General features: G+C 45.3%; 1 protein-coding gene across 2 annotated transcripts; it reads right to left on the minus strand.

Moving 5' to 3' along the window:
* Nucleotides 1-2,667: 2,667 nt before the first annotated feature.
* TMCO4 (transmembrane and coiled-coil domains 4) lies at nucleotides 2,668-483,921 on the minus strand. 2 transcript variants are annotated; one of them, XM_085609111.1, is made up of 14 exons: nucleotides 483,609-483,921; nucleotides 457,146-457,298; nucleotides 354,191-354,365; nucleotides 352,691-352,718; nucleotides 348,139-348,271; nucleotides 268,872-268,969; nucleotides 260,483-260,626; nucleotides 212,135-212,254; nucleotides 206,316-206,480; nucleotides 187,483-187,619; nucleotides 170,741-170,825; nucleotides 86,654-86,771; nucleotides 73,832-73,949; nucleotides 2,668-6,951 (listed from the first exon to the last, which is right to left on the minus strand). In XM_085609111.1, the coding sequence occupies exons 1-14, from the start codon at nucleotides 483,632-483,634 to the stop codon at nucleotides 5,740-5,742; spliced, it is 2,712 nt and encodes a 903-aa protein (XP_085465237.1). In that variant the 5' UTR covers nucleotides 483,635-483,921; the 3' UTR covers nucleotides 2,668-5,739. The 2 variants fall into 2 exon arrangements, with proteins under 2 accessions (XP_085465237.1, XP_085465240.1); XM_085609114.1 differs by having other exon boundaries at nucleotides 483,529-483,638.
* Between the last annotated feature and the right edge of the window lie 92,795 nt (nucleotides 483,922-576,716).

The raw sequence follows: 576,716 nt of genomic DNA on the forward strand, positions 1-576,716 counted from the left end.
GTGCACTCAACTACACCAGGCCCTCCCACACCACAAGCCTCTCTCGCTGAATAGGAACCAAGACACAACAAACAGTTCCTGCTTCTAGGGCATTAAAAGAGGTGTGTTGGGTGCAAAGGCAGGAGCAGGACAAGTAGATGGTGTGGTATACGGTTGGGTAGGGCTCAAATTGCATGATTGAAGGTGTCCTGCAAGACCTGATGCCGGAGACACTATGGTCCTTCACTACAGTGTAGGGCAGATGAACTCCACAAGGGGATGATCATGGCCAGATGGGATCCATAAGGCGACAGATGTAGCCAGGACAAAAGAAGCCCATCAGGAAGAGGCTGCATTAGATTGTCAGGGGCCCAGTTTTAAGATGGGCAGGAGACCCCTCTCTCAGCACCAGCTAAGAGATCTTTCACAGGTGCGTTGTGACTCCAAGGGTCAATGCCAGGGGTCAGAGCAGAGGTTAATCGAGGCTGCACCCGTTCTAGTGGATACCCAGGGACTTTCCCCAGCCTGCCCGGCGCCGTGCTGGCCAAGTAGGCAATAAGCCCTCAGGTCCAACAGTGGCCTAGACTGTCCCCCACCAAGCAGGTCGCAGTCACTGATCGCTCCCAGTGGCCTTGGACAGAAAGAAAGCATTGCCAAGCAGCCTCTGAGCACAGTGCCGGAGGGAAGCCCCTGGGGGCACCCCCGGATAACCCGTCTCCCCAGTCAATTTGGCTCAGCTGCGTGGCCTCACCTTGCCCAACAGCTGCGTACCACGGTCTCCAGCAACTCTGCGGATCACAGGGCCGCTGTCTGAAGTGGGGGTGAAATGCCACACAGAGCCCGCAGGGCCCCCAAGCTCGCTTTCCACCTGGTTGCTGCCTCTTCAATGCCCTGACCTGGCAGCTGGCACGCAGGCCTCGATCCATGAGGGCTCGGCCACAGGTCCCACTGGGTCAGACAGCCACAATTTAAGCATCAGAAGGCAGGCAGCTATCTTGTTAGGGGCGACAGATGGTGTAAGGGGGTAATCAGCCCCAAAAAAGTGGATGTATGCAGATATTGTGGGATGGTGAGTGGAGCTCTCAGTTCAGGCAGCCATCTTGGTGGCTGCAGGCCACACCCCCTCACTTACATCAGAATTGTATTGATCACACTGATACAACTTAATCACTCCCCTTAATACCAACCACTACCTTAAATACAATATGTGCATCAAGAATAATTCAGTAGGTTCTTTAAGCAGGTGTGTGCGAAACCTGTATTTTTTGCTTTTGCCTAATTACATGAACTTTTGGCACAGATACACTGGGATCTCTTATCAGTAATATGCAGTAAGATTGAGTCACTACATCGAAAGTGCAGAGAAATGATGGCAACATAATACTTCCTGGAAATGCTTTTATTTCACTTTACAATTTAGTCAAGTTGAAAACTGATTTAAACAGGTCTACAATAAGGATACGGTGTCCTTGAGTGGTTGTCCCATAGGCATGCTTTTAGATTCACACGCTCAGTATGCATCGACAATATGAAGACAGCCACTGCCGACAGATCCCATTTTCAGTAGTACAGTCACAGAAATTGGTATCGAATGAGCTCTCCTGAATCTTGTGGTGGCACATGTTTGCAGAACAGGGCATGACACAAGCAACCCTCAATGTCGGCAGTGTCCGTTAGCAGCGAGCTCTTATCTGAAGATCCTGACAACAGCTTCTCTGTAAATCAGGCTTCCAGCAAATGTCATGCTGCTCTTAATTCTTAGAGTGTCCCTGATAGCATAGCTGTGTGTGTAATGGTTCCTTTGTATTTCGGGGTGGTAATGAGTTTACAGTTGGTACTGTGCAGTGAGTTTACCTGAATTGGGTGTCATTATGTTTACAGTAGTGACTGTAGCATAGACTCCCTTGAATTCTTGTGGTGATCATGTATTCACAACAAGAGCTGGGACACTAGTTCCCCGATGTCATAAATAAATTACATTTGTAAATTTACATAGCGCGGCGCTAGCAATGGGGACGGGGAGTTTAAGTGATTTGCCCAGATTTCCAGGATGTTGACCCGACACCGAGACTCGAACCCGGATCCCCAGCTTCCAACTCTAGCCGTTGCGCCACATCCTTGGGTGCCTTCACAGTCTAGATCGTGTTCTTTCTTGGATTTCTCAGGGTTTCTGTCTTTACTGTATGGTCTGTACATTGAAGTCACTGGGATTCTTCGTGTGTATGAATATTTATGAATGGAGCAGTGCTACGATCTATCCTAAATTCTTGGGGGTATCGAAGCATTTACAGCTGGGGCATAAAATGGTATCCTCTACATACCACAGAGCAATGCAAGAGAGAACCTTCTAGAAACTGATTGTGCGTTAGGACCTATTGGATCTGGACTCTAGCGCTCTGGTGAATAAAGTTCACGTGGCTGAGCGATGGCTCCCCAAAATTGTAGGAATGTCTTGGTAGGACAGATTTGCCAGAGGTTTCACATGGTTCTTGTGAAGACTATGTATTCATAATAAAAGCTGTGCCATTGGCCTACTCCTTAATTTCTGGGAGGTCCCAGTGCTGGATTAAACCCCGTGGAGGCCCCTAGGCAGTTGAAATGTTAGGCCCCCCCTCGCAAATTATCTCCCGATATGTTTTTACCAACCAACATTTTTAATAAACCAATGTTATTACACAAAACGAAACATTAACAATTATTAATTTTATTAAACAAAAATTGATTGGAAACAATTAAAGAAAGCTTGACTGTAATTTTCTTTCAAGATTAAATTTATATTATTTTGATCCGTTGTTGCTGGGGCCCCTAAAACGAGTTGGGCCCAAAGGCCGGTGCATACTTTGCCTATTTGGTAATCCGGCACTGGATGTGAACGTGTTTAAAACAGAGGATATGTCTCTCCTGTACTCTCTCCTGAATATTTTGGCTCTCTATGTACTCTCAGTGTGGGTTGGACAAAGAATCCTTGGATTCCTGGGGTGTCTGTGGGTTAACAGTATGGACTAGCTGGTGGACAAGTCTGAATTCTGTTTTCTTTTATTTACAAATGATAGCACTCAGTTTGACCTCCAGGGTTATTGGGTGTTAGTGTGTGTTTTTATAGTAATGCAAGAGCCCTGCTCTCTAATTAATTCTTGGAGATTCCGTTCATTTAAAGTGGAGACCGTACGGAGGAATCCCCTGGATTACTGGGGTGTTCGTCAGTTTGTGATCTCTCCTGAATTCTCTATGCTTCTGGGTGTTAACTGTGGGGACTCTTCAATAGGTTTACTTGGATTTTGAGGTATTTGCATTTACAGGAAGCCATGTGCCATGGTTGCTTCTGAAGTCTGGTTTTGTGTGTTTACAGCGAAGACTGTGCAGTAACATCCTTTGCATTAATGGGCGTTTGTGTGTTTACAGCAATGGACTGTGCAATGGAACCCCTTGGATTATAGGATGTTTCAGTGTTTTCAGTAAGGAATGTGCTGTGGTCTCTTCTGAATTCTCTCTTTCTTTATGGACTAGCAGCAGCATCTCTTGGGTTATTGGGTGTTTACAGCAAGGAACGTGTTGTGTTCTCTCCTGAATTCGGTTTCATTTTGTTTACGGTGAGGACTTGCAGTAGCATCTCCTGTTTATTGGATGTTTGTCTGTTTACAGCAAGGAATGTGTTGTGGTCTCTCATGGAGTCTTTGAGTTTCCAGGTGTTTATAGTGAGGAGCGTGCATGGGATCCCTTGAATTATTCGGAATCCAATATGTCTGCTGTAGGGGCAGTGTTATGTGTTCGACAGAAATTCGTGATTTTACAATAGCAGCTGAGCTGTGGTTTTGGATTAATTATTGAGATGTCCATGTGTCAGCTGCCATGGGCTCTTAAAAGGTTTTGTGATACCCATGTATTCACTCTAGAAGCTCTTGACATGGGTTCTTTGGTTGTACCTGTGTTCACAATAGGGGAGGGGCGGTACCCTCCACTGAACTTTCTAGGTGCCATTTCTCAGTGTGGACTGAGCGATTTATCCTCTGGATCCTTGAGGTACTTGTAGATTTACATTAAGCAATGAGCTGTGGTCTCTCATAAAGTTTTTCAAGTTTCAGGGCATTAACTTTGAGAGCTGTGCAATGAGATCCACTGAACTCTCGGAGTATTCGTCGGTTTACAGTAAGGGGTGTGCTGTCGTCTGAGTTGCAGTGTGTTTACAGTGGGGGCTGCAGAATGGATCCTTGGAGTGCACATGTGTTTCCAGTACGGGTTGAGCCATGGATGGGCTCTTTCGAAACTCATGCCTTCAAAGTAACAGGTGTGCAGTAGGATCCCTTAATTTTGGGCGATCCTTTGGTTGTAGGGAGACCAGACCATTTGCCCATCCAGAACTCTTGAGATGTCAGTATGTTTACAGTGGGATGCTCCCAGTTATTATTGATTGTAATGTCTGTCTCATAAACCCCTCTGTGCTTGTTGGGCTGTTGAGGGCTTCTCTTAATTATCGATGTGTCTTTCTAATTGTACCATAAACTATGACTCCAGAAACCTTTCGCCCTCTTTTGCACCTCAGACTACTCTCTTCTTATCTCAGAACCATGCTAAATACTCGCCCTCTCATACTCTGTCCTGTTTGTCTTTTATCTCTACCAGTTAATTTTAGTACTCTCTTTCCTCTGCTTCCTTTTACTTCCCTCTCTGATTTTTTACCATAATACATCTGGGCACTTTCCCATCAGCTCAGTTATTCATGGAACTATTGCCCTCCGGTGCTTCTTTGTTTTCTCCTCACTCCACAGGCTCTATCATTACTCTCCTCCATCCCAATATCTCCTGATACTCTTGCTCATTCCTGCCCACTCTCTTCTGTGCCTTCACTGTATCTATCAGTGCACTTTTATTTTCCTCAGAGCATCCTGTGGCAGCTGTTAGGTAAATGCCCTCCAGCAGAAGGACCCAGATGGTCGACCAGAAGGGCCATATGACTTGGACCTTAAGCAAACTTTAGATTTAGAAACTTGTCAATTTTGGGATATTTGCTTAATCAGGTTTAATGGCCAGAGGCTTCAATAACTGGTGCAGCCAGGCCTCTACAGACCTCCAAGAGGGCATGCATTTGGGCTCTCTCCACTTTTTTCCAGTAATCCCCAGGTAGCGTTCGTATAATGTTTCCTGGTACTCTCGTCCTTTGAAAGCACCTCAGAAATCTATTTTCTAACCCAGTCTCCTCTGGTATATCACACTAAACTGGTGCCTAGTACACTCACATCACCAACCCATCTACTGCTGCCTGGTACTCTCACTTACTTGGTGAGTGCAGAAACTTTGTGCCATCAATTAGAATGAGCACACTTAGATACTAGGAGATATCTGACATGGCTAAGCGACGGGTCTTGGTCTTTGGAGAGGGCAATCAGGGCTCAGTGATGGGATTTGGTCTTTGGAAAGGGCCGTCGGGGCTCATCAAGGGGCCTTGGTTTCTGGAGAGGTCAGTCAGGGCTCAGTGACAGGCGTTGGTCTTTATATATGGCAGTCCGAGCTCACTTAGTAACTGATCAGGATCCTGAGATCCACAGATCGTTACTGTGGGTTTAGATGTTAATTCAAGTTTCCTCTGTAGCAGAAAGGCTGGTGCTTGATTTCTCATTTCTCCTAATCAGACGTGATTCTGATTCCCAACCTCAAGTGAGATCCATCAACGATGCCCCCTCAGTCTGTAAGACTGGGAATAATGCTGTACACTCAGCACCTCCATTTACTACTCAAAGTTCTTTTGCAGTCTTTTCACCAGTTTCAGATGCCACCAATGTTGACTGTATTACTTGCTTTGGCTACATGCTGCTGATTTGCAGTACTCTCAGCTTTAACATACTTTGTTTGCAATACTTCAGTGTGGTCCGTGGAGGTGTCCAAACAATTCTCTGTATCTTCAGATCCATCCACAGGATCCCAGGTCCAGCAAGAGTCCGCATTGTCATCCTGTTGTTCCACAGGTTGGTGCCAGCTACCTCCCCAGGTAAGGCCTGCTGCTGGCACGCTGTGGGACCTGCTCTGATCTTTCTCACCTATGTTAGAAGTATTCCTAGTACACACTTTGCCCTCTGATGACTCCAAAAGGGAAGTGCTTTGTTCGACGTCATTTGAGTCATGGGTTTTTTCTATACATAGTTTATTCTCTTCTGGATGCTGGGTGGCACTGCTGTTTTCTTGCAGACATGTTCCCTCTTTTGGTTGCAAGGTGAAACTACTCTGTTCTCCCTCACTAGTGTTATGGGCACCTTCTTTGCAGACGTTACTCTCTGCAGGCTGTGGAAGGGTACTGTAGGCCTCTCTTTTGCAGGAACCCCCTGTTGACTGACAAACAGCACTGCACTGCTCTGGCTTGCCAGCATCAGCGGCACATTCTATGCATACAACATCCTTGGCTGGCTGCAGCACGCCTCCAATCGGCCCTCCCTCACCTGTATCGCAGCTATCTTCTACACACAAGTGTTTATTGCACTGCTCTCCCTCGCTTGCACCCCCCTCTGGTAACACTAGGGCATCATTGCTCTTATCTCCCTCAGTTGACACCTCTTTGGCACTGCTCTGTTCTCCCTCACATTCGCTCTGAGCACATTCTTTATTTTGGTTGCCCTCTGTTGACTTTGGGAGGTTAATGCTCTGCTCTTTGTTTGTACCAACTGGTGGTTGTAGGAAGGAAATGTTCTGTTCTCCTACATTTATGTTGTGGGCATCTTCTAAATGCATGTTAGTGCTCTGTTCTTCCGCATCTATACCACAGTGAGAATCTATGGATGGTTCGCCATCTTCTGATTCAAGGATGAGGATGCTCTTCTCTCTGGCACCAGCCCCAAGAACACAGGTAGGTTCTCCTTTGGTACTGGATCCTTCTGGGGAAAGGAGGCCACTTTTCAAATCCCCCAGGTGACCTTCTTTAGTTTTGATGCCGACGGCTTTCAGAAGAACGTCCATCTGCTTCATGTAATCCAGGTGGCCGTTTACCTGTGCAAGAAGAGGTATACACAGTGAACACATAGAAGCAAGATTTTAATGTGCAAAGTAATACTTTGGACAAAAGCTTTAACGTGCAAAGTTAAGAGTAATTGTTAATACAGAAATCTGACTTTCAGGACACAACTAGTATGGTACAAAGCTAACGATCAGAACACAACTATTAATGTGCAAAATGAGTGCTCAGGACGCAGACACTAACATGCAAAGCTAACGGGATACAATCACTTTAGAAAATCCACCTTTTCTGCATGATCACCCCGGATTGTTCTGCTGTTTCGGGACCCTTTTTTTGCTGGTATTAGGACTCTGCAACGAGCACTGTCATACTGCTATTCAAGGAAACAGTGTATATGCTGTGGCCCGAATAGGCTATTGTTGAAATTAGTTTCATCCAATTGGTTTTCTTGTAAGGCCACGGTAGAATTCACAGGAAAAGCCCCAATGGCATGGAAGTTAAATGTCTCTTGAGGACTGTGACTTGACTTGGGAAGTTTAAACGCACTGCAGTGGCACATGATATGGAAAAATAACTTTTTCATGTAAGAAAAACACATTTTATATATTAGATAAATGACCCCTAAAGTGTGCTTTGTTGGTCCAGAGTGGGTGTGTAATCTGTAAAATGTGGCAAACTAAATATTGGAAAGGGAATGCCCTCACTGTGAATAATTATCCAAAAGTTACCTTCACTGTGTAGGTAAGGCTACATTGTATATGTATCACCAGGGAAAATGCTAGAAACATGATTACATGTTTTTTTCCATTTAGTTTCAAAAATCTAATTTAACGCTAAAATAGATTCTTGATGACTACAGTGGAAAAGTACCTTTTAAAAAGTGCACTTTGTGCTGCCTGAAAGAAATTTGTTTTAGAACTAATTTTCCTCTCAGCCCCACTTTAAAAGTTCAATACACATTCCTTATAGGTAATGACCCTGCTCCCAGATGAAAACGGCTTGGCCTCTGCACCAGGAATGCTGGGCTGTTTGTCAATACCTGGCCAATCAAGAATTAGTCATCCTGGAGGGGAACTGGAACAGCTGGCAGAACAGAAGATAAGCTTAGCACTTCTTCTTCTTCTGGCCTGATGATGCCAAATGGAGCTAGAAGAAACTGCTCCCATTTGTTCACAGAGCCATTCTAAATATTCTGTCTCCAATCCCAGCAGGAGGAAAACGTGTTTTTGATTCAGACAGAGGGCAGGGCACCTCACCTGAATGAGAAAGTGGCTATAGGAGAGCCAGAGCCCTGATATATGGAAGAAGGGATTAGCCACCTTGGAATTAGGGATTTTGGGGAATTTCTGAAGTAAACCAAAGAGTAGTGCTGAAAAAATTGGTGGAGGTATGGTGAGGGAGCAACTTGAATGCGTGTAGGAAATTCTCCAACCACTGGCTAGTGTACAAGATAAGACTGGCACCTCAATGCAACTTCTTCAGCTCACTCCTGGGCTGTGAAGACATTATCTGTTGAAAGAGGATTCGGCTGGAAGAAAAAGACTAAACAACATCTGACTCCTGTCACCCAGGGACTGGAACGGCTCTCCAAGGATCTAGAGGTTGACCTCCTGTTTGCTGGTTTCAGGGACACATAAAGCAGAGGGTTCTAAGAGGACCCAGCACCTACATGAGCTCTGGCTTGGAGAGTTCTTAAGAGCCTGCATGGAGGATCTGGGTGAAGCATTAGTGACAGAAAGATCTTTCCCAGAAGGTTGAGAAAAGTAGGGTTTAGAGCTGATTTAGAGTTTGGTAGACAGGTTACACCATAACAAACGTGACGGATATTCTGTCGCCCTCATTACAGGTAACTAGAGCTTACAAATTTGCCCTGCTGGTGGATTCCGGGAACCCAAAAAATTATCAAGTGTGAAAAGTAAAACCATGGACTGGTGGGAGATGGCAAATCTATCCCAGCATCTAACTAACCTTGGAGGCTTCAAACTTAAGCATTGTCCCACTTAGAACTTTGGTGCCAAAACCAGCTTTTTCAGCAAGAGCTTGATGATGAAACATCTGATTCTGAGTGACTCTTGCCGGCTTCAGTCTTGGACGTTACCCTTCCAGTGGAAGATTTTGGCATCTAGAAAGTAGATTAAGTACCAAGGTAAAACTATGAACTATGGTGTATTTAACCCCCGCTCCATCACTGTCAGGCTGATATTGCTCCTTGTTAAGACCTGTCAACCTTGACGTGGTTTCCCCTTAACTTTTTGCCTTCAGACCTCCTGTTTTTGCTGGGCTTAAGACTATGTGTACTTTACCACTGCTTACCTCTGCTATAGTGCCTATGTTCTCTCCTTAAAACATGGTAACATTGGCTTTTACCCAATTGGCATATTTAATTTACTGATAAGTCCCTAGTAAAGTAGCACTACATGTGTCCAGGGTCTGCAAATTAAATGCTGCTAGTGGGCATGCAACACGGGTTGCGACACCCACTTAAGTAACACTCTAAACATGTCTCAGGCCTGATATTGCAGAGCCTGCGTGTGCAATTTAAACTGCCATCTTGACTTGCCAAAATAAAACTTTTGCTAGGACTAGACTTTCCTTTTAAATACATCCCTGGGGAACGCCCTAGACAGCCCATGTATTTAAAAATCAGGACATGCACTTTTAAGTTTTACATGTCCTGGTAGTGAAAAACTCTTACATTCCTTTTTCACTATTGCAAGGCCAATCGCTCCGAAAGGATAACATTGGCGATGCCTTATCATATTTTATAAGTATAATTTTCAATTGGGACTAAATAACCAGTTCAGGTTTGGTTCCTCTGGAATCACAATTTAAAATCCTAAGTCAGATTTTAACTTGCAATTCAAAAAATGCCACATTTAGAAAGCTTGGGAATGAGGTGATTGATTTAAATGGGGCGGTTTGCTTTTTTCTGGGTTAAAGCTCGCGTTATCAGGACAATTGTGGTAGAGCATTCACAGGACTCTCGTCAAGTAAGTAGTCATTTTTAAGTATAGTGTTAAAGTTCAGGTTGGTACACATTCCGGATTGGACACTTTGGAGCTTTGGTTCATAACGCCTCTACACGCCCGTTCACACAGACCCCTTCGCACCTCGAGTGTCTACTCCGCACTCGACCCCTCTGACATCTGCAACTTCTACCTTAACAAACCCCCACTTAAAGATCGTTCCTCCCCTCACTCCAACATTCCTGTTATCACGGGGACTGGCAGAATCCACTGTTCTCCTAGCTCCCCCAGACCCCCCCCCCAACTCACCACCATTCACCTATGCCCTGCCCCCAACACCAATCCTAAACCCCTTACCTGTATGCTCGTGAACTGCTGCTCGGCTGTCCGGCATGTGACCGAAATATCAGAAACCATCCTCAACGAAGATATTGACATCACCTTCCTCACGGAAACCTGGCTCAAAGATCACTCAACACCCATCATTGACCTACTCCCCCCCCCTGGTTATTCTATTCTCAGAAAAGACAGACTTGAAAAAATAGGGGGTGGACTAGCAATTATTTTTAAAAAAGAACTACAAATCTCCCTAATCAAGAACACAGACTACACAACCTTCGAATATCTAGGAGCCGAACTCAAAATGAAAAGCTCTCCCCCAATACGACTACATAACATCTACCACCCACCCGGTGAGCCCCTTAACTTCCCCGAAGAACTATCTGACCTTCTAACAAAATCAGTACTTTCTAACTCCAAAAATCTCTTCTTAGGAGATCTTAACCTTCACTGGAATGAACCTGATGACTCCACAATCAACCTTCTCAATAATCTTCTTGAGATTAGTGACCTCAAACAACTTTGCCACTCCCCTACTCACTCCAAAGGAGCTATTCTTGACGCCATCATCTCTAACTCGGATTTGGCATCCCTATCCAACATCATCCCTATCGACTGGTCTGACCACCATCTCATACTGTTCACAATCTCATCACCAGCCCCAGTGAAAAACAATAAAACCACGATTATGACCAGAAATCTTAAGCAAATCCCTCCTGGCGCACTGGAACACAAACTCCAAACCCAACTTCGTCTCACTCCTCCCTCTTCAAATGCAAATGAACTCATTGAGCACTTTAACAAAACTGTCTCAGAGGTTTTAGATCAACTTGCCCCTCCGAAACTTAAAACGCTAAAAAATGTCCCCTCAAAATCATGGTTTACCTTAGACCTAAACAAAGAAAGACGCTCACTTGCTGAAACAACATGGAGACAACACCCTTCCCCCTCCCATCTCACTCTCCTTAGAACCGCAAGATCTTCCTACAAAAAAATATATCTTTTCTGAAAAAGTATCTTTCTTTCGTCTGCAACTCTCCCGTGCCAAGAACAGACCCAGAGAACTGTTCAACATTATTAGAAATCAAACCTTCTCTGCATCCCCCAAGCTGTTGGCCTCCACAAACACATGTGAATAAATTGCTAACTTTTCACCCAAACAATTGCCAAAATTGATTGTGCCTTCCTTGGAACTCAACTCCCGCTCACCCCTCAATATCTCCTGGATACTACACTATTACCACCCCTCCCCCTGAATCAAACCCTGACCCCCTCACCTCTCCTTCTATCATCTACCCCTCCTGAACCCTACCTCATTAACCCACCGCTTAAAAACAATGCCTCATGGCAGAATTTCCACTCCGTTTCTTAACTGGAAGTCTTCAACATCCTATCCAAACTTAAACCATCCTCTCACACAAAAGACGCTCTCGCATCTGCCCTTGTCCAAGATCTAAAGCACGTCATTGTCCCTTATTGGACCAATATCATTAACGCCTCCCTCTCGACAGGGAGTGTTCCTATCTCCCACCAACTCGGACAAATCACTCCCATCCCGAAAAACCCCAGGGCTGACCCTAATGACCCTAACAACCTCCGCCCTATCTCCAACCTCCCCCTCCTCTCCAAAGCCCTTGAAAAATGCGCCCTACTTCAATTAGACAAACACATTGATACGTACAACCTGCTAGACCCCCTATAATCCGGCATCCGCAAAGGTTGCAGCACTGAAACTGCACTGCTTAACATAGTCGACAACATCCACCTTGCCCTGGACAAGGGCGAGACCTGCCTACTCATCCTTCTCGACCTCACTGCTGCATTTGACACAGTTAACCACTCAACCTTACTAAATGCACGCTTCAGCCTTAATGGCACTGTCCTAAACTGGTTCACCTCCTACTTCCAACATAGAACCCAACAAATCAAAATTCAAAACTGCCTCTCTCGCCCCACATCTGTCTCCCTCGGTGTCCCCCAAGGATCTATCCTCTCTCCCGCTCTCTTTAACCTCTTCATGAAACCCCTTACCCTCATACTTAAACAAGCCGGAATTAACTATCACCTGTATGCTGATGACACCCAACTGTACTATAAAATAAATTCCCATTCAGATATCTTACACCTCAACACTGCCCTAACCAAGATCCAAACCTGGTTCCACACCAACCATCTCAAACTCAACCCTAACAAAACTGAGATCATTCTCTTCTCTCCCAAAAGCAACCCTCTCCACATTCAAACATGGATCGCTGACCTTAATGCCCTAAACTGTTCGCTCCCCCACTCCGAATCAGTCAAATCTCTTGGCATCACCATCAACAGTAAGCTTACGCTGAATTCCCATATAAAGAACTCGGCAAAAGGAGCACTCTTCACACTCCGGCATCTCAAAGAAATCAAACCTTTCATTCTAGCTGAAGACTTCAAATTAGTTATCCAATCTCTTGTCCTATCAAAAATTGACTACGGAAATGCTCTACTCTCCGGAACTCCCAAAATCCACCTTGCCACCATCAAATCTGTCCTCAACCTTGCGGCCAGACTAACAACTGACTGTAAACGCTGTGACTATATCTCACCTGCCCTCAAGGACCTCAAATGGCTTCCCATCGAAGGCAGATCCTCTCAACCAAACTTAATAAAGCTGGTTGCGCCCGACAGTTGAGAAGCACCAACTCTCTTCTCCTCATACCGCCACTACTCAAAAAAAAGCCTCCCAATCCCGCTCTTTCTCTGGCAAGGCCCCCAACATCTGGAACGCCCTCCCTAAAAATCTTCGATGTAACCCTTCGTATGTCAGTTTCAAAAGAGTCCTTAAAATACACCTGCTCACTAAATACTGGGGGACTGGGGGACTTAATCCCTCGCTCTCCGTACTGGCTATTTTCCCACTCCTTCTTTAATGCACCACCGCCTCCCTCTCGCACCTACACACCCCCTTCCTGACCCCTCCACATCCCTCTCCCCTCCCCTCCCAGCCCATCTTTTCCCGTCCCACCCCTCTCACCTACCCAATCCCACCACACTAGTATGACCTCCGAGCCCTCCCTTGGTATACTGTATAATTTTTTTTTTCTGTAACAACATATTTGTTCTACTGATTGGTTGACTTTCCTATCCTCCCCTTTCTCACTACGTGCTCTATATTTTTCATTATACTCTTTTAGACCACCTTGTATAATTGTTTCTCTCACAACAACTGTTGTTCTTTCCTGTTTATTACCATGCAAATATAAAGCGCTCCGATACCCTCGGGTGGAGCTAGAGCTGTATAAAACTTTCAAAATAAAATAAATACTTGTTAACAGTGATTCGTCCCTTGTTTCTCAGCTGACTGTGGGACACTCTTTGCATGAAGAACTGGCACCGGTTCTGTTATACGGCACAGTAGAACTTTCAGATTCTTTTTAAAAGTAAGCGCCGTCTCAGTGTAAGTGGGTTGGCAAGTGGGTCTTTACATCGGAACATCAGAATTATGGCTTAAGCTGGGTCGTTATTCATTTATTTTTTTCGTAGCTCACGATATACACAGGACTTTTTGGGCTCCCCATACTGGCCTCCTAAGAACAGCCACGGATATCATTTCGGAAACACCGGTGAGTCTGCAAGCAGTTAGCTGTTTGTAGTTAACAGTCGACACATTGAGTATGTCATTACAGTTGCTTATGTTTCTTCTTTTCAATTTGTGGCACTATTCAGGCAACAGTAGTTGGGAATTTGAGTCAGTGCTTATACCAGCCTGTCTATACTCTTATAGACTATGGGTACAACGTCTAATGATTCTAATTTAAAACGCGCCAACATAGTTTCTTCCATAGTCAGTTGACATACAGAAAAGTGGGCATGGAGGTACGAAAAGTTTGTCCACACTTTCCCAGCATGTGTCACTACTAATTTGCATGTGCATCGCGCTATTTTTAGTTATGAGCACTTTTCTCACACCAGTTCACTCCGTTTTCCGTTCAGATATGCAGGTAGGGTGAACTGCGTTTTTGCGCCGGGGATGGCATGTTGAGGGGCAAGTGGTCATGTGCCTGTGGAGTATTTTCCATTGAGCACACCCAGTATCTATTTGTGATTCACCAGTCTCTTTGAATGACTTGCCTCTCCTTTCACTTTGCGTGCCATAGACACGCATCACATTCTCTAGTTTTTTTTAAAATACATACCTCATGTGAAAGCAGGCCTGTTGTAAGTTCATATGTTTTCATGAGACTGTAGTGTGATACTTATTGATTGGAGTTATCGTCTGTTTATAGATTCCCCTGAGGAAGGGTGTACTCAGCACCCGAAATGCATTCGGATTGAGTGACTTACGCCCATTACTCATGATTATCTTTTGTAAGGAACTCCGTTAAAGAGAAAGAAAATTCAAGCGAATAAATCAAGATTCATGAAGCAATGAATTGATGAAACCTTGAACAATTGTTGGATCGTTTTTTCACATGTGTTATGTAAATGATGTCAGCTAATGTGTAACAGTATTATTCACTACAAAAACATAGGTTAACTTTGGTGTGACACTTGATCAAGCGCAAGAGTAGTGCACACTCTGTCTAATACTTTTAGTCCTAGTAGTTCCATTGATTTTGAATTGGGGGGGGGGGGTAGTACCGCCTCAGAGGGTGCACACTGAAATCTTACATTATTTGTTTCTGTGGTTTACTTGTTGATTGTTAAAAATTTGAGTGCAACTGAAGCTCGTTTCTTGCCTCTACTTTTAGAAAGTTACCATATTCTTGCCCAAGCCATTTGGTGCCTGCAGCCTGTCTCTTGGTCACATGACTGGGTGTAGATGACAGTTGGGCTTAGTGTATTCCTCCTAGACAGCCACATACAATGGAGAGATTATGTGGGACTGGATGGGCCATCACTGGCAGGACGGGTGGGAGGAGCTGGGCCCAGACCCACTTACACTTGAATAGGCTATGCCAGGTGCCTCCAACCAGTCGATCAAAGCTACCAGTAGCTCCCGGACAACTTCAAAGTAGCTCAAAGGCTTCGGTTCATTTTTACATAAGATCAAGGTCACATTTTCCTTTTAATATTAAGAGAAGGATGTGTTTATTTTACATTATTATCATCAGGCTGCAGATAGCAGGGCCTGATAATTAGCAGTCAAATTTGTGACCCAGGCTGGGGCTGGGGCATATAGGTGAACCACTGAACACTGGGGTATTTAACTCTTAAATAAAAGTCATTGTCAACTCAATATTGCAGCTTTGAAAAAAATAATGTTTGTGAATGTAAATGGGAGAAAATTGAAATGAAAGGTTACATTAATGATTAAGTTAACTCTTCATTGACATTTTTCCCATTTCATAGTGTCACATTTACAAACAGCATGCCCCTTACTGTGGCCAGTAGACACAGTGCCAAATATAACTGAAAAATACAGTCATTTTTAAAAATTAGAGAAATTTAAAGTGCTGAAAAATGTTCCATATTATGGACATTTTTGCAGAACATTTTTCTGCACTTCTAATTTCTCCCTTTTCCAAACAATGATGGTATATTTGTGTTATAGAAGAAACGGTGCCACATATGGTGAAAGGTATGTCCTGTGCTGCAAGTACATACGACACAAGCTTTTCAGTCACACATACAAATATATCCCATTCACACGCACATATGTTTATACATCCCCAAAGACCACGCTCTCATTGATACACATGGCAGCTCTTAGTGCGCCTAATCAGTTTTTTGTAAAATCCATAGTATCTGGCTCTATGGACATTAGGCCTAAAGTCAATGAAGCTGGGCCTGGGGGTGTCTGGTAACAATGCACAAGCTGTTTAGCCTTTAGTAAATTATGACATGCCAAAAGCATTTTTAAAAAGGATGGAATGGCAAAAAAGAGACATAATAGTTTAAATATACCCTGGCAAGGCGAATATATCTTGTCGTTTGTTAGGAAAAGTGTTTGATAAAAGTTAAGAGATTTTGTGTGTGTTGCGCTCAGCTGTCCTAGAAAGAAAATCCCATAATGAAGCAACACCTTGCATCATTATGGATTATAAGATATGGAACCTGGGAGCAAAGAGCCCATTTTTTAAAAAGAATGATTGGTAAAGGTAAGCTGTACTCTTAAAGAAAAGTGTAATGAAAAAGTGTTGTAAGTGGTGAACTTAAAAGGCATACAAATCAAAATATTACGTAACAGATACTTTTGACATAGGGGTAGGATTTTTGTTGCAACTTTGGCAAAGCCAATGAGCATGCATGTCTTTACTAACAAAAATGCTGTAATTACAGCAACTTATTAGCATTAAAGGAATGTGAAAAAAAAATGAAGTTCAAGGCCTATTTGTGAATAGCACAGTGCCATTATGAAAGGCTACGGCATACAACTACCAGCACTTACTAAACTAAAAAGCGTAATACTGGCAATATATATGGCACTCAAATGAAAAAGAACACACTCTGGCTATCAACTGCCATGTCACATGTGTAGTCTCACAAAAAGACTACTTGAAGCCCTATCGCCGAAGCCCGTTGTAAAGACAAATGGGACAATGTAACTAGTCAAGAGATGCTATGGCCTTGATGGGCAGCTCATCCAAGCAATGGTAATCCATGAAGTACACATTAAGTGCAGTGGCTGAAGAGGGCAGACTCATGCACCTCCCTCCCTCTCCTTTTTATTGTAATTTTTTAAAATAAAAACTGATGACATGGAATTTGTAACCAGATTGGCATCCCAGTACAAGCAGCTGTAACCTTTGAGCAGCACTCGGTCTACACAACTGGATGTGAGATAAAATTCTTAAAATTATTTAAGAGCTGTCGAAATTATTTCAGAATGATTATTAGGGCAAACAGAGGGATTATTGCATGTTACAAAAGAATCCTGACAATTTTATTTTACACAAATTCTTTTTACCTACCTGCTCTTGTCTGTTCCAGAATACCCAAACATAAACATATCGCCGTTATTTGTTTTCAAGAAAGGTGGCAACCCTACCGGCAAAGCGTCAGCTGACTTCACCCACTTAATCTCTTTAACTGACTGCACAAAGCCTGTGCGGGTTGCTCACACTTATCTAAAATTCGTTGTTTTCACTCAGTGACAAATCTTGTTCAGTTTTATTTAATTTACTTTTTATATTGACTTTAAATGCATTTGTTTTTCCTGCACTTTGGATGCCGGGTTTGATGGTGATTTATTTTCCATACCCTTTTAATGCTGCTGTTATAACGTTTTAAGTGATATTATAACACTGTAGCTGCCTGCAATCTGATTGCTTGGTTAGGGAATATTTTATTATTTTCTCCTTCACAGATAATATTCATAAAATTCATGCCAAACGAGAGGCTTGTTAGTTAAAAAATTTACCAGTAAAACGGCCACATCAGTGAATGTTTTTTATTTTATTTTTGTTATTTTTATTGCAAGAACAGGGCTGCCATGTTTAGGTGGCTGAATAGTTTCTTCATTTTTAGGTCGAGCCTAGCGCAGTGCGCATGCGCTGCTCTAGAAAATTACCTCCTGGAATCACTTCAGCTTTTTATCAAACTCGTGCGTGTGGCTAAAAAAAGTCACACACCGAATTTGCTGAAAAGCTGAAGAGATTAGCCATTGTGTGTGGCTTTCAAAAATGGAAAGTCTGCAATTGGCTAAAGGTGGGTGCATGTCCGGCCTTCTCTCGAAAAACGTTAACTCCCCTGGCCCAGGGAGTATGGAGCGAGCAGCAGCCGTGACGGAATGTCAGGAATGCACCTGGCACCCGGCCGTGCTTGTTTTGTGTAACGCTGCCTCGGCTAGAAGCAAGCATGCTGTGTGTTTACTGTTCGCCCATTGCAAACCTAAATGAGCCCTCGCGCAGACAGACTGGCACGTTTCATTGAAATGCCCCTCAAGAAGCGTTGGCATGACGCACTCACTCAGTACCAGACTGGCAGCAGCTCGGTCCCTCGAGCATGTTCGCCATATGTTGCAGGGACCTAAGCCCGCGTCAGCTCTGGCAGCTATCGAAGCACCGTGAACCCTTAAGTGGATGCTTGCTGCGCATACTGATTACCAGCTTGCAGCCATCCAGAGTTTAAAGTCTGAATTCCCAGAGGGCTTTGAGTGTTAATAGTAAGGCAAGGCTTGCGTTAAGAGAACAATCTCCTAATAACGAGTGTAATCTGCGCTCTATGGTAACAGCCCGCAGTTCTTTTAGCAGCCGAGCCGAACGCCGCTCGTGGTGACGTGAGAAATGTGGCGAGCTGGAATAGAGTTTAAAATAGGTACCAGCTTCTCAAGGTCCTTTCAAAACCTGCGGGGAGAAATGTAGAGCACAGCTGGCTGCTTCTGATACTGTGGTCTGTTATCAAATGTTATGTCTGGGCACCTAAAGCAGTCTGCTTTAATTATGCATATATCAGGCAAATCATGGCTTTCCTACAAATGAGGTGGAGGAAGGGGTTGGGACATGGGAATAAAAAGAAATGCGAGTCAGTAAAAAAATAGATATGATCCAATTATATGCTGTTTGGAACAAGTGTTTATATATAACGACTTTCGCTTTATGACTGCAACTCAAAGGTCAAATCTCATGTTTCTTACCATATCACACAATAGCGTGACACATTACTTCTGCATTCCTTATTAGAATAACTTTACAGGGGAATGCCACGGTACCCATACTATCATGGTCTGTTTAATGAATATTTATTTAACTGCATCGATTTAACCTTTCATGCTCAGATTGTAGATACATAGGATATCACCTCTATACGTGAAAGAACAGCACAGTATAAACCATGTCTGTCTGCAGTGAACAGAAAGAAACAAATAATAAGCTATTTCCAAACCCCTCCCACAACACTTCTTGCCCGCCCCACCACCCCTCTGATGTCCCTGCTTGCCTGTCCCAAATACCCCCGTTGCAACTTCTTTTAATGCACTTCCACCGCTGTCTCAGATTCTTAAGACTTATATTGACTTTCTGAAAGAGTTAACCTTTTTGAAAACACAGCGTAAACAAGTACAACAGGATGCAGAAATGTCACCGCCATGTTTTCCTTGTTCAACATCGGGGCGGGGAAGGATTCTTTTGGCAAAGAAGTACTTTCGTTTATCTCATTGTACATTTCGAAGATGTGTAGCTAATCCTGCCGGAAGATATCGACACCCCTCCATGGCCCTGGTGTCTCTGGTGCAGATGTGCCACAGCCTAGCGCTCTCAGCCTGGCTTGGAAGGAAGGCCCTGTTTTAGAAGAGTTGTACTCCGAGAAGAGCGAGTGCAGCTGCTACAGGGTACACTTGCACAAGCAGGATGCCCGAGGGGTTGCAGTCATGCTCGCGGCCCAGGGCCAGCTGGTTTGAGACCCGTACAACACATACATGTTTTCCCATGCCTGCTCATGCCCGGAGCTGGGTGGCACTCATCCCCAAGGACAACTGCACCTACCGGGACAAGGCTATGGGGCAGTAGATCTTTCTATGCACAACGTTTTAAACTGTGCACTTTGATGCATATACTTTCCATTCCGTGTGTCCAGCAAGCATGTATTCCTGAATCAGACTGCTTGACCCAGTGTTTAGTAATTGCATAGCTGTTCAATCCCTGGAGGCACAGCACCCAGGATAATGTGCTGCATGGCTAAACACTTATACGATCCCAAAGGGGAGACCTATTGGCTATGCCAATGCTTGTCTTTTTTATTGTTCTGGCATATGCTTACAAAAGAAACACTCAAGCAGCTCTTCCTGTTTCTGTTTGGGCTGTGACGAATTGCTGTTTAAGAAGGGCCGGGTGACCTGCAGCTTGTGTTACGTTCACATCATAATGATAAACATCTTGTGCACTTGTGCATCAGAACAGGGGGTGCCCAACACTGGCCTAGGAGGCACTAAGCCCTGCCAGATTTTGATGACAACTAGTATGTATATAAATACATTTACATGTGAATAATTGTACATAGAGTAGTACTGGTAAGCAGAAGCAGACCTGCCCAAATGTTGAATCCAGCCCCTGTGCCCTCTCTCTTTTCTCATGTGATCTCTTTCTTTAGCTCTGCCTGCTATTATAACCCCTGGGAATCTGAAGACAGAGGCAGCGGTCATGACCTTCAAAAGCTGGTCTCCAATGTCTCCAGCCTGCCTCTCCTCGGGAAATGCCCGACCGTACAAATGATCAATCCTGCCCAAATGTTGAATCCAGCCCCTGCGCCCTCTCTCTTTTCTCATGTGATCTCTTTCTTTAGCTCTGCCTGCTATTATAACCCCTGGGAATCTGAAGACAGAGGCAGCGGTCATGACCTTCAAAAGCCGGTCTCCAATGTCTCCAGCCTGCCTCTCCTCGGGAAATGCCCGACCGTACAAATGGTCAATCCTGCCCTGATCGTACTAAATGTATCTTATGTGGATATCCTAATAATCGGGAATGGACACAGCTCTCCTTGAACAGCGTTGGGCACCCCGTATCAGAGCAAGGTAAAAGGCAGACCTGTAGCAAAGGTGCAAGTGCTTCAGCTGTAAAGTTGCACTTACCCGGCATTACGACCTTATTAAAACAGTAGTGAACGTAATTGCATCGTGATCAAACAACGCTAGTGAACTAACCTTCATACAGAAGTCGAAATTTTGTGTGCAACAATCCAGCCCAGGGCTTCAGTTTTTTCCACAAGTAGGCCCTGTATGCCTTGATTGAAGTGCACGCTGGTGTTCTGCAATGCAATCTGCCATTTTGTTTCCTGCCACTGCCAAACCATATGAACAAATACTCCATTCTTAAAATGGAATCTGCCGGAAGTAAATAGTAGTTTGTGTGAATCTAGTGAGTGATGGGACTGCATTTCACAGCTAATGCCTCTAGAGATGCTACTCTCCATATTGTCATGGAATGGGGAACAACCTTTACAACGCAACTTTTACAACGCACTACCATTACAACGCATTTTTTACAACGCATAATCCATTACAACGCATGACATTACAACGCATGACACTACAACGCATTTTTAAAAACTACCTTTACAACGCATTCCATTACAACGCATACTACCATTACAACGCATATCATTACAACGCATAATATTACACTATACTATCCAACACTTACCCTACTGATGCACCCCCTGGAGTTAGAATAGTAATTTTTACCCCTAAACTATCCAACACTTACCCTACTGTTGCACCCCCTGGAGTTAGAATAGTAATTTTTACCCCTACACTATCCAACACTTACCCTACTGTTGCACCCCCTGGAGTTAGAATAGTAATTTTTACCCCTACACTATCCAACACTTACCCTACTGTTGCACCCCCTGGAGTTAGAATAGTAATTTTTACCCCTACACTATCCAACACTTACCCTACTGTTGCACCCCCTGGAGTTAGAATAGTAATTTTTACCCCTACACTATCCAACACTTACCCTACTGTTGCACCCCCTGGAGTTAGAATAGTAATTTTTACCCCTACACTATCCAACACTTACCCTACTGATGCACCCCCTGGAGTTAGAATAGTAATTTTTACCCCTATACTATCCAACACTTACCCTACTGATGCACCCCCTGGAGTTAGAATAGTAATTTTTACCCCTATACTATCCAACACTTACCCTACTGATGCACCCCCTGGAGTTAGAATAGTAATTTTTACCCCTATACTATCCAACACTTACCCTACTGATGCACCCCCTGGAGTTAGAATAGTAATTTTTACCCCTATACTATCCAACACTTACCCTACTGATGCACCCCCTGGAGTTAGAATAGTAATTTTTACCCCTACACTATCCAACACTTACCCTACTGTTGCACCCCCTGGAGTTAGAATAGTAATTTTTACCCCTACACTATCCAACACTTACCCTACTGTTGCACCCCCTGGAGTTAGAATAGTAATTTTTACCCCTACACTATCCAACACTTACCCTACTGTTGCACCCCCTGGAGTTAGAATAGTAATTTTTACCCCTACACTATCCAACACTTACCCTACTGTTGCACCCCCTGGAGTTAGAATAGTAATTTTTACCCCTATACTATCTAATACTTACCTTAAATGTAATTTAATATTATGCGTTGTAATGGTATGCGTTGTAAAGGTAGTATGCGTTGTAATGGTAATGCGTTGTAAAGGTATTTTTTAAAAATGCGTTGTAGTGTCCTGCGTTGTAATGTCATGCGTTGTAATGGATTATGCGTTGTAAAAAATGCGTTGTAAGTGCATGCGTTGTAAAAGTGTGCGTTGTAACGTCATACATCCTCATGGAATGCGTGATATATTATTTACTGAACATCAATGAAACCGTAGCCCCATCTCCAAATGTTGCTGCACTGATCAAGACAAGTTGACTGAATTTTCAGTACCAACAATCACACAGTCTTTGGGTTTAAATGATCCATAAGCAAAAGAGGATTTTCCATATGGATCACTTAGATATAAATGCGGTGTGATTGTTGGTACTGAAAGGAATATGCTACTTACCAGTATGCATCTGTTCTTGGCATGTAGAGCTGCAGATCTACACACTGTGCATAGATCGCCATCTGGTGTTGGGCCCAGATGTTGCAGTTGTTTTTCTCTTGGAAAGTCTTTGGAAGTCACGAGGTATGTGACTCCTCCTTTGGATCATATTGCGCATGGGCTTCGGCTCCATCCTCCGATTGTTTTTCGCCAGCAGGGAAATGATGGAGCTTTGTAAGAAACAGGAAAGATGCCCATGTGTGCTGTATCTAAATAAGATAAAACTGGAACAGATAAAGGTAGCCGGGGAGGCGGGTGGGCGTGTGTAGATCTGCAGCTCTACATGCCAAGAACAGATGCATACTGGTAAGTAGCATATTCCGTTCGAGGCATATGAGCTGCAGATTACACACTGTGCAGAGATTGTGTAACAGTACCCCCTCTTAGCGGCGACCACCAGTATCTGTTGCAGTTGTTTGAAACAGTGTTTTGAGGACAGCCTGGCCCACACTAGCTTGTTGCTTAGTTTGCACATCTACACAATAGTGTTTAGTGAAAGTGTGTGATGTAGACCATGTAGCTGCTTTGCTGATATCATCTAAGGGGATGTTCCCTAAAAATGCCATGGAAGCCCCTATCTTACGTGTAGAGTGGGTTTTAGGGGGAACAGATAGCATTTGTTTTGCTTTGTGGTAGCAAATCTGTATGCATTTAACAATCCACCTAGCTATCCCAGATTTGGAGATGGGGTTGCCTTTGTGTGGTGGTGAGAAAGACACGAATAATTGTTTGGTCTTGCGAAAAGGTTGTGTTCTCTCGATGTAGTAGAGTAAAGCTCTTTTGACGTCTAGGGTGTGTAGAGCTCTTTCTGCAATGGTTTGTGGCTGCGAGAAGAATACGGGCAGTTCCACAGATTGATTGAGGTGAAAGGGAGAAATGACTTTAGGAAGGAATTTTGGATTAGTGCGGAGAACAACCTTATTATGATGCATTTGCAGAAAAGGTTCTTGAATGGTGAGTGCTTGTATTTCACTGACCCTTCTGAGGGAAGTAATGGCTACAAAGAAAGCTGTTTACCATGTTAAAAATTGAAGCTCGCATTTATGTAGAGGTTCAAATGGAGGCCTCATTAGTCTTGTGAGAACGATGTTTAGGTTCCACACCGGTGAGGGTGGCACTCTAGGGGGAATTATTCTTTTGAGGCCTTCCATGAAGGCTTTTATGGCAGGTACTCTAAAGAGGGATAGATGCTGTCTATTTTGTAGATACGCTGCTATGGCAGCAAGGTGTAGTCTAATAGACGTGTAGGCTAGGTTGCATCTTTGTAGGTGTAGTAAGTAGCCTATGATGTGTTGGATAGACACATCCAAGGGATTGATATTATTGTTGTGACAATAAATCACGAATCGTTTCCACTTGGCTGCGTAGCAAGCTCTAGTGGTAGGACGTCTAGCTTCCTTAATAACGTTCATACAGTCAGGGGGAAGATTAAGGTAGCCAAATTCTAGGATTTCAGGAGCCAGATCGCAAGGTTGAGCTGAGTTGGGTCCGGGTGTCTGATCTCCCCATGGTTCTGGGTTAAGAGGCGTGGAGAGAGGTGTCATTTTTGGTGCGGAACTAAGGAGAGTTCCGGCAATGTGGTGTACCACGGTTGTCTGGCCCAAGTTGGAGCAACTAGGATGAGAGTTAGGGAGTGTTGCTGTAGTTTGCGCACCACTTATGGAATGAGTGGGCGAGGCGGAAAAGCGTACGCAAATTTGCCTGACCAGTTCATCCAGATCGCATTGCCTTTGGACAATGGGTGTGGATATCTGGCGGCGAAGCTTGGGCATTTGGCGTTTTCGTGGGTGGCGAAGAGGTCTATTTGTAGTTGCCCCCACGTTTGAAAGAATGGTTTAAGAACTTGTGGATGAAGTTCCCACTCGTGGATTTGTTGAGTTTGACGGCTCAACAGATCTGTAATGGTGTTTTGGACTCCTGGGACATGTTGTGCTAGGATAAAAATGCTTTGAGGTATGACCCACCTCCATATGGTCTGTGCTAGCTGAGAGAGCTGCAGAGAGTGTGTGCCGCCCTGTTTTTGGATGTAGTACATTGCTTTCATGTTGTCTGTATGGACTAAGACAGCCTTGCCTGAGACGTGTGTTTGAAAGGCTTTCAGGGCTAGAAATATGGCCAGTAACTCCAGATGGTTGATGTGGAGTAACTTTTGTTGAGGTGTCCACCTGCCCTGCATGGTGTGATGTAGTAGATGAGCTCCCCAGCCGGAGAGCGATGCGTCCGCTGTTAGAACTATTTGAGGAACCGGCTCTAGGAACGGTCGCCCTTTGGAAAGGTTTTTGGTGGTCCACCACTGCAGAGAGCGATGGGCACGACCATCTACCAACACCAGATCTGTTAGCTGACCTTGAGCCTGGTTCCATTGGCGTGCTAGGCACCTTTGGAGAGGACGCATCTGGAGTCTTGCATGAGGTACTATGAATATGCAAGAGGCCATCATCCCTATAAGTTGCATAAACACTCGGGCTGGAAGTGAGTGTTGAGGTTGAAATTTGGTGCGAAGAGCTTGTATGCTTGCTATCCGGGCAGGGCTGGGGTAGGCTAACGCTTTTGAGGTTTCTATGGTGACACCGAGGTATTGTTGTACGTGAGAGGGATGCAGATGGGACTTGGCGTAGTTTACTGTGAAGCCCAGGTCGTGAAGTAGTTGGATGGTGGCGTGAGTGTGTTGTACACACTGGTTGTATGAGCTGGCTTTTATAAGCCAGTCGTCTAGATATGGGAAGACGTGGATGTGTTGTCTTCTCAGGTGTGCTGCCACTACTGCTAGGCACTTGGTAAACACTCTTGGGGCTGTGGTGACTCCAAAGGGGAGTACTTTGAATTGGTAGCGGTGACCGTCCACTACGAATCTGAGAAACTTCCTGTGAGCGGTGTGAACAGGAATGTGGAAATAGGCGTCCTTGAGGTCTATGGTGGTTAGGAAGTCGTTTTGGGAGAGCAGAGGAAGCACCTGCTTGAGTGTGACCATGTGAAAATGGTCTGAGTGTGTGTATTGGTTTAGGGCTCTGAGGTCCAGAATGGGCCTGAGAGAGCCGTCCTTTTTTGGTATGAGAAAATATAGGGAGTAAACTCCCTTGTTTTGTTGGTGGGCAGGAACTAGTTCTATGCATCTTTTTGTAGGAGGGAGATTACCTCCTGCTTTAGAAGTGACAAATATTCCTGTGACATTGGGCGCTGTTTGGGTGGAATGATTGGGGGGGGTAGATGTTAGCTCTAGACAGTAGCCTGATTGGATTATTTGTTGTACCCATCTGTCTGAGGTGATGGTAGCCCAGACAGGAAGGAAATTGTGGAGTCTGCCCCCGACTGGAGTGGAATAGTCTGGGGGAAGTGGGGGGAAGTCACTGGGTGGGGGTGGAGGCAGAGCGGGAGGTGTTAGTTTTGCCTCTGCCATTGTTACCTCTGTAACTGCCACTTTGATAACCCCTAGTGAAGATGGATTGGGTAGGGGTTTTGTAGGAAGTGGAGGCGCTGTCGAAGGAGTAGCCTCTGGTGTTGCTTCTAAAGGAGGAATGGAGAAAGGAGCGCCTGGGAGCTTGCGACTGCAAGGCTCCCCTAGATTTTGCCGTGTCTGTGTCCTTCTTCATTTTTTCGAGGGCTATATCTACATTAGGACCAAACAGATGTTTCTCATCAAAGGGGTGGTTGAGGATGGAACTTTGAACCTCAGGTTTGAAACCTGAGATGCGCAGCCAAGCATGCCTACGCAGAAGGGTGCTGGTATTAATTGCCCTGGAGGTGGTGTCAGCTGCATCGAGGGCACAACGAATGGTAGTGTTTGTAATGTTTTTGCCATCTTGAATCAATTTGTTGGCCTTATGTTTATATTTATCAGGAAGGTGTTGCATGATTGTCTCCAGCTCATCATAATGTGCCCTGTCATATGTGGCTACGAGCGCTTGGGTGTTAGCGATACGCCAGATGTTGGCCGCCTGGGACGCCGTCCGTTTGCCAGAGGCATCTAGGAGTTTAGACTCCTTATCTGGCGGTGGTGCCTCACCCGATGCCTGGGAATTGGCACATTTCCACGCATTGGAGACTACCAGGGAGTCTAGTGGTGCGGGGCCTTTAATATAGGGTGGTTCCGTTGGGGCGGCTTTATATTTTTTCTCAATACGAGGGTTAATGACCCTGGCCCTAACTGAGTCTTTAAAAACCTCTGGTGCGTGCTTAATAACTCCCTTAAGCATCGGCAGGATTGAGGTAGACCTGTGTGCAGTGTCGAACGTATCTAAGAGGAAGTCCTCTTCTACGGGGTCTGTGTGGAGATCAACCCCGTGGTAGCAGGCAGCCCTATGGAGTAGTTGGTTAAAGCCCATGGTGTCCTCTGGGGGGGAGGGTCTAGAAGGGTAAAGCACGTCCTGCGGGACGTCTGAGATGTTGTAGTCATTCCATGGGTCTGGGGAGCCTGTAGGAGTAGGGTCACCTGTTGGTTGGTTGTCCGCCCCATCCCCTGTGTCGTAGATAATGTCATCATCATCATCCTCATCTGAAGATGGTGTAGGTGCTCGGCTCCGAGGGTGTTATAGGTGCCGAGGAGCCGGTGCCAGTCTTCGGCGCCTAGAGCTTCGGTGTCAAGCTCGGCGCGAACGTGGAAAGGGGCGTTTTCTTTTTCGGTGTCGGTGCCAATTAGGTTTTTTCGACACCGTAAGTAGGCTGGCTCGAGCCCGAGCTGCCTGAAGGCTTGATGGGCTTCTTAACCGGGCCCGGAAGTGAGGTATGGGAAGCAGTCTTTTGGTGCATACCAAGGACCGATGGTGTGACCGAAGCCTTTTTCAATGGCGTGGAGGGGGGTTTAGGGTCGGGGTCGATGTCTGTACTCACGCCCCTCTGTGCCGGAGTAATGTCCTCGACGTCGGAGTCGTCAGCTTCGGAGGCGCTGATGAGGCCTTTTTCGGTGTGCTGTTGTTCCGGGACATCTACGCCTTCTTCGAAGATGTCTTCGGGGATCGAAGTCGACGAGTGAGCCATTGTTCTCCTTGCTCGTCGGTCCCGGATCGTCTTCTTCGATCGGAAGGAGGCGCAAGCTGGACAGTCCCTTGCCTCGTGTTCTGGGGAGAGGCAGAGATTGCAACCCTCATGGAGATCGGTGTGGGGAAACTTCGACCCACATCGAGGACACTTCTTAAATGGAGTCCTTTCCATCAGCCAGGACCGGAGCCCAGGTAGGCCCGAAGGCCTTCGTCGACGACCGGAATCGAAGACTCAGATTGTTGAGAGTCACGTCGAGTGTTGGAGAACGCGATCGAGACAATACCGTCGAAGGGGGGAGGATTGCGCGCCGAACAGGAAAAATGGAACGGTTCCGAACTGGAGCGCGAAGAACACATCCGAGCCCGATGGTGGAAAAAATCTGAGGATGGAGCCGATGCCCATGCGCAATACGATCCAAAGGAGGAGTCACATACCTCGTGACTTTCAAAGACTTTCCAAGAGAAAAACAACTGCAACATCCAGGCCCAACACCAGATGGCGATCTATGCACAGTGTGTAATCTGCAGCTCATATGCCTCGAACATTCAGTCAACCATGTCTTGATCGGCGCAACAACATCTGGATTGTGTCCTGTAATGCATGCAAACATGTGAGCTTCAAGACCTATATTGAATAGGCGCTAATTAAAGACGCTCAATGGGATGAATCAGTAACTGCCACATATTCCCTTTTGGCTCGATTTGCGCTTTACAAATACACATATATGCACACATTAAATAAGAGATGGATACATTTCTTCAAACACTTTCCTCCAGCTGTTGATGTGAACCCATTTAGCTTCTGTGTTATTACAGGATAGGGAAGCCTGGGGTGTAACTCTATCCTGTACACTCGTTTTTATGTTGGCAAGTTTTTAATACCATCATGGTTGAGAACATGCCTGCACTGGCACATCAACATCAGTTATTCAATTAAATGCTATAAGGAACCTGTATCCACAGATAAAATATTGCAGTGTAATGATGACCTTATACGTACCAACTCCAGAACAAAAGCTAATAAAAAAGGATTTGGCTACTGACCAACCAAAGCTGACCAGAAATAAACAAAAGACAACATCCTCTCCAGTCACAACATAACCAACATACCCAAGCGGAATGCGCACAGGTGCTGCACATCAACACAAGAACTTCATTGGCCTTAAGATGGCCAATAGTTGGATGCTTAAAGTTTGAGTGACAGAGATGACTATCCTGTGGCCGACCACGCTTCACAGAATAAAAGACAGCTACAATGGCATAGACAGATCTGTCCATGAAAATGAGTGCAGTCGGATGCAGGCATATGTCCACCATAATCATCATGGGCGGGTAAGGGAGGCAGAGCGACAGGTGCAGGAAGTGAGGCCAATCAAGCAAGTATTACTGAGAGGGACATAAGGAAGTGACATTTAAAATGTATTATAGGCACAACTGCAGAGACTTAGGGCCATATGTACGTAGCCCAATACCGGTCGGTAACGGACGATTTTCGGTAAAAATACCGTTACCGACCGGTATTTAGGCTTTTGCAATGTAGGGGGATCATTTCTGTATTCGGTAATTTACTGAATCGGTAAAATTACCGAATCGGTAATTTTACCGATTCGGTAAATACCGAATACAGAAATGAGATGTAGGGGGAGTGTGTGGTGGGTGTGGGGATTCGTTATTTACCACCAACTAAAAGTTGGTGGTAAATGACGAATAGGTGTAAAAATGCATTTTTGTGCACTGTGAAGTGTGCAATGTGGCAGACATACATGCCCCTAGGGCATGTATGTGCGCCACATGTGCACACATGGACGAATCCGGGGTGCAACAGGGTGTCAATGTGACACCCTGCCACCCATGATGATGCCTCCCCCCATTACCGAATCGGTATTTACCGATTCGGTAATGGTAACTGGTTTCTCATTGATTCCTATGGGCCTCCTGGCCCATAGGAATCAATGGGAAACAAGTTACCATTACCGAATCGGTAAATACCACTTCTAAAATACCGACACTTACCGAATCGGTATTTTTTTACCTACATTACATTTACCGATTCATAAATACCGAATCGGTAAAATTCGGTATTTTAGAATCGGTAAATGTAATTTACCTACATAAGGCCCAAAGTGTCGGAGGTGGTGGGGAATACACCGTGTTTGTGGGATGCCACAAGTGTTGGAAACAAATGTAAGCATACCTCTTAGTTAGTTGGCATGTGTCCATTAAATCTGAGAGTACACACACATATGCCTTCCTGTCCATGACTCTGCCGTGCCCCATTTTCAGTTGCCCTGCATGGCTAGCAATGTCCTTGTTTACCCAGTGCAGTCAGCAGTCAATACCTCTCCTCTCTGTCCTCTTTACAGACCCTACCAGCACCTCACATTTCCCCCTGCCAGCCCCTGCACTGATGGTTCATGACAGCTTGGGCAGTTTTCTGTCCACTCAACCTCAACCATGCAGGTGTCAGTGGGCGAGGGTGAATACATTAATGCACCAGTACTGCCCAGAGTTCTTGTGAGCTGGCGCATCAAGGTCATGGCTATGTCTGTGGTGGTACTAGCCAAGATATGCTTAAGTGGGTCAATCCTGAGTTGGGAGCTGGGTCCCTCAAGTTCATGAAAATATATCTGTTATCTGCATACTGGTATGCATGTATGTGGGTTTGATACAGTATAATCTTAGCTTAAAGGCAGCAGAGATCTGTACACTCTCTAAGGCAAAGAAACAGGCAGCATGTCATTGGAGGCTCAGCTGGTTTCTAATGCTATTTGGCCATGTGTGGTTAGACGAAATTTGTAACTATATCCATCAATTCAGTGCCCTTCATTTTCTGTAATCACTGGAGACGTTCTTAGCTCTTCGCAACCCTCCATCTGCATGCAATATGGCAAGTGACACGGACATTCAAACCCCATGTGACACGGTGCATCAGCCTTGTCCGCATATCACAGATGCCCAAAGACCTCTATAATGAAAATGGCCTCATCATCACAGGAATGTTTGTCCGTACACACTTTGCCACAAGGAAAGTTGTGACCCAGTACTTTACAAATTGCGCGGCAAAGGGCCCACAATTTATGACGCCCACCTACATTTCACAGCATTCTACAAATATATACCTGACTCTTGGCTGGACACTGTAATTGTAGATGTCAGTTGAGGCTCTGGACAAATGCAAAAAAACAGGAACTGCATCCTTCTAGATGAGCCACACCCTCATACACAACGCTGTACTTACGCACAATTTGGCAAACCTTCATAATTGGCACCTTCATCCCACAGATAATGATGATCCCCGCCTCCTGATATTACTGGAACTCTCATCCATCTTTGAAACCATCAACCAACCCTTCCTCATCAGTACCGTCTCATTTCACTAGAGACAACTTCCACTCATTCTCTTTCTATGCGTACATCATCTCGCAGTTTTTCTACATAGCACATCCTGGTCCCAGGAGATTCCAATCGCCGGCCAAGTTTCCACTGGGTTCCAGCTTGCGCCCCATCATTTTCCACCTCTTCATGGAACCAGTTGAGACACTACTCACTGATTATAGCATACAAATTCACTAATACACCAACAACTCTATTTGAAAGTGTTAAAGAAAATAGAAAAACTGAAAAGGTGATAGAAGTCTACTCAGCAAGCATGAAAATATTTAAGGGCAAATTGCCATTTCAACAGACTAGAGCTTTGCCCACTGACATTAGGAGCATGCAATGCTAAATTCCATACATTTTGGTACTACATTTATACACTTTTTCTCAGTGTAAGAAAGGACATGTGGTACACTGAAGCTACAGATAGACACTAAAGAGCAAGTGCCAGGCTCTTCTTGTGGGACGAATGCGAGAAGTCCTTGAAAGCGAACGTAAAAAGGCTGACTTCACTAAATCTGCAGTTCTCGCTTTGTTGCGCCACCTTCAGAACGTGGTTATGCTTACTAGAACAGTTAGTCTAAATGTACAGGGTACACCACCAGACAAAAAAATTGTATTGCATTTAAAACACATGTAAATATACAATAACGCTAAGGCTTGAGTGTGCTTTAACCAGGTATAAAAACACATTTGTAACGATTAATACAAACAGAAGGAATATGACATTTTACATACTGAATGTCTCCTCTATTTCAGGCATCCAACCCCTCAAACACTGCTTGCGCCTTATCCAGTACTGAATGTGCAGCACCTACCTGAAGCTTAATCCCACAAAAACAGAATTCCTGCTATTTACCTAGAACAACCAGCAACAAATAAATGGCCTAGCTCTGATAATGCGGTCTTTTCAACATGGGGACCCTGCTCGCAGCTAACATACAGTAGTAGACAAGAGAATGCTTCGTTATGGGATTACTTTTTTGGACAGATGGTGGCAACATAAAGCCCCCCAATTCTTACCCAACACTTTCTTTAGTAAAAAGCCAGACCTACTGGATTTGCCTGTTCTTTTCTATTGTGTGAGCTAGAGCTGCTGAACAGTGATCACAGCTATGTTGGTGCTCTCTGTCCTATCAGAAACTAGAATCTCCTTCAGTACCACAGTGAGTGACCGAGTGCTGAGCGGGTACAAGCGAGAGGCTGCCCTCAAATGAAGACAGGAATGACAGCAGACTCACCATAGCACTGTCTGGGAATTAAATTAAACATTTTGGAGTAGGTTTCACAGGAGCAGCATGGTGTGGGTCGGTGTTAGCCCCTAACATGATGCCAGTCCCCTGCAGACCTGCACGCGCTCAGTGAGCAACCAGTTTCCTTCTTAAATTACATGTCCACTACACTTGGCGCAAAACATGTGCTTAGAGCACAAGTAATCCTCGAGTCGAGAAGCCGCGAGGCCAGACTCACTCTTCTCAGTGCTGAAACTGTGCTGGTGGTTACAGGTAGGGGGTACCAGCACTCATTTTGGGGGAAGCAGACTTATTTTTTTTATCAGGCTTTGACTTGTAGAGAAGGAAAGGCAGAAAGGGAGACATAAGGAGGAAGAGTAAGAGAACAGGGATGAAGCAGGGAAGAAGCAGGAATGAAGTAAGACTTACAAAAAAATGGAAAAAGACAAGAAGTGTAACGTAGTTAAAGAAGTATGAGGCGGTCTACCATGCAGGACGCATCTGCTCAAAAGGAGGGTTGAGGAGCAATGAGGGTTCTCTGACGCAGTGAGCCTGTGGCGAGGAGGAAGAAAGTCTGTGTCTGCCTGCTCAAGAGCACAGCTGCACTGGAATAATGGAGCTATTCTGCACTGGTAGCAAAACGGGGCGCGTGCCTGTGCCGTACACCAGCCAGTAAAGGGCTGCAAACGAATGAGTCAGTCAGCGTACAGCAGGTGCAGTGCCCACGCCACAAGGAGGTCGCGGCGAGGTGGGGGGAGGAGAAGCTGCGCTCTCTCCCGCTCCCTGAGATCAGGCTGGCACTGAAGGGGGCACATCAGCGATGCACTGGCACGCTGCTAACCTCACACAAGAGGCGCGCCCGCTCTTCAGGAGTCCGCGGATTAGGAGTTTAATTAGCAGACGTTCTAGAATCTTCGGTGACAGGAAGCACTATAGCAGGCCCGAGGATTAGGAAGGGCGCCTTTATCGGGCATTGCGCCACAACATGGCTTCCTCGGAGGCAGGTGTTAATTGCAAAAGAAGCTCTTACGCGCGCTCGGATGTGACGGTGTTGGGAACAGAGGAGATAAAAGCTGTAAAACCAGCAAAGCAGGTGCCAACCAGAGGCACGATTCCAAGACAGATCCACTCAGGTCCAGCACGTAACCACATGCCCGGTAACCACTGAAAGAAATCTCGCCATACAGAATATATGCAACAGGGTGCCAGTGCTTAATTTGTAAATAAATAAGTGCCAGGGCTCTCACCAGGAGGCCACTGCAGCGTGCACCACACATTGGTCCTGCCACGCTGCCAACTATAACAACACCAGGGCACAAGTCCTAAGATAAAAAAGAAGTTGGGGGACTGACCTAGTTAGGCAATATGCAAGTGACATCACGGCGCACAACATCACGGTACGCGACATCACGGTGCGTGGCATCATGGCGCGTGTCATCACGGCGCATGACACCACGGCGTGCAAATCACGGCCACGGCGCGCGACTCGACGGTGAACGACATCATGGCACACGACATCACACATGGCATCACAGGAATTGACATCATAGGAAGTGGCATCACAAGCCACGACTTTACAGGAAGTGCTAACACAAGAAGTGACATCAGATCTTAAGCCCTCACATATGTGTAGCAGGTCTATCAGAGCACATTTGAACACAATTCGAGTATACTTATACATTTATTTGTATTTAAACTCCCACAAAGAAAGCGGCAACAAGAATAAAAATGACAGTAAATCTTTTTGGTTAATTGGTTGCCAAGACTGCATTTTAAAATATCTTATGGGCTTAAGGCACTTGCTGCAGAAATCTGTGTGTTCCAGTAAATCTAAATGAATAATAATTGTAAGATAATTCTGGATGGAGGTTATTGCACTTACTGGAAAGATCTGTGTTTTGTCTACCCTCAGTTTTGACTCAAAGTAGCATAGAGGGTTAATGCAAAGCACATCATGTAACATGCAAATAACATTTTATTTAATGTACCTAGGTAAGTGGGTTACTGATTTGAACACATAGATCCTTATGTTTTTTGAAGTTGCATTGTAAACCTTTTAATATAGCACAGTGAGCTATGGAAGCTGATATGTGACTTCTACACCTTGTAATCCCTCACTGTTTTATGTAACACATCCTCTACAATGATTTACAAATGCATATGATTTATTGTATATGTAATATCTGTGGTGTAAAGAGTTCTGACACCCTGCATTAGGATGAGTAGCGCTATACAGGAAAACATACTGGTACTTAAATTATTTCAAAGCCTCCTCTGGGGTAGTAAGCCCTATATAAACTACATTTATTTTGTGTGAATACTGGGAAAGACCAACACTTCTTACATTCTTACAGTGCATGCATATCTAGTAAACAGAGCCTGAACAAAGCGAAAGACTGCCTTTTTAAAGCATGTGTGAAGTGCTACCAAGCTGTGAGCCTTTGTTTCATCTCTGCTGCAGGCGAGGCTCTTGACTGCTCCCAGCCAGGAGACTGGAATAAAAGGAGGCCTGATGACCCCTCAAATTAGGCCTTTGTTATAGGCCCAACAGGAGTCTGAAATAAAAACACCCTGTCCCCGCCTGCACGTTGTTGCTTATCAAAAGCAGAAAATGTGCAACCGCTGCTATGTGTCCTGGTGTTTGAAAATTACACCAGGACGAATGTCAGTGGGACCAAATTTCTTGGCAGGGCGTACGGTGTCCACCCTGTAAAAATAGTGGGTGGACGCCATCCACCCGTGTGTACCCCCGACTTGTGCCCTGAACAACACAACTACTAACCGTCACACTCCTACAAATGTGACAATACAGATTATTCCAGGCCCCCAAAGCTATAAGAATGGCTTGAGCGTCAGATAATAGTAATTTTTAATGTGTATTGAATTAATAATTGTCTGTTGGCTAATCCCTAAATCAGACAGACTGCGCCGCAATGAGGCAGACTGTCAGAAGGGCAAGTGTTGACAATTAAGTGGTGGTGCTGAGCACCGGGAACCACAGTCTCCAATTAAGCACTGGGTGCAACTGAGATGTATGTGGCATATACACCCAACAAGGCCTCCTCTCTAGGGAAGAAGCAGGGTGCCTGCTGAGGGACAGTAACCCCAAACTGCACCAGAAGGATCTCATGCTGAGGCTCAGTGACTCCGCTGTGACCCCACACAGCCCGAGCAAGGCACATAAACAGCAAGCAGCACATAATGGTTGTGTTGGCTGGCAGCGGGGTGAATTAATGTGCCTCTAGGATTGAATGTTCTCTCTGTATGCTGCACTTCTGCCCCTCGGTGCACTTTTTTCAACTAAAAGACAACAGCAGCGGGGCTAATGTTTAGGTTAATATTTAAAAAGTACGTTGTACTTTAGCCCTAAAGGTCACACACATTCTGAGGGTTCTGATACGTGAGTCAAGATCACAGTTTGAGTCTAAAAATGACTTTTAGTAGGTGCTATATTTCTTCGACAGCTCTCTGTAGGTGTCAAGAGAGACATCTGACCCAACAGGTAAGGAGAGGTCTGGTTATTCTGCTGAAAGAACAGGCCGTTTCTAAATTTTTGATTGGCATAATTTTGAGACTACAAAATCAAATTCCTGGTGTTGGGACCAACCTGGATGGCTGCAGACAACCAGCTGCTGTCAGCAACGCCATGATTGGTCAGGGGAGTCTGGAAGCCTGGGTGCTTCCTGTTTCTGACCTGCGGAGGAGAGGTGGCCAATTGCAAAGGCTGGTGCCGGATCCAGTATGAGTTATTTTTTCTTCATCCCGTGCCCACATCTCTTACCAGCCACCACTGGTTGGAACAGTATGTTCTGGTGCATCCTTCTAAGTGGCGTTTCTGTTAATCATGCCTCGAGCTTGGCCTGCGAGGAGCAAACTGGGGAGAAGTGGAGAAAGAGGACTGGGACACGGCGTTAAAAGGATTTGTGCTGCCTTCCGATAACGAAATTGTGAGAGCTGTAAGGGAAAATCTTTTGCGTAAATATGATCCTCCATTGCAGGCATCTTTCCCTCGCAAACGTTTTATTTGGAAATATTATCAATTAAATTTTTTGGGCAATGTCAATGTCTAGTCTTTTATGCAGTTTCTCTTATTGAGGTAAAAAAACACTGACTTAAACAGTATTTTTTCGCATTCCAAAACGAGGCGTAAGGCAGATAAACATAAAGGGCGTGATAGGGCCTGGTTTCGAGTTTGTCGTAATCCAGGTCTTTTTTATCACACCAGATAAAAAACAATAGGCTGTGGTACATTACTTATTGGACACAAAAAAATAGCACCTATTATGAGTTTCTTTGGAATATTGTGAAAATTGGTGCAAAATCTGCATGGCTCTGTAAATTCCATTGTTAGACCTGTCAGCCCTAGGGTGGTCTCCCCCTCTTTTTTTGATCGTGCCTCATTTTTTCCACCCTCATTTTTATGTTGGACTTAGGTCTCCGGGCGCCTTTTCATTGCCAATCAGTGTTAAGGTGCAGGTGCTCCCTTCTCCCAAGATGGCTGCCACAGGCCCCTGCTACTGCAGAGGGGTCTTTCTAGTAGCACCCTAGCTGCCAGGAGCTGGCTGGAACCCCACAACAATGTTGCGACACCAGCCCACCTTTTTTATCCCATAGGTAGAATGGGGAAGCTCCTGGAATGTGCTGGAACCTTCTAGAAGGGAGGTGGGGTTTTTACTTTTGCCGCCTTGGATAGAGGTCACCTGACCTAGGGCTACTTAACAGAGGGAGGGAACATTTTCTAGTCAGTTGGCCAGTTGGGGTAAAGCAGACCTGGAGGATCCACGCACGAGTTTTAGGCGGTAGGGCCTAGCCAGGGACGTATGCCCCTGAAAGTGACAGGACTTAGGTACTGCCTTTTAAGTGAGTGAGGGATCCTGTACAGCCCACTGATCTAGCCCAGCGGTAGGAGAACCCAGGGGCCATCTGCCAAACCTGACTAGGAGGGAACTAGTCACCCACTCAATCCCTACCCCCAAGAAACGGAACCCCTAAGGGCGCCAGAGACATCTGCGCCAGAAAGATCGCTAGAACTTCATGCTGAAACTGAATGCTGAAACTAAACGCTAGAACTTCATGCTGAAACTGAATGCTGAAACTAAACGCTGGAACTTCATGCTGAAACTGAATGCTGAAACCTAATGCTGAAGCTCCCTATTGACACCTAAGCTGAAAGTGACTGCTGGACAGCTGGGGGATCAACCAGGTACTAGCGCTGTGACCCCTGCTCTCCCCGACCTTGCCTGGGATCCCCCCCGAGTCAGTCCCACATCGGGCGCGGAGCGCTGAGCCCACCGTCGCCCCTGCTTAATTTGCCACCCCCCCCCCCCCTGGTGCGGGGACCAGAAGCCTGCCCTCATCGAAATGGGGCCCGCGGAGAAGCCCGGGGCCCCGTCGCTGCCGTCGCAGCGTCTGCAGGAGTCGTGAGAGGCCGTGAAACCACCCCCCGGCACCCACGTGACGAGGGCGGACTGCGCATCGCCGTCCCCGCCGCTGAGAGCACTGACGGCGGGACCCGACGAGGTGGGATTCCCCCCTGGTATCGGAGACTCTGATTCCCCTCAGTGGGATTCCCCCCCTTGCATCGGAGACTCTGATTCCCCTCTGTGGGATTGTCCCCTTGCTGCTAGACTGCCGCGTACAAGGGGACCAAGTGCTTAAGGCCTGATTATTACGAGTAGCACTGTATTCTTAAGGTCTGCTCTGAAATGCTTACGGCCTGATTATTACGAGTAGCGCTGTATTCTTAAGTTCTGCTCTCAAGTGCTTGATGCCTGATTATTACGAGTAGCGCTGTATTCTTAAGTTCTGCTCTGAAGTGCTTAATGCTTGATTATTACGAGTAGCGCTGTGTTCCTAAGTTCTGCTCTGAAGTGCCTCATGCTTGATTATTACGAGTAGCGCTGTGTTCTTAAGTTCTGCTCTGAAGTGCTTAATGCCTGTTTATTCTGAGTAGCGCTGTGTTCTCAAGTCCTGCTCTGAAGTGCTTAGTGCCTGGTTATTACGAGTAGCGCTGGGTCCTCAAGTTCTGCGCTTAAGCGCTAGTAGTCTTCCATGTGTGGCGCTACGTTTTCCAGTCCTATTTCAAAGCGCTGATAATCGCTAGATACCGCGCAAGGTACCCACGGCAGATTGAAACGCTAATGGTGGGAGGGGCGCAGCGTGCTGGTTAACCGCTGTGTTCACCGTTCCCCCAGGTTCGCCAGGTATTGTCAATGGAACTATGATGAATTGCTGATGAATCTGACGCTAATGTATTCAGGTACTGCATATTGCATCATAACGAAATGCTGGTGAATCTAATGCTAATGTATTCAAGTAATGCCCATTGCCATCTCATGAACTGCATTTGCATCTAACTGCTTAGATAAACTTGATTGATTTTCATTGAACCTACTGTGTGGCGTCCATTATTTATTATTTTTTTTTTTTTGAAACCGTTTATTACAAAGTTCAAAGAATATACAAAGATGGGCCTACAACCTTCAGGCCGGCCGCTAGCAAACAAGAGGAGCATATGACACACACAGTAGAACACATGCTGCGGCAAAGGGAAACGTACAGGAGTTAGCAGCGTTGATGGCCACACCATCCGGACCCCACATGACGGTTTCTTTTTAACATAAATAACAACAAACAAATCAAACCACAAGGCAACCCACGATCGAAAACAGCAGCATGTGCTCCCCTAGAAGGGGGACCCTACCAATCCATAGGAGTATCAAGGGGGGGAGAAGGTCAGGACAGGGACTGGGTGGACTCAGTGCCCAGGTACCGGAGAGCTAAACCGGCTAAGGGGACGGGGCAGTTGATGTATCGGGCAATAACGGCGGGGCACAGATTCCCCCGCGGTAGGCATTCCAGGGGCCCCATACTTTCACCCATGTCCCAGGCTTACCTCTCGCTACATACACCACCTTTTCCCGAAACATGCACCAGTCCATATTTTCCTTCCAGGCCGAAACAGTCGGGGACCTCTGGGAACCCCACAGTTGAGCAATATCGCGCTTGGCCACCATATATCCCAGAGTCACCCACCACGTCTGTGGCGCCGAATAGTCGGTTGGTTCCCACACGTTCAACAGGCATCTCCTCGCTTCGGGCAGCAGCGACACACGCGTAACCACCCGCAGGACCTCATGCACACCACGCCAGAATCGCTCCACCTCTGGGCATTCCCACAAAATATGAAGAAAGGTCCCCAAAGAACCACACCCACGCTTACACAACCCGTCCGCAGCATAGCCCATACGCAATAGCCTTGGCCCCGTTATGTAGACCCTATGGAGTATCTTGAGCTGGACGAAGCGAAGGCGGGCCGGTATGGCCACCTCTTTCGGGGAGGCCACCGCAGAGACCCAGTCCTCGTCGTCCAGCTCCAATCCATCGGCAACCCAAGCCGCGCGAAGATCAATCAGCAATCCCGAGCGGTCATTAATCAGTTTTTTACAGATTAACGAGATCGTGCTTTCCGGTACATGTCCATCCAGCACTCTATCCTCCAGAGGGGAGTACTCCGGGATGGAGGCGACGTCCGGGAAGGCGGAGCATAGTGCATGACGGATCTGCATATACCGAAAGTACTCCCTGTCTTGTAACTGGAATTCCGTCTGCAGCATCTCGAACGTTTTGAATCCCCCCCTCGTCCAGAGATCCCCCACCCTGCTGATGCCTATCATGTCCCACTTCTCGAAGCCCTTCGAGGTCCACAGGGAGCCCAACTGCTCAGATGCGTACAGTGGTGACGCCCGGGTCAAACGATCCTTCCACCCCATCGCTACATTAGCCGCGTGCCACACCCGTACCATGACACGCGTGGGGCCCGTCAGACGTGCGTCGAGCGAGCTGGAGTAGAGCGCTCGATTATAGTCACCACCCGGCAGTAGCATCTTATCCATTTCAAAGGCCGGGTTTAGGGCGGGCCCGTATAGGCCGTGATTAATCGCAGCCAGCTGGGAGGCCCAATAATACCGTTTAATATCCGGGAGGGCAATCCCCCCGTCATACCACGGGAGCGTCAGCTTCGCCAGGGCGATACGCGGTCTCCCGTCCCAGAACAGGCGGCGTTGCAAACTCTCCACCTCGCGGAAGTAGCGCGCCGGGACGAGGTCCATTGAATTCTGCAGAGCGTACAGGAAACGCGGCAGCGACATCATCTTAAACAATGCCGCCCGGCCGAGCGGCGAGAGCGGCAAACGCCGCCAACGCGCGACATCCTCCTTCAGGCGCTGGAGGGGGGGAAGCAGGTTTCGATCATACCGGGCCTCCGCGTCCAGGGTGATGAAGACACCCAGGTACCTAAATCCCTGCGGGGCGATCTGAATAGGACAGCCCCGCGGAAGGATAGGAGCCTCCCCAGAGAGAACATACACGCACGATTTAGCCCAGTTGATGACAAGGCCGGAGTTACGACCAAATGAATGCAATACATCAACCAGTACTATCAGTGATTTACGTGGGGAAGCCAGGTACAGGAGAATATCGTCAGCGTATAGAGATACGCGGTCCTCATACTCGGGGGTCCAGCGGAGACCACGAATAGAAGGTTCCCACCGCAGCCACTCCGCCAGGGGCTCCAAGGCAAGCGCAAAAAGGAGCGGCGATAACGGGCAGCCCTGCCGCGTGCCCCTGCCCAACTCAAAATGAGCCGACACTCTACCGTTCACAACCACCTGCGCCAGTGGGCCAGAGTACAACAATTTAACCCAGCTGATAAACCCTGGGCCAAACCCAAATTTCGCGAGCGTCGCCCAAATATATGGCCATTCAAGTGTGTCAAACGCCATAGTGGCGTCCAAGGATGCCAAGATGGCCGGCTCCCGCATGAACGGGACACGTGCGAGCACCCCATGCAAACGCCGCAGGTTAAGCGCTGTGTTACGATGGGGAATAAAGCCGGACTGGTCCTGGTGGACCAAGTCACACACCACGCCGACCAGCCGATTGGCCAACACCTTGGCGAGAATTTTGGGCTCCGCATTCAATAACGAAATGGGTCGATAGGATGTGACCCGGTCCCGTGGCCTCCCCTCCTTGTGGATAACCACGATGGTAGCCAGACGCTGGTCTAGCGGGAGGGAACCCACCGAGTGGGCCGCAAGGAACATAGCACGGAGATGCGGCGCCAGCGTATCCGGTCGCAGTTTATACAACTCGATGGGAAGACCATTAGGACCCATGGCCTTGCCGGAAGCGACCGAGTGTATGGCGAGGGCAATTTCTTCGGAGGTTGGAGTGGCGTCCAACAACACTCTGTCCTCCTCCGAAAGGGAAGGCAGCGCGATATCTCTGAGCAGGGCATGGGAATCCTCTTCAGGGCGGGAAGACACTGGGGAATACACCCCACGGAAATAGTCCGCGAAGCAGGAGACAATTTCCTCCGGTTCAGTGACACACACACCATTCGTTTTCTCAATCAACGGGACAACTCGACTCGCTCTCTCTTTTTTATCCAGCCACGCAATCAATTTACCAGCCTTATCACCCACATCATACAGTCTCCCCTGTTGCTCTCTACTGAGGCCCCTGGCCGCCTCCGTGACGAGGGCCTTATAGGCCGCTTGCTTGAGTTGGAGAACATGTAATTTGTCATCCGTCACCCCACATTCTAGATCAACCTCCAACTCGGTTATCTCAGCTTCAACAGGGTCACCTCCTCCCGCTCGCGCCTCCGGGAGTGGGAAATAAGGGACAGGGCCTCTCCTCGGAGTACTGTCTTGAACGCCTCCCACAGTGAGACCGCCGATGACACAGACCCCACATTCTCGTCAAAATAGCGCTTAAGGGATTTAATCAGCTCTGCGCGAATGGTGGGGTCACGCAGGTACCAGGGATTGATCGGGACCACTCTACCCTCTCCCCTCGGCAAAATATCAAAGTGCAACAAGAGCGGGGAGTGGTCCGAAATACCCCGTGCCAAATGGCGCACCTCTCCCACCCTTCCCACATAAGCCGCTGGGACCAGGACATAATCTAGCCGTGAGAGACTACCATGAGCCCCTGAATGGAAGGTGTACTGTAGCTGCGTGGGATGTTTTAAACGCCAACAATCCACCAGCCCCAGGGTATCCAAGAGGCCAGATAATCACGCTTGGGCCCGGGGGAGATCCCTAGGGGGGTGACGATCCACAGTTCCGGAAACTACAGCATTAAAATCCCCCCCCACCACTAGAATCCCCTCCGGAAGGCCAAGGAGGAGGCGCCCCAGGTCCGCAAAGGTGGTCATCTGCAGCCCCGGCGGGACATACACTGACACAAAAACGACCACTCTGCCCTCCATTCTGCCCACCAAAACCGTGTAACGTCCCCTATCGTCATGGCGCACCTCATCAATCTCCAACGGGAGCGAGTTTTTAACCATAATGCCCACACCCCTTGAACCAGACGTGAAGCCCGAATGGGCCACAAGGCGGTAGCCCCGTCGATTCATAGCGCAAAAGGAGTTGCCAATGAGGTGCGTCTCCTGCAGAAAAACTATATCGGGCGAAATTCGCTTCAAGAACTGCAGGACCACACCTCGTTTTATCCTGTCCCCCAGTCCATTAACATTCCAGGACAACAAACTCAGTCCCCTACCCCCCATCATAAACAGAAGTCATCACTCGTCCCCCAGAGAGCACTGTAGAGATAACACAATGATACGTTTGCCTTGTGGTGAAAACGAATAACACCCCACCCCAACCCACCCACTCCAACAAAACTCCCCCCTCCCTGCACCCCTGCATGAGCCCGGACAGCCCCCCCAACTTGCAGTGTGCCTGTCGCCCCTATAGAATGAAACTAGCTAGACCCCCTAGAGGAGGAAAGAGTACCCCTTCTAGACCCCACACAACCTCCATGGGAGGGGAATGTACAAAGACAGACGCTTGATCGAAAGTAGCATCGTATTAATCCAGAGTGAGGCCCAATATTGACCCCTCAGTCCCGATCCAGTGGGCCGTCTCCTCCCGCCGCCCCCCCCCCCCCGCCATCTCGATCCCCAGACAGAGTGTCCAGCCAGTCCCCGGCCGCTTCGGGACGATCAAAAAAGTGCGTGCGACCATCCACCTCCACTCGCAGCTTGGCCGGGAAGAGCATAGCGTATTTTAAGTTCAGGTCCCGAAGTCGGCGTTTGACGCCCAGGAAGCTCAGTCTTTGCTTCTGGACCGCTTGGGTGAAATCAGGGTAAAAGTTCACCTCTATATTTTCCAGCTTAACCGGCCCATGTAGTCTGGAGGCTTGCAGGATCGCGTCTCTGTCCCGAAAGTTAAACATCCGGGCAATGAGAGGTCGCGGAGGGGCTCCGACCTTCGGCCTTCCCCCGGGAACTCTGTGGGCCCTCTCCACGGCAAAAAATTTGCTCAGTCCCCGAGGCTGGAGATGGGTAGCGATCAGGTCCTCCACAAATAGATCCGCCGCCGCTTCCTCCCGTCCCTCGGGTACTCCGATGATGCGGATGTTATTCCTCCGGGCCCGACTCTCGGAATCCTCAAGGCGCCGATCCATAAGTGCGCTTGCCTGACTAAGCCGGCGCACCTCCAGTTGTAGTGCCGCCACCTCAGTCGTAAGGCCCGATGCGGTTTGGGCCAAAGAATCAACTCGATCGTTGGTCTTGGAAAGATCGGCCCTCACCAGGCCAACATCCACAAGGACCGCGTCGATCTTCTGTGCCAAGGTGTCGAACCGCTGGCCCACCGAGGCCTTCATCTCGGAAATGGCGCCCATGACGTCGTGGAGAGTCAGATCCGTGGGCAAGTCCGGGGCATCAGAAGGGCCCTCAGGGGACTTGTGCGGTCCGCCGGGAGATCCCCTCTGGAGGGTATAGCGGTCCATGCTGTTGGCCCGATGGACGGTGCCACGCCGGGTCGACTTGGTCTTTGACCGATCCCCATCTTGTTTCGTGGCCATCGCCGCTGGTCCCACAATCGCACCAGCAACGCCGTAGAGGGCAGGCAATCAGGGCCACGAGCTCCGGGGGGGCCACCCCAGATCGGCGGGGTGGGTCACAGCCGGCAGGCAGGCAGGGTCCCCCAGCGAGGCCACACCAATACAAGAGGCTCCGCGATTTCACTTGCAGAGACGGTGCGAAAGCGAAAGTGCGGGGTACGCGACTCGCCAGGCCCGGCCCGCCGTTGTTGTTCACTTTGCCACTGGGTCACCCCCCAACGCAAATCCGGGGTTCGGCGAGAAGAAGGCCGCAAACTTCAATCGGTGCTCACTCCGGCACCCGAGGTCCGATTCAAGAGCGGAAAACGGGTACCACCTCAGCTCAGGCTCACCAACACAGTCCCCTCAACCGAGGCAGGATGAATTCAGGATAGATGTAGGAGGTTGCGGAGGTCCTCGGGAGCCTCGCACCTACGCGGCCATCTTGGTTGCGCGCTAGGCTCCTCTGTGGCGTCCATTATTGTGTGCGTTTCCTGCTTCAGGGGATGTGTGGGGTCGCTTTAAACTTAAGCCTTCGGGTGCCCAACCGCTCGAGTCACGCTACCCCCTTAGGGCCCGGTGATCCCAGGTCTTACAACCATATACTTATCCCGTGTTAAATTATAGCAGGTTTGATCTGCCGAAATTTAATAAAGGTGAGATATTTAATATATGCCAGCAATTAGCGGGTGTGCTAAACCCCACCCAACTTGCAACTTCAACCCCTGCACAAAAAGGGGTTTATGGAGTAGTCAGAAAACAGTGACCCAATCATAATCATGGCCATAGACTATTTCTTTACGTCTGCATCGAATGCTATGAAAAAACATTTGATGTCACCGATCTCAACTCTTGAACTGAAAGCAGAAGAACTTTTACTCACATAAACCTCTACCTTGTTTAAGTGGCAAGTGGTTGGAGTGATAAAAGCTAATTAAGCAGAGGCTGCACAAGGAATTTTGGGGCTACCTTTTTAAGAATAACTGCCCTACAGTTTCCACAATGCCAGGCCCCAGCATTAAAAATCGACCCATAGGTGTCGGCCTTATCTGGATAGCCACCGCCTATCAGGAGTTTCTGGAAAATAACATGCAGATTTTGGAGCTTAGTGCTCCGAAATCTGTATGTTTCGGCAGTTAGGAGGTATATATATCGGCAGGACTTACCAGCCGGCATTAACCACAAGACATATATCTCAGATATGTGTTACAGGATATGTGTTACACGAGTTACAGCAGATCCTCCCACAAGAAAAGTTTGAAAAAATGGTGTCAAGTAGTCCATTTTAAAGCACAATGCGCAATGCGCATACGCGTCAGATGAAAAATCATTGGCTTTTAAAAGGCACGAATGAAATATTCCAGAACTCTTACGGTGAGCCAAAGAGACCACCAAGAGCCTGACGCTTTGCAGGATTGAACAATTGTTTTCAAAATTTGCCATGGGTTTCCCACTAAATGGTAATAATTACCTCCAATGTGCCATTACCAGCGTTTTGTGATGGGTACCCCCTTTATGCCTAGTAATTCAAACAATATGCCAGTGCCAGAATTTTGCAATTCATGCCTATATATCAATCACTCCTTTTCATGTACAATATCACTAAAAAATGTACACATGCTCACTCATACACTCATTCGCATTGTTTCCCACTACTCTCTTAAATAGCCTCACTGTCTCTCACACTCTCACTCACTGATTCTCCCTCAAACATACTCACAATGACACTCCTATTCGTTCAGACTTCCTCTCTCTCATGCCCCTCCCTCGCCCACTCATTCTAACTCACTCATTCTCACATTATTGCACATTCCCTCTCCACTTCGTTCTCATACTCCATTTTGCTCACTCAGTTACACACTCACAAACACACTAACATATACATTCTCTCTCACTCTTACATATTCTTACTCGCTCTCACAAAAGAACAAATTAACCACCTCTGTTTTTTATTTTTTAGGTCTCGCCTGACCCAGTGCATGCGCTGGTCTGGCAAGACTTTTTGAGAGGGCTCCAAAAAGTGCTACCAGGCCAGCCTAGAGCTACAGTGCATATGCGCGGGCGCACGCGCTTGACCGCGATTACTTTCACTTTCGCGGCCGCACAGCCGCTTTGATGTTTGATCGCGATCCCAATCACTTTCGCGGCCGCATGGCCGCTTGGCATAGCCAATAGGTCTCGCTTTTGGCACCTTATAAGTATTTAGTTATGCAACTGTTGCATGGCTAAACACTTATAAGGTCCCAAAGGCGAGACCTATTGGCTATGCCAATGCTTGTTTTTAACTTATCTTGCAGCAGCTGGCTATGGATACAGCGCCGGACACAGGATCCAGCAAAGCATTGTGAAAACGATTAATCAGATGGGGCAGCACAAGGAATACCAGCCTGAAGCCATCTCCCAGATTCTGACAATCCCAGAATCCCAGCTGGGACATACGGCAGTACTGCCTTTGCTGCTCTGTGCGGAGTCGCTGGCCACAGGTATAAACTGATGTGCGGCCCAACAGCCCCATGTTAGCAGTTGTACTGTGTGCCTGAGACGTGCACAGTAAGTCTGCTAATTAAAATGAATTGTATCCATTTTAGGAGACCGTAGTTGAAGTACGGTGTTAATACGTGAGCATGTGAAGTGTTCTTAAAAAAGTTTTTTGTAAGTGGATCAGGATCAGCCACTTTCCTCCTCCTGTCATCAGGAGCCCTTAGAGGCAGCGAGGGCTGACCTATGCACTGGCATTGTCCATTAAAACACAAACTTGCATTTTCATGAACACTGCTACATGAAATAAAGAGCTGTGTGGGCAGAGATAAATGGCAGTATGTGGAGGCTCACAGGTGGCAGGGCTGTGTCCTGACACCACTGTTGATGAGCCGCCACTGGAAGCCGGCCAGGTTCAATGCCCAAAGGGAGGCAGGAAGAGGAGCCTTCATAATGTGTAAGCAGGTACACCAAATCGCATCCTCATTGTGTTCGCACAGACAGGTAGGAATCTTACATGATTTACTGCCTAAGATTAGACCCTTTTAACTTCTGCTGATTGTGTGCAGGGCGATATTCACCAATCCCATCCTCCCTTTTCTTCTGTTCCGTCCCTTCTCCGTTATATACATTTCGCTGTTGTTGGGACAGGAATACCACTTGTATGACGCAAAAGGACGTGCACTCTGACCTATGTTCCCCAATGCACATTTCTTTTTGAGTAAGACTTCTTTATCGCACTTTTTCATTTTTAGGAATGCGGTATACAACAGAATGATGAGGGCATCTTAAGTGTAAAATTCTTCATTCTATCATGTATTTTCATTTAGACACTGGTCCATGGTCTGCACAATGATTAGATTATTATTTTTCCTGCACGTTCTGCAGGTTTGTTTCTTCACATAGAAATGGTTATCGATGCACACATTGTTCAACTGCTTTACTGTACCATTGAAGGGCCGTTGCCCTTGTATCGAAATATGACCAAATAAAATTTGTTTAAAAAAAAAAAAAAAAAATCTTAATTCTATGGTAAAGCTGCCGTTGCAGTATTATCACAACCGCACCAACCACTTACGGTGACCTAGAGCTGCATGATCCAAGGACATACCAAGAACCAGCACACAGGCAGTGAGTGTGATGTATACATAAGAGATGGTGAATATAGACCTAGATGCAGACTGCTACGATCAGTCAGGGAGGTAAAGAGATACTGGGGTTCCCCAAGCTTCAGCCCCCAGACAGCAGAGGAGGGAAGTGATAGCCTCCAGCTTATACAGCAATAGGTCGTTCTGGACCCCACATGTTGGCTTGCGAGCAAAGATGCCGTGGAAGGGAGAGATGACATTGTGTCTCTTAAGAAGTCTCAAGAATATGTTTTCCAACAGCGTGTTGTTGTGCCATCACCATTGGGAGGTGTCAGGAGTAAGTCCATGTTAGGAGAGGACAGTGTCATGGGTCAAGGGGCCGACTTAGAGGTGCTATGGCTCGTTATCTCATATCTGGAGAAGACCGTTGCCTCCAGTGGAGGGGTGCACAAAATGTGACCACTGCAAGGGACATTGCCATCTACCTGCAATTGTGGTGGAGGCAGTCTTGTAAGTCAGTCAAGTCATTTGAAAAATGCAGACAAGCAAGAGGAGGCATTGGGACACTTCACTCTGAGGAGATCCTTGCCCAGATATGCAACCGGTATTGGGTCAATGTGGGGTAGTGCCATAGCACGTGTATCCGACTGCAGTTGGGACGGTAACATTGCTAACATGCCACATGAGACAGTAGAGTAGACCTTCCATACACAACCTGTTGGGGGTCCAATACTAGTTATGTAAGACCTTAAAATACAGGAATTTCAACCTAGCTTCCATAAAGTACTTATCTTGGGTTTCTAGTAATAAGGACCTGGTGCTGCCTGATAATACACATCTGATGCAAATTGCCAAAGCCATCTAGTGGGATTCTGAAGAAGTGATCTAAAAGCACCTGGTATGTACCGGACACCACCTCACAGTGGGAGCTCTATGTTTTGAGGAACTTTTGGAACGTCAGCAGATATTGCCAATGAAACGTCTTGTCCAAGACAAATTCATCACTAAAGGAGTCAAAAGGTTTGGGACTTCCCTCAGCGAACAAATGGTCAATGGGGGTAATTCCATTGGATTCCCATTGTGCCCAGTGAATAGGTCTACAAGCTATCTTTAGGCCTGCATTATGCCATAGGGGCAGCATGGTATGAATATAGGGGTACATTACCAATTTATGTTGACAGATTTTCAGTAGGTTAGGGTGGCGTGAATGGCACAGTTGGTAAGGATGTTGTAGTGAAATGTAATGAAATGAACACTTCTAAAGTGCACTGTACCCAAGGGTGTCACGGCTCTAAGCCAGTCTAGCACATACGCCTAAACAGGAGGATGGAGACTTCCACAAACCAAGAACTAGGAGGCAAAAAGTCTGGTTTGCTGATATTTGGGGAAAACTGAAATTTGTATAGCGGATGTAATGTGTAATGGGAAAGAATTTCAGAGCTTGGCTGCAGCATGGGAGTAAGAGTGCCCACCTCATCTGGCTTTGGGGATCATGGGGACCACAGCCTTCCTACCAGAAGCCGATCTGAGTGGCCTGTTGGGCACATACAACTGAAGAGTTGGCCGAACAAGCCATAGTCCCTTTTGGTGCAGTGCCAGAAAAGCTACACACAGCACTTTAAAATCACCCGGGACTCACAAGCCCGGCCACAGAAGGATGTTTAGGAATGTCTAGAATAAGGCGTGGTGTGGCATTTTAAATAATCTGGAGCTTATTCAGGGAGAATTTATAGATATTCAGGTATAAAGTGTTGCAGTAATCCAAACAAGAAGTGATCAGGGCCTCAGCCACCGATTTATGGAACCCCGGCGGAATAAACAAGAAAACCTTTTTCAAACATCTGATGATGTAGAAACAAGTACTGGTAGTACAATTGACCTGCACACTGAAGGTCAAGGAACTATCAAAACCGAACCACAAGCTTTTTAGCTGACTCCACATGGGTAGGTAAAGGACCACGCGATTTCGGCCACCAGAGTTCAGACAAAATGGATTTCTGAGCCCCAAAAACCAAGACCTCGTTTTTGTCCGCATTACGTTTAAAGTTGTCTTTCATCCAATTACTGATTCCTGCCATGCAGTTCTTAAACTTGTCTGCCACCAAGGGTATACTGTCTGTTAATAACACGACAATTTGAGTGTCATCTGCATATGACAGGACCTTAAAGCCAAAAGAGGGGACCACCGTTGCTGGTGGACAGATGTAGAGATTGAAAATGATAGGGCTAAGTGAGGGGCCCTGATGCACCCCACATGGAAGGCTAAACGCTTTAGCCCTGAACCGTCCACAGCTAACAACTTGTACCCGGTCGACAAGGAAGGAGTGCAGGAGGCTGCGTGCCTAATCATCCACTCCAAGGTGTTGTAAGCGATGGCCCATGCGCTTAGGAGAGACAGCATTGAAGGCTGCTGATAGGTCGAGCATACCCAAAATTGCAGCTTGGCCCTGATACACCTGGCCTCTGATACAATATGCTGCCATTACTAACGTGCCCTCTATACTGTGTTCGTTCCTAAACTCAGTCTGAGATGGATTGAGAAGGTCATTAGAATCGATGAACTTCATCAGTTCCCGATTAATATATCTCTCCAGAATTTTGGCAGGTGAAGGGAGTAATGAAATTGGTCGAATGTTTTTGAGGCCCTCCTGGTCTTGATTTGGTTTCTTTGACAGAGGGATGACAATGGCTTCTTTCCAGAGGTTTGGAAAGACTCTACCTTCCACGATCTAATTAAAAGTCCTAGCCAAGTGCTCTGCGATTAAGTCAGGAGCGAGTTGAAGAATTTGAGAGGGATAGGGATCCAGAGGGGAACCAGATTTAATGCCCATCAGGAGTTCAAAGGAGGATAACAACGGCAGGCGCTTCAGGGGGAAAGAATGGGAAATCCTAGTCTGACACTCCTGAACGCTAGAGGGATCAAACTCCGAATAATGTTTAAAATCTTGTCGCTGAAAAGGGATACAAGGCGTAGATAGCAGCCACACCATGCCCTCTATTTAGTACTGCACGTTCCAAGGTGGCTCCAGTGGCGTAAGAAGACCGTAGAGGGATCCCCTGCAAGTTACACTGTGGGAGGACTCCCATTCGCTCACATTGCCACTGGTATTCCTTCTACTGTTTTCAAGCATCTCATAACTGCAACCAACACCTGCAAAAGCAATAGCTATTTCCGTGAATTGGCCTCAAGAGGCAGCAGGGCAGTGCTGCCAAGAGCCACGTAGCAAGGGTTAAACTAATGCAGTTCAATGCTTGTACCCGCATTACCGCACACAAAGGCATTAGTCATGCAATTAGTGGCTCCCCTCTGCATTTGTAGCACTATTGCTGGAGATGCTTCCGCCGCATTGTATATGTATTGCCTACACTAGCCATAACTCTGCAGTGGCCAGGTGCCCCGGCGAGGTGGTGCCCTGGTCGAGCCAGAGGCCTAGAGGAGTTGAGCTTGCTACGGATATAGCAGTATTTTGAAAAGCCCTGGCTGGGGACTGGGCTCGACAAAAAGAATTTGAAGTACCTGAGTGTCAGTGGCTCCTTACTTTGCAGGCTGGACGCTGTATAGAAACGAGCAGAGGTAAGGCCTGTACGCCGAGGCTGTTTGCGCCCACTTCACTCATGACTGAGCAACCTCAGAGCCAATCATAAGAGAAACTGAGCTGTGCTGCATGTTCTGAAGCAGCCTTGACTGGAGAAGCACCAGCAACCTGCATCGACATTCAACACCCAAACAAAAAAACAGGATGGCCAAATGTATTCTTATCCTTTACCGGCAACTCTCATTGTCTGTGCAGTGCCTTTTTAATTTCAATACCTAGCATGCCTAAAAAAAACGACGGTAACAATCTATGCCCAACACGTTCTTTTCTCAAATTAATTACATTACCGGGCATAACGAATGATCTTATTTGGCTAAATTATCTCATATAAGTGTCCAAATTAGTGACAGGCTGGAAAATGAATTTATTTTGGTCATGTAAGCTCAACAATTAGGTAGGCTGAAGAAGTGAGGATAGAGAGGGGGATACACAGGGGAGAAGGAGAGTGGTGAGGGAGAGTCCAAAAGGAGGAGAGAGTGAGGGGGACTAAAAGACAACGAGGGAGATGAGACAGAAGGGAGGGGAAGGTGGAAAGACAAGAGAGACTGTACGGGAGAGGAGAGGGACCAAAGGAGAAACTAGACTGGAAAAGAGACGAAGGAACCAGGGGCAAGGAGAAACAAAGGGAGAACAGGCAACTAAAATGTCTGAGGCAAAACGGGAGGAGCGAGATACATTGACAACATGTGGTGCGATATGGGTAAGGGGAGGGGAGAGAAAAATAAACAAATGGTTGCACTGGGGTGAGAGAGAGAAAAGGAGAAGGGATAGATGTAAGAGTGAAGGAGAGAGACAAAATGTGAGGAAGAGAGCCAGAGACAATAGGAAGGAGATCAGAAGGAAAATATAGAAAATTAGAGGAGGGCGGAAAGAGAGCAAGATAAATAAGTGGAGAGCGAAAGGAAGGAGAAACACAGGCTAACAGGGAAAAACTAGATGGAGAAGATGATGGCGAGAGGAAAGAGGGTGAGAACAAAAGATAGGGTGTGATAGAGTGAAAGAAAGCGCCGGGAAATATAAGTGGAGAGGAGAGAAATGACAAAGGAAGTGGGTGAGGAGTCTATAGCAAAGTGAAGGATGGAAAAAGGAATGGAGGGAAAGAGATGTTGGTTAAGGTCTCATAAACACGATTTTGTCAATGCATTTTTACAGAGTTTTATATGGCGCCGAGAAGCTACCATAAGCACGTCTGAGCACTATGTAAGCTCTAGTGGAGTCCAGCAGCTGAGGAGCAGGTGCTAATTTGGGGGTAGGAGGATCAACTGGTCGAGCTTTTATTCACCTTATGGATGGTATGGTGGGGGAGAGGTGCCACAAGGTTAATTATCTTCTGTTTTTTACACTTCCTCCACAAGTGGGAATTTTTCTGTTGTAGCTCAGCACTAAACAAATGGACTCTTCCGTTTACTGGCTCGTGTTTGGAGATAGTTGGACTTTCAGGTATTCCCAACACAAAACCGGTGCACTGAAAGTCTATGGGGAATGGTAAACATCTGCAAACGCCTGTAGATGTGCCTGTTTATTTTGGATAGGACATAACTGACACAAGTTCTGGTCTGAAAGTGTCTACCATCAAACGACCCAGAGGTACACAGTCAGAAGAACATTGAGGTAGCATAGCTGCTAGGTGTCCCGTGCCAGGTTTTGAAAGTGATAGGCTGGTGACCTAGCATAAGCACTTCAGAGGAGTTGCAGCTATTTTAAAGCAGATTCTTGACCATACCAGTCCACAAAAGAGGTAATTTCTGAGTTTTAGCTTATACCACTCACTAGAGGGTGTCGCTCAAAGTGTCACACATAAAGCATGAGCTGTCACGCATAAGTACCATGAAAACATAATCACGATACACATAAGCAAACTGAAAACTTGGCAGCTTACGTTCTGGCATACCAGAAAACTTTTCCATTGATGGATTACAACTTGCAACAGAGGGGCAAACTATGGGAACAAATCTAATCATTGAAGTCTTTAAGAAAAAGATTTCTCAGCAGAAACTTTGTATGGGTAAGGCAAATGCAGATGGAAGGAAGCCAGGTAGCAAGAAATGTAGACTGAAATGTTAGTCACAACTTTCACACCTTGATTATATACTGAGCCCATGAAAGTAGGTCAACGTTCACATTTGTGTTGATTAGAACTGCCCGAAAGGCGGTGATTAATTTTGTAAAAGAATAAGTGCTAGGGCCTACATTTTAGCTCAGACGCCCGCAGCCTGTGTTATCGAAGGTCAGGTGCTAAATACCAAGGCTGCATAGGCCTGATTCCACCTATACCTATAGAACATAACATAGCACCTTATTACATCTAGTAGTACACTCAATGGAAACGGGAGGGAGCAGGCAGTAAGGAATTTGCAGTTAGATAGATTATTCCATCAGAAAGAGCATCACAGATATTAACTTGCTTTTCTGATGGATACTTCCAACTGCAGCTTCCTTGCCTTTTGAATAGATACCAAAGCAGTACCTTCAAATGGGTGGAGGGTCTGAGCTGTTGACTTCAAGCCAGGAATAGCCCTCCCTGCAGACCTAAGAGTAAATGCAGTAATGCCTTAATGGCAGCCTTAAGCTCTGGTGAAATGACCCCGAAAGACCATCTGAAGGATCTTTTTTGGCCAAAAATAGCCTTTCCCTTCTGTGAAACAGAGAACCTCACAAAAAGCTGCTCATCACATGGTGCTCTTTAGTCCTGTTGATATAAACTGGAAGGGCTTTCTTGGGATCTTACTGGTGCAGACTCTCCAAGTAGGTGAAAGAGTGATAGACAGCACCACACAATAAGGCAACATCCCCTTTCGTAGAAATGATGCCCGAGTCAAGAAGGTGAGATACAGTACATGTCCTTACAGCGCCTGTAATCCACCGACTAGGCGTAGGGAAGTAATCGCAATGAGCAAGACAGTTTAGGGTCAATAGCTTGAAAGAACAATTGTACATAGGCTTGAAAGGCGAATACATTCAAGAAGGTAGTATCCAAATTGAGGTACAACTGCAGCATAACTAAAGGCACAGGAGGAAACATGGATAAAAACCTTTTGAAAAAAACGCATCAAAACTGGTTACTTTAACACGGAGAGCTGATCACACAAACATAAAAAAGCCAAAAAGGCTGACAATCAGCCTTTAACAGTGCCCGCAGCAAGGACTTGCTGGGCTAAAGACAAGACAAACAGAGGTACATCAGAGAGTTTAGCCTGAGGGCATTGATCCAATGGTCTTCGCACCAGGCCACAAATGTTGTCCATCGTCCAGAATAGACTGACCTTGTGGATGGGTTTTGCTATGTCAGGATGACATCCACCATATCCACAGTCAAATTGAACCTGCTCAACTGACACTGCTCTATCTCCAAAAATGGAGATGCAGGTTATGGAGATTCAGGTGTAGCGCCCTACCATGTTGTTGGGACGAAGAGGTCGACCGAGCGAAGGGACAAATGCTCAGCCCCATCAGGTCAGACTACGGTACCTTCCGTGCCCATTCTAGGGCTATCAGGATGAGATGAGCCTGAGTCCTCCTGACCATCTTCAGAACTCGATAAAGCATGGCATAGGCGGGGAAGCGTAAAGGAGACCAGCGTCCCGCTGAAGGCAGAAACTTTGGTGGAAACTCTAGAGCATTTAAGGCTAGACAATGAGCATTCTTGGTGGCAGCGAAGGGACCCACACAAGGAACACCCCAGAGGGTGAAGACGCCTTGGGCTATCTAAGGGTGCAGATGCCACTCACAGTTGACTAGAAGACATCTGATGAACTTGTCTGCCCTGGCATTAGGGACCCTGCCAGATGACCAACAGTAAAGGGAATTGCTTGAAAGTCTAGTCAGCATCACTGCTGCCGTGCCTCTACACACAGCCCTTGTGACACCGCATCACTCAATTTGTTGCAATACCATGTGGCGGTCAAGTTGTTTGAAAAGATTTGCACATAAATGCCCTTCACGAAAGGCAAGAGAGGCCCTGAAAGCTAGCCAGATGGTATGCATCTCCAGAAAATTGAGGTGGCCACTAATGGCAACTGGAGGCCCCGGATTTTCACCTCATTCAGGTTAACCCAAGCCTAGCACAAATGGATCCATCACCATTGTGAGCTCTGGATGGAGTAAGGAGAGCAGTCTGACAAAGTCAGATTGGAATCCTTAATCCAACAATGAACGTCCCAGCTCCCTATCTGACACAGATGTTGTGAGAGAGGCTTCGCCAGTGCTGAGCCTATTGAAGGCAGACGTTCCACTGCAGAGTCCGCATGTGCTGGCATGATGCACCAGCAGGATACACAATGTCATGAGACCAAGAATCCTCAGAACCGTTTAGGCCGTAACAAAGACCCAAGCCGAAAACATGAGGATCATATCCTGAATGAACCGGAATAGCTGTGGGGTGGAAAGTCTTTGAGCACCACTGTCCAGGATGTTCCCTACAAAGGGAATCCTCTGTATTGGCTGAAGCTGAAATTTCAGCTAAATGATGGAGAACACTAGGGAAGACAGAAAGGAGATGGCTATCAGCAGGTGGTCCGTGACTGACCACAGCAAGCCTGCCTTCAACAGTCAATCATTGAAGTATGGTAATATGTGCACTCACAACCTGCGAAGACAGACTGCACCCACTGCCATAGCCTTTGTGAATTTCCAGGGGACCGGGGTGATGCCGAACATTAGGACAATTAACCAAAAGTGTTGATTCCTCACACCAAACAGGGGGAAACACCAGTGGAGCTGAAGGACAGTCACATGAAGTCCAAGTACACAATCCAGTCCCACTATCTAGGATGTAGATGATCTGGGCCTGAGTCCGCATCTTGAAGAATAGAAGATTCAAAATTGGACTGAGCTCCCAATCCGTTTTGGACACCAAGAGGTAATCGGAATAGCATCCATTGCCCCTCACCCTCTCCAGGACTCTCAGTATTGCTTCTTTGACCAGCAATAATTGAACCTTTTGGGGGTACAGAAGTCCCCTGGGAGTAGCCCCTGAATTTCTACTATTGGTGAGGGAATTGGTGGAATAAGACAAGCAGGCCCAAGGAGCGGGCCGTATCATGGATATGCTTAAACTGCTGAATCTGAATCCCCATGCTAGTGCCCACAGCACATTCCACACTGACCCTCAAATGTATTTGGCTGCATCCTGCCCATCATGGACCATTTATACGAGGGTATAAACGGACTCCTAGTACGGTGCATTTCATAAGGGGTTCACACACCACATTAAGGCAAAAATGAGGAAAGCCTGCTAAGCTGGCTCGCACGGTTAGACTGGGATTTGGGAGTATCTTCCTGGAAGATCTGAGTGCAGTGAGGAATGTGCTGGAACCAGGAAGTAAGCTGCTCTTGGGTCCCGGATCCATTTTCCAGGGACGGCAGTCTCTAGGATTAGGCGAAGCAGTGCCAGCTAGTATGGCCTAATCACGTGGGTCGTGTGATAAAAGAATGTGTCCGTGTTTTATGGTCTCTGGGTGGTCCCAGCCGCAACCACAGCAAATGTAGAAGGCAGGTGCAGGGAGGCTAACCATCCACGTCGCCATACTGATTGCATATCCAGGGGAGAAGAGGGCAGAAGTACTGCGTTTCATATGGTCTTGGGAGCACAGTCAGGGACCCCAACTGATATAAACACTGGATCAGGTAAACCATTGCTTGGCCTAGGGATTCTGAAGAGCATCTGCAAGATGGGGATGTAAATTGGACGTAGTCCCTAGAACATCCGTGATGGCCTTCAAAGGGGACTAAGCTCCTGTGAAGGAGGGAGACAAAAGCCCCTTTGAAACATTGGCTCAGTGTCTGCACTCTTTCTGCTCCATTCTTGCCCCGAGGTGTGTACACAGGTTTTGTCCATCAACCAGGGAAGCGAAGCTGTGCTCCTTTTGTGCCATTTTTCTGCCAGGCCTCTGTCAGGGAACTGCTGGCTCCACACTCTTTCCTCAGTGGCGGCTGGTACCCTGAATAATTTGTGAGGCAAGCACAACCGTTGTTTGACCCACTGATCAGCAATGGGTTTAAGGTCAATGCCAAAGCTGTCAGTCATGGCTCATTATAAACAGGATTTAGAACGAACCACGACTGAGAGCTCTGGCATTGAGGCGGAAGGCAGTGCTAGTTTCTTACAGTGCTTGTTAGTGGGTCATAAATATAAAAATAAAAATGTACTTACATTACCCACTGTATGAGCTGGCTCACTTCCTCCAGTCCTCGTGCTTCCAGTCTGTTTGCCAGTGGCGGGTCCTCCGCTAAGGCGGAGGAGTGTCGCCTCATGCTGCAAAGCAGTAAAAGAAAGATCAAATACAATGATAATAACTCGAGGTTATTATCATTGTATTTGTTCCTGCTGTGCAGCTTTGCGGGGCGGGTGGGGCTGCTCTGCTCTCAGAACAAGGGAGAAGTGGTTTGCCCACTCCAAGAGCGCAATGACTGTTTGGCCAGCCATTTGGGGCTATCCAAAACAGTCATGCGCACTTTGCATCTTCTCCATGCAGGCTGCATTACAGCCTGCGTGGTGAACATGCCCAGGCCCCCATTCCCTGGCTGAGCGCCGATCCACGGCACTCAGACGAATCACAGTGCTGCATTGCTGCATTTGTGATTGGCTATGGGGAGGGCGCCTAGCTGATTCCTGGTCATGCCCGGAGAGGAGAGACTGAGGCGGAGTGAGGTGCGGGACAGCGGCAAGAAGGTACGTTTTTTTCTGTTTCTTTTTACATCACAATCACTCCCCCCCCCCCCCACCTGCCCCAACACTCCCGAACCGTGCCAGCTGCTACTACTGTTGGAACTTGTCTGAAGCAATTGTCCACACCAATCCAGCTGCTGCTCTCATGCTGCTGATAATGTTAAGCAGCATGAGAGCAGCACAGGATTTATTGGAGCGGGCTTCCTCAACACTTCCTCAGGCACCGGGGGCCTGTGCCACCTCTCCACCCAGCTGTCAAATACAGCTGGGGGGAGAGGTTTAAGGTGTGCATGTCAGGCCGGCTGTCACAAGATCGCCGACCAAAGCGACATTCACACACTAAACTGTAGTGAGCATCTCCTCTTCTGCCAGTTTGCAGTAGTGGCCCGCCCCTAAACACGGCTCGGGCTGGGAGCAGTGAAAAATAAAATGATAATAAGTTCATTTTATTTTTTACCTTTGCTGCACTTGCAGCAGGGTGGCACGCTCCTTCGCCTTAATGAAGGGGCCGCCTCTATCCTTCCTGTAACATTTACAGAACAATGCTATCTGGCTGAGTGCTTAGTTGTGAGGTGAAATCCACTCCTGAAAAAAGACAATCCACAACAAGCCAGGCTGGGAAATGCACACTTCTAGTTTACAAACTTTGTATGAGATGGTATTTCATGATCAGTGTTCCAGAGACTTTTCATTGGCTGGTGCCAGGAGGTACACAGCAGTAAAAGGGAAAACATTTCTGAGTTCCAGTGTTGTCCAGCTACAATGTTGTTAAGAGTACTGCTGGGTGTAGGCTTGACGTAGGGGACCATCACTGAGGACAAGGGGGCTTTTGGGGTGTCCCCACAGTGAAGTCCTGCATAGACAAGCAATCCAGTCCAGTCAGCTGCTTGGAGAAGGAAGGAACTGTTAAAGAAGGACTGGGAAACATGTAAAGCATGAATTGAGGTGTGGGGAAACCACCTGTGACACTCAGAGCTGTGTTGAGTTGTGCTGCCCCTTGTCCCCATGCTTGTGCACCACCGGCATGTTTTTCAGTAGGCCCAAGTCCTATCTCTAGGAATAGCTATCCGTAAAAGAGGTTGCTCTATGTTAGGGTCAGAAGTAAGTGCTCTGTTTCCCACTCACCTGTGGCTGCGGGGTTGTACACTTGAATAGAAGTTTCACAGCTGAAATTCCTATATACCAAGAAGAAGTCAACAAATGTATTTGATCGTACCTGTGTGACTTGTGCTTAGACTCGAGGATACTGAAGCAAGGGCACTGGGCAGCATCTTTAGTCCCCAAACGCACCCACATAAAAATCTGGTCAAACAAGAAGAAATCAAGGCTCTTATAGAAAAGGCTCTCCAAATGTTCTGGAAGGGGGTTTGGTGTTGGGCCAGTGTAATTACCTGAAGAGGTCACCAATGAAATATGTATTACCTACAGAGCCTGCATACAGCATTCCCCAAGTTGCTAAAGTACGAGTTACTTACCTTCGGTAACAATGTATCTGGTAGAGACGATTCCCCGGGTGTGAGACTGGATCCGGAAACTTTTTTGCCACAGCATCCCTGTGCACCGGGTGCGGGGCGACATCATGCGACTCCGCCCAGGCGTCGTCCGCGCACCTGACGTCAACGACGTCATATAAGACCCGCCCCGGCCCGCCTACGTCAGTTTTCTTCGGAGAACTTTTCCACACCACAACACGGAACCACCAGATAAAAAACTGTGGAAGCATGGGAACAGTGTGCGAAGAGCAGAAAAATTGGAAAGAAACGGTGACTAACACCACCACCAGAGTAGTGCCAACACTGCAGAACCCAAGGGCAGGGAAAGAAGAAGCACAAACCTGCGCAGTCACTCTGCCAGCACATAGACAGACTCCCATCCCTGTGTTCCGGAGGCAAAGAACATGGGTAAAGTCATGGCACACGTAGTAAACCCACCCCCGATCCTGAGCAAGGAATTGGACCAGTCCCAAGACAGACCGGGACAACAACTTCCAAGCCACCCCAACCTAGAGGGCAACCACCCACAATGGCAAGACATGGCCAGAGGACCCTCAATCAGAGGATAGCAATGTAAGGAAGGGAGGGGAGGGAGGACAGGGATAGAAAGCAATCCCCCACAAACCTGGAGCAGCCAGAGCAGCAGGGCACCGAAACCCCATCCTCCAAAGAACCAAAGGAGGAATGAACCGCCCCCAGACGAAGCCACCCGTCAAGAACAAGGAAGGCACTCACAGGAGACACAGCCCCCCACCGGGAGGCGAGTACCGAAGACCAACCCAAGGGTCCTCGCAGAGCAGGGGAGGAAGGGCGGGCCGTGAAGGAATCTGCGGCTAGAATCGTCTCTACCAGATACATCGTTACCGAAGGTAAGTAACTCGTACATCTGATAGAGAATGCTAGCCACAGATTCCTTCACGTAGAATAGATACCCTAGCAATACCCACGGGGAAGGAGGGTCTGCAAAAGGACCCAACCAGCCAATGCAGAACAGAGGGCCCCACAGGGGACGAGATCTGTGGACCAGGAAGAACCTCGCCCTTGCCAGACCAAGGGAACCCCCACCAGCAGAACCCCACCGACCCCAAGGGGATGTAGGAGGGAAAGAAGGCAGAAGAGGCTCGTGCCCTCACAGCAGAGGAACCAAGGGTAAGGACGGAGAGGCCGAAGCACCCCACTCCCCCACAAGGCAACATAGCTTCCGCCCAATACCAAGGCAGGAAAGGCGGAAGAAGAAGGAGAAGAAGAAGCCTAGAGGGCCCAATGAAATGAGGGAAAAGAAGGCAAACCCACTCCAGATGGAGAGCAGCCTGCCAACCAGAACAGCGCCGGCAGTCAAAGCCGCCAGAAGCAAGAAGAACAGCCTGAGGCCCCAGGAAGGCCGAGTAGGCGACGCCTGGCAAGGGAGAACACAGGATCATCCCAGACCTCAGGACAGGAGCAGGCAGAGGAGGAGATGCCCGGGCACACCACTACGAGTGGCCTCGCACACGACCTCAGGAAGCAAAAGCAACCTACCTAAACGCCATGGAAAGCAGGCACACAAAGGCGACCAGAACCCTCTAGCAGAGCGCAAGCTATATGACAGCTACCACTACCCCACATAGGTTACGTTAAGTCCCAAGATATGGGAACCCTCTTTGGAAGAACTTCCGCAGCAGAGGCAAAAACATAAGAGCCACGGGGAAAAAACACCCCCGGCTGAAGGCTTGACAAGCAGCCCAAGCAAAGCAGAAGGCCCAATCTCAGGGCCAAGTCTGCGCAACAACTCCTGCAGAACCCACACACCATCAACACAAGGGCCGTCCAGCAGCCAACAATGCCAAAGTCCCAAGGAAGGACGTAAACGGCCAGAAAACACTCCACAGCCATAACAACCGGCCTAAGAAGGCCCAGAAGCAACCCAACTCAGAAGTCACTGAGGAGGGGATGGAGGCGGAGGAGGATAAGGCGGAGGAGGAGGACAGAGCCCTACCAAGAGCCTTTGGATGGAACAACAGGCTGCCATCAAACGGAAGGTCGATGAGTTGCTCCCGAATATATTCTCAGGGAATACTCCGTCCTGAAGCCAAGCATGGCGACGGAGAGCGACTGAGGAAGCCATGGCCCGGCCCAGTACCTCTGAGATGTCTAGAGCGGAGCGGAGAATAAACACCGCAAGCTCCCGGCCATCCAATGCATGATGCTGTTGTAAGTCCACTGGACCAGACTCCTGGGACGCCGCAGATCCCAGAGACTCAGCCGAGTCCCACAAACAGGAGGAGGCCCTAGCCAGCACACACAAGGTTGAGGCGAACATGCTACACCCCCAAGAGTCCAGCCAGCGGGCCTCTTGGGACGGCGGAGTCAACAGTGGCAGCAGGGAGGGAAAAGCAGTCCGCAAAAGGGGGCTGTTGGCTGAGTGGTGAAGGGGAAGACACACCGGGTCACGCGATGCCGGGAGGTGCCGGCGCAGAAGATGCTGAGGCACCGGGTCCCCTGAGGCAGGACGCCTCCAAGCCCCCATCAAGGAGGAAAGGAGCGAACCTTCAAAGGGATTTCCCTCCCACCAGAGTCCTGGTGGAGGACCTCCAATAAATGGTCCGCCGGAAAGTGAGCCACCAGGTCACCCATGCACAGGATGCCCACAGCCGTGGACACCACTTGAGAGAAGGCCGCCCCCGCCTCCATAGGGCCCCGCGGTGGAGAAAGCAGCTCCTCCGTGGGCGACGGCTGCAAACTAAGGCGGCCGTCCCCGAGGCCAAGCGGGACGGGCAAGGGCAGACCTGGAAGTCAGAAGGAGCCGAAGAATGAGGGACCTGCTGCTCTTCCGACGAACACCTCTGCCTCAGGAAGGGCGGGGAGCCGCCCTTCGATGCCGGTGAAAAAGACACCACACGGCGACCAGTCTCCAGGGAGGACGACACCAATATACAGCCTGCCTCTGGAGAAAAAGGAGCGTCCGAATACAAATCGGCGGTACAACCCCTGCGTGGTGCCGTAGAGTCCGCTGCTTGAGGTAGGACATCGGCACCAGCTGGCGTCACTGGACAAGGTACCTCCAAGTCACCCCGCACCAGAGACCGGAGCGGAGACCGGAGTAGAGCTGGAGCCGCACCAGCACCAGCCCAAGGCGGCGCCGGAGTGACGCCGACCTGACTCCCGCTGAGGCAGCCACCTGCGTGGGGGAACGAGATGGGCCTGGGGAGTGGCACGAAGCCATCCGCCAGACGCGGCCCAGAATGAGGCGAAGATCACTCGGCAACCGATGTGGCAGTGCCAGGGACGATTCAACCTCCGACTCGCCCTCCGACGAGGCAGCCGCCTGTGGGGAGGGACGAGAGGGGCCCGGAGAGGGACGAGGGGTCTTCCCTCGGCCGCGACCTGGAGCGGGACGAGGAGGGCCCACTGACCCCTGTGGCTCCGCACGGTCCAGCTGCTGCCGGCGCCGTAGCGGCGTCACCTCGGCCTTAGACAGGACCACCTTGTCAAATGACTGAGAGGGGCTCGGGGATGCGACCCGAGCCCCGGCGACCTCCCGCGACACCACAGGGACCCCCGCCTGAGTCAGCGGCGAGGCAGAGACGCCGTGGCCTGAAGGAGGTGCCCCAGAGGAGCCGCACCCCAACAGTACCACATCCTCCAAGCCTGGATCCGAACCAGTAGGCACCGGGGCCGGAGCCACCGGCGGCGTCGCAGAGGGCCCTGCGCAGGGCGAGGGATCTGCCTACGCCCCAGGAGGGGAAGGAGGAGGAGACGCAAGCGAGGCCTGCAAAGCCGATGCGTATGTCTCCATTTGGACTCTCGATGCCCCAACACCAGGAAACGGTGGATAGGACGACAAGCGGGGCCGCATCACCCGCAGAGTCCACGCCCCCTGTAGGCTGGAAACCAGCCCCCGGGGATAAACTGCAACACTTACCCACTGAGGAGCGACGCTCACGTGACATCGGAGAAGGCCATATCTGAAGCCGTCTGCCGAAGCAGACCGAGGGGAGGATGTCGTCCTGGAGAGGTGCGCTGAGAAGTTTCATCCGGCGCTCCCGCCACGACTTCGGCTTCAACTGTTGAGGTGAGTGTCCGTCGCCGACATAAGACGCCCACAAGACGTGCAAGTTTTAAAGCCCGAAGGCATTCGCACACTGTTCCACGAAAAGAAATGGAAGAAAAAGGGGGCCCTAACAGGCCCGTAGCAAGGATCGGATCCGCGTTGCACTCGGAAAAGGAAAAAACTGACGTAGGCGCGCCGGGGCGGGTCTTATGTGACCTCGCTGACGTTACGTGCGCGGACGACGCCTGGGCGGAGTCGCGTGATGTCGCCCCGCCCCCGGTGCGCAGGGATGCTGTGGCAAAAAAGTTTCTGGATCCAGTCTCACGTCTGGGGATAATTCTCTGTGAAGAAATCTGCGGCTAGTAGTCTCTATCAGATGCAGCTTATCCTCATTGTGAGAAGTTGGCCTGGTATATGCTGTCCACTAATTAAAGTGGGCACCTTGTACCAGTCCAAACAACCCTTATTGATGATTAGGTTAAAGACAACCTTAATTGAAAGCTATCCTAGTGGTAGCTATGGAGAGCAGCCTTCAGGCTAAGTCTCGAAGGAATGTAAAGCAGCTTGGTTTACCAGATTATAACCTCTTGAATGACCAAATGAAAGGAGAACCACACAAGGTATATATATAAAATATATGTATTTATTACTAAACACTCTCTACTAACCTCTTTATGAGATTAGAGAACAAGATACACAATATGAAAGCACTAGAACAACAGTAAATAGCACAATATACAATGGGCCCCAGGGGGAGACCAAACCATATATTAAGAAAGTGGTATAAGAACCAAGACTTGACTAGACACAGTGCCTAGAGCACATAGAATCGCTGGGACCCCAAGGAACCACCGAAGGTAGTGACACAGGGGACCCGCGGGGACACGTGCAGTGTGAGAACACAGCTGTGAGCCCCGTACAATCCTATGGGAAAGACGTGGTTGGAATTTTAAAGATTAAGGACACTTAGGAGAGGACTTTGAGCAAACCCTTTCAAACTTAGAAGGTTCTAAGGCCAGCACCCATGTGAGCACCGGAGTACTCGTGTTGCCTAACCCAGGGAAGCCGGGTGCATAAGTGTCAAATGGTGTCGGGAATCTTAGTCGTTTTCTATGGCGAGATGCTGCAAAGTGCTGCTACCATGAGGAGTAAAAGTGTCCGGTGTGATCCAAGCCTGGATCGGAGATGAGAAGAACCTGAAAGCAGAGTCGACAGAGTCTGGGTCACTTCAGGGTGACCAGGGGCACGGTAGACCAATGCCCACCAATGTCGGGTGTTTCAGTTGCGAAGAGGTGAAGCTTGACTCCACTGCCACGGGGACCAGGAGACGTCGACGATGACCAAAGTCCCCAGGCGAGCTGTCCCACGAAGGATGTCGAGTGCTGGGGGGTCGGTGTCCGGATTGGAGACCAACAAGCCTTGGCAACTGCATCCCTCATGGGACAGCTCGCCTGGGGACTGCTCATGCAGGTGCACCCTCTCACATAAAACCCAGCACCCTGCCTTCAGGATTGATAAGGCCTGCCATAGGGATGACTGATAGGTTTATATGTGCAGTGATATGGATAGATATAGGAAACCTATATCTAAGTAAGGGGTGCATACACCACCTTACACAGGCTGCTGTAGCACAACTGTTGTGTCATTTTGAATGGTCTCCCAGGGGTGGCATAATACATGCTGCAGCCCCTGAGAGGCCTCTGGAGTACCTATGCCCACTCGGTATATAGTATACCATATACTAGGGACTTATAAGGGTACCCCAGAATCCGATCTGAAGTGTACCTAAAGTACATGCAATCAATTTAGAGAGAAAGCAGCTAGGCTGGGGTCCTGGTTAGCAGGATCCCAGCCAGACTAACTTGAAAAACAGTGGAGCATCAGCAAAAAGTGGGGATAACTATAAGAAGCAGATCCTACTCTCCTACACAAACCCCCCCAAACGTAAGGACATTAAACTAACCTTGACCAGTTGAGTCTTAATGTTCTAAGTGGAAATATCTGGAGAGTCCATCTGCATTGACATGGTTACTCCCAGGTCTATGTTCCACTGTATAGTCCATCCCCTGTAGGGAAATGGACCACCTCAAAAGTTTGGGGTTTTCACCCTTCATCTGTTTTAGCCATAAGAGGGGCTTATGGTCTGTCTGAACAATGAAGTGAGTGCCAAACAAGTATGGCCTCAGCTTCTTCAGAGCCCAAACCACAGCAAAGGCCTCCCTCTCAATAGCTGACCAACGTTTCTCTCTGGGGGTCAGCCTTCTGCTAATAAAAGCTACTGGCTGATCCTGACCTTCATCATTCAATTGTGATAACACAGCCCCTATCCCCAACACAGATGCATCTGTTTGGACAATGAATTCTTTGGAGTAGTTAGGACTTTGCAGAATGGGATCAGTGCACATGGCCTGCTTCAGGTCATCAAATGCCTTTTGACAGCTGACTGTCCACTGAACTTTCTTTGGCATTTTCTTAGAAGTTAAGTTATTTAAAGGGGTCACTGTGGATCCATAACCTTTGACAAATCTTCTATAGTACCCAGTCAGGCCCAAGAAAGCTCTGACCTGAGTCTGGGTTGTTGGAGCAACCCAGTCCATGATGTCTGGATTTTGCTCTGCAATGGTTGAACCTGGCCTCCACCCACAAGGTGGCCCAGGTACACAACCTGACTCTGCCCTATCTGGCACTTGGTGGCCTTGATAGTTAGGCCTGCTTTCTGCAGGGCCTCCAAAACATTTCTCAGGTGGACCAGGTGATCCTCCCAGGTGGAGCTAAAGACAGCAATATCATCTAGATATGCTGCACTATAGGCTTCCAGACCTGTAAGGACTTTGTTCACCAACATTTGAAAAGTGGCGGGTGCATTTTTCAAACCAAAGGGCATCACCACAAATTGGTGGTGCTCACTAGGGGTAGAAAATGCTGTCTTTGGCTTTGTATCATCAGCTAGTGTGATCTTCCAGTAGCCAGCTGTTAGGTCAAATGTGCTCAGAAACTTGGGTGAGGCCAAAGTGTCTATAAGCTCATCTGCCCTAGGGATTGGATAGGCATCAGTCTTAGTGACTGCATTGAGACCTCTGTAGTCTACACAAAACCTCATCTCTCTCTTACCTTCTTTGGTGTGAGGTTTAGGCACCAAGACTACTGGACTAGCCCAAAGCCTATCTGAGGGTTCAATAACTCCCAACCTAGGGTCTAAACCTGTGGAGAAGTGTGGCTCACTGGTTAGAGAAGGCATACCCTGAAGCAGAGGTCAGACCCGGGACCAGGGTTCAATTCCTGATGCGGCAGGGTCTGAGTCCAAGTGCCCACGGACTCGATAATTCTCACTTCGGTGCCTACTCGAATCATGGGTTCACACTCTGCAACTCTGGGCAATAGCTTGCTTAATCTCCACTACGGCCCCCCCCCCCGCGGCGGGATGCCTGGCTTTCACCTTGGGGATACCCAGTACGGGTTATCTCACAGGGAAAAATCCAGGACGGGTTCCCAATGCAAGCGCCGAGATGCCCAAGGGTAAGTCGAGCGCTATATAAGAACACACATACATACATACATACATAAACCCTCAGGTTGCACCGGGGTCAGAGGCGAGGACTCTCTCCCCCTGCACCCCCTTCCAGAGTGCTGCACCCTTCCCACTGGAGTGGTACCCCTGGAAGCCAAACCGGTCAGGACACTGATTACAGTGTCCTTCCCTCCAGGTCCTGAACCTGGCCTCCCAACCCAGGGACTAAACCCTTCGGTTGAACACTTGCCTGGCACGCCAGGACTTCCGGGGACTCACAAAGAACCCCCCCGAGGGGGACACATGACTCATGTGTCTGGTGACAGTCCGCCTGGCGCAGATCTCCCGACCCCTGTCCATCTGACAGTGCGCGAAGATCTCCCAGGACAGAAGTGGTGTCACCATGGTCAGTCCTGGGAGACTCAGCCCTTCTGGCTGGTCCCTGACCCACTGGTTCTCCCACTGGGGAACACTTCCCCCTTTCACCCCTCAGTCTGGACTTCTGCACCCGCCCAACTGGAACGGTATCGCCAGACACCAGAACCACTGGAGCTCTGTTTATAGACGATCCAGGCTCTGGTGACACTAAGAGATCCCCCTCTAGAACAGCCTAGGCCCCCAACCTGGTGTTCCCCTAAGGAACCCTCCAGGCCCTGAGACTGGGTTTCGGGCACCTTGGGACCCACAGTCCCACACTCACTCCTTCTCCACTGAGACAAGACGTGAGCCCCTACACCCCTCCCACTACACTGGGACCTAACTGGGCTACACTGAACCTCTTCCACCTCACAGGTCTGAAGGATGCCACTCCTTTTGGGATCACTCCCCAATGCCTCTTCAGACCCTCTGGAATCCACCAAGAGGTCTGCCTCCAACGCAAGCTCCCTGGAATCAGAGGACTCCCACTCCACCGGGTGTTGGCATAGCTCTGGAAAACAGGGACTTAAAATATGCTCTCCAACAAATGAATCACACAGCCCCCTACAAGGGTTAACCAAACCATCCTTCACCTCACCATCCAGTGCCTTGCACACGTACCCCACACCACTCTCCTGAGACTGGCAAGACAGAATCTGACTGTCTCTGTCACACAACCCACACTCTTCTGGAGGGTCTTCACACTCACACACCAAGGTTTCTACCATGGGGGAACCCCTCTCCCTGCACCGCTCATCTAGAGTCAGTAGAGTGTCCCTCCCACCACTAGGAATAAGGACCCCTGTGTCAGTTCCCCAATCTACTTCAGGGACACTGCACACCACTGAAAATACCTCATAAACCTGAACCCCCTGGTGTATGTCAAACCCCTCCCTCAAGTCAGGCGCCACATCTCTGGGTGTTTGTACCTCTCCCTCAGCACTAGATATTACAATCTTGCTGCCACCATCTGAGCCGGACTCCACCTCCAACTGAACAAAGCTCACTTCTTGAGCTACCCATTTTTGTTCTTCAGCTGAGACACTCATGGCCTCAAGCCTCTCGAGCTCCAAATCAAGCTCCCTCATCCTTAGTTCATGTGCCAAGGTCAATTTAAATTCTTCCAAGGCATACATCTTCTTGCTCTCTTCTACTTTGTTCTGGGTTTCTATTTTCATCAGCTTCAACTCAAGCCTCATGACTTCTAACTCATGATCTCTAACCCTTTGGTTTTCCTCCAACTCCTCTGGGGAAAAACTTCTAGCGGAATGGTTGCTGTCAGCCCTGGAGGCTGCTCTGGACACAGGCAGATCCTGTGACCTGAAACCATCCCCTTGTGCATCCTCATCCACCTTTGCACCATCTTTCTCCCCAGCCTCTTTGGCCTCCCACCAGGCCCTTAAGGCCTTCCGTAGCTCCTTCTTCCTGGAGCTGCTCTCCATGGGACATCCAAAGCTCCTGCAGAACCGCTTGAGTTGACCTACTTTCTAATCACTTAACATTTCAATATCAAACTCCAGTTCTGCAACATCACTTGCTGGTTTACCCTTCTGAGACATGATGCGTGGATGACTCAAGGATCAGATCAAAAATGGAACCAAAACAAAACCCAGTATGTGGTTGCGTAGTGGTCTGCACTAAACTAGTGATGTACACCAATTACTGTGGGTCAAGTACAAATACAAGTTCAAATCCCACCGCTGCCACCAATGTTAGATCTGGGGGTCTCTAGTTGGCAGAAGTAGGTACCACTGTCCAAATAGGGACCCTTGCTTCTAGTCAGAGTAAGGGGGATACACTCTTTAGATAACCCCTGCTCACCCCCTTGGTAGCTTGGCACGAGCAGACAGGCTTATCAAAGGCAATGTGTAAAGTATTTGTACCAACACTCACAGTAACAGTGAAAACACCACAAAGACTCCACACCAGTTTAGAAAAATAAAAGCATTTAATCTAAACTAAACAAGACCAAAACGACAAAAATCCAACATACACAGTTCAGGCATATGATTTTTAAAGAGTTCTAGGGTTTGCGTCAATATAACCCACAGTTGTGTCACGTTTAGCCCAAAGTACCTGTAGATGCGACAAAAGTTCCAAATGGAAGCTGCAGCATTGAAAAACAAGCGATGCGTCACTCCTGAGACCCTGGGGAGGCGACGCGACAGCCCCGCTGCACGCAGCGGGTGTGTTGCGATGAATCCGGTCTGTATAGGGAGGGATGCGATACCTTGTATGGATTCCGGTATGCAGGTTCGGTAGGAAGCTTCTCGCACAAGCACGATGCGACAATCTTCGGGGCGGCGACGATCTCAGGTGCGGCGGCGATGTGCGGCTGCGATGCGCGGCGCAGCGTCGATCTTCTCCTCTCACGGCCCCTCGATGCGATGGCTCTGCTACGATGTTCGCAGCGACGTGATGCGGTCCGTAAGCAAGAGGTGCGACGATCTCACCCAGCGACGACAGGCTCTGTGACGATACTCACAGTGGCAGGAATCTTCCCGCACCGGGGCGATGCGCTCCGCAAGCGAACGATGCGTCGGCTCTTGCAGTGGCAAGAGGCACTGCGACGATCTTCGCGGCGACGGGAATTTTCTCGCACTGTTGACGATGCGCTCCGCAAGCGAGCCATGAGTGAAACTTGCAGATCTTCTTCTTTTCTTCTTGTCCAGCTCCCCAAACAGCAGGCACAACTTCCAGAGGCCCCACAATTAGATCAAGCGCTCTAGGAAGGGCAGAACTCACTCAGCAGAGTTCAGGGGGGAAGCTGGGGGTGAAGTCCTTTTGTTCCTGGGACTTCTTAACAGGAGGTCAGCTCTCCTCAGGCCCTTGGAGTTCTCTTCAAGCAAGGGGACAAAGCAAAAGCAAAGTCCTTCCCCTCTCCTTGGCAGCAAAGCAACTGCAGGTCAGCCCACAAACACACAGCAGGACAGTCCTTCCTCTTCAGTCTTCCAGCTTTCTCCTTGGCAGTGGTTCCTTCTTGATTTCAGGATGATCTAAAGTTCTGGGGCCTGGGTCCCAGTATTTATACCAATATTCTCTTTGTTCTCTGAAGGCAGAGAGGCCGTTGCCTAGTCAGAACCAGTTCTGGTCAGTCCTGGAGCACTCTGTTAACAGGACTCCTTCTTTCCTTTGACAGTGTAAGCCAGGGCCATCAGACGCACCACAGGAGGTGGAGTCAGCATTGTGGAGGGAAAGCACAGCCCTATTCAGGTCCCAGGTGCAACTCCTCCCACCCATCTACATGGAGATCTCTCTATTCAGCCCTGTGCTGACTCACCCTGTCTCCGGGAATTCTCCAGCCCCCTGGAATTCCCCAACCCCTGTCACTCAAACTCCAGAAAAGGAATACACAACCTAGCAGAGGCAGGATTGGATAGTTAGGCAAGAAAATACCTACTTCCTAAAAGTGGTATTTTCAAACACAGAATGTTAAAACCAACTTCACTAATAGATGTATTTTATCATTCTGAGTTCAGGCATACTAAACTCGAATTTCTACCATGCTCCCTGGGTCAGTTAGGATTATGGGATGTAATAATCAAACTGCCCATTCTGGCCTATGAGGAACAGGTAGCCTTGCAATAGTGAAAAACGAAAATTGCTGTAATTCACTATTAGGACATGCCACACACACCAGGGTATGTCCTACCTTATACTTACAATGCACCCTGCCCTCGGGCCTACCATAGGGGTGACTAATATGCAGAAAATGGAAGGTTTAGGGACTGGTAAGTAGGTGCCCTTGCCCAATCAGCATGGCAGTTAGCAACTGCACACAGGCACTGCGGTGGCAGGCCTGAGACACCATTTTAGGGCTACTCATGTGGGTGGCACAATCAGTGCTGCAGGCCCACTAGTAGCATTTGAATCACCAGCCCTGGCACACTCAGTGCACTTTACTAGGGACCTACTGATGAACCAAATCTGCCAATCATGGATAACCAATCATAGTAACAATTTATACAGAGAGCATATGCACTTTAGCACTGATCAATCAATCAATCAATCAATCAATCAGGGTACTTGTAAAGCGCGCTACTTACCCGTGAGGGTCTCAAGGCGCTGAGGGGGGGGGGAGGGAGGGGGGGTGCAGGGGGTGCCGCTACTGCTCGAAGAGCCAGGTCTTGAGGAGTCTTCTGAAGGCGAGTAGGTCTTGGGTCTGTCGTAGGTGGGTTGGGAGGGTGTTCCAGGTCTTGGCGGCGAGGTAGGAGAAGGATCTGCCACCGGCGGTCTTACGTTGGATGCGGGGGACAGCTGCGAGGGCGAGGCTGGTGGAGCGGAGCTGGCGGGTGGGGGTGTAGAAGCTGAGTCTGCTGTTCAGGTAGGCTGGTCCGGCGTTGTGGAGTGCTTTGTGTGCATGGGTGAGGAGCTTGAAGGTGATCCTCTTGTCGATGGGGAGCCAGTGCAGGTCTCTCAGGAGGGGGGTGATGTGGCTGTGGCGGGGGGCGTTGACGATCAGTCGGGCAGAGGCGTTTTGGATGCGTTGTAGCCGCCGTTGGTGTTTGGCTGGGATTCCTGCGTAGAGTGCGTTGCCGTAGTCCAGTCTGCTGCTGACGAGGGCCTGTGTCACTGTTCTTCTTGTTTCGGTCGGGATCCACTTGTAGATCCGGCGGAGCGTGAGTAGGGTGTTGTAGCAGGAGGAGGAGACGGAGTTGACCTGCTTGGACATGGAGAGGGAGGAGTCGAGGATGAATCCTAGGTTGCGTGCGTGGTCGGTGGGTGTCGGTGCTGTCCCCAGTGTGGTCGGCCACCAGGAGTCGTCCCAGGGGGTGGGTCCGAGGATGAGGACCTCCATCTTGTCCGAGTTCAGTTTCAGACGGCTGCTCCTCATCCAGTCGGCGATGGCCTTCATACCCTCGTGAATGTTGGTTTTGGTGGTGTGAGGGTCCTTGGTGAGGGAGAGGATGAGCTGGGTGTCGTCGGCGTAGGAGATGATGTTGAAGTTGTGGTGGCGGGCCACTTGTGCGAGGGGGGCCATGTAGATGTTGAACAGCGTCGGGCTGAGGGATGATCCCTGGGGGACGCCGCAGATGATGTCGGTGGCTTCTGACTGGAAAGGTGGAAGGCGGACGCTCTGGGTTCTGCCGGAGAGGAAGGACGTGGTCCAGTCAAGGGCCTTCTCTTGGATGCCGGCTTCTTGGAGGCGTGTCTTTAGGGTGTGGTGGCAGACCGTGTTGAATGCGGCTGACAGGTCCAGGAGGATGAGGGCTGATGTTTCGCCGTTGTCCAGTTGGCGTCTGATGTCGTCTGTGGCGGCGATGAGGGCTGTCTCGGTGCTGTGGTTTCGTCTGAATCCGGAATGGGACGGGTCCAGGATGTTGTTGTCTTCGAGGTGGCGGGTCAGTTGAATGTTGACGATTTTCTCGATGACCTTTGCCGGGAACGGGAGCAGGGAGATGGGTCGGAAGTTCTTGAGGTCCTTGGGGTCCGCCTTGGGCTTTTTGAGGAGGGCGTTGATATCGGCGTGCTTCCAGCTTTCCGGAAATGTCGCTTTTACGAAGGAGATGTTGATGACCTTCCGTAGTTGGGGTGCGATGGCCGCGTCTGCTTTGTTGAATACGTGGTGTGGGCATGGGTCTGACGGAGACCCTGAGTGGATGGAGTTCATGATCTTGCGTGTCTCGTCGTCGTTGGTGTTGGCCCAGGAGGTCAGGCGGTTGGCGCTGTTGGTGATCTCGGGGGGTGGAGTCGTGCATCGTTGGTGCGGTCGTGGTGTTGAAGCTGTCATGGATGTCAGCAATCTTGCGATCAGCAGTGGTAAAGTGCCCAGAGTCCTATAGCCAACAACCACGGGTCAGGAAAAACAAAGGAGGAAGAAGCAAAACGTTTGGGGATAACCCTGCAAAAAGGGCCATTTCCAACACGTAGTCAGTCCCTGGAGAATCAGTGGTAAAAGGACCCAATTGACACTGTTGGTATCCAGAAACCCACATGACAGAGACCCCAAACCAGTTCCCGCAGCTTTATAAAGAAATGTGTTCAAATGTCAACATGCGGATTACCAAGAGCCAAGGCTTGTAGTTCACAGACTATCTGCAATGACCTCTCTTTGGAAGGCTCAGAGGGATTTGAGTGTGATAGGGAGAAGTGAGACCTGTCCGTACAGAAGAAGTAACCCTCACAAAGCACCAAAGCAATTTGGAAAGGGTAAAAAATATTGAAGTGCAGCATTATTCATCATACTGCTTAGAGATGTGCCATAATTTTCCCCTTGAGACCAGTTATTTGGCTTTAGTTTCACAACCGATATCAGGGGAAGCTCTGAATTAAATCACTTGGCACCAGCCTAGACATAACACCTGCCCAGGCATAAGCTGAAGCTTTTCATACACTGCTATTGAAGCAAAGAAGACAGGAAAGGCAACACTCACCACTGATGAGAGGTCCACGTTAACCATCCGCCTGTCGTCAAGTCTTACGGGGTGCAGGCCAGCTACATTCAGCTGCACAGATGAACTGCGGTAAACAAAACTCAGCAGCCAGTCTCCCCTATGGATAAAAAGGATGTGAGGAACACGATCAATGGAAGGAGATGAAAAGAGAAATAAATCTGCCTAGAAGGGAAAAGAAGTTAAGGCACCCTCAGAAAGGAGTTAGGACAAGGGCAGCATTATTTAAAGTGTGTCCTGTCCTGGTGAGTCTTTAAATGGGTGAGATGGGCGCAGGCTGGTGCATCAGGTGCAGAAAAGCTCAGTGCACCCCACTTCACAAATGTGTGCCTGTTCTTAGCGTAGTGTTTTACTGGAGGCAGATGAGCTGTTTCAAGCGGCTGTCCCATCTTTCACTTTGCAGGCAGCAACTAGGCCTGCGTTTCAAAAGGTTATGACTTGTGTGGTCCATGGGACCCTCCTTTCAGGGGTTGCATTGACTGTGCAGTGTGAACCACTTCTTTGTGGCACACAATCAGGGGGCCCCTTGCCCGTTTCTTTGCCTCTACGCCCGCATTTATAATACGTGCGGTCATACAGGCAAAGTGCCCCCTTAATTTTTTGGTGGTACACCCCCTTGAAAATGAGGTTCCCTCCTCTTGATATCCTGCTTGGGCCCATGTATCGCTGGTGAGGTGATTAGTAGATCAATATAATCCTGAAAAGAAGCGTGTGGGGTAGCATTATGTAAAGGAAGCACTGCCCTGGTCCACACCGCGGTGCACCTTTCACTAGGGCGCAGACCTATTAGCGTAACCTTCAGTGCAGCAATGCACTTGTCCTGCTGCCCTGTGGGTAGAGCATTGGTGAAAGGTGTACTGGCTGCTTGAAGCTGGCGGTCCGCCTTTAACTTTGCAGACAGCAACCGCTGTGCAATTACAAGGGGCATACTCTGTTGCCATACTCTTGTACTTGACTTGCATTGCTTGCTTATGCATCAGTCTAATGGGTGTATGTTATTGTTTTCAAAACCAATGTATTTCTCTGATTTTCACGTCGGTAGTCTTGTACTGCCTATTACCAAATATTCTCATTAGAATTACCGATGTCTCTCCCTCTGTTGGTAACGCACCGGGCCAGTAAGCCAATCGCACCACGTCAGTTTGTTACACAAACCTGAATCTGTATTGTCAACTCTCTTTCCCTAACTGCTCCTACCCCTTGGATTTATTTTGTATGTGCCTTTGTTCTTTGTATATAATTTTACGTAGGATTTGATTTTATGTATTATTTTATACATGCTAAAATTCAATAAAAAGCTTTGAAAAAAAAGGGGGCAGAAATCCATCTGCAGGAGGGTATATTGAATGACTGCAACCGGCTCAGGTCGATGACAGGGTTTGGGGGAACCTCAGGGCAGGGTGGCGGGGCACGGTTTTCCTCCTCTTTGTGGCACAGTCAGAGTTCCTCATGCACCTCTTTTGCTTCTGCGCTCGCATTTATAACATGACATGAATAAATGAAAATTAGGGAACATCACATTAAGATTGCGCTGGTGTTGCACTAACATGATCTGCATTGCACAAGTGGCTGCACAAGTCTTTGGTAATACCAAAGTCCACCAGGGGCATAAAAAGTGGGCACACGCGCCTGTTGCACCGCAGGTAACCCCTGAAGAAAAGCAAAAAATTAAAGAAGAACAAGGAAAAAAGAGTGGCCGGAAAGACGCCCCCACAAAGAAGCGAGGGTTAAAGAGACTTCTGGGGAGAAGCAAGGGAGGAACAGAGCTCCACAGAAGAGGGAGGCAGGAATGAAACCTCCAGAGAGAAGTAAGGTAATGAAAAGCCAACAGGGTGGATCCATGGAAAAGAGGGACTGGAGATGAATGAAGGATAAGAAAGTCTATCAGAAGGAAGCAAGTGAGGTAATAAACATCTAGAGAGGAGAGTTTGGGAAAAAGAGGCATCCGAATAGGGCAATGAAAGAAAGAAGACCTTCAGAGATGACTAAATATATAAGAGACAAGATATAGTCTGTCAGTGTGTGTGGCAAAGTTTAGAAAAGCATGACATAGTAACAAAACGAGCAGGTGATGCTCAATAAAACCTTTTGACCAGAGTATGGGCCCTAACTCATCTACAACACATAAGGTGTTTGTTGTGAATGATCTCACTAACCGTTACTGATGTACATTCAATATTGTTTTGTCGAAAAAAAACTTTTTAAAAGGAAATATACTTGGAGACGATTGACAGAGGAGACACAACTTAGTGAAAAAAGGACTCGAGGAGACGCAAGAGATTAGAGAGATCACTTTAGAGAAATGATGAGACCTCAAACAGCAGAAAACATTCAAAGAGACCTCAGCAAAAAAACAAAGGGACACCGGAGGTACCAAAGGAAAGATAACCTCAAAAAATAACAAGGAATTAAAGAGACCTCTGGAGAGAAGCTAGGAAATAAAGATTCCTTTGCAGAGGAGACGGGAATTAGGCAATTAATAAAGCCATCAGAGAGGACCGAAGAAGAAAAGAGACCTCCAGGGAGGATAAAGAAGACAGGAGCTCGCCAGAGAGGATCAAAATAGAGACGACTGAAGGAGGCATTTTGGAGATGAGGAAATAAATACCTCTACAATTAAGTGAGGGTGCAATGTCCAAAGAGGAGTAAACGAAAAAACGAAAAAAGCCAAAGAATGCAACTGAGCAAAAAAAGTGAGACCAGGACAGAAAGAGGAGTGGGTAGTTAAAGTGCAGAGATAAGATACTGTGAGTAAATTAATTTTCACTGCTAAGCAAAGATAACGTGCGCATGGAATGAACACTGGGGGGGGTGTTAATGAGAAAAGGTCTTAGACCCCCGGGAATGTGTCGGATGGGGGTAGGGGATGGCTGAATGGTAAATGAGTCAATGCTTCAGAACATCCAGATTTTTATCTCAGCTGCAAAGCATTGAATCCCTTGTCAACCCCAGAGCAGGAAGAATGTGCTGATAAACCTGTCAGATGCTAATGTTCAAGCTCGCCTCAGACAGCTTCAATAACAGAAGCGGCTGCAATAATATAACCAATCTAAAAAGCATTCATTTATTTTAATGAACCACTTTAAAATACATCCTGAAATAATGCAGTGCAGAGATCATAAAGGCAGCTCATAAACTGCTATGCCTCACCGGAAGCTCTGATCAGGAGAATGAAGTGACATGCCAAATATGACGAATCGGTAATGACGAAAAGGAATAATGAAACAACGTTATCACCTGCAATTTAAGACAAGCCATGTCACAACTGAAGGAGCACGTAACCAGTAAATGGTGGGTGCATGTAGAGGAAAGATGGAGGTGCCCATCATTCAGCTAAGGGCGGCCTATCCCGGTGCTCCGGACTTTGGACTAAAAAACTCACATTGCTATAGATAGAGGTTCCATAACGGAACTATTGTGTGAGTGTAGCTGTGCTCCTTGTGAAAGGGCAAAATGTTGTCATTCACAGTGAAGTTAGCCAATGGCTGAACGTGGTTGATACACTGCCCAGTGCTTTATGCTGTAGAGTGAGGAAGTCAAATGCGAATGACACAATAACAGACCAATGGATGAAGTGGACTGGCTGAAAACCCCTATAAGCATATTATAGAAATCCTTTTGGTAAAATAAATGAAAAGTTCTTGGCTAACGACATCCATAACAAGCACCGGCATAGCCAATAGGTCTTGCCTTTTGGACCTTATAAGTAAGTTATGCAGCACAATATCCTTGGTGCAACAACATCAACTGTTGCATGGGTAAATACATATACGGTCTCAAAGGCGAGACCTATTGGCTATGCCAATGCTTGTTTTGATTGTTATAGGTAACATAGTTTAAGTAGAAGAAAGTTCACACATATTGGAGTGTGGCATACTCTAGAGGTGATATAAAACTTGTATATATATATATACACACACACACACATTTCCCAGGTATGCGTGTACCTCTGGTGTGTGGCCTGATCACCTGGAGTGCACATATATGCCCGGGCTTATTAACATCGAAGTAATTCAGTCGTGGTTGACACCAGAATGGCACTCCAGGCGAACCTTCGAATTGTAGTTTATTCAATTTCAATATTTGCGGCAAAACATTAGATCACCATGACGTGTCAGACGCGTTTTGGCTTGGTAAGCCTTTTTTATGTGAAAAAGATATCCTACCTTTCCTTAGGTCTAGACATTTTACAGACGTACATATATATGTGTCAATATTTTAGAAGTGAGCATACCTTAATTAACTGTGTACAGATATTTACCTTGGGGCAGATATGCTACCCTTGGAAAAGACCTCTTAGCTGAACCAAGCAGTGCACTTATTTCCCATGTCCTCATATTTTACATCTCTGCACTTAACTCAGCCTGTTACTGTCCCAGAGTTTACAAAAATGAGTGCCCCTTTGTGTTGGTAACTGCTAGATCTTTTATTTTAGCACTTCAATATTCTTTCAGTTCTTGGAAATTTAAGTTCCCATCCAAGGAATGGCTCCAAGTTTAATGTGTCAAGTCCCACCACAATAGTTATCCCTGACTCCTGCACGTGGGTTGTTGTTGTCAGATAGGCCTTGGTGGTGAACAGAGCAACCTAAAACACAAATAGAAATACACGTGAAGGGAGACCACAAACACAGCAATGCAGCGTGGAAAAAGGGCAGGTTTATTTTAATTGCCCACATTTAAGACACCCACGAAAAGCTGGTCATAAGGGAGTGACACCTCGAAAGTGAGTGTAAATGTTTGCTCATATCGTTGGGGTGGCAGGGAGGGGTCTCTAGGCTGGCTCAGCTGATGTAAAACTTTATGCAAATCTCCACTTAACCCCCTCCTACCCTCCCGGCAGTCCCTGCTGCCCTGACAGACACTCGGCAAGATTTCAGAAATAACGCAGCTTTCAGCAGAAAAGACTTGGGTTGAGAGTTCCGCAGTCGCCAAGAACAGGCCGGACACTTGCAACTTGTAAGTAGACTACAACAATACGTACATTTTTCAGAGTCTGTCTGAAAGTTCACAAAAAGACAGCCTCTGGTCTGTTCTATTTGAGAGGACAAAAGGGGGCTCGTCCTATAACAAGAGAGGCGCCTTCCAAAGCAACAAGACTTCATGAGACATTAAGGGGTGCCTGGCTTTGCTTTCCTGATGAGAGGCTGTTTCAAGGAGGAGTGCGTGTTTTAGTCAAATGAAATTAAAAGAAAAATAGAGAAAGCTGCCAGCAGAAGAGCAGAGACAGCCTCGGGGAGCTGGTCCGGCGTCAGCAGAAACTAGTCCCATCTCTGCTAGGCCTCGAACACAACTGCATGAAAATGCAGCTGGCGATTAATCGGAGGCCGGTGAGATGAGAGGACGCGATAAGAAACACTGCCAAAGTCAAGACCTGATCTCCTGCTAAGTGGGCTAGGGCGCGGGATGGATGACACATACAAAGAATATGTCCCACTTTGCATATTAGCATTTCACATACTGTGCTTCAATATGGCGCCGTGGAGACCGTGACAACAATGGGCTTAGACAATGTCCAACCCAGAACTAACCTGTGGTAATCATTGAATTTCTTCCGGCTGCTTACAGACTTTAAAGGCATTAATCTAAATGGTTCGTGCCAGACTGCCTTTGATCTTAAAAGTTACATTGTGCAATAGTGTCCACATTTCACGTCACTTAAACGAAAACCAAAATGACGTATCTATTCATTATGAGGTAGTACACGCTTTGGTTGAAAGCAGAGCAGGTCGTAAATGTGTCTAAGTAAATAATGGTCCAATACACGGAGTCCATGTTTTGTTTTATATTTATAGTGATGCAAAAGCAGCGTTCTCAAACACATAAAAAGCTTTTCGAACTTACCAAGGCAATCCTGTACCTAGCTACTATTTACTCACCGACGTCAGATGGTCTCCAGGTTTAATTAGTGCTTACGAGCTTTGAGGCCTGGTGCAAGCAGTGACGTGGGAGAGGTTGCTCTGGCTGCTAGGAACTACGTAGAAGGGGTGCATTGGAGAGGGAGACTGTCCGAAACCACATCCAATCTTATGGTGTGCTCAAACCTTAATAATAATAAACTAGAAGAAACGGGGTGGCGCTCGCGCCATGGCTAACAGGAGGAGAGGCACAGGTAAGACGAGGAGAAGGCGCACGGCCGTAAAAGTAACGTGGCCGTGAAAATACTGGCTCACTGAGAACATCAAAGCGGACGCAAAAGTGAAAAGGATCGCGATCAAGCGCGCGATGCACTTAATGAGGATGACGAGGAAAGCCATACGTCGCCTCTGCTTGTAAGCATGGTAGCATTTTTTGAAGCCCTTACTAAAAGTCTCGCCAGACCAGCGCATGCGCTGGGTCAGGCGAGACCTAAAAAGGGCTTTCTCTATACAAGCATCTACCCTGACAGATAAGACAATCAGAACGACTGCAGGTCTGAGGCATCCTACATACTGGTTCCCCCAATTTCCCACCTAAGGCACTGCCATCCAATGCTGACAGCATAAAGTGCTTTTCGAAGCTGTTGATCCAAAAGCTACCCTTAGTTTGATACTGTATTCCCATGTACAGTACCGGACTATGGCTCAAACTTCAAGTTCCCAGTTTTCCCCCAGAAGGTGCGGACTGTAAACTACTTGGTGCATGTGGTTATTATTATTGGAGGACCTATTAATCATAGAGCATGGGATTTCAATGTATAACAGATGAGAGGCTAAGCAGGTAATTATAACTTGTTCTCTCCAGTCCTAGACTGCACAGTGCCAGGATGGGGTTCACGCTCAAGATGAGGATCAGGCTTCAAGTAAAGTCCAATATGACAGCAGAGCAGACCCCAGTAAATCCCGTCTAGGAATTCCCATCTGTACGGTGTTGGTCCATCAAGAAATCTCAAAGCGCCCCACTTGGACCCGACATGTCGGTATGCTGAGACATAAGATCAGAATACTGTTTTTCTCCTTCTGATATGTAAGCCAAGCCTAGCTCCTTCACTGTCAGTGGTGCCATATCTGTTACCCAGAGAGGCCTTGGGAGTGATAAAACCACAATAGAATAAACAACTCTTAACTTTTCTAGGCATAAAAAGAGATCCAGACACAAGCACTAGGAGGGATTTTCTCAAACACTGGTAATGGATGCCCCCCTGGTACCAAGTATTTCACACAGGGTTCTTCTGAATCCTCAGTCATGTCAATGATTGGGTGTTTTTTCTAGCTACGGAGAATACAGTTCCTAAAAAAAACCTAATGCAACTTCCAGAGGACCCAGAACTAGGTGGAACTTCTGTGAGTTTTATACTGAGCAATCCGTTCCATCCAGTGATAGTAGAGTCACAACCTTCGGCCCAGACTCTTTAATTTAACAAGAGTCTGGCATTACCCTTCTCTGCTGCACTACTCTTGGTACGATGACTACAGGTTTCAACCACTTTTTTCGGTCAAATCTCACGATTAGTTAGAACAGAACACAAATGTGTCCCCTACTGTTGAAACAGTTACCATAGACATTTTAGTGCCAAGTTGTAAAGATTCTTGGCCTTCATGTTGATATTGGACACTTTTGATGGATGCTTAGAAATACATTATCAAGTCTTGTCATAGCGACTTGAGCCTGTGGGGGACGAAAAGCCTCTACCACTGCCCACACACCTCTGATGGAGGCCATATTGAACCTGGTGATTTATGATTCTCTGGCAACAGAATACCGATACACTCATAAGTCCTATACTTATTTCAGTGGAGTACTACTTATGAAACAAAGGATGGATAAGTTAGAAGTAGTACAACATCGTCAAGGATGAAGAGGATGATGTGACGGAAGGTGAGGTTCATTTCACTCTGAGATACTTTGTAGTGTTTCTGAAAGCTAGACATCATGGACAAAAAAACTAAAAATGGTAGCCAGAGCAGAAATAGTGGCACATATACACCTGAAGAACAATTGGTGAAACTATTTGGTTAATTTGGAAATAATTAATTTATCATATATATATTGTATATCATTCTAGCCCTGAACATGTTTAAGGCGAATGGGCCTTACGAAACACGTGTTGGATGTAGAAATCATGGATGTTCACAGATACATCTACTCTAAATAAAGGAATCTTAGTGAGAGTTATAAGTAATACACTTCCTATGAAGGATCTCTACACCTAGAGCCCCAATTCATACATTGCATCTCACAACAGCAGCACTTATATATACATACAGCCAAATGACTCCATGTTTTGATATTTTATTGTCAGCATGCTTATGCAGTATAACTATTTGTTTTCGCATGAAGCAATGCTCTCGAGTCATATAGGTATTGTCTGTCATTGTTTAAATCGGCTACACTTGTGGCTTCCAATTTCTATTCAGTGCAGTATGCATTCCAGGATTACCGCTACGGAAGAACCAGACTCACAGACCCACTACAGCAAATCATTTTAATCTTGCAGTTTCATATTTACCAGTAACAAGCTTTGGCAAAAGTCAGCATGTCTGGCGTGCTAATGTGGATTGGGTTAGGTGAGGAAAAGGGACTGTAAGCCTCCTCTTTGAAGTCTCTGCCAGAATTGGTAAAGCTGCTTCTACTATTGATGGAGCATTTTTCAGCGCTCTGTCCATCATCTCCTTGTGTTTGCTTTGTTTCCCCTACGTTGGCAGGGTATGCCCAGGCGTGGGTCCCTTGCTCATTTTGCCACTGGATTCAAGCTAGCCTGGCTGATGAGGGGTGTTACCCCAAAACCGGTCCCAGGATGCTTGTTTCCAGTCCAGGGAAGACCTGGCTTGGCAGTTCGGGAAGGACTGTTCCCATAAGGAACAGGGTCAAAAGACTGATTTGCATATAGCTAGGTCTGAACTGGAGTGGCCAAGTGAGCTAAAGAACGATGACGGATTCAACCCAGATCTGTGACTGTGGGTGAGTGTCTGAAAAGTTTCAGCACTCCGCCCATCATCTCCATGTGTTTGCTCTGTTCGCCGTAAGTTGGCAAGGTATGCCCAGACGTGGGTCCTTTGCTCATTTTGCTACTGGATTCAAGCTAGCCTAGCTGATGAGGGGTGTTATCCCGAATGCGGTCCCAGGATGCTTGTTTCCGGTCCACGGAAGACCTGGCTTGGGTGTTCGGGCTGGACTGTTCCCATAAGGAACAAGACTTATTTGCATATAGCTGTGTCTGAACTGGGGTAGAAAAGTGAGCTAAAGCGGGATGATGGATTCAACCCAGATCTGTGACTGGGGGTGAGTGTCTGAAAAGTTTCAGAGCTCCGCCCATCATCTCCTTGTGTTTGCTTTGTTCACCCTAAGCTACCAAGGTATGCCCAGACGTGGGTCCCTTGCTCACTTTGCCACTGGATTTAAGCTAGCCTGGCTGATGAGGGATGTTACCCTGAAGCCGGTCCCAGGATCTTTGTTTCCGGTCCAGGGAAGACCTGGCTTGGCAGTTCAGGCTGGACTGTTCCCATAAGGAACAGGGTCAAGACTGATTTGCAAATAGTTAGGTCTGAACTGGAGTGGCTAAGTGAGTTAAAGAATGATGATGGATTCAACCCAGATCTGTGAATGGGGGTGAGTGTCTGAAAAGTGTCAGCGCTCCGTCCATCATCTCCTTGTGTTTGCATTGATAGATCTATGAGCAGTATGAAACTATTTCTGCCAAATAAGCTAAGCCATAAGCTAAAGTCAATACCACAGTGTGGCATGTCGAGGTCCGTATTGATCCAGAAGTGCTCGCTACAGACAGCTACATCTGTCTGCAGCCAGATGCAAAAAAGGATTGTGGAAATTAATAACTGCAATCAGTTCAAGAAAATCAAGCAAAAATACTTAAGGCATCTTCATAACAGTGTTAAATACTCCATTTAGCTCAAAGTTTTTGCTAATGACCCCAAACTCCTCTCTTATCCCATCTCACCTCAATGAAGGCATATGGTATAGACAAAACATAGCACAGCTACGGGCTACAGGGTTGCCACCTTTCACTCAGTGCATTGGTCTGATGGCATTTTCTTGACTTTGTATGAAATTGTAATATGTATGCTGATAAAGTAGACCACTGATGTATGAATTCTAGTGGTATCCAAGATACTTGTAATCTTGTTATAGGCTTGTTATCAACTGGATGTCTCAATTTCTATCTTACCACCCATCAAAATAATGTTGCAACTAATACTTATAAGTGAGACTTTGTAGAGGAGTGCACCCTGCATTCTCTTGTTATACATGTTGTGTTTTCTCCATTTATCAAATTACCTTTGTAGTAAACGTTATTGAAGTAACCTTAGACAAAAATGTCCCATGTGAACGCATAATTTCTAGGCTCATTGTACATGATTGTTTGGAATAATTTGGTTTTAATATTTTGTCTTCCTTCCTCTTCACAGACAGATACTGGAAAAAATACACTGCGTATATCGATTGTGGTTCGGCCTGGAAAATCCTTGAATGGTTTACTATGCACAAGAGGGATACAGTCTGTCAGTAGAGCCAGTTACAAAATGAGATAAAACAAAACTCAGGAACCACTGGTGAACATCTGCACTCATTCGGTTATTGTTTTGAATACTGTGTAAATAGCAAGCACTATTAAGTTGCTTACGGCGATCATTAGTCTGTGTGCATCACTGGGCTATGGACTAAAATGTTGGGAGTATCATTTGTATACTCTGCTGTTCAGCTTGTATTCAGTTTTCTGGACATACTGACCTTTCTGGTGTATTGTTTCTAATTCAGCATCGAAAAAGCACACAGGTTGCACTTTCCCAATAATGAACACATATATTGGCAGACCTTTTTACAAAATGGGTTCCAACATGCTGGAAAACCAAAAGGAACGTCACTGCAATTAATATATGAATGAGGCACAGTCCATGTTAAAGCCTACTTCAGTGAAAAGATATATATATATTTTTAAACCTGATGACATAAGACAATGACTTCTGTACTAAATTTCTTGAAGGAACCATCATATAATGCACACAAAACATAAAACAATTGAACATTAAATAAATTATGAAAATATCTACAGCGTGCTGAATCCTCTGCCTAAAACTTTTTTCTGGTGATGGCAAGTCCTATGCTCTGAAACACTGCCACCTCCATCCATTCTACTTTCCAGTCTTTGCCTTTTTAGGCCAAACAACTTCCTTATGTGGAAAAGGGGATGATAACACAGTAGTGTATAGGGAGCTACCAGCTAGCAGACATAAGCAGATCTAGATGTGGACAACTGCGAGAAGCACCTTCCGTCTCATCTTTGATTGGAGACCCAAACATTAGTAATACAAGATCAAACATTAATAACTAGAGATAGCCTAAGACAAGGGTGACAGCAAGAAGTGTGAAATGAAAGTGGGGATTGACAATATAGACAGGTGGCTGAATAAAAGTGAGGGAAGAGGGCCTTTGAGTTTAAAGTAGGGGTGGGAGGAAGAGGGCACTGAAGCTGGGTGCAGAAGGAAAACACAAAGTTGAAGTGTTATAGAGCAAAACCAGGCAGAGGGAGGAGATCAGGCAAATATACTGAAGTTAGGGTGAAGTGATGGACAGGTGGCTACAGAAGAAAGACAGAGAGAAAACGCTGAAAGAGAGGTAAGGCATGTCCAAAGCTGAAAAAGAGGTATGAATGCATGATCAGTTATGTGAAGGTGGGTTAAAGTCAGGGAGAGAGGGGAGGCTAGGAGGGTTGTAGGAAGTTATAGTGTGGTGATGGTGGGACTAAAGGCATATCATTGCTCTGAAGGAAAGTCATATAAAGTTGGGATAAAGGTAAGATCAGTGTACAGAAGGTGGGGTGAAGTTCTGGACAAGTGGGTGAAGGCCGAAGGAAAGAGATGAAAGTATGGTTGGAGGTAAGGACAAGTAAGATAAAGGTGGGGTCCGTTGATTGAAGGTGGGGTAGAGATAGGGAGAGAAGACAGAGCTAGGGAGTGCTGAAAAGGACAGAAAACGGTGAAGGTAAAAGAAGGTCATTGTACTGAATGTCCAGATGAAGACAGGGACAGCCGGATGAAGGTGAGGTAAAGGCAAGGAGAGTGTATAAAATGTGCACTGAAGGTATGGTCAGTGGTCTGAAGGCGTGGGGGGAATCATAGAGGACTGTAAGTGAAATCAAGGAAGGTGGGATGGGTGTCGACTAAAATTATGGTGCAGTGGATAAACAGTGAGATAGTGAAGGCAGTGGGCTGAAAGTATGGGATGAAGGTCGGGAGAAGGGAGGAGTTGGATATATGATAGAGAATGGCTTACAGTTGGTAGTGGGGGCTCAGGATGTAGATTGGTTGGAGGTGTGGAGTGAATATAATGGCAGTGAACTGGATGTGGCTGAATGTCAAAGTAAGGAATTAATTTAGTGGAAGCCTAAACGAATACAGTGGGGGTTCACGCTGCAGCAGGACTGAACCATTGAAACTGGTGTTCATGGAGCATGGAAGTACACATTCAGGAAGTGGAGGGGCTGAATGTGCCAGGCGAATGCAGGGAGCGTGGGAGGCGAACAGGGCAAGAGGGTTTGACCCTGGGAGGTAAAGACTAGGCATAGGTTTAGAGGAGACAGATTAAGCATAGCTGAGGAAGCTCAGAACTCAAAGGGGAGGAAGATGCACTTATTGTTTCTTAGGCTCATGTAAATGCTAGTATGTCTCAGTCACTAGTGGTCATGCATATATATTTAAGAAAAACAGTTACATGATCTAATCGTTTAATTGCTTGGTACAGGAGAAAAGGAGGCAAAACTTTGGAATACTCCTAGACCAAAAATGTCCCCTGCTTCAAAATCTGGACCACATATCCTGGGATGTTTACTGTGTTTGTGTTCAAACCCATATGCAAGCTGAGCCTCACAGACCTGCAGTACCCATTAATGATCCTTCCGGCCACCACCTTAGTGAGGGCACTCCAGTACTTGGCATCTCCTTCCACTGGAGCCCCCAGCATCACCACATCCTCAATAATACCTTCACAATCTGCGAAAAAATGAGACACACAGGTTTTATCAATGAAGATAAAGATGTTTACGATAAAATGCATCTTGTAATTGCATTTCTTTGAATAGATGACATTCCATTTTTGAACACTGCATTTGCCAGCAGGTACCAACAAATGTCAGACATGATATCCTTACTTTTTTCTTGTCTTATACAGTGCAGCTCATTCTGAGTTTGTTGAAGAATTCTGAACAGATTTTGGTTACGTTAGTAATCATTCTTAAAGTTGAGGTGGCAAACCCAAAGTATATGAATGCTGGCGATAGCGTGAAAGCGGTAAATAGGTTTACACAAACACAAGACGGGAATAATAATTAGCTGGAAGGGGCCATGATTTGAAACATCCTTGCTTAAACCAGCACAAATACCCAAGCGCAGAGATTAACAGAAGTAGACGAGCCTTGTAATATTCGAACAAGAGTGTGGCAATTACGAGAGTAAGATAAGACTGAATTAGGTCCATCAAAATAAAAATAAAATAAATAATAATTGAGAAAAAGGATTAAAAAGTGGAGGATTTAAAATCAAAGGCCCAAGAAAATATAAAATGAGATTACATATAATGGGAAAAACCACCTAATTACCCACTATTCATATTGCTGAATGCCCCGCAATATTTCTAACACTAATCCATCAATAACTACTCTGTCTCGATTAAATCTGTGTGCTTCCAATTCTGAATCAAATTTAAACAGCAGATCAACAGTAGGTCTGATCTAGAAAGGACTAGTCACATCTCCCTAGTGCAGTTTCATCAGATTAGTGATCCGTTGAGAACTAAGGTAGAAGATCTATTTCTTCTACTTGAATGGGTGTTATAATTAAAGAGACATTGCGTTCTACATTGTTGACCTATCTCAGCCATAAATATTACTTGCTAAGGACATGGATCTTGTGACTCAATTGAGTAGCACTGGTAATGTCCTCAAAACAATAGATTTTCTTGTTTGATTTGTTTCTTCAAACCTTTATAAAACAGTAACGTGCTGTCTCAATAAAATATGGGTTTGGGCGTCTGAAATGTTTCCTCGGGTTGTAGGCAAATCAGAAGATATTCTCTCCTATCACAGTGACTTGATGGGAACCACTATGTTGGTGACCAATGAAAGAGTATGTTGCAACTGGACGGTCAATATTACCTCACTTACGGCATCAAAGAATATACAAAACAATCTTAAAATATCTTGCATGGGGGGTGAACAATATGAAATATATTTTACAGCTGCTTAAGTATAGTAATACAAAGAACACTTCTGAAGATGTCAATGGCAGGGTTTTGATCTCAAGGATTTTGCATTGAGGGCCGCATATATTAGAGCTGAATCACATTTAATTGAGGTATTTCGCTCATGGGTTGGGAAATTGCAGGTTTGGCAAAACACAAAAAATACAATGAGAAGTTGCAAAGATTGTGGTTGCTGTTCTTGCAATAAGATCTGAAAGAAGACGTATCCAAGAAGGTCTGTGCGATATACAGAAATTGATCATTACATGAGTGGCCACAATACAATTAAATGTTGTATGGTCATAAATTCTATTAAGCCTAATATTTGGAATGAAGGGATCAGGGCATTATTTTATCATAACCCCTCATAAGTTGAAGTGGTTCATGTGCCTCAGTTAAGAGCTGTAAAGAAGTTTGAATATCCAGTGTCGAAGTTAACAATAGTGACCAACAAAAATACCACACCCACTACATCACCTACTACAATTTAGCAGGGTAAGTACATAGTTACCCCACATCTACTTACCTAGACTTACCATGCAATGTAGCAGATAGGTTGATGTAGTGGTTAAGATATATTTTGTTATGCAATAGATCATGAGAGCTATAGCAAAAGTATACTGTGAACAAGCTCGTTGGCACTACATATAAGAGAGGCAGAAGAGTTCCTCAATGTTAGGATGGTGACCTTATTTATACAATTTGCAGAATGAATGAACCATGTCTTATGCACAGGGAAAGCTAAAGAATTTATAGGCCCACATATGAAAACTAAATATAAGAAACAGACAGATTTAAAAAGGCACAGTAATTAACGTGGTAGCAACAGCGTATTGACTTTCTAATATCAAGAAATCTTTAGATTAATAATTTGTGGATCCACCCAAGAAAATCACCATTGAAAAAAGAATGAAAAAAGATTAGCGATGTTGCTCTATTATAGAGGTCAGAAAGTGCAATAATAAAATACAATTTGGGAAATGGCTAACTGAGACCATGAATTCTGATTAAAAAGAAAAACATCTCAGTATCTGACTAAATATGAGTAGAGCAAATTGAGAAGTTGTATGTTAGCAGAACACTAGTTTAGGACAAATTTCGCAATAGTTATGGGCTTATTAGCGGGATACAGTTATGTTTCATTGACAAAGTGTGCACAGAACCCACGTCTGGGAATACCCATCCAACTTAGGGCGACAACCGGAACTCAAGCAACCCAGGACCGGCTTTGCCTTAGTTATGGGCTCATCAGTCGGGTACAGCTTGGTTCCAGTGACACAGTGTGCATGAGAACCCATGTCTGGGCATACCGGCCCTGGTTTGGTTTTGTTCTGCTTCAGGGAGGACCTGGCTTAACAGTTTGGGCTGGACTGGTTCGACTGAAGCAGGGTAAAGACTGATTTGCATAAGCTGGGTCCAAACTGAGGTGACATGGTGTGCAAAATAATGATGGCTTGAGATGCGGCCTGAGTAATTACCAGTGGCTGAGATTAATTCAAGCATTCCATCTATCACTTTTTGTATACTTTAATGTGTATTCCGAAGTAGGGAGCCAGACGTGGGTCCCGTGCACGTGTAAGTGATGGCATGGCTGACAGGGAACAATGCAAAATGGTTAGGAAAACTGTGATTGTCCATGCATTAATTCCTTCAAGAGAAGGTATTTCGTTTTATCTTTTGTATGCATCAAATCAACATCACTGTTATATTTTAACCTGATTTCCCTTAAGCATCATAACTGTCAAGGTGGCAAAACCCCACATTTGCCAATGGTTTAATGGGAATAGACAATAGAGCATGCCTTTGTGATGTAATTTCAGCTCAAAGCACTTCACATTTTGTCTTTGTTTGCAAATTTTATATAACCCCTAGAGCACACGTTTTGAAGCAACACGTGTTCAAATGTACACTGTGCAGACCGGCTATTATTTTCTTACAATCTTTGCCATTTCCATCAATTTTCAATGCCATATTGTCCTTTGTAAACACTGCCGTGAGAATCAGGAATACTCTTCACCATACGCATGTAGAGATTCTATCAAAATCAAATCATCTTTTAGCTAGTTTTTTGGGGGGCTGAACAGAAAAATTGTTGCAATTTATTCTTTGTTATTGCTTAATTTACGTGCTTTTTTACGTTTTTATTAAATTAATGTGACAACTTTATGTGTTAACTTTTAAGGTTGAGTTATACAAACTGGAAGAAAACGAAATTGAGTCTTACGGATTGATAAAAGGCCCGGACGCAGTAATCATATGCAATTCTGCTCCACATTTTCTTATGATGACCGACATGTACCCTACGGTTTGGATGTTGCTCACCAATTGAGTGCTAGAATCATTTGGGTGATAAGGGTGCACCCAAAGTGCTGCTTCTTTTATCATAGACAAGTGTCACCATGACCAGGCCATGAAATGTCAAATGGTTGGTGGCAGATGATTAACAGTCTTTAGGTATGGGCCCTTCTCCTTCAGTCTAGTGGGGAGACTGTCTTCTAAATCTTACTGTGCAAATCAATGACATCTGACGTGATGGGACCTTATAATACATTAGGAGCTGGGCACAAGTCGGGGTACACGCTGGTCCACAACATCCACCCACTCTTTTCACAGGGTGGACGCCGTTCCCCCGGCCAAAAAGTTGGGCCCGCAGAAATATGCTATGTCCCGGTGTAATTTTCAGACACCGGGATACGTTCAGCAGCGCCTGCTTTCCATACCCAGCTGGAACGTGCAGGCAGGAAGGGTGCTTTTTTTCACCTCCAGCTGGGCCGAAGTTAAGGGGCCATCAAGGCCTCCTTCTGTTTGAATATCCTGACTAGAGGCGCCCTGGAACCTCACACTTAAATGTAAATGCCAGAGGGGTAACAAAGGCACACAGCTTGTTATCTCTTCACAGGTACTATGCGAGGCATGCTTTTGCCTTTGTTCAGTCCTTCAATATGAGATGCATGCACTGTAAGAATGTCAGGTGTGTTGGCGTGTCTCAGTATTTACACAACAATTTAATTAGCACTATTTTATTTCTTTTATAGCCCTAAGCAACCCAATGCAGGGTGTCAGAGCTTTTTACGTAACATACACATTATACATTACCAATAAATCTTGTACATGTGTAAATCAATGTACAAGATGAGTTACATGAGACAGTGAGGGTTACAAGGTGTAGGAGTAACATGTCCTTCATACCTCACTGCGGTCTTTTAGAAGGATTACAATTCATGAGCTGCAGGTGACAAAAGGATCTCTGTGTTAAAAGCAGTAAGCCAATTTACTATCTAAATAAAATAAAAATCTGTCATCTGCATGTTACGTGATGCGCTTCGCAGGAGACACATTAACCCACTATGCTGCTTTGATTTAAATCTGGGACTTCACAAAACACGGATCTCTCCAACAAACAATTTCACCTGCGGAGTAATCTTACTATTATTATTTCCTGAGATTTACTGGGCACCTTTTACAGCAGATGCCTTAACCCATAAAATATTTGAAAATGTAGACTTTACAACTAATTAAGCAGAACAGATCTACTGCCATGTTTCTCCTTGTTGCCAATTTCTTTGTGACATGGTTTAAAAAAATGTATATATTAGTTGAGCCTCAAATTTTGCGTTGCGATTGCACCACTTTTTTGGCATAACCCCAACGCCACATCTCCTTTGTTAAATCTCATAATGTGCTTAAATGTACTCATGATATACCTGATAAACATGTATGATTCACTTCTTGTGATGTCACATCCAGTGAGATCACTTCCTGTTATGTCATGTGCAATGTTACACATCGTAACATCATGCGCTGTGATGGCAGGCGTCATGATTTTACTTGCAAGCTGCCTAACCTGGTTAGTCCCCCCACTTCTTTTTTTAGGACTTGTGCCCTGATTAGGAGTGTGAGCAGTGTGTGAGGAGTGATTAGGCACACGAGGGGTGACGTAACCTCAGACTCTCCACCACACATCAGGTCACTAATGTTGTAGGGAGTTTCGGAGGGCTTAGTGGCAATCAGAACTGCGGTCTCAGAACTGCGGTCTCCCCTTTCCCTCTAACTGCAAATCATTGTAAAGATAAGCGGGGTTGGTTTCAATATAGATGAACTTAAATAAAGCAGCATTTTTTTTTATTTACCTTCTCTGGGCTGGCCTGAAGTGCGACATCCGAAAAAGGGGCTGTGTTAAAGCGCATGGGCAGCGTCACACAACTGCACAAAATGGGTGGGTTCTCTACTAGTCATATGCATCTTGTGTCTTGAGTTTCTGGAGAAGAGGAGCTCAGCAACAGCACTAAGCAAACGTTTTATTTTTCGGAAAAAAGCAACTGAAGTGGGCAGTTGTTTTTGAAAAACAAAAAACCGATGCCCCTGAATCTGTGGGTGTTTTTGCTCCACGTGGCGGTCGTGGGGGGTCTTATTTTTTATTCTTTCCTGTTCAGGAAGACCAAGTATAATCTTTTGGTCCTGAACAGGAAGAAAAAAAAGAGTGTCAATATGTCAGCCATAAGTAGCGCGGGTAGTCCGAGTAACTTAGACTAACAAACTAGATGTCCTTGGGTTCGACGGTCTAAAGATTCTGCCGGGTGAGGTCCCACTGGCGGAAACATAACTGCTCGCCTAACTCTACACAGAGAGCCCAGAACAGAGAGTTAGGGGGATTGGTCTGTTGTGTTTGTGGTGGAGTGCCCTGTCTGCCAAACTCTATATAAGGTCATTGCTCCCAGTCCCCAACAAATTAACGCTGGTGCCTACCGTCTGCAACCACCAGCACAAATTAAGCCCAGCGTAGAAAGCAGGACTCGAAGTTCTGTTTAGGAAGGGCTATACACGTGAGAGGGAGGTCTGGCAGAAACAGGTTACTTTACAAGGCTGGGAGCATACAAAGGGGTGCTGGGGCCAGTAAGAGGAATGCCAAAGAGCACACAGTCTGTGGTGCTAATGATTCGTCAAAAAGAGGGCGGAACAGATGGGCCCCGAGGTGCTTGTGTGCCGTCAGCTTCGATGTCCTCATCATGGGTCTCTGTCCGCCATTAAAACTACACGAAGCCCAATTACAGCACTCGGCAGATGCCGCGGCGTGAGCCGAGGCCGGCCGCACAGCACTCCCTGTATCCTGCCTTTCCAATATTTCATTTTAGGAACAAGTCTGGACTCAGAAACAACGCCGCTCAATCCCTCCCAAAAGGCTGTTCCACTGATCTTTTCTTTCTTAGAAATAAATAAATAAATACACCGAGCTACTTCTACAGGAAAACACCGTCTGGACTCTTCTTCTGCCACTGTTGACGTTTTATTTTACATACACATATTATTGTAGGTGACTGCAAAGAGCACGGCAATAATATCTACCACGTGGGATTGAATGAACCTACTTCATGCGATAGAAGGTACAATGGCGCTCGCCTCCGGCCTGTGTTCACATTTGGCACCACGTGGAATGCCTGCACTGGACCCAGACATCTGGTGGTATTCTGTTTGTGTGCAGCACACAATGTTCTTTATTCTCCCATTTCAAAGGCTCATGTTCTTCCACAGCCAGGAACAAATCATTCTGTTTTATGTTTTGTTTATTTCCATGTGGTACATAAATCTGCTTCTACAAACATGCACAGCATAAACAAACACCGCTGAACATTAGAAGCAAGCTGCGAGGGGGTCTTTCAGACCACCGCAGCGCAAAAAAGAGACTCTATAATATCTACCTAATATTCATATTTCAATTTTTTAGAATTCTGTCGTTTTTTAATTTAACATACAAAGGTTAAAAATATTTATATATTGTCAGATCCCCTTTGCGCGGGCCATGGGGCAAGCAGAAGTTACTAGGCCCAACCGTATAACTGGGCCAAGTACTACCCCTTTCAGCGCTTGACTCTCAAGGGCAGGGCGGATGTACCAGTCCAAGGCTCTTGGATAGGGAGGTATATGTGAGGCACACACAGGTTCTAGACCCAGAGTACACACAGTCACAGCAAAAAGGAGATTATCCAGACAAATGTTTGCTTTTATGAAAAAAGGAATATTTCAATGTGATGGCACAAAAGCATAGAATCAACACACTAAAGGTCAGTGTGCTAACGTCAGTCTAGGCGAAATTCCTGAGGCCCTCTGTCCTGTCTAGTGGCATTGGTTCATTTCCTTTCTATCCTGGAGGTGACTCCCAGATGCAGGCTACTCTAGTCCCCATACACCAAAGTCTATGTCTCACCTTAAGAGTCAAAACTAGCAGCGCATAGGTGATAAGTTCTTGGAGACCGTGGCGTAACAAAGGTTTAAGGCCCCCCCCACCTGCAATGTACACGGAGGGGACCCCGCTCCAGGTTTATTGTGGAGCGCTCAGGCCTATGTACTGTGCTGAGAGGGCCCCCTTCAGCTCAGGCCCCCCCCGCACCGCGGGGGACTGTGTTATGCCCCTGCTTGGAGATCCACAGCATGCCCGGTGGCCTGGAACAGTTTTCCCTGACTCGATGGCAGCTGGTAATCCAGGAGCACCAAGGAGCTTCTTCACAAGCTTTGCAGGTCTGCCATCGCGGAGGGCCCCCACCTCTCTGACTTTCCCCGACAGAGTGTCGACCTCCTCAGTCCTTAGACGGCTCGCACGCATGTCCTCGCCCGACTCCTGCAGCAATTAATAAGTGATCCTCCTTGCTCCTTCAGCTTGACGAACCAGGGCAATGACCCTTACTCACTGTGGTCTCCCTCATGGTCACATGATGGGGTCACCAACCTCAGCACACACAAAGTTGACAGCCTTATCTTCACAGCAGCCGCCTTCCTGTTGACTCAGGGCTTTCTGACTTTGGCGCTTACATGGGTGACAGCCTACACATGGAGGAGGTTGTCAACTTTAGCAGGATCAGGTGGGTAGCCAGTACTCTGCAGTGGTCCCAACTAGACTGGGCATTTCACACTTTGCTTACCAGGAACCCCGCCGGGCTTGCTCCCTGCAGTACCTCCTCTTCATCGCATAGTGTTCACTGGTCTTGGCAAGCAGGTAGACGTTGGTGCTACAGGCTCCGGGCAAGGGGTCTTGATTTCCTGGGTGATGGCCCTTCGCCAAGGAGACTAGTAGATGATGGTGCTGGAACCCGGTCCAGGCTCCAGCAGCTAGAAGACATGGACATCTTCTTTGATGAGCAGTACTGCTTAACAACTTTTGGTTCTCATGCTCCCATCTTTATAGCCCAGCTCCAGACACAAATGTGATTTAGTGTCTGATCCTTTGAAATGTTGGTTGTGGGTGTCAGTTCCTTTGAAGTGTCTCTCCTCTATAGTGCCCTATGTCAAATGGCAGTCTGCCAAAGCAGGAGAGGCTCCAATTCTGATTCACCCACAACACAGTCCAAGGGAGTAGCAGGGGATCACACCTCACTGCCAGCCTCTGTTGTGTCCTTCCTGCATGGCCCATTGTAGTTTTCCCTATGTTAGCTTGACTGTGCACGTTGTAGGCCTCATTTCCTTTGCACACGTTACTACATAAACACATTCTGCTTTTGTGCCACATTGCCCCGTGGCGCGTTTTAAGTTGGGAGATTAACTCCCCTTGAATCCTGAGGGTCCCTGGGGTGCAACTAGCCCACCAGCTACCTCCATTGGGCGCCACAGAGCTGCGTTGCAGAGAGGTCTAAAAATGGGCGCGGCCTCAGAACACCTCTCTGTAACGCAGCCCTCTGGCACATACTGGAGGTTCCTGGTGGGCTAGTTGGCCCCCAGGGACCCCCAGTATTCAAGGGGAATTCGGTCCCGATCTGCAAACGGGCCAGGGGGTGTGTTTACAGAGTGCTGCAAGGAGGGGGCGTGGCCTCCGGCGCAATGCCGGTCTTTTATTTATTTATTTATTTTAAGAAGGGGGGCTGTGTGGCCCCCCCTTTTTTTTCTAATTTATTGGCCCTGGGGACCCCATCCCCCAGGACCTGCCCCCTAATTATTATTTTTTTATTTGGAAGGGTGCCGCGTGGCCCCCCTCCCTAAGCCTTAATCGGCCCCGGGGACCCCATCCCCTGGGGCATGGCCTTTTATTTTTATTTTTTTAATTCTTTAGGAGGGGGGCTGCGTTGCCCCACTCCTCAGGCCACTTATGGCCCGGCCTTTGTTTTTATTTCTTTTATTTTGGGGAGGGGGGCCGCGTGGCCCCCCCTCCTGGGCCACTTGTAGCCCCGGGGACTTCATCCCCCGGGAATGGCCCTCTCCGTTGGGGCCTGTGGGGGGGTCCCCAATACCCCCACGCAGGACGCGGGGAGCCAGCATTGCTTTTCCACATGGGGAGCTGCTAAGATGCAGCTCCCCGTGTGGAAAAGCAATTTGGTTTGCATTTTGAAAGAGAGAGCAGGTTTCCCTGCTCTCTCTTTCAAAATCCAAACCAAGTTTGCTATGGGCTTGCCATAGCAAACTACAGTGTCCTGGAGGTGGGCACCTCGGGACACTGCAGGAGCCGGCCCTGGGGGGGTGGCGGTCCCCAGGGCCATGACAAGGCTCCAGGAGGGGGGCCACGCGGCCTCTCTCCCACAATTTACAAAACCCTGGGGGGTGGTGGTCCCCGGTGCGTGTGGGGGGGCTTGAGACCCCCACACAGGTTATTATTTTTTTTAAAAGCCCCGGGGGTGGCGGTCCCCGGGGCTGCGTGGGCAGAGTGCCCCCCGCAATAACAATTAAGTAGAGCCCCAGGGGGTGGCGGTCCCCAGGCTTGGGGGGCAACTAAGAAGCCCCAAGGGTGGCGGTCCCATGGGCTGCGGGGGGGGGGCAGTGAGCCCCCCTCCAATTATGTTTGAAAAGCCCCGGGGGGTGGCGGTCCCCGGGGCTGGGGGGCCCCTTTGCGCCCCCCATCCCAATACAAATATTGCCCCCGAGATTTGGCCCACCCGGGGGCTAAATATTAACTAAGCCCGCACTTCGTTTTTTTAAAAAATTTCGTCCGAAATTCGCGCTGGGTGCGCGAATCTCGCCGGTTTTTTTTTGTAATGCTTATTTGGGCCCTAGGGGTCCTTGTGGGGCCCCCTGAGCAGGCCTAGGGGGTCAGGGTGTTTCTACCCTGCCCCCTTTTTGCATTTTGCGCATTACTTTTTCTGTTTTCTTGTGCCTCGGTTCCACCAAAGCACAAGATGGCTGCCAACACTTCCTGGTTTGGAGTGTTGACAGCCAATTAGCATAAAGCTCGTGCTCAGGAGGATCCACGGCCCTAGATATATATGTGTGTTTACTTTTAATTTTCTCAGCAACTACTAAACGGATTTACACCATTTAACAAAAAGGGTTCTTTCTGAACCAAGAACTACCTCTTTGCCATATTTTGTGTAATTCCGTTCAGCAGTCCGGGCTGTAGCCGTGTTTAAAGTTTCCTATGGGAAATTGCATGGGGAAAACACGTTTTTGGACCCCCCTTTTTTCTCGGCCCCCGCTGGACAAATCACCCCGAAACTTTTAAGATAGGAGCGGACCGGAGCGCCATACGAGTTTTGAAAATTTTGGCGGCAAAGTTATTGGGAATAGAATGTTGCGAATTTCCTATGGAAAATAGGTCCTAACTATAACTATCTACTGGCGACCGCCAGTAGATATATATATATATATATATATAGAAAATCTACTGGCGGTCGCCAGTAGATAGTTATAGTTAGGACCGTGTTTCCATAGGAAATCTGAAAATTCTATTTTGAATAACTTTGGCGCCGGTTGACGAATCCTCGCGAAATTTTCGAAACTAATGGGGCGCTCTGCTCAGCTCCTACCCTGAAAGTCTCGGGGTGATTCGTCAAGCGGGGGCCGAGAAAAAAGTGGGGTCCCAAAACGCGTTTTCCCCATGCATTTTCCCATAGGACCTTTAGTCGAAGGTACAGCCCGAACGGCTGAACACAATTATTTGAAATTTGGCAATGGGGTAGTCCTCAGGTCAGGGAAGTGCCTTTTTGCATATCTAGAGTCAATCTGTTCAGTATTTCCTGAGAAAATTGCATTTAAAAGCATATGCATATCTATATGCGCGCACCGTGCGCGCACCCTAACGTGCGCGAGCGTAATTCTGATTGGTTGTTTGATGTCAGTCAACATTCGAATCGGTCGAAATCAGGAAGTGTCGGCCGCCATTTTGTCTGTCGCAGCGATAAGGAAAGGTGGAAAAAAGGTGGAAACCGTGAAAAGGGGGCAGGGAAGAGAGTTTCTGACCCCCTAGCCTTAGTCAGGGGGTCACAGAAGGACCCCCAAGGGTGAACATTTTTTTAAAAAAAAAATTGTAAAAAGACCGCGGGGTGCGCGCACGGGGCACGGTGCGTGTAGCGCACCGTAAGCCCAACGTGCGCGCACGGTGAAAAACCTTAAAAAAATATATATATTAATAAATACATAACTTAGCATTTAAAAAAATGTACAAATTCACTTAAAAAACCATAGGTTTCACACACGTTATAGTTAGGAATTAGCATTTAAAAAACCTTGCAAATTCACTTAAAAAACCATAGGTTTCACACAGGTTATAGTTAGGTGGACATTTCACTCGTAAAAAACCAATGAAATTCCTCCGTTATAGTTAGTTCAGATAACTATAACTCGCGTGACCGCCACTCTATCACAAGGATGATGTCATCAGTGATGTCATGAGTGATGCCACTGACCATGTCATGAGTGATGTAATATGTGACGTCATGAGCAGTGGATTGCGGGCGCGCGAGTTATAGTTATCTGAACTAACTATAACGGGGGAATTTCATTGGTTTTTTACGAGTGAAATGTCCACCTAACTATAACCTGTGTGAAACCTATGATTTTTTAAGTGATATATATATATATATATATATAAGAATCCAAACAGCTATCTCCCACCTCCAACCGGCGAGGAAGAAGCACACGGACACCAAATCGTGCTTCAAAGGTATTTAATGTTGTTCAGCACCCACACAGCACGCCATTACGCGTTTCGGCCACCAGATGGCCTTGATCACATGAAGTAACTGCTGAAACATTATGCTTTTATAATTCAAGAGCACTCTGACATCTCGTGATGCTTGTGTCCATGGACATGGAAAAAATACATTGGTTTCTAAGTTTGTTATATGGTGATGGAAAACATGTAACAAATACAAATACATTGGCAAATGAACCAGCGTGGGTCGGAAACGTTAAATAGTAATACAAATCGGTGAACCTGATTCAAACTGCTCTTTTATGTTGATAGCGATATCACAACCTTATAACTACAAGTTATTCTGCATAGGTTAAAGGTACAGTGCTACGTTGTGCAAATACGCAATAATAGGTGCAAGATTTGATATCTAAAGTGCAAAAAAGTACTGTCAATGTGCAACAAGATGCAAATGTGCAAAATACGCAAAGGTAGTGCAAACTGCAAATAGATGCATATTAATGCATATGGAGACCATAGATACTGTCCTTAAATATTGCACAATCAGAATTCATTACCACCCATCAACATTTGTTTAAAGGAATATCCGATGAAAAAATCTAAATGAGCGACCAAAAATAGCTGTTAAAATCAATAGCCAATGTTAACGATCCTAAAACCAATCTAAAAGTGAGTAAAGTGCAAAACTAGTGAAATAATGATAAAAATCCAGCGGGAATCCAGCGAGGAGGTAGATAAGAGGAACACTCCAAAATACTATTCTCCTAAATGAAATTCTGTCGTAACAGATACATAATGTCAACCAAGAACATAGATTTAAACAAACATGAGTCCCAAGTTAATAAAGGTCCCCAAAGCTGCTTGTAGCTTGTTGGTGTAATACCCAGATGGGGAAGGAAACTCGGATGACAGTGTCCTCATGTTTGCAAAACTGGAACATATCGTTATGTGGAGAGAGCGTTTAGTGTTCATTGCTTTGTTGTCTGTCGCCTCACTCCTTTAAAATTGGAAAGACAAAAGTAGGGGAAAGTATAAAAGGAGCAAATTAGTCCAAACGACTAGGTAACAGTTCTACTCCAAATGCATTAGGAAACTGGTATTCATATGATTAGCGAGGATACAGGTAAGGTTAACAAGGTCAGTCAAACAGTAGGATATCTACGGACATGGGAAAATGATACTATATGCACTGCATGAAACAATCAAGAAAGATAAAAACTGATTTTAAAATGAGAGAGAGCACAAAAGTAAATCCCTACGGTCTGCCAGTAATCAGATAAAATTGTGTAGATCTTCATTGGTGTTAAGGCCCATAGGTGCTTTACTATCAAACTCGAGTATGTATTTAGTTTCGAGTTGTCTAAGGGCTTTTTCTCTGTTGCCCCCTCTTCGCTGTGCGGGGACACCATCAACAATGAAATATTTCAGGCAACTAAGATCATTATTATGTTGTTTTCTGAAATGCCTTGCTACGGGGTAGCTGGAATCATTATTTACGATTGCCCTTAAATGCTGTAAAATTCTTACATGGGCCTGTAGCTTGGTGCTCCCAATGTAATTCAAGCCACATGTACAAGAAAGGACATACACCACAAATTCCGATCTGCAAGTGAAGTGACCCTTAATTTGTCTAGGGTTATCACTGAACGGGACTGAGTACTGACTGGTGTTCTGACCGAATTTACAAGCTCTACAACTGGTGCATTTGAAGAAACCTCTTCTAGGTTTTAGCCATGAACTGTTGGTCTGGGTTTGGTTGTTGGGTCTCATAAGCTCCTCTCTCATGGTTCTGGCCCTTCTGAATGTCAACACTGGTTTTGAAGGTAACATGGGGGCCAGGACACCATCAGTCAGTACGATTGGCCAGTTTTTATTTACCATGGCTCTGATCTTGCTGTGTTGTTTATTAAATGTTGTGATCAGGCGTGGTACATTTGAATTTGTATTTTCAAATGTGCCCACAGTACTTTGTACACTCGTATTAACTGATTTGTCTATGAGTAGGGAGTTTCTAGGAGTGGATTCAACTTTTTTGTAGGCTTCCCTGAGGGTCCCCTCAGAGTAACCCCTTTGCCTCATCCTGTTCATTGCTTCTTCTGAACATCGTACCCTCTCCTCCGGTATACTGCATATTCGTTTAATACGGAGGAGTTCCCCATAAGGGATACTTTTTATGAGGTGTGATGGATGGGCACTGCTGGCGTGTAGGATGGAATTGCCAGCAGTGGGTTTCCTATACAGACATGTTTCTACATGGTTATCAACAATCGTGACAGTAGTATCTAAAAAATCAACTGATGTGTTGTCTATCTTAAAAGTGAATTTGAGATTAAAAGCGTTATCATTTAAAACCCCAATAAAATCAATCACACTTTCACGATCGCCTCTCCAAACCATAAAAACATCATCAATGTATCTATACCACTCTGCAATCTTAGATCCAAACACATTAGCATGGGTTCCCATGAGAACCTGCTCCTCCCACCAGCCAACATGCAAGCAGGCATAACTGGGGGAAAAGCAAGCTCCCATGGCCACTCCCCTCTTTTGAGAATACAGTTCATTTTCAAACATGAAATAGTTGTTATGCAATGCCCAGTGAATAAGTTCTAAAAGCATATTATTATGATTATAAAACTTAATTGGTCTGCAGTCCAGATAGTGTTTAGTGGCGGCAATCCCTGTGTTGTGTTCTATACTGGTATACAGGGACTCTATGTCAAGAGTGACCAATAAGAAATCCTCATGCCATTCAATTTGAGCTAGTTTCCTGATAAAATCGCCAGTATCCTTAATGTACGTTGGTAAGGCTCGGACTAATGGCTGTAAAAAATAGTCCACATACTTACTGGCGTTTTCACTGATGCTCCCAATAGACGAAATGATTGGTCTGCCAGGTACTGGCCTCACGCCTTTGTGGATTTTTGGTATCAGGCGGAGCGTTGGGATGATCGGAAATTCATTGAACAAAAACTCAAATTCTTGGCTAGAAATTAATCCCTGCCTTTTATAAGCATGTAACATTTTCTTAAGGGATTCCTTAGAAGTGTTGTAAATTTTCAGGCTGATTTTCTCATAGCACTCAATGTCTGAAAGCTGCCTTTTTACTTCAATCCTGTATTCCTCCTTGGGCCAGATGACCACATTGCCCCCCTTGTCGGACATGCAAATTATGAGGCCAGGGTTACTATTCAATTTGCGGATCAAGTTCTTATATTCTAGATCTCGTTGTTTTGTTTTCCTGCTGTTGGAACTAGTGACCCGATAGAGATGCTTTAGGTCATTGGTTACCATCTCTCGAAAGATGTCGATCGCGTCCTTGGGCATCATGGGGATGAAATTGGATTTGCCTCTGAAGGGGCTTAGCCCTGCACAAGGTTCTGTGCCAATGATTGAAGTAAGTCTGTCTTGAGAGGGCCGTATGTCGACTGTCTGGCTAGGGGAATCCTGATTCGTTCTGGTCAGATCCGCCAGAGTAAGAAGTAACTGAGCATCTGCAGATTCCAAGTTGTAGTCATTGGGAATTGCACTGGTGTCATTAGGGCCCATGTTCGTTTTACTGCCAGATTTGATGGTAAAAAACTTTTTTAGTTTCAACTTCCTTGTAAAATTGAATAAATCTGCTCTGGTTTTGCAGTAGTTGAAATTATTGCCAGCGCAATATGAGAGGCCCAAGGAAAGGATATTCTCCTCTTTGGAGGTGAGCACGATCTTGGATAGATTCACTACAGTGTTTTTGTTGGTTTGGTCCTCATCTAACGTCGTCGCCATTGTGGTTTCCTGCCTCTTTGCGCGGCGGGCCTTCCTTCTGGCATTGCGTTTTTTGTTTTGTTTAGCCCTGCAGATACTTGTGGATTCCGCGGCCTCAGGGTTTGACGGCGGTCCTCGGCTAAAAAATTCAGCTCCTCACCAGGTTGTAATATGCCGGACATAAGACTGCCTCGGATCATTTCATCGCCTTCATTGCCGCTTCCACTGGTCAGGGAAGCAGAATCACCTGTATCGGATTCTATTGTCGTGCATTGTTCGCCACTATTAGGTATTTCACGCGTGGTGGTAGCCAATTTATCCGATCGTCTCTTCCTCGCACCATCATAGCGGCGGGCAAAAGTAAAGATCTGCCCCAGCTCATAGTCCTCTTTATCTCTTACGAATTTTCGTAATTTCCTCAGTTTGATTTTTTCTTGTTGTACCTTAATCCTGTCCTCGATTTCTTTTCTTTGTTTGGCAATTTCTTCCTTTTCTGTGCGATTATTAAGTTGGTCGTTGATTTCCTCTATCTGTTTGATAAGTGCATCACGATCGATTCGGGCATATTTAATGAGGATTTTCACTGCATTCATGGACGCATTTAAGTTGTTATCCGCCCATTCCACCAGCATTTCTGGGTGGATGTTATCGAAGTTGGGTGCCAGCATAATCCTCAAGCCTCGTGGGATCCGACCTGCTTCCACATATTTAGTTAAAGATATCTCCTCCCACCACTTTGTCATTTCACTCCGTTGGCATTTTTCGAGTGATTTAAGTAGTGTTCTAAGGTCTGGGTTAGCAGTCGGGTCAGTGCCAGAATCTGAGGGTTTTGCAGATGCTGCCATCAGATCTTTAAAAAGCTCCTCGGCCTCCGCCTCGCGATCCCGCTGGGCGTTACTTGACATGCCTGTGGGGTGGTGATGTCACTTACTCGTCAAGATCCGGAGATGTGCCCGGATCGGATGAATACTAAAGCACTGCCTCGAAACCCGTACGCGTCTGAAATCCTTCTGGCCCAAGTTCAGGGAAACTGCCTGGAATAACCAACAAATGCGTTGGAGAATCGCATCCGGCAAGACTTCACCGTGGGCACTCTGGGATATGTAGTCCGTACGGGGGAGCCACCGCGTTATTCCTTACCAGGAATACATTACGTGAAGCGGCTGAAAGCGGCGGCCCACACACTTCGAGGGGATCCGTGAACGGTAGCAGACCCACTACCGGATGATTGGTATAAGAATCCAAACAGCTATCTCCCACCTCCAACCGGCGAGGAAGAAGCACACGGACACCAAATCGTGCTTCAAAGGTATTTAATGTTGTTCAGCACCCACACAGCACGCCATTACGCGTTTCGGCCACCAGATGGCCTTGATCACATGAAGTAACTGCTGAAACATTATGCTTTTATAATTCAAGAGCACTCTGACATCTCGTGATGCTTGTGTCCATGGACATGGAAAAAATACATTGGTTTCTAAGTTTGTTATATGGTGATGGAAAACATGTAACAAATACAAATACATTGGCAAATGAACCAGCGTGGGTCGGAAACGTTAAATAGTAATACAAATCGGTGAACCTGATTCAAACTGCTCTTTTATGTTGATAGCGATATCACAACCTTATAACTACAAGTTATTCTGCATAGGTTAAAGGTACAGTGCTACGTTGTGCAAATACGCAATAATAGGTGCAAGATTTGATATCTAAAGTGCAAAAAAGTACTGTCAATGTGCAACAAGATGCAAATGTGCAAAATACGCAAAGGTTTGCATATATATACACATTTAGCTTCATTAGCAAGGGAGGGACATTTAGGTTACTCGGTCCTATAAAATGACAATGCTTTTCACGATATATGGATTACTAACCACACTAACACTATTTTTAGTATGCAATTGTTTTCCAATTGTGGCACGTATACTGAATTTCAGAGAACAATAGTAAAAAAAATATTATAAACTTCCTTCGTGTCTTCTGGTTATCTTATTGTGGAAGATTACGAATGAGAAAGCGAACGGGTGTGTCGTGATACCATGATCCCTGAGAGGGTTGTGTTCTGGGGTGCCAATTCACTTGTTTCTCTGGTAAGGTTAGGAGGGCAAGTGAGGCATTATAGCTAGTCATACTTGGACCCATAGGTACTATGGTTCTAAGCATGGTTCTGTTCTAAGAGCAGAATCCCTGCAACACCTCCACTGAAATATACTTTATAAAGGTTCAAATGCCTAAGCCTTCCACTCTATCAAGATTCCCTGGTACACGGTGCCAACCTTAACGATCCCACCAGCTCCTGCCCAATAAGCCCAGGAACCTCTGACTAGTAATCTTCCTGGAATCAAAGACACATTTGATGTGCACAGAGGATGCTCTGCTCCCCTTCCATCAATGTGTGCTCCTATTCCAGTTCTCAGGAATTTCAGCCTTCCAGCTCATGCCAGCAATGCCAGCCCATCCTCTCACTGTCCAATGATCCCTTCACACCAAAACCAGCTTTCACAGACGCATGAAGAACATCGCAGACTGGATGAAGAACAAATGTCTCAAACTTAACACGGACAAGGCTGAAGTCCTCATCTTTGGGAACAATACCTTGCCATGGACCGATGCATGGTGGCCCGTGGAACTCAGCCCACCCTCGATCCGACAGACTACACCCGCAACCTCAGCATCATCCTGGACAGCAAGCTATCCATGAAGAAACAAGTCAACGCAGTCTCATCTGCCTGCTTCCACACCCTTCACATGCTCCGTAAGATTTTCAAGTGGCTCCCAGTCAACACCAGAAGGACAGTCACGCAGGCCCTCATCACCAGCAGACTGAACTACGGAAACATGCCCTGCGTATAAATCACTGTACGCTTCAAGAAGAGACTCCAGACAATACAAAACTTAGCGGCAAGACTCATCCTCGATCCCCCCCAGAAGGCCCCACATCACACGCTATCTCAAGAAACTACACTGGCTCCCCATTCAGAAGAGACGCAAGTTCAAGATGCTGACCTACAAGGCCCTACACAATAAAGGTCCTGCATACATCAACAGACACCTGACCTTCCCCAACTGACCAGACACCTTCGATCCAACTTCCTCTAACTCGCAAACACCCCACGGATCCGCCGAACAAACAGCAGAGGACACTCATTCTCGCATCTGGAAGCGAAGGCATGTAAGGACCTCCCCATGCACCTCAGGCAACACCGTCACTCCAGCAATTCAAGATGCAACGCAAGACCTGGTTGTTGGAATGATCTTACCATCAATCTTCTCCAGCGCCACGAGACCCTCACAGGTGATTTGCTGTGCTTTATAAATGTCTGATTGATTGAGGAATACACATTTCCTGTCTAGCCTCTCAATGCCCTGTGTTTCGAAAACGGAACCCACAGTCCTCCATGATATGTCCCATAGACAGGCACACACTCATCCCAGCACGTACACATAAGTATCACACGCTGTCTGGTGCTACACACAATCCATGCAGGAAAAGGGTGAGTTAAGTACACAGCCATAAAAAATGTACATGAGTGGGACAGTAGGCACCACTCCCGTGATACAGGTAAAAAAGCCTGTTCACTTTATTGATCACTATGGAACACAAAACAGGTCTGCTGCCACCACTGTGCTTCTCTCACATAACTCCTGGTAAGGGCAGTAGCCCTCCACAATCACGAAGGTAGTGCTTGGTGTGCCCCTCCTGGTTCAACAAGACCACATGGCACACATGCATGATCCGTGTTTATTTAATTTGTGCTTTATTCATAAGAGTGAACATAGAAGAAGAGGTGGCACAGCCAACACGTGTTTCGCTCCCTACAAGGCCATCAGGCCTGGGGCTTCCTCAGGGCTGTACATTTGCAATGTAACAGGACGCAATAAATATCATGCGGTTGGTAATGTGAACATATTGTCAAGATTTGTGAAGGGTAGGTGATGCGGGGTTATTCAGAAAGACAGAGAGAGGAGGAAAAGCGAGGAGAAAAAGGCATAAAGATAAAGATCAATCAATCTATCAGTGACACTTGTAAAGCGCGCTACATACCCGTAGGGTCTCAAGGCGCTGGGGGGGGGGGGGTGGGTGGGGGTGCCGCTACTGCTCGAACAGCCAGGTCTTCAGCTTCTTCCTGAAGGAGAGGTGGTCTTGGGTCAGGCGCAGGTCGGGAGGGAGGGAGTTCCAGGTCTTGGCGGCCAGGTAGGAGAAGGACCTTCCTCCTGTAGTCGCTCTTCGGATGCGGGGGACGGCGGCGAGGGCGTGGTTGGCTGATCGGAGGTGGCGTTTGGGAGCGTAGAAGTTGACTCGGCTGTTGAGGTAGCTCGGGCCTTGGTCGTGTAGGGCTTTGTGTGCGAGGGTGAGGAGGCGGAAGGTGATTCTTTTGTTGACGGGGAGCCAGTGAAGGTCTCTCAGATGTGGATGGTGTGAGTTTACACGAGTGTATAGGTGATAAAAGTGAACGGGAAACAATTCAAAGTGAGAGTGAGTGTAAGTTTAATATTCGGATGAAGATTAGTATAGGAAAGACAAAGAGGATATGGTAGAAGAGTCACGATTTAGTGGGGATGTCCACGTGAGGTTGAGGCGAGATAAAAGTGAGTGAGAAATAGTAGAAACGAGTAGTTCGTATATTAGGGTTGAAAATATATTGATTGGCATATATACGGCATAGATAAAATATGTGCCCATAGATGTTAATTATTTAGATTTTGAGTTTTTTTGACAGTACGTCATGCCCATAGTTAGTGCAAAGTCATGCAGTCAGGAGTGGGTTAAGTAGGGAATGGAGAGTAAGTAGTAAGATAGGAAAGATAAGAAGGAGTGGCGAGAAGGAGAAAAGATTGGCATTATACATATGTTTGTCAAGCATTTCATTATTAAAAAACGGAATTTGAGAAAGATCAAACAACAGTCACATGATAATCAAGGAGAGAGTAACAGTATTAAATAGATTGGCATTTGCAGATACATATGAAAAGCGCTCGCATACGTAAGTCATGTTGTCAGGTAGATCGTAGTTGTGCCAGAGCACCCACGCATACATAAAAGGAAGAAATTCACAAGGAAATCAGATAAGCGTTATAGACGATAACAGTGGCCATATAGTGCCAAGGCGTATTGGAATTAGATTGGAATTTTTAAGATAGCAATCAGGTAAGACAATGAAAAGTAAGGAATAGTATATTTACAGAAGGTAATCGGCATCAAGGGCAGCGGGGTCATGGGTTGCATATAATGTCGAGAGAGAGAACATCCAATTAGTATATATAGCGGCGTCGTCGGTTATCAGGCGATAAAGTGAGCGTGAAGGAGTGAATGAATATGGAGACGAATAAGTGAGTCGATGGTTGTACAGTTTCTATGGTGATCACAAGGTCGTGTTCGTGAAGTTACCGTGAAACAGTGTTCAGGAGTTGCATGGGAGGAGAGGAGGGCAATAAAAAACCTCAAAGACAGGAACGATTTGATTGTTAAAGAAGCAGACAAGGGAGGAAACCCAGTAACATTACATATAGATGATTACATCTTAGAGGCGAATCGCCAACTTGGCGACAACGCCTGCTATGAACTCCTCACCAGCGACCCCACTAAAGACATCCTTAAGTCAATCATAACTATGCTTGACAAGTGGTACACGTTGGGACTTATATCCCAATCAGAGAAACAATTCTTGTACATTCCATACCCTACCATGCCCACTCTATACCTCCTCCCCAAAATACATAAAGGCATCTACCCCCCACCGGGAAGACCCATCATAGCAGGTATTAACTCACCATGCTCGAGGATAGGCGAATATGTGGACAGGAAACTACAAGGACTCATGACAGAGATACCCTCTTTTATTCGTGACACAAAAGACATCCTTGACAAACTTCAAGACATTACCTGGGAACCAGACTTTATACTAGTCTGCATTGACATCGTTAGTCTATATACTTCAATTGAACACCGGGATGGCCTAACTGCAGCACAACTCTCATTATGGACACAATCAGCAAACTTACTGGAATGCAACAAAATGACTCTTGAAATGCTCAATTTTTGTCTAGAAAACAATGTTTTCAGCTTCAATGGACAGATATATAGACAGAGACGTGGTACCGCCATGGGAGCCAAATTCGCGCCGCCGTACGCATGTATCTTCATGAGCCACGTGGAAAAATTCTGGCTGTGGGATCAAGACTTCGCCAACTTCACCTCCCACATTGTGCTATGGCGACGATACATCGACGACATCCTGTGCATTTGGCAAGGAGATGAGACTCTACTAACAGAATTCTTGGATCAACTGGATAAAAACCCATGGGGGATTAAAACAACACACACCTTCTCCAAAAAGAGATCAATTTCCTTGACGTAACACTTTATGTCAAGGATAACACCCTACAAAGTAAACTATAAAGGAAAGACACAGCAGCCAACTCCATCTTAAGAGCAGACAGCTTTCATCCACGTCACAACATCAGAAATATCCCAAAAGGGGAATTACTAAGAACACGCAGAAACTGCAGTGAAGACAAGGTTTTCAAAACAAAAGGAGATGAAATCATGTCAAGACTAACCCAACGAGGATATGAACCATCAACACTTAAAAACACCATGACCACAGTAGCCAAACTAGAAAGGAAACAGATGCTTCAACAAAATAAAAAAGAAAAAAGAACGACTCAATGATGCGCTTTATCACAGACTACAACAATGGCCATCACCAAATAAGACAAAGCCTAAAAAAACACTGGCACTTACTACAACAAACACCTAACCTAACTGAAGACCTAAAAACATACCCTGAAATAACATTCAGGCATGCTCCAAACTTAAAAGATATCCTATGCAAGTCGGAGTTTGAAGACAAACGAAACACAGTGACTACATTTCTAGAAAGACCACCAGGATACCATACATGCAAAAACTGCAATGTCTGTAAATTGAGCCGCAACAAAGTGACAAAAATATCCATAACACAAGGGAAGGAATTCACCATAAAGGAATGGATTGATTGCAACAGCAAATTTTGCATCTATGTGATAATCTGCCCCTGCAATCTTCTGTACATTGGCAGCACGATCCGACCCCTACGAACTCGGATCCAGGAACACTACCGCAATATCCATAAACACACCTCTGGTCACCCGCTAACTGAACATTTTGAGGCAAGACATCAACACAAAAAGGACTTCCTCTTTTTTGGTCTGGAGATTGTACACCAAACTAAGAGAGGGGGGAACCGTGAACTAAGACTACGAAGACGTGAAAGTGAACTGATCATGAACTACAAAACAACCAGTCTGGGACTGAATAAAGATGCGGAAATGCATGCATGGCTAGGCGATGACTAATCTTCCAATATGTACTGGGTCTCTTTCCTCTCTCCCCGTTGTACATTTCATCGCTTTTGTGACTATTCCCACACTGTCTTACTTTACCTTGAAAATTTAGGAAGACCTGGGAACAAAATCCAACAAATAATGATCATTTGATTCCAAATTCTACAAGCAAGGATCGGCTAATTGAGCCTCTAATATCTGGTTTATGTACTCTCAATTGTACTCCTGTTTGCCTTACTACTTTGAATTATGTCACTCCTTTATCTTTTCAAAACTATTTATTTCTTTTTTAAAATTACTTCTTTCTACTCGACTTCCAGCCTACATGTCCTGTAATGCCGAATAACTCTTTATTACTTGTACTGGTAATTATACTTACCTCTTTAAGATCTGTTTAACTCTGTTATAATATGTCACTCCTCTTCTTATTCTAACTATTTTACTTGCCTCTTACACTTTGTACTATGCCGCTTTTTCACGCAATCTTTTGCTTTTCACGCCCAAATTGGTCCTTAATTATCTCAATTACCAGCCCTATCTCGTTCCACACCTTCCTCCCTTATTGACCATATACGAACCTTACCCCGATCCAATATGGCATTAGTCCACACTTGCCATCCCCTTCCGGGTCCTAAACCGAAAGCACCCATACCTAACGTACAAATGGCTGTCTGCGAGTTCGGCTTTACACCAACGTGAAGCCGAAGGAATACACCATACGAGGCATTAGCCAAGACTAAAGGTAAGCGCAACCACGGCCTTTAGACGGCCGCTCCAAGAGGCTATCAGCCTACCCGCCACGATAGTTACTCTTTGTTTATACTTCCCCGTAGAATCCATAGGTATTTTTACCTTATACATCACGAGAAGCTAATACGGAACCATCCGGTAAGAACCGAACTGATCGCACTATGAGATCCCTAGAACATTGCCCCAATAGCTCTTGTAAGTGCACCGTTTAGTTTTAACACACACCGCCCACAAATAGTTTTTTTCGATTAGAGAATACGCAGCCTCCGCTTCACGTTCCAGTCACCTGCGCCGCATCCGGACCTTGTTATGAATACAATCATTATTTCATTACTGTGTCACCTTGTTAAGATCATTTGATTAAGATTCAACTTTATTAGACCGCACCTGAAATTTTTACCGACATTGGCCCTTAGTTATAATTTGCTATGTATCTATATGCATGCATAGATCTTCACTAAATCACCGTCGCTCCAACACGACGATATAACCACCGTGCGACCCCCGTCAAATTATCGCCCCACCCATCGATTTCCCGTGCAACTCCTGAACACTGTTTCACGGTAAGTTCACGAACACGACCTTGTGATCACCATAGAAACTGTACAACCATCGACTCACTTATTCGCCTCCATATTCATTCACTCCTTCACGCTCACTTTATCGCCTGATAACCGACGACGCCGCTATATATACTAATTGGATGTTCTCTCTCTCGACATTATATGCAACCCATGGCCCCGCTGCCCTTGATGCCGATTACCTTCTGTAAATATACTATTCCTTACTTTTCATTGTCTTACCTGATTGCTATCTTAAAAATTCCAATCTAATTCCAATACGCCTTGGCACTATATGGCCACTGTTATCGTCTATAATGCTTATCTGATTTCCTTGTGAATTTCTTCCTTTTATGTATGTGTGGGTGCTCTGGCACAACTACGATCTACCTGACAACATGACTTACGTATGCGCGCGCTTTTCATATGTATCTGCAAATGCCAATCTATTTAATACTGTTACTCTCTCCTTGATTATCATGTGACTGTTGTTTGATCTTTCTCAAATTCCGTTTTTTAATAATGAAATGCTTGACAAACATATGTATAATGCCAATCTTTTCTCCTTTTCGCCACTCCTTCTTATCTTTCCTATCTTACTACTTACTCTCCATTCCCTACTTAACCCACTCCTGACTGCATGACTTTGCACTAACTATGGGCATGACGTACTGTCAAAAAAACTCAAAATCTATATAATTAACATCTATGGGCACATATTTTATCTATGCCGTATATATGCCAATCAATATATTTTTGTAGTGAAAACTCCGGAGCCAGGGGTCCTTGAAGTTGTTTATTTCTAGAAGTCTACACAGCAGAGGCAACAGGTTGTACAGAAATCATCCGCCGACAAAGCAACGTCTTCTCTGCCTTTGAAAGTACACAGAATCTCCCAACCCATAACCCAGCAACGCTACGAACATTCTACATAAGCCCTCTCCACGCAGGCTGACATTCTAAAACTCTTCACACGGCATAACATATCCCCCTTTCTCATTTTTGTTTTTAAAACAAAACATAAACACAACAAACAAAAAAAAAAAACACAACGAAAACAACAAACTTTAAATACTAACCCAGTAATACCATCACATAATCAATTAATTCTAATACAGTAATTTAGTCACGAAACCGTATAGGAATTCTGCTCGCCCTACTGCTTCTCCTTCTCACAGTAGCACGAACATCACTGGTTCTGCAACCAGACTCCACAGTTTCACAGGAAGAGTGCTCACCATAACTACCACCCTTTCCTGTCCCAACAGTTTCCCTAACCTTAACAACCTTACCTACATTCCACCAGCTACCCCCTTCAACCTTAACTGCATTCCTACCTATCTCCGTGACACGGATTGGTAGTCCAAACCTACTTTCCCCTTTTTTGACATGTATGGAAGACTTGATCCTAACAAGATCCCCCACATGCACCTCAACCAATTTAGCTGAATTTTTGTTATCATACCATTCCTTTTGTTTAGTTTGAGCATTTTGAACATTCCTTTTCACCATATCCATAAGAACATTCATGTCATGTAATGATCTGATCCATTTGTTCATCCAACCTGGTCTGAAACATGTATTGGCCTTGCGTCCCCTTAATAACTCAAAAGGAGAGACCTTAGTAGTGGAATGAGGAGTTGTCCTATAAAACCACAGCATACTGTCGATGGAACCCTGTATATTAACTCTTGACCCCTTAGCCCATCTAACACAGTCACCCACCACCCTGTTCATGCGCTCCACCTGGCCATTAGACTGTGGGTGATACAATGAACTTTTTGTATGCTTGATATTGCAAGAACTCAAGAACGACTCGAATTCTCCACTGACAAATTGGGTACCATTGTCTGTTACCAAAGTCTCAGGAAACCCCTCTCGAATAAACACTTCTCTCAAAAACGTTATCACTGTAGAAGAAGAGATATCCTTGACAACCCTCACCTCAGGCCATTTAGAAACATAATCAATCAATACTAGAACAAACCGACCACCATTCTGCAGACCTTCTATAGGACCCATGATGTCCAAACCCAATTTACTCCAAGGAACTGCAGGGCACTCTACTGGCAACAACGGTGGGGTTTTGACCTTCAACCCTTTATCGGCTCTACTACATATGGAGCACACGTCCACGATCTCCATGACATCAGCATCCATAGATGGCCACCAGAAGCCATCACGAACCCTTCGCTTAGTAAGAGTCGAACCAAGATGACCCTCATGAGCACTTAGAATAATATTTTTTCTCACACCAAGAGGAGGAATAAGCCTCTCCCCAGGAACCAACACACCACCTTCAATCGAAATTTCCGACTGAACTTTCCAGTAAGGTCGTAGATAATGTGCCAAAGTACTCTCTCTCGGCCAACCATTCATCACATACTGACTCACTTGTTGGAGAACCTCATCCTGACCAATAGCTTCCAACCAACTTCCTTCGTCTCCGACGCTACACTCAGATATATCAACCGCAGCAATAAAGCAATCATCTGAATCATTTTCATCTTCATGATCATCATCTTCACAAACCCTTTGATCTGACTCCACCGGAAATCTAGATAAAAAGTCTGCTCTCGTATTCTTCCCACCGGAAATATGGACTACATCACACTGATATTCCATAAGTCTTGAAACCATCCTTACAATCCTCGGTGAACAACATCTGCTAGTCCCTGCACTTAAAATGTTCACCAATGGTTTATGGTCAGTCCTTAAAATAAAGCGTCTCCCCCAGACATATGAGCGAAACTTAGTTACAGCCCAAAGGCAAGACAACAACTCCTTCTCAATCACTGAGTATTGCGTCTCTGCATCCCTCAATACCCTGGATGCAAACGCAATGGTATTTTCACCACGTCCAGTACCTTGCGTCACCACACATCCCAAACCCACCTGGCTTGCATCCACTGTGATGCAAGTGGTAAGAGTAGGGTCAAACGGCTTGAGTGCCTCACTTCTTTTAAGTAGGCCTTTCACAGCCTCCAGAGCCGCATTGCATTGACACGACCAATCGAACGAGACACCCTTCCTCAATAGAAAACTGATCGGCCTAACTATTGAGGCATAATTCGGAATAAATTTAGAATAATATTCCAACAAACCTAACAGAGACTTAACTCCTGTCTTATCCTTTGGAATAGAAGCTTTGATAATGGCATCCAACAAACCTTGTCTGGGTCGAATTCCTTCTCCTGAAATGTGATGCCCTAAATACTCAACCTCATCACAAAGGAATTTACATTTCTCCGGTTTTACGACCACACCATACTCCCTGAATGTTTCTAATACCCTGTTCAGCAAAACATTGTGTGAACTAATGTCTTTGGAATGGACAAGGACATCGTCTTGGAATACAAGTACACCTTTGATCTCACCCAACATATTCTGCATCACTCGTTGAAAAACTGACGCAGCCGAAGCCAAACCAAACGGCATACGTTTATAACGGAAAGTGCCCAGAGGTGAGATAAAAGATGTAAAATGCCGGGACTCCTCTTCCAATTCAATCTGGTGGTACGCACTTGCCAAATCCAACTTTGAAAAATACCTCGAACCTCTTACGCATGCAAATAAGTCATCAATCTTCGGCAAAGGATGTGAGTCCACCCAGATCTCCTTATTCAACGACCTGAGGTCCACACACACGCGCAACTTACCGCACCTTTTTCGTGCTACCACTAGAGGAGAAAGCCACAGAGAAGACTCTGTTGCCTCAATAATTCCCTCTTGGCACAAACGTTTTATCTCTATTTCTAGGTCTTCCCTAACGCTGAAAGGGACACCCCTCAATTTGTGCTTCACTGGTAATGATCCTTCTTTCACAATTATTCGGTGTTTGAACCCTCGAATAGTTCCTAATTCCTTTGAAAAAACTGTGGGAAAAAGTCGCTCCCACTTGACACTACTATCAAAACCAACATCTGAAACAGTTAAAACTTGTACACGACATCCTGGTTTGAGGATCATCCCGAATAGTCCTTGGTGATACCAACCCAATATATTCAATCCTTTAACAGCTACATAAATCTTGCCCTTAATCACCCTACCATCGAATTCGAGATTATCCTCAAAATAACCCAACAGTTCTATCTTACGACCCTCGTAGGATACTGGTGAACGATCAGGAGGTAACAAACACCTATTTCCCCAAGTCTCATGAAAAAGCTCCTTGGTTATCATCGTTATTCTAGCTCCAGAATCTACTAGCAATTTTAATACTTTGTCCCCCACCAGAATTTCAACAATAGGGTCTACGCAGTCTGTCTCATCAGAAATCTTTAGAATGTGATCCGGGCTGTCTAGAATCACACCAACAGTATCAGAGTCTGATTCAGAGTCTGACTCTAGTACACATGCAACAGACCTTTTTTGCTCATTAAATTTTCTTTTAAAGCAAACTTTGGCAAAGTGTCCTGTTCTTTTGCAATAGCTGCACACAACATTTGCTCCCGGGCATCTATTTCCCTTCTGGTGTTGTTTGTTCCCACATCTGTTGCACATGTGTTTGGGATCGTGCGGAATAAAAATGTTTTTCTTTGCACTTGTTTTCTTGGTCTCATTATCTCTGACGTCATTCTTGGCATCGTTGCGTTTAAATTTTGAACCTGACGAGATAGCATTCACAGGGTCTGGAAGTTTGTCTTCCAATTCCTTTAAAGAAATTTGAGACGTTTCGATACTTTTGGCGATTTTCATAGTTTCATCCAAATCTGGATTTGAAAGAGAGAGAAGTTTTTGCCGTATTTGCTTGTCACTGCAGTGGCAGACAAATTGATCCCTGATAAGTTGTTCTAAAAATGTCTCAAACTGACATTCTGAGGCAAGTTTCCTTAAAGCAGAAACGTACGTGTCAACATCTTCTCCATCCTTTTGCTGCCTCTTGAAGAACTTATGCCGAAGGACCATCAAACTTGGTTGTTTGTGAAATCTTGTCCTAAGTTTAATCACAGCATCTTGAAAAACATCTATATCTTCTCCAGGAACATGAGTGACTTCAGGAAGATGTTTGAATATGGATCTACCTTCAAAACCAAGAGAATGACGAAGTAAAAATTTTTTCCGTTCGTCACCGAATCTGGATGCTCCAATGGCACCTAAATAGGTTTGAAAGGCATCAAACCATAGTTCCCACCTAACTGGTGGATCACCAGCTGATTCCAAAAAGGCAGGAGGAGGAGTAACGGATTGCATCTTAGTAGCAAAGAAAAACGAAAAGACACACTTGAGACCAAAAATCAATGAACGGAAAAAAAATTATAATCAGTTTTAGTCTGGTGAGAAATATGGAGTATCAGTAACAACAATAAAAAACAACAAAAAAAAATAACTTAGAGTGTAAATATCTCCTTTTTTCCAAATATGGACTTGTGTGCAGATCACAGGAGAAATCTGCTTTGAAAAATAAACAATTGTAAAAAAAAATGTCTGTGTGCAGATCACAGGAAGAATCTGCTCATTTGGAATTACTTTTCAGAGAAGGAAAATCGTGTGTGTGTGTGTGTGTGGATCACAGTAGCAATCCACTGGAAGGAGAAAGGTACTCGTTCTCGTTTTGCTCAACACGACATGAAAGAAGCGTGTATCACTGTTGCCTAGCAATGTAGTAAGCAAACGGAGCCAGGCGTCGCTGCAATGGTGTTGCGTTGCCGGTTCGCACATGCGTAGAGCACCAACCTTGCGCATGCGCACAACAACACAACAGCGGACACGAAATCTCCCAAAAAGATGTTGGACCTCAGGATAGCAGCGCGGAAGGTAAGAACCGTTCACAGTTCCGTGCCTCGGAACAGTTCACAGTCAAGTGTCTCGAATTGGGGTAACATTGGGGTAATGTTAGTTCTTCGATCGGCAATCGGCTTAGGGATAACACACCCTTACCTTGAGGCCGTAATTCAAGTAGAGATGAACCTTCCGGTCGGCTGGTCCGTTGCTTCTGAAACGAGCTGAAATAGGTGAGCCGGGGGATCGCGGCTTGACGAGGAAAACCCGCATGGGATTCGTTAAGCTGTGTAGACCAGAAATCGTCGTCAACAAATTGTAGTGAAAACTCCGGAGCCAGGGGTCCTTGAAGTTGTTTATTTCTAGAAGTCTACCCAGCAGAGGCAACAGGTTGTATAGAAGTCATCCGCCGACAAAGCAACGTCTTCTCTGCCTTTGAAAGTACACAGAATCTCCCAACCCATAACCCAGCAACGCTACGAACATTCTACATAAGCCCTCTCCACGCAGGCTGACATTCTAAAACTCTTCACACGGCATAACAATTTTCAACCCTAATATACGAACTACTCGTTTCTACTCTTTCTCACTCACTTTTATCTCGCCTCAACCTCACGTGGACATCCCCACTAAATCGTGACTCTTCTACCATATCCTCTTTGTCTTTCCTATACTAATCTTCAGCCGATTATTAAACTTACACTCACTCTCACTTTGAATTGTTTCCCGTTCACTTTCCCACCTATACACTCGTGTAAACTTACACCATCCACATCTTTATCTTTATGCCTTTTTCTCCTCGCTTTTCCTCCTCTCTCTGTCTTTCTGAATAACCCCGCATCACCTACCCTTCACAAATCTTGACAATATGTTCACATTACCAACCGCATGATATTTATTGCGTCCTGTTACATTGCAAATGTACAGCCCTGAGGAAGCCCCAGGCCTGATGGCCTTGTAGGGGGCGAAACACGTGTTGGCTGTGCCACCTCTTCTTCTATGTTCACTCTTATGAATAAAGCACAAATTAATCACCAATTCAACCGGATCAAATAGTACGGATTTGGAAATCTTTTTCCCTACTATACAATACCAAAACTCTTGCCTAGACACATCTTCAGAACTCTACTTTAAATTAGGGGTATAGGGGCATCTCCCCCTGTTGTGGGCAAGAAACAGCACAAGAAGGATCTATGCTTATTTTACGGCTAGTAAGGGATTGGGACTTTCTTCCCCTCACTTCCTGAAATGATCCGTGTTTATCCATGACCATGACCAAAAATCACTACCGGTGGTCCAGATATCCATGCAACTGGTACACACAGGGCAAGGGTGCAAATGTGTCACCATACAGGGGAATTTTTAGACCCACATTTACGAAAGGATAAATGAAATGGAAGAAAAACACAGCAAAGAGAGGTCAGAGGTAAAAGGAATACAATTGTGAAAAAGACAAAGGTGTGTCATAAGAAAAGTTGGCAGACTGTCTGGGCCAACTGGCAATTTTATCAAAACAAATTACTTCTTCAGACCACTATTTTGCTACCCCTTACATGTAATATCAACTGATGGAAACATTTTTTATTGTTACAAGAAGTGAGCAATACATCTTTGATAGAGAGGGAATGCAAATATTCATTACCACCTCCTGCAAATTTGGCATATGGAATAACTATTGACTGGGGCTTCTGCATTAAACAGATTTGTCATTGCTATGAGTCACACAGAATGGTTGCCATGGGGATGGGTGAAGGGTAAGGGACACCACTCCTGAAAATAACTGGGTGCAGAAACACCAGGTACGGGGTCTACCGGGTGACCTGGTAAAGACACCCCTGACTCCAGGGCAGGGGATCTGTGCAATGGTTAGCCCTTAATCCAACCACCACCTCAAACACCATGGGAGGAAGAGCATGCAACGCTGCACCCCTGCCGGGATAGAGCCTGTTAAGCCTTCTGACAACCTTAACCCATAGGTGCCATTTAGGGGTTGCAGCAGCGACACCTAGCTTTGTGATTCTTTGATCTATTTTGCATCATGGGGGCATGCATTGGGTTGTATAGTTATTCCTGAGCTACAACCCAGGGTTTCTGATGCAAAGCCCTAGCTATCAAAAATGTTAGCCAGGGCTTTGCACAAACAAATTATACCTTCTTGAGGCTGGCATTAAGTTGAAGAATTTTTTTTAATTCTTCTGTCTGTTTACACTTTGGTTGCTGCACTGCATGGCACTATTTGTTTCTTAGTAAACGTGTCTCTAAATGTCAGTGAGTATGAGTGAGTGAGAATAAGAGAGTGAAAGAGTGACTGCAAAAAAAGTGAGAGTATGTGGCTGAGAATGAATAAGTGTGAGTATGAGGGGGTGTTATAGAGTGTGAGGGATTGTGATCAAGAATGAGTGAGAGGCAGTGAGTGAGTGTAACTGTGAATGAGAATGAATGAGTGTGTGCAAGTGTGTGAGAATATAATTGTGAGTGTGAGTGAGTAAATATATGTTATGTTTGTAAAACTTATATAGCGCACAGCTACCCAAAGGTGTCCCGGCGCTTGCTACAGTCCTCCTAACTAAGGTTCCGACCAGAGGAATTAAAACAGCCATGTTTTGAGCGCTTTCCTAAAAGCAAATAGGTCATTGCAATTTCTTAAGCTAAAAGGAAGTTCATTCCAGGCCTTGGCTGCCCCAACGGAAAAACTTCTGGCTCCCCATCTAGCTCTCTTAGTGGTGGGTACTACAGTGAGTTTTGCTCCTAATGAACGTAACGATCTTCCGGGCACATACCACTGGAATTGTTGCTTCAGATAAAATGGGCCTGTATCCTGAAGTGCTTGAAACACCAAACAAAGGGATTTAAAAAGTATTCGCTTTTTTACAGGCAGCCAGTGAAGTTTTTTTATTGAGCTCGAGATGGAAGCAAATTTCAGAGTTCCCGTAATCAGCCTGGCAGCTGAATTCTGGAGCATCTGAAGTTTTTGTAAGCTGCGCTCATGGATACTTAAGTAAAGACTGTTACAATAGTCAAGTCTTGACATAATCAAGGCCGTAACCACTGTACGCTTGCAGTCAGCCGGCAGAAGGGGCAGAATTTTCCTCATGGTCCTGAGGGTGTAAGAGGTAGCAGAGACCACGGCATTTACTTGATCACGCATGTCAAGATGTTCATCCAGCACCACCCCCAGGTTCTTAACTTTTCTGGAGGGTACTGGAAGAGTCCCCATGGCCTCTGGCCACCAACTAGGAGTCCAGAGATTAACGTTGTCCCCAAACCGAATCACCTCTGTTTTGCCAGCATTCAACTTTAAGCAGTTTTGCAACATCCAGCCTCCCACTGCCCCCATACAGTCATGAAGCCTCTCACCCGTTGCCTTCTCCTGACCTGGTTGCAAGGAGATGACAATTTGGGTGTCATCGGCATAAGATGTTAAGCAAAAGCCGAAGGATTCAATCAGGGGGGCCAAAGAGGAAACATAAACATTAAAAAGCGAAGGGCTCAGGGAAGACCCCTGAGGCACCCCACAAGGAAGAGAAAAAGGTTTGGAAACAAACTCACCCAATGAGACAGTCTGGCATCTGTCTGAGAGGAAGGATTTAAGGAGAGACCAGGCTTTATCTCTCACTCCGCAATCCCATAAACGATCCATCAATACACCATGATGGACCGTACCGAAGGCAGCGGAGAGATCAAGCAAGATCAACACCGCCATTCCTCCCTGGTCCAGCCCTCTCCTAATCTCTTCCGTGGATTTAAGGAGGGCAGTTTCAGTACTGTGACCTTCTCTAAACCCAAATTGAGTGGGATCCAAAACCTTAGCTATACATAGGTAAGAAATCAATTTAATGTTCATGTATTTTTCCACCAATTTGGAGGGCAGAGGGAGGCGTGAAATGGGGTGGAAGCTGCTTGGGTCTTTACTATCTAGGCTAGGTTTTTTTTAAAGCGGCAGGACAGAAGCAGTTTTCCACAGTTTAGGGAAAAGCCCTTCGGAGAACATAGCATTAGAAAGGGGTGTAAGAGTCCCGGCTAAAGGTTCAGAAGCCAATTCTGCAATTGCTACTGGACACGGATCATGGGGTGAGCCTGATCTAGCAGATAAGAGAAGCTTAAGTGTGTCTAGGTAGGATATTGGAGGAAAACTATCCATGCTAAGTTTTAGTCCAGGCCCTGCCTCAACGTCATGGGACAAATCCGCTGATATACTACTGACAGGGTCCTTAAAAGTGCTATAAATAGCTACCACTTTGGATTGAAAGAACGTAGCCATTTCTTCACAGAGTGCCTGGCTGGTTGAAATAATTGCAGGCGGTGGATGTGCAAGCCTGGTAACAACTTTATATAGTTCCTTAGACGAGTTGCTAGCTAATTTAATCTGTCCGGCAAAAAACTCGCGTTTAGTTTCAAAGAGCATCTGTTTATAGTGTAGGAGGCCTTGTTTATATAAAGCTCTATCAGTTGGATGATAGTCCTTCCTCCAGGACCGTTCCAGTTGTTTACATTTCAATTTTTGGGTCCTTAGTTCCTGAGAATACCAAGGAGCCCGGGGCTGTGTCCTTTTGGGAGTAATTACTTTCTTATGAGCTAAGTGTGAGTGAGTAAATATAGGTGAGTGTGACTGAGAATGTGGTGTTATGCTTGTGCATGCGCTCTCGTCCCAGGCATACAGAAGGTAATTATTGCCTTTAAGAGACAACCATGGCAACATTCTGGCACAGGGATACTGGAGAAAGTTGTTGGCATGGCAAATGTGTGTGACAAAATGCTACCAAACGAGGCCACATTAGAAGTTGTACTTGGCATATGGGGACACCCATGATAAAATGCTGCCACTGGCATAGTGGATCTTATTCTTGGCATAGGTGCACCTGTGGAAACCTGCAGGTGCTGGCATACTGGCGGAATGTCTTGGCATAGGGGTACCTGTGGCAAAAGGCTGGTGCTGGCAGAGTGAAGGTAATTTTTGGCATAAGGAAGGATAACCGTGGTATATAGGAGGGGGGTCAATCATGGCAAGATGTTAGCCCTGACACGCTAGAGAAAATGTTTGACATATGGTTCATATATGGTTAATGGATAAGTGTCACCCATGGCATGTGGGGAGCACCTATGACGCTATTATGGACATTACACACTGAAGGCAATTTCTGACATACGGGGGCACCACTAGCACATTTTGGACATAGTAGGGCCAACCATTAGGGGGTGCCAGGTTACACTGGCCTGGTACACCATGACAGACTTGAATATTTAATGAGTGTTTTGTATGGGCCTGAGGCTTTTTAGAAAATGTATGTGAAAACTGTGCTTTATAATGATTGGTCTCATTTTTTTCAATATGTTCTTTGGTAGAAAACCCCTCCTATTAGACATGATGTTCCGTTGCATCACTTGCTACAATTAAGGGCATGTTTTATGGCGCACTGCTTTCAAAAATCATCAGTCGCCACTCCAAGACTGGAAGATAAACAGTGAATTTCTGCAGTGCATATAACAAATGAACTAAAAAACAAACCTTTAAACAAGTTGCTGCCATTTTTCATTATTGTGAATACATGAACAATGTAATTTCTGAATAAACCTTCAACTCTATACTTCAATATTTCACGAGTGATAGAGCCTTGCAAACAATCTTAAATCAAAATACATTAACAGTAAGAAATAATTTAGGCCAATAATATTAATTTATATTCAATAGATGGTCTACATCAATTAATCCATGTGGACATATCTACTGTTTTCTTCAAAACAATCTTTTTCTCTCTCTGTGATTTATCAACACATTTCTCATTGCAGTATACAGCAAGAGAACTATTAAATCATGACAGGTTGCTTTGTTGCACTACATTCTCTCCAGATGAATACACAATTTTTAATGTCATGCTAAGAGAAAAGTAATGTTCTCCTTGCGTATGAGGTCGGCACACGATTACAGGGGTGTCCAAAACAAACATTTGTCTATTTAGTGTTATCATATTAATTATGCAGTATAGAACTTCAGAGATGTCAATGATTGTGATGTGATTGCAGTTAAGGTCCTAGGAAGACTGAGTGTCAAAGAACATTTGATGACACTTCCAGTGATGCCATTAAAGTCAAGGGTGTGTGATGTCACTTCGGCTACCCCAGCATTTTGGTAAATCGATGTCGACGCCTTGACAGCTGCCATTTACAACCATATCACAGCAGTTGGGAAACAGAAGTGGAAAACATCCTTTATTGGGCCCAGCATAGGGATACTCAAGTGGCAACTGAGCCACCAATTTCAGGACAACATACTATCCTCAAATGCGGTCTAAACAACTTGTGATGCCCAGAGTTAGTGGGAAGAGACATAATGGAATTGGTAGTTCTGGCTTAATAGCTCCTGCTTCAGCCTCCAGGCCTCTTGCAGGGAGACTCTAAATGAGTAAAGCTGTATTTCCTTTAAAAACATAAGCAATGTATAAAGAAGAGGTACCACAGTAAAAAGTCTGGGACTTCCTACAGGGTTGCTTATCCATGGCGTAAATAGCCAATTATGAAAATTGATCTGGTTTAAAGCAATATTTTGTCACCAGAATTTGAAACAACATCTAACAGATGCCAAGAGGGGGCTGTTGGTTTGTTTTAAAAGGCCTTAATTACTTTTATACTTTATATGCAACTCAAGCCGCTTTCACCCCTCATGCTTTGGAGAATAGGAATTGTGTTTCTAAAAACATGATAAAAGTATAGCAAAACGTCCGTGTGAAAGTATTCTGAACATTCCAACAGAAGAGAAGGCAGCAACTGAGTGTACCACTACTGGTGAAAGTTGTCAATTATAGTAATCACTTATTTTAACAGAATGCCTAACAATAATAGCCTACAGTTTTTATGGTGTCTGAAATTAACCCTCATTTTAGCCAATTAAATAGAATGATAGGTTGAGCTCATCGTGACATGCATGTAGCAAACAAATCTTTAGAGTAGACTATTTACACCAGCTAGCTCTCTTAGGCCCTTGTTAGGGAGGGTGTGTGAGGTGGTTGCAGGGCAGTGCTTAATTTGAGCCAGTGCCTCCAGGAAAGGCTCACCCGCACTTTGGGAACAGGCACTTATTTTCCAAAATCAGACTGGAAAATCAGTGATAAAAGTAATAGGCACTGATAAAGCCAATAGGTCTTGACTATAAGCAATCTAATGGCTTTGTCAATTTTTTAGCCATGGTTTACACAGCAGCTGTTGCTGATTTTTTGTGTGGTGGGGAGTAGGAAAGATTAAGCAAAATGTTAAAAAATAACCAAACGACTTCTTGATTGACAGGTTGCATTTTCTATGTGCAAACAATTTAAAGCATCATTAAGTGAGTCCATACTGTTGCATCAAACCTTTCCAGTGTAAACGGCGAGAAGAGGGGTCCATTAAATAAAACTGAAATAAATTATCAAACATTTTTTGAGTTCCCCAGCAAAAAACAGGCAGAAGTTTGTTCTTAAATAACTTATCCAACTAGCGCAAATGACGTACATTGTCATATGCCGATGCCCAAAACACTCACCGCAGGCAACACACACTTCATGTTTTGATAATGCAAGCGCATTAGAACAGTCACTCCAAAACTTCACCGAAAACCATTTGGTTAAGAAACCACAGATCAAACTGCATTGTTAAACGAGAAAAAAAATGCTATAGAGTGAACTAGCAGTCAGCCGGAGTGGGAGGGGTAGAGAAATAGTACCTCATTCACATCGGGAGCAGTGGACGGGCACTGATTAAGTTGAATCAATCTGTGCTTGGTCCGTGCTCCACAGCAAGCATCGGAAATGAAGTTTTGGCTGGACTAGCCAATTAGGGACGCAACAAAGAAGAGTGACACTCATGCGCACAAATGGTAAGCAATGGGAGGACTCCAAGCCCTTTTTGTACACAATAGTGTCTTGCAAGCGAAGCACATACGCTAGCCCATAGGCCCATAGTCTCACAGGCTCAACCATAAAAAGAAGTGATGAAAAAGAACCCACAACAGTGAGATAAAGGGGCAGTGAGTCTGCGGTGGTGGATGAATGAGGCCTGAAATGCAATCAACACTATGACATCATATTATTCGTCAGCCCTGACTTTTGGTAACTCAAGCCGGGGGTATCTGAACAGAATTTACAGTCCCATCAATTATTCTTATACAAACTAAGCACCACTGAGGGGCACGGAATTAGCATGAACCAAGCTCAAGGAGCGGCAGAACACTTTACAGAAACCCCTTTTTAGTATAATAGGAGCATCTCACACATTAGGTGCTCTATATATAACAGTGAGGTGGGTGCAGGGGGCGGCTGGATTACAGCAATCAGGATGCTGCAGGAAAAGGGGAGGGAACGTTTAGTGATTTAAACTTAACTTCACCGACCTTATCAGTTGATTGGAAAAAAAACAGGAAAAACAGGAAAAAGGAAATCAAAGCAGCGGTCGAAGTGCACAAAAAAAGTATGGGTAAATGACGGCAGGGTCACTTAGTGAAGGGGAAAAAGAACAAAATACTCTATGACTATTTTATAGGCCTTTGACCTACAGGAAACTGCTTATTTTTAATTTTACAGAGTTTTATATAGCGCGACTTGACCCGAATCGGGTATCAGAGCTCTTTACATAGCACCAGTTGCATTACATGAGGACACATTCATTTTTTTTTGTTAGGCACAGGGAGATTAAGTGATTTGCCCTGAATCGCAGCGTCATTGCCGAGACTCGGACCCAGTTTCCCAGATTCGCGGTCGACCGCCCTAGCCATTAGGCCAACTCCTCTCCCCATATGAAATGCAATAAAAAAAAAAAGAAAAACAAACGCAGGGGAAACAGATATGTGAGAAATGCATTGTTGTGGGAGGATCGCTCAGTTGGCTGATACAAACATTTCAGATTTCTGTGTGTAACCCTTAGGGTCACTGAACTAATTCTGCTCGGCGCTCGGTGGAATAGTGCTACGAGGTCCCATCCTATGACAGAAAGCACTGTGAATATGTAAGTCGTTCGTTTAAAAAATGTATCACACGCAGTATTACAGGATTCAACACGGTAAAAGATAGGCTGGACAACATGTGCAACAATATTCAGTGTTTGAGGACTTACAGCGCTTTCCTAAAGTTACATTTTTAGTGAAAGGCAACCAGACTGTACATAATGCAAACCTTTTTTTATTGTATAGGCTTTTATTAAAAGAATGAATCCCAGAACTGACAACACGCTTAGTGAGCCTCTCAAATACCATAATTCTTTGTCACCATAAAGATACAAATGATTCTATCAATTAAATCTTATACACGCCCCTGGCAGCCTTTAGGTTTCCTGATTAACTATTTGCATTTACATTTCTTTTAGGTAGCAAGCACCCTGGAAGCGAGGATTGGTTCTAGTTCTTTAGCTGCCTTCACAGTACAAGAGACACCCTTTCGCCTGAGGCATCTCAAGGTCGCTCAGTGTCCACTTTGACCTCTGAATCAGAGCTGCCTCAATGTTAATGAGCCATTACATGGCCCCATTCCCAGTGGTTAGCAACCTGCTGATGACTGCACAGCCTCTAAATAATGTTGAGCCATGGGTGTGGAAACACAGCATCATTTTGAGTTTTCCTTCTCGGAATGAGGCACACTATGCACAACCGCAGACGGCACTGTCACTTAGTGAAGGTTTTATCGCTTTATGGAAAAGCCTGTCCCCTTCGATTGTGTCCAGGCCTGGTGCAATATGAAAAGTTCCAGTTATGCGGTAAGCACTACATCGGATCTCGCAATGGGTGCAACCCTAAATTGTTTGCCAGATTCACGACTTTTGTACTAGTTGCAACGAGGCGCTACATGTAAGCCGCAGCTCCAATACATCACATTTCAAAGTTCTCATCAGTGACAGCAATGGTGGCTTAGGTGATTTAATCAGATACACAAGCCACAGTTGCATTCACTTGACATATAATGCAAAACTAATGTAATGCTGTGGGTATGCGTCTTGTAAAGTATGACGCCAGCAATAACAACCCGAAGCAAGCACTGGTTGCTCTTAAATGTCAGGGCTTTTTTGAGCTTGAGTAATCGGAGTATTTACCAGTGCCGTGGTTCGCAAAAGCCCCTCAGGCATGGCGTCCTGCCCTCTACCTCGGACCCCACTGTGAATTCCTTGCTGCCCCAGGGGCATCTCGTGTGCCGCCGCGACGACACGTGCACGCTGTCATCTCGTGTACCGCCGCGACACGCGCACGCTGCACAGCGGTCTTTACAGCCAATTAACTGCCTGTGAGGATCTTTCCGACGCATGAGTCATTATTTTTCACCCATAAAAGAGAGGGGGAGAAAGAAAGGAAGAGGATTAGAGGAAAAGAAAAACATTTAGTTAAACGAACAGAAATACATTGAAAAGAAGGAAGTGACATAATGACCAGAGGAAGCAAACCGCACAAAATAAAAAAAGAACTGTCAAAGTCAATAGGTCTCAAATGTAAAATGTCAGGGCTAAAATATTGGATTCGACGATGCTTAATTATAAAACAAACAAGCATTTGCAATGCAATAGGTCTCACATTTACGCTAGTTTGAGCTATTGGCATTGTAAATGTCATTTATAATGCCAATAGCTCAAACTTGCGTAAATGCGAGACCTATTGCATTGTAAATGCTTAATAGGCCCTTCTTAGTGCAGTACTGTAACGTGATGTACTAATGTCCCAGCTTCTACGTGTTAAAGAAATAAACTTTTTTTATACTGAAGCGACTTTATCATATTGTACGTGATGTTTGTTGTATGATTCACATGGAAAACATTCTCAGGGCTCGGCTCGTGCATGACTTTAAGAGCCAAGCCAGACCCTTGGCTCGACTTGCCGTGTTAATTTGTTGGCTTGCCCACCTATACTTCCTGGAGGGCTAAGGCCGTTCAGTCAGCAGTGATTCCATTGTGCTCAGGCGGAGATGGCTCTTACAAACTAAAGGTTTCTTTGTTCTTTTACCATTAACATAATGTCGCCCAAGAATCAGCTTTGAAATACGCAGAATCAAAATTTCAATTAAAACTTTTCTGGGTGTAACCCTTAAGAAATAAAATTGCCCGCCTTCCACCAGACGTGTGCGAGGCAGATAAGCGAATAAATATTACCACGTATTATTTGTATTTTGACCTTTATTCATATTTCTGTGAGCATGTTTGCATGAAGTATATTTTTTTTTAAAAACTGTATTTCTTTTTTTCCACGACACATGGATCTTTGAGTCCTAAATGCCTTCTGGTGTGTGAATGGTGACAACACGAGTGTGTCTGTAGTAGGAGTTTAAAACACAAAGAGGCCTTGTGCTGATGTTAGAGCCTTTACTCTAAATCAATAACCCGTGTTGACAGGAGCAGTAGTTGTGGGAAATGGCCTGCAGATTGGGTGGGTCCTTTTGGGTGGCTTTGTGTGAAAGGTTGTGCTCGCGCCTACTCTACAGCTGTGACAGACATCAGTAATGTGGGGTGGCTTCTCTAAGGAGATGATGTGTTGAAGGGGTGGGTCAGTAGCCAGCTGTGGGGAAGGGATTGTGGGGGATGGCTGTGTGTTGAGGTGATCTTGATAGAATGTGTAAAGCTTGGGGCACTGCTCGTAGGAGCCATGTTTATGTTCCTGTTGGGATGGAGTCTCTTACAGAGGTAGAACACGGTGATGCTAGGTGCTGTGTGTGGAGGTGGGCTGGAGACAGGATTTTAGGGATGGGCACTTCTTGTTGTTGAGTTATCTATGTTTAGCATGGCCCCTCCCCCTCCCTTCGCCTCGCTGGATGCCGCGCTGATGGCCGATCGCGGCTGCCGCGCTGATGGCCGATCGCGGCTGCCGGAGGAGAACGCTTCGCACAATGCTGTTGCGAACTTGCTCAAGATAACATGAGCAGGAGCAGGAGTTCTGTGCTTTCAGCTACCATTTATGGTGGTTAAAGGAAAAGGGAAAACGGAGGAAAAACGGGTGACTACGCCGTCTGACAGGAGTACAAACCAGCAGCTCCTCGGTCCTGTTTTCGTCCACGTTGAAGGGAAGCAGCCTTGCACACCATGAGCTCGCACTAGACGTAAGGAGGAATAACAGGGGGTTGCTGGTTAGAGACCTGGACTGGACTGTAAACAGATAAACATTTATACTGGGGTATTACTTGCAGTTCCCTCGGGTTGGTGACTTCGCAGGGGGGGAGCTTGCCTTCTCAATCGTTGAAAATGGTGAGACCTCAGAGGGAGGGTGTTGCTAACTTTAAAGCGGCTAAAATTGAAGCGCAGAAAGTCAAGAAAAACCGTCACGCTCTCACCAAGTTAGCACGCCAAGCAGTTCAAAAAAGCGACAGAGGGGCTGTCCCTTCCTCACCAGATAGTCGCAGCTCACCTATAACCTCAGATGAGGATACATCCTTTACCATGGCTGCTGTTACCCAAACCTTGCAACAGGAGATGCAGGGGGCACAATTGAATATTAGCCTGGAAGGGGATAACCAAGACCTCTGCACCGGGGGGAATGTGCCAAAAGGTGAAAAAATTTCCTTTATTTACTAAAAAACAAATTTTACTACCTCCTCACTCCCCTGTACTTCTACAGTCTGTCGATCCCGGTGTGTCTTCTCCAGCAGCTGGATCGGCTCTTACCTACAGGGGGGCGAGACACCGACCACCCAAACTCGGTGCCTTTATCAATAAGTCTTTAACCCTGCCCCACAGGGGAAGTTGTTCTAGGTGGGCAGGTAGATACTCCTGTTCCGATCCAGGACTTGCCAGATTTGCCAGATCACCCTGAGTTAAGACAAACTCCAGGAAATCCACAGGCTTCCGTGCCGCAATTACTGGATCTCTGTCCGAAATCTCAAGAATTACTTTCAACTTTACCATCATCCAGCGCTGGAATTCTACCGCTTGCGGAACTTGGCTCGGAGAAATCTGAAAATTTTCAAATCGATATCCGTGATATGCTGAATTTAATTTTAGGAGAGATAAGGGAAATGAAAAAGCTTCAGCAAATCGAGATCAATACCCTTAATCAGCGGCTAGATAAAATCGAAGAGGCTATTATGGGTCTCCCTACTAGATTCTCTGAGGTAGAGGCCAGAATCTCCACCATCGAAGATCAATTGGCGACGGTGATGACTGAAACAAAAGAAGCGGACAAGAAGAAAAGATATCTTGAGAATAAGGTTGAGGAGCTGGAAAGTCATTCCAGGAGGTCTAATCTGCGCCTAGTAGGGGTGCCTGAAGGGATTGAGGGTGCTCAGACCCTCCTATGGGTTAACACGTTCATCAAGCAGCAAGTATTGCCAGACTATGAAGGAGATCTGTCTATTACTAGGGCACACCGCATTCCAGCCCAACCCTTTCCAAATTCTCCTTATCCAAGAACAATTCTTTTAAACTTTGCTGATTATAGAGTTAAAGAAAAAGTGTTGGCAAAGGCTATTCAACAACGACAATTTCCCCTCAACGAGACACAGAAATGTAGAATTTTCTCCGATATGACAGCTGTTGCCGCTTTTCTGGACCCCCATGTTCTCTTTCTTCAGGAAACTCATCTCAAGTCCAATTCCCCCAACTTGTTTATCCCTAAAAAAATTTCAAAGGCCTTTTTTGCTTCTTCAGGGGCAGCAATGAGAGGGGTAGCAATTAATTTTTCTAATAGAATGGATTGGGAGTTTCTTCAAGTGCATCGAGACATTTTAGGGAGATGGATCTGGGTAACAACTAAAATTAGGGGTCGGATAATAAATTTTATTAATTATTATGGCCCATTATCCGATAATGTTTTACCCCTGACCCAGATCCACGAAAAGCTGATTAGTTCCCCTGGACAGATTGTCCTAGGGGGGATTTTAATTATATTATGGATATTAGGAAGGATACCACTAATAAAAACAAAAGACAGTCGAAGCCCAATACTAAAAAAATGATGGTGGCAATTATGGAACAGTTTGGGCTCGTGGATTCTTGGCGGGATCTCCATCAAGAAACGGAATCCTTTACCTATTATTCCAATCGCTTCTCTTCGGCCTCTCGACTAGACTATCTATTAACATCAAGATCTATACAGGTGACAGATGCGTGGATCAGTAGTAATTCCTTTTCTGATCACGCACTGGTAGGGGTTTCTTTGCTTTTGGGGGGGAGAGATAAGGAACGATCAAGGTGGCAGATGGATCGTCTCCTCCTGCAAAATGAAGATTGGATTAGGGGATTCAGGGAGTGGATTCTTCATTATTTTGAGATCAACAATAACACCGCCACCCCCTCTGCTGTCTGGGGAGGTTTTAAGGCCGCGGCCCGGGTCCAAGTAATAGCTGTTATGGCCGGTCAGTCCAAAACTCGGAGTTCGCAAATTGAGAACCTTCAGAACAAGGTGGATCAAGAATATGCCTTAATGTTACATAATTCCCCCAATTCCTTCAACAAAGCTAGTAGGGAATTAAGAGATTTTTTTATCCTGGAGGAAATATGTAACTCCAAAATATATCAGCAAAAAATGTATGAAGAGAGTCAGTTAATGGGGAAGTTGTTAGCCAATTTCACCAGGAAAAAAATGGAATCCTCTCTAATCACTTCCATCAGGGACCCTGTAACAGAATTAGTTGTATCAGATAGGGATAGTGTCTCACGGGTCTTCCTCCATCACTACGGACAGCTCTATTCAACAGAGTATCCGGTTAATAATGAACAAATTTCAAAGTATTTGATGGATATTACTCTTCCCAGACTCTCAGAGGACAGAATCAAAGAATTAGATAATGAAATAATGGAAGAAGAAATTATAAGTGCAATTAAATCTATTGCAGGGGGAAAGGCATGTGGTCAGGATGGATTTCCCATCGAATTTTATAAGGTCTTTACTAAAGAATTGGCATCTCCTATAAAGAGACTTTTTAATGATATTAGAAAGGGTGGAAATGTATCTACTGAATTTAAGGAATCTATAATAATATCCTTTGTGAAAAAAGATAAGAACCCATTAGATGTGAACTCTTTTAGGCCAATCAGCTTACTTAATTCTGATTACAAGATTTTAATGAAAGTATGGGCTCAGCGCTTCCTCCCTGCTGCTCAAGAAATAATACATAAGGATCAGACAGGTTTTATAGCAGGTCGATCTATGGCTACTAATACTCAATTTTTAATTCATGCCTTAGATTTTTTTAATACTAACGAAATTCCTGCTGCAATAATTATGGTTGACGCTGAAAAGGCCTTTGATCTTGTGAATTGGCAAACATTGTTTTTAACTTTAAGGAGTATGGGTCTCTCACAACAGATTGTTAATATGTTAAAGAATATTTATTATAGTGCAAGCGCTAAGGTGGTTATTAATCAGGAACAAGTAGGGGAAATTATAATAAAACGGAGAACCAGGCAGGGTTGCCCGCTCTCCCCGCTACTTTTTACCTCTTTTATTGAACCCTTGGTTTTAAAAATACGTAATAATGCTGCTATTTTTTCTCCTATGGGATGTCTAAAGTTAAGTTGTTCGCTGACGACATCATTTTGTATTTAACCCCGACAAAAGAGAACCTAGAGATTGCCTTTAAAGAATTTTTTTTGTTTCAACAAATCGGTGGATACAAAATAAATGAAAAAAAGACCAAGATACTGGCTCTTAATATTGATCCTAATGTTCTACCTAATAATTTGAGGGTCCAAGCTATGAAAACTGACCCGATAAGATATTTGGGTATCTATGTTACTAACCAGTATCAGAAATTATTTGAACTAAACTATCTTAGAACTAAACAGAAGATCAAAGGCTTTTTCGAACAATGGTCTACACTCCCCCTTACAATTATAGGGAGAGTCTCTTTGATTAAAATGTCCATTCTTCCCCTATTGATCTTTTTATTCTTAAACGTCCCTATTCGCCTCAATCAAACTTACTTCAATGAATTAGATACATTGTTTAGGGAATTTATTTGGGAAAAAAAGGTTCCCAGAGTAAAATTAACCACAGTACAGCTGCCCATAAATCAAGGGGGTCTAGCATTTCCGCAGATACGGACATTTTATCAGGCTGCCTTATTAAATTTAGTGGTTGACCTAACTTTTTATAAGTGCATCTATGATAGCTTTTTTATTGATAAAATGATAGTAGAAGGGGGAACGCAAATGCCCGCCTTTTTAAAGACTGCCAAATTACCAAAGAGGACCCGCTACAAGTCTCTACGAGAAGTTCAGTTTAGGCTTCAAGCAATCTTTAAAAAAAATAGCTCCTCAGGCTTTCAATTTCTGGGTCTGGGTGAGTGTAACAGTCTCGGCCTACATCTGCAACTAAGATATATTGAGATTTGGGGTGAGTGTGGGTTTTCTCAACTTAAACACTTCATTGCCCATAACAAAATAATATCCTGGCAAGAAATAATGGATAGGGCAGAAGGTTCTAGAAAGCCCACATTTCTTGAATATATGCGGATAGTTCATTTTATTTCCAATATTGAGGGTATTTTGAATACTCCACACTATACCATGGTAGAACTCTATGATTTAAAGCTTTCGGGACTTGGGAAATGGTATTCTGTATTGTGGAAGGAGGAACAGGCAAAGGGGATAGTCTCCCACATAAAATAGCAAGGGATACTGGTTGTAGATTGAGCCTTAAGGAATGGGAAAAAATATGCCTTCTAGGGCATAGGTCTCTACGTGCCGCTAATTTTAAAAGAATGTCCTTTTTATCAAGATGGCTCGCTTATTGGACCCCATCTATGATTCAGAAACGATATCCCGACCATCTCAATAGGTGTTTCCGCTGCCACCAGGAGGAGGAAGGAGGATGGCTACACATTTTTTTTTCCTGCCCGCAACTGGTGCAGTTCTGGGGGGAGATTTTCAACGATTTGGGAGCAGTTACAGGCATGAGTGTCTTTCCCCAGGTCGAAACTGCATTATTCGGGTATTCAAGGGACGAGATTAATCTATCTAGCTCCGATAGGGTTTTTGTAGCTATATCTTGTATGGTGGCGCGTTCCTTGATACTTCAAAATTGGAAATCTAAGGAGATTCCGAATCATTTAAATTGGTTTAATAAAATGAAAAGGATCTGGAAATTTGAAGAGGCATATGCCAAGAGAGTAGGGGGCATAAGGAAATATAAGAAAAATTGGAAAAAATTTGAAGAATTACTCCTACTCAAGGATAGGTCGTAGAGATGGCGCGGATCTTCTAATTGTTAAAGAGTAATACAGCTTGAATTACTAAATCACTATTGATCCCCAAATTGACTGGGGCAATGATTTTCTACTTGTATAAGTTTTATACTATTCATAACGTATAATTTTTTTGGGGGTCAATGACAAAAATGTTGTTCTCTTTTTTATGTGATTTTAGCAGCTTTTAATTGGCTGTTATTTGTATTTGCACTTTACCCTGTTAGCCTTATATTGTGTATTGTATGACTGCAATACTGTGTTTTTCTTTTAAGTCAAGTTCTGCTGCTAGTACAATTGCACTTTAAACGGTGATAATGTTAATAGTACTGTATTCTAACAAGGCAAATTCCGGCTGCTTTTGCATTTGCACTTTAATCTAGAACCTAATTAGGTCCTTAGAGTTCTAAGATGAGTTGAGTTATATGTGACTTTGTAGTTTCATTTTGCATTTGCACTTTAGTCGCCAATATTTGTATTTGACGTTAAGAGTACTGTATTTGCCAAGGTTAACTCCGGCTGCTATTGCATTGGGCACTTTAATCTGGATTTTAATTTTTATCTTAAGTGATTTAAGATGAATCGTATATCTCAGTTGAGTTATAAGTCAACTTGTAGTTACATTTTGCATTTGCACTTTATTTGTCAACTTGTCAATAGACAGTGGAATGATATGTGACTGCTTATAAATATGAAAATGCATAGCACTCCGTACTTTACTTAGTAAGTAGTCTTTCAATATACCAATATCAATGGTTGGTCTAATTGTGGTGTTTCAAATGATGTTTTTGAAAATATGTATGTACCTTTTTGCTCTGCTCAATAAAAAATAAAATAAAAAAAAAAGAGTTATCTATGTTTAGGAGAAAGCCTCTTAAAGAGAGGTACAACACGGTGGTATCAGGAGGGCGTTTGTGGAGGTGGTATGGAGGCAGACTATGGTGCCAGCTTAGTTCGCGAGGTACCTATTTTTACGTTGGTTGGGAGCCTCTTTAAGCTAAAGAATAGGGTGGTACCTGGGGCTGTGGAGGTCGTGGTGGGAGGGAAAGTGGCGGCACTCCTAGTTGGCCTAGATGCCTTCCCTGTGTCTATAGTGAGCCTTTTGCACATGTCGAACGGGGTGGTGAGGGGTGCTTAGAGATGTGGGTCATGGGTACGGCAAGGGGTTTGCGTGTGGGGGTTAAGTGTGTATGAGGGGGACAACGGAAGACTCTTACCTATGTGAGACATTGACACGGAGGCGTTGTAAATTACCACAGTGGCTGCGTTGAAGACCTTTTCTTTAAAAGTGCATCCCCCTCGGGCCACAAGCGCGATCCACGACCCGGCGACACCCTCCTCTCCTTCGCTGGGGGGTTGAGGCCAGGCGGCGGCCCCAGGCACAGAGTACTCCATGTCTGCAGCACAGGGGGGTGCCTCGGGGGCCAGCACCAGGCCCTGCACACTGTCCTTGGACGAGCTGTTCCCGTAGAAGCCGCTCTCCATGCTCCCCAGACACTGCCAAACACCATAGGAGCCGGGCACCGTCAGTCTAAACTAAAAGCCTGAACAGGAAGCTTCCACTTAATGCTAATGATGAAATAGCGGGCTGCTGGCTGTTAACAGCATTAAGCACGAACTTCCAGCCGCTCACACCATTCAGATTATTGAAAAGCCTCAGGTCTTTCTATAAACAAACCAAGCGCAGTGTCCCTAAAGCTGGCACCGCGCTCCAAATTAAAGTAAAAAATAAAAATAAACACAGAGTGCGGTGTTGTTGAAGCAGGCACCAAGTGAGGTTGCCGCAATCGCAAAGGCAGACGCTTGTTTGTATATATTTACATTGTGCTTTCACTTTAAGTGAAAGCGCGATGCAAAAATAAACACTCGGCTGCCTTTGAGAAAGCCGAGTGAAAGAAAATACTGCCCAGCCACCAGATAAAGCCACCCTGTAATTTCCACCAGTAAACGATCCAATCCGGATGGGCGGAGCCAAAAGGAGACAGGGTGGTAACAAAAAACCCAGAGTCTCAATCACAAGGCAGCGTTTAACATAAATGATGATGCAACCTAATAAGAAAAATGGGCGTGGCTTCGAGTCCTATTCTAAAATCCACTCTACCACAATATGTCTCGCAGAGCGAGAAGCGCATGCGCGCTCCAGCGCTAGGTCTGCGAGACCTAAAAAGGTGATCTTTATTGGTTGGTGTGTTTCTAGAAAGTTTCAGGATGAACTGTCAAGCATGGCACGAGAAAAAGAGGGGTAGAATCTGGGGAGGGGGGGTTGTCCCAAAACCCGCAATCCCCATTCATTTTCCACAGACTTATTTAGGAAGTGCTAACACAAAAACTGCTGAACTAAATTACACCGAATTCGGCAGGAAGCTAGGGTTTGGTCCAAAAAGTGTGCCTTTGTGATTTTGTTTAAATCTGTGTCAGAGTTTTTGAGAAATTAAGGATCAAACATAGTTGTATATCTTAATGTTTGGGTTTGAGAGACTCTATTAAGAGTCCATAAATCCCAACTTAAAAAAGCGAGAGCGGTCTGATTTGCCTAGGGGCTGTTTTCCTTTGGGCCTCCTCCCACCTGTAGGAGTGCACGCTATGCATAGCAAGAGCAATGACTGGCTGGCTGTAATATGAATGAAAATGTTCCAGCAGCTGTTATAGGACTCAGGAACGTAGTCCCCTGTCCTGAGTCTGTTCATAAAAAATATAAAAGGGGAAAGGTTAGGGATATCCTGTTACCCTAGCCCCTTGTGTGGGGGGTCCCAAGTTTTTTTATGCTGTGCTCCTGTGGTACAGCAGCATAAAAAAAGTAAACGGCAGCCAGATTTTAAATTTTATTATTTTGACCTCTGGGGTGGGCCAAATGGGCCAAAGCCTCGGGGTTATTTTTATAAAATATTTGGGGAGAGGGGTGTAAGTAGGCCACCCCTCCCTGAACCACTATTGGGGACTGGCTATCGCACCCCGGGGCAAAATGCCAATTAAAGGGGAGGGAGATTGTGCCCCCCCCGAGCCACTCATGAGCCCCAGGGACCCCATCCCCGGACTGGGTATAGGCTACATGGATGGATGGAGGGAGAGGTAAACACAAAGGAATATAATGCTGCATGCAACTAAAACAACAAAAGTCCAAAAATATAATTTCTCAACTATAGTGCAGCACATTTGAAGCAGTAATAAAGATTGGGATACAAGGAGAGGGGTCAAAAGCTACAGGAACGGACGGCGGCAGGGAGGGGGCAAAGGACACATGGACGGAGTGAAAGACTGTGAGAGGGAGGGTTCAAAGGCAACATGGAAGGAAATGTCTGTCATATAACAAAAACAACAAAATTCAGAAAAATATGAACACATGCAGTCTGAAAATAAACTTTCTCTACTAGAATGAAGTGTGTTTGAGGGAGGATCAGGATGGAAACAGACAGCCTGCAAACAGATGCAGTATTATGGAGCACTTCCTCACAGATGCAGTACTATGGAGGGATACCTCCAAAAGAAAACATGCATTTACAATGCAATAGGTCTCGCATTGTAGATACTTTGACCTATTGGTATTGTAAATGACAATGCATTTTATTATTGCAGGTTTTTTAAACACATAAATAAAAGGCATTGTCATTTACATTGCCAGTAGCTCAAAATCTCGCAATTGCGAGATCTAACGCATTGGAAATGCTTGTTTTAAGAAAGCCAAGAACTACGGGGGAGAACTTTAGACCGAAAGAGAGTACTACAGACAGAAATACTGTAGACACAGAGATAGCGCTACAGGCAGTCAGACTGTAGACAGACCACTACCAATAGAGGCAAATTGTAGACAGAGAGATAGCACTACAGATAGAACTGTAGACGGAGAGATAGCACTACAGACAGGCAGAACTGTAGATGGAGAGATAGCGTTAGAGACAGTCAGTCAGACTGTAGCCCGAGCACTAGGGGTAGAGGCAGAACTGTAGACAGAAGGATAGAACTTTAGAGAGTGGGTAGAAATAGAGGCAGGTGAGTATAGCTATATAGGAGAATCACTTTTTAGCAAGAGACATGGAAATAGAGATGGACTGATAGAAAGATAGACATTTTCATAGTATGCTAGACATAATGACAAAGCATTAGGAATATTGACAAAGAAATGGCTATTTTAGATGGAGTAAAAGAAAGAGAGATAGATCGAGAGACCAAAATGGCGCTAAAGCATTGTATAGAGATGGACGGAAGCGTGGATGGACAAAGTATGGTTGTGTATCTCTTTGGAATACTAAATAAAACTTTAGAAGAAGAGACCATTGGTAGATTAGAGTGATCCAGATAATCCTGTGTACTAAACCAATGTGTACTATATATATATATATATATATATATATTCACTTAAAAAACCATAGGTTTCACACATGTTATAGTCCGTAATCCGTAATCCTCTGCTGATGCTAATACTGTATTTAGACACTTATTTACCCATGTCTTCTTCCATTAATCTTTAGCTATACATATATTACAAATATTTATTTTTCAGAAAGACACATATGTCATCAGTGACGTAATATCTGACGTCATCAGCAGAGGATTGCGGTCGCGTGAGTTATAGTTGCCTGCAGTAACTATAACGGGGGAATTTCATTGGTTTTTTATGAGTGAAATGTCCAGCTAACTATAACATGTGTGAAACCTATGGTTTTTTAAGTGAATTTGCAAGGTTTTTTAAATGCTAATTCCTAACTATAACGTGTGTGAAACCTATGGTTTTTTCAGTGAATTTGTACATTTTTTTAAATGCTAATTTATTTATGTATTATTTTTTTTATATATTTATTTTACAATAAACTACATATTAAAAATTATTATTATTTTTTTTTTTGGTTTTCACCCTGCGAATTATTTTTTTTTTTTTGTAAAAAAAATAAAAATTTTTTGTGTTTTTCAGGGTGCGCGCACTGTGCGCGCACCCCCGCGATTTAAAAAAAAAAAAAAATTTTTTGCCTTCGGGGTCCTTCAGGGACCCCCTGACAAAGGCTAGGGGGTCAGGAACTCTCTACCCTGCCCCCTTTTCACGTTCGCCACCTTCCTTTTTCACTCTCGCACTGAAAACAAACAAAATGGCGGCCGACACTTCCTGATTTCGACCGATTCGAACGTTGACTAACATGTAACCACCAATCAGAATTACGCTCGCGCACGTTAGGGTGCTCGCACGGTGCGCGCACCCTGCGCGCATATAGATATATATATGCTTTTAATTGCTATTTTCTCCGGAAATACTGAACAGATTTACACCAGACCTGCAAAAGGCACTTCCTTGACCTTATGGCTACCTCTCTGCCAAATTTCAAGTAATTCTGTTCAGCCGTTCGGGCTGTAGCTGTGTCTAAAGGTCCTATGGAAAAATGCATGGGAAAAACGCGTTTTGGGACCCCCCTTTTATCTCAGCCCCCGCTTGACGAATCCCCCCGAGACTTTCAGGGTAGGAGCGGAGCGTAGCGCCCCACCTATTTTGAAAAATTCGCGAGGATTCGTCGACCGGCGCCAAAGTTATTCAAAATAGAATGTTGCGGATTTCCTATGGAAACGTGGTCCTAACTATAACTACCTACTGGCGACCGCCAGTAGGTAATATATATATATATATATATCTATATATCTATATATCTATATTACCTATATATTATATATATTACCTACTGGCGGTCGTCAGTAGGTAGTTATAGTTAGGACCTAGTTTCCATAGGAAAGGCGTTTTTTCTTTTCCCAATAACTTTGGCGGCGGTTGATAAATCTTCGTGAAATAAAAAAAAAAAGTGGCCCGCTCCGGTCAGCTTCTGTCTTGCAAGTTTCGGGGTGATTCGTCAAGCGGGGGCTGAGAAAAAAGGGGGACGGCTGAACGGAATTACCCCAAATTTGGCAAAAAGGTAGGTGTTGGTTCAGAAAGGGACCTTTTTTAAATGGTGTAAATCCGTTCAGTAGTTCCTGAGAAATTAGAAAATGAAAAGATTAGATATCTGTTCTCCATAGGAAACTTTAGACAAAGCTACAGCCCGAATTGCTGAACGGAATTACACCAACTTTGGCAAAAAGGTCTTGGTTCAGAAAGAGCCCCTTTTTTTTTTTAAATGGTGTAAATCCGTCCAGTAGTTCCGGAGAAATTTTCGATATCTGAGCACCGAGGAGGGTTTGCGAACCCTCCCAGGCACGAGCTTCACTCTGATTGGCTGCCAACACTCCAAACCAGGAAGTGTTGGCAGCCATCTTGTGACTCGGTTGAACCAAGTCAAAAGAAAACAGTAAAACAAGAAAAGGGGGCAGGGTAGAAACACCCTGACCCTCTTGGCCTGCTCAGAGAATCCCACAAGGACCTCAGGGCCAAAAAAAGCATTTTTTAAAATAATTTCGGTGGAATTCGTGGTGGGGTCACGAATCCCACCAAAAGTTTTAACAAAAATGAAGCGTGGACTCCCACGCTTCATTTTAATGAGGCCCCCGGGTGGGCCAGGTCCCGGGGGCATTGTCAATAAATAATAGTGGGGGCCCACGGGGCCCCCGCAGCCCCGGGGACCTCTGACGCCCCGGACTATGTTGATTATATGCAGGGGGGCACGTGCGCCCCCTGCTGCCCCGGGGACCGTCACCTCCCCGGAGCTTCATTAAATAAAGGGGGGGGGGCCTCACAGGGCTGTCAACATTAATTAGTGTGGGGGGCTCAACCCCCCCACACTGCCCCGGGGACCACCACCTCCCCAGGGCACTTTGAATTTAAATGCGGGGTCCGTTACAGCCCCCAAGCCCGGGGACCAACACCTCCCCAGGGCTTTTCAAACATTGGGAGGGGAGCCGCGCGGCTCCCCTCCTGGAGCCCTTGATGGCCCTTGGGACCGCTATCCCCCAGGGCCAGCTCATGCAGTGTCCCGGGGTGCCCACCCCCGGGGACACTGCTGTTTGCAATGACTGGGGGTGAGTTGTGCGGCTCCCACCCTGTCATTGCAAACGCTGCTTTGCTTCATTGAAGCGAGAGCAGGGAAACCTGCTCTCGCTTCAATGAAGCAAAGCAGGATTGCTTTTGCACAAGGGGAGCTGCATGTCAGCAGCTTCCCTTGTGGAAAAGCAATGCCGGCTCCCGCAGGAGGTGGAGAGCCGGCGGGACCATGGGGGCATTGGGGCTCCCCCCACGGTCCCCAACGGAAAGGGCCAACCCCTGGGGATGGGGTCCCCCGGGGCCAGAAGTGTCCCAGGAGGGGGGCCACGTGGCCCCCCTCCATCAATAAAATTAAAAAAATTAAATTAAAAAAAGAGGCACAGCCTCGAGGAATGGGGTGCCCGGGGCTAATAGAGGCCTCAGGAGGGGGGCCAGGCAGCCCTCCTCCTTAAAAAAAAAATAAATATATGGCCCCGGGGGATGGGGTCCCAGGGGCTGAAATTTGCCTGGGGGTGGGGGGGCGCACGGCCCCCTTCCCGTTTATTTTTTATTTTATTAAAAAATAGAGGTCAGGCCCTGGGGGAAGGGGTCCCCGGGGGCCCCAAAAATGGGAAAAGAAGTGGGGCCACACAGCCCCCCCTTCTGAAAAAAAAGAAAGAAAAACAAGCTGGCATCATGCCCCCTCCCTACAACACTCTGCAAACGCACCCACTGGCGCGTTGTAAGTTGGGGAATTAATTCCCCTTGAATACTGAGGGTCCCTGGGGGCCAACTAGCCCACTAGTTACCTCCAGTAAGCGCAACAGAGCTGCGTTGCAGAGAGGTGGTCCGAGGCCACGCCCCTTTTTACACCACTCCGCAAACGCGGATTCTGGTGCACTGCTGGTGGGGCGATGAGGTCCTCTTGTGTCCTGAGGACCTCAAGACACAAGTGGACTTCATCCTCCAAACAGCAGTGCGCCAGAACCCACGTTTGCAGCGTGGTGTAAAAAAATGGGTGTGGCCTCGGAACACCTCTCTGCAACGCAGCTCTGTGGCGCTTATTGGAGGTACCTGGTGGGCTACTTGGCCACTAGGGAACTTCAGGATTCAAGGGGACCTAATAGGGATGTTATAGTTAGAAATTCATTTAAAAATTTTCGAAATTCTTTTTTTAAATTTTATAATCATCATCCTTTGATCAGATCAATATTACACATAGTTATAAAAGTTAAATAAATAAACCCAAAATGAGATATCGTAGCGTATAATACATCATCCCAACATAATTCCATGATCATATATGATTAATATACCAAAATACAATTCGCCCATTCGTGGGAGGAACAAGATAAACATTCATGATAATCAGCGATCCCCCAAGTTCACTATGTTTAATACCTCGTTCCCATCCATCCACCCCTTCACAGACATCATACTTGAAAAACATGCTATTACACTAATTATAGCTATCTACCACTAGATTCTCTCCAACCTACATTTCCAATCTATTACTGGAGGCCATATGCGCTTCCCTAGCTGCCTTGCTTTCCATCCTTTTTTTTCATATAATCCTTTTTCTAAACTATATATAGCCAACAGCCGCGACAGCCATTGTTGAAACATGGGGGGGTCGGGATCCTTCCATGCTGATGCTATGCAAATCCTGATGATAGCCGTTGCCATAAAGAGAAATTCATGATGAGGTACAAGGGCACCATCTCTAGCCACCCCCCGGAGCACTAGTTCATTAGTAAGTCTTGTTTGAATGCCCAAGGTCTGTCCCATAAAGAGCTCTATTGCCGTTTTCAAGGGGGTCAGCATTGGACATGAGGCAAACATATGGATCGTGTCAGCTTCTGTGCTTTGACAGCGCGGGCAGCAAATACCGCTTGTCCCCCCCTAACGAGCTATTCTTGCTGGTGTAAAATATAATTCAAAAATAGTTTTAAAATGTTGGGCCTGGAGGTTCGCCACCTTTAGGACCGTACCCCCCAATTTAAGCGAAGTTTCAAATTCGTTCCCTTCCGTATTCAATTTTGCCTGCAATTTTTCAGAAACTTTTTCCAGATCATCGTTCTTACACTGGTTCAGTTCCCCATAGATCTGTGTGATTGAGCACCCCTCTAAATCTTGCAAACGTTCCATAACCGCATCTCTTTCAAATGCCTTATTCCCTCCTTGCTTCTTTGCCAAGGCCGACCTAATCTGCAAAAACGTAAAAAATTCTCTGCGCTCCAAATTATAGAAATTTTGTGCTCTTTCAAAAGAAATTATGCCTTCAGAATCAGTGATATCTCCAATTATTTTGACTCCAAGCGCATCCCACCGTCCCATTACCCCATCATGAAAAACCTCCGGTAGAGCAGGATTCTTAAATAAGGGGGTATAATAATTCATTCTCCCAAGTCCCAGCTTCTTCCGAATTGAAGTCCAAACCATTATAGCTGCCTCTAACATTTTAAACTTGACTTTTTTAATAATAGCTTGCCTCACTGAATCTTAAGAGCCAGTTGCGAGTTTCGCCGTTTAATAGTAGCTCGTAAACATCTGGTATAACCTCTCCACTCCTCCATCGATCTATGATCGTGCCACCCAACAACCCACACATGTACTGAAGAACGGAGGCCCAGTAAAATACCCTTAGGTCAGGTACTGCCCAACCCCCTCTATCCCTAGGAAGGGAAATATATTTAATTTCCCTTCTTGTTTTTCCATGGGCCCAGATGAAGCGGTTGACTACTCCCTCCATTTCTTTAAACCAGTTGTTGCCAAACTTCAGAGGGATAGTCCTGAACAAATATAGAACTTTTGGGAGAAACAGCATTTTAATAATGTTGCAACGCCCTACTATTGTCAGATGTAAATTGTTCATTCTGTCAAGATCTTTTTTGGATTTTTGAATTACCGGGCCTACATTTTTTTCCACCATTTTAGTTAAATCTGATGTTACGATTGCACCTAAATACGTGGCCGAATCTGTCACTCTTGGATCTATCAGGTCCACCTTATTATTAATCACGATTTGCGTCTTGCCCCGATTTAATTTATAACCAGAGATTGCCCCATAACGATCCGCTTCATGTTCTATTTCATCCAGAGCTGAAGAGGGGTCTGCTGAGGTGATTGCCAGGTCGTCTGCGTAGCCTAGAATCTTTGTTTCAAACCAATTCAATTTTATTGGTAAAATATTTCTGTTTAGCTCTATTCTTCTAATAAAGGGATCAATATAAAACGCAAAAAGAAGCGGAAAACAAGGACACCCTTGTCGGGTTCCTTGCCTGATGTTTATTGGGTCGCTTTGTTCTCCCATGACTCGAAGTCTGATCTTAGGGTTCCTATACAACGCCTGTAGATCCCCTATACACCCTATACCAATATTTAATTTCTCCAATACTGACCAAAGAAAGCCCCACGAGACCCTATTGAACGCCTTCTCCGCATCAAGTAATAGAAGAGCCATAGGGTCTCGTGAGGCTGCTGTACCATCAAATAAGGTACACACTTTCCTAATATGGTCTGCCGTTCCCCTCCCTGGGATAAATCCATGTTGTCTAGGCGAGATCACTTTCCCTATTGTAGAGCTAAGGCGATTAGCTAAAATCTTGGAGTATATCTTTGTATCACTATTCATAAGGCTAATTGGTCTATACGACCCTGGGTCAGTTGGTGGCTTACCTTTCTTCAAGAAAACCACCATAGTGGCTTCCTGCCAAGACTGTGGGGGTGTTTGTCCTCTTTGGGACTGAATCATTATATTACACAAATCTTCCCTCAGATATGGGAAGAATTTTTTATAAAATTCTAAGGGAATAAGATCTGGCCCAACAGCCTTACCAGCAGGTAAATCATTAATTGCCCCTGAATTTCTTCAATAGAAAAAATAGCCTCCATATCTGCTGCATCCTCCCCAGAGAATCTCTCCATTAATGCCAGTTCTAAATAATCATCTATTTCCTTGCTATCCGCAGCCATTTCCCTACTATATAACGTTTGATAGAAATCTTGGAATCCCCTACAGATATCCTTTGGAGTTGTAGCAGCCACCCCAACTTCCGAGATAACCTCGGAGATATCCCATCTAGTTGCTGCCTGTCTAGTTCTAACAGCTAAAATACGTCCTGCTTGCTCACTAAATTCATGATGAATCCGTTTCCAGGCCAGAAATGTTCCTGCTGCTTTAGCGGCGACAATATCCCCAGCCGCAGCCTTTGCAAAAGCAAGCTTTTGAGCTATCTCATCTATATTAAGATTAGAACCAATGGCCCGAGCTAGTTCTTCTTCGAGACCAATGACTAGCCTTGATCTTATCTCCATTTCGCCCTTTTCTAGCTTATTTCGTCTCAATGAATAGCTCATAGTTTCTCCTCTAATACGTGCCTTCAAGGCATCCCACATTATCCCAGGTTGGGTACTCCCTCTATTGATTTCTAGGAAATCCTTGAGCCACTTCTCGATATGTGTCACATAATTTGCATCTTGCAACAAAGCTCACTCAAACAACCAATTTGTTGGTTGTAAGGGCTTATTTGGATTTAGAACTTCTAACACTAGGGGATTATGGTCCGAAACAACCCGTGGCAACCTACTAATTTTGCAAACAGAGATAAGAGTGGAAGAAATCAAAAAATAATCTAACCGTGCTATAGCCCTGTGCGGTGCAGAGAAATATGTACTACCTGTCCCCAAGGGGTTTTGTTGTTCTCACACATCTATAAGTCCATTATCATTCATCAGTTGAATTAGAGCTCTATGACTTTTCTTCTTTCGTCCCATAAACTTAATTGGATCCCCTTTCCAAAGCCCATTTAGCCCATTAATATTGAGATCCCCACACATGATAATTGGAAGAGACCAGTTAGCTAATTGTGTGTTAACTTGGTTAAGCATCTACCGTTGGGCCATAAACAGTACAAAGAGTAAAATTAAGCCCTGGTATTTGACACTCTGCTATGGCCCATCGGCCATAAGTATCTGAAAGACGTTTTCTGACTGATACTACCTTTCCCCTGGTAAGTATCGCCACTCCCCGTGTCCTAATCCCTTGTGTGGTGCTTACTATTAATTGAAAACCCATCTGTTCCAAAAGAAACTTACGAGACCCTTCAACATGAGTCTCCTGTAAACATATGACATCGGCCCGCAAGGATTTAAAATATTCTTTCAACATCCTACGTTTTACAGCATTATTAAGCCCGCATACATTAATAGTTACTATCCGCATGCTATATCTCTAATTTTCCTTATTACAATTATGTGAATCTTTTTATATTTTTTCCGACAGGATGATGATTTCTCCCTCCCCTTCCCCCCCACGACCCTCCCTACTCCCCAATCCCCCCCAACCCCCACCAAAAAAATAGAAGCAAACAGACTTAAGGTCTCTATGATGGAGCCTGAAGGTCGACCCCCCCTTTGCTCCTTTTCCAGTCTAAATTTATGCTGACAATATCTTAGCCCTTCCTCCCCATTTTTTCCCGAGCACGCCCATCCTTTACTTTATCCTTATCAAAAATAAAAGGGATAATTTGTCAAACAGATACAACCCGTCTCTATACCCATCAGGGCTTTACAGCTTTTATAATTTTAGAGTATCCATATAGGCCTTGGCTTGGACTTCAGAAACAAAGACCCTTGAATTGTCCTTATGTATAATTTTCAGCCTCGCAGGATTCATCAAGTAGGCTTGTAGGCCCATAGCTCGCCAAGGCTCGATCAGTTCTCTCAATCGCCAGCGTCTTTCCACAGTAACATGGCAAAAATCCGGTGTAGTAAAGAATGATTGATTCTCGAAGGTCCGTTTAGCATTCGGGCGAACTTTGGAAAATACCTCCTCTCGGAGTATAAAATTCCCAAAATAAACTAATATTGCTCTTGGCATCGCACCCCCATCCTTCCCTCTTTGTGAGTTCTTCTTGCGCATCCTTGGAAAACAGTGGACCTGTTGTATCTCTGCCTCCCAGTTCCAGTGTAGAAGCTCTGGAAAGGCCCCTTTCATCAATCTCAAAATGTAGGCCCTGATGTCTTCCCCTTCATCCCCTTCTTCAATCCTAAGGATCCGGAGGTTATTCCGCCTTTGTCGGTTCACAAAGTCCTCCATCTTCCATTGTAAATCCGTAACTTTTTTATCATAAGTCTCCGTCTGGCCTAGATCTTTCGCCTGATTATCCTCTAAAAGACTTGTGCGGTCTTCCAGCTGAGTCAGTCTAGTATTTGTATCTGTACATGCCTTGGCCATTTTTCTGACTGCCCCCTGTAGTTTCTTAGTACCCAGCCTATTCTTTTTTCCATCAATTCGTGTCTCCTCCTGAAGCTGTTTTATTGAATCAAATATCATCCTCAGGGAGGGCGCAGCATCATCTGCCTCCATCGCCCCCTGTCCTATATGGTCTGGATAAACACTCCTAGTGGCTGAGTAGTCCAATTTTAAGGCATCATTGGTGTTAGATCTGCCCCCCTTGCCATGCTCATCGCCCAATTTCTCCAAGGAGTGACTATTCCTTTATTTCCTCGAAAGTTTCTTTTTCCTGACAACTGTGTCTTTTTGTGGGGTGCCAGTGTCCGTGTCAGAACTAGAAATAAGACTAGAGAGCTGAACGTTGCTACTGCCTTCCGCCTCCGAGGGACTTAGTTCTGATCCATCTGTTACAGAGAAGAACTTGTCTCCCAAGTCAAGTGTATCCTCTGGGTTGCTGCTGACTATAACCCCCTGTGCTAGCTTGCTTATATTCAATTGTGCTGTAGTTCCTGGGTCTGTTAGTGACCTGGCTGTTTCAAATACCGTGTCCTGTTTTTCACCAATTAGGAATATTTGGGGTTGAGTCGGATTTTCGTTTACATTGCCTTCCCCTTTATCTCGACCAATATTATTTCTTTTGTCCTCCTTAGCCCCTATGATCTCAGTCTCAATAATATCAACAAACTGTATAGTCCCGGTAGAGGCTATCTGGGGGGGGCTGCGTATGTCCATGTGCGAGCTTCTGCATTTCTTTTTGTCCACTTTTCCCCTTGATGACCAAAGTTTTTTTTTCCTTGAATGGGCATGCCTTTTTTAGCAATAGGTGAAGTTGCCGGGGAAAAAAATTCAGTTATATTCTGGTGACCCCCATGTCTGTGCCGCCGGTCTTTGACCCTTTACCCCGCATATTGCTCATAGTGCTCACGTTTTCACTTTTTTTAAAAGACGCTTCAGGGTTCTCACCTACATTCGTATCCACATAGCTCCCAATGTCTTTCAGCTGAGCGCCGGTAGTCGTACCTCTGGCACTTTTCAACAGTGTTCCCCCAGCGCTAACTCCTAGCTCAGAAGGATCGGGAGCTTTTTCTCGCCCACCGCGGGCTGTTTTTGGTGGCATCCTGGGAGTCTCAGCGTTTCCAGACGTTTGGGTGCGCCGCCCCGCCGAAAGCCACTCAGCCCTCCCGGGCGTATTGCTCCCGGTCTCGGCTCCGCCTCCACGCTGATCGCGAAGCACCGCTCCTCGCAGCTCCACCAGCACCGCCTGTACTGTGATTAACGCGACCGTGGGCAGTTCCCCGGCCACGACAAGGGGATCAAGCTTATCTATTGGGTAAGTCATTAGAGGGGAGGCTCAGTTCCGTAGTTCAATTCTATAGTCAGCATCCTAAATTAACCATAAATCGCCAGCAGCGAAGGCAGCGATCGTCTGCTGTTATCAGTCAGGCGCCATCTTGCCTCTTTGTATAGTAATTTAATACAGCCCCCCTTCTGAAAAAAAAGAAAGAAAAACAAGCTGGCATCATGCCCCCTCCCTACAACACTCTGCAAACGTGCCCACTGGAAGGCCTCTTATATCTGCCCAGAAAGGATTACTAGAACCCATGTCAAAATATGTGGATTTTTTTCTACATGAGTTTGTAGAAACATTACCATCATATATACGGGACACAGGTCATTTTTTATCCAAAATTCAAGGAATCAGGTGGAAACAGGAATATGTTCTGATTGTTATGGACATATGCTCATTATACACTAGTACACATCACACTGATGGATTAACAGCTGTTATGTTTTTTTTATCCAAACGTAACATGGAATTTTATAATCATAATGAAATGCTGTTAAATATGATCAAACTCTGCCTTAACAATAACTACTTCCTGTTTAACAAAGAAGTGTATCAACAGTTACGTGGAGTGACGATGGGGACGTGCTTTTCTCTCAGCTATGCGTGTCTTCACGTTGGCTGGTGGGAGGAGCACGTCCTCAGAACCACCCATAAGGCACTGTATGACGCACATGTTAAACACTGGTGGCGTTTTATAGATGATGTTTGTGTTATATGGGAAGGATCGATAGAATCTGCAAATGAGTTTGTCAATGAAATCAATATCAATAACTTAAATTTGATTTTTTCTGCTACAGTCAGCAATGAAACTGTGCAATTTCTTGATGTGGAGATTTACATCAAACAAGACAACATTCACACGAAACTGCACAGAAAAAGTACTGCAGGAAATGCAGTACTTCATGCCAGCAGTCTGATCCTAACCATTTGATTAAAAGTATCCCTTATGGGGAGTTTTTAAGAATAAAACGTATCTGCAATTCAGATCATGATCGCACACACTGTCAAAATGAGGCATTTCAAAGATTTAAGATTCGCGGATACAAGGAAAAAGATTTAAAATTGGCTATGAACAAAGCAAATGGACAGATAAATGAAAAGGGAGCACTTAGCACTTTGAATTCTAATACCCCTAAAAAGAATAACACTGACCAACTTAGATGTGAAAATATGGTGAGACTTATTACTACATTTAGCTGCCAGGAGAAACAGTTCAGGAAAATAATATACAAAAATCGGCCCATTATCAAAACTGATTTGACTATGTCCCAACTGGTGCCAGATTTACCTGCACGTACCTTTAGATGTGCACCCTCCATGAGGGATGCACTAGTGAGAACTAGCCCTGAGGTCACTGCTTCATCCAACTGGTTAAGTAAGAGAATAGGCTTTTTCAAGTGTAGCTCGTGTCGAGCTTGTAAGTTTAGGAGAAATACTCATGAAATAGTTACAGCATTTGAGTCTAAACCTCTGAAAATTAAAACTCTGCTAACCTGCCGGACAGAGTATGCTGTCTACGTGTTGGAATGTTCCTGTAAACTTAAATACGTAGGCAGCACTAAGCTACAAGTTTTTAATCGCATATTACAACATCTACGAGCCATTGTGAACTCAGACCCTAGCTACCCAAGTGGCCAGACATTTTAAACATGTCCATAGTAATGATCTCAATGAGTTGAGTTACTATGTAATCGATTCTGTGCCGAAGTCAATTAGGGGAGGCAACAGAGAGAAAAGGCTTAGGCAGCTTGAGTCCCACTATATACTAACACTAGATACGAAGATGCCGCATGGTCTAAATACAGGGGAGGATCTGCACAATTTCTTATAACTGAAAGATTGAATATGATTGTGCAGACAAATGTCCCCTTACTCATTCATTTTGCTGTTAAAGATTTGTTTTTAGAATTGTTATAACTCTGAAGTGTTGTCTCAAGCTTATTCCTGATTTTATAGACATGTTTTAGCTGGGTTTTACTACTGGTTTTATCTGGGTACCCCAGTTTTCCCCTGTGGTTTTACTTGGCTTTTATAGGGCTTGGTTGGGAGTCATTTTATGAGCAATTTTAGAGTTTCTTTTTTAAGCCACCTTGATCCTTTCGAATGTTTTTCCCTTTCCGTACCATTTAATTATTGATTGCACTATTTTAATGTCATGTTTATGCACTTGCACTTTATATTGACAGTTTTTCTTGATCATCACACTAATAATAGTAATCAATTTTGACCATAATGAGAATATTTATGTTGATTGGTGATGATTAGTAGCTATTTGCACTCAAGCAAACTTTATGCACTTTATGCTCGGTATGATGAAATTCAGTAGGGCACTTGCACTTACATTTTATGAAGATAATAGCATCTATACGGTACTTCTCAAACTGATTTAACAGTTATGATTATAATAACTGGTTTCAAATAAGAACTGATAAGTTAATCATGAATTAATGTATTAGCATTTCTCTTATATTATTTGTACGTATTATTTTGTCCTTTTTAGTAATTTCACATCACAAATGTATTTGGATTACTATAGCGTTTTTTCTATCTTCATGTTTTTAGAAAAAACGGACATGTTTTACCAGTTTTTTTCACTTAAGATGATTATTTATTGCGGATTGGCCCTTGGGGCGTCATGTGATCAAGACAGCGTCCTGCTGTCGAAACGCGCCATGCTGGGCACTTGCTATACGAAATGTAGCTTATTTTGATGCAATAAACCTGCACTTTAAATTCTATAAGCACGGTGTGGTCCGTACCTGTATGATGCTGGAACCGAGCATTTCAGGATCGTGAGCTCATAATATATATATATATATATATATATATATATATACGACGAATGAAAATCCCATAACGGTCAGGTCGGACACATCAGATTCGGCTTCATTGACCAGCGGGAGTGGAGGGGAAGAAATGGACCGTATGAATACTAGCACGATGTCAAACATACTGCAACCGGGAGAGGAATTGAATTTTTTGGCCGAGGACCGCCGTCAGACCCTGAGACCGCGGAATCGGCAAACATCCGCAGGGTCAGGCACAACAGGAAACGGAGCGCTAGAAGAAAAGCCCGCAACATCAAGAGGCAGAAAAGCGCAATGGCGACGACGAAGATGAAAGACTCAAAGCATTCCAACCATTCGAGCAACAGCAAGACCGTAGTCAATCTCTCGAATACTGTTCTCACAGCTGCCGATGAGAACATCCTATCTTTGGGCCTCTCGTACTGTGCAAACAACAACTTCAACTATTGCAACACCAGGGTAGATATATTCAGCTTTGTGAGGAAATTGAAATTGAAGAAATTCTTTACTATCAAGAGCGGAAACAAACAACATGCTACGACAGGCAGTTCAGCTGTTACTGCCGACTATAATCTGGAAGCATCGGATGCTCAACTGCTCCTCACCATGGCTGAACTCAACAACCCTGATGCGAATTCCGCCAATGAGCCAAAAGACATACGGCCCACACAGGAAAGACTCTCAACCCTTATAAATACGGACTCATGTGCTGGCCTCAGTCCCTTTAAAGGGAAATCGAGCTTTACACCTATGATGCCCAAAGACGCAGTGGATATATTCCAAGAGATGGTCACCAATGACTTAAAAAATCTGTACAGGGCAATCAGCCACAAGAAGGCCAAAATTAATCAACAGGAGTCAGAATACAAAAAACTCATGACAAAACTTAATAACAACTCAGGTTTGATAATTTGCACGTCCGACAAAGGAGGGAATGTGGTTGTTTGGCCCAAGAATGAATACGAGTCAGAAGCAAGAAGGCAGCTTGCCGACAGTAACTGCTATGAAAAAATAAACATCAAGCGTTACAATGTTGCCAAAGAATCCCTTAAGAGAATGTTACACTCATATAAGAGACAGGGTTTGATTTCCAACAGCGAATTCAACTTCTTGCATAATGAATTCCCCACAATCCCCTCGCTGCATCTCATACCGAAAATTCACAAAGCCACAAGGCCGGTACCTGGCAGACCCATCATTTCCGCTATCAACAGCATCAGTGAAAACACCAGTAGGTATGTGGACTATTTTTTACAGCCATTAGTTAAGAACTTATCCACCTATATTAGAGACACTAGTGATTTTATCAGAAAGTTGAACAACATTGAATGGAAATCTGGGTTCTTGTTAGTGACTCTTGATATCGAATCACTATATACAAGTATCGAACATGCCACAGGTTTAATTGCCACCAAACACTATCTGGACCGCAGACCGATCAAATTTCATAACCATAATGCTATGCTTTTGGAATTAATTGAATGGGCTCTGAGCAATAATCATTTTATGTTTGGCAATGACCTATACTCCCAAAAGAGAGGAGTCGCCATGGGAGCTTGCTTCTCCCCCAGTTATGCCTGTCTTCATGTTGGCTGGTGGGAGGAGCAGGTTCTCATGGGGACACATGCGGAAATATTCAATTCCCAGATTGTCAGATGGCTCAGGTTCATTGATGATGTTTTTATGGTCTGGAATGGGGATCTTTCTAGTGTAATGAATTTTATTGAGATTTTAAACAGTAACATTTTTAATCTCAAATTCACGTCGCACGTAGATCACAATTCAGTTGCGTTCCTTGATACTAGAGTCATGATTGTTGACAACAAAATTGAGACAACCCTATACAGGAAACCCACTGCTGGCAATTCTATTCTGCACGCCAGCAGTGCTCATCCGCAGCACCTGATAAGAAGTATCCCCTACGGGGAACTCCTCCGCATAAAGCGTATTTGTAGTACACCTGAGGAGAGAACCAGATGCTCGGAGGAGGCTATAACAAGGATGAAGGAAAGAGGGTACACTGAGAGAATTCTGAGGGAGGCCTATGATAAAGTACAAACCATGCCCAGAGATACTTTACTAATTGATAAGTCCAACATCCCTATTATCAATGTACCTGATCTGGTGGTGGATGATCCCACTTTGGACGTACCACGTTTAATTACTACCTACAGTAGACAACACCATAGAATAAGGTCTATTGTTTCAAAAAATTGGCCCATTCTACTTACTGATGGTGTACTGGCCCCAATATTACCTTCTAAACCTGTGATCACATACAGAAGGGCTAAAACAATGAAGGGGGAACTCATGGGATCCAACAGGGACAAACCTGCTAACAGCACGTGGCTTAAACCAAAAAATGGATTCTTTAAATGTACAAGCTGTAGGGCATGCAAATTCGGTCAAAACACCACCGAATATCGTGTACCCTTTAGCCCCACTGTAAGACAAATCAAGGGCCACTACACTTGCAAGTCAGAATTCGTGGTTTACGTCCTAAACTGCACATGTGGGTTAAACTATATAGGCAGTACAAAACTCCAAGCCCACACCAGAATCCTTCAGCACTTAAGAGCAATTGTCAACAATGACTCGAGCTACCCCGTAGCGCGACATTTTAAAAAGTATCACAACAATGACCTGAATTGTCTTAAGTACTTTGTTATTGACAATATTCCTGCACAACGCAGAGGGGGCAATAGAGAAAAATCGTTAAGACAGCTCGAAACAAGGTACATCCTTGAGTTCGACAGCAAGGCCCCCACAGGACTCAATAACTCTGAGGACCTGTATAATTGTATATGACAGTATTAGATTATCTTCACGTAAATATACACATATATATCCTTTCAGACTAAAATCTGAAAGAGTCAAATGAGACATCCATTAACATCTGTTTTGAGCATGGTCACTTGTTCCTTGATTTTAGTCTTCTTTATGCTCTCTCAATTTTAACCACAAATAGTTGGTAAAACAAGGAAGTAACATTACTTATTATTGTTCAAATATTACAATATGGGTTTATAATTGATGAACCATTTACTGACTTCTAAATGCGTATTTGTTTCTTGTTTCTTGTTCTTTTTCTCCTGCCTCTTTCTGCCTCCTGTTTGGTTACTTTTGCTAAGTCTACTGCTATCTCAACTGTCGCCCATATTCTTGCTGGAACCGATGTTTGTAACATCTTCAATGGAAGATACACCCAATGTGGCCTCTTCAAAGTCCATAAGCCATCATATGTCTGGGAACGTCGCGATTGAAGAAATCCATATCATGATTTTGGTGCAAACGCCCATTATACCAATCCCTACGATTTGAAATGGACTTTGATTTTGGACATATTTGATGTTCAGGCCGGGGCATTCTTAGAATCTCCATTGTTAAATACATAATAGTTCCTTTCCCGTGTTCTCCTATCCTGCTACTTTGTCACATTTTGCACTTATTTTTTATTCTTTGGAAAATTAAGATTCACATGAACGATATATTGTCATTAGGTTTTGAATTTTTATTTTTGGTTGTCAATTATTGAATCCTGTACCCATGATCATTTGTGAATTAGGTTGAGAGTTTTTTCTTTGCTGATCAATGTGGATATAATCATTGCATATTTTACACAAAAACATCTTGATATTGTTTTATAAGCGATTAGATTCGAGGGTTCTTATTAAATGTATTTTATACTTTTAAATAGTTTTATAGCTATCCCCTATTTATAATCAAATATCCCATGTAAATATTTGCATTTTACACTCTGCAGCATGTTTTGCACATAATTTGCAATCTGCACTTCAACCCATGCACTTTGGACAGCTAGTATTTGCACCTTATTACTGATCATGTATTTGTACACCCCCATTATGCTATATAATGACAAACAAATTACGAGTATTTCTTCTATATCGTTCAACACAAACTATCACGTGACTTTAAAATGCTGTATAAAAGGATGTTCAGTATGGTTGTTACTTTATGTGATCAAGGCCACCTGGTGGCCGAAACGCGTAATGACATGCCACGCCGTTACTAACCTTGAATAAATCTTTATGAAGCACGTCTGGTGTCCGTGTGCTTTTCCTCCTCGCCCGCTGGGAAGTGGAAGGATGCGCTTGATATTCATATATATATATATATATATATATATATATATATATATATATATATATATATATATATATATATATATATATATAATTTTTTTAATTGAAAGGTGGATAAAGCTTTTTGACAGAAAGACAAACTTGTGCAGATAATGATGTGAGTGAGTAAAAAAAAAAAAAGGGACGCCAAATAATCAATACGGAGAATATATAGAATTAAGTAAAAAATGCAAAGCTAATGAGACCATTCAACAGCATGAGGTAGGGGTTAGAGTGCACAAAACATCCGGCCATCGGTTGACCACTTTCCAAACAACCAGGACCCTGCCACCCCCAGGCAACGCCACAATAGGTGCGATTTCTATGCGCAGCGCCTCGCAGGGCTTGTCTAAGCGCTTGTTGGTGATCAAACTACAGACACACAGATGGGTGTCATGATTTGGTTTAAATCTACCCTGTGTGCAGGTTTGCTGAACTTTTCTGGTCACATTTAAACAAAGGGGGTCCTTTTTGTCTCGGCTCCTTGTGTGGGCGGAGTCGGTGCGATGTCTGGGCTCAGAACAGATAATCTAACATTTCTCAAACATATGTTCGGATTTAGGTAGATAACTATGGGAGAGAAAGGCCCCCCCTAAAAATACTTTGAGGTCCAAGAGGAGGGGGGAAAACACAAACCCAACTAATACAATATACCTCTATTCCGACCTGTATTGATTTCCATGTGACCTAAACAGGCTCTAACATGCCAATACACCCACCATTATTCTACAAACTCATCAAAACTTGCAACAAATTGTATTACATTCTTTATTTTATCTATAGCATAATTTCTTTAGACATTAAAAACTTATTTGTATTATTTTTATCTTTTTTATATACACATTTCAATAAAAATTTACAAAAATACATATATACATACAGTACTGTTGTTATCTTTTCAAAACAGTAACGCCAATATAAATGGCTTACCCAAGACTCTTTACTTTGAGTACTCATATACATAGACCCCCAGCAACCTATACCTATTCATTTTCACCAGACAAACACACTCATTCAATCTGCCAATTATACTTGTACACACAAACCACAAGAGATTCGACCCTATGAGGGATCCCAGATTGTATTCGAGAGGGCAGTATTAGTTGTTGCCATCAGACACAGCTTCTGATGGATTTAACTCTCAGGGACCACTCCTCAGGGGTTATATTGGTCTACGCGCGTTTCAGTGGCCAAGCCACCTTCCTCAGGACCAAGATGCAATAGTTGAATCTCAGAAAAACCAGGGGTTGTCTGCGGGTTACTAAAAGACAAAGGTATTTATATATATATGGAGGGTATCGGCAAAAATTTCTCATGCACTCTTAATATCGTTGTCCAGACTGAATATTACGCCTTGATGGGGACCTCGCTATAAAAGCGCATGTTTCCCTGGTCAATACAGAGGTCGAAACACGTTGGCATAAATCCTGGGGAAGAAATTTGAGACCCTTTACTACATACAATTATACCACTAGTGACTGAAAAAGAAAAATATTTGTGTTTTTTCAACGAGAAGGGATCCAAAAAAATTTATTTTCATTCCCAGAAGCGGAACACATTAGGTGTAGTGAGTTGACAAAATATCTTTGGACACTGTTCATTCTCGCGAATTTCATGAGATTTTGGATCGTATTTAATGAGTTGTCTTTAGTTTTTAGTTGTTATGAATTATCAGACAAAAACTTGTCCGTTTGTTTTCCGTATATATGTTTAAGTTGTTATGTCTGAGTTGTTATGTTTCTTGTCAACTGGATTTTTTGTAACATAAGTATTGGCAATGTTAAATGTACTGCAGACGAAGAGATCAAGTTAAAATGAAAAAATCTTGATAAAAAAAGAGTAAAAAATAAAATACAAGATTAATACTCTAACACCCCGGGTTTATTAATGCTGTGTTATATTGCATAGATCCCTCCCCACAAGTAGGCCTTAAAGGATCATACTCCCTCTTTCGTGTAAGTTCATGCTATTGAGAGCAGCGCAGAGATTGGGTGGGGAGCCTGTGTTGGTGTCCCAGGGGCTGCTGGGAAACTTTCAAGCGAGAAGAGGAGCACCAAGGCGGCTGGCAGCGTTGGAGCAGGTAAGTTTAAAAACGTTTATAATTATTTCCCTATCCCCCGCCGCCCCTCCCCCCTACTGCCCCACTTGAGTTATGCAGCGGCCGCCACTGACGTCTTATCCTATTATGATTCCAGGCGTCTGAAGTTGGGCAGACGGAGCCATCTAGTGGTTTCAAGGAAAGTTCATAGCTAATGGGATGGGAGAGAACCATTGTTTTATGCAGAACATTCTGAGAAAACTGGCACAACTGATTCAGTGTGAAGGGCACGGTGGAGAAACTTGAAGGCGTTAGCGGTGGTGCATTGAAAACAGAGCAACAACTTAAGACCAGGACACAAGTCGAGCGTAGAGGTAGGTAGTACGCGTCTACCCACTCTTTTTACAGGGTGGACGCCGTCTCCCCTGGCAAGAAGTTGCACCCCACAGAAATATGTTGAATTTGTCCTGGTGTAAATTTCGGACACCGGGACACATTCAGCAGTACCTACACATTGTCTGCTTTCCTTCCATACAGCAAAGTGAGGGCGAGCGTGCTTTGTTATTTTAAATTCCAGCAGGGCCAAAAACAAAGGCACAGTTTGGGGGCCATTATGTCTCCTTTTGATTAAGTATCCTGGCTGGGAGCCTTCTGGCACCCCACACCTACCTGAAGATGCAATAGAGGAGAAAAAAGACTCCTAGCTTGGTATTACTTCACAGGTACTTGAGAGGCATGCTTTTGACTTTGATCAGTTCCTGTATATAAGACATATGCATGCACTGTAAGAATGTCACATGTGTTCGTCTGTCCCAGTATTTAAACAAATAAGTTAAATAGCACAATTGTTTTGATTTCTTTTATAGCGCTACTCCTCCCAATCCAAGGTGTCAGGGAGCTTTGAATCATACATACACATTATACATTGACAATAAATCATTTGTGTGTAAATCAATGTACAGGATGTGTTACATAAATCAGGATTACAAGGTGTAGGAGTCACTTTTCCTTCACAGCTCACTGTGGTATATTAGAAAGATTACAATTTATGAACTGAAAGTAACAGAATGAAAGTAACCCACTTACCCAGCTACATAAAATAAAAATCTGTTGGGTTATGTCACTTTTTTGGCACAACTCTGATGCTAAATCTCATTTGTTAAATATTGTAATCCGCTCAACATATGTGTGAGGTCTTAAGATCTGTTTACATTTCTTGTGATGTCACTTCCTTGTTAGGTCATAAGTTGTGATGCCCCTTCTTGTGATACCACGTGTGATGTCATGCTCCGTGATGTCACATGCAATGATGCCAATTGCACACTGACTAACTTGGTTAGTCTCTCCACTTCTTTTTTAGGACTTGCCCTGTTTCGCTACAGAATGGTGCAGAACTGTTTTATAAAAGCGGACCCAAAACTGTCAGTGCTGGGATGACTTCCAGAGAGGTGTATCGCTTTCTCAGAGATTGTTCTTCATCAACCATTCACAGTTATGAGTAAATATGTTAGCACATTTACTGCTCAGTATAATATCTAAAAATATTTTTGAGTTTTTGGAAAATGCCACTTGGTCCACTATCTTGGTCTAAAGTGGAAGTACAGAAGTTTGATCTTCCTGAAGATATTCGGTGGAAACGTGTCATTGAAGTGGTTTGCAGGTTTCAAAGCTTTAAGAATGTTGTGAATGTCGCTTTCATTGAGGGTTGTGAATGAATGCGAAGAAGCATTGTTTTTGGAGCTGTGCCCTCGGAGACCAGCAGGCTCAGCTATCCATGAAGGAGGCATATGTGGAATAACCGGAAGGAGTTTCCTTGCTGACGGCATATCATTTTCAATTTGTTCCGTTTTGCCCAGGAAGGAGGCAAAATCCTTGCAGTCGGTAAGCATGTTGGACCCATTTTATGAAGGATTAGGTTGATAATTTGATAGTTGTTTGACAAGTTCAAAATGTTTTTTTGGATGGTTTCTAGCTGGATCTATTTGGGTTCTAAAGAAACTAGCTTTTAAATTTCTGAATCATTCATTATAGGTGTTCCTCACTAATCTTAATCGTATCAGGTGATCAACGGAAGGCAAGAATCTCCAAGCACATTCAGCTAGCTTCAGATTGCGTTTTTCTGCATTAAGGCTGCCAGTGAACTAAGGTTTAGAGTCTTTGGTGGACATTCTTTTTAGTTGTGAGGACGCAATAGGATGATTAAAATGGAAGTATTGTAGTGATATGTGAGGACGTGGACATCTACCATGTCCACCTAGGAAGGGCAGGAAGTTGTTACTAAGGGCAGTCAGATCATTACAGTTATGTTCCACAAATTTCTATTCCATTGAGTAGGTTTCTTTAGTTGAGCCTTTTTAGAACACACAGCATTTGTGATGATGAAGGTGATACAATGGTGATCTGTCCAGTCCGAAGGGACGATAGATTCTGGTTAAATGTTGTCCATTTTCGCAATGATTACGTTCAAGGACTCACACTTATTGTGTGTAGGACTGTTACAAATTTGGGTCAGCTCAAGGTCTGATAAAAAAGGTTTAAAAGCTGTTCACTGCATGGTCATTCAAGTCATTCCAGTGTAGGCTGAAATCCCCAAAGAAGATCTGTGTAGGTCGATGGTCCGCGTTGGTTGTGATGACTTCTGTGATTTGTTCAATAAAAGGTAGGATGGTGGATTGTAGATCGCGTAAAGTTTGCAAATGAATCTGTTGATACTATCAATATCGTTGCATGGGTATTCACAAGTGGGAAAAACAATGGCTTGTGACTGTTTCACCGAGAGTGTTACAGTAGATGCAGGCGACCCCACCGCCAAGTCTGCTAGTTCTATCTAGTCTAATGATGTCATGACTAAGGGGGCCTAGTAACTCTAGTATAACAGAAGACATTGTTTAGTCGCGTTTCTGTAAGGATAACAAGGTCGAATTATAGTGTGAGGATGAGGTGAAAAATATCTGGTGTTTGTCTAAAAGCCAATCTGCAGTTGAGGAGAATGCATTTCAGGTGAGTAGTGGTGCCAACTGAGGGAGACTGTGTGATGTTAATATGCCTAAGATTGGCTTAGTTTATGAATCTGGTATTGCGTCTATGTTCTCTGTGTGGGTTAGCAGGGATAGTTAGGATTTGACCCAGAGTGTCCGTGTCAGTATCTTTAGTAAAGTTATAAGTAAGGAGCAGGGCGTGAATGTCACTGTCAGCTAGTTGCTTGTTCAGTCTCATGGGAAGCGAAGGGGCGTTAGGGCAGGGTATGGGTTTCCAATTCTGGTGAGGAGAGTAAGAGTGGTGGCAAGGCAGCCTAGCACAGAAGGTAGCGGTGTGGGCACAAGTAAAGTTCATCTGGGACCTGTTGGTTCTCTGAGTGATCACCAGCTCTGCGGTGATGTTTGTGAGGCTCTGTAGTTCTGCCTTGAGTTGAAGAAGGTTAAGTGAAATATCATCTAGTCTAGATTCCAGTAATGCATGGAAACAAGTGGTCATGGTGTGGGGGAGGAGGACAGGTGGTGAAGGGAAGCCTCAGGCAGTGGTGTAGCGGTTTTGCTAGTCAAGAAGACCCAGCGGAGGGTATGTATGGGTGGGGATAGAGTTAGGTGGGAGAGGAGGAAGTGAGGAGCTTCCGTGCTGAATGGGAGTCATGTCAGAGAAAATGTTAATCATGTTAGGAAACCTGCACTCTGATATGGTCAACGAATGGGCCCTGGCAGGAGATATTGGAGGGCAAGGGGGACCCGCAATGGTGAGTTCGGAAGACAGGGGTAAAGTCATGGAGGAGGTGTTAGAGCCAGGATTATTAAACTCTGTGCTCTCTGTTCTAGAGGAGTAGTGTGAATGTCATATGCTTCAGTGCGCCAAGGGGTGAGCTTCGGTCCACCCAGAAGGTGTTGTATCTAAGCTATTGTAGGAGCGGGGTCAAGGTGGGGGAGCAGGGGATGGCGACAAAGAGGGGGCTAGGTGTGGTCATGCAAAAGTGGGAGCTACTAGGGGTTCCTGAGAGATGCCAGAGGAGCTAGTGCCACATTGGGAGGAGGAGGAATCCTTATTGGTCACAGCATTCTTGATGATAGCGAAGATTTCATCCAATATTTCTAAGTTGCTATTTGAAGATTGTAGGAGATGTCCCTATTGGTATATAGGGATATGGTAGCCTCTGCTCTGCAGAAAGGTGAGGGATCTACTGATAGTCTAAGACCATTATGGTGTTTTCCTAGAGTTGTCAGAGCATCGGTCTAAATAAGCTACTAAGTGGCCAAAGGAGGAGGAGCTGAGATGAGATGATGTGAGATGAGATGAGATGATAGGTCCTTGATGCATGGAAGGTAGGTCAGGAGCAATACTTATTACAGCGCTCCACAGATGCAGATTGCGATCCATGCAACAGGCTAAAAAGATGCAAGCTGACACAAGCTCATCCAATAAATTACTCACATGTTCACAAAAAGCATCTAGAAGACAATGATCCTGTACAGACCAAGATGAGGCGATCATTTTGCTTGGATTGAATGTCTACCCCAAAGAGAAAACATCTGCACAAACAGGCTTACAAAACCTCTGGAAAAGAAGGCATGCAATCACCTTAGGGCAGAATGCTAAGGCATGGAGCCAAATCAGAGGTAACAGCAAATCCAAAAAAAAGGACCCTGTGATGGAATTGGACAGATTGTGGAGTTCTGACCAGCATAAGTTATTGTACTTGGAGGTGCGTTACAACGATCATTGAGATGGAATATTGGGATAAGTTCTCTGGTGTGTTCATAAATAGCAGAATCCTGAGAGATTGGGTACAAGGGGCCAGACACTTCCTCAGTAATGTAAACTGCACAAACGCTACAGAATGGTGCCAAACTGTTTTATGAAAGTGGATCCAAAACTGTCAATGAGGTGATGACTTCCAAACAGGTGTACCGCTTTCTCAAAGATTGTTCTTCATCAACCATTTACGGTTACTTTTTGAGTTTTTGGATAATTCTGCTTGTGGAGGAGGCCTCTGGGTTGCCAGAGCACATTTCTAGTGGGCAAATGTATTTAACACATTCTTCCAAACAATCCTTGATTTCCAACCTGGGCAAGGGGACATACACAAGCACCCACTGAGGATGTGAGGTCGTTCTTCAACAGGGAAGTTTCCCTTCTTCCTATTGAAAATATAGGAGGTTGTATAGCATGTTTTGCCCACTACTGGGAATAAATTACACTGGATGGTGGACGCGTGCCAGCTGGCCTTAACTCATTCCATTGTTCTTACACTGGAAGAGAGTAGTCTACTCTCTGTAGAATTTTGGATCTCTTTTTTTTTTTAACTTTATTTTTTATTTTTCCTTGTGGTTACAACAAAAAAGAGAAGAGAAAAAAAGTAAAAGAAGAGACAAAACCAAAGAAAGATAATCAAAACAACAAAAGGCCTCAGTTCAGCACAGTCAAATCAATTATATACATTTGCATTCCATCGCAAAGCTTACTAAATGAATTACAGCAAAGTATAAATTAATAAAAACAAATAAATAAGAATGCTTCCATCTTTAGGAAAAAAAACATTATATACCATTATGCAACATTGCTGAAAAGCCTAGTGGTTAAACTAGGTAGAGCATCAGCTATTGACCTATCCATTCTTCAAGTGGGGCCCAAATCTTTTTACCAAAGTTACGCCTGGCTCTACCCCACCTAGCCCAGACTGCAGACTCCAGATTATACAGTGCTAGAATCCTCCCTCTCCAGTCAATAAAGGTAGGTGACACCGGGCTTATCCACTCTGAAGTGATACAAAGGCGGACCATAGCCATGGCTATTAACAAGAAAGCTGAGGAATAGCGGGGCCTGATATGCTCACTATTACTTTGATACCCACAATTAACTAACTCGGGGGAAAGAACAGCAGGAATCCGAAGGTTGACATTGAGGAACTGCTCTACTTCCTTCAAAAAAGACTTCAGCTTTTGACATCCGAAGAACATGTGGACATCGTCTGCCGCCATTAACCCACATCTTGGGCAGCTGTGCCCCTCACAGCCCGCCCACTTGGATATCTTGACCGGCGTATAATATAGGTCAAACATAGCCATGTAGCACTGAGATCGTAGACTGCCAGAAATAAGGACCCTACCTGCTAGTTCCAAAGAAGTAGCTATGTCAATCCCTGTTACACCAAATTTGGCTTCTAGTTTTATTGTAGACGCAGTAATGTCATCTGGAAGCCTTGAAAGTAAGTGCCTATAGATTACCCCAATTTTAGAACGTTTTACGATAAGTTCGAACAGTATTATCTTCCCAAATAATGCTTCAGGCTTCAATTTACATTTCTCTATAAAACTACGTAGCTGTAGATATTTAAAGAAATCAAATGTATTAAGCAGATGCCTCTCCTTAAGACATGTAAAAGAGGCCAGCCTCCCTTCATGTCCAAGGTTGCCAAGTACTGTTATTCCTAAAGCTGACCAGTTAAAGGTAACTTGATCCTGGAAAACTGCTGGTTAAAGCCGGGCTGCGGAGAAGGGTGTATAAAAGTTGATGTTAAGAACTAAGAATTTGCGGCGAACCCTGCGCCATACCGAAAACATAGACCAAATGACCTAAAACCTAGTTCTTTTATAATAGCTTGGTTCTAGAACCCGGACTAAAACTTGCTTAGCATTTTCTCCCAGCCCAATTTCAAAGATTGAAGGCCTGCAGGCCAAAGAGGGGGCGGCGGCATCTCCGAACAATGGTAGCCCAAAATATTGAATCATTGACGACCAAAAATAGAGTAATAAGCTGGGAACCCCCCAGCCACCACATGAGCAAGGCTGGGACATCCATTTAGCCGCCCTTCTAGGCTGCTTGTAACCCCAAAGAAACCTACTACAGATTCTATCTGCCAGAATTAAGCTGGATTGGGGTACCTCTAAGGGTACTGTTCTAAATAAATATAGAAATTTAGGCAAAATCAACATTTTAAGAGCATTACATCTACCATAAAGTGAAAGATGAAGGTTGTCCAGCCTAGCCAGTGTTGTTTTTGCTGAGTTAATTATGAGCAAAATGTTTAAATCTGGGATGGTATTAACATGCGCTGTGATATATACCCCCAGATATTTTGCAGACTGCACTATCGGGGCATCCGAGGGACCCATAGCTGCAGATTGAATCACCTGGGTCTTAGCAGCATTGAGTTTATAACCTGAATAAGCCCCATACTGATCTGCTATAATTTTGAGAGCCTTGTAAGCAGACGAAACATCCGAGGTCAGAACGACTATGTCGTCAGCATAAGCTAAAACCTTATAATCAGTTGAATGGATCGTGACTGGGTGAATGTCCTGCGCTTTCTCGATTAAATTTAAGAATGGTTCAATATACAGCGCAAAAAGCAAAGGAGAACACGGGCAGCCCTGACGAGTGCCCCTTCCTACTATGAATGGCTTAGAAACTAGCCCTGAAACTGAGACTGTAGCTTTAGGAGTAATATATAAAGATTGGACTGCGTGAATAAATTCAGGGCCAAGGCCCTTCCAATCGAGAACCGCCCAGAGAAATGGCCAGGCGACCCTGTCGAACGCTTTTTCAGCGTCCAACAGGATCGCCCCTAAAGGTGATGATGTTGCCTGGGCCCAATCCAGTAAAGCAACTACTCGAGATACATGATTTGCTGTGACTCTGCCTGGGATGAAACCATGCTGACGTAGCGAGACCAGGGTGGTGATTATAGCTGCTAATCGGGATGACAGGATCTTGGCAAAGATTTTATAATCAGAGTTTATAAGTGAAATAGGCCTAAATGAAGCGGGATCCAATTCGGGTTTATCTTTTTTCTTAAAAAGAATAATATTGGTCAAGGTCCAGGATTCAGGAATACTTCCTGATTGTGCTGCCCTAAGGACTGAGAGAAGAACTCGACGGATCTCCTGAATAAACATTTTATAAAACTCTAGAGGGACTGCATCAGGACCTGCTGCCTTACCGTTGTGCCAGTGCTCCGATTGCTATCTCAACCTCCTTCCACTCTATAGGTGCCGAAAGAGCGCTCTTTTGTTGATCTGTGGGTTGAGTAGTTGGAATCCTGGCCAAGAAGGCTGCAGCCTGCTGGTCTGAGTGTAAGACGCCATTGCTGGCTTCATTATATAAGTTTTTATAAAACTGTTGAAAAACCTCAAGAATCCCTTCTGGAGTTTCGAGCAGCTGACCATGTGAGTTCTGTATCTTAGTGACACGATTGGCCAGCCCCTTCTGCTGAAGTCTCTTTGCCAGAACCCTGCCTGATCGCTCTCTCATTTCAAACATCTCGGAGCGATATTGCAAACATTTAGCAGCTAGATCCTGTCCGGAGAACCCCAGCAGAGAGGCCCTTGTCTTAGCTATATTTGCCTGGATTTGCGCAATATCTCTACCTTCTCTTACAGCTTCAATCAGTTCTGTCTCTGCTGTACTTAACTCTGCCAAACGCTCATAAACTTGTCGCTGGGCTAATTTTCGATGAAAAAAGGAAAAGCTCTTCGTTTCGCCCCTCATGGCCGCCTTGAATGTATCCCATACCACATTTTCAGAGGCTGAGCCAACATTAAAATCAAAGAATTCCCTGATCCAACGCCTCATATGATGAATATAAGCCTGTTCTGTCAGCAGTTTCCTTTCAAACGTCCAAACCCTAAATTCTGGTGCTTTCTGTGCCAAAGTATATTCTACAATAAGTAAATTATGATCGGATAATACCCTTGGGTAAAGTGAGATGGAGGAAGACATAACCAGCTGTTCGGACATAAAAAAATAATCTAACCGAGACATTTTGTTATGCGGGGCTGAGTAAAATGTAAATCCGTCTAATAATTGGTTATGAAAATACCAACAATCTATCAAAAAAATGCCAAAACCGCCACCCCCCTGATCTTGGATGTTTGGCGTGAGCAACCGATTAATTCGAATCCAGGTATGTGAAGCAAGCCCCGCTCATTCCAGGCAATGTGGGACTCTTGAATACAAATCAGATCCAGCCGTAAGGCCAAGATCATCTTTGAAAATAGGGCCCTTTTCCTCCCATTATTTAACCCACAAATATTCCAGGAAGCTATCCTAATCTTTGCTTGTGCCATTCAACATAGATACGAATACCTGCACTATGATAATAGACATCTGACTTTACGCCAATACCAACAAATATCTTTCCTGTATTTGATCGAGCATAGAATGCTAAACTACACACAATTAAGTTGAACCACAAGCTTTTTTTAAACCCAAATGAACCCCCCTCCACCCAAAACACCCCCAACCTGGGTAAGAACCCCGACGGGGCCCTACTCTGACCCCCCCACAACCCACCACCCCCAACCCCTACAAAAGGCAACAGGGCCTAAGCCCTTGCGATGGACGAGCCGGTAAGACTCACACTCCCGAAGGCCATCGCCACACTGCATAAAGAAAAAGGAGAAAAAAAAAACCCTGCAATTAGCTTTCTTCTGGCTTCTGCTACAACCTACAACTTTTATCCATACAGTGCAGCTTGCAGACCAATAAAGGGCCATATAAGAAATACAAACACACAACCTTATCGAACTTTAAGTGATACAGAAGCCAGAACAACCCAGGACCACCCAGAGAAAGAAGATCCCAGAAAGGGTAACAGATAGAAAGACATAGACTGTTCAAATTATAATGTACGCCAGCTAAACATCACCCCAGGTTTAGCCATACTTTCCCTTATAATGCATTCAAATAATCCTTGGCTTTAACTTCGGATTGAAAGAGTTTAACTTGACCCTTGAAAATAACCTTAAGCTTTGAAGGGAAAAGTAAAAAAGCCTGAGCCCCCTTTGATTGAAATGGGGTGATTAGTTGGCGGAGGTGCCACCTGCGCTCGACAGTAGCGGGGCAGAGATCGGGGCGCACAAAAAATTGACACCCCTTAGCAGACCTCTTTCTATCTGGCCTAGCCAAGTCATAAACTATCTCTCTGACCAAAAAGTTGTTTAAACAAATAAGGATTGCTCTCGGCTTGTCTAAGGCTTGACCGGAGACCCCACTCTGCCTGAATGGAAAACGATGAGCACGTAGCACCTCTGTCCCCCAGTCCCACTGCTGAATCTCTGGGAATGCTTCTGTAAATAGTTCCACAATGAATTGCCGAGTGTCTGAACCTTCAATCGCTTCAGGAATACCAAGGACACATAGGTTATTCCGGCGTGCCCTATTTTCAAGGTCCGTCAGTTTCCATAGGATGTCATCCCTTTGTGACTGAATATTCGTGGTTAAATTTTTTTGTGAGCTCATGTCATCTTCAAGTGTGGAAATTCTCTCTTCGGCCTCGCCTACTCGCGTGGCGATTTCAGTGCAGGTTTTTGCGACCCGCCGTATAGAGTTCTGCAGGCGGCGACAAGCCCCTTGTGTCCGAGCACTTTCCTGCCTTGACTCTTCTCTATGAGCCATAATAGATTGATAGATCACTGCCAGTGTAATTTCCGTTGAAGGAGAACCTGATACCTCACCACAATTAACAGCATATATTGATGACAGCCCCTGCACAGGGGGGTCTTCAAATGGGGTCCGTCCAGAAAAAGAATAATCCCAGGTTAGGGAACCTGCTTCCAGACACTCCTGATCTGGGGCTCTTACAGGTTTCCGGACTGTGCCACTGACTGTGTGTGCTGGTTCACTGCTGTCCCAATCCCCTGGGTCGCTAGCATCAGACCACTCCTTGCCATCTACAAGATCCTCCTCCTCCGAGGACATAGTGTGGTCCGAGAGAGAGTAGAATTTGTCTACTGTATCGGCATCAGCCCTTACAGACTGGGGCTCATGTTGCAAAAGTTCACCCAAATTTGAGGTTACCTCTCCAGGCCCACTTGCTGGAATGTCATTTGCCGGGACTACAGCTCCCAGAATACCTTCCGGCTGAGTGGGTCCCACTAGAACCGGAGCCGGAGTCAGAGCTGGATTAGCCTCTGCAATGCTCACATTCAGCTGATTAGGAGTTATTTCCTCTGAGGCTAAGGAGACCGCAGAGATAGTAAGGGCATTTGGGCGATTTGCGGCAGATTTCTTCGTTGTTTTAGTAATAAGTACCGTTGCCGGCACAGCAGCTGCTCTCTCTCGTTTCCCCCCAGCAGTTTGCGGTGATTTTGACTGCTCCCCGGCTTTACAAAACATTATGGGAATTGTAGGAATAGCCTGACCTGCTTTTCGAGTCCCGGTGTTGACAGCAGAAGCTTAAGCTGTACCCACTCCATCAGTCAGGGAATCACCCCCTGCGGATGTATGCGATGACTCAGCGACTCCATCGACTACAGGCGTAGGCGTCCTAAGCGGCATTGTTGTACGGGTTGCTGCACCGCGGCCGCCGCCAGCTCCAGCGAGAGAGGCAGAGGCCAGGGCAGTCCGAGCCTGAGTCCTTGGAACTTTCGGTGGCATCCCTACCGAACTCCGCACGAAAGTTGCACGAAATGAAAAAGCCGGGGCAGAGCCACACACCCGGGATGTGGGGCGACAGCAGCGCCCGATCAAAACAACGATTAAAGCAGGTTAGGAGTCGCCACAGCATACCGTCGTGAAGAGAACCAGTATCCGCCGCATAGAAGTATACAGCTACTGCAAAAATGTCAGATGAGCATTTCAGTGTGGCGAGGCTCAGCAGGAGAGAATCTCAGTCCAGCTCAACCGGCCATAGACATGGCCGCCATCTTGCCTCGAACTCTGCGCACTTTAACACTGCTAAGTTTTGGATCTCACTGTAAAGTCTGCCATTGTAAAGAAAAGCCATCACCAGGCAGGGTTCATCACCAAATCTTTTCTGGTCCTGAAAAATAACAAAGGCTGTGACAAGACATAAAACGTAAGAGAGTTCACCACCTGCTAGTCTGGCAAGACATCAAACTGAAAGAAATTCATCTTCAGGGAGATGGAGACCGGCTAGCTCTGCAGGACGTAAAGGATGCATACTAGAAAGTCTGGTTTTAATCCACACAGGAAATTCTTCCATTTTATCTGGGATGTTTGGTTGAGGGAATTTCTCAGCCTGAGTTTGGTTCTTTTGTCAGCTCCATAGTGAGCATTACAATAAAACAGAGAAGCATAATACTACCCTCTGAGTCCTTAACATAATCCAGACTTTTAATATAACTAGTCTTATCTACATTAAATAGGCATTAACAACACAGAGCTCGCTCACCAGCATCACCAATTATAAATGCAACTAATTTACAGTACTATCAGCCAGAAATATATGCGAGTAACACAGGAGTATGGCCATGGAGGTGGGCATAAACACACACACTCTCTCTGAGAGGAATGTACATAGAAACAAACAAACACAGTTGTACATGCATTCACAAAGGCACACAATCACATCCATCTGTCCACAGAAGAAAGGATGATCACACCTATCTAGAGTGGCACACACACAGAGCCATATATGGGCAGACATACACATACACACACACACAGAGGGAGGTCCACATTTCGTCCTGCACTCACCAGTCCTCAGGCTTTATGTCTATGTTCCAGTAAACAGAAGCAAACACTCAATTTCAGCAGCCTTTACGGAGTGGGAAGCGCATTTGGCCTTGGGACAGTAAGGTAGGCCACCTTATCCGAGGCAGAAATCTTGGTTATCCTCCTTGTGGCTTTCTGGGCTTTTCATTCTCCCCACACTGAATTACAAAGCAAGCAGCATCAGAATGACTGATTCGAGCTCCACAGCCGGACAACCAGAATGTAGCTCACCAATGAATTGTGCTTTCTATATCTGACTACTCAATAAGCCATACCAAGGACTATCTGGACTTGAAAGGTCCCGGCACAGTGCACATGACATTGCTCTGCCAGGACAAACCAGCTCCCAGATCTGATAGTTCGTGTCAGAATAAGAAGCAAAGGTCCTGTGATTAAATGCCTTGGCTGCCACTCATTATGACTGCTCTGGATCGGACCAAAGTCACATTAGCAGTTCAAACTCTTCAAAGGAAAGCCGGGCAGACCAAGAAAGGCCACTTCCTAATACCCTAGGATAGTGCCGAGCCTGATCCCAAAACAGGCCCTAGAATGCTTGGTCCTAGATTGCTTACAGCAAGTCTTCAGCCCAGTCCCAGAGACAACTGTATTCATGATTCTTTTGTATCATTCCACCATCAGTGGCCTTATAACCACAACCACCCTTAGTCACTGAAAACTGGCAATGCTGTCTTAATTTCATATCAGGGTGTACAATCTGCATATTACATGCTGCTACATCTACTGGAAGAAGCCATTAAGCAGGTATCCTACCTTTTTCTCGAGCCATCTCCTGCAGACAGAAGTAGATCACTCTCGCTCCCAGGCTGAAGCCAACTAGGGTAACAGGCCTCCTTCCCTGGGGGAGAGGAGACATAACGCATGATTCAGAAAGAGATATTGTGACAAACAGACCTGGGTTAAGAGGACATGGACAGAGGAGATCATGTGGGCATGGAACCTGGAGGAAGCATACAGCATCAGAAAAAACCCTGTGGGGTAGCGGCACCCAGGTCGATGGGAAAACTAGAGCAGAGCTGTAGCGGCATAGTACTTAATGGTAGGGACACAGAGCTCCATTGAAGAGGGAAACAAAACCCCCCTAGGACGGGATAATCAGTGCTAAATAGGAAATATCATTAATGTCTTTGTGAAACACAGAGCTCTTGGTGGTTTTAGGCGCAGTTGGGGACTGGACCAGAAAAGGGCTGGTATGAGAACATGAAGTTCCATGGGGGGAAGCTCTCCATAGAAGAATATGGAGGGATCTGGGTGGGACAACTCTGAATCCCATTACAAGGAGAACAATGGCCGTAAAAACCCAGGTCTAGAGAACACTGGCGCATGGAGGAAAACACAGATCGACTTGTAAAGTATTTAAAGCAAGAAGGACATGATACCTAGGATCATGTGTTTATGTTGGGCACAATTTGTAGTTATGTGAGATAACTATAACTGGTGAACTTTATTTTTTCGTTCAAAACAGTATGTTTTAACTGACATTTTCACCTAACTATAACGTCCCTTTAACCTTTAGTTTTTCAATTTTAAAAATAAATATATACACACACATATATACCAGGGCCACTGGAATTATGTGGCAGGAGAGGGCCGAATTATGTTGCAGGGATGAGTAAATTACGCGGCAAGAAAAGGCAAATTATGTGGCATAATGCGGCCCATTTTGTAATAGTCTTACTTCTTTTATTTGGCATTTTTAAACTTTGTAATACTGTCTGGGCATTGGTTTCACCCTATTAATACCAATTTAACACCCAAATTTAGCAATAAGCAACAAAAAGTTGCCCATTCCAGGTTTGCACAGGGCCTTCCACCACGGGGCAACATGTGTTGTTGCATTTTTAGTAACTTTTCAACAGTTTGAGCTCAAAACAATATTTTTTTAATCTACAAATTATGCAATAACCACTGATGCAGCGCAATCGCATAAGTTCAATGGTCCTGATATTATATATATATATTCACTTAAAAAACCATAGGTTTCACGCACGTTATAGTTAGGAATTAGCATTTAAAAAACCTTGCAAATTCACTTAAAAAACCATAGGTTTCACACATGTTATAGTTAGCTGGACATTTCCCTCGTAAAAAACCAATGAAATTCCCCCGTTATACTTAGTGCAGGCAACTATAACTCACGCGTCCGCAATCCTCTGCTGATGACGTCAGATATTACATCACTGTATTTAGACACCTATTTACCCATGTCTTCTTCCATTAATCTTTAGCTATACATATATTACAAATATTTATTTTTCAGAAAGACACATATTTAATCAGTGATGGAATATCTGACGTCATCAGCAGAGGATTGCGGTCGCGTGAGTTATAGTTGCCTGTACGGTATGCTTACCGTACGCGCGTACGGTATGCTTACCGTACGCGCACGGTGCGCGCTTATAGATATATGTGTACTTTTAACTGAAATATTCTCAGGAACTACTGAACAGATTGACCCCAGATATTCAAAAGGCACATCCCTGACCTGAGGACTACCTCTCTGCCAAATTTCAAGTAATTCTGTTCAGCCGTTCTGGCTGTACCTTGGACTAAAGGTCCCTATGGAAAAATGCATGGGGAAAACGCGTTTTGGGACCCCCCTTTTTTCTCGGCCCCCGCTTGACTAATCACCCCGAGACTTTCAGGGTAGGAGCGGAGCGGAGCGCCCCACCTATTTTGAAAAATTCGCGAGGATTCGTCAACCGGCGCCAAAGTTATTTAAAATAGAATTTTCAGATTTCCTATGGAAACAAGGTCCTAACTATAACTATCCAGTAGATAATATATATATATATATAGATATATATATATATATATACACGTATATATATATATATTACAGAGGGTTATCTGTCCCTTAATAACTTTGCACCCGTTAGATGAATGTCAATCAAAACTTTGCAGACCTACTGCCCTGTTTTCCTTCTCAGAGTAGTGAAAGTATTGCTTTGATTGGTCAAGGGGATTCAGAGAAAAAAGGGGGATCCCAAAACAGGCATAAAATCCAATGCATTTTACATTGACTTTTATATTTTGTGTAGCGCAAAAACAGTCAGTCGGCTTTTGGTGAAATTTGGAAGGATTATATATTATGGTGCACAGATGACTCTGTGGGGGTACTGCAGGTAAGTATTTCATATGTTTTCAGTGTTTTTAATTTAGGTATATCTGTGGATGCTGTAGTACTTTGGGACTCCCAAGGTATATAGTAATGACAAGTCATTAGCTGATTGGCTAATGCCTGCATTTACAAACGTTAAAGGCAGCCATCTTGTTTTCACCTCAAGTTGCCCGGTGTTCTGTGATACGCTATTCTATGTAGGTAAGTATTAGGTTTGGAAGTTTTTTGTACTTTTTACCATTTTTGTAAAGTGGTAATAGGTAAGGAATAATATTTATACATTTATATACATATATTTTTTAAATCAGGTGTCCAATGGGAGTACCGCAGTACCAAAAATAGAATTGGAAATACACTAAAAGTCACTGTATTTAATAACATATTGTGCTAAGGCATTTCTCCAACTATTTACATATTTAAATATGCACGAAAAGTGTAGCACATTAAATACTGATAATTACCATCCTAACACAGTTCACCATACACTGGTATAAAGATATAGAAATATTTATAAACAAAAATGTTAACCTTGAACAATTTTAGAGGAATCCGCAGTACTCCTACAATAGTTTGTAGTTTTTAAAAGAAATATCTAGTAAGTCATAAATATTTTGCTCGACTTAGTACCACTTTACTATGGTGGTAATAGTTAGGGTAAAATTACTAAACCTAATACTTACTTACTTACATCAGAAGGCATAACGCACAACAGAGGAAAAGTATAATTTAAAACAATATGTCTGCCTTTAACTTCTGTACAGTCAATGATAACCTAATCAACTAATTACTTGTGATAACTATGTACAGTGATACTATCACCAAATACCACATTTTGCAAAAATACCACAATAACAAATATTACTAATTTTAAATAATAAAAACTTATAACATAATTAAATTACTTGCCTGCACTATACAAAATAAACATGTGCACAGCACAATATGTCATCCTGCCAAATTTAAACAAAATAAGACTCACAGTTTTCGCGAAATGCAAAATTTAAAAGTATATATTAAATATATTTGATATAAGTACATTTTGGGACCTCCATTTTTTTCTTTATCCCCCGTCAGCCAACCTCGCATAACTTTTACTCCTTCTAGAATTCAGTTCAGTAAAACTTTATTTTGACCACTATAGATCACAAAAGTACAACACAAAACAAAGCACTTACAAACACAAATACCAAACATAAAACCTTATAAAATACTCAATTGTTGATCCATTTCAATAGCAGCTCAGTAAAAAGAAGAACATATAATTTACAAAAGACCACAGAAATTCACCATAAACATGTTTTTCTTTTTAAAAACAGGAAATAAAATAAAAATAAAATACAGTAAATAACTTCTATGATTATTAAAAGATGTAGGTCTGCAGGAGTTTGTCCAAGTGGCACAGTACAGTATAGAAGGACCCTCCCAGAATTAAACCAGTGGAAGAAGTCTGCTAAAATGTGCTGACATCCCTCAAACATGTGCAAAGGTACTAAGGTATGACATTTTTAAAAATCCATAGGTTGATAATGTATATAATTTTTAAAGCAAAAACGGTAACCTATTACTACTTAATGAAAGTGGTAATAGATTCCCAACAATAATAAATCTTAATAATTAACTATATACAACACCTTAACCCCCAAGTCAGTGAAAGGTTGACCATACAATAATGTAAGTTTGTCATAAAAAACCTGTCTGATTTCTACCTTTGGTAAACACAGCCATCAAATAATCACATCAACTTTTCTAAGCCCTATGTACTGTGGTATACCGTGACCTTTGCATGGTATACCATAGCACAATGTATAACTACTTTCATACAACGTATACGTTTTCAATTACTTACACTATTTATATATACAGCCAGAAAAAGTTACATTTAGGTAATAACATTAATATTTTTCAGATCATTCACATTTTCACATGATTTTACCGTACCTTTCATTTTAATTACACACTCCACTTTAAGAAAACTCCACCATATGCCATTACATTTTAAGCTATTCCACTGTACGTTACTCCACTCTACACCACTATGCTCTACAGTATTATACTGCTCATCACTGTATTCTATTATACTTTTGTGTATTGCAGTTTACTGGTTGACCCTACACTGTTCTGCTTGCAATTTGTACGCTATGCAACTGTACGCAATTCCACTTTATGCTATTCCACTACATGCTATTCCACTAGGTTCCACTTTATGATATATTGCTGCAGTGTATGCTATTCCAGTGTACCCTACTCCACTCTATGGCACTCAATTCTACTAAAATGCAGTTCACACGACTGCACCACAATATACTGTATGCTATTTCACTTTACAAAACTGCATTCTGGGCCACTCTTCTAAGCGACGCTTCAGTGTACATAACTAGGTTCTATGCTTCTATAATTAACCCCATTGAATTGTACTACACTCTACTGTATGGTACTCCACTATATGCCATTACAATGAACATCTCACAACTTAACTCTAGTAAACTCTATGTTATTAAAGTAAACACTACTTAATTGTACGCTACTCCACTCTATGGCACTACACTTTAGGCTACTCCAGTATACGCCATTGCACTTCATCCTATTGCACTGTACACCACTATAATGTACAGTATTCCGCTCTGCACCACTTCCCTGTACAGCACCCCAATATACGTCACTCCTCTTTACGCAATTTGTACTACAACACTACACTCTATGGCACTCGACTTTATGTAAGCCCACTGTACACCACTGCACTGTATAGCACTCCACTGTACACTACTCCAATGTACACTATTCCAGTTTACGCCACTCCACGGTACCACACTCCACTTTACGCCATTCAAATGTCCTTACACTTCACAGCACTCCACTGTATGCCACTACAGAGTACGCGAATACACGCTACAATATTTAAAGGACATAACCCCAACTTACCACACTACAGTCTATGCTATCCCACTGTATACCACAGCACTGTACGCCACCGCACTCTATGCCACTCTACTGTATCCGACTTAGTGTTAGCAACTCCACTGTATGTGACTACACCCTACGCTATTTAGCTGTATGCCATTCCAGTGTACGCCATTCCAGTATACCTAGGTCCACTTTATTGCACTCTAGTATACAAAATATACTGTACCACAGTACATTTTATAACACTATTCTCCACTATATTCTAGCACGCTCCACTTAACATTCCACACCACTAAACTGTACATATCTGCTGCAAACATTAGAAATAAAACATTGAAATTCACACAAAAAACAACAAAGGTTAAAGATTAATATAGTTGGGAAAACTTTCTTTATGTTTGGTATACAAACCCAACTTGAACTACACAAACATTAGAAATTCCGTGAGGTGGTGCATAAGTATAAATAGGAGTTTTAAGTATAACTTTGTAAGTGCAAATACAACCAAAAATAATCAACCAGCTAACCAAAAAATAAATATACAGATATCACAAGTTCAAACAGTACAATGTGTTTCTTAATTACGATACCAATCAAATATTTTCAACAATGAGTCTTATTTATGTAATGCATACCTTCAAACATAGAAACAATTTCACAACAGCAGTGTACACCACTGCCACCAATAAACAGTTTTTTTAGGGTTGGGAAACATTTTGGCTAAAATACGATAAGGAAAATCCCCACTTTGCACAGTAACACCATTCCTAAATGAAATACAAGCAGCACCTTGGGCTATATCCTTCAGGAGTCACTCCAGTGGGTTAGGAAAAGGAAAATACTACTTACCAGTATGCATCTGTTCTTGGCATGTAGAGCTGTAGATCCACACACTGTGCATAGATCGCCATCTGGTGTTGGGCCCGGATGTTTGCACTTTGTTGTTGTCCCGGAAAGTCTTTGGAAGTCACAGGATAGGTGGCTCCTCCTTTGAACAATAGTGCGCATGGGCATCGATTCCATCGTCAGATTGTTTTTTCGCCAAGTAGGGAAATGATGGAGTTTTGTAGGAAATAGAAATAGATGTCCATGTATGTTGTACTAAGATAATACTGGAACAGATAAAGGTAGCCGGGGAGGTGGGTGGGCATGTGTGGATCTACAGCTCTACATGCCAAGAACAGATGCATACTGGTAAGTAGCATTTTTCGTTTGAGGCATATGAGCTAGAGATCACACACTGTGCATAGATTGCATAGCAGTACTCCTTCTTAGCGGCGACCACCTGTATCTGATGCAGCAGTTTGAAATAGTGTTTTGAGTACAGCTTGGCCCACACTGGCTTGTTGTTTTGCCGGCACATCTACACAATAGTGTTTTGTGAATGTGTGCGGTGTAGACCATGTAGCTGCTTTGCAAGTGTCATCTAGGGGAATGATCCCTAAAAATGCCATTGAAGCCCCTATCTTTCGGGTAGAGTGGGCTTCAGGGGGAATAGATAGTGTACGTTTTGCTTTGTGATAGCAAATTTGACAATCCACCTTGCAATGCCAGATTTTGATCTGGGATTGCCTTTATGTGGTGGTGAGAAGGATACAAAAAGTTTTTTTTTTTTTTACGAAAAGGCTTTTTTCTGTCAATATAGTAAAGGAGTGCTCTCTTTACGTCCAGTGTATGAAGAGCTCTTTCTGCTACTGTTTGTGGTTGCGAGAAGAACACTGGCAACTCAACAGATTGGTTCAGATGGAAGGGAGAAGTAACTTTAGGAAGGAATTTGGGATTTGTTCTGAGAACCACTTTGTTATGATGGAGTTGTAAAAATGGTTCTTTAATAGTTAGTGCCTGTAGCTCACTGACTCTTCTAAGAGATGTAATGGCCACAAGGAAAGCGACTTTCCATGTGAGGAATTGTAGTTTGCATTTATGCAGAGGTTCGAATGGAGGACCCATTAATCTTGTGAGGACGACGTTTAAATTCCACACTGGGGAAGGAGGTACCCTGGGAGGAATTATTCTTTTGAGGCCTTCCATAAATGCCTTAATGGCGGGCATCCTGAACAGCGACAGGTGCTGTCTATTTTGTAGGTAAGCTGCAAAGGCAGCGAGATGTAATCTAGCATACACATCAATTAGGTTACATCTCTGAAGATGCAGTAGATAACATATGATGTGCTGAGTGGAGGCACCTAGAGGGTTGGCTGCATAGCAGGCTCTAGTGGTGGGGCGCCTAGCCTCCTTGATAACGTTCATGCAATCAGGGGGAAGATTGAGATAACCAAACTCTTGGACTTCAGGAGCCAGATCGCTAGATTGAGCTGTGCTGGATCTGGGTGTCTGATCTCTCCATGGTTCTGTGTTAAGAGCTGTGGGGAGAGGTGTAGTTTTTGGTGCGGGACTACTGATAGTTCCAGCAATGTTGTGTACCAGGGTTGTCTGGCCCACGTTGGAGCAACTAGGATTAGTGGGAGCGACGCACCACTAATGGAATGAGTGGGAGAGGCGGAAAAGAGTATGCAAATCAGCCTGACCTATTAATCCATATCGCATTGCCTTTGGACAATGGGTGTGGATATCTGGCGGCAAAGCTTGGGCATTTTGTGATGTAATGTGTGGCGAAGAGATCTATCTCTGGTTGTCCCTACATTTGGAAGAATGGTTGGAGAACCTGTGGATGAAGTTCACACTTGTGAATCTGTTGACTTAACAGATCTGCTATGTGATTTTGAATTCCTGGGAGATGTTGAGCTAACAGGAAAATGTTCTGAGGAATGGCCCATCTCCATATGCTCTGTGCTAATTGAGAGAGCTGAAGAGAGTGCGTCCCCCCTTGTTTTTGTAAATAGTACATTGCTGTCATATTGTCCGTGCGGACTAAGACAGTTTTGCCTATTATGTGCTTCTGGAATGATTTTAGTGCCAGAAAGATTGCTAGCAACTCCAAGTGGTTGATGTGGAGTAGCCTTTGCTGAGGTGTCCATGTGCCCTGTATGGTGTGATGAAGTAGATGAGCTCACCAGCCGGAGAGCGATGTGTCTGCTGTTAGCACAGTCTGTGGAACCGGCTCTATGAACGGTCGCCCTTTGGAAAGGTTTTGGGTGTTCCACCACTGCAGAGAGCGATGTGTGCGGCCGTCCACCAACACCAGATCTGTCAGCTGACCTTGAGCTTGGTTCCACTGACGTGCTAAGCATTCCTGTAGAGGGTGCATCTGGAGTCTTGCATGAGGTACAATGAATATGCAAGAGGCCATCATCCCTATTAGTTGCATGAACACTCGAGCTGGAAGTGAGTGTTGCGGTTGAAATCTTGCTATAAGAGCTTGCATGCTTGCTATCCTGGCTGGACTGGGATATGCAAGGCTCTTTTAGGTGTCTATTGTAGCACCTAGATATTGTTGGATGTGGGATGGATGGAGGTGAGACTTTGCGAGGTTTATGGTAAACCCCAAGTTCTGAAGTAGTTGTATTGTGGCGTGTGTGTGATTTACACACTGGATATGTGACTTGGCTTTTATGAGCCAGTCGTCCAAGTATGGGAAGAAGTGAATCTGTTGTCTTCTTAAGTGGGCTGCCACCACTGCCAGACATTTTGTGAAGACCCTGGGTGTTGTGGTGACTCCGAACGGGAGGACCTTGAACTGGTGATGCTGGCCATTTACTACAAACCGAAGGTATTTCCTGTGAGCAGGGTGAATGGGAATGTGGAAGTAGGCGTCCTTGAGATCTAATGTGGCAAGGAAGTCGCCCTGTTTGAATAACGGAAGGACCTGTTAAAGAGTGACCATATGGAAATGGTCTGATTGTATGTAGAGGTTTAATGGTCTGAGATCCAAGATGGGTCTCAGGGTTCCATCCTTCTTTGGAATGAGGAAATACAGGGAGTAAACCCCTGTGTTTTGGTGATGAAGGGGAACTAGTTCTATGGCATGTTTTGTAGGAGGGAAAGTACCTCCTGTTTTAGATGCGTTAAGTGTTCTGCCGACATTGGACGCTGTCTGGGTGGAATGTGTGGAGGAGTGGAAGTGAGCTCCAGGCAATAACCGGATTGGATGATTTGTCTCACCCACCTGTCTGTGGCAATGTTGTTCCAGACAGGTAGGAACTGTAGCAATCTTCCCTTGACTGGAGTACAGTGGTCCGGGGGGAGTGGAGGGAAGTCATTGTTTAGGGGCAGAGGTGGTACGAGTGTTGGTAGTTTTGCCTCTACCCTTATTGTTATTGCCCCTGTAGCCTCCTCTGTAATAGCCTCTTGTAGATGAGGTCTGTGTTGGATTTTTGTACGAAGTGGAGGGGTTTTCGGTGGAAAAACCTCTAGAGGTGCCTCTGTAAGAGGAGCGACGGAAATAACTTCTGGGAGCTTGCGATTGCAAGGCTCCCATTGATTTGGCAGTGTCGGTGTCCTTTATCATCTTTTCTAAAGATGAATCTACATTGGGTCCAAAAAGGTGTTCTTGATCAAATGGTTGATTTAATATAGTGGTTTAGACCTCCATCTTGAAGCCGGAAATGCGAAGCCATGCACGTCTGCGTAAAAGGACGCTGGTGTTAATAGCCGGGTTGCTGCGTATGCAGCATCGAGAGCACAACAGATGGAGGTATTTGTTATGACCTTGCCTTCCTGGATGAGATCATTAGCTCGTGTCTTATATTGATCTGGAAGGTGTTGCGCTAGGGACTCTAGCTCGTCGTCGTGTGCCCTATCATATCTTGCAAGCAAAGCCTGTGTGTTAGCAATCCTCCACATGTTAGCTGCTTGGGACGCTGTTCTTTTCCCCGACGCGTCCAGCAGTTTTGATTCTTTATCAGGAGGTGGGGCATCTCCTGTGGTTTGCGAATTGGCCGTTTTCCTGGCGTTGGAGACGCTGGTGTTATTAGCCCGGGATGCTGTGTCTGCAGCATCAAGAGCACAACAAATGGAGGTATTTGTTATGACCTTGCCTTCCTGTATGAGATCATTAGCTCGTGTCTTATATTGATCTGGAAGGTGTTGCAGTAGGGTCTCTAGCTCGTCGTAGTGTGCCCTATCATATCTTGCGAGCAAAGCCTGTGTGTTAGCAATCCTCCACATGTTAGCTGCTTGGGACGCTATTCTTTTTATCCGACGCGTACAGCAGTTTTGATTCTTTATCAGGATGTGGGGCATTTCCTGTGGTTTGTGAATTGGCCCTTTTCCTGGCGTTGGAGACCACTAGGGAATCTAAGGGTATTTGCCCTTTAATATAAACAGGGTCAGATGGGGCAGCTTTGTATTTCTTGTCTACCCTGGGGTTAATGACTCTGGGCCTAACAGGATCCTTAAACACCTCAGGAGCGTGTTTGATTACCCCTTTTAACATGGGGAGAATGGCACTGGACCTTTGGGATGGTTCGAAAGTGTCCATGAGGAAATCTGCCTCTATAGGGTCTGTATGTAGTTTACCCCGTGGTATTCTGCTGCCCTGTGTATAAGTTGAGTGAACCCTATAGTGTCCTCAGGAGGGGATGGCCTAGATGGGTAGATGTCGTCCTGAGGTATGTCTGAGACATCTGGTGTCTCGTAATCCTCCCATGGATCTTTTGGGGCACCAGGAGGACTAGGTTCCCCTAAAGGGTGATCATCCCCCATGTCGTCAGAGGTCTCATCATCATCTGGAGGTGGAGAAGATGGTGAGGGAGGTGAATATAGGATAGCAGAGTGGTGTGGAGGGGGAGGAGGAGAAGGAATCCTTAAGGGAGAAGTAGCAACGTCTCTCTTTTTCAAGGGAAGTGGAGCTGGTACAGGCTTGACCATTTTCCGAAGGGCTAAGTATGAGTTGACCTGTTTTAAAGGTCTTTTTGAAGTGTTTTTTGGGTCGCATCCGGTCGAAAATGCTCCTCCACTGACGTGTGTTCTTTCGGAGCTGACTTTTTGGGGTCCGATTGTGTGTGTGTCAGGGATTTTGGAGTCATTCTGTGCTCTTTAGGCCTAGAATCGGACATTTTCTTCTATCCCGATGGTGGTTTTGGTACGGACTGTTTTTTCGGTTCCGGTGGTTTTTTCAGATCCGTAGTCCTGTGCTCCGAAGGCTGAGAGCCTGAGATTTTTGGAGCCGGGTGTTTGCTCGGTTCCGAGGATTATTTCGGGGTGTCTGTGTTAGTGGGTTTCGGCGCCAAAGGCGTCGATGCAGAGGTAGTCGTTGGCGCAGAGGAAGGCATTGATTTCTTTTTCGGTGCCAGGGATGGAGTTTCGGCACCGATGGCAGGCTGGCTCGATCCCGAGTGGCCTGAAGGCTTTTGTGTTGGCTTCTTTGCTGAGCCCGAAGGCGGGGCGTGAGAAGTTTTGTCCCCGTGTGCAGCTAAGCCCGAAGGTGAAGGTGTGACCAAAGCTTTTTTGGGAAGGGGGGTGGGGAGGGGTCGACGTCAGTACTTACGACCCACTGCCCCGGAGTGATGTCTTCGACGTCGGCTTCGGAGGAGCTGATGGTGCTGTGTTGGATCTGCTCCTGCTCCAGTACATTGATGCCTTCCTGGAAGATGTCGTCGGGAATAGATGTCGATGATCGAGCCATTGTTCTTCGAGCTCGACGGACCCGGATCGTCTTCTTGGAGCGGAAAGTGGCACAATCTGGACAGTCTTTGGCCTCGTGCTCGGGTGAAAGGCATAGGTTACACACCTCATGAAGATCTGCGTGTGGAAACTCAGATCCACATTTAGGACACTTTTTAAAGGGAGTCCTTTCCATGAGCCGAAGGCCCAATGGCGCAGGTAGGCCCGAAGGCCTACGTCGATGACCGGAATCGAAGATTTGAAGGTCTGGAGAGATGCGCATCGAAGGGGAACGCGATCAAAACAATACCGAAGTATGCGTGAGGATTTTGCGTCGAAAAAATTATCGGTAACGACACCGAACTGGAGTGCGATGAACACATCCGAGCCCGATGGCGGAAAAAAACAATCTGACAATGGAGTTGATGCCCATGCACACTATTGTCCAAAGGAGGAGCCACCTATCCCGTGACTTCCAAAGACTTTCCAGGACAACAACAAAGTGCAAACATCCGGGCCCAACACCAGATGGCGATCTATGCACAGTGTGTGATCTATAGCTCATATGCCTTGAACCATGTGTTTCCTGCAAATGAAGATGTACAACAACCACAGGCAAATTTCCACAAATGAAACAAGCCCCTGAAATGGTGCTGGTGCTGCATAAGTTGCAAGTTTGTTGTAGTGTGGTGTGAATAAAGGTGAAGTCTCAGAGAAGACTGACCACCCCTACTTATCTTACAGGTCTTCAAAATGCAGAATGGTATCCACACATCAAAAGTATCCTTCACCATTCTCTTATCTTCACTGTGACCATTGTAAGTGAGGAGAAGACTGGATGACTTTTAAAGACAGTCATCAAGCAGAAACGTAATGAAACTGGGAAACATTCAGGTTGCATATAGATTCCCTGGAAGAGATCACATGCTTACAATACAATTCCTTCAAAACATCCAGATTGAAGATGTCAAAACCACTTAAGGAACTAGCTGCAAAAAGCTATGCCATAGGTTCTACTGGTGACCACGTTTGATTGTCATGATACAAGCTTTCACATTCAGCAATGAAACATAGATATGGAAAATCCGTTGCCCCTGTTAAACCATGGGATCAGTAAAAAAATACTCTAGTTTTGAACACTATCACATGATTGATGGAATGTCTGACCATGTGAAGAGTCCTGCCAATCAGGAGAGTTGGAAAAAGGGTATAGATAAGTTCCATTGGGCAATACAGATGGTGTGATTCACCTCGGCATTTCAATCCAGCTGTAGACAAGAGGCAAAACAGGGACACTTTTGATTGCCATTTGTCACCAACAGGTTTGTTTGGAGACAGCTTTCATTTGCTGAAGGCTGATTTGAGAACCGAATGATAAAATGTCATGTATCAGTCGAAGTATGAAGTAATCTGCTTGGTAGTGTTTTCCATCAAGATGAAGTGCCACAAGAAATATGTTGTTCTGAAAACTTAAGTGCAGATGCTGAAGAATTATGTTTCTACAATCAGAAAGCGGCTGCTATGTTGTTATCAAGGATGTAGGTATTGCTTTCCTGCTGATAAGGAAGACAATTCCTGTGAAGGGCAGATGATTTATATGGAGCATCATTTCTTGGAGTGAACAGAATCCAGGAGTGTTTAGCGAGCTCACCAGCCACACTGAGGAGTCAGATGTCATTGTTATTTGAGTGACTTGAGGGTGAAATTAATGATAATTGATTAGGCTGGAATTCTCTGGTGAGGAGTCATTTTCCTAAATTTTGAATCCTGATGCTGTTGCTGATGAAGAGTGTAGTGGTGTTGTCAAGCTCTCGTATTCAGTTAGGTCAAGTGAATCACATAAATGGAGGATGCCATGAAATGCCAGCTAGAGAACTCTAAAATCACATGCCAAAATAAGAAGTGGCCAAAATAAAAAAAGGCCAACCATCAGCTTAAGTGCCTCTTCTTTCTTTAATGGAGTATAGGGCAGTCTCGGTGTAATAAATGTTTCTAGAGGTCTTTGGAAAGGAATTAAGCAGAAACCCTTTGATGTTTATGGAAAAATCTATGTTGTGAAGAAAGCTGCGCACCAAATGCAGATTTTTGGCCATCACCTCACCTCTGGAAACCACCCTTTTGTTAGGCAGCTGGGAAGGTTAGGACTCCTCATGCAAGAGTAGATGGTAACGATTACCACTAGCACTTCTTAGAACACCTATTGAACAGATTTCAAGCCATTGGAAGGCATCTGTATTCATAGTGTGAATTTCAAGTGCACACCTGCGATACTGCAGTTGATTTTTATTGATCAGAATATGAGAGCAAGCATCTTGAAGGTCCAAGATAGGCCGTATGTGGGGTCAAGTGCAGTGGCAGCCGGTAATTTTGACAGGGAGGGTGGTGAGTGGGTCACACATATACACTCACTCACACCCATGCATTCACAAATGTGCACACACACCCCCATTCACAACACTCACTCACAACTAATTCATACATTTATACATCCATGAACGCACAAAAGCAGACAACTTACCTGTACTGCAGCTCTGGGAGAGGAAGCCTCGGAGGTGGCCTTCGGTCAGCCAATGGGGTTAGGCAGGAGTCCCACACTCGTCAAAGAGTGGGATGCGTTCTGTGAGAGTTGCTGCCCCACCCTTCTTTGTGACGAGGTGTTACTGATTGATGCTCGGCCCTGGGCACTTCAGGGCTCAAAACTGAAGTGCCCAGGTCCGAGGCATTCAGTGACGCTTCTCCTTATTATGAGGGCAAGGGCCTCAAAGCACCTTTGCCAGGCTGAGGAGGTCACACACAAATTGCTTTTAAATCCTTGGCCTGGCAAAGTTGAGCCCAGGCAGCCAGGAGCCTGCACCTTTAGCACAGGTCTATCTCCTGGCAGTCTGATAGTCCTGATCAAGAAGAGTGTCTGTCAGGCTGAACTTTGCTCAGCCTGAAAGGTAATTCCTCTCTGAAAAAAGGAGGGAGCATGGCGCATTCGCCAATACAGATGGGCCTCGGCTGTTCAAGTGATTACCTATCCTCCTCAGGCCCTTTGTATGATTTCGAATCAGCTGAATTGCTCCCAAGAGCAAACGCCTTCGAATCTCATATAGCAGCAATTGTGATGACTTCTTAAATTATTATGGAGGGTAAGAATATATGGCAGGGAGGAAGATATTATATCTTGGAAAAGCTAGGCCACCCTCCTACTCTTTTTCTGGCATCTGTAATGTTTTCCCCCTCATCCTTTACAGAAATAATATCCATATTTTTTGTTCTCCGATCCCTGCACTTATATGTAGGCTAAGTGAAAAACACCAGCTTCTCTGACAAAACATTTGTGCTCCAATATTCTTGGATCCCATTTCATATATTGTGATGTGTGGAGCATGGCAACCGTGGGTACCTGGCTGAGGCCATCACGCCCAATATACAAAACACCTCACCAGTTTGGACCAGAAAGGCAACAGAAAGACATGACAAGGCAAGAAGATGAAATTAGTCTTATTTTGAGAAAGCTTTTGAATTCTGAAGACAGCTTAGGTCTCTCTTGGTTCCTGCCAGTAATCCCAAAGTGTGATAAATACTGGAACTCTCAAGCTGGCATGGGAAAGACTCTGTGCACCAACCTATTGAGATGTTTACAACAGACACAGCTCTGCGGCTGTGGAAGTGGAGAGCCTGCACTGTCCTTGACAAAACTTGGAAGCTTTGACACTAAATAAAGTACCTTCCTTTGGTAAACAGTCGATACTGAAAGCACAAGAGAAAATACAACAATAAAATGTATTTTCACAAGTTTTGATAAATAATACAAAACAGCTTTTCTACTTCCAAAATGACTGTACAGGATGCACATACCCCTATCATACAGTACAGAAAGCCTAAAGCACATACAGTCACAACATAAGGTTAGGGGTCCCATTATGATCCATTAGGGCTTTAGAAAAAAACATGGCGATTTTCTCTCTCACCCAACTAGGCTGTCTAGAGCTAGTCACACTGATTCCAGAATTGTTGACCTCATCCTCTTAGCCACTATTCCTCAGCTTATATTGTGGCTTAGAGGTACATCTACCCCCTAACTACCACCTCCCCATCATCAACTAATGATATAATGAGCACGTGGGTGGGGCATAAGGCACAACTGGGATATCAAGACAATGGCTAGCTATAACGATAATACAGGCCCTAAAGACATAGTACCCCAATTTACTCTGCTGTGGGTACCCATTCATTAGTACTGAGTTACCTTGTATTTGACTTGTACATTAAAGCCCCCAACTGGTTCCAGAACACCAAAACCCTGACTCCTATATCCCAATTCGCTCAGTTGAACTGACGTCACAATTTTGTTGCATTTGGGAGCAGAGTCCAGTTTGAATGGTGAGTTTGGAGTTTCTACATATTTTAGACTATTTTGTAAGCAACCCTGCTACAATTGCTCAGAGACACAGAGTACTGTCCTCTTTTACCCAGGACACCAAGAAATGATGACAGATATATTTTCTTTAGTAACTAAATGGAGCCCACGATACTGCTAGATGATGGAGGAAGTGCAGGGAAAAGACAACAGGAAAATGAAAATCAATTTTCATGATAGCTTGAAAAGATAAAAAGTTGCTTCAGCTGCTTCCATTCAGAGTGTTTTTAATACACATACACATTATACAGTACAGAACACTTGGCACAAGAAGCTGTTACACAATGCATAAGCCTAGGCACCCAGATGACATGACTCTCATACAGAAATAATACACAAAGATAATAATAGTAAAAAGGCTATATTAATATGGCACACAATCCTTCCCGCAGAATGTCTAGGTGGCCTACTAACTTTGATTTTAAGATTGGAACTTATTGTACCAATCTCAGAAGGATGAGCAGATAAGTCCTCCCTTCTGAAAATGAAACTGTTTTGCTGTATGCATACACAACCAACACACAAATTCAACAGGCCATTTAAAATACATCCTTAGTGTGTTACCTGCTGTCTGCTTAGCAGTATATGAGCTAGGTGTTTTCCAACTTCGGCAGATCGGCTGAGGCACACTCCCCAGGGATTGTCAATTACACTGGCAACAGCGAGTAGGGATGCTGGCCAGGTCAGAGCGGTGACAATACCTGAGAGCATAGAAGAACATAGTATCAACATCTAGAAGAGAGGCCAACCAATATCACACACTGCTGCATGGCACAAATTGTCAGGCTAGGCAGTGGAACACAACAACACACTCAGACTGAGGGGGCACAGGTCTAACAACTGACCTGGAAGAGAAGACACAGTCGATCACACCCAATTAGAGATGGCAAGCAACATCAACCAGGCAGAGATTACACAATGTATCTCTCTCAAAATCAAGAGGTCCACAACATCAGATCAAGTACATTATATCACATCCAACAAACGGGGCACATGCCACCAGACTAGGTAGATGTGGCACAGAGTATCACATTAACGAACAAGTTACTTACCTTCGGTAATGATATATCTGTAAGAGACATTAGTTGGTGATAGATTCCTTACCTTAGAATTACCCCCAGGCGTCAGACTGGATTCGGAAAGTTTTCGTCAGCAGTAACCCTGTGCGTCAGAAGGTGGCGTCATGTGGCTCCGCGTCCATCATAGGCGTCATGATCGCCGGGATGACTTCGCGGCTGCTACTGAGACGCAGTCCTCGTGCGCTGACGTCAGTTCTGTACACGACTTTCCGTGCCATGAATGCAGAGCGATGCAAGATACTGACCACTGGTGTATTGAAACTAGGGGCCTGAAAGGGATGACCTTAACCCTAGAAATCAGTTCGCAGAAAGGGGAGGATGGGTGTGGCGGTAAGGAGTCCATCACTAACTAATGTCTCTTACAGATATATCATTCCCAAAGGTAAGTAACTTGTTTATCTGAAAGAGACACGTTAGTGATAGATTCTGTACCTTAGAATAGATACCCCAGCAATATCAACCCCGGTGGTGAGTCTGCAAACCAAGATCCCACCAGAAAGTCACGGAGAACAGAACGGCCAAAGAAGCCATCTCTACGGACCTGACTGTCAAGGCAATAATGCTTAGTAAAAGTGTGCAGCGAGGCCCATGTGGCTGCCTGACAGATGTCATGCAGGGGGACACGACGTCCCAATGCAGTAGTAGCTGCTGTCGCCCTGGTAGAATGGGAGCGCAACCCCACTGGAGGTTCCTTTTTAGCCAGAGAATAACAGGCTTTGATACACAAGACAATCCAGCGGGAGATAGTCCTCTTGTGTACAGCACGGCATTTCTTGGCGCCTACGTAGCCAACAAAGAGCTGGTCATCCACCCGAAACTGCTGTTTGCGATTCAGGTAAAATGAGAGCGCACGTTTTGGGTCCAGACGGTGGAGCCTCTCTTCTTCTCTGGAAGCGTGCGGAGGCGGAAAGAAAGTGGGCAAGGTGATAGTTTATCCTATGTGGAAGGGAGTAACGACCTTTGGTAAGAAGGAAGGACGAGTGCGGAGCACAACCTTGTCCGGATGAACCGACAGAAAAGGAGGTTTACAGGAAAAAGCCTGGAGCTCACTCACGCGCCTAGCATAGGTGATGGCAACCAGGAAAGCAGTCTTCAAAGTTAGTAAACGAAGAGGACAGTAGTGAAGCGGCTCAAAAGGACCGCACATCAAATAAGTGAGAACCAGATTCAAATCCCACTGTGGCATCACAAACGGAATAGGAGGGAAAAGGTGAGTAATGCCTTTGAGAAATCTATTTACAACAGGGGACTTGAAAAGAGAGGGCTGATCAGGAAGCCTGAGACGGGCCGAAATTGCAGAACGATAGCCCTTAATAGTGCCCAGAGCAGAGCCCTACCGGGCCAAAGAAAGAAGGAACAAAAGGGCTTCTGAAAGAGGGGCAGAAAGGGGATCCACAGCCTTTTCTGTGCACTATGCCACAAATTTGTTCCACCTGCAGGCGTATACTGATTTAGTGGAGGGATGCCTGGCTGCCAGAATGATATCACAGACTTCAGGAGGCAAGTCAAATGGAATCAACTGTCGCCGCTCAATCTCCATGCATGGAGATGAAGGCTGGACAGGTTCGGGTGGAGGACTGTCCCCTGTTGCTGCGACAGAAGATCCTCCCGAAGAGGGAGTCGTATTGGGGGATCCACGCTCATACTGAGTAGCTCGGGATACCAAACTCTTTGAGCCAAGTCCGGGGCCACAAGAATGCGAGTGCCGCCTTGGAAATTCCAATTCGCAGAACTGCTGACATTGTGCGTTCTCTTCGTTGGCAAATAGATCTAAACAAGGCTTTCCCCACTGTTGAAAGAGACCTTGTGCCACCTTCGAGTGAAGACGCCACTCGTGATCCATCATGGACCTGCGGCTGAGTTTGTCCGACCTGGTGTTCAAAGAACCTGCCAAGTGTTGAACCACCAAGGAAATGCCTTGATGTTCCAGCCATGTCCAGAGACGCAGAGCCTCCTGATATAGGGTCCACAACCTCACTCCGCCTTGCTTGTTGCAGTACGACATGGCGGCGGTGTTGTCTGTGAACACCTGCACTACTCTCCCTTTGACAGAGGGAAGGAATGCCTTCAGTGCAAGTAGGATCGCCAGGAGCTCCAGAAGGTTGATATGGAGCCTGGACTCCGCAGGAGACCAGAGGCCTCTGATCTCCGCCTCTCCCATGTGGCCGCCCCATCCCAGGAGGGACGCATCCGTCACCACTTTGTGCTCCGGTTAGGGAAGGGAGAGTGATCTGCCGCTGACCCAATGCTGGTTCGTGAGCCACCAGTGCAACTGCTGTGCAGTGCCCTCCGAGATCTGGACGTACTCGGACAGGTCCCCTTGATGCTGTGCCCACTGGAACTTCAAGTACCACTGCAGAGCCCGCATAGGCCATCTGGTATGATTGGTCAGCAGGATGCAGGAGGCCATGAGGCCCAGCAGCCTCAAGGTCATCCTGACCGAAACCCAGGACAAGGGCCGAAAGATCGGAATCATAGCCCGAATGTCCCAGACTTGCTGTTCGGGAGGATAAACCCGAAACTGCGCCATGTCCAGAACCGCTCTGATAAAGAGGAGCTTCTGAGAGGGAATCAGGTGCGACTTCGACACATTGATGGAGAACCACAGCAAGTGCAAGAGGTCTGCCGTTGTCTGGAGGTGGGAGACGACTGCCTGGGGCGAGCCCGCCTTCAACAGCCAGTCGTCAAGATAGGGGAAGACTGAAACCCCTGATCTGCGCAGATGAGCTGCGACCACCGCCATCACGTTCGTGAACACCCGAGAGGCGCTGGTAAGGCCAAATGGGAGCACAGTGAATTGAAAGTGCTCGTGGCCTACCGTGAACCACAGGTAACGCCGGTGGGCCGGCAGGACTGGGATATGAAAATAAGTGTCCTGCAATTCCAACGCTACCATCCAGCCTTGCGGGTCTAGGGCAGACAAAACCTGAGCAAGTATGAGCATTTTGAACTTCTCCTTCCGGAGGAAGCGATTGATGTTCCGAAGGTCTAAGATAGGACGCAGGCTCTTGTCCTTCTTTGGAAACAAGAAGTAGTGGGAGTAACAACCACGACGTACTTCTGGCGTCGGAACGCGCTCGATGGCCCCCTTGGCCAAGAGGGCTGCAACTTCCTGCTGGAGAAGTGCCAAGTGATTCCCCGACATGCGGTGGTACTGAGGTGGCATGGCTGGAGGGGTAGACTCGAAGGGGAGGGAGTAGCCCCTTCTGACTATCTGTAAAACCCTCCTGTCCGAAGTGATGGTGCGGCAGTGGGAGACGTGATGGCGAATCCTGCCGTTCGCTGGCATTTGGTGGGTATGAAACACCGGACTAGGAAGGTTTGGAGGCAGTGGTGGCAGGGGAGGTGGTGGACTGACCCACACGCTGGCCCCGTGACCCACCTCGGCTGGTCCCACGTCCACGGCTGCGCTGAGACTGTTGCTGCGCAGGCCTGTGGCTTTGTAACAAACGTGTTTGGACGCCTCTTCCTTGGCCACGAAAGGAGCAAAAAGCATAAGCCAAAGGAGTGCACGTGGCCGAAAGGCCCAAGGACTTGGTGGTGGCCCGCGAGTGCTTAAAACCGGCTGTTCGCTTGCTTTATTGACATTAAATCTGCATTTGACAGAGTGAGCAGGAGCCAGCTTTGGAAGAAACTTAAAGAATGGGGCCTGCCAATTACAATGCTCAGCGCTATAATCAACTTGCACACGGATACCTGGGCAAGAGTTAAGTTGGGCGACGGTTCGAGTACAACTGCAAGTATTCAGACGCAAAGCGGCTTAAAACAAGGCTGTGTTTTAGCCCCCAGTCTTTTCAATCTGTTTTTATCTGACATTGCACCTTATATTGAAAAACCAGAGTCACACCCTCCGAAAATGGCCAACGTGCCAATTGCCATACTACAATATGCGGATGACACAGTTCTGTTGAGCCAAACTCCCATCGGCCTACAGAGATCAACAAATAACCTTGTAGCCTTTTTGGACAAGGAACAATTGGAGCTAAACAAAGAGAAAACAAAAATAGTACGCCTAGTGGATCGCAAGAAACTCAAGTTCAAATGGATGGCTAAGGGGGCAAACGTCGAGGAAGTTAGTTCATATAAATATCTGGGCGTAATAATTGGGCAGGGTGCAACTCATAAAGAACACAAACTGGCACTAAAAGCAAAGGCACATTCATTAATTTATGCATACAGATTACTACGTAAAAAGATGGACTGCCCAAACTTCTCTTACTTGCTCAAAGTAATGGCCGTCCAAATACAACCCAGTTTGTCCTACGGTTTGGCCTCTTGGTGCGGCAAAGAAGCGCATTTATTGAATAAACTGCAGACAAAGATCTATAAAGCAGTTTTTGACTAGCCAAAATCTGCTTCGCCCTCCCAGGTCAGACTGGAATTCGGCCTCCAGCATCAGAAGTTCCGAGGAATGAGCTGTTTTATTAAACTTTGCTATACACTCCGCTCTTCTGACCCGGATTCCTTGAATAGCTTATGCTGGGAAGAAATTAAGCTCCAGGGGGATCTAGTAACACCGAACTCCTGGGGAAGCTTTCTGAGAGAGTCCCTGGCCGAGATGGATTTACAAGCAGCATGGGCCAACGGGCTGGACAGAGGAAGCTTTGGCAAAATAGTAAACAGCGCAGCTAAAAAGGAATCTTTGTGGGCCGACAAAATATCGCTCACCAAGCGGCGGCACGGGTGGACAGTCATAAATTTTTACTGACTTTTGAGGCCACAATCATATTTATCCGCCCATTTTAGCTCACAGTTAAAAATGAGCTTTTTAAAGTTCTGAATGGGCGTGCATGAGGCAAAGGACTTATACCCACAGTGGAAAAAGCCATTTAAATCAGAGTCCTGCAGACTATGTGGTTTTAAAAAGTAAACTTTAATCCACCTAATATGTGCCTGTACAGCTGTTCTAGACCAAAGGAGACAGTACTTGAAATCTATCTTCAATGAGCTGAACATTCGCTCCAGCAGGCAAGCGGTGATCTGCTGGCTAGAGGGTACGTCGATCATACTGGCATGCCGTGGAATTAAATACATGAACTTAGTCAGCAGACTCTTACGGCAAGCCGACGGAGATTCAAAATAAAATGAGTACAACGAGATCAACAGTATCCCTATTGGGTTTTTTACTTTAATAATTCTGTTGTTTCAAGTTTAAAGTTGCTAATGCAAGTGCTTTTAAAACTTACATTTTATTGACAAGTGATGTGGATTTTATTTAGAACAACAAGGTTTCAGTTTATGTAATATCTATTTATTTGTTCTAGGGGGAGGGGTTTGTAATGATTTTAAGTAATCAAACAAATAAAAATGAACTTGGATATTTATTTGGAGTGCTTAAAACGCTCCAAAGCACTGTCCACCTTGTTGCCAAAAAGGTGAGTGCCATCATAAGGCATGTCCATCAGAGTATTCTGGACACCCCCAGAAAAGCCAGTTGTCCTCAGCCAGGCGTGACGGCCTAGTGCCACAGTCGTGGAAATCGCTCTGCCCAGCGGTGTCAAGGCCTCAACGAATCGTGAACTTGGCTGCATCTCTCCCCTCAGCAATAGCTGCGGAAAGCACCGTCCGGGCCTCCTCCGGACACTGAGGCAGCACCTGCGCCACCGTATCCCACACAGAGTGGGATAACGGCCCAAGAGGCAAGCGGTGTTCACAGACTGCAACCCTGAACTGGCGTAAGAGAAAATCTTCTTCCCAAACTGCTCCAGTTTCTTGGATTCCCTGTCTGGAGGTGCGGAAGGGAGTGCGCTCGGGATGCAGAGGTTTGGACAACCAAGCTCTCAGGGGTAGGGTGTTGGGAGAGGAAAATGGGGTAGCCCGGGACTGGGGGAGGGCGTCGGGCCACGTTCCTATCCACAGGAGCCCCTGTGTTGGGCCTGGACCAGGTGCCCAAAAGAACGTCTTACAGTGCATCATTGAAGGGCAGCAGCGGCTCCACAGAGGAAGCCGCCGGCCGAAGCACTTCTGTCAGGAGGTTAGTCCTGACGGCCACTGTAGGGAACTCGAGGTGGAGAGCCTCGGCTGCCCTAAGCAACACCACTGAATAAGTACCACCCTCCTCGGTAGCCACGGTAGAAGGAGACAGTGTGCCAGGTTCTGGAGAAAAATCCAGTCCACCTGCGTCCTCCAAATCCTCTTCCCAGTCCGGGTCTAACTCGCATTGGGCTGCGAGAGGGTCTTCAGACCCCCTCCCAATCCTCCCCGTCCTCCGTAACCTGCTGGGCAGGCGGAAAAGAAGGCGGAGGCTGGAGAAAGGGATAGAAATTCCCCATCGGCGTCGGAATCGGCGTCGATCGACACCGGTCCGGCACCATCTCCATGTCGGGGTGGAAGCCGGGTCCGGCCAGTGGCGGTGCAGTGGATGCCGATGTCGGTGGAGGTTGTACGAGGCCAACCGACATCGGCTGGGATCCATGCATGGATTCATGGGGGTCTTGCGGTGCCGAGGCCAGACCCGTCGACGATGTCAGGGCCGGAGACGAAGTAGGGCGAGGACCTCGAGTCGGACCCGCAGGGCCCAAAGGTGCGCCGGCAGGGCCCGATGGGCCAAAGAGGCGGGCCATGGCTGACAGAAATTCCTGCAGCTGGGCCGGAGTCGCCGTTGGACCCGGGAAGGGCAGGTAGGCCGTCGGCAACAGTGTAGGCTCTGCCGGAGCCACGGGGGTGGCACCACCCGCACCCTCAGCTGTGTCGCGCGACAGGCTAGGGGAAGGCGAAGAGCGACGTCGCTTCTTCGACTTCTTGTGCTTCGCCTTACCTGACCCAGAGTGCGAAGACTTCGTCGAACGATGGTGGCGGCTCCCACGGGACCGGGACCGGGACCTTGGATGGCGCGGAGCCGACTCCCGGGCCTCAAGCAACTTTCGGGAACGCTCCCGCAAAGATTTTGGAGCCACGGCCCGGCATTCGGGGCACGACGCGGGGTCGTGGTTGAGCCCCAGGCAGTAGAGACACTCGCGGTGCGGGTCCGTCACCGACATCGCGCGCGGTCAAGCCTCGCAAGACTTGAAACCGGGCATCCCTATACACCAGGAGTCCAAGACTCAAAAGAACAGACAAAAGTCCCAAAAATCTCAGTCAATAATTGACTGGGGGTCCCGCTCTCTCCGGATTTGCGCTTGCGGAAGTCAGCGCGCGAGGGCGGCGTCTAAGTAGCTGCCGCAACTTCATCCTGGCAATCATGATGCCTACGACGGATGCGGAGCCGCACAACGCCACCTTCCGACGCGCAGGGGTACTGCTGATGAAAACTTTTCGGATCCAGTCTTACGCCTGGGGGTAATTCTAAGGTAAGGAATTTATCACAAACGTGTCTTTTACAGAGAAAGTGAGCACACAGCACAGCCTGGCAATGCGGGCTATACTGTTCCTACTGGAACAGGATCAAGACTGATTTGCATATGGCTGGGTCCAAACTGAGGAGGCATGGCAGGCAAAAGAATGATGGGTTGGAATGCTACCCTGAGCCATTGCCAGTCGTTACACTTGTTGCAAGCAATCCTTTCATCACCTTTCTGTGCTTGATGCACCATTTTAAGTGGAAAGGGTATGCCCAGACGTGAATTCAGTGGTCACTCTTGCACGGGCTAAGTATTTACCAATGGCTGAGATTAATTCAGTTTTCAATTTATCATTTTTTTGCATAATTTTTTGTATACTTCAGTGATCATTCTGGGGGTGGTAGATGGGGGTGATTGTTCCTAATTTGCCACCCTGAGGGGGCAGAAAGCTCACTAGACACCAGGAATTTTACTTTTGGGCAAAAGAAAGGGGTGCAGGTGTCCCGCCCTCGCATTAGGCCAAAGCCCCACCCTGAAAGGGTCAAACTAGTCTTTCTGCCGCCCTGGGGGTCAGAGAGGGGGTTTCCCCATAAAATGCTTGCAGGGAGCAGAAATCCATCAGGGATTTTAAGACTACACCCAAAAAAACAAAAGAATGGGGGTACCCTGGCATTGAGCCATACCCGCAACCCAGAAGAGACAACGGCATCTTCCTGCTTCGCTAGGGCCGGATAGGAAGCTCGTCCCGATTGAAGAGATTGCCCCAAATCTGTATTTTGGGAGTGGGGTTGGGTAGAAAATCCACTAAACACCAGAAATGTTATCAGGGCTTAGGAAAGGGGTGCAAGCGTGCCACCCTCACACTGGGTCATGCTCCGACACCAAAACAGGCTAACCAGTCTTTTTGCCCTCCCCACACCCAGGGGCACAGAGGGGGGTTGCCTCGATTTTCCCGGTGGGGTGGTGGAGGAAGAAAACCCACTGGATACCAGGATTCTTTTATTAATTAAGTAGTGGGATCCTAATATCAGGCCCCACCCTCACCCATGAAGCATCAATAGTATTTTTGCTCCCCTGGGGACTATAGCATCCCAATGGCAAGCAAGAGGAAGATTTGATTCGTTTGGGTCGTTTTACATATGGGCCAGCAACAGTAGGGCTAAATCCTCATATTGTTCCTCTGGTCAGGCTGAATGGCTGCACTTTTAGGCCTTGGGTAGGCCACCTCCTGGGGAAACCTATCAAACACAAACATTTCTGAAAACGTGACATTGAAGGGAGTCAAGGGTGGTATGCCTCGCATGGATCCTACAATGTTTTCTTAACTACAACCTTAAACTTTGCCTCAAACTTTGCCTCAAATCATGCATTTTCCTTGCATTTCCATGAGGTAAACTTCTGGAATCCACAGTGAACCAGTAAACTCATACCACCTAGTGTTCCACCACTTGTACCAATAAAAACGCTACCTAACTTGTGTGGCTTGGCCTAGCCCCTACAACAGATGTTTAGATCACTAAAATGCATGGAAAATGATTGATTTTAGGTAAAGTTTGACGTTTGCCTGCTTTGTAAGACAATGATGTGGGATCCACGCGAGAAACCCTCAGCTACCCCTATTGCGACGTCTCCACATTTGCGTTTTGGACCCCTTTCTTTCCCAGGTACTAGGCACACACAAGTGGGGTACTGTTTTTATTAGGAGATGTGTGGGAACTCGGTGTGGTAGGAAATTTGTGGACCCCCACAGGTTCTGGAACTTTTTGTCACAGAAATCTGAGGAAAATGTGAGTTTTTAGCCAATGTTTGAGGTTTGCACACACATGTAGGTAAGTAAATCTTGTGAGATCCACGCAGGTCACACAACCTCCTAGGTCACTAGTTTTCAGAAATGTCTGTATTTGGGTTTGGTAGGTTTCCCTGGGTGCCAGCCAAGCTAGCTTTTTAGTAAACCCAATAGCAAAAAAGGGCCAGTTTTGAGTTTAAATTCTTGATCTGTCTGTCCAAATTGCATTTAATGACTTTTCTATCGACGGCACTAGGCCCACCCACACAAGTGGAGTACCCTTTTTAATCCTGAGACATGTGGGAATGCTGAGTGGTAGGAAATTTGTGTTCCCCAGCAGATTCCTAAACCTTTCCCTCACAGAAATGTGAGAAAAATGTGTGTTTTTATCCAAAGATGTCTGCAAGTTTCTTAGTGAAAAAAACACCTTGTGAGATCCACGTAGGTCACACCACCCTGGACTTCCCTAGTTTTCAGAAATGTCTGGGTTTGTGCAGTTTCCCTGGGTGCTGGCTGAACTAGGACCCACATTCCACAACTGCCCACACTGCAAAAAAGAGTCGCTTTTGAGTGTAAAAATCAGATTTTTCCTTGGTTTTATTTTGGGCCCTTTCCTGGTAGGTTTCCATAGGAGTCAGATGAGCTAGGGCCCAAAATCTACAGCTATCCACATTGCAAAAAAAATATTGATTTTGCAGGGTGAAATGTAATGTCTCAAGGTTGCATTCTTGGGCATTTTGTGTTGCAGGCTCTAGGCCCAGCCACACAAGTACAGTACCATTGTTATTGGGAGACGTGGGGGAACACAGAATAGTAAAACATTTGTTATTACCAATTGGATTCCTCTGTATTTGTGGCTTCCAAATGTAAGCCAGTGTAAAAAAGAAGACATTTTGTGAAATGCCCTCTGAATCACATAATAGTATGAGTGACCACAAATTCAGAGGTGTACAAATGTCTACTGTTCCTAACCTAAGTATCTTGTGCACATTTCAGAAATACATAGGTGTCCAACATACCGATTTTCCATTCTTTATAATTTACCATGTGGACTGATGTATAGTTGGTACACAATGAAAAATTATTGTAAGATCCAGGTCAGTTGTTAGCTCTGGGTAACGCGGTTTATGGAGAACGTACAAACCCTAAATATACCCACGGCCAGAAGGGTCTGTCAGACTGGCTGTTTTCTCCCACTCATTTTCATTTCAACCATTAGTTTCTTTGGGAAAAACCTCGATGGATCTATAAAAATTTTAAATTGTGTCTACTTTTCAGAAATGTATGGGCTCACCCATGAGTTTGACACCTGTTTCCACCTCACAGTAAAGCAAAAGTTAGAAAAAATTGATTACCTCTTAGAAAAATGCATAAAATGTGGTAAAAAATAGTTTTTTGTTAAAATTCTGCCTGTTTCTGAAAGTTCTATCACAGCAAACCTTTCGCTGATGTGATTTTTTAGAAAGAAACAGCATACACTTTCTTGTAGAGCACTTTTGTCCCCATTTTTCCCACAAAAAAAAAAATAGATCTACATTTTGGATATTTTTTTCTGTCCCCGCTAGTATAATCTATAAACCCTCAGTTCCTTCAGAATTCCCAGGATGTTGGGAGGAAAAAAGTATGCAAATGTAGTGTGCATACCATTTGTGGAAAAAGAGTTATGAACGTGTGAATGTAAGCTTTCCCAAACATCTAAACAAGCATTGGCATAGCCAATAGGTCTCGCCTTTTGGACCTTATAAGTGTTTAGTTATCCAGCACATTATCCTTGGTGCAACAACATTAACTCAGTGCTTAATTTGTGCCGGTGCTTTCCGGTGCTTAGCACCGGCACTTATTTGACAGGGCCGGGGCTATTGAATTATGCTCCCGTATACGATGGGCCCTGAAATTATTCAAATGATTGTACCTACCTGTTCTGCTTCTGCTGCATGTCTACCTGGGTGTCTAGAGAGTGGCCCGCCCAGGTCCAGGCACAATCGAGGGTGTGACGCAGTCATGCGCAGTCAATGTAAACGGCATGTGCGTCGTACGTAGGATAGGACCAATTTGGTAGCGCCTGCGCTGCCACACGTGGTGAAATCAGCCGCCACGCCGGAGATTTCTTGTCAGAGGTTGCTCTGCTTTGTAACGGCCCAGGACATGAAGTGTGCAAGATCGTCTATGCCAGCTGGAGAGAGAGGGAGAGGATCGCTCGATGACGTCATGGCCCATTATTGAAAGATGTTTCCGCAGAACTGAAGCGGTCTTCACCACTTTTGCCCATTTAATCCTCGAGTTCACCCACGCCTTTCTAAAGTGAGGCTTTGTGTCCTTCTATCTGCACCAATGCTACCATCTGTTCAAAAACCGAAAATAATCTAAATCAACATTTCCTTTCGTCCTGCTGCAGCCGTCATCAGTGCAGCTGAAAGGGTAGGAGAATATCGTTTTTTTTTGCAGATTTAAGTAGCACAAACTCGACGACCCGAAGGTTACGTTTACGCAAGGACATGTTCATTCTTTGTTAAGTAAGGGGAGATAAGTGATTTGCCCAGATTCACAGGTTGGTGAGCCCACACCAAGACCTGGTTCCACAGCTCAAAAGACGGCAGCACTGCCTGTTAGGCCAAATTCACTCCACAGTTATTTTTATCAACCGAGGCATACCTAAAAAAGAAGATATTACCACAAAATTTAAGGGAAAACGAGAATGCCATTTCTTCCAACAACATACACCCATTGTGAACATTTTTACCGTTCACATACTTTTTAAAAAGGCTTCGAACACCATAATTCTTTCCTGTATATAATCTGTATGTGGCCCCAATCTACCACTGATTTTTTTTAAAGGCAGTACATATTATTTATTTTTCATGACTAGTGCATTTTAATGTCAAAACTGTTTTTATTTATAACGTTAAAATGTGACAAAACTCTGTGCGTATGTTATATTCATAAGCATCTGAGTTGTAAATGTGATCAGTTTAATAGACAACATGTGTATTTTTGCACAGTTCCATGGTTGCTATGTGCTGCTTTTGTATGACCTCCAGGTTACCTAAATGACAAGTCAGCATATCCTCTTTGTTTAAGGTGTATGGTAGGTGTTATGAAGACTTGGAGGTAGGTGGCATGCTGCAGCTTCAGCCAATACTAGCTTTGCAATCCGCATGCCTTTTTATGTTTTTTTAAGCCCATGTGTGTTGCACAAAACTAGAAGCCCCGTGATACAAAGTGATGTTGTGTACAAAGCCAGGAGGGATTGAACGTGTCAGACGAAACGCCGAGCCTACCAGCTGCATTGAACTTGACACTCATCCTTAATACTTCTACAAATGATGGGAGAAGGTTTGAGTTTTAGGAAGGACAGATCAGGGACATCTTAAGGATTTTGTGATCCCCGGGCCAAACTTTTTTTGTGGGATACTGTTGAGAACAGGTTTGAATTTATGATCCAGTTTCAGCTCTTTCATGCCCTCATTGGCCAAGTCACAGGCATACTCTCCAAATTATAAATGTGTTTTTATCAAATCTTCAGTGATAGTGACGTGTGTTTTCTATATTGTAATACAGCAGCTGACTAAAAGTATTGTAAATAATCTCTGTGACCATTTCCAATTTTGAATATGTGAGGTCTTGTTTCAATCTAAAAGAAGCTTTATGAATATTACACGGTGTGTATGATCAAAGTCCTACAGGGCCTAGGACTGTATGATTAATTCTTCTGTTAAAGGTCTAGTGGTAAGACAAATATGGGAAAAGCTGACAAATGCCAGTGTGGTAAAGTTCCCAGTGGAAGGATTCAGTTCTGTACGTGTGGTAAAGAGGCTGATGTGTGAAAAATGTCTGTATGGTAAAGTAAGTCACTGGGTTAAGATGGTTCTGCATTGTGATTGTGTTAAACAGCCGAGTATAGTGTATTAAAAATGTCTTGTGTGATGCATGGTTCCTTCCATGTGATAAATTATCATTTGGATAAAAGATCTCCCTTGTGCTGCAGGATCCCAGTGGGTAAAAGTGTGTTTAGAGTGTTGTGAACTGTTACTTACTGTTCATCAGGCAGACTGGCGTGGAAGCACTACATGCGCCTTGAGGCGCTGGGACCCACTCTATCTATGTGGTGGTATTACATCTAGATTTTAGCAGTGCCAGTTGAGGATGTGTGTGAAGCCAATAGAGTAAGTGGATGGGGCCAGTGGAGGAAGTGGATGGAGTCGAGGGAAGAGGGTGTGCCTTCCTAAAAATTTTCAGCACCTGGACTTAATGTTTTACAAATTAAGCACTGCATTAACTGTTACATGACTAAACACTTATAAGGTCCTAAAGGCGAGACCTATTGGCTATGCCAATGCTTGTTTTATATGGTAGGGCACTCTGCTGGAATGAACGCACCTCTTTCCAAGGCACCTTACCAAAGTAGGCCTCGATGACAGCTCTTTGTCTGAGGCGGGAAGATAGGGGCTCTGCTGAATATATACGAACTGTGGCTCTCCTCTCAGCCCTGTGTAACACATAACAGTGGTGGATCGTGGTAGACAAAGTGCTTGGTGCTATGAAGCTAACCACACGGCAGGACGTCACATTTGGACAGCTGGAGTCCCATCCGTGCTGAGCTTTCACTGCACGCATCAGGGCAAGTTCTTAAGGCAATGGAGAAAACCTCCCAAAAGCATTGCATACCGCCTCATGAGAAGATCGCCATCTAGAGGTTTGAGAAGGAATTTCTTCCACAGCTATGCGGATGGTTCGCTTCTTCGAGTTACTAACGACACGGTGGTGACACCAGAGGACACCAGTCCAGAGCGCCCAATTAAAAGGACAGTGGACGCATCACCCAGTGGACGTATGCCATGCTCCAGGGAATCCCTCCTGGAGATCTCTTGGGGCTGTGGGAGGCAACAGCGCAGATGGGGCTGTGCAGCAGAGCTCACTGTGATGGAAACTGTGCTCTGATACTGCCCATAATAATGTGACATCACTAGCAGCGACTTCTACAGGGGAAGCCCAGCCAAGAGACAGTTCTTTTGGAGTCACTGCGAGGGCATCATGCTAAAAGCATTCTCCCTGCTTGGACTCATCTACCTGAAGTTCTCCGTTGCCAATGTATGAGAAAGGCTGAAAAAAGTTGCCGAAGACATAAAGTTGGCTTTCCATCTTTGCCTGAACAGAATGGAGCAGCTGGATGCTGATCGAGCTTGTGAAGCTTGGCACACCATGTGACATCATACCAAGTGTGCTACCAAGTGTGCGGAGGTTTCTAGGCGAATTACAGATTGGCAATGTGGAAGGCGTGTCCGTGATGGCGCAAAATAAACAACTGGGAGGGGTGGGGGGGGAGTGCGGCCGAGAGCAGGGACTGGGGCAGGCAGATTGGCAATCGGGAAGGCGTGTCCGTGACTGCGGCGGGCGAGTGCAGCGACGCGTAGCATTTACCTTGTGCAGCGACGCGTAGCATTTACCTTGCGGAAGCGAGTGCAATAATTGCTAACAGATGGCGCTGCTGCTCGCTCCCACAAGGGAAATGCCAAACGTGCACGAGTGGCAATTGAAACCAATGCAAAACATGCACGAGTCTCAAGCTAAGTGCTGAGCGATTGTTAAAGGTCCCATCCTAAGCAGCGCTTGCGCGCTGCGTAGGCGAGACCTAAAAAGGACTTAGCATTGGGGTAGAGTGTAGGGGGGCTTAAAATCCTCCTTGTCAAGAAGTTAAAGACTATGGGTTGATTTGGAGTTTGGCGGGCAGGTTACTCCATCACAAGCTTAACGGATATTCCGTCTGCCCTATTACAAGTGGAAATTGAAAATAAGTAAAACTTTATTTTGCTTTTTTGGAAAACAGGTGAAAGTAATTTTAATTGTGTTGTATGATACTTCATCACTGAAATGCCATGTTTTTAAGATGTATGAAAAAAATACATTTATGTACAAAACACACTGTAAGTTAACAGCACTGATAATTGTTATGTTCAGAAGATTTTTGGGGAGATCAAGAACAAAAACATACAGATAAAAAAAATGTAAGCCTATACTATCAGAAACTGTGCCATGTTCTTGTAATGCAATTCAATAAAGTTCATGACCATCTATTCCCTAGTTTAATCTTCTGCTGATCATATTACTTTAAGGTCTTAGCCAGGTACATGTTTATAGTCATCGAGTAATCGAATGTGATATGTTGTTGCAAAGTTGTGAAGAATGCAACACATTACGATAACAAAATCGTTAACTAGACTGTAGTTTAAGTAGTCTATTTAGAGATGGGCAGTAATGAAGCATCTATAAAAAAAAATGTCAGATGGTCTAACAGCGCAGCTTTCAATTCACACCTCTTTTGGAGGCAAGGAGCAATTTAAGTTTGATAATAGAGAGAGAGCTAGCTCTACTGTCAGAAATGCCCTCTCCAGCACTGGTCTGCCACAGGGCATAGCATTCGAGTCCTGCCATGTCTATGGCGGGCCTTCGATGTTGTAACAGACAAGTTCTGCTCAGTCCTGACCATCGTGCACAGCATGGTGATCACAGGCTGGAAAAATCTTCCACCATACAAAACTCCCAGCAAGTTTGGGAAACCTAAATTTACATTTTGAAAAACAACTGGAGGATTTGTCTTTGGAAAATATAACAAATTCTAATTGACATGGAAGGCCAGCCAGCATTGTCAAGTTTTGCAGAAAGTGTTACCTCCTTGCCCACTGAAGTACTTGCAGTGAAAAAGCTTAATCAACCGAGCAGGAAACTTCAATATGGCCGCCGATATTCTACATCTTGGTTGGCCAGAACCAAGGTATAAATGTCCTCCTCAGCCTTTGCATTGTCAAAATGGTATCTTAAAAGGCTTTTCCGCAGTCCAATAATCTTCTCTATTAGGTTGTGTGTGTGAATTTGGTAGGGTGGTACTTCTCTCTTTCAGTACTGTGAAGGTGTATTATTGTTTTTGAAATTCAGTGCTTCAACGGGTATGCATCATCACCCGCATGTACAACGAAAATATGACAAAAATCTCCTGGTATGAAAAAAGTAGAACATAAGCTGTTGTCATCAGACACATGCAAATATACAACTCAAGAGGGCAGTATATGTTTGAGCAAACCTACCCAGTAGCCAATTTTGGCTAGTTGTAGGGATACCATTGTTTTAGTGATATTGCTGTTTTGAACTCTCTTAATTAAGCAGCTCCATGTGGGAAGCAAGTTCCTGTCTTCATCTGCTTATCATCATGTTCAGGATCTGTTGCAAAATGCTTCCAAAGTCTGCCTGTAACACTCCTGCTGCTATGGCCACTTTTCCTTGAAAGGAACCAGTGGCAGAGAAATGGAAATGCTAAGAAATTTACTAGTGGTGGGACAGCAGCTCAATTAGTAATTTTTGATTCAAGTTCTTCGATCCTAGCACATAACCTAGCAACAAACGCTTCAAAGTTGAATCTGTAAAGTTTCAGAACAGACTCAGACAGCTGGGGGAGTAAGTGCTGCCCCCGCTTTTCTATGTAGTACAGGACCATCATGTTATTCATCTTTACGAGCACCACTTAGCCCTTGACAAGACTGTAAAACGCTTTTACGTCTAGGTGGAAGTGAGTAGTAATAGGTAGTTGATGTGTTGACCCAGACACTGAGGGGTCCAGGTACCTTGCATGGTCATCTATGCGAGCTGTGTGCTCCAACTAGTGAATGATGCATGGGTGGTGCCTGTCACCTGCAGAAGAGGATCCAAGAAAGACCTGCTGAGCAATAGATTGTTGCTGCTCCACAACTGTACAGAACATTGAATGCGTTTATCAACACTAGATCATCTTAATAACTGCCCCATTGTGACCATGTGTAGTATGGCATGTGGCACAATTGCTATGAAAGTGCCCACCATACCTAACAAATTCATTACATTCCTTACAGTGAGTGGATGAACAGACAGCATTGCTTACCTGTGCCTTAGATGGATTATTTGCCGTTTACCTCACATGTGACAAATACATTACTGCAAGAAAGGAGGCCCAAGTTATATATACTGAATGTGCCTGGCAGAAAACCAAAACACACACAGGATTTGGTACGACGCCTTGAAGGGCATTAGATTGACGCCATGCATGCAGTGCAGGTTAATGTTTGAGAAGTCCAATTTGTCAGCTTGTATGACCATGAATTGTTTAAGTTTTGGCATAATACTCAGAGTACATGTGACAATTTGCAAAAAATGTGACAAATGTAAGAGTGCGTTTGGAATATACTGACTAGGGGGAAATCTTTTGAACGTGCCAGTGTAGTTAGGCAACGTGGTTCATTTTGGTGATGGCTTTAACTGTGGTGTGTCGTAAAGTGGTGAGGTGTTAGATCTTTGGGTAGGATTGGGGCAATTTGCTAATGTGTGCTATTACAGATGTGAGTGAGCTGGTTGAGGTGTGCTACATTTGGGGATGTGATGAAAGAGGTGGTGTATGTTAGGTGTGTGGCATGAGCTCAATGACATGTGGTATTGTTGCATTTGTGTGTGGCTTGAGGATCAGTGTGGTGTATGGTATGCCTGAGAGTGTGGTATGAGCTTACTGAGGTGCTGCATGTCTGTTCTGTTTGCCACTGGCTGGTCTGAGTGAGATGTGGTATAAAATCAGTGTTTTGGGTAAAAACTGTGTGAAGTGTGACATGTCTGGGTAAAAGCTGTGTGAAGTGTGACATGTCTGAGTAAACGCTGTGTGACGTGTGACATGCCTGACTGTATGGGGAGCTTGGCGAAGAATAAAGTGTTTTGATGGAACATGTGAGCAGAGCAAAATATGTTATGTTTGGTTGAGAGATGGGTGTGGTGTGGTGTGGTATGTTTGGTTATATATATAAGCATGGTGAGGTGCAGCTTGTTTGGGTGTGTGGGGTAAGTCTGTGAGTGGTGTGTTGGGTTATTTGTGTGTGAAACTTGTGGATCTAGGTGAGGTGAAGTATGTCTGGGTGCAATTGATAATGCTGGCAAAACCTGGTATTATTCAATGTTTTGGGTGTGCTTTGTTATAAACAAGAGTCAATTGCAGAGCAGCACCTAGTTAAGAAACTAAATTAAAGAGCAGTGAAACAGCTCACAGTGAGGAGATTTTACAACAACACTAAGGGTGCCATTCCAAATTCATTCCACCACTGAACTGAAAGACCACATTCAGTATGAGCTGCTGAGACAACCTAATTCATGTCCCTCTTCTGTCCTCACTAGCTCCTCATTAAACTCTTTAATAATAAGTACCTTTCCACTGAAGGGCAACAAACGGAATAGTAGACATCCTCTTACCACTAAGCACAGTATACTTCAGCGCTTCTTGTGCCATCATGTTTACCAGCCCATTGAGCAATGCGTCCAGAGTGTTTCCCAATTCCATAAGGTACTTGGATTCCCAGGCCAGACAGTACTGCTCGGTGCTCTGCAGCAAGCTCTGCCATGGGGCAGCAAAACTTCCTATGAAAAGACAAACAGACAAAGTTAGGGCAGGTCAGGGAATCATGGTCAATTTTAGAAACTGCAGAAGCATTCTCTTCCTTATGTGTGGTGGGTTATAGCACAGACTGTTTGTATACAGAGCACAAGGAAACTGATGGATTATACAAGGCATACAATGAATAACATGAGGACGCAAAAGTGCCATTCTGAAGGCGAGACTCAATCAACAGAAAGTACCACAACCTTATCATCAAATTTTTATAGTACAATCTTGACACAAGATAAGATACATCTGTACATCTGAGTTAGTAATCTCAAATGTGGTGTTTGTATTGCCCAAACTATGAACACAATCATCTCAAGGCAAATCACTTGCCCTATGTTAAGTGCACAAAACAGATAGCGTGTGTAAGCTATCAAAGTATACATGGCATAAGCTATGTAATTAGCAACAAAGAGCATGAGTTGGTCATTCTGTAGAGAGGCCCAATGAGAAAGTTAGTCTAAGAGAGGTTGAACAGCAGGTAGGATTAAGTGATAGCTCGAGTGCTCATGACCACTGAAGATTTTGGTTAAGTGGGAGTAAATTATGCTGGTGGACGAAAGTCGGAGTGTAGACAGAACAGGGTCTTATAATCAAGCATTGAGTAAAAGACCGGCCTTGTATTTAACCAAGGGATGCCGGTTTAGCCACACTAGCCCAGCTGCTAGGGTTGTCGAAGGGGTTTGTCATCTCTAGGTCTTTGGTAGGAGGAAGGACTACTTTAAGAACTTTCCTGAGGGAGTTTATGGGCAGGGCCAATATGATGAGTAAAAATTGTTTGGAGGCTAGAACAGCAGTTTGTCCCTTTCGGTGTATGTGCTTGCATAGGAAGTGGTCAGACAGCTATGGTACTACGCACCCAGTAGGGGATTTGGAATTTCGTTTGTTTCCTCACTAGGTGCCAATGTAATTTTTGGAGGAGAGGGATGACACGGTCTTTAGCTTTCGGTCCAGCTGTAAATCTAGTGGCAGCATTATGGGTTCTTTGCTGCGCTACCAGTGTCACAGAAGCTTCAGCATTAGTAAAGGAAGCATGCTTGAAATGTGTGGACTCAATTTCTAAGTAAAGATACTGCCAGCACACGAGCTGTATGAAGACTATAGTACAAGCTGGCTGCAAGAACTGACTGGATGAATCTCACAATACAAGTAAATAACATTGGATTTACAATTCAGACCAACACAACTCCTGGCCCTTGAAATTCAATAAGGGGGGAAAATATGCTTGAGGTGGCTGTTTTTGAAGTGGTAATGAAATTATTTTTTAATTATGAGAACATAGCCAGCAACTGACCATGTGCCGATAGCTAAAAAAGACAATTTTAAGGCAAATGGAAGAAAATAAAAATAGTCCCTGCCACAAGCCTACCCCTCCTGTTTGTGCTAAAGCAGGGAATTGAAGTCTGTGAGGAAACAATACGCAATGAAGCCTGAAAACAGGAATCCCATCCATTTTTTCCATTGTGCTGACAATCCTGTGCTGCGGGTTGGAAAGCTCCAGCAGCACACATGAATCTGAAAGGGGGATTATGTATATATAGACGACAGAAAAGTGAGAGCAATGTCTCTCAGGTCCAGGACCTCTCCCGGCAGCCTAAGTTCAGGCACCTGGGTACCTCAATTCCTTGAGAGGAGACGTGGACAATGCTGAGCACTTGACAAGGGCTTCCTTGGGGCCTGTGGATTCTATTGGATTGTAGCTACATGACTGCTGTAACACCAGTCTGCCATGCTGAGCAGTGCTGATCTCCAGGGGAGCTCTGGCCTGGGCTAGTGCTGAAGCAGGCGTTTGGCGGCTTGTAGCTTCTTCCCCGCTGTCCACTACTGAACGCAATGCAGAGCCCCCTGGAATGCTCAATTTTGAGAAGGACTATACAAGGACCATCTTTGTCAGGAGGTGCCCAGAGAATCTGGAACTACCTCCCCATGAGGTCTTGCTATCTGCTTCCTAGGGAATATTTAAAAAAAGATTTGGAACTCATCCGGTTAGAGAGGCATCTCTCTTTGTTACTCCCTAAAACCTTACACTTTGCCCGTGATTAGATGGTTAGCGCTCTTCTTACTTTGCTGCTGTTCCACTCTCTGCCATTTGTTATTCTATGCATACACAACTTTCTATCTCAAACTATGGTATACTCTGTACTTATGAGAAGTGTTCTACCTATTCCTCTTTTCTACTGTATGAACTGTATTGACCCCTGTAAATCTCCCAGACATTCCCTTTGGGCCTGGTTCACTCTCCGCAAAATTATAAAAGATGAATTCAAATAAGCTACATGAATATATCCATCTGAACACAGGTAGTAACAACATCAGAAACATTTCAAATGCACTTGAAACTATCATCAAGGATGTATGCATTCGTTTTGCAGTTCAATAAAGTATTATTCAGTGTTTCAGAACAGCAGAAAATCGCTGACATGTAGATATGGTTCACTCAACTTGCTGTTCCCAACCTAGGATTCTAACACATTAAGAGTTATGAAAGCGTGGGCTCATGCTAAGGAGAGGGAAACATTTGAATTAATCTGAAGAATCTTGGACTCAGTTTTAGGAGTTTAGCCACTGGCTGTTCGAGTTATTGCCCAACTTGATAAAGACTCAGAAGTGCCCATTCGAGACCCTTCTGGTCTCCACGTGAAGAGGAATAAGACTGAAGAAGTCTTGCACACCTTTATGAGAAACAGTACAGGAGGAAGCTATCACCTTCATCAACCTGCAGAGTTTTATGCCACTCTGACTTTCTGTAAAAATCAGAGTAAATTGGCCTTAGATATAGTCAAAGATCAATTACATCAGACCTTGGCATATCTACCAATCAAAATAGAATTAAGGCCTGATGATAGCCCAATTAAATTGTATGAGCTATTGTGATCGCCACAATCTGAACATACACAGACCATCAATAATTAGAACATACAAATATATCAATTCTTTTCCCAAAAAACAAAAATCCAACTTACTGCACTTGAAACGAACTCATGTCCCTTTAAGGATTGATGGTAAGATTTTCAACAAAATATTAGGTAATCATCAAAACCCTCTCCTGTTACAAAAGGTATCACAATGGACTCTGACATATCAGTGTACACCAGCTTGCGATTCTCCTAGCAAGTCCCCAAAAATATGTAGCAGCAGAAGAACCCACTGGATTGAGCTATACTGGACAGATTCAAATGTAGAAGGAAAGGCAACTAGAAGATTGGAGCCCCTAATGGAAAGAATATCCGAGTTTAAGCACAAAGTCTTCCCAACAGCCCCGGAGGGGCATGCTGCAACTGGCTGCACAAAGGCCCCTGGACAAACGACTACCATCACCAGCATCAGAAACGAAAATGGCAACTAGGTAAGGGAAAGCCGACAGTCAACCCACAGAGCTACCAACTGACTCCCATCACTGTAACGAAATAGCATCACACAAAGAGAAAAATGTAGCAACAGGAACCGACCACAGTGCAGATCACTATCACCAAGGCCCCAACACGAGGCTACCAGATCACCATTCCCAGGGAACCCAGCAAAGACGCATGATGACAGCAGATCGGAGCCAATCTCAGCCCAGCCTTGGGTAACACAAGGAAACACCCAGCAAAGTAAGAAGTTAGAGTTACCAACGAACCACAGACAGGAAACAGATTACAATCGGCCTCATTTTAGGAGGGCTTGCTACAAACAGACCTTTTTACATGACCAACAGCACTGAGCATGTTAAGTAAGGTCTTGGGAGGCCCGCAGTATATTGGGAAAAGCTGTGAACACACAATCAAATATAAAATATGACAACTTCCAGAAACCAAAATGCCCAGCCAAGCTGAAGGCGTCACATGGAATACAGTGCAAAGTGGACAAATATAAGCCATAGCATGGGCATACAAACAGCTGGAGCAGCTTATGAGAGGAAGCAACTAGCATTGTTCAAGAATGCAAACCCAGCAAGCAGAACAAGGCACCCCTGGAAATGAAGTCCAGCCTCAAAGTAGCACAACCAACCATAAATGAGTGCTGAAAAATAAAGAGAGGAAGATCCTAGACACAAGGAAAATGGGAACAAGCCTGCAGGTACACAAAGGATTCAATATCCTGGATAAAATGCGAAATCCATATACCTCTACAGCAAAACACAACTTGTTGACTTAATCACGCAGGACCCAACCCAGGGCACCTCTGTACAGAGCAGAGCCAGGCCCTGGACACATACTTTGTTGGGTGGGAAGGGAACAACAGCTGTCCTGTTCAGAGTACAGAATGTGAAAAGACACCCCCCCCCCCTTTCTTTAACCCTCTGTTCTATCCGGCCTTCTGACGCAAGTGCTCAATTTCTTTCTCTCTAAATTTTTTATTGCATTCTCATATTTTTTTTGTTCATGGAGTTCATTAGAAAAGATATTTAAGGTAATTTCTGCGGCCTGCTTTTATACAACACTGTCTAGACACATAACAGGATATTTTGCCAAATGAGAAATATTTCGGGTGTTTAGAAAGCAGCATTGGCAGACAGAGATGTGGGGCCTGTCCTTCCTTTTGAAGTTGCTACACATAGATCAGTAATAGTAAATTTGGACAAGGCATGTGTGCAATATGGACACATTCCGAGTCAATAAAAGAACTGTTTGGATTAGAAACAAGGTAAATCATTCATCTCTTTACATTCACAGTAAAATTTGTACCCATCTGCAAGAAGCAGGGGTCACTGAACAAGAACCGTTCATTCTCAGAAGAGAAATGCCATTTTGTAGATCACACCAGACTTCAGGATCCAGAGTTTAAGTTGGGTTGGGAGGATAGGACAAATATCACATTGACAGAGAGCAAAGTGAAAAGTTGTTCAGCATTTTCAATTTAGACATCTTACAATTTGAATAGGAATCTGAATGCTGCCAGAAACACGATTTACTGGTGAAGGGGCAATGGTAGGATTGTAACCCAGGTCTTCTGGTTCTATCCATAGCTTGTAACCCCTATATCAGATCCACGAAATAGACAATGCGAGTCAATACAGCGTATGTCTTCATTAGAGGTATAAATGTAGATTTTCACACAATGGTGGAAATGTCACCAGTGTAAATGGCACCGCTGGCATTAAGTATTCCAAACAAATTACCAAATGCTACATCACAGGAGCAAAAGTGTCTAAATCTAGTGGCTTTTCCACTATTGATGAGCAAGAGGTCCAATATCTGCTCTATGATGCAGGAAGTATTTCTCTTTGCTATGCTGTAAAGAACTGGTTTATGACTGAAGCAGGAAGTACCAGTACAGTACTACAGGTATCCATATTTATATGCTCCTGGAATATACCAGGCAATTCTGAGAAGGCCCCTGAGAAATGGAGAACAACAAGTTGGAATCTGTGCTTCCACTCAAATTCTGTCATGTTTATCGCCATTTGTGGGCACTTTATCTCCCACACCTTCTGCCTGCTTTCAGAAAGAGAAATACCCGGTGATGAAAATATCAGGCATGCTGTCTTCACACTTAACTTTTAATCCTGATCCGATAAGTTTAGGATGGTATAGAAAGAGATATAAGAAATAACTTGTGAAGTTTACTTAAAGGTGGCACTTATGGTCTTGGTTTAGTTGCAGAGTACACAGTTTTATGAGAGAAAATGCAACTGCTTCCTTCTTACCATATTTGCCAGTGCACAGCCAACCTGTGATGGCAATGCTGATGTGAAGATGTCTTCCTCCAGTGAGCGGCAGGAATTCAAACTCTTCAATGGCCCCAACGCGCTTCTTCATTTTGTACCCTAAGACCAGAAAATCAAGTACCTCAACATTAGAAACCACATCAAATATGAGTTTATTATTGGACAAAAACACCCTAAGAGAGTAGAGTGTGAATCTTACAGGGAAAGTACAGTGTGTCCCAGTGTGCTTTGCCTTTGCTTGTTAACTACTGTCACCTGCTGATCTCTCTAAAAAGTACATCCTTTGCTCCTGACAGCCACACTTACAAATATTAAGCTCATACTGTGCCTAGCAAGAAACCACCACAACATAAAAGGCAGCCTGAGAGAATACAGTGTGTCCTACATACCCCAGCTATTGTGCCTCAGGTCTGTGGTCATGGGAAGAATTGGTATGAGCCGAGGTGAGTAATACACGAAAGCGCCCACCAAATCATGCAGCCACAAAGGCTCAGTGAAGTCACCCTTGCTCCCTGTTTGGTATCAGATTGATGACAAAACTGGTCATGAAAAGTGACCAACAAACACAGCTATAGAAACAACACCGTTCAGTTCTGAAAAGAAGTAGAATAAGAAATGTTGATACAGTATAATACACAAAAGAATTCAATACTAAAAAAGTATAAAAACTGAAAAACAGAAAAACTCAACCTGTCCTCTTAACACTCTTCCCATCCATATATTAAACCAGTTTCCCCTAAGAATTGGTAAATTAGGATATTTAGATAATACTGGGTGGAACAAGATGTAGCTATGTAGGGACAAGTGAGCAAGAATACCAGGAAAATGACAAATGCTATACACAAGGAGAAAATTGAAGTGAGAGTCAGTCCGGCCTCGACACTAATGCGGGCAGATTTTTAAAGAGACTTACCCTATTAGGGAAAACAGAAAAGTTATGTTGATGGTTTTTGTGATTAAAAGGATGTATGTGCATATGTATGTTTGTTCCACCAGGGTTCTGAATTGTTGTAGCCCTTCTATGATATCATGTCAAGCCATTTCTTTCACACATTTTAGCCTCCTAGTGGTTTAGTGAATGGGATTCCCAAGAGAACCGATACTGTCCTCTCAAACATTTTTAAATTACGTAAACCGGCTTGTGAGATCTTTCCCAAATCATCTTCTTCACATTTTAAGTAGAAGTCATTGCAACATATTTGTCACTGTTTTTACTATTCCAAGGATAACATTTGTCTTCTATTCAGTTGGTGTTAAGATGTTAACAAATTCTTAATTAAGTAACTCCTGCACTTTCATACAGTGTTTATGTATATCTAAGCTTTTCCAAAATGTGGTTGTATGGCTCATGGACAAGTCTTAAATGTTAGCACTATCTGGGTCTCACCTTTATGTAGGTCACTGTGGAAAGCAGTAATAGGAAAGCAGTTTTTCTACTTGTGTTCCAATTAAGTGAATGTGTCTCACATATGCTGCACAGAGTTTGAGACACTACCTGAAAGGCCGCTGTCCGTGATTGTATTTAGAATGAACAGTGAAGAGAGCAGTGTGGCTGGAATTCTGGGCAGTGGAAGATGACTGAGAAAGGAGCACGAGGTGCAGGACTGCTTTGCCCTATCAGGTACCCTGAAGAGGCCCAGATTGCATGAAGATCACATGGTGGTATTTTTTCAAAACCCTATCTGGGGCCCTCATGCTCATGATGAGTGCCAGGGCTCACACTTTCAGAGCCAAACATGGGAGATTCTGTCTTATTATTTTAGAAGGACTCATCAAAAGATGGAGCATAAGATTACTGAATCTCAGGTAAACCATCAGGAGATCCTATGGTATTGGTGTAAAAATGATGTCTCTGGTTCTGCAAGACATCAGACAGGTAGAATGGGAGAATGTAGAGAGTGACCGAGGGGCATGTGGCAAGGCTACCCTCTGTGCAGACCCCAAGTGCTTAGACTAATCAAGGTCTCAGGTGTACTCTTTTGATAAGTTAGGCCTATAATGTGATATCAATGTAATATCCTAACTTTGTTCATAGAGCGAGAGCCTAAATCATTTCACTAGAACAAAATAGCCCATAAGATATCGTTCCTGTGAATGCAGAGGTCACTTGCTAATCTGTGGTATCCCTTCAACACCTACAGTATAAAAAAAATCTATGGCAACTTTATTCTGAAGCTAAAAAAGTCTCAAATCAAGGTTAGAACTATTACTGAATCTGAGGGGAAACCAGGAAGACTACCATAATAATTTGTTTGGTAATGTTCTTTTTGGTGAATTCTCTATCTACCTGTAGATTCCTCGTCTTTTGAATCCTTTGCAGATGCCAGACTGGATAGGGAAACTTCTGCAATAGCTCTTGTGTGTGGTAGGTGGTGCCATCGGCCTCCACCCGGGAATGATGAAAAGAAGCAGATATTAGCGCTTTCCCTGCACAATGATGTCTATTTTCCTCCTTTTTTAAACACTATCAAACATGCAGTCTGGCTGACAATACTGAAATGATGACCGGCAGAGAGGAAACCTAACTTGGAACCTTTGTTTGACCCGAAGTTCAGTTCATAAAACAAGGAAATAGGCAAGTGGTGGGAAATCAGCTGGTGGAAGGAGCATCCGCCAGAAAGAGTGTTACAGAAGGGAAGTCCTGTAGGACCAAATGGGCAAAACAGACCTTTCTTGTGGAACTTAGAGCCGATTTAGTAATGCCTGGTGAATATATGCATGGCATGCCATGTAGCAGCTAGGCAGATGTTAAAATGGGCTGTAGTCGCAGCTTTTTCTCAAGAGGAGTGGGTCCTAAGAGCCTCAAGAGGGTTCTTTTTGTCTAAAGCTGAACACAGTTTGATATAGTGGACAATTCATCTGGATATGGTTAGTTCCTTGACCGCTTTTCCCTTATTAGCACCTACAAAGCCAATGAGCAGTTGAACATCAATGTGGTACTCCTCATCCCATCAATGTAGAAACCGAGGAATACCATAAGTCCAACTGGTGTATCTTCTCTTCTTTCTTAGATAGATGAGGTGGAGAGAGGAAAGTGGGAACTGTAATGGACTGTTCTATATGGAAGCGTGACACCACTTTGTAAAGAAGGGATGCATATATCAGAAGAATCTGTAAGGAAAGTCTTTAGAATACGGAGGTTTAACTGTAAGACGTAAAGCTCACTCATGCGATGCACCGAAGTAACTGTAATGAGGAACACAGTCTACAGTTAGAAGCTGGAGAATGCAGGCATAGAGAAGCTCAAAAGGCATCCACATCAGGAAGGTCAAGAACATATTGAGTTCTTCATTGTGGCATGATAAAGAGACCAGAGGCAACAATGGGAAAGCACTTGAAATTAAGAGTTGCAATCAAAGCCATGGTGCGAGGCAAAGTCCCCGGGGGATGGCCTACCAGCAGAGTTTTATGCAACATATGTGGAGGAACTGGCACCGAAACGGGTTGCCCTCTATGCTGCAGCCCAAGACATGAGCAGCTTAGCAGAATCCCCTAGCAAAGCCCTGGTGATCCCACAAATGAAGCCAGGCCGCACCCCTCAAGATGTTAGGGTATGCCGCCCCTTTTCCATGCTTAACATGGACGATAAAATACTAAAACGGATATTGGCCACTCATTTTTTACCTCACATGGCCAAGCTGATCCATGCTGACCAAGCGGAGTTCAATCCAGGACATAATACAACATTCATATGCTTTTTTCATTCCTAGATGCTGTGGGCAGCGACAGTGGCCATTGACATTGAAAAAGCCTTCAACAGCTTACGTTGGGATATCCTATATCGAGTGATGTTGAATATAGGTCTGGGACCTGGGTTTGTCCAGTGGACTAAGCGATTCTATTTGGCACCTACTGCACAAGCTCGAACTGGCAATTTCATCTCCAACTCCTATATTACTGTTTGCCATCGCAGTTGAACCATTTGCTAGCAGCACATGCTCTGGAGCATTCTAACGGGGGTTGGAGCTACAGGGCATTTCACACTACACCGCCCAGTATGCAGACGATATGCTCTTGTTCCTGCACGATGTGGATGCGGACCTACCGGAAGTGATAACACACCTGCAGCACTTTGGAAGTGCATTAGGCCTGTGCATTAATTGTCAGAATTCCCGTCTGTAGCGACATTTCCCAGCCTCGAGATCTATGTGGACTTAACTGGGAAGGAACCTTCCTGAAATACCTAGGAGTTAAGGTTTACCATGACCCTCATGATCTCCTGGACGTTTACATTGGCGCAGCCCTTAGAGCACTCTGAACCAGTGCAGAATTCTGGAAGTCCTTACCACTATCCATGGCGGGAAGAATCATGGTGGCGAAAATGGTGGCACTTCTGGCTGCTGCATTACCTATCCAACCTGCCTATCATTATTCCCCGCCAAATATTTTGGGTCCTCGATTCACTGATGACTTGAACTTATCAGCTGGATGGGTAAACGCAGAGCCGCAATTGACAAATTGCTGCCCCCAACAGCTGAGTTTGCACTAGTGGCTCCAGACCTCGAGGCCTATTATTTAGCAGTGCAGCTCCAATGGTTCAACCAATGAATCATTCTTGGATAAACCCTGCGGGGGGACGCCATCTGCTTGGTTCTGAGCTCCCGAACCCTATTTCAGGTCCTTCTGAATCCCAGACAACCACTCCGGTAGGGTCCCACTGAATTTCAGGTTTTTCGCATGTACCAGTGCCCGTGCACCTTACTCTCCGGATCTTACACTACAGGGGTTGGAGCTGGTGGCTAGGGGTGGAGCACTGAGGGGGCTAGCAGAGTGGACTTCATGGGGGGATGACCTGTGTAGGAGATTCTTACAGAAATGGAGAGCTTCTCCTGTTCAAAGGCTTATCAGCAACTTTTGAAGTACTGAGGGGTCAATTCTTGTCACACAATGCGGTGGTTGCGACACTACGGGACCACTGGAGGACTGGCACAGCTAAACCCCCTATTCACAAATGCTGCCAGACTCTCTGCACTATGGCTGACAGCGTCAAAGCAGTCACATGTCTGTATCAGGCATTGCGGGCTGATATTATTATGCCGTTTGTGGAACTGAACGAAAAGTGGGAGGGGACCCCAAGCGGAGGTAGAATGGGCCTTGATACTTGCCAACACGTATACAGTATGTCGAAACGCTAGATTTAAATTAAATTTGACTTTTTCATTAGGACATACCTCACCACTGGTAAAATCATTAGGTTCTACTGAGCGGCCGAGGCATGCTGCTCAGATGTGGAGCGTTACAACAAACAAATGATGGACGGAATGCTGACAATGCAGACATTCTCCCCCAGTCAAGAGATCTGGGTTAAATCCATCGTTCTTTTGCCCACTACGCCACCCCAGTTTAGACATGGCCATATGCTAATCAGTCTTGACCCTGTGCCTCATGGGAACAGTCCAGCCCGAACTGCCAAGCCATGTCTTCCCTGGACCGGAATCAAGCATCCTAGGACCGGTTTCTGGCTATCAGCATATGTCCATCTCTAAACTGGGTTGGCGTAGTGGGCAAAAGAACGATGGATTTAACCCAGATCTCTTGACTGGGGGAGAATGTCTTATACGGATACAATGGTTCTGTCGGGGAATTACAATTGCTTTGGGATGTTAACAATATAAATGCATTACATGTAACATGTATCCATGATTTAGGAAAAGCAATGACAACACCCAAGCAATACTTTTGAATCGATATTTTTAAGAAAGAATAATGAATAATTGGGGCTACAAAAATACAATTGACAGAAATGTGAAGAAGAAGTGACATGTAAAAGTGAATACAAACGATACACTTAATACACTTAATATAACAAACACGATTGGGTAGAAGTAATTTTTGGAAGATTGAGTCCATATACTTGATCACATACGCATCCTGTTCATGTATGAATTGGTTTTGGAACTGAGACGTTGTGTGGACTCATGGTGTACGTCGACGTTTCGACCCTATGTTAGGCGCAAAATTTTAAAAAAAAGCGTCACGGCGGGTCTTCCTCGGGACGAAGGGGTAGAAGTGTAGCCCTGCGCAAAAATCAATCACTGCGCGTGAATTGGGCTTCTAATTAACGAAGGTCGGTATGAATTGACCTCCAGAGTGACACAGGTCATGAAAGTCTGGGAGGGTTGCCAGGTGATTAAATCCTTTAAAGCCAGTCGAGTAATTTTACATGATCTGGTGAAAAAGCATCTCTCCAGCTCTCAGTCCGATGCATTTAATCACCTCAAACCCAATTCATACATGAACAGGATGCGTATGTGATCAAGTATATGGACTCAATCTTCCAAAAATTACTTCTACCCAATCGTGTTTGTTATATTAAGTGTATTAAGTGTATCGTTTGTATTCACTTTTACATGTCACTTCTTCTTCACATTTCTGTCAATTGTATTTTTGTAGCCCCAATTATTCATTATTCTTTCTTAAAAATATCGATTCAAAAGTATTGCTTGGGTGTTGTCATTGCTTTTCCTAAATCATGGATACATGTTACATGTAATGCATTTATATTGTTAACATCCCAAAGCAATTGTAATTCCCCGACAGAACCATTGTATCCGTATAATACATATACCCAGGTTCTGAGGGACACAGGGTTACCCCATTATTTTGTATAAATGGGGGAGAATGTCTGCATTGTCAGCATTCCGTCCATCATTTATTTGTTGTAACGTTTTTCGCCCTAAGTGGGATGGGTATTCCCAGACGTGGGACCCGTGCTCACTACGTCACTGGAGTCTAGGTATCCTGGCTGATGACGGCTGATAGCCAGAAACCGGTCCTAGGATGCTTGATTCCGGTCCAGGGAAGATATGGCTTGGCAGTTCGGGCTGGACTGTTCCCATGAGGCACAGGGTCAAGACTGATTTGCATATGGCCATGTCTAAACTGGGGTGGCGTAGTGGGCAAAAGAACGATGGATTTAACCCAGATCTCTTGACTGGGGGAGAATGTCTGCATTGTCAGCATTCCGTCCATCATTTATTTGTTGTAACGCTTTTCGCCCTAAGTGGGATGGGTATTCCCAGACGTGGGACCCGTGCTCACTACGCCACTGGAGTCTAGCTATCCTGGCTGATGATGGCTGATAGCCAGAAACCGGTCCTAGGATGCTTGATTCCGGTCCAGGGAAGACATGGCTTGGCAGTTCGGGCTGGACTGTTCCCATGAGGCACAGGGTCAAGACTGATTTGCATATGGCCATGTCTAAACTGGGGTGGCGTAGTGGGCAAAAGAACGATGGATTTAACACAGATCTCTTGACTGGGGGAGAATGTCTGCATTGTCAGCATTCCGTCCATCATTTATTTGTTGTAACGCTTTTCGCCCTAAGTGGGATGGGTATTCCCAGACGTGGGACCCGTGCTCACTACGCCACTGGAGTCTAGCTATTCTGGCTGATGACGGCTGATAGCCAGAAACCGGTCCTAGGATGCTTGATTCCGGTCCAGGGAAGACATGGCTTGGCAGTTCGGGCTGGACTGTTCCCATGAGGCACAGGGTCAAGACTGATTTGCATATGGCCATGTCTAAACTGGGGTGGCGTAGTGGGCAAAACAATGATGGATTTAACCCAGATCTCTTGACTGGGGGAGAATGTCTGCATTGTCAGCATTCCGTCCATCATTTATTTGTTGTAACGCTTTTCGCCCTAAGTGGGATGGGTATTCCCAGACGTGGGACCCGTGCTCACTACGCCACTGGAGTCTAGCTATCCTGGCTGATGACAGCTGATAGCCAGAAACCGGTCCTAGGATGCTTGATTCCGGTCCAGGGAAGACATGGCTTGGCAGTTCGGGCTGGATTGTTCCCATGAGGCACAGGGTCAAGACTGATTTGCATATGGCCATGTCTAAACTGGGGTGGCGTAGTGGGCAAAAGAACGATGGATTTAACCCAGATCTCTTGACTGGGGGAGAATGTCTGCATTGTCAGCATTCCGTCCATCATTTATTTGTTGTAACGCTTTTCGCCCTAAGTGGGATGGGTATTCCCAGACGTGGGACCCGTGCTCACTACGCCACTGGAGTCTAGCTATCCTGGCTGATGACGGCTGATAGCCAGAAACCGGTCCTAGGATGCTTGATTCCGGTCCAGGGAAGACATGGCTTGGCAGTTTGGGCTGGACTGTTCCCATGAGGCACAGGGTCAAGACTGATTTGCATATGGCCATGTCTAAACTGGGGTGGCGTAGTGGGCAAAAGAACGATGGATTTAACCCAGATCTCTTGACTGGGGGAGAATGTCTGCATTGTCAGCATTCCGTCCATCATTTATTTGTTGTAACGCTTTTCGCCCTAAGTGGGATGGGTATTCCCAGACGTGGGACCCGTGCTCACTACGCCACTGGAGTCTAGCTATCCTGGCTGATGACGGCTGATAGCCAGAAACCGGTCCTAGGATGCTTGATTCCGGTCCAGGGAAGACATGGCTTGGCAGTTCGGGCTGGACTGTTCCCATGAGGCACAGGGTCAAGACTGATTTGCATATGGCCATGTCTAAACTGGGGTGGCGTAGTGGGCAAAACAACGATGGATTTAACCCAGATCTCTTTACTGGGGGAGAATGTCTGCATTGTCAGCATTCCGTCCATCATTTATTTGTTGTAACGCTTTTAGCCCTAAGTGGGATGGGTATTCCCAGACGTGGGACCCGTGCTCACTACGCCACTGGAGTCTAGCTATCCTGGCTGATGACGGCTGATAGCCAGAAACCGGTCCTAGGATGCTTGATTCCGGTCCAGGGAAGACATGGCTTGGCAGTTCGGGCTGGATTGTTCCCATGAGGCACAGGGTCAAGACTGATTTGCATATGGCCATGTCTAAACTGGGGTGGCGTAGTGGGCAAAAGAACGATGGATTTAACCCAGATCTCTTGACTGGGGGAGAATGTCTGCATTGTCAGCATTCCGTCCATCATTTATTTGTTGTAACGCTTTTCGCCCTAAGTGGAATGGGTATTCCCAGACGTGGGACCCGTGCTCACTACGCCACTGGAGTCTAGCTATCCTGGCTGATGACGGCTGATAGCCAGAAACCGGTCCTAGGATGCTTGATTCCGGTCCAGGGAAGACATGGCTTGGCAGTTCGGGCTGGACTGTTCCCATGAGGCACAGGGTCAAGACTGATTTGCATATGGCCATGTCTAAACTGGGGTGGCGTAGTGGGCAAAAAAACGATGGATTTAACCCAGATCTCTTGACTGGGGGAGAATGTCTGCATTGTCAGCATTCCGTCCATCATTTATTTGTTGTAACACTTTTCGCCCTAAGTGGGATGGGTATTCCCAGACGTGGGACCGGTGCTCACTACGCCACTGGAGTCTAGCTATCCTGGCTGATGACGGCTGATAGCCAGAAACCGGTCCTAGGATGCTTGATTCCGGTCCAGGGAAGACATGGCTTGGCAGTTCGGGCTGGACTGTTTCCATGAGGCACAGGGTCAAGACTGATTTACATATGGCCATGTCTAAACTGGGGTGGCGTAGTGGGCAAAAGAACGATGGATTTAACCCAGATCTCTTGACTGGGGGAGAATGTCTGCATTGTCAGCATTCCGTCCATCATTTATTTGTTGTAGCGCTTTTCGCCGTAAGTGGGATGGGTATTCCCAGACGTGGGACTCGTGCTCACTACGCCACTGGAGTCAAGCTATCCTGGCTGATGACGGCTGATAGCCAGAAACCGGTCGTAGGATGCTTGATTCCGGTCCAGGGAAGACATGGCTTGGCAGTTCGGGCTGGACTGTTCCCATGAGGCACAGGGTCAAGACTGATTTGCATATGGCCATGTCTAAACTGGGGTGGCGTAGTGGGCAAAAGAACGATTGATTTAAGCCAGATCTCTTGACTGGGGGAGAATGTCTGCATTGTCAGCATTCCGTCCATCATTTATTTGTTGTAACGCTTTTCGCCCTAAGTGGGATGGGTATTCCCAGACGTGGGACCCGTGCTCACTACGCCACTGGAGTCTAGCTATCCTGGCTGATGACGGCTGATAGCCAGAAACCGGTCCTAGGATGCTTGATTCCGGTCCAGGGAAGACATGGCTTGGCAGTTCGGGCTGGACCGTTCCCATAAGGCACAGGGTCAAGACTGATTTGCATATGGCCATGTCTAAACTGGGGTGGCGTAGTGGGCAAAAGAACGATGGATTTAACCCAGATCTCTTGACTGGGAGAGAATGTCTGCATTGTCAGCATTCCGTCCATCATTTATTTGTTGTAACGCTTTTCGCCCTAAGTGGGATGGGTATTCCCAGACGTGGGACCCGTGCTCACTACGCCACTGGAGTCTAGCTATCCTGGCTGATGACGGCTGATAGCCAGAAGCCGGTCCTAGGATGCTTGATTCCGGTCCAGGGAAGACATGGCTTGGCAGTTCGGGCTGGACTGTTCCCATGAGGCACAGGGTCAAGACTGATTTGCATATGGCCATGTCTAAACTGGGGTGGCGTAGTGGGCAAAAGAACGATGGATTTAACCCAGATCTCTTGACTGGGGGAGAATGTCTGCATTGTCAGCATTCCGTCAATCATTTATTTGTTGTAACGCTTTTCGCCCTAAGTGGGATGGGTATTCCCAGACGTGGGACCCGTGCTCACTACGCCACTGGAGTCTAGCTATCCTGGCTGATGACGGCTGATAGCCAGAAACCGGTCCTAGGATGCTTGATTCCGGTCCAGGGAAGACATGGCTTGGCAGTTCGGGCTGGACTGTTCCCATGAGGCACAGGGTCAAGACTGATTTGCATATGGCCATGTCTAAACTGGGGTGGCGTAGTGGGCAAAAGAACGATGGATTTAACCCAGATCTCTTGACTGGGGGAGAATGTCTGCATTGTCAGCATTCCGTCCATCATTTATTTGTTGTAACGCTCAGATGTGGAGAGCATGGTGCTGAAATGCCCCATATAGTTTGGACCTGCCCCACTCTGATTGAATTTTTGAGAGAGGTGGTCAAATGTATTAATGACCCCTGTACTCCTATGGCCTGCTTGTAGGAGGGGGTTCCCACGCCCAAATAAAAGTAAAATTACTACTAGATTTGTGGACCTGGCTCTGATCCTTGTGAAGCGAGAAATTACCATGCATTGGAAAGCCACTAGGGACCCTTGGCTGACCAAATGGAGTGTTGCCCTTATTAAGTGGGCAGGATATAAAAGTGCAGTACTATTTCAGGAGGTGAGGAGGGGACGTGGTTCACTTGATTCAACCTCGGAATGGGACCACCTAGTGGATTGTCTTAAAGAACCTGAGCTGGGAACCCCTAACCGATCCCTACTGCCAGTAGACGAATTAGAAGGGGGCATGTCTAGACACATCTGATCTCTACACAGCATGGGTATGAGAATCTTTGAATATGTGGGAAGACTGGACAACCACTAAGTAGGTGTGGTAATTTGTGTTTCACAGAACAACTAGGGCAGCGGCTGGGGCTTGAGGGTAGGAGGAGATTCTATTATGGTTGAGAAGGGCCGATCTAGATATTGCTTTATGTACATTATATCTATATCCTGGGATGTGCCAATTGCCGTTGAATAACCGATTTATGTACAGCACATATTGATGTATATTCTGATATTGAGCCCAGGACTGTGTTGATTGTAATGATGAAAACTAGAATAAAAATGTAGTAAAAAAAAAAGTTACCTAAATGCTGTGGTGGAAATGAATTAATGGCTACCATGTCCACGATTTCCCAAATGAGGGGTAGCCTCTATGTGGATTGGGGTGGTTTTGTTTATGAAGAACCCGAAATTGAGCGGCAGTGATATTGAACTCTGTAGAAGGTCCATCTTCAATAGCCAATTGTCAAGTTACGGGAACACATGTATCGACAATCTGAGAAGTAAGGCTGCGACCACCAAAATGAACCTTCTAAGGACCTAATAGGTCAAAGTAAGTTCAAAGGCATGGATGGTAACTTAAGAGTGAGTTGATCCCTCTATGTAATGCAGATATTGCTTGTGGGACCGCAGCATTCAGACACATAAAAGAGCATCCTGCAGATCCTTGGAAACCATTCAAAATCAGCAGAACTTATGGGTGTCATCATTTTGAATTTCCCTTTTTAAAGGAATGAGTTCAAAACACTTAGGTCCTGATTCAGCCACAGGCCTCCACTTTCATGGGGACCAGCAATTAACAGGAGTAACAAACAAGCAAATTTCTGTCTCAGGCACTATCTCAATTATATATATTGTATAGTATAAACAGCTTTGTTGATTAACGCGGTTAGTAATAGCGCTTGCCACGTACGTGAAGTTTGCATAATATTTCAGCCCATTCATAGCATTACGAGTTTTTTTAAATCGATCACTGAGCACTTTTTAATTCACTTGGACACGAAAAGGAGAACCCCTTACTGTTTCGAGCGCAACACAGGACGTACCGGTTGACGCTCGAGCATCTCTCATATAACATCACACTATATAACTTTCACTACACGTTTTCTTTGATTACGATAGCACGGTATTTTTTTCACTTAAGATCACGAAAGGCAATGTGGTCTCCAAGTGTTTAGCAAAGTTTCATAAGAGTTATTTATCCATTTACAGACAATCCCCTTGTTGAAGGCCATCGGTCGTAATGCATTGGGAGTGAAAGCTTGAAAGAATGTTAAACCAAACACCAGGAATGATGCATTTTGTGAATTGAAGTATTTTTGAAAATATTGCTTGTGATGAGAACAACAATATTAAAAACCACTTGAACTAAAGGATCCATGTAATGGAACTCAGTTATTCAAACAGTTGAAACCTTTCACGAGGACTAATCCTGTGCCCGGGGGACATTCCCCATACATGTGGGGGATGCTAGTGGAGTGATATCGTTTACACCCTGTTCAGAGGGTGTTACTCTGGAGCACGGAACAACCACATTTACCCACATCAAATCACAGCAGTGCACGTGATGACTCAATACCAACTATCTCAATTAAACCATTGACTAGCAAAATCAACATCTCCCCAGAGGGGATCTCACTATGTTCTTTCGAAATCAGCATCAGGACACGGGTTAAATGAGGAGGAGCATCCATAAAGTGTAGGGTACAGTAAACTTGGACATTATGTGGGCCCCATTGGTCCATCATGATGAAACACCAGTGAGGCAGACACTGTTGTTCTGTTGCATTGCGAAGCAGAGAGGAGGAGTAAAATTGCTGCTGCTGCTGCCCTCTCCCCTTAGGAGTATCTTTTCCTTAAAGACCCCAAACAAATTCTGAATGTGGCTCTGGATGGATTGTGATGGCCGAAGTTGATGGAAGGCAAGGCCTTTGGAATAACCTCCAAACTTCTGGTGTAAGAGCATACCATTGAGGCTAAATCAGAGAACGCACAGTTGCAGAACTATCCATGAACATCTCCAAGGCAAAGTGGGCTTTCTCCCCAAAGAGCTGGGCCCAACTGAAGGGCATATGCATCTATGAAGGATGAACATCCCCCAAAACATCCAGGTCAAGAGCACTGAGACGTGCGTGTGAATGATTACAATGTTTCTCATAGTATCAACCTGTATGAGTAAAAAAGGTCAGAATGTAAAATGCGTTTGGTTGTGACCTTTTCATCTCAAACTGTTGGCGGAAAGAAACCACAGAAGTTCTCTGGTAATGTAGGCAGACACTCCTATGCCATCTTGCAGAGGGAGTGGCAGTAGCGAGTGAGAAGACTAGTAGCTTTTAAAGAATGAAGTAACAGAAGAAAAGACTTTCTTGTCCTTTGCATCAATAGGTTTTGTATGCTTGTATGAAGGTGTAGGGGAAAATAATTTGAGTTAATCTGACAATCTGAACCTTGCACCACAAGGATCTCTGGCATGGCATGTTGTCAGAAATCTTTGGTCAGTCTATGATGTCTAGCAATGGGGCGGCTAACAATTAAGGCTGCAAAAGGCTTAGCCCAGGCTACTTATATAGGGGCACCCAAAGTCTCTTTGAAAGGCAAAAGGGTTTCAGAAGTAGAGGGCCCAGGTTAAAGAATTTTGTAATAAAATTTGCTTTTATTTCCTCAAATGAAAGAGGGACTTCTGATGCTCTCCTAATGACTTCTGCAATTTAAGGGTTCTGTTTATTAGGAGGTTCCCTGGTGAATCAAGAGCAGAGTCAGGCAATGGGACTAGGCCATTGGAATTCTATAAACCTAGATAAAGCCGATCATCAGTATAATGAGGAGTGAGTAAATAGCCCACCTCCTACTCATCCTCATGCAGACCCGCATCATCCATTTCAGTTGTGTCAGAGGGTGAAGTGACAATGGCTTAAATTATCTTAAAACATTGATGTCAAGGAAGTGGAGACACAGGGTAGTCATCTTCAATTCGAGGCTGCACTTAAGAAATAGAGCAATGAGACATGGGGCAAACTCTTAACGATGAAGGAGCTGGATCCAAAAATGATGCTACTGTACACAACATCTACCTTGCTTTAGCTGGTGGCAGCACGGATGGTGGAACCTTTGGCGAGGTCTTTGGCACAGTATGGCCCAGCAGTTGTCCAGCAGTGGAGACGGTTTGGGCAGGATCAGCCGGGGGATGGCTTGCCATGGAAGTGCAAGTAGAAGTCACAAGGGTTCAATGAGCCCAGTAGGCACACTGGAAGGAGCAGGAGGAAAGTTCTAGATCTGGAACAGGGACTCCTTAAAGGCTGGCACTGGCATTTTCAGCAAAGGTTGACAAAGCTAGGCAGGATTTTTTCCAGGGCAAGATGCTATGGAGCAGTGGGTTAATCTTTATTATATAAAAAGTGAATATAGAACATTAATTGTGTTGTATTTCTATACTTATATAGCGCTTACTACCCCTATGTGAGGCGCTGAATAGATTGCCTACATGGGTGCATGCTACACCATGTAGGGTGTTGTTATGGCAACAAGTTGCTCTTGTCACTTTAAGAGCAACTTGTTATTCTCGTGCGCCCGTTTCGGGCGATGTATTTGTTTAATGTATCTTTGGCATTCTGACGTTCTCGTCCAACTAGCTGTAACTGTCCACTTAGGCAGTTACGACGAGAGAGTCAGAGTGACCGGTTGTGGGCTGCTTATTCCTGTATGCCTTAACCTCAATAAGCACTTAAATTAAGTGCAACGCTCCCTGCTCATATTTTCTACCTCCACAGGTGTGTGGTCGGAAGTGGGTTGTATTTGTTTTGATGCTGTGCGGGAAGGTTTTTCTATGTCGAGTGTCAGGATTGGACTGGAAACCAAAAGTAGCCCAGGCAATTTTCTGGTAATTTTGTCGGACAGGGTAAATGTGAAGCCCTGCTTAACAAAACAGGCCCCCAGTGGTGTTGCTTTTGTTACTAGGGGCCGCAATACCGGCCCCCACTACTAAAAAACAGGCCACCAGTAACAAAACCGGCACCCACCACTGCAAAACCGGCCCACCACCCTTTCAGCCTCCCGGGGGAATGCCCGCCATGGCCAGGCCCCATCAAGCGTGATGACTACCGTGGTGCAGTTATCGTACAAAGCGCATGGGAAGTCATCGATGGCGGACGCGTGAGCTGAGAGCTCTGCGCCAGCCGTATAATTTATCCTGACTATTGTGGTGTCCGCCGGGGCCCAGGGGCGTGCTGTTGTGTGCCCGATCGGCTAGACATTGCTGGGATCCTGTAGAGACGCCGGGAGACCCGGGAGCGATGAAACGGACGAGAGCAGGGCCGCAAATGTAGCGGCCGTGGCCGCAACAGAATGGCGGCCAGAGGTGCTCCTGTGTAAGAGTGGGGGAGCGGACCCGAATACGGAGCCAAGTGACGAAGATACCCCGGACCAGAGCTTCAGCGAGTCAGAGCAGCTTTGCTGCCTTGAATCCCAGTTTATTAGTCAGGGACGAGCCCGGAATACCTCGCGAGGAGCAGACGGCAGAGAGGCGTGAGGCCCAGCGGGAGCCCGGAAGCGCTGGACTGCCGTTGTGGCTGAGCCAGACAGAGGGGCGTGGTGCCACCGCTTAAATCGCCTGCTCTCTGGAGGGCTGAGACAGCGGCCAGATTCCCACCCCCCCCCCCCCCGCCCAAGGTATGGTGCAGATGGGACCCTGAAAGGGAGGCTGTGAACAGGAGGCCGAGATAGGAAATGGGCCCTCGGGACACACGTGGTGCTTAGGGGTCTGCTTTGCCCGCGGCGGGTGGCAGCAGACCCAGACCGGAGTAAGTCGTGGGTGCACCCTGTTGACAGTGGTGCGGGCCCTGGAGCGCGGCATCATCGGACCGATGGCCGTAGTGCGGCCGCGAGGCGTGATGGCGCTGTATGGACGATGCTGCGGAGTGCTGCAATCCATCTAGGATTGAAGACTGAACCAAAGAGTTACAAAAGAGGGTGGTGATGGACGGAGCATCAGAACCAATCAAATACTCACACCCAGTCAACAGATCTGGGTTTGATCCATCACCGTTCTTTAGCCCACTCTGCCACCCCAGTTCAGACATGGCCATATGCAAATCAGTCTGACCCTGTGCCTCATGGGAACAGTCCAGCCCGAACTGCCAAGCCATGCCTTCCCTGGACCGGAAACAAGCTTCCTAGGACCGGTTTCTGGCATTTCAGCCGTCTTCAGCTAGGCTTGCTTGATTCCAGTGGCAAAGTGAGCAAGGGACTCACGTCTGAGCATACCCTGCCAACTTATGGCGAACAAAGAAGTACAAAAGAGGGTGGTGATGGACGGAGCATCAGAACCAATCAAATACTCACACCCAGTCAACAGATCTGGGTTTGATCCATCACCGTTCTTTAGCCCACTCTGCCACCCCAGTTCAGACATGGCCATATGCAAATCAGTCTGACCCTGTGCCTCATGGGAACAGTCCAGCCCGAACTGCCAAGCCATGCCTTCCCTGGACCGGAAACAAGCTTCCTAGGACCGGTTTCTGGCATTTCAGCCGTCTTCAGCTAGGCTTGCTTGATTCCAGTGGCAAAGTGAGCAAGGGACTCACGTCTGAGCATACCCTGCCAACTTATGGCGAACAAAGAAGTACAAAAGAGGGTGGTGATGGACGGAGCATCAGAACCAATCAAATACTCACACCCAGTCAACAGATCTGGGTTTGATCCATCACCGTTCTTTAGCCCACTCTGCCACCCCAGTTCAGACATGGCCATATGCAAATCAGTCTGACCCTGTGCCTCATGGGAACAGTCCAGCCCGAACTGCCAAGCCATGCCTTCCCTGGACCGGAAACAAGCTTCCTAGGACCGGTTTCTGGCATTTCAGCCGTCTTCAGCTAGGCTTGCTTGATTCCAGTGGCAAAGTGAGCAAGGGACTCACGTCTGAGCATACCCTGCCAACTTATGGCGAACAAAGAAGTACAAAAGAGGGTGGTGATGGACGGAGCATCAGAACCAATCAAATACTCACACCCAGTCAACAGATCTGGGTTTGATCCATCACCGTTCTTTAGCCCACTCTGCCACCCCAGTTCAGACATGGCCATATGCAAATCAGTCTGACCCTGTGCCTCATGGGAACAGTCCAGCCCGAACTGCCAAGCCATGCCTTCCCTGGACCGGAAACAAGCTTCCTAGGACCGGTTTCTGGCATTTCAGCCGTCTTCAGCTAGGCTTGCTTGATTCCAGTGGCAAAGTGAGCAAGGGACTCACGTCTGAGCATACCCTGCCAACTTATGGCGAACAAAGAAGTACAAAAGAGGGTGGTGATGGACGGAGCATCAGAACCAATCAAATACTCACACCCAGTCAACAGATCTGGGTTTGATCCATCACCGTTCTTTAGCCCACTCTGCCACCCCAGTTCAGACATGGCCATATGCAAATCAGTCTGACCCTGTGCCTCATGGGAACAGTCCAGCCCGAACTGCCAAGCCATGCCTTCCCTGGACCGGAAACAAGCTTCCTAGGACCGGTTTCTGGCATTTCAGCCGTCTTCAGCTAGGCTTGCTTGATTCCAGTGGCAAAGTGAGCAAGGGACTCACGTCTGAGCATACCCTGCCAACTTATGGCGAACAAAGAAGTACAAAAGAGGGTGGTGATGGACGGAGCATCAGAACCAATCAAATACTCACACCCAGTCAACAGATCTGGGTTTGATCCATCACCGTTCTTTAGCCCACTCTGCCACCCCAGTTCAGACATGGCCATATGCAAATCAGTCTGACCCTGTGCCTCATGGGAACAGTCCAGCCCGAACTGCCAAGCCATGCCTTCCCTGGACCGGAAACAAGCTTCCTAGGACCGGTTTCTGGCCTGGTAGCAGCGGGTGGGCCCTCGCAGTGGTTGGCGCCTCGTGAACAGGTGGGGTTGCGGCAGCCTGGGCCTGGTCTGCCTGATGTGAAATATACACGCTTCAGAAGGCCTTGGGGACTGGGAGGCACCTACTTTGAAGCTGGTTGGTACACACATCATTGGCACTGAAAGAAGAATGCACACAGCAAACTGCAACTACATAAAAGGGCTGGGAATAGAGCGCTAATCCAGGCATGCGGAATTGAACATGGTGCCTGGTTGTTTCCCCGGACTATGGGGTAGGGGTGGTGCCGCTGCAGAGACCCACCGAAGCGGAGTGAACCCCGTTGTTGCTGGCACCTGCCTGTAGTGCATTATTAGGAGGAACTGTTCCGGAGACCTTGTGCCATCAGAGCAGGTCCACAAGGAATTAGACGATGAGCCCACGGAAGTCTCTGTTCACCAGCAACTGCCCAAAATATTAGCAGCCATTGCAGATACCAAGGCGACGCTGCAGCAAGACATCAGCACAGTAGCAGTGGGTCTGGGTCTGCTGAGAACGGAACATGCTAAGTTGGCGGACAGGGTGAAGCAGACCGAATCCTCCCTAGCATTGATTACCCCAGCGCACCAATCCTTGTCCACTCAGGTGGGGGACTTGTCCAGCCGGGTGACTGTTCTAGAACGGAAAGCAGAGGATGCTGAGGGACGAAATCGAAGGAACAATGCAAGCGCTGGGACTGCCGGATGGAGTGGAAGGTGACGATATGGTCCAATACCTGGAGGGATGGCTCCGGGAAGTGGTTGCACCGGATGGCCTGTCACAGTACTACACCTTGGAGAGGGCCCACTCTGTCCCGGCCAGACCGCCTGCCGAGGGGGAGCCCCCGCACCCAGTGGTGGCCAGACTGCTCCACTTTAAGGACAGAGATGTGCTATTGCAGAAGGCACGCACGGAGAGTCCATACGTGAAAATAGCAAAGTGTCCCTATTCCCTGACTATACTTTGGAGGTTCACCTCCTTTCTGGTGGTTAAACGAGCCTTGCGCGATGAAGGGATCCAATACTCGTTGATGTTCCCGGCCAGACTGCAGATAGTGCTGGATGGGAAGGCACACTTTTGTGAGGACCCTAAGGCAGCTTGGGAATGGTTGGAAGTCTATCAAATGTAAGGCCGACCTGGGACACTTTGAAGGTGGCTCGGCCGGCAGCTAGGGAGCCCAGCAAGCGCTTGCGGAAACGTCAGCGGCGGGGCAACTCGAAGAAATCGAGCCCATCACGGACAGCAAAGGAGAGAGCAGAGGCGCGGTGGCGGTAATGATGCGGGGTCGGTGGTCGTCATCAGATGGCAGAGCAGACTCGCAGAAAGGGACGGAAGAAGCAGACTCTGATGCATCCTGCAGTGACAGTCTTCAACTACCGATTGTGACTCCAAACACAGCAGATGATATTATGTAACCTGGGGGCGGTGGTTTCAGGTCTTTCTCAGGCTTTTTTTTCAAAATCCCCCTCTCTTGTGCTGTTGTCCCCCCCTAATGTTTTGGGATCATGTGCCTGTTTCCTTTGCCAGGGATCCGGGAGAGGGTGGTGAAAATGGCACGGTGCGCCCCTGGGTGCGGGCTGGACCGGCCTATCAAGGCTGGCATGCGCTGGGTGTTTACTGGTGCTCTAGTTGGGTGCCCGTAGTGACGGCCACGCTCCCCTTAGGTCCTAACTCTGCAGCTTTGGGCCTCCTGTGTAGGTCCGGGCGCACGTGGCTTTGAGTCTTGCTTAACCATTGAAGTTTAGTTAAATGCAGTTTGTCTGCAGGTTTAGGCAGCTGACCATTGTCAGTCCGCCCATGGGTCTGGGAGTTGTGTTGTTGGGTTTGTTGTTACACGCCAGGAGGTTCACAACATGTACACAGATTGGTGCTCTGGGGGGGTTACTGGGAGGCGGGATTGTATCAGAAGATGGCCAGTAATACTAGTCAGGCTGAGGAATTTAAATTCCTGACTTGGAACATTAGGGGTACGGGTTCTCCTTCCAAACGCTACAGTATCCTGAATTACATAAGACGGCGGGGAGCCCATGTAGAGCTGTTGCAGGAGACCCATCTCACAGAGATGGAGGTGACTAGGCTGTGACATAGATGGTGAGGGCAGTTATTTGCAACTACATACTTGGCTTTTGCAAGGAGGGTGCTTATGTGGGTCAGGCCCGGGGTTCCCTTTCAGGTCTCCCGGAAACTCATAAGACAATGAAGGGAGGTTTGTAGTGGTCAGGGGTACATTGAGAGGCAGGGGCATAACGTTGGGAAGTGTTTATGCACCGAATCGTGATCAGATTTCCTTTCTAGAACGGCTATATGGAGCATTGGCAGAAGTGGCACAAGATGATTTGATTTTGGGGGGTGATTTTAATTGTGTATGTGACTTAGGCTGGGACAGATCTACTCCCCCATTAAGAGGGACAGTAGCAGCCACTACGGCCACAGGGCTTAAGAACTGGATAAGGGGGTGGGAATTGTTAGATGTTTGGAGAATGCACAACACACAAAAAAGAGAATACTCTTATTATGCCTCCCTGTATGATTTACATACGAGACTAGATATGTTTTTCTGTTCAGATAGACTGGCTCCGCTGTTCTCTGGGGCTGAATACCTTGGTAGATCCCTTTCAGATCACAGTCCCTTGCTAATACGATTCGCCCCTACGCCAGAGAGGGCCCCAATCCCACTGTGGCGCCTAGATCCCACCCTGCTGGAAGATGAAGGCTTTAAGCGATGCCTCTCTAAAGCTATGACCACCTATTTTGCCAAAAATCATGAGACCACTTGCTCCCGCCTGATAGAATGGGATGCCTTTAAAGTGGTAATCCGAGGGCAATGTTTGGGGCAGACGGTGGGGCCAGAGGGGAGATTGTCCAAGAACTTGAATCCCAAGAAGCTCAGATTCTGGCGTTAGATAGACAGAGTGCAGGAGGGGCTGATGTGCAGGGTCGGCTGGCAGAAGTGAAGAGCCTCTGCAACTCCACATGGGACAGGCTGGGGATGCTATACTACTGAACATATCAGGAGCGGCAGCATGTAGAAGGGGGCAGGGTGGGGAGGCTCCTGGCCTGGTTGATCAGACTGGAAGGTAGGGGGGCCCCTATTCCTAGTATCCTTACTATGGACAGGCGTGTACTGTGTTCCCCGCTGGACATAAATGACCCGTTCCGGGTGTATTATGAAACACTCTATGGGAAGCTGAGAGAATTGCGGGGAGAGGACATATTGGACTACTTAAAAAAATGTAGGATTACAGAGGCTGGACCGTGACTCTCAAGAATCGCTAGCGCTGCCGGTCAAGGCTGGGGAAATTAGAGCAGCCATCAAGGAGATGGCGCGGGGGGGAAATGGCTGGGCCTGACGGCCTCCCAACTGAATTTTACTCTTCTTTCATGCACATAGTGGCCCCGAGATTAGAACAGGTGTATGCAGCTGCACTGTAGGAAAAGCGTCTACCGCCATTGATCAGGGTAGCTTCGGTGATACCCTTGCCAAAGACGAACAAGCATTTGCAATGCAATAGGTCTCGCATTATAAAAGTGTGAGCAGTTCGCATTGCTAATAATAATGCAACACTAGCTATTGGCATTGTAAATGATAATGGCATTTATTTATGTGTTTGTTTTATAAAATAGATAAAAAAGGCATTGTCATGAACAATGCCAATAGCTTAAACTTTTGCAAATGCGAGAACTATTGCATTGCAAATGCTTGTTTAGGTATGCTGCTGCCGTAGGCGGCTATGAGGACAAGTGGCGCGATCTGTATTTAATGACCCACCTGCCCCGAAGTCGCTTTGATTCTGTGGTGCATGGTGATTTTTGACACAGGAAAATGAAATCTCACCAAATTCTCTTGACTATCCTGGAATATTCACCAGGATGCATCACTATTTGACCCGCGTCAATGTAAAAAACAAAAACTCCATCTAAATCTGTACAACATCTGGCTGTTCATATTTTCATACATTTTCCTTTGATGTCCAGGTAATTAATGTTAAAAGCACATTTTTTTCTATCTCTAAATGTTTGAAATAATCCTGTCCTGCCTTAACCTGCATTTCATACTGTGGCCGTAAAGGCCTGAGTTTAGTCACAGTTAGATTATGGAAATAACATGTACTTGGCTTCGTCTGAGCGAGATCTAAAAGAAAACTACAGTTGGTTCAAAGATGCAGCAATCGACCTGATTGTGGGCCTGAAAACGATGACAATATATTAGCCTTGCTTCGTAAATTCCTCTGGCATCCATTCATAAAATACGTGTGCCTGAAAGCCATGAACTTGGCACACAGAGTTATACATGCCACAAGTTTAAATATGGAATAACCCATAGTTTAGCCTTCTAAAATGAGGTGATGTTTTCCATCCCTGGTCTTAAGTTCGGTAAACTAAAATCTTATAGGGTGGCAGTCTTCTCATTACTAGTGCCCATATATATAACTGGTAACTTTGACCCTCCCCACCCCACCCATGATAGTGCCAGGTGTACCAGTAACTCGATAGGTGTGGAGTTGCTGAAGATTAAAAACGAAACCCTGAGTTTCCGCTGTGAAATTAGGAATTCCGGGCAGAAGTGAGCACACTCTGAAAATCTGGCTTTTTAGTAATGTTTAGAGGGGGTGAGTAAAGTCTGTTGTACTGTTAAATATCCCTTAGCGCCAAGAAGCCTTGGTGTATGCCTGCTTCAGGAGCAAAACAGAACAATATGTAGAGGAGCAGTGGGAAAACATGGGGGAGTAGTCATTTTGTGGCACAGAGACAATGGCGGTCAATGAAAATGAAAGTGGAACATAAGTAGGAAACCTAGTGAAGAGGAGGACTGGCTAGATGAGAAAAAAGACAACAGAAAGAGAGAGCGCAGGAGTGAGTAATTTAAATATAGGAGCATGAAAGATCCAGAGGAGGTACACAAAAGAAGCTCTGACTTGACATTTCGGCGCTGATATAAGCTGCCTGAAAATATCACTTTTTATATCTCATAACATTAAAGCCAATCCTTTTAAGGATAATATTTCAACGTTCGCCCCAGTTTGCATCGCCAGATATCGTCAAAGACTCACATTGCTCATCCCTACGGCTCTTCTTGGCGTTTCTTTATTACACGATGAGAAAACACGACAGTGACATTTGCGGGGCTTCTGATTAACATTCGTGTTTCCCTCCGTGATAGGTTCGCTCGCTATTTGCCTGCATCAAGAAGCATGCTCACGCCCGGCTGGCAATCTTGGAATTGTGTTTTTTATTAAATAAAACCCATTCCAAGATGGCAGTCAGTGTCTCATGATGTGTGTTCATTAGTGTGCAAATACCTGTGCATGGGTCTCGATGCAAACGGCCGGTTTTAGTTTGCATTTCTAACAGAGCAGATGCCCATATTAGAATGGTTAAATGAAATTACAATAAACAAAAAAATAATAGTGCATGAAGCACAAACAATGACTCAAGCTGCCCAAAAGCACATTCCTGCTGCACAAATAATTAAATAACTAAATGGGAGTGAGGTGAGAAACAGTCCCGGGAGCATCAGGGAGTAGTAGAGGACACAACTTACCCAATCAGAACAAAGCACAAAGGGTACAGGAGGAAGGAAGCGAGGAAGAGAGGATCACGAAAGGCAATGATAGAGAAACAAATACCACAGGAGCAAGTAAGGACGATAAATTGGCATGAAGGAAGGAGAGCTTAAGAAACTAATGGGGAGAAGAGAGAATGAGAAGACATAGGAACTTTGTCAGCATGGACAAGAGGTAAGAAAAGGAGCATGGCACAGAAAAAAATGCAGGCAGGGTCGATACGTAAGTTATAAAAAGGAATGAAGTAAAGTAGGTAAGTAGGGAAAATAAGGAAGGTTAAGAATGGAAGGCATAGACGAGAAAGCGGATGAAGGAAGGATAAAAAAAAGTAAGGAAGGTTGTAAAGAAGGAAGTGAGGAGAGCAAAGAATATACGGTGAAGGCAGATTAAAAAGAGAGGAAGGTAGAGGAGAAAGGGCAGGAAAGTAAGAAGCAACAAGTGGCGTTGAAGGTGATTCAATGAAAATAGTGGGTGTGCCGGCAGAGGAGGCTGGATCTAAGCAGCGAGACCTAAAAATGCAATTAGTAAATCCCCAGGAAACGACTAAACTCTGTACCTCCACTGCAATGTACGAAAAAACTCTAGTCGGGTCCACTGCCCGTGCGCATATGTTAACTGCCCCGTAACTCGGAGCGACTGGTACAACCAAGGAACCCTATATAATACAAAGAATATACAACGTTCATAAGCACACTAGCTACCGCCATGCCATTGCTTAAACACAAACCAAGAGTAAATACTATGTAAAGCTTACCAATTAATTAGTGGTATGCAGAATATAGGTAGGCACTAGTAAACCCAAAGTACTAGTGAAAATTAATGGCCGTTCCCCTGTTTGCCTGCTGACCGTTATACTGAAAAGGACAAGGAGAAAACGCTCATGAGTCCCGTCTGTACCATAACCATAATCAATAAAAATGATCCGATGTGTGCAAAAAATATAACTCAAGGCTTACCGAAAATGTAAGTTGGCCAGAGAACGCTTAATAGTACGTAAGACCGTAACTTGATATCTTGTCTCCTCGTGAATCACGTTGCATACTGAAAAGAGGAAACGTGCATAAGAACATTGTCTACTGCAGTGTATTTTCTGCAAGACCGTGACAAAATAAACGTACCAAATTGGCGTACTAAAGGTGTCTCACAATCTTCTAAGAACCCGGGTGTAAAACTTCCACGGGGCATATTTAAAGTACCAGGATGTCTCCGATTCATCACGTCAAGCGTACATGAACGTAAGGAAGGTTAGAAGTACAGATAGAAATAGGACTAAAGCCTCTGCAAATACTAATCATGGAATCATGTTAACATTCATAGAATAAACATGTCGCATTCATAATGATTCTTTAATGTAATTGAAAATTATACTGCACTAAAATGAATAATTGTATGCTCATACGAGCCAAATAGTGGGTGTGCCGGCAGAGGAGGCTGGATCTACGCAGCTAAGCGGCCGCGCGAAAGTGAAAGTGATCGCGATCAAAGCGGCTGTGCGGCCGCGAATGTGAACGTAAACGCGGCGCGCGCGCCCGCGCACATGCACTGTAGCTCTAGGCTGGCCTGGTAGCACTTTTGGGAGCCCACATATAAAATGTCTCTTCGAGCCTTTGGCTCGCGAGACCTAAAAAGGATATAGCAGTAGCAGAGGTAATGGAATTTCAGCCCCTGTCTTTGTTAAATATTGATTTTAAAATCCTAAGTAAAGCATTGGCCACTAGACTTCTGCTGCAGATGCAGTGACTTGTCCATACAAGTCAGAACAGGTTTATTCCCTCACGCTCCACATCCAATAACTTGAGATGGTTATATCATGTTATGTTTCATAGAGACCTGAGTGACTATCCCGATGCAGTGGTAATAGTGGTGGACCGGGAAAAGGCCTTTGATTCCTTGGGACTTTTTATTGGAGGTCATGGGGAAAATCTGAATGGGGAATGGTTGATCACAATGGGTCCACCTTCTATATATAGATCCTACAGCACGAGTACGCACGGGTACTGCAGTTTCTGCCCCATATTGTATATTTAAAGGAACCCGCCAGGGGTGTCCCCTGTTACTGTTGCTCTCGCCATGGAGCCATTAGCGGAATGCTTCAGACAGGAGCGTGAGAGACTGGGGGTGGTTCTTGATGGGACTCACCATATAATATCTTTATACGCAGAAGACATATTGATTTATCTGCGGAATGAAACTCATGGGATCCCAACAGTGTTACGGATTTTGGAAGCATTTGCTAAGCTCTCGGGGCTATGCCTAAATAAAATGAAAACCTATGTGTTGCAATCGAATCCAGACTTTGCCAGACCACACGACTTTCCGCCAGACCTGGAGTGGGCGTCGACCTCCTTCAGGTACTTGGAAATACAGATTTACCATCGTCAGGTAGACCTCCTTGATGGGAAACTTGGAAGTGCCCTCCAAGCATTGCAGGCAAATATCACATTCTGGCGATCGCTCAAATTGCCAGTAATGGCCAGGGTGGCGCTATCTAAATTGGTAGTGCTCCCACGACTGTTATACTTCTTTGTAAATTTGCCTGTTGTGATCCCTAAAAGTTGGTTTAAAACCTTGGACGTGTTACTGAGGGACTTGGTGTGGGATGGTGGACGTAACAGAGTATCCCGGCAGATGCTGCAGCTGCCACTAATGGGGGGAAGGTTGGGTGCCTCGGATTTTTAAGCTTACTACTTGGCGGCACAGCTCCAGTGGCTGGCCCGGTGGCTTGCTGGGAAAGGGCTTGACACACTATCGCCGCAGGCTAGTACTATACAAATGGCCCTGCTCCCTAGAATGCTTAACCGTCGCCAGAAGATTAAACACATGGGGACGCCACTCTCAGGGGCGGTAGCGTGCTGGGATAGATGTACGGCGAGATCCAAAGATAGACCGCTGTATGCATCCAGTATTCCCCTTACGGGACTCCCACAGGTAGGGATGGGGCCCCCTCTTACACAACAGCAGTTGTCGGGATGGGAAGAGGCAGGAGTGTTGACGGTTGGAGACTGCCATAGAGATGCTGTGCTGCTCCCATTAGAAGACTTCTTGGAATACCATGAATTGCCACAGGGACAGTTCTTGAATTATCATAAGATCCGGGGGTCGCTGAATGGGTAGTGGGGAGGAGACGTGACAGAATCTGCCACCCATGCGGTCCTCCAGGCAATGGTGACGTTGGGAACGGCAGGACACCTAGTAAAATGGCTCTACCTGGCAATAATAGAGATGACCCACCGGCCTTTGCCTTGGGTGCAGGAGAAACGGGAGGGCACCCTAAACAGGAAGCTGACCGAAAAGGAGTGGAAAAGGGTCCTGGGAAGCCCAAAAAAGGTGTCTAGGAACGCAGCATTTAAGCTATTACAATTTATTCTTCATAGAACATACCTTACACCGCACAAGCTGAATGTAGTGTATAGTAGGGATGACCAGGCTTGCACTAGATGCTCATTAATCGATTCCAACTTAGATCGTATGGTATGGGACATGTCCAGGGCTTCAGGATTACTGGACCAGGATAGTAGACACTGTCAACAAGGTCTTGGTGCAGAACTAGGTGCGCTCACCGGAAATATGCCTTCTGGGCTTATTCCCGAGACCCAAATCCCCAAAAATGGGGCATATGTTTATAGATCTGGCTTTCCTTTTAGCCAAAAGAAGAATAGCCCTTAGGTGGAAGACAAAACAGAGTCCCTTGGTAGTTGATTGGGAAAAAGTTTCCTGTTGTGCAAGAGCAGCGGAGAAAGCCCTGCTCAGGGAAGACAAGATTATGAAGAGACGCAAGGCTTTGGCAGAGCCATGGGCAGATATATTGAGAGCATGGGACACACGCAATATGCCTGATCAAGAATCACAAAGGAGCACGACTGACTCTGAGGGACCAGGGGGGTCACGCAACCCCTGAGTACTAGAGGACTATTGTAATTTTGATGTGTGAATGTGGATGTGAACCCCGGGGAACAGGATGGATTAACCCCCCTGTATCAACCCACTATTTGGATGTCTCCCTGGATATTTTTGTTGCTGGTCACTGCTCCTGTTTGTTTAGGGCTCTCTAGGCGCTCCCCACTTCCTCCCCCCTCCCTCTGGAGGCCCCCTAACCCCATAGTAGTGCCGATCACATTGTCTTAGATAGTGGTATTGACTGTGGACCCCTGGTAGTTTTACAGTTGTTCCTTGTGCATTAAGTTTAAGGATGCACTGAGTTAATTTGCCTTCCCCCTTTTTTTCCTCTATGTTTTTCATTTTTGTCTGAGTTATCGTAGGGCAATAGCGTATGCACTCTAAATACATGTATATCTGAGATGGATAGTGTTACTAACGAATCCAGCCACTCCCTCTCACATACTTTACTGTGGCGAGAATATAATACCTCCTGAATATAGAATTGAGACAGTGAACTTAGTGGAAAAGTGATAGTAATCTCTACGATATAGAGGAAACATATTTTGATACAGCTGTATATACATAATGTGTTGATGAGAGAACGGTTGAGAAATGTTTTAAAGATGATATTCTTGCTGTAGATATGGAACTGTAATGAACATGATAATGTTATCTTTTACAAATGCCAATAAAAAAATATTAAAAAAAAAAAAATCGTACACAGCGCATAGCGGATGGATTAAGAATTTTGAAAAACAGGCATGCAGTTTATCATTTTAAAACAGCTGAAAGATTCGAGCAGCACTACAGGTCCTCGGAACCTGAATAGGTGTGCATGCTGGGTTATTGCTCTAATTGAAGATCGCCCTCATTGTCATTCTGGTCATGTGTGAAACTGTCAACCTCCCCGAATTGGATGGAGTCTGGCAGATGACACACACTTTTAACAATTTACGAGGAGCAGCTACTCTGCCCCCACTTTACTGACAGGATAGGGACCGCCCACCCTGTTTATTTCACTCACATAGGGGGTTAGCCTCGCCCTGAAGAAAGTCCTGGACCTTCACGGCCATTACGGACTGAAACATGTCGGCACTAGGGTCTTAGGACCATAACACTCCAACAAAGACCCAATTTTAGATTTTTTTAATTATTCAGACAGATCCAAGAATAAAGGGAAACCGGGGATCTGCCTGAGGTATTTTATCTATAAACCCCCTCGTCTGTTATATATCAAAAGAGCTCTCAACACTGTGGTTGAGCCCACCCTGACTTTTAGGGGTCGGGGTGACCCAATGATGAAGCATGACACCACTAGGGTGTGTGAGGGTAATTAAAAGAAAAACAGTTTTTTTCCCCACATTCATGGTTGGGTTAGGTACAGCCTTTCACTAGAGAGTCCCCTTCCCTTCTTTCCCCTCATTCTTTTGATCCCCTACCTCGGGTAAAGCTCGTTCACTAGCACTACCGACCACTTGGTGGTCTATTGGAGTATTTTTTTGTGATTATGAGATTTTATAGGGAGGATTTACTCCGGTTATAATTACCTCTCATACCCTCTAGGTGCCTGGATCTCCTTCAGCACCTTTTTGTGTTGATAGGAATAAGGACAACCAACCCAGAATACTGCCCCTGGACCCCAGGCATGTTAGCAGTATGTGTAGTATTCTCCAATGATCAACTATATCGAAGGCTGCTGCTAGGTCACGAAGAAAAAGGAATAAGTGTTACTCACATCCAGTATGCAGTGAATGTCAGCAAGTATTTTGTGGTGGCTGCCTCAGTTCTGCACCCTTTGTTGAATCACGACTCGTATGGAGCTAGAAATGTACTGTTCTCGATGAAGGAGTTCAGCTGTTCGGAGATACATATTTCCATTTCTTTTTCCAGACTATGGAGGTTACTCACAAGTCTTACATTGTTAAGCTGTCCTGCTCTTGATTGTTGTTGGGTTTTTTTTTAAGTGAATTAACCCATTTTTAGAGAGTTGGAAAAATGCCATTTCTGAGAGAAAGGTTGGGTTGATTAGCTGACAGCATGTTTTGCAAAGATGTGCAACTTTTCTTTTTATAACTGGAGCTAATAAGGAAGCCTTCATGGTAGACCGTTGGTTTCAGTTCTTTTTCTGCTCTGGTTAATTAATTGTACTTCTGTGACCGATAGAAAATTGCACCAGTTAAGTGCAACTTAGACGAAGGAAAAGCATAGTGTTAAGGCTGAGCTCTTGATGACTGTTTCGGTTATTTGAGGAGATTTGGAAGAGAACATTTTTTACGAACTCATGACACTTGGAAAGGGACTTTTAGTACTGATTGGTGTTGATTAATTTGCTTTACAAATTTTAAGAGTTATTTTGAGTACTTTATAGCATTTCTGATTTTATGTTGTATGAACTTTTCTTGGTAGCCTTTAATGTTGAAAGCAGCAAAGGATCTTTGTTAAATTTCTATATTATATACATTTTATGGAGATTTTCCTTTTGAGCAGTAAGTCATGAGCAAACTAATGTTTTTCATGCTTTGTGTTGTTTAGTTTGGTTTTAGATAGATTACTGTGTCGCTAAGTAGTGTGGGTGATCATATATATTATATTAACCGGATAGGGTGTTCACCTCTTGAGATTCTTACATATTTTAGATGACCACCTCTAAAGATGATATCAAGGTAATAACTGGTGCTGTGATTCACATTAGAGATCTTTTTAGGGTAGTTTTATTGTGTGGTTAGAAAGTTTCGCAGTTATAGGAGAAACACAATAATGGCCAAACCGTTACACTTAAAGAGATTTGACACACGTGATCCTAGAGTGATGAGATATGATATGGTACAATATTTTGGTTTTTTATTGCATTTTTCTATAGCGCACACTTGGCATAAAGGCATCAAAGCTCTTTACATGAGCACTAGATACATCTCCTCCTCCTCTTGTTGTTTTGTCTTTCATGTGTGTAGGTAGTGTTCAGACATGCACCAGAATGTTTTGAACCAGAATTTTTGGAAAGTACCTTCAAGTGGGTTGTTATTGATCCCCCAATTCTATTCTTGAGATTTAAAGGTTACACGTGAAAACAAGGAGCTGCGAGGTCACCACCTGTTTAAAGCCAAGGGCCTTCATGTAGTCAAAAGGGTCTGCAGCAGGTCTGGAGTCTGAGCTAAAATCTCCTGTGTTCACAATTTTATTAGTTCAAGCCCGTTTCTGGAGGGTGAGCTTGAGGAACCTATGCAAAAAGGCATGGTTGCATCCCAGAAGTTATATATGACTGTTGACATAAACCAGCTGTTAGAGAAGATGAGATGAGCAGTTATAACTTTGAAGGTTTGGAATGTGATGAAAGTAATTGCGAAGCAGATAATTGCTCAAGTGTATGTTAGCACTATGCCTCCCCTTGGTTACCCGCTCTTTTTTAGGTCGAGGACTACCGGTCTGCCGAAGGCAGAACCGGAAGTCGAGATTTAATGTTTCCTAGAGTGGCTCCTTAGCCCGCCTCTCTTTTTGCCTCTCCTCCATTGGCTGGCTTCCTAAACGGAGGCCCGCCATTGGAGGAGAGAGCCGTCCCTCCAAATAGGCTCCGTCTTTTTCAGAATCGGGGGCGTGTTCCTTGCTGTTCTTTCTACTTTTTAGCCACGCCCTTTTAGAACAGCAGGAACACGCCCCCGAATCCGAAAAAGTTTCGGAGCTTCCATCCGCCATTGTTTAGCTGGTGTCTGGCCGTGAGGATCTTCTTGTTGTCGCTCTCGCGCGCTGCCCGCCTAGTTAGGCCCTGTATCTTAATCAGCAACCACGGCCGGGACCCGCCATGACTGGGTGACACATGCAGCGGCTCCGAGGCTGAGGCTCCGCACCATTGAAGCAAAGAATTAGCCCGTCAGAGGCAGCGTTAATAGAAGCCCAGTCCCTGCAGATGCCGCCCCAGCCCGGCAGCTCCAACCCCTGAACCACAACAACGGGCAACTGAGTGACCACTGCTTTTTGTTCCGGGAAGAATGAAAGTGAAAGAGGGCCCGGCTGGATAAACACACTTGGTTTGCAGCAAGTTGCACATACAAACCGCAGTAGCATTCACCCTACCGGCTGTCTTACCGGCAAGTGACTGTATTCTGCGGACAAACAACATTGACCAGTGCCTTGGGCAGAGACAGGCTCTGGAGAAAGGCCGATTTCCGCGTTGCCGCGCGCGCACCTCTCTGTGCTGAAAACCTCCCTTTTTTTCATTTAACGAACTCCCCGCACTGCCAGAAGCACACATGGGGAGGTGTTGCGGCATCTGATTCCATTCTAGCTGCTTGACAATGCCACCTTAACCTGAATAGTTGTTAAATAGTAAAAAAAAAACTGCTTTGAGAAGTTGAAATGTGGACTGCTTCAAGGCAAACCGGCGCACAAACTCTCCGCCAGCCTCCTTAAAGTAGCCCTTGGTTGTCAGCAGGTGGGTGCGGGGGGGGGGGGGGTTTGGGACCCAAGTGGGAGGGTAGTTATTGGTATCCCAGAAGGTTTAAAAATGTGCGTTTTTATAATGTGCGCGCAAAGTGTTCTGTTCCATCGGTCGTTACTTCCACTGTATGCAGTGGAGTCCGTCCATTTCTGTGCGCCCGTTGGTATTTGCAAGGACACCTCATTCATCCACGCACCGCCCTCCCCCGCGCTGGAGCTCAGCCAAAAATAAAGCTAACCTTTCTTCTTCGCTCTGCGTGGCGCCCCTGACCTGGGATCCCGCGCCAGCTGTCAAACGGTGCTTGCCTACCCGTATAGAGCCAGGCTCCGCTGCATTAGCAGTGTGTGTGCGTGTACTCGTGCCAGCTGCCATGTGTCGACCTCCTGTGGCCCCTCCTATCTCCTGGTGTCTGATGCAATGTTAGCAGTAGATTGAGTGACCGAAGAGCACATGGCTTTTCGTCGTCACCAGGCCTGCGCAGGCGGGCCCACTCCAGGGCTTCGTGACACACGCGACGTGGGCGGGGAGTTTGTTTGTGGTGTTCTGTAGTTACGGGCACCGCTTGGTTTGTTTTCGGTGCATACCCCAGCTTGTCCTACCACCGCGCCCTACCAGATGCACACCCTTGATGGGCCTTGCTGAGTCATGTTCAGATGGCACATTTTTGCTTTCCACCTAGCCATGACACAGCACATTTCTTACCATTCTTGTTGTTCTCGTGTGATGTAGAGATACATTTAGCGTGCTGAACAGCAGCTGAGCTCTGGTTTCCTTAGAGAAGCATTCCCCTTATTTACAGTTAGCCTGTTTGCCTTGGTTCTGTACAAAGTCACCCTGAATTCACATGCATCATTTATTCATCCGAGGGGAATTTGGTAGTTTTTACTCTCCTGACCGAGTCCCTCGGTAAAGAGTCTCTTTGATGAAAAGTCGCATTGGTCCATGAAGGCAGTTTCAGTGCCAAATGTTCAGAATAACTGCCGTGTAAACAAGCTGCACTTATATTCATTGATTGCAAATTATTCTCGTGTGGACATTCTGTACCGGCGCTGGGCAGGATATCTCAAGATAGTGGACCGCGACAGACCCATCTCTTGGTTCTGTAAAATATCCTGGTGTATCAGTCTGTTTCATCTTCACTGAGACTGCCGACTCGTTTGGAATTGTTTATTTTGGGATTTTATATCGGTGCTCATGGAATGCGTGTGCACATTTTACACCAGAACTCAGTTCTGTAGTGCGTGGCTGATGGTCTAGCTCAGTGGTTCCCAAACTTTTGACTCCCGAGGACCCCATTGAGTCCCTTCTGGAAGTCGGGGACCCCCAAGCAATTTCCACAATTTAAATTTCAAACATAAGAACAGTATTTTCCCAAAAATACACAAAGTGCACATCCCAAAAAAATCTTATATTACTAACGATTTTATATTGAAAACGTTTGCATAAATCTAATAATTTTAATGGGACGGTTGGCGCTGCATCTCTGCAACTAACTTTTTAATACTTGGTTTTATTTTGCGGTACGAGGCTCCTGCCAGGGGCGGACGGAAAACCCAAAACAGCCCTGGCAAGTATTTTCAGATCAGTCCCCCATGTGATGCACACCAAGTGCAGTGAGTGAGCCTGACCACTATAAAAGGGGGCTTTGGGGAGCTCTCCTCCCTAGAAAATCTTGGAAAAAATTGTGCATTTTACAATACATTTGTCATTATATATTGAATTGTATTAGCTTTTAAAGCATAGTAAATGATGACCTTACAGTGCACCAGGATACAACAATCTTTGTTGGGGCTATCAATGATACCCTCACTACCCCCCCCCCCCGCCCCCCAGCAGTGCCTCTCATCTCTCCATAGTTCCTCTGTCACTTGTATTTCATTTGTTTTATAGCACCTCTCCTGCCACTGGAGAGTGTCAGAGCACTTTACATCACACACATACAGAGACAATGAATCATACATCAGTGTTTAGAAAAGGTTACATAAGGCAAAGGGGACTACAAGGTGTTCTCTATATTGGTAAGCATTTTATAAGAGTGCTTGGTGTGGAGAAGCACACACTCAGGATTCAGAACATAAAACAGTCCTTAGCATTGACTTTAATAATAAGAATGTATTTCTACCTAAACAAACCTTTTTTAGCACCATCAGGATAATGCTGGAAAAAAAAACATAACTTACTGACTTGTACCATGCAGTTTGCATGCAGCTCTAATGGCAGTTCATAGCTCACTGTGATAGATTACAAGTGTAACTTTTGAACTGCACAGTAATAAAAGAATCTCTGTGACAAAAGCAGTGACCGACTAAGTTATGCACATAAAATGTATATATATTTTTTAATGCATGGTACACGTTTTTGCAGCAGGAAGGCAACCTAAACACGAGGAGGCGCACACGGTGTGCTGGGCCGAAATCCACACCCCTCCCAGCTCCCGTTTTCACTTAAGCACAGACCACAGCATAGAGAGTACCAGACAGAAGGCGCTATAGTGCCCACGGCGGACCCCTTCACTAATAGACGCATCCTACAGATTGGCACCCCAGTCCGTCTGCTCTGGCATGAGAATGCCAAGTTCTTTTATGGCGTGGTATTACGTTTTTAGACGTATTTAGGCAGTTTTTAAGCGCTCTCGTTTTTCAAAGGCATAGGAAGTGAGGCTTAAGTTATTTGCCAAGGAGCTTCAATTTGGGGGGAGTGGGTCAGACGTGCATACGCCGAGAACTCTCGATCCCGCGAAAAACTTTAGGAAATATATTTTTTTTTAAAAGAAAGATAATAAAAAAACCTCTTAAAAATCGCCGCCATGTCCATATAAATTGTAATGCCTCTAAAATATCAATTCTGACGGAGGTGGTTTCCAATCCACTTAACCTCTCCTTTTATGCGGCGTCCTGAGTCGGATTCACACAAATTCTGTTGTCTGCATTGGCCCTTGGCTTAACAATTGATTTGAATAACCTTACGAGTATTCCAGAGACACACATTTCTAGTACTCCAGTCTTTGTTACAGATGTTATTTTAAAATGTAGCTGTTGAGGTACGTAACTCTATAAAACAATTTCTTGTCTCGCATATTCCTATTAAAAGGAATATTGGTAGAATCCCCCAAAAGGTGAACTGAAACCCTGAGTCGACAGGGGACAATTTTGGCCAACAGCAGGAAGACCGCATCTCCTCTGCATGCCAAGGACCGTGCCTAACAGCATAGCTCGCCTACTACAGGGGGTGTCTCTCTTACCCCACCCTTTTCTTTATGCTGTAAATTTCTGTGAGCACAGACGAAATCCAAGGGCACCCAGTGATCTCTGATGAAGGGACATGCTTGAATCATCTTGAGCCTAAAGTTGGGCCAACATCATGGACTCTTCCGACCTCCTCCCAGGGTAATCAGAGCATGGTGAGGAGATGGCCGGTGCCCTGAATATAATGAGGGTGACGTTTTATTTGTTTGGTTGGTCGGGGGGATGCCCTCCACTGGTATGAATCCATATCATTCATAACTCTCCTAGGGGCCATGCCCCCTCAGATAAGTTTTGAGGCATGGGCAAAGCTGGCATGTGCACAGGGGCCCCACCTTCCAAGAGCCCCCCCCCCCTGTAAAAACCGAACCATCTCTCTATTTGACCTCTGTCTATTTTACTTCTCTATTTAACCTCACAACCTACTGTTACGTAACTCTTACTGCGGAAAACCAGTGCCATCTTAAGGATTCTTGGGTGACAGGCAAGACATATGTCAACTGTTTTTATTTGACCTTTTTGAAATTTAACATTTAATTTAGTATTGTTTAGCATCATGTGGGATTGAATGGGTACTAAAAATCAAGTTTGTTTGATACAAGGGGCCCCAACAATGTTTTGCCTCTAAAATCATTAAAAGGACACTGTGCCCCCATCAATTACCGGACTGCTGTTACATGCCCCCACATCAAAATGTTTACTGTTGGGAAGACTTCACTATCTACCTCCTGACTCAGGCTCATCACTCTATGCTTATATATCACTACCTCACAACATCCCTCTCCCTCACTACCTCACTCTTTCACTACCTCACTCTCTCTATCTCACTACCTCACTCTCTATCTACCTCACTCTATCTCACTACCTCACTCTCTCTCTGCTAATGCAATAGGTATCACATATGCAAAAAAAAGCTAATGCCAATAGAAATGACAATGCCATTTATTTAGGGATACAAAAATGATAAAAAAATAATGAGCAATACCAATAGCTCTACCTATAATATTGCCGAGACCATTGCATTGTAAATGCTTGTTCAAGAGTGATTTTTGGACTTAGTGGAGAAATTCGTGGAGGGCAGTAATTGCATAGCCTCAGTACCAAGCCTCTGTAAGCACAACTAGGTGACTAGTTTCAGTCAAGAGGATATGGGGGTGCTTCAAAACATCCCAGCTTTCGATTACACCAAGTTTCAGGTTTAGGAGTGGAGCTTAGAGAGGGTTATCCAAACAGGTCGGCTAGAGGGCAGTAAGGAATCTGCAGTTAGATACAGTTTACATCAGAAATGCATTACTAAAAGGTAAGTAACCTGTTCTTCTTTTAGATATTTATGACTGCTGATTTCTCACCTTTAAAATAGATTCCATACCAATAGCTCCTAGGGTGGTAGATCTGTGGAATGACTCAGATCAAAAAGTCCTGCAGGATCGAATGAGTGAAATGCACTAACTATCGGGCCTGACAGTGAAAGAAGTAGTGTACTTGGATGCCAATGAGCAACTTGAGAGATGTCCAGAACAGGTACTCTGCATGCAAACATAGTGGTATCAGCCTTGACCTGGTGAAATGGGCTCCTAGTCCTTCAGGAGGCTGCTTCTTGACCAACGCATAGCAGATTTTAATGCAGAGGCCTATCCACCCTGACAAAGTCCTTTTTCTGCATGGCCTTGCCTTTCTTTGCCCCAGACAAAAAGCTGATCGGCCATCTAATGGGCATCGGTACGATCGATATCACTGCTTTTTGGGTCCAGCCTATGGAGTCTCTGCTCCTCTTTCGAGGGGTGAAGCAGAGTTAGGAACGTTTGGGAGTGTGATGAATGGCTCAATGTGAAAAGGAGTCATAACCCTGGGCAAAAAGGCCTCTCCGGTCTTTAACGCCACCTTATTTGGAAACAAAGTTGTGTAAGGTGGCTGGCTTGCGTAAATTAGAATCCCAAACTTACGGTGTGTTGCAAACACTGTCACCACTTTTGTGAACATCCAAGGTCACTAGTGAGGCCAAAGGTCAGAACAGCAGATTGGAAATACTCCTGGCGTATATGCAATTGCATGTAGGATTTGTGGGAAAACAGGAATATGAAAGTAAGCATCCTGCAGGCCCAAAGTGCACCATTCAGTTGCCCAGAATTAGGGTGAACAGAACCTGGGCCAATGTGAGCATCTTCCAATTTGTCTTTCCGTAAGAAAGCATTGAGAGAGTAGAGTTCTGAAATAGAGCAAAGCTCTGCATCCTTCTTCTGCTGGAGTAAAAGTCAGTCCCTATTTCAGGGGCCTGAATACTCTCTATGGCTTCTTTGCCAACAAAGCCTGCATCTCTTGATGCAAGATGGTGCTCTTCTGCAAGAAGCTCTGATGTGGATGGAAGTTGTGGCGGCTCAAAAAGCAATGGCTGGGCAAAGGCCCATTGGAAGATCTGGAGTACCCACCTGTTCGAAGTTGTAGTTTCCTTCTCTTGGAGGAAATGTTTGATTCACACAGAGTGGTCACGTGCCACGAAGAGTAAACTAAAGTGGCTTGGCGGCTGATGCTGCAGGGGAGTAGGGGCTGGGATGTTCGCTGTCCCCATTGGCCTGGATATTGTCTGCTAGATGCCCACCCTGACCCCAAAAGTACTGTTGTCAGGACAGTGGGCCGTGGCGTTGTTGGTACGCCAAACCTCTGGAAAAGGCACAAATGGGGCAATAATACTTAGGATGCTGTCTTGCGGGAGCAATAAGACCTAAGGAAAGAGCCATGGCTTGCCTTTTCTTTAAAGAGCTCCAGCACAGAATCAGCCTTCTCATTAAAAAGGTGAGACCCATCAAATGGCATGTCCATCAAAGAGGTCTGCAGATCACCTGAGAAGCCAATGGATCTTGTCCTGGCATAGCGCCAAAGCACCACGCTAGTGCCAACTGGTCTGACCATGCAGTCGATAGTGACCAGTCCAGGATAAATTAAATATCTTAACCATCCTGGATAGTTTGAGCCTAGTTAACTACCTGAGTGCACTTCAAATTGTGTGTAGGATTTCTTTGAAGCCCATCCAGTCTGCTGTTAATGGATCCCACCATCTATCTATGGGGCTCTACATTCAGTGCAGATGGAGAAGGTATTCAATACCAATAGTATTTAATATGTTGCAAGGCCAGGCACTGTTCAATGTCCTCAACAAAATAATATTTTTGATAGACAGGGGGCATGTATATTTCTGGATGGTCAGGCATTTGCTTTCCATGGGAAATACACTTAGCCCATCCAGTCTGCTGTTAATGGATCCCACCATCTATCTATGGGGCCCTACATTCAGTGCAGATGGAGAAGGTATTCAATACCAATAGTATGTAATATGTTGCAAGCCCAGGCACTGTTCAATGTCCTCAACAAAATAATATTTTTGATAGACAGGGGGCATGTATATTTCTGGATGGTCAGGCATTTGCTTTCCATGGGAAATACACTTGCCTTTTTGTGTGGAACTCTTTAAGGGACAGCTAGCATATTCAGAAAACCATTGACCAAACTAGGGTTAAAGGAATGTAAGAATGAGGACTATGAGAACTTGTCTACATTTAAGAAAAAAGGTAGGAATTAATATTTAGATTATGAGATCTCTGTTTTACATTTGTCTTGCCATTCTTTGCCACCATGCCTGGTTCCCTCATAACCACTCGATCTCTTCTTTACTTCTTTTCTTTCATTACCTTTTTTCTTTTTTCTTTGTTTTGTTCTTTTATTTCATATTTATTTGTTCATAAATTGTATTTGTCGCTCCTCGAATGGGGGCTTATAATACAATAACATTGTACAATTTACACTTTTCTTTCTAATTTTATTTGTTAGGCACTGCTGAGCCTGCTTTTAAGCAACTTTATCCCTTTTCTGAATCACATGAGGCAATGTCATTTTTGGGATACTGGATAAGGCCGCACCAGAGCCAAGAAACAACAGTACAGATGAAATGTCAGCAGGGCACTGGAGCTATGTTCAAACTCAGATGGAAGTGATTTGGAATTGGGCCTATCAAACCTATGGAGGAGACAACATTTGGAGTTTGATCGACCCCAGAGTGCTCTGAGTATGTTTGGTGAAATACACAACACCCCTCTATGATACTGTCACAACTTTGTCACTAGTGAAAAGCTCATAAGGAATCAAAAGAGGCTACATTTTATGATCTGGTGTTTTGTCATCAAAAGACATTTGCAAATGCCTTCTGAAGAAGCCTGTTAACACCACAATGTCCTTATGAAATCACCCTTTGAAAATGAATAAGCAGGGGTTGCAGAGTTGTTAACATGCAAGGTACCAAATCGCTACCGGAAAAGAAAAGAGAAGATATCCCACACAATTTATAGGTATACACATGATGATGGCCCGCGCTGATAAATTGGTTTCCTCTCAACGAGATACTGAGGAGTTATACTACAATATAATACAGTTATGACAGAAGATAGACAATACTATAAGTTTATAACATGGAATGTTAGGGGGCTAAATAATATGGTCAAAAGAATCCGGGTGGCTACATATTTAAAACGATACAAAGTGGATATAGCCTTCTTTCAAGAAACGCACCTCTGGGGGGATTGCCTGAAATATGTTCAACAAAGATGGAGGGGTCAGTTTTTTGCGACCTCCTATTCCAGATATGCAAGAGGAGCATTAATATGGGTGGCACCCGGGGTCCCATTCAAAGCGGTAAAGTCCAACCCAGATCCATTAGGCAGATATGAGATAGTGGAGGGAACTCTCCGTGGGCGGAAAGTGTGCCTGATTAACATATATGACCCGAATAGTGATGATGGTGGGTTCCTGGGGTCAGTTATGCAGCAGATAGATCTTGCAACGGATGTAGAATTGAATTGTTGCAGGGGATTATAACTGTGCCTTGCACAGTACGCTGGACAGATGTCCCCCAAGGGCCAAACCTAAAATTAGAGAAGCTATGCGGCAGATGTTAATGAACTACAATTTGGTGGATATCTGGCGACATCACAACCCCCACCAAATAGCGTACTCATGTCACACGCCCGCTACTAATGCACATAGCAGATTGGACTATTTTTTCATACAGAAAGGGGCAGCGAATAGAATTGAAGGGGCTCAATATCTGGCTAGATATTTATCGGATCACTCCCCACCATTGATAACATATACTATGGGCAGGCCGAGACCTAAGATTCCACTATGGAGGGTAAATACCGAAGCACTGACAGATCCAGCGTATAAGGCTGCAATTGGCCAGAAACTTCAGGGGTATTTTGACAGAAACTGGAATACCACCAGTACTAAAGCAGTGGAATGGGATGCCATGAAAGTAGTGTTAAGGGGGGCCTGTATAGCTACTGAGACTGGAGTTAAAGTGCTTGAGCAAGATTTGAAGCATCAGGAGCAATAGCTGGCCATTCTAGAAACAGTACTCCCCATAGACGCGGAGGGACTTACCAAATGGACAGCACAGCGACAAAAGATAGGGGAACTGTGGGTTACCTTAGGCAAGTATAATAGAAATAGGAGCAGGAAGAAATGGTATACAGAAGGGGACAAAGCGGGCTGTCTACTGGCACATTTAATCAGTATGGAGACACAACCTCAACCGATCTGGTCAATTAGAAATGACCAGCAACGAGTGGTTTATACACAGGATGAGATTAATAAGGCATTTGCAACCCACCTAAATACAATATACTCAGAGTCCCCCAACCCCACACCTACCCAGACCATTTAAACTTATCTAATAGATATTGAGACACCCAGCCGGGATACTGAAGATCAGGAAATACCAGGGAGCCCTATTAGTGGGGAGGAAATAAAAACGGCAATATCCTGGTTGAGTATGGCTAAACCTCCGGGTATGGACGGCCTGATTTGATAAAACTTATATTGAGCAGGTGACCCCCAGGTTGCTAGAGGTAATTACAGAGGCAGATGAGAGGGGAGAATTGCCAGTTTCAATGCGTGAAGCATTAATTGTGATGATCACCAAATCCGGGAAGGACCCGTCGGCCCCAACCTCCTATAGACCCATCTCTATGCTAAATGCGGACCTTAAAATCATTAGCCAGGTGTTGGCGAGCAGGCTGCTTCCCTATCTTCCATGGCTGATACATATGGATCAGTCAGGGTTCATACCTGGAAGGAATACACTGCAGAACATTCGGCGACTCGTTCATATAATGCAGACTCTTGGAGAAAAAGCAGAGGAAAGCACACTGGCGTTTCTGGATATCGAACAAGCATTTGACTCGGTCCGATGGGACTATCTCTGGCAGGTTCTTTTGAAAATGGGACTAGGGGCTGGGTTTGTAAAATGGGTCAAATTACTTTATGCTAGACCTATGGCGAGAGTCCGGATGGGACGATTTGTATCGGATGTGATAATGCTGCAAAGGGGCACGCGTCAGGGATGCCCACTGTCCCCTTTGTTGTTTGCCCTCGCAATGGAGCCACCGACATGTCACCTTAGGATGGAGCTGCAGGGTCAATGTATTAAGATTGGCCAAACCGAACATATAGTTTCATTATATGCGGATGACGCACTGATCTTTTTGGGACGCCTGTCCCATTCGATCCCAATATTGCTCCACGCATTGGATAGGTTTGCTGGGGTTTCCGGTTTACAAATTAACAAGCAAAAATTGGAACTATATCCGATAAAAAAGATATAGGGGGGAAATGTCCCGGTCCCCTGGGATGGGTCTTACCTGGGAATTAGACTCAATACATTACCTCGGGATAAGAGTTGCTAGAGATAAAGACACCTTTCATGACTATAATATGGGTAGGATTTTTAGAGGTTTGCAAGGGAGTATAAAGTTCTGGAATACCCTCAAACTATTCCTGATGGGAAAAATCGCCTTAATCAAGATGGTGATACTCCCCAGATGTCTGTACACAATGCAGGGTTTCTTCCATGAAATTCCACATCGAGTTTTCAAAGAGTTAGATGTCCATCTCACCCAGCTGCTCTGGAATGGAAAGAGATGTAGGGTAAGCTTGGAGGCCCAATTGTAGCAGGCAATCGCATGGCTAAATACGGACCCCTCGTGGGAGCGATCCCTCCTAGAGGGTACTTATGGTGAGAGACAGCTGGGAGCGCTTATCTGGACGAATAAGCTACATCTGGAATTATAATGGCCAAAATATAGGATAGAACAACTGAAAGAATTCTTAAAAGAATGCCTTATGCACCAGATGCAGATATCTGGGTTATATCACAATTTGCTCAAATAGAATAAACAATGTCAACCAGGAAATGGAAGGAGGGGTGTTGTCTGATTATGTCAGACCTATACCCAGGCAATAGGTTTATTACCTATCAAAATGCGATGGATACATTCAGCTTGGGGCCAGGACAATTCTTACAGTATGCCAAGATAACAGCTATAGCTCGGCAACTTTGGCCGACATTTCCAGAAACCCCGGAGCATACACATAAATTTGTCACCATAATTGCAATGGCGGGTGGCCGGAAACTTGTTTCTCATTTATACAGGGCACTGAGAGAAGACAACACGATTAAACCCTTGAAAGTAGACGAAAAGTGGCAAGAGAGCAGCGAACACGTAATAACAGCGAAAGAGTGGGGAAAAATCCATGAAAATGTCCTTACAGTATCACTATGCAATAGATTTAAACAAATACATTATAACATTGTCCATATGACTAACCTTTCACCTAGGAGACTCCACGTGATAAACACATCCAGAGACCCCAAATGTCCCCAATGCCAACATATTCAAGCAGACTTTGTACACATGATATGGCACTGCCAAAAATACAAATATATTGGGTAGGAGTTCTGGAACTGCTGCACAGAATAACAGGATGGAAGATAGCCCCAGAGATAAAATCCTGTCTCCTAGGGTTGAGACCTAAGTATCCCAAACGTAAGACTAGCAGACGATTTTTGATATTGGGACTTATTAAAGCCAAGAGGAGAATAGCAATCCACTGGTTGACCTCACAGGGCCCCCAGTTAGAAAAGTAAAAGAAGGATTTAAAAGAATGGGCAATGGCGGAGAAAGAACACATGAGAAATACTAGGAAAGATGATAAGCTTACATACTGATGGCTTGGGGGGGGGGAACTGGTACAAGAGATAGAAGAGACGACTATGCAAACTCAATCTGAACAGTTGGAAGAGGAACACAACAGTGCAACGGCTACACATAGCTAGGAAACATGAACATAAAATACCTAATGGATTAATATATAGAAGGATTGGGAATACCATTTGACATAAAACTGGTAAGGGGGGGGGGGGAGTTTATTTTTATTATTCGGGATTGCAGATTGTTATTCAATGAAAATTAAGATGCGGGAATGTAATTCTGACAACGAGAAACAGTAACCGAAACACGTTCCTTTGTCCTGTTATAGTGAAAAATAACTATAGGACCTCTGTTTCTCCTTTACGTGCTCAGGTAATGAAACTGTAATGAAGCGGAACAGACAATACTGCATTATGTACACTGATAATGTTTGTATTTCTTCTGGTTTATTTGAAATAAAGAAATGTTTAAAAAAAGTAACATCAGTTGGTTTATTTACCTGGTATTCTATACAAATTAAGAGGCTGACTTAGAGTTCGACAGATGATGGCTATCCTGCGTGCCTTATTACAAGTGCCTTAGGATATAATGCACTTATAATAAAGCAGACAGGATATCAGTCACGTCTGTGATGGAGTATCCCATCCACCAAACAGTGAATCAGTGCTAAATGTGGTTGTTAGGCTACAGCAATAAATGTATAGGTGTGTACAAGGCCTTTGCGTAAATTGAGCCTAGAAGAAAGGCAGCAGGACCCTGTACAAAGTTATATGAAAAAATTTAGTAAACAAGTGACTGCAGGGGAGCTGGTTTCTGAGGCTGGAAGTAGACTGTTACTGAGTCATGATATTGCGTTCTTGAAAGAGGTCGGCCTACGACTCTCCTAAATTGAGATAATTTTTATATATATACTACAGAACACTGTGGTAAAAGCAGGACACGCCGCCCACCCGCAACTTGTCCTGACACGATGAGTGCTCTGCAATACTACGTGGGAGGAGTGCCGATTACCTAGGCAGCACACTTGGGTGCAAGTTGGGATCTGTGACGGCGGAGTGAGGGACACATTAAACTGCTATACTGCCCCCCTGCAAGAACTCGGTGAGCACTGTTGTGATAAGGGCAGACACCACCCACTTGGGACTGCACTGGCTCTTAGGTGTCTGCTCTACGAGAATCCATTCTGGGTTTTCGTTTTCACAGTGCATTGATCACCTGGAGTGTCTTGGCCTATCATAGGAGGACAACTGATTTAAAACGAGGGCGGGCGACGCACTTGAGTCAAATCCTGGCAGCATTGATAAAGTTTGGATAAAACGAAACGCGTCTGCATATATGCCGGAAATAAATGGATTATTAGCAGTTTTGTCCTGGAGTCTCGTTGGTGTTCCTCTCCTTGTTAACTCAGGGGGATTGGTGCAGATATTTGGGGTACCGCCACGAATACCCCTTGGCACACCCACTCCAAAAGGCATCCTGTTTCTTTGGTGGCAATTTTTTGGATTTCACTACAGAACTACAGAACTCTGTGGTAAAAGCAGGACACGCCGCCCGCCCGCAACTTGTCCCGACACGATGAGTGCCCTGCGATACTACGTGGGAGGAGTGCCGCTTACCTAGTCAGCACACTTGGGTGCAAATTGGGATCTGTGACGGCGGAGTGAGGGACACGTTAAATTGCTATACCGCCCCCCTGCAAGAACTCGTTGAGCACTGTTGTGATAAGGGCAGACAACGCCCACTTGGGACTGCACTGGCTCTTAGGTGTTTGCTCTACGAGAATCCATTCTGGGTTTTCGTTTTCACAGTGCTTTGATCACCTGGAGTGTCCTGACCTATCATTGCAGGACAACTGACTTAAAACGAGGGCGGGAGACCACTTGAGTCAAATCCTGGCAGCATTGATAAGTTCGGATAAAAACAAAACGCGTCTGCATATATGCCGGAAATAAATGGATTATTAGCAGTTTTCCCTGGAGTCTCGTTGGTGTTCCTCTGCTTGTTAACTCAGGGGGCTTGGTGCAGATATTTGGGGTACTGCCACGAATACCCCTAGGAACACCCACTCCAAAAGGCGTCCTGTTTCTTTGGTGGCAATTTTTGGGATTTCACTTTATGAACTCAGTGGTAAAAGCAGGACACGCCGCACGCAACTTTTCCCGACACGATGAGTACCCTGCGATACTACGTGGGAGGAGTGCCGCTTACCTAGGCAGCACACTGGGTGCAAGTTGGGATCTGTGACGGCGGAGTGAGGAACACGTTAAACTGCTATACCGCCCCCCTGCAAGAACTCGGTGAGCACTGTTGTGATAAGAGCAGACACCGCCCACTTGGGACTGCACTGGCTCTTAGGTGTCTGCTCTACGAGAATCCATTCTGGGTTTTCGTTTTCACAGTGCTTTGATCACCTGGAGTGTCCTGACCTATTTTAGCAGGACAACTGACTTAAAACGAGGGCGGGAGACCACTTGAGTCAAATCCTGGCAGCATTGATAAGTTTGGATAAAAATAAAACGGGTCTGCATATATGCCGGAAATAAATGAGTTTTCCTCTCGTTGGTGTTCCTCTCCTTGTTAACTTAGGGGGATTGGTATATATATATATATGTATATATATATATATATATATATATATATATATATATATATATATATATATATATATATATATATATATATATATATATATATATATATATATACCGCTTTATTAGGGAGAAGCTGCTGCGTGGAAAACACGACAGGTTGCCTGTCACGCACCTGATAAAGTTCAAGAGGCCCGCCTCAGTGGGCTTGTGCAGGCGCACTGCCTGCTGGTCCTCGTAGTGCATGTCTGTGTTTCTTCAGTGAGAAGTGGTGCGCTGCCCCATCAAAGACCATGTCTGAACTGGGGTGGCGTGGTGAGCAAAATAATGATGGATTAAATCCAGATCCGTGACTGGGGGTGAATGTTTTGCCAATGTGCAACATTCCGTCCATCTCTTTGTGTGATTTGCTGTTCGCCCTATGTGGGAAGGGTATGCCCAGACGTGGGTCCCGTGCTCACTACACCACTGGAGTCAAGCTATCCTGGCTGAAGAGGGGTGAAACACCGAAACCGGTCCTAGGATGCTTGATTCCGGTCCAGGGAAGACATGGCTTGGCAGTTCGGGCTGGACTGTTCCCATGAGGCACAGGGTCAAGACTGATTTGCATATGGCCATGTCTGAACTGGGGTGGCGTGGTGAGCAAAATACCGATGGATTAAACCCAGATCCGTGACTGGGGGTGAATGTTTTGCCAATGTGCAACATTCGGTCCATCATCGTGTGTGTTTTGCTATTTGCCCTATGTGGGAAGGGTATGCCCAGACGTGGGTCCCGTGCTCACTACGCCACTGGAGTCAAGCTATCCTGGCTGTAGAGGGGTAAAACCCCGAAACCGTTCCTAGGATGCTTGATTCCGGTCCAGGGAAGACATGGCTTGGCAGTTCGGGAAGGACTGTTCCCATGAGGCACAGGGTCAAGACTGATTTGCATATGGCCATGTCTGAACTGGGGTGCCGTGGTGAGCAAAATAACGATGGATTAAACCCAGATCCGTGACTGGGGGTGAATGTTTTGCCAATGTGCAACATTCCGTCCATCATCTTGTGTGTTTTGCTGCTCGCCCTATGTGTGAAGGGTATGCCCAGACGTGGGTCCCATGCTTACTATGCAACTGCAGTCAAGCTATCCAGGCTGAAGAGGGGTGAAACCCCGAAACTGGTCCTACGATGCTTGATTCCGGTCCAGGGAAGACATGGCTTGGCAGTTCGGGCTGGACTGTTCCCATGAGGCACAGGGTCAAGACTGATTTGCATATGGCCATGTCTGAACTGGGGTGGCGTGGTGAGCAAAATAAAAATGGATTAAACCCAGATTCGTGACTGGGGGTGAATGTTTTGCCAATGTGCAACATTCCGTCCATCATCTTGTGTGTTTTGCTGCCCCATCAAAGACCGGTATATCCCAAGTGGGTTGGCAAACGTCTTGCTTAATCCAGGTAGCATCGTAGAACTCCTCCCGCGTATATATATGATTCTTTATGGTTATCCATCACATCTCTATTGCATCAGTTATTTAAGAAACTTTATTAAGAAATAACCTGGTAAAACATGAAGAAACTATGATACCTAAAACAAATCAAGTGTCTAAGATCCACAAGGTGGAAGTGAAAAAGTAAATCAAAGACGAGCACAGATTGGCGCTGTATGCTATCAAATGTTAGGTCTGTCGCTAGCCAAAACCATATGATTTTACTAAAATAATATGATAATATACTTAATTAATAAGGCTTTCAAGAAACCCTCTTCTTCCAGAGGTCAGTTATTGTGTCATTCACATTGTTCTACCGCCACCTACAGCATACAGTCTGGGGTGCGGGGTTTATCCCACTTCAATCATTGAGAAACTGGTCTGTGATTGACAGCATTCTGCCCCTTCATAAGCAGCCCATCCACACACAAAGTAGTTCATGTATGTGCCAGGGACTACTATCGCAATGTGAGCTTTTTGAACACAAAAATATTTTTCATTTTAGGCACCGATTTTTTTTGTTTAAACTAATGAGGGCCGGGCTACTTCCCCAACAAGTACGTTTTGCAAAAACCAGGACAAAACAAAGTAAGCACTGGAAGAGCAAATAGGCTGGTGGACAATACCCTGACTTATAGGCTTGGCAAATGCTTGATAAAATTGCTCCAGGATTCTTTGAAACTGCAAGGAAGATTCTTAAGTATATTAGCATGTTTTGGAGATAATGATGGAGAATAGTTTTCCTCTAGGATTAGATCTCTGACAATAATCCCTGAGATGTACACTTTTCGATGGTCTCATTTGTAAAGATGTGCACCTACTAGTCGCTATCATGCCCATCACATCCCTCTAACCCTAGTGACCCTTTCTCACTTGTAAGGAACCCTGTCACATGTCAGACCACCTCTCACCTGTCAGGCCTGCTCCAGCTGCTCCAAAGAGTGAGGCCATGATGGCAATTCCAGCTGTCGAGCCCAGCGCAGCGGCCCCTGCAGTCCCAATAATAGTTGCAGCTCCAGCAGCAACAAAAGGGGCTGCTAGCCCCCCAGTCAGGCCTAAGGGGAAATACAGAGAATCAGAACAGCCAGCTGATGGAGAAGCAAAATCAGAATGAGGAGCCGAGGTGGTTCAAGATCACAAATAAAAGCTGATGTGAATGTAAGGTCAGACCAATGAGCACAAGGAGATTGTACAGCACAACTAGGAACAGAGGGAGAGCAAGATCGAAACAAGAAACACAGAGCAAGTCCACATTAGGCATACACAAGAGAGAAGAAAAAGTTATGATCAAGGAGAGAACAAGGAGAAAAAAAAGCTCAGACCAAGAAGCATAACGAGAATCAAGGATGGACCTAGAACGAAATAAATAAGAAGCAGTATGGATCTAACAACAAGAAAAAGAAGGCAAGAAGAAACACAATCCTAATTTATTTCATATTTCAAAGCACAAATATGCTAGCATTGACAGTGGCTCACTGAGGAGGGTAGGTAAATGTAAAACTGAAATATACTAAGTTGGGAGAATTGAAGTTGCTACTTTATAGAGTCACATGTGTCTGTATTATATAATCAAGAAGTATCTCTTGGGAAACAGATAGCGAGCTTTGCTATATGTTAATATGCTCATCAGCACTGCCTGTCCCACTGTAGGCTTCTTGACTGCAAATCCAATCAATAAATGCCTGTGAAAAAGTGTTGTGGGTGCCATCTGGTGACATTGCATTTCTGCTTGAATGGTGCCTGCCTGCTTCAGCTATTTTGACAGGTGCTCTGGACCACGTGGATGACATTTCGACAGACAAGGGGAGAGGTGGGAGGAGGAGAATCATCCATGATCTTCTGTGGATGAAGGGCCTATGGGATTAAGGGTCTACCACTGGTGCCAGCATCATTCGAAACAGTTGTACTGTTCGTCGAGATGGTACTATTTCATTAGAGAAGACTGAGGGGTTGACATTGTGCCTGGGAATGATTTACAGAAAAGGGATATCAGGAGTTGAAGAGATTAGAGAACCTGCCACAGGAACATGTACCTTCTTTGGGGAAGCAGGATTAGCAGAATGTTTAGGCTGTAAAAGTTGGGCCGCCTTCTTTGTCAAGCGGCGGAGCTCAAATTAACTCAGTTTCCAACTCTGCCACCTCCTACCCTTTGTCAACATCACCATTTCTTTTTTGCCCCTTGTATAGTTCTCCAAGTAACATTATATGTGTTAACATAGGAAACTATCAATAGGCAATATCAGTAGCAGAGGAAGCAATGCTGTTGGTTATTGACAAGTTTTAAGATAAGTTTTGTGCTGAAAAGTGCTTGGCAACATTTTTAGTTGTTGACGATAGCGGCACAGATGGGGAAGGCACTGACACGGGGCTAATGGATAGGGAGGTTGACAAAATAATTTTGAAGGCTTGAGCCAGGTCCTTCACTCTATTCACCCAAAGATCTCAGCCTTTGGGAATGTGATGAGGTGTAAACACTGAATCATCCCTTATGAGGGTCAGCAATAAAAAACAAACTTTTTTGTTATTTCTAGAGATAAAACAAAACTGGGCATAAGATAAGAGATGATACACAAATTATAGCAGCAGAGTCTTATGGTCATAAGCATATAAAAAACACACTTTACCACAAAGTTAAAAGTGAATGTACGGGGCAAAAAGACTCATAACTCCCCCAGGCACTGTAAATTCTCAAAGGACTCTCACAGATTGCTCATAGACTTCAGCAAAGTCCCCATTTGTAGGAATGGAGTATGCACTTGATGGGACGGAAACGTCCTCTACATGGTTACAGACGTGTACCCCTGCCGTGAGTGCCCAACTGTACTGCTGTCTGCTTCCCTAAAACTGATTTTTTGTCATTGGCAAACATGGATCATGAGTGTGCACCATGACATAGGCCTGTCTCATGGACTGTGGACTCGTCGGGCTGGGAGGGGGTACCCAAATCACTACCCTCCTCGTGGTGGAAGGCTACCACCTTCACCAGGAGTAAAGCAGCACAAGTGGGTGGCGGCAGCATACCGTATAGTGATCAGTAGTAGTGAACAGATCCTTTTAACCTATCTCACTGGAGTGAGGCCTACAGGCTCACTCACACCGTTACAAGTTCTGCTGCTATGTGCTTAACTCATCCTTGGCCTACATCAGGTTGATCTGGAGTGCTGCATAGGGCAGGAGTAGTGATCTGTGGTGGATGTATGTGTCCCTGGAAAGGGTACAGTGCAGGGTTAGAGCAGTAATCTGCAGTATATGTGTGGTTAGTGCATGTACTGAGTGTATGTATGCCTGAGGGGAATACATTACATGGGAGATGTACTGCTGTGCAGTGCATGTGCAAGAAAAGTTTGTGCTGGGTGTATGTGTGCTTACGAAATAGTACAGAACATGAAGGGTGAATTATTGTGTGGTGTGCACGTGGTGAGTATGTATGCCTGCAGTGTGTGTGTGTTTGCAAATAGTACATCATGGTACAATACAGAAAACCTACAGTACTGAACAGTGTGTGCAGACTGAATGTGTATGCTGAATGTATGTGTGTAATGGCACAATGCATGGCGGTAACAGGGCTGAACAATAAGGGGGCTGTGAATGTACAGTGTTTGCAAGTGTGCCGGCAGTGGAAGTTACATGGAGGACCCTGGGTTCCATTTTGGGAAGTCCTAGAATGCCTAGTGGAGACATGCGTTGTAGAGGAATCCTCCCAGATAGATTTGTTTATTGCTGCATTCCTGTGAGATGTGTCCCACACACTGGAGGAAGAGGCTCCCCCTTTAATCTCTTTAAAGGGTGATCTATGGTTGAATGATAGAGCATAAGGAAGGGGCCTGGACACTTCTCAGGAAGGGATAAAAAGGGAATCATAAAGAGGAGGGCTGGGAGTCCAAGATTAAACCTTTGATGCACACCTCTCTGAGTCTGACATCCAGGTGTGAACTCTGGTTACTCCCATTAACTGTGTTGTGGGTCTATCAATTTAGCAGAATATTTCCTGCTGTGACAGACTGTGTTTCAAGATGAAAAAAGAAAAGGAAAAATGTACACTTTAAAAGAAGCAGAAGCCGAACATAAAACTTCAGTGTCTCTGGCCCTAAATCCCATTTAGTGTCTGGAAATGGACTAAAAGAAGATGAGATTGAGACGCCAACATTTGACATCTGCCAAGCAACCAGATGGGATTAGTGAGAAGAGGAAGCTCTGCAAGTCTTCTGTCTGTGGCCAGGACTGTGGACAAAGGCCTGCTAGTCTCTCTGCTGGGTGATGGAACATCACCCAGGGAAAACCAAGATCACCTACCCTGGAGTACCAGCGCTTGCCTGCTTGCTGAAGATCAGTGTACCCTGTGAAGAAGAGGAAAGGTTTGGAGGGAGTGAGGTCCAGAAAGGAGTCCTACTGAGAGGACTTCCTGAGCACGATGTCAGGGAACGGCTATGCAACAATTGGGTCATTGCCATGTGCAGGGGGGGCGCCGTCACATGAGCTGTGTGGTGCTTGGGGTGACCCCGTATGCTGGAAGGGGCCACCATTGAGCTATTTGTTGCCAGAGCGTCAAGTCTTGTGTCTGCCTTAATCTGTCACTCTGCATGAAGGAGGGGCTGCCGTGGAGAGGGTGAGTGCACCCCAGGAGTCTGCTCCTCAACTGTAAATACTGCGGCAATCCCGTATGCCAGAAGGGGCTACTGGTACTAACATTGCCAGAAGTTTGGGTCACTGCCAGACAGAAGATTACAGCTGTGACAGGCAGGTCAAGCCTGCAGTCAAAGGCCTGCACCTGATTGATGCACCTGATTGATTACCCCCCAGAGGATCAGGAAGGATGCCACCGGAGACATCGCACCCTAGCTGGGTTCCAGTCGGGAGCTAGAGGATTGTCCTCAGCTACCACTGAGACTCAAGTGTAGAACGGGTACTTGGCCCAGTTGCTCGGGATCCATAGTAAGTCGAGACATCAGGGGTAAAAGGCCTCAACCACCACAGTTAGGACCAGGTTCCCCTGTGTGCCCTGTGACCCTCTGAAAGGGGCTCTGACAGCATTCAATTGTGTTAAGTATTGTTGGTATTCTTCTACATATCATTAGGTCTCTGTTTAGGGTGAGATCAATGTCTAGGGGAGTATCACTCTTTAAAGAAGGCCAAATCTTCCACTGTATAACTATTAGAAAATCTCATCACCCACAGGGTGGCAATAAGGTCTTAGAAAGAAGGGCTAATCCAATATAGCACATTTCAACAACTGAGGTGTTATTACAAAAGGTTCCCGGGTGTGCAAATGGTATGTGCGCCTTCTTTCTACACCCACAGAGAACTTCCCCACAATTTTACATCTTTTCCCCTGCTCAGAGAGTACAGAAATATGAGGTTTCTTAAGAGTACTAGGTAAGGCACCACTCTCCAACAGTCCTCAAACAGTTTTCTTCTAGGACTAAAATGTAGGGAAAGACTCTGATTAATTTAGCACTGAACCTGTCAATTCCTATGGCCTTTCTCAATGACAGCGACTGTATGGCAGCCAACACTTTTGACCAGTAGGTGAGGCGTAGAGGTCTTTGAGTTCAAGAAGAATGGCAACTGATCAAAATATGTGCATATTGTCTGCACAAATTGACAGTCCTGTGAATACAGTCTAATGTAATAGTGTGAATTGCTTGCAAATCCTTAATCTCCTTGCCCTGAGCTAACTCAGTAAGCTCAATTAGACCATTCCCACATTCTTTGCGTGGGAGCAGAGTGAAAGACCCACCACGTCAATCCTCTGAGCATTCCTCTGAGCACATTTCCAGACCAGCAATATATGGGGCAGAAACCTTGTCTCCGTCTTTGTTGCAATTATTAAACAACTCATTCAGAGACCTAATCTCCTTTAAGTATTTGCAAAAGAATGCTTGCAATCCATTTAGGTTTAATACCACTGTCCCATCTCCCCTTCTACCGTGGCCCCCTCCGACCCCCCCCCCCCCCATTAGAAAACCATAAAATGTTCCCCACCATAGAAATGCACAGCCTTTAAAATGTGCTTTAAGGGCCTCCAACACAGTTCCAATAGAGATATTAGTGGTTTTATTCTCATCAAAGTATTGCTACTTCTGTTCCTCCAGACGGTGCAAGAAACAAAATTTGGGAGGAAGTAAGATGTAAACTTCTATAGTGACCCATGTCTAGGGGAGTCCAAAGAAATGGTCGCTGTAACTGGCTCATGGTCAGAAAGCATATGGAGAAGAATATTACACTAGTTAACCCTGTGGGCGAGATCCTCAGATGGGAGCAAATAATCACAACAGGTAGAAGAATTGTGTATGTTGGGAGGATAAAATACATTGCTTCAGGTTCACATTGCGTAGCCTCCAGGTTATCTCTTAGATTGTGGAACACTGGATCACATAAAATAATTTTCGATCTTGAGAGCTGTCAGATGACCAGTCAGTGATCCAAGAGGTTTTTAGTGCGCTATTAAAGCCCCAACCCCCTATTATATTTTAATTGTAAGGTTAACACAACGCCTTTAGATTCACTTGCTGACAAATTGAGGGTGGGGAGGGTCAAAATTCAGGCCACATACACATAGCCAACGCAATGTCACCCGTGTTATTCCGAATGCAAAAACGACCACTTCGCTAATATATTCAGAACGGGAAAAAGCACACCTTTTTATAAGAATATGGCCACTCACAGGCTCCTATCTTCCAAACTGTGGATATCTTAAAGACAGTCAGACAGCATGTATAACAAGATTTTTTTTTAAACTATTGAGTTGACTAAATCGTTTACCCTACTAAGTAACATCAACGCCTCCTTTAGCACTGAGGGTGTGAAGATGCTCTCTGCTGGAGAAGACTTATTGATGAATAATGAGTGTCTGAAAAGATGACAAATATTGAGAGGTGATGAAGGATAGTGCTTGAGCAACTACTGGTTCACACTGGTTTGGTAAAAAGCCATATTTAGTGGACCAAAGCAATTTTCTTTCTTTTTTATTCACACCACAAAAAAAGGAAGCTTGGCAGCGAATTAAAGTGCTAAGGGAATGTAATATTCACAACAAAAAGACTATAGATGTTGTACAAACCAACTTTTTTCAAACTAGATGGAGATCAACTTATATACAGTACTGCCCTGTGACCAGAGGAGCAGGATTTATAAGAGTTATAGGGTTTCAAAGACTAAAAACATATCTGGTATCGAAGAAGGAAGTCATGGCAAACATTTACCTAGTCTAGTCCAAGAATAAAGACAACAGATTCCAACAGCCTTAAGTATTCCTAAACCATTTAAAAAAGGGAGACATTATGTAGGGTCTTTAAAGACTTGTTTAAACAGTGCTTTTAGAGGGGCTCTAACGATATGCACGGGTAGCCCTTTGGTAATATCTGTGATCTTATGCACTAGCAAACCTTACATAGTTTTTAAAGTCAAGCAAAAGCAGCCATTGTATAGAGTTTGATGATGATGATGATGTCATCATGAGTGGGGGCAGCCCTTACAAAGCGCCACTGATTTATACAACAGCAGAACATAGTTGGTGTAAAAGCACTTTCAAGGCTAACTTTTATAATGTATTGGTAACTTCATGCATAACAGGCATTCGTACATTAAGCACAGGCAGTCCTTATATAGGACCATGATTTTGCATGAGCAGTTATGATACACTACCTGTGATGCCTTGCATAAATAGGCTTTTTCTAAGGTTGTGGCTTCATGCAAAAGCAGCACTTATATACTGGCTGGGTCCATGTGCACGAACAGCCCTTACATGGTTTGTGACTGTATGTATAACTAGCACTTAGTTATGTGTGGCCGCACACAACGGCTATTACACAGAGCTTGTGACAATATGCAGGCTTAACTTTTATATTGGGTTGTGGGTGTGTGAGTTTATACACAAAGCTCTTCTGGTAAGTGGTGTCAAGCGAAATCAGCCTTTTTTAATATTAATAATGTCTAAAACCTTCTGCGTGAGGAGAGATAGTAAAGGCACACAACTTATGTTTAAAACATGGCGAAAACTGTGAGAAGCAAGGGAGGGAAAAGCAAATAAAAGAAAACAGTAAGGTGGAGAGAATGTAGAAGAAATCTACGCTGTTCAGAAAAGGAAGACTAATGAGTAAAAAGAAGGGAAACAAATCGGCAAAGAGTAGTGAGATACAGTGAAGTGAAAACGAGAAGGCAGGAGATCAGTGAGGTAAGGTGATGGAAAACAAACAGAAAACGAAATCAATGAGAAAAAGTGGTAAAAGGACAATAAGTGACGATAAGTGACGAGATCCGTGAGATTAAGGAAACCGAGACCAATAAGGGGTGACAGCATGAGGTGGATCTGAGGAGAATAGGAGAAGACATTACTAAGATTAATGGAAGACAGTCCAAAGTTGATCTGGGCCTTACAGGGAGAAAATAAGTGTGGGAAGAAATCGTCAAGGTGAAGAGAAGGAGACCAAGGAGAAAAGATCAGTGAGTTCAGGGCAGTGGGAGACATGTCGAGTACAAGCAACATTTAAGAAAGAATTGGGAGATGATAATCATAGGTGGGGAGAGAATATCTCATAACATTGGCAAAGATGGACACAGGGTATCGTTGGAATAATCATTGAAATATAACTTATTAGGGAAGTAATGGAAACATAAAGCAGATAAAATGTGTCAAAGGACACAAGGTGCGACATGGTACAAAGATGAAGGAAAGGGCATCAATGATTTATAAAATAAAAACGTACATTATTGTGACAAAAACCAGTAGGGAGACAAGGGAGTCCAATGTGGAAAAAAATATTTCAATGACAGAAATGCAGATAGGGAAAACTTATGGCCAATGGGAACATGCACAATGTTAATGGAAACGAGAAAGTGCATTAACATAAAAATTGAACCAATGTAGGAAAAATAGGAATCGAAAGGATAAGAGACAGTGATTATGGAGAAAGCAAAACACCTAGAAACTAATGGTTTGGCTATGAAAAGGAGTTTCCTCCCTTTGCCCTTCACCAACTCTCACGTTGCTTACCTTATCCTTTCACCAGCATTATACATACCTTTCTCCATCCATTATTACCAGTGTGTTATTTTCCTGTCTACACATTTCAAAAAGATCACACTCACCTCCCGCTTCTACAGATGTAAGCCTTTCCTCCTTGTGTTGCTCTCTTTTGTCCTTACTTTTCCATTTGCTTCTTCCTTACTCCCATTCCATTTCATGTGACCCTGCCCCCCTTGCCTTCCATCTTTCTAATGTCCTTCCTGCTCATCCTACACATAATGTTAACTACCCCTTCAAGGTTAGCCGTGTCCTTCTGCTGGTTCCTGATTGCTCACCTATCACAGTCCCGCCTCCTACTGTGGCCAAGCCAATCAGCAGGTACCGCTTCATCTTCTTCTTCCTTTCTCTCTTCTTTCGGGAAGCCTCTGCAATTCTGGTGAGATGGAGATTGCATTAGATTCATGCGGCGGCGACAAACAAAAGAAGCATGGGAACTCCTTGATGCAGCTTGTTTTTCGAAAAGGTCCAATACCTATTACTGGTTAGTGTAAATTCTAATAAACTAACGAGTTTAAGATTTGAGTCTGCTCCATGGACACAGAAAGTGATAGACCATATGTAACAGTTGTTTTTCTCTGGGAATCTGCCCATTTCATGTCAAACATTCCAAGATTTCTTAACATTTGCTTCTAAGGCGGTACCAGCCAAGACTCTCTGAAGTGCCTGCCACGCCTCTCGTAGTGCCTACCACACCTCCTAATGGAGTTCTCAATTTCTGGAAGTATTCTGTACAAAAGGCTACAGGTGTGACAAGGAAACACATGTATCAGCAGAGCGCCATCTTCTGATGGCAGTGCAAGGAGCACAATTACACTGACCCCAGAGATCCTTGCAGATCCTAATATGCCAATTCAATACAGAGGGGATATCCACATGGGTCTGATCTGGCGCTGAGAGTACAGCTAGTGCCATCTTCGAGTGACTGCACTCTGGGCCCCCCACAGACATTCGTGACCACAAACAGTAATGATACCCAGGTGGTCTGCTCGGATTGCAAATGAAAAGACATTACAAATTCTGCACGGATACTCCCACAGCTTGTCGTAGCCCCAAGAAGTGTGTGCAAAGCCTCACTTCCTTAGGCAGACATCGTAGACATGAACATAGGCCTCTTATGAATGCAGAGGGGCCTGGAAAGAACCATCTGCTGGCGGCAGCACACCAGAGACGTTATCACAGGCCTTCTCCGTGGTCATGGATGTGTGCGGAGGCCCGTGCAGTGATGTGAGCACACCAAAGAGATGGACATTCTTGTCTGTGTTGGTCCAAAGGTCTGTGAGGAACACAATGTGCTCACGGTGGCACAAAGGGGCCTCTCACGTGCTACGGTCGGGATCACATTGGGGCTTTGCAGAGCACAGTCTGCTAATGGTAGCTCACCATGGACAAAGGCTGATGTCTTCCCTGATACCAAAGTAGTGTTTTGTGCACAAGGCACACTTGCAGTTTCCGTGCTAACAGGGAGGTGTATGCCGAGTGTCCTCTGCTGATGGGTGCCTACCAGTCACAATGGAGCATTGTATTTTGAGACAGGGGTGTGAGCATTGAGTCATCGGTAGTTGGCATCACCCAGGGCCTCTCATATAGACCTGATCTGCCCCCTTCAGTCGATGGCATAAACTTCCAAGAGCTCAAGGGACCCTCTTCTTCTGGCTTCCAACTCCCATTTTTCCCTAATTAATTGACAGCTCCCTGCCGTGACCCTCACACATTCTGCTACAGCCCTACAGGTTTCAAGAACAGCTGAGGTGGGACCAGCCTCGTGAGAGGACCCTCAGTACATTTTTCAGAGGATCAGAGTTATTGGCTAGTTAGGAGGATGCTATCATGTTTATTCGTGAATCTGATGTTACTTTACTCGCTACAGTTGTGAGGTACATACCTGACAGCTCCGTCCTGACGTGCAGCAGAAAAGAAGGAAAGGAGAAACACTGTTAGCAGTCACGTGTATCATCATCAGTCCTTCACGTCCATTAGTGTGGGCCAAGTGCGATGTGTAAGAGCAGAAACGCAGGGCAGATGTGGCCAATGGATGACATTCAGGCTCAGGGGCGTGGCACAGGGGGACCCACACCCCTTCAGGAACCCCCAAACCCTCCACAGGGCCCCATTCTGTGAGATATGGGACAGGGAGAAGGCCCTCTTCACATTCTGCAGGAGAGATCCCATGATTTTACGCTACTCCACAGTTCAGGCTGTACCTTCTACAAAGCCCATGATATTCAGTGGTCAGGGAAAAATTCAGAGCTGTGGTGAGAGTGGCGGCTTAGGTTGTGACGTGTGCATGGGGGGAGGGTTGAGATAAAGGAATTCGGGGGGGGGGGGCTGATGTTGATATTTTCTCAGTTGTACTGAGTGAAGAAACTGAGGTGGAGCCCTGTTAGCAGGCCATGTGGTTTGCGCAGAGCGCTCAGTGAGTGCGGGCACTGGGTTGTATTAATGGAGTACACGAGGCAGTGCTCAGTGAATGAGGTCTATGGATCCTGCCAAATGGAATGAATGAGTAGTGTTGAGTGAGAAAGACCAAAGGGTTGTGCAAGTGGTATACTGAGTGAGGTTCATAGGCTGTGATGTGTGGGCCAAAAGGAGGGCTGCTAATTGAATGAGTCCTCGCTGGATGGCTCAGTGAAGTAGGCCTTTGGAAGAAATTTGGAGGGAACCAGTTAGTGGGGCTTGTTGAATTGAGAATACGAGGGGTGATAGTTCACCTATTGGTTGGGCTAGGTGGAGTATATAAAGAGGTGCTCCGTGCATGATGGCTATGTGTTGTGCTGGGGGAGCTGTGTAAACAAAGTGTTTGGGGTCTTCATGTGTAGTTCATGCAGTGGTAGGCCATGTGTTACAGTAAATCGTTAATCACTCCAACATTAATGACACAAGATTACTCTTGGAGTGATTAATTTCTGAACCTATTTTCTTATTATTTTTATAGATACCACACAGTGTTTTTTCCCTGGAATTTCGATGTTGATATCTGAATTTCCTCTTTTTAAATAATTATTATGGCGGGGAACCCCATATTCCATCTCCCTTTGTTTAACATTACTCTTAAACCCCTTTTACCATCCCCCTCATTATTACAAATTGTTAGTTCCATGTACCTTTCTTGATTCTTCAGTTCTCAAAGCCTTTATTTTAAGTTTTTTCCCCCCATAATTTATATACAGTGGTGAGTGACAAGAAAAGAACACATTAGCAGGCTTGTGCTTGAGAACACAAGAAGTGCTCATTTAGTAAGGTTTAAGGGTTGTGCTGGGATGAGTGTACTACGGGGTTCTCATTTAGTGACGGCTACAGGTTATGCTAGGGACCAGGCGACTGAGGTCCACAGATGTGCTAGGTGGAGAACCTGTGGGCTGTTTATTGACTGAATCTTGCAGGATGATCTCTGGGATTTGGTTAATGACGACTGGAATATTGAAATTGCTGAGAGGACAGCCATGGTTCAATGGGTTGCAGGAGCTGGTTGTGTTGGCACGGTTGAAGGGGGAACTAAGTGCTGAGAAGTTCAATATGTGATAAGTGGAGAACCTGGGGACTTGTTGAGAAGGCTTTTTTTTCTGGGTTCAGCTGGTGTGTGATGCTCCTGGGTATTTAGTGAACGGGAGCGGACACGTGGTGGGAGACTCAAATGTGGACGAGTTATGGTTAATATAAAGCTTGTTGGCAATAAAGTACTTGCTGAACGAGCACATGGCAGCTGGGAGAGAATGGACTTCAAGCAATGGAGGAAGACACTTGAAATAGAAAGGAAAGCGTGGGAATCTGTGAGTAGATAAAATGACATCATGTTCCCTGTAAAAATATCAATGAGCTGGTGTTTGTTTTTTGGGTGATGGGGTTGGAGGTTCCTCGGTGATCGCTGTAAACATGTTGTTTGCAGGGTCACGAGGTGCATCTATTCCGGAACTCTACCAACCCTCTTTTGCAAACAGAACATCCGAGCCAGCACGTATGCACAAATATACATCACATACACGATGAGTCGTGGGAAATCTAGGAGCCATAAACTTTATTGATTTTAGATATGTTATTTTCTGGGCAGGGATCTGGAATCCCTTTTAACAACCGCCAAGGAACCACAGAAGAGTGGCTAGTAAATGCAAATACAGCCACCATAGACGAGGCAGTAATGCGCAATGGTGCTATCTTCATGCAAACATCACTCTACCACAACAGCTGGTGTTCTGCCATCCAGAAAGTAGGATAGCCACCAGATAGCCACACCTTTAGTCTGCAAAGCCTTGTGACTCTCATGGTGCAGCAAAAGCCGGGGAACAGGGGTGGTCTTGCCTATAAGAAAATCAGGTCTTCAAGAAGAGGCCAAATACATTTTGAGGGTTCCTTCCAGGGCAATGACAATGCAGACAGACATTCAAACTGCAGGATTCGCAACGAGGGAGATGCGGGGGCCTGTGTTACGCCCCCTGACTGGGAGCCCTAACAATACTACACTCAGAAAATGTGCAATTAATACTTCTCTTAAGGACCCCAAAGCACAGAAGAACTGGAGAAGGAATGAAAAGAAAATGTAACATTTATTTATTTTTGATTTATCAAGGAGTTTTATATAGCGCTAGCCTGACCCGAGGGTATCGGAGCGCTTCACAACAGTTTTTGAGCAAGATTCATACAATAAGCAGTATTCTACATATAGGTTCGGCAGTCCAAGTGTGCTGAGCAGCATTGAGGTAGTACGTGAGTCCTGAGATAACCTCATAGAGTGCACGTTGTCTTGGGGTTGATACAATAAAGCAGTATTCTACATATAGGTTCGGAAGTCCAAGTGTGCTGAGCCGCATTGAGGTAGTCCGTGAGTCCTGAGATAACCTCATGGAGCGCACGTTGTCTTGGGGTTGAACCAATTAAGGGGGGGTGGAGGAGCAGTTGGGGGTCGAATAGCAGGGTTGAGGTAAGTCTTAGAGCTACAATGTCTGGAAGAAACGACGAGCATCGAATAGTGTTATGATGGTGGCTATCCATTCGGAAGGGAGCGGTTGAGGAAAAGGACTTTTAGGTGTTTTTTGAATTTTGGGAAGGACGAGATAGCCCTGATACCGACTGGGATGGCGTTGCAGATTTTGGGCGCGTTTCCGGCGAAAGACCGTGCGGCAGTTTTTTGTTTGCGTGTTTTCATAGGGATGATTAGTAGGGTGCTGGAGCTCCTGAGGTTCCTTGTCTTACCAGCCCTCTTGAGTTTGGCAGCCAAATACTCAGGTTTTCCTGAGTGCAGGGCTTTGTGTGTGAGGCAGGCAGTTCTGTACATGGCACGCAGTTCGATTGGGAGCCATTTTAGTTCTCTGAGAGCCGGTGAGATGTGGTCGTATTTCCTGATTCCAGTGACCATTCTAGCTGCTGCGTTGAGAGTAGTTTTGAGGGGAGCTTTGTGAGATTTTGTTGTACCAGTGAGGTTGGCATTCCCATACTCAAGTCTGGATAGCACCAGTGATTGGGTGGCTTGTTTGAGGTGGTTGGTTGGGATGAATGGTTGTATTTTGTTAAGTAACTTCAGGGTGACGAAGGCACTCTTTGCGGAGTTCTTGATGTGTTTGGCCATGTCGAGTTTTGAGTCTAGGGTAATTCCTAATGATTTAACGGATTGGGTCGGAGTGTGATTGCCGTTAAGGTCATCCAAAGCTTTTAGCCATTTTGAAATATGAGGGTTCTCCTCTTTGTTGGAGATGAGGAGTATTTCGGATTTGTCTCAGTTGAGTTTTAAGTGGTTAAGCGACAGCCAATGTTGGATTTCTTTTAGAGTGACATTTAGTCTGTGAATGTCATCAATGGAGGAGGTTTCTAGATAGATTTGTGTGTCATCTGCATAGAGGTGGAAAGGGATGTTAGCATTTTTAAGTAGGCTGGTGAGGGGTTTCATGTATATGTTGAACAGTTGAGGTGAGAGCACTGAACCTTGGGGGACGCCCCTGTTGACAGGGTGTAGGTCGGAGATAAAGTTTTTTTATTAATCCTTTGTGAGCGGCTGTGTAGGAAGGAGGAGAACCAGCGTAGGACCACCTCATCAGCTCCTACCCTTTCTTGTAAAGCCTTGATGAGAAGTTGGTGATCAACCGTGTCAAAGGCTGCCGATAGGTCTAGGAGAATGAGGAGGCAGCATTGGTCGGTATCGAGGGATTTGTGGATGTCGTCTGTGATGATAAGGATCGCGGTCTTGGTGCTGTAGCCTTTTCTAAAAGCCAATTGGTGGGGGTCAAGAAGGTTGATGTTATCCATGTGCTGAGTCAGTTGTTGGAGGACGCATTTTTCAAGGATTTTGGATAGGAGGGGGAGATTGGAGACGGGTCTGAAGTTATTCAGTTCCTTGGTGTCAAGGCTTGTTTTTTAGGTCGAGGACCGTCCGGTCTGCCGAAGGCAGAACCGGAAGTTGGAGATTTAATGTTTCTGAGAGTGGCTCCTTAGCCCGCCTCTCTTTTTGCCTATCCTCCATTGGCTGGCTTCCTAAACGGAGGCCAGCCATTGGAGGAGAGAGCCGTCCCTCCGAATAGGCTCCGTCTTTTTCAGATTCGGGGGCGTTTTCCGTGCTGTTCTTTCCACTTTTTAGCCACGCGCTTTTAGAACAGCAGGAACACGCCCCCGAATCCGAAAAAATTTCGAAGCTTCCATCCGCCATTTTTTTGCTGTCGTCTGACCGTGACGATCCATCCGTCCGGCGCCGTGTTGTTGTGCTGGTGGCGGCGCTGCCAGGGCAGGCTCCAGTTCGACGAGCAGGGATCCGCACCGTGCTTTGGACGCCTTTCCCCCTTGTGCCTCCGGAGCTGGCATTTCCCCGGACTCGCAGTGATCCCGCCAGAGATGGTGTTGGTTACAGACTCCCACGCTGGCTCCTGCGTGGTGTCTCTGGTTCAGGTAGTGCTCCAACTGTCTATGTTAAGCTTCGGGGCTTTACCACGGTCGACCGGACGTCTGTAGTCAAGATCGTTCTCAGAATTAAAGAGGCCCAGCCACAATTGCTTTAGAGGGGGAGCCCTGTGGCTATACCGCAAAGTCTGGTCGCCGTGTACTTTTAAGACCACTTATTGAAAGCGAACTTCATGCTCGGTTGATGTATCTTTTGAGGGCTGAATTTGGAGGGGGCGTGGCTTCCATGGGTGCAGTGGCACCAGGGCCCACTGAGCCCTTATTTGATAATTCATACAGCAGCTAGAGGGGACATTTCTTTCCTGTCAATGGGGACCTGACACAGTGGTTACGCTACCGTGATTGTTGCTGCCCCCTCTCTCCCCCGGGGTGTTGTGCTTGCTGCTGCCCCATCTGTCCCCCGGGGTGCCTAGTATCCCAGGCCGTCCCGCGCGCCCTGGTCTGAGATCACCTCTCCGCGATGCCCTTTGGTAAACGCGTGCACAGAGAGCGCGCTCGCCTGCAGATTACAGGGCTGAATACCCAGGCAGCTCTTCCACCAGCCTTTAAATTACACGTCTGCCGGGCAGCGCCGCGGGTCCAGACTGCTTCTGTGGGGGAAGAGAGCGAGCTTGGGGAGGCGACTGCCTTTGGTGCAGAGCTCCCCACACAGCAGCACCAATATCGGGGCTCGCCCCTCACAAACTGCGCCAAGCGTGCTGGTGGCGGTATCCTGCTCAAAGAAACTATGACGTGCTGATTAATAAGAGCCATTTAAATCTATGAACAAGCTCTTGTGTTTTCTTTTCACTTAAGGCCAGAATGTCAGTAAAGACAGTTTTGAATAAAATCGTGGATAGAATTCTACATATTTGCATAATAAAACGTCGTTGTTGCATCCCTCAAGCTCAATCCGTGAAAGGCCGTAAATGTTCATTTTAAAGAGAAGACTTTTGGCTTTAAAAAGCGAGAAATCCGAGCTGTCAAACTTTCGGTGGTGCCTTGACAGCACGCGCTTGACAGGACTCCGGTGTACATGCCCCCCCCCCCCCCTTAGTCCACACGCAGTGTCTGATAAACAAACCAAACAAAAAAAACATTATTTATATAAACAAGGCACTCCCTTTTTTATGGCAACCTATCTTAAGCTATATCTAATGTTAACTTGTTTTTCATATAGCGCTCCATACTGCTTTATTACCGTTTGAGCGCTGTAAATAATGGAGTGCTATTAGCCAATGCATTTGTTCTCCCATTTACCAAACTAAGATGGATAGGTGGTCCTTGATGTGGCTGGAACTTGTGACCCAAAGAAACTCGTGTTTTAGCAGCGAACTTAACCCAGTGTGCCATCCACGTTATGTTGGCAGCGTGTCAGTTTCGAGCGAGTAAATCAATGTAGTTTTAAAAATAACTTACACCGATATCTTCTTTTCCAAGATTGCCCTTCAGTTTAATTGGAGTGTGGACATTTAAACTTTCAGAATCCTTGTGTCATTTATCAGGCTTGTATTTTCGATTCATATTGCTCTAAAACCTAAATCAATGGTATTCAAGAGCTCAGCTATCATACTGACGTATGCCATTGCAGCTCCTCTCTGCTGACCACATTTCTTTTACTTTTTATTATTTTCGTTTATGATACTTCCGTTTTTAGCGAAAATCCAATCGTAGGCCATTGCTCGACTTTTCTCCTCTCTTGCAAATGGATACCAGCTCTTACAGGTCTGTACATTTTAGAATTTTTAGGTGTCCTTCTAAATTTGAACAATCCTCTCCACCTGGCTCGAAATGTGAAGCTTAAAGTGTCAGAAACACAAAGTATCCAAGGATCATGCCTGCTGCCTTAAACTGCTCCAGCATGAATGTGCAAACTTACCTTGCACAAACACTGCACACGAAAACAAGCAAAAGTTATACTCCCACCGGAGCCAAGTTCAGCAGCGTGTGTGCTCCTCATCACGGGATCAGAACTCTGCAACATCTCACTAACTCACTTTCACTGTCTCTTTCACTACCTCTCTCTATCTCACTACATCACAACACCACTCTGCTTACATCTCACTTCCTCACAACATCCCTCTCCCTCACTACATCACTGTTTCACTACCTCACTCTTTCTCACTACATAACTCTCTCTACCTCACTACTCCACTCTATCTCACTACCTCACAACGTCTCTCTCTCAAAACATCACTACCTCACTCTCTAGCTCACAACCTCACAACTTCACTTACTCTCTCTCACTCACTACCTCAATCACTCTCTATCTCACTACCGCACTCTTTCTATCTCACTAACTCACTTTCACTCTCTTTCACTACCTCTCTCTCTATCTCACTACATCACAACATCACTCTATGCTTATATATCACTACCTCACAACATCCCTCTCCCTCACTACCTCACTCTTTCACTACCTCACTCTCTCACTACCTCACTCTCTATCTACCTCACTCTCTATCTCACTACCTCACTCTCTCACTACCTCACTCTCTCTCACTACCTCACTCTCTATTTCAATACCTCACCCTCTCTCTCTATCTCACTACCTCACTCTCTCTCTGCTAATGCAATAGGTATCACATATGCAAAAACAAAGCTAATGCCAATAGAAATGACAATGCCATTTATTTAGGGATACAAAAATAATAAAAAAATAATGAGCAATACCAATAGCTCTACCTATAATATTGCCGAGACCATTGCATTGTAAATGCTTGTTTTAGTAGTGGCGTGACTTGGCCAACTTAGAGGCATTCAGGTATGATGCCGGTTCTCAGGGAGCTGTTAATGATCTTGCACCAGAAGGGGCTATGGAGAGTCTCAGTTTTTTGGTCAGTTTGGTGGTAATCGGGTCAAGGACGTGAGAGGCTGGTTTGGAGGTGGAGATCAGTTGAGGATCTCGGTTTCCGGGATGGGGTTGAAGGACTTCCAGGTTTTTGTGGGGTGCTTGGGCGAGCTATCTACTGTCACTGGAGGCAGGTTTTTGCAGACGGGGTTGACGCTGATGTCCAGTGAGAGCTTAATCTTGGTGATTTTTTTTCTTCGAAGAAGTTGGCGAAGTTTTCACACAAGTCGTTTTTGTATTTCCTTCGGGCTGCTTTGAGTTGTTCGTGTAGGCTTGAGGAGGGGTTGCTCCTCCATAGTCTTTCTGTAGCTCTTAGTTGTCTTCTTTCATTGTTAATGTCCGTGTTGAACCAAGATCTGGATGGGATGTTCCTGTTTTTTTTTAGTTTCAAGGGGGCTACTTGATCTAGAATGGATGTCATGTTTGTGTTTTAGTGGGCAGTGAGTTCTGTTATGGATAGATCGTCCGTGGAGGCAGTGAGGAGAGAGTTAACCCTTCCCTCTAGGTCAGTCATGTTAATCTGGGTGAAGTTTCTAGTCCTTTTCATAGGGTCTTGGGTGGGGTGTTGGGGTGTGATTGGCTGAGTGAGGTGGAAAAGGATTAGTTGGTGGCTGGACCAGTCCACGGGCAGGGTGCGGTCTATCGTGACAGTGTCGTGCTGGGCGATAATGGTGTCTCGAATTGCTCCTTTGTTGTGGGTTTCCTCTAAGCAGTGTTGGGTAAGGTTATTGCTGTGAAGCAGCTCCTTCAAGTTCTGGATTAGCAGGTTGTGTTCTTCATTCCAGTGAAGATTGAGGTTGCCCAGAATAAGGATGTTCATATCTCGGAGAGAGCAGTGGGCAATCAGGTCGGACAGGTGTTCAGTGAATGTGGTGGTGTTGCCTGGGGCATGGTAAATAAGGTGGCAGATAAGTGTTTTATTGTTGCTAGTGTTGATGTTGGTGGTTAGGCACTCAAAGGTGTTGTAGTTGAAGGAGTCTATTTCCGTCACGGAAATATTGTTTTTGTGGATGATTGCTATGCCTCCATTTCTTTGATCTTTCCTATCTTTGTTGGTGATAACAAAGCCAGGGGGGACAAGAGTATCCATGAGTGGAAATGAGGAGTCATTTAGCCATGTCTCAGTGATAAATGCTATGTCTATCTTGTGGGTGAGGATGGATTCCGCTAGCTCTGTGGCATGCTTGGTGGCTGATCTGCAGTTTATGAGCATGCAGTTTGTGGGGGACGTCTCTGTTGTGTGTTTTATCGTTCTGGGGACCGTGGGGATGATAGTGCGTGTGGCCGGGGGTCTAGGGGATATCGGAGGGGCCTGTTCTCTTCTCAGTCCGGTGATCACCTGTATTTTGGATTGGAGGGTGGCAGTAATAAGATTGTCATACGAGAAAGCGATAACTGCCGCTTCACTCGCAGAAGTGTTATCTCTAGTTCTTTTCGGTCTTTGTGTCTTATGAGAGAGGGTGTAGAGATCCCTTTCGGGTGGGGAGTATTGGGAAGCCTCTGTTGAGAGAGAGAGAAGGCAAGGAAGGGGAATGGTGTGGCTTTAGGGGTGCGATGAGGTTGGTAAGGATTTCAATAAGACCCTGGATTATGGTGGTTATTTGGCTTTCAAGCAGGGTGAGCCGCTGCCCAGTCTCTATGTCGGTGTGGGTGTTCTGTGCGGGAAAGTTAAACCTGGGGGGGGAGAGCCTAACGTTGTTAAGTTGCCCTTTAGCGGGTGAGGTGTCCGTGTCGGATCTAGGCGGGTCGGTGGTGCGGGGAGGCGGGGGCCATGTTGGGGCGTCTATGTTAAATTGCATGAGGGACTGGGGAGGGGTTGGGAGTCATGTACTCTGTGTTGGGAGGGAAGGAGGGTGGGGGTTAGGAGAGGGTGGTTGCCGGAGGGGGGTAGAGGGGTTTAGTTCTCTCTGGTAGTGTTGGAGGTGGTGTCTCGCAGCAGAAGGCAGGTGTTATTACTAGGGTGCACCGGAATGGTGGGTGAGTTCTGTTGGCGGGTCGGGTTCTTCAGGGAGAGGAGGATGGGTGGGCAGGGAGGAGTGCGTGGGAGGGGGAAGTCCGGAGGGATGGGAAGAGAGCATCAAAGAATTCTAGGTTGTTATTGTTGGCTTGTAACAGGACTGTGCCATTGGAGTAGATGGTCGCAGTGGTGTTCCCATTTCGCCTAGTGTGGTTAGGGGCTGAGAAAGTCAGTTTGCAGCTATGGGAAGTGTTAGTCATTTTGGAGATATTGAGTTGCGATCTGAGGTTGGAGTTCCATGTTGCGGGTCTTTCAGTGTGGAAGATGAGATCAATTTTTACTTGTCCTTTGGAGGCGCAGTGATAGATGTCCGCGAATAGTGATTCAGGATGTTGTCTGATCAGTTTTTGTTTAAAGTTTTTTTCGCTTTGGGTGAGAGGTTAGGGGGGGAAACTGAAGGAGTTTGGGCCGTGCGGTTTTAAGTGGTTCGCAGAGGCGGGGTTGGAGTAGGCTGATGTGGCGTATGGCATAGTGACTAAATGGGACGGGGCAGGCACCCTATAAGGGAGGGTGTACTAGAGTTTTCAGAGCCGACCCTAGAGGGGAAAGTGCGAGTAGTAGAGAGATTTTGTGCTGTTGCTCCAGGGCTGGTCATTGACTCGACGGAGCATAAGGCTGAGGGTGACTTCTTGGATGTTGTAGAAAGGCGAGGTATCAAGGGTCAGACACTGGGCATCTACAGACTTTGCATGGCTGTCATGAAGGTGAAGGTTTGTGCGGCCATATTGGGGTCAGGCACCAAGCCCCGAGAACGCCAACTCCCGATTGTTGAGGCGGCTCGGGTGTGGAGTAGTTTCACTTACAGGGGGCTGTTGCATTATCCTGGGGTATTGTGCCATGGGTTCCTTATCTGCCCTGTTTAGACGAATCAGCACCGGCTGAACCCTATAAGCGTATGAGAAACAGAATTTTATGAAAGCTGAAACAATGTCGTCTGCTTTGAAGTATTCTTGGAGAGTGGGTGGGCCGGAGCTGGGTAATAGGCTGACAAAGGAATCTCTGAACTGTATTGTCACTCTGTTGGGCGGTAGTTAGGGTGATCTGGTAAGAACTAGGTGGATCAGAGGGTCACCATGGAGCTGTGAACGATTAAAATACAGAGGCAAGGAGCCCACACAGTAGACACGAAGTCTAGAGTCCATACAAGCGGCGCTCGTCAGTGCTTACTTCTGGCAGTCAGGTTGATTATAGAGCAGTTAGTACAGTTCCAAGATGGCCGACTCTTAGTTTAGTAAGCTTCTGCTTATGTGCTGGAAGTCCTATTTCCCTTTTTAGTTTCCAGCATGGGTCCTTCTTCTTCTCTGGGGAGTGCTGGGTCAGTCCTCTTTCTATTTTATTTTGTTATGTAGGGAGGGCTTAACCGTAAGTTGTGCGAGCCTCAAAGGGGTTTCAAAATGACTTCCTAGTTAGTCCACCATATTAAAGTCAGGCAGGAATATTTATCAAAAAAACAAAGTGCCCCCCTCACTGTCTGGATCCTCTCACCTGTACGATCGGGAGAGGCAACTCCTCGTCCGAGTGGAAAAAACAAAAGCCCGCTCCCTCGCTTTAAGGCTGGGTCCAGCAAAAGCTGGCAAGCTCCCTCAACGCTCCTGGCCTCCAGTGAACAGGCGCGCGAGCGGCCCCCACCTCGCGCCCCACAGCGGCCCGACCCCCCGGTCGGAGGCTCGCACGTGAGGCTGCTGGCATCCCGCGACTCTTTCAATTTAGCGGAGAACCCGCTTCCATGTTGTACATGATGGTGGCTCCTTCCCCCTCACCTCGTAACTCAGGGGCGTGTGACGATCACACTCACCGCCTCACTGAGAGTTAAACTGCCGGTCGGAGGCTTGTATGCGGCACCGCTACATCCGCCCGCAACTCGGCACCGTTGAGCCCATCGTTCGGAGGGAACATAATAGTGTCATGTTCAATCAAGGTTTGTAAAGCGCGGCTATTCACCCATGAGGGTCTCTGTGTGCTGGGAAGGGGGCTGCTGATCTGTCTGAGCACTGGGGTTCAGTCAAAAAGCCAGGCCTTGAGATCCTTCCTGAACTGGGTCAGCGACGGGGACTGTCTGAGATGGAGAGGCAGGGTTTTCCAGGTCTTGGCAGCGCGGTAGGAGAAGTATCTTCTTCCGGTTCTAGTCTTGAGTATTCGAGGGACGGTGGCCAGGGCGATCTGGGCAGAGTGGAGGTGTCTAGTGGGTATGTAGAAAGCGAGACGGTGGTTCAGGTATGCTGGTCCTGCATTGCTGAGGGCTTTGAAGGCGTGCGCGAGGAGCTTGAAAGTGATTCTGTTGTTGATAGGGAGCCAGTGAAGTTCTCAGAGGTGTTCGGTGATATGGCTGCGGCGGGGGATGTCGAGGACCAGTCTGGCTGTGGCATTTTGAACGTTCTGTAGTTTCCTGAGGAGTTTTTGGGTGAAGTGCGTTGCAATAGTCGAGTCTGATGCTGATGAGTGAGTGGGTGACTGTTTTTCTGTATTCGGTGGGTATCCATCTGAATGTCTTTCAGAGCAGGTAAAGTGTGTAGAAGCGTGATGAGGAGACAGCGTTGATCTAACTGTTCATTGTGAGCGAGGAGTCCAATAAGCAGCCGCGGTCCATGCTGGTAACATGGGTGGGGCGGTGGGGCCAGGTAAGGGGGGATTTCGAGGGATGATTCAGAGGGAAAATTAATTAATTATTTAATTTTCCCTCTGCATTGGAATCCCCCCCTTATCTGGCCCCACCGCTGTTACCTGCATGGACCACAGCTGCCAATATGATGCAGAGGTTTCGTGAGTGGTCCATGGGGGTGGGCGGGGTTCACAATACGGAGGGCCACTAGGAGTCATCCCAGTCTGAGGGGGTGGGTCCCAGAATGAGGTCTTGTCCGAGTTGAGTTTGAGGCAACTGTTTTTCATCCAGGTGTCGACGGCCTTCATCCCACCGTGGAAGTTGCTTCTGGCTGTTGTGCGTTCGTTGGTTAGGGAGAGGATCAGTTGGGTGTAATTGGTGTAGGAGACAATGTTGACTTCGTAGTTCTGGACGATGGCCGCGAGAGGAGCCATGTAGACGTTGAAGAGGGTGGGGCTCAGGGAGGAGCCCTGGGGTACTCCGCATCTGATCTCCAGGGGTTCGGAGAGGAACAGAGGTAGTCTGACTCGCTGTGTTCGACCAGTGAGGAAGGAGTGGATCCAGTCCAGGGCCTTGTCGTGGATGCCGGTGTCGTGGAGTCTCATGATTGGGTGCGGTGAGAGACGGTGGCAAAGGTGGCTGAAAGATCCAGAAGGATGAGGGCAGCGGTTTCACCTCGGTCGAGGAAGGAGAGGATGTCGCAAGTGGCAGCGAAAAGTGCAGTCTCAGTTCTGTGGTTGCTTCTGAAGACGGATTGGGAGATGTCAAGGACAAGGTTTGCTTCGATGAACTCGGAGAGTTAGGCGTTGATGGCGTTCTTGATGACCTTGACTGAGAAGGGAAGCAGAGCGATGGGTCTGAAGTTCTTGAGGTCTGTCGGGTAGGCGGGTGGTTTCTTTAGCAGAGAGTTGATCTCGGCGTGTTTCCAGTCGTCGGGGAGGGTGGCGGTCTCGATGGAGCAGTTGATGATGCAGTGAAGCTCGGGGGCGATGGCTGCTCTGTGGAAGATGTGATGGGTCCGAAAGGGCTCCAGAGTGGATGCTCTTCATGGTCTTGAGAGTGTCATCTGTGATGAGCAGGGGAAGAGGTGTGGCGCCGCGGCCAGGGCGACTGACGCTGGAATCTGGGGCTCACGGTTCGATCCCCGGCACTGGCGGCAGGTCAGCCCAGCACTATGTGACTCTGGGCAATAGCTTGCTTAATCTTCCAGATGGCCCCAAGCGCCGGGATGCATTTGGGTAACTGTTCGCACTTTACAAATACTGGATTTATTTATTTTACATTTAGTTGAGCAGGATCTGTTGGAATGCGGCGTGATTAGGTGCGGCGGTGTCGGGTTTGGTGGGAGGGTGTTAGATGTTGAAGCTGTCGTAGATCTGCCTGATCTTGGGGTGGAAGGACGCACCAAGTTTATTACAGCGATCTTGAAGGGTGGGACACCCATGGGCTCGCTGTTGGGCCTGGCAAACTCCTTAACGATGGCGAAGAGTTCTTTGCTGTTGTGTGCGTTGGTGTTTCTTCTGTCCTGGAGGGCCGTATTCTTTGTAGTGATTGTGTCTTTAAAGGTTGTGTGGGTTTCTGGGGTTTTGTTGTTCCTCAATTTCTTCTCTAGTCATCTGCAGGTGCACCTGGACTCATGGAGGGCGGGAGTGAACCAGCTGGCTTTCTTGGAGTGTTGCTTGCCGGGTACCTTCTTGAGGGGTGCCAGTGTCGGAGCAGCTGTTCAGCAAGAAATAGCATGTAGGGTTGAGTTCTGCACTTCTGGCCTGATGAGCCCCCTGCTGATCGCCTGTATGAGAGTCACCTAGTCAGATTCCAATTTCAAATTGATATCCAAGAACATGGCAGGGGTGAATGTCAATAAAGATGATGTAGACTGACTATAGTTGCAGAAGGGACAATATGGACTTTTCTGCAGGAATCTTCGGCTAACTGGGTTTCTGTGCTACTAATTGCATGCCTTTAAATCAAAGTGGCATGACTAGTTGGAAAGGAAGATATTCTCGGGGTTAAGGCAAACTTCGTTTTGGTGTCTACCTTTATATAAAATGCATTTGCAATGCAATAGGTCTCGCATTCACGCGTTTGAGCTATTGCCATTGAAAATGACAATGCCTTTTACGTTTTGGGTTTTAAAACATAAATAAAAGGCATTATCATTTACAATACTAATAGCTTAAACTCTCGAAAATGCGAGACCTATTGCATTGCAATAAAGGGCCTTCTCGACCGCTTGGTAGATTGTAAATATCAGAGGAAGAGACCGGCCTGTGACGTCTTCAAAGTAGTGGTAAATAGTGCAGTGAAAAAGATGTGTAAGTATTGTAAATTACACAGACACAAAGTGTGAAGTGAGAGTCACATATGATCCAAGCTATAAACACTAACAAAGCACTCCAACACCTTTTGCACCACTGTCGCGGCTCAGGAGGAAGAGCGGGGGGGGGGGGCTATTTCCTGCCTCACCATGATTTGAGTGTGCAGTGTGGCACTGCGTAATATCATTGCTATCTTTGGCCTAATAAACACTCCAGCTGTAGTAGGGCCCTGGCTTCACCTCCTGGTGCAGGGCGGGCTGTGCTTTATGGCACGCATGGAGGGAGGGATGGTCTCGGCTGCAGCTCCGGCCTCGTACAGTACCCCTGCTATTACTAGTGAGCGAGCGGCGCTGAGGTGGTGGTATTGGTAGTGGTGGTGGTGGTGGTGGTATTTGTCGGGTATTGATGGTGGTGGTGGTATTGGTGGTACTGGTGGTGGTACTGTTAATGGTGGTGGTACTGTATCAGTGATACTGGTAGTACTGGTGGTGGTGGTGGTATTGGTGGGGGTAGTACTGGTTGTATTGGTGGTGGTACTGGTGGTATTGATAGTGGTACTGGTACTGGTGGTATTGGTGATATTAGTGGTGGTACTGGTGGTGGTGGTTGTGGTGGCACTGGTATTGGAGGTGGTGGTGGTGGTACTGGTGGAGCTGGTACTGGTGGTGGTGGTACTGGTGGTGGTACTGGTGGTACTGGTGGTATTGGTATTGGTGGTGGTACTGGTGGTGGTGGTGGTACTGGTGGTGGTGGTACTGGTGGTGGTGGTTGTGGTAGTGGTACTTGAGGTGGTACTGGTGGTGGTGCTTGTGGTGGTACTGGTGGTGGTTGTAGTACTGGTGGTGGTAGTACTGGTGGTGGTACTGGTTGTGGTGGTGGTACTGGTGGTGGTGGTACTGGTGGTGGTGGTACTGGTTGTGGTATAGTGGTACTGGTGGTGGTGGTTGTAGTACTGGTGGTGGCGGTGGTAGCGGTGGTGGTGGTACTGGTGGTAGCGCTTGTGGTGGTGGTGGTACTGGTGGTGTTGGTGGTACTGGTGGTGTTGGTGGTACTGGTGTTGGTGGTACTGGTGGTGGTGGTACTGGTGGTATTGGTCGTGGTGGTACTGGTGGTCGTGGTCGTGGTACTACTGGTGGCGGTGGTACTGGTGGCGGTGGTACTGTGGTGGTGGTACTGCTGGTGGTGGTGGTACTGGTGGTGGTGGTACTGGTGGTGGTGGTACTGGTGGTGGTGGTACTGGTGGTGGTGGTGATACTGGTGGTGGTGGTGATACTGGTGGTGGTGATACTGGTGGTTGTGGTACTGGTGTTACTAGTGGTACTGGTGGTTGTACTGGTGGGGGTGGTGGTACTGGTGGTGATGGTACTGGTACTGGTGGTGGCACTGGTGGTGGTACTGGTGGTAGTACTGGTGGTGGTACTGGTGGTGGTGGTAGTACTGGTGGTGGTACTGGTTGTGGTGGTGGTACTGGTTGTGGTGGTACTGGTGGTGGTGGTACTGGTTGTGGTATAGTGGTACTGAAGGTGGTAGTGGTACTGGTGGTGGCACTGGTGGTGGTACTGGTGGTACTGGTGGTGGTGGTTGTAGTACTGGTGGTGGCGGTGGTAGCGGTGGTGGTGGTACTGGTGGTAGCGCTTGTGGTGGTGGTGGTACTGGTGGTGTTGGTGGTACTGGTGGTGTTGGTGGTACTGGTGTTGGTGGTACTGGTGGTGGTGGTACTGGTGGTATTGGTCGTGGTGGTACTGGTGGTCGTGGTACTACTGGTGGCGGTGGTACTGGTGGCGGTGGTACTGTGGTGGTGGTACTGCTGGTGGTGGTGGTACTAGTGGTGGTGGTACTGGTGGTGGTGGTGATACTGGTGGTGGTGATACTGGTGGTTGTGGTACTGGTGGTACTAGTGGTACTGGTGGTTGTACTGGTGGGGGTGGTGGTACTGGTGGTGATGGTACTGGTACTGGTGGTGGCACTGGTGGTGGTACTGGTGGTAGTACTGGTGGTGGTACTGGTGGTGTTGGTTGTACTGGTGGTACTGGTGGTGGTGGTAATGGTAATGGTGGTATTGGTACTGGTGGTACTGGTGGTGGTTCTGGTGGTAGTGGTTGTACTGGTGGTGGTGGTACTGGCGGTGGTAGTGGTGGTGGGGAACTGGTGGTGGGGTGCTGGTGGTGGTGGTAGTCGTGGTGGTGGTACTGGTAGTGGTGGTACTGGTGGTAGTGGTACTGGTAGTGGTGGTGGTGGTAGTGGTGGTTCTGGTGGTAGTGGTACTGGTAGTGGTGGTGGTACTGGTAGTGGTGGTGGTACTAGTACTGGTGGTGGTACTGGTGGTGGTAGTGGTACTGGTGGTAAAACAAGGGTGTGTATTGGCACCCTTGCTTTTTGATCTCTACACCGCAGATCTTGGCAAAACAATATCCAAAGCCTATGTGTTACCTCAGAAAATTGGGTCTACTAGACTGTTTCTACTGCAGTATGCAGACGACATGGTGCTCATTGTCCATACCAAAACGGGTATGCAACGAACAATGGATGCATTAAGCATCTATAACAATGAAAATGACTTAAGAGCAAATTCAGGGAAAACAAAGGTAGTAATTTTCGGGACGTATGCAAACAAACTAAAAAAACAATGGAGAATGGGTAACCTGAAAATAGCAACAACAACTAAATACAACTACTTAGGGGTTTGGATTATGAGCAGTGGGAAGTCTGCAGCACACACTGCATCCATTGAATCAAAAGCTAAGGCAGTGACGTATGCCCTTTGCAAATTGAACTCCAAACTAAGTAGCCCCACAACTGGACCCATTAGAAAGGTTATAAGAGCTAAATTACTCCCTTCAATAACATACAGCCAATTAGCATTCCTGCGGCATCAATCAACATCATGGAACGTGCCAATTGCCGGGCATTCAAACAGATCTTTCATATACCTGCAGATGCTCAGAACACCTTGGTACGTCTTGAATTTTGTCTAAATAAACAGCGCTATGAACATTGGGCATCGATTGTTCGGACCTATTGAGGGGTCTGCGCTGCCCCCCCCCCCCAAACACAATGAAGGCAATCTTGAAGTATATTTTCGCGAAAAGTAACAACTCGTGGGCCAACGGCCTTCTAACTGCTTGCACTGGATTGCACCTTGACTTGTCCAACTGGCAGGATTTTATTTACCAACCTGGAATTTTAAAAAACATTTTAAAGAAACAAGTTAGACTACTATCCAACAAAGCAAATTCTGTCAGTGAGATTGATGGTATTACCGATAAAAGACATTAACATCCGCTGGAAAACATTTGAGGTGGTCACTACTTGCAGACTGTGTCACCAGTATGAGGAATCCATGGCCCACATGGTCTGCATATGCCACTGTTTGAATCATGCACGTCGCACTTTATTGAAACCCTTGTTTTTAAAATATGGGATACGCACCTGTACTGATGCCATGAAACTTCTTTTTAATCTGGAGAATCCAATGGAATTGGCACGACTAGCGAAATTCGCACACAAGGTGAAAGAACTATTAGATAACGACTCAGACAAGGACTAGAGACAGACTGCAGCTTTGATCCTGTGTTCCCACTTTTTATTGCAGTCATTATTAGAACGGTTCAAAGAAATTATTATGTTTTAAATATGACTATCAGTCTTGTTAAATGAAATGATCATGTTTTATTTATGATTGAAAAGTGTCTGGACGGAGAGCTCTCCAACCAGTCTTTTTTTGTAACAATTTTAATTAATTGAAACAATAAACAAATACATACTGGTGGTATTGGTGGTGGTACTGGTACTGGTGGTGGTGGTGGTAGTATTGGTGTTGGTACTGGTGGTAGTGGTACTGGTGGTACTGGTGGTAGTGGTACTGGTGGTACTGGTGGTGGTGGTACTGGTGGTACAGGCGGTGGTGGTACTGGTGGTGGTACTTGTGGTGGTACTAGTGGTACTGGTACTGGTGGTGGTGGTGGTGGTACTGGTGGTGGTGGTACTGGTGGTGGTGGTTGTACTGGTGGTGGTGGTGGTACTGGTGGTGGAGGTGGAACTGGTGGTGGAGGTGGTACTGGTGGTGGAGGTGGTACTGGTGGTGGTGGTGGTACATGTGATGGTGGTGGTACATGTGATGGTGGTAGAGGTGGTAGTGGTGGTACTGATGGTGGTGGTACTGGTGTTGGTGGTGGTACTGGTGATGGTGGTACTGGTGTTCGTGGTGGTACTGGTGGTGGTACTGGTTTGGTGGTGGTACTGGTACTGGTGATACTTGTGGTGGCACTGGTGGTGGTACTGGTGGTGGTGGTACTGGTTCTAGTGGTGATGGTATTGTGGTGGTGGTACTGGTAGTAGTGGTGGTACTGGTGGTGGTGGTACTGGTGGTACTGGTGGTGGTGGTATTGGTTGGGCTAGTAGTGGTACTGGTGATAGTGGTGGTACTGGTGGTAGTGGTGGCAGTGGTGGAGGTATTGTTGGTGATGGTACTGGTAGTGGTGAAGGTATTGGTGGTGGTGGTGGTACTGGTAGTGGTGAAGGTATTGGTGGTGGTTTTGTTCTTGTTAATAAAACAGGCTTTTGAAAACAACACGTCAGGTGGCTTTAGTACAGATGACATGTAACAGAGATGTGCTGTTGTCAGCTTCATACCATTAGCACAGGATTCAGTGCTACCTGGAACTCACATGACTTAATTTGCTATTCTTTTCTAATTCCATTTTACTGGGAGGGGGGGGCTTTGAAAGACACAAGATAATGCCGGGTTAAAGCGATTGAAAGCAGGCGCCAGTGCTACGGGGGGCCATGCTGCTTAAAAAAACACAAGCATTTGTAATGCAATAGGTCTTGCATTTACGTGAGTTTAAGCTATTGGCATTGTATATGACAATGACTTTTATTTATGTTTTAAAAACAAAAACAAAAATAAAAGGCAATGTTATTTGCAATGTCAATAGCTCGAACTTGCGTAAATGCGAGACCTATTGCATTGTAAATGCTTGTTAGATTAGTGAGTAGAAACGCTCACTTTCGCCCCGTGCGGCAAATTAATTAAATAAACAAGCGTGGCTATTTCAATGTCCAGGGGAATACGGTAGCCACCTGAAACTTGCTGGAGGTCAGGAGTACATTTCCAACAATACACCGAACCATCTACTTATGGGCGTTCCCTCGGAGGACCTGATGGCCAATGATTCTTTGGTTCCAGTACTTTGTTTTTACCTGTGGACTGCAGAGGACTAGTGTCACTAGTTCAGGGTAGTCTGGAGTTGTGTTTGGCTCTCAAAGGGCTCCTTCTGTCTAGGGGAACCAGTCTCAGGAACGAGTTGCACAACTTTGGTTTGGGTAGCTCCTGTTGTCGCAGAATCTAGTCTCTTCTGTGTCCTTTGTTGCAAGACAAATCAGAACTGAGGATCTTGTGCCAAGAAAGCCTCTTAAACCCTACTTGTTGGGGTGTTAGGGGTATGGCTGCAAGTAGCCAATGGGATACTAGCCCAAGCAGCAAATCCGCCCCTGAGGTGACAATATCCGGGGTGTGAGTCACCTTTTCTATCTGGAACCCTCTATTCTGCCACTTCTAAAAATGGGAGATCCCTTCATTAGCTGTATAAACCAGGTAGCCCACCCAAGGGATGGGGTGGGGCTAGCCTTCTGGTGACGTACACCCCCTGAATACATAATTTTCCCACCTGTCTCAGAACAAATGTGCATGGGGGAGGACTGTTTCCTCCTTTGAAGGCAGCATGGGTTCATATCATATTCAGTATAAGCTTTGAAGCTCACCGCCTTGATGTGCTACTTCACTGGCCATCATATCAGGGAGGAAGGTGCGACCTCCTTCCTGTCCAGGCCATTGTTTCTGACTCCTGGGAGAGTTCACACCTCTTGGAAATGGGTAAAATTCCTGTCTTGGCGGCAGCAGCAACGGGCTGACAGCCAGAGCACAGGAAAGGCTAGGGCAACCAGGTAAGCAACCTCTAAGGTAGCCACCTGGGTGCATGCCACATCAACCTTGACACAAGAATCATGTCAGAAGATGTGGCCTAACAGCTAGAGTGGTCGACCTCAAAGCTGGGGAACCGGATTTGAGTCTCGTCAGGGACGCTCAACATCCTGTGGTTCTGGGCGAATCACTTAATCTCCCTATGCCTAACAAAATGAATGTGTCCGTCTGTAACGCAACTGGTGTTCATGTAAAGTGCTCTGATACCTTCTGGTCGAGTTTGTGCTATATAAAACTCTCAAAAACAAAAAGAAAATGTCAGAGGTGATGAGGCAAGTTGTCTGATACCAAACATGATATATTTAAGCTGTACCATAATAGAGCTGTCAACCTCGGGAGAGCCCAGGTTATCCTATGGACCGCTGATCACTTATAGTAGCCCTTAATGGAAAAGGCTACTATAGGGACACAAAAGCTTGCAGTTGTATGTCCTCACTTTCATAAAATACACCTTGCCTCCTGGTCTAAGGAGGCCTTCCTTAGGGGTGACTGGCATATATTGAAAATAGTGCATTGACCTTGCCACACAAGGCGAGGGCAAAATTGAGGTTGAGCAGTTTGCACTGCTCCTGCAGTCTGCAATGGCAGGACTGCTGTCATCTGTTAAGTTGGGTCCTTCAGGGTGGCAGAAACAGTGCTCAAGGCCCTGATGACCCCTTTAACTCCTATGCCCTGGGTACATTGGTAACATTTACCAGGGACCTATAAGGGGGTTAAAGTCCTTGTCAATTGGGGTTACAAATTCACATGTACCAGTTTTAGGAAGAGAGCACTGGGGCCTTGTTGGCAGGCTTCAGTGCACTGTCAGGGTTGAAAACCAGCATCTAGTACTCTAAAGTGCAGCAAAAAGTGGGGGATACCTGCAAAAAGCCTGATTTCTTAAAATAATCAATAGCTGTTCAATTCCATTTATGGTTTTCCTCACTACAAACAGCGGGAGATGCTTACAATTTTGCCCAGTTTGTCATGGCCACCTAGAGGCGAAAAGGGCTCTTAACTTAGGACTGAGACATAGTAGCCGAATTTGAATGTCTCATTCAGAGAGGGTCAGTATTCAGTGGTGGAGATGAACTAATCCTTGAAGAGATTTGAAAAAGACCATTTTGTACTCCATGAAGACTTGAGATTGCCTCTGCAACTTATGCAGACGTTTCAATGTATGAAGTCCCTAGCTTTAAAGGCTATGATAAGAGACTTGCTTCAAGCTGGCCCAGGGAAATAGTGATGGTAATAAAGTAAAAAAACTTGGGGCCCGATGTAGGTAATACTGAAATACCGAGTCCTTAATAGCGAATTTTACCGATTCGCTATTAAGGACTCGCAAAATTGAATGTAGGTAGGAATCGCTAAAATATTAGAGATTCCTTAACATTCCTTAATAATGAATCCCAAATTGAGATTAGCTAATAAGGAATTCCTACCCATTCATTCCTATGGGCTAGGAGGCCCATAGGAATGAATGGGAAGATATTCACTATTAGCGATTCGGTATTAAAGAATGGCAAATAGCGGCCGCTATTTCAAAGGTGCCAGGGTCTCAAAAGGACACCCTGTTGCTCCCCTGAAATGTGCATGCATGTATGTGTACCACATGGCACTTTAAAAAAAAGCAACAAAATAGTGCTTTTTTAAAGGAAATCGCTTATTACCACCAACTTGAAGTTGGTGGTTAATTAGCGATTTCTTAAGGCTAAAGTGCACTTACTTTTGTGCTACTTACATTGCATTTAAAGAATCGCAATTCTCGATTCCTTAAATGCAAGAGCAAAATAAGGAATCACAATTTTGCGATTCCTTATTTTGCTAGTAGGTTTAAACTCACCTACATTGCTCGCAGCCAAATAGAGATCGGTAACGCTGGAATTCTGCTAATTTCAGCGTTACCGATCGCTATTTGGCCACCTACATCTGGCCCTTGGTTACCTAAAAATCGATAATTTCTGTTCAAATTCCACACCTTTGCTCAGAGAATGAACACTGGCAAAGAAGGTGCAGGAGGAACAGGGTTGAAACTGCAAGGGTTTGCTTATAATAAAACTATTAAGTAAACTTTCAACCTCCTGCTCTGTGCATATGGCCCTTTTCAGTTACTTGCACACTGACCTCTCCATTTCACAGTGCCAGGCATCTACATTAAGTGCAAAATGGACGAGTAATAATCATAGCAATATGTGATGGGTTCTTATGTCACAAACGTGCTACCGCCGCTATTAATTAGTACTTGTAGAGACCCTCGGAGTAGACTTCAAAAAAGTACATTTGAAATAAGCACAGAACAGATCTATAATGGTCAAGGGATCTTCTGTATTATTACCATCTTGAACTTTTCCATCTTCCCCTTCCTTGTAAATCAGAAAATATCTGCAGAACACTGCACTTCCCTATTCGCAAATGCACACGTCTTCCACCACGTCCTTCCTTAGAAGGGTCACTCCCTTCTATCGTAGAAGAGGAGGATGTTCCATCCAGCAGAATCCCAGCCGTGGCAGCATTTACAGAGGGAACTAAATAGACTGGCAGCTGTGGCCAGGGCCATGACCTATGGCGCTCTACAGTTGTATGTGATTTCTTCCCATCCTAGAAGAACATCTTGAGCCTTGCCAAGTGCTGGGGGGACCGGGCACTGGAACCAGTCACTGTTTGCTCTGCCCCTCCTCACTGAAGGTAAGGGAGGACTGTAGGGAATGCTCTATATACTCCGCTGCCTACTTGGCACCTCTTGGCAACAGACTGACAGGGCTGCTGCCTATCCAAAAGCTGTATTTGCTGATCGGGTCTTCAAGGTGAAAGAACAGAGCTTTCTGAAGGAAGAGGCTGGCATTTAAGGCCCATAGAGCGTACGTAGTATATATCCATCTTTATTATATATACGTCATCATCCATGTGAAGATCGAAAAAGGTAGAAGCAGAAATCAGAAGGTTGGCAATACAATGCTGAACCTTCATCCACAGAGTGACAGCGTCAGGAGTGGGCCTACATTGTGGAGTTTTCAACAGTGTGTTACAGCTTTGTGCACATGGGCACACAACATGGGGTAACTCGTGTGATACGCTCCTCAATAGTGTGGTTAGCCAAAAGCATAACACCAAGACAGAAAGTGCTGTATAATAAGTATGAACAGACATATATGCTTAAGACATCTAAACCAGCCTTCTCTCTGCTCATGAGTTATCAGCAATACATTTCAGATGCTTCCTCGCATCATGCTGCTAATAATATTACTGGATTTATTGCAGAGATAACTTCCTGCTTCAAAACCTTGGACAAACAAGTTCCAATGAACATTGCCTCCAGCTCCTCTACCTCTCGCAGAAGGTCCCAGCAGGACCCCTCCAATAGGGGCATTTTGAAAAAAGGAGGGCTAATAAGAATAAACCTGTATGATCAACAAGTAAACCCTCTTTGAATAATTTATGGATCTATGCAGTTATAGTAAGATCTAGGAAAAGACATACATGAGACGGTTAAATTGCTCACACTTAGTGCAGAGTTTCTATTTACTCGAACTGTTCCCCTTTAAAAGTATATACATAAAATTATTTAAAAGATATAGGGCCTGTAAATTATATGTTTTCGGAGAGAAGTTATGGACATCCTGCTCTTCTCCCATTTAGCTAAAGAAGCTCTTTATAGTGTGGACGATGAGCTTTTGTCTGAAAATAAAATTTGACCTTCAACTCTCAAATGCAGGGCACAAGTTATAGTATCTTGAAATAATTATAACTGCTGAATTTATATGGTTTTGTGTGTGTAAATTCTGCGGCCAGGCCCTACGGCCAACCCCCCACATGCAGCCAACTCCACGCCGCGCACGTCCAATGCAGCGGGTGGTTGGCCACAGGGTCTACCAACCCCCTAACAGCAACCAACTAATGGGACTCCACCTCTGGCCTATTATAGGCTATGCCCCCGAGCCGGACACATTTTGTGGGGAGGGGGGCACTTTTTTTTTATGGGAAGGGATACATGGCCCACCTCCCCGGACCACTTTTGGCCACAGAAAACCCATCCCCCGGGGCCCATCATTATATTTATGGGGAGGGGGCAAGCAGTCACCCTCCCCGATCCAATTTCGGCCTGAGGTCCCCATCCCCAAGGGTCTGGCCATATTAAAATGTGGGAGGGTAGCATGCGGCCCCCATGCCGGGCTGATTTTGGTCCCAGGGACCCAATCCCCCAGGGCCCTGCCGATTACTACAGGGGGAGGGGCGCCGCGCGTCCCCCCCTCCCTGTGCCGATTTTGGCACAGGGACCCATCCCCCGGGCCCAGCCAAAGTTAATAAGGGGGAGGAGGGCATGCAACCCCCCACTACCCAGGTTGATTTCGGCCCCATGTACCCCATCAGCCAGAGCATAGTTAATGATTAAATAGGGAAGGGAGCACGCAGCCCACCCGGGCGAATATCGGGCCTGGGGACCTCATTTTAAAAGCTCCAGCCAGCTGGGAGCGGACGTCGTGTTTGCTCTAGCTTGGCGGGAGCTTTGAAATTGCTCCCGTCAAGTGAGAGCAAACAACTGCTATGTCCCGAGTGTCAGGGCCGGACTGGCCGTAGCGGGCACCGGGCAATCCCCCGGTGTGCCGCACGGGTGGGGGCCGGTTTTGGGCCCCTGGGGGCTGTTTTTGTTACGGGGCCGTTTTTGCAGCATAGCTGCAAAATCGGCCCTGTAACAAAATCGCCCTAAACCGGCCCTGGCAAAGAGCTCGGAGGCACCCCCAACCCCCCAAGAGGGGGAGGGGGGGCGGCCGAGCACTTTGCCAGGGCCGGTTTTGGTTCCCAGTCCGGCCCTGCCGAGGGTGGGCACCCCAGGACATAGTTGGAGCAGGCCGTAGAGGATGGGGATCCCAGGGCCATCAATGGATCTGGGAGTGGGGACGCGGGACCCCCTCCCTTTTCTCATTTCAGACAGGCCTGGGGGGATGGGGTCTCTGGGGCCAGAATCGTCTCAAGAGTGGGGCCGCGTGCCCACTCCCAAAAGATTTTATAGGCTGGGCCCCATGGGATGGGGTCCCTGGGACCGAAATCAGCCTAGGGAGGGGGGCAAGCATGCCCCTCCCCCCAAATCTATAAATCCACCCCCCCCCAGGGACCTGGCCCACCCGGGAGCCATAAAGAAAACAAGCGCAAATTTGTAGATAAATTAGAAAACAAACAAAACATTTTTGGCCCCAGTCAGGATATTCCTACCTTGCTGCCTTTTTTAAATTTTTGGGGGACTCGGTTTGAGTCCCAAGAACGCTGCCAAAACTTCCTGGTTTAAGTGATGGCAGTCAATCAGAAATGACAAAAAGGGCTCTTTCTATACCAAGAACTACCTTTCTGCCAAATTTGTTGTAATTCCATTCAGCGGTTCGGGCTGTAGTCGGGTCTAAAATCCGTAGGGGAAATTGCATGGGGAAATAGCGTTTTGGGCCAACCCCCTCTCCTTTTTCTTAGGCCCTGCTTGACGAATTACCCTGAACCTTTCCAGATGGCAGCTGAAGTGAGCGGCAATCTAGCTTTGAAAATTTCATGAAGATTCCTCAAACGGCGCAAAAGGTAATAGCAAAACTAAAAAACACTTTTCCTGTGGAAACTAAGTCCTAACTATGACTACCTTCTGGTGACTGCCAATAGGATATAGATATACATATTTGATATTTGTTGTTACGGATGATTATAATCTACACTTAAATCCTTCATACAGTGATTTACATCATAAGGATTTACTTTGTCTATAACATCCAGATGATGGTATTGCCTGATTGCATCACTACAACTCGTGATCATGATGTGTTTAACTTCTAATCTTCCAGGGGCATGCTTTGTTCAAATGGAGCTTTACCTTCAGATTCTCCTGCCGTACAAACCTTTATAAAGTGCAACCAACACTGTCTAAAGAGTTATATGTTTCTTCATGTTTGTTTTTGTCATTTGATTTTGGATTTTCAAGTAGTACAACTGGAGGAAATGATTACCGCCAGCTGCACATGATCTTACTTCTCTTTGCCTCAATTACTCACCAAAAGGTAATCTCCATAAAGGCAACCAAGATTAACAAGCAAAATCTGATCTTACTTTCTACTTTTCATCAAAATAGGGACACTATTAATTGAGAAAAATTAGTTTAAATGATCTTACACTGGTATGTAGGTACAATAAAACAGGTGGTTGATTTTAAATGTGTGAAATTAAATCAAACAAACAAGCAGGAAAAACATCTACTTTTAACCGTATGATGGACATTACAGGCTTCTAATAAGTCACATCAGGAAACACATAAAAGGGGAAAAAATGTGATCAAATGGAGGAGAGAACGATGCTTTTTTTTAAAACCTTTTTCGAAGTTGGAAAATAAACTGCTATTAAAATTGAAAAAGTGGGTACATTACAATACCTGTTGGGATAGTCTAATAAGAGCTATTGCTTCTAAGGATCCCATGACATTTTGGCAATTAATACAGTAGGGTATGGGAAGAACACAGATTGTGCCCTTTGTATGGTGCATGAGGAAGCCTGGGTAAGCGATTTGGAAGAGATATATTCTCAAAGTTACTTAGAAGCTTCACAAGAATCCTTTAAATGTAGTAATGAGAACTTCTCCCATTTTTTCAATTCCTAATACAAAAACACAGTCTAACCTCTAAAACATACAAATGCCGCAGGTCCTGATGGCCTTCCTGACATAATTTTAAAACAAACATGAATATAGATTGCTGGGAGTTAGAAATGGGGTTTCTGGTTGACTAGGGTATGCACCTAAGCCAGGCAGAACCCACCACTCTAGTCGGGGTAAATCAGATACACAACCTAAATTAACCTGCACTCACCCTCTGGCAGCTTGGTGCAGAGCAGTCAGGATTAACTAAAGCGGCAATGTGTAAAGTATGTGTGCACACTTAGAACAGGAGAACAGTGTACACACCGACACCACATAAAAAGATTCAATACCAGATTCGAAAAATATAGCTTGATTTAATAAATAAATTAAGACTAAAACGACAAAAATCCAATAAGTAAATCAAGAGGTATGCTCTGTTAAATAAATCAGGTAAAAAACAGTATTTCAAAACGGGGCTCCTTTTAGAACCTTTACAGTAATTTCCAATTCACAATTATGTAATTCAACTCTTGAAGTTTAAGGGGATTACAGCAAGAGCATGTGTGCGCTGCTATTAGAATATGCTTAAACTTCTATAGCAGGAAAATCCTCCCCGGTGGGAGAGAGTGTGATGCAGCACTGCGAAGACTGCTGCGGTCCGATGTGAAAGTACACAAGTTCACTAATAAATTTGGTGGGATAGCTTGTACTAGCAGCACGAGCCCATCAGGCAAGGTTTCAGTATCAATAGTAAAATCAGTAATGCTCCAAGCTGTTAACTGACTTTATTGCGGGCCTCCCAATACCAGCGATAACAGTGTGAGGTTTGGTCAGCCCTCACAACGCTGAGCAGGGTAGCAGGATTGAGGCGGCACACATAGGCCCAAAGAACACTGCTTGCCCCACTAGCTCCGTACTTGATACAATGCGAGTGCATCTGTGCAGCACCAGGCTCCTGCAGTGGGACAGTGACATCAGCACCCCGCAGTCCTATTTGGTGAACAGGTTGCAATTAACTAGGGGATTGTGAGCCGCCTACTGTACAGTGTCAAGGGTTCTGCAAGTGAGAGCGATTGGGACTCACAGTCAATACCAAGGCAGTTCTAACACGGGGAGTGCGGTGCAGGACTTGAATGAAGCACCACACTCAAGTTAATCTTGGCAGTATCCAGTCACGACCCTGTAGCCTGGAGTACACAACTGAAAACAGTAGGAACATGAGGTCTTTGATGTCCCAGGGACCTCAGAGCGAAAACTGGGGGAAAGCCAACAAGCTTGGACTGATTATGTGAAGAGGAAAGGATCCTTCCTCCCTCACTGCATAGGTAGCAAGCAGCAGGCCAACAGAGCAAAACACAGTGCAAACTGACAGCCCCTCCCAAAAACACAGCAATCAGCTTGTAGTAGGCCAACACAGCAGAGCAGAGGCAAAGTGGAAGTCCCTCCAGGCAGCGTAGCTCCTTTTTGTTGAAGAATCTCCTCAGGACCCCAAAGTAAATTAGTTTGGGGGTGTCAGAGGTCCAATACTTATACCAAAATGTGTCTTTGAAGTGTGTGGGGGGGGACACACCAAAAGACGCCTTTGATCCTCACAAGGTCCCTGCCCTTCCTTCCCTGGCTCCAGATGCACTACAGGGGAGTATACAGGTCTTTGTGTGGGGACAGGCACAGCCCTATTCAGGTGCAGGTGTCAGTCTCTTCCTCCTAATCTACTGTAGGAAGGCCCATCAGCCTGGCGATAGGCCATCAGGGTGCAAATATCACACCCCAGTTCCCTTTGTGTGACTGTCTAAAGGGAATGCACAAAGCGCAGCTGTCACCCTGAACCAGACGTGTATTCAAGAGACAGGCAGAAGCGCAGAATGGTTAAAGTCAGAAAATACAATTTTCAGACCTGCAATTTAAAAACCAACTTTACTAAAAAATATGTGTTTTTAAATTGTAAGTCCAGAGAGACCAAACTCCAATTTTCTATCTGCTCCCAATGGGAAGTTACACTTCAAAGATGTTTTAAGGCAAGTCCCATGTTAACCTATGGGAAAGATAGGCCTTGTAGTCGTGAAAAACAAATGTAGCGGGTTTTCTCTACCGGTGTTTGCAAAACTAAAAAGTACATGCCCTACCTTTTAAATACACTGCACCCTGCCTTTGGGGCTGCCTAGGGCCTACCTTAAGGGTGTGACATAGGTAATAAAAGGGCTGGTTTAGGCATGGCAAGAAGGTTAACTTGCCAGGTTGAAATGGCAGTTTAAAACTGCATGCACAGGCTCTGCAATGGCAGGCCTGAGCCATGTTTAAAGGTCTTTTGAGTGGGTGGCACAATCCATGCTGCAGGCCCACTAGTAGCATTTAATTTATAGGCCTTGGGCACACATTGTGCACTTTACTAAGGACTTACAAATAAATTAAATGTACCAATTGTGGATAAGCCAATGTTACCATGTTTAGAGTATGGAGCATATGCACTTTAGCACTGGCTAGCAGTGGTAAAGCACCCAGATTCCTGAAGCAAACAAAAGAAGGGACCGAAAAATAGGCGGAGAAGCGCACAATTTGGGGATAACCCTGCAGAAAGGGCCAGGTCCAACACAGGGCAATGTTTTTCCCCCTAATTTACCAATGGATATTATCAATAAGATGGTTCCTGGAAAAGAACACCAATTAAAAAAAAAAAAAGAAAAAAAAAAAGGATGGTCACTGTGTACCAAAAAATTACAAATTCAGAAGTCTCTTAGATGTGAGTCACCGTCATGGAATGTGGAGAGGAACCTATAAAGCATCAACAGCGTAGACAAATAGGGCACACACCATGTTTGCACACCTTGGAATCTTATTAATACTGGCATTAACTGACTTGAGGTGGGAGTGCGACGAGGAATCTTTGGGAAGATTATGTACGTACCAGAAATACTGTTACCAAAGATAAGTAACTTTTTTCAGACTGATATCTCCTTGTGCATATTCTCAACTTATGATTGAGACCCAAAGCAATACCCTCTGAGAAGTGGACCCAACAATGCCAGTGAACAAAGAAAACAATAGCAGCACAGACCTGATAAAGTACCCGTCACTTCATGCTTGGGCTGTGAGCAAGTTATGTTTAGTAAAAGAAAGCAAGTATGTCTCCTAATACAGGGTCTACAGCCCCACACTGTCAGGTATGATGTTATAAATAAAAAAGGATGGTGGTGTTATGGGACAGAACCTGAATGGTGCATTGGGAGCTGAATGGAAGGAAGGCCTTCATGGAAACTGACAACAATTCCAGCACATTTATGTCAAGGCGCTGCTCCCAAGTGAACCAAAGGGCCTGCATTGCCATGTCACATAGATGGGCTCCTCAGACCAATGAAGAGGTATCTATGACTATTGTAACCTGTTTCTAAAGCATGCCTTAACTTTCTCGTTTGACACTCAGATGATTTCAGATGACTTTGAGGGCAGTGTCAAAAGTAGTTCTGGGTTGTGGCACTGGTGTAGGAGTCAAAAGAGGCACCAAATATAACCAAACGTATGAGGACAGTGCTTTGGAGGGCACTAACTTCTCTGGAGATGTAGAAGCTGAGGCCAATTGGTAGCACTGTAGTCAGAGCTGCTGGGTTTGTGTAATCAAAGGATTGGTTCCCCCTCTGAGTATTGGCCTAAGGGATAATGCAGCCATAAGGAGGAGATCCAGGATAGCTTGTAGGGAGGCCTTGACCCACGCAGAGACGGAGGAAGTAAATATCAGTTTCACCTTTTTTAATGTTGCAATCGGCTCCAGTGACTATAGGAAGAGCCCATCATCACAAAATTATGTTGCAACACTGAATGGTCCAAGGAGCAGGACGGTTTCCTCGTGGCAGAAGAGTATTTTGAATTACTCTGGTGCTTTTTCTGGTAAGATCTCTTGGGAGATTGTTCCCTGTCCTGGGAATTGTCTGAAGGAGAAGGGGAACGTTTTGATGTATTCCTGCAGGCCATGACCAAAATCAGCTTGACCTCCCACTCTCGGATGGCCTTCAGATTTCTTAAGAAATAGAAGTCAAGGGTCAAGTTTGGATTCAAGACACCACACGACGGTGTCGTATGGGTGTGCCGAGGACATCTTATGTCACCTGCGAAAGCGGTTTAACCCAGACATTTTGGGATGAAATATTTGAATTTGTCTTTATCAACAGCTGAGAACTTGCGTAGTTGAGGCATCAAAAAGAGCTTTGCTGAGGTGGAGAAAAATAGGAACTGACATAAGTCAGTCAGTTTGCACCATATATACTCTGTCATCAAATCTGGGGCTGGCATAGTAGTGGCTGAGGACATGTTGCTAACAGGTGATGCTGGAAAGCTGTTCCTGGAGAAAACGTTTCATAATCCAGGCTGGTAATGGAGAGTATCATAACGTGCGGAATATACAGGAATATGTATCCTTCAGAAAACCACTGCCTGCAAGACCAGGCGGCTATGATACAGGACCTCGGTAAAGTAAGTGCATTCAGAAATTGCACTTTGTTTCATGGACGTCAATACTGGTATCAGACCAAGTCGTTGTTGATTCTATTGAACCCTGAACAGGAAGAGGAAAACAATAGATAGAATTGGATGATTGCTACACAGTGCCCAGCAGAAACTAAAAGGTTAGCATTACTTGTCTTTCAATAATTTTACTGTACAAAACACAAGCTACTGTTGAGAAGATAATCATTTTATGGGACTAGGAATCGGATACTTTATGGCTATTGATCTGGCTTTGATTGCTTTACTGGTGTTTTTTCTTTCAGAATCTGCTGCCATAGCCAATAAATGAAGTCCAGATATCTGAAGCTGTCCACAGTTATAGCAGTGTGAATAGCTTCACAGGCAGCCTGACCCAAGCTGGGCATAGATCATGCAGTGTGAACCAAACAACCTGCAGAAATGCATCAGCAGAGACATGAAACAGGCACATTATGAACAGGTTTGGGGGCAGCCTGCTTTGAATAGAAGCTTGCTAGTTCACCAGGCAAAATGGCCCCTGCAGCAAATGAGTCAGGAACTGGTCGTAGGAGATCAACGGGTGGCCGGACTCCAGCAACAGGCATTAGGCAGGCAAATATGACATCAGAGTCAAGCGCCTTGCTTCTCCAGCAGCGGGACACGTGCTGGGTCCATCAAAACGTCTCAAAAGGAGCCTGGCTCTGTAGGAACATAGGACAGTAGAGTGTTCCTCCTCTCTCTCCCTACCACACCTTTTTATTTAGTTTAAAACATTTCTGCACATGCGTAGTCCTCTGCCGTTTTGCTGCTACAATGGTACCAACTGTCAGCTTGCTTGTCATGGTATCTACTAATTTTCGCACAGAGTTCAAGGCAGTGTTTGTGTGGTGGAAAATTCAAGTTTTCAGTCAATACCTGCCTGAGCTCTAACGGCATGGTTCGATGGACTGCCGAACACGTGGTAGCAGTCCCTGGACAGCCAGATTGGTGGTCCGTCCGCCGTATTATTAATACGGTGGTGGGACTGCCACAGGGTCATCACAATCGCTGGGGATCATGGATTCCCCGTCAGAGGCGTTGCGGTCAGAGGCCCTAATATGGTTGGTGGGGCTGCTGCTGCACCATTGAGCATATTAGGAGTTTCCTGACCGCCTCACTTTCAATGGTGGTTGCCACAGGGCCATGGGATGAATGCAGGGGGGCACATGGTGTGCCCCCTTATCTGCGTGCACCCCCTTTCCTGCTTTTTAATAGGCATTGCAGTGGGAACGCCACAGGACCGCCTGCGAGAACAGAAGGAAACTCCTAATCTGGCGGGCAGGCCGGCTACGGGTCTGGCGGTCTTGGAGCGGGGTGCTGGCGTGGCAGCCCACTCCAGGACCGCCAAACTCGTAATCAGGCCCCAAGTCTTTTTCCAGTAGTTCATCACACTGTACCATTTCCATTCTAATTTCCTCAGCTACACACCATTCCCGTATGTATTTTTTCCAGCTGGCAATTGTGGGGGCCAGAAGGCATAGCCAGTGAATGGCCAGACGCCTATGAGCTAACACAAGCATAAAATGTAGATATTTGCTTTATTTTGTTTCTGGATTGATTTGCACCCATTATCTGCAGGCAAACCTGTGGACTGTTGAGTAGTTCCAGGCAGAACCCTGCTCAATAACAGTCAGCTATCTTCATCCAGAACATGCGGCTCAAGGGGCAATTCAATGTCAAGTGGAAGTACATGGCTGCTATCTGATGGCATTTAGGGCAGTCCAAGCGTTTCGTGGGGTCTATCTTGTGTAGCATTGCAGGGGTGATATAACGTAAGATGAATGAAATTAAACTGCCTTGATCGGAATCTATCATGGCCAGTAATTGTGTGAATCAATGCTAGAGCTTCATCCTATTGGTTGTCGGTAAGCCGTAGACCACAATCTACTTCTCATTTTGCCTGTGACACGAGGGGGTACTTCTGGACGTCAGCTCTCAAGGCTGTGTACATCTGCGTTATAACTCCTCTGTTACTATACGTGTGAAGCAGTGTTAGACCTGGCACATTGGCGTAAGTCTCCCTTCCATTTTTCGCTGTTGCCTCATACGTTTTTGCTGGTGTTAGTTGCTCAGGGCACTGTGCCACTGTTGCCCAGTGCCACAGTGCAAGTGCTCTCTATTGTAAATTGATGTATAATTTGTGATTCCATGATTGGTTGGTTTGGGTTACCTGCCAGACCCTAGTACAGTGCACCAGGAGTGCCCAGGGCTTGTAATCCAAATACTGCTGGTGGGCTTGCAGCACTGGTTGTGCCACCCACAGAAGCAGCCTGGAAACATGTGTCTAAGGTCTGCCATTGCAGAGCCTGCGTGCAGTCTGGTACTGTCATGCTGACTGGGCAAGTGCACCCACTTGCCAGTCCCTAAACCTTCCATTTTCTTCATATCAGACACCCCTATGGTAGGCCCAAGGGCAGGGTGCATTGTAAGGATAAGGTAGGACATGCCCTGGTGTATGTGGCATGTTCTAATAGTGAATTACAGCCTTTTTCGTTTTTCACTATTGCAAGGCTACCTGTTCTCCATAGGCCAGAATGGGCAGTTTGGTTATTACATCTTATAATCCTAACTGACTCAGAGAACATGGTAGAAATTCGAATTTAGTATGCCTGAACTCAGGATGATAAAATACAACTTTTAGTGAAGTTGGTTTTAACATTCTGTGTTTGAAAATGCCACTTTTAGAAAGTAAGAACACACATAAAGACCATCAATAGTATTCAAAATAGCTTTATGAATTGCATCATTCATGTATAACTACTTACAATGGCTGTCAAAGGATAACCGTGAAACATGTTTGTGACAAAGTGACATATAGTGCTCAGTGCTGTGGTGAATAGTGCGTAATATATACAGTGTGACTTATGGCGGTATCAATAATTTAAAAAGGCCAGAAAAGCGAATATTAGAAACAGTCTGCAGACAGATTGAATAAGCCTTTATGCAGAGTCTTTTCAACTGATCCTTGTAAGAATGTCGACGTTTCAACCCAGGGTAGCGTTACTAGCTAGTCAGTACGGGTCTTCATCAGGACAGGGAGTGACAGCCTATGGAACAGTAAGGAATACGGTCAAGTGTGTTAAAAACTATGAGTGCCGTGCAAATCCGGCGCATGCTAGGTGAAAACTCACCAAAAAGGAGCCCAGAATAGCTCCTTGGACGGGGTGGACAGATGAGTCAACAGGAGCAACTGTCTCCTGTAAGGCGTGGTTGAGTCTAATAGAGAAAATAAAACTGTATAAGGCAAGGCCCTGAAGTGGCCGTCAGATAAGGGGATTACCGGAATTACGCTGGTAAACTCACCCGGTAATGGGATTTAATCTCTCTCCAATTAGGTTCAGAAGGAGTCGTAATTAATGATCCTCCTAGAGGTCCGCAAAGGGAATAATTTTCTTCCAGGCGACAAGGGGCAGCAAAAGTCTGGTAACCTCAGACGGAGCCAATCACACTGAGGTCCTGTGAAATAAATAACGGGAACTTAGTCTTGTAAAATGCCATCAAGGCAGGCGGTGTATCTGGTTCAAGTTGGGCAGGGTGTCTGATTCAGGAACTCCGCTCACCTTAAATGCCAGCCTGGCAGGGGACAACTACTTTGTGTTCGAACGAGCGCAGGCAAGCGTCCTGTCTCTGGAGAAATCTGTCGGTGAATGTTTGACAGGCGCTGTCAGTTAAATGACTGAGTGAGGCGCGAGTACGTAGCGTCAGCAAAAGCATCATGCGTTCGTTGCTAAGGGACGCTCGTTGTGTGGGAAACTGTCCGGGATTGGGTGATTCCTGATTGGATATAGGTGGCTTGAGCAACTACGACAAGCGTTCGTTGCTAGGAGACGCCTATCCTACACGAACCAACTCCGGACTAATTGGTTAATTAAAGTGTAAATAAGGGTTAAGACGGTCTCGTAATGGAGCGCGGAACCCTAAACGATTGGAAAAATAAGAAGGCTAGTGTCAGTCAGTCGCGGTATAGGAATTACCGATTGTTGCCTGGAAGGCAATTATGAATGTTCAGCTCATGAGGAGTGTGTAATTCCGCAGTCTGTGTGAGATGTCAACAGTTGCGGATGAATTGGGAATTCTACTAAGGGGAGTCAACTTAATAATGGCTTCAATAATCAATGCCACGAACGTAAACGATCATGTGATTAATACTCAAAACAATGCCTATTACTACACCCAGGACTTTTCAGCATGTATTGTAGTGTCATACATACAAACTATTCATGGTTAAAAACATTACACACAGATTAGTTTAAAAGCATACATCCAAGAGTAACATGCCAATGTACTACGAATATTTGATTACTAATACAATAATCTAGAAAATTTAGTCTTGGACATAATTAAATAAAAAGAGTGTTAACGAGGCCAGGACTATCACAACCTCTTTACAGATTCTTCAATGTAGTTCAACATGGTCTGAACAAAGTTGGGCAAATAAGAGCAAATACAAGAAAACACAATAGCATGTAGCAGTTACTTGGGGTACTCAAAATTCATACAGTAAACATAGAGCTGCAACATAGTAGTGTACTTCTAGAGATAAACAAACTAAAGTTGCCCCATCTGCCTTGCAGTCTCCTCAATTTCGTTCAACCCGGTCTGTACCGAGTTGAGCGAATGGATCCATCTACATTCTTTGTAGTTTAAGGTCACAGAGATTGCCCCTCCTCTGACATTGGGGCTAACTTTCTCTAGGATCCACCATTTAATGCTGTCTGGAGGGTGATTGTGTGTCGTAAAATGCTCGACCATCGGTGCAACTTGCACTTTGCACCTTATTCTGCTCGTATGCTGAAGGATTCTAGCCTTTGCTTTCTGGATGGTTTGTCCTACATAAATAAGACCACAGGGACAAAGAATGGCATATATAACATGCGTGCTATTACAATTGGTGAAATGTGGCAATTTGTATGTTTTATTCTCATATATAAAGCTAGTTCCCTCTTGGCAAAGGTCACATGCCTTGCATTGTCCACATTTGTGGTGTCCTGAAACGGGTGGTAGTCCAAAGTAGTTCCTTATGTCAGGTTGTTTTGGTGGTTCAAGAAATGCTCTTACTATAGTGTCCTTGATATTTTTGCCCCGCTTGAATGCAAAGATGGGGTCCTGCTGAGTCATAAGCTCGCTTGCTACCAGGTTCCAGTACTTCTTTACGATTTTTTTGATGTCATTACTTCTGGTATTGAAAGTCGTGACACAGACGATATTGTTTTCTTCAGTATCTTTAGTTTTGACCTCCAACAGCTGGTCTCTCGGACAATACCAGGCGCGTTTTTTTGCTCGTTTGAGCAAACCCGTGGGGTAACCTCTTTCCTTCAAGCGATTTGTCAGGATATCAGCTTCTTTAAAGAAATCAACTCTTCGAGTACAATTTCTTCGTAGTCTCAGGTATTGTCCATAGGGCAAGTTGTCTCTCAGATTGCGTGGATGGTGTGAGTTGTATCTCAGCAGTGTATTTCTTTCCATTGGTTTTCGAAAAAGGTCGCAGTACAAGAGCCCTTCCTCCACTCGAAAAGTGAGATCCAAGAAATCTATTGACTCGTTGTTACTAGTTATTGTAAATTGAATGTCCTTGGACCTGGCATTTAGCCACTCATGAAAGTTATTCAGCTCTATGTTGTCACCAGACCACACCATGATGACATCGTCGATGTAACGTTTCCATACCGCAATTTGGTCAAGGTATGGATTTTGGTGGCTGTACAAATGCTCCTCTTCATAGTGATCCATAAAGATATTCGCCAGGCTCGGCGCATATGTGGCTCCCATCGCCACTCCTTTGCACTGATAGTAAAAGTGTTTCTGGAAGACAAAGTAATTCTTTTCATTGCGATCTCCAAGAGTGTAATCAAGAAATCAGTTGGGATCCAATGGGGTCTCTGTCGTTCATCCAAGGTGGTTCTGATGACTTCCAACGCTTTATCTTGAGGGATTGAAGTGTAAAACCATCTTTAAAGTGATGAAGGACCTTTTGGCAAAGCGTGTCTGCACCACGACTACTGGTTCCACCTTTCACTGTGAGGCTCTTGCTCGATTTTTCCTGGAAAAGGTCGAAAACATTTATAGGACGTTCCCCTGTACAGGGCCTCCGGCAGAGCCTCCGACTAACATCTATGGTGGTACCACCTTGCACGTTTTGCCCTCGCTGACATCAGAGGAGTTTGACCTCCTGGCCCTGCAGGTTAAATCAGGGTCCCCCGCTGATCCCCTTACAGCGACGCTTTTTAGAGAGCAGTCGTTTGTGGGACGGGCCGTGGTTCATTCCCTCATTAACATCTCGTTGGAATCGAGCACGGTACCCGCTAGCTGGAAGCGGGCAGTGGTTTCTCCCATCCTGAAGAAGCCGTCCCTGGATCCAGATAAACCTGAAAATTATAGGCCCATCTCCTTACTTCCGTGGCCGACTAAAGTGTTGGAGGCCCACGTCAACATAGTCCTTTCTGCCCACCTTATCCATGCTAACGTCTTGGATCCCACCCAGAATGGGTTCCGTGCTGGTCACAGCACGGAGACCGCCCTCCTCTCCATGGCTGAACATCTTCGCACGGTGATGGATGCGGGACAGACAGCAGCGCTCGTCTTATTGGACTTGAGCGCCGCGTTTGATACTGTTTCGCATCCTATCCTGTTGCATCGCCTGGAGGAGATCGGGCTGGGTGGACCTGCCCTCCAGTGGTTCCGGTCTTTTCTTGACGATCGGTTCTTTAGCGTTGCCGTCCCACCGTTCCAGTCCCAATTCCATCCTTTGAAACAGGGGGTGCCGCAAGGATCCTCGCTGAGTCCCACGTTGTTTAATCTATACGTGAGACCGCTGGCTGAGGTCGTTAAGCATTGGGGCATGACCATGGTCTCATATGCTGACGACACCCAGCTAGCGGTTACGATCAGCGGGGATGCCGACCGGGATGCCCCCAGGTTTCAGAGTGGACTTAGGGCGGTGGCGAGCTGGATGAGGAACAACTGTCTCCAGCTCAACGCCAAGAAAACAGAGATCATGATCGTGGGTAAGAGATCGGAGCTATGGGGGGACAGGTGGTGGCCTATGGAGCTGGGGCCGGCCCCCCTTCCGGTCACGGAATTAAAGAACTTAGGAGTATGGATGGATCCCTCCCTCAGCTATGTTGGCCATACGAAGAAAACTGCGGCCTGTTGCTTTGGTATCTTACGGTCGCTTCGCCCCGTTTTGAAGTTCTTTGACCATCGCACCAGGCAGCTTATCGTCCAGGCGACAGTGTTATCGCGCCTGGACTATGCCAGCTCTCTTCTGGTAGGGTCCAATGTGGCCGAGGTCACCCGCCTCCAACGTGTCCAGAACTCTGCGGCGAGAGCTATTGTTGGCCTACCCCGTTCTTGTTCTGCCTCCAGCACATTGAGATCACTGCACTGGCTGCCTATTCGGGCCAGAATCCAGTTTATAGTGCTGTGTATGGCGTTCAAGATTTTGAGGGGGGTAGGCCCTTCTATTCTTGCGGATCTTCTGTCCTGGTATGTGCCCACTCGGCCCCTGAGATCCTTGGGTCAGGCACTTACCGTGATCCCCAGATACAGGCTGTGTCGGGTTGGCGGCCGCTCTTTCCGGGTCAGAGCAGCTGAGCTCTGGAACTCCCTTCCCCCAGAGTTGCGCCTACTAGATGATCTTTTAGTTTTCCGTAAAGCCCTAAAAACCTTTCTGTTTTAATAAAATTTTCTTTCCTCTGTTCTGTTGTGTTTTCTGTGGTGTTGCATTTTTACCTGCCATGCGCCTGGACGCCCCTTTGCTGGGGCAGCAGTGCGCATTACAAATGTATGTAACATAACATAACATAACATAACATAAAGTGAAGAGACATCCAGTGTTACCAGCAGTTGTGTTTGCGTATCAAATTCCTGCCCCTCCAAAAGCTGTATAATGTGCATCGTGTCTCTAACAAAGGATTTAGTCTTAGGGACCCAGGGTTGCAAGAAGTGGTCAATAAACTTGTTCAGTGGTTCCAAGATTGACCCGCAACCAGAAACAATTGGTCTACCTGGTGGTTTGACTAGTCGCTTATGCACCTTAGGTAACGTGTAGATTGTCGGGATTCGGGGTTCTTTTTTATTAAGGAAATCATGTTCATGTTGGCTCAGGAAACCACAATCCATTCCGTATTTGGTCACCTGTTGAATCAATGATTGTACTATAGGAGTTGGGTCTCCTCTGGTTAGTTGGTAACTTTCCGAATCTCCCAATTGAAGTTCTATCTCCTCCACGTAGTCCATAGTGTTCTGTAATACGACAGCTCCGCCCTTGTCTGCGGCTTTTATAACGATAGAATCATTGCAGCTCAGGGAGCGCAGTGCCAGCTTTTCGTCCTTGTCGATGTTGTATTGTATATATTTCCTTCCATCCAAAAGTTGCATGGTCTCTTGCAGAACAATCTTCTCAAATGCTAAAATCTTCTCACTTATTTGGTAAGCACTTGGAGTGAAAGTGGAAGCAGGCCTAAAACTCGTGGCCGATGATTTGGGAATAAAGGTATTTTTGCTGAAATAGTATTTCAGTCTAATCTTGCGAAAGAAGTGTTGGAGCTCCAGTTTCACTTGAAATGAGTCAGGTATAACGGTAGGCACAAAGGACAATCCTTTAATGAGAACATTTCTCTCAGCATCCGTCAAGCTATGATTTGACAAGTTAATTATTGGTTCTCTATGATCAATTGTAGTGATATTGTTTCTGTTTGTAAATTCAGTCCGGTCTATTGTGTCAATAGGACCAGTTATAGCCACCTGAGGTGCTAAGGTGTCAATAATGTCTGTGTTGTCAGTTATAGCTATCTGTGGTACTGAAATGTCAATGCTGTCTGTACTGGCAATGCTCATTATATTTTGATTTGTCCTTTCATTCTGTGGTCTCAAATTGATATTATAGTGAGAATTAGCTAATAAAGCTTCGTTGTTCATATTGTCAGTACTGGTGAAGGCACTCTGTGTCTGAATGTTATTAACACTAGTTCTCTGGTTATCTACCACCTGTAGGTTTGTCTCAGAGTGGAGATTTCTCCGTGAGTTTCTGGTTGATAGAAGCGGACACGCGATGTTCCCTGCTGTGTATTCCTGCCTCTGTTCCAACTCCTTGGTCTTTCCCAGTTCTGCGCCCTGCCACCTCCCCTGTTGGTTTGGCGGTAACCTTCCCCTAAAAAATTGGGGCCCTGATTACCTTGATTGCCTTGGTAACTAGTGGATGGTCTGTCAGAATCCGTGTCTGAGCCACTGCCAAAAGAAGAATCTGAGAATGTTTTGAATCTCCTGGGGCCCTGTTTGCTTTTATTGGTGAAAAAGCCCTGACTATCTTGCTGGTAATAGTCGTCAGATAAATAAGGATATGTATTGTTCTTATCGTAACTCCTTATGTCCTTAGCTAATTTATCCAACTTCCTATTCAGAGTGACTGTATTAAACTCTGCTAATGTTTTTTCAGCCCGCTCAAGGGCTTCTCTGGCATTAGAAAGAGCTCTATCCTCAAGAATCTCCTTCTTCAGGTCAGAGATTTCTTGCGTGAGTTTTTTAACGTACTCAATCGCAGTCTCAACACCGAGAACCATCCAGTGTCTAGAACAATTATTGGCTACGTAACTGAATCCTTCCCTAAACTTGGGGATGTCTATAAAAATGGCTGGTTCATTCCGTACTTGCAATCCTTTGGGAATTATATTGGATTGTAGGTACTTTGTTAGTACGTGCCCGTGAAGGCGTGCTCTAATTAGTTTCTTTTCTAGTCTTTCAATTTTGGCCAATTTCTCGTTAAGACCTGAGTCAACTGATACTCTGTCTGAGCCTAGAAGAAAATTAGAAGCACCTTGATCTTGTATCAGCTTCGCTATATAATCTTCGCTATATGACAGAGTTTCCTTTTCAGACATACTACAATTATACAAACACAATACAACTGACAAATTATTACAAAACAATGAATGAGAGTTAGAAACCCTCGCAGGTAAAAACCTGCACTCAACTTATTGTTATCACAATGGGGTAACCCAGTATCCCTCAGAACCTGGGCAGTTTATCAAAATGATACAAACGGTTCTGTCGGGTAAACAGTATTGCTTCTAGCAAACAACCTTCATTTGTTTGTTTATATGAACACACATAAAGACCATCAATAGTATTCAAAATAGCTTTATGAATTGCATCATTCATGTATAACTACTTACAATGGCTGTCAAAGGATAACCGTGAAACATGTTTGTGACAAATTGACATATAGTGCTCAGTGCTGTGGTGAATAGTGCGTAATATATACAGTGTGACTTATGGCGGTATCAATAATTTAAAAAGGCCAGAAAAGCGAATATTAGAAACAGTCTGCAGACAGATTGAATAAGCCTTTATGCAGAGTCTTTTCAACTGATCCTTGTAAGAATGTCGACGTTTCAACCCAGGGTAGCGTTACTAGCTAGTCAGTACGGGTCTTCATCAGGACAGGGAGTGACAGCCTATGGAACAGTAAGGAATACGGTCAAGTGTGTTAAAAACTATGAGTGCAGTGCAAATCCGGCGCATGCTAGGTGAAAACTCACCAAAAAGGAGCCCAGAATAGCTCCTTGGACGGGGTGGACAGATGAGTCAACAGGAGCAACTGTCTCCTGTAAGGCGTGGTTGAGTCTAATAGAGAAAATAAAACTGTATAAGGCAAGGCCCTGAAGTGGCCGTCAGATAAGGGGATTACCGGAATTACGCTGGTAAACTCACCCGGTAATGGGATTTAATCTCTCTCCAATTAGGTTCAGAAGGAGTCGTAATTAATGATCCTCCTAGAGGTCCGCAAAGGGAATAATTTTCTTCCAGGCGGCAAGGGGCAGCAAAAGTCTGGTAACCTCAGACGGAGCCAATCACACTGAGGTCCTGTGAAATAAATAACGGGAACTTAGTCTTGTAAAATGCCATCAAGGCAGGCGGTGTATCTGGTTCAAGTTGGGCAGGGTGTCTGATTCAGGAACTCCGCTCACCTTAAATGCCAGCCCGGCAGGGGACAACTACTTTGTGTTCGAACGAGCGCAGGCAAGCGTCCTGTCTCTGGAGAAATCTGTCGGTGAATGTTTGACAGGCGCTGTCAGGTAAATGACTGAGTGAGGCGCGAGTACGTAGCGTCAGCAAAAGCGTCATGCGTTCGTTGCTAAGGGACGCTCGTTGTGTGGGAAACTGTCCGGGATTGGGTGATTCCTGATTGGATATAGGTGGCTTGAGCAACTACGACAAGCGTTCGTTGCTAGGAGACGCCTATCCTACACGAACCAACTCCGGACTAATTGGTTAATTAAAGTGTAAATAAGGGTTAAGACGGTCTCGTAATGGAGCGCGGAACCCTAAACGATTGGAAAAATAACAAGGCTAGTGTCAGTCAGTCGCGGTATAGGAATTACCGATTGTCACCCAATCCCGGACAGTTTCCCACACAACGAGCGTCCCTTAGCAACGAACGCATGACGCTTTTGCTGACGCTACGTACTCGCGCCTCACTCAGTCATTTAACTGACAGCGCCTGTCAAACATTCACCAACAGATTTCTCCAGAGACAGGACGCTTGCCTGCGCTCGTTCGAACACAAAGTAGTTGTCCCCTGCCGGGCTGGCATTTAAGGTGAGCGGAGTTCCTGAATCAGACACCCTGCCCAACTTGAACCAGATACACCGCCCGCCTTGATGGCATTTTACAAGACTAAGTTCCCGTTATTTATTTCACAGGACCTCAGTGTGATTGGCTCCGTCTGAGGTTACCAGACTTTTGCTGCCCCTTGCCGCCTGGAAGAAAATTATTCCCTTTGTGGACCTCTAGGAGGATCATTAATTACGACTCCTTCTGAACCTAATTGGAGAGAGATTAAATCCCATTACCGGGTGAGTTTACCAGCGTAATTCCGGTAATCCCCTTATCTGACGGCCACTTCAGGGCCTTGCCTTATACAGTTTTATTTTCTCTATTAGACTCAACCACGCCTTACAGGAGACAGTTGCTCCTGTTGACTCATCTGTCCACCCCGTCCAAGGAGCTATTCTGGGCTCCTTTTTGGTGAGTTTTCACCTAGCATGCGCCGGATTTGCACGGCACTCATAGTTTTTAACACACTTGACCGTATTCCTTACTGTTCCATAGGCTGTCACTCCCTGTCCTGATGAAGACCCGTACTGACTAGCTAGTAACGCTACCCTGGGTTGAAACGTCGACATTCTTACAAGGATCAGTTGAAAAGACTCTGCATAAAGGCTTATTCAATCTGTCTGCAGACTGTTTCTAATATTCGCTTTTCTGGCCTTTTTAAATTATTGATACCGCCATAAGTCACACTGTATATATTACGCACTATTCACCACAGCACTGAGCACTATATGTCACTTTGTCACAAACATGTTTCACGGTTATCCTTTGACAGCCATTGTAAGTAGTTATACATGAATGATGCAATTCATAAAGCTATTTTGAATACTATTGATGGTCTTTATGTGTGTTCATATAAACAAACAAATGAAGGTTGTTTGCTAGAAGCAATACTGTTTACCCGACAGAACCGTTTGTATCATTTTGATAAACTGCCCAGGTTCTGAGGGATACTGGGTTACCCCATTGTGATAACAATACTTTTAGAAAGTAGGCATTTTCTTGTCTAACCATTCAAACCTGCCTCTGCTAGGCTGTGTGTATTCCTTTGTCTGGAGTTTGAGTGACAGGGCTGGGGAATTCCAGGAGACAGGGTGAGGTGCCCCAGTGGTGAATAGAGAGATCTGCATCTAGATGGGTGGGAGAAGTTTCACCTGGGACCTGAATAGGGCTGTGCCTGCCTTCCACAATGCTGGCTCCACCCCCTGGGGAGCGGCTGATGTCTCTGCCCTGCACAGTGAATCAAGAGAAGGAATCCTGTCAACAAAGTGCTCCAGGGCTGTACTTGCCTTCCACAATGCTGGCTCCACCTCCTGTGGGGTGTCTATTGTTTCTGCCCTGCACTGTGAAAGGAAAGGAGAAGTCTGGTAAACAGAGTGCTCAGGAACTGGTTTGGACTGGGCAAAGGCCCCTCTGCCTTCAGAGGACAAAGGATTTCTGGGTATAACTATTGGGACCCTGATCCCAAGAATTTAGATCACTTTGGGAAAACAAGAAGAACCTCTGCTGAGGGAGGAACCAGAAGAAGCTGAGGAAGAAACTATCCCTGAAACTGGGGGATTGGCCTGCAGTGGTTGCCTTACTGCCAAAGAGAGGAGAAAGGAACTTTGTGTGTACTTTTGCTCAACTTGTGAAGGATCTCCAAGGGCTTGGAATAGAGCTTGCCTCCTGCTGAAGTCTCAGGAACAACAGAGGTCTTTGGAAGTGCCTGTTGCTGTTTTGGGCCTTCTGAGGGACTGCGTGTCGCAAGGAGCTGGAAGAGCGACTCAAGAAGGAGAAGCGTGCCGCCGTCGGAGCTGTTGTCGTTGCATCTCGTAAAGTGTGTCGCCGCTGCAGCATCGCATCGAGCGGAAACGTCTCGCATCATCCAGGAAGTGTCCCGCAACGCCGAAGAAGCGTGTCGCCATCGCAGCCATCGTAGCTGACGCATTGCACCGCATCAAGAGAAGAGTCTCGCATCGAGGAAGAAGCGTGTCGCCATCGCAGCCATCGTAGTTGTCGCATTGCACCGCATCAAGAAAAGCGCCTCGCATCCACGGAGAAGCGTGCCGCCGTCGGAGCTGCTGATGTCGCATCGTGTAAAGGGGTGTCGCTGCTGCAACATCGCATCGAGCGGAAGCGTCTCGCAAACGTCGGAGAAGAGTGTCGCTGCCGAGGCCGCTGTCATCGCATCACGTAAAGGGTGACGCCGCTGCAGCTGAAGCATCGAGTCGAGTTTTCTCGCAACATCGGAGAAGCGTGCAGCATCTGGAAGATCTTCACGTCTTTATTTCTTTGCACCAAAACTTCATCGCATCAACATCGTTGCAACACTTTCATTGCCCTGCGTGTCGGATCTAAAAGGTACATTGACTTAAAGTGTTGCATTTAAGAACTTAAGAGAACTAAGCAAAATTCTACTATCTAAAGTAACAGTATTGTGTGTTTTTGTTGTTTAATGGTCTTGTGGTAAATCTATATAAAGAATACTTATTTTTGATATAAAGCCTGTGTGGTGTCCATTTGTAGTGTTGTCACTTGGTTACTGTATGTGTTCACAAATGCTTTACACACTGCCTCTGAGATAAGCCTGTCTGCTTGTGCCAAGCTACCTAGGGGGTGAGCAGGGGTTATTTTAAGAGTGTACCCCCTTACCCTGACTGGAGGAGGAGGTCCCTATTTGTCACAAGTGCATACCTGTGCCAACTAGAGACCCCAAGTCTAACAAGTAGCTACTCCAACATATGAGATTTACTCATAGAATGTCAGTTATTGTTCGCCATACATTCAGTACCACATTGCGCAAGGTGAACTAATGCAAGAATTGCCCCTGCCCCGCAAAGATCTTTTCAATAGCCTGAGGAAAGGAGATTAAGGAGCTGCCCTCATAGAAATCATAACTTGCGTGCTCCCGTCTTCCATCGGGTCCTGACCACAGTCTCGTACCTGCGCCTCAATGCCGGTAAATCCCACAGGGGTATATTTTGGGAATAAGAGAGCCAGACCTGTAACGACTGCCAGGCCTGTAACGTGATCTGGACTATGAGTGGGTCATCTAGTTAAATGTGGCCCCCAGCATAAAGACACTCTGTGAGCAACCTCTCCATGGGGGCCTTATCCAACAGTCTCCCATCTGTGCTGTTCTACACATTGGACCAACCAGCAGCAAACTTGAGCTGTGCCACCGGATAATAAGCCTCTAAATCCGGTAATTTAAGCCCACTTAGCTCACAGGTACATTGCAGCGTGTCCATGCTGACCCTACTTTGTATTCTCCCCCTTACTATTGTGATCAATAGTGACCTCAATTGCCTCAGTATCCCACGTGGCATGAGGAACATGGCACACTGAAAGAAGCACAGGCAGCCTGGGACAACCAAAATCTCCGCGATAGCTGTCCTGCCAGTTTTCCGCTCTCTTCTGGTCTGTCAATATTCGCTTCAGGTTCAAGTCCAGCCATCGTTTTCTATCGCTTGTAACAGTTATGCCATAGTACCAGAACAAGTCTACCTTCCAAGGTATAGGTGTTTGTATTAATGCTGACTGGGGCACATGCTATATTTTGGGCACCTTGCAATCTATGGGTAAGACATTTTGTAATAACAAAGTCCAGAGTGTGCATAACCCAATCTAGGCTTCGCAACGGCTCCCGACAGCTCGCAATTTCCAGAAGATTTATCTGGGGAGATGGTGCAGATTATCTCAGACCTACATTTCGATCATAACAACCCCTTACTCTTAACCACCCTGTGTTGCAAACCTTCTTCCCTATTCACAAGTAATACCATTCATCACCTCTACTCGCTCTTCATTCATGTGTGCATCTATTTCACGCAAAACATGTTTCTTATAACTTTTAACCTTTGGCCACTGGACCGTATTGGCTGCCACATTTCTTTGCTCCCCTATACCCCGCTTGGTTGCACTGTGCCTATCCAACCTAGCCAACAGAACAACATATCTTATTACTACTTGCAGGCTGCCTACCATGGCTCAAACACAACAGATCATTCCTACAAAGGTAGAGTGATACATAGACAATATCAAAATACAAGTTACAGCAGAGGGTTGGAGGATGGGGAAAAAACCTCCTACCTTATGCCCACTGGGGTGAAGGAACTGGCAGAAAACACCAGAACCTTTGTTGTCCTTACTAATATTCCCCCAAAGACCAGGTCCAATGGCCCCAATTGACCTATCTCTAACTCTGGAACTGTGGCTAGCATCACTTGCCCGAAGAAACCTGGGGACACCATCCCTTCCGGCTGTCCTACAAGGTGGCACCAATTACCACAGACCCAATGCGTATCAGAAAAGGCCACTTTATTAAGACAGGTGTACAATGTAAAAATCTATTTCCAATAAGTACCCCACTTCCCTAATATCAAAAATAATTTCACTAACAAGGGCAGCAGTTGACCCATTACTATCTACATCCAAGAAACTCCATTCCTACTGCTATGTAGTCACAAGACTCTTCCTAACGGATGATAATCAGCCTGCTAGGGTGTCCACTTAACCAAGGAGAACTGCAGGACGTTTCATCCAGGGATTGAAAAAATATAATCACATCACCCATACTGATGGAGCTCCATTAGCGCCCCTTGCCAGTCCGGACCATCTTTAAAACTAGCTGTATCATTTTCAAAGCCATCACAGCCAGCACTCATGCTTATCTTGCAGATAGGTTCACCATCTCTGTTGGATCTTGGCACACCTGCAATAGGGACACCATCAGGCTGCAGAATAAGAAGTGTAACAAAGAAAAAACAAGACAACATGCCTTTTCCATCTATGCACCATCCCTGTATCCATCAGGATATCCCAACGCTGCTCCAATTTAGGAATGAGTGAAGATTCGCCTCTTCAAAGAACACTACAATGCATTCCCTGTCCCCAACTCAGCTTTCTCTCCTATTACTTGCCGACTTTATGCTTGCCTTTGACGATGTACAGTGCTCCGCTACCTTTTGGCTACATTTGTGCTTTAGAAATACTATATACATGCATACATTCTTACAACGAGTGACCTACAATTCATATTAGTGTCTGTGTGATGCAAGGCCTTGAACATACTGCATAAGAAAACAATCAACAACCTAATGAAATAATAACAACAGTACTAACAAAAGTATTTGGACCGTCTAATACAGCACTCACTACAAGACTTCAATCTACCTATACACCTAATGTCCATCCGAGTAAAACCTAACTTATCTGCCTCTGTAGCTGCTCCAATTCTGAATGAATGTGTCCTATAATGAACTGCCGGCAGCCCCAATACCATTGAGGCCTTACTAAACACTCCTAACAAATGTTTCGCTGTTAACTGTCGATCTGCATGACAAAATATTCTTCTGCGTCCACTGCTATGTTTTCAGCAAACTGTCTCCACATTTAAGTGGGAAAATCTCACACACCACAACATCCCTTTCACAACACCCAACAAACTTTCACTATCTGATCTGTTTTAGTCCTATTCTGCCAACCCGCTAAAACCCCCTTGGGAGTTTCAATGGCCCTACGCGAAAAGCCCTTCCTTCCCCCACAAATCAACAACTGTGTAATCTGAAAAGCTCCAAAAAACAATCAATGCACACATACTCAAGCTCGCCTCAAACTCTGAATAACTCCTCCATTGAGCTAGCAAATGTCTGATCAGTTGCAGCAGTTTTAATTCTTTAGCACCCACAGTTCCTGCAGCATCAGTCTTTTGCACCTCCTCCGCTCCCACAACCAGCCCACGGAATTTCTGTCACAGTGACGAGACAAAGCATCCACACATGTTATTACCCACACTTGGCTCTAAACACAATGCTATACTGAAGGCACACCAACATGAACCTTCGCAATATTGCAGATGTATGATTTCTGTAGTCAACTGCAGGAGAATTGTTGGGAAATAAGATATATTGTTTATGTATTTTGTTTTTTATTACATTTGTAACAGAAGAAGAGGGTATGGACCCGTGGTGATTGTATTTTATGTACAAAGTCATTTTACCCTTTCATTGCACAAAGCTTTCTTTTGATGTACTGTACGATAGTGGTTGTTTTTATTATGATGAAAGTATCGTGTATTTTTTAATTGACTATTTTAATCTGTGCTTTTATGGTTTGTTTCAAACCGATTAAAGACTTTTGAATGAATAAATCTTTCAATAGTTCCTGAACCGTTACATCCTTTGCCTTTTAACCATTAACAATTGCCACAACTGTTTGACTGTCCACATTTAACTGTATTCTTCGATTCTGTGTCCCACAATACCACTGAACCAAAAAAGAAAATAATTCTAAAAATGTTTTGATCCTACCATGACTCAACCAATGTTTGGGCTGCTCTACTGCACACCATCTCCTGTATCAAAACAAACCAAAATCATGAACACCCACTGCATCCTAATAAACCTGCACTCTCCACAACTCCTCCTCCAGTGACCACATAGTGACACCATTAAAACATTCCATGAAACATACCCATAAATGTCTTTCCTATCCTCACAATACAAAATTCTTTAAGGTCAACTTCCGAGCCTCAACAGATTCTTTCATCAAAAACACCTCCTCATCAACATAGCCCGCTTCTGGACCGTACTTATCTCTATACCTAGAAAGGTCAATATTGCACTTGGTGCTTTCAATTCTTCATGTGCCAAAGGAACATCCAAATTCTTCGCCAGTTTCTAAAATTCCAGTAAATCCACACTCCAAAGCCCATCAGCTCCAAACACAAAAGACATTGAAACCCACTGTATAGAAGTGCTAAATAATTCAAACAGAGAACACAAAATGGCACAGCCCATCTATAAAACTTTATCAACAAATATCAAACCATCCAGCTGCATATCCAATAGGGCAAAACCAGCTAGGTGTACTGGCATAATGTGAAAAGCTGACTTACCATTCCTCTTTGCCAACTCACCCACCGAATTGTACTGCACTGCTCTATCTCCTGTGCAATGAAATCATTAATTGAAACCTCGCTGGCTTAGATAAAGAGATTAGTGAGCCTTTAATACCTTGCTTCCTTTTTTGGCACCACCCCTAAAGGTGAAATAATCTGGCAGAAAGTGCCAGAGCCTTTGTAGCCATAATTAATATTCCCTCAGAGACACTGCCACGTTGCTCTAACTGACCTATCTCAACCTCCTGAACTGTGGCCAACACCACTCATCTGAAGAAACGTAGGTGGGGCAAACACCACCTCAGCTTCACTTCACTCAGGTGCCCCACAGGCCTGAGAAATCGCCGTTTGGACAACTTTACTTGATTCAAGTGGCAAGTAATTTGAGAAGCCACTGATAGTATCTCTTTCAACCTCTTGAAATGTAATAAGCTTGGAATCTTTTAAGAAACACCTGCCAGGGAAGTTGCTCTGCACTTTTCTGAATGTGTTCATTTGTCATTTACAGAGAAGGAATCAAATCACTCCACGGATGAAACAGCCTGAAACACACAGTTTTCATTTGTGTATGCTTTTAGTAAACAATGAATTTCCTTACTTCTCTGACTTGTGTTGAGAATAGCATTTTATTGTATGTATGAGGAAAGTGGTGTATTATACTATGAATGATTTCAAGGAGGGCCCGAGCTAAAGCAGGAGCAGTAACTGTCCTACCAGGTATAGCCTCTGGATACCCAGTGGCATGGTCCACTACCACCAGGATAAATCTGTTTCCATATGCTGTTTTGGGGTCTAGGGGAACAACAATGTCAATCCCCATCTTCTTAAGGGAGTGCCTGTCACAGGTAGTGATATTAGGGAGGCTCTGGCTTGCCACCTGTCTTTCCACTGGCCTGACAGGCGACACAGGACCTCTTTCAATGTTCTCAGATATCTGAGGCCAGCGGAAGAGGTTGATCAGCCTCTCACATGTCTTGGTCTGCCCCAGATGTCCAGTTAAAGAGGAAATCTGTATTGTTGGGAGACCACCTCCCTACTGTTTGCTCCTGGTTTGGGGTTCCTTTCCTCACTGTACAGGATTCCCAGTTTACTTTCTGTGTACCACTGACATCTCCTTGTTTTTGCCTGACAGCCAGCTGTCTCAAGCCCTCAAGAGGGGGACAAGTCTTCTATCCCTGGCTCAAGTCCTCGTTTCAGGGGTCTCCTGCTCCTTGATGCTCTGGTAGGTTTACCAAGGAAGCATCCTCCTCTTCAGGTACCAGGAACTCCCTCTTAGAGTTAGGCTCCTTCTGCACCTGGGGACTTTGGAAAGATGGCTCACCAGACTCCCTGTACTTTCTCTTGTTACTAGGGACCTGGGTCATTCTTCCAGGCTCCAGTGTCCCTTGAACTTCCCTCAAGGCCTTTTGTGCTCTAGTGGAGACACACACCCACTAAGAGAGACCCAGCATTTCTGCATGGGTCCTTCTCTCCATCTTTGCCCAGGCAGATGTTTCAAGGTCATTTTCCAGCAGACAATCCACTGAGAATGCAGGGGGCATAGCTACAATCTTTGGGACAGTAACTTCTCTCCACTTAAAGTCCACCATAACCATGGGATAGGACTTTGTAACATTGTCAGAGTTGACTATCTGGTGCACCTCATATGGAATTATTTGGTCTGGGGTAACCAGCTTAGGCATGACCATGGTTTTGCTGGCACCTGTATCACTCAGAGCCTTCACTTCAACCTCACGGATTCCTGGCCACTGCCTATACTTTTCCATGCTTGGAAGCCAGCGAGCCAAGGGTTCAATTTCCTTCTCACCTAAAACTAAGCTGGCCTCTGTCTACCCTCCAGGACTCCCGGAAACAACTTCAACCCCCATCCCTCCACTCTTAATGCCTCTGGGATGGCTACCAGTGGGTGACTTTTCAGGGCACACAGCATTTCCCCTCTTGTGCCCTTGCTGCTGACAGCCAAAGCACACCCCAGACTTGAAGAGGCATAATTGTTTCTCAGGTACCTCCTCCTATTGGGATGGGATGTAGCTACTATCCCCTCCCTTCAGGGCATTCGTTTTGGGCTCTTTAAGGATCTCTTTCTTCTGATCTTTGCCCACTTCTTTCCCCTGAATGGAGGCCTATCCCCCTTTCTAAGGATAACCTCCACTGCACTTCTTGGGCGCCCTAGTACATACCCATTCATCAGCCATCTTACTCAGTTCTCTAGAACTAGATAGCCTGGAATCCACCAGGTGCTAGTGTAACTTATTGGAACAGTAGTTAGTGAGTTGTGCTCTTTTAGTATTAAATTGTAGAGCCCTTCATAAGTGTTCACTCTGTTGCCCTTGATCCAGCCTCCCAGTGACTTTATAGAGATATCTACAAAGTCCACCCATGTCTGTGTAGTACTTTGGAGTATATTCCTAAATGTCTGTCTGTTCTATTCAGGGTGAGCTCAATAGGAGCTTCCTTCATCATAAGGTAGGGCTCTGCCACCTCATCCTCAAGTATTATCAGTCTGTCTCTCCCCACTACTGGAACTAGTTCCCACAAAGGACCCCCAGTGTTGGGCATCCACCTTTCTCATGGTTAGAGCCCTCACATAAGATACGAGCTATTTAACAACGTGAACCCCCTCAACATATTTAGGAACAATCCCCTTGAGGAATTTAGGATCATCAGCCAACTGCTAACATTACCTCTGAGCCTTTGTTGCTGCCACCATGTCCACGGTTCTTCAAACTCATTTTGACCCTTCTCTCCACTCTTTCTGTCCTCCAAGGTCAGTATCCTTTCTTCCAATTCTAGGCTAACTTGGACCTTGAGGTTCCTCTCCCCCCCCCCCCTCCTCTCGGAGGTAGTGCTCCTTTCAATCCCAGATGTGGAGAGGTGCCTTGAACGGATGGTGGGGGCAGGCTATTGTGGTCCCCTCCATTCCCTTCTTTGATTACCTCCCTCCACTACCAGGGTTTATTTCAGTTTCAAGTAGTGCTTAGGCTCTCAGAGCTTCTTCCCCAGCCCTGCGGGCGTTTTCCTAATCCTCCTTCTTTGCAGAAATGCCCAAGCTAATTTTCCTGTCTGTTAGACCCGGCCTCGTAGCATGGCTCTTCCTGTCCTCGCACTACCTAACCTGGTACCAGGGACCCCAAGCACACGGCCCAGCCGATCCTTCCCACCAGAACACACACACGCAGCCCGGGCCTCCCCGTCCACGGCCTCTCTCCTTTCGGCCACCCCGGGCACGCGTGCCCACTTCGTGCACCAAGATGGCCGCCCGGCCCCAGCACAACCCGGGCCTAGAGGCGCCACTCCGGCTGGAGGACATCACGCTTCCAGGGGATGAGAGAGGGAGGAGCAGTTTCTATCGCACCTCTGAACTCCCCTGGGACGATGGGTTTCGATCGGCCCGCCGGCCTCCCTGAGGGCTGGCTCCACGCCTGCTGGGTGTCTGGGACTCCTCCCGACCCGGCCCTGAAAGGATCAAAAGACAATAGCAGGAAACCTCGACCAGCGACCCCCAGGTGACAAGACCCCTGCCTGCACAGACTCCGGACATCAAAGAGGGGTCGACCTATAACAAGGGGTGCTCTGGGACTGTCCGGCAGATTCGCCTTGGAACATCTGAGCCCTGCTGAGTGACTCGCGGCTCCATGAAGAACGTAAGACCTCCGAACCTGTGCTTGAGCCCTGCTGAGTGACTCGCGGCTCCCTGAAGATCGTAAGACCTCCGAACTTGTGCTTGAGCCCTGCTGAGTGACTCGCGGCTCCCTGAAGATCGTAAGACCTCCGAACTTGTGCTTGAGCCTTGCTTAGTGACTCGCGGCTCCCTGAAGATCGTAAGACCTCCGAACTTGTGCTTGAGCCCTTCTGAGTGACTCGCGGCTCCCTGAAGATCGTAAGACCTCCGAACTTGTGCTTGAGCCTGCTGAGTGACTCGCGGCTCCCCCTGACTCTCTTTGGTCCCGCCGGACCCCACGACGACAAGAGTATCCCCCAGCTCGAGGATTGTGAGCTGTGCGCCGGGTACGCTCCTGCATTTGATCCGATCCCCCCAAAGACTGTCCCGCTACCTCCTACCCCCGCCAAGACTCTGTGAGCCCACGCTCTGCTTGTAAATATCTGCCTTGCTGATCATAAAGATCCTACCACTTCGATTTGATAAAGCTTGAATCCTAAGAACCCTCGGTGTGGTGTCTCTTTGTCGTGTGGTGCCAAGTGTACGATCCTAAGTACGAGATTCCTCCCCTGCGGAATCTCCCGCCAGTGCCCGGCTACGATATCTTGAGGGTGGGTCTCAGGACAGTCAGGGCCCCCTCCGGGCTCCCCTGAGGTCGCCTTCTAACATTGGTGGCAAGCGACGGGATTCGGGCCCATAACCTAGAGATCGTACCGTGAACGACTGACACACTACCAACAAAGATGGCAGAAGGAAGCGCCATGAGCCCCGCAGAAACCAACACCAACAGGGTGTTCCAGGTGGAACAACTAGAAGAATACACGCACAAAGAACTGAAGCAATTCTGCAAAGAACTTAAAATCGCTACCACCGGGCTCAACACCAAAGAAGATTTGCAGAAAGCACTGAAAGCTTGGGTGGATGCCGGGGCCTCCCGCCCAGAAGGCATGGGGGAGCGACACGACGAAGCAGAACCCACCCAAGGCGAAAGCAGCAGCAATCAGGTACGAGGCTTCGTGCCAGACGGGGGCCTTTCCCCGGAAGAGCTCGGAGACAGAGAGAGAAGTCGCAATCACGAACTCGAGTTAGCCAAACTCAAAATCAAAGGCGAATTGAAATTAGCAGAAAAAAAGCTAGCAGTAGAACAAATGCGCGTACAAGGCGAATTGGAGGAGAAGAAGCTCCAACGGGAGCACGAAGGAAGGAAGCTTCAACTAGAGCACGAACGCAGCTTGAAGGAGATCGAGCTCAAAGCCAGAAACGAGGAAGGGAGGCCCCCGGGGAACCGAGAGGCGACCTCCCCGGCGGAACAGAAGGTCCACATCCCCAAGGACGTGGTCAAAGAATATTATAAAAATGATGACATTCAACAATGGTTCAGGGCCTACGAGGTCGCCATGACCTCTCATCGGGTCCCGCAGAAGGACTGGGGGGCAGGGCTGTGGGGACGGTTTCTGAGCGAAGGAAGGGACACCCTGCTCGACCTACCCCTCTCCCTGCAGACCTCCTACAGCCACATGAAAGAGGCTCTCCTCACTAGGTACGGCCTCACCCCAGAGATGTACCGTCAGCGATTCCGGGACTGCAGGAAGATCCCGGGCACCACCTGGGTGGAGTATGTAAACTTTTTCAGTCGGGCCTTCGATGGGTGGATCAAGGGCAGCAAGGTCACCACCCTCGAGGAACTCACCGACCTCATGTTGTGGGAACACCTGGCGGCGAACTGCTTTGTGGAACTACGCCAGCATCTGCTCGACAGCAAACTCACCGATCCCCGGAAGCTGGCTGTGGAAGCAGACCGCTGGACCAACACCCGGGTCCCCCGGAGCAGTGTAGGAGAATACCCCCGAGCCAGTCAGGGACCACCCCGCCAGAGAGGGGGAGGGAACCAGGGAGGGCAGAGAGAGTCCCAGTCGAGTCCCCCGAAGGCCCAACCTCCACCTTTCCCGGCGCCCCCCCACCAGTCTCCGGACCCCCCGGGAGACGGGGGCACCGGGTAACCATCACTTGTTTCCGTTGTCAAAGGCCCGGGCACTACGCCAATGACCCGGAGTGCCCCATGGCCCCCCAGGTCCCCCCTGCTGCAAACCCTGCTAGACAGATAGCCAACGTAGCCCTGGGGGAGGAGGTTGAGGACACTGGGGAGTGGGAACCCGCAGCTATGGCCCTAGTGTCCCTGGGAGACAGAGAGATGGTCCCTGGTAGCCTCCTGCCCTCCAACACGAAGAAGTACAGGCAGCTCGTCAAAATCAATGGCCACCAGATAGAAGCCCTGCGAGACACCGGGGCCAGCATCACCGGTGTCCTCAGGCACTTAGTCCCCGAGGAGCAGATCCTACCCAACGTCTTTTGCCCCGTAAATTCCGCAGATAATAGAGAGAGTATGTGTCAGGTAGCCCTGGTGCCGTTTGAGTGGGGAGGGGTGATAGGTAAACTGAGGGTTGCCGTAAGAACCTCCCAGCCGGTCGACTGCCTCTTAGGGAACGACCTGGAGAGTTCTCCCTGGAAGTACGTCGAGCGCAAGGCCCACCTAGAGATGATGGGACTCCCCGAGTGGGTGTGCGCCACCACCCGATCTATGTCCGCCCGACTCAACCCCCTGGGGGAAGTCGAGGACCCCCCGACCGAGGGAGTCAGAGCAGTCCCCGCCGAGGGTCCTCCCGTCCCCCCATCGGGAGGGTCAGTCGCCAGCGACGAACCCTCACCGTCCGACACCACCCCGGTCCCCGAGTTAAGCGATCTGGCCGAGTTGGCCCCGTGGCGCCACGAAGGCGGGCCCACCCGGGAGGAGTTCTGCCGGGAGCAAGCCACCTGTCCTTCCCTGGTCGGACTACGGCACCAGGCCGAGGGCCAAGCCGCAGGCAACCAGACCGGAACACACCGAGTTTATTGGGAGAATAACCTCTTGTACAGTGAGCAGAAGTCGGTGGAGCTAGGATCCGGCCGGGTGCTGGTGGTACCCCTACGCTTCCGAGACTTCCTCCTGGGCTTGGCCCACGACGTCCCCCTCGCCGGCCACCTGGGTCAAGACAAAACCTACAGCCGTCTCGTGACTCACTTTTACTGGCCTAGGATGAGAGTAGCTGTAGAAGCCCACTGCAAGTCCTGTCCCACATGCCAGGCTAGTGGGAAGAGTGGGGGGAAGCGAAAGGCTCCCCTACAACCCTTCCCGGTCGTCAGTACCCCATTCGAAAGAGTCGGAATCGACATCGTGGGGCCCCTGGATCCCCCCACCTCCCAAGGTCACCGTTTCATTCTGGTCCTAGTGGATCACGCCACCCGATACCCTGAGGCGATCCCCCTACGCACCGTCATGGCTCCCGTGGTGGGCCGAGCCCTGATGGGGATCTTTTCCCGGGTGGGTTTTCCCCGCGAGGTCGTGAGCGATCGCGGCACTAATTTTATCTCGAAATACATGACGTCCCTGTGGCAACAATGTGGGGTGTCCTATAAGTTCACCACCCCGTACCATCCCCAAGGGAACGGCCTAGTAGAAAGGTTTAACCGGACTCTGAAGGGGATGATCAACGGCCTAGAAGAACCCCTCCGGCGTAAGTGGGACGTCCTGCTCCCCTGCCTCCTGTTCGCTTACCGGGAAGTCCCACAGAAGTCCTTGGGGTTCAGCCCGTTTGAATTACTATATGGGCACCCCGTCCGAGGTCCCCTCAGTTTGGTTAAGGAAGGGTGGGAGGCAGCACCCCAGACCCCCCCACGAGATGTGTTCCAATACGTTCTGGCCCTCCGGAACCAGACCAGGAAGTTCCGAAAGCTGGCCGAGGCTAACCTGGAGGCAAGCCAAGAAGAGATGAAGCGCTGGTACGACCAGAATGCCCCTCTGGTCGAGTTCCAGCCGGGCCAGCAGGTATGGGTCATGGCCCCCGTGAAGCCTGGCGCCCTCCAGGACAAGTGGACCGGGCCCTTCAAAGTGATTGAGCGGAAGAGTCCAGTCACGTACTTGGTGGACGTCCAGTCGCCCCGGGATCCCCTGCGGGTCCTACACGTGAACCGCCTCAAGCCTCACTTCATACGGACAGAACTGAGCCTCCTGCTGGCCACCGATGACGGGGCCGAAGATGAGTCCGATCCCCTCCCGGACCTCCTGTGTGTCAAGGAGAAGGATGGCTCTGTAGAGGGAGTGAACCTCTCCCCATCCCTCACTGACCAGCAACAAGCGGACTGTCGCCAGCTCCTAGGACAATTCTCCGACCTCTTCTCCCTGATCCCCCGAGTCACCGACTGGTGTGTCCATGACGTGGACACCGGGGACAGCCCGCCAGTAAGACACCGAGCCTACCGAGTCCCTGACCGAGTCCGGTCCTGCATTCAAGCTGAAGTCTCGAAGATGTTGACCCTGGGGGTGATCGAGCCATCCGATAGTCCCTGGGCCAGTCCCGTGGTCCTAGTTCCGAAGGCAGCGGCCCCCGGTGTCGCCCCCGAGCTCCGATTCTGCGTGGACTACCGGGGGCTCAATGACGTCACCCGGGCCTATGCCCACCCCATCCCCCGAGCAGACGAGCTCATTGACCGACTCGGGGCGGCCCGGTTCCTCAGCACATTCGACCTCACCTGCGGATACTGGCAGATTGCGCTCACGGAGGAAGCCAAGGAGCGGTCCGCCTTCTCCACCCCAGATGGGCATTATCGCTTCCGCGTAATGCCCTTCGGAATGAAAAATGCCCGGCCACCTTCCAGCGACTGGTGAATAGGGTCCTGGCCGGGATGGAACAGTTCAGTGCGGCCTATCTAGACGACATCGCTGTTTTCAGTTCCGGATGGAGTGAGCACCTCCAGCACCTCCGGAGAGTGCTAACCGCCCTGCGCCAGGCAGGCCTCACAGTAAAAGCCAGCAAGTGCCAGATTGGGCAAGGATCAGTAGTCTACCTGGGGCACCAGGTCGGGAGTGGTCAGGTCGCCCCTCTACAGCCAAAGATCGACGCCATCCTCGCCTGGGAACCACCCACCACCCAAACAGAGGTCCGAGCCTTCCTGGGCCTCACTGGCTACTACCGAAGATTCATCCGGGGGTATGGCAGCCTGGTTGGCCCCCTTACCGAACTCACATCAAAAAAACAGCCCAAGAGGGTGCAGTGGACGACTGCCTGCCAGGAAGCGTTCGATGCCCTAAAGAAGGCCATGTGCACGGCCCCCGTCCTCCAGGCTCCCGACTACTCCAAGGAGTTCGTAGTCCAGACCGATGCCTCCGAGCATGGCATTGGAGCCGTCCTGTCCCAGGTGAATGACCAAGGCCTAGACCAGCCCATCGCCTTCCTCAGCCGGCGGCTGTTGCCCAGAGAACAGAGGTGGAGCACCATTGAGCGCGAAGCATTTGCCTTAGTCTGGGCCCTCAAAAAGCTGCGCCCTTACCTGTTTGGCACCCATTTCAAAGTACAAACCGACCATCGGCCCTTGCGATGGCTCATGCAGATGCGAGGAGAAAACCCCAAGCTACTGCGGTGGTCAATCTCCCTCCAGGGGATGGATTTCACCGTAGAACATCGCCCTGGTACGGACCACGCCAACGCGGACGGCCTCTCCCGGTTCTTCCGCCTCAGCGAAGAGAACCCCCCAAGATGATGGGTAGTTCTCTCCGGCATTCAGCTGGGGGGGACGCGTGTTAGACCCGGCCTCGTAGCATGGCTCTTCCTGTCCTCGCACTACCTAACCTGGTACCAGGGACCCCAAGCACACGGCCCAGCCGATCCTTCCCACCAGAACACACACACGCCGTCCGGGCCTCCCCGTCCACGGCCTCTCTCCTTTCGGCCACCCCGGGCACGCGTGCCCACTTCGTGCACCAAGATGGCCGCCCGGCCCCAGCACAACCCGGGCCTAGAGGCGCCACTCCGGCTGGAGGACATCACGCTTCCAGGGGATGAGAGAGGGAGGAGCAGTTTCTATCGCACCTCTGAACTCCCCTGGGACGATGGGTTTCGATCGGCCCGCCGGCCTCCCTGAGGGCTGGCTCCACGCCTGCTGGGTGTCTGGGACTCCTCCCGAACCGGCCCTGAAAGGATCAAAAGACAATAGCAGGAAACCTCGACCAGCGACCCCCAGGTGACAAAACCCCTGCCTGCACAGACTCCGGACATCAAAGAGGGGTCGACCTATAACAAGGGGTGCTCTGGGACTGTCCGGCAGATTCGCCTTGGAACATCTGAGCCCTGCTGAGTGACTCGCGGCTCCATGAAGAACGTAAGACCTCCGAACCTGTGCTTGAGCCCTGCTGAGTGACTCGCGGCTCCCTGAAGATCGTAAGACCTCCGAACTTGTGCTTGAGCCCTGCTGAGTGACTCACGGCTCCCTGAAGATCGTAAGACCTCCGAACTTGTGCTTGAGCCTTGCTGAGTGACTCGCGGCTCCCTGAAGATCGTAAGACCTCCGAACTTGTGCTTGAGCCCTGCTGAGTGACTCGCGGCTCCCTGAAGATCGTAAGACCTCCGAACTTGTGCTTGAGCCTGCTGAGTGACTCGCGGCTCCCCCTGACTCTCTTTGGTCCCGCCGGACCCCACGACGACAAGCGTATCCCCCAGCTCGAGGATTGTGAGCTGTGCGCCGGGTACGCTCCTGCATTTGATCCGATCCCCCCAAAGACTGTCCCGCTACCTCCTACCCCCGCAAAGACTCTGTGAGCCCACGCTCTGCTTGTAAATATCTGCCTTGCTGATCATAAAGATCCTACCACTTCGATTTGATAAAGCTTGAATCCTAAGAACCCTCGGTGTGGTGTCTCTTTGTCGTGTGGTGCCAAGTGTACGATCCTAAGTACGAGATTCCTCCCCTGCGGAATCTCCCGCCAGTGCCCGGCTACGATATCTTGAGGGTGGGTCTCAGGACAGTCAGGGCCCCCTCCGGGCTCCCCTGAGGTCGCCTTCTAACACTGTCCCTGCTGAGCTCCCTCAGCTTGTTGATCAAACATTTACAAAACTTTTCTCAACCTTTCAAACACGTTCGCAAACATCTTTAAAAGTCTGTACATTCTGGGAAAACGGTGGCTTAGAGAATCAAAACTTGTCAAACTTTAAAAAGCTTTTACCTCAGATGTATACTTGGTGTTTTTTTTGTGGTTTCTGACTTATTAGCTGTATGATATTTCAAAACACAAGTTCTGGATTCCACCACTAGGCACCAATGTGAGGAAAGTGATATATTATATGGGGTGGTTGTGCGACCTCACTGTATAATATATTCACAATATCATCTTGGGTCAAACCAGGCTCGTTTGTAAAACCTTTGCTCAACCCTGGGTAGCTATGGCTTCAAGCAGTTAGTCCTAAACAGAGGAACAAGTGCAATGCATTTAGCAGCACCAAAACATTTGGATAGGAAAGTCACACAACACGAACAAAATCTGGCACCCATTTATAAAAACAGATTCTATTTTTATGATTTGTTAGACACCAAAATGAAGAAACCCCACCTCACGGTTCTGAAGATACAGATTTTTAAGTAAAAAATAAATCACTGCTTCTCACTCAAAATGTAAAAAGCATTGGCAACGACAGCGGTTATCACAAACTTTAGAAACTTTGTAAAACCTTTATAAAGTTGTGTTCGGGTACTCTTGCCCGCTTTGTGAGTCTAACCCTAGCAGGGAGCAGGTCAATGGGGTCATTGAAGACTTGTACAACTGTTACCTTGGGACTAAAGCAGTCTCCAGTTCAGTTCTAGACAATAAGGGTGAACCGCCATAGACATCAATGCGAGTGGTCTTGATGCAAGGGATCCAGGATGCTGTAGGATTCTAAGGATACTGTGTGATCGACGGGGGGCTTCCTGAGGCTACTCCTAGGTCTTGGTGGGGCAACTTTGGCCACAGTGGTCACTGTCCGTTGAAGTCCTATTGGGTCCAGCAAATTGGTGGAGGTTAGTGTCCTCCTTAGGCAACCAAATCACACTCCAACAGCACTCCAGAGTGCAGTGGACTCAGCTGCAACTTTGAGCATCAGGACTCTGTCTCCTAGGCACCACACCAGCGGTCACTGGTGATCAAGGTATTGTGGCTACTGAGCAGGAAAGATGGGCTTCTTCAACTTTTGCGGCCCTGGAGCTATAACAGGAAGTCATGCAACTGACTCTTGAAGTTCACTTCTGTCTGGGGCTTGGGGACGAATTTCCTCGAGCAGGATACTACAGGCACACTCCTCTCTTTGCTACCCCAGGTGCAGTCTAGTCTTTGATGCAGCCTCTATGCCAGATCCAGGGAACACCAAGGCAGTCCTTCAATCCACTCTCCTGATGTGACCTGTGGACTGGGTGCCAGTGGTGCCATATTTATGCCAAGAAAGTGCCCCCTGGAATGCAGCGGTTACTAGCCAATGGACTACTAGGTCCATTCATGCCTGATGATGACTTTTTACGATGTGTGTGTCATCTAGCTATCCCAGAACGCAATATTCTGCCCACTCCCAATATGGCAGAAGCCCTCTCTCAGTGTGTGGGGCTTGGTAGCCCACCCCAGATGAATTGGTAACTAGGGCTATGCACCCACAGGGAAACAGATTTGCCAACTGTTTCCCCTCTTTGTCCCCACTGTCAACCTGTCTACCAGAACAAAAGAACTGCTCCTCTTGTTCGTGTCCACCATTTGACCTTCAAAAATGGCTTCTACTTTGAAGCTCACCTTTTGGGCTCACACCCAGTGTGGCTTTCTGTCAGGGAGAGGCAACACTTCTTTCAATGATAGGCCTCTATTGTTTTCTTTCCTGGTAGTCTTTCACACTTTTCCCAAGTAAGGCAGAAAGCTGTCTTTGGCCAGCACATTTTAAACGATGAAATATTTAAACATAAAGAAGAATTTTTGATTTATTGTTGAAGGTATCATGTAGGGAAGGTGGTTCATTAGTTATTGGCTCAGCGCATATGAATAGCCACTGGAAAAACTTGGCAACAGAGTGGCAACTTTCTAAAGTTGCCTTTTACTGAAAAGTTACATCAAAGTTGAGTTGGGCATCAAGTCGGGTTTAATGTAACGATCATTTTGATACCTTGCAGTACTAACTTTAGTAGTCCCATTCAAGAGTTACCTCAGCTGAGTTGTCAGCATTTAACACTGTATTCGCCAATAGGGCTGTTAGCCTTTCTACGGCAAAGTCGACAATTTGGGTTTTTTACTGTTATGATATCTAATAATCTATGTCCTACATGTTAATATACAGCACCCTGCCTTAGGACTCGATAGGCCTGTTGTAGGGGTCTCTTATATATGTTAAAAAAGAGGTCTGGACTATGTCATTAATATTAATGGCAGTCAAGTTCACATTTTGAAACTGCTTTATCAGTCTGCAGTGGCAGGCTGGAGACATGTTTTACTTTGTCACACCGGAGGTGACACAATAAGTGCTGCAGCCCCTATGCGACCATTTGACCTACTGGCCCTGGTTACCCCTCTTACCATATACTAGGGGGTTATAATTATGTTAACTTATGCCAATTGGGTATAAGCCAATCCAGCATATACTTTTGTGGGTCAAGGCACTGGCACTGAGGTATGGTCAGCAGACTACAGTACACTTTCGGAGTCGAAAAACCAGCAGCATCTGCCCAAAACATTGGGGTGAATATGCAAAAGAGGTATTTCCTTACAGTATGTTTAAGTGCCTCCCCCTTACAATCATTCAGCCATATATCTGCATCAAGCCCCATGTCAAATGTGATACTAGTTACCAAAACCCCCTTCACACACTGTCTTGGAAGTGTATACACGTAAAGATAAAATACAAAATTAAAAGCCCCAGAAGGCAGAGTGCTGCTGTCTTAAAAGCTCAGCCTTGCTGAAGAGGTCACAAATGACATGGGGCAGCTTGACAGCAATGTAAGTCCCTGTGAAGCTTCGACAGACCAGCAGATGTGGATCCATCGGGTGTCAACATGAGCAGGTTGGCAAGAGTGAGACATTGGGCCGGATTTAGATCTGGGCAGATGGGTTACTCCGTCATAGCGGTGACGGATATCCTGTCCGCCGAAATATAAATCTCATAGGATATAATGAGATTTACATTTCGGCGGGCAGGTTATCAGTCACCGTTGTGATGGAGTAACCCATCCACCAAGATCTAAATCAAGCCCATAGTCACATGCCAGGACCAATTGTAAAAGGTCAATACCAGCATTAAAGATCTGTTTCTGAAAGGCTGGTGAGCCTAGGTCAGAATCAGTCCGATGTCAGACGGGTTACTGAATTAGAATTCGTTCTGGGCAATATCCGAGTTCAGGATCACATCCGGGCTGGCTCCAGGCAGAATCAGTCATATGTGTCTTGCTTCTGAGAGGGCAGAAAAGAGGAATTCATGTCCCAAACCCAGTCGTGCTTTTTATTTGTTTCTGCCACTGCATTACTGAATCATACAATTAAAATTAAGTAAAGATAACTAAATCGAGCAGGGTTTCTGCAGCGTGCACATTCACCTGAAACATCTCTTGGTGCTGAAGACCGGTAACTCAAAAGTACCCATTCTATATACCTGAGGAAAGATGAACTGCAGAGTGGGCCTGCTGAGCTATGAACCTGTGACCAACAGGTCAAACACAGATCCCTGCTTTGGATGAATCACTCCGGTGAGCCACCAACCTCAGCCGACTGTAACTGAGCACACATTGGGATGATTTCAGTGTTATCATGCTGATAAGGAGTAGGCTGTATTCCATACTGATCTTACTTGTGAACAGCATTATTTTGGCATTACAAATCGCCCCACTGACCCATCTAGGTCTATCTGAACTTTGCGTTACTTCTAAAATGCCTTCCCATGCACTTGAATGCTTGAATGCTGAAAAAGAGGTGGCACCTGTACAGGAGATAATTTTTGGATAAGGGGAGGAGCTCAGAAGGATGCCACAGAAAAGAGAGGCAGGTGAAGGGATAAAATGCACCACGGTTACTGTTGTAGTGCACTTTCCCAGTTTTGACTGACAAATATGCTGAGTGCTGCCACTGAGGGGAGCAAATCCAAGAGGACAGGACAGCCGATATTACACTCTTTATGCGTGATGGAAGGACTGTGCAAATAAAGGCTATAATCAGAGTGATATGTTTTACCATTAAGCAATCAGCACATTATCACCATTCTCTCTCGTGTGAGCACAGCAACGAGGAAGGCTGGGAGTGATGAAGGTTACTGGACAGAAGAAGGGAGCATCAGATGTAGACTCAACTGAAGTAGAATCAGCAAGGGAAATATTCAGTCATCTGTAATTTTGTTGATGTTAACAGTGATGACTAATGAGGCATTTTCGGTACCACATAAGAGGTGGAATCTTGTCTGGTGTATGTACAACAAACTGCACTGTTGACTTGTTCTGATGGAAGATCCCTCTCATTAACGTGTGAACACTGTGACCATACCTGCAGCGCGCTGATAAGGGCCAGTCTGTGTTGGAGGCAAGTTGTATATTTTCTATAGGTCTTGTAACTGCATTCTCAAAAGGAAGTATATTTTGTTAGTTTATAAAAGGTTTTCAAAAGCAATTCAAAGGAAATAAAATCAGTACCAACTCGCTTTGAAGTGAAGCTTTACCAACGTGGACCAACGCTTCACCAAGTTATTCAGGAAAGGAGGGCAACTGGCAGCACAGGACTTGGCCATAAGGCCTCTATTAATTTAACTTTTTCCCCCAGAGTGTACTAATTAGGTCTGGCTTCACACCTCTTTAACTTGCTGGCATAATTTATATGATCAATTCTTCAAAAAAGTACAAAATAAAGAACTACGAAGCAGGAGTGAGCTCTAGGTCAGCCTCCCTCCGCCATTGCCTTTCATGTGTTTGGGGGGGGGGGGGGGTATCAATAGAGCCCATAGCAGTTTGAGGATGATTACATTGTGCTTTTGTGTTCCAGATAGGTTTTGGTGATGGGTGTTGAGTAGTCCTATCGTTAGACTGAACATGCTCTAATTGAGAGCCAGTGAGCGTGCTTCATTGTATTTAGTTCGCTGACATGATTACATTTTAAATACTTATTTATGGTTTAAAGCAAGGGCCATCTGTTTGGATGTCATAGCCTATCACAAACGGACAGTGCTATTTACTAACAGTCATGTATTCATTAGTTTTACTTTACTGTGATGATAACATGTTAACTTTACAGCTTATTTTTTCACAAAGAAAAGACAAACATGCATAGATGCTTTCTTACAGATGCAACAGAAATACTGAGCCTTTGCCTAACGTATCTGTTATGCAATATGTTGCTGTGTGTGCCTTTTAGGTTCAGCACTTACAATGTAAACTTCATCTTCAGACTACTTTTCATCACACTTTTTTTTTTGATGATGCAGCTTTACTCTGCTAACGCACTCTGTTCCGTAGAGGGGCCCTACTCCCAGCTTCCATATTTTTTTAGCCTTTGATTATGGAATTGTGTTTTAGGACAGCTGTCTCCAAACACTTCCCTTAACAAAAAGCTACACCCATTAGTTTTACCAATACTTGGTCTTCTGTTAATGGGCTGAAAGAAAAAGTTGAGTTGGCGTAAGGTGTAACAAGAGAGCAGTGTGTCTCATTTGCCGTGCCATGTGGTCTAACAGTCACCGTCACCTTGTTCTATAATGAGGTCACTTTGTTCTTGAGAAAACAGCTCTGTTATCACTTAATATCTCTGAATAGGGATAGGCAGCTGTTCTCAGATGAGTAATAAGCATTGCTGAGTTGACACCAGTATACTTATAAGCAGTTTTTACTTTATCAATGGTTTTAGGGCACAACTTTAACTGTTTTCATCAATCATCGTCCGGGAGAAGGATCGTAAAGGATGTGGTGCAGCGACCAGAGCTGATGATTCAAGAGCTGGGGATCCCGGTTCGAGTCTCCGCGGCGCCACGCAACATCCTGTGATTCTATGCAAATAACAATCTCTACGGGCGATAAACTGTTATATAAATATGCTGCAATAGTAAAACGCTAAACTTTATGAAAATATAGTTCCACCAAGGCGGATGTTAACAGTATTTCGGTGGCGGGAAACTGATAAGAGAAGCAGAGGAGGAACAAACATTGGTAAATTCAGGCAAATATGCTACAGCCAATAGAAATTGAGGAAATGTAAGTGGTACGCACAGCAATAAATGAGAAGCCAGTAAAGAGAGGAGGCGGGATGTAAGTCCATTTTAAGTTCATATTAAAAACAATAGATTTTTCAAGCACAGCGCAAGCACTGTGCATGTGAAACCTAACAAGGAGGATCTGGTAACCTCGAGGGTGCAGGAAACAACCATAGAACAATTAAATACTCTGCAAAGTGCAACTAAACAAATAATTTTGGGCTCTACGGCCACTGTTATTCTACGGCGAATGATTTGGGAATCCTCAGTGGATATTGCAAACTCACACAGCTGTATATAGAGAAGTCATTTTGCAAACTCCCAGGGCTGTATATAGAGTAGTCATTTTGCAAACTTCCACAGCTGTATATAGAGTAGTCATTTTGCAAACTCCCAGGGCTGTATATAGAGTAGTCATTTTGCAAACTTCCGCAGCTGTATATAGAGTAGTCGGTGAAGGAGGCAGAGTTGCCAGATAGGCTTTACGGGTTATTAAGATAGCTGTGATGCATCGGTCCTCAGATGTACGCCTGCATGTCAAACATTACGGAAAGATGATGAAGGGAACATTGACTGCTAACCTGGTGGGATTAGCGCATTTTGTTCATTCTGCACCATTTCAAACATGTCCTCTAACATCACTGACATTTTACGCAATTCCAGCCAGAACATCTTTCTCTCTGTAAGCATTGTGCTACCAGAAAGGTTACAGGAAATAGCACTAGAAACATTGTTTCTGTCGGTTGTTCCCCAAAAGTTTGGGCGAAGTCCAACATCTGTTGGAAAGTGGCTGCTGGTAAGGTTAATACAGGACCAGCCTATTTCTGCACATGCTTGGCATTGTGGCCGTGTTTTTTTTTTTTTTTTTTTTTTTGCCCTACTCGAGTGTGGTCAAGAAAGTCAGGAAGAGGCAGCCAGGCAACCAGCTTAGGCAATGGAAAATCACTGCAGATCAAGTTCTTCTGTTCCTGAGTGGTTATTATGGAGGGAAATCCCCAGTACACACTCTTCCAAAAGTCTACATGGTTAGTTATGTGTGTCACTTGGTTAAAATGGAGTTCGTCGCAGCTGGAGCAATGCAATAATTTGGCAGTTCTCTTATTTAACCAAAACTGAAGTTCCCTTGCTCTCTTATAGATTACAGTGAACTTCTGGGATGTCATCAGCGGAGCCCCCGCTCTCTCGACTGATGGTAACCCAATACCGTTTTGCAATAGGCCCAGTCTATTGGAGGACTGAACGACCACGCTTATTTTCCCAGCCTGAGTCCACCATGCGAAAGGAGAAAACTCCCTGCACCCCGGGGAAATGTATTCTTTTATTTGTTTACAGAAAACAAACACCCGCTTTCAGGGTTTTTTTTAACTGAACAAAAAAGGTTGTTGAGTGGTACTTTAAACATGGCGCCTGCTTGGCAAAGCTACAGTACTGTAAAGGCAGACACAGCAGCGTCTGTAAATAAGGCAGGCGGTCCTCTTCCAGGGTGATTGAGAGAGATCATGACCTCCATGTCAGAATGGCCCAAAAGCATCTTTTTGGCACTCTGCCAGGAAAAGCGTTAACAAAACTCAGCATCCGGTAGGACGTTTGGGAGGACTAAAAGAACCATCCTGTGCTTCTTTAAACTGCCTGCTCAAAGATGACCTGTTGACAAAAGTCACAGAATTAACAAGCATTTACAATGCAATGGTCTCGGCATTGTTAAAGTTAGAGCTGTTGGCATTGTTCATGACATTATTCTTGTTTATGTTTTTGTTTTTAAAACATTAGAAGAAACTGCATTGTTATTTACAATGTCAATAGCTTAACCCCTTCAGTGCCCGCCCCTTTCCCCGCCCTGTGCCGGCCGTTGCATTAGCGGGCGGGGTCTATGACGAGCTGGACTCATCATGGGCACAGCGCTACCGCGGCCCATGACGAGTCCAGCTCGTCATGGGCACTGAAGAGGTTAATCACTCTCCAATGCGAGACCTATTGCATTTGCACCCATACACAGAGCCACACACACAAAGCCACCCACACACAGCCACCCACACATACAGAGCCACTCACATAGAGCAACCCACACACAAATAGAGCCACCCACAGAGCCACCCACACACACACAGAGCCACCCACACACACACAGAGCCACACACACACACAGAGCCACACACACACACACAGCCACACACACATACACAGAGCCACATACACACAGTGAATGCTCCAAAGGTCCCACACACCCTCAGCATCATGCCCTTTCTGCCAAGGATATTAAAATGCAAGCATCACAACAGGTAGGCAATGGGGGCCTGCACAGGCTACTAAACACTGAAGAGAGACCACACGAACTAAGCAGTGTTTATCTCTTGTCTGGCTTTAAAAGCAGGAGGTTTCAACAGTCTGCTGCAATAGCCACGCACAGATGCCCTGGTCCCCCATCATCCACACACAGATGCCCTGGTCCCCCATCATCCACACACAGATGCCCTCGTCCCCCATCATCCACACACAGATGCCCTGGTCCCCAATCAGCCACACCCCACCATCATCATCCGCATTGTCCCAAGTAGTTTCTGCTGCTCATCTTTCTCTGTCCTCCAGGTAGCCCACTCCGAATCCGTGTGCCACCTTTCCTAGATGCCCTACTCCCTAACTCCACCTTCCCCTGGCCCAATCCCTCTATATGACCACTCCCACCAAAGGTGGCCACCGCCCCCATGGGGCACGCACAACATGGGGGAAGCTTTCTCACTAATCCCTCCCTCCTGCTGCAGATTCCCATTGCGCCAAGTGTCCTTCTCTCGCAAGCCCCGCCTCCTCCATGTGCCCACCCTCGGGCTCTCTCCACCTGCCCCACAGGTGGCTTATTCTAGCCCTACTACCCAGAGCCTACCCCCGTCATCCGACCCCTTCTTAGAAGACTTACGCAGCCGCCCCAAATAGACGACGGTTGAGGAGAAGCCTGCATCTCCCCGCCCCCTGCCGGAGGGGGATTACTGCAGCATGCCCCGCGCGGCTCAATGCCCCAGATCCAAAGTCAGCAGCTCTGGCCATTACGGAATTTAGGGAATTAAGTAATCCACAGTATGATGACCTCAAAATAATGGAATGGTGTCATCCACGGGCTCATGACACATCGTGATAACCATTCACTATATAACATATAAAATGTATGGCCATTGTTTGCACAATTATCTAACGTAAAAATCTGACATGATGCGGCCTTCCGAGACCCACGTTGGACATCCTTCACTAGGGAGACAGCGCTTAGAAGCAGACGTGCAGCACTTCAAAACGTTCATTTGTAAGCGCTTTATTGTGCCTATTCTTCACAAGATGTTCACCGCCGAACTGACCATTTCACTCAGAATTTATAAAATAAATCTGATTCGATATTGTCGTCTGGGGGCGGGCTTGTAAGTGTCATAACAATGCAATCTGTGACGTTGCAATGGCACCATTTAGGCGTTTCTGGTCACACTTGACATCATTCTCCCTTGCATTTAAACCATGCCTCCCCTCCACCCACCCCCCCCCTTGCTCAACACTACAGTCAATAGCTCCCCCCACCCCATACACTCTCCCCCAATCCTGCAGAGCCTCCCCCCACCCCCCCTCCACTCGCCCCATCTCAGTGCCACCGCCTCCCGCTCAATAAGTCCCCACTTTCCACCCCGGGTCACCAGGCCTCGCCCTCCGCTTGGAAAGCCGAAACCTACAGACACCATCTGGAAATGTTTAGACGCCCGCCCTCGCCCAGTGAAATTCCTCCAACTGCAAACAGCGAAGGGAAGGGACGGGTTTATTATTTTGCTCTGGGTTTTGGTTCCCGGGGACCCAATGAATGCGTTCCTGGCGGCCTCCCTGGCCCTGCAGATGCTTCCCATTAGCGAGAGGCGCTTCGAGTTTCACATCTCATGCGCTATGTGTCGGACAAGCCACATAATCCGGCCGCTGATCTTCGGTTCCCCTCGCATATCCTTGCTCGGAGCTCTCACTGCCAAGCAGCCCCGAGTTAAGATATCACCACTCGTGTAGCGTGTAGCGCCTTCCACCATGATTGTGACACATTAGCACTATCTCCAGCTCGGCGCCATTTTTACTTGGCACCCTCAGCTCGTCGGGCATTTTAGCCCACTTTCCGCGGTCGGATTAGTAGGGACTTTTAAACCCACAATTTATTGGGAAAAGTGCAACTACAACTCCCAACTGCGTAGTTGGATAAAAATAAAACCATATAAGCGAAAGGTGTAATTTATGACAGACTTGACTCTCGCCCTGCCACGGGGACAGCAGACCCCCCTACCCTCGCTCATCCCTCCACTGACATAGCAGGGCACGCCCACACCTCTCTTTGGCCCTGGCACAGGGCAAGGAGGCCTCTTGTCCCACTGCTATGTCGAGTGGTCGCTGGGCCCCCCACAGACCTTGCAGGCCCCCAACCCCCGCCCATCTCCTTGACACGAAGCCAGTTGGGCCCGCACCCCTCCCGAGGGCACAGCTGGGCACTCTCCCTGCCACATGGGCAGAAGGCCCCTTGAGGCGCTCACTACGAGGCCAGCGGGGCCGTCACGATGCCAATTGAACAGCAGAACACGTGCCCCTCGCCCTGCCACGGGGCCGAGAGCGCCCCCTCAGGCCACAAGTAGGCTGCGGTACCTGTAACTGTAAATGATAACCACGGGGGCCATTCTATGCGTGTCTGGCTGCGGCTCAGATTACAAAGCGAGCCCGTGAGCGTAAAATGAACAGGTAAGAAATGGAAGCTAACAATCAAAGAATGAATCAGCCGAGTAAACATCAAATAAGGGAAAAGCAAATCAACCCTGAGAAAAATATACAAAGGCAACAGGGCGCAGCTCTTGCTGGCAAGGAGACAGGGCCGCCAACGGTGCCTGGGTTACAGGGTGGGGTGCAACCTGCGAGGGACACAGCTGGGCAGATTTGACATCTCAGGTGGGGGGCGGGGGGCTCTGACCTGGTTGGATTGAAAAACAAGCACACTACCCCGATACTACACACACCACTGCCTTTCTCCGAGGCGAAGCAGAAATGCCTCGGAGAAAGGCAGCGGCACTTTCGGATTCGGGGGCGTGTTCTCCTCTTGTCATTGGCTGGAGGAGATAATTAGAAAAGTAGCAAAAAACACGCCCCGAATCCGAAAAGGACGGGGCCTGTTCGGAGAGACGAACCTCTTCTCCAATGGCTGGCCAGCATTCAAGAGGCCAGCCAATGGAGAAGAGGGGAGAAGAGGGGCGGGTTCAAGCCCCTCTTCTCCAAGTCATTAAATCTCAGAGCGAGACTGCGCAAGCGCAGCCTTCGAGCCGAGACCTAAAAACCACTGGAGACCTCCATTTAATACTTCCTATCTTATTTTGGGGTCTTCTCATTTCAGGTTGGGGCTAGCTCACGTTACACATTTAGGTCCAAAAAAAAGGTTTTTCTGGTAGTTTTCCTGACAATAGGAAAAATATTTTCTCCCCCCCACCACCTCAATCTCTATCCCAATAGTGCTCAAGAGGCCTTTTGTGGAACACTAAGCTCAGAGGTTCTGACAACTTTCCAGGCCACATATGAATAAAAAAGTCTCTTAAATTGGACTCGTCAACACAGATTAAATAACAAAGGGGCTATGACATGACAGAACAAAAGGGAACCCACTTCATAAATCAGTTTAAAGGAAACCACGTCATAGGACTCAAAATGCAGTTTACTAACGAGACTGAACTTGGATAAAGCATGTCTGAGGTTACTTGTGTTGTTGCACTTGGGAAACAATGTCGAGTAGCTCAAGTTGAACTGTCCCTTTTGGGGCAAATACAAGACTGATCTGCATAGGAATGATAGGTGCCTGATGCAGCACAATAAGCAAAAAATACGATGGACCAGGATGCGGCACAAAAGTAATTATCAGTGGCTGAGAATATCTCAAGCATTCCACCTAAATATTCTTTCCTCAGAGACACTTCTTCACACACGCCATATTGAATAAAATACCGAAAGAATGATGAACTACCAGTATCACCGCGCCTGCTGCACTAGGAGGTCTCCTCACAGAATCAGGCAGGAGAAAACCTAGTTAAGGAAGAGATGTGCCTGCCACATCGTTTGTTCTCCAATGACAAAGTAATGCATCAGTCATGTAAAGACATGGCAAAAATCAGCAACGCCGCAGGTGGGTTTCCTTCACAATATATGCTTGCTTTTTCAGACTGCAAAGCCAGTTCAGGCAGAATTGACTGGATTTTGTCATATGATGTTACTACGCTGGCTCACCGGTTACAGGAGGTTTAATCGTAGATTCAAAATCAATTACCTGTGCACATTTATACAGTGCCCTCTATCCAGATAAGAATCGAGTAATGGCATGCTTTATAATCGTCATATTATAATTCATTCACATATAATTATTCATGTCATGTATGGCACAACCAGCGTTCGTGTCATCTGAACTGGGACCGGTGTCAAAGGCTCTCTGTGTACTTGGGGTTGGAAAACAGAGTCAGGGAAATTAAAATAAATAACGTTCTGGAATAATTCCAATACAAACGAAATTAAATGTGTAGTCCCCTATGGCCAACCATACTAGCATATATACACTTCATAAGGGCCAAGTATAATCTGGGTGCAAAATATGAAGTGGCCCCTCATTTTCAGGAGAAGCAGAATTAAAAACGTACAGGAAATAGTGAATAAAATTGTAAGTGTTGCAAGGGCAGGCACAGATCTCACACCACATGCTCTCCTCCATCTTTTGAAATCCTTCTGTCCAATGAAACAGTATTTAATAAAACCCTTTTAGCCAGAAAGCTGAAATCTGTCTATAGGTTGTCAAGCTGGGATCATGAGCCACCCATCCCCTCTCTGATCACTGCACCAATAGGAGCTCGGCCCATTGACCCACCTGAGCAAAAGGATGATAATAGTAATCATGATACTATGTTTGCATTCAGATTGTCTCTGACAGGGCGCTTCTTCCATTCGTAAGTACTGTAAACAACAGGCATGGCTTTGAAAGGACTCTGTGCCTGGACAGTTTTGCCAGAATCCAAACTTGTGAGGGCAGATCACAAAAAGTGTTAGAGGCGAGCGTTGCCCTCACCAAGCCATCTTGTCGGCCACACAGGACAGTGGAATCCCAGGCTATTATCACTAGTACAGACATCTTTGCAGCAGTATTTACTGCCCTTTTACAGAGGGAACCTAACTGTATGCATGTATGCATGGATGTGTGTATGTATGACCATGGCATGTGTATGGTATGTATATGGTATTTCTACAGAGCGAACTAAGGCAGCGGAGTGTAGTATACACAGTTCTTCAAGAAGAGGAGATGAATTGATGAAGACTGGTAATCTCTAGGTGTCTGAAGGAGATTAAATTGGGACGGGTTGTAAGTATGCAGGGACAGGCTCAGATCCCAGTGTTAATGAATGGATGATCATAATCAGAGTAAGCAGTGGATACTTTTCATTCCGGAGTTAGAGTCGACCTTCTACCTCAAATGTTAATTTCAAAGCACTCCTAATTACAAGCGCATGACATCCCACAACAGAAAGGATTGTTAAATGTGCATGAGAACTGAGCATCACAGGGACTTAGGCCTTGAAGTATAAAACACTTTTGTGTTTGCAAACCCTGTGTTTGCAGAGTTACAGGGTTAGTGGGCACAAAAATGTGTTTTGTAATGTATTAAACCATTTGGTGAGTGGGCAAAGATTGGCAAAAGTGGGGGGAGGGGTGCTCTTCACTCAAATTGGCAATTAGGAGGGGGTATGAAAGAGACATCCCCTCTTAACGGAAATACGCAATGACATGTATCTATTGTTTGTGACTGAAATTGCTGTTGCAAACCACTAATAAAATACTGACAAACAAGTTGGAGTGATAACTGATTCACAAAAGGGAAGGTGTCCCTCGGGGACAGCTTCCATTTTGGAAATCTTGTTGGGCAGTGTCACTGGAGCAAATGAGGAGGTATGATGGTCACGGGAACCACTGGATGCTTAGCCTGATGTCCAGTGGTAGCTGGCAGAGAACAAGAGTGTAATGGTGGGCGGGGGTGGGTGTGAGGGGGTAGTGGTGGGGGTATTAAAAAACATTTAATAAACACTTACCTCCATGCCGAATCCTCAGCCGCCTCTCCTCCGTCGTGTTGTTCCTCGCCGTCTCTCTGGAACCAAGAAGCACATAGGCTCCTCCCCTGACCAATCACAAAGCTGCATTACAGCGTTGTGATTTGGTCTGAGCGCCGTGGATCGGCACTCAGACGGGGACTGGGAGGCTTTGCATGTTCCTCACAAGGCTGTGTAATGCAGCCTGGTGGGAAACATGCCAAGTGTATGACTGCTTGGGCGGCCTAAGAGGGCCGGCCAAGCAGTCGTGCACACTTAAGGAGTGCAATCCTCCTGGACGTTACGGGAGTTCCAGCCCCGCCCAACTTGGCCGAAAAAAATAAAATGATACTAACAGAAATAACTTCTGTTATTACCATTTTATTTTTTTTACACTGCTCCGCGAGCAGTGGGGCGACGCACCTCCACCTTAGCGGAGGAACCGCCACTGCTGATGTCTTTACAAACACAAAACATATTTTTAAAGAAGCATCTGCCCCTTTAGTGGACATTAGCTGCTTTAAAAAAAGACTGCTTGGAAAAGCAAATGCAGGGACAAAGGTCTGCTGATCCTTGCAGGCCACCAACCCTGCATTCACAGAAAATCACAGGGGATCACAACTAATACAAAATACTCAATAATATTTAATAAAATAATATACTATGCAAAAATTAAATGTTATACTACATTAAATAATAATATAAGATAAGCATTGAATATATAATATATACTCACTAACAAATACTCAGCAGGTCATATAACAATCTTCGACAAATTGCAATAAAATGTCTCTGTACACAAGCTGCATTGTAAGTAGTATTCCCGTTCACAGTCCAGTCAGTGTGTAATTTGCAAATCCTGGTGTGTGAACAGGGATTAGTGCATGTCCAAATGAAAAGAAGAAGCAATATGCATATCACAATTTCCAAACAATTAAGGACTTCACAGCTAAATTAATATATCACCTAAGCCTGTAGTCCCAATTTACAGTTGCCACTTAAACCAGCATATTAAAAAATAATTCAAAAATGAATAACTATTCTAAAGAGTTTTAGATTCTGTGGGGCCAGCTGACCTTGTACATAAATATTTAGTTTCCATCCTGTATAGCTGTAGGATTTTGCATGCGAGCTTGAAACAAAATTTTCAGCACAAGAAAGAGCTGCAGAAAGAGAATGATCCCTCCCATCTCACATGGGCACTGATGTGGAAGTTGGAACTAGGGGTATATGAGTAGTGATCTGGACACTATGGCAGGTAATCTATGTATCTGGTACAGAGGGGCAAAATGAGCATAAGGACTTTTTCTTGGGCATGGAAAGGGCAACACAGGCAAGTAGAGTTTAACACAGCCACAGAGATCCTTAAAAAAGATGTAGAGGGGGGTCCCTTACCGTGTGGCTGATAATCTGATCAAAGAGAGGCAAATTAGCACATGATGGACACTGTCATGGACAGGGTACTTAGGCCATTATAGGTCACCTGGGAATAGAGGCCCTTGAAATGTACATGAAAGAAGGAGAACTGGTTATGGAGGCAGTGAACAGAATACACACAGAGAAATCCTGGCAGATGGACCGGTGACTTGGGCATGGTGTGATGCCATGAGCACATTCGGAATATCTTGAACATGAATGCAAGTGCCTGGTGATGGAACCAGTGAAAAGAGCAAAAACCGAAGATTTGGGAAAGAATTAGTAAAGATGGTAGGGCGGGTGAGCGAGGGAGGACTCTGTGGAGGTGGACATCTAGGAGATTGTTTGCAGTGTGCGGTCCATTATCATTACCAATGAGACATTCTAACCACAGACTGACAAATAGTCCCTTAGACACGATGCACTATTGGCTAAATTCAGCTATTCGTTCATAATGAAAATCAGCAAACGTACGCCCAAAAACGTTCTTTATTTAATCATTATTTTATTTTAATCCATAATGTTGGATTTCACATAATTCCATCTCTTTCATTATTCAATAAAGTTATCATGTGTGATAGATAATCCTTTGGAGAAGATGTGTTCAATGAATATAGTTATTGATCCTGCATGATAACTTTACTAGATCATGAACATGCAAGACATGAAATTATGTGAAAACCAACATTACAGATTAAAATAAAAGGATGATTAAATTGTGAACTTTTTTGGACTACATTTGGTAATTTTCTTCACGAATTAATAGCTGAATTTATCAAATTGTGCAGTGCATCTAAAGAACTATTTGTAAGTTAATGGAGAGCTTGTCTCAATATAAATGTTTAACACCCTGGGGCAGAGGGTGCACTTTGACAACAAGCCAACATTTCCCAAAAACATAGGCTCAGGAGTGTAAGGCAGTATCTTTGTACTTGGTTTTGTTCGTCCTTGAACATTCCACTGGATGTAGAAGAAAAATCTAGAAATAGAGAAAGCAATGGGAAAGAATTGTCAGGTATTGTGACCCAAAAGGAATGGGATAGGAGACCCTTACCCATTGAAGAATTATTGTGGTGGGTATTCTAGTTAAAATTATAGCCACAACTTAAGAAGGAGAGATCCTCCTTCATTGTAGATCTTACTCTGATGGTTGCTCCTTGATCTCCTTCAGGCTCTCTGACAACGATTCTTCAAAGACTTCCAAAGCATCCTCAGAAACACACAGCAGCCGTGTGATGTGAGTGATCAACACCCGGGCACGGGCATCATAGTACCCTGCAATAGGAAGGTGGAAAAGATGGCACATGAGAAGAGCAGAGATTATACTGCAAAGCAGGGTCGGATTTAGGGCAGTGCAATGGGTGCAGCCACCACCTGGCACCGAGCTCGGGGGAGGGGGGTGTGTTTAGAAACAGGTAAGGATTTAATATGGAAAAGTACCTGCTGCAGAGTTTCTCATGTGTCTATCAGCTTTCAGGCAACAATAAAAAATGTCAAGATAACTCTAGGGAGTAATGTTGTTTCTGGAGAGAGAACAGAGTTTTGTCCATTGGCACTTTTGACTCCTCAGCTCCTCATAAAGTAGCACAGAGGGTTAATATGCCTGCCGCAAACAAATGTGTACCCTGCAGATCACATAACTGTATTTTATGAGAATAGCTCAGTGGGTTACTGCTATTGTTACAGTAGTTACTTACAGTTCATAAGCTAAAAGTCCTAATACAGCACAGTGACCTATGAACTGTCATCAAGGCACAGTATCGGGAAGCAAAAGGAAACCAAAGCTAAGGAAGGAATATATATATATTTTTAAAACAACTACAAGACAGCACTACTCACTGGAAGAAATTGACAGAGGGGGCAAGTGCAAGTCAACCATGGTCCTGTTATGACCTTGTAAGGGCAAAACCTTTACCTCACACATGCCATATCTCTCAGGTACTCAACATCACCCAACATGTGCATCAAAACTATACCTCCACAGTCCATCTCAAACATCTCACACTACATGCATACTTAACATCCACCTCTGGCACCCATGCTCAAACAACCCAATTTCAACCTCAACGTCGCTCTCCCGACCGCGGTCATCTTCAGATAATTTTTGAACAGCAAACCTTTATGACAACCGCGCACGAGCTTGTTCTAGCCTACATTGTCACCTTCCATCTGGCCTATGCCCGAACCAGAAAAAGTCCCAACTTCCCCTCTGAGATCTGTGACCTCATTACTACAGCCGCGATCGGCTGGTATTAAAAACATCTTTTTCAGCAACTTCAACCTTCCAGTTGGAACAACCAAGACCATGATGGAAGCCTTTCTCAAACTCCCAGGAACCACTGAAAAAAAGGCAACATGTGATCGTTCTTGCAACCGAGACCAGATTTAGGGCATCCTCAAAGTACATACCAAAGATCATACAGACCTCTTCTGTGAAACGGTGGCACATGACATACTCAAGCTTATAAACAAGTCAGCCCCCAGAAAAAACATTACCAAAGACCAGTGGGATGCAGTTACCTCTCTACAAAGAGATAAAAATCCCATTATTAAACCTTCCGACAAAGGAGGCAATCAGGTTTTAATGAGTAGGACCAAGTACATCAGTGAGGCCCACAGACAACTTAATGACACCACATGCTACAGTAGAGTGGTACTTGGATATAGATGGTTATCTTTAAATTGGAAACTACATTAAGGGCAACCTGGAAGGGGGCACTAGTTTACCACTCACCAGGTAAAAAGAATGACTTTAGTACCACATTGATTAAACTGCTCGTCCGCACCTTTTAGCTGCAACTGATTTTAATCACATAGAGCAAATTTGCAATCAGGAGGCACAAGAAGAAAGAAAAAGGATCGATTTCAGCTTGTGGAAGACTTCAAAATCTTGAAGAACCTATGTGCATTTTACAGGAAGCCCTTCCCAGAAACCAAGGATGCACACTATGATACAAACATCATGGCAGAAGCCAAAAGAAGCAGAGAAAGCTTCAAAGCAAGGAAGCACTGCATTAGTTGCAATGCTGACCCACCATCAAATATTCAAAGCAGAAAGGCATTGCCATCAAAAAGTTCTTCTAAGAGAATATCGAAAATATTATACAGCGCATTGACTATTCAGAAGTCCCACCCATCTGTTCAACAGTAACAGTTCAGAACAGAATGAATTGGGCTTACTTTGTTTCACCATCCATTGAGGACAGCTTAAGCCTTCTCAACTCATTAAAATCAGATGATTTGCAACATCATCCCAGCATTAATGGTGAAGGTCATCTCAGGCTTCACCTTTAAATCACTCTTTAACATCATCAACATGTCCTTAAACCCAGGCTACTTTCTTCCCTGGCTCTTTCATGATCAGAAAAATCTCTCCCTCCTGAATAAGCTTAATATGTACTCCAACAGCTAGCCAACTAGCAACCAATCACACATCTACTATTCATTGATAGGTTGATCAAGAAAGCAACTTTCACATAACTCAAAAAGAGAAGAATACTAGCCTGGATTCAGACCCCCAAAACACCACTAAGGCAACCCTAATGTAAGTGGTCTATGACAAACTTCAAATCACAAATCACTGCGCTCATTATCTTCTCATCCTGCTGGACCTCTCAACAATCTGAGATTCTACTGACCTCAGAATTCTACTCAACAACTTTTTTTCAAGACTGGGCTGCAATAATGGCCACCTGAGTACTGCTGGTCTCAATGGAACTGAGGCTGATACAGCTCATATTTCTACACAGGGTAAACTATAACCCCACAAGACTAAGCAGAATGAAGCAAGGTTTGGACCCACATTGATTGAGATGTAAGTGAGAACTGGGAATTTTATTTCACACTAAATAGGAATGGCCAATATTGTAGAGATATTCTAACATAATAACGGATATTTTATCCTATCCATGGTTGTGAGTAAACAGATTGTGACAGGGCCTAAACTGGTATTGCTGGGCTTGATGGATGAATGGGGATGCAGAAGACACACCAGACTATTGGTAGCCATGGGCTTAATCATAGCCAAGAGAGACTTTGCATGACCCTGGAGATCAGCACTAGCCCCAGCTGTGGCCAAGGGGCCTCGGGTGATGGATTACTGTGCCAAGGGAAAGAAGTTTATGTACAAGTCAAGGGGATGCCCGGGCAGAAACAAAAAAGTCTGGGGCAACTGGATTAGTTAATCTCTAAATGCAATTTATTTACACTTATGTAATTACTGTAACCCATATATGAATGCCAGAACTAACTTAGATGCATTGTTCGATTTTGTACTTCTAATCTTCCTTTTTTTTTACACTGGTATTTGGGAATAATATATTAAGAAAATCAATAGTGTTATACAAAGAAATGGGCTTCAACTTCACTTTTCCTAAGTGGTTTACAACCTACTTGAACAAGAGATCACTTCTCCTCCTGATGACCACCTCGAGATCAGTCTGGCCCTCTGTGAATTGTAGAGTCCTAAAGACTTCAACAAAACGCTACCCGGAACCCACTTAGAGTCAGTCCTTGCTGAAGAGTGTTTTAAGATGCAACTGTCTGTAGATACTTCCAAACTCCACTAAACAAATCATATCTGGAAAGGACATCAGTGGCTTAACAACTGTCTGGTCACAATCCAAGCCAAGATGTCTCAAGTGTTGTTAAAGTTCAATTCCCTGTTAAGAAAATTTGTGCTAATCATCAGGGCTAGCCCAACTGGTCCACTGCGCTAGTGTACAACGATTTAACATCAACACCACTTCAAAAGGACATATAATAAAATGACACAAAATGACAGGCACCAACAAAGCCTGTTCTGGAAAGTGAAAGCTTCTCTCCCTGAAGCAGACTTCAGAACTGCAGTTAAATCTGTGATCCTTGACAGAGGCAGCACCTAATCTTGCTATCATCACTGAATTATATCAGACCCCCTGAAGTGTGTCCTTCATACCACTGACAGACCTATAAACAATCTCAGGAAGTTTGACAGAATTTCACTCACCTTCAAAGTAATCCACTGGCACGCACCACAAATCGCCTTCTAAGTCTGTTGCATCACCTACAAAGCAGTACACATGTATCCCCACCATAACAGGCATGCAAGAATAAGATCTTCTGTGGGCTATGTAACAATTGTAGCAGTAGCCTTTTCATACTTGAGACAAAAAATGGAAGTAGGAGAATGTTTTTGTGCTATGGTCTAGGGATCTGTGATACCACCCACACTCAGATCTGATACGCTCCCTCACTCCTGCTCTTTATGTAAGAACTGAAGATCCTAGATTTCAAGCAACACCTGTCCGACTTGTTACACTAAGATGCGGGATCCCAGGCAATCGTCTTCCACACCACTCTGCCTGAGTCTCCAACCATTATCCCTTTCTTTTGTGTTCCTATGGTCTACCCCATCATCATACAACAATCAATTACATTCTAGCTAGATTGAGCTACATAAATCCTCCGTACACACATTTTGTATGCACACCTGCCACCAACAAGACGTGCCTGAATCTTAGTAACCCGCTACTACTGCATCGTCAGCGCACAGAGAAGGAACTGTTAGACTTATTGGTATGTGAAATCCCATTAAGTGATTTCAAAACTGTAGATTACTACGAATGTGCTACATTGTGACATAAAAAGGAAAAGAGGGATGGCAAAGATCTCACAGGGCAGAAATCCTATAGACAAAATGAAAGACTGACTCACCATCTCGCAGCGAAAAGGTGACAAGATCCTGAAAGAGAAAAGAAAAAGCAATATATGTGGGCAGAAAACAGATCCACGAATTACAGATTTAGAATTAAAGGACCCATAGATACAAGGGAGTGTGATGTGACCAATGTGAGAGTTTACTACTATAAAGCGAGAGACCATGGATATGGTTCAGCAGATGGTAAGGAAGCAGTATTCATTATGGTCAGTCAAGGCCTACATCTACTAATATCGTACATTCAAGCATTTCAGAAAAATTTCAACTTCGCCCTTTATTTCTCATGGGACATGTGACTCCTGTCTGCATTGAAACCAAGTGTCCCAGCTCTAACCTGCTACAGGCATGCAGGATTGGCGCCATGAAAGATTTAGCCACAGGCTGGAGACTAAGAACCCCACCATTGAGGTGTGGTCCACATCTGACCTCTAATTAACCAAACACATTAGACATGAACAGAAGGCTAGTTCATTCACGTTGATTATCTTTATGGTACAGAAATTAAATAACTGTCAAATTAATGCCAATTGGATGGTGGGTTAGGAATCAAGCTTAAGGAGAGGCTACCAAAGAAGCTATGCTGTCCTGTGCTTCATCAGCAGCTTCATAGCCATAAAGGCATGGTCAGACCGTTGATCACGCAGCTGAAGAACACACTGCTTCTAAAATGTATCCAGTCTGTGCATACCTGCCTGAGGGTCCAAACAACAACCCACCAATAGGATGAGAAACTGTTAGCCAGCAACATCTGGGCACAATCATTCATAGAACATTAGCATCAAGCAATGCTTGGTGCTCCCTTCCAGTTTGGTCACCAGCAAATAAATCAACCAAGATTCAACAGACAGTCCAGCCTCTATGAAGGAGTAAACAATGGCTAGTGAGATAATTTTGGGAGATAGCGTATCTGGTGTGAACTTCTGATCTAGCTCTTTTGCAGTTATATCTTCATGATATTTGGAGAGGCAGCCCTCTTCAGCCTCTGTATTGACCTGCCTTGATTAATACATTCGGCTATTTATTTGTATACATAAATTTCTCGACCGTTGCAATCTAAGTACTACAAATTATAGTGTTCAATGCATGGCTATGATGAAATGCTGCATTAGCGCCCTAGTAGGTTAGAATTAGGTTAGTTGCTACACGATTTGTGTGGCCGTTCTGCAATTTCCACAAGCCCTCAGGCTTGCTCTGGAAGTGACAGTGCAAGAACCTTAGGTTGCCCAGTCTTCCAAAAACAAAGGCAGGATGGAGACACTAACTACACATTAACTATGGCCATTCGAGAATATCACAATAGGAATACAGTTACTGACACCAGTCTGGTGCATTGGGATAGACCGTTTGGTAGGGTGCTCCGTTTGTGTCAACTCACTATGCAAAACATCGAAGTCAAACAAATATGATCTTATATACATGAGATCAAGCAAGTTTCACACACCACAACCAACAGAGATCATCTTTGATTGCCAGGATGTGGTCAGAGACAGAAGTACCTGAGTGATGAGGGCAGGGTTCACTTTCATGGCTGACTCTTCAAGTAGCATCTTGGTGAAGGTGTCAGTGCCCTCTCCTCCCAATCCACCAGCAAATGCCTCCATGGCAGGAAGTACAGAATCCGATAACGCCAACCACATCACTAAGTCCTCAAGAAACTCTGTACAGAAGGATCTGAAATACAAACGAATGTGAGACTGTTATGTTGTGTGAAGCCTTTGCAATCTGCCAACTTCAACTAACTACTACATTGAAAAAGGAATCAGTGGTCCAGTAGATAACAATGTGTGTGGTTTTAAACCTATTTCCCTTTGGATAATGCCCTGGTCCAAACCAGCCAAAACATCTTTGTCTGCCAGCCTCTCCCAACCTCAAGATATCACATTCTGTATCGTATCAAATAAGAAAAAACTTGACAAGCTTGGCTACCACAACTTGTGGCATTAATCAGAATGGATTCCTATGGCCACCCTTAAGTCAGCACATTTAGAGAACGGATAGACAGTGAGGTTTACAACAATGTTCAAACCTCCTTTCGGGGTTCCTTTCAGTCTCTTTATAGGAACATAGTAGGAAGAGACGCATGCATGGATTACATCAATCCTCCGTATTTGCCTATTTTTGCACTTTAAAAAAAAACCTGTATCTTTTTTATATACAACCAACAGCACAGTACAAAGACGGTAGTCATCAGTAAGGAATATGCTACTTATCAGTATGCATCTGTTCTTGGCATGTAGAGCTGAAGAGCCACACACTTAGGATAGTAGATCGCCATCTGGTGTTGGGCTCGGATGCTTGTAGGTTGTTGTTGTCTTCGGAAGAAGTCTTTGGTCACGAGATAGGTGACTCCTCCCTTGGACGACAGTGCGCATGGGCATCCACTCCATCGTTAGATTGTTTTGGAGAGGTGTGGCTCACTGGTTAGAGGCGGCAGATCCGCAAGCAGAGAATCGGCCAGGGACCAGGGTTCAATTCCCGACGCGGCAGGGTCGTGGACCAGGGTCAAAACGGACTCGATAATTCTCGCCTCGGTACCTACTCTAACCAGGAACACACTCGGCAACTCTGGGCATTAGCTTGCCTCATCTCCACAACGGCCCCCCACATTCGCCGGGGATGCCTGGTTTCACCTTGGAGATACCCAGGAGGGACCATCTCACAGGGATAGCCAGGACGGGTTCCCCAGCGGTCTACAGCGCCACGACGCCTCAGGGCAGCAGTGCGCTTTACAAGACACATACATTTACATTTACATTTACATTTTTTTGCCATGATGGGAAATGATGGAGTTTGTAGAAAAGAGAGAGATGTCCATGTGTGATGTCTAAGTAAGACAATTGCTGGAACAGATACAGGTCCCAGGGAGGTGGGTGGGCGTGTGTGGCTCTGGAGCTCTACATGCCAAGAACAGATGCATACTGGTAAGTAGCATATTCCGTTCGAGTCATATGAGCTGCAGATCACACACTTAGGATAGACTATATAGCAGTATCTCCCCTAGCGGTGGTCACCTGTATCGGTTGCGGCAGTTTGAAATAAAGTTTTAAGGACAGCGTGACCCACAGAAGCTTGTTGCTTTGTTTGTACATCAACACAATAGTGTTTAGTGAAGGTGTGTGTTGTAGACCATGTGGCTGCCTTACAAATATCTTCTAAGGGAATGTTTCCTAAGAATGCCATGGAAGCCCCTATTTTGCGTGTGGAATGCGCTCTAGGGGGACCGTTAGTGTGCGTTTAGCCCTTTGGTAGCATATTTGGATACATTTAACTATCCACCTAGCTATCCCAGATTTGGAAATGGGGTTGCCTTTATGTGGTGGAGAGAAAGCAACAAACAATTGTTTTGTTTTGCGGAATGATTTTGTTCTGTCAATGTAGTAAAGAAGGGCTCTTTTAACGTCTAAGGTATGAAGAGCTCTTTCAGCTACCGAGTCTGGATTTGGGAAGAACACCGGTAACTCTACTGATTGGTTAAGATGGAACGGAGATATGACTTTTGGAAGGAATTTCGGATTTGTTCTAAGAACCACTTTGTTACGGTGTAATTGTAAGAATGGTTCTTGTATGGTTAAAGCCTGGATCTCACTAACCCTTCTGAGGGATGTGACAGCGATAAGGAAAGCCACTTTCCATGTGAGAAACTGTAGTTCGCATTTATGCAGAGGTTCAAATGGGGGTCCCATGAGCCTTGTAAGAACAGTGTTTAGATTCCATAATGGAGAGGGTGGTATTCTGGGAGGAATAATCCTTTTTAGTCCTTCCATGAAGGCTTTGATCGCCGGTACTCTGAAGAGTGACAAGTAAATAGGCTGCTAATGCTGCTAGGTGGAGACGTATGGAGGAGTATGCCAAATTACATCTTTGCAAGTGTAGTAAGTAGCAAATGATGTCCTGGATGGATGCATCCAGTGGGTTTATATGATTATTAGTGCAGTAAATGGCAAATCTTTCCCATTTTGCAGCATAGCAGGCTCTAGTGGTAGGTCTTCTGGCCTCTCTTATAACATTCATGCAGTCTGGTTGAGGTAACCGAACACTAGGACTTCAGGAGCCAGATCGCCGCGTTTAGTTGATCTGGATCTGGGTATCAGATTTCTCCATGGTTCTGGGTTAATAAGGACGGGGAGAGATGCAGTTTTTGGTGTGGAACTAGCGAGAGTTCCAGTAGTGTTGGGAACCAGGGCTGGCGTGCCCATGTGGGAGCTACTAGGATCAGTTTGAGAGACTGTTGTCTAAGCTTGCGTACCACTAATGGAATGAGTGGGAGAGGCGGAAAAGCGTACGCAAATCTGCCTGACCAGTTCATCCATATCGCATTGCCCTTTGACTCCGGGTGGGGAAACCTGGCGGCGAAGGTTGGGCATTTTGCGTTTTCGTGTGTAGCAAACAGATCTATGTCTGGTTGGCCCCATTGTTGAAAAAAGGGCAGTAGGACTTGAGGATGTAGTTCCCATTCGTGGATCTTTCGAGTTTGTCGACTTAACAGATCGGCAATCTGATTGTGAACCCCTGGAAGATGTTCTGCAAGTAGATATATTTTCTGGGGAATGGCCCATCTCCAAATGTTCTGTGCGAGCTGGGACAGCTGGAGAGAATGTGTGCCTCCTTGTTTCTGTATGTAATACATGGCTGTCATGTTGTCTGTCCGGATGAGGACAGTTTTGATCTGGAGATGTAGTTGGAATGATTTTAGTGCTAGGAACACTGCTAGCAGTTCCAGGTAATAGATATAGAGCATTTTCTGTTGAGTGGTCCATTTGCCCTGAGTGGTGTGGCCGAGGAGATGGGCTCCCCATCCTATGAGCGATGCGTCCGTTGTCAGCACTATCTGTGGAAGAGGCTCTAGGAACGGCCGCCCTTTGGAGAGGTTTGTTATATTCCACCATTTGAGAGAGCGATGTGTGCGGCTGTCCACCAACACCAGATCCGTGAGTTGTCCGTGAGCCTGGTTCCACTGACGTGCTAGACATTCTTGCAAGGGACGCATTTGAAGTCTTGCATAAGGCACAATGAAGATGCATGACACCATCATGCCTATGAGTTGCATGAACACTCTTGCTGGAAGAGAGTGTTGGATTTGGAATTTTGCGATAAGAGCTTGTATATTGGCTATCCTGGCTGGGCTGGGATATGCTAGGGCTGTGGAGGTGTTTATGGTGGCCCCTAGGTACTGATGTATGTGAGAGGGTTGGAGATGAGATTTGGGATAGTTTATTGTGAATCCCAAGTTGTGTAAGATTTGGATGGTTTGGTGAGTGTGTAGAACACATTTGTTGAATGACTTGGCTTTTATTAGCCAGTCGTCTAGATACGGGAAGACATGAATTTGTTGCCTTCTGAAATGTGCTGCTACTACTGCTAGGTATTTTGTGAATACTCTGGGTGCAGTTGTTACTCCGAATGGAAGGACTGTACACTGGTAGTGTTGTCCGTCCACCACAAACCTTAAATACTTCCTGTGGGCAGGATGTATGGGAATGTGGAAGTAGGCATCCTTGAGATCTAGTGTGGCAAGGAAATCGCCTTGTTGCAGTAGTGGGAGCACTTGTTGAAGAGTGAGCATGTGGAAATGATCTGAGTTGATATACAGATTTAGGGGTCTAAGGTCGAGTATTGGTCTTGAGTCCCGTCCTTTTTGGGGATTAGGAGGTAGAGTGAGTATACCCCTGTACCCTGATGTTCTAAGGGAACTGGTTCTATTGCGTGTTTTTGAAGCAATGAAAGAACTTCTTGTTTGAGAAGTGTAAGATGGTCTGGTGACATGGAACGCTGTTTGGGCGGTATGTGTGGTGGGGTAGTTGTGAGTTCCAGGCAGTAACCATACTGGATAATTTGTCTTACCCAGTTGTCTGTTGTGATGGAGTTCCAGACAGGTAGGAACTGTTTTAGTCTTCCCCCGACCGGAGTGGAATGGTCTGGGGGGAGTGGAGGAAAGTCACTGTTTTGTGGCAGGGGAGGTGCGAGGGTTGTTATTACCTCGACCTCTCCCCTTGTTGTTGTTTCCTCTGTATCCGCCTCTAAAATATCCTCTACTGGGGGATGTTTGTGTAGTGGTTTTGAATGTAGAGGAGGTGTCCGTCCCCATATTTTTGGAGGCTCCTCTATAGAAGGAGCGCCGAAAGGAGCCACGTGGTTGGGGAGACTGTAATGCTCCCATGGACTTAGCCGTCTCCGTGTCCTTCTTCATTTTTTCAAGGGCAGTGTCTACTGCTGGCCCAAAGAGCTGTTCCTGATTGAACGGCTGACTAAGTATGGTAGTTTGTACTTCTGGCTTAAAGCCTGAAATGCGTAGCCAGGCATGTCGTCGAAGAAGCACACTTGTGTTAATTGCTCTAGAGGCGGTGTCTGCGGCGTCAAGCGCACATTTAATTGCTGCATTTGAAATAAGTTTTCCCTCCTTTTATAAGGTCATTTGCCTGGGTTTTATATTGGTCTGGCAGATGTTGTAAGAGAGTCTCTAATTGATCGTAGTGGGACCTGTCATAGCGTGCTAGGAGGGCTTGGGTGTTGGCAATACGCCAATGATTAGCGGCTTGTGCTGCTACTCTTTTGCCAGAGGCTTCTAACAGTTTGGATTCTTTGTCTGGGGGTGGTGTATCTCCTGTGGTTTGGGAGTTGGCGCGTTTCCGGGCATTGGAAATGACCAAAGAATCCAAAGGAAGTTGCCCTTTGATGTAATTAGGATCTTCAGGGACAGGCCTATATTTATTTTCGATCCGTGGGTTGAGAACCCTGGCACGAACGGGGTCTTTAAAGACTTCGGGGGCGTGTTTTATGACTCCTTTAATCATGGGCAGAATTTGGACAGACTTTTGAGACTGTTTGAAAGTGTCTAATAGGAAGTCTTCCTCTGGTGCGTCTGAGTGCATTGTGATGCCGTGGTATAGTGCCGCTCTATTTAATAATTGGCCAAACCCCAGGTGATCGTCAGGAGGCAATGGTTTTGAGGGATATGGCTGACGGTCAGGCATGTCTGGTAAAGGGAATGCCCAATCATCCAATGGGGAGGTGTCTGGATTCGTGAATGGATCATGAGGGTCACCCCCACCCCCTAGGTCATCATCATCATCCTGAGGAGGTGGTGTATGTGATGGACAGGGTATAGGTAAGGGTGGTGTAGGCAGAGGGGGTGGGATAGAAGGCAGTATAGGAGTGTAAGGAGGGATAGGGGATGTTGCATAGTCCTTCCTGTTTACAGGAACTGGGGCAGGTGGTGTGTCCAGTTTCCGTTTTTTACATGGCACTGCGGTGACATGGCCAGTCTTTGGGTTGATATAAATCTTTTTCTGCCTGGGATCTGGATGAAAAAGTTCTTGTTCTTCAGGAACAGTCTTTGGTACCGATTTTTTCGGTTCCGATCGAGGTTTTGATTGATCGGTGGATTGTTTGGCTTTAGGAGGTGTATGAGAGTCCTTAGCCGGTGGTTTCGGTACCGATTATGTTTTCGGTGCCGATGTCGGTTTCGGAGCCGAAGGTGTATCTGTAGGATTGGGAACCTTCGGTGCCGGTTTCTCTATTGGCCTTGGTGTTTTCGGGGCCGAAGGCGTTGGGAGCCGATTTCGGTCCCGAGTGGTCTTTTGTCTTCGGTGCCGAGGGTGCCGGTTGGACAATGACATGCGGTTTGCTCGGTCCCGAGCTACCGGAAGGCTTATGTTTCTTCGGAGCCGAGCCCGGAGGCGGGGCTTCTGAAGGGTGTTTTCGGTCTCGACTGGGGCCAGCAGGCGAAGTCTTGACCAATGCCTTTGGTTTTGGTGGGGTTGGGGCAGGGGCAGTAGTACTCACACGTTGCCCAGGAGTGATGGGGTCGTATGATTCGTCTGCTTCGGAAATTATTTGTAGATCTTCAGAATCTTCTTCCGGGACATCAGGGCCTTTATCAAAGATGTCCTCTGGTCCGGAGCTGTTCTCTGTGCCATGATGTGTCGTCGGGCCCTTCGATCTCGAATGGTCTTTTTGGATCGAAAGGATGCGCAGGCTGGACAGCTGGACTCGTCGTGTTCCGGTGATAGGCACAGGTTGCAGACTTTGTGGTGGTCACTGTGCGGAAATTTTGCTCCACACTGGGGGCATTTTTTGAAAGGCGTCCTTTCCATGAGCCGTAGGCCTCACGGCGTGGATAGGCCCAGCGGCCCGCGTCGTCGTCCGGTATCGAGCCGATGAAATCGATGTCAAGAATGAAGGTGCTTCGATGTTTTGTGTGAAGTTTTGCGCTTTGAAAAGCTTGGAATTGGTATTTCCAACCGGAGCGGAAAAGTTGCATCCGAACCCAATGGCGGAAAAAAACAATCTAACGATGGAGTTGATGCCCTTGCGCACTGTCATCCAAGGGAGGCGTCACCTATCTCGTCACCTATCTCGTGACCAAAGACTTCTTCCGAAGACAACAACAACCTGCAAGCATCCGAGCCCAACACCAGATGGCGATCTACTATCCTAAGTGTGTGATCTGCTGCTCATATGCCTCGAACACACAGTATAACAATTGAGATGTGATGCGACAGCCATGAACCATAGCTTTCGTAGTTTCAAGTTCACCATAATCTATAAGAACTGTACAAACTATCACAAGGTAAGCACAAAGGACTGAAGGGCATTCTACCACTTCCCCCATATACTTTTAGATATTCCAGGCCAGCCCTGGTTCTTGGAGACCGATTCGTCTGCTACAGCCCATTGATCTATGCCCCTGAGCCATTCTGACATTGTAGGGGCATCAGCGGCAGGCTATGTCTCTTTTTGCTACTACATAGCCAATTGCAAGTAGGAACGTATCACCCCTATTCACATCCCAATTAGCTTCTATCCCTAAAATAATAACATTGGAACTTTGCTCCTCAGGGATGCCAATCACTTTCTGCAGTTAACTGCAGATCTGAGGCAGGAACTAAGGTCTGTTTAGATTCTTTAGTGTTAAATACTACTATGGGATTCAGCCTATTCTTATTTTTGTCTAGTGCATGTTGCAAATGCAAACAGTGTAAAAACTAGTATCTATGTAAATCGTATTTTGCGCTCAGTTCAGTGTAGGATTTCATATGATTCGAGATCTAAACATCTCCCAATTTGGATATACAATTTGCATAATCTTTATTTTTAGTTTACATTGGGCATCCCACCCATACAAATCTAACCTCCAGATGGTACAAGGAGAATTGGAACCTTCATGAATGTAACATAAGGGGGAAGAGAGATATGATGCACATCTTAAACAACTTTGGCTATACTAAGGAAAAGGTTGAGATCTTATTGGCTGAAACCTACACTTCAAAAATATGAGATCCCGAGAGAGGGTCTTAATCTGCACAAAGAGAATAATTGATTATTTCAATCCAGTATTCAATTGCAAATTGCATATGGAATGTATGGGGCATGAGAGCTAGAATCCAATGGAGTAGTTTTAATTAACTGTTTTCCCTAGTCATGTGTAGTATATGTATAGTGGCCCCTGATGCCAACTACAGTATTTTTAAGCAATTTGTGTAATTGTTTCACTACGTTTATTTGATTTTATGAATGTTCCAAAGTACATCATTGAAACTTACCTGAAAATATTACATGAGGTTCCATTGGTAGAACTTTTCTGCTACTTCCAAAGTAATCAATGTATTTTAATTGTGCCCTTTATTCTTGCATAACACACCATCATAAAAACGATGCTCTAGGGGAGATGGGAAGGATGAACAGGAGATATAAGTACTTCTTCATACCCCCTCTAACTATATATTCAGACACAGGTTTATGAAGTGGGCTATTTTGAATTTCCTCCAGCTCTGCCTGAAGCGTTGTTGGTTCTTCTTATAATTCTTCAAAGTGGTAGAGCTCTAGAACTACCCCTATCCATTTATATACATCAGGGTAATGGATTCCTCGCCATTGGCATGCAATTTGTAAGCATGCCATTACACTACGAAATGTATGAAATCACGGTTCTCATCATCAGGGACTCCCATTAGACTCAGTTAATCGGGAAATGCACATCAATGGCAATTTTCCGCAAAACAACTGCTTGGTATGGATTTGATGCTGGGCAAGTAGCAAACATGCACCCAGTAGGCAGCATACTCGTAGGCAAGTCTACAATAATTTCCACATTTAACCAGTCCAACCATTTAAGGGCCCACAACACAATCTAGTACTCTCGGTTATTGGAGAAAGCCTCATAATATTTTGAATTTTTAAGGATTTTCAGATTTCTAACAAATCAACTAAACATCTGGCTGCTCTAATCATGGATCTGTAAATATTTGAGAAATTTGTGACATAGATTCACAAATGTCCTGCCATATCTTGGAAGAATTGGAGAAACCCTTGATCGTACAGCAGATGAGGGACTTGAAAATCTAGTTTGAGCTAGGATGAGTATTAACATGACAAAATCTGAGAGAACTGAGGATTCTTCCAGATGGGTAAGTGTCTGCGGAGGAGACACTTGTGATGCTTGTTTAGGTTACGCCATGCATGGTATAAGCCTGCCAGTCCCTTGATGTTAACATGTGTGGAGTGATACTGAGAATGTGCATATCTAAACATTTGAATTCAGAGGGCTAAAGTGAATATTCAAAAAACAGTATAACTGCAGAAATTATTTTGCATTAGTCTGGTGAATTGCATAGCTAAGGTAGCCCAATCATATACCTATAAACTAAAAAGCACTCAACTACCTATCACTACGGGTAGATAGCGCAGAGTATACCATGGTTTCTAGTGCATCCAGATAAAAAATAAAAATGAAATAACAGCATTCATCTTATGAAAAGACGACAAAAGTTATATAGTTGCAAGGCGCAGAGAATTAAAACAGTTTTGAAAGGAATGAGTACCATTTTTAGGGTTGAGCTCTTGTGTCTCCCTTGTGAGATGCATATGTTTACAACGAGGGCTTGGAGCCCACCCACTGCTTACCATTTGTGTGCTTCAGCGTCACCTTCTTGCAGCCATGTTAATTGGCCAGTACAGCCGAAACGTCACTTCTGACGCTTGCTGAGGAGCAGGGCCAGAGGCAGATAGATTCATTTTAATCAGTGTCCCTCCGGAGCTCCTGATGCGAATCGGGTATTCCTTCGTCCCTCCCACTCCTCTTGCTTGCTGCTCCCTCCATAGCCCTTTTTATTCTTGTTTGTTGCTTCTTATGGTCTTCCTTTCTCCTTTTTATATCGAGAGGCATTTTTTTATTCATTTTAAATTTGTTTATTGTTGCTGGTCAACATCGACTAAGCACATTTTCCAATATAAAACAGTTGTTTGAGGCATAAATTTTACATCACATGTTTACATCAATATTCGTCTGTTTCTGTACATAGGGAAGCTAAGATTCATATCATCACGTCTTGATCCTCTAACATCCCCCAAGGTTTCCAAAGCTCACGACATACAAATACAATTTGATACATATCTAGGCACAAGTTGAAATGTTACATCTATTCTCCATTCGCCAGTAAACTGATGCAAGTATCATATGTTCTAATGTCTCGCCAATACCATGCATCAACCGTCCACCTGTATAGTCTGAAGATATTGCATTAGGGGTTCCCAGAAATCCCGAGGTCTTGATGCCTGCGGTAATTCCTCCGCATAAACCTCCAAGGTTTCTCTACAATAGGACATATCCGTAAGCCAGTCTTTAAACCTAGGAGGGAGTTTGCTGCCCCATCTGATAGCAACACAGTGTTTAGCTAAAAGAAGTGCTACGGCCAGGAACTTCCGTTTTTTTGCAGGCTTGAGTTTGTATATTCCCAGCAAATAAACAAGTGGAAAATTCGGTATCAGTTCAGATAGCATAGCTGTAAGTGCTCCCGTAATTTCTTGCCAGTACATATGTATCTGTGGACACGCCCATGCCATGTGCAAGAAGTCTGCATTTAGTGCTTCGCATCTATAACACTTATCATGTAATCGAAGGCCATATCTGTGAAACTGAATCGGGATATAGTAAAATTGATGTAAGAATTTAAAGTGTATTATACGCAAATTGCAGTTTGATGTCATCAGTTGTAGTTGCGTGCAACTATATTCCCAATCCCGTTCTTCTATGTTGTCTCCTATTAACACTTCCCACTTGTTAAGAGACCTGTTTGTGATCCCGCCCTGTTCTGACTGTGACGCGTTGTATAAGCGTGTAACAAATTTTTGGCGAGTAGGTGCTGTCAATAGTGTCTGCAATGCTTGCAATTGCGGTGGTTCTTCAGGAAATGATGTATATAGCTCCCTGATCGCTATTTGCAGCCGCAAATGGGCAAACAGCTTCATGGGTGCATTAAGTATGCTTAATGACGGGTCCTCCCTTTGAATAAATCTACCGTGTGGGAAAACATCTGTCATAGTGGATAGTTACATTTCTTCCAACAGTTGTAAAAAAAAATTCTCTTGCGTAACTGATAGTTTCGGATGGTGCGCAATAGGGAGTGATGAAGCTTATATGGGGAGTTTCTGCGCTCGGTACGCTAGCGTATACCATGCTTTTGAAGTACAGTGCACAGTTTGAATCGTGTCTCTATTAGTGAAAGACTTTAGGTCTGACACATAGGCTATCAGTGGAGTTGGTTGTACACTATCCCTTTCCACTGCCAAGTGTGGTATGTACGCATCTGTTTGTATCCAATAATGAGCATGTTTTGCCTGTGCGCAATAAAAATATAATTGTAAATCTGGTGCTCCGAAACCTCCCTTATGGTATGGTTTTGTTAATATATTCCAACTTATTCTGGCCTGTTTTCCCGCCCAGATTAGCTTCTGCATGGCCGATCTCAGTTTAGAGAACATCGCCTGCGTTAGCCAGATAGGAATATTAATAAATAAATAATTATAAAAATTTAGGCAGGACTATCATTTTTTCCAGCGCTATCCTATCTGCTAGCGAAAGGGGCATCTGTATCCATCTATCTATCTGTTCTTCAAGATCAGTCATCGCCCTTCCATGGTTTTCTCTTATCACCAGTTCCGGATCCCTATGTATCCATATACCCAAATACTTTACCGGGTCAGTTTGCCATTTCAGGGGATAATCTAAGTTCGGCTGTGTTGTGGCCAATGTAAGAGGTATGACCACTGATTTGTCTCAGTTTATTCGCAAACCCAAGTATTGCTCAAAGCGGACGTATTCTCTTATAAGCTTATTTAAATGTATATTGGGATGGCGAGTAAACAGCACCATATCGTCAGCAAATAATGAAATGCTGAGGGGGCGGAGATGAAACTGTAATGCAGCTTCCGAGTGGCGTTGATGAATTTTACAAGCTAATGGCTCCAAGATCAACGTGAACAAAATAGGTGAGAGCGGGCAGCCCTGTCTCGTCCCTCGACTTATGCTGATGGGAGCAAATGTGTGCCCATTAATTCTGATTCTAGCGGTGGGGCCATTGTATAATAGTTCTATCCATCTCAGAAATGGCTCTTGAAAGCCCATTCTGCGTAATACTGTGAACATGTATGCCCATTCCACTGAATCAAAAGCTTTCGCAGCGTCCAATAGGGCCGCTGCTGCTGGGAGCTCTGGGTCTAGGTGGTGGTACAGTGCAAATATGGTGCGTATATTTTGGGTGGTGGATCTAGTTGGTACAAATCCAGCTTGATCCGGCAATACTAACTTCTCCTGCAGGAGCTGTATCCTGGTTGCAAATGCAATAACCTTCGCTAGTATAATTACATCAATATTGATTAACGATAATGGACGGTTAGAGTCACATTTAGTCAAGTACTTGTCTGGTTTGGGGAGCGCCACTAGAAGTGCTTCTCTTAGCGAGGCAGGAAGTCTACCCTCTTCATATGCCTCGTCGTACATTTCGGCTAAGTGTGGTATCAACAAATCCTGGTATGCTGTGTAGAACTCTCCGGGGAGCCCGGCCAGCCCAGGAGCTTTGTTATTTGGTAAGGAGTTTATCGCGTCTATAATTTCATCTTTAGTGATATGATGGCATAAGAATTTCCGGTGAGTGTCCGACAACCATGCAAGAGCTACATCATGTAAATATTGATTAACTTCTATTGGGATGGCGTTGGTTCTTGTTTCATAGAGTTGGGAATAATAGCCTTTGAAACAGTCTAAAATAGATGAGGTGTCATATAGTGTGTGATTTTCTTCATCTATGACCTGTGTTATGTAGGACGCTGTGAGCGCCGGCCTGATTGTGCTAGACAAGGCTCGCCCTGGTCTACCTCCCTCTCCATAATGTTGCGCTGTGTATCTACGCGATTTATATTTTATCTCATCTGCAGCATATTTCTGGTAATCATCCATCCTCTCCCTGATTGCCGCCAATAACGCGGGATTTTGCGTTTGTGTATGTTTTCCCTCAAGTTGTTTGATTTCCCTTTCTATCATTTTTAATTGTTGCTGAATGTCCTTTAAGATCCCAGCATGCTTACTAATGCAATGGCCCCTAATTGTAACTTTAAATGCCTCCCATAGTGTTCCTGCGCTATCCACTGATCCTGAATTAAAATCAAAATAGTCCACTATGGCTTGTTGTAGTTCGGTGCGAAACACTTGGTCTAAAAGGGCACTCCCCTGCAGCCTCCATGTCAATTGCCTAGGTATGTATGTAGGGACCTCTAGTGAGAGGCAGACAGGTGAGTGGTCTGATAACGTCTTAGGTAGGTGTTCAATCGTCTTTGTCCAGGTGCATGCATCTTGTGTGAGCAGCCAATAGTCTATTCTTTACCATGTGTTATGCGGCGTTGATGTGCATGTTCCCTCCTTGCGTCCTCTGTGTCTCAACCTCCATATGTCGGTCATCCCCGTTTCCATGCCTTCTTTTAGTACATTGGCCGCTTGTTTACCGTACCTTTCGTTTCCAGTTGACCTATCGAGGGCTTGGTCCAGACATGTATTGAAATCTCCTCCCCATATGATTGTCGTACTTGGTAATTCCCTAAGTTTAGACCATATGTCTGCATAAAAACTGGGATCGTCAGTATTTGGACCATAGGACGTGACTATTGTCAGTACTGTACCTCCAAAATTCCCTTGCACTATAACGTAACAACCTTGGTCGTCTTTAATAGCGTGTTTAGGCTGGAATGGGGTGCTGCGCCTAATTAACAGCAATACACCTCTAGCATACGTAGAGAATGAGGACGCCATGCGGAACGTCACCCATCTTGTACCCACCCGTGTTTCAGTGAGGGATGTAAGATGTGTTTCTTGTATACAGGCAACATCTATACCGTGTCTATCAAAGTATGGCAGTACTTTAAGTATTTTCTGCGGATTTTGAAGTCCGCGGACATTCCACATTATAAACGTTAGTTTTCGGGTATTCGAGCCAGCATCAGCCATGCCTATCTTCCTCTACATACTGAAACCACCTCCACTGCAAATTTCAAGTATAGTTAAAACATTGTATGTGCAATGTCCCAATGTTGACCAGACTTTTCCTACATGTCCATTCCCCTTCCCCCTCCCACTCCGCCCCATCTTGTGTGGCGGAGCCAATCCCAAATCGGTTTACCATAAAGCCCAAACTTCCCCTCCCACCCTCAAAAAATAAAAAAGAATAAACTGGTGTGGTGCACACAAAAGTGCAAGAGCTGCCATCCCATTTCTTGTCGAGTAACCCACATGGGCGGACGCCCTGTCAACTTATATATCTAAAAACTCAACATAGCACATCGTACCTGCGAAATATTACTAGTGAGACATTCGCCAGTATTAGTGGGGAGTCATAAGAAAAAACTAGAAACAAAAAATGAACTATCATGCTGTACTTGACATTGCTTTAGTAGGGTACTCCCAAGTGCAAACATTTGACTTATCTGTTTTCTCATAGCGTTCGTGTTCCGCGACTATGCTCTAGCGATGGGCGCGCCGTCACTATGACCAGAATACGCGCACCAAACTTTAAACGACTGTCGCGTTCATGAGACTAGTTATATGCCAGAAGCTGGATACTCCTGCTTTGCGCAGCGACCTCCTCACTCTGTTAGTTCTGTTCTATGCAACCATGTAGCAATCTGTATACATGAAGGAGTGACCGCTGACACATTCAATTTGTAGTTATTAAACGTCTGAGGTAGTGGATTGTTCTTCCAGATCCCCTCTTGGAGATTTCCTCCGCAGGCTCCGTTGACCTTTCTGTTGGAGGAATTTCAGCACGTCCTGGGGTTCATTGTAAATCTTTGATTTCCCGTCGTCCGTGATTCTGAGTCTGGCAGGGTATAACATGGCATATTGTATATTTAAATCTCTCAGTTTTTGTTTTGCTGGGCCAAACGTCTTCCTTGCATCTTGAACAGACACTGTAAAGTCGGGATATAGGGAGATATCCATTCCCTCGTGGCTTAATTTACCCAACTCTCTAGCTTTCCGAAGTGCTGCATCGCGGTCCCTGTAATTTAATATCTGTGCTATGATCGGACTTGGTCTTGAGCCAGCTGGTGGTTTTGGTGCCAAGGATCTATGCGCTCTCTCGACTATGAATATTTCCGAGAACGTCTCCCGCCCCAGCAATGAGATGAGCAATTGCTCGACATATCGCTCCATAGGTCCCGTGTTTGCAGTTTCTGATACGCTCGTCAGGTGGATATTATTTCTGCGGGACCTCGCTTCCAAATCTTCTGCTTTCGCTGCCAAGGCCGCCAGATGTTTATCCATTTTCCCCTGCTTCGTGTCCATCTGCACCTGAGTGTCTTCGGCCTCGGATATTCGGCGCTCAGCCATATCAAGTCTTTCCGTGTGCTTGTCCAAGCGTTCAGACATCCGGTCTACACGGTATGTCAGAGAGTCTATTTTACCATCAATATTTGTTAGTGCTGCTTGAATCGTGGTGAACATGGCCTGTATGTCATCATTCGTGACGCCTCCCATTGCACCTGTCGCTGTTTGTGTCGATGGTTGGTCTTCCACTCCTTGATCTGGTTGTTTTTTTGCCTGTTCAAAGGTAATTTTGGGCTGATTCCGGTCTGTCTTGCCCATAGTTCCGGTAGTGCTTGTCCCCCGCGCCAGGCACTCCTTTTGTGATGTGTTATACACGTTGCGGGCAGATACGCAAACCTGGGTGTGCAACAGGTGTGGCCAGGCTTCGAGCGCGGTGAACCTTCCTGCTCATGGCTAGCATGTTGGGAAACCACCGGGCACTCTTTCGTGTCTCTCCTCGCCGCCTCAGCCGCAACACAACTTGTAGTTTCAGGTGTCCGGTGTGCGCCACTTCGCACCTTCAGCTACAGTTGTCCCAGCGTCACCCTCAGTTCTGGGCTCTGCACGTCGCCTTGGTATTGCAGCAGAGTGGAGATGGGACAGCTGCCCCGCTGTGCTATCTTTACTTTGCCCTTAGACGGATCGTGAGCGTGCAATGTCAGTGAATGTAGGGGCAGTTGAGGACGGCACGGCAGATTTCAGGTCCCAACTGATGGCTGTAGAGTCAGGCTCACACTCCTTTTTTGCATGCAGAAAGATCAGTCCGCAAACCAGCGACGAAGATGATATGCGGAGTGAAGCGTGGAGGCATGCGCTAGTTCCCAAGCTCTCCGGTCAGGCACCTCGATATACAGTGGCACTGTCGCAGCTCCGTAGTGAGGCCCAAGGTTCACTCAATTTCCTCTGCCGGCTCCCAGCGTGACACCTCTCCCTCACAAGGATTGCCTGATGCGAGTCGCGTGTTGCCTACCTTCTGCTGTGCAGCGTCTCCTCCGTTATTGGACCTGCCCAGTGACAATACGTGGTGTTCCAATCGCCGTACTAGTCACGGGCATGTCCCGTATCTTCGCAGCGTGTCCTCACTGTGTATTCACTCAAAACGGCACCTTCCCACTTCACCCGCAGCCAGCACCGTCGCTGCCACTCTTGTCGCCGCAGTTCCTCTCCAATCAGGTCGCAACTATCTAGTCGCTGCTGGACCCTCTAAGTGTGGTGTTCCGACCATACCGACCTGGTCCCCGCACCGCGGCCGAGTTGCGTGCTCTGCATCTTGGTCTCTTCCTTTACAGCAGCCCGCTGCATTGGTTTCGGTTTCTCCAGGCCAGGCCTCTGGTGTAACATGCTGCGCTACAGGCTGTAGAGCACCGCAGATTGGAAGTGCCCGATTCACACAGGTACCTGGTGCCACAGTAGGTTCAGTTCTCACTATTTCTCAAGTCGTTGAGATTCCGTTATGCAGGACATTGTAGGATATTTAAGGCGTCTGAGAGGAGCTCGCTTAGGTTGCAGCCATCTCTCTTCGTGGCTAGCTCCGCCTCCATCGAGAGGCATTTTGCAGAGCATTGGACAGCACAAACACTGGTTTCCGCATTCCCAGTCACTTGTGCCTAGCACAAACATGCAACAGGGCTGAACCAGTTTCACTTTAGAGTCCAAGCCCAGTCGTAATCCATGAAGCAGATGTAGAATTGGCTCCGCCCTCTGCTTCTCATACTTCCTGTATTTTTTTAGCTCGAGCCTGGGCAGCGCATGTGCTGCTGCGAGGCATGCAGTAGTGGAGCATGGCTTTGAAGCCCCTCCCACTCTCCGCCCATATTTTTTATTGTCTTGTGTCATTGTCCTTCATAAACGCTGGCTTATGTGTCATTATTAGGCTTTTTAGTCCCTCCTTGGTACTTCCTTGTCTGCATTTGTTACCTCCCATAACGACTGGACCTTTTACTTGTCTTGTTACACAGTTTGCTTTATCTTGGCTGTGAGCGCTATTTTGTGTTATGTTTTGCCCCTATTCCAGCCACTAGGTCGCAGAATGCCGCCCGCTTTTATTTTACTTATTCATGGCGGTCCTCTTTAGCTATAGCGGTCGTGTTTATTTATTTATTTAACTTACTAATGGCGGTCCGCTTTAAGTATAGCGGCCGTGCTTACTTATTTTTTCCTTTACTGGCGCCCATGGGGCGCTCTCACATCCATGGAGGTCACCCCACCTTTCTTTAGACAAAGCGTGTCTAAAGAAGAGTGCGAGGCCGCTATTAAAGTGAAAGTGCGGCAAGGGGGCTTTTACAAAAACAAAAAACATGTGTTTGTCAACTTGACAAACAGATGCTTTTTTTGTCACAGCGCTGCATGCTGCAGTTTCACTTTAATATTGGCCACGCCCCTTTCTTTAGACACCGATTGTCTAGACAATGAGATGCGGCCTCCATAAATGTGAAAACGCGGCATGGGCGCTAGCAAACAAAAAAAAATTGCAGTGCTATTTGCGAGACATATTGCATTGCAAATGTGTTTTTTTCAACGTCGCCAGCCCTTCCAAAAGTATTCGAACTTCCTTTGCCGTCACTGGCTCCCTTTCCCTGCACTGCTACCAGCACATATAAACTGGGCCTCTCTTTGCCTGTCTGCGGGTCCTGCTGCCTCTCAGAGGGGGAATGCGCTGCCAGTTGCCCATGTTTGCTGCAGTCACTGAAGGGTGCGCATGGCTGCTTCTCGATCTTGGTAAGTCAGTGGCGCCATTGTTTAGCACTGCAGTAAAACATTTTATTCCACTTGTACTATCCTTAGAGTGTGTGATTTTGGGAGTCGAAGAGCTGTTCTTTATTTATGTTTCTAGTCCTACAAAGCTTAGACCCGATCCAATGGCATAAGTGACTTATGCTATGGTTTCCAGTCTGTTTTTCTTGCACTGTAGGTAGAACGTTTCAAATCTCCTGCTTTCACATACCCGAGCGGATTCTTGATCAGACTTAAAATCACCAAGACGCTTGATTGTTCTGCTGCCACCTTTGAGCGCAATAGTACTACTGGATTTATAATTGTACAATGTGGAGCAGGGTAGATGGAGTGGTTTGGCAGCAATAATCCGTTCAAAGGTTGGGATTTTAACTCGGATCTCTAGAATCTAAGGTCCACCAGAGCTACACTTTTACCCTGCTCCTAACATATGTCCACGGCTTTCTGCGGCTACATAGAAGCCTCACTGTATGGTCCTTTGCTTTTCATTTATTTGACAAGAGTCAAGTTCTCAGATTTGTGACGAAAAGGGGATCACACTCGTATGCTGCCATGCTGGTAGAACGACTTTAAAAGTCCTTGTCACTTTTTGCCTTTGTTTTTAATGTTCACTTCATAGTGGTTTACAGCCATTATGTGTGTTTACAGTCTGTCCTATGCGCTCCAATGCTAGGATTTTTTTGTCGTACAATACCAGCTGACCTCTGTTTAAAATATTGCACCCATAGAATCCTGGTAGTACGTAATTCAGATATTTGCAATTTGGTATGTAGGGGGGTGAAGTAATTTCCCCAGAATCAGAGTAATTTCTTCAAGTGTTGCAAGTAAAAATCTCACCCAAATATCCGGTTCCAAGGTAGCCTGTGTTGTCTTCCATCCTGTCATATTTCATCGGCAGTACTGCTGAGTTTTGCATACTGGCAGTTTTGTTTAGAGAGTAAAATGATTTGCCTAGTGTTGTGCATTTCTTGTACTGCTGAAATCTGGATTCTAATTCAGGTGTTCGATGGCTAGGGCTAGAGCTGTAGTCCATACCTCACTGCATTAGATACATTTTCTCAAATTAATGATGGCTGTGAAGATGTACTCCACGTGCCATTACTGTTTTTGTCAGCAGTCCAGCATGGCTGCCTCTGATTTGAAGCAGCCCATTTAATTTAACTTATTGGATAGAAAATGTGAATGACAATTTATCTTGCTTTAACTAGGCCTGGGAAGTGAACTTTGCTCCGTTCACGGAGTTTGCTGAGTTTTCTACACTCCGCGGAGCTCGCGGAGTGCAGAAAACTCCGCTTCGTGATGTGCAGCACAGTTTTTTCCACGCTCGCGATCGCAATCAGTAAGTTGATGCTCGTGAACGGTAAGTTCACGAGCGCGAGCTGCCGCTCGGGTAGAATTTCTACCCGAGCTGCAGGAATGCCAGCACAAACTGCAGTTCGCACTGCACTCGCTACTCGCGGAACTTCCCGGAGTTTTTTGTAACTTCGTGGAGTTCCGCTTAGCAAAACTCCGTGAACTACACCCAGTCCTCGGGGCGTGGCCAAGCCGCGGGCTAAGATGGCCGCGCGGCGTTGAAGCTCCGCCATCGACCCGGCGCAAACTCTGCTTTCCTCGCCCTCCTGATGCGGGCGCGGGACGCCAGACACCGCCGCTGACCCTACCGCGGCCCAGGAGTGCGCTGGGATGCTGAACGGACCTCCCGAGCCACGGGGACGCCCGGCGCCGACCACACCATCCTGAGGCCTAAGATGGCGGGCTGATCCGGGGATTTGGGTCGCGAGTGCGTGGACGGCGGCCGGCCGAGAGACAGGTACCCGGGGGGCTCAGAGGGGGGGGCATTGAGCACCGCGGTGCTGTCTGGCGGGGGCCTGCTTCTCTCCCTGTGCCGTTGCGGTCCGGAGGCCGACCGGGCGCTCGGCTCTTGCCCTGCGCTCCGGGCGCGGCCTCGCTCGTTGTCTCCTCCCGGGGGCCCGGGCTAATTTGGTCGGGGAGCCTGGGAGGGGTGGCGTGACGTCCTGCTAGCGGTGGGGGGGGGCGGTGGGGCTCGGCGCTGGGCCTGGCACCCGGGTTGTCTCTGCCTCGGTCCTTGGGCCCTTCCTGGGTTGACCATGTGCTCCGCGGTTGGTTTGTGCGATCCTCCCTTGCCCCTTCCGGCGGCGTCGAGTCGCGGCTGCTGACTACATCGCGCTGGTGCGCTGGATGTTCCATTGGGACCCTGCTGGCTCCATAGAGTTGTGGCCCTTGCCTACTGCACAGTGAGGTCAAATGCTGTCCAGTGCCCGGTGGGCACAACAACGCCCGGGGTCCAGAGCAGCTTGGCTAAGGTTTGGGCCTGCGCCATTGGACTGACGCTCCGTCGTACCGGCGCCTCCCCTGCTCTTCACACGGCTGGCTGGTAGCCGTCTGGCGGTTGTGGGCATGGGTCGCAAGGACCCTAAACAGAAAACGCTGCAGTTCGAGAAACTATCTGAGCAGCCCGCGGATACCCGCCCTGACATGCCGGACCCGGCTGGTGGAGCGACCGGCGGCTCGACGGCCCGTGCCCCGTCCCCGGACTGGCTGCAGGAGATGCGTGCCGGCTTCAGGGCCCTGGATGGTCGCTTTGATGCCCTAGATAAGACTTTGGAAACTATGGGGGCCAAAATCCAGGCCCACGACAGGCGTCTGGGAGAGGCCGAGGCCCGGATCTCTGCAGTGGAGGATAAATCGGTGCAGGAGATCAAAAGGGTGGACAGACTGGAGCGCATATTGAAGGAAGTGGCCAGCAAAAACGAAGATTTGGAATCGCGCAGTCGGCGCAATAATGTGCGAATTATTGGGGTTCCGGAATCCACAGCCACGGGCAGGCTTGATGTTTTCGTGGAACAACTGTTGGCCGACATCTTTGGGAGAGAATCCTTCACTCCTGGCTTCGTAGTGGAGCGTGCGCACCGCTCCCTGGGTCCGAGGCCTAACCCGGGGCTCCCGCCTCGCCCGCTGATTGCTCGCATTATGAACTTCCGGGACCGCGACACTGCCTTGCGGCTTGCCAGAGAGAAGGGCGAGATTACCTGGCAGGGCTCAAGACTCTCCCTCTACCCAGACTTTACTGCCGTGGTCCAGGAGGCCAGGTGTAAGTATGCGGGGGTGAAGGCGGCGCTCCGGAACTTGGGCCTCAAATATGGCATGCTCTATCCGGCCCGGCTTCGGGTCGAGGTTGACGGCCGAGCTCGGCTATTTGACAATCCCGCTGCGGTGCAGGATTTCTGCCGTAACTACAAGCCGCGCAGAGGCCCGCCGGGGGAGGATGAGGGTGGACGGTCTCCCCCTGGTAGTGGATCTGCGGGCAGCCAGGACCTGTTCTTGACCTCCGGTGTCGGCTGAGGCGGCGCCCGTCACCTAACTTTGTACTGTTGGACTTTGGCTATTTGGGGATGTATTAACATTTGGAGTTTATTTGTGCTGCAGCGCTGGGTTGATTGCGGATCGTTGTCACCCCCCTTTGGTTGAAACCGTTGGGATCGTTTTTGGTTGCGATGCTCTGTCTTTTACTGCTTGGTTTTACTTGGTATTACTGTCTAGAGCTATGTTCTTTTTTTCCAGGATTGGGATTGCCTCACGTTTGCGTGGTTTGGCTGGGTGGGGGGAGGGGGGTAGGGGTAAGCAATTTTGATTTTTCTGATATGGCTATGTGTGAACGAACTTTATTGATACACAGTGACATCCCGGTTTTGTTGCTCACATCACCTGCTGACTGGCATCAATGGCCCATATAGGTCTGAATGAAGCTCCTCTCAATCTATCGTTAATGACTTGGAATGTCCGGGGCCTAAACAACCGGAGTAAATGCAAACAAATACTGCACTACTTAAATCGGCACCATGTGGACATTGCTTTTCTTCAAGAGACTCATCTGCACGATCCAATGACCGCCCGCTTTGCAGCTTCCTGGGGCGCTCATCGATATTTTGCCACTTTCAGTAATTACGCTAGAGGCACTGCGGTGCTGATCCATAAGAGAGTCCCGTTTCAGTGCCAGACGTTTCTGGGGGACAGGGAGGGGCGCTACTGTATTGTAAAGGGGATTTTGATGGGCCATGCGGTCACTCTTGTTTGTGTGTATGCTCCCAACACCGATTCCCCGGAATTTTTCCATGCGCTTGCGGCCCAATTGGTAACCCTAGCGCCGACCGGCGTCCTGCTGGGTGGCGACCTCAACATGTTGCTGGATGTGGGGCTGGATAGCACCTCTGGGGCCACAGATTCTAAGCCTAGGGCACGACGCGCGTTCTTGGACCTCTGCCGTAGGTTCTCGCTGACGGATATATGGCGCAGGCGAAATCCGAACACTACTGACTACACACACTTTTCAGGACAACACAATACTTGGACCAGAATTGACTACTGGCTCCTCTCCCCGGGCCTGTCCCCCTGGTTCCGCGAGTTGAGGACGTTCCCGAGAACGTACTCGGACCATTCCCCGGTCCTACTTGGCTTAGACGTTCCTCGGCCGGAGGGTTTTGAGCGGCAGTGGCGTTTCCCTGGGAGGGCGTTATTAGATGACCTTTTTGTACACGAGCCATAAAGGACTACTTCAGCATAAATACAGGCTCGGTGGACTCGTGGGCAGTACTCTGGGATGGGTTCAAAGCATACATCAGAGGGGTTTGCATAGCCAAGCATGCGGGGGTCCTGAAAGTATTGCGCGCAACAATAACACAACTGGAGACACAGCTAGATGCGCTAGACACTGAGGCACAACGAACACCTTCGGACGAGGTATTTGCCAGGCGCTTAAGCCTGTTGTCCGACTTCCGGGAAGCCGCGGACCGGGAGATCCTTTATCTGGGGAAATACCAGGTTGCGCGTAGGTACGGAGAGGGGGACAGGCCGGGGCGCACACTAGCGCAGGCCTTGCGACCACCATACAGCAAGTCCCTGATCGCCGAAGTGCGGGGCACGGATGAGGCGCTCCGCACGACGCCCGCTGAGATCCGGGACGAATTCCTGGCCTACTACACTGATCTATATACCACCAAGCTGGGTGACTCCACGGCCGCTCGTGCGGCCTATCTAGCGGAAATCGCTCTGGTGTTCCTGGATAGGGGCATGCAGGAGTTCATGGCGGAACCTATAACGGTAGCGGAAGTGCGGGGGGCGATCAAAGTGCTTCGGGGCTCTTCTGCCCCGGGCCTTGATGGCTTCTCCGCTGACTTTTACAAGGCCTTTTCTGATCTGCTGGCGCCCAAGCTAATAGAGGTGTATGCGGAGGCGTTGGAGCGTGGCTCCCTCCCGCCTACTCTGAGTGAGGCAGTCATTGTGCTGCTCCCGAAGCCAAATAAGGACCCGACGTTGTGTGGGTCGTACAGGCCCCTCTCCCTCTTAAACACTGACTATAAGATCTTGGCCAAAATAGTGGCCAACAGGCTTTCCCAACTGATGGAATTCATTATATCGCCCGCACAGTCTGGCTTTGTCCCCCGCCGCTCGACCTCGCTGAATTTGCGTACGCTCTTCACGGTTCTGCACAGAATCAACCCGACCACGCCGGCCGCAGCGATCCTCCTAGATACCGAAAAAGCGTTCGATTCCTTAGAATGGCCTTTCTTTCTTTCCGTCATGGAGCGCATGGGCATGCCTGCGAACTTCCTAGCTACTGTTAGACTCCTCTATAGCCGCCCTACGGCCCGTTTGCGTATCAACGGCACGCTATCTCGCCCATTCTCGCTCACGCGCGGTACGCGGCAGGGTTGCCCGCTCTCACCACTCTTGTTCATTTTAGCAATGGACCCCCTGATTCGGCATTTCCAGGAGCGGCACCTCCACAGGGGTCTCCAGTTTCGGACGGGCCCATTGCTGGCCTCCCTCTATGCCGATGACACAATCCTGTATGTCAGGGAGCCGCAGGTCAACCTTGCCCCCTTGATACACGAGATCCTTCGTTTCGGTAGCCACTCGGGCCTGGGCATAAACTGGCATAAGTCCATCATCTTTCCACTGACTAGTGGCACCTCCCCATGGCAGTGTGAGTTCCCTCTGGAATGGTGCTCGGACTCGGTGCGGTACTTGGGCATACAAATTAATTTGAACACGGATGAAATTATCCGCCTAAACTATGGCCGCGCGATTACGCGACTGGAGACTCAGGTAGGTGGGTGGCTGCGGCTCCCGCTCTCTATGTCCGTTAGGATAGCCATTCTTAAAATGATAGTGCTCCCTAAATTTTTGTATCTTTTCAACAACATCCCTGTTCCTCTTACCCGAGCCTTTTTCTCCACCCTGCGGTCCCTCCTGATTAGACTGGTCTGGGGTGGGAAGCGCCCCCGGATCCGCTGGGCGACTCTCATACTCCCACAGGATCGAGGAGGCCTTGGAGTGCCTGATTTATATCTATACTACCTAGTCGCTCAGTGTGCACATGCCTATGCCTGGTATCACCCTGACGCTCGGATCCCATTCCTTCGCTTGTCGGCGGTGTTGCCCAAAGGTGTCCCCAGAGACCCGATGGACATTCAAACGGTATCTACCACCAGCTGGGCTTGGAGCAGGCCCTCACACTACTTGGCTCATCCTTTGCTGTACTCCTCGTCCCTCCCGATACCCAACCCTGGGTTGCTGCCGGGCACAGATGAGGCACTGGTGCAACGAACGTTAAGGAAATTCGACCTCACCAAGATCGGGGACTTATACCCGGGTGGGCACTTTTTCTCGGCGTCGGAGGACGCGCGATTCAGTGAGGCTACATTCATGGACCGGTTCGTTCTTCGCCGGCTATATTGCGCCGCGCGAGCGGAGATCAAGGGATTTCCCCTCGAGCCGGCTTCCTTTGAACCCCTCACCACCCTGATTGACAACGATACAGGGGCACATATTGTTTCCAAGCTGTACAAGGCGTGCGCAGCTCGGGTCCCCTGTGCGGACGATCGGGCGTGGGAGGAATGGGGGGCGGACCTGGGTAGACCTATCACGGACGAGCAATGGACGGCGTGTTGCAAGGTCCCCGACACGGTATCACTGAACAGTCGTCACAAACTTATACACTATAAATTCCTGCGCCGTTGGTATATGACCCCTGATAGACTCCATTCCATTGATCCCGCGAGGCCGCACACATGCTGGAAATGCGCTACACCACATGCCGATTTTGCACACATGTCCTGGACGTGTCCGAGACTGCAGACATTCTGGACACAGGTTCACAAGATCCTAGAAGAGATGCTCGGACTTACACTGGTTCCCACTCCTGAGGTCGCACTGTTGGGTTATACTGTCAATTTCCCTAAGAATGTCCGTAGGCTGGCCTCTCTGGGGCTGCTGCTGGCCAAGAGGGAGATTGCAAGGCACTGGGGGAGGAAAACAGCTCCGACATCCCAGACATGGCTTACAGCCATGGCTTTCTGTAGCACGAACAGCGAGATCTACTCTAGTCTCCTCCCCACGATAGCGCGTTCTAGGGACATCTGGGGCCCATATAAAACATACATTGCAGGCTTACCTGGCTCGACCCCGCCATCCTCAAATCCCGGAATGGCTCCCACTGGGGTGGGGTAGGTCATGCCATACCAAGGTTACGCAGATGTAGTGTCATGTGCGGGTGCGGGCGCTGGGATATTTAGCTCCTGGGGTCGGGTGATGTGTACTACATGGCGTTCTTTCCATGACCGAGCTATGAGAAGGGGAGGGGGGTGGCTTTGGTACCCTAGGGACAGACCACTGGTCAGAGATCCCCCTGGTTCGGGTCGGACATATGTTGATGATGGATTGATAGATGGGGTCTTGTTGTCGATTGCATTGATGATATGGTATTGTTTATCTAAGAGCCGGAAGTGTCACAATGTGGCTCCTTATTTGATTTCTGTTGTTCACACAGCCGCTACCTTTGTCTTATTTTTTTTGTCTAATTTCAATAAAACTTTAAAAAAAAAAAAAAAAAAAACTACGCCCAGTCCTAGCTTTAACACATTTGTTGCTACTGTTCTTATGAAACTTGCATTGCTGTAGCCAGTAGTTTTAATCCCATTTTCTGAGAGAAACATGTATTGCATCTTATGTGTGCGGCAGGCCCGACACACAATAGAACTCAATGCACACAGCCTTGGAAACCAGACACCGAGAGAATGGTCTGAGCTCTGACCTAACCATACTTACCTCCCTGTTTCTCCCCTTGTCCTTAGTTGTTTAAGAAAAAACTAAATGTTGTCAGTGAGGAATAAAAAGCGATTCTTTGGCATTTTTGCAGTGTTCTTTGTCACCCAAATTGACTGGCAGTTGCGTGGGCCTCTGGACTTACCTTGATACCTTAAAAGAAAAAAAAGTAAACCATGAATTGCATTGTGGGGCAGTAAAACTTAAGGAGTGTTTCCTATAAGTACCACAGTTGTGGGAGTAATGAATAGAGCTGACCTTGTCCTTCTCCCACTACTTTTTGCAGTAAGAACAGGGGTGTGGTGGCTAACACGTATCCCGGTGCCCTGTTCACAAGTTGGCAGAGAAGCACTCTGTTGGTTCCGTGTGTACAAACCACATCCATTGCAATGCAATAGGTCTAACATTTGCGAGAGTTTGAGCTTTTGGCACTGTAACTGACAATGCCTTTTATTTATGTGTTTGGAAAAGTTGCAAGCGTTGCGTAAACACACACTTTGTACTGATAGTCATTGCTTATGAAAAGGAAGGCTGGCAGTAAAAAGAGGCGTAGTTACTGCCAGCGTTGCTTCTTGTAATCAACGACTATAAGTAAAGAGTGTGTGTTTATGCACTGCTTGCTGGTTTTTAAAGTACATAAATAAAAGGTATTGGTAATTACAATGCCAATAGCTCAAACGCTTGCCAATGCGGGACCTATTGCATGCCAAATGCTTGTTTTGTTAACAAACTATGCTATAGTGCTTGCTTTCTGTACAGCCTTCATGCATGCACACTTTCTGAGAATAATTAATACACAGGGGAGCCAGCTTCTCATGTCCTGGTGAAAATCACTTTTGACAGTCTGATGAGGTCAGTATTTGAAATGTATCCTGTGATGTTTTAATTAACCCCGGGTGGAGCTAGCGTACTGCCACGACGCGGAGTTCGGAAACAAATCTGTGGGACTCCGCTCTGTTCCCCAGCTCCACCCCCCCTAATAAAATATATTTAAAAAAGAAAATACACACTTACCTGTACTGTGGTGTCTCCGGGCTGCCCTCCTCCTCCTCGCCGTCTCTCCGACGTAGGGGATTTGCAGGAGAGAGATGGCGAGGGGGAGACAACACAGTACAGGTAAGTGTGTACTTTTCTTTTTAAATTCATTTTTAAATATTTTTTATTGGGAGGGTGGAGGCGGGGAGCCTATTTTAGCGGGGGGGGGGGCTGATTAAGTCCGCTCTGCTGCGGAGTCAGAATTTTGCCTAAACTCCGCGTTCTCAGTGGAGCGCAGAGTAGGAAAAACTGCGCACACTCCGCTGGCGGAGGGGAGTTCTCTGCTTGCCCCTAGTTTTAATTACTTACCAAACTATAGAACATAGAAAGACCGAAGTGTTTGAAATCTTGCTTTCACCAAAGCTTCTTAATCGAGCATAGGTTTGTCAAGTAGTTTATTTCAGTACTTTCAATGATAATCATTTTTAGTTGTATATAAACTGCCATAAAGAGAGTGCTCAAAATCTCCTACTCTCCTCTAAGCTGCATCGCAAAATCGACAAAGCACTTCTGAACTGTAATCTACTCTGCCCTAGCTTAAATTACACAATTCTATTATTTGCTACACCTAAACACAATTCCCATGAAACGATGCAATCAAGTTAAGTGAAATGATACACTCGTATTGCTCATTAGCTTCTTAGGGCCCTTCACAATACAGCTTTTCTCAGCATCCTTCAAACTAGGATAAACTTACATTATCTGCACCAAAACGAAAAACATGGACCAAACTGTACTCTGCAGGTGTCTTCATGATTATGCAACCAATTATAACATTCCATGATTACCACAGAAAGCAAAGGAACATTGTATTTGTTCTTCAAAACTTTAGCTTCGTCTGGAGATAAAAGTTCAAGTGTCACAAAGCAAGATAACCACCAACAATGGTTATTTAACATGCAGAGTCACATTAGATATGGCCAATATAATGTGAATAAAATATAGTAAATAATATGTATGTGTGTATGCATATGTTAATGTTGGTTACATGCAAAACATTTAACATGGAAAAAATCCCTTCAGTGTCAACAACCCACAGAGTTTCAGGGCAATCCATCAGCCAGTCCCCTCCATGTGTAAACAGCAAAGTAGTATTATTGTTATGTTTAGTTAGCATTTTGTAGCACACAATTGCTCTTAGTAAGGCATTGCTGTGCCTTTCGGTAGTCCGGATACGACAGGAGTCCCCGTCCCAGTTATTCAGCTCGGAGATACCCCATATACAATATGGATAATTTAGAGATGTAAAAGTCTCAGAGGCAACTACAGCAAACATTTTCACACTTCTCTACTTTGAGTACAGAGAATAAAACAGAAATACAGAGCAAACCAAGAAGAATAATGTGTCACAACAGATTAAGACAGGAAAATGAAACAGACTGACTGGAAATGGAAATAAACAAAATCAATATCATACTGTGTCAAAAAGCACAACACTTGGACTAGAAAACCAATTGGGGACCGGGACAACAAACGCTTGAATCCACATTTTACCAGGACAAGATACACACCAACCAAAAGTGAAATTGATATTAGAAATGTGTTTAACTGATGTGACTGTGTGACAAAAAATAAATACACCGAACCAATGCGATGCAGGGGCAAGAAATAAAACAGATCAAGGTGGTCTGCGAAACGTGGCCGGACAGGGAACCTAAAGAAGTCAGTCACACATTGCACCACACGAGCAAAACTGATCCCTTCCAGTGGTGGAGTTACGCATAGTGAAGCTGGTTTAATTGGCACGGAGACCCATGGATATATTTTTATATAAATATAATTACAGCAGTCATTTTATTTACAACAGAGAGTAAAGGACACCATTTCCCTATCTTTCAATGGTGTCCTAAACACCTGAAGACCTTGGGGGCTGAGGGGTTTTCCCCTCAAGCACCTTTGAGATAATGGAGGCCAAAGAAGCATTTTAAGCATATTTTTATACATATATGTAGGAAAGTGCCCTATATATGGTCATCACCCTCCCCCAGGGTTTTTCTCCAAGGCTGATGGTAATGACTCTGAAAGTGCACTAGAGCCTGCTGCCCAGGCGGCAGTTCCAGTGATCTCTCCTTAAAACTGATATATGTGAATTTGTAACCCCAATTAGCAAGGACTTTAATCCCCTTATAAGTCCCTAGTATATGGATGTATGACGTTACAACGCATACATTTACATCGCGGTACATTACATCGCGGTTTTTACAACGCAAGTCGTTACAACGACTTGCGTTGGAGGGCGCTGGACTTAGGAGTAGTATAATTTACTATTCCAACTCCAGTCTACGTACAGTAGGGAAGGTGTTGGATAGTAAATTATACTATTCCTTGTCCTAGAGCGCCATCTAGCGAAAGTCGTTGTAACGACTTGCGTTGTAAAAACCGCGATGTAATGGCATCGCATTGTAAAAGTTGCGTTGTAAAGGTTGTTTACCCTAGTATATGGTACCAGTGGTTCCCAGTACATTAGAGTTAAAGGGGTCACCTGGGTCCGAAACACTGTTTCAGCCACACTGAGTGACCCAAGTAAACTACTGACAGCAGGCCTGCCATTGCAGACTGTAGGAGCAGTGAAAACTGCTCGAACTCGACTTTGCCCTTACAATGTGTGGCAAAGTCAATGCACTATTTTTAATATATGCCTGTCACCTCTAAGGAAGGCCTCCAGAGTTGAGGAGGCAGGGTGCATTATATTAAAGTTGTTGACCTATAAGTACAAGGTTATATGTCCCTGTAGTGGCATTTACCAATAAAGGCTATTATAAGTGATAAGCGGTCCATAGCATAACATGGGCTGACACCCAGGCAGTTGGCAGCTCCATAATGGCACCTCTGAAATATATCATGTTTGGCTTTAAACAACGTGCCTGCTCACCCCGACATGAATCTCGTGCCAAGGATGATGTGGCATGCATCCAGCTGACCACCTTAGAGGCTGACCACCTTAGAGGCTACCCACCTGGTTGCTCCACCTTTTCCTGTGCTCTGGTTGCCAGCCTGCAACTTCTGCTGTCAAGACAGGAATCTGACCCCCTGCCACGAGGTGTGAACTCTCCCAGGATTTGACACAAAGGCCTGGATGGGAAGGAGGTCACCATTCCCTCACTGACCGGATGGCTAATGAAGTGGCACATCAAGGCGGTGAGCTTCAAAGCATTTACCGCGGCGATATGCAACCAGGCTACCTCACAAAGCAGGAGACAGCTTTCCCACTGCCCTCAGGCACATTTGGTACCCAGGAGATGTACACCCCCACAAGGCTAGCCACACCTCTAGAGTGAGCTACCTGGTCTGTATAGCTAAGGAAGACTTCTGTCATTTTTAAAAGTGGTAGAATAGAGGGTTCTGGGTAGAAAAGGTGAACCACACCCCCGGATGTGGTCACCTCAGGGGCGGATTAGCCACCGGGGACAGTAGTCCATTGGCCACTTGCACACACACCTAATGCCCCTAAATCTAGGATTTAAGGGCTATCCATGATACCAGAACCTCAGTTCTGATGTGACTTGCAACATAGGACATGGAGGAGACCCGTGTCTATGACATCAGGATCTGCACACACAAAAAAGTGCAATACTCTGCACCTGTGGCAGCCTTCCTGGTCTTGCATGACTGTGACTTGTCCTGGACAAATGCTCGGTCTCAAAAGACTGAGGGGCCCCTTTCAGAGCCAAAGTCAACTCCAGACTCCCTTGAACTAGTCCCCTGCACACTGCAGGTAAAAATAACGTATGGTAACCCAAGAAACGCTGGCCACTCGGCCCTCTGAGGGATTGCCCAAAAGTAGATGGTTGAGTGCATTCTGGGGAACAAATCCCATACCTCCAGCGAGTCTTCTCCCGGACCTCCGGACTTCGAAATAACTTTCTGATGACCTTACTGCTGTTAAGGCTTGTTGGTCGGCAGTCCAGCAACCACCACCTTCACTCGCCGCAGCACAGAGGGAACTCCGCAAAAACTTTATCTGACTTCAGCCGTGGCTTTGTTGTTAACTCTTTGCACCCAGTTCCCACCAACACCGTGCAAGCGATAAAACCAGCTCCCCCGCCACTCACACTTCAGCACCAAAAAATATCCACCCATCTGATTTAGATCAGCCGGATTAGAGGTCAGTTTTCCCTCCCGTCACCGCCAATTGTTATTGTTATTGTTAATTCAATCTTGTATAGCGCATATATACTGGCAGGTCTCATAGCGCTCAGACAGAGGAAAAAACAAGACAACGAAACAGGCTGGGTCCTTAGATACTGAAAGATTTCACAACCAGATCAAACACTTCTCTGAAAAGGAGGGTTTTAAGTTTTCCACGGAAGGGAAGAAGTCTAGATTCCTTCCGTAGCTCTCCGGGCAACTGATTCCAGAGTTGAGGCAGGAGGATCGAAAAGGCTCTCCCTCCTTTAGATGCGAGGTTAAAACGAGGGCATATTAGTCTACTGGCTTCTGCTGAGCGCAGCACCCGTCCTGGCACGTATTTGAGTACACGTTCTTTTATGTACTCAGGGGCATGTCCATAAAGGGCTTTGTGTGTGATACACAAACCCTTGAACTTGGCTCTTTGCCTAATGGGTAACCAGTGCAGTTCACTCAGCAGAGGGGTAGCATGAGTTCTTCTGGGTAATCTAAAAATGAGCCTGGCTGCATCGTTCAAAACTATCTGCAGTTTATTTGTCAACTTCTGAGGTAGCCCAACATATAGTGCATTTCCATAGTCAAGTCTAGAGACTATCGTAGCAGCTACTATTGTCTTCATGGTCGAGACCGAGAGGAGGGGAACAAGTTTCCTCAGCTGTCGCAGCAGACCGACACAAGTACCGACCACCGCATTAACCTGGTTGGTCATAGAAAGTTCAGAGTCGATCTTTATACCCAGACTTTTCACCACAGGTACTGGCATGGGGGGGGCTCCTAGCTCCTGAGGCCAAAAAAGATCATTCCAGGGGTTACCTTTAGTTGAAATGGCAAGGACCTCCGTTTTATCAGGGTTGATTTTTAAAGAGTTGGCCGCCATCCAGCCAACTGTGAACCTGAGTATGCTCTGAGCAGACTGTTGAGCGGGGGCCGAGTTCTCAATCCTTAGGATAAGCTGGGTGTCATCCACATAGTTGAACACTCTGCAGTCCATTTTGGCTAGCGCGGTCACCAGGGGCTGCAGGTATATATTAAAGAGCAGGGGGGGATAGTGCGGATCCTTGAGGGACCCCGCAGGATATGTTGCCCTTGTCTGATACCTGCTCAGCCAATTGGACCCTCTGTGCTCGTCCTGATAGAAAGGATTCTAGCCATTTGTGGACTTGTCCTTGAAGGCCCAGGTCTGCCAGACGAGAGAGTAGTTTTTGGTGGCAGACCGTGTCGAACGCCGCTGACAGATTTAATAAAATCAGGGCGTTCGATTCTTTAATATCGGCTTTTCGTCTGAGTTCATCCACGACCGACAGCATAACCAACTCAGTACTATGGTGGGCTCTGAAACCTGCCTGGTGGACCTGGAGAATCTCATGTTTTTCCAGAAATGCTGAAAGAGTTATCAGAACATGTTTCTCTAAGACCTTCGCCAGAAAGGGAAGCTGAGAGATAGGCCTATAGTTCTTAAGTATAGTCCTGTCAACACCTGTTTTTTTTAGAAGAGGAATAACTGTGGCCTCCTTCATATTAGCAGGGACCTGACCGATTGTCAGGGATTTGTTCAGGAGCATAAGAATCTGATTCTCCAAAGCAGGAAATGCCATTCTAAAGATCCGAGGAGGACAAGGGTCAATAGGGGAGCCAGACTTGGTCCCATAGGCTAGGAGAGAGAGAGTACTTGCTTCCAAAAGTAGAAAGCTGGAGATGGAATTGCCCTTAAGAGGAGAGGAAGTAGGCGGTTCCGAGGTGCCTGTAGTGATCCGAATGTCTTTAATCTCTAGAAGGATGCCGGCTACTTTCTGCAGAAAGAAGACCTGAAGAGCGTTGCAGTCCGAAGGTGTGGCTGCAGGATTGATGTCAGGCGTTTTGCTAAGTTCTTTCAGAATCTTAAAAGTCTCTTTTTGGATGTTGGGTGCGCTGGCAATACGCTCCGCATAGTATTCGGCTTTCCTAGATGTAATGGCCTTTTTGTACAATGTAAGGAGGGATTTATAGATAGTTAACTCGGCCGGGTCATAGACTTTCCGCCAACGTCTTTCGGCTTGACGGAGGCTTTGTTTCCTTTCCCTCAAAGATTCATTGAACCAGGGGGCCCCCTTCTGTTTGTGTCGAATACTTTCCGCACGCTCTGGAGCCACTTGATCAATAGCAGCCTGTAAGGTGTTAGTCAGGGTAATGCTTTCTAAATCAATGTTGCCTGTGTCGAGAATGGGAGAAGATAGCCTCTGTAATATCGCCCCTAAAGTCTCGCCCTGAATTTTATTCCAGCACCGTACCTTCCTCCATTTGAGAGGAGCTAGTGGAGGAGGGCCATCTACGGGCGCCCAGCACGAGATTAGGAAGTGATCTGACCATGCGCAGGGTTTGATGTCCATGAGCCTGTCCCGCCTATCGGAGGACCAGATTAGATCTAGAGTATGCCCCTTTATGTGGGATGGGCGGTCGACTATTTGGACGAGCCCCATGGAGGACATTGCCATTTCTAGCTGTTTGGCATGCGGCTCTCTCTGGATTATTTCCCAATGGTGATTGAAGTCTCCAACCACCATGAGACGTTGGTATCGAGTGCTGAGATCAGACACGGTCTCAGTGAAATAGTCATAGAACCTCGGAGTTGCCACCGGAGGACGATAGACCACCAGGAGCAAGAGACAAGAAGATTTAAGGGAGATTTTAATTCCTAATAAATCGGTGTTATCAATGCTCTCTGCGATGATCTTGGTGGCCATAAGCTTGGTTTTAAAGAAAATCGCCACACCCCCCCCTCTCTCTTATTATCCTGCCTGTTATGCCAAACGGCATCAAATTCCCCAGGAAGGGCAGCGATAATATCTAGGGCAGAGGCATCACCCAGCCAGGTCTCTGTTAATGCCAGAATGTCGATGTCCCCCCCTGGAGAAGCGTGAAAATCTCTAGGTGGTGTTTTTGTAGTGATCTTGTATTTAAGACCACTATATTTAAACCCGGAACATGATCCGAGCTGGTGCTGTTCAGAGGTGCTTTCCTCAAAAAGGTGTGGCTGCTAGTAGCCTGTGGCCTCCGAATGTTTTCCTTATCCAGTTTGGCAATGGTGACGTTATTGAGCCCCTGATGACCCACAGCCAACTGAAGCAGCTTCGAGGCAGAATATCTTAGCCTAGGACCAGGGGTTATGGCCCCTAGCCCCGGACAGCCGCGGACGGGCACAGACGGGCTTGCCTTAGGCGCGCCCGCGGCGCGCCCGCTGCGTGCGCCCGCTGCTCGTTCGCTCCCGCATCCAAGTTAAGGCTGGCCCCTTCCCCTGAACAGCCAATCAGCTCTGCTGTGCAGCAGCTGTGGCTCCCCCCAACCACTAGACCGCGTGAATACAGCGGAAGTGGATAAACGGAGACTTTCACAAATTTCCCCGCGCTGACCCCCAGCAAGTGATAAAACAATTTTCAGCAAATGAGTTCACAGGAGTGAGAATGACGCTAATAAAACCCTGGTGGCAAAGATCAGTGAACAGTGCTAAATGATCCCATCGCAATGGAAGAGAACTCCAATGGCAATGGGATTATTTTCATTTTTATTTGCAAATCCCACTTCCGGATTTTCTTTTTGAGAAAAAAAAAAGATAACTGGTGCAAGGCTACATCATGTTGATGGAGCCTAGCATTAAACTACAAAAAGAATTGAGAGGAATCGCTGTGACTGACCGTCAGCTTGACCAGCTTTCTAAATTTGGCGAGCTACATGTCCATCAGACCGATGGTGCAATTTACTCCATCACCCTTGCGGAGAAATGGCTTAAATATAAATTGGGGCCACTGTACTGGTGAAGCTTGGCTACCGCTACATAATGCTTGCAATCTCAGGGTTCTGTTTCCTTCTTACACCTCATACACAAACAAAAAAGGCTCCCTCTGCCCGGTCAAATACAGGATGATAGCCCTCTTAGAAACAGAAGCTATGTAATATGATACCCCTTTATTTAGGGCGATACAACAATATGTGAAGGACTTAAATCTTATTCAGAGGTCTACCTCAGTCTTTAGAGATGGCGACAACACATTTCATAACATCATGGCACTTTCAACGCTACCAAAAAGCATCTGATACCCTCATCCTGAGATTTATTTGCATATTTTATAAATATTCCAAATGCACTCAACATAATAAACTATGGCTCAAACGGATAAGATGGGGAATCAACAGCACTCTATAGACAGACATTCAGGTACCACATACAGATACATGGGTCAGCTGGAAAATTGGTTGATGGCTCTTTTTTAACCAGCAAAATCAACACAAGAGTTTCAAAACAGGGATTCGTCCTCACCCCTCTACTTTTTAAGCACTTTGTAGCTGACATAGCTTTTAACGTCCAAAACAAAAAGCTTGCCCTACAAACTCACATGAGCAACCATCCCATTACTAATGTATGCAGATTACACTGTTATATTTTACCAAACTGGAACTGGCCTACAGCATAAACTTCTCCAGTTTGGATACTACTGTGCAGCTCATAACCGAACCATAAACCATGAAAAGTCCAACTTGTTACATACTGGCAAAAGGGTCAGTCAGAATGGTGGCTGGCACATAAACAACAAGACGATCAAAGCTGCTTACAGTTATAAGTACCTGGGCCTAGGGCTTAACATAAAAGGTTCCCTCCCCAGACACTTTGAGGAAATAAAACCTAGAGAGAGCACCGACCTATGCCTTTATGAACCTACTCAATAACCAGTAAGGGCTCACTTTATAATGCTTACTAAAGGTGGTAAAAGCAAAGTACATGCCTTCCCTATGGTATGGCTACAAAATGTCCCCCTCCTTCCCGATCGACAAGTTGGAAATAGCACAGCGCACCCTCTTCAGAAGGCCAATTTGCTTAGTCATATCAACTCCTCGGGCCCAAATAAGGTTAGAATTTGACTTGGAAAAACAACCACATCAGGCACGCTACTTATTCTTCTACTGGCAAAGATGCAAGAGGGCAAAACAGACTTCATTAAGATCATTTCTCTGCAAAGGACTATGGCCCTGTAATAATCTAAATCACTTTCATCTGGAAATCCTGAAAAACTGTATCAAAATACACAACTTGGAAAAACTCTGGGACCTAGCACTCCTTTGGTATCCCTAATTTGGAAACAACAGTGTCTCTGCTCCTTTGCACTTGACAGCTCTTCCTGCTTTACCCACAAGAACGTCAGAACTTTATTAAACCCTTACAAACTAAACTCTACACAACTTTATCTGACAGATGTACTCTCGCTTAAATCCAAACGTGAATAGGCAAGACTGAGATTTGACCTGATTGATGTAGGTGAAATAAAGCAAACCTGGAAGATTTCTCATCCTTGGCTCATGTAGTTTGCTGCTTCAAGGGCTTTGTAGAAAAGCACTCCAAATGTTAAATACCCTCTTTTAAACATTTAAATATAAGAAGATGCATAGACGTAATAATAGAACATTTTAACCTCTCGAAAATGCGACTAGCTAGTGGCATGGTAAAACATTTTTGCGCAATTTAAGAAAAATAAACCTTTCCAAAAATATTTAAAAAATTGATTAAATGGCCTGATTTTAATTTGAATCATTCAATGTAAAACTTGATCTGAATTCTAACACTGTCTTGGTTTTAATTTTTCAGAGAATAAATATTATATATATGGCCGTCGCCAGTAGGTAGTTATAGTTAGGACCTAGTTTCCATAGGAAAAGCATTTTTTGACTTACCTATAACTTTGGCGTTGTTTGACCAATCTTCATGAAGGTTTCCCAAAAAAGTATCAGAGTAGGTTCTGTGTCTCATGGAAAGTTTGGGGGTGATCTGTGCAGTGAGGGCCATGAAATAGTGGTGCGCAGTAACGGTGTGTTTGTAATGTTAATTCCCATAGGAACGTGTTCTCGAGCCTACAGCCCTAACTGCTGGACGGAATTACAACAAATTTAGCAGAAAGATAGATGTTGTTACGCCGATTGTGCTTTTTAGGTCTCGCCTGGCTATCGCGTAAGCGATCGCTCAGCGAGACTTATGTAGGGGCTTCAGAAAATGCTCCCAAAGGCTTCCCAGGCGGATCGGGTGGTGGTTACGCGCACAACCACGCGCATTCCATTTGCCACCAGCTACTTCCTGCGCGTGCACCGACTCACGCATTCAGAGAGATTTAGTAAGGGGCACAAGACCTTAGGAATGCGGTTTATGGCCAATGCATGTGAGGCATTCAAGCGCGAAGCTGGCATCTGGCATCGGACTTGAAAGCAGCAGACTGTTTTCGCCAGCGCGCGCTCTGCCTCACTTCCTGCATCCCCTCTTACAACAATTAACTTTCGTTATAACTCACACCGCATATGCTCGTTCCCTCCCACCCTTCCTTTGATGTCCACTTTTCTTGTTGTTTACAAACCACGCCACACACTGCTGCACGCCACACACTGCTGCACGCCGCACACTGCTGCACGCCGCACACTACCGCACGCCGCACACTGCTGCATTACACACTGCTGCATTACACACTGCTGCACGCCGCACACTGCTGCACGCCGCACACTGCAGCATGCCTCACACTGCTGCACGCCTCACACTGCTGCACGCCTCACACTGCTGCACGCCACACACTGCTGCATGCCTCACACTGCTGCACGCCGCACACTGCTGCACGCCGCACACTGCTGCACGCCGCACACTGCACACTGCTGCACGCCGCACACTGCTGCACGCCGCACACTGCTGCACGCCACACACTGCTACACGCCACACACTGCTGCACGCCACAAACTGCTGCATGCCGCTGCACGCCACACACTGCTGCATGCCACACACTGCTGCACGCCACACACTGCTGCACGCAGCACACTGCTGCACGCTGCACACTGCTGCACGCCGCACACTGCTACACGAAACACTGCTGCACGCCACACACTGCTGCACGCCACACACTGCTGCACGCCGCACAATACTACACAAAACACTGCTGCACGCCACACACTGCTGCACGCCGCACACTGCTGCACGCCGCACACTGCTACACACCACACACTGCTGCACGCCACACACTGCTGCACGCCACACAATGCTGCATGCCGCTGCACGCCACACACTGCTGCACACCACACACTGCTGCACGCCACACACTGCCGCATGCCGCACACTGCTGCACGCCACACATTGCTGCATGCCACACACTGCTGCACGCCACACACTGCTGCACGCCGCACAATGCTACACGAAACACTGCTGCACGGCACACACTGCTGCACGCCACACACTGCTGCACGCCACACACTGCTGCACACTGCTGCATTACTCAGTGCTGCATGCTGCACGACACTGCTGCACGCAGCACACTGCTGCACGCCGCACACTGCTGCACGCCGCTGCACGCCACAGTGCTGCATGCCTCACAATGCGACACAAAACACTGCTGCACGCCACACTGCTGCACGCCGCACACTGCTGCACGCCGTACACTGCTGCATGCCACACACTGCTTTTATGCGAGTTTATGCTACTGACATTGTAAATGACAATGCCTTTTATTTGTTTTAAAACCAAAACATAAATAAAAGGCATTGTAATTTTACAATGCCAATAGCTCAAACTCTTATAAATGCGAGACCTATTGCATTGCAAATGCTTGTTGTTATTTTGTGTAAATCCATTCAGTAGTTTTTGCCACAAAATCATGAATTTGTGGCAAAATGGTTTTAAAAAAAAGCAAGCGTGGGCCAGGTCCCATGGGGCATATGATGAATTTAGAAGGGGGGGGAGCACAGGTCCCCCTCCTTTGACTTGGACCTCCTGGCCACCTCTCTGGGGCATTTTTAATTAAGAAGCCCGCAATCCCTGGGAGCGCCACCTCCCCGGGGCAAATTCCATTTGTGTGGGGGAGCCTCCCGCCACCCCACCCCGGGGACTGCCTCCTTGTGGGGCCAATTAAAATCATATGGGGGGCCTCGCGGATCCCCCCACCCCAAGGATTGCCACCTCCCCAGGGCTCATAGTTTTTTTTTTTTCAGTAATGCGGGCAATGCTCTATGCCTTCCCCGCAGCCCTGGGGACCGCCTTCTTTACGGCGCACTTTACATTAGGAATGCGGGGTGGCCCACCCGGCTCCCCTTCAGCCCCAGGGACCGCCACCTCCTGGGCCACCAAAACACAACAATGAAAGGGGTCCGTGCGGACCCCTGTCGCCGGGGATCACAACCTGCACGGGGCTTAGTTAACATTGGAGGGGGTCAGGGTGGCCCCCCTCGTGGAGCCCTAGTTGGTCCTGCGACAGACCCCCCCCTCCCCCCCCGCCCTCCCCCCCCCGGGCCAGCTCGAGCAATGTCCTGGGAGGCCCTACCCCGGGACACTGCAGTTTGCTTTCAGCAAGCAAGGACAAAAATCAGTGATATTATTTGAGATGCCATCAGTGATGTCACTGACCATGTCATGAGTGAGGTAATATGCAAGGTCATAAGCATTGAATTGCTGGGGCGTGAGTTATAATTAGCTCAGCTAAGTAGAAATTCTGCATTTTTTCTGGTTATATATATATATTGTATGACTGTCTGGCACACTTTTTTTTAGTAAACCTTACTCCTCTGTCTTTATTCTTCAATGCTTCACTGGACTTGACTGGTCATTGGAGCAGGGTCAACACTGAGTTAAATATGGCTGGGTCCACCCTGAGGAGTTATGGTGGGGAAGAAACTATGGATTGAGATGCAGCTCGAGTGGCTGTGATTCCATCAATCACATTATTTTTGATGCCCATATTTGGTATCCAGGTCGTAACATCTCATAGCCATATTTTATCCCTATTGCTTTTATACACCCATATGTTTGACTACAGTCTTAGTTCACCATGTGATCACTAGAGCACTGAGCACCTCAATTTAAGATTATTAAGGATGGTTTATTCTTTTTCATTCACTTATGATTGTATATATTTTCCATAGGGAGGGTATTTTGCGATTTATTCCTATATTTGTGATAAACATTGTGTTTCACAACTTAATTACTTTTCATGTAATTATACCTCGAGCCCTGTTGCATTTTTCTTTCTTCTCGTTGAGTGACCAGCAGCAAACCACATGTGCTTTCAGAACAAAGGTCTCCTCCATTGAAACCACATTGAACTATACAACTTTCGACCAGGGGATTTACCTACTGTGATCCACCTCAAATATCAGGTAGATCGCATGTAAGAGACACTCTGGTCTGCTAACTTCTGCATTTTGGAAGTCTCCTCAAAAAGCGAATGTGATTTACCCGTTCAAGATGGGATCCAGAGGTGTTGAGATTCTGAGTTACTCCACCTGATTTCACTACCAAGAGTGATGGTATGGAAAGTGTTCCGACTCCCCACCAGGAGCAAGAGGTAGAATAAAAGCATAGGGCAACTGTGGTGGCAGAATTGAGCAGCCTGCAGGAGCAAGAGAACAGCCACAAAGATACATAAAAAAAGATATCAGCAACAATCAAGGTCGAAATATTGCTGATCTTTCCAGACTTCACTCAGGTTACCCAGAGATGGAGACAAATGTTCCTTAAATTAAGAGGGAGATACATTTACCCTAGGTCTGAATATATCACTCCACCATCCAGGAAAACTGAGGGTGACACGTTAGGGGAGATCTGTATGCTTACACGTATTAAAGGAATTCTTGTAGGAGAGGAAGATGACGTCTGGATTAAAGTTTTAAGGCATGGTGCGATTCACAGAGTAGAGCTGACCCTTGACATCAGTCTAGGTATTGTGTTTAAACCCCTACATTTTGATAGGAGTTCAGATTGAGGGAGTGAGTGAGAGAATTATTGTAAGTTGACAGTTTATCCCAGCCCTGTCTATTACCAACAGGTCAACATGGGTGTAGTTAGCGTTACTTGCATCCTTTTAATCCAGTGATGGACAATAACTCTTTGTCATCAATTATGTGAATTTAGATTCTGCCATGAGGTCAGAATGGTGTCATGAAACATGTCATGAGTGTAATATGTGAGGTAATTAGCAATTTATCGAGAGCACAAGTTATAGTTAATTTGGGGCACAAGTTATAGTTACTAGAGATAACTATAACTGGTGAATTTGAGTGCTTTTTTGAGTTTGAAACATTACTTCGTCACTGAAGTTTAAACCCAACTATAACGTTACTTTAATCTTTAGTGAATTGCTAAGTTTTTTTTCATGTAAAGTAAAACATGATTATAATTCCTAACTGTAAGGAAATGCCTGTTCACTCCCACATTGTTGGACTGATGCTACTGTTTATTGAGTCTGAGGGTGCAAAGAGGCCTTCTAACCAAACCCCAGAGCCAGTGCTCTAACTCTCTTCAAAGTGCATGTAGAATTGGCTACCCCCAATTGACAAGGACTGACTTACTTATTAGTCCTTGGTGTATGATACCCATACCCAGGGTACCCAGGGCATGTAAGGCAGAGTGTCCTCCCAGGGCTGCAGGACTGTTTGTGCCACCCTATGTGTGAGAAAGTACAAAATGGCCTTCAGCCAGCCACTGCAGATTAGAAGGGCAGTGGTAATACTGCTACTTTGACTTTGCCATTCAAACTAATGGCAAAGCCCCAACTCCCTTAAAAATATATGTAAGTCTCCCCTAAGAAAGACCTATCGAGCCATATGAAAGGGAGCTATAAATTATTAAGTAGGACATGTATTTATATAAGTGTCCTAGCAGCAACACTTCCAAATTGTCATTTGGCTGGTGGCGAGTTAGTAGTCCCATTGACTAACATAGGGTTAACGGCTGACCCCTCAGCCCGGCGAACACCAGAATGGGAAAACTCAGATGGGTACTGTAAGGTATCATATAAATTGTGGTTTCAAACCCGACTTGATGCCCAAGTCGAATTTAATGTCACTATTAAAGAAATGAAACTTTAGAAAGTTGACCCAGTTTATCTAGTGGACTCACATGGTCACTGGCATGAGACAACTTTATGCCCTTATGGGGAGTTGTGTGAAGGACTCCCAGGCTTAGAACAACAGCAGCCTGCTACACGGCGAGGTGGACTGTGCAAAGAGAGGCTGCACCGTCTGCTGGACTGCACCTGCTGCATCTTGGGCTATTGAAAATGGGCCGTGCTTGTGGCTCCTGGCTCGCGGAAAAGTCATGCCCCAGTCCCAGACCAAAGAAGTAACTCCAAGGGTAAGTTGGCTGGCCCCCAGGAACCAGCCCCAGAGTCATAAAAGATGAAGTAGCCCACTTCCGCAAGTCAGTAGCCACTTCAGGAGAATCACCACTGACTGCCGCTGGGCGGCCCAAGAGACCGATCTTCTACGGCCAAAGGTTGTATCCAAGTGAGCCCGGGAGTGTTAGCCGAGCCCAGATTGGTCACCCAAGAGGGACACCAGCCTTCCACCAAAGAATATGGCTGGGAATGCTGTGCACAGAGACTGGTAGTCCTTCCACCTGACCTATGTGGCCAAAGTCGCCCCACCTGACCAGTGGAATCACAGTAAAGACACCCCCGTCGACCACACAGTACCCAAAGCATCCTTGAGCATCTTCCATCTCCTGCACCTGAAGCATCAGAAACCCATCATTGACGTCAATTACGCTCATGCTGTAGAGTTTGGAACGGTACTAGAAAATGCTTTGGTGCCCAGGTAATGCTCCAAAATGGCCTCCTTGGCATCCTAGACCTTCTCCCTGTTGGGCTGGCGTAGCCAAACTCAACTCCTACAAACCTTTGAAAAGTTTACAAACTTTACAGTTAACAATGCTTGTTTGCAGTCAATTTAAAAGTTTTGTTTTCCCTAAAAATCTATACCTCCAGAACACTCTGGTGGCTTTTGCTTATGTTGGACTGCAAAAATTCATAAAAATAAAATGTATTTTTATACATTGGAGTTGGATTTCTATCGCGTTGTATGGCTTTCTAATTTCATTGTTTGGTACTTTTCAAATTCTTTACACTAGCTCCATTGTTTAAGCCTTGCTGCTTGAGGCCATAGCTACCCAGGGTTGAGCTTAGGGCTTTGCATATGAGCCTGACTAGACCCAAGACAGTTTTTGTGAGTATATTACACAGTAAGGCCGTACAGCCATCCCATATAATACGATAAAACGTTCACACTAACTAGAGTGTCACTTTTACCTTTGTTTTTTCTGTGAATTTCTAGGGTTTTTTAACGTAAAGTAGAATTTTATTCCCATACGTAAACCAACCTCCTGGAGCTCATGGCCTTGGGGCGTACGCGGTGTGGAGTTTGCTGAAGGGCCTGGCCTCTGGCCAGATCATGCATCAAGCCCCCGATGGCAGCCAACCACACAACACACATGGCCTTCTGGCATGTGTAGTGAGCGGTTGGCCTCGCAGGTCCTGGCCGCACTGAGGTAGACAAACTGACTTTGGCAAACAGTCACAACACTTAAATATAAAACATGAGCCTATTGGCTTTCTCTAGGGTCAGGATATCAATAAATATAAAGCAGATCTATAATTTGTATCCAAAAATCACCAATATTTTTTATCTAATGTATAGATCAGTAATTCACACAATGCAATGTTTAGTAATAGGGACTTTTATAAAAATGTTTAATAAAGTTTTAATGTAAAATACGTGTCTGTGAGTGTTTCTTTAAAAAAAATGTAAGAATACATTTTGTGGGCTAAAAATGTTAAAAGACATTTTTTGTGTGTGTTGTTCTTTAAAATATAACCAACATGTCTCTGCGTCTTTCTTTTAACATTATTAAGTCCATGTAATACAATCATATTCGCAACCACAAGTGGGCCTTCCACTCCAGCTGAATAGCACAGAGTTATGGCTAGGAGTGGTTTAAAAAATATGATAAGTTCTCCTCCGGTCATGGAGTTAATGAGCCAGGGGACTTACAGTTTTTAATGAGTTTTTTTTAATGTTGCTGGGTGGCTGCTACATTCGTTGCAGCACCACATGACATTAAAAAATTTGGTGGTGCCCCTGCTACTTGTAGGGACACCACCAACGTAAAACATTTAAAAAAAAGTGAATAGCCCTCACAGGGCATTATGGGGCGCTCCTTAATGAAGCAGTGGTAAATAAGTTACTCATGCCGCTCATTTATTATGCTTTTTTATTAAAATAAAACAGTTTTTGGGTTGTCCCGGTGCCCACCTGTGACACCCACATATTTTCTTTTTTAGGGCGCTGCAGGTGGAGCTCCAAGTCGCCAGCTGGCCCCTCAGCTGGAACGCATAGTGTGCGCAGGCGGGAACCGGCATCGATTTTATTAACTGGGTGCCCCACAACTTCTTTTATATTTGGAACTCCAGGGCCCTCGCACCTCCGCTTGTGGGAGCTGGCCGTTATTTTTTGTTATTACAAGTGGGTGCCCCCAAGGGCACTCGAAGTGTAGGGGGATGTTGTGGGCAGCGGTGGGAGCCCCAAGGACTTTGCCTGCTTCTACCTGGGTGGGAATAGCAGGTTTGCTTTACTGCTTCCGGCCAGGTGAGCACAGAATGGAGTTTCCTGTCCAGTAAGGTGCAGGTAGCGTATGTCAGCATACTCCATGGGAAGGTACCACAGTGTCCTAAGGTTAGGCTCCTCTGGCCACTGTGCAGTATTGTGCCTCAGGTGATGGGGTCCTCAGAAGAGATTCCAGAAGAGAAAGGGGTATGCACACCACACCTCTCCTTTTCTTTTTATTAATGTGGTCAAGGATGACGTAGGGCATAACAGTGGCCTGTGTAGGGGGGGCATGCCCATTTTTTTTTTACAAATCAGCCCCGGGAAAAGAGGATCCCTGGGGCCCATTAGTGGTTCAGGCAAGGGGGTGGCATGCCCCACTCCCTATTTTGAAAATTCGGCCCTCTGAGGATGGGGTTCTTGGAGCTCATTAGTGGCTTAGGAAAGGGGAGCTGCATGCACCCCTACCCTGCATATAATATTTGGGGCCCCCCTTTTTTCTTCTTACAAATATAGCCCCGGGGGATGGCATCCTCGAGGCCCAGCAGCGGCTCAGGAAGAAAGGCCACATGGCCCTCCCCCTTTTGCATTTTCTTTGTTTTTTTAGAAACGTGGCCCTGGGTGACGGGGTCACTGGGGCCCAGCAGGGGTTTGGGGGGGTAATACCCATCCCCTTTTTGTTAAAATCAGCCCACTGAGGATGGGGTCCCATGGGCCCAATTAGTGGCTCAGGAAGGGAAGGCAACATGTCCCACCTTTCCGTATTTATTATTTGGGCCCCCTCACCTTTTGTTCTTATTGCAAACGTGGCTCCGAAAGCTAGCATCCCCGGGGCCCAACAGCAGCGGCTCGGGAGGGGGGTGTCATGCCCTCCTCCTCGGTTGTTAGTATTCGGCCCCTAAGGATTGGGTCCCAGGGGCTCATTAATGGTTATGGGAAGGAGACCACCAAACCCCCTCACCTGTATTTAATATTTAGTCACGGGGATGGGGGCTAGACTTACAAGAGTTTCTCAAACCTAACTATCCACATATACAAATATTGTGATCTGTAGTTTCTCAAAAACTACTGAATGGATTTAAACCATATCAACAACAACAAAACACGCTTTCTGGAGTAAGGTCTAGCTCCCTGTCAAATCTGGTGATTTTTCTGTTTGGCAGTTTTAGCAGCAGTACTTGCCAAAAAAGTCTATGAAAAATGAATGAGAAATTTGCATTTTGGAACCTCCCCTACACTTTTACTTGGCCCCCTCATAACAAATAACCCCAAAACGTTCCATGAAAAAACATAGTAAATAAAAAAGAGCACTTGTTTGGAAAGTTTTGTGAAGATCCGTCAAATGGTTCCAAAGTTGCTAGCAAAAAAAAATGCATTTCTTATGGAAACTTAGCTCTAATAGGACTACCCCGTGGTGACTTAAAAACAAACAAAAGTTATAGGGAGGTTAGTTAGGCTCAGATTTTACACACACAAAACCATAGAAATTCTGCAGTTATAGTTACTTTAGCTAAGTATAACTTACACCGCCACAATGCACTGCTTATGACCATACATATTACATCACTCATGACATGGTCAGTAACATCACTCATGACATCTCAAATGATATCACTGATGACATCACTGACTACATCATCCAGTAAGTCTTTTGTTAACGTTTCTGAAACTTACAAATATATACTAAGCGACTGCATAAGTTAAATTACTAGACTTTCTGTACTGCTGAGTGACATTTTTCTAACATATGTCATCTAAACTATAATCATGTTTTTAAAGCGGGTGTACTATTTATCAGTGAACTAGCATCTACACTGACACATGTCCTCTGTTGATGTATGTTTATGGTAGTACTTTGCGACAGTTTAAGAGTATAGTTCTGCTTTATCACATACTGGCCAGTTTCCTTACACCTCTGTTCTTTGTGATGAATGACTGTAACAGAGATTGCACTAAATTAATCTGTTCACGAAGACCTTTTTCTAGGGTGATGGCTCAGAGTAGAAAACATTTACAACACATTGACCTCTATCCTCACACCTTTCTCCAGGACAAAGAATAATTTTATTAGTGGTTTGTGATACAATGGCCTGTCCGCTAAGACCTCTCTGGTGGTTGTATGTTGCAATGGTTTGTGTAAATCTGACATTTGCACTAAAATCTCTTTCCAGATTCAAGAATGGTGTTGTGGTTTGCAATCAACTAGCCTATACAGTTAGATGATTTACTTTGGTCATTGGTGTTTAGAGTAGTGGTTCAGAAGAGACAGGACTATCCTCAGAGAATGGTCTCTTAGATGATAAGTGAGTGTAGTAGTTGATAAGGCTACAGTAAGCTCTGTGTTGTACATCTCTCACATGAGTCTTTTTGTTATTTAAACAAAATTGTATTTCATGAAGTATATTGAAGTTTACTTTGCTGGATGATGTCATCAGTGAGGTTACTGACCATGTCATGAGTGATGTAATACATGATGTCATAAGCAGTGCATTGTGGGGGCGTAAGTTATAGTTAGCTCTAGTAACTATGACTGCTGAATTTCTATGGTTTTATGCATGTGAAATCTGAGCCTAACTTTTAAATCCATTTAACCATTGTTTTTTCAGTGAATTTCTATGTTTTTTTAAATGCTATTTTCTAACTATAACATCCCTGTAACCTTTGTTTTTTAATGACTTTCACCTTTAAAAAAAAAAAGAAAAAAGTACAATTTCACCTAAATGTTCAATTTTGTAATATACATTTTAACAAGTTTAAAAATACATTTTATTCACAGATTTATTCTTATAATACATTTTAAAAGTTACAATTATCAAATCAAGGTCAGGTATGCAGTGTTTCTATAAGTCCAATACACCAAGCATTTCTTTTTTTTTTTATGGATCTGTGACTCCACCACACTGTCCAGTGAATCCGTAGCGATTCCAGGAAAACATTCAAACCTCAACTTCTCATTGGATACAATAAGTCTCCACCCATGCACATTGCAAGCCAGACCTTAAATCTGTTGTTTGAGTTTCACATCTCTCTGGAGACAGACTGAAAACCACAGCTCCATCCTTATTTTGAACTTTCCTTCAAAAGGTACAGAGTTTTAAAGTTATGATGTCTTTTGCTGAAGATAGAGGGGCAGAGCAGGACAAAGAAGAAGAAGACTTACCACCTCCAATGTTTGGAAATATTTTTCCATCACTTCAAGGAGAAAAGAAAGTTGTCCAATGCAATATATGCAGCAAAAAACTGTTGAGATACACGGAAGAAGTATTCACATGGCACATCCTCTATGTGGAAACACCTGAACACCATACATACACTTGATAGGTATATGAATCGCTGAGTAGGTGTGCGAGTGGCTGTGACCTTGCCTGTATGGGTGTGTGAATGACAACATAAGTGGATGTATAGGTGAGTAAATGGGCATGGGAGTGGTTTTATGGGTGTGTGACTGTGTGTAGTTCACTGTCTGGCTATATGAGTGGTGAGTACATACTTGATTTTGTGGGAGTTTAACTGGGTGTGTAAGGGCCGGCCTGACTGTGTGAGTGGGTGCAAATTACATATTATAAGCTACCATCTACATCTAATTTCAAACCCATTCATTCATACTGGATTAATAACATAACTATATTTTCAGTATAGTGATTCCCCCACCTTTGCAGCTCACTATATTTTTAGTCAATGTTCTCATTTAACCTTCCTTCTATTTTGCCTTTTACTGTAGTGTTTAGAAGCTACACACTTTCTTTCAATTTATTTGCACTCATTTCCTTTAATGTCCTTTTTATAGTACAATCTAATTAACATACCTACAAAATCTCTTTGATGTTTGTTCAGCTTTAATTTTAATATCTGTTAATCTATGTTTCCGCTGCAAATCTCATGTCAGTGATGTGGCAATCCTCCTCCACTCTTAAAACAAAAGTACCAATAATGGCTACCCTTCCCACTGTGCTCTCACTCATACTCCTGTACTTAGCAATTCACAGAATCCCTTTCATCTATTATTTTTGTTATACCACTTCTAAATGGTTACTATTTTTTAAACCTTTCCATGTTTCCTGTAAAGAAGCCTAATTTGGTAGGTGTTTCGCAGATCCACAGATCCAGTGCAGCTGCTCAGTGAGGCCCCCATGGGGTCAGCAGTGGATCCACGGATCCACACGAAAGCCCTCAAAAGCATTAAACAATCTGCTGTTAATGCTTTTCATTTATATTTTATTTTGTAAAATATTGTCAAGTCCAAACATGCACTCCCTACTGAGCACTTTTTGTACACCTGACTGCAGTGTGAAACTCAAAAGCAGACTATTTTGTTCTCTTTTCCCCATTCACATTTAGATCCATTTTCATAGTAACCATGTTTCCTATTGTCTCTGCCTACGAGTAGGTCCAAAGTTCACAAGACTTTCTCTCAACAGCAGACTAGCTTCACATTAACAGTAGCAGGTATGGTTGACTGTTTGCAATTCCAAGTATATCTCAAACAACATAAGTTTTTTTTATTTTTCCAAAGCCAATCACAGAGTTAGTTACTTTTTTTCTAAAGGTCACTGCCTAATTTTAGGTTCAGGCACATCTCCACCATCCAATCAAATATGTTCTTTCATATATGTTTTTGCTGTCTTCCATTGTAACTGCCTTTCATCTTCAAACCCCCATCCATAGTCAATGGAAATGACATAGGACTGCATAGTTGTCTAAGAGGCTCTATCCAAAGGAGGCGGCCATATTGGAACGGCTCCATCACAAGGATACAACACATAATTCTGGAGTTCTCTCCACCTTGGCACAGCTTCCTCCCTAAGGTATTTCTTTTACTGGCATCCTTTCCCCCTTTTTGGGCACCCTCCACCCCATATTGGCTTGCTCGTTTTTTTTTTCTTCCTTTTAATTTCCATAAGGTGGCGGCAACCAGTGCTAGGCTTACCTAAAATGGCCGAGACCATAAATAGCTTACCACTGAGCCACCAACACTGACATAGGACTATCTCCCACTACCTTAGTCTCTATAGCTTATCTACATAGTTGGTCCCCCTCTGCCCAGAGCTCCCAACTTCCCCTATAGTCAGTGACATAGGACTATAGGGCTGCTCACTTGAGCAACAGAAACTGACAATGGACTACATATTTGCACTATTTGCGCACTCCCAATGAGGCAGCCATCTTAGACTGCTCCTTACTCTTTTCCTTGTCCACCCCCCTTTTTGCACTTCTCTTCCCTATCTGCAATCGGCACCTAGGGGCTTACATCTGCTTCCAGTTTGCCACCTTTCCTCTCAGTCCACTGCTACTCTGCCCCCGGCTTCAGCCCTCACGCCGCTCCCCCCCTATCGCTTCCCCCTAGCGCGATTCGCACTGCTTTGGGGGGTTCACACCACGGAGCTTGCAGGTGCACACACCTACAGCATCATTTATCCCCCTAACCTCTCTAAACTATCATCCAAACGTTTCAAGCATAATTTCATAAAACTCCACCCCGAAATTCTCTTTGTCGACCCCTATTTCTCAATTCATAGTGGGTTTTCTACCACTGATTTCATTTTCCACACTAAACGGAGAGCCCAATGGAGAAAGGCTTTCCTAGCTTCTCTCTCGATCTCCTCTACGAGGAAATCCGCACATGGGACAGCCTTCAGTATCTCCCCCTCCCAACTTTATCAAGCGACAGCCACCATCACCATTTACAATAACGGCACTATTCTCATCCAAGCCACAGACCGTAATTTAAATCTCTTTGACAACATCTTCCCCATCATTAATAACCGGGTATCTATATCCCAGCTGCCCTCGCAACCCGCTACCTGCGGCTACACAGAGCGGATTAGCCCCCCCACCATGACTAACATTCCCTCCCCGCTTCCGCCCTGTCCTCGTCCCTCTCCCACTCAATTTACACCCCTCTCCCACACATCGCGTTTCACCCCTTCCTCACCATCCTGCTCGCATCACGCCCTCGCCCTGCACACGCCCCAGCCGCCACTACTGGCACCGGTGCCTTACGGCACTCCCCCCTGTACACCCCTAACATCTACAGTCCTCCCACCACTGCACCTGACCCATGCTCTTTACGGCCCAGCACGACGGAGGCAGCCCATGTGCCTCTCTTTGGCGGGGATCATATTCCTCTGAAGCTCTCCGCTCCTCTCCCCACTGTCTCTTCCTCTCCTGCCACCTCCACTTTGCCAGACAATGCCTCTCCTTACACATACTCCCCACAGCGCATTCACCCACCACCACATAGTCAGCAGGCTAACAACGTTGCATATCACCCCCCCTTTGATACTACGCTTCCCTCTGAGCATTCCACCCTCCATCCTATCTCCACACCTTCTCAACAGCCAGCAACCCCCACTCTACACCCCCCCACACAGCCATCCTCAGGCATAACACACTCCCTAACCTCTCTCCCATCCACACCAGACCCTAGACTAGAGGATATTATGATCGTCCTGCACCAAATTCAAGCAGAGCTGCATGCGTTCAAGATGATTCTGTCTAAAGACTCATTGCACTTCACCCCCTCAACGACTTATAAATTACACGAGCGCCTGGACCTCTTTTCATCCGCCTCTAAAATGCACCCACCCAGCTGGAAAACAGTTCCGTCTCACAACACACTAACACGCCCAAGGCGCAGCACCAACCCGTTTTCAGAGAGCGATCTCCTCTCCCTTCTGCACTCCTACGAAACCTCCCTCCCCAACTCCCTCACGCCCTCTCAGATGACCATCCCGACTGTCCCCTTCAACCCCTGCAGACTCGCTACACACAACAACAGAGGAGTCATTGATAACAACCTACGAAGAATCCCTATCATTCAGGACCCATCCTCTTCCCTCATTTCACCCAATCTGAAATGCACTTTGCTAAACTGTAGATCGGCCTCCAGACACGCAGCCGACATAGCTGACCTCATCATCTCTCAGGAGCTGGATATCTTATTTCTAACTGAAACCTGGTTAACAGAATCATCCACCCCTCTCCTTGACATCCTTGTACCACCTGACTACGACATCATTAGATTAGACAGAACAAACAAAATAGGGGGTGGCATAGCCTTTATACATCGCAGCAGCATCACCATAAACAGAGCCTTATCGCCTACTTTCACATCATGCGAATACTTGTGTCTGGACATTAGTTGCAATGGCAAACCAGTATGTTCATCCCACATCATCTATCATCCCCCAGGAGACAACTTCCTCTTCATCGAACACCTCATGGACTTGATCGCCTCTAACACGGGTCAGCAGAATACCCAAATATTCCTTGGCGACTCCAATCTCCATTGGAACGACAACAATGACCCAGTGGTCAAGAGCTTCAAAAACGTCTTGGATGATCTTACCCTCATCCAATACTGAAACAGCCCGACACACAATAAAGGCTCAACCATTGATCTTATAATCGTTAAATCTGACATCATCCATGTGGATTCGATCCAACCTTGTGACTGGTCGGACCATCCTATTATTGCCTTCTATATCAAGGGAACCACCAAACTCATTTCAGCGCAATCCACAAAACCAAAGATCTGGAAAAGAGACCTGAAAAAACTCAATCCCAACTCACTACCCTCTTCCAGCTACAATCTGCTCCAGCCCCCGCCAGTCACCTCTGATGTTCATGTTCTCACCAACCACTAGCTCAACGCTATGACTACGATAATTAATGAGGTAGTCCCTCTGCAACTTAAGAGAGCTCCCACTAAAGATTCCAAGCCTTGGTATAAAACGCTGCTTAATGAGGACAGACGGGCCCTCAGATCCTTTGAACGCAACTGGAGATCAGTCCCTTCAGCTATCCACCTTAAACTTCTAAGGAAAAAGAGAAATGCTTACTACAAAAAGATTAAGCGCACTAAAGCGGATTTCTTCAGCCATCAACTAAACCAAGCAAAAAACCGCCCAAAAAAACTTTTCGAATTAATCAAAAATCAATCCAAGGATGCACCCCAACGGCTACAAGACGTAGCTCGCCCTCAACCTAACTATGAAGAATTCTCTACTTTCTTTAATCTGAAGACCGACAACATCTTGAAGGATCTCCTCAATAACCAACTACCACACTCTGCTCCTAATACAGAAATCTCCACCTCTTTTCCAACCACGTCTGGCCAACCCCCCCAAGCTTGGCCCTAAAAACGAGGCAGCATGGTCCTCCTTTGATACATACACTGAACACGCCCTAGGCAAAATCCTCAATACCCTGAAACCGGCCAATCACCTCATTGACCCCCTCCCTGCCAATGCAGTCAAAGACCTTGCCCATTGGCTTCTTCCACTTTGGACCAAAATCATTAACAGCTCACTTCAACAAGGCTGCATCCCGGACTCCCTCAAAGTAGGTCAAGTCTCGCCTATTCTAAAGAAACCCACTGCTCACCCTACGGACCTTAACAACTATCGACCCATATCCAATATTCCCACCCTGGCCAAACTGCTGGAAAAATGTGTTCAGGTTTCAGAGCAGGTCACAGCACAGAATCAGCCATGATACACATTATTGATGATGCGTTACAAATCCTTGACCAGAACGATTCGTGCCTACTCATCCTGCTAGACCTTTCCTCAGCCTTTGATACGGTCAAACACCAGAAACTAATTGATCTCCTGGAGCATAGAATGGGTCTGTCAGGCACAGTGTTAAACTGGTTTACCTCCTTCCTCCATAACCGTACACAAAAATTCAAGGTCAACAACACGCTCTCCAATTCCTCTCCTGTAACACTTTGGGTTCCGCAAGGGTCCTCACTCTCGCCGACCTTAATTAACTTGTTCATGGAACCTCTCACTGAAATTCTGCACGCATCTAATGTACAATTCCATATGTACGCGGACGACACACAACTATATCTCAAGATCAACTCCCTAGAAGACATTAATATGCTTAACTCCACACTCAGGACCACCCAGTCTTGGCTTTCAGAAAATCATCTCAAACTGAACGCGCTAAAAACAGAATTCCTCCTCATAGCACCACCGGTCAAAGTCCCTTTAATGCACGAATTGATAAACAGCTTACCGCCTTCAACGTTCAACCAACCATCGTGGATTCAGCAAAATCCTTGGGAATTACCCTCAACAGCAACCTTACGATGCAAAAACACATCAGTAACGCTACAAAGGGAGCTAATTTCCAGATGAATACATTGAGGAAGCTGAAACCCTTCCTGCCTTTCGAGGACTTCAAATTGGCAGTACAAGCTCTAGTTATCCCTCATGTGGAGTACGGAAGTGTCTTCTTATGTGGCCTCCCAAAAGCTGCAACAGCCCCACTAAGAGCAACTATCAAAGCGGCAGCTAGACTCATCACTGGCTCGAAAAGAAGTGCTCACATTTCTCCTGACCGTAAATCCCTGAACTGGCTACCATTTGAAGCTAGAATCCATCTAAAAATTGCGTGCATGACTAATAAAGCCTTACATCACAACACTCCCAGCTACCTCGCGCAGAAACTGACTATCTCTGGTGGTCTAAGGTCCTCTAGAAATGCGGAAAAACTTCTACTGAAACCACAAAGGTTCAACAAGAAGAAAACCTATAAACGATCCTTCTCAGGGATGGCGCCCAAAATATGGAACTCTCTTCCCCCTGAAACCAGACTGATTGACTCTTCCGCATCGTTCAAAAAAGAATTTAAAGCGTTGCTCATGGCAAAATTTACATGAGCACTAGCTATCCATGCCCGAGTTCTTTAGAGCTTGTTTAAAATACACTACCTGATTAATCCTCCTACGATTTCTTGCTCAAAATGTTGTTTTTATAAGACTGTGACCGGCACACTATTGTTTGTTTCAACTTACAGTTGTTGTTATGTAAAGCGCTCTGATATCCGCAAAGATCTTGTTCGCGCTATATAAGACTTTCAAAATAAAATAAATAAATAAATAAATAAATAAAATTGCCAAATTCTGCTAAGCCATTTCCTCTGTGCTACTCCTGCATATCTCCAATATGGTCAGAGTTTGTATTCTGGGCCATAGTTTTGTGTTTTGGGACAGAGAGAGTGCTAGAAAGAGTGGCATTGACAGGGACCTACGTTTACCTAAAGTAGACATTACTTGAGTTGTCCAACCAGAGTTAAAGTAGCATCAATTCCTGCCTTCGGTTGAAAGCATTGCACACTGCCAACATCCAGACCTCGTGATTGTGCACTGTGGTAGCAATGACCTAGGCACAATTACTAGGGTAGGACTGGAAATCCTAACAAAGGATACCTTTGATAAATTAATGTCACTTATCCCACATACTGCCTTGGTTTTCTCCAACATTTGGCAAAAACGGCAGTGGTCAACCCAGTTTTGTTCACAGATAGGGGAGAGGATGTGGTGTAACAGCCAGAGCTGCAGACTTTGGAGCTGGGAACCAGGTTCAAGTCTCGGCGTCAGTTCAACATCCTGCGATTCTGGGCAAATCACTTAATCTGCCCATGCCTACCAAAAATGAATGTGCCCTTGTCTAATGTAATTACTGCTCATGTAAAGGGCTCCAATCCCTCCAGGTCGAGTTTGAGCTATATAAAACTACAACAACAACAAAAAAGAAAACCAGGAAACATGTCAATAAAGCTGTTTCGTGTAATCAAGAGGGGGAAAAGAGATCTAAATAATTAACCAGGAAAAGAACAGTTCCTCCTCAAGGCCAGGGTAGTTAGAGTCGCTACCAGCCTGCTGTTATTTGGTCACGAGAGGGAAATCTAAATTTCAGATCTTGTTGCCCTCACACACCTGGTAGGGTGTCATGCTTCATCATCGGGCGCTCCTCGTCGGACCGGGTCTGCAATGTCCGACGGGCCTGGTGGCATCTTTGGCGGAGATCTTCTGATCTGAGAACGCCGTATTGTGATGAATGTGAGTGGGAATGTGGAAGTCAGTGATTTCTGATTAGTGTGGGGACTAGAAAAGACTAAAATAGGCCCTGGCCCTGGCCCCTGAATAGTTTTAATTGGTTTCGTGTGGGGCTGGGTCTAAATAAAACCAGGGAGGCTACTATGGAGATTCTAGGTATCAGGGTAGCCTTTAGTTGACAAAGGTCTTCTATGCTCTAAATCGAGCGACACTTCTTCAGGACCGTGGATAGAACTGTAAGTGAATATACCTCGGGTATAATAACCGGGTAAATAGATCTATCACAACTTAGTAAAGTGTCCCTAATTCAGGGTCTTTGAATATCGACTCCGCCTCAGAATGGAGGGGTAGAAGGCTTCATAGATGAAGGAGTAGCGACCGGACCAATGGAACGGCCCCACAACAAAAGTAGTGGGCTAGCCTCACTCGACAACCGCGTCTGCTCCTCACCTGGATAAAGCTGTTTCTCCATTTCTCTGAGACCACAACATGAGCTTTGTATACCATAACAACTTCCGCTTCGACATGGACAGAATATATCGAGAAGACAGAGTTCATTTCACAGGCAACAGGGTGTTCCTCAACAACTTAAAAGACTGCATCCTGTTATATGTGCAATTATCATCCACACACCATAAACACAAAGGCTCTTTTCAGAGCCAACCCGTTTCCCAAACACTGGTTGTTTTTTCTAATTTCTCACTCAGATACGCGGATCCATCGTAGATCCTTGGCTAAATAAGGGATTTGCCAGCTATGTTGCAGGCGGATCCATGACAGATCTGCAGATCTGTTCCCAACCAAAAGCACAGATTCAATACAAAACAGCAACACAGTTAATACAAGCATATGCTATTACAATTTGTATAACGGTATCACTGCTTGTGTGTGAGTGTGAGTAGCTGTGTAAGTAACTGTGCAGGTGTGTGAGTGGTTTTCTGGATCTGTGAATGGGTGTGTTAGTGACTGGATGGGTGTATGAATAGGTGTGTGATTGGTTGTGTGGGCTGGTATGTGGTTGTGTGAGTGGCTGTATGGGTTTGGGGGTATTTGGGAAGATGTGATGATGTGTAAGTGGGGATGTGAGTGTCTGGTGGTTGGTTGTACAAGTGGGTGCGACTAAGTGGCTGTGTGGGTCTCTGAGTGGTGTGTAAGGGGACTGTTTGGATAGGTCAGTGAGTGTGTCAGTGGTATTCCTGTATGGGTGAGTAGGTGTGTAAGTGGGTGAGTGGGTGTATACGTGGCTATGTGGGTGTTTTATGGTGGTGTGTGAGTGCCTGTGTGGGTCTTTGAGTAGGTGTATGAGTGGCTCTCAGTCTCTGAGTGGATGTGTGAGTGACTTTGTAAGTGAGTGTATAGATGTGTAAGTGGGTGTGTGAGCACCTGTGCAGGTGAGTGAGTGTGTGTGTGAGTGAGCTGGGGAGTAGATGTATGTGTTTTTTAATTGGGAAGTTGATCCACGGCTTCACTGTGGATTCACACAGGGCAGTGTGTGAGAGCCTGTATGGTTGTGTGAGTGGTTTTCTGGATGTATAATTGGAAGTGAGAGTTGTGATTGATGGATGTATGAGTGGGTGTGTGAGGCTGTATGGGTGTGTGAGTGGGCGTTTCAGGGGTTTTGTTGTATGGATGTGTGAGTGCCTGTGTGGGTCTGTGAGTGGATGTATCAGTGATTGTAGGGGCGTGTGAGTGACTATGGTTGTGTGAGTCAGTGTATCGATGTGTGAGTGGTTGTGTGGGGTGTGAGAGTGGGTATGAGTGTGGGTGTATGCTTTTTTTTAATTAGGGCCTGGATTCGCAGATCTGCTGCAGATTTACACAGGGCTGTACCAAGGTGGATCCGCGGATTCTCACATGCACAAAAAAATGTTTTCCCACAGTTTCTTACCCATGAGGGGTCCCTCACAGACCCCTCCATCAGTCCCATGGGGTCAGGATAGCTCTATCCTAACCCCTTAAATCCTATTTCTACTTTATTACCTCTCCAGGAACTGTGTCCTGATTCACAAAATGGCGGCAACTTTTCTTACAGGTAACGGCCATCCAATCACAACATTGCTGTGGGTGTGTGGATCTGTGTCTCTAGATACACACATATATATATTTTGATAACGCTAAAACTACTGAACAGATTTACATCAAATTACAAAAATTGCTCTTTCTGGACTGAGGTCTAGCTTTCTGCCAAGTTTTGTGGAATTGCGTCCTACAGTTGGGGCTGTAGTCGTGTCAAAATTGCCTATGGGAAATTGCATGGGAAAATGCATTTTGCAACCCCCTTTTCCTCTGCCTCTGCTTGACAAATCATCCAGAAACTTTACGGACAGCAGCTGAATTGACTGGCAAACTAGTTTTGAAATTTCATGAAAATTTGTCAAACGGGCACCAAAGTTATTATCAAAACAAAAAAATGCTTTTCCTGCAAACACTAGGTCCTAACTTTAACTAACAAATGGAAACCGCCAGTAGGAGGGATATATATATATATATATATTATCTACTGGCGGTCGCCAGTAGATAGTTATAGTTAGGACCGTGTTTCCATAGAAAATCTGAAAATTCTATTTTGAATAACTTTGGCGCCGGTGGACGAATCCTCGCGAAATTTTCAAAACTAATGGGGCGCTCCGCTCAGCTCCTACCCCGAAAGTCTCGGGGTGATTCGTCAAGCGGGGGCCGAGAAAAAGGGGGGTCCCAAAACGCGTTTTCCCCATGCATTTTTCCATAGGACCTTTAGTCGCAGCTACAGCCCGAACGGCTACACAGAATTACGTGAAATTTGGCAGAGAGGTAGCCATAAGGTCAAGGAAGTGCCTTTTGCAGGTCTGGTGTAAATCTGTTCAGTATTTCCTGAGAAAATAGCAATAAAAACCATATCAATATCTATACGCGCGCACCATGCGCGCACTGTGCGCGCACCCTGCCATGCGCGAGCGCAATTCTGATTGGTTGTTAGATGTCGGTAAACATTCGAATCGGGCGAAACCAGGAAGTGTCGGCCGCCATTTTGTCTCTCGCAGTCTGAGGGGGTGAAAAACAAAGGTGGAGAACATGAAAAGGGGGCAGAGTGGACAGTTCCTGACCCCCTAGCCTTGGTCAGGGGGTCACAGAAGGACCCCCTAGGGTGAAAAAACATTTTTATTTTTTTTAAAAATTTCGCGGGGTGCGCGCACGGTGCGCGCACGACGGACAGTGGGTGCTTGGTGCGCGAAGCGCATCGTGTGCCCACAGAGCGCGCACGGTGTGTGCACGGTGTAAACCCTAAAAAAAAAAAAATTTTATAAATACATAACTTAGCATTTAAAAAACCGTACAAACTCACTTAAAAAACCATAGGTTTCACACACGTTATAGTTAGGAATTAGCATTTAAAAAACCTTGCAAATTCACTTAAAAAACCATAGGTTTCACACATGTTATAGTTAGCTGGACATTTCACTCGTAAAAAACCAATGAAATTCCCCTGTTATAGCTAGTGCAGGCAACTATAACTCACGCGACCGCAATCCTCTGCTGATGACGTCAGATATTACATCACTGATGACATATGTGTCTTTCTGAAAAATAAATATTTGTAATATATGTATAGCTAAAGAATAATGGAAGAAGACATGGGTAAATAAGTGTCTAAATATAGTGATGTAATATCTGACGTCATCAGCAGAGGATTGCGGTCGCGTGAGTTATAGTTGCCTGCACTAACTATAACGGGGGAATTTCATTGGTTTTTTACGAGTGAAATGTCCAGCTTAGTATAACATGTGTGAAACCTATGGCTTTTTAAGTGAATATATATATATATATATATATATATATATATATATATATATATATATATATATATATATATATATATGTTTTTTTTATTTTTTTTAATTTTTTTTTTAAATCCACATCCTTGAAAATACCGGGACACTTTCACCTCGGTGCAATCCCAGGGTCCAAGGTTCCCTGTTGTTTCAATGCCGTCCCACACTGCGCCAAAGCACACCATGCACTCCTTCCAGTCGAAAGCACGATTACGAGATCAGGGCCTAAAAGTGGTTTTATTCAGCATAAACCAGCCATACATGCCCAACGCGTTTCGGCGTCACCGCCTTGCTCACGGGTGAACATGTTGGGAAAATGATGGCTTATTTTTTTGCTGTACCTACCGTGCTGCTGACTGATGCCGCCTTGCAGAATAAAGATTTGAAACACGCTGTAAGTGGGCCTCCAAGTGTCGGGTTCTTGCATATGGAATATATATATATATATATATTCACTTAAAAAACCATAGGTTTCACACAAGTTATAGTTAGCTATACATTTCACTCGTAAAAAACCAATGAAATTCCACGTTATAGTTAGATCAGGTAACTATAACTTGCGCGACCGCAATGCACTGCTGATGACGTCACATATTACATCACTTATGACATGGTCAGTGACATCACTCATGACATCAATGATGACATCTGAAATGACACATTGTGCATTGCGGTCGCGCAAGTTATAGTTACCTGATCTAACTATAACGGGGAATTTCATTGGTTTTTTACGAGTGAAATGTACAGCTAACTATAACTTGTGTGAAACCTATGGTTTTTTAAGTGAATTTGCAAAGTTTTTTAAATGCGAATTGCTAACTATAACGTGTGTGAAACCTATGGTTTTTTCAGTGAATTTGTACGGTTTTTTAAATGCTAAGTTATGTATTTGTTTTTAATTTTTGCGCGCCCTGACTTGAGGACTACCTCTCTGCCCAATTTCAAGTAATTCTGTTCAGCCGTTCGGGCTGTAGCTCGGACTAAAGGTCCTATGGGAAAATGCATGGGGAAAACGCGTTTTGGGACCCCCCTTTTTTCTCAGCCCCCGCTTGACGAATCTCCCCGAGACTTTCAGGGTAGGAGCGGAGCGTAGCGCCCCATTAGTTTTGAAAAATTCGCGAGGATTCGTCAACAGGCGCCAAAGTTATTCCAAATAGAATGTTGCGGATTTCCTATGGAATCACGGTCCTAACTATAACTATCTACTGGCGACCGCCAGTAGATAATATATATATATATTATCTACTGGCGGTCGCCAGTAGATAGTTATAGTTAGGACCGAGTTCCCATAGGAAATCTGAAAATTCTATTTTGAATAACTTTGGCGCGGGTTGACTTATCTTCGTGACATTTTCAAAACTAATGGGGCGCTCCGCTCAGCTCCTACCCTGAAAGTCTCGGGGTGATTCGTCAAGCGGGGGCTGAGAAAAAAGGGGGGTCCCAAAACACGTTTTCCCCATGCATTTTCCCATAGGACCTTTAGTCAAAGGTACAGCCCGAACGGCTGAACAGAATTACTTGAAATTTGGCAAAGAGGTAGTCCTCAGGTCAGGCATGTGCCTTTTGCATATATGGTGTCATCTGTTCAGTAGTTCCTGAGAAAATCAAAAGTAAAATCACATATATATCTGGGCGGAGCCTAACCACACATCTCATCGTGAGATCTGATTGGCTGTCAGCACTTCATCCAAGAAGTGTTGGCAGCCATCTTGGGACCAATATACATGATAGCACCTCATTACAAAGCATTGCAGTAAATAGAAGGTTTTAAGACTTTAGTTACATTATAAATCATTTGTTGATGGTACCATACCCATTTTAGGAATTGTGGTGTGTTGTAAGGTGATTTTACCATGTGAAAAAGCCTTCTGCTGTGATATCATGAATCATGTTGGAGAGAAAACTATTTTCTCATGCTTTTCCCACAGAGGTTTGGAAGGTGATCTATAAGCTAAACTGAGAGCATATTTTCTGTAAATTCACATTATCTTTCTCAGTCATGTGAGAATGAAGTCTGACATTCTCAGTAAAACATGTACATCCAACAAGGGCAGAGACTGTCAGTTGATTCCTTTGTGTTCTACTGCAGCTTCCCAGAGTGTTCTAAAGAACAACTAGAGCACTAACAGTCCTACTTATGACAAACGTATGGCACACCTGAAGCCATCTTGGTTGGAATAAAGTGGTAACTCTTAAAACATTTAATTTAAAAAGGAACAAAATGAGGGGGTTCATTTTGCCATAGAAAGTATGATTAGTGCTGCAGAAAGAAAAATTAGGGCACATTTTGAGTGACTTCTCAAATCCTCTTCTATTTCATTAAAACATTCTGACATGCAGACTGAAACATGCACTTTCAATACCAGCAGCAGACTTCCCTGGTAGGCAGTAGCTTTACTACAGTGATCTAATAAGCAACTAGAGTGCTAACATTCTGAATTTATGGCAAATGTGTGACACATCTGAATGCCTTCTTGATGGAATCAAAGTAAAAAACTGAAAGTATTTCCTACTGAGGAGACTGTAGTAAATGAGGAAATTAGGAAACATCATAACAAATAAGTCTCCCAAAATGGCCACCAGAGACAAAAGAGCCCAAATGTAGCCCAAATATCACCCAGATGTAGCCCAAGTATAGCCCAATGACAGAATGTCCCAGAGTGTTCTAACGAACAACTAGAGCGCTAACAGTCTTACTTATGACAAAAGTATGGCACACCTGAAGCCATCTTGATTGGAATAAAGTGGTAACACTTAAAACATTTAATTTACAAAAGGAACAAAATGAGGGGGTTCATTTTGCCATAGAAATTATAATTAGTGCTGCAGAAAGAAAAATTAGGGCACATTTTGACTTCTCAAATCCTCTTCTATTTCATAAAAAAATTCTGACATGCAGACTGAAACATGCACTTTGAATACCAGCAGCAGACTTCCCTGGCGAGCAGTAGCTTTACTACAGTGATCTAATGAGCAACTAGAGTGCTAACATTCAGAATTTATGGCAAATGTGTGACACATCTGAATGCCTTCTTGATGGAACCAAAGTAAAAAACTGAAAGTATTTCCTACTGAGGAGACTGCAGTAAATGAGGAAATTAGGAAACTTCATAACAAATAAATCTCCCAAGAGGGCCACCAGAGACAAAAGAGCCCAAATGTAGCCCAAATATCACCCAGATGTAGCCCAAGTATAGCCCAATGACAGAAGTGTGCAAAACACTTATTTTTTGTGTATTTGCAGTTTTATATAGTGCAGGTATTGGAGTGCTTTATATGAGCATTGGTTACAGAAACTCCAACCTGGTTCTTCAGTTGCAAAGTCTGCAGCTCTGGAAGTAACACCACATCCTCTCCCCTAGGTGCAACATTTAATCAAGTGGTCAACTGGATAAAAAAACATAAAGATTACAAATAATTTAAAAGTTCTTTGTCGCTATTTGAAAACTCAGAAAATATGTCCTCATTTTAGTATTTTAGAGCACTAACCATAATTTTGATGCAAATAAGACCCTCTCATATATGTAATTTCTAAAGGAAATACTCTAGGTATTACAGTTTTGATTACATCAAGATGACGTCAGGCGTTCCACACTTTTGTAATAAATATAGAATGTTAGCAATCTAGTTGTTCATTGGGATACTGTTGAGAGGCAGAGGCCAGGGGCACGGACTCTGAAAATTGAAGGCAGGTAGGAGAGTGCAGATGCAACAATTTGACCACACTGGGCAGGCAGGAAGGGCAGTGGCAGCACAACAGACTATGGAGGGCAGTGGAAAGGGGGGCAGGGGCAACAAACCAACAATACAGGACTGGCAAGAGAGGCTGTGGCAATATAATAGACCATTGTGGGCAGAAGGAAGAGGCAGTGGTAGTACAACCATACATGCCAACAGACCAGTTTCAGCCAGGAAACGTCCAATGTTTTTAAGCTCAAATGGGCTTTATTTGATCTGTCTCCTATCTACAATCTCCTCTTTTTCAATGTAACTCAAAGGGGAAAATCAATACCCCAGTTTTTTCAAAATCTCCCTCTTACCAAATTCAAAATGTTCGCAAGTATGGTACATTGGATCATGGTAGGCAGGAGGAATTGGGTAGGGACATGGACTCGGATAACAGAGGACAGGAGGGACATGGAGAGGTGCACCAAACTGACCCCACAGGGCAGGCATCAGGGTTTGCAGCAGCACAATACACCACACAGCGCATGCAGGATGGGAGTGCAGCACAACAATCCATAGAAAGCAATAGGGAGGGGACAGGACCATGCACATGGACAACAGACAACAGAGGGGAAAGAGGTAATGGTAGCTAGCTGACCATAATGGACAGACAGGAGAGAAAGCTGCAGCATAATAGACCACAAAGGGCAGGAGGGATGGATCAGGAGCATTATAATGGAACAGAAAAGCCAGGAGGGAGGAAATAGGGGTCTGCACATGGAAACAGAGGGCTGGGGGCAAGGGGGCAGGGCAGGAGCAGCAAGATGACCATGGAGGTCAGGCAGGATGGGCACTAGAAACAAGACACACCACGGAGAGCAACAATGAGACTATGATGGCATACACACAGACCATGGAGGGAAGGTGGGAGGGGGTCAGGGGCAGCTAGCTGACCACACAGGGAAGGTGGGAGGGGCCATGGCAGCACAGAAGACCATGCATGGCAAGCAGGGGGGTTAGTGGCAGCACAATGGCTATGATGGGCAAGAAGGAGGGTGCAGGGGCATGCACAAAGGACCATGGAGGATAGAAGGGAGGGTCAGGACCTTGGCACAGACAAGAGAGTTCAGGGGAAGGGGCCTCACAACAGACCGCGCGGGGCAGGCAGGAGGAGCAGTTGCAGCACAACAGACCAGGGAGGGCAGAAGGGTGTGGCAGTAAAATGGACCATGGAGGACAGGAGGAAGGGGATAGGGGCATGGTATGTGAACAGGCAGTGTGGGGGTGGCAGGGACAGGTTACAGTCATCTGACAATGCTAGGCAGGTGGGAGGGGAGTGGCAGCTCAACAGAACACTCAGAGTAGATAGGAGTGGCAGGTCCATGGAACATGGTGGGCAAAAAGGATGGAGCAGGGGCATGCACAAAGACATCGGAGAGCAGGGGAAAGGAGAATAGGGGCAGCAAGCTAAGCACAGAGGCGAAGCAGGAGGTCAATGATGGGCCATAGAATTGGGCAATGGAGGGCAGGAGAAGTGGACTGGTACATCATGCTAAATGGAGGGCAGTGGCAGCACATCATACCATGCATGGCAGGAGGGAGGAGGCTAGTCCATGGATTCAGACAACAGAGGATAGGGAGGAGGTGGATGGGGCAGCAGGCTAACTGTTCAAAGAAGGTGGGTATTAGGAACTTTATTGTTTTTAAAATGTGTGTCTGTGCGAACTACTTAAAATATGAAGTATGCAGCATAATCTCACTTTTATTCAGGAAGAAGAGGACATTTGTGACTGTGACTCCGGGCTCACTTGGCAGAAACAGCCCCTGACCCTCCACCCCCCATCGCAAAAAAATGCCCGTGAAAAGGGTAGGTGGACGCAGTGTTCTATAGAACATAGTCCTGAGAGCACGATTGAAAATGAAAACTAGATATAGTATATGGTATAAACTATGTACCAAAAAGTGTGGTATAAGACGAACCGGGGCGTGAAATATAATATGCAATACATTGTGTGCAATGACAGATTCATTGGAGAGCGCGAGATAGCACAGGCACTAGCGCGTGCTATGCGATATGCGCCTTGGAGTGTAATATGCACAGGGCAGTGTTGTGTAACCTAACTAGTCTTTAAAGTTGTAATATAAAATATGTGCTGGGGAGTGTAACGTTGCATATGCACTGTGACAAAGATATGGATCCCAGATTGTAATATGTATGGCATAGCGCTGTGCGTTATAACATAGGCATCGAGGAAGGCACGTTAGATGGGGCAATATAACCCGTGCGAAGGCAAGTGTGGCATGACATATTCACGGGGTGGTGTTACAGTGCACATGGGCTAGAGAGTGTCATAGCATACGCACTAGCTGGTGGAATACAACACAGAGGTGTGAGGCACTCGGCGGGCACTGGTGGGTGTAACACAGCATTGGGCTCAGCCAGGAGCACGCTGTGACTCTCAAGTGAGGTTTGTGTTCTTTCCAGAGAGTAAAAAGTATTACACATCCGGCAGTGGATGTGTGTTTTTATTAAGCGTGAGGGGGGTTTCTTGCATAGTGTGGTCGAATTTTTGTCGAATCCCCTTTGAATGGCTTGGTGTGCGTGTATATTAAATGTGCCCCTCAATAGCTACCCATGTTTGTATAAATAAACGACAAGGGTGTCTACTTGGAGAGTACCCACCGGCGGGGGCGCCGGGATTAGGCACAGTGGGGTGTCAGACACGTCAGAGCTTCACTAGCGGTGTAAATACATTCCATGTGGATTCATTCTATGCATAGTCGCCTTTTAATGAATATCACGCAAATCGTCATGGTGATAGGTACATACGGTTTGTCCAGCATCTCCTAGGTTTTTCTATAAATATATATTTTTTAAAATAATAAAAAACAAAGGTCGGCCCCGGGGGATGGGGTCCCCGGGGCCATAAGTGGCCTGAGGAGGGGGGCAATGCAGCCCCCTCCTACAGAATAAAAAAAAAAAAACAAAGGCCATGACCCGGGGGTTGGGGTCCCCGGGGACGATTAAGGCCTTGTGAGGGCCAAATTTATTTTTTTCAACAAAAAAAATTAGGGTGCAGGCCCTGGGGGATGGGGTCCCTAGGGTCAGTAAATTAGAAAAAGAAGGGGGGCCACACAGCCCTCCTTCTTAAAAAAATAAAATAAATAAAAGACCGGCATCGCGCTGGAGGCCACGTCCCCTCCTTGCAGCACTCTGCAAACACGCCCCCTGGCCAGTTGTAAGTTGGGGAATTAATTCCCCTTCAATACTGAGGGTCCCTGAGGGCCAACTAGCCCAACAGGTATCTCCAGTATGCGCCAGGGAGCTGCGTTGCAGACATGTGTTCTGAGGCCACGCCCCTTTTTACACCTCTATGCAACGCAGCTCTGTGGCGCTTACTGGAGGTACCTAGTGGGCTAGTTTGACCCTAGGGACCCTTAGGATTCAAGGGAACTTAATCTCTCAACTTAGAACGGACACAGGGCGCGTTTACACAGTGGTGAAGGGAGGGGACGGGGCCTGAGGTGACGTGTGCAAACACGCCCTGTGGCGCGTTTAAGTTGGGGAAATAATTCCCTTTCAATCCTGAGGAACCCTGGGGGCCAACTAGCCCACCAGGTGCTTCCAGTAAGCGCCACTGCTCTGCGTTGCAGAGAGGTGGTGCAGGCCGTGCCCCTTTTTACACCTCTCTGCAATGGCGCTTACTGGACATACCTAGTGGGCTATTTTGCCCCTAGGGATCCTCAGGATTCAAGGGGACTTAATCTCCCAACTTAAAAAACTGCCACAGGGCGTGTTTACACAGTGGGGAAGGGAGGGGACTGGGCCTGAGGTGACGTGTGCAAACACGCCCTATGGCACGTTTTAAGTTGGGGAAATAATTCCCCTTCAATCCTGAGGGCCCCTGGGGGCTAACTAGCCCACCAGGTGCTTCCAGTAAGCGCCACTGAGCTGCGTTACAGAGAGGTGGTCCAGGCCGTGCCACTTTTTACATCTCTCTGCAACGCAGCTCTGTGGCGCTTACTGGAGGTACCTAGTGGTCTAGTTGGACCCTAGGGACCCTCAGGATTCAAGGGGACTTAATCTCCCAACTTAAAACGGCCACAGGGCGTGTTTACACAGTGGTGAAGGGAGGGGACGGGGCCTGAGTTAACGTGTGCAAACAAGCCCTGTGGCGCGTTTTAAGAGGTAGTTTTAATCCCCTGCCCTATTATATACTAGGGGCTTACAGAGGAGGTCATGCTGATCACAGGGGCACCCCAACGCATAGTGTTCCCTAGTGTATGTAGGCGTTTTCACTGTATTCGGAGTGTCTTTTAACATAGCACTGGCTCTAGGACTGGTTAGTCAGACTCAGTTACCACCAGTATCCGTCTGAAAAAGTTGAGGGTACAGGATGATTTTGCAACAAGGCTTCTTTCTGCTCTTCTGTTTGTTCTTTCTGCACGTTATCCTTCATCCTGCACTTTTCTTCGTCTTTGAGGACTTCTGTTTCTTCTTTCTGCATTTCTTTTTTTTCTTTCAGTGCGTTTTTTCTTCTTTCTTCGCGTCCTATCTCTGTAGGCATAGTTAGAAATTAGCATTTAAAAAACCTTTGGGGGGCGTGGCCAGCAACCACCGAAGATGGCCGCAGCTTAGAAGAGCTCCGTGCCGCAACTATGCCCGCCGCACAATCCTGACGATTATCCGCTCCAGCCTGAGAGTCCCGATCGGCGGGGACGCCCTGAGAGACTGCGGTGCCGACCTTGGTACCTTATCTGCCCCGGGCGGGCTTCCGGACGCGGCGGAGCGGGACCTGCGGGCTCCGGCCTTGTAGCCTCGTGGAAGCCGGGGCCTTGATTTTCTACTCTCCGGAGGCGTGGCCTGGCGGCGGCCGGCGGGGGACACAGCGGCAGCCTGACTGACCTGGAGGCACCTGAATCTCCGTACAGAGAGCCGGGGCGAGGTGAGGAGCGCGGCGGGCCCCCCCGGGTGTCCGAGGGACTGGAGGAGTGGCAGCCGGTGACTGGCGGCGGCATGGGGAAGGCGCACTGAGCCCGGGTGCGCGTGCCGGAGGAGGGGACCGCTCACCAGTGGTCCTGCGGCTCCCCCTACGGAGGCGCGAAGTAGGGGAGACAAGCCCCGGAGCCGGGGTGGAGAACTGCCCATAGCGTTGGGTGGAAGGCCTCTTGCCGGGCCCCACAGCAGACACCGCCCGGAGCGCCTACGGGGGAATACCTGCCGCGCCACCCGGCCACCCGGCAAGACGTGGACATAGGAGTCGAGGGTGCCTGAGAGGCCCCGGGGCGATCTGGAGAGGCGCAGTGCCGGGGAAACAAGAGGCATCACGGCGCAGCCTCGCGGCGCGGGGACGCCATAGAGCCGACCCATGAAATTGCTGGCTGGGGCGAGCGGAGGACACAAGTGGACGCTGGCAGCATAACAGTAGACACGCGAAGGGCTGGAGGGGCCGGGCGGTCGGACTCCCCGCATCAACTTGTCCACTAAGAACCGGTGAAACCGACAGGCCGCGCGTGGGAACTCCCCCGTGGAAGGCAGCGGCGACAGCCGGTTCTCATCCGTATTGAGGTCTCCAGGAGGGGTTAGACCTCGCCCCCGCCCCTGGACAAGATGGGGAGCAAGGGACAACGTTCATCATCCCACAACAAGCTGGAAAAGTTTGCATACCACAAAGGGGGCGCGGGGACGTCGTCTCCGCCGGGCGCGGCGGGCCCGGGCCGGTCGCCGGAGACCCCGCCAGAGATTACCCTCAAGGATGTGATGGTGGCGCTAACGCAGATGAATGACACTATGGGGACGATCTCGACGGATGTGGGGCTGCTTCGTGCGGACTTCTCCAAAATGACCGACCGCGTCAAGGAGGTGGAAGCCACCACAGAGGGTTTGACCAAAGATGCTGCAGCTTTCAGGAGTCAAATACAAGCGCAGGAAAAGGTGCAGAAGGAACTGCGCGACAAGCTGGAGGATCAGGAGGGGCGGTCGAGGCGGAACAACATACGCCTGCCGGAGACCGTGCGGGGCCCGGCTCTGGATCTCTTCGTCGAGAAGCTGATCGTGGATCAATTGCAGCCGCACGGACTCTCCAATTTCTTTTCAGTGGAGCGGGCTCATCGAGTGCCTGGGGGCAGGCCCCGGCCAGGCGCCCCGCCGCAGCCGATCCTGGCCAGAATATTTAACTTTAGGGACCGAGACGCTATCCTACAGTGGGCGCGTATGGCCCCCCCCCCCACTTAAGGCTGGAGAACAGTACCATCACGCTCTATCCAGACTACACGGCTGCGGTAACCAAACAACGTAGGGACTTCATGTCTGTGAAAAAGGAGCTGCGCAGCCGTGACCTTAAATATGCAATGCTCTATCCCGCAAAACTGCGCGTGGAAGCAGAGGGGAAGACGTGGTTCTTCAGCACGCCCGAGGAGGCCTCTGACTGGTTAGAGGGCTGGAGACCAGCACGCGACGTCCGGCGTGCAGGTTCGGCACGTGTGTCGCGGCCACAGACGTCGCAGTCCACAGGTGGCAACAGTCCGGAACCAGAGGACGAGGCGCAGACGAGGGACGTCCACGCGGCGGAATGATGGGGTGCGGCTGGTGCGTGGGCGCATGCTGTGAACGCTGCCGCAACTGGACCTTTATGTGACCCGGCGTACGCTGGGTAGTCCCAGACTCATGTACTTTCTTGAACTCTCAGGCTCCTGCCACGACTCATGTTCAACTCGGCGCTGGCGGTGCGGCACGCAGTGACTCTTTTCCCCCCTACGCAAGTATACAGTTATGGGAATCAAGCACTCTGCTGAGTTGGGGTGGCGGGTAGTTCGGAATCCGCCGGGCAGGGGAGCAGGGAGGGGGGTGGAGGGGGGGACACAGTTTCTAAAAGTTACTATTGGTTTGCTTGGAAGTATTGTTGTGACGCATAGGATCCTAATAGACGACACCCACAGCGCGGCAGCGACTGGGGCCACAATCACCTCGGGAGGGTTTCAGGGAGGTGGGAGGCAGACAGGTTGCGAGAGCGGACCCCAATGGCTGAACGGGTAGGACATGAACGGACCTCCTGCGCGCCCGCCCCACGACTCACAGTGCTGTCCTGGAATGTCAATGGACTGGGCGATAAAATTAAGCAGGGACTGGTGTTGCAATATATCAAGCGTAAAGGTCCGGCAGTTGCACTGCTCCAGGAATCGCATTTGACGGGTTCCACCAGTAAGGCCCTAGATAGATGGGGCTACAAAATGATGATACACTCTGACTTCACCGCGGGGAGTGGGGATATTGGTAAATAAGCGCTCCCCGCTGATAGTCACAGACTCCCGGAAAGATGACCAGGGATGCTTTGCGGCGGTAACCTGCCAATGGGAAGGGTGGACATACAACATAGTGACGGTCTACATCCCCCCCACGCTGCATCAAACCACTCTGCGTGCGCTGGGGGAGTTTCTCTTAGCCCTTCCACGGGGCGACATGATAATTGGGGGAGACTTTAACGCTACCATGGACACGTCCCTGGATAGACAGCCCTCTCGGGGGACTAACGCTGCCAGTACTAAACTGTTTGAATTCACGGAGGCTCTAGGGCTCGTGGATGTGTGGAGACTTCGCCACCCCACTCTAAGACAGTACACATTCCATTCCGGGGTACACAACCGCCTTTCTAGACTAGACTATATTTTCACACTGGCGACCGGGACGAGGGGGGTTAGGGAGGTGACGCACCTCCCTAGAGGCATTTCTGATCATTCTCCAGTCCTCATCACCTACACAGCAACGGGCCCCCGGAGGGGAGGGGTCTTCCCGCTGTCTCCTGGGTATCTCAAAGTCCCGAAAATCGCCAAGGGACTTCTATTGACTACGAAACGCTACTTTGTGGAGAATAAAAGCACGGTTCCGTCCCCGACGACATTGTGGGAGGCCTATAAAACAGTACTCCGGTGGGAGGCTATCTCGCTGGTGGCAGATCATAAAGCATCCCAGAAAAAGGAGGTCGAGGGGCTGGAACAAAGGGTGTCCCGGGCTGAAGCAGCGCATGCGCTACAGGTAGATGAGCATACGACACACCAGTTGCACCTGGCGCAGCAGGAATACAAAGCATACGTCTGGGGGCTGGCGACTGCGAGGCTCGCGGAGGCGCGACACACAGTGTATGAAATGGGTGATAAGGCGGGAAAGTTGTTGGCGTGGCTAGACCGCAGGGACCGGGCCAATAGATGGGTTGCGAGACTTCAACTGGCCGACGGCACGTCTACGACAGAGCCGCAGAAGATAGCAGAGGCGTTTGCGTTGCATTATCGCAGAATCTATACTCTAAAAGCCGCGAATACCGTGGACGACAACCTGGCCTTCCTCCATGATATCCACATGCCGGCTCTGGCCCCTTCGGCAGTGGCCACCCTAGAAGCCGACCTGACTCCCGAGGAGCTCACGGCGGCGATTGCTGCCCTTCATCCGGGGAAGGTGTTGGGACCTAACGGCCTGCCTGTAGAATTTTATTAAAGGGCGGCGGCACAGGTTGTGCCCCACTTGCTGAATATGTACACGGACAGCCTGGACAGGGGGGCTTTGCCCCGAGATCAGCGACTGGCCACGATTGTGGCTATCCACAAACCCCATAAACCTCAACACGAGTGTGCCTCCTATAGGCCGATCTCCCTTCTCAATGCGGAAGCGAAGATTTTGGCAAAAGTGTTGGCCACCAGATTGCAGGCCCACTTAGCCACCATAATACACCCGGATCAATCGGGCTTCATGCCTACTAGAAATACCACCCTGAATCTCAGGCGTCTTCACGGGGTCCTTGCACGGCAAGTCACTATTGAGGAAGAGGCGGTTATTCTGTCACTCGATGACAAAATGGCATTTGACCTGGTGGAGTGGCCCTTTCTTTTTGCGGTTCTTCGACATGTTGGCTTAGGTCCAAAGTTCTGTGCTTGGGTCCAATTACTTTACTCACACCCTCTAGCCCAGGTCGTAGTGAACGGCCATGTGTCATCCACTTTCCCGCTGGGACGGGGAACGCGACAGGGATGCCCCCTCTCGCCGCTTCTTTTTGCGCTGGTGCCGCTGGCGGCCTGGATTCGGCAGGACCCGGTTATCCGGGGTCTCCAATGGACAAGAGGATGGGAGGACCGTATATCCCTATATGCGGATGATATCCTGCTCTACCTGGCGTCGCCGGCGCGCTCCATTAATTGTCTCCTAGACATATGCACGTCCTATGGTCGAGTATCCGGGTATACTATTAATTGGGAGAAATCGTGTCTCTATGTGCTCCGGGGCCCCCCGCCTCGGCTTCCGCAAGGATGCGGGATGCAGATAACGGAGGAGGGGTTCAAATATCTGGGAATATATGTCACCGCCGACAAGGCGCACTTCGTCGCGAAGAACCTCGTGGAGCCCCTTATGCGGCTTCGTCGTGATGTCAAGCATTGGCGCTCCTTACCGCTGACACTGTTGGGGAGAACGGCCCTCTTCAAAATGATGGCCCTCCCCCGTTTCTTGTATATACTGCAAAACACGCCGTTTCCGGTCCCCCACAAGTATTTTGCATCGATAAATGCTGAAGTTACCAGCTTATTATGGGAGGGGAAGGCACCACGAATAGCGATGCGCAAATTGACAAAAGGCTGCTACGATGGCAGCATTGCCCTCCCAGATATCAAAATCTACTACTGGGCCTCGCAACTTGCGGTTGTTAACCAATGGCTCCACGCGCCGCGAGATGAGCCAGTGTACCGCATGGACAGGATGCTGCTAGGAGAGGGCGACATCATGGGGGCATTATACAACAAAAATAAGAGACATAATCTTACGGGCCCGACGGCGCACACGGTTCAGGTGTGGCATGCGGCTCAGAAGGACCTGGGCTGGGACGGGAAAATAACACAGGCTATGCTGCTGTGGGACGTGCGTAGGCTGGGAAGTCTGCGTAATACCAAAGGCTTTCAACAGTGGGACCTGATAGGGATCTCGCGATTGGGGGACCTCTGGAGGAAGGGAGGGGTGAGATCATTCGAGCAGCTGCAGACTGAGTATGACATGGACGCTGCCGAAAGATTCCGATACATCCAGGTCCGACATGTGCTTATGGCACAGATCGCGCCGGGTACAAAGTTGGCGGAGGCATCGCCCTTGGAGGACAGACTCCTCACGGACCACCTAACTAAGCGAGCCATATCTCAGACGTACCGCAAGATCATAAAAAATCAGCCAGACCCGTTGGTGGCCCTAAAATCGAGGTGGGAGGAAGAGCTCGGTGATTTTGACGAGACGGAGTGGCGGGAGGGCATAGCCTCCCCTAGGGAGGTAGCGATACCATCCACATTCAAACTCATACAGCTCAAAATTCTACACCGCACATATTACACACGGACTCTCCTCTATAAACTCAACCAGACTGACTCTCCCCTCTGTCTTCGGCGATGCGGGAAGGATGGGACCCTCTTTCATACCCTGTGGACGTGCCCCATAGTTAGCCAATACTGGAGGGCGGTCATGCGTACACTTTCACAGGCGACACACATCACGCTGCTTCTGGAACCCAGGAGGTGTCTCCTCAATATATGGGAACCCACCGACCTTAACCGCGCAACGCAAACATGGACGACAATAGGCATGCTGGTGGCGAAACGGAACATAGCGCAGAAGTGGGGGTCCAGTCAGTCCCCTACCCTCCCCAAATGGTGTAGGGACATGGACTCCATCATGGTTGCTGAAAAGGCAGTGTATATACATAGGGGGTGCCCCAAGAAATGGGCACAGATATAGGGGAAATGGAACAGTTACCGAGGAGACATCTGCGAGCCCCCGAGGGAGAACTCTGATCAAGAGATTAGTGATTAGGCATTCTGGGGGACGGGCGGAGGGGTGGGCGGGTGCAGCTGGGCTCCTAGCCAGCGTAATGCTACATGTTTTTGCTCTACAGTGCCTGATAACGTTAGTGCTGTCGTTTTTGATGTGTAATGACACTACAGTTATGGATGTACTGTTTCTCGAGGTATGCAAGGTCACATATTTTACTGTATGTTCTGATAAAACCAATAATAAGTTTATTAAAAAAAAAAATACTTTGAAATTCACTGAAAAAACCATAGGTTTCTGGCACGTTATAGTTAGGAATTAGCATTTAAATAACCTTAGAAATTCACTGAAAAAAACATAGGTTTCAGGGGCGTTATAGTTAGCTGGACTTTTCACTCGTACAAAACCATTGAAATTCCCCCGTTATAGTTAGTTCAGCTAACTATAACTCGCGCGCCCGCAATGCACTGCTGATGACGTCACATATTACATCACTCATGACATGGTCAGTGACATCACTCATGACATCACTGATGACATCTCAAATGACATCACTGATTACATCATCCTTGTGATAGAGTGGCAGACCTCCTCTCCCCCTAATATAACCTTTGATACACACATTCAAAAATAGAAACTAAAATTTTCAAAACAATGGACATACCAATATCAGTTACAACAACCTATTCAGTAATTCTAAGATCCACATACACATCCACTCATTCACCAACAGTCCTATACAGTCACTCATACATGTACTCACTCATCATATGTACTCATACACCTATACATCCTGTTACACAACACCATTCATCCATAGAGTTACTCACACACATAGTCACTCATGCTAATAAAGAATCAAACATCCATTTACTTGCATATACAGTTATACACACACCACCACACTTACTTCTACAGAAACTTACACATACTTAGTCTTTTAAACAATCACTTATAGAAACACATACTTATTCATACAGGAACTCTTTCAATCTCTCACTCTCACATATACTCACTTATATACACCAATAGTCACATATACTATTTTAAAACATATGTAGTTACTCATAAAGACACTATTGAGACAGCCATTCACTCATTAACACACCCATGCACACACTCATCCACCCATACAGTCCTGCACACATGCTGTCTTCAACACATACAAACAGTGAGTCACTCTTTCATGCACCTATGCACTACGTAATACCCCCTACCGAACCATACAGACACTCAGACACTCATACTGATACTCAAAAAACCAACTAATAACCTATATAGACACTCATGTAGCTACTCACCAACCCATGCAGCCACTTATACACAAAGTGAGAGACTGATACAGATATTTACATATTTAAACATTACTCACTAAGCCATGTATTCACTAAGATACACTTAATCAGTCAGTTATACAATCAATTTTTCAAAAACAAATCATCCATTTAGACACTTATATACCCATTTATTCTTCCATCGACCTTGAGATATACATATATAAAACATATGTAATTTTCAGAAAAACACACATTCACTGGATGAGGTCATCAGTGATGTCATTTGAGATGTCATCAGTGATGTCACTGACCATGTCATGAGTGATGTAATATGTGACGTCATCAGCAGTGCATTGCGGGCGCGCGAGTTATAGTTAGCTGAACTAACTATAACGGGGGAATTTCAATGGTTTTGTACGAGTGAAAAGTCCAGCTAACTATAACGCCCCTGAAACCTATGTTTTTTTCAGTGAATTTCTAAGGTTATTTAAATGCTAATTCCTAACTATAACGCCCCTGAAACCTATGGTTTTTTCAGTGAATTTCTAAGGTTTTTTAAATGCTAATTCCTAACTATAACGTGCCTGAAACCTATGGTTTTTTCAGTGAATATATATATATATATATATATATAGTTTCACCAAAGGATACACTGCACTCCAGAAGTCGTGTGTTTTAAAGAGGATTTAATAAAGCATATTTCCCACCATTACCACCACCAAACGTTTCGACCAAGAGATGGTCTTTGTCACGGTTAAGTGAGTCCTTTGTCACTTTCACCCTTTATAGTGTCATTCTGTGCCCAGTAGATTGCATTCTGGGACATGTGGTTCCAGTTTGGTCACAGTTCATCTCGTTTAGTATTCAAGGTTGGAATTGCATATTATTTATTGCTTTTGTACATTGGCACTTATCCAAATCGTTTTATATTACACACGTGCGAGTCAATTCAAATTGATCTGTGTGCACTGAACGTGAGTCGCTTTATTTTCCGCATTTATTTTCATGGTCCAGTCCTTGATTTAATTTTTACGCTGTGTAGCATTGTTTTAATCAGGACCCCGTGAAAGAAAGCATGATTCGCCTTATGTTGCACACATTTATATCTTTTCGGTCCATGCTGTATTTAGGGCCTTTTGTTTGGCTCACAACGTGATTATTGATGATTTCTGGGTTCAGTACCCAACCGTTAGGTTTGTGCCTCCGATGTCCTTGATACAATTATAAATAGATATGCAATTCATCATCTCCATTGAGTCCAAACGGATCCTTTGTTTTAGACTTGATAATGAGGCGCGATTCCAATCTTCTTAGTTTAAGTGTGCGGTTTCCTCCTCTCTCGTGGATTGGGACGGTGGCAATTCCAAAGTATCGTATATTCTCCCATTTCGTTTAGTGTTGCACATGCAGATGTTTCGCTATCCCATAGCTCATGTCTTTATTGTGAATCGCCCTTAGATGTTCTAGTATTCGCTTGCGTAGGGGACAAATCCTGCTTCCAATGTAGCGCAATCACAGGTGCATTCTACCATGTATTCAACATAGGTTGTATCACAGGTGATTCTCTCATTTATGGTGAATGTTTTATCTTTATGATCTTTGATATTTGTAACTGACTTCCTGATTTTGCAAGCTTTACATTTGTTGCAATGAACAAATCCTTTTTGTTTCTCTGCTAGCCATGTCATCATTTTTTTGGCGAGAAGTGGCTGTTCACACACACACACACACACACACACACACACACACATATATATATTCACTGAAAAAAACCATAGGTTTCACACGTTATAGTTAGCTGGACATTTCACTCGTAAAAAACCAATGAAATTCCCCCGTTATAGTTAGTTCAGCTAACTATAACTCGCACGCCCGCAATCCACTGCTGATGAAGTCACATATTACATCACTCATGACATGGTCAGTGACATCACTCATGACATCACTGATGACATCTCAAATGACATCACTGATGACATCACTGATGACATCATCCATTGAGTATGTGTTTCTGAACAATTTTAATATGTTTAATATATATAGGGAAAGGCCTGAGGAAGAATGAGTGGGTGTACAAGTGTGTAAATGGATGATTTTCTGTGGTGCGTAACTAACTCTATAAGTGAGTCATTAAATGTATCTTACTGCAGACTAGTGACTAAACTGTGTAAATGTCTGTATGTTTCTGTATGTTGGTGTATAAGTGGCTGCATGGTTTTGTGAATACCTATATGAGTGTCTATATGAGTTATTGATTGCTTGTCTCAGTATCTGTATGGGTTCCTGAGTGTTTATGTGGGTAGAGTGTGTGTGACTCTATGCATAGATGTGTGAGTGGGTGATTCTATGGGTGCATGTTTTTAAGAGTGCATCTGTGATGGACTGTATGGTTGAATGAGTGTATGTATGGGTGTGTTAGGGATTGAATGTATATCTCAGTGGTACATTTGTGACTAACTACATATGTGAAAGGCAGTATATGTGCGTGTAAGAGTATATAAGTGGGTAGATGTGAGAGTGTGTGATTGTGAGAGTGACTGTATGGATGAGTGTGTGCTTGTATCAATGATTCTATAAGAGCGTAAGAATGTGATACTATTTTTATGAGTAAGTGAACTTGAGTGTGTATAATCACATAGTTGAATAAATGGGAGTGTGATTATTTGTATGACTGAGTAGATGTGAGAGTACCTCTATGGATGATTGGTAGTGTGTGTGTGTCTATATAGGTGTATAAATGCATATGATAGTTGTGTATGTTGTGACTGTAAGTATGAGTGACTGTACAGGTGAATGAGTGGCGGTGTATGTAGACCTAAGAGTTAATAAGTGGGTATGTAGTTATTGGTATTGCAGTATGTATGGTTTTGAGAATGGAACTCTTAAATTTTGAGTCGGTGTATCAAAGGTTATATTAGGGTGTGAGAAGATGAGGTAATTTATCACATGGATGACGTCATCAGTGATGTCATCAGTGATGTCATTTGAGATGTCATGAGTGATGTCACTGACCATGTCATGAGTGATGTAATATGTGACGTCATCAGCAGTGGATTGCGGGCGCGGGAGTTATAGTTAGCTGAACTAACTATAACGGGGGAATTTCATTGGTTTTTTACGAGTGAAATGTCCAGCTAACTATAACATGTGTGAAACCTATGGTTTTTTCAGTGAATTTGCAAGGTTTTTTAAATGCTAATTCCTAACTATAACCTGTGTGGAACTTATGGTTTTTTCAGTGAATTTGCAAGGTTTTTTAAATGCTAATTCCTAACTATAACGTGTGTGAAACCTATGTTTTTTTTAGTGAATTTGTAAGGTTTTTTAAATGCTAATTCCTAACTATAACGTGTGTGAAACCTATGGTTTTTTAAGTGAATTTGCAAGGTTTTTTAAATGCTAATTTATGAATGTATTATTATATTTTTTAAATATTTATTTTACAATAAGCTACCTATATATATAGTTATAGATTAACTTTATCCTGTAATATGGAATGGCTCAGTTTTTTGTTTTTTTTTATATTTGGATAGAGTTGAACAGCATAGTTAATATCCTCTATAAACTTATAAACACGTAAAAAAAATTTTTTTTATTTTTTTAAGGGTTTTGGTCTGTGCGTGCACGGTGCACGCTTGCGTACGTACTCCGTGTGCGCATGCATATGTGCTCCACGTGCGCATGCGTAGGTCGTGCGTGCTCTGTACGTGCGTGCTCCGTACGCGCATGCGTGCGGGCTCCGTACGCGCATGCGTGCGTGCTCTGTGCGCGTATGCGCATGCTCCGTGCTCCGTACGCGCATGCTCCGTGCGCGTACGCGCATGCGCGCGTGCTCCGTACGCGCATGCGTGCGTGCTCCGTGCGCATACGCGCATGCGCGCATGCTCCGTACGCCCATGCGTGCGTGCTCCATGTGCGTACGCGCATGCGCGCGTGCATGCTCCGTGCGCGCACCGTTCGCGCACCGTTCGCGCACCGTGCGCGCACGGCATGTCATGCGATTTAGAAACAACACTTTTCATTGGTTTATAGTAGTTTCAGGTCATGTGATTTAGAAACAACACTTTTCATTGGTTTATAGTAGTTTCAGTTCCAGAAACTTCCAACACCACACCCACTCCCCTCATTATTACTTCTGATTCCCTGGGAGAAGGAGCTGAGCAGCTTTTCCAGTACTCCAGTACTTGAGAATGGCAGAGCAGCAGTCATCTTCTGGGAGTGAGCAGGAGACCCTTGTGAGACAGAGGAAACAGAAAGACTCTTTCATATGGCAATGTTTTACATTTCCACAGGGGCAGAAGAAGGTGAATGCTCCAAAAGTCACCTGCACTCTTTGTGATCGTGTCTTATCAAGAGGAGATCCTAAAAAGAAATACTCTTAGTATCTTCACTATGATCAGGCACGTTAGAGATGTACATCCTGTGGCTTATGCTTGAGCTGCTAGAGAAAACCCTCCAGCAGCTCAGCCGAGCACATCCGCAGCAGCTCAGCCGAGCACATCATCGGCAGCTCAGCCGAGCACCTCATCTGCGGTGGCAGCTTCACCTGCTTCGGTTCCTCTGGATATACACCCTCTGTTTAAGAGGGTGCATATACGGTGTAATGCGTGCAATGCTCTTCTCTCTTATGGGGAGACCAGCATTCCCCTAATAGAGAGCAAGATACAGCAGCACACGTGCGGCACCCTATAATTTTTGCCATGTTTTTTTTTTTCCTCTGTCCCTCAATTAACACAACGGCTCTTTTTAGAGCCACCTAACACCTAAACACTTAAATTTGAATTTTAATTCTATTTTTTTTATGATTCCGCCGTGCGCGAACCGTGCGCGCAACTCGCGACGCTGCGCGTACGGTGCGCGCACCGTACGCGCACCCCGCGATTTAAAAAAAAAAAAAAAATGTTTTTTTCACCCTTCATGGTCCTTCAGGGACCCCCTGACAAAAGCTAGGGGGTCAGGAACTCTCTACCCTGCCCCCTTTTCACGTTCTTCACCTTTCTTTTTCACTGTCACACACAAAATGGCGGTCGACTCTTCCTGATTTCGACCGATTCGAATGTTGACTGACATGAATCCACCAATCAGATTTACGCTCGCGCACGGTGCACGCACTGTGCGCGACTATAGATATTTATGTGCTTTTAACTGCAATTTTCTCAGGAACTAGTGAACAGATTGACACCATATATGCAAAAGGCACATGCCTGACCTGAGGACTACCTCTTTGCCAAATTTCAAGTAATTCTGTTCAGCCGTTCGGGCTGTACCTTCGACTAAAGGTCCTATGGGAAAATGCATGGGGAAAATGAGTTTTGGGACCCCCCTTTTTTCTCAGCCCCCGCTTGACGAATCACCCCGAGACTTCCAGGGTAGGAGCTGAGCGGAGCGCCCCATTAGTTTAGAAAATTTCGCGAGGATCCGTCAACCTGCGCCAAAGTTATTCAAAATAGAATTTTCAGATTTCCTTTGGAAACACGGTCCTAACTATAACTATCTACTGGCGACCGCCAGTAGATAATATATATATATATATATATGATTTACTTATTTTTACAGGAAAGTTAGTGTATGGGATCAAGGTCTAGAGAGACCGAAACATGTTGGGTGTTGTATTTTCTGTGACTTAATTAATTGAGCAGATCTATATCCACCCGAGAGTGTGATTCTTCCTTGTTACCAATCTGGCGATAATTGAAAGCAATGCTATCCGGCGTGGCCTTGCCAGCAGATACACACCAGAACGAGGAAAAAAGAACACCGTATTCCGTCTGCCTGCCTGGGGCCAGAGGTTGTTGCGATGGTTTGTAATTGGTCCATCTGTTTGTCACATATATGGGCTTGTAAGCTAAAGGAAAAGGTTATTATCCCACAACAAATAGGGAGGGAAGGGAAGCAAGGAAATAATATGCTGACTGATATGGGGTTGGAATGAGTCAAGCACCACACATGGTCCTACACCACACTCTCAATGAACAAAACGGAAGCAGGGACTTACAATAATACCCAGATGAAATAATGTTAAATAAAAAAATGTGACTTGAAATACATAAGTTTTTATGTTTGTGAGTGCTGGGACTGAAAAACGTTATCGTTTTAAACATCTCCACAGGTGATTGCATTAAGACTGCATAAAGTTTCATAAAAAGAAAAAAAAGTAAAACGAAGTAACTTTTCTATGTTTCGTTTACCTGCAACACCCGAGGGAAGGGTACAAAAATTCACAAATTTCATGGCATTGTATGGTTGACAAAGGCTGATCTTACAGCCAAAACGTGTTCCAGTTTTAATGAATGCTGTCTGAGAAATAAATGGATCATGATGGAGATCTGAGTGCAGGACCCCTTTTTTGATGGATGAATGGGATGTTTTGAATTTACAAAAGGCGTGATGTGGCATCGCCTTTAAGCCTGCACCATTGGTGGTAGGGCTGATCTCCAGAATTCCACATGACCCAGTTTGCATGCATGTGTGTGTGTGTGTGTGTGCGTATATATATATATATATATATATATATATATATATATATATATATATATATATATATATATATCAAAGACAAAGGGTGCCTGCTGTAGAGAGAGCCCACACCAGGTAGGTCTGTTGCCATTCAATTTTATTGGAGGGTGAAAAACGGGAACAGAGCACTGCATCACAGGAGTCAATGTCAATTCCACTGCCTGACGCGTTTCATGTTTCCACTTCTTCAGAGGCAGGAAAGGAGGGGTCAAGGCACAGCACTTTTCGGCACTTTTAAATTCATGAGTCACACCCCGGTGGGCGTTGCCACAACCAGGGCCTGCTGGTTAACGTAGTGCTCGGTAAAGCTACAGTGAGCTGGCGTGTCTTGCCTCCCAATAATGCAAAATCAATCCCAAGTGGGGTGTGGGGCAGGACTCTAGCCCCCGTAGACACCGTGATTCCCCCAATACCGGCACCTGGTCCTTGCGCGGCGGTGTCGGTTGGCGTCGTCACAGGGGTGTTCAGCAGAACACCGGGGCTTTCTCTGCGGCTCAGGCGAAGCCGCTCAACATCAAAGACAAAGGGTGCCTGCTGTAGAGAGAGCCCACACCAGGTAGGTCTGTTGCCATTCAATTTTATTGGAGGGTGAAAAACGGGAACAGAGCACTGCATCACTTGAGTCAATGTCAATTCCACTGCCTGACGCGTTTCATGTTTCCACTTCTTCAGAGGCAGGAAAGGAGGGGTCAAGGCACAGCACTTTTCGGCACTTTTAAATTCATGAGTCACACCCCGGTGGGCGTTGCCACAACCAGGGCCTGCTGGTTAACGTAGTGCTCGGTAAAGCTACAGTGAGCTGGCGTGTCTTGCCTCCCAATAATGCAAAATCAATCCCAAGTGGGGTGTGGGGCAGGACTCTAGCCCCCGTAGACACCGTGATTCCCCCAATACCGGCACCTGGTCCTTGCGCGGCGGCGTCGGGTGGCGTCGTCACAGGGGTGTTCAGCAGAACACCGGGGCTTTCTCTGCAGCTCAGGCGAAGCCGCTCAACATCAAAGACAAAGGGTGCCTGCTGTAGAGAGAGCCCACACCAGGTAGGTCTGTTGCCATTCAATTTTATTGGAGGGTGAAAAACGGGAACAGAGCACTGCATCACAGGAGTCAATGCCAATTCCACTGCCTGACGCGTTTCATGTTTCCACTTCTTCAGAGGCAGGAAAGGAGGGGTCAAGGCACAGCACTTTTCGGCACTTTTAAATTCATGAGTCACACCCCGGTGGGCGTTGCCACAACCAGGGCCTGCTGGTTAACGTAGTGCTCGGTAAAGCTACAGTGAGCTGGCGTGTCTTGCCTCCCAATAATGCAAAATCAATCCCAAGTGGGGTGTGGGGCAGGACTCTAGCCCCCGTAGACACCGTGATTCCCCCAATACCGGCACCTGGTCCTTGCGCGGCGGCGTCGGTTGGCGTCGTCACAGGGGTGTTCAGCAGAACACCGGGGCTTTCTCTGCGGCTCAGGCGAAGCCGCTCAACATCAAAGACAAAGGGTGCCTGCTGTAGAGAGAGCCCACACCAGGTAGGTCTGTTGCCATTCAATTTTATTGGAGGGTGAAAAACGGGAACAGAGCACTGCATCACAGGAGTCAATGTCAATTCCACTGCCTGACGCGTTTCATGTTTCCACTTCTTCAGAGGCAGGAAAGGAGGGGTCAAGGCACAGCACTTTTCGGCACTTTTAAATTCATGAGTCACACCCCGGTGGGCGTTGCCACAACCAGGGCCTGCTGGTTAACGTAGTGCTCGGTAAAGCTACAGTGAGCTGGCGTGTCTTGCCTCCCAATAATGCAAAATCAATCCCAAGTGGGGTGTGGGGCAGGACTCTAGCCCCCGTAGACACCGTGATTCCCCCAATACCGGCACCTGGTCCTTGCGCGGCGGCGTCGGGTGGCGTCATCACAGGGGTGTTCAGCAGAACATCGGGGCTTTCTCTGCGGCTCAGGCGAAGCCGCTCAACATCAAAGACAAAGGGTGCCTGCTGTAGAGAGAGCCCACACCAGGTAGGTCTGTTGCCATTCAATTTTATGGAGGGTGAAAAACGGGAACAGAGCACTGCATCACAGGAGTCAATGTCAATTCCACTGCCTGACGCGTTTCATGTTTCCACTTCTTCAGAGGCAGGAAAGGAGGGGTCAAGGCACAGCACTTTTCGGCACTTTTAAATTCATGAGTCACACCCCGGTGGGCGTTGCCACAACCAGGGCCTGCTGGTTAACGTAGTGCTCGGTAAAGCTACAGTGAGCTGGCGTGTCTTGCCTCCCAATAATGCAAAATCCCAAGTGGGGTGTGGGGCAGGACTCTAGCCCCCGTAGACACCGTGATTCCCCCAATACCGGCACCTGGTCCTTGCGCGGCGGCGTCGGTTGGCGTCGTCACAGGGGTGTTCAGCAGAACACCGGGGCTTTCTCTGCGGCTCAGGCGAAGCCGCTCAACATCAAAGTACCGAGTACTACGTTAACCAGCAGGCCCTGGTTGTGACAGAGTTAGTCAGTGAGAGAGAGAGAGAGTCAGTCAGTCAGTGAGAGAGAGTGAGAGAGTCAGTCAGTCAGTGAGAGTCAGTCAGTGAGAGAGAGTGAGAGTCAGTCAGTGAGAGAGAGAGTCATTCAGTAAGAGAGAGTGAAAGAGTCAGTTAGTGAGTGAGAGAGAGAGAGAGAGTCAGTCAGTGAGAGAGTCAGTCAGTGAGAGAGAAAGAGAGTCAGACAAGAGAGTGAGTCAGTTAGTGGGAGAGAGAGTGAGAGTCTGTAAGTCAGTCAGTGAATCAGTCAGTCAGTAAAAGAGTCAGTCAGTCAGAGAGAGAGAGTGAGAGAGTCAGTCAGCCAGAGAGTCAGTGAGAGAGAGTGAGAGTCAGTGAGAGTTAGTTAGTCAGTCAGTCAATGAGAGTCAGTCAGTGAGAGAGAGAGTCAGTGAGTGAGTGAGCGAGAGAGAGTCAGTGAGTGAGTGAGTGAGTGAGAGTCTGTCAGTCAGAGAGTCAGTGAGAGTCAGTCAGTCAGTGAGAGACTGAGAGTCAGTCAGTCAGTGAGAGTAGTGGTAGAGAGAGTGAGAGTCAGTCAGTCAGTCAGTGAGAGAGTCAGTCAGTAAGAGGGTAAGTCAGTAAGAGAGTCAGTCAGTGAGAGAGAGAGTGTGAGAGTCAGTAGTTAATCAGTCAGTGAGAGTCAGTTAGTCAGTGAGAGAGTCAGTCAGTGAGAGAGTGAGAGAGAGTCAGTCAGTGAGAGAGAGAGAATGAGAGAGTAAGACAGTGATTCAGTCAGACAAAGAGTCAGTGAGAGAGAATGGGAGAGTGAGAGTCAGTGAGAGTCAGTCAGTTAGTCCGTGAGAGAGTCAGTCAGTGAGAGAGAGAGATTGAGAGTCAGTCAGTCAGTGGGTAAGTTGAGAGAGAGAGTCAGTCAGTGGGAGAGTGAGTCAGTCAGTTAGTGAGAGAGTCAGTTAGTCAGTGAGAGAGAGTGAGTCAGTCAGAGAGTCAGTCAGTCAGTGAGAGAGAAAGTGAGAGCGTCAGTCAGAGAGAGTGAGAGTCAGTCAGTGAGTAACTCAGTGAGAGAGTCAGTCAGTGAGAGTCAGTCAGTGAGAGAGTCAGTCAGTCAGTGAGAGAGAGTCAGTGAGTCAGTCAGTGAGAGAGTCAGTCAGTCAGTGAGACAGTCAGTCAGTGAGAAAGTCAGTCAGCCAGTGAGAGAGAGAGAGAGAGTCAGTCAGCCAGTGAGAGAGTCAGTGAGTCAGTCAGTGAGAGAGGCAGTCAGTGAGAGTCAGTCAGTGAGAGAGTCAGTCAGTGAGAGAGTCAGTTAGTCAGTGAGAGAGAGATTGAGAGGGTCAGTCAGTCAGTTATTGAGAGAGTCAGTCAGTGAGAGAGAGATTGAGAGAGTCAGTCAGTCAGTGAGAGAGTCAGTCAGTTAGTGAGAGAGAGTCAGTCAGTCGTCAGTGAGAGTCAGTCAGTCAGCGAGAGAGAGTCAGTCAGTGAGAGAGAGAGAGAGAGAGTGTGAGAGAGTCAGTCAGTCAGTGAGAGAGAGAGAGAGTAAGAATTAGTCTGTGAGAGTCAGTCAGTCAGTGAGTCAGTTAGTGAGAGAGTCAGTCAGTCAGTCAGTCTAGCTGAACGAGTCTCACACTGGTATCTTGCAAGGATTTTTTTCGTGAGCGCGTGTTCATGCTCACTTACAGAAAGTAATGAGAATTTGTGAAGCGCAAATGTTCGAGAAATTCACGCTGGTGAAATTCCAGGATTTCGCCGCTTAATTACAATTGTGGCCAGGCCTAGTGTTCAACTTCTGATGAAAGTTATTGAAGTGTATTACTCTATGGATGCTGATTTCGCACACTTACATGTTATACACCACTATAATGGTACTCCATTCATCAGCTTCTGATTGATGAAAGCCTTCCTGGCTTATCGGGGGATTCGAACTGGTGACCTACAGGTCACAGCAGATGTCAGCAGCGAGCGTTTGACTCTCTGAGTCATTTATCTTATCATGCCCGTGGTACATACTCACTATGCCTCCTGGAAATAACTTTATTTCTGTGTAGGAATAAATTAGGACACTGAGGTAGAGGTAGTCACCTTCCTGTGACATTGGCGGTCTACTATACATCGGACAGGGCTGTTCCTGCGGGCCTGCCTCCTCAGAGGTTCCTGCTTTTAATGGCGCCATCTGGCTCATCTCACCCAGGTCACTCTGTCCATTTGTTGGCAGCCTGGGCGGCCGCTATGACATTAACCAAGCTGTAGACAGAGCTCACTCTCCCAAGGATTTCAAAGGCTCAGGGGAAGTCAGCCAGACGGGCACCGTGAGTCCTCCTGGACATAGTAGTACTGATAAACATGCTTTGACCTTGGGCGAGAGAGCGACAAACAACAACACTGACAATTTTGGGAAAGTCTGCTTTAATGAAACAAGTGAACACATTACACTACTATTTGAAGCACTTGGCTCTGCTGGCTTAGAGACTAGCCCAGCTGATGATACTATCACGGTATCACTCCTACCCCTGAATGACCGACCCTCTGGCCCACCTGCCCCCTGAGCCCATGGTCACCCTTCCCTACCAGCCCTGTAAATCCTCCTTTCTGCTGACACCTGCTTCTTGTACTTATGGTGCCTGTGCCCTTAGCAATGCCCACCTCACCCTCATCTTCCTCGACCTACCTGTCACCTACCCCCCAACCCCCCTCACTCCCGGAGATCCTTACTTGATGGCTAACTGTGTTACAATGTTTTTACGTCTGATTTTATTGTTCACTCCCACAATCAATATTTCAAGGCAGGTAACGCGGGAGGTGATCAGCTGTTTGGGTAAACAGAGATTTGAACGAGAGCTGTGTGGCCACCATTCAGACGCGAGCTGTATGGCCACAGTTCCAACATGCAATGCATTCATTTTCAAAAACACCAATTACAAAGACCAGTTCTGCCCATGCCTGAAACGACCCGTGCTGCAATTCCAGAGAGCGTACAGGAAGCACCTCGCTGTCACAGGACAGAGGCTTTGTACAGCCGGACTGGCCAACTTTATATTGTGGTGTTGCGACACACGTAGCCTAGTGGTATAAACGTAATGCGGTTTTGTGCTACACAAAGGCCCACAACCAGGGCTGTCTACGAGACTGACCGGCTCAGTAACATTTTAGAGAGCATTGCAAAACAATGCAAAAGGGCCCATCATGTGGTGTCCTTTTTCACAGTGGAGACTCAGCAGGTGTAGAGTAACCGTGGGTTTGTGAGCTCCTGGGAGACGCACTATCGTAGCAGCAGCACAAACTGGAAGAGAAACACTGCACTGACAGACACAACGGGGCCAGAAGCAAACTGATAGGTGCTGTATTCCCAGAGTGGCCTCTCGCGCATCGTGTTACCTCAGACGCCACTCAGAACAGCTGTCTCTTGAGTCCTGCTTGGTGCAGTGACTCAGAAATCACGAGAGGCAAGAACCAGTCTTCGGTTCTTTTAATGTGTGTGTAGATTGGAGGTTCCCCGTCTACAAGGTCTGCGGTACGGAGTTTCTCAGCTATGGAATGCGCGATTCCTTCAAGAAATTACACGCAATTAAAACAAGCGTGGCCTTGAAAGTTACAGCGACCATGAGGCGCCGGGAGATAAGAAACAAACGCAGCTCCGCCCGCGAGTGGTGTGCGCGCTGCAAAGAATTTAAAGAATGGAGGCATGGCACAGTGCGGGGCCGCTGCTCACTCCCGAGCTCCCTAGGCCAGGGGACAAAGAAAGAGGGACATGCGCACCTGCCTTTGGCCAATTGTGTGCTGTCTTTCTTAGAAAGATGCACGGAAAGGCCAATAGCGTATGAGCAAAAAAAAAAAAATGTGGTCCAAGTTGGAAGTCCTTACTAGAAGCCTCGCAGAGCAGCGCATGCGCGCTGGCTCAGGCGAGACCTAGAAAGTTGTAGATGTACACCTAGGTACAATACAAAATTGACTGTGAGTATATTTATACGTGTAAATTCACCTTTGTGAATAGGTGCCTTCATTTTAAAAACTTGGGGCAAAGACACCCATGTGTAAATATAATTATTTCTGGGCCTCTGCTGCATTTTTGCCCCAGATTTAGACACTGGTGTGTATAAACGAGTAGTGACAGGTGCAAACACTTTATTATGCTTGGTTTGTGCACCTTATAAACCTATTTTTCCACTCATGTCCTTGCAACTACTATCAGCTTGTAGTAAATGACAAGGCAAAGCAGAGTGACGGGCATTTACTAAAGCTGGCACGAATATAGTTGAACATGTTTTATCACTAGCGGTCAGTTCTAAATGACCCAGCAAATGTTTCCAAAACAGGCACCAAAAATAGTTTATTATAAACCACCTTGGGTCAAACCCACTGTGTAGTGCAGCCGGGCACGACGGCAGAAATCAGGGCATAGCTAACTCGAAAAATTGTAACATTCTGTCAATTACCCGCGGCCCGGTGATAGGAGCTGTGAACATTTCTGTAGTACAATACTTGTGTACTAAGTGTTCCAAAAATAGTCACATGTACTGGAAGCTTTCAACAAAAGGTTATTTTGAATTTAAGGGCCTCACTCGTAAGCCCTAGAATTATACTTGTACCCGAGCCTTAAGTTTTCAGTGCAATTGCTCATTTTAATTGCTGTACTTTCCCGTATGTAAATAAATTACATCCTTCTTTGGAAAGAAGTAGTTTTTACTCAACATTGGTTTATGGTGTGCAATCACTCGTGTCACAGAGTGCCCGTGTTCCCTACCCTTGGTCACCTCCTGGAGTAAGGCTTCACTGCTCAGGGTCAAGACAGCTAAATCTACAAAGGGAGTAACTTGGTTGCCCAACTGGAGTACTGTGGTATTTAGAGCATGGATACCGCCTAGTAACCGGGGCTGCCACTACAACCAAACACATGAGCCAGTCTCAAACCCATCAATCAACAAATATGCAACACTATAACGGGCAAAGCTTTGGATCGACTGTCCTCATGTTTTACAAGATCTTAGATAGATTAACAGACCATTGCTCTCCCTCCACATAGAGCTACCGGAGGAAATCTCACCCGCGGTGTTCCACAGGATTCCATACTCTAACCACTTCTGTTTAACATATACATTTTGCCTCTTGCAAAATTACTGGTGGAACAAGGAACCTTATGTTATATGTATGCAGGCAACAAGCAACTCCTCTTGATTGACAAATACTACCTCCGCTCTATCTAATGGGCAATGTACCACATCCAACTCATTATCAATTATTTGTTGGTGAATGTCCACCAACAATATGCAACTAAACATAGTCAAAATGCCTATGACCTTTTATCCTAAAAGAAAGGGATGTGTCAAGTTACTTCAGATCATGTCACAATTTAGGCACCCTGCTGGATGCAGAGCTATCACTAAAGACCAAGTTTCAAAAGTTTATTTTTGGCATTTGAAATTTTACACTCTTTATTTCCATTTATTGAGACAGCCTGTCATACCACCATTGTTAATGCTTTGATTTAATCTGGGATTGATTACGGCAATGCCGTGTACTTTGCCGCTACTGCAGGATATACTAACACCAGCTAGTTCAAAATGCACCAGCAAGCCTAGTTGCTCATACAGCAAGAAGAGAACATTTTACACCGGCTCTGAATTGCACTGAAAAATATGGTTGTTTTTAAAGCCCTTGCTACTATGCATAGAGGAGTCTATCAATGTTCTCCTGAAATTCTAGCAGACAAATTATTTTATCTCTACACAAAAACTTTACATTCAGCCTCTGCCTGTCATTTTGCCATCCGTACACCTAACTGTAAATTTAGAGAGTGAGCTTTTTCATTTATGGCAACAAAGATCTGGAAATCAGGCAGCAGGCAACCACAAATAAATAAAATGGCATGTCAATGCCATTTTATTTATTGGCCACCGCACCCATATGCGCTGTGTACAGCATAAGGGTGGGGGCGGGGCTGAATCCGGCAAATGCAGGATGACAGCACTAGTCTACAATGCGCATGTCCGATTGGCTGCCCATCTTGCGACTGCCATCCCGACATGCGCAGTGTAGAACCAGCAACTTAAAGGCTGTGAAACAGCCTGGAGATTGCTGGCACAACTCGGCGATGCAGCGAGCGCAAGGTAAATAGTTTTTATATATTTAATGACTTACCTTACTCCTGACCGTCGTATGTCTGAGTCCACTAGCCCCCCACCCTGCCCCTCCCCGGCAACGCCCCCCAGCACTCCCTCGGCGAGCCACCACTGGTCATGGGATCAAGGTCTAGAGAGACCAAAACATGTTGGGTGTTGCATTTTCTGTGATTTTACAATACATTGAGCAGATCTATATCCACCCGAGAGTGTGATTCTTACTTGTTACTAATCCGGCGATAATTGAGAGCAATGCTATCCGGCGTGGCCTTGCCAGCTGAATCACACCCACACGAGGAAAAAAGAGCACCGTATTCTGTCCGCATGCCTGGGAAGAAGGTTGTTTCGATGGTTTGCAAATTGGTTTTGTCACATATATGGGCTCATAAGCTAAAGGAAAAGGATATTATCCCAGAACATATAGGGAGGGATGTGAAGCAAGGAAATAACATGCTGACTCAAAGGTATGGGGTTTTTGGTTAATGTTAAAAATATTGGCATCAAATACGAATTCTCTGTTATGTTCTACATTGTTTGTAATGAGGTATTTGCAATTATAAGATTGAAGTGGTAACTGTACAGTCTACTTGTTTAAAAACCAATACAAACAAATGCTGGAAAACATAGTTAACATAAAATGTTCCTGAAAGAGCTAAAAGTACATGTCATATGATGATAAACTGTATTATTAATTCTAGTCTCTCTTCTTTGTTTATAAGTTGGGATCTTGTATGTCTAATAATTTCAACAATCTATCAAGTGCATATTCCCAAAGGGCATTTTGTAGTACACAAAGTAGTTCTACAGTGCTACTACTCATATACTACAAAATGCTATTTACTAACCTACGGGCGGAGATCTCCGACTTTCTTTTCTGTGTGGAGAGCTCCGCCATAGATTTGGAGATCTCTACATCCATAAGCCTAGCTTTTAGCAGTAAATGTGGGAGACATGACGGAGTGGCTGAGCACTGAGAATACATACTACCAAAACTGGCGGGGTTTAGGGAAAAATTGGGGATTATGTCGGGAGAGACTACTACAAACACCAAAAGAGGAAGCCTATAGGTATTCCCTAACTACACTTCTAACCTTACTGCAGGCCTGAAGGTAACAAAACAGTAGTAACTTATTCAACTCAAGTCCAGCATTGGAGTGAGTCAAGCACCACACATGGTAGTGCACCACACTCTCAATGAACAAAATGGAAGCAGGAGAAGTAAGGCAACCCCCTGAAACATAAATAACTTAGAGGTCAGGGAAAAGGGGTAAGAAGCAAAAATTACAATTAGATAATATCCCTCTAGACCTATATTTCTTTCCATAAGGCTTTCATAAGCTCATATCTGGGGCACAAAGAACACTCTTTTGTACACATTACTAATATTTCTTTCTTTCATATTTTATTTCTTTTTCATCATTTTTAAAAAAAAAAATCATCTCTTTTTTTGGAATATATTATTGTATACAAAACCATACAAAAATGTGACCAACTTTACAAATATACTTTTTTTTTGAGAAACAAAAATTATACAAGACATAATGCAAAGTATATGTCAGGTAGAACCAACATGTGGATATTGACAATTAGTTAGAATATCCCAAATCACAAACCCCCATACTTTTACACACCTCTTCTCACTTTGCATCCATATCACTTTCACACTATACATACATACTACCCGCCCCAGAACCAGACTACATGCACAGGTGAAACCATTGGGGTGAAGGACTCAACCCTCAGATGCTGTGCTGAGAGCTCTCGCTTCCAAAATCAAAAGCAGAGTTTGCAATGACAGGGCGGGAGCCGCATGGCTCCCGCCCTGTCATTGCAAACAGCAGTGTCCCAGGGGTGCGCACCCCGGGACACTGCAGGAGCCGGCCCTGGGGGGTGGCGGTCCCAAAGGCCATCAAGGGCTCCAGGAGGGGGGCGGCGTGGCCCCCGTCCCTACTATTGCACAGCCCTGGAAGGTGGCAGTCCCCGGGGTGTGTGGGGTGGCTCACGCCCCCCACACAGTTTTTTTTTTTAAAAGAGTCCCAGGGGGTGGTGGTCCCCGGGGCAGCGGGGGGGGGGGGGGGGGGTTAGGTGTCCCCCACCAATATTAAAAAAAATCCCAGGGAAGTGGTGGTCCCCAGGTTTGGGGGGGCATTGGAGCCCCCCCACACATTAAAACACAAGCCCCGGGGGTGGCAGTACTCTGGGCTGCATGCCCTCCCGCATATCATATACATAGCCCCGGGAAGGTGGCGGTCCCCGGAGCTGCACGGGCCCCCGCTAATGAATTTATGGTGCCCCCGGGACATGGCCCACACGATGGTGCTTCGTTTTTAAAAAAAAATTCGGCTGGGTTTTGCGACCCCAGCATGAATTCCGCCAACATTTAAAAAAATATATCTTTTTTGGGCCATAGGGGCCCTTGTGGGACCCCCTGAGTAGGCCTTGGGGGTCAGGGTGTTGCTACCTTTTCTTGTTTTTCACCTTTGTTTCACTGTTTTCTTGTGACTCGGTTCTAACGAGTCACAAGATGGCTGCCAACACTTCCTGGTTTGGAGTGTTGGCAGCCAATCACAGTGAAGCTCGTGGTCGAGAGGGTTCGCAAACCCACCGCGTCCCTAGATATCGAAACTTTTATTTTTTTAATTTCTCAGCAACTACTGAACGCATTTACACCTTTTAAAAATAAGCATTAAAAATGCAATAGGTCTAGCCTTTGATTACGTTAAAGCCATTTGCTTTGCTAATGGTATTGTATAGCAAAGCAAAAGGCTTTAACTTAATGAAAGGCGAGACCTATTGCATTTTTAATGCTTGTGTTTGTATGCACTGGAACTTCTTCAGCACATTTGTCGGGGTGGGCAAATGAGGATCATGTATGTCAAGTGGGGTCTTAGACATTTCATTTTTGGATTGTCTCGCTGCTGTGCGGACGGGGACGGTTAAGCTCTCGGCCCTTTGTTATGTTGGTTTTTTTTGCACGTATTGAGAATAAAAAATTCAGGGCATTTAGGTGACGTCACGTGGCGAGAGTCACACAGTTTTGGTCAATTGAGGCCGGACCCCGAACTTAATTGAGGAATGGTCGAATTGCGTTAAACGATTGAGCTCAATCTCTGACCAAAACAAACCCCCCACCCCAAACCGTGCCCAAAATGTTTGAGCATTGTATGCCCTCTCAAACACTTCAAAACAGCAGAGAAACTGAAATGCGAGTTGCCAAGGAGCAACTTCGGTGGTGGGGGCACAGCTGCGTACAGATGGTCCGGGACCAATCGCTTCATAGCGGCCCAGGATGGAAGTGCTTAACACCAGAACAAATAACACGGTGCACTACAAATTCCTGTCCATTGAATGTCCAGTAGAAACTGGAAGGAGGGGTGCTGATGACTTCCCCCATCCAGATGCACGCGGCCGCCTTCTCCACATCCTCTTGCTTCTGCATCCATCAGATCCGGGTCTGGCTGCTTAGTTATCCATCTACTAAACGGATTACTGGGCCCCTACGGAGGAACGCCTACACCTTTCCCATCGCTGCCACAATCACATGCAACTCTACTTCTTCGCCCCTTTGCAGGGATCACAAAAAACGTGAAGAAAAAAAATGTAAAAGCCCAAGGCAGCTTTAGCTCTCTCTCTCTCACACACACACACGCCCCCGGTCCCCACAAGTTGTGCACTGTCTCCAGAGTGCTGTCTGATACCACGCGCCCGACCCCCAGAAGTAGCGCACTGTCTCCACAGTACTGGCCAGTAGCGCGCGCCACGACCCCCAGAAGTAGTGCACGGTCTCTCCAGAGTGCTGGCCGATACCGCGCGCCCTGACCCCCAGAAGTTGCGCACTATCTACACAGGGCTGGCCGATACCACACACCCCGGCCCCTAGAAGGTGCGCATTGTCTGCAGTGCGCGCCCCGGACCCCCAGAAGTTTCCCACTGTTTCTACAGTGCTGGGCCGTAGTGCTCGCCCCAGCCCCCAGAAATTGCCCACTGTCTCCACAGTGCTGGGCCGTGGCGTGCGCTCGACCCCCAGAAGTTGCCCACTGTCTCCACAATGCTGGGCCAAACCTTTCTTCAGCAGACTGCTCTCTCTACTCAAGAACGCCTGCAGCACTGTGCGGAGTCCCTCGAACCGCGCATACTGTAAGGCCTCAGGATGGTGGTCAGCACTTTCTTGAATCACACAAACTGACAAACGCCTCAGCTGGAGGTCCTCGTGGATCCTCAAGCCCAAAACAAGCCAAATTTTAACCTGGCTTCTGCCCGACACCGATGCTCGTGCACGAAGCATTAAAGACAAAGCATTTACGTTTGATGTAAAACGAGAGAGAATGAGACATTCATGTAGGTTGCATTATGTGAAAACAGAAGCCCTATGCTTAATCTCAACTTCCACACTTGACCAAATAGTGTGATCCTGGGCAAATATTTTATTTCACGGATCCTTTGTTCTCTGAATCATTACACACGAGAGCACCTACAAATACACAGGTTTAGGCTGTGCGAGGTACAAAAACCTTTTGTGGTTGTTATAATAGACTATAATGTTGCTCCATGTATAATAAGCAATTGAGCTTCAAACAGGGTACCTATGACAAATTACGTTTTTAAAATTATTTATTTATGAGTTTTTGCTTCAAGGATTTATACATTCTTGTCACAATAAAGTAGTATATACAAATCAAAAGAGAGTATACATGTTGATGACGGATGATTGAGGCATATTTTACAGATAAAGGAGTTGGCAATCCTTTTCAGTGCATACGCCAGGAACAACAAACATAAGCAACAAGGGGTCTTCCCTTTTAATCTGTGACCTGAATCAGTCTGTATAACTCCTGAAAGTTACGGCGCACTGGGAGCCTCCAGGAAGAACTATTTAACTTTTGACAAAGTTGGGACTGGACTTTTGACTGTGTCCCTGAGGCAGAAAGAAAGACAAGTTTGATCCCCTTAAAATCCATAGCCTGGGTCCCCAGAAGTGCCTCTGTGAGGCATAGCAGGTTGCAGGTCACAATTTTTAGGTCTCGCCTGACCCAGCGCATGCGCTGGTCTGGCGAGACTTATTGAGAGGGCTCCAAAAAGTGCTGCCAGCTTAGAGGTACAGTGCATGTGCGCGGGCGCGCGAGTCGCTCTTTACCGTGATTACTTTCACTTTTGTGGCCGCACGGCCGCTTTGATGTTTGATCGCGATAGCGATCATTTTCACTTTCGCGGCCGCACGGCCGCTTGTTATGCTTTTGTTTAGTTTAACTATCAGTCATAAAGCAGCTTTTAAACGCATTTTTAATTGCTTTTTCTTTATGTCTCCTGTTTAAAGTATAAAGTGATAAAAGGGAAAAATGCGGGCTTTTGGTGATTTTCTTTATTTTCGTATCATCCAGGATATTAAGATACTGGTCTTTATGCAAGGTGGCACCCCTAGCCTCATCATGTGTTGTGGCTCTTCAGTCTGTGTTTTTTCACCTCGCCCACCTGGCCAAAATATAATGGCCCTAGTTTTTGTCAATGTTACTGGCTCTGTAAGTTTAAAAATGATTAATTTACCAAACATTTCTCTAAAATATAGTCCAATGAGACTAACTAAATCTGTTTCATGAAAAGGCACGTTCCGGGAAAGTGGGACACTTTTTTGGGACTGACCGGGCCTAATAGTGATCCCAACCCGACCCTGTCTATGGCCCTTTTCTCAGTCTGTTACTCTTGCATGCCCTATAAATATTTAACTTAAAAACATTCCAGCCCTGTCAGGAGTAGACCGCCAGAGGAGTAGTACGGGTACAGACCCTAATAGTTTGCCGTACTGGACGTCATCCTACACGGCGCTCGTATGTCCTACGTCTTCTGCGTCACTGTGTGTTAACTCTTAATGAACTTTCTTGTGTGGCGTGAAATGCAAACTGACTCACATTTAGGCATTCGACACCTACTCTCGACATTTTAAAGCTGAATTGAAAGTGTCCCTGAGAAACCTTTTCAAGAGAAGCGCAAAAAGCGTGACTTTCGCGGTTTCCTTAAGGCCCGAATGACATCTCTGATATTGCTTATTATAAACCTTTTAAATTTGTATTTATATATTACTGAACCTACTGTAGAAACAGGCAACTCCCGCTCTGCTCAACAATCTGACTTTGACAAAATTCCAGAGCGGGTTTATTTCACTCTCTTATCATTCCATAATCAGCCTCACTGTGTTTTGTGTCCATGTTGTTAAATTTCCGAATCAATGTTGTTCTTGGTTCCTTACTGTAGGAATTATGAGAGAGAGAGAATATTCATGCACTCCTGTACAGAATTTGTGCATTCTCCAAAACTCAAGAGGATGGACTGCACTGCAGAAAAGAATACGGAAATAATAAATTAAATTAAATAAGGTAGACTACTTTGCTCAGGATCACAAGATTTGGTCAAGTAAGGGAGATGGGATTCAGGGGCTGGTCTCATGATAGTGCATCTCAGCCAGTAGTGTACATGGGATGAGTGGGTGAACTGTGCGCACATGGTTGAGTTGAAGGGACCAGGTCAGTAGATGTTCTTCTGGCGCACCATTCTGATGGCCACTGCCTCTATGACCAAAATGCTTTTATTTTTAATGATTATATGTAAAATATACTCTATCAGATTTTGTCAGATTAACATTTCTGACTTGCTCACATAAGTACCACGCCTCTCTTGAAGATGTACATATATACTTGCTAATGTACAGAAATCCTTGCAAAGGATGTTGTGAGTTCCCCCTTTACCTTTTCATTCACCTAAATAGTTGCCATGTGTGTTCTAACTTTCAGAATTTGTCCATGACAGTAGCACAGAGACGTACAGTGCTTCAGATATGTCATATAAGAAGGTGACAACACATACACGTGCTTTGCGGATGATCATTCCATTCTCAAGGTTTCTTTCATGCTTCTCCTATCTTGTTCCCTCCTTCCCGCTCTCTACTGGTCCCTCTATAACGTCTGTGCTATGCACCCTCAGTGCTTTGAGGCATAAGCGAGCTGGGCAGCTGCTCGTGGTGCCTGCGCACTGAGGGGCACTTGTAACTTAAGTCAAAAGAGCCTTTGTGAAAGCAACCATAAGAGACAACTGCTTTGATGGATCCTCTCTTACTCCACCTCAAACGTCTTCTATCTCCCCAAGCAATTGTGTATCAAGTGTGCCAAGGCCCCCAGTGCAAACAACAACAAGCATTGGCATAGCCAATAAGTCTCGCCTTTGGGACCTTATAAGTGTTTAGCCATGCAACAGTTGCATAACTAAATACTTATAAGGTCCCAAAAGCGAGACCTATTGGCTATGCCAATGCTTGTTCATTTATGGTACAGGAGTGGCCTCCGGTGACAACTTTTGCTAATCCACATCGACTGACATGGACTGTGGCTTCCCCATTGTCTTCAATGGATGCACTTTACATTTTCAACATTCATAACTCCGAATACACTATAACTGGTGGAGGGTAAAAGTGACTCTCGGGGTTTGCTCAGCACAAAGCCCCTCTGCTTTGCCATGGATGCGCCCTCTCTTGAGCCTGATGGCTCTCCCCTCTCAATCCCTCGCCCCCTCCAGGCTCTGTCCCTCCAAGGCTCTTCCACAACTCATCATCTCAAACCATGAGAAGCTTTTCGAAACCGCCAGGACTGAGCATGAATAAGATGCAGACTCCATTCAATTATTAATAATGAGCAATATTTGATCAATAAAAACCAAACTCTCAGACTAATCCCTGTCCTCACCTTAGCGGTGCTTTGCGTCAATAGAAATGTTTCCATGTGTCAGCGTTTTTCCTTGTGCCTGCCTTCGCACACCTTGCACCGGTGACTGCCAGCGCACTGCAGGCTCTGAGGGGGGTGAGAAACACTTCATGCTTTTCGAAGAAATCACGCTATTGCTGTGAACGCAGCCCTGATATAAGCAAGCTGGCAAGGCGACGGGGGCGCGCGGGGGTGTCTGCAAAGAATCGGGGACACAGTGACGGCAAAGAAAGGGGGGGGGGGGACAGCCGCGGTGGCTTGGGGGCGACGCTAGAGGCAGCCAAGTAACTGAAAGCAGCAGCGTTCATGAGGAGGTGGTCAGTAAAAAGTCAGGAGTGGTGAGCAAACGATGAAGGGAGGGGGGGAAGAGGAGGACACAGTGAAGGAAAACGAACAATAAAAGAAAGCGAAGGTGCAGACAGAACGAAAGCAAATCCTTACCACATGCGATCTCTTGTCTTTATGGGGCCATGTGTTTAAACATATGGCCCCAAAAAATAAGAAATCGCTTACGACAGAAGGAAAGCAGGCGAGCCAGTCCGGGTGGGCCGGACAAAAAAGCCAAAGGGAGGCAACCCAAAAAGCTAATTTCCAATGGCAGGCCACCGTTTAGCATAAACGGTGACGCTAGCCAATGGAAATGAGGTGCTCTCTTCTGAAAATCTTCTCCTACAAAATTTCTTGTGGAGGCGGAGCAGGGCTCTTTCCCTGCAACGCAAGCGAGACCTAAAAAGGTCATTTTCTGAACCAAGCACTACCTTTTTGCCAAATTTGGTGTAATTCCGTTCAGCAGTTCGGGCTGTAGCCGTGTCTAAAGTTTCCTATAGAAAATAACATGGGGAAAACACGTTTTGGGACCCCCCTTGTTTCTCAGCCCCCGCTAGGCGAATCACCCTTACACTTTCAAGACAGGAGCTGACCTGAACTGATCACAAGTTTTGGAAATTTTGCGAAGATTCGTCAACCGGCGCTAAAGTTATTGGAAAAACAAAAAACGTTTTTTCCTGTGGAAACTAGGTCCTAACTATAACTACCTACCGGCGACCGCCAGTAGGTAATATATATCCACAACAAAAACTAAAGTTAGAGTGATGTTATGGTTAGGTGAAAATGTCAGTTAAAACATAACATGTTAAACTAAAAAAAAGAAATAAAACACTAACATTCACCAGTTATAGTTAACTCAAGTAGTTATAATCCCAGCCTTTGATGGCATTGATGACACAGTGTTGTCATCAATGATGTCATTTCAGTTATCATCAGTGATTTTATCAATGATGTCATAGAAAATGTCGTGAGGGATGTAATATGTGAGGTCATAAGCGGCGAGGACACAAGTTATAGTTACTAGAGTAATGACAAATAGCAAAAAGGTGTAGATGTACACCTAGGTACAATACAAAATTGACTGTGAGTACATTTCTACGTGTAAATTCACTTCGTGAATAGGTGCCTTCATTTTAAAACCTTGAGGCAAAGACACCCAGGTGCAAATATAATTATTTCTGGGCCCCTGCTGCATTTTTGCTCCGGATTTAGACACTGGTGTGTATAAACGAGTAGTGACACGTGCAAACACTTTTTTATGCTTGGTTTGTGCACCCTAGTTATAAATGTATTTTTCCACTGATGTCCTCGCAGCTACTACCAGCTTGTGGTTAACGGCAAGGCAAAGCAGAGTGGAGGTCATTTGCATTTGTTTTGAAGGATGCACATGCTAAAGCTGGCACGAATACAGTTGAACATGTTTTATCACTAGCGGTCAGTTCTAAATGACCCAGCAAATGTTTCCAAAACAGCCACCAAAAATAGGTTTATTATAAACCACCTTGGGTCAAACCCACTGAGTAGTGCAGCCGAGCACGACGGCAGAAATCAGGGCATAGCTAACTCGATAAATAGTACCATTCTGTCAATCACCTGCGGCCCGGTCAGGAGCTGTGAACATTTCTGTAGTAAAATACTTGTGTACTGAGTGTTCCAAAAATAGCACACGAACTGGAAGCTTTCAACAAAAGGTAATTTTGGAAATATGCCTTCCTGTTATTTTGAATTTAAGGGCCTCGCTCGTAAGCCCTAGAATTATGCTTGGACTCGAGCCTTCTGTTTTTAGTGCAATTGCACATTTTAATTGCTGTACTTTCCCGTATGTAAATAAATGACATCCTTCTTTGGAAAGAAGTAGTTTTTACTCAACATTGGTTTATGGAGTGTAATCACTCGTGTCACAGAATGCCCGTGTTCCCCACCCTTGGTCACGTCCTGGAGTAAGGCTTCACTGCTCAGGGTCAAGACAGCTAAATCTACAAAGGGAGTAACTTGGTTGCCCAACTGGAGTACCGTGGTATTTAGAGCACGGATACCGCCCAGTAACAGGGGCTGCCACTACAACCAGAAAAACACATTAGCCAGTATCAAACCCATCAATCAACAAATATGCAATGCTATACTGGGCAAAGCTTTGGATCGACTGTCCTAATATTTTACAAGATCTTGGATAGATTAACAGAACATTGTTCTCCCTCCACATAGAGATAATGGAAGAAATCTCACATGTGGTGTTCCACAGGGTTCCATACTTCAACCACTTCTGTTCAACATATACATTTTGCCTCTTGCAAAATTACTGGTGGAACAAGGAACCTTATGTTATATGTATGCAGGCAACATGTAACTCCTCTTGATTGGCAAATGCTACCTCCACTCTTTCCAATGGCCAATCTACTACATACAACTCATTATCAATAATTCGTTGGTGGATGTCCACCAACAATATGCAATTAAACCTAGTCAAAACACCCAATACCTTTTATCCTAGAAGGAAGCAATGTGTCATGTTACCTCAGATCCTGTTACAATTTAGGCACCCTGCTGGATGCCAAGCTATCACTAAAAACCCAGGTTAACCAAGTTTCAAAGTTTGTTTTTGGCATTTGAAATTTTACACTCTTTATTTCCATTTATTGAGACAGCTTGTCATACTACCATTGTTAATGCCTTGATTCAATCAGGGCTTGATTATAGTAAATGCCATGTACTTAGTCCCTCCTGCAGCCATGATATACTAACAGCAGCTAGTTCAAAATGCACAAGCAAGCCTAGTTGCTCATACAGCAAGAAGAGAAGATATTACACCGGCTCTCAATTACACTGAAAAATATGGTTGTTTTTAAAGCCCTGGCCACTATTCATAGAGGTGTCTATCAATGTTCTCCTGAAATTCTAGCAGACAAATTATTTTATCTCTGCACAAAAACTTCACATTCAGCCTCTGCCCGTCATTTTGCAATCCCTAAAGCTGTCTGTAAATTTGGAGAGTGAGCTTTTTTATTCATGGCACCAAAGATCTGGAAAGCAGGCAAACACAAATAAATAAAATGGCATGTCAAGGCCATTTTATTTATTTGCCACCGCACCGGTATTAAATGTGTACAGCACAAGGGTGGAGCTGAATCCAGCAAATGCAGGATGACTGCACTAGTCTACAATGCGCATGTCCGATTGGCTGGCCATCTTGTGACGGCCAGCCCGACATGCGCAGTATAGAGCCAGCAACTTAAAGTCTGTGAAACAGCCCGGAGATGCTGCCACAGGACCCAAGCCTCAAAATGAGCACTGGGTTAGCCTTCTCCAACCAGTCCTGGACCTATGCTGATGAAAGTAGCTCCAGGATTGGTTGGATCGCATTCCACTGAGCAGGAAGGGACAACCAGGATCCGATTCCCAGCAGAGAAGTGCCGCATCTGTCGTGCTCCCGCTCCTTTGGGTGAGTTGTGCGCCATTGCGCCCCACCATCATTTTTTAATGCTAGCTGCCAATGGTCTTTAACTTGGCCATATGCTTTTCAAACGATTATCACCCTCTAAAAAAGTGTTAATTTTCTATCCACTATAATATTGAATCATCGTGTTAAACCCCAAAGGTCACCTGAATTTTTGATTCAAGAAGTTGACAGGAATGCCTGAAGCCACAATCCATCACAGTTAAAGCATGTCACAGTTTCGCCTCAACTGTAAAACACGCTCGGCACTACCAAGAACATCCTCAGTCCTACACCATTACAGAGTAGACACTATGGGGTCCAATCTTAGCAATAAGTCACCAAAGAATAAGGTTTACAAAGATACACTCCAGTTGTAGCCATCACCAGTCAGACAAAGCAGAGAACAATCTCGGTACTAAAGCCTTACGCAGAAGGCATTACAGAAAAAAGTCAAAACCAACCAATGCCATGCACCACAAAGAAACACTTCAGACCAAAAGCACTGAAGAACTCCATATCAGTCATATATTACTGGGGAGTGGGCACTCCAGATCAACCCCTGCTCTACCTATCACAAAAGAGGCATTGAATAGGTACATTTAAACCATAGATTCACACAGAGCAGGAAGTATAGAGATCTGCCTCATTTACAGCACACTCCAGGCCAACCTCCACTCAATACCACCACAGATCTGGGAAGAGACCAATCTTGGTGCTCAATCAAGACCAGCCACTAGGGAGCTTGACAGCCTGAAAAGAAGAGTAACTTTAGAGGCCAACCTCAGATCATTGTAGAGCGGACACCAAGCAGACCAATCTCATTCTACACCGAACCATCAGAGAATAGGCACCTCAGAGAGCAATGTGGACCTAAATCATCACAGTAAGTGTCCTATACAAACCATGCTCATGTTTGAACCATCACAAAGCAACAGCGGTTAATTTGATGGTCACAAACCTTGTTTTCCTTTTTTTAGGCGCTAGCAGCCACCGCTGTCCAATACTGGGGTAGCTGAATACCAAGTCTGCCCAGTTTTGATTCTATTCAGTGCTTCTTTCCTCTACCACCCTACACATCCTGCATTTTTATTTCAATCTTGCAGGTTATTTTTAACCCTCCTCTATCCCTTTGTCGTTGTTTTTGCTATATTCCTCTACCTCCTCCATTCTCTCTCTTGTTCTGGGTCAAAGTCTGATGAGAAAACACAAGTCCTGGTCCCCAAAAAAGAGCATCGGTGCTCCTCACCTGCTAATACAGACACAAATTAAGCATTGCAGAGTAGGCACTATAGAGAACAAGGTTACATCTAAACCAGTACAGGGAAAGTATTACATAGAATACTCTCATATCTCAACCATCATAGAGCAGGCGCTGCGAGAAGTTTGGTTTAGGAGGGTGAATGGGTAGTCACCTCCACTCAGTTTTGATTCCTTCTATGTTACCTTTGTTCCTTTTCAGGGAAGAGCTGGGCCATGGTGACCCCACAGAGACCAGCATAGGCAAAGCGGGCGGGCTCGCTCAGCTGCCTGCCCAGCACAACACAGGAGTCCGTATCGTCCTTCATGGCAAGGCTGTCACCACTCTGCAAGATCCACCTGGAAGAGGAAAAGGAAAATCACTGAACGGCCAACGCAGAGCGCAACAAAGGGCCTCTGATAATCTCTTCCATTTGCTGGCATACAGCAAGCCTCTCGACTGCAGCTCAGCCGGGCACCCAGAGGTCATTCAAATCCACAAAAAAAACAAAGAGTGCCAACTTCTGTAGATTCTAGAGAGAACACGAAGAGCAGGAGGCGAGGAAGGGTGGGATGCAAGTGAGACAAAGAGGAAACAGAGAAGGGACCAGGAGGGGTAGAAGCAGACAGGGAAGCAGGTGTAGATTAAACAGGACTAGCACAGTGGGGCAGCAGGAGAGTAAGGGCTGGGAGCTGCAGCTGCAGAAAGGAAGGAAGCAGACAGGCGGGCCTGGAATGGGTGAGTGTGAGAAACCTGGACTTTGTGCATTGTCCCCCAACTTTTTGCCCCCATTTTGATTACTAGATTCTGTTTTTCTGACTCTGATTGCGCCCTGGGCTCTGCTAACCAGACCCAGGGACTGTGGTCTATGTAAAAGGAATATTGTAATTAGGTATAATTAAAATTGGTACTGACAAACTACCTGTAAGTCCCTAGTGTATGGAAGGGCATATAGACTTAGAGGCCCAGAAGATGTCACTGCTCTGTGGCCTCCTGTTACTTTAAAAGTCAGCCCTGCTTTGCAGGTTGCTTTTAAATTAACATTAAATACAAATATGACTTTAGAATTAAAGGTACTTCCAAAGTCTTAAACTACCTTATTTTTACATATGTCACCCCTTATGTCTCCTCTAGGTGTCCCAGGGGTAGGGTGCCTTGTAACTATAAGCAGGGACATTATAAAATATGTTTTATAAGCCATGATTTTTTGTGAAATATTTTTGGTAGCATTTTGTATTTTTATACTGTCCATACATTGGCACATATACATCATAATTGTTTCATACATTTAGTAAGTTTTTCCACACTTCGCTAAAATTTGCAACAGTTCATTTAGGATAATGCTTGCTCAGTGTGAGGTATGAAATTGTATGTGCTTCTAATCGTGTTATTGTATGCTCTATTGCATATGGAGATGTACCTATTCCTATAAGTTCCGCCCTGGTAACTACCGGTGTGATTTCTCAACCGTTGACTGGGGGTCTAACTGGGGTGGACTGTAGGGGGTTCAGGGTTGCGTTCAGGCGGGAGCGTTGTATTCTTGGGTCGTCATGCCACTGGCAATTTGCAGTTACATATGTCTGGGGGGGCTGTGGCGGTTTCTACGGGCCTACCCCTATACCTGGTGTTCATATGAGCTGTTGTGGGATGTTAGGGGCTTAAAGTGGTGTAGGAGCAGAGTCCATCCATGGATATGTGGTGTTTGCGTGTTCCTCTCACTTCTTCATTTCTAATCGCATCTTCTTCTGCTGCCCCCCATTTATTCCCTGCTCCCACCCATGCCGCCATTAGGGGCCCTGTCGGGGAGCGCCAGTGCATAGCTATTCCTCTCTTAGCTAACAATACTGTCAGTGATGCAAAGCATATCTGTACTTTATATTGTTTCCGTTGCTGGAATACTCCTAGTGCGCAGTCCTCCCGTGTGTTCATGTATGGTAGTCCTGTGAGTTGCTGTAATGTCTCATGTATGAAGCACCAGTAGGTGCACCAGTAGGGTTGTATTATGGGACAGTTCCAAAACATGTGCTGGAAATCTGCGTCGGAAGACTGGCATCGGGGACACAGGAACTGCATATCTGGGTAGTACTGTTGGTGACGTGCCGGTGTTAGGTATGCCCTATGTAATATGTAGAACTGTGCGTTTTTAGAGCGAGCATTGCGGGACACTTTCTTTGGGTACTCTATTGCATATTCCCACTCTTTGTCATGTAATGGACGTCCAATTTCTTCCTCCCATGTCTGTCATAGTATGGTTAATGGTTTGGTTATGAGTTACCGAATGGCTTTGTATAGCCAGGTGACTAAGTGTCGACCCGCTCCCATATGGAGGATTGTATGTAATACCGGGTGTGTTACGGGTTCCCCTTCCTTTAGGTTTTATAAGCCATGATGAGCAAAAAACTGCCAAATTCATTTTGCACTATTGTAGTGCATTAGCTACTTAGAGTAACATAGGAAGGCTTTATTGAACTTTAATAAAACCGAAATCTTGACAGAGTGAGCAAAATGATAGTTCAAAGTGTCAAAATATTAGTAGGAATGAATCCAACAACTTGCCATGGTTGGATTTATTAGAACTACGACAGAAAAGAAGTTAGATAACTTGTTTTTCTGTTGTGCCAAAATCCAGCCTTCTAGCAGCCTCTCCTGATTGTCCGGCTTTTGACGGTTTGAGCGAAACTGCTGTGAGGTATGAAGTGGCCTGCATTGAGACAAATTACACATTTGGTAGGAGAACTGCTGCTACCAAGCACAGGGTAGGAAGGGGGCTGGGTAGCCAAACAGGGCTTCAAAGAGGGAATGGCAGTAACAGGCTCACACCCACTTCCTTCATCATCTGGCTGCCACTACGATGCCCAGAAAGTCCAGTGTTTGAACTAGCAGAGGGGTTGGAAGGGGAGTGTTAGGAAAAGTTAGCCACACCATTAGGTTGGGTTAGCCAGACCTTAAGCTCCAGGAGAGATTTTTCTACATTTTGGAATCTGACAAACAGTGCTTTCTGGGACAAAAATATGCAACACTTTGGAGGAAGTTGCCATACCGGAGGGTGGCATCCTGTACCCCTTTGATCAGGGGTGCCCCCCTGCTTGTCACCCCAGACGCATGGGAGAGCTGCCCAGCAACTCAGATCCCTGCCTGAAGAAACAAGAGGTTTCTAAATCAAAAGGAGGACTTTGTCTTGCAATATAAGTTTAAGGAGTGGACTACCTGAAAGCAACATGTTAAAAGAGCTCCACCTGTATCATCTCCACCAAGAAGGAACCAGCTGACCACCGTCAGCTGGACTTTAAAGGATTTGGCTAGGTGCATGCTGGGAACTGTAGTTCCAACTCTCCAAGGAGCAACTCAGAGCTTCTTGAACCTTGGCTGGTGTTGCGGACCCACCAAGAACCCAAAAGGGTCTTCTGGATGCACCTCCAGAAGTTTGAATTCATTTTGAGCATTTTGACCAAAAAGCTCCATAACTTGACCAACCCGTCATCTACAGTCAAGCCAGTGGCATCAAACCGCAACCCAGCCTGAAATTCAGGTTTGCCCCGCGGAAGCACCGGAGCTCTTCATCATCAACAAGACTTCCAGGAATCGACTGAGGAATCCCACAGAAGCAAGCCGCCGTTGTTGAACCCAAACCAGGCCTACCGAGGAGACCTGCTCGACGTCGAGAGAAAAAGCTCCACAAAAGTGACTAAGTCAGAAGGTAAAAACTCGACCAGGCCCTACCGCCCATTGTATCCGACGCACACCCCATTGCAGTCAGACTGAAACTTTGCCATTGTCCTGGTCTGGCGTGACCAGATGTCCCAAGTTGGTGCTTTTGCCTTTTAAGCACTAGAAAGTGTTTTTTCTTTACAAATTCATATCTTCAGTTCCCTACACTGGAATTTTGGTGTTTTGGTGCGATTTTAATCATACAATATTTTCCTATTTTTATAAATTGGAATTTAATTTTTATTTTGTGTTGTGTCTTACTTATTAAAAGTATTGGTGTTTCAAATGCATTACACAACTGTCTCCTATGTTAAGCCTGCTTGCAGCCAGCTACCAAGGGTTGAGCAAGGAAATATTTTATTGAGACCTTGACTGGACCTTACATAGTGATTGCAGCCTTATTACTAGCGGTAAGTAGTTACCTACCTACAGCTACCAATAAACCACCTTCCAACAGTGAGGCACAGAGGGGAGCAATAGGGACAGATGGCACCATATATTACCACTGCCTACTGGTACCTTGAAGAGTAAATTAAACAGTAACATCAGGACGGTCTCTGATCACAGAGCAGCATCAAAATTGTCCTTCAGACACAGGAAAAAAAGCACAGGGCAAATTCACTAAGAACTCCCGCACCAGCAGCTGCTGCAGCAGTTACCACTGAGCCTGCTCGTACAATTGTTGTTGTTCTCAGTCACATTAAAATGTTGACTGGAATGCCAGGCCTCTAAGCAAATCACCATAAATATTATTGGACGAGCATAGCATTAACGACGTCAAGGATGGCACCCACGGGATACTAAAGAAAAAAAATATATGCAACGAAATAGAGAAACAAAAATGATGAAAGTAAGAAAGAAAACAAAATAAGAAAGACAAATGGAGAGAGAATCAATAATGAAAGGATATGAGGAAAGAAAGAATTAAATGATGGAAGATTGGAAGGATGAAGGACAGAAAAGAAGTATTAAGGGATTAAAAGAATCAAAGAACAAATGCAGAGAAGGTAGGTAGAACAGCAGGGAAAGGAGAAGAGAAAAGAAAAAAGAAAGGAAACGAAAGATTAAAGAAAGGAAGCAAGAACGAATGGACAAAAGCTGATGAATGCCATGAAGATGAAAGAAACAAAAGTAAATATGACAAGTAAAATACAGGGAAACCATATGGAATCGAGAAATAAAAGATGCAAGAAACAAGCAAAAAAGGGAAAAAAGGGAAAAAGAATGAAAGATGGAAAATGCTATATAGGGGCCGATTCCGATCTAGGTCGGAAGGGCACCGAACGCGATCCAGCCGGAAAAACTACGAGCCATACGCATGTTTTCCGCCCGACTCGTTCAGCTGTACGCGCGAGCGAGTACGATGCGAGTTACATGAAAATCACCGAGCGAGTCGTTTCCGGGTCCGAACCGCTCCGTACGTCTCAGTCGTAAGCTAACGTGGCATGCAATGGATGCGATTCACGACCGAGCCAGTATGATGCACGCGTTGGACAGCCTGTGCGAGCCGGAGTGTCCCGCTTGCAAATTGTCCGGGTGGTTGCCTTTGGGGGTCCGCGTTGGACCCCCTGTCAGCCGCAGACCTACGACTCGGACACAGGGGGAGACCCAAGGGTCCCCCCAACACAGGCATGTACGGTGCGGATGGCACCGACGCGTACCCACTGTAGGGGGCGCCCTTGCGCGAGACGTACCCATTCAGTCAATGGGAGCCCATGTACGCGACGTACGACCAGCTCCCATTGACTTCCATGGGAGTCCGACCGAACCGAGTCCGGCAGCATACGGCCGCATCGTACTCGCTCGGTCGGACTGCAGGATTCCGGCTCGGTCGGAAAACACTCCGGATCCGGCTCGGTCGGAGTGCTTTCCGACCCGGATCGGAATCGGTCCCTGAGTAGGAAAACGAAAAATAAAGTGGAATGAAAAGAAAAAGATGCAAATCAAAAATATGCTATGGGAACACTCAAGGAAAGAAAAACGATGAAAGTAAGCTAGAAAGAGAAAAATTTAGAAAAAAAGTCTAAATCAGCAATAAGTGAACAGAAAAACAAAGAAAACTCAAAAACAAAGAAAAGAAAAAAAAGATACCCCTGAGAATAAAAGAAGATGATAGCTAAGAAAAATAAAATGATGGTAAAAAAGATGTAGACAGAATGAGTAAATGGGAGACGGAATGATGGGAACCGAAAAACAAAAACAGAAAAAAAGAATGGGGGAGCAAGCAAAAGGAGGAGTAAATAAAGAATGAGGGAAAGATGGGCAAGAGAAAAAATATTTGGAGGAAAGAGAGAGATCGATAGAAGGAAAGGAGTGAAGGGCAGAACAGAACCAGAAAAATAAATCAGGCCATACATAAAGGTAAATAGATGCGTGTGAGATGGGACGAGAGAGGGAAGAAACAGGTAGGAAGTAGACCACACAGTGAAAATAGGAAGAAATGGGAAATGCTGAGATAGGAATGCACTGAGAAGTGAACAAAGAAGGAGGGTAAGAGGAGTGACAGAATTGTAGTTTGGGGGTGATAACAGGGAAAAAGGTATAGTGGTAAGAGAGAAAAGTAGAGATTCAGGTGAGAGAAAAGTTTTTAAAGTAGAAGTGAGGAAAACTGAGAAAGGGAGATGCTTTTGAATCAATGAATGAGGTCAAGAATGAGATGCTACGGATACTTATACTGATTGCATGGGTTATTTCAGACATTGTGCTTGCCCTCCTTTGCATTCTGTGGACATTCTAGACATTTAGGTGGCCTGGAGAAAGTGTAAGTATGGCATCCGTGGTACAACTTAGAACTTCTTGGCATAATGTAGGCATTAAGGGGAAATTATGGTAATGACCATACACATTCTAAATTACCTCACAGTGGACTTTCTGTGCATCGTGGTGGTTGTCTTATGAGACCTTTGGTGAGAATCATACTCATGTTTGGGTAGAATTGGCCAATAGATCAATCTAATAGTGCCTGAAAGGCTGGTATGACAGTGAGTGAGCAGTTTATTTTGTTTGGCTGTTTGTCATCCTGTTATGGGGCATGAGTGGCAAGAGTTTGGTACCAATTTGCTTGATAGTCCCACACATTTTGTCTCAAGCAAGAACAAATGCATGCAGTATCCCATGCCTTGCAAAACATCTTTATAAGTCCAAAATGACCCAGATGTGTAAATGCGGGCTACTTTTTTAGCCATCAAATTCGCTGAGTGCCCACTTTATTATGGTGTCCTGGCCTGTTTTCTGTTCCAGTCCGACTCTGCTCATCTCGGTGGCAACCCCTGGCATGTTGGTGGCCCTAGCAAACCTTAGCTGTCCTGAGTATGTTGCCTGCATCTTGGCATATGTGTTGAAATCCCAGGTACGATGGTGGATTTTCCTGGCAAATGTTGGCACCCATGACTTCTGTAGGTTGAACTGTCAAACTGTTAGCATTTGTGACTTATGGGGGCCCTGACTAGCATACTATGAGCATCCCCTGCATTTAATTGTAATACATGGTAATGTGAGGTAAACTCTGTCCTGGTAGGACAGCAGAACATGTGATTACTTGTTGAAAAGGACAAGCTGATGTTTGAGGACCAAATGTGGATTAATTGAAAATAAAAATAAACTGATGTTTAAATGGCAAAAACATATTTTAAAAAAACACAGGTTTTTCTTTGAGAGAATCTATTTAACCAAAATAAAAAGCTCATGTTTGGGAACAAATCTTTTTTTTATTTCTTCAAAAAAAGTCAAACTTGTTTGTGGGACAAAATGATTGCATTTCCATAATATATTGATGAGTGAGGTTCAGCAATAATCATGCTGGTTTGGAGACGTGTATTGCAGATGCTATTTCATTGGGGACATAGGGCGCTTGCTGCTTTTGCTGTTACTTCATGGTTCATGTCATCATCTATAATTAGGACTTAATATACGTCTCACTTTCGCTGTTACTTCATGGTTAATGTCATCATCTATGAGGACATTATTATAAGTCTCACTGGGTTATGCCAGAGCTTGCACGATAGTTATAACCTTAGGGATAGGTCTGCTGTCTGAATTTCAAACATTTCTATAATCTAATCCGTAACCCTAGTTTGTGAACCATTTCGACGTGTCTGACCTGAAAGATAGCCTGCTGTCTACTGATTCAGCATAACGTATTTTTTTTTAAATGTTTCCACCTGCCACTTGCAAGTAGATTCTCTATGATAATATATTGACTGCAGATCTACTTAGAATGAACAAAGTGGGAAAATAGAAACAAAGAAGATGAACAATGATATCAGTCGCATCTTGCAAATGCCAGGAGGTCAAATTATTTCAACTGCCTGTACTACCTAGGGTTTTTTAGGAAATGTTTACGAAAATGGAAGTGAAAACGTTCCCTTTTGTTACTATGTTTTCTTGGGAGGTAAACAGGAAATATTCCAGATGCCACTGAGGAGGATGAGATGTGTCTAACACCAGCAAAGTGTTTGAATAGTTCGTGAAGCCCCCTTCAGAGCTGCCGGTAAAAATTTGAAAAATGTGTTGAGAAATACACAATGTGGTGACATTGTTTAAAAACATTTCTTGGGAAAGAAAGACTCTCATAACTTCTCCAGGAAGATCAGCTAGCGGGGCTATATGTTTTATATTATTTGCCGAGTATCCACACAAAGCGCCCTACAACCCCTGTAGCATAAACGTTGCAAATCAAGCTGTGCAATGAAGCAATTGGCCCCATTGTTGTAAATATTGTTCCAAGGAAGACAATCTCCCAAAACTAACTCACTCGTCTTACTCTCTTGATGCTATTGAAAAAATGGTTAAAGGTGAGGTGTTTTATGTGGTTGGCTACTTCCTTGTATATTTTTCAGCTCTGGGTCCTCCCTTCACATAAAGAACAGGCAAACAGCATTGCAAGTCCAGAACAGGCACGGCATCAGCAAAGGCTGTGAAAGCTTTCTTACGAAATATTGGCAGTGTTAAAGTAGACCAAATAGCAAAAATGTGCACTGCACCTGTATACACAATACTCAATGAATCACATACATGTCTGAGTTTTTTTTTGCAATTAGATGACCATACACCAAGACACTGCAGGGTCAGGGATGCCTCTAATTAGTCCAGAAATAGTGGACCCCCCTAACACAGGGAATCCTTATGCAATAGCTCACTTTGTCCATAGATTAATATGGCCCTTTCCCTACACTCGATAATGAGCATTTGAGGACAATCTGTGTGCAGATCTTTTCGAATGCAGTGACAGAAGGATGTTCTTCCTTGCAAATTGTAACTAAAACACGGTATCCTGTGATTTATTAAAGACCACATACTTTGCATATCCATTACTACTGCTCACAGACAACAACTGAAAATTAAGAGGAGATTATTTGGACTGTGACTAAGACTATGGGTGTGAACTTACTTACAAACATGCCTAAATGTTTGCTTATGCACCATGGAAATGCAAGTACATTCCCATGTGATGCTAACTACCGACCGATTAGCCTCATTGATGCCGGTCAGAAGGTGGTTGTCAGGGTCTTGTTGGAGAGAATCCTGTTGTGGGCTAACAAGAACAATATTATGTCTCATTATCAGGCAGGTTTTAGATCAAATACAGGTACAATCGATCAGGTCTTCAGACTCCTTCTCCTACATTGGAAGGTGGTTTTGATCGGCAAGGGCAGTCTTCATTTGGCGTTCATAGATCTGAAGACTGCCTTTGACCTGGTCCCTCGAGATCGCTTATGGTTAGTTATGAGGGAAATGGGTGTGCCCTCGCCAATCCTTGACCTTCTGATCCGCCTGCATGAGGGCAAGTATGCTCAGGTTAAATGGGGAACCCAGAACCAAAAAACTGCAAAAATCCCAGTTAATAGGGGAGTTCGCCAGGGCTGTGTTTTGGCACCCACCCATTTCTCTTTATTTGTGAATGGGGTGGTAAAATTTTTACAAAATATTCCAGCAGATGCCCCGGCCCTGGCGGATGACAGGGTCCCCGCCCTCCTCTTTGCAGATGACACCCTGCTAATTTCCTAGACCCCGGCAGGGTTGCAGAAGCTCTTGGACAGATTCTATTTGTTTTGTAATCTAAGAGGCTTGTCTATAAACACCGCAAAGACCAAACTTCTCTCGTTCACATCACGTAGACCATCTAAAATCACCCTTATGCTAGATGGAACTCCTCTCGAGCTTGTAAAAACTTTTGATTATCTTGGCATCAGAATTTCCGATAATGTTGGTTGGGGACCCCATCTGGATAAGATGCTTCTTAATCACAAGCGGGTTGCGGGGGCTATTATCAAAGAACATCGCTCCTCGCAGAGCAGGCCCATTGCACCCGCTCTAGTGATTTACCAAGCAAAAGCTGTTGGCTCGGCTCTGTATGGTGCCGAGCTATGGGGTTTCGACAACGTTGAAGAAATCTCTAGGTCAGAAAATAATTCTTGAGGGAATTGGTCTCAGTCCCAAGGGGTACTCCTCTTAAACCCTTATTTAGCGATTTGGGTAGGCGAACAATTAAGGATCTGGCAAGATTGCGCCCCTTGCTCTTTTGGGCCCGCTTATGGCGCACCCCTGAGCTATCAAAGTACGCAGAGGGCCTTAGAGAAGTGATAAATACCCTGGGTTCACATAGAGTTGGTTGGCTGCGCAATATCAAGAAGTTTTTTCTCCTGTTGGGATTTAGAGAAGCCTGGGAGTTCGGTAAACCAATAAATAAGACTGACCTCAAAAGAGCTTATTGGGCATGGATCGATACCCAAGAGACCAGCAATCCCAACCAAGGCAGACTAACAGAAGATTTCTATTTACATAAACAAGTTGTTAGCCTTGAGTCCTACCTTGATTTTGTTCAGACACCAAGAGATAGAACACTCTATATACAATTCAGATTGGGCACACTACCAACTCGAGAGTACACCAACAAATGGAAGCCTCCCCACCAAACCTCGGCATTTTGCCCGAGCTGCAGTGGGAAGGTCGAAAGCACGGCACACCTTATGTTTGAGTGCCCAGCTTACAAAAACCCAAGAGGCAGGTGGTTAAGTCCGGTCTGCAGACAGCTGGGCACGTTGAACTACCGTGTAGCCCTCAGAATCTTACAATCAGATACTAGCGCTGTGCTGGTTTGTGGTGTGGCCAAATTTCTTGGGTGCTCTTGGATAATTAGGTTCAAGTCTCTTCATTCTGACACGATTTTTTAGCCTTCTTACATTTTATTTCTTTTAGATTGTCTTTTATCAACTAAAAGCAATGGGACTATTATTGAAATTTAATTCTTTTTATCTGATTGTAAATATCACATCATATGTCAAATGTATTTATTCAATTTTTAGTATTCTTTCCCACACGATAAATTGTATCTTTTATGTATGTATGTTGTTGCTTTTATGATACAAATTTTTATCGAAATAAAGCTTTGATTGATTGGCATTAATCAACTGTGAATTAAAGCCTGAGCATTTTTACACACTTACACACATTTTAATTGAGTTTTCATGTTGTTCGGCTATGTTGTACACCTCACAATTTAGTTGAACCATCCTATTAAGCATTGCCTTATTGTGAATCTGGCACACTGAATGAGAAGTGAGCTCTTGGTTAGTCAATAGTACGGTTGGTCAATTGTGGAATGGCATCCAGTCGCAAGCTCCATTGCTTGGTTTTACTCACGAGAAGGTGTCACTCAAAGGTTTACACATTTACCAATAGAACATCACTCGTCAGTTCACTGAAGCCAACAAAATGTCACACAGCAAAGTGAACATTTGACAAGTATCGATGATGGTGTGGTGGTAAACTGTGATGAAGGCAGCTAAAAGGTTCAGCAATAGCAGGAGGAAGGTGTCATCTTTATCTGTGGTCAGGAGGGTGTCATCTACGATATGTAAGCAGGGCTCCAAAAAATCCACTCCTCCACTCACATTGTCTAGCAAGATTTATTCAGGAGGAGCTCATTTTAGGGACTTCTCCCCTTTCTGGTGAGTTGAAAATCCTCTAACTTCACTCACAGAACAAAAAGAAAATGTAGGAAGACCAACTGACTTTTGACCTCTGTCTCTGAAAGCAGAGCAAATGTGACAATATAACAAGATTTAAAGGCATCTTTGCTGCTCACAAAGTGAAAGGGCAATAAAAAAGCCTTTAAATCTTGTTATCTTGTCAGATTTGCTGGCTTTCAGAGACAGAGGTCAAAAGTCAGTTTGTCTTCCTACATTTATTTTTCTCTCTGTGACTAAAGTGAGAGGATTTTGTAAAGTGAACTGTGTGACAATTTAACTGTGCAAAGCATGTTAAATGAAAGGCTGTAAGATGTCAGGCTTTTTTCTAACACAACATTGAAATATGTAAGTGAACTGTTCAAACCTTTCAAATATATCTCACTAGTTATGAAGACCCATTTTTGTAATTCTGTGGTGAAAAAAAGATTTGTATAGGATCAAAACAAATTAGAACACTTTACTTGGTGATGTGTAAATGATAAATATTTTTGCTGAAACCCAATTTCCAAACATTGTTTATGTGGTTTATTATCAGTAAAACTACATGTTAGTTGGAAAGTTTTGTGCCCATTTCAATAGAAAATATGCTATCTGTAAATGACAATGCACTACCACATCATGCTTTGGTAATTTATGTATGAAAAGTGAGTTTTTCAAACATGAACTGGGAATTATTATTGCTCCTGCCCAGATGACAATGCTATTAGTGAACTGAGAGGCAAGTCAGGGATCATGCGTACCCTATATATGGGCTCGATTCTGGTTATACATGGAGCAAACATTTAGTCTAGTAAATAAAAAGAGTTTTTCTGTACAGCGGAAATAGTGACCTTGCATATTTGAAGGTGGTCTCTTATGTGATAATAAAGAAAATGTCGGCTCTGTAAGACAAAATATTTGCCTAGGATCACACAATTTGAGACCAGTTCACTGGTCAAGTACATTACAGTTAGGTTGAGTAGATTATTAAAGTTACTAGAACTGCATGTCTAGTAACATTTTTATGTTTTTTCGAGCCTTGGTAAGGTATTGGTGCTTGTACTGCAGAGTGATCTGACTGAAGCCAGATTTGTAGTCATGCAGGAGATGGTCAGCAATGATGTGATCTTGCATTTGAGCGTACACTGCCTTTTTCAACAATCTTGCCAATGAAGAGTAGGTGGGAGATGGGTCAGGAGATAGCAAGGTCATTAGGGTTTAGTGAATACTTGTTTATGAGAGGGTTTGGCCTTTCTTGACAGCTTCTGGAAGATGCCTTGAGTGAAGCAGGCATTGACAATGAGTAGGAGTTTGAGAGCTTTCTCAGAGAGAGCTTTGATGAAGGATGAGGGCACAACATCATCTTCAGAAAAAGTGGCTTTGAGGAAGTTGAATATGTCAGCAAAATCTGTCAGAGATAGGGCTTTGAAGGACTACTGACGGATTTAACAGTGAAAGGGTGGTGTACAAGGAGAAACAGGCTTGGTCTTGATGATGTGCTATTAGATCTTCTATATTTGTTTAACTAAAAAAGACATTGTACTTATATATGTTGTGTGGTATAGGAAATTCAAGCAGGACACTGATGCGGTGCTTGATTGCTTTAGTTGGTGACTTCAGTGATGGTGTTGGTAGAGTACTTTGCTTTGGCTGATGAGGTGAGCTGTCTGAGTGTTGCACGAAGGGACTTCGGTTTCAGTATCAGGAGGGAGGTCATTAGGAGTTTTGGTTCCTTTAATGTCTGTAGATGGAGCTTTTATTGTCAGCAAGGTCTTTAGAGTACTGTGGTGTTGAAGGTTTGGGCTTGCACTTGTGTGCTTTAGTTGGAGTATGGATGTTCATGCTCCAACTAAAAAGTGTTAAAGTCATTTAGAAGGGGTGTATTAGATTGTCAAAGGAGAAGTCTTTGAAGGACCTGAAGGTTTTGTCTTCTATTTTGGGTTGACCTTGGGTTGACCTTAGTTTGTTAGTAGGACGGCAAGGTGGTTGGTCGAGTGCAGGAGTATTCCTAGACATGCACACAGAATGCCAGTAGAACAGTTTAAACAAGGCATGAAGAGGGTTGTTCTGACTAGAAGAGAACATAGGTCGTCCTGTGCTAGAAAAAGAAGGCAAAGATAACCAACCCTGGGAGCAAATGAAATGGAAGTGTTATCAGGCATTAACTCAGTAATGGGGCACATTTGCGATGCCTTCATTATGGTACCAATAATTTATTATGAGAAACAATCATTAAATTACCAATGATTGAGTAAATTGGAATCTGAAGGGACACTAATTACACCAGGTGGGGACAACCAGGACTGTCTGAGGAAGGGATATGGGGTCATATGTACATCCGCCAGATTTTGCGAGCTCCTCTTTGCCACATTTTTGTGACTCGCAATTAGGAAGTCGCAAAATGCGATGTGAAACAGTGTGTTTGACACTGTTTGCGATTTCCAGTCAGTCAATCAATCAGCAATTGTAAAGCTTAGCACTGTCAACCCTAGAACCCTAAAACATTTGTACATGTGGCCCCAGGTTCTCTATGGGTAACATACTTTTGGCAAGGAAGAGACTGAGAAATGCATTTTACATTTTATTTTTGTTTTGTTTGGTTGGGTGGACTGCGCAGGGGATGTCCCTGTGGACCTATTTGTCATTGGGGGTAATGACACTGCCAGCAAGTGTGCATCCTCTCATCAGATGAGGAGTGTTTGTTGTGTGGTGGACACTGCACTGTGGTATTTCAGTAAGCATGCAGAAGTTTATAGTTCAGCCAACCCTGCGTCTTCAACTTCCAGGGGAAACGCTGTATTCACTGGTAGAATAATACAAGGAAAGTTCGTACTTAACTGGAAAGAATTGATGGGCATAAACAGATGTAGCTATTCATAGTGAACGAAAAGCACTGGTACCAGGAGTGGTGGGCTTGAGGAGCCCTCTTGCACCCAGCTGTGACTGCAATTCACCACCTAACTCAGGACATTGGGGGGGGCATTTTCCATACTTGCATTTGTGACCAAAGCACCCTTGCTAATCTATTAGGGAATAAGATCACTCAGGATAGACAGGGAATTGATGGTTATATGATTACTTGTTATAGACTGGGTACCATATAATTGGACTGCATAGGGTCTGATGAATGGAGAGTGGACAGGGCTTTTCATCCCCAACCACCTTGCACCAGAAATGTAAAGAAAGCATCCCAAGACTTGTTGGCAAGGCCCTGGAGAGGTCGGGTAAGGCTGGACATATTGAAAAATAAATGTAGTTATGCGGAGATACACATTTTAGTACCTATTAAAGGAGCACCCCAAAAAGAACATAAGCACATTATATATTTGTGCTTCATACAAAAAACTAATTTTAGTCCCTTCCTTGATCATCTGATGAGTGATCCCTTCATAGCTCATACCTGCTGCCACAAATTCAGGTGAGATTTTGGCTGGCAAGAGAAAGTGCATCTGACCAGACTGCAGCTATTGCCAAATCTACTTAACAGTCCATGGGACGAGTTAAGGCAAGCGCTTAGGAATACTCTGCTTATATGTGTCATTTCTACAAAGGTCAACAATAGAGGTGGGCAAGGTAGTAAAATATTAGGGTGAGTAGAGCCAAAAACAAGCCAGGGGTCAGGTTAGACTCAAAGGCCTATAATAAGACACAGTCCGTCAACACATGTGGCAAGTAATTCATGCAACAAACATCATGTAAAATTATGATAAAAACTTCAACATTAAAAAAAAGTGTGTTTCTGCTACAAGCAGAAGGGGCACTTTAAGTCATTAGATTGTATCACTGGATTGAGTGGCATTTGCTACAAGTCATGGTTTCTAAATGTGAACTTAGAAAAATTCATGTCCCTCACCCATAGCCAGTACAACAGTGCCATTCGTGAGCTAAGAGGAAAATTGCTTATGATGTGTCTTAGGTTGTTACTTCATTGTGCTGTAGCATTTGTACAGTGCTCACTACATCTATGTCGGGCGGTGAAGCGCTTTTCACCATGGGTACCATATTACACCTGTGTATATGTGGTTGCAAGGATGTTGCCTTTGCTTAAAGACTATATTCAAAATGTTTACACGTTGTACGTGACGATCACAAAGGTGCAGTTATTTTGGGACACAGCACTTGGCAGCGACATGAATAAGGAAGTGTGTAAAATAGACACTCATGTTTATAGGTTGTGATGTGCTGGCAGCGCTTCAGGTCCATTTATGTTGGTATTTACGCAGTTTTTTTTTATTTTTATTTTTTTATTTCAAATCATTTTTTATTGAAAAAACAAAAAGCATGGAAAAGACAAGACATACAATAAATGACACATGAAATCTCGTTACATAACAAGGCGCTAGTCCTGAGCTTGGTGATTCTGTAGGTGGTACACCTCCATTCCAGATACATATGAGTACAGAGTCATCACAATCGGTACAATGAGATCATTAGAACTGAACAGAACGAAAGGACCTCACATCCGAGAGCATCGACTAACTCCTGGACTAGCGATACCATGCGCTGTTAAGTAAAAATAAAAGGACTGAAAGACTAAAAGACTGAAATATGTCATGGTACCACTGACAGCGCATCATTGTCCCTTCGCGCTAGTGCGGTAGGGTGCCCTGATAGCCATTGCCCTATACCTATGTGTGCAGCCCTATCTTCTCTATCCCTATCCTCCCTTCAGGGTGGGTCAAATGAAAATGCCGATCTGTCTAGGGCCTTCCATAGCCTCTTGTGGGGAGCACGCCACGGGGAGGAGTGCAGAGCCGGATTATCCGCACCTCTTAAAAACGAGAGCCATTCCTGCCAAACCCTGAATGATACCTCAGATGCGCTCTTCCACTTACACAACACCACCTTGCAGGCTAAAGTGAGCAGAACATCTAACAACTGACGATCATTGTCATTGTGTAAATCCTGATCCAACACTCCCAGGAGCACGTAGACGAACTCTCTTTTAGACCTGAAATTAAGTATATGATCTATACAGTCAAACACTTTCCTCCAGAACGGACCCAGCGCGGAGCAACCAAATAACATATGGGTTAAGTCTCCCACCTCCGCGTCACAGTTCCAGCAAAGTGGACTGTCCCTCAACTTAAGTTTATGGAGTTTTTCTGGCGTCCAGTATGTCCTATTAATGAGCATGTACTTGGTTTGGGCTAAAATCGGTGAGATCTTATTCGTTAAGGCAGTGGTATGTATCATGCCCCAGTCAAATACTAAACCAGTAGAGTTTGTCTCAGATTGCCACTTAGCTTCATTTTTCTTATGTGCCCTGTTCGGTTCAGGTAAGAGTAACTTGTAAATTTTGGACACAAAATGACCTGATTTCAGAAATCGTGGAACCTGGGTCTTAAGCCAAGGGTCTGCCGCGCTGAGGGAGCGAGGAGACAAAACAACCTTGAGTTTCAAGAAATCATAGAAGTCCATTGGTGACAGATTATGAGTTGTCTGAAGCGAAGAAAAAGGCAACGGGTATCCCCCCTCAAATAAATCCCGCACTAGGTTAATTCCATTTCTGGACCAGCTCTCCCACAGCATGGGTTTCCCTCCCATCTTAAGGGATGGGTTATACCATAAGGAAATCAAGGTAGACTTCCTCCAAAGCAACCCCACTTTATGAGTCTGATCAAGCCTCAACATTGCTCTTCTGGTGTTGAGTAGAATGTATCTGGAATGAGGCAGGTGAGAAAGGTCCATTGTGAGCAGTGCCACTAGAGGAGCGTCCCCAATTAGGGATTTTTCGATACCGATCCACAGCGGAGTATACTCCGCCCCCTCAGTAAACCACTGTGCCCCTTGTTTGCAGAGAAATGCCGTCTGATAATCCCTGAAGCTAGGGAGACCCAGGCCTCCTTTGCCCTTTGATAACTGAAGTTTTTTCATTGATATCCTAGGCTTCTTCCCCTGCCACAGGAACTCACCAAACAGCCTCCCTACCTTTGTTAAGAAGGCTTCCGAAAATACCATCGGGAGCATACTAGCCAGATAGTTCACCAGAGGAGTCACCATCATCTTCAGAGTTTCCGCCCTACCCCACCACGAAAGGAATTTCGGCGACCATCCCTCCAGCAATTTAGTTATTTTTTTCAAGACTAGGTCCTCATTAACCCCCAGTGTCGTGATTAGGTCTTTGTCAAATTCCAGTCCTAAGTATTTAAAGCAACCTGGCTGCCACGTCAGGCCAGGAGTCCCCATAACTTCCCTGTTTCCCAAGTTGTTCAACATTTTAACCTCAGTTTTATCTTTATTCAACTTGTATCCTGACACCCTGGAAAAGTCGTCGATGGTAGTCATGAGGGCCGATATAGCCTCCTCCGCCCTTTCTGATACAATTAGGACATCATCCGCATAGGCGGTCAGTTTTATAACACAATCACCAAATGGAATTCCAGCGATATTCTCATTAGTTCTCAAGTGGTGCAGAAATGGTTCAATGGCCAAAAGGAACAGTGACGGTGAGAGCGGACATCCCTGTCTAGTGCCTTGGTGCAACTGAAACGCAGAGGAGAGTGAACCTCCAGCCCTAACTCTAGCAGTGGGACAGGAATATAGGGACATCACCATCTTCGTGAAGGAATTGCCCAAGTCGAATTTATTTAAGACCGCATTCAGATAGGTCCAATCGACTCTATCGAAGGCCTTTTCGGCGTCAAGTGTAATTGCGACAGTGGGAGTAGATAACAGTTTTGCTTTTTCGAGCACATGAGCTAGTATTCTTGTGTTGTCACTTGACAATCTGTGTTTCAAAAAGCCCGCTTGAGAAGCGTGTATCAGTTTGGGCAGGACCAACTGAAGTCGATTAGCTAAAATCGTGGCTAGGAGTTTGCAGTCTAGATTTATAAGCGATATAGGCCTGTAATTCTTTGGGAGAGTTGGATCCTTCCCCTCCTTTGGAAGTACCGCAATGATGGCCTCAGATAGCGTGCCCTTCACTTCACCTACAGAGCTAATTTCTTGAAATAGGTTCAGTAGCGGTTGTGAGATGAGAGAGGAGAAACTCTTATAAAATCTGGCTGTGAACCCATCCGGCCCGGGTGCCTTACCGCATTTTAATGATTTAATGCCTGACTCAACTTCTTGAAGCGTGATGGGGGCGTTAAGCTCGTCGCGCTCCATATTAGAAAGGGATGGAAGATCACACTCCCCCAGATAGCCAGCAATGTTTGGCTCAACAACTTCTGTATTTTTGGCGTAAAGCTGTTCATAGAAATTTTTAAAAACCTCCGCCACCTTGACCGGATCTGAATGCGTAGTCCCTCCCTGATCTTTGATGGAATTTATCATAGTTTTCTGTATTTTGAATTTAAGGTATGCGGCTAGGCTCTTCCCCGCCTTATTAGATTCACATAATTTGAATTGTTTCCTCCTATTGAGCCAAATCCCTGCTCTCTCACTCACTATTTTGTTATACTCGTACTTTTTGTTGGCCAGTTTATTCATAGTTTCTTCCTTCCTATCCAACAAGTGCTTCTTCTCTAACCCCGCAATTTCAACCTCCAGCGTCTCCAGCGCCTTGTTGTGGTTTTTGTTTATAGCCGATTTTATTTTAATTACGACTCCTCGTATCGTGCTCTTCAATGCCTCCCAACGGGTCAGGTCCGTAGTGTCCCCCCTAATATTGTGCTGTAAATATTCTTTAATTGCGGTCTCTAACATTACTCTATGTTGCTCCTTTTCAAGGACCTCCTCATTAAATCTCCATATTGATTGTCTGGTGGACGATTTGACGTTGGATATGGACAGGGAGATGCATGAGTGGTCAGATAAAACCCTGGGTTCTATGGAAGATTCTTCTATTCTGGGAATTCCATTTTTAGTGATAAATAAATAATCAATCCTAGAGAATGAATCATGTGGAGGAGAATAAAAGGTGTAATCCCTCCCATCGGGGTTCTGCAACCTCCATGTATCTACAAGCTGGAAACGGGAACACAGGTTAGTGAAGGCCTTATGAGATCTATTACCCCGGAAGGAGCATCTGGAGTCTCTATCTAAAATGGGATCAAATGGGAGATTGAAGTCCCCTGCAAGGATGTGTATGGCTGAGTCGGGGATAGTTTCTAATTGCTTGGTTAGGTCGGCCCAGAACGTCAGATCACATGTATTAGGAGCATATACATTCGTGACGTAGAGTTCAGTATCGTCTTTAAACAACTTGGTCATCACCCACCGTCCCTTAGTGTCAGTAGTGGAGGAAAGTAGATCAACATTAGCTTTTTTTGCAATCAGTGTCAGGACCCCATTTTTCTTCCCTATCGCACTTGAACCCGCTACCTCAACAAAATATTTATTCCTGAGACTGTGAAACTGCTGAGTGTCAAGTTTAGATTCTTGCAGCAGGACAATATCGCCTCTTTGCCTCCTTGCATAATCCAGCACTTTCTGGCGTTTAACGGGCTGGTTAAGGCCTTTGACGTTGAGAGAAAGTATTTTCAGATGATTCAAGCCTGTTATTCCTACAGGAGTATTAATCGTAGACAGTACCATATCTAATCAGTAGCTAAAATGATAGAGCATTAACAGTTTACCCCTGAGTGTACAAACGTAAACCCCCTTCAGGCTTCCCAACAACCCCCCCACAAGCATAGCAACAATACTAGGGTTACCAGGGTCATTATACTGAGTCCGACTAACTGAGGCTGGCGTCGGCCGAAAAATGTTAGCCGAAAAGGTTCGGCACCGCATTCTATCCGGGCCCTGGTGTAACAATCGGCAAAGGCATTGGCAATAAAATGACGTGGGACCAGGTGTGCACCATACCATGACATAGACAGAACCGATATAAAAGGAAATAAATACAAAAAATAGACATTCACCCCCCCTTGCCCCCCTCTTCCCTCCCCCCTCCTCCTTCCGTCTCAACCCACCCTCACCCTCCTCCCCACCCCGAGAAAAACTAGTAGACATGGTGACTCGGAAAGATGACATCCTTCCCTTGGACGAGTTCCTCGTGCATGTCAACAATTAAGGAGTTAACCAACTGTATGAAACATTACATAACTGGTGCATAACCCATAATTCCTATGCTTCTTACAATCAGCAGCATTTCTTAACGTAACAACCAGTGAGTATGGACAAATGAAACTTGGATCATCCCCAATGGCGCGTAACCTATGCGTAACCTATGCGTAACACATGTTTCCCTCAAGCAGAGGCATGCATCAAAGCGACAACCAGCGAACAGAGGCATAGTGCACTTGGACCACTCCCAATGACGCCTCCCCGCTCCCCCACCCGCGAGATCCTTTTTTGAGGAGACATTAGATATACCTCCATAGCTATGGAATCCACTCATATATCAGTTACAGACCGGTGAGTAGCATTCTATTGGTGATTAGCATTCAAATTGCACACATTCTATGTGATAGTACAAAAAGAGGTCTGAAGAGGTCTGAATAGGTCTGGTGCGACCCTCTACTTGAGCACAATAGACCAACACCAACGCTGTAATACCTCAATATGTCAGCAATATATCAGCAATATATCAACAATATATCAACAATACGTCAGGACCCATCGTTATATTGCCATCAACGTAACATCGGCACAACAGACTGCCATAGTCCTTTAAGAGACCTATTTTGAGGAGGAAGCAGAGACCACCGACGAGGTCTCCATACGTTGTTCTACATCGCCTTCCAGGATTCGCCCCAATTTCACTGGATCTGTGAAGACCTGTGGAGACCCTCTGATGACTACCCGGAATTTTGCAGGACCCACAAAGCCAAACTGATGGCCCAGCGATTTCAACTGAGGACGTAGGGCAAGAAAGGCTTTCCTCGTGTCAACAGTTTCTTTGCTGTAGTCTTGAGATATGTAAACTTTATTGGATTTCCAAAGTATATGATTGTTCTTACGCACAAATGACAGTATTTGATCCACGTGTTGATAACGTAAGGGTTTACAAACAATAGGCCGTGGGCCTTTTTGACCCGGTGTAATTCTTCCAGGGACTCTATGAGCTCTATCAAACTCTAATGGATGACGGAAATTGAGATTGGTGGCCTGCGAAAACCATGCCTCTAGGAATGGGACACACGACTCGTACGACTCTTCGGAACCCTCCGGAATTCCAAAGATCCTTAGGTTCCCTCTCCGATTTCTGTCCTCCAATTCCGACAACTTCCTTGACATCTGCTCCGAGGAGATGTGCAGGCGCTTAAGTGAGCTACATGTTGCAACCTCCGTGTCCTCCAGCCGACTAATTCTTGACTCCGATTCTGTAAGTCTGGCATTTGTATCCCTGATGTCTTTCCGGATAGCCACAATTTCTTCTTTCGTGGCTTTCGCAATCTCCCTAACCTCTTCCAATCTATTTAGTATCATGTCCATCGTGTCTGTTACATCTTTTTTACCTTTGACAGGGGAGATCGGATTAGGAGGTTCAGCCTTGAGTCTTTTGAGATTTTTTGTGTCTTTGTCCCCCATCTTATTCGTTTCGAAGAACCGCCTACCGGACTTGAGATCCCAGCATACGATTTCCACTAAGGCCCTATCAGATCGAGGCCCAGTCAGCTAGCAGCAAAAAGCCTCCTGTTCGGACCTACAGCCGTGTGCCGATTAGATATACAATGTTGTTCTGATACTGCTGTGGTATCCCTCCACCGCCTGTCACCGGTACTATCGGGAGATCAGAAAGTTGATAGCTTAGAGTGCCCCATATTAGGCCTGTACCACGTAGAGAGAGTGATGTCGATGGGTCCAGGTGCAGAGTTAGGCACATAGCACACCACGGGCGCCCAACCCAACCTGCAGCTCCACCTCGTCATATTCAAACATCATCTTAGCAGATAGTGCAGAAGCACATTATGAGGGCAAATCCGTCAGCAGACCATCTCTTAGATCATTTGCCTTCCACCCTTGCCGTCTACAGTGCACTTATTACAGACCAGTGACCTACATGTGTAGCCTGAATGCACAAATGCAGTGTCGAGCTTCAGATGAGCCGATGCTGTTCGTGGTGACACTAAAAGAATCCACTAATCGCCGCTTTACAACCATCGCCGCCACCCGAAAAATACATGGGAGTTTCTTGCAGCAGCCCTGTGTTTTACATTGGAAACCAGACATCTGCTGTCGCATTCGCGGCCTCAGTAGCTTCCGTAGCGCTCTGGTCCCATGACATCGCACTCCCCATCACTCCATTAGCAGACCGATGCTGGTCACCCACCTCAATACAATAGCTCCGAGCTCCGCCGAACCCACATGGGCCTCACAAACCGGCAGACGCCACTATCGCCGCCATCTTGATGTTTCGTGTGCCTGAGGCTCTCGGAATCGCTCTATGCGATGAGGTTGTACAGGTTGACACGCCCGCGTGATAGAGAATATACCATCCCTCCTGCAGGTCAAGGACGTTACTTCCCATGCCGACCACCTCTCTCAGGCCAGTGCACACACGCTTTGACAATCACCCAGGGACGGCCGCCATTTTACCTCACGGCGTTCCACATGGCTGGGACATCAAACATCGACGTAGTCAGACCCCAATACAACATAGAAATTGCTCACGATTGCCGTATGTCCTTAGGTGCATCAGGGTCCCTTCTGCTGTCCGCCGATCATAGTTCCAGGTTCGCGTTAGTACCGGCGTGATCCGCCGGGTTCGGCAGGGTCCCGTGGCCGCAGGCGCCGCTCGCAGCTACCGCATGGGAACCGGCTCCAGTGCTCCGAGTCAGATCTCGTCCTCAGAGGCACCCAGTTGTCCCAGATTCAGCCTAGGCGGAGATACTACCCTCCGATCCTCCTGTGTGTACTTTCACCGGCACAGCATGGCTCGTTACTCCCAAAAACGATCCGTGATCGCCGTCCACGGGAGGAGCGCCGCGCTAAGCCGCCATCTTCTCCGGCGTCCAAACCACGCCCCCGTTTTTTTTTTTTTTTTTTTATTTTATACAAGGAGCACCAAGATGTAGGATATTGGTATGGTTCAAGCTAGGAGATCACATGTGCAAAAAGCTTGTAGATTCCTTAGATGTTCAAAGCATAGGAAGGTGAGCCTCAGTGTTTTCATTGTGTTGAAGGTGTTTCTTGAGACGTCGTTGGCATGTGGAATTAGGAATAGAAATGAGACCATGGTTAACCCAAGGTTTCTTACATATCTAGAAGTAGCTGGTGGGGTATCAAGCTCCTTTGGCCCTATGACCTTAATCTAGTATTGATGCCATTGTCCACAGGTCAGGATTTCTGTCCATGTGGTGCTTAGCTTAAGGTGGTTACTCAATATCCATTCAACTATAGCACTAAGGCAATCATCAAGCCTTTGTCTTCTAAGTCATCCATTTTTAGAATGGTTTGTGTGTCATCTGCACAGTTGTATCACAATGTTGAAGGATCTGATCAGGTCAGGTAAGGTCTATAGCTAGATGTTGAACAAGAGAGGAGAGATGATGGTCTCCTGAAGGACACCACAATGTTTGGTGTAATGGCCACAATGAAATTAGGTATGAATACCAAGCTTTGTCTGTGTTTGAAGGAGGAAGCAATCCATTTTGGAGCCTTTTCACGTATTCTAAGATGACAAAGTCTCTTTAGTAGCGTCTGATGGTGGACAGTGTGAAATGACACCATAGGTCCAGATGCAAAAAAGCGGCCACTCTTTGGTTTTAGGTTGGCCCATCTGGAAACAATTGCTGGCTCAGTGCCTATACCTGGTCTGAATGCAAGTGTTCGTCAGACATCCAACTATTTTTCTCAGTAAGATTGGACAGTTAAGTAAATTATGCTCTTTTGAATAGTTTACCTGGGAACGCGTAATTAGATATTGGCATGTAGAGTGCTAGGTTGAATTTGTTGAGGTTCTTCTTACTGAGGAGTAATCTAATGTAAGAGATTTTCAACTCAGGAGGAAAAAAATCCTATTTCCAAGGACTATTTCATAATGCTTCTAGTCACTTACCCTGCACAGGCTGTTTGCAGGCTATCTTTGAAGTATTTTTAGGGGCGAAGTCTGAAGGTGATCCTAATGATGATGAATAAATCATTTTCACTGAAGGCGATGAAGGTAGTGAGTAGTTTCACATTGGTGGTGATCCTATCTGCAGTGATTTTTGTTATGTACAGCAGGAGATTGAGCCGTTTTGCCAATAACATAGTTTTTTAGCTTGTACATTTTTGAGATCAGTTCCATGGAAATTTTGTTGCAGAAGGCTTGCTATTGTGGGATATCTGCATTATAGAATTTTGGGGTATGGAATTCTTCTAGAATTTTGCAGAGTTCCTTGGATGAGCAATCAGAATCAATTATGCTTGTAGAGTGGCAATGTCAATTTGAGGTCCCCTTGCGTCTCCGGGCAATTCTGGGATTAACTTTTTGATGCACACATCACTGTGGCTGACATCCAAGTGTGAACTGGGAATGACCAATCAGCTTAGGAGTAGTGTCTGCTGTGACAGACATCTTTCTTGAAGGATGATGAAAAGGAGATGTGCTCACTTCACAAGAAGCAGAACCCCAACCTAAAATTTAAAAAATCTAGACTCTAAATCACATTTGGTGTCTGGAAATGTACTATAAGAAGAGGACATTGGGCCCCCAAAAACTGGTCATCTGCCATGCAGCCAGACTGGCTGTGTGAGAAGGGGAAGCTCTAGAAGCACCAGAACCTGCCCGTGTGCCCTGTGGGGAAGGCGAGAGCATTAGAAGGAGTGAGGCCCAGTGGGGAGCCCTACCATGAGGATTCCCTGAGCGAGGTGTGAAGCTTCTGCTGTGCCCCTATCGGGTAATAACTTGTGTGCAAGATTGTTTTCGCCCCCGCCACGCCCGGTATGCCAGTAGAAGGCCCTCATAGGCTTTGCCAAGTATTGCACACTGTGCGAAGTGTGCCGAGCCCACACAGCCTCGTTGCAGTGACCCCGTATTCCAGAGGGGGCCACTAGTAAAGAAGTTGTGTGACCAGCGTGCTAGGACTTGTGAACACCTGTGCGGCAACCCCATATGCCAGGAGGTGCCACTGTGGTGAGGAAAGATCTGAAGTAACAGACACTCTGAAGACCTCAACCCCTTTTACAGACCTTCGTATTTTTTAATTCACAGTCTTATATTTTCAGAATTTAAATATTTTCAATTCTAATTACTCATAACAAAATCAGTGGCAAAAGCAAATAGATTTCACTTGTTTTAGGAGCATGTCCGTTATTGAATTATATGTGTGGATAACATTAAAGAAAGCTCAGAGAAAGGTACAAAAATACTGATCAGGCGACATGGTATGCGAAGTACAGTATTCTGAAACAGGTTTTAGGTTAAACCTTTATTTACAAAAGCCATGCCTTTTGGAAATAACTCAGTCATGCTTCTTAGGCCACACCCCTTTTAGACATCCCCCTCAACCTTCCCACTTTGGTCATCCTACTTAAAGCCCCTGTTCTAGAGCTGACCTTCCTTAATTAGGCCGAGTGGTTGTGCTGGGATGAGACACCTCAATGTACCTGATGTTGTGGTTGAGATTCCTTACTAGACCAGTCAGTCCTGTTTTTTGTATCATAGTATTTGCAGTCCTGCTGTCAGAATAGGAGCAAAACTGCACGTGCCAGAATGCAAAGAGACAAAAAGGCCAGCGCAGTGCTTTAAATGCAAATCTAGAATTGCAGATACGCACTAGGGTTCCAGTTTGCTCCTCAGAAGTCATGGTATTCCTTGCCCCACTGAATGTATTACAGGAGTGCTGAGAAGTGCCGGTCCCGGACCGTGCCTGCCCATTTAAAGCACTGCTCCTTCGGTTAACAACGCGTGTCTGAAGTCACAAGGGACAACTTAAAGCTCGTAGGGCAGTCCATCCACAATCTCATAACAGGTGGGGCCTTTGCTATTCTACCACAATGTTCTGGCGCAGTCACCAACTAAATAGTGCTAGGTCTGCCCATCTGCAGTCCACAGCAAACATGGCTAGCTTTAGACGAAGGAAATCTATCGAAGGGTAGACAGCCTGACACTGACCTCGGAGTTGCTTACTTGCACGTCCTAGCCCACCTCAGCTCAGCTGCTGACGGTAGCTCCGCCCCCAATCATGACAGTACCTGCTGCTGTCAGCCCCTACATCCATTCCTTGCAGTCCGCGGCTCGCAGCTGAGTCGCCGGTCTTTGACCAGAAGAGGCCTCCACGGTCACTCGCGCTACCCTTTTCTCGGCCGGGCCACACTAGGATCCCGGGCTTAAGTCGCGGTGGAAAGGCTGTATTGCGAACATAGCGTACTTTTAAAGTTGCGGACCCGGTACTGAGGCAGGGCACTAAGCACGGGCAGCTTCGTGAATCTAAACTGCGGAACGCAGACAGCGTAACGTCCCACGTGCTCTAACAGCTCAGTGTCGAGCTAAATCGTCAAAGTCCACAGCTACGTAAACAGAGCAGGTCACGAGCTGCCCGCAGTGCTTACGTAGGAAAGAAGAAGTACGAGTCCTGCAAGTATGTTTTCTCTGTTTTGAGTTGTCGGAAGGAAAACAACCGGTGTGCCGCAAAGCACTGCTGTTGCTAACACGTGCTCTGCATAACCTTCACCCTGTCTTCTCGCGCTTCGGTCAACATTGTATGTGTCGTGCAGCTTGTGATTCTTTGTTTTTGTTTCACATTGCACTCGCAAGCAGATGTCTTCAGTTTTATCAGTCCCGTCCGTGTATGTGTATCTTATCCGGAGCCACTTTTAATTTGCATTATAGTACTTGTAACTTGTTTTTATATTCCATTTGAAGCTTTCGTAGCCATGTTTATCTCTTTTTAACTTCCGGGCTGCAAGTACTAGAATGCAGAGGGAAGAGAAGCCGAAGAGCATGAACTTCATTAGCAAAGGTGGATGGAAACTGCGTGTGCTACTGACTGTACTATTGAAATCATGACCCCCTAGTGCTTGCTAGATAACTGCACTTATGACTGCCTGTTTAATAGTAAAATATAGCAATATTAGGTTTTAGAGGAGTTCTGACTACGTTTCGGACCTGGTGCCACTGCACCTGCTACACCATTCAAATAATGACCCGGTTGCCGGCAAGATAACTGCACTTGTGACTGCCTGTTTAGTAGTAAAATATAGCAATATTTGATGTTTAGTGAAGTTATGACAACTGTTGGCCCTGGTGCCACTGCACCTGCTGCACCATTCTAATCATGACCCTGTTAACTGCACTTGTCACTGCATGTTTAGTAGTAAAATAGTAAAATATAGCAATTTTAGGTATTTAGTGGGGTGCCTAGAGCTTTGGTCCTGGTGTCACTGCACCTGCTACACCAATGAAATCATGACCCTGTTCTCTGCAAGGTAACTGCACTTGTGACTGCCTGTTTAGTTTGAAATTTTAGCAATAATATGGGTTTTGCTGGGGTCCCTGGAGCTTTTGGCCCCGGTGCCACTGCACCTGCTGCACCATTCAAATCAAGTCCCTGTAATTGCAAGGTAACTACAATTGTGACTGCCTGTTTAGTAGTCAAATATAGCAATATTCTGTGTTTAGAGGAGTTCTGACAACGTTTGGACCTGGAACTACTGCACCTGCTGCACCATTCAAATAATGACCCTGTTGTCTGCAAGGTGACTGCACTCTTGTGGCTGCGTGTTTAGTCTTAAACTATAGCATAGCTGTTGTATAATAACTTTATTTTTAACACGCAATGTTCATTACAACATTTAGAATTTGATCATAATGAACAAATAGATTAAGTTGAAGAGAATCAATAGGGTAATGCCACAAACGTTCTAAGGCTAAATCATCAGCTTTACACAACTAAGCAATAAAAAGTAAGCATTCAAGCATACTGTTAGAAACTGTCTGCCTTTTCCATGGGAAGATATCTTATCTGAATGGGGCTTAAACAGTGTGAACAGCTTTAGTAGAAGTATTGTAAATGCATGCAGCCAGGGGAAGTTAACAAAAAGAAAATAAGTTCCACATAAAAGCAAATGAACACAGCCTCCTTTGGGGTTCCAGAGGACCGTCTCCCACAGCACATGCTTCTTGTTGTCTTGAGGTATTGGGGTGGGGGAAGGTGGGATTTTCTAAAGTTGTTGGGGAGTTTCTTGTTCTGATATATTTTGGCACGGGCACACACTCCCACCGGGTCTAGCACCAGGGCCGGACTGGGAACCAAAGTGCTCGGCTGGCCCCCCGGGGCGTTAGGGGTGAGGTTGAGCTGTTTGCCAGGGCCGATTTCGGCAGATTTTGTTACAGGGGGCGATATTGCAGGTATGCTGCAAAAACGGCCCTGTAACAAAAACGGCACCCCAGGGGCCCAAATCTGTCCCCACCCTGGCGGCCCACCGGGGAAATGCCCGGTGCCCGCTACGGCCAGTCCGGTCCTGTCCAGCACATTCAGGTCTCACGACCACACTTCACAGTAGATAGCAGATATGTCGTTAGATAGACATACGGGTTCTATCTGTATCCTCACGTGGAATGTTAGAGGGGTTCTGGACAAGATCAAGCGCGGTGCCGTCCTGCAACAGGCCAAGCAGATAGACCTAGACATTTTACTTCTGCAGGAGACCCACTTCCTCGGCGCACAGGCGCCTTGCCTGGCATGTTTTGGCTATGCACAGGTGTTCCACTCAGGGTTTGCCATGGCCTCCAGGGGGACAGGGGTCTTGATACACCTTAGGATTCCCTGTATGCCCACTAAGGTATGGACTGACACAGGTGGTTGATAAACATTGGTAACGGGTATGCTTTATGGCAAAACCTTTACAATGGGAAGTATATATCCCCCACCCATGGAGTCAGGTAGTCATTGATAGATTCCTTAACCTCTGGGAAGAATTTCCCGGGGGTTTGTCCATGGTGAGAGGTGATTGAAATGATGTGATGGCTCCAGAGATTGATCGCTGGCATGCCATGCGAGTAGTAGACAGATGGGGAGACTGATGAGTGGGACGCCATTTTTTTAGGGCACTTTCCTCTGTCAGGTGGCTGCGCTGCCTGTCTTTCAGTGATGGGATGTGTTAGGAATATCTACGCTGGGAATTTTGTTGAACGGGGTAGTTCTGAAATCCTACAAAAAGAATATCAGCTACACCACAGTCCGTTCTTTATGTATCTGCAGCTCCGTCATGCTATATCCAGGAACTTACAAAAATCCTAGAGTTCAACTTACTTGACGACAGGCTGTTAATGGTTCATCCCAGCTCACATAAAATCACACAGATATAACAATCCTTGGTCACGCACAGGTCCACCACATTAGCGGCCCTCTGGGCGAAATGGCAAGGTGACATGGAGTACCTAGATGAGGATGACTGGGCGGAGGCCCTGGCAGCCACTCTTGGAGCTGCTGTTTCGTCTTACCTGCATTTAATTCAATTTAAATTCCTACACAGGGCATATTATACATGACACCGCTTGTGGTATTTGGGAGTGATTGCTGGTCTCCAATGTTTAGGCTGTGGCTCTGAGGAGGGTACATTTCTGCACACCGTTTGGAGCTGTACAGCTTTACAGCATTTCTGAGGGGACGTAACGTCTTGCCTGGCCCGGGTGCTCTCCTGGGAGATCCCTCTAGATCCCAAGTTGGTTCTCCTCCATAGTACTGCGGCGATCCTGGAGAACGGTTTCAAGTGACATTTGTTGTTCTTGGGCCTTACCTTGGCTAAGTGCGACATCGCCCAGAATTGGACGGCGGCTAGACTGCCGCTAATCGTGTTTGGACGAAATCGCTAGATTATTATATGGGTGCAGAGGTGGCAGTATTCAGGGCACCTGAAGGCCCCCAAAAGCACATGAAGATATAGCAGAGATGGGCGGAATATAGAGGTATCGTGCTCGCACCTTTACAGCCTGCCCAGGCACAGTTAGACAATGAAATACAGACATATGGCACAGAACCGTGAGGCTGCACCGTATCTTTTTCCTGTGTATCTGTTGTTGCTCAGTGAGATTTGGGGTGGGATTGGGGGTGGGTGGGTCATGACTGTGCCTTCTTTGTGGGGGTTGTTTCTGTACGTATTTTCGGTGACATCGAGCCTTCTGATCTTGATACTATGCTTGTGTGTAGACCGACATGGCCTTGATGTACCAATTGAAAAGAATATAAATTGTTGTGAAAAAAAAGCGAATAAACACAGTAATTTGACGATGGAAACTGAAAAGAGCCCCCTTTTAAGAAATTTTAAATACAAGAGATTTCACAAGCACAGTGCAAGCGAAACCTAAAAACGGACTTTTAAACTGGTCTCTATAAGCCGCTATTGTAATATTCTTTACAGTGAAAGCACAGATCGATCTCTAAACAATGACTGTAATAACATTAAGGTAACCCATGCCATCATGATTTTTATTTTATCTTTTACGTTTTTAAAGTGTTTGAAACTGAACTTGCACTAAACTTAGCCAAAAATGTACTGTCATCCATCTTGAAATGATGCTGCACCACACCAGGTGATCCTTGTTGCTGTTGTTTCTCAGTTCAAAAAAAATTGTAAGCTTTGCACTAAGTGACAGTGAGTGTTCCCGTAAGCTTCTCACTATGCTGTACCTAACTAAGGATATCTCAACTGCAGTGGCGGCCAACTCAGATAGGGAGTGGTGGGGGGTTAGGCATGCGCAGTGGAAAGCATAGCTGGTGGCTTTAAAAATAATTATAAAAAATAAAAGACATTTGGTGCTGCTGACTGCCTCTCTCTCCTCTGTTATTGGTCCCAGCAGTCCTTGGGACAGCATCACGGACTCCCCATCCAATCCCCGCGCTGTTCTCAAGCATGAGAGCAGCATGGGGATTCGCCTGAGCGGGATGGATTAATGCTTCCTCAGGCAGAGGGAGTCTGTGCTGTTTCTCAAACCCGACTGTGGAATACAGCTGGGTTGGAGAAACCTAAGTGCACATGTCAGTTTGGCTGGCCTGAGACGTCTACCAAACTGACATGCACACTTAAAAGTGCACCTACCACTCCTCCTCACCCTGCCCCTTCCTGCACACGTTAGCTCAGCCAGCAGCTGAAAACTAAAACAATGATAAAATATCGTTTTATTTTTCAGCTGCTGGCTCTGTGCCAGTGGGGCAATGCTCCCCTGCCATTGCGGAGGAGCCACCAATGCCCAACTCTCTCAGACTATCATTTACACAATGGTTCGAGTGTCGATATGCTTGAATCGACAGTGAGAGCATCTGAATTCAGTTCAGTAGTATTATGAGAGAATCCTCAAATGTATTCTGTAATCAAATGCTTTTTCTTGCTCGTATGAAATCCTTTGTCTGATCTCCTATAAAAGGACGGACTTTTCCTATGTAAATAGGATCCCTATTTCCCCATTTTATAAGAAAAATGTATGTTGGATTCTGCATCGATCTTTGCTAAGTCCTTTGTAGTTATGATCTGTATTCTACATTGCTATCCATGCTTTTGATACATTTTATGTATTTTGCTTAGTAATTCTGTTTATAAACTCTTTAAAATATAGACCTGTGTCTCTCATTCTTGCTGAGAATGTCACAGCTCTTGCTTCTGATTTAAGATTACCAGAAATAGAGATGGATCCCCTTGGGGAGCACCAAAGTCCATATAGGGGCTACACCACTCCTGCCCAAGCCCTTAGCGTGCTTTTGGTACGATTAGGACACATTATGAAAGTGATTTACATGCTGACAGATCTGTCAGCAAAGCTGATAGTTCTGGTTGGACCTGGTTAGCATAAAACTGCTTAGTTGGTTATAGAGCAAGTTACTGTATTGTCATGGTCCAGATGGTTTTCCCTCGAGATTCAAATTGACACAGTTCCAACCCGATCCTGGTTCTGGAAGACGAGATGGCTGGAAAAAGACGACGTGTGTATCAATAGGGATCTGTGCACATGTGAAGAATTAATGAGAAGTGAGCCATGAGGCAGTGCATGTTGGGAATTGTAGTATCTGTGATGTGAATGAATTTAGTGGATAGATTTTGAAAATAATTATTCTGTGGCTTTAGCTCTCAGGTTTGTGGGGATGATAGTTATTGCGTTCTTGATTATATTCTTACATTTTTTTTTATCCAACAAGTGTGGGAGTTGTATGGTATGAAGTGGAGAGAGGTACTTCAAGTTTGGATACTGAATTTTTGTACTTGTTTGTTAAGGTGAGGTGTACTGTGAGGCACTATCAGTCACACTAAGATAGGTCCGTAACCTTTCTATCATGCAAATGCATAAATAGAGCTTAGTGGCGGGTCATTCCTTGGTGCAGGGGAGTGAGCGCGCTGAGTACACTGACTCCTTTGGGTCGAGAGTCTACCGTTGTGTGAGATTAGGTAACCTTCTTGACATCTTAGAGATATCTGTTTAGACAAAGCAGACAAACAAAGAATTGTGGTGTTCAGGAAGTCCTGGCAGTAGTTGGGTGATGGCGTTATTTTGGTGCCGCTCAGGGATTGTTGGGAAAACGCTGTAGCCACTCTGCAATAGGGAGACCTTTGACATAGATGCATTGGTATTGGTGGGCAATTAGTGAGCACATTGGTGAGCACAGCATCACAGAGAGCATGTGAATTTGTAACAGAGAGTGATTTGGAATTTGTCAGCATGGGGATTCCCTTTTTGAAAAAAGAGAAAAACGTGAATAAGGAGGAGAAATATCCACCCTAAGACACACCAGCTAGGGAAATGGCAGCAAAGAAAGGGTTACACACATGCATGTGGCTTAGCAAATGGCACGAATGCACCTCCAAAGATAGAGAATTACGAATCTCACTGAGCTGGAATTTCCAGATTACCAGAATTGAAAACGTGAGATGGACAATGCATGATCTGAAACCTCAGCCCAGACACACGCAGTTTGAGGCTTTAAATCTTTGGGAGCAAGTGACAAGCAAAAGGAAAAAGAAGAAGTTGTATTAAAAGTCGGCAATAGAGCTTATTTGTGGATCACCACACAGGAAAATGACAGGCAAAAAAGATGCAGTGAAGAAGAAATAGAGACCACTGGTGCTTACCCTTTGATGGAGAGTTGGGAGACAGCAAAGGCAAATAGGGAGAAAGGGAAATCTAAAAACTAGACAGAAGTACAAATTGAGGAGGAGGACGCTTTCATAGGCTATCTCCTGAGCATAAGACCACCCTTGTATAATGCAGCAGCTGCACCAGCGTTACAGCTACAACGGCAAATAAAAATAGGACAGACACCAAAAGCCCTAAAGAGACCTGCTCGCCCCAAGTTATTCAAAAACCCCTATTTCATCCCCTGCTCAGCCATCAACAAGCATGCCACTTTCATTGGGTGCCTCAACAACTTACCCCGCCTAGACAGTTGCTAGTATTCTTCTAAGGCTCTTCCAAGTGACCCCCACTACCCCTGCACCAGTACCTGGCATAATAGGATTAGGCCCTCCGCAAGGAGAGGTCTCGACAAGTTTTATGGCGACAGGTCAAACGATTACAGCGACCCTACCAGTTGACCCATCAAGCATAAGACATACTTCACAGAGACTTAACATTGCCCAGCTGAAAACTGAGTTTGAGGAAATCGTTAAGGGAAATGTAGGGATGGATTTCTTGGGACATTACAACAAGACTGGATTTCTCTCAAAGAGCAAGGAATCTGCAAGAGTAGCATAAGAGGCACATTTGAGAATGGAGAAGCTAGTAGATGAATGCAGTGTTGATTTGACACAGAGGAAGAAATTGTGAAAGATGTTAGGATGATGATGGGTGAGTAGGAATTGAAGTTTATGAAACTGAAAGGGTTGTAAACAGCACATGAGGGAGTTGATAGAGAACATTAGGGACTGGAGTGGGACTGAGAAGTTTAGAGAAGTTTGGCCCCAGAAGAAAAGGGTTAAGGTTAAAAGAACGAAGCAAGTTGCAAAGAAGGTGTGGGGGAAGCTGTAGGACAAGCAGCAAGGCAATATCATCTGAATGCAGTATATGGAAAAGCATATGTACATGGCCCTGGACAGATCTCTTCTGTTTTACAAATTATCTTCCTAAGTTAAGGGAGACTTCCGATAAGCGGTACGCACAGATGGACCAACTTGTTACCATTTCAAACGTCTTGAGGGCGGATTTAGATGTGTTGTTCGAAGTGGTAGTCACAAAGGACTTGTGGGCAGAATTCAAGGGAGCAGTGGAGTGGCCGACACAGGAGCCTCCTAGGGTAGCAGGACCAATTGTACCTACTTCCTTGGTAAAGACCAAATACAAGGAAGTTATAACACACTTAAAAACGAAGGTTCCCCAAAGGGAAATAAATTGGCCCAAGATATTTCGAACCCCTCAAGAACCCAAAGAGTCAGTACATGCATACTTTGAAAGGTTGATGCTGGTGTACAGGTAGCATAGTGGACTAAATTATCCACTTGTAGATCACATGAAAGGATTCCTCACCTCTTTTCTGCAAGGACTGCCACCCGTAATCAACAATGAGATCATTCAAGGTGTTCTTTGCTGGCAGAGTAAACCCCTTGACGAGATTCTGCAGTATGCAAAATATTGCAGTGACATGTAAAATGCCAAGCGAAAGGAACTCAAGGAAAAGTTTATGATTGCACAGACCCAACTTGCACAGAACGGAGGTATGAAGGGACTTAAAGTACCCCATCAAGGACCTGAAATTGACACAGTATTGGGATAAGCATGCATGGAGTTTCCAGGGTGTATGGGGTACATACCCAGGGAACAGGACGAGGTTGAGGCAATGTACCAGTAACTGGCATGTCATAGAGCTCCCCCGCCCTATGCAGATGCAGGGAGGAAATCCCCATTTCCAACAGCATTATATAGTTCCTCATGATCCATTTGTGCCCCAGAATGGTTGGGTCCTGAGATGTATGAGAGTTCCACAGACTTTGACTAGGCCCAATGATGGTGCCTGAGGGGGGAGGAGGAGTGCGTGCTTGGCGGAGTCCTAGAAGTAGACCACATTGGACCATATGTAGATGGAGAGGTCAACAGTCATCACATATCTTTCCTGATAGAAAAAGTAGCCACTCACTTGACTGTTAGAACAGTTAAGGTCACAAAACCTACCCATCTCAGGAAAAGAAGTCCAAGTTGTAGGCACACTTATCAGATTGCAAGCCCTGTCTCAGTAAAAATAGGAGACATCAAAGAAAAACACCAATTTGTGGTGTACAATTTGAGCCTCGTAAACTTGCTGGGAAGAGATCTCCTTTGTAAACTCAGCCTGCACTATTACTGTACATAGGATGGAGCTGAGATCGAGAACCAAGCAGCAGATGCAGAGTTCAAGCTACAAACACCGTAACCTGTTTTCAGGTTGTATCTAGTCATTACCAAAGAGGACCTACCAATTGATTTGAAAGAGACAGAGAAAACGTGTGAGATTTTACAGGGAGAGAGATTGGATTGATTAAAGGTGCCAAATCCCTAACGATAACCCTTTGGCCCAATGCAGTTTTTCCTCAAATTTGCCCTTACAAAATGACCCCAGAGGCCATTGCAGGATTCACTCCTGGTATTGAGAGCATGAAAGGCACAGGGCATTCTAAAAGAAGTTATCTGGAGTCCATGTATCTGTCCAATTATGGCTTTGTAAAAAGCAAGCAAAAAATGGAGGATAGTCCAGGATCTCAGAAATATTAACCAACTTGTTTGTTCCATGCTATCCTTGTTACTGAACCCTGCTATAATTTTACTCCAAATCCCCCCAGAAGCTGAATAGTTCAGTCACTTGGCCTTTGTCAGGCAGTCTTCTCAGTTCCCCTTCACGAAGAGAGACAGTTTCTCCTTGTGTTTCGGTTCCAAGAGAAGGCTCTCATGTGGTGTCGCGCTCCTCCCAGGGTACACTGAAAGTCCATCCTACTTCAATCAGACACCTAAAAAGAACCTAGAGTCTCTGCAGTTATCCTGTAGCTCCACCCTGATCCAGTTAATAGATGATCTTCTGATTGCCTTGATGACAGAGGAAGCTTGTACACAGAACACTATTGCACTGCTCAACCATTTTCTGAGAATGGGCATAAAGTTTACCTTGAAAACTTACTGTATTGTTAAAAGGAAGTCATGTATTTGGGACATCAGAGAGAAGGGAGTTAGACGAGTATCACATGAACACACTCAAATAGTCCTTAAAGTGAAGATCCTGACCATAGACAGAGAAGTGCGTATATTTGTGAACATGGTTGGCAATTGCCGACAATGAATTCTGAACATTTCCTTTGTGACAAAGCCTTTACCGAGGCTGACGCACACTGATGTCAATGATCTGGTACCAAAGGATGATAAAAGAATGGAAGCCTTCCAGGAGCTCCCAAAAATTACTTTGCAGCGCACCCGCTCTTGGAGTGCAGATTACACAAAAAATGTGTGCTCTTTTGCCATGAGTGAAATGGGTGTGCTTTATTTGTGCTATCATAGGCCCAAGGAAAGACTAAGCACCCCATTGGGTATTTCTCAGAATCTCTTGATCCAGTAGCTTGAGCATTGCCTGGTTGTCTCAAAGTGGTTGCAGCGCAGCATTAAACTTTAGCATTCAGCAAACAGAGGGGATAATGATGGGCTACCCGCAACTTGTAATGGTCCTCCATTCAATTGAAATCCTCATGACTCACACAAACACTCAGCATTTGACAAACATCCTCTTAACCCCCATGAGACAATTGTTTTAGCTTCTAAAAATATCTCTATCTGAAGATGTGACACCCTAAACCCTGCTTCTCTACTGCCCACTTCAGTGGGAGATGAGGGAAACTTCAACCATGATTCCATAAGTGTTAAAGAGCTGTGCACAAGACCCAACATACTGGATGTTCCTCTTCCTGCATCTGATCATACCATTTTTGTTGATAGGTCTTGTCTTAGAGACCAACCAGGAATTCTAGGAGCTGCCTATGTTGTGTACAACCTAAGTGGGGTTGTGGAAGCATTCTACCTTTGCCATGTAACATCTGCCAAAGTGTCTGAATTGATTGCCCTTACCAGAGTTTGTTGTATGCCAGAAGGCTTGCAAGTTACAATTTAGCCTGACAGTCGTATGGGTTTGGAGTTGTGCACAACTTTGGACAGTTATGGTCACAGAGAGGATTCATGCCCTCTGCTGGGTACCCCATCAGAAATGGGTAGTATGTATCCAGTCTATTGGAAGCGTTACAGTTGCCAAAGGAAAGCGCAGTGGTGAAGTGTGCTGTACACATGAGTGGCAATAATTTTTTCACCAGAGACAACCGCTATGCAGACAAAATTGCCTGATATTGTGCTCTTGAATCTAGCTTGTTTCACATGGATGAGCCGTGCAATGCAGAAGGAGAAACTGTGACAAATAGGCTGTTAAACATTGTACTCGCTTTCAATGATTTGAGAGAATTGCAAAACACTGCCCCAGAAGCACAGAAAGCCAAATGGGAAATAATGGGATGAGTGAGGGTTGCCAGTGATGTTTGGGTGTTCAGGAACGGGAAGCTGGTGCTCCCAGACTCGATGTTATTTGCCATGGTCCGACACATGCATGGTCCAAAACATGGGCAGGATGGCGCCTACCTTTAAACAGTACTGATAAAATCCCCATTTTAGATCAATGGCAAAGAGTTTGTGTCAGCGTTGTGCTACATGTCTGAAATAAAATGTGGACAGAAAGGTTGTAGTGACCATGAGCCACATAGGAAATTCTGATGGTCCCTTCAACCGTCTTCTGAGTGATTTTGCAGAGATGCCCCAATGCAACCAATTGAGTTACAACCTCGTGATAGTGTGTTTTTCTCTTGCTGGCTCGAGGCATATTTCACCCGTAGATGTGACAGTCATCAAGCTATTGTTGTGGGAATTGATAACATGATTCGGGAGGCCAGATCATCTTGAATCAGATCGAGGAAGTCACTTTAAGAGTGAGGTAATGCACTAATATTGCACAGCGCTAGGGATTGACCAGAGATTCCATTGCCATTACAGACCTCAAGCTTCAGGTGTCGTAGAGAGACTGAATGAGGCAATCAAAGCTAAATTGGCCAAGGCCTGTGCCTTTATATCTCTTAAATGGACCAATGCCCTTCTTCTGGTATTAATGAGCATATGACAACATTACTTCCTCACAAGGTGTTGATGAGAAGAGCCATGCAAATTTGTTTTGTTCTAGGTGGTGCTCTTGTGAATATCACAGATGATCTCGTTCTTGAGTACTGCAAGGGATTGGCTGATGTGGTGTATTCTATCTCCCATCAGGTTGAGGCTGTTACTCCAACTGTCGAAGAGTCTGTAGGACATGATTTGAACCCCGGCGATTGGGTTCTCATTAAGAAGCAAGTTACCAAGTCTTGCCTGGAGAAGCACTGGAGAGGCTCGTACCAGGTAATCCTGGTCACCAACATTGCAGTGAAGTGTGCTAGGTTGCCGAACTGGGTCCAATCCTCACATATCAAAAGGGTGAGATTAGAAGAAGAAGAATCCGTAACCAACAGCCACCGATGCCTAAAGACACACTATGTTCAAAATTTCAGAGGGCTCTGAAGATGAGGAAGACCAATCTGAGGACTCAGTCTCCCACAGCAAAGCATTGATAGGGACGAGAGTCAGGTGATAGGGTCATTATTCCAGCTGCAGCTGAAGCCCTGACCTCTGGACTAAGAATATGCAGACAGAAAATTCATGGAGAGCTGAATTAAACCCGCCCAAGGAGAAATTATGGGAATCACAGAATGAGACAGCGAGAGAAGATTCTACACTTGAGGGTGAATTGGCCCCGTCAGAGCCAGAAGATTGTGGCTCAACTGGGGAATACTGGCCAAAGACTACCACAAGCAGAAAGAGACTGTTGACGACTTAAAAAAGACCAGCAACAATAAGGCAAGTTAGTGAGTTAGAAGAAGTAGAACCTGTTGAACACTATGACATCGTGGTCGAGAGCCTAGATTTGACAAATTCTTAATGACCTAAAAGAGAGAGAAAAAGGTTAATCTAAAGTGCTCAGGTCCAAATTGGACCTATCTTGCAAGACATTATATTGAGTCAGATGACTATTGTCCGTTCCTACTTTCCAGCCTCTACGGCTGAAGGGGCGGCATATTTTGATATGCCTCTGTCATATTCCTGGTCCTGCTTTTTCTTTCTGAATATATATTATCAACAGAATTCTATCAAGTTTTTCTATTCTGGTTATGACAAGCCTTTACAAAATGTACCAATTGTGACTGATGCTAATATGTACTTGTGGGCTCCTAAACATGTTTATCATTCTTCCAAGGCTTTTAGATCAAGGGATCAACATGAGTATATGATGACATTCTTTGCTCTTGTGACTAACTTGAGCGCACCTAATCAAAAGATGCATGATGTAACCTGTCCGATTAACATAGGTGAGAGTTTTTGTAGACAAATTGAACGAAAGGATAAGATCAGATGTAGAAATAGTAGAAAAGAACGTTAGTCTCAAACATGTTATTTGGAATTGAACAGAGATTATAAAGGAACCCTCCCTAAGATTGAGCACTGATATTGCTAAAAAAAATTTAACTTTTTGGATAATACGAAATGAGGAGGGGACGAAACTGTTGAACTATTGGGATGTTGCAAATGTGAGCCTAGTTATTTGGCCAGAGGAAGTACTTTTGCTGAATGTAATATGAGTATAAAAGGCAACTATTATGTGTGTGGTAAGTGGGCTTATTTCTAGTTACCATAGAAATGGGTAGGTAGTAGTTATGCTGCTTTAGTCTTCCCCAGAATGTATAATACTAATAAGTTAGACTAACTGCTTGATCACTACAAACTGAGCAGAGTTTTAAGCAGACACTTATATATTTTTGGAGCATTTATACCTTTTATAGTAGTTGTACCAAATGATGTTAAGATTAGAAAGCTATCAAACCTAGTAGACCAGCTTGGTTCTAATACAGCAGGAACACTAAGAGTAATAAATAAAGAATTGTTTGCTATGAGAGCTATGATCATGCAGAACCACCTTGAGTTAGATTTGCTCCTTGCGATGGAAGGCGGAGTCTGCAAGGTCATTCATCCAAGGTAATGCGCATATATTCTGAAAATAGATAATCAGCTTAATAATTATGTCACTAACATCACAAATATCACGCTTCGACTAACCAAATTAGTAAAGAGAAGTGCCTGGTAAGGAATAGGTTCAGTATTTAAATCTCTTATAAGAGGGTTTGCAAAGATAGATGAATGGTTAGGACGTATAGGCGGAGAAATAATAAAATAGCTTTTAACGCCTCTCTTTATTATACAAATTGGAGTTGCATGTGTGCTTTTCCCTTAAAATTCTGCAAACAAATTTAATCAGGCACTGGGTTTGGTTGTGGGTATATGAAGCTGTCCGCAACGAGACAAAGAAAGAGAACTGACTTAAAGGTTGAAGAGATGCAAATTGAACTCTATGACACTGAACGATTTGGGAGAATCAAAGGAGAAGAAACCCACATTGATGAAATCTGTGTTGTGATGAAGATGTGGTTGTAGTGATTTAGAAATCAAATTAAAACAGGAAAGGATCCCTTTTGTGTCAATATACTGATGTATGCCCTATGTTTATTAAGAGATAGCAACCACACGCACTTATACACTACGCTATCTTATCACTGAACACTGTTTTATGTAAAAAAAAAAATTCTTCAATAAGATCCAACCTTTACATATCCAAAAGTCATATCTTGATTAAAACATACTGTATACAATATTGCATAAATTTGAGTCAATGTAGTGTTGACTCTAACATTTTAAAAACATTATTTATCATGTACATTTATCATCATGGAAAAACCTCTATGTCAGGTTAATATTTAAAAAAAATATTCTACACAATCACAAAAGTGACAATGATTATTCTAAATACCATAATACTAAAAAAAAAATGTATCACAAGTTGTCGACGCAGTGTTTCGGTGTTCGGTGGTATATAGGTTGATTGACCCCCACCTTCTTCAGGACATAATATTATAGAGCATATATTTATCTGAAAAGATCAAAAACAATTTCAAACGTCCAGTCAAGGGACCATAAAAGAATAATTTACATAAACAGGATCAGTGTATTGAATCACTACCCACCACTTCTTGCATCAAGTGTCTCCTTGTGTTAGATAACCCTCAAGTTTGCAACCTTTCTCTCTGTCACTCTCTCTCTCTCTCTCTCTCTCTCTCTCTCTCTCTCTCTCTCTCTCTCTCTCTCTCACTCTCTCATAGTTTCCTCTTTCACTACTTCCATATCGGTCTCACTTACTGTTGTCAATCACTGATTATTCACAAGCAATCACTTTCTTAATTCTAAAGGCTGTAAGGATTTCTTAACTTTTAATGTACTACCTCATAGAAACAGTATTTTTCACGAAAGACTCCTTTTCTGAATACTAAGGGTTCTGAGGGTTTTTTCTTGTAATATACAGCCTCATAGAACTGGTGTTGTGAGTGTATTCAAACTTACATGCACGTACCTTGAGATCAAGATTCTATAACATAGCTTCATTCCTTGCTATGGTTATCCCTTACATTGTATAGGGATGTCACTGTTTTTGTCTATAAAGGAGGAGGGGGGAACATATTTATCAATTAGAATTCACCCTGATTTTAATAGTCTCTAATGTATATAGAGTCAAATAATCTGACTTACTTCTGGGACGTAGTAATGATAATCCTCTTTTTATATTCAGGTATATATTATTCAATGACAATCCCGGTTATCCTGGGTAAAATGTATCTCTCAATTCCTTTCTGCCCGTTTATCATTGGGTTATCACTCTATATGGGAAATTTGAAAATTGCATATAGCTTTTTTTCAATTGTTATATCTATATAACATAGCATTTGTTTTAGTTTTTATTACCACCTTACATGCTTACCCCATGTTGCCCGTTTGTCTTGCTTTACGCTCCCAAATAAAAGAAATTCAGCACTCCCCAGGCATTCGGTAAAGCAAGAAAACACCTGGAAAGGGGCTCCACCCTCACCAAATGAGGCACATCGAGAGACAGTTTTCAGAACAAAGCGTGGGGTTTTATTAGTGCAACACTCTCTAACAGAAAGGCTTTCCCAGATGTCGAATGATTGAAAAGAGCAAATGTATGTATGTGTGAGTGTATGTATGTATGTATGTATGTATATATATATATATATATATATATATATATATATATATATATATTCACTGAAAAATCATAGGTTTCAGGGAGGTAATAGTTAGAAATTAGCATTTTGAACCACCATAGAAATTCACTTAAAAAAACTACAGGTTTCAGGGACGTTACAGTTAGTTGGACATTTCACTCGCCCAAAACCAGAGAAATTTGTCTGTTATAGTTAGTTAAGTTAACTATAACTCGCGCCCCCGCAACACTGCTGATGACATCACATATTAGATCACTCATGACATGATCAGTGACATCACTGATGACATCACTGATGACATCTCAAATGACATCACTGATGACATCATCCAGCGACTGAGTGTTTCTAAAAAGCTTAAATATGTTCACTCAAATAATTCACAGAGGAACACATAACAGTGAGGTTCTCAAAATTCAAACACGATGTGTTTTTTTTAAAAATAATTGTCACAGCTTGCACTATTTTCCATTTAATATACCCGTAAGGTCCCGCAATGTTTCTATTTAACAATTGTGCATTTATTAACAATTGTGTAATTCAGAAACGACAAAATGTTTTCTCTTTTTACCTTTCCGTTTTTTGCACAATCATGCCAATGCAGCCAATTCTTCTATGTCCGTTGCTTATGGACGGTTGCTGTGACAACGAACCAGTTAATGCCTGTCATCCACCTTTGTATATATTGCTGATGTGTGAGATACCTGATGCAGTGAGCAAAGCGGTCCACCGCCGAAACGCGTCTAGGTCTTGTGGAATTAAAAGCATCTTTCTTTGGTTATTTACCCACGGAGTCAGCGCCTTCTTTATTGAAGTTTTGGACTGGTTCGATATTTCAAGATTTGATGGAAATCTTCACACTGTCCCTCCTCGATCAGGAGCTCTGTGCCACTGGAACCAAAGTGGTATTGTCTTCGAAAAAAGAAAAACACAGAGCCCCCCGAAGCCGTTTTCCCGGGAAACGACTATCTACTATTTTGCACTGAAACGGGCAGCCTGATCTCTGCGATCGCTGGAGGGCAATCCGAGTTCAAGGTAAGCCCGTGAGTTTGGAGTGTGGTGGTTTCAAGTCCCCCAAGTGGCTTATGGTAGAGGTAGTCCCTTAGATTTAAGTAAGGGCAGTGGGTACCAAAGAGATTACACGCATTCCATAATGACCAAGGATTGGGTAAAGGAGCGGGAAGAGGCGGCATTGGATATCTTTAGCGATGCGGACACGACTGCATCCACAGCCTCAAACAACAAAGGTCCGAGCACAGAACCGGCACACAGTGACCTCAAAAAACGTACACACGAACTGGAGAAATTACGTAAGAACAAAGTCTCTAAGTGGTGGGAATGCAAATCTCTCAAAAGATATCTCGACGTGGGACGCATCCCAAGAGGCCTAAGGATTCTCGTAGCACCTACATACGAGAATCCAGATCCCGTAATGTTGCAAGAATGGGCTGACAACAGCGCGCAATCCTCGCAAAACATGCTAAATATACCAATAAAATTTGCAACAAGCGACAGAGAAAATCCTGGCCAGGATTAATGGAATTTGTAAAACACTGCAAACATTAGACAATCAGGAAGATGTCCATAAAATCATGAATGACATACAAACCAACTATCAGCAACAACTGGTAACCAAGGGAGACCAACAGAGCCAAGCGAATCAGAATTGAGCTCCGAAATAGAGTCTGAGCCAGAAGGTGCTGGGAGTGGTAATCCAAGCCGCAGAGCACCGATCCCAGTCCAAGAGTTTGTTTTTTTCCGAATGTAACATATGATGAGCCTGCGACCAAGACCGGCGTGCCAAGAAGCACCAAAAAACAAAACACAAAGTCAAAGAGAAGGCGAAGGAAGGACAGAATATGGGGAAAACACAGCACAAAAATCAGCAAAACCATCTTACAGACGGAACAGATGGAGATAATGTCAAACGCAGATACAGACAACACAGTAATTAATCTATCTAATATGGATCTAAATTCTGAAGAGAAGAAAATGTTATCACTAGGACTAACATACTGTACTAACATACTGTACAGAAACTAATTTTGACTACACGCAGACCAGAATAGATGTGTTTCAATACGTGCGCAAGTTGAAATTGCAAAAACATTTCTTTAATATGACCAGGAATGACAAAGAATGTGAGACAGAACAAACACAGTCGGGGAGGCTCTGTGTAGCAGACATGAACCTATTGAAAGACTTAACTGCATTGGAAGGCGAAGAACTACTAAGCCAAATATCCCCATTGGATGCAGCAATAAGATCGGAAATAGACATATACGAAAGCATCCGAACACCGTTCAAACCAAAATCAGTTTTCATTCCCTTGTTGCCCAAAGATGTATAAGACAGGTTTGCCGATAACGTAACCAAGGATCTTAAAAAGCTATCTCTGTTCAGCAGCAGAGAATTCATTAAAAAAACCACAATAAAAGGACAGAATATAACAATCTAATAAATAAGATTAAACTGAGACCAGACATTGTGGTAAGATGGTCAGACAAAGGCGGAAATGTAGTCCTATGGCCTTTAGAGATGTACAACCAGGAAGCAAATACACAACTACAGGACTGACAGTGCTACAGTCGCATAAATGAGACCAGTATAGTAGGAATAAAAGACAAATTCCACACAGCGCTGTATGGATGGAGAGGAGGAAGGCTGATAATTAAACAGGAACTGGATTTTTAAAGAAATGACTATCCCATAACTCCACAGCTGTATCTTATACCAAAGATACATAAAGACGCTGAACGAACCCCCGGCAGACCCATCATCTCGGCAATTGGGGTCTTTTTGAAAACACCAGCAAATTTATAGACTATTTCCTCCAACCTTATGTCCGTGAATTACCAGCTTATACCAGAGACACTGCTGATTTTTTAACTAAAATATATGATTACAGCTGGAATGATAACTTTGTATTTATGACACTAGATGTGCATACTCTATATACAAGCATTAGACACACAGCCGGTCTCAGAGCTTTAAGCCATTATCTAGGTAAACGACCGATAAGTCTGCACCAACACACCACGATGCTACTACAAATGGCAGAATGGTGCCTTGAAAATAACATCTTTATTTTTGACAGACTGCACTATAAACAGACACAAGGAACTGCCGTGGGTACTTGCTTCGCCCCCAACTAGGCTAATTTGCATATGGGCTGGTGGGAGGAGTAAGTACTCATAGAGACACATAGGAAATGCGTGACAGAAAATGTGGATCTATACACTAGGTACATAGATGACATCTTCGTACTGTGGCAGGGTACAGAAGATAGTGCCAACAATTTTGCTACAGAAATGAATAACAACTGTCTGAACCTAGCTTTCACATGCACAACTAGCAAAACATCAATCAAATTCCTAGACCTTGAACTATACGTTGAGAACAACAGAATACAATCGAGGACTTACAGAAAACCGACTTCCGGTAACGAAATCCTTCATGCTAGCAGCTTCCACCCCATCAAACTCAAGGAGAGCATACCATATGCGGAATGCCTCAGAATGACACGTAACGCCAGCACATATGAGGGACTCAAACAATCTAAGAATGGCCTCTTCATGAGACTCACAAACAGGGGTTACAGCACTAACACACTTACAAAGGCAGAGAGAAAATGTGAAAACATCACTAGAACGAACCTCCTTTTCTCACCCAAAAGCAACCAACAAAAAGCGGCCAAAGAAACCGTAGGAAATACCCGAAGATTGATCACGGGGTTTAACACTTATCATACAAACCAGCGGAAAATACTGTATAAACACTGGCAGTTAATACGTAACGACCCTATCCGGGGCCCAACGTGCAGTAAGACACCACAGATAACGTTCAGAAAAGCTAAATCAATGCACCAAGAACTTGTCTGCAATGCACCTTCTACCAGCAAGGGAGTGACTTGGCTCAAGCCCCAAAGAGGGTTTCACAAGTGCTCAAAGTGTAAAGCGTGCAGACACGGCATCAACACCAGAACCATCCCTTTGCCACTGAGACAAACCCCATTTGAAATCAGAGGAAACTTCTCATGTAAAACAGACTTCGCTGTTTACGTACTTTAATGCACGTGTGGCAAACGGTAGGTCGGTAGCACAATACACCCTGCACAAGTACGGCTATTGCAACATCTTAGGGCCATCACACATGATGACCCAGCATATCCAGTTGTGAGACACATCAACACGTGCCACGCCAGCAAAACCCAGGATCTTTCTTTCTTCGTAATTGACAGTATCCCTAAAAACACCAGGGGAGGGAATAGACAGCTGTCACTCAGAAGATTGAAATCTAGACACATAATCCTCCTAGATTCAAAAGTTCCCAATGGAATGAATGCAGATGAGGCTCTCAATGTACATCTCTGATATCCCAGCCGCTTGTCCTGTACTTTTAACCCAATCCGTAGCGTTAGGTTCTCACTGCTTTAAGTACCATTTTTTAAGGTTTAGTTGACAAATTTTTCACTGTTCTTTTCAATCACCACCTTGTAGACCCACTTTCTTATGTTGTCCTAGATAGTTATTCGTACAGATACTGACTTTAAAATCAAAAGATCCTCAGCCCACTTGAGCAGTACTCAGCGTCACCTTCTGACTATACCCCGAGGTAATACAACCTGTACATCCCTCCAAGTACATTCCAGTACGCTGTGTTAGCAACCACAATGCCAAAATACTGATTATAAACGTCCTCTGGTTGCAATACATATTGTAGGTACATTATACAGGTAACTGTGAATTTGAGTCACTTAATCTCGCATAAATGGGGGTTATACACAAGAGGGACGAGTGCAGCACCTAATTGGTTTAAAGCCAGGTCTCCAAGTCACTCGAATAATTCACAGAGGAACACATAACAGTGAGGTTCTCAAAATTCAAACACAATGTGTTTTTTGTTTTAAATAATTGTCACAGCTTGCACTATTTTCCATTTAATATACCCGTAAGGTCCCGCAATGTTTCTATCAAACAATTGTGCATTAATTAATAATTGTGTAATTCAGAAACAACGAAATGTTTTCTCTTTTTACCTTTCCGTTTTTTGCACAATCATGCCAATGCAGCCAATTCTTCTATGTCCGTTGCTTACGGACGGTTGCTGTGACAACCAACCAGTTAATGCCTGTCATCCACCTTTGTATATATTGCTGATGTGTGAGCTACCTGATGTAGTGAGCAAGGTGGTCCGCCGCCGAAACGCGTCTAGGTCTTGTGGAATTAAAATAATCTTTATTTGGTTATTTGCCCATGGAGTCAGCGCCTTCTTTATTGAAGTTTTGGACTGGTTCGAGATATATATATATATATATATATATATATATATATATATATATATATTAAACCAAGGTTGCCCATAAAGGAGATGTCACTCAGAGAAGAGTTACCGCACTCACATCCCCGGCGGTGACAAAGTCGCTGCTCTCGCTCATATCCCTCGATTCACCAAACGCGTTTCGGGCGGTGAGCCCTTGATCACTGGTGCAAACAAACACGGAGGCAGCTTCTGTATAAGGAAACCATTTTATTTGGATTAAGGTCCCGCCCCAATGGGCGTCGTCAGGCATTGCATTGTGGTAGATGCAGTCAATATGCTTGTAAAGACCCCAGGTTATCCAAGGTACACCCAGGTGGGCGTTGCTGCCCCGTTGCAAGTATGGAGATGTGCTCAATACAGTTCCTTTGGCACCAATATCCCCCGAAGATGAGGCCTCCTCAATTCCACACGGCGCTGTGTTAAAACGCCAGGATCCGCTAAAATTAGCGGCGGGACATCTCCGCAACCGGACTGGCCGCATAACATTAAACCAAGGTTGCCCATAAAGGAGATGTCACTCAGAGAAGAGTTACCGCACTCACATCCCCGGCGGTGACAAAGTTGCTGCTCTCGCTCATATCCCTCGATTCACCAAACGCGTTTCGGGCGGTGAGCCCTTGATCACTGGTGCAAACAAACACGGAGGCAGCTTCTGTATAAGGAAACCATTTTATTTGGATTAAGGTCCCGCCCCAATGGGCGTCGTCAGGCATTGCATTGTGGTAGATGCAGTCAATATGCTTGTAAAGACCCCAGGTTATCCAAGGTACACCCAGGTGAGCGTTGCTGCCCCGTTGCAAGTATGGAGATGTGCTCAATACAGTTCCTTTGGCACCAATATCTCCCGAACATGAGGCCTCCTCAATTCCACACGGCGCTGTGTTAAAACGCCAGGATCCGCTAAAATTAGCGGTGGGACATCTCCGCGACCGGACTGGCCGCATAACATTAAACCAAGGTTGCCCATAAAGGAGATGTCACTCAGAGAAGAGTTACCGCACTCACATCCCCGGCGGTGACAAAGTCGCTGCTCTCGCTCATGGTTCCGTGTTTGTTTGCACCAGTGATCAAGGGCTCACCGCCCGAAACGCGTTTGGTGAATCGAGGGATATGAGCGAGAGCAGCGACTTTGTCACCGCCGGGGATGTGAGTGCAGTACCTCTTCTCTGAGTGACATCTCCTTTATGGGCAACCTTGGTTTATGTTATGCGGCCAGTCCGGTCGCGGAGATGTCCCGCCGCTAATTTTAGCGGATCCTGGCGTTTTAACACAGCGCCGTGCGGAATTGAGGAGGCCTCATCTTCGGGGGATATTGGTGCCAAAGGAACTGTATTGAGCACATCTCCATACTTGCAACGGGGCAGCAACGCCCACCTGGGTGTACCTTGGATAACCTGGGGTCTTTACAAGCATATTGACTGCATCTACCACAATGCAATGCCTGACGACGCCCATTGGGGCGGGACCTTAATCCAAATATAATGGTTTCCTTATACAGAAGCTGCCTCCGTGTTTGTTTGCACCAGTGATCAAGGGCTCACCGCCCGAAACGCATTTGGTGAATCGAGGGATATGAGCGAGAGCAGCGACTTTGTCACCGCCGGGGATGTGAGTGTGGTAACTCTTCTCTGAGTGACATCTCCTTTATGGGCAACCTTGGTTTAATGTTATGCGGCCAGTCCGGTCGCGGAGATGTCCCGCCGCTAATTTTAGCGGATCCTGGCGTTTTAACACAGCGCCCTGTGGAATTGAGGAGGCCTCATCTTCGGGGGATATTGGTGCCAAAGGAACTGTATTGAGCACATCTCCATACTTGCAACAGGGCAGCAACGCCCACCTGGGTGTACCTTGGATAACATGGGGTCTTTACAAGCATATTGACTGCATCTACCACAATGCAATGCCTGACGACGCCCATTGGGGCGGGACCTTAATCCAAATAAAATGGTTTCCTTATACAGAAGCTGCCTCCGTGTTTGTTTGCACCAGTGATCAAGGGCTCACTGCCCGAAACGCGTTTGGTGAATCGAGGGATATGAGCGAGAGCAGCGACTTTGTCACCGCCGGGGATGTGAGTGCGGTAACTCTTCTCTGAGTGACATCTCCTTTATGGGCAACCTTGGTTTAATATATATATATATATATATATATATATATATATATATATATATATTCACTTAAAAAACCATAGGTTTCACACATGTTATAGTTAGCTGGACATTTCACTCGTAAAAAACCAATGAAATTCCCCCGTTATAGTTAGTGCAGGCAACTATAACTCACGCGACCGCAATCCTCTGCTGATGACGTCAGATATTACATCACTGATGACATATGTGTCTTTATGAAAAATAAATATTTGTAATATATGTATAGCTAAAGATGAATGGAAGAAGACATGGGTAAATAAGTGTCTAAATACAGTGATGTAATATCTGACGTCATCAGCAGAGGATTGCGGTCGCGTGAGTTATAGTTGCCTGCACTAACTATAACGGGGGAATTTCATTGGTTTTTTACGAGTGAAATGTCCAGCTAACTATAACATGTGTGAAACCTATGGTTTTTTTAAGTGAATTTGCAAGGTTTTTTAAATGCTAATTCGTAACTATAACGTGTGTGAAACTTATGGTTTTTTCAGTGAATATATAAACATAGAAATATAATCTGCATATCTATATAAATATAAATTCATGCAAACATATACATATATGCATACATATGCATGGTATGTACATGAAAGTTAGAAAAACTCTAATACAAGAAAAGCTAAAAAGCCACCTAATTACAAACAGAATTGCTTTAACTTAAACGAGGGCGAGACCTATTGCATTTTCAATGCTTGTTTACTTTGATTCCATCAAGAAGGCATTCAGATGTGTCCCACATTTTCCATAAATTCTGAATGGTAGCACTCTAGTTGCTCATTAGATCACTGTAGTAAAGCTACTGCTCACCAGGGAAGTCTGCTGCTGGTATTGAAAGTGCATGTTTCAGTCTGCATGTCAGAATGTTTTAATGAAATAGAAGAGGATTTGATAAGTCACTCAAAATGTGCCCTAATTTTTCTTTTTTCCTCACTAATCATAATTTCTATGGCAAAATGAACCTCCTCATTGTGTTCCTTTTAAATTAAACTACTCCCTCTCTACTACTTTCTACTACTCACTCTCTACTACTCACTTTCTACTACTCTCTACTACTCTACTACTCTTTACTACTCACTCTCTACTACTCACTCTCTACTACTCTCTACTACTCTCTACCACTCACTCTATACTACTCTACTACTCACTCTCTACTACTCTCTACTACTCTCTCTCTACTACTCTCTCTCTCTACTACTCCCTCTCTACTACTCTCTCTATTACTCACTCTCTACTACTCTCTACTACTCTCTACTACTCACTCTCAACTACTCTACTACTCTCTCTACTACTCACTCTACTACTCACTCTATTACTCTCTACCACTCACTCTCTACTACTCTCTCTACTACTCACTCTCTTCTACTCACTCTACTACTCTCAACTACTCTCTACTACACTTTCTGCTACTCACTTTCTACTACTCTCTACTACTCACTCTCTACTACTCACTCTCTACTACTCACTCTCTACTACTCTACTACTCTCTACTACTCTCTCTACTACTCACTCTCTACTACTCACCCTCTACTACTCTTTCTACTACACACTCTCTACTACTTGCTCTCTATTACTCACTCTACTACTCACTCCACTACTCACTCTCTACTACTCCCTACTACTCCCTACTACTCACTCTACTACTCACTCTCTACTACTCTCTACTACTCACTCTCTACTTCTCCACTACTCTCTACTAATCACTCTCTACTACTCACTCTGTACTACTCTCTACTACTCTCTCTACTACTCTCTACTACTCACTCTCTCTACTACTCTCTCTCTACTACTCTCTCTCTACTACTCACTCTCTACTACTCACTCTCTACTACTCACTCTCTACTACTCTCTACTACTCACTCTCTACTACTCTACTACTCACTCTCTACTACTCTCTACTACTCACTCTACTACTCATTCTCTACTACTCATTCTCTACTACTCTCTCTCTGCTACTCAGTCTCCACTACTCACTCTCTACTACTCTCTACTACTCACTCTCTAATACTCGCTATCTACTACTCCCTCTACCACTCACTCTCTACTACTCTCTACTACACCCTCTACTACTCTCTACTTCTCACTCGCTACTACTCTCTACTACTCACTCTCTACTACTCACTACTACTCTCTCCTACTCACTCTCTGCTACTCTCTCTACTACTCTCTACTACTCTCTCTACTACTCTCTCTCTACTCTCTACTCTCTATTACTCATCCTCTACTCTCTACCTCTCTACCTTTCTCTACCTCTCTCTCTACTACTCTCTACCTCTCTACCTCTACCTCTCTACCTCTACCTCTCTACCTCTACATCTCTACCTCTCTACTTCTCTCTACCTCTCTCTACACGCACACATATGCACATATATGCATTTATATATATGTATGTGTATATATATGTATATACATACATATATAAACATATATATAATCTGCATATCTATATAAATACAAATATAAATGCATGCATACATATACAGATATGCATGTTATTTACATTAAATTTTGAAAAACACTAATAAAAGCAAAGCTAAAAAGCCACCTAATTACAAACAGAATTGCTTTAACTTAAACGAGAGCGAGACCTATTGCATTTTCAATGCTTGTTTCCTTTGGTTCCATCAAGAAGGCATTCAGATGTGACACATTTGCCATAAATTCTGAATGGTAGCACTCTAGTTCCTCATTAGATCACTGTAGTAAAGTTACTGCTCACCAGGGAAGTCTGCTGCTGGTATTCAAAGTGCATGTTTCAGTCTGCATGTCAGAACTTTTTCATGAAATAGAAGAGGATTTGAGAAGTCAAAATGTGCCCTAAGTTTTCTTTCTGCAGCACTGGTCATAATTTCTATGGCAAAATGAACCCCCTCATTTTGTTCCTTTGCAAATTAAATGTTTTAAATGTTACCACTTTATTCCAATCAAGATGGCTGCAGGTGTGCCATACCTTTGTCATAAGTAAGACTGTTAGCGCTCTAGTTGTTCTTTAAAACACTCTGGGATTTCTGTCATTGGGCTATACTTGGGCTACATCTCGGTGATATTTGTGCTACATTTGGGCTCTTTTGTCTCTGGTGGCCATCTTGGGAGACTTGTTATGAAGTTTCCTAATTTCCTCATTTACTGCAGTCTCCTCAGTAGGCATACTGTCAGTTTTTTTACTTTGATTCAATGAAGAAGGCATTCAGATGTGTCACACATTTGCCATAAATTCAGAATGTTAGCACTCTAGTTGCTCATTAGATCACTGTAGTAAAGCTACTGCTCACCAGGGAAGTCTGCTGCTGGTATTGAAAGTGCATGTTTCAGTCTGCATGTCAGAATTCTTTAATGAAATAGAAGAGGATTTGAGAAGTCACTCAAAATGTGCCCTAATTTTTCTTTTTGCAGCACTAATCATACATTCTATGGCAAAATGAACCCTCTCATTTTGTTCCTTTTTAAATTAAATTTTTTAAATGTTACCACTTTATTCCAATCAAGATGGCTTCAGGTGTGCCATACCTTTGTCATAAGTAAGACTGTTAGCGCTCTAGTTGTTCTTTGGAACACTCTGGGAAGCTGCAGTAGAACACAAAGGAATCAACTGACAGTCTCTGCCCTTGTTGGATGTACATGTTTTACTGAGAATGTCAGACTTCATTCTCACATGACTGAGAAAGATAATGTGAATTTACAGAAAATATGCTCTCCGTTTAGCTTATAGATCACCTTCCAAACCTCTGTGGGAAAAGCATGTGAAAATAGTTTTCTCTCAAACATGATTCATGATATCCCAGCAGAAGGCTTTTTCACATGGTAAAATCACCTTAGAACATACTACAGTTCCTAAAATGAGTATGGTACCATCAACAAATGATTTATAATGTAACTAAAGTCTTAAAACCTTCTATTAACTGCAATGCTTTTTAATGAGGTGCTATCATGTATATTGGTCCCAAGATGGCTGCCAACACTTCTTGGATGAAGTGCTGACAGCCAATCAGATCTCACAATGAGATGTGTGGTTAGGCTCCGCCCAGATATGTATATGATTTTACTTTTGATTTTCTCAGGAACTACTGAACGGATTTACACCATATATGCAAAAGGCACATGCCTGACCTGAGGACTACCTCTTTGCCAAATTTCAAGTAATTCTGTTCAGCCGTTCTGGCTGTAGCTGTGTCTAAAGGTCCTATGGAAAAATGCATGGGGAAAATGCGTTTTGGGACCCCCCTTTTTTCTCGGCCCCCGCTTGACGAATCACCCCGAGACTTTCAGGGTAGGAGCTGAACGGAGTGCCCCATTAGTTTTGAAAATTTCGCGAGGATTCGTCAACCGGCGCCAAAGTTATTCAAAATAGAATTTTGAGATTTCCTATGGAAACTAGGTTGTAACTATAACTATCTACTGGGGACCGCCAGTAGATAATATATATATATATATTCACTGAAAAAACCATAGGTTTCACACACGTTATAGTTAGGAATTAGCATTTAAAAAACCTTGCAAATTCACTGAAAAAACCATAGGTTTCACACATGTTATAGTTAGCGGAAATTTTACTGATAAAAAACCAATGAAATTCCCCCGTTATAGTTACTGCAGGCAACTATAACTCACGCGACCGCAATCTTCTGCTGATGACATATGTGTCTTTATGAAAAAAAAATATTTGTAATATATGCATAGCTAAAAATGTATGGAAGAAGACATGGGCAAATAAGTGTCTAAATACAGTATTAGCATCAGCAGAGGATTGCGGTCGCGTGAGTTATAGTTGCCTGCAGTAACTATAACGGGGGAATTTCATTGGTTTTTTATCAGTAAAATTTCCGCTAACTATAACATGTGTGAAACCTATGGTTTTTTCAGTGAATATATATATATATATATATATATTCTCCACAAAGCCTTTCCACGATGAAAAAAGCGTTCATGAGCCCAGTTCCTTTAGCGTGATTATTTATTCAGAAATAGCAAACAAACACCCGACGCGTTTCGGTGCCACTGCACCTTGGTCACGGGTAATCAGCAGTTTGTGAAAAGTGCTACATATAGTGTTTGAACAAAACATAAACATAAAAGTAGGACTACCTGCCCCAACTCAATAGTAAAGACTTTCAAATTTGGCATCCATTTTGTAATGGTCAAATCGTCACAAGTTACTGTTCCAAACATTTTGTAATTGCCACTGATTACAATGTCTTATAGGAGCAACATAAACATAATTGCGCATATTGGTGCATGGTAATTTCAAAACAATTGTAGTGATAAGTCCAGCTCAAGTGAGCATACTACTACAAACCAATGATTTTATCTAACACCGCGCGGTTAACCAATCTCGCTATATGCTACATTTTGCGATTTGATTTACGCCCTAGTGGGCTGTCTCATGAGTTTTTTTCTCTTTTCTTTTCGAATACTGCCCCAGTGGGCCCAAAATCATCAGTCGCTTTTATAATTCATTATCTCACTTTGTGCGAACCAAATCATAATTTCATAAAGCCTTTGAAAGTTGATCTTCTTAATGGTATGCTGACTGTTTGGTCTCCTACAAAACATAAACAAATTTTTGCAATCACTATACTAATACATACAATTAAAAAACAAACTTATGGCTTCATATTTACATCTGTAATATCTTTTGATTAGAGTGTCAAATGTACAGCACGTTAATGTTATTTAACCCAAATGAACCGACATCTCTTCATCTTTGTTTAAACCTGATGGTTGTACGGTATCATATTTAATAATCATTTTGGACTCCAGTTTACGTAGCTCTCTCACTCTGTCACCTCCCCTTTCTGATTTTGGAATTCTATCCAGGGCACAGAATTGTAGGACATTGATGTTTTTTCCATGTGTTTCTTTAAAATGTCTGGCAATGGGATATTGCTTGTCTTCATTTATAATGGCCCTCGTGTGTTCCAAGATTCTTTTTTTCACCTGGTGAATGGTACTTCCAATGTATACTAGAGGGCAGGGACAACACAAAGCATACACACAAAAGTCCGATTTGCATGTTAGATGTTTTTGAATTGTGTATGGTTTTTGGTTTTTCGATAAAGTTAGTTCTTTTCGATTCACACTATTTTTACATGCCTTGCATGAATTACATGTGTAGAATCCCTTTATCTCTCTCCATTTTTGCTCTTTAATGCTCACAGTGCTATATGTAGCACTTTTCACAAACTGCTGATTACCCGTGACCAAGGTGCAGTGGCACCGAAACGCGTCGGGTGTTTGTTTGCTATTTCTGAATAAATAATCACGCTAAAGGAACTGGGCTCAAGAACGCTTTTTTCATCGTGGAAAGGCTTTGTGGAGAATTGAATGAGGATCGCTACCTCGCTTGAGCCCGCCACCGCAAAAGCGGCAGGGAAACCAGCGAACTGTTTGAAAAAAAAAAATATATATATATATATATATATATATATGCTAAGGTGTATTGAAGAATGAGTGGGTGTATGAGTGTCTGAATGGATGATTTCATAAGTGCATGACTGACTGTATAAGTGAGTGATGAAATGTGTCTTAATCATACATGGGTGACTGACTAATCTGTATGAATGTCTGTATCAGTCTGTCAGTTGGTGTGTAAGCGGCTGCTTGGGTTGGTGAGTAGCTACATGAGTGTCTATATGGGTTTTTGATTGGTTGTCTGAGTACCTGAATGGGTGGCTGAGTGTCTGTGTGGGTGGGTATGTGTGACTCCCTGCATGGATGTGTGAGTGGAGGATTCACTGGGTGTATGGGTTCAAGAGTGTGTCTGTGAGGGGCTGTATGGGTGGATGGGTGTGTGTATGGCTGTGTTGGAGAGTGAATGGATTTCTCAGTTGTACATGTGTGAGTAACTACATATGTGAAAGGCAGTTTCTGTGAGTGTTGGAGTATATAAATGATTATATGTGATTGTGAGAGCAGCTGTATGGATGAGTGTGTGCTTGTGTCAGTGATTGTATAAGAGAGTAAGTATGTGTTAGAATCTGTATAAATAAGTGTGGTGGTGTGTGTATAACTCTGTAGGTGAGTAAATGGGAGTGTGATTTTTTTCTTTGCATGACTGACTAGCTGTGTGAGTAATTCTATGGGTGAGTGGCGGTGTGAGTCTGTATGGGTATATGAGTGCATATAATAGTGGCTGCATGTATGAGTGACTGTATGGATGAGGGAGTGGATGTGTATGTAAACCTAGGAATCAGTGAGTGGGTATGTAGTAAGTGGTATTGGTGTGTCTATGGTTTCGAGAATGGCAGTCTGTATTTTAGAGTGGGTGTATCAAAGGTTATTTTAGGCTGTGAGGAGGTGCATCAGATTATCACGTGGATGATGTACTCAGTAATGTAATCAGTGATGTAATATGTGATGTCATCAGCAGTGCATTGCAGGGGAGCGAGTTATATTTAGCTCAACTAACTGTATCAGCCAAATTTCTCTGTTTTTGTACGAGTGAAATGTCCAACTAACTATAACGTCCCTGAAACCTGTGGTTTTTTCAGTGAATTTCTATGGTTTTTTAAATGCTAATTTCTAACTATAACATCTCTGAAACCTTTGTTTTTTTCAGTGAATTTCTAAGGTTTTTTAAAATGCTAATTTCTAACGTGTAGACGTGTAGAAAGAGGAAGAAAGGCGCAGAAAGAAGCAAGAGAGGTGCAGAAAGGGGAAGAAAGGTGCAGAAAGAAGCAAGAGAAATGCAGAAAGAGGCAACAGAAGTCCAGAAAGAGGAAGGAAGGTGAAGAAAGAAGCAAGAGATGTGCAGAAAGAACCAACAGAGGTGCAGAAAGAGGCCTACTTTGACTGTACCTTACAGCAGACTCATACAAAGTATCCTAATCACTAATCCTTCCTAATAAACTAGCAATCCTAAGCCTATCACTGTTGTAAGTCTGACCAAGTTTGTGAAGGTATGCATACGTGTCTATGCTTTTGCCTATTGACATATTAAAGGAAAATAAACATACAAACACTTGAATAACTGTGTTTCAAACAGCATACTCTGTAAATTTATGTAAAAAAAGGTGTATGCATTTCTTTCTGCTCACAATACAGGGCACATGGGTATTCAATAGTATATTTGAGGGGCTCTATTACACATATATACATAAGACATGTCTGCCTGTGCAATCGAATGACAGAGCAGAACTTAGAAGATTTGACCACCTATAACAGAAGCTACCCGCTTTATAAGCTACCATCTTCAGATGCATAAAACATGTGAGAATACATCTGCAAGTAGACATATACCTCAGACATGAGAGCACGCAGGCCTTTAAACTTGACAGCTTGCACTTCCCATTTGAATATAGAAACAGGCGAGAGAAGTACAGAAAGGAGCAAGAGAATTGCAGAAAAAACCGAGAGGTGCAGTAAGAGTAAGAAATGTGCAGAAAGAGGCAAGAGAAGTGCAGAAAGAGGCAAGAGAAGTGCAGAAAGGGGCAAGAGAAGTGTAGAAAGAGGCAAGAGCAGTTCAGAAAAAACCAACAGAGGTGCAGAAACAGACAAGAGGGGTGCAGAAAGAGGCAAGAGGAGTTCAGAAAGAAGCAACAGAGGTGCAGAAGGAGGTAAGAGAACTGAGGAAAGAGGCAAGAGAGGTGTAGAAAAAAGCAAGAGAAGTGCAGAAAAAGACAAGAAAAGTTAAGAAAGAGGCATTAGAGTTACAGACACCGGCAAAAGAGGTGCAGAAAGAGGGAACAGGGGTGTAGACCGAGGCAAGAGAGGTACAGAAAAAACCAACAGAGGTGCAGAAAGAGGCAAGAGGGATGCAGAAATGTGCAAGAGAGTAGCAAACAGAAGCAAGAGCAGTGCAGAAAGAACTAAAAGAGGGGCAGAAAGAGGCAAGAAGGGTGCAGAAAGAGGCAAAGGAGGAGCAGAAAGAGGCAAGAATGGTGTACACAGAGGCACGTGTGGTGCAGAAATTTGCAAGAGAGGTGCAGACAGCAGCAAGAGAAGTGCATAAAGAAGCAACAGAGATGCAGAAAAGGGGAAGTGGGGAGGAGAAAGAGACAAGATAGTTGCAGAAAAAGAAGTGCAGAAAGAAGGAACAGAGGTGCAGAAAGAGGCAAGAGGGGAGCAGAAAGAGGGAAGAGGGGTGCAGAAAGAGCCAAAAAGGTTGCAGAAAGAAGGGACAGAGGTGCAGAAAGAAGCAAAAGAAGTACAGAGAGAAGCAACAAAGGCGCAGAAAGAGGGATGAGGGGTGGAAAAAGAGGCAAGAGAAGTGCAGAAAGAAGCACCAAAGATGCAAAAAGGGGGAACAGGGGTGGAGAAAGAAGCAAGAGAGGTGCAGAAAGAAACAAAAGAAGAGCAGAAAGAAGGAACAGGGGTGCAGAAAGAGGCAAAAGGGGTGCAGAAAGAGGGAAGAGGGGTACAGAAAGAAGCACAAGTGGTGCAGAAAGAAGCAAGAGAGGTGCAGAAAGAAGCAAGAGTAGTGCATAAAAAAGCAACATAGGTGCAGAAAGAGGCAAGAGGGGTGCAGAAAGAGGGAAGAAGGGTGCCGAAAGTGGCAAAAGGGGTGCAGAAAGAAGTGAGAGGTGCAGAAAGAAACAAAAGAAGTACAGAAAGAAGGAACACAGTCGCAGAAAGAGGCAAGAATGGTGCGGGAAGAGGGGTGTGAAAGAGGCACTAGGGGTGCAGAAAGAATCAACAGAGATGCAGAAAGAGGGAAGAAAGTAGAGAAATAGACTAGAGAGGTGCAGAAAGAAACATCAGAGGTGCAGAAAGAAGGGACAGAGATGCAGAAAGACGCAAGAGGAGTGTAGAAAGAGGCACAAGGGTTGCAGAAAGAAGCACGAGAGGTACAGAAATAGGGAAGAGGCATGGAGAAAGAGGCAAGAGAAGTACAGAAAGAAGCAACAGACATGCAGAAGGGGGAAGAGGGGTGGAGAAAGAGGCAAGAGGGATGCAGAATGATGCAAGAGAGGTGCAGAAAGAAACAAAAGAAGTGCAGAAAGAAGGAACAGAGGTGTAGAAAGAGGCAGGAGGGGTGCAGAAAGAAATAGGGACGAGGGGTGCAGAAAGAGGCAAGAGAGGTGCAGAAAGAGACAAGAGGGGTGCACAAAGGAGCAAGTGATGTGCAGAAAGAAGCTACAGAGGTACAGAAAGAGGCAAAGGAGGTGCAGAAAGTAGAAGAGATGTGTAGAAAGAGGCAAGAGAAGTGCAGAAAAAGAAAGAAAGGTGCAGAAAGAAAGAACAGAAATGCAGAAAGAGGCAAGAGAGGCGCAGAAGAAGCAAGAGTGGCTTCCACACCATTAGTACCAATTTACCACCCACATTTAGCTATACGTAACATGTGGCCATTCTAGGTTTACAAAGGACATTCCAAAACACTTGTCACTGCATTTTTGGTAACATTTGAGCCTTTTGAACTATAAACAAGATTATTTTTTTTCAAATCTGCAGATGATGAATGATGTGGCTAATGCAGAAAATGTATAAATGTGCGGTGCAGCCAAACAGTCTCATAACTCCAGTGGTCCTGCTCATACATCTGACTAGGTCCAGAAGTGCTCCTCAGTGATTCCTTCATTTTTTTGTCTCACTGAGTTCATAGTTTAGCTTCTATGGAAACAAGGAAGACTAAACCTGAGGTTACCACTCCACAACACAGACTACCATACCACATAATTACTCTCCAAAACACATAATCCCACTCTACATAATTCCTATACACTAAATACCACATACTTTCTATCCACATAATTGCACAACATACCACATAATTCCACTACACACAACATACATCCACTCCACTCAACTCCAAAAAAGAGTAGTAAAAAGCTTTTACATTTACAATGCCACTAGCTCTAACTCTCGCAAATGTGAAACCTATTACATTGCAAATGGTTCTTTAACTAGTAGTCAGGTTTGCAGAGTAGTGGAGAAAGGGTGCTGGGGTCCGACTAGTGCTCAGGAATTCCGCTGCGTTGGACTTACAGGAGGTACCAGGAGGGCTTCTTGGTCCCCAAAGTCCCTCAGGAGTAAAGTGTACCTCATCCCCCAAGCCATAGTGTGCCAGGAGGCGCATTTGCAGAGTGGTGGAGAAAGGGAAGCGTGGCCTCTGAAGACCTCTTAGCAATTCCACAGTGTGGGACTTACTGGAGGTAAAAGGAGGGGTAGTCGCCCCCCAAGGACATCTTTGGGGGCCAACTACCCCTCCTATTTCCTCCAGTAAGTCCCACACAACAAGATTTCTAAGTTCTCATGGCAGGCCACGCCCCCTTTGCCCACTACTCTGCAAATGCACCTCCTGGCACGCTCTTGGTTGGGGGATGAAATCCCCTTCGCTTGTCAGGGTCCTTAGGGGCCTACAAGCCTACCTGTTACCTGCAGTAAGCCCCACACAGTGGGATTGCTGACAGGTGGACACAGACCACTCCCCCTTTCTTCACCACTCTGCAAACGGGCCTCCTGGAGCGCTCTTGGTTGGGAGATGAAGTCCCCTTGCCTCCTGAGGGTCCCTGGGGGCCAACTAGATCTCCTGGTATCTCTAGTAAGCCCCCCACAGCTGGATTGCTAAGAGTGGTCTGAGGCCACGCCCCCTTTTTACACCACCCTGCAAACACGCCTCCTGGCGCACTGCTGCTTGGGGGCTGAAGCCCACTTTAGTCCTGAGGTCCTCAGGATACAAGAGGACCTCATTGCCCCACCAGCAGTGCGCCAAGAGACGCGTTTACACAGTGGTGTCAAAAGGGGTGAGGACTCGGACCACCTCTCAGCAATCCCACTGTGTGGTGAATTACTGGAGGTACCAGGTGGTCTAGTTGGACCCTTAGGATTGAAGGGGACTTAATCTCCCCGATTCTGAATGCGCCAGGATGCGCATGTGCATAGTGGTGCAGGGAGAGGGCGGGGCCTCCAGCGAGATGTCGTCTTCTTCTTTATTTTTATTATTGTTAGAAGGGGGGCTGTGTGGCTCCCCTTCTCTTAATATTTGTTGGGCCCTGGGGACCCCATCCTCCAGGGCCAGAGCCATTACATTTGTAGTCTATTTTTAAACGGGATGGGGGTCGCAGGGCCCTCCTCTCGAGGCCTATTTTGGCCCCGGGGATTCCATCCCCCGGGGCATGGCCTTCTGTATTTTATTTTTTTTTTACATTTATACGGGAGGGCCCTTCCCTTGGCCTCTTTTGGCCCCGGGAACCCCTACGACCGGGTTTAATCTTGTTTAAAAAAAAAGAAAAACTATATATACGGGAGGAGCGCCTTGTGCCCCCCCTTCCCTTGGCCTCTTTTGGGACCCCATCCCCCGGGGCCTGGCCTCGTTTAAAAAAAAAATATATATATATATACGGGAGGGGGGGCCGCGTGGCCCCTTTCCCCAGGGCCACTTCTGGCCCCAGGCAGCTCATCCCCCGTTGGGGACCACGAGGGGAGCCCCAATGCCCCCGCGGGCCCCAGCATATAAGTTCCTCATTGCCCCAGGGACCTGGCCCACCCGGAAGTTCAAAGAAATGGAGTGCGGGAGCCCGTGCTTTATTTTGTTTTATTTTTTCGCCCGGATTTGTTCACCCAGCTGGAATTTGGCCAAAAATATTTTAAAAAGGCTTTTGTGGGACCCCCTGAGCAGGCCTACGGGGTCAGGGTGTTTCTACCCTGCCCCCTTTTCTTCTTTTTTAGCCTTTATTTTACTGTTTTCTTGTGACTCGGTTTTACCGAGTCACAAGATGGCTGCCAACACTTCCTGGTTTGGAGTGTTGACAGCCAAAATGAAGTTTGTGCTTGGGAGGGTTCGCAAATCTTCCTCTGCCACAAGATATCGATATTTATATTTTTTGAATTTCTCAGGAACTACTGAACGGATGTACACCATTTTTTAAAAAAAAGGTCACTTTCTGAACCAAGAGCTACCATTTTGCCAAATTTGGTGTAATTCCGTTCAGCAGTTCAGGCTGTAGCTTTGTCTAAAGTTCCTATGGAAATGAACATTGAAAAAACACGTTTTGGGACCCCCTTTTTTCTCATCCCTCGCTCAATGAGTCTCCCTGAAACTTTCAAGACAGGAGCTGACCTGAGTGAATCATTAGTTTCGAAAGTTTGGAGAAGATTTGTCAAACGGCGCCAAAGATATTGGCAAAAGAAAAAACGCTTTTTGAATAGAAACGAGGTCCTAACTATAACTACCTACTGGCGACCGCTAGTAGGTAATATATATACATCGACAAAGCCTGAGTGGCGAAACGCGTCTGTCAGTGCTGAGGGAGGTTCTGCACAAATAAAGAAAATGTATGCACAAATTCTCGAGAGTGCTCTCGTTTGCGTAGGCCAACACAATTCTGGTCTGCTGCTGTGTTTGTGTGTGTGTATATATATATATATCACAGAAAAAACCATAGGTTTCAGGCACGTTATAGTTAGGAATTAGCATTTAAAAAACCTCAGAAATTCACTGAAAAAACCATAGGTTTCAGGGGAGTTATAGTTAGCTGGACTTTTCACTTGTACAAAACCATTGAAATTCCCCCGTTATAGTTAGTTCAGCTAACTATAACTCGCGCGCCCGCAATGCACTGCTGATGACGTCACATATTACATCACTCATGACATGGTCAGTGACATCACTCATGACATCACTGATGACATCTCAAATGACATCACTGATGACATCACTGATGACATCATCCAGTGAATGTGTGTTTTTCTGAAAATTAAAAATGTTTTATATAGGTATATCTCAAGGTCGATGGAAGAATAAATGGGTATATAAGTGTCTAAATGGATGATTTGTTTTTGAAAAATTGATTGTGTAACTGACTGATTAAGTGTATCATAGTGAATACATGGCTTAGTGAGTAATGTTTAAATATGTAAATATCTGTATCAGTCTCTCACTTTGTGTATAAGTGGCTGCATGGGTTGGTGAGTAGCTACATGGGTGTCTATATAGGTTATTAGTTGGTTTTTTGAGTATCAGTCTGAGTGTCTGCATGGTTCGGTGGGGGGTATTACGTAGTGCATAGGTGCATGAATGAGTGACTCACTGTTTGTATGGGTTGAACACAGCATGTGTGCAGGACTGTATGGGTGGATGAGTGTGTGTATGGGTGTGTTAGTGAGTGAATGACTGTCTCAATAGTGTCTTTATGAGTAACTACATATGTTTTAAACTAGTATATGTGACTATTGGTGTATATATGTGAGTATATGTGAGAGTGAGAGATTGAAAGAGTTCCTGTATGAATAAGTATGTGTTTCTTTAAGTGATTGTTTAAAAGACTAAGTATGTGTAAGTTTCCGTAGAAGTAAGTATGGTGGTGTGTGTATAACTGTATATGCAAGTAAATGTATGTTTGATTCTTTATTAGCATGAGTGACTATGTGTGTGAGTAACTCTATGGATGAGTGGCATTGTGTAACAGGATGTATAGGTGTATGAGTACATATGATGAGTGAGTACATGTATGAGTGACTGTATAGGACTGTTGGTGAATGAGTGGATGTATATGTGGATCTTAGAATTACTGAAGAGGTTGTTGTAACTGGTATTGGTATGTCCATTGTTTTGAAAATTTTAGTCTCTATTTTTGAATGTGTGTATCAAAGGTTATATTAGGGTGAGAGGAGGTCTGCCACTCTATCACAAGGATGATGTCATCAGTGATGTCATCAGTGATGTCATTTGAGATGTCATCAGTGATGTCATGAGTGATGTCACTGACCATGTCATGAGTGATGTAATATGTGACGTCATCAGCAGTGCATTGCGGGCGCGCGAGTTATAGTTAGCTGAACTAACTATAACGGGGGAATTTCAATGGTTTTGTACAAGTGAAAAGTCCAGCTAACTATAACACCCCTGAAACCTATGGTTTTTTCAGTGAATTTCTGAGGTTTTTTAAATGCTAATTCCTAACTATAACGTGCCTGAAACCTATGGTTTTTTCTGTGAATTTCAAAGGTTTTTTAAATGCTAATTTCTAACTATGCCTACAGAGATAGGACATGTGAAGAAAGAAGAAAAAATGCACAGAAAGAAACAAAAGAAGTGCAGAAAGAAGCAACAGAAGTCCTCAAATACGAAGATAAGTGCAGGAAGAAGGATAACGTGCAGAAAGAACAAAAAGAAGAGCAGAAAGAAGCCTTGTTGCAAAATCATCCTGTACCCTCAACTTTTTCAGACGGATACTGGTGGTAACTGAGTCTGACTAACCAGTCCTAGAGCCAGTGCTATGTTAAAAGACACTTAGAATACAGTGAAAACACCTACATACACTAGGGAACATTATGCGTTGGGGTCCCCCTGTGATTAGCATGACCTCCTCTGTAAGCCCCTAGTATATAATAGGGCATGGGGATTAAAACTACCTCTTAAAACAGGCCACAGGGCGTTTTTGCACACGTTAACTCAGGCCCCGTCCCCTCCATTCACCACTGTGTAAACACGCCCTGTGTCCATTTTTAGTTGGGAGATTAAGTTCATTTGAATCCTGAGGGTCCCTAGGGTCCAACTAGCCCACTAGGTACCTCCAGTAAGTGCCACAGAGCTGCGTTGCAGAGAGGTGTAAAAAGTGGCACGGCCTGGACCACCTCTCTGCAATGCAGCTCAGTGGCGCTTACTGGAAGCACTTGGTGGGCTAGTTAGCCCCCAGGGGCCCTCAGTATTGAAGGGAAATTATATCCCCAATTTAAAACGTGCCATAGTGCGTGTTTGCACACGTCACCTCAGGCCCCGTCCCCTCCCTTCACCACTGTGCAAACGCGCCCTGTGGCTGTTCTAAGTTGAGAGATTAAGTCCCCTTGAATCCTAAGGGTCCCTAGGGTCAAACTAGACCACTAGGTACCTCCAGTAAGCGCCACAGAGCTGCGTTGCAGAGAGGTGTAAAAAGGGGCTTGGCCTCAGAACACCTGGCTGCAGCGCAGCTCCCTGGCGCATACTGGAGATGCCTGTTGGGGGCGCGTTTGCAGAGTGCTGCACGGAGGGGGCATGGCCTCCGGCACGATGCCAGTCTTTTATTTATTTTAGTTTTTTAAGAAGGGGGGCTGTTTGGTTCCCCTTCTTATTCTAATTTATTGGCCCTGATGACCCCATCCCCCAGGGCCAGTCTCCTAATTATATTTTTTTGACCCCAATCCCCAGGGCCGGCCACTGTTTTTTATTATTTTTAAAAAATATATATTTATAGACACACCTAGGACATGCTGGACAAACCGTACGTACCTATCACCATGACGATTTGCGTGATATTCATTAAAAGGCGACTATGCATGCAATGAATCCACGTGGAATGTATTTACACCACTAGTGAAGCTCTGACATGTCTGATGCCCTACCGTGCCTAATCCTGGTAGACACCCTTGTCGTTTATTTATACAAACATGGGTAGCTATTGACGGGCACATTTAATACACATGCACACCAAGCCATTCAAAGGGGATTCGACAAAAATTCGACCAAAACTATGCAAGAAACCCCCCTCACGGTTAATAAAACACACATCCACTGCCGGATGTGTAATACTTTTTATTTTACTCTCTGGAAAGGGGACGAACATCACTTGAGAGTCACAGCGTGCTCCTGACAGAGCCCAATGCTGTGTTACACCCACCATTGCCTGCCGAGTGCCACACACCTCTGTGTTGTATTCCACTAGCTAGTGCATATGCTATGACACTCTCTAGCCCATGTGCACTGTAACACCACCCCGTGAATATGTCATGCCACACTTGTCTTTGCACGGGTTATATTGCCCCATCTAACGTGCCTTTCTCGATGCCTATGTTATAATGCACAGTGCTATGCCATACATATTACAATCTGGGATCCATATCTTTGTCACAGTGCATATGCAACGCACATATTTTATATTACAACTTTAGAGACTAGTTAGGTTACACAACACTGCCCTGTGCATATTACACTCCAAGGCGCATATCGCATAGCACACGCTAGTGCCTGTGCTATCTCGCGCTCTCCAATGAATCTGTCATTGCGCACAATGTATTGCATATTATATTTCACGCCCGGTTCATCTTATATCACACTTTTTGGTGCATAGTTTATACCATACACTATATCTAGTTTTCATTTTCAATCGTGCTCTCAGGACTATGTTCTATATAACACTGTGTTCACCTACCCTTTTCATGGGCATTACATTTTGCGATAGGGGGTGGAGGGTCAGGGGGTGTTTCTGCCAAGTGAGCCCGGAGTCACAGTCACAAACGTCCTCTTCTTCCTGAATAAAAGTGAGATTATGCTGCATACTTGTTCATATTTTAAGTAGTTCGCACAGACACAATGTTTTAAAAACAATAAAGTTCCTAATACCCGCCTTCTCTGAACAGTTAGCTTGCTGCCCCATCCCCTTCCTCCCTATCCTCTGTTGTGTGAATCCATGGACTAGCCTCCTCCCTCCTGCCATGCATGGTCTGATGTGCTGCCACTGCCCTCAATTTAGTATGATGTACCAGTCCACTCCTCCTGCCCTCCATTGCCCAATTCTATGCCCCATCATTGACCTCCTGCTTAAACTCTGTGCTTAGCTTGCTGCCCCTATTCTCCTTCCCCCTGCCCTCCGATGTCTTTGTGCATGCCCCTGCTCCATCCTTTTTGCCCACCATGTCCCATGGACCTGCCACTCCTATCTACTCTGAGTGTTCTGTTGAGCTGCCACTCCCCTCCCACCTGCCTAGCATTGTCAGATGACTGTAACCTGTCCCTGCCACCTCCACCCTGCCTGTCCACATGCCATGCCCCTATCCTCTTCCTCCTGTCCTACATGGTCCATTGTACTGCCACACCCTTCTGCCCTCCCTGGTCTGTTGTGCTGCAACTGCTCCTCCTGCCTGCCCCGTGTGGTCTGTTGTGAGGTCCCTTCCCCTGAACTTTCTTGTCTGTGCACAGGTCCTGACCCTCCCTTCTATCCTCCATCGTCCTTTGTGCATGCCCCTCCACCCTCCTTCTTGCCCATCATAGCCATTGTGCTGCCACTAACCCTCCCACTTGCCATGCATGGTCTTCTGTGCTGCCATGGACCCTCCCACCTTCCCTGTGTGGTCAGTTAGCTGCCCCTGACCCCCTCCCACCTTCCCTCCATGGTCTGTGTGTATGCCATCACAGTCTCACTGTTGCTCTTCATGGTGTGTCTTGCTTCTAGTGCCCATCCTGCCTGACCTCCATGGCTATCTTGCTGCTCCTGCCCTGCCCCCTTGCCCCCAGCCCTACTCCCTCCCTCCTGGCTTGTCTGTTCCATTGTAATGCCCCTGATCCGTCCCTCCTGCCCTTTATGGTCTGTTATGCTGCAGCTTTCTCTCCTGTCTGTCCATTATGGTCAGCTAGTTACCATTGCCTCTTGCCCCTGTTGTCCATGTGCATGGTCCTGTCCCCTCCCTCTTGCTTTCTATGGATTGTTGTGCTGCACTCCCGTCCTGCATGCCCTGTGTGGTGTATTGTGCTGCTGCAAACCCTGATGCCTGCCCTGCAGGGTCAGTTTGGTGCACCTCTCCATGTCCCTCCTGTCCTCTGTTATCCAAGTCCATGCCCCTATCCCATTTCCTTCCATGATCCAATGTACCATACTTGCGAACATTTTGAACTTGGTAAGAGGGAGATTTTGAAAAAAAACTGGGGTATTGATTTTCCCCTTTGAGTTACATTGAAAAAGAGGATATTGTAGACAGGAGACAGATCAAATAAAGCCCATTTGAGCTTAAAAACATTGGACGTTTCCTGGCTGAATCGGGTCTGTTGGCATGTATGGTTGTACTACCATTGCCTCTTCCTTCTGCCCACAATGGTCTATTACATTGCCACAGCCTTGAAGGAGGGTAGATTTTGTATCACAGGGGGCCCCTGGCCCGTTCTGTCCACACCTGAAGTATGAGACCCTTGTCCTTGCCCTGCCAGCTGCATTTGTAGGCCGTATTAAATTGACCAGCGGGTCCTGTGTTGCTATATAATTATCCTGAGACATCCTTACCACTCAGCCAGCATAAAACCCCTGTGTAGGCCCTTCTGTTCAATATGTAGGCCTCTTTGTTAAATTGACCATAGCTCTGCAATTTTAGTGTATAGCAGTCTGAAGGCAGGTCTGCGAGGCCTTCTGATCCAAACTAGTAGCCCCCACCCTACCCGAGTGCTCCGTGCTCGGTATCAAAGTTCAACATCCCCCTGAAGCTGTCGACATACAGTAGGCTGCATCCTGGACTGGTACTTGCTTCCTGGGCAGGTTTCCCGCTTTTAAGGAAGTGGCAACCGCAGACCGTCAAGTTAGGAGAACTGAGGAGATTTTATACATGAATATATTGAATTCCCGTACAATACCCATTATTTTCTGCTTGCTCTATGGAACTTACGATAAGCGATTGGCCTGAGAGACTGACCTTTTCACCCAGTCCATTGTCAGCATTAAGTGGGTAAATGACGAAATGTCTGGTAAAATCTGCAGACGAAGCTTTTGGGTAGCATACGTAGGTAGATGTAGCGTGCAAAGGAGCCCACAAAATGATATAAAAAGGGAGCACCCACAGATATCGACGGACTACCTCGCCGTCTGTATGTAGGTTAACAGGCAGTGCAGGTTTTCCCCAAGAGCTGGGAGCTCTTGTCTTCCTTTGCTTAAAATGTCTTGCTCTGCTTTGCTTGAAGTATCTTATTCTATTTTACCTATATGAAATGTCATGTTATGTTTAACCATTGTTCTCTTTACTTTTGCATTTAAAAGATTTTGTATTGTAATTGCAGGAATGCTTGCTCTAAGAGTAAACGTGAGTGTTCCTAGGTAACATTTTCCTTGGTGTAACTTGTTTCTCATGATGCATTTATAGATGTGTTTTCTCTCTCTCTCTGTCTGTACATTAATTGAGATACAGAGAATATTATGACAGCTGTATGATTATCTGGATTCTGTATTTTGTACTTTATGTCTCTATTCTGCGGTTTCTTTGAAGTTGCATCTTCTCATTAAACTGCCATTGTATTCTGCCTCCAATTCCATGTCTCATATGTCTGTTTTCTTCATTTTTGGAGCAAGCGTTCCTAGGCACCCCGGCTCAAATTAAGGTGCCCCTTTTGTCCCTGACTCACTCTCCTGCTCAGTTCTGTGGTGGCTCCCGGGGATCTGGGGACCGCCCCTAGCTTCCTTGACCCGTAATAGATCTTCCCTCCAACAGCCTCTCTTGCAAGTCCTGTATTGTTGGTTTGTTGCCCCTGCCCCCCTTTCCACTGCCCTCCATAGTCTGTTGTGCTTCCACGGCCCTTCCTGCCTGCTCAGTGTGGTTAAATTGTTGCCTTTGCACCCTCCTACCTGCCTTCAATTTTCAGAGTCCGTGCCCCTGGCCTCTGCCTCTCAACAGTATCCTAATGAACAACTAGATTGCTAACATTCTATATTTATTACAAAAGTGTGGAACGCCTGACATCATCTTGATGTAATCAAAACTGTAATACCTAGAGCATTTCCTTTAGAAATTACATATATGAGAGGGTCTTATTGGCATCAAAATTATGGTTAGTGCTCTAAAAGACTACAATAAGGACATATTTTCTGAGTTTTCAAATAGCGACAAAGCACTTTTAAATTATTTGTTATCTTTATGTTTTTTTATCCAGTTGACCACTTGATTAAATGTTGCACTTAGGGGAGAGGATGTGGTGTTACTTCCAGAACTGCAGACTTTGCAACTGGGGAACCAGGTTGAAGTTTCTGCTTCAGCTCGACATTCTGTGATTCTGGTCAAATCACTTAGTCTCCCCATGTCTACAACCAAAATGAATTTGTTCTTGTGTGATGTAACCAATGCTCATGTAAAGCACTCCAATACCTGACAAGTCTGCACTATATAACACTGCAAAAACACAAAATAATAAGTGTTTTGCACACTTCTGTCATTGGGCTATATTTGGGCTACATCTGGGTGATTTTGGGCTACATTTGGGCTCTTTTGTCTCCGGTGGCCATCTTGGGAGATTTATTTGTTATGAAGTTTCCTAATTTCCTCATGTACTGCAGTCTCCTCAGTAGGAAATGCTTTCAGTTTTTTACTTTGATTCCATCATGAAGGTATCCAGATATGTCACACATTTGCCATAAATTCTGAATGTTAGCACTCTAGTTGCTCATTAGATCACTGTAGTAAAACTACTGCACCATGGAAGTCTGCTCCTGGTATTAAAAGTGCATGTTTCAGTCTGCATGTCAGAATGTTTTAATGAAATAGAAGAGGATTTGAGAAGTCACTCAAAATGTGCCCTCATTTTCTTTCTTCAGCATTAATCATAATTTCTATGGCAAAATGAACCTCCTCATTGTGTTCCTTTTTAAATTAAATGTTTTAAGTGTTACCAGTTTATTCCAATCAAGATGGCTTCAGGTGTGCCATACTTTTGTCATAATGAAGACAGTAAGCGCTCTAGTTGTTTTTAAGAACATTCTGGGACATTCTGTCATTGGGCTATACTTGGGCTACATCTGGGTGATATTTGGGCTACATTTGGGCTCTTTTGTCTCTGGTGGCCATCTTGGGAGACTTATTTGTTATGAAGTTTCCTAATTTCCTTATTTACTGCAGTCTCCTCAGTAGGAAATACTTTCAGTTTTTTACTTTGATTCCATCAAGAAGGCATTCAGATGTGTCACACATTTGCCATAAATTCAGAATGTTAGCACTCTTTTTGCTCATTAGATCACTGTAGTAAAGCTACTGCTCACCAGGGAAAACTGCTGCTGGTATTGAAAGTGCATGTTTCAGTCTGCATGTCAGAATGTTTTAATGAAATAGAAGAGGATTTGAGAAGTCACTCAAAATGTGCCCTAATTTTTCTTTCTGCAGCACTAATCATACTTTTTATGGAAAAAATGAACCCCCTCATTTTGTTCCTTTTTAAATTAAATGTTTTAAGAGTTACCACTTTAATCCAAGCAAGATGGCTTCAGGTGTGCCATACGTTTATCATAAGTAGGACTGTTAGCGCTCTAGTAGTTCTTTGGAACACTCTGGGAAGCTGCAGTAGAACACAAAGGAATCAACTGACAGTCTCTGCCCTTGTTGGATGTACATGTTTTACTGAGAATGTCAGACTTCATTCTCACATGACTGAGAAAGATAATGTGAATTTACAGAAAATAAGCTCTCAGTTTAGCCTATAGATCACCTTCCAAACCTCTGTGGTAAAAGCATGAGAAAATATTTTTCTCTCAATCATGATATCCCAGCAGAAGGCTTTTTCACATGGAGAAATCACCTTAGAACATACCACAATTCCTAAAATGAGTATGGTACCATCAACAAATGATTTATAATGTAACTAAAGTCTTAAAACCTTCTATTAACTGCAATGCTTTTTAATGAGGTGCTATCATGTATATTGGTCCCAAGATGGCTGCCAACACTTCTTGGATGAAGTGCTGACAGCCAATCAGATCTCAGGATGAGATGTGTGGTTAGGCTCCGCCCACATATATATATGCTTTTAAATGCTATTTTCTCAGGAAATACTGAACAGATTTACACCAGACCTGCAAAAGGCACTTCCTTGACCTTATGGCTACCTCTCTGCCAAATTTCAAGTAATTCTGTTCAGCCGTTCGGGCTGTAGCTGTGTCTAAAGGTCCTATGGAAAAATGCATGGGGAAAACGCGTTTTGGGACCCCCCTTTTTTCTCAGCCCCTGCTTGACGAATCCCCCTGAGACTTTCAGGGTAGGAGCGGAGCGTAGCGCCCCACCTATTTTGAAAATTTCGCGAGGATTCGTCGACCGGCGCCAAAGTTATTCCAAATAGAATATTGCGGATTTCCTATGGAAACAGGGTCCTAACTATAACTACCTACTGGCGACCGCCAGTAGGTAATATATATGAATCACCAATCCACCTTCCCCAAAGAAGAGGCACGCACACCGGTCTGTAGATATGGGGCTGATTTTAATGACAATTCAAGTCGCCCTCGACCCCACAGAGAAGAGAGACGCGTTTCGCCTGCGCAGCAGGCTTTATCAATCTGAATGGCACCAGCAAATCACGGAAATATATAGTTTCCTCCCCCACCTTCAAACATTAGTAAACATGATGGAAAGACTAGATGCAGGCGGTCACTGGCAGGTTGAAACTGAAAATTGCTCAGTGCCGAAAATCCAAGTGTCAGCTGCTTTACAAGGATCTAAACACAATGTCTCATAAGCCTGCTGAGCTGAATAATATACATGGATAATCATTCTACATCAACATAATGTGAAAAATAAACGTAGCATCTGATTATTAGGGGTGGGAGCATATGCTGTGGATGTGGTGTCATTTCTCTCAACATTTGCTGCCCTGATTCAAATGGATAGCAATAATAAAAAATAAAAACTGCATAAATGCAGAGCATAAAATCGGGCTGCACACTGAAATGAGACACTCGCTATGCTAAAATTGAGCAACAGAAAACCCAGCCATCGAGATGTAATTGATTGGTCCCATGAGGAATGGGGCAAAATTGAATTGACAGCCTGCAATTATACATCTCGAGTAAACCCATTGCTGGCCTCACATAGAAGGGTGGTCCAATGTCCATGGTGCTGTGATTTTTGCTGTCCCTAAGGCACTACGGGACCCATAATTCCCTTTGCTGGCCTTGGAATACCAAAGTCCGTTTTCAAAGTAGACCGGCAAAAATGGGTTCGAATTTGCAAGTGTCTTTTGGGATGCCCAATCGAAACGGGTGTTCTAGATTATGTCCAGAGTTTAGGCATGGGGATATTCGCATAGTGTCACACCACCTGAATTCGGCAGCAGCTCGAGGCATGATTCCTGAATGAGCATGTCATGGAGGTCGGGGGAGACTGGTATACATCAAGCATGAGCAAGCCATAACAGACCTCACCGTTTCCGCATCAGCATCTACGGTGTCCAGTCTCCAAAGGGCGCCAATATACTAGGTGAGGCTTTTCAAACATTGGAACACAGATTTGCATGCTGGCCGTCGGTCACAACCACCTCGCTCTGCAGTCTCCAATTCCATAGCTGTCATCCTCGCTCCATTCGTCTGGCGCGTACTCTGGGTGCTCCGCTGTGTAGCACTATCGTACTCCTCCCAACACCATTGCGGTCAAAGCGGAGCCACATGATGACTGGAGGTGCGTGGAGAACGCCAACCGCCGACGTTCGAAAATGATATGAATCACCAATCCACCTTCCCCAAAGAAGAGGCACGCACACCGGTCTGTAGATATGGGGCTGATTTTAATGACAATTCAAGTCGCCCTCGACCCCACAGAGAAGAGGGACGCGTTTCGCCTGCGCAGCAGGCTTTATCAATCTGAATGGCACCAGCAAATCACAGAAATATATAGTTTCCTCCCCCTCTTTCAACCATTAGTAAACATGATGGAAAGACTAGATGCAGGCGGTCACTGGCAGGTTGAAACTGAAAATTGCTCAGTGCCGAAAATCCAAGTGTCAGCTGCTTTACAAGGATCTAAACACAATGTCTCATAAGCCTGCTGAGCTGAATAATATACATGGATAATCATTCTACATCAACATAATGTGAAAAATAAACGTAGCATCTGATTATTAGGGGTGGGAGCATATGCTGTGGATGTGGTGTCATTTCTCTCAACATTTGCTGCCCTGATTCAAATGGATAGCAATAATAAAAAATAAAAACTGCATAAATGCAGAGCATAAAATCGGGCTGCACACTGAAATGAGACACTCGCTATGCTAAAATTGAGCAACAGAAAACCCAGCCATCGAGATGTAATTGATTGGTCCCGTGAGGAATGGGGCAAAATTGAATTGACAGCCTGCAATTATACATCTCGAGTAAACCCATTGCTGGCCTCACATAGAAGGGTGGTCCAATGTCCATGGTGCTGTGATTTTTGCTGTCCCTAAGGAACTACGGGACCCATAATTCCCTTTGCTGGCCTTGGAATACCAAAGTCCGTTTTCAAAGTAGACCGGCAAAAATGGGTTCGAATTTGCAAGTGTCTTTTGGGATGCCCAATCGAAACGGGTGTTCTAGATTATGTCCAGAGTTTAGGCATGGGGATATTCGCATAGTGTCACACCACCTGAATTCGGCAGCAGCTCGAGGCATGATTCCTGAATGAGCATGTCATGGAGGTCGGGGGAGACTGGTATACATCAAGCATGAGCAAGCCATAACAGACCTCACCGTTTCCGCATCAGCATCTACGGTGTCCAGTCTCCAAAGGGCGCCAATATACTAGGTGAGGCTTTTCAAACATTGGAACACAGATTTGCATGCTGGCCGTCGGTCACAACCACCTCGCTCTGCAGTCTCCAATTCCATAGCTGTCATCCTCGCTCCATTCGTCTGGCGCGTACTCTGGGTGCTCCGCTGTGTAGCACTATCGTACTCCTCCCAACACCATTGCGGTCAAAGCGGAGCCACATGATGACTGGAGGTGCGTGGAGAACGCCAACCGCCGACGTTCGAAAATGATATGAATCACCAATCCACCTTCCCCAAAGAAGAGGCACGCACACCGGTCTGTAGATATGGGGCTGATTTTAATGACAATTCAAGTCGCCCTCGACCCCACAGAGAAGAGAGACGCGTTTCGCCTGCGCAGCAGGCTTTATCAATCTGAATGGCACCAGCAAATCACAGAAATATATAGTTTCCTCCCCCTCTTTCAACCATTAGTAAACATGATGGAAAGACTAGATGCAGGCGGTCACTGGCAGGTTGAAACTGAAAATTGCTCAGTGCCGAAAATCCAAGTGTCAGCTGCTTTACAAGGATCTAAACACAATGTCTCATAAGCCTGCTGAGCTGAATAATATACATGGATAATCATTCTACATCAACATAATGTGAAAAATAAACGTAGCATCTGATTATTAGGGGTGGGAGCATATGCTGTGGATGTGGTGTCATTTCTCTCAACATTTGCTGCCCTGATTCAAATGGATAGCAATAATAAAAAATAAAAACTGCATAAATGCAGAGCATAAAATCGGGCTGCACACTGAAATGAGACACTCGCTATGCTAAAATTGAGCAACAGAAAACCCAGCCATCGAGATGTAATTGATTGGTCCCGTGAGGAATGGGGCAAAATTGAATTGACAGCCTGCAATTATACATCTCGAGTAAACCCATTGCTGGCCTCACATAGAAGGGTGGTCCAATGTCCATGGTGCTGTGATTTTTGCTGTCCCTAAGGAACTACGGGACCCATAATTCCCTTTGCTGGCCTTGGAATACCAAAGTCCGTTTTCAAAGTAGACTGGCAAAAATGGGTTCGAATTTGCAAGTGTCTTTTGGGATGCCCAATCGAAACGGGTGTTCTAGATTATGTCCAGAGTTTAGGCATGGGGATATTCGCATAGTGTCACATCACCTGAATTCGGCAGCAGCTCGAGGCATGATTCCTGGATGAGCATGTCATGGAGGTCGGGGGAGACTGGTATACATCAAGCATGAGCAAGCCATAACAGACCTCACCGTTTCCGCATCAGCATCTACGGTGTCCAGTCTCCAAAGGGCGCCAATATACTAGGTGAGGCTTTTCAAGCATTGGAACACAGATTTGCATGCTGGCCGTTGGTCACAACCACCTCGCTCTGCAGTCTCCAATTCCATAGCTGTCATCCTCGCTCCATTCGTCTGGCGCGTACTCTGGGTGCTCCGCTGTGTAGCACTATCGTACTCCTCCCAACACCATTGCGGTCAAAGCGGAGCCACATGATGACTGGAGGTGCGTGGAGAACGCCAACCGCCGACGTTCGAAAATGATATGAATCACCAATCCACCTTCCCCAAAGAAGAGGCACGCACACCGGTCTGTAGATATGGGGCTGATTTTAATGACAATTCAAGTCGCCCTCGACCCCACAGAGAAGAGAGACGCGTTTCGCCTGCGCAGCAGGCTTTATCAATCTGAATGGCACCAGCAAATCACGGAAATATATATCAGAAACCAAGTTGTTGAAAATCAAATGCCGCACTCTTCCTGGATGATTTTAAGGCAAGTTTAATGACCTTCTCTCCACCTACGCGTTTCGAACTTAGACAGTTGGGAGATGAAGTCCCCTTGCCTCCTGAAGACTCGCAAGGCCGAACATTTGAAATTCAGAATACAATTACATGTAAAACACAATTTGTAATTTATCTGATTGAATGTTTCTGTGGTAAACGATACATAGGCTCAACCATTTGCCCATTCAAAAAGCGCATATTAGAACATATACGCGCAATTCAGAATGGAGATACAACTTATGCCATGACAAAGCACCTACAGAGCCACATTGGAAAAACTTGGAGAGACATCAGATACTCAGGCATAGCCTCCATCGTGGAACATGAAAGAGGAGGAAAAAGAATTCAAAACTCAGACGCTTGGAGTCTAAACTAATAATTCGCTTCAAGACATGGACCCCTTTGGTGTTGAATGGAGCTGAGGAGCTTTATGTACACCTGTAAAAATACTTAATCGAACTGTAAACACACATTAACTCTAATATTCCCCAGACATGTTTTACTGCTAGACATCTGAATCATTGTTATTGAAAACATGAATGCATGAATTGATTATTTAGAGTATGGGTAGTCAAAAAAATGTTCTCTATTCATTGTCTGATCTGCTGCTCGTCATGGCGTCACATATTGGCACATAGATGTATATATGGCACTTAGCCAAAAAATGTTGACACTAAGTCTATTATTGTTTTAGACATTTGTGAAGGACTCGCATGTGCACAAACGCGATTAAACGCATAGATTAAAGCGATAAAGCGCAAACATCCTAATCATTCTGTTTGGGCTTCTTATAACCAAATTAGGAATAATAACGTCTTGAATATGCCGATAATGTGGTGCGCATGCCGATTCAGCGGAATCAGCATGATTTGAATTGCACGTAATTGTGCATGATCAGTGTAATGAACTACCATGCCCATAATGCCTCACTGCTGGCTACATGGAATTTTGGTATAAATAGTTGAAACAAACAAGGGACTTATGTAACTACCGTGACCTAGAACTGTCTAAGTTCAAAAAGAGAAGGTCATTAAACTCGCCTTAAAATCCAGGAAGAGTGCGACGTTTGATTTTCAAAAACTTGATTTCTGATATAAATTGTGAGGTTTGTTCTTACCTCACCGCCGGCACCAGCTACTGTGAGCTCTCCCCGTAAGGACGGTTTGTTTGATCTACATTGAAGTTCGGGGGAGAGCCCAGCACCAAACTGTCCGCTACTGTAAAAAGACCATTTGCTTTTGTGCCGTGATCTGCTTGCTGACTTCAAAATGCGAACTATTCAGGAAATCAGCACTGCCAGCCACGCAAAGAATCAGGCAAAAATCTACCACAAGGACCGTGATTCACAACAGGCAGCAAACCTCGGAAGGTGACTGGTTGAGCGCCGGCGTGAGGCGTCGGAGGACACCATTACGTCCGGGAGTCTCCCAGGTAAACGAAACGCCTGTCCTTCTGATAACACTGTTGTGATTGTGCTGCAGCGAGTGTATCTTGCCACAAGGAATTACCAAAGTTCGTAGAGCAAGTTTAGACGAAGATTGGTAACATACACTATCCTGGATTTAATCTATGACCAAGAACCACGCTTCAAGTGTCATTATATACCCTTGACTCCCGGCAAAAGTAGCATAAGTTGAACAACGCAGAGTCTAGGAAACAGATATAGACTCCTGATAAATTAATCATATTTAAGTGCAATCAATCATTGATTCAGAATAACACCATGGTACAAAGAGCAGCCAATCGAATGGAGAAAGCTGAAAGTATGTTCACCAAGTCAGTGCCCACTGCTCCAACATCCACTGCTAAAACAACATCGCCAAATACAGCAACAACTACCCTGAAGCAACTATTTATGCAAATGGAAAAACTGCTTTGTAAAGAAATTTCACGTAGTTGGGAGATAATAACATTAGAAAAATACGTTGAATACGGATTAGTACCCCGAGGTCTACTATATTTTCCCTTCCTAATCATCCTGATACTAGCCCTGAAATGCTTGACGAATGGGGGAAAAACAACATGGAATGTTCCCGTACAATGATGCTCATCGTTATCAAATATGCCAAAAAGAATGTTGATGAATTGCATATTAAAATAGATGAAATAGAACAACAAATTAAATCATCAGGGCAAGATGAAGAAAGTATAAATAAACTACGGATGTTAATGGATAAAAATCTAGACAAACACGAGAGTGAAGTCCAAGAAAGAAAACAACGGAAATTTAGGAGGGATGAATCTGATTATGAAAATAGGACAATTTTCACCTTCGCCAAGAGATTCGATATCTTGAAACAACAAGTGGACAGTAAACAACCAAATGTACAAGAATCTCCATATACCACGCCAAGTGAGTCAGAGTCAGACCTAAGCGAAGGGGAACATCAATTAGCCCTGACAAGAAAGTTTTCTTTTTTAGAAGAAATGAAATTACTCTACCAGGACCAACAAAATCCAAAAACAAGAGGAAGGGGACGAGGCAGAGTACTTACAAGGGGACGAGGAAGGGGCCAATTGGGAAATCAGGCCCACGGCGAAAAACGAGAAGAAGTAGAAAAACAAAGATATCATCTACGAAATCGAACAGTGATGAGAAAATAAATTATGTATTGGACATTAAAGTGGAACCCAACTTGATAATTAACTTGTCTCACTACAATCTGTCTCAAGCAGAGCGTACTTTACTCAACAAAGGACTAACATTCTGTCCTGAAAGACATCAAGATGCAGTCGAGACCAGGATAGATATGTATAAATACATTCGCAAATTAAAACTGACACAATTCTTTGCAAAGATGCCTCCCAATCCAAATCATCCTTAGCAACAGATGGTTATACCATCGCCGAAACAACTGCTCTTAGAACTGCGTATGAACTAGCTCATGAAATTGCTGAGACGGATATAACGGATACACAAGTATTAGAAGAGATGGGTATACAAACAGACAATCGTCCACGTACCAACTTTAAGAATAAATCAAAATTTTGTCCATCACTGCACCCTGGAAATCGAATTGACACATTCCAGGACCTAGTTGTGGCAGAACTAGAAGTCTTGGAACATACAATAAATTGTAAAAAAGAAAACTTGTCACTACAAGAGTGTCAAGCACTGCAAGCATTGAAGACCAACAATGCAATAGAAATCAAACCAGCTGACAAGGGTGGCAATATTGTCATCCTTGACAAACAAGCGTACATTGAGGAAGCATATCATCAACTCAATGATGAAACCAACTACACGCTGCTAAACTCTAATCCCATTCCAACAATGACTAGAGACATACACAATCGAATATGCAATTTTTTATGAGAACGGACTGCTTAGTCTAGATGAAAATTTTTTTTTAACAGTAACTAATCCTGTGACACCAACGATATACTTTTTACCCAAAGTTCATAAAACTCTACACAAACCCCCAGGTCGCCCTATAATATCCAGCTGTGGATCCCTTTATGAAAATATAGCTGACTATGTTGATCACTTTTTAGCACCAATTGTTCCAACCTTAAGTTCCTTTATCAAAGATACTGGTGACTTTCTGAGAATCTTGATGGAAACTGAATGGCAATCTGATTATTTACTAGTGATGATTGATGTTGTCTCATTGTATACATCAATTAATCACAATATAGGATTGGCAGCCACAGCATACTTCCTCAAACAAAGACCAATCGGGGAACTACAACACACTAATATGCTGATGGAAATGATTCAATTATGTCTACCGAACAATGTGTTCTTATTCAACAAACAAATGTATTCCCAGAAGTGCGGTACTGCTATGGGAGTTTCCTTTTCTCCAAGCTATGCTAATCTCACCATGGGTTGGTGGGAGAAACACATAGCTTGGAGGGAAGAAAACAACCCATACACCACAGATGTGGTATTATGGTTGCGCTTCATTGACGACCTCTTCCTATTATGGAAAGGGTCAAAAGAAAAACTGGTGGAGTATGTTACAATACTTAATCGGAATGATGTAGGTCTTAAATTCACCTTTAATATACATCCAAGAGAGATTGAATTTTTGGACACTAAAATATACATAAAATCCAATAAAATACATTCAACAGTCCATCGGAAAAAAACATCAATGAACAGTGTCCTTCATGGAACAAGCTTTCACCCGCGATCTCTGAAACAAAGTATCCCGTATGGAGAATTCCTACGGATGAAAAGAAACTGCTCTGAGCCAGAAGAGATGGAGAAAAAGTTCCTGGATACAATAAAATGCTTCACAGCACGAGGATACAAACATGGTGACATCTTGCGTGGAGAGAATAAAGCCAGACAGAAAACGAGAGCTCAAACCCTCACTTCAAAAATCAAAAACAAGGATGAGGATGCAATAATAACTGATGAAACACCACGGCTAATTCTAACATATTTCAAGGAAAGTTTTCAAATTCGAAAAATTTTGATGAAATACTGGAATGTGATAAAGAAAGATCCAGACATTGGACCTACAATAGGAAACCAACCGCTGATTTCATTTAGGATGGCACCATCACTTCGTGACACACTGGTCAACAGTCACTTTGAAAATAAAAGAACTAAAACGTGGCTTGAAAAACGACAACAGGGATTTACTAAATGCATGACATGTAAAGCATGCAAAATAGGTAAACACCTTAAAAACATTGAAGACTCGCAAGGCCGAACATTTGAAATTCAGAATATAATTACATGTGAAAAACAATTTGTAATTTATCTGATTGAATGTTTCTGTGGCAAACGATACATAGGCTCAACCATTTGCCCATTGAAAAAGCGCATATTAGAATATATACGCGCAATTCAGAATGGAGATACAACTTATGCCATGACAAAGAACCCACAGAGCCATATTGGAAAAACTTGGAGAGACATCAGATACTCAGGCATAGCCTCCATCGTGGAACATGAAAGAGGAGGAAATAGAATTCAAAAACTCAGACACTTGGAGTCTAAACTAATAATTTGCTTCAAGACATGGACCCCTTTGGTGTTGAATGGAGATGAGGAGCTTTATGTACACTTGTAAAAATACTTAATCGAACTGTGAACACACATTAACTCTAATATTCCCCAGACATGTTTTACTGCTACACATCTGAATCATTGTTATTGAAAACATGAATGCATGAATTGATTATTTAGAGTATGGGTAGTCAAAAAAATGGTCTTTATTCATTGTCTGATCTGCTGTTCGTCATGGCGTCACATATTGGCACATAGATGTATATATGGCACTTAGCCGACATTTTTTGACACTAAGTCTATTATTGTTTTAGACATTTGCGAGTGACTCGCATGTGCACAAACGCGATTAAACGTATAGAATGAAGCGATAAAGCGCAAACATCCTAATCACTCTGTTTGAGCTTCTTATAACCAAATTAGGAATAATAACGTCTTGAATATGCCGATAATGTGGCGCGCATGCCGATTCAGCGGAATCAGCATGATTTGAATTGCACGTAATTGTGCATGATCAGTGTAATGAACTACCATGCCCATAATGCCTCACTGCTGGCTACATGGAATTTTGGTATAAATAGTTGAAACAAACAAGGGACTTATGTAACTACCGTGACCTAGAACTGTCTAAGTTCAAAAAGAGAAGGTCATTAAACTCGCCTTAAAATCCAGGAAGAGTGCGACGTTTGATTTTCAAAAACTTGATTTCTGATATAAATTGTGAGGTTTGTTCTTACCTCACCGCCGGCACCAGCTACTGTGAGCTCTCCCCGTAAGGACGGTTTGTTTGATCTACATTGAAGTTCGGGGGAGAGCCCAGCACCAAACTGTCCGCTACTGTAAAAAGACCATTTGCTTTTGTGCCGTGATCTGCTTGCTGACTTCAAAATGCGAACTATTCAGGAAATCAGCACTGCCAGCCACGCAAAGAATCAGGCAAAAATCTACCACAAGGACCGTGATTCACAACAGGCAGCAAACCTCGGAAGGTGACTGGTTGAGCGCCGGCGTGAGGCGTCGGAGGACACCATTACGTCCGGGAGTCTCCCAGGTAAACGAAACGCCTGTCCTTCTGATAACACTGTTGTGATTGTGCTGCAGCGAGTGTATCTTGCCACAAGGAATTACCAAAGTTCGTAGAGCAAGTTTAGACGAAGATTGTTAACATACACTATCCTGGATTTAATCTATGACCAAGAACCACGCTTCAAGTGTCATTATATACCCTTGACTCCCGGCAAAAGTAGCATAAGTTGAACAACGCAGAGTCTAGGAAACAGATATAGACTCCTGATAAATTAATCATATTTAAGTGCAATCAATCATTGATTCAGAATAACACCATGGTACAAAGAGCAGCCAATCGAATGGAGAAAGCTGAAAGTATGTTCACCAAGTCAGTGCCCACTGCTCCAACATCCACTGCTAAAACAACATCGCCAAATACAGCAACAACTACCCTGAAGCAACTATTTATGCAAATGGAAAAACTGCTTTGTAAAGAAATTTCACGTAGTTGGGAGATAATAACATTAGAAAAATACGTTGAATACGGATTAGTACCCCGAGGTCTACTATATTTTCCCTTCCTAATCATCCTGATACTAGCCCTGAAATGCTTGACGAATGGGGGAAAAACAACATGGAATGTTCCCGTACAATGATGCTCATCGTTATCAAATATGCCAAAAAGAATGTTGATGAATTGCATATTAAAATAGATGAAATAGAACAACAAATTAAATCATCAGGGCAAGATGAAGAAAGTATAAATAAACTACGGATGTTAATGGATAAAAATCTAGACAAACACGAGAGTGAAGTCCAAGAAAGAAAACAACAGAAATTTAGGAGGGATGAATCTGATTATGAAAATAGGACAATTTTCACCTTCGCCAAGAGATTCGATATCTTGAAACAACAAGTGGACAGTAAACAACCAAATGTACAAGAATCTCCATATACCACGCCAAGTGAGTCAGAGTCAGACCTAAGCGAAGGGGAACATCAATTAGCCCTGACAAGAAAGTTTTCTTTTTTAGAAGAAATGAAATTACTCTACCAGGACCAACAAAATCCAAAAACAAGAGGAAGGGGACGAGGCAGAGTACTTACAAGGGGACGAGGAAGGGGCCAATTGGGAAATCAGGCCCACGGCGAAAAACGAGAAGAAGTAGAAAAACAAAGATATCATCTACGAAATCGAACAGTGATGAGAAAATAAATTATGTATTGGACATTAAAGTGGAACCCAACTTGATAATTAACTTGTCTCACTACAATCTGTCTCAAGCAGAGCGTACTTTACTCAACAAAGGACTAACATTCTGTCCTGAAAGACATCAAGATGCAGTCGAGACCAGGATAGATATGTATAAATACATTCGCAAATTAAAACTGACACAATTCTTTGCAAAGATGCCTCCCAATCCAAATCATCCTTAGCAACAGATGGTTATACCATCGCCGAAACAACTGCTCTTAGAACTGCGTATGAACTAGCTCATGAAATTGCTGAGACGGATATAACGGATACACAAGTATTAGAAGAGATGGGTATACAAACAGACAATCGTCCACGTACCAACTTTAAGAATAAATCAAAATTTTGTCCATCACTGCACCCTGGAAATCGAATTGACACATTCCAGGACCTAGTTGTGGCAGAACTAGAAGTCTTGGAACATACAATAAATTGTAAAAAAGAAAACTTGTCACTACAAGAGTGTCAAGCACTGCAAGCATTGAAGACCAACAATGCAATAGAAATCAAACCAGCTGACAAGGGTGGCAATATTGTCATCCTTGACAAACAAGCGTACATTGAGGAAGCATATCGTCAACTCAATGATGAAACCAACTACACGCTGCTAAACTCTAATCCCATTCCAACAATGACTAGAGACATACACAATCGAATATGCAATTTTTTATGAGAACGGACTGCTTAGTCTAGATGAAAATTTTTTTTTAACAGTAACTAATCCTGTGACACCAACGATATACTTTTTACCCAAAGTTCATAAAACTCTACACAAACCCCCAGGTCGCCCTATAATATCCAGCTGTGGATCCCTTTATGAAAATATAGCTGACTATGTTGATCACTTTTTAGCACCAATTGTTCCAACCTTAAGTTCCTTTATCAAAGATACTGGTGACTTTCTGAGAATCTTGATGGAAACTGAATGGCAATCTGATTATTTACTAGTGATGATTGATGTTGTCTCATTGTATACATCAATTAATCACAATATAGGATTGGCAGCCACAGCATACTTCCTCAAACAAAGACCAATCGGGGAACTACAACACACTAATATGCTGATGGAAATGATTCAATTATGTCTACCGAACAATGTGTTCTTATTCAACAAACAAATGTATTCCCAGAAGTGCGGTACTGCTATGGGAGTTTCCTTTTCTCCAAGCTATGCTAATCTCACCATGGGTTGGTGGGAGAAACACATAGCTTGGAGGGAAGAAAACAACCCATACACCACAGATGTGGTATTATGGTTGCGCTTCATTGACGACCTCTTCCTATTATGGAAAGGGTCAAAAGAAAAACTGGTGGAGTATGTTACAATACTTAATCGGAATGATGTAGGTCTTAAATTCACCTTTAATATACATCCAAGAGAGATTGAATTTTTGGACACTAAAATATACATAAAATCCAATAAAATACATTCAACAGTCCATCGGAAAAAAACATCAATGAACAGTGTCCTTCATGGAACAAGCTTTCACCCGCGATCTCTGAAACAAAGTATCCCGTATGGAGAATTCCTACGGATGAAAAGAAACTGCTCTGAGCCAGAAGAGATGGAGAAAAAGTTCCTGGATACAATAAAATGCTTCACAGCACGAGGATACAAACATGGTGACATCTTGCGTGGAGAGAATAAAGCCAGACAGAAAACGAGAGCTCAAACCCTCACTTCAAAAATCAAAAACAAGGATGAGGATGCAATAATAACTGATGAAACACCACGGCTAATTCTAACATATTTCAAGGAAAGTTTTCAAATTCGAAAAATTTTGATGAAATACTGGAATGTGATAAAGAAAGATCCAGACATTGGACCTACAATAGGAAACCAACCGCTGATTTCATTTAGGATGGCACCATCACTTCGTGACACACTGGTCAACAGTCACTTTGAAAATAAAAGAACTAAAACGTGGCTTGAAAAACGACAACAGGGATTTACTAAATGCATGACATGTAAAGCATGCAAAATAGGTAAACACCTTAAAAACATTGAAGACTCGCAAGGCCGAACATTTGAAATTCAGAATATAATTACATGTGAAAAACAATTTGTAATTTATCTGATTGAATGTTTCTGTGGCAAACGATACATAGGCTCAACCATTTGCCCATTGAAAAAGCGCATATTAGAATATATACGCGCAATTCAGAATGGAGATACAACTTATGCCATGACAAAGAACCCACAGAGCCATATTGGAAAAACTTGGAGAGACATCAGATACTCAGGCATAGCCTCCATCGTGGAACATGAAAGAGGAGGAAATAGAATTCAAAAACTCAGACACTTGGAGTCTAAACTAATAATTTGCTTCAAGACATGGACCCCTTTGGTGTTGAATGGAGATGAGGAGCTTTATGTACACTTGTAAAAATACTTAATCGAACTGTGAACACACATTAACTCTAATATTCCCCAGACATGTTTTACTGCTACACATCTGAATCATTGTTATTGAAAACATGAATGCATGAATTGATTATTTAGAGTATGGGTAGTCAAAAAAATGGTCTTTATTCATTGTCTGATCTGCTGTTCGTCATGGCGTCACATATTGGCACATAGATGTATATATGGCACTTAGCCGACATTTTTTGACACTAAGTCTATTATTGTTTTAGACATTTGCGAGTGACTCGCATGTGCACAAACGCGATTAAACGTATAGAATGAAGCGATAAAGCGCAAACATCCTAATCACTCTGTTTGAGCTTCTTATAACCAAATTAGGAATAATAACGTCTTGAATATGCCGATAATGTGGCGCGCATGCCGATTCAGCGGAATCAGCATGATTTGAATTGCACGTAATTGTGCATGATCAGTGTAATGAACTACCATGCCCATAATGCCTCACTGCTGGCTACATGGAATTTTGGTATAAATAGTTGAAACAAACAAGGGACTTATGTAACTACTGTGACCAAGAACTGTCTAAGTTCGAAACGCGTAGGTGGAGAGAAGGTCATTAAACTCGCCTTAAAATCCAGGAAGAGTGCGGCGTTTGATTTTCAAAAACTTGGTTTCTGATATAAATTGTGAGGTTTGTCCTTACCTCACCGCCGGCACCAGCTACTGTGAGCTCCCCCCGTAAGGACGGTTTGTTTGATCTCTATATATATATATATATGAAGCAACTCGCAATTCTTTTTCCTGAAGGAAAATTACGGGCACAGACCACTGTTATACCAAAACAGTTTGCTTTATTCATTACCCATTTTCGATGTCCAGGACGCGTTTCGGCCGTCCAAGCAGCCTTGATCACCTGACCACACGCAATGAACAGCCCTCAATTTAAAGTGCTAGTGCTGATTACGTAAGTAGTAAACATGGAAAAGTTATTGTTTGTATCGTCATTTTTCATATAGTCATATATTGCTAATGCAAAAACAATAACCTTGAAGAAAATTCAAAAGCTTGAATGCCACTATTTGTAAAGTTCAGTTTTTTTCCCCTAAACATTTCCCCTATATTTGGAAATTAATGACAATAAAGAATTTTTTCTCCTGACACATGATTACTACATATGGTGCTTACTTAACCGTGTTGACAAACAAAGTGAGATTTTAAAATTATTAATCTATATACATTTCCACAATAGTCCAACACTTCGGTTAACATCTAATTAATCAAATAAAGTGCATAAATGCAACTATGTTAATTGGACATAAAGTGACTGATGCTTATTGGTGCAAATTTTGCAAGTCGAGGTAGGAGACATAGACAAATAAAGTGCAGTAAGGAATTGACATTAGTTATTCATAAAATGAAATAGTAAGAAAATGAGCTAAAAGATGACTTGTGACATATTTAAAATGATCAATAAAAAAGACACCAGGTAACTAAAAACCTACCCTGTCTTTAAAACCAATCATTAAAAATATATATATTCATACAGAACAAGCCCAGAAACCTTTAATGTGAAATACGTAACATTCCCAGGGAGAGACAGCCACCCTGTATCAGTATATTGTTGCCAGATACACTATTTAAACTTATAAAAAGGTATAAAGGTTTTCTGTTGCATTAAGACCCCCCGGCCATTTGGAATCGAATTCTAATATATACTGTGTTTCCAGGCGGCGTAGGGTGGCCTCTCTATTACCACCCCTTCGCTTCTGGGGAACTGATTCAATTGCAAAGTACCTAAGGCATTTGGGGTTACTTTCATGCATTTTTTCAAAGTGTCTGGCTACAGGGTAATTTTGGTCCTTGTTAACAATAGCTCTAATATGCTGCAAGATTCGTTTGTGGACTGCCAGTTTGGTACTGCCTATGTATTTTAAGGGACAGTCACATTGTAACACATAGACACAGAAGTCTAGTTTGCACGTCAGATGTTGCTTAATTTCCCTTGGAATTTCTGAAAAAGCCGTGCAATATGTTTTTGAATTTGTACCAAACTGGCAAGCCTTGCAGGATGAGCATTTAAAAAAGCCTATTCTAGTAGGTAGCCATGTCTGTTTTTTAAAACTTTCTTGGCTATTGTCCGTTAACCTATTCCCCATGCTTCTGGACTTACGGAAGCTAATTGGAGGATTTGAGGGCATAAGGCAACCAATCACCGGATCCTCACAAATTAGATGCCAGCTCTTTCTCATAATGCTCCTCAATTCTTTTTCCTGTTTGGAATATGTTAAAATGAGACGCACAGGTTCTTTGTTAGGGTCAGAAACCTCTCTTTTTCTGTATTCCAAAAGCTCTTCCCTGGGTTTTAATTGGGCCTTTTTCTTGGCGGCTTCCAATACCTCGTAACTATACCCTCTTGCTAAAAACCTGGTCATACTTTCCCTTAATTTGTGTTCCGCATCCTCAGGGTTACTACAAATACGTCGGATGCGGAGCATCTCCCCATAGGGTATACTGTTTATTAAATGGGGTGGGTGTGAGCTGGAGGCATGAAGAAGTGTATTGCCAGCCGTAGGTTTTCTAAAAAGGGTAGTAGTTAAAATATTGTTGGATATTAAGACCTGTACATCTAAAAATGTCACTGAGTCTTCACTGATGTTAGAGGTAAAAGAAAGGTTAAGATCATTGCAGTTGATATCTTTGACAAAGTTAATTACACTATCCTTAGTACCTTCCCAAATGATAAAAAGATCATCTATAAAACGGAACCATAAAATCACATTTTGAGCAAAGACATTTTTATATTGCTGTCTGACCACCAGCTCCTCCCACCAGCCCATAAATAAACAGGCATAGCTGGGGGAGAAGCTGGCCCCCATTGCTACTCCTCGTATTTGTTGGTAAAATTGCCCATTAAACAAAAAGAAATTATTTTCTAAGCAAAAGGATAGCATGTTCAATAACATTCTGGAGTGGTCCGCATATTCCATTGGTCTTGTACTCAAGTAAAATTCCACTGCTCTTAGTCCATCCTTGTGTTTAATACAGGTATAGAGGGAACATACGTCTAATGTGACTAACAGGTAACTTTCTTTCCATCTCAGCTTGTTTATTTTTTTGAGGAAATCTCCTGTGTCCTGAATATATGAATTTAACTTTTTCATGTGATCTTGTAAAAAGTAATCAATATATCGTGATAAGTTCTCAAGAGGGCCATCACAGGCAGCAATAATCGGTCGTCCCGGAGGGTCCGTCAGGCTCTTATGCACTTTTGGGATAAAGTAGATGTATGGTACTAGTGGATGTTCTTTTTTAATAAACTTAAATTCTTCCCAACTTAAAAGACCCAGGCTTTTCCATGCCAGTAAGTCCTTAAACAATGTCTCTTGTGCATTTTTGTATTTGAGTGGCGAACTCTTACTGTAACATGCCACATCATCCAACTGCCTGTAGGCTTCCTTGAGATAATCTGCTGTCGGCCAAAGAACTATGTTCCCTCCTTTATCTGAATTGCGGATGACTAGGTCCGCATTCTGAAGTTTAGAGATCAACTGCGTAAATTTTCCTTGTTGATGATAGTACTTTCTTTTTCTTACTTTATTGCTAACATATGTCAATTTCTTTAGTTGAGCTACCACATGCTCACTGAAGGTGTCTAAGCCATCATGGGTGGAAATAGGGATACATTTGGACTTAGGCTTGAAGGGTGTGTATGGTTTAATCTGATTCACCAGCGGGGACAGTTCACCTGTTTCCACACTGTCCCCTGCTGTTGCAAGATGGTGTATATCCGAGAACAAGGCCAAGTCGGAGACTTGGAGACCGGTGGAATTGGTTGCACTCTGCATTCCATTGTCCATTTCCTTTGCTGGTTTAATCATATGGAATTTTTTGAGTTTCAATTTTCTGATAAATAAATACACATCCGCTCTTGTTTGAGTGTATTTGAAATTAGATTCAGGGCAAAAGCTTAAGCCCAGACTTAGTAATTGATTTTCCGCTTTGGTCAGTTCAGTTTGCCCTAAATTAATAATGGTTCTGACCTCCTGGGCTTTGCAATCCCTGGTCTCATTTTCTAATATCTCCGGGCGTGTCCGCGGCCTCGTTTCTTTGGCTCGCCGTTGTTTATTCGCCCTGCGCCTGGCCCGTCTCCTTTGGCATTTTGTGGTGCCGTTGTGTTTTGTGGTCTTGGCCTCAGTGTCTCCCTTCTCCCCTGTTTTAAAATGTCCAGCTCTTCCCCCACCGTCAGCTTAATACCCATGGTGTTCCTCACACCCTCATTCTCGGACTCACTCTCCAATGCCGAGCTATACGGTGAGGAAGGCTCTGTTTGTTCTTTTTGCTTCCCTTTTCCACCATCCTGTCTTTTGTTGGCAATCGCAACTCTCAGTGAGTCATAACGTCGTGAAAAAGTGAAAATCTGGCCGTTGGCATAATCGTCACGATCTCTTTTAAATTTCCAGATTTTTCGCGCCTTTATTTTTTCCTCTTCTTTATCAAGCCTGTTGTTCATTTCTTCCCTCCATTTACTTTCTTGTTGGGGGTCATTGCCTTGTTGTTTGATAAATGCTTCTTGGGCGTCTATTTTTGTTATCAATTCCGCCCCATCTATTTCCGCATATTTTACGAGGATCTGGACTAGGCGCCTCGAGGATTCCAGGTTGCATTCACCCCATTCTACCATCATCTGGGGATTGGGCGTCTCATAACTTGGGGCTAACATGATGCGTAACCCCCTTGGAATCCTGCCAACGTCCAGGTATCTCTTTAGGGAGCGAGCCTCCCACCATTTCGCTGTTTCTCGCCTCTTAAGTTGTTCCAACAATTTAAATTGTTCTCTCAATGCAGTTGGTTCATTGCTATTCTCCTTCTGTACCTCTGCTCGCTGAATTGCCTCCCCTTCTAAGGCATCAGAGAATATTTCATCGGCAGCAAGCTCTCGGGCTCTGCGCGCGTCTGCCGACATCTTAAATTACGGGTTAAATGCAAACTGTTATCTACACAGTGGGGGCCTTTATCATGCAGGCGAGAGAAAAAAGCCTATTCTCCCGCGTCTGCTTCCCCCTAGTGCGGGTATACCTCCAACTCGGAAACTTTGATATCCGTGACACACAGTTCCTCTTACCGGCGTTTGGAAGCGAGCTTCTTGCGATGCAACCTCCGCTGCGTTCCCGTTCCACCGGGCAGCCACACAGTCGTACGAGGGAGCACCTTCTCTCGCCTCACATCACAGCCGGATTGGGTCGTCTCGCCTTACTTCCTTGATTCCTTGGTTGGTTTGTCTCCGAGGGGCTGAGCCTGTTTCCTCTTCCGGACTACACGTAGTGCCCCAGGGGTACCCGCCGTCACTTACCACGGGCCCGTGGCGGTATCCGATCGGCGACCTCGTAGGCAGTCAGCTGGTTATGGCAGAGCCTCAATCCAGGAGGGGGTCTGTGAACCGGCAACAGCCATTCACCGGTTAAAACTTGAAGCAACTCGCAATTCTTTTTCCTGAAGGAAAATTACGGGCACTGTTATACCAAAGCAGTTTGCTTTATTCATTTCCCATTTTCGATGTCCAGGACGCGTTTCGGCCGTCCAAGCAGCCTTGATCACCTGACCACACGCAATGAACAGCCCTCAATTTAAAGTGCTAGTGCTGATTACGTAAGTAGTAAACATGGAAAAGTTATTGTTTGTATCGTCATTTTTCATATAGTCATATATTGCTAATGCAAAAACAATAACCTTGAAGAAAATTCAAAATATATATATATATTTATATCAAAGTAAACTCCTTCTCACTTGGCCAGTCTTCCCAGGGCGACAAGCAAGAGCGCGGACCACTGTAGTTCATAAGCTGCAATCTTTATTCAAACTCCCAAAAGGATGCATCAGCCATGACGCGTTTCGTCCCTCACTGGGGACTTGATCACATGGCACGCTATTTGGCCATGACAGTTTTTTAAGTACGTTTCACTTTTTGCTTTTTTCAACCATGTGACTAATACCTTAAGTGACATGTGCAATTTGAACAGGCAACAGATATACCAGTAGTTACTATTGCATGTTAAAGATTGTATGAGCAGCCATTATCTACATTTGTCAACCCAATATTAGTGGTTTCAAATACAGTACATAAATAATATGAATATCTGCATAAATGCATTTACTGGAGCAGCAAATAATATGAATAAATATATTTTAAAAAATATATATAAATATATATCTACTATAAATATTAAAATGAATCCTGTTATCTTTGCTGGATGCGGTCCTGGTTTAAATACCTGAAGCCCTCATAGATACATGTCTATATACTGCATGAAATAATATTTGTATATACAATTGCTTCATTTTATCTAGCTGCAGTAATTTCTGCTATTATAACTTATATTGCCTGTTTCCTGTTGTTCCTATATCTAAAATACGTGAAAAAAGTGACTTGTGTTGCACATCTCAATGTGTGCCAACTGTGCAAAACCAATTAGATGAAAGAAAAGATTAAAAGAATTTATATATACAAGACGGATTGGGCGGCTTAATTCTACTCTGGTGTTGTTTTCACAGACTGTTCTAGATGAGACGAAATTATCTAAATAAATAAATATATAAATATGTAAATATATAGATATATATATATCTGATCAAATAATCTATAAAAATCTAGTTACATTCATGGTGCAAAATAAAATAAAAAATTCAATTTATGATGTAAGACCCCAGATGTTTTAAAAGTATAGACTGGCATGTAATTCTTCCGTGGCATTTAACCCTTTGGGGTGCTTGGTATCGAGATTTAAAGTGTATTGCATCTCCAACTTGCGGATTGCCTTTTCCCAATCACCTCCCCTTTTGTTAATTGGAATTGAATCAATTAGATAGTATTGTAATTCCTTACGGTTGCCAGCATGTCTTTCATTGAAATGGCGGGCCACCGGAATTTCAGGATCATTGTCCTTAATGGCTCTTATGTGCTGGAGCACCCTTTTGTGGCCCTGTAAGATGGTACTGCCTACATATTTCAATTTGCAGGGGCACTCCAGCACATAGACCATATGATCAGTTTTACAATTTAGGGCCTTGTCTATCATTATTTCTTTTTCTCCAAATGGGGTTTTGTATTTAGTCATAGATATACCATGTTGGCAAGCTTTACAAGTTTTGCACCTATGAAATCCCAGTCGTTGAGATAACCATGTACTTTTAATTGGAGGGCCACATGGGTCATTCTTGACTAAAACAACTTTCATTGATTTACCCCTATAGTATGTTATTGCAGGTTGTTTGGGGACTATGGTGCTAATTATAGGGTCCTGTCTAATCAAGTACCAATTTTTCTTGATTATTTTTCTTACAGCACCCTCCTGGTGATTAAATTTAAGGATGAATCTAAATTTGTCAGGTATGTCTGTGGTCATATATATATATATATATATATATATATATATATATATATATATATATATACATATATATATATATTCACTTAAAAAAGCATAGGTTTCACACAAGTTATAGTTAGCTGTACATTTCACTCGTAAAAAACCAATGAAATTCCACGTTATAGTTAGATCAGGTAACTATAACTCGCGCGCCCGCAATCCACTGCTCATCACGTCACATATTACATCACTCATGACATGGTCAGTGGCATCACTCATGAGATCACTGATGACATCATCCTTTTGATAGAGTGGCGGTCGCGCAAGTTATAGTTACCTGATCTAACTATAACGTGGAATTTCATTGGTTTTTTATGAGTGAAATGTACAGCTAACTATAACTTGTGTGACACCTATGGTTTTTTAAGTGAATTTTCAAGGTTTTTTAAATGCTAATTCCTAACTATAACGTGTGTGAAACCTATGGTTTTTTCAGTGAATTTGTACGGTTTTTTAAATGCTAAGTTATGTATTTATTTTTAATTTTGCGCACACGGTGCGCTTCGCGCCCCGTGCGCGCGCTGTTGCTCACGTTGCGCATTTCGTACCGTGCACGCCTCGCCATTTTTTACAAAATATCAATTGTTTTTTTCTCCCTTGGGGGTCCTTAGATTTATATATTAAATGTGATTGTTAATTCTTTTTTTTTTTTTTAATTTTTTTTTACCGTACGCGCACTCCGCGATTTTTAAAAAAAAAAATGTAATTTATTTTTCATACTTTTTGGTCCTTCGTGAACCCCCTGACGAACGCTAGGGGGTCTGCAACTCTCTTCGTTGCCCCCTTTTCATGTTATCAACCTTTGTTTTTCAGTGCGAGAGACAGAAAATGGCGGCCGATACTTTCTGATTTCGACCGATTCGAATGTTTACAGTCATGTAACCACCAATCAGAATTGAGCTCGCGCACGGCACCCTACGCGTACGGTAAGCTTACCGTAAGCGCACGGAGCGCGCTTACAGATATATATATTGATTTAAATGCTATTTTCTCAGGACCTACTGAACAGATTTACACCAGACCTGCAAAAGGCACATCCCTGACCTGAGGACTACCTCTCTGCCCAATTTCAAGTAATTCTGTTCAGCCGTTCGGGCTGTAGCTCGGACTAAAGGTCCTATGGGAAAATGCATGGGGAAAACGCGTTTTGGGACCCCCCTTTTTTCTCAGCCCCCGCTTGACGAATCCCCCCGAGACTTTCAGGAGCATTAGTTTTGAAAAATTTGCGAGGATTCGTCAACCGGCGCCAAAGTTATTCCAAATAGAATGTTGCGGATTTCCTATGGAAACACGGTCCTAACTATAACTATCTACTGACGACCGCCAGTAGATAATATATATATATATATATTTTCTTTTTCAAACAAATGCCCTTGAGCTCCGAGGAGGCACACGACAGCTTGCCCACCCTTCAGTGTTCCCAATCAGATCGCCTCGACCTTCCGGTAAGAATTCAATGGCCTGATGTGTTTCAAGGCATGAGGCCTCTTCCTCAAAGGCTTGGCTTCTTTCACATGTGGCGCAATGACGGTTGGAACTGTATCCGAGCCGTTATGCAGCACAGTGAGCCGTAAATGAAGATCGTGTTGCCCTGACAGTCTGGTTCCCACTAAGAACATTTAAATTGCTTTTAATAAAATGATGGCGCATTAAACCCACTAAGGGGAATTATTTATGTTTTCTCTGCAGGACCACATGTCCCAGCGTGCACCACAGATGTAAGTCCACTCAGTGCAGCCCACTGGGGGGCATCAGCGAATCAAAGCACGCCCAAAAATTGATTCAAAGAGAGCCGTCATTGCGCCGCATGTGAAAGAAGCCAAGCCTTTGAGGAAGAGGCGTCATGCCTCGAAACGCGTCAGGCTATTGAATTCTTACTGGAAGGTTGAGGCGATCTGATTGGGAACACTGGATGGTGGGCAAGCTGTCGAGTGCCTCCTCGGAGCTCACGGCGATACCAAAGGGGATGATGGACGGAGCGTTAGAGCAAATCAAACACTCACCCCCAGTCAACTGATCTGGGTTTAATCCATCATCATTCTTTAGCTCACTCCACCACCCCAGTTCAGACATGGCCATATGCAAATCAGTCTGACCCTGTGCCTCATGGGAACAGTCCAGCCCGAACTGCCAAGCCATGTCTTCCCTGGACCGGAAACAAGCATCCTGGGACCGGTTTCGGGTTCATAACCATCGTCAGCCAGGCTATCTTGAATCCAGTGGCAAAGTGAGCAAGGGACCCACGTCTGGGCATACCCTGCCAACTTAGGGCGAACAAAGCGATACCAAAGGGGATAATGGACGGAGCGTTAGAGCAAATCAAACACTCACCCCCAGTCAACTGATCTGGGTTTAATCCATCATCATTCTTTAGCTCACTCCACCACCCCAGTTCAGACATGGCCATATGCAAAACAGTCTGAACCTGTGCCTCATGGGAACAGTCCAGCCCGAACTGCCAAGCCATGTCTTCCCTGGACCGGAAACAAGCATCCTGGGACCGGTTTCGGGTTCATAACCCTTGTCAGCCAGGCTAGCTTGAATCCAGCGGCAAAGTGAGCAAGGGACCCACGTCTGGGCATACCCTGCCAACTTAGGGCGAACAAAGCGATACCAAAGGGGATGATGGACGGAGCGTTAGAGCAAATCAAACACTCAACCCCAGTCAACTGATCTGGGTTTAATCCATCATCATTCTTTAGCTCACTCCACCACCCCAGTTCAGACATGGCCATATGTAAATCAGTCTGACCCTGTACCTCATGGGAACAGTCCAGCCCGAACTGCCAAGCCATGTCTTCCCTGGACCGGAAACAAGCATCCTGGGACCGGTTTCGGGTTCATAACCCTCGTCAGCCAGGCTATCTTGAATCCAGTGGCAAAGTGAGCAAGGGACCCACGTCTGGGCATACCCTGCCAACTTAGGGCGAAAAAAGCAATACCAAAGGGGATGATGGACGGAGCATTAGAGCAAATCAAACACTCAAGAGCAAATCAAACACTCACCAGTTCAGACATGGCCATATGCAAATCAGCCTGACCCTGTGCCTCGGAGCTCACGGGCATTTGTTTGAGAAAAAAAATAATATATATATATATATATATATATATATATATATATATATATATATATATGTATATTCACTGAAAAAACCAAAGGTTTCAGGGGTGTTATAGTTAGGAATTGGCATGTAAAAAACCTTAGAAATTCAATGAAAAAACCATAGGTTTCAGGGGTGTTATAGTTAACTGGACATTTCCCTCGTACAAAACCCTAGAAATTCCCATCTTATAGTTAGTTCAGCTAACTATAACTCGCGCCCCCGCAATGCACTGCTGATGACGTCACATATTACATCACTCATGACATGGTCAGTGACATCACTGATGACATCACTCATGACATCTCAAATGACATCACTCATGACATCACTGATGCTGTCATCCAGTGACTGTGTGTTTCTGTAAAGTTTAAATATGTTTTATATATTTATAGTGAAAGGCCTGTGGAAGAATGAGTGGCTGTACAAGTGTGTGAATGGATGATTTTCTAGGTGCGTAACTGACTCTATAAGTGAGTCATTAAATGTATCTTACTGCAGACTAGTGACTAAACTGTGTGAATGTCTGTATGTGTCTGTCTGTTGGTGTATAAGTGGCTGCATGGTTTTGTGAATAGCTATATGAGTGTCTATATGGGTTATTGATTGGTTGTCTGAGTATCTGTATGGGTGCCTGAGTGTTTGTGTGGGTAGGGTGTGTGTGACTCTGTGCATAGATGTGTGAGTGGGTGATTCTATGGGTGCATGGTTTTAAGAGTGCATCTGTGATGAACTGTATGGTTGAGTGAGTGTATGTATGGGTGTGTTAGGGATTGAATGTATATCTCAGTGGTACATGTATGACTAACTACATATGTGAAAGGCAGTATATGATGTGTCTATTTTCCATACAGGAAACATCTCACACCCACAGTTGACCGCGTTCAGGGCGGTATCTCTGGACGAAGTGGGAAAGACTCTGGCCAAAATGAAAAGCGGTTCCCCCTGTGACCCCACTCCCATGAGATTCTTGAAAACAGTGGCCCCTGTCATCGTGTCCCCTATCACGGAGTTGATTAACATCTCGCTATCCCAAGGCTCTGTCCCTCCGAGCTGGAAGGGTGCAGTAGTCAAAGCTCTTCTTAAAAAACCTCAACTGGACCCTTCCGATCTGGCAAACTATAGGCCGATCTCGCTCCTTCCGGGCATTAGCAAAATGGCCGAAAAACTGGTCAATGTCCAACTGTCCCAGTTCCTCGAATCCAACAACCTTTTGCGTCGGTCCCAAACTGGGTTTCGTCCTGGCCACGGTACGGACAAGGCCCTCCTCGCAGTTCTCGAGGAGGCTAGGTGCATCTTGGATTCAGGAGGGTCAGTGGCAGTGATCCTCCTGGACCTTAGTGCAGCCTTCGACACGGTGAATCACCGTGCCTTGCTCCACCGTCTGGCCAGGGCAGGACTCGGGGGCACCGCACTTGCCTGGATAGAGTCTTTCTTATCGGGCCGCTCATTCCAGGTCTGGGACGGCAATTCCCGCTCAGCCTCACTCCCTCTTCTGAGCGGAGTCCCTCAAGGGTCCTCGCTAAGTCCCACTTTGTTTAATGCCTACATGGCCCCTCTGGAGGATGTAGTTGCCCCATTCGGGATCAAGATAGGGAGCTATGCGGACGACACGCAACTGGTCGTCTCACTCTCACATCTTGACCACTGCCCAGACAATCTGTTGAACTGCCTCCAGGAAATCCACCACTGGATGTGCGATTCATCACTTAAGCTTAACGGATCTAAAACCGAAGTTATGCTCATGGGCAAGAAATGGGCTACTATCCCTCCATCGGTTTGGCCTGATGTTCTTGGCGAGGTGCCCACCCCAAAGAAGGAAATTAAGACCCTGGGAGTCTGGCTCGAACCTGACCTGTCCATGAAGACCCAGGCAGCCAAAACAGCAGGAATCTGCTTCGGACTTATGCGTTCTATCCGAAAGAGTCTTCCGCTACTCCCCCCTCTATCGAGGAAACTCCTGGTCCAAGGTTTGATTCTGGCTCGTCTGGACTACAGTAATGTCGTCTATCTAGGAGCCCCCGAATCTACTTTGGCAAAACTTCAGCGTACTCAAAATGCGGCTGCCCGGCTCCTGATGAATCTTCCTATCAGAGCTTCTGCCGGACCTGCACTCAAGGCCCTACACTGGCTTCCAGTGCGACAGAGGATAGAATTTAAGGCTATGTGTACTGCCCATAAAACTCCTCTATGGCTTAGGGCCTTCGATCTTGAGAGACATGGTCACTTTGTGTAAGGCACCCAGACCCCTGCGCTCGGACAATGAGCGTTTGGCCAACGTCCCAAGATTCAGGAAGGTGCGCACTGGCGGTCTACGCTTCGCAGTAAAAGCGTCCTCTGGTTGGAATTCGCTCCCACGCCGCTTGCGGCTGGAACCCTGCCACCTTCGTTTCCGCAAAACACTGAAAAATCTCCTTTTTCCTAAATAGGACCTCTTCGTTCCCCTCAGTCTGCACAAGTCCATTATAGTGCGGGGATGCCTCCGGGTCACCATGCGCTCTACAAATCGTCAAATAAATAATAAATAAATAAATATATATGCGTCTAAGAGTATATAAGTGGGTATATGTGAGAGTGTGTGATTGTGAGAGTGGATGTATGGATGAGTGTGTGCTTGTATTAATGATTGTATAAGAGTGTAAGAATGTGGTACTATTTTTATGAGTAAGTGAACTTGAGTGTGTATAACTACATAGGTGAGTAAATGGGAGTGTGATTAATTATTTGCATGACTGACTAGGTGTGAGAGTACCTCTGTGGATGATTGGTGGTGTGTGAGTGTCTATGTAGGTGTATAAATGCATATGATAGTCTTGTACGGAGTGACTGTAAGTATGAGTGACTGTACAGGTGAATGAGTGGAGGTGTATGTAGACCTAAGAGTTAATGAGTGGGTATGTAGTTATTGGTATTGGAGTATCTATGGTTTTGAGAATGTACGTCTGAAATTTTCAGTTGGTATATCAACGGTTAAATTAGGGTGTGAGAAGATGCAGTAATTTATCACATGGATGATGTCATCAGTGATGTCATTTGAGATGTCATCAGTGATGTCATCAGTGATGTCACTAACCATGTCATGAGTGATGTAATATGTGACGTCATCAGCAGTGCATTGCGGAGGGGCGAGTTATAGTTAGCTGAACTAACTATAACAGGGGAATTTCTAGGGTTTTGTACGAGGGAAATGTCCAGCTAACTATAACACCCCTGAAACCTATGGTTTTTTCAGTGAATTTCTAAGGTTTTTTAAATGCCAATTCCTAACTATAACACCCCTGAAACCTTTGGTTTTTTCAGTGAATTTCAAAGGTTTTTTAAATGCCAATTCCTAACTATAACGTGCATGAAACCTGTGGTTTTTTTCAGTGAATTTCAAAGGTTTTTTAAATGCTAATTCCTATCTATAACTTATCTCTGAAGATATCATGTTTAATGATTTTGATTGGATTTGTATATTTTTCAAATTCAGTGTGTCAATTTCATTAATTACTTTTTTTTTAAAATACTTTTTTATCACCATTTTTTAAACTTATTTTTTCAATTAATTCTTTTAAAAATTAAAAAATATTATTTGAACTTAATGGGTTTTTCAAACATATTTTTTTATATTTTTCAAAATATTTTTTAACTATATGTTCAAAACTTTATTTTATATATTTTTTTCAATGTTTTTGGATCCGCGCACCCTATGCGCACCGTTCTCGATCCCTACGCGATAGCATCCGCACATGGTATGCGGCAGGTACGTGGTTAGTGTGCGATTCTAATGCGACCGGTACGCGACTCCCAGCCTATTCGCGACACGTTCGATGTATGTAATGCGACGTTTACACGCTTCCGCGATGCGTCATCTGCGTTTATGACGCGGTAGGTATGTGGATCCCGCGAAGTATTTAACATTTAAAAAAACATATTTATGTATTTCATGTGAATATTAATTGAAGACAAACTATAAACTAGTCTTAAAAGTAATATATTTTTACATCTAATCCTATCATTTTTTTAAATTCAATTTCGCAGATGCGCGCTGGGTGTGTGCTGCATAAGCGCAGGGTGCGCGGATCGCATGTGACCTGCAAAAAAAGAGATTTGATTGGTTCATTACACTTCCTCTTCTAAGTATTGAAAGACCCCACACATTTTAATCATTCTTCTTTGACCTTGTTTAGAGCAGTGTTTTTCAACCTTTTTTGGGCAAAGGCACACTTGTTTCATGAAAAAAATCACGAGGCACACCACCATTAGAAAATGTTAAAAAATTTAACTCTGTGCCTATATTGACTATATATAAAGTAATTCTCTTGAATAGGAATCAAATAAACACAAAGAAAGTATTTTATAATTACTTTATTATGAAATAGTAAGTAAACAGAAATATGAAAAATTATAATATACTTATTGATCAGTGCGCAACCTGGGCCTGTTTGGCTGAACACAAAGCTGATATTCTGGCTGGAATCGAAGAAAGACACACACGTAGCTCTTCGTCAACAGCTCTCAGTCTCTCTCTGTATTTAGTTTTTATAGCAATCATGCTTGAAAAGCTCATCTCACACAGATATGTAGTGGAAAATGGGAGCAATGTCAAAATAGCTTTGTTTGCCAGAAGGGGGAACTCCTTGGCAGTATCCAACCAAAAACTGTCCAAAGGTAGATCAGCAAATCTTAGCTTGAAACCACGATTTTGTCTCAGTTCAGTTAGTTCCTCCTGCTCCTGTAAAGTCATGTCCTTTCCACCAACTGATGCTGAGCTATAAGGGTCCCTAACCCAGTCAAGGCATTCAGTGGAGACTGAAGAGAAATAAAATGACAACTTCTCCTCGAGAGTTTTTAAATGTTTAACTATTATCTCACACAGTGCAGCAGTGTGAACACCTTGCCATTGCTTGGTGAGTGTGAACATTTCAAGATTGCCACTTTCCACGTGTTGATGCCAGAGTTGCACCTTTGAACGGAATCCATTTATTTTATCTGTACTTGTAAGCAGGTTTTCATTTCGGCCTTGCATTCGTGTGTTCAGTTCATTCAGATGATGAAATATATCTGGCAGGTATGCCAGCCTTGCACACCACTCATCACTTGCAAGCAGCTTTGCGCAATCTGACCTCTCATTTGTCAGAAACACTTTAAGTTCCTCCCGCAGCTCATACACACGATCCAAGACCTTGCCACGCGACAACCACCGGACCTCCGTATGAAACAGCAAGGTTTTATGCTTCGCTCCCATCTCCTCACACAAAGCTGCAAATATGCGACTTTTCAGGGGTCGTGACTTTACAAAGTTTACCATGCGCACAACATCATCCAACACATGAACTAGGTCTGCTGGTAAAGTCTTGGCTACGAGGGCCTCACGGTGTAAAAAACAATGCGTAACAATCACATCTGGATTTCTTTCCTTCACTCTGCTTACAAAGCCTTTGGTGTGCCCGACCATGGCTGCAGCTCCATCGGTGCAGACACTTGTGCAGTTTTCCCACTTAAGTCCTCCTTGTTCAAGGTATTCTGATGTGACCCGAAAAATATCTTCTCCTGTTGTTTTTTCTGGCAATGCCTTGCAAAAAAAGAAGTTTTCTCTAATTGCATCACCATCAACAAAACGCACATTGGCCAAGAGTTGAGCATGTCCACTGATATCAGTAGACTCGTCAAGTTGCAATGCAAATTTCTCACTGATACGGATCTTTTCCAAAACCACACTTTCGATGTCTGCAGACATGTCATTAATACGTCTGGAAATTGTGTTGTCTGAGAGAGGGACTTTGGCTATTTCCTTAGCTGCTTCAGGTCCGAGCATCTCCTCTACAATAGCTTTGCAGGCGGGAAGTATTAATGTCTCTGCCACAGTGTGCGACTTTTTTGACTTGGCTATAAGTTCAGCAACTTGATAGCTAGCTTTAAGAGCTTTCATTTACCTTTGTGGTTTTTCTCATGAAAGTTGCCTGTTTCTCCGTGTTTTCACGCAGGCGAACAAAATAGTCCGGATTCTTGTTTTGAAGCGAAGGGTGTTTCGTTTGGAGATGGCGTTTAAGTTTGCTTGGGACCATAGCACTGTTAGCTAGCTTTTCACCACACACCACTCACAGTGGAGCTGGTTTGTTTGCATCTCCGGTGACAGTAAATCCAATGAAATATAGCTTTCGCTATATTGCCTTGTGCCAGAGAATTTGCTTGAGCTAACCATCTTTGCTTTCTGTTGATCCCCACTCATACTTGGGCTCTCATCTGGCTCCAAATTTTGTTCAGAGTCCAGTTCTTTCCTTTTCAAAAACGTGTCCATCACTGCAGTATCTCACTGTCACTCAGTACTAGGCATACACAAGGACGCTGCACCTGCAAGTTACCTATAAAAGAAATTTAAGATTTGTATCTATAAGGAACAAATTGTGACTGGATGGTTTCACAGAGAGTCCTTGATGCCAATTTTGAGGTTAGCAAGTGCTTTAACTACAAACGTTACGTCTGCCCAATTCATTAGTACTCATTGTGTATTAAAGACTGATAATGAACCACAGTACTAGTATAACGCTTGCTCGTCTAGTCTGGAGACAAAGGTTAGTGCTGCTACAACCCATGCGGAATTCTCCAAAGATAGTTAATTTCTGCAACAGATATTGGGTGACCATGTAAATTAAACAGACACTTTTGTAAATACATCTTGCCTCAAGCAGCGTGGTATTGTCACATGTGTATTAAATTGATGGAAGCCTGGCTGCATCACTCAAAACTGCTCTCTACCCACAGACTAGGTGCGCAATAGCTTTCCTTGATACATGCAAGCTTATGATCACACCATAAATCTATTCCACAGGAGTGAAAACCATGGACCGCATCACAGAAGCACATCTGGAACTCACTCAAGGACATGCGCTGAACCCCTCATACTTCAGCTTTAAAAAAAGACCTTAAATCTCACCTTCTCAACAAATACTTTGGTCCATAATTACCTCCTCTGAATCTACTCTCTTCTTCCCCTTTACTGATGATCCTTTGTGTCCCCCTAGCTCTCTCCTCTCCCCACATTACACATCCACCCTCTTTCCTGCGACCTGCCCCCATGTCCTCTTTCCATTTCCCCCTCATCTTTCTTCGATCTCTTCTCCTACGTTTCTGTCTTCTACTCCTTAACATTGCACCCCTCCTCTTATATTCCTAAGCGTTGCATTTCACGTTACTCTGCACAAGATTTTTTTTTTGGCCCCCCCACATTACTGAACTGGTTGAGCGCATCCTGGGTGTTTAAAAAAAATAAAAAATTGTATTACATTTGTAAAATTGCTTTACCTTATTCCCTCCTCTTGTCCTACCCTTATTCCCTCCTCGCATGTACATTTTCTTTCCAATGGCCCTTTTTATTTCTAATTCAATTGTGTTATTGACTGTCTGTGCTTTGCCCAGAGCAAATGTGTTATCTCTTGTTCTGTGTCTGCTCCTGTAAAGCGCTCTGATGCACACGGGTCTAGCCAGCTCTATATAAAAAAACCTTTCAAATAACATAAATAAACTAACGTTAAAAAACGACCGTTAATCATGGACCCATGAGCATGGCCACACCAAAACTGCTCTCCAAGAAGCGTGTGCAATGGAAACCTTTGCATGGGTCCAACCATGTATCAAATAAATGAGGCTCTGCACCAAGGTATGGGACTCCCACCAAAGAGTAAGAGGTCTCGCGTTCAGCAGAGTTCACAGCACTCGAAAGTGCCAGTTCTGTGACATCAAGGACACATATACAAACCCTCCAGGTACTGCCTCGGCTCGATGTAGCAACTGCACCTGAAAACGACCCTTCAAAGCACAACAGCTTTGGAATGTTGCCTGCACTAAATCAAACCCGCTGCCATTCAGTGCACCTCCCAGAGCAGTGACACATACCAGCAGAGGTCCACTCCGTGATGAGCTTTTACTCAACTCCTGAGGGGGAGCAGGCTGAGAAACTTCCAGAACTTGAAATTCTAACAAGAGATTGGTAAAAAATATAAGCACCATGTATGTATCTATTTATTTAATTATTGATTTAAATTTTTCATTTACTGCCTTGTCCTATTCGAGGACTGAGTCAGGGTGAAAGGCATGAAACCCAAATACAATGAGGGTGCAAATGAGTGAGACTCACCTCACGCTGCACCTGCGGCCTGGTCTGGATCCGGATGCGGTCTCTCTGCAGTGCCGACTCCCGCCGAGGCTGGTCTCCGTCCGTCTCCTCCTGCTCCGGTCCTCCTGGGAGTCCTGGTGACTCGAGTCGCGACGTCTTCTTCTCTCCGCTGCTGCGCACACTGCGCTCGGGCGGGAAGGAAGTCAGAAGATACTGCTCTGTGATAGGTCCAGGCTGGAGTCTGGACCAATCACAGCCCGGACATCAGAAAAGTGGAGGGTGTCCCCCTGAGGAGCGCCAATCAAAAACCCCACCCCCCCCCATACCCAGGATACAGTCCGGCGCCCGCCGCCCGGCCTAGTGGGGGAAAATTTGACATTTTTAAAAAAAATCTTTCGAATGTTTCCATTTTTCCCACGTTTTCCCACGGCACACCAGGCAACATCTCGCGGCTCACTAGTGTGCCGCGGAACAGTGGTTGAAAAACACTGGTTTAGAGGACCAACTCTTTGGAGAGAAGAAGATTTTTTAGACTAAGTTTACACTTAGCTCTAACTTTTTTCAACCAAAAATGTCTTCAGGGCAGCAGGCATCACCTGCATCTCCTCATATTTCTGAGGATGAATTTTAGGAGGAGGCACCACCCAAAGAACGTTTTTCTTCAGTGGTGTGGAAATTTTTTAATTTTCTTGAGGGGCAGAATAAGACCAATGCCACCTTGGTCACGTGTAAGATTTGCAAAAGAGTCCTGTCGTGAGGGGATCCTAACAAGAAATACTCGTGCGGCACGGCAAGTATGATGAAGCACATGAGGACCCTTCATCCAAACAATCTTGCACGAGAAGAGTGTCGACGGATGAGAAACACTTCTGCTACTGCACCTTCCACCTCATCGCAGCCGAGCACATCAAGAGTGCATCCATCAGCACAAACCTTGGACATCCGTCCTCAATTTCAATTTTTAAAAGTGCTCTGCACTAAGTGCAATGCGACTTTGTGCTATGGTGAGCAGTCGATCGATCTGATCTGCCGCCGGCAAGAAAGTTACATTTGCTAGTTTTTTTTTTTGTTTTTTTTTATTGTTCCCTGAAGTTCATTGTTTGGTTTCTCCTGTTTTTTGTTTTTTTCTCAGAAAAACCAAAAAAATCACAAAATTGTTAGAAAACCCCAAAAAAATATATAAAAGAAGAAAGATGAAAAAAAAAGTTCTTGTAAGAACTAACTTTTCTGGTTTAAAGAAAGAGCTACATTTCTTTGTTAGTGTGTGAAAGTTTAGATGAATGTATGTGTAGTACGTAATTGACTGAATGAATGCATTAGTAGTGTATAGTGAATGTATAATTGCAGAACTATGAGGAAGTGCTGCAGCATCACACAGTAACCTCTTTAACTACAGTGTGCTGTAGTACAGTGTTTTTCAACCTTTTTTGGGCAAAGGCACACTTGTTTCATGAAAAAAATCACGAGGCACACCATCATTAGAAAATGTTAAAAAATTTAACTCTGTGCCTATATTGACTATATATAAAGTAATTCTCTTGAATAGGAATCAAATAAACACAAAGAAAGTATTTTATAATTACTTTATTATGAAATAGTAAGTAAACAGAAATATGAAAAATTATAATATACTTATTGATCAGTGCGCAACCTGGGCCTGTTTGGCTGAACACAAAGCTGATATTCTGGCTGGAATCGAAGAAAGACACACACGTAGCTCTTCGTCAACAGCTCTCAGTCTCTCTCTGTATTTAGTTTTTATAGCAATCATGCTTGAAAAGCTCATCTCACACAGATATGTAGTGGAAAATGGGAGCAATGTCAAAATAGCTTTGTTTGCCAGAAGGGGGAACTCCTTGGCAGTATCCAACCAAAAACTGTCCAAAGGTAGATCAGCAAATCTTAGCTTGAAACCACGATTTTGTCTCAGTTCAGTTAGTTCCTCCTGCTCCTGTAAAGTCATGTCCTTTCCACCAACTGATGCTGAGCTATAAGGGTCCCTAACCCAGTCAAGGCATTCAGTGGAGACTGAAGAGAAATAAAATGACAACTTCTCCTCGAGAGTTTTTAAATGTTTAACTATTATCTCACACAGTGCAGCAGTGTGAACACCTTGCCATTGCTTGGTGAGTGTGAACATTTCAAGATTGCCACTTTCCACGTGTTGATGCCAGAGTTGCACCTTTGAACGGAATCCATTTATTTTATCTGTACTTGTAAGCAGGTTTTCATTTCGGCCTTGCATTCGTGTGTTCAGTTCATTCAGATGATGAAATATATCTGGCAGGTATGCCAGCCTTGCACACCACTCATCACTTGCAAGCAGCTTTGCGCAATCTGACCTCTCATTTGTCAGAAACACTTTAAGTTCCTCCCGCAGCTCATACACACGATCCAAGACCTTGCCACGCGACAACCACCGGACCTCCGTATGAAACAGCAAGGTTTTATGCTTCGCTCCCATCTCCTCACACAAAGCTGCAAATATGCGACTTTTCAGGGGTCGTGACTTTACAAAGTTTACCATGCGCACAACATCATCCAACACATGAACTAGGTCTGCTGGTAAAGTCTTGGCTACGAGGGCCTCACGGTGTAAAAAACAATGCGTAACAATCACATCTGGATTTCTTTCCTTCACTCTGCTTACAAAGCCTTTGGTGTGCCCGACCATGGCTGCAGCTCCATCGGTGCAGACACTTGTGCAGTTTTCCCACTTAAGTCCTCCTTGTTCAAGGTATTCTGATGTGACCCGAAAAATATCTTCTCCTGTTGTTTTTTCTGGCAATGCCTTGCAAAAAAAGAAGTTTTCTCTAATTGCATCACCATCAACAAAACGCACATTGGCCAAGAGTTGAGCATGTCCACTGATATCAGTAGACTCGTCAAGTTGCAATGCAAATTTCTCACTGATACGGATCTTTTCCAAAACCACACTTTCGATGTCTGCAGACATGTCATTAATACGTCTGGAAATTGTGTTGTCTGAGAGAGGGACTTTGGCTATTTCCTTAGCTGCTTCAGGTCCGAGCATCTCCTCTACAATAGCTTTGCAGGCGGGAAGTATTAATGTCTCTGCCACAGTGTGCGACTTTTTTGACTTGGCTATAAGTTCAGCAACTTGATAGCTAGCTTTAAGAGCTTTCATTTACCTTTGTGGTTTTTCTCATGAAAGTTGCCTGTTTCTCCGTGTTTTCACGCAGGCGAACAAAATAGTCCGGATTCTTGTTTTGAAGCGAAGGGTGTTTCGTTTGGAGATGGCGTTTAAGTTTGCTTGGGACCATAGCACTGTTAGCTAGCTTTTCACCACACACCACTCACAGTGGAGCTGGTTTGTTTGCATCTCCGGTGACAGTAAATCCAATGAAATATAGCTTTCGCTATATTGCCTTGTGCCAGAGAATTTGCTTGAGCTAACCATCTTTGCTTTCTGTTGATCCCCACTCATACTTGGGCTCTCATCTGGCTCCAAATTTTGTTCAGAGTCCAGTTCTTTCCTTTTCAAAAACGTGTCCATCACTGCAGTATCTCACTGTCACTCAGTACTAGGCATACACAAGGACGCTGCACCTGCAAGTTACCTATAAAAGAAATTTAAGATTTGTATCTATAAGGAACAAATTGTGACTGGATGGTTTCACAGAGAGTCCTTGATGCCAATTTTGAGGTTAGCAAGTGCTTTAACTACAAACGTTACGTCTGCCCAATTCATTAGTACTCATTGTGTATTAAAGACTGATAATGAACCACAGTACTAGTATAACGCTTGCTCGTCTAGTCTGGAGACAAAGGTTAGTGCTGCTACAACCCATGCGGAATTCTCCAAAGATAGTTAATTTCTGCAACAGATATTGGGTGACCATGTAAATTAAACAGACACTTTTGTAAATACATCTTGCCTCAAGCAGCGTGGTATTGTCACATGTGTATTAAATTGATGGAAGCCTGGCTGCATCACTCAAAACTGCTCTCTACCCACAGACTAGGTGCGCAATAGCTTTCCTTGATACATGCAAGCTTATGATCACACCATAAATCTATTCCACAGGAGTGAAAACCATGGACCGCATCACAGAAGCACATCTGGAACTCACTCAAGGACATGCGCTGAACCCCTCATACTTCAGCTTTAAAAAAAGACCTTAAATCTCACCTTCTCAACAAATACTTTGGTCCATAATTACCTCCTCTGAATCTACTCTCTTCTTCCCCTTTACTGATGATCCTTTGTGTCCCCCTAGCTCTCTCCTCTCCCCACATTACACATCCACCCTCTTTCCTGCGACCTGCCCCCATGTCCTCTTTCCATTTCCCCCTCATCTTTCTTCGATCTCTTCTCCTACGTTTCTGTCTTCTACTCCTTAACATTGCACCCCTCCTCTTATATTCCTAAGCGTTGCATTTCACGTTACTCTGCACAAGATTTTTTTTTTGGCCCCCCCACATTACTGAACTGGTTGAGCGCATCCTGGGTGTTTAAAAAAAATAAAAAATTGTATTACATTTGTAAAATTGCTTTACCTTATTCCCTCCTCTTGTCCTACCCTTATTCCCTCCTCGCATGTACATTTTCTTTCCAATGGCCCTTTTTATTTCTAATTCAATTGTGTTATTGACTGTCTGTGCTTTGCCCAGAGCAAATGTGTTATCTCTTGTTCTGTGTCTGCTCCTGTAAAGCGCTCTGATGCACACGGGTCTAGCCAGCTCTATATAAAAAAACCTTTCAAATAACATAAATAAACTAACGTTAAAAAACGACCGTTAATCATGGACCCATGAGCATGGCCACACCAAAACTGCTCTCCAAGAAGCGTGTGCAATGGAAACCTTTGCATGGGTCCAACCATGTATCAAATAAATGAGGCTCTGCACCAAGGTATGGGACTCCCACCAAAGAGTAAGAGGTCTCGCGTTCAGCAGAGTTCACAGCACTCGAAAGTGCCAGTTCTGTGACATCAAGGACACATATACAAACCCTCCAGGTACTGCCTCGGCTCGATGTAGCAACTGCACCTGAAAACGACCCTTCAAAGCACAACAGCTTTGGAATGTTGCCTGCACTAAATCAAACCCGCTGCCATTCAGTGCACCTCCCAGAGCAGTGACACATACCAGCAGAGGTCCACTCCGTGATGAGCTTTTACTCAACTCCTGAGGGGGAGCAGGCTGAGAAACTTCCAGAACTTGAAATTCTAACAAGAGATTGGTAAAAAATATAAGCACCATGTATGTATCTATTTATTTAATTATTGATTTAAATTTTTCATTTACTGCCTTGTCCTATTCGAGGACTGAGTCAGGGTGAAAGGCATGAAACCCAAATACAATGAGGGTGCAAATGAGTGAGACTCACCTCACGCTGCACCTGCGGCCTGGTCTGGATCCGGATGCGGTCTCTCTGCAGTGCCGACTCCCGCCGAGGCTGGTCTCCGTCCGTCTCCTCCTGCTCCGGTCCTCCTGGGAGTCCTGGTGACTCGAGTCGCGACGTCTTCTTCTCTCCGCTGCTGCGCACACTGCGCTCGGGCGGGAAGGAAGTCAGAAGATACTGCTCTGTGATAGGTCCAGGCTGGAGTCTGGACCAATCACAGCCCGGACATCAGAAAAGTGGAGGGTGTCCCCCTGAGGAGCGCCAATCAAAAACCCCACCCCCCCCTATACCCAGGATACAGTCCGGCGCCCGCCGCCCGGCCTAGTGGGGGAAAATTTGACATTTTTAAAAAAAATCTTTCGAATGTTTCCATTTTTCCCACGTTTTCCCACGGCACACCAGGCAACATCTCGCGGCTCACTAGTGTGCCGCGGAACAGTGGTTGAAAAACACTGGTTTAGAGGACCAACTCTTTGGAGAGAAGAAGATTTTTTAGACTAAGTTTACACTTAGCTCTAACTTTTTTCAACCAAAAATGTCTTCAGGGCAGCAGGCATCACCTGCATCTCCTCATATTTCTGAGGATGAATTTTAGGAGGAGGCACCACCCAAAGAACGTTTTTCTTCAGTGGTGTGGAAATTTTTTAATTTTCTTGAGGGGCAGAATAAGACCAATGCCACCTTGGTCACGTGTAAGATTTGCAAAAGAGTCCTGTCGTGAGGGGATCCTAACAAGAAATACTCGTGCGGCACGGCAAGTATGATGAAGCACATGAGGACCCTTCATCCAAACAATCTTGCACGAGAAGAGTGTCGACGGATGAGAAACACTTCTGCTACTGCACCTTCCACCTCATCGCAGCCGAGCACATCAAGAGTGCATCCATCAGCACAAACCTTGGACATCCGTCCTCAATTTCAATTTTTAAAAGTGCTCTGCACTAAGTGCAATGCGACTTTGTGCTATGGTGAGCAGTCGATCGATCTGATCTGCCGCCGGCAAGAAAGTTACATTTGCTAGTTTTTTTTTTTGTTTTTTTTTATTGTTCCCTGAAGTTCATTGTTTGGTTTCTCCTGTTTTTTGTTTTTTTCTCAGAAAAACCAAAAAAATCACAAAATTGTTAGAAAACCCCAAAAAAATATATAAAAGAAGAAAGATGAAAAAAAAAGTTCTTGTAAGAACTAACTTTTCTGGTTTAAAGAAAGAGCTACATTTCTTTGTTAGTGTGTGAAAGTTTAGATGAATGTATGTGTAGTACGTAATTGACTGAATGAATGCATTAGTAGTGTATAGTGAATGTATAATTGCAGAACTATGAGGAAGTGCTGCAGCATCACACAGTAACCTCTTTAACTACAGTGTGCTGTAGTACAGTGTTTTTCAACCTTTTTTGGGCAAAGGCACACTTGTTTCATGAAAAAAATCACGAGGCACACCATCATTAGAAAATGTTAAAAAATTTAACTCTGTGCCTATATTGACTATATATAAAGTAATTCTCTTGAATAGGAATCAAATAAACACAAAGAAAGTATTTTATAATTACTTTATTATGAAATAGTAAGTAAACAGAAATATGAAAAATTATAATATACTTATTGATCAGTGCGCAACCTGGGCCTGTTTGGCTGAACACAAAGCTGATATTCTGGCTGGAATCGAAGAAAGACACACACGTAGCTCTTCGTCAACAGCTCTCAGTCTCTCTCTGTATTTAGTTTTTATAGCAATCATGCTTGAAAAGCTCATCTCACACAGATATGTAGTGGAAAATGGGAGCAATGTCAAAATAGCTTTGTTTGCCAGAAGGGGGAACTCCTTGGCAGTATCCAACCAAAAACTGTCCAAAGGTAGATCAGCAAATCTTAGCTTGAAACCACGATTTTGTCTCAGTTCAGTTAGTTCCTCCTGCTCCTGTAAAGTCATGTCCTTTCCACCAACTGATGCTGAGCTATAAGGGTCCCTAACCCAGTCAAGGCATTCAGTGGAGACTGAAGAGAAATAAAATGACAACTTCTCCTCGAGAGTTTTTAAATGTTTAACTATTATCTCACACAGTGCAGCAGTGTGAACACCTTGCCATTGCTTGGTGAGTGTGAACATTTCAAGATTGCCACTTTCCACGTGTTGATGCCAGAGTTGCACCTTTGAACGGAATCCATTTATTTTATCTGTACTTGTAAGCAGGTTTTCATTTCGGCCTTGCATTCGTGTGTTCAGTTCATTCAGATGATGAAATATATCTGGCAGGTATGCCAGCCTTGCACACCACTCATCACTTGCAAGCAGCTTTGCGCAATCTGACCTCTCATTTGTCAGAAACACTTTAAGTTCCTCCCGCAGCTCATACACACGATCCAAGACCTTGCCACGCGACAACCACCGGACCTCCGTATGAAACAGCAAGGTTTTATGCTTCGCTCCCATCTCCTCACACAAAGCTGCAAATATGCGACTTTTCAGGGGTCGTGACTTTACAAAGTTTACCATGCGCACAACATCATCCAACACATGAACTAGGTCTGCTGGTAAAGTCTTGGCTACGAGGGCCTCACGGTGTAAAAAACAATGCGTAACAATCACATCTGGATTTCTTTCCTTCACTCTGCTTACAAAGCCTTTGGTGTGCCCGACCATGGCTGCAGCTCCATCGGTGCAGACACTTGTGCAGTTTTCCCACTTAAGTCCTCCTTGTTCAAGGTATTCTGATGTGACCCGAAAAATATCTTCTCCTGTTGTTTTTTCTGGCAATGCCTTGCAAAAAAAGAAGTTTTCTCTAATTGCATCACCATCAACAAAACGCACATTGGCCAAGAGTTGAGCATGTCCACTGATATCAGTAGACTCGTCAAGTTGCAATGCAAATTTCTCACTGATACGGATCTTTTCCAAAACCACACTTTCGATGTCTGCAGACATGTCATTAATACGTCTGGAAATTGTGTTGTCTGAGAGAGGGACTTTGGCTATTTCCTTAGCTGCTTCAGGTCCGAGCATCTCCTCTACAATAGCTTTGCAGGCGGGAAGTATTAATGTCTCTGCCACAGTGTGCGACTTTTTTGACTTGGCTATAAGTTCAGCAACTTGATAGCTAGCTTTAAGAGCTTTCATTTACCTTTGTGGTTTTTCTCATGAAAGTTGCCTGTTTCTCCGTGTTTTCACGCAGGCGAACAAAATAGTCCGGATTCTTGTTTTGAAGCGAAGGGTGTTTCGTTTGGAGATGGCGTTTAAGTTTGCTTGGGACCATAGCACTGTTAGCTAGCTTTTCACCACACACCACTCACAGTGGAGCTGGTTTGTTTGCATCTCCGGTGACAGTAAATCCAATGAAATATAGCTTTCGCTATATTGCCTTGTGCCAGAGAATTTGCTTGAGCTAACCATCTTTGCTTTCTGTTGATCCCCACTCATACTTGGGCTCTCATCTGGCTCCAAATTTTGTTCAGAGTCCAGTTCTTTCCTTTTCAAAAACGTGTCCATCACTGCAGTATCTCACTGTCACTCAGTACTAGGCATACACAAGGACGCTGCACCTGCAAGTTACCTATAAAAGAAATTTAAGATTTGTATCTATAAGGAACAAATTGTGACTGGATGGTTTCACAGAGAGTCCTTGATGCCAATTTTGAGGTTAGCAAGTGCTTTAACTACAAACGTTACGTCTGCCCAATTCATTAGTACTCATTGTGTATTAAAGACTGATAATGAACCACAGTACTAGTATAACGCTTGCTCGTCTAGTCTGGAGACAAAGGTTAGTGCTGCTACAACCCATGCGGAATTCTCCAAAGATAGTTAATTTCTGCAACAGATATTGGGTGACCATGTAAATTAAACAGACACTTTTGTAAATACATCTTGCCTCAAGCAGCGTGGTATTGTCACATGTGTATTAAATTGATGGAAGCCTGGCTGCATCACTCAAAACTGCTCTCTACCCACAGACTAGGTGCGCAATAGCTTTCCTTGATACATGCAAGCTTATGATCACACCATAAATCTATTCCACAGGAGTGAAAACCATGGACCGCATCACAGAAGCACATCTGGAACTCACTCAAGGACATGCGCTGAACCCCTCATACTTCAGCTTTAAAAAAAGACCTTAAATCTCACCTTCTCAACAAATACTTTGGTCCATAATTACCTCCTCTGAATCTACTCTCTTCTTCCCCTTTACTGATGATCCTTTGTGTCCCCCTAGCTCTCTCCTCTCCCCACATTACACATCCACCCTCTTTCCTGCGACCTGCCCCCATGTCCTCTTTCCATTTCCCCCTCATCTTTCTTCGATCTCTTCTCCTACGTTTCTGTCTTCTACTCCTTAACATTGCACCCCTCCTCTTATATTCCTAAGCGTTGCATTTCACGTTACTCTGCACAAGATTTTTTTTTTGGCCCCCCCACATTACTGAACTGGTTGAGCGCATCCTGGGTGTTTAAAAAAAATAAAAAATTGTATTACATTTGTAAAATTGCTTTACCTTATTCCCTCCTCTTGTCCTACCCTTATTCCCTCCTCGCATGTACATTTTCTTTCCAATGGCCCTTTTTATTTCTAATTCAATTGTGTTATTGACTGTCTGTGCTTTGCCCAGAGCAAATGTGTTATCTCTTGTTCTGTGTCTGCTCCTGTAAAGCGCTCTGATGCACACGGGTCTAGCCAGCTCTATATAAAAAAACCTTTCAAATAACATAAATAAACTAACGTTAAAAAACGACCGTTAATCATGGACCCATGAGCATGGCCACACCAAAACTGCTCTCCAAGAAGCGTGTGCAATGGAAACCTTTGCATGGGTCCAACCATGTATCAAATAAATGAGGCTCTGCACCAAGGTATGGGACTCCCACCAAAGAGTAAGAGGTCTCGCGTTCAGCAGAGTTCACAGCACTCGAAAGTGCCAGTTCTGTGACATCAAGGACACATATACAAACCCTCCAGGTACTGCCTCGGCTCGATGTAGCAACTGCACCTGAAAACGACCCTTCAAAGCACAACAGCTTTGGAATGTTGCCTGCACTAAATCAAACCCGCTGCCATTCAGTGCACCTCCCAGAGCAGTGACACATACCAGCAGAGGTCCACTCCGTGATGAGCTTTTACTCAACTCCTGAGGGGGAGCAGGCTGAGAAACTTCCAGAACTTGAAATTCTAACAAGAGATTGGTAAAAAATATAAGCACCATGTATGTATCTATTTATTTAATTATTGATTTAAATTTTTCATTTACTGCCTTGTCCTATTCGAGGACTGAGTCAGGGTGAAAGGCATGAAACCCAAATACAATGAGGGTGCAAATGAGTGAGACTCACCTCACGCTGCACCTGCGGCCTGGTCTGGATCCGGATGCGGTCTCTCTGCAGTGCCGACTCCCGCCGAGGCTGGTCTCCGTCCGTCTCCTCCTGCTCCGGTCCTCCTGGGAGTCCTGGTGACTCGAGTCGCGACGTCTTCTTCTCTCCGCTGCTGCGCACACTGCGCTCGGGCGGGAAGGAAGTCAGAAGATACTGCTCTGTGATAGGTCCAGGCTGGAGTCTGGACCAATCACAGCCCGGACATCAGAAAAGTGGAGGGTGTCCCCCTGAGGAGCGCCAATCAAAAACCCCACCCCCCCCCATACCCAGGATACAGTCCGGCGCCCGCCGCCCGGCCTAGTGGGGGAAAATTTGACATTTTAAAAAAAAATCTTTCGAATGTTTCCATTTTTCCCACGTTTTCCCACGGCACACCAGGCAACATCTCGCGGCTCACTAGTGTGCCGCGGAACAGTGGTTGAAAAACACTGTTGTAGTACTTCCGAAGCACAGGGATGCAACATATGTACATAAATATGTTGCAAATCTATGGTTCTCTCTGCACGGCTGCTTAAACTGCAGCCATGTGGTGACACAGGCACCCTTGCACCATAGTGCAAGGATATCTGTGTAAGATTTGAGTGTCACTATTATTGTGTGTAGTTTTAAAACCAAAGACTTCTCTTTCCCGCATTTCACGCTCCTCTCATCACCCGCGCAGCGGATCTTAGCGCTGCCGCGGGAACGAAAACAACAAAACTCATTCCCGCCATTACCGGCGCGAACCACGGCCACGCCCCTTTTCTGAGGCCACGTCCCTCCCTAGGCGTCATCCTACCCCCATAAATATGTGCCTTTGGCGCGCCTAAGGCAAGCCCGTCTGTGCCCGTCTGTGCCGTGGCCGGGACTAGGGCTAGCCACGTTGTTCAACCCTCGTCCACCATAGCGAACTTTTCGACTCTTACCAGGGAAGAGATTCTCTCCTTAAACTTCCAGTCTGAATACTGCCACAAATCCATAAACGTTGAAAACTGGCTAGGACCAATCTGCTGTTGCAAGTGTAGAACTTATCTTACCCCAGAACCATGACCACCCAACACGGGACAAAAAATCCTCCTTCAAGGAGGTCTGATCAATGCCAGATCGATGTGCAAAAATGGGGCGCATATTCATGATTTAATTACGGATACTGATCTCGACATGCTTTTCGTGACAGAAACATGGCTCAAAGCTTGGTGTAACCCGGTAATAGCCCTAACAGTTCCTCAAGGATATCTTATTCAAAGGGTGGACAGACAGGAGCAGAGAGGGGGTGGTCTTGCCATCATTTACCGCGATTCCATTAAATGCACCATGTTCGAACTCTCGGATATTAAGGGGGCAGAAAGCATGGGCTTCTGCATCCAGATAAACGAGGAGACTACCTTTTCAGGAGCTTTAATTTATCGTCCACTGGGATCACAGAATGACTTCTTGGAAAGTCTTGGAGAAGCACTCAGCAACCTCACTCTCAAATTTGCTAATTTTACCTTACTAGGTGACTTAAATTTCCATCTTGATGAGGCTGAGGACCCCAACGCAGTATGGCTGAGAGATCTAACTAGTGTCCTGGGACTCACAATACTGACTAAAGAACCCACACACAAAGCGGGGCACATTTTAGACTGCATCTGCACCAATACCAAATCCATGAAAGCTGACTCCCCCCGTATCCAGACCTGGACTGACCATTTGCTGGTCCCCTTTAAACTGACTGTAGAAAGGAAAGGGATCAAAATGGACCATATAAAAATCGAAGTCCACACAAAGAAAGACTGGGAAAAGATTGGGGACACTCCCAACCTGTACCTAATTGCCGAGGAAAGTAAACCCCCTCTGACTGGAAACACGGAGACAGATTATAACAGCTTCTGTAAATGGGTCACAGGATTTTGCGGGCCTGAGGATTCCGGTAAAGTGAGCAAAAAGCGGAATAAAAGGTCCGCCCCCTGGTTCTCCCTCCCCTTAAAGGAAAAACAAAAAGAGGTCAGAACCCTAGAAAGGAAATGGCGGCGTGCATATAAAAAGGAAGAACTCACAATCTATAAAACATCCAGAAGACAGTATCATGCAATGATTAAAAGTGCCAAAAAAAACGACTTTTTAGAAGCCATAAACTCCTCCAACAGCAAACAAAAAGAAATCTTTAAAATAGTCGATGACTTCATGAACCCTAGGATTCTTAGACAAGAGATTCCCCCTTCGCTTCCATTATGTAACTCAATCGCTAATTACTTCGAACAGAAAATATCCGATCTCACCAAAGACTTCCCAGATCCACCAGCACCCCTCCTCGTAGAAGTCATAAGACTTAACAATCAGAAGATCCAGCTTAACAAATTCACCCATGTTAGTCTGGAAGAAACCTGTCAGGCTATTCTATCCAGCAAATCTGGCTCCCCATTTGATCCCTGCCCTCCCTTGCTGCTACATGCCCTTGTGGACACAGTAAACCCGAGCATAAATGCCATCATTAATTCATCCCTGGCTACTGCCGCCATTCCACCCGAATGGAAATTAGCCGCTGTCAAACCTCTGCAAAAGAAACCCCTAGTAGACCCCACTATACTTTCAAACCTCCGTCCTATTTCGCTGCTCCCAATTCTCTTCAAACTTACGGAAGCAGCAGTGAATAAGCAACTAACTAGGTACCTGGAGGAAAACGACATCTTGCATCCCAACCAAGCGGGGTTCAGGGCTAAACACTCCACAGAGTCAGCACTACTACACACGGTGGAGACCCTGAAGACGGCCATGGACCAAGGAAAAAAGGCTGTTCTGGTGCTGCTCGATCTATCGGCGGCCTTTGATACGGTCTCACACTTCGTATTAATTGGCCGCCTAGCTGAATCAGGAATAGCAGGAGTTGCTCTTGAATGGCTAAAAAACTTCTTCAGCCACAGGAAGCAAGTCACGGTACTAGGGAAATACTGCTCAGAGGAGAAAACATTAAAAACAGGGGTACCACAGGGCTCTAGTTTAAGCCCAGTACTATTTAACCTGTACTTGACCCCCCTGATAGAGCTTATTACTTCTTTTAACATCAGCACTATATCTTATGCTGATGATACTCAGCTCATCCTCGTATTAGACAGCAATACAACAAAGGCAGAGGAAAATCTGAGAGATTGTTTTACCGCCACATTCGACTGGATGAGAAAACATCATCTCAAATGTAATTCGGGCAAGACCGAAATTTTATCATTCGGACAACAAAACCTTTTCTCCCCCAAATCATGGTGGCCACAAGATGCAGAAGTCCCCCCTAACACCATTACTACGGCCCGCAACCTTGGGATTAGGTTTGACGAGGCCCTGTCATTTAGGCAACAAGCAGGTGCTGTGGCAGGGTCCTGCTTTAGCATAATCAAAGGCCTCAGAAGATTCTTCGACCTTCTCCCACTGACAGCCAGAAAGACGGTGGCGGTGGCCCTTATTACATCTCGCCTGGACTACTGCAACAGTCTATATGCAGGCTCCAGTAAAGCAGTACTGCATAGACTGCAGATGGTCCAGAATGCCACCGCCCGCCTCATGCTGAGATGGCCCAGGAAGTCGTCTGCATCAGCAGCACTCAAGATCCTGCACTGGTTGCCCATCCACAAAAGGGTACTATTCAAAATCTTAGTAATCACCTTTAGGTCCTACCACCAGCTGGGTCCCACCTACCTGTCAAAAAGGGTTGGAAGATATGTCCCTTCTCGCTCACTCAGATCTTCCAACCTGAACCTGCTGGTGACTCCCAAATTTAGACTAGCCACGAAAGGAGGAAAATCCCTTGGAGTACTGGGTGCTAGGGCCTGGAATAAACTACCACTCCAACTACGCCAGATCCCGTCAGAGAACCTTTTCCGAGAGGCTCTAAAGACAT

The sequence above is a fragment of the Triturus cristatus genome, chromosome 1_2, assembly GCF_964204655.1.
Source record: "Triturus cristatus chromosome 1_2, aTriCri1.1, whole genome shotgun sequence".
Classification (NCBI taxonomy): Eukaryota; Metazoa; Chordata; class Amphibia; order Caudata; family Salamandridae; genus Triturus; species Triturus cristatus.

Excerpts from the sequence above, each read along its gene's own strand:
- TMCO4 (XM_085609111.1), bottom strand. The coding sequence starts at position 483,634 with ATGGATGTAGGGGCTGACAGCAGCAG. Across the intron at positions 354,366-457,145 it reads TTCCCTGAAAAGGAACAAAG|ATCCTTCTGTACAGAGTTTC; the intron begins GTAACATAGAAG and ends TTTGTATTTCAG. Across the intron at positions 268,970-348,138 it reads ATCAAGGAGCAACCATCAGA|AATTGCAGAGGCTTCCCGAA; the intron begins GTAAGATCTACA and ends CCATCTCACCAG.